This window comes from Rhineura floridana, chromosome 2, assembly GCF_030035675.1.
Source record: "Rhineura floridana isolate rRhiFlo1 chromosome 2, rRhiFlo1.hap2, whole genome shotgun sequence".
In the NCBI taxonomy this organism is placed as follows: Eukaryota; Metazoa; Chordata; class Lepidosauria; order Squamata; family Rhineuridae; genus Rhineura; species Rhineura floridana.
Genome location: NC_084481.1, coordinates 54,408,239 through 54,923,792, shown reverse-complemented (window position 1 = coordinate 54,923,792; position 515,554 = coordinate 54,408,239). Strand labels below are relative to the sequence as shown.

Genomic DNA, 515,554 nt, shown 5'->3' with positions numbered 1-515,554 from the left:
TGTTTGTTTTTATGCATTGTTGTTTTTAATTTTTATTAGGGTTACAAGCCTCAAAAGCTGGAATAGCCTGGGCCTCTCTGCACCTCTAAGAGGGCTGGTCAGCCAGGAACGGTGGCTGCTAACTAGTAATGCTAGATAGTTCAAAGAAATGAAAGTTACAAAGGAATGCAGAAACTATAGGGTTCTCTGAAGTCCTCAGCATTGTGGATCCTCACAAATCTCAGACAGCTATGGTTTCAGCTTTGTTGAACTGGACTTTGTTGAATAGGTGGTATATAAATGTAAAAAATATTATTAGTAGTAGTAGTAGTAGTAGCAGTATTTAATTTATATCCTGCCCTTCCTCCCAGTAGGAGCCCAGGGCGGCAATAAAATAAGATTCTTAGGGAGCAATCCAATTTACATGTGCACCGGGCTGGGGAGAGTTGGATGTGGCAGAAACCCCGGCTAAGCTGGCAGGTGCCTGGCATTGCCAGGCTCTGCTGGCAGAAGCCCCTTGTCCTGGCAGAGCCTCTGTGCCACTGGGGATGGCAAGCCCAGCGGAAGGAGAGCTGGTGGAAGCTGGTGGAAGGCCTGGGAATGGGCATTCCTGGGGTGTGGCAGAGGAGGAGCTGAGGGGGCGGGGCTTGTGTGACATCCATTCACATTCGGGTGCTCCTGTGAGTCCCGATCTGGACAGAAGTTCTGGCAGCAAAAAGGTTGGCATAGGAAAACACTCAGTGGGGAGTGCTTACTCACTGGTAGGGGTATTCATCGGAGCCGGCTTTTGCTTTTCCATCCATGTAGCCGGCCCAGCTGCACCCAAATAGCGAGTGGATGCTGTGGAGCTTTCCAACGGCTTCTCTCCAGCAGCACCCGCTCCTGCCAGCTTCCTATGACTTGGTTTGCTCTGCCCGGATCTGCTGGCTTGACTTTGCTCCAGTCAGCAGGAGCATCACCTGAGCAGAGTTCTGATTAGGGGAGACTCCCACTGGCGGAGGAGGGAAGAGACTTCTGCTGATGTCTCCTACAGCCCACGGTGTGACTCCCCCATCATTCTAGAACAGTCTAGAAGTGGAAGTGGTGCTGCAGCAGGGAATTGGCAGAAAAGTTCTCTTTCTCCTCCCCACGCTGCACCAGTAGGATCCCTCTGTTTTATTCAAACCTTTCTATGGATGAAAGGAGGCTTTTCACACATGGATGGTGAGGTCTGGATCCCTCCCATAGAAAATGATGCTAGAGAAGCCAAATGATTACACACTGAAGGGAAGAAAAGCAGAGAGAAGGACAGAGACAAACAATGAATTTTTTTTTAAAGCAGGAAAGTGTCAGGAATGGGGGAGGGTCCTTGAATTAAAATGCAAGCATTATTTTTAATGCAAGCGTAATGCATCTTTAGTTTCAGAGACAAAACAGGAAAGGCCCAGGAGAACATGGACAAGGAAGAGGCTGACTGTGGCGGATGGAGCAGAGCGAGATCGAATAGTAATGTGGTGCATTTGAATTTCAAGAGACCCAGTTGAAAAGTGCACATCCAGCTCTGCATAGCAAGTTCCTTCCAAATGCAAACCCCAAGATAGTTGAGATGTAAAACAGAGGACACAGGACTGGTGAAGGTGTCCATCAATTGTAACCTAGAGAAAGGGTTGCTCTGGAGCTATCTAGTAAGGATGGCAGGAACAGACCAAGACCAGCTTGAAAGTGACCTGTTCTGTTGCCCCACTGTACGCTTTGCCCCTAACTTGAAAGGAGATTTACTCCTCAGTTGATCACTTCTTTTAAAAGAACAAAATTGGCCTGTGTGTGATGCTGCTCGGAAGCACAGACTTGCCTGTTGGAATCTAGGAATACTCTGCTGGAAAACTGTACGGTGAAGTCCAGATGCCAGTTTAAGTGTAGTGGAAAACAGGAGCAAATGCTAGGTACTTAAAAGATTTGAAGCATTTGTGTATGTCGTGTGTGTGTGTGAATGTAGTGTGTATTGGTGTGAATGTGCATTGTGACTTGGTGACAATCTGTGACTTGGTGTGTGTGTATATGTGAGTTTTATTTGTTTTAATATGTGCCTGGGAGAGAGTATTATACATCGACCGGGGAGACTTTCGGGGGCCCCAATTAGCGTAGTGACGGGTAATGTGAGGTATGGCGTTGTGAGGAGAACGTGCCAGATAAGGGGAACTCGTCCCAGACAAGTAGTGTCTGTGACTTGTTCCGGTTCTCCTTACATCCCCAGGACTGATGGTTGTTCTATCAGTCAGCCTTCGGATCTCCATGTGCTGTTGTTAAACGCCAGGTCGGTTCACCATAAGATCTCCCTTGTCCATGATTTAATTGTGGACGAGGCTGCCGACCTGGCGTGTATAACTGAGACCTGGGTGGGCGATCAGGGAGGCGTTGCTCTTTCCCAGCTCTGCCCACCTGGGTATGCGGTTCAGCATCATGGTAGAACCGAAGGACGGGGAGGTGGGGTTGCTGTGGTCTATAGGAGTTCTTTCTCACTCACCAAGCACCCTGTCCAGGTGACGACTGGTTTAGAGTGTCTCCACCTTGTGTTGGGCCAGAGAGACAGACTGGGAATTTTGTTGGTGTACCGCCCACCCTGCTGCCCAACAAATTCCCTAACTGAGCTGACAGAGGTAGTCTCGGAGGTACTGTTGCAGTCCCCTAGACTTTTGGTACTCGGGGACTTCAACGTCCATGCCGAGACTGCTTTATCTGGGGCGGCTCAGGACTTCATGGCCTCCATGACAACCATGGGGCTGTCTCAGGTTGTTACCGGCCCAACGCATGTGTCGGGACATACTCTTGATTTGATCTTCGCCACTGGGCATGGAGATGGTGATCTGGTGGTTGGGGATTTGTCATCTACCCCATTGTCATGGATACATCACCGCTTGCTGAAGTTTAGGCTCACAGCGACCCTTTCCCTCTGCAAGGGTGGGGGACCTATTAAATTGGTCCGCCCCCAGAGACTAATGGATCCTGAGGGTTTCCAAAGGGCTCTGGGGGATTTTCCGACTGAGAAGACTGGCACTCCTGTCGAAGCCCTGGTTGGATTGTGGAATACGGAGCTGACCCGGGCGGTTGACACGATCGCTCCCATGCGCCCCCTCCTATGTAGAGCTCATACAGCTCCATGGTATACCGTGGAGCTGAGAGTGATGAAGCAAGAGAGGAGGAGGCTTGAGTGCAGATGGAGGCGAACTCCTGACAAATGCAATTATGCTTTGGTAAGTGCTTCTTCTAAGGGGTATATAGTAGCGGTGAGGGCAGCAAAAAAGAGATATTTTGCTGCCACAATTAAGGCATCTCTCTCCTGCCCAGCAGAGCTCTTTAAAATTGTACGAGGGCTTTTACATTCTGGCCCTCGGGATATTATGGATTCATCTGTAGCCCGCTGTGATGAGTTGTGAGGCACTTCCAGGATAAGATCGCATGCATTCGCCGGGACTTAGACTCCAATGTTATGACAGTGAGTTCCAACGAAGCATCCAGAACGCGGTCTTGTCCTTATTTATTGGATGAGTTTCAGTCTGTACAGCTTGAGGATGTTGACAAGATCCTTGGACTGGTGCGGGCGACCACATCTGTTCTGGACACTTGCCCCTCTTGGCTGGTGAAAGCTGGCAGGACCGGAACCGCCGGCTGGGCCAAGGAGATAATAAACGCCTCTTTGAGAGAGGGAGTGGTCCCTGACTGCCTAAAAGAGGCGGTAGTGAGACCACTCCTGAAGAAATCCTCTTTGGACCCAGATAACCTGAACAACTATAGACCTGTGGCGAATGTTCCGTTCTTGGGCAAGGTACTGGAACGGGTGGTTACTGGCCAGCTCCAGGGGTTCTTGGATGACACTGATTATCTTGATCCATTTCAATCCGGTTTTAGGCCCGGTTTTGGCACCGAAACAGCCTTGGTCGCCCTGTACGATGACCTTTGTCGGGAGAGGGACAGGGGGAGTGTGACTCTGTTGATTCTCCTTGATCTCTCAGCTGCTTTTAATACCATGGTATCCTTCTGGGAAGACTCACGGAGTTGGGAGTTGGGGGTACTGCTTGGCAGTGGATCCGCTCCTACTTGGTGGGTCGCCACCAGAAGGTAGTGCTTGGGGAACATTGCTCGATACCCTGGACCCTCCATTGTGGAGTCCCGCAGGGATCGGTACTGTCCCCCATGCTTTTCAACATCTACATGAAGCCGCTGGGTGCGGTCATCAGGAGTTTTGGGCTGCGTTGTCATCAGTACGCTGATGACACGCAGCTCTATTTCTCCTTTTCATCCTCCTCAGGTGAGGCTGTTAACGTGCTAAACCGTTGCCTGACCACGATAATGGACTGGATGGGAGCTAACAGACTGAAGCTCAATCCAGACAAGACTGAGACGCTGTTGGTGAGTGCCTTCTCTGCTCAGATGGTGGATGTTCATCCTGTTCTTGATGGGGTTATACTCCCCTTGAAGGAACAGGTTCATAGCTTGGGAGTTCTTTTCGATCCTTCCCTGTCTCTTGAGGCCCAGGTGGCCTCGGTGCCACGGAATGCTTTTTACCATCTTCGATTGGTAGCCCAGCTACGTCCCTATCTGGACAGTGACGACCTCGCTTCAGTTGTTCATGCTCTGGTAACTTCTAGATTGGACTACTGCAACGCGCTCTACGTGGGGCTGCCCTTGAAGACTATTCGGAAACTACAGCTAGTCCAGAATGCAGCGGCCAGATTGTTGACGCGGACCAGAAGGTCCGCTCATATAACACCTGTTCTGGCCCGTCTGCACTGGCTTCCTATTTGTTTCCGGGCTAGATTCAAAGTGCTGGTTTTGACCTATAAAGCCCTACACGGCATGGGACCGCAATACCTGGTGGAACGCCTCTCCCAATATGAACCTACCCGTACACTACGCTCAACATCTAAGGCCCTCCTCCGAGTACCATCCCATCGAGAGGCTCGGAGGGTGATGACTAGAACCAAGGCCTTTTCAGTAGTGGCCCCCGGACTGTGGAACAGTCTCCCTGATGAGGTGCGCCTGGCGCCGACGCTACTATCTTTTCGGCGCCAGGTGAAAACCTTTTTATACTCCCAGGCATTTTAAAGTGTATTTTAAACAGCATTTCCGTATTTTGGATGTTGTTTGGTTCGTTATTGTTTTTTTATTATTATTATTATTATTATTATTATTATTATTTATTCTATTTATTGTATTTATTGTATTTATATATTGTGCTTGTTTTTATCTTTTTGTACACCGCCCAGAGAGCCTTCGGGCTTAGGGCGGTATATAAATTAAACTAAATAAATAAAATAAAATAAAATTTGCCTGTGCTGATTTAAGGCCCAGCCGTAGCTCCTTTTAATCTGCGATCTAACCCCCTTGTGTGTCCATTTTTGCCAGCGTCCATATGACATTCCCTGCCGTTTTGGACTTTCTCCTAGTTAAATCTGCACTTCCCCTACCCTGATATAAACCAATTATTTTTTTCTGTCCCAATTATTAGTCACTTTAACCTTTGCAGTGAGGACATTTTTTCCTGCTTTTTTGAATTATGGGCAGATGACTAGGTTAGATCTCACCCTTGGTCCACGCCTTCTCCTCCTTTCTTACAATTCATTCCTGCTTCCAGTACTGAATCAGGGTACTTCCTCCTTCTGTAGCTGTATCACATTGTATATTTTTTAACTACTGTTTTGGAATCAAACATAAAATCAAATGTTTAATGAATCACATTTCCACTTAAAACCTATTTTGCAATATTATGCAAACAAAGGCCAACAGACTTCATTGAAAACATGGCAAACCTGCGCATGCAGGTTAATTCAAAAAGTCAGATATATGTTTTTTGCATTCTTCTCGAAAAGTGCAGGAAAAGCAAAGTACTGTTCTGGACCAATCACCATAAAGGGGTGGACTTATGGTAGTGACTAATGGAAAAGCAAATTAGACAAAAAAAATTAATGCCCGCGCATATGGATGTGAATATTTGGGTTTTAAAAAATTAATCCAAGTACAAACAGAACATGTATGGATCTCGAGGCCACCAACCAAATATGGAAAATGAGATTTTTGAGATTAGGTATGCATGAGCCCTTAGATGTATAGGTGCAAATTTAGGCCATCTTCCAAAGGGAAAAAACAAACTGGCTGTTGCTGTCAGTGCTTCTTCTGAGCAATGGGTGCCAACAGGATTTTCTGGGCCTAGTATGTGGAGAGGGCCATCTGCTCAAACTGCAGTTTATTTGCAAGAACTGCTTATGTAAATATTAAAATTAAACAAGTCTTGTCCAACATCTAACATGATTCATTCTCCCTCCCTCCCTCCCTCTCTCTCTCTCTCTCTCTCTCTCTCTCTCTCTCACACACACACACACACACACACACACAACCTTCCCCAACAGTCACACAGTATTTCTAGCAACCAGAGGTCAGCACAATCTGTGCCAGGACTGGAAAACAGGAAAATGTTCTTGTCGCCGAACAGAACAGAACAGAAAACTCCAGAAACCTAGTCAAGCCACACAGGATGTGCACTATACCATGAAGGAATAATGTATGTAGAAGACTTTCCAAAAAAAATCTGCCTATTCTAAGAAATAGGAACATAACATTTCAGCTGAAGAGTGGAGAGTTCAATCCTGTACACTGGCAAAGCAGATCTCCTCCGCCCACCCCCACGGATCAATTTTGACAGGCACACGAGACTGCTGACCTATCAGTTACCTGATATCATCATGACATCAGATAGGTGGGTGGCATCGCCCACCTGTCATAGTTGGCTTTTGCGGTGGGGAGAGAGATAAAGATCTGGCCTGATGAGTCAAAAAGGTTTCCCACCCCTTTCACTGCTAAAGGGTCCCATGGGCGGGGGGCATGAATTCCTTCACAGTTTCAAGAGCTTACCATGGAAGCAGTGAGGCTCTCTAAACTTTGCCAAAACTGGGCACTGAAACAGTCACTCCCAATTCAACATCAGTGATGTGGATGGCAAATTCAGGATGGCCATTTTGGATCAGGCTAGAATTTAAGCCACTTCTACCACAGCCCTACCATTAGGCAGAATGGTCATTTCAGGCAGAATTTGGGATGTCATGAAAGGGCAGCATATGGTCCATTGTTTAATTTATTATTGTTGTATTATTACTTCTAGGGAGAGATGCTTGTGGGACCTTCTATCTCAGGTCCCTAAATATCTTGGCCGACCATATGCACTATGCCCCTTGACTTAGTCTCTGTCTCTGTCTCTCTCTCTCTCTGTGTGTGTGTATGTGTGTGTGTGATTTGCTGTTTAACTTCAGAATGCAAAATATTTTGGGCCAGCCCTGTTTCATAGAATCATAGAATAGTAGAGTTGGAAGGGTCTACAAGGCCATCAAATCCAACTGTTACATTGAAGTTTGAATTAAAAGCTTTCCTGTACCTATAGAAATGCTGACAATACATGTAGAAGGATGACAATGACCTTTGGTAAGTTGGCAACATTAGGTCATTGACCATTTGCTAGAAGTCAGCACAACTGAGGATAATACAATGAATGATTCAGAGGATACAGTTTGCTTATCTTGTAGCCTTGTGCACAGTGTAAAAGCACAGAGTGTAATGACTAACCCCCACCTTTGGAATGCATGTGAAACTGCCTGGAAACAGGAACCTATATCTGTGTTACTGTGCTACTGTAATGTTTAGACCTCACAGACTGACACGAGTCTAACTGTGAGCGCTCCGTTTTGCAAACGTATAGTTAATAAAAGGCCTTGGTTGATATTCTGAGTCTCCGTTGTTTGATAATTGGACCTCAACCAGTGGGAACGAACCTTACTTCTAGTGTAACAGTTCTGGCGAGCAGCCAGGAGTCCTCTGGTAAACCTTACGAGTGCTTGGGCTGCGCCGGAGAGCTAGGGTAAGAGCGCTCCAGGTCGTTTTGACCTGTCCCTAGGGCCGGACAGATGGAGAGCAAGCACTACGTAAGTAGTAATCGAGGGCTCCCATAAAGACTCAGACGAACCAACGCTCATCCGGACGCGGATTTCCTCCTCTCCTGTTAGAAGCATTGCCAGTGTATGTGGAGAGGGAGGTGTGGATGACGGCCTGCTGAAAAGCTCAGGGGATCCTGGGGAATGTGGAAACTCCCAATAGACTCTGAGTGTTGAACACAAGATGAGTCAGATTTTTTTTTGAGGAAACAGGTGGAAAAAAAAAACCCGGAAACTGAGAGCAGGCGTCATGAAGAAAAACAAGCATTGTAGAACCCTGGGTACATGGGATAAAAGTTGTTGTAAATGTTTGTATGAAATGGTCATGCGCTTGCGAGAAAAAGAGAAATTTTAAAGATTTTAAAAATGCATTTATGACTAAATGGAGTTTGATTAAATTTTGTAATAATGAATGGCCTGAGGGGTGGCTGAGCGCAAGATGTGGTTGGAATAGGAGTTAGCTGTCAGGCTCCCATGTGCGTAGTTTGTAGCATTTTTCCTGGGAAATGAGAGTGGTGTTAGGATGATTTTGTTTAAATGGATGTTTATGAATTGAGTACTCAGGTGTGAATTAAGCGTCTGTGTGAATGTTTTCTGTGGGAATGTTATGAGGGAACTTTCATTCCCTTATTGTCACTTCCTAAAACATGTGGTTGTTGTTTTCCTTGCTGCGTGGATCGGCTGTCCATGCTACTATTTTTGCTGACTGTTCTTGTTTTGTTTTTCATAAGATCTGAAGGACTTAATCTGTTCCTTAAGTAGCGTTTATTAATCTTTTAAGCTGATATGAAGAGATTTGTTTTGTTTCTTTAAAGCAAGGCTTGAAGAGAGGAAAAGGAACAAGAGATTTTTGCCAGACTTTCATGCCCTCCTTGGCAGGAGAGAGAGAGAGAGAGAGAAAAGTATTTTAAAACTGAGGCTTGAAGAGAGATAGAGGAAGGGAGGTTGAGGAACATCAGAGCTCCCACACATATGCGTACTACGCTCTCAAGGAATGCATGAAAGGCTGCAGGGACAGAGCCGAGGAGACTCTGAGTCTCGGTGTAAAACCTTGAGACCAAGAGATTTCTTCCTGGTTTTGGATCAGAGCTCTTCCACATAGCTTCGGCTGTATTCAACCGCCCAGTCCGGGCACAGGATAGGTAATCTCTCCTACCTTTCACCTGTTATAGTAATAAGGTCCTTTGATTTCTTAGCTTTAAAGTTATGAATGAGTTAGGATGATAAATGTTGTCACGCACCCAAGTACTTTGTAGTGCTTTCTTGCTCTCTCTCTCAGTAAAATCAGGCTTTGCTGTGTTTTGTTTTGGACCTGCATTTCTTGGGTTGAATATATGCACCATTTGAGCACATTCCAGGGCAAAGCGTTTGTTTTGTCTCTAGCAGTGGATCCCCTCCTCTCAAGAAGGTGTGCTTCATGGGACATGAGGGTGGCAAATGCACACACTCAGGTTCCCAAGAGCACATGTAGCCAAGTTCTGAATGTAACTGGAATGAGTGTATTTCCTTTCTTACTATGTTTTGCTGTCTCTTGTTTTAAAGTGAGTGGGGAAATGCTCTTTAAATGCTGTGGTAAATCCACAGACACAGCAATTAGCCAACGTTGAGACTGGAGAGCAGGTTAATTCATTAAGCTATTATAGGGGTTCCCTAAACTGGGTCCCATCCATTTTGAAAGCCCTTGATAACACTTGTGTCTCCCTCCCCTTCGAAGAGTCCTGGGGAAATGACGCCTTGTGAGTATTTTGAGCCAGTGGGGCTAGGTACTTGGAAAAGATGGAAACAGGATTTGCACTGGGAATGTTCAGTGCTCTGGCTCAGGCAGAGGAAGTCTTGGAAATAGAGCACCTCCATTTGACTGAGGCTGAGGAAAGGGAGTATAGAGAGATGGTTCTGGAAGTTTTGAGCTTCCTTAAAGCAGGCAAAAGAATAGGGACATCACCCCTTTAATGAAAGGTGGTACATGGAAGGAACCCATAGTTTTTATGGGGCCAGTTGTAAGATTGAGGCATACAGGATGTAGATAGCAGGTTTTGAGATACATAGAAAGACAGTGAACAGGTTCAAGAGTCAGTGACTATTTGTGATGGATAAGGAATGTCTTGAGTAAATTAATGAGTTGTTTTTAGGGAGAAGAAAAAAATAATGTTAGAGTTTTTTCCTCTGATCCAGTACGGGGTTTAGTTCTTACACTGAAGCTCGTTCTCTTGCATGTGTATGTCTATAACCCCTCCTTCTTTCCCCCACTTGGTGGGCAAGCAGCCAAGAGAGCAAAGCAGCTCCATGGAGCCTGATATAATTTTATTATATCTTCTATATGCATTGGTATATGATCAAGAAGTCTAATCTTTTTTATTTCATTTGCCTTTTTATTATAGGATGGAGCAGAAGCATATGCTATAATGTTTGTTTTTATTTTATATAGTGTTAAGAAATTAAGAAGTTTTTTATTGTGTGGTTTAAAGTATAAGTATATTTTGGTAACTTAAGAAAGTTTCATAAAGCTGTTTTCTTCAGTCTGTGCAGAAGCTGTAAAGTAACCCCCCTTTTCTTCCTAAAGGCTGCTTTTCGTGGCTACTTTCATGGACAACCTCTGCACATGATCAGAGGCTAGGGAAACCTGTTGTGTGTTTGTCTGTCAGAAACCTTTCTTAATTGTATCTTTTTCACTACTAATGGCCTGTATATAAGGCTGCAAAAAGTGTAAATACAAAGGTGCATGAGGGTTTCACCCCTCCTTTTCTTTTAGTAGAGATCTTTTTTTAAATGTTGAAGGCCAAGCTGTATGGTATGTACAGATGTGTGCAAAAATATTAATGATGGGAAAAAACAACATTGCAGCTTAGTGTTTGGCTATCTATGTGAGAACATGTATGAATCATACACATGTTTCCATACCTCATTTAAATAATGAGTGATTCTATATCGGGTCTTATAATGTGTGAGAAGTAGTAATCTTTTGGGTTCAACCTTTTTCAGTTTCTGTATTCCACCAATATAGCAGTTAAAGCAAAGAAACATAGATGCCCTCTCAACCATGGGACCCTGATGCTTTGTTTCCCTCAGAAGGACTGTTTTTAAAGGATCTGATGAATTCCCACCCCGGCATTCCAGTGGGACTTGGAAATTTTTCCAGGAGCAGCTAACCAAAGGCTGTTATTGCCTCTGCCCATGCCAGTGGGAGAAAAGGCATTTCTAAAAGTCACACGGGGAGAGGTGGGTTCTGAGAAATACAGTCTCCTTACTTTTTCCTTCCAGAAAGAAAGCTGCTGCAATAAACTGTTTTTCTCATCATTTGAATTTCTGATTAGCATCAGCAACCCACAGACTGATCAATTAAGCTGACTATCTGATCTTTTGAAGATGAACTTTGTACAAACCTGCAGTGTGTTTCAAGACCATGATACTTGTTTTATTTCAATTGTAATGTTGAATGTAACCATTTATGCATTGTGTTTTATGTGACTATTTAACCATTGGCTGTTTTTCCTTACATAGTTTAAGTGTTAAGAATGTTTTGCTCTTGGGTTGTTTTTGGCCTTTTAAATCCCTTGTGATGGGGTCTACAGAATTTGGCTATTTCAGAACAATGGTTAGGAATAGAGGAATAGTGTAATGCCCAGGAATTGCACCAGTGGGCTATAATTAAGCATGCAAGATGGGAAACAATTAAAGAAATGAATCAAGTTCAACTATTGTATATTCTGGACATGGGTTCATGTGCCTTAGAACATTTTGTGATTATGTTGTTATTGATAAGTGTTATATACAACCTATGCTAAGATATATCAATAGATGCTTTGTGGTATTGAGGAAATAGTAGGATGTGATTTTTCATTTAAAGGCCCTGTATGGACCATCCAGAGTACAGATCTATTTCAACACCTCAAACCCATTGCATTCGGTTATGGCCTAGCTGATCTCCAGAAGTTACTTTTTCATCCTATGTTACAGAAACAATTAGAAGCAGTTAAACAAATGGGAGAACAAGCTACACGTCAGATAGCACATGATTGCTATACAGTCACTTACATTATAGATAAGTTCTTATAGATAGAGACACACAGATGGTGGAATTCTCTCTTTGGTTGGGGTGAAGACGCCAAAGGAGGTTTAATTCTTATAATGCACCCCATTGTGGTGATTTTGATGTTTCAAATAATTCTGGTCTTTGTCTTAATGGCCTTTGTGATATGGATTCAAACGCAAATGGCACAGATATACCAGAGGGAAGTAAGCATTAGAGCCAAGGGCAAGACTAAGAAGTCTAAGGTGTGAAAAGACATCTGAATAAGTATATACAGATGCTTTCCAATGAGGGGAGATTGTTACGAGGCAGGGCCATGGAGCCTGCTAAACTACAATTCCCACCCCACACCCACACCTAATGGTATGGCTGGTTATGCTTTCCCACAAGGTTTTGTGCGAAGAATAACAAGGGCAGAAATTAAGATACATAACTAAAGCTACGGCATAAATGTTCTGCATAATTGTTATCTTGTCCTTTGGCAAATTTCCCCCACCTACAGTGAATCCCATTGTTCGTTAGAAAGAGCCTTAGTTGTTTTTAGTGTTAATTAAAAGCATACATGCAGATATACACGCACGCATATGAGGTTTTCTGGCCTGACTTAATGTAAAAAGCATTCAGGACAGTGAAACCTTCCTGTGTTAGAAAACCCAGGGAAGTTAGTTTTTCATTTAAGCTAAAAGGTGGTTCAAGCATTTAGTGTAGCAAGGCTCTCCACAAGAGGAAATTAATGGTTTCCCTGCCCTAAATGCTTTTGAGGGAGGATTGTTACATTGAAGTTTGAATTAAAAGCTTTCCTGTACCTATAGAAATGCTGACAATACATGTAGAAGGATGACAATGACCTTTGGTAAGTTGGCAACATTAGGTCATTGACCATTTGCTAGAAGTCAGCACAACTGAGGATAATACAATGAATGATTCAGAGGATACAGTTTGCTTATCTTGTAGCCTTGTGCACAGTGTAAAAGCACAGAGTGTAATGACTAACCCCCACCTTTGGAATGCATGTGAAACTACCTGGAAACAGGAACCTATATCTGTGTTACTGTGCTACTGTAATGTTTAGACCTCACAGACTGACACGAGTCTAACTGTGAGCTCTCCATTTTGCAAACGTATAGTTAATAAAAGACCTTGGTTGATATTCTGAGTCTCCGTTGTTTGATAATTGGACCACAACCAGTGGGAACGAACCTTACTTCTAGTGTAACACAACCCCCTGCTCAATGCAGGAATCCAAACCAAAGCATTCCAGACAGATGGCTGTCCGGCTGCCTTTTGAATGCCTCCAGTGTCGGAGAGCCTACTACCTCTCTAGGTAATTGGTTCCATTGTCGTATGGCTCTAACAGTTAGGAAGTTTTTCCGGATGTTCAGTCAAAATCTGGCTTCCTACAACTTGAGCCCATTATTCCGTGTCCTGCACTCTGGGACGATCGAGAAGGGATCCCAGCCCTCCTCTGTGTGACAACTTTTCATGTACTTGAAGAGTGCTATCATATCTCCCCTCAGTCTTCTCTTCTCCAGGCTAAACATGTCCAGTTCTTTCAGTCTCTCCTCATAGGGCTTGGTTTCTAGTCCCCTGATCATCCTTGTTGCCCTCCTCTGAACCTGTTCCAGTTTGTCTGCATCCTTCTTGAAGTGTGGAGACCAGAACTGCACGCAGTGCTCAAGATGAGGCCTAACCAGTGCTGAATAGAGGTGAACTAATACTTCACACAATTTGGAAACTATACTTCTGTTAATGCAGCCTAATATAGCATTTCCCTTTTTTGCAGCCACATCACACTGTTGACTCATATTCATCTTGCGATCAACGACAATTCCAAGATCCTTCTCACATGTCATATTGCTGAGCCAAGTATCCCCCATATAACTGTGCATTTGTTTCTTTTTCCTAAGTGTAGAACTTTGCATTTATCCCTGTTGAATTGCATTCTGTTGTTTTCAGCCCAATGCTCCAGCCTATCAAGGTCCCATTGAATTTTGTTTCTGTCTTCCACGGTATTAGCTGTGCCCCACAATTTTGTATCACCCGCAAATTTTATAAGCATGCTCTGTACCTCCTCATCCAAATCGTTAATAAAAATGTTGAAGAGCACTGGGCCCAGCACCAAGCCCTGTGGTACCCCACTCGTTACTTCTGCCCAGTTTGAGGAACCATTGATAAGCACTCTTTGAGTACAATTCTGGAGCCAACTGTGGATCCACCTGATAGTTGTTCCATCCAGCCCACATTTAGCTAGCTTGCTAATCATAATATCATGGGACACTTTGTCGAAAGCTTTGCTGAAGTCGAGATATATTACGCCCACAGCATTCCCACAGTCTACCAGGGAGGTTACCCGATCAAAAAATGAGATAAGATTAGTTTGGCAGGATTTGTTCTTCATAAATCCATGTTGGCTCCTAGTAATCCCTGCATTATTTCAAGGTGTTTACAGATTGACTGCTTTATAATCTGTACTAGAATTTTCCAGGGATTGATGTTAGGCTGACCGGTCTGTAGTTCCCCAGTTCCTCCTTTTTGCCCTTTTTGAAGATAGGGACAATATTAGCTCTCCTCCAGTCATCCAGCACTTCACCAGTCCTCCATGATTTCGCAAAGACAATAGACAGTGGTTTTGAGAGTTCTTCAGCCAGTTCCTTTAATACTCCAGGATGCAGTTTATCGGGCCCTGGAGATTTGAACTCGTTCAAAGTGATTAGGTATTGTCTATCAGTCTCAAGCTCCAATCCTGACCCTTCTACTTCATGTTTCCCGGGAGGGTCATAGGCCCTTTTCTGGGAGAAGACTGAGCCAAAGTAGGAATTGAGCACTTCTGCCTTTTCTTTGTCATCTGTTATCATTTTGCCATCGTCATTGAGTAGCTGTGCCACCATTTCTTTTCTCTGTCTTTTACTATGGACGTACCTGAAGAAATCTTTTTTGTTGCTTTTAGCATCTCTTGCTTACCTCAGCTCATTCTCAGCTTTAGCCTTCCTGACGCCATCCCTGCAATTCCGTGATACCTGCCTGTATTCTTCCTTTGTGGCCTGACCTTCTTTTCACTTCCTGTATGTGTCCTTTTTTGTTTTCAGGTCATCTTTAAGCTTTTTGTGAAGCCACATTGGCTTCTTCTGCTGTTTCCCCCCCCCTTTTCTCTTTCTTGTTGGAATTGCTTGCCATTGTGCTTTTAGAATTTCCTCTTTTAGAAACTCCCATCCATCTTGGACTCCTTTTCTCATTAGGGTCGCTTGCCATGGAACTGTACTTACAATTGTTCTGAGTTTATTAAAATCAGCTTTCCTGAAGTCCAGGGTGTGCGTATGGCTACTGTCAGCTTTTGCTTCTGTTAAAATCAAGAATTCAAATATGGTGTGGTCACTTTCCCCCAGAGTAAGTGCCACTTCATCCACCAAATCATATCTGTTCTTATATTCTTCTTTAGCTTTTGATAAGTTCTAACTTTTCAAACCTTAATATTCCAGTTTTGTGAGACAAGATGACTACATGTAGAAACTAGAATTTCAGAGAGAATGTAAGACTAGAACCCTTCACCCAGAAATCTTGTGAAAGGACATATATAGATAGATATCGCTATAGATCCAGTCCGTTGTACAGCCTCACATGGCATAGTAATGATCTTTCTTAGATGCTGACATTGTAACTTGGCCCGCACATCCCCCTGATAGTGACTTTTCAGACTGCCTTAAGGCAAGGCTACCTGCCCAGCAGGTCTTATGCTCCACAAATGCCCTAGAGTCATACAGTCAACGGGGAGCTCCATATAGACCTCTCTATGGAGGAGGGACACCACATTAGCAGGCTCCAAGTCAGACATTTCAGAAGAGGGAGTCTGAAATTAGCCCAACCACTGCAAAAGCTTCCCACTGGAGAAGGAAAGAGGCATAATCTGAGATTTTTCAATGCTTCAGCAATGCACAGATCCAAACCACAGTGTCAACACTTTCAATGCAGTGTAACTCCACCTGAGTCTCTGGCAGTCGCCAGGCACTGCTTTGAACTCTGTGGAAACATGAGTGATGAAGAAAAGAAATATGGTCCAAACCATGGTTGATAGGACTCCAGAAAATTGGATACATATGTCATAGATATTTTTTTCTCCTCAGATCCTTGCATTTGTCAGGAAATATGAACTAAATAAATTTTCTATACCTAAATTTCTTTTGGGGTTAGTGCCATTGATGTTTTATTAAGATCTTTAAAAATTACCCAATAATAAGGCTGCAACCTTAAAATAAGCAGCATCGTCCCTTTGAATGGAGAAATACAGTCATATAAATGAAAGCTGGCATCATGAAGAAAAATTTAACCCTGTCATACTGCTTGTATTCCAGATAGTAGACTATAACAGTAAAAGTAAAAGTAAAAATATTTGCTGCTGGATTCATCCCCAGATTTTATGGTTGTCATGTTTAAAATAAATCTCCTCTGTTATACAGCATGAATATATTATCCAGGGAGTGTCACATTCTATAAACTCAGTTGAATTAGGCAATAGTATATTTCCCCAAATCCCCAAAATGATTTCATTCTTGATCTGGAATAAGGGTTACAGCTCCCTCTACCAAATACTTCCACATAACGCTGCCCTCTTCCCAGTCTGCCACTGAATTCATCTTCTGACTCAAAACTAATTCCAGACAAGTAATGACTTCCAAGCCTACTGTGCAAAAAGAACATTCTGAAAGGAATCAAACAGAGCTAAACTTCAAGCCAGCTAGAATTTACATAACACAAGATAACATATGTGTTCTTGGGAAAATGTTCATCTACTCTGTTTTGGTAGCAGGCTGCCACCCTTTGCTTATCTACTCAGTTTGATGCATCTATAAAGGAAGAGGAAAACATAACAATCTGGCCAGTGGTTATATGCTGTTAATCTACAAAACACAGGTTTGAAGTGTATTTCCTATATTATGAACAGAACAACAACTTTTTTTTAAAAAGCACCAAACACTATTAAATAAGAATTTTTGAGAAAAGTGTTGGGACAAAAGGTCAAAGCCCTTTTCTTCTCTTTTTGCTCAAAATTCGCTACATCTGCAGCCCAAAATGAAAGGACACAGCGGGGTCTTTGTTCAAATGCAAGAGAAAGATGGATTTTTGTTTGATCAAGACTGTGGATGCTTTTTCTATAGACCACTGACATATCCAGTAGCGAGGCCAGGAAACATATTTATTTTCAGTTTCTCACCTACAGTATTAGTGAAGGGAACTGAAAACACACTAATGATACCTGATCTTTTTGGCCTGCATACAGTTTCCCAAGTCATCCTCCAGAGCAGTGCACTTTATTTCTTGCCAGGAGTGTAATCAGTCTACGTTAATATCAGATGAATCATCAGATTGTAAGATTACTTTTACTTAGGAACATTATCCTGTTTCTTCAATAGAAATGGAAATGCCCATGATGACACAGAGATACAACTGTTTACCTTTGAAAAAAATAATCCCCTCTGGACCATGCATAGTGCAGCACCAGGGTGGCAAATTTTTTTTTTTATGAAGGGCTACTGACCCATGGGAAAAGTCAATCAAGGGCTGGAGGAGCCAATGGTGGGCAGAGATGGCATCATTGCATCTCTCTTTTGCCTGGATGTATGGTTAGGAATCAGAGCTTGGAAAAGTTACTTTTTTGAACTACAACTCCCATCAGCCCAGTTGTAGTTCAAAAAAGTAACTTATCCAAGCTCTGTTAGGAATATAGGCAGCTGCCTTATACTGAGCCAGACCGTTGGTCTATTAAGCTCATTATTATCTGATTATCAGCAGCTCTCTGGGGTTTCAGACAGGGAATCCTGCCCAGGTCTACCTGGAGATGCTCAGGATTGAACTGGGGAACTTTTGCACACAAAGCAATCGCTCTAATAAATTTAAGCAACACAACAACAACACTAAGCTACAGGCTTTTCCTGTGACTGGATGGTGGGGAGATGTTTTTTAAAGTTCCAGGGCTGAAATTAAATGCAAAGCAACTGCCTTGCTGGATGAGTTCCCCTGCAGGTAACTCCACTCCTTTTCTTCATTGCTGGACTCAGCTGGGGAAGAGCTGGCTGAAAGGAACCATTTCTTCATCCTTTCCTTTGCAGGCTCATCCTCCTCCCCAACGATGCTCCATCCAAGGTATGATCTATTGGCCAGGTGGGGCAAAAACCAATCCAAGCCAGGAGGGGATACACACAGTGAGCTCGCTTTTGGTTCACCTCTCAGTGCTGTAGCAACACCAGAGTCACCAGCTGGAGCCTCTTTGGGAGAAGCATCTGACTATCTCATGGTGGTGGGGGGGGAGGATCCATTGGTCCCCACCCTTTCCTCCACCTAATGGAGAAGAGTCTCAGATGGAACATAGGAAGATCGGTCCATCTAGCTCAGTATTGTCTGCATTGATTGACACGGGTTCTCCAGGATATCAGGCACAGGTCTCTCTCCCAGCCCCACCTGGAGACTCCGAGAATTGAACCTGAGATATTCTGTATGCAAAGCAGGTGCTCTGTCACTGAGCTACAGCCCTTCTCCTAATGTATATTGGACAGTGTATCTGTCCAAGGAAGGTTTGCTCTGCTTTGCATGGCAAGACGGGAGATTTGTTTTTTAAAAAACACCAACCAATCCATGGGCCATCTGAAACAAATAAAATGGCCAGACCCATCTTGCAGACAATAGGATCCCTATGCCAGCCACAGCATTCGACATCACTTGCTATGTTCATTTCATTTTCATCTTCAAGTCTGCAACCCAGTTTCCTTTTCAAAGGCAAAACCCTTTGAGTTACAAAGTAAACAAAAAAATATCAGAACCAACAAACCAACAATATGAAAAATTATCTAACAATAATAATGCTGTTCTAAGATATCAATCATATTTAAATTTAATACCTAAGGAAAAAATTAAGAAATGCAATAAAATGCAATAAAGAATTAATAAACACAAAATCAATGCATCCCCACATTACAAACATGTAAATAAATAACAAGGAAATAATAAAACACACAACATATGCTTCAGTCAAACCTATAGACAGTATATCAAAATATTGGGGGGAAATACATCTTTTTCACTATGTTGTTTTGTAAAAGCTGTAAATGACACACAGTTTGGTCAAGATGCCCTTTTGATTCTTTCTGCTTATTGTTTGTGACCTATTATGGCAATTAATAAAAAGTTAAAATTAAAAAAAAAATGGGACAGACCCAGCCCTGGAGCCAGCCATCCTTGTTAGGTGGGGCAGCCACATTTCTAGGTGGGGCATTTGAGGGGGAGAGGCACATAGCACCAACCAATTCCCCTCCCCACAGTGGAGAGAATGTGAGGGCCAGGCTAGGGGAAGGGAAAGGAAGAGAGTGTGTTAACTTACATGAATGAACTTTAATCTGTTGAATTGCCTCACCCTTTTTTGAGAGATCCTCAGGAATACCAGACTCAAAAGCTTGGCTTTGCCTATAGCTACAGCCCTCTTTCACCTGTGGTATGTCCCTCTGTTCCGTTTCTTCATGAACCAAACTATTCTGATAATGACAGTGAGCTCCTGAGCTTGGTGTTGATGCTGCATTCGTTATCTCAGTTTTAGATTCCACCTGAAAACCAAACTTGTCAATATTACAAGTTTAGGAAGGGCAGAGAGAAAACAAATACTTTAGTATTTGTTAACTCCTCTGTGAGAGTCCCTTCTAGTTTTGTTAACCTTTAGATTTTCCTTCCTGTTGGTCAATCAAGGGAAAACTTTCCAAGTGGCTATTACATAAATGACTAATGAAGCAAGTGGAAACTAATTGTGAAAAGCGATTGGAATCTTTTTTACTGGTTGCTGGATTGATTTTTCTGTACAGAAACCAGAAAAGGCATCATGCTCAGCTGCACATATTGGGAAAATCAGAAATGAGGCCCAAGTTACAGCCTAGGAGGCCAGCCAGCCAGCTAGCTAACTGTAGTGTATACAGCAATATTTCTGTCCTTCTAGGCTGTTTTCGTTCTTTGCCATCAAGTACTCAAAAAAAAAAAAAGACAAAATAGCCACTATGACTTTGAATTCAGTGAATACTTTGAAAGAGTAAAGGGTAGCTTAGGTTAGTTAGCCATTTTTTCAGATCACTTTAAGTTATCTCTGTATTTCTCCCTTTAGCAATAAGCACCCAAACCTGTTCTACTCATTATAATAACTGCAGAATAAACAAACTCTTACCTTTTACTGCAGGCAAACAAAAATGTTTCTTTGTTGCTGGCTGGGCAGAGAACACAACTGAAACTGAAAAGTGGGGCAAAGGAAAGTCCAAGGGGTAGAGTCTAACTGCAGCCCATAATACAAAGTTCTAATATGTAACTCTTCAAGTGTCATACAGACTGTTTTTTTCAGGATCATTTAAATCATTATAGTGATCATGAAAAATCCACCCTTAGTCAGGGAAAGTCTTGAGTGACCAGACTTTTGGGGGTGGCTCTTCCAGATGAGGCTTTTGTTGTGCCCTCACTCTGCCTTATTCACTAAATTTTTCAGAGGCTCCTATTCTTAAATCGCTCCTGTTCTTAAAACAAGCTATAATTCTTTAAATTGAGGTTGCCATTGTCTGTCATGTCACAATTTAAAAAGACAATTTCAAAAAAAAAAATCCTAGGGGAGGCAAAGCACAGCTCTTGGAGGGGGGTGCTCCCATTTGTCCCCTCCTGGCTACAGACTGGACAGATCACTGAAGAAGGTGAATGTACAACCAGCAAGTGTTCACCCAATACTAGCCACAACACTTGGTCCACAAAGGCAATTTCAGGTCTGATATAAACACTCTTATCATGCCATATCTGTAGCGTAACATGAGCATTTGATACATCATATGAATCTCAAAATGCAACTATTTCAGATAGTGCAATAGTTATGAATACAATCAGTTGTTTTTATTGTATTTTATTCCATTCATGAATCACTTCCCATAAAATATCCCAAAGTGATTTCACAGTAAAAACATAAATAAAAAAACAATTCCACATATTAAAAAATAAAAAAACATATCTATAGGTAAAAACAATTTCATATGTAAAAACAATGTTATATCCACTACAGATAGGATAAAGATCTCCACTTAAAGCCTTGTAAGAAGTTGGTGCAGGAGAGGGACTGTAAATAACATCATGGGAGGGGTGTTTAAGACCAAAGTGAAACTATCAAACTCCCGTCATATTTGTGGTATCACCAGGAAGGGTAGTGTTGCATGCCAGGAGATAGAATGTTGTTACATTTATAATATTCAAAAGGTTTTTTGGGGGGATGCTGTCACATTTGCTGTTGTGTTGCTGTTTTATTATTCTTGTTATTATGATATTGTTCTTGCAGTTGCTGATGTCGAGATGTGTTGCTGTTGTCTTCGTTGTATGCCTCTTTCAGCACAATTTTTTTGTGTGGAAAAGCGGCATACAAATAAGATTATGGTGAGGATGACTTAAAATGTTTGTTGAATAAGGATGGTCAATAGGTGCTAAAAAAAACAGAGACGCTGCCTCTGTTGTTTTAGACACACAGTCAGCATATGTCACTGGGGTCAAGCATGGGAAATTGTAAACAGACAAACTGATCATTGGAATTGCCTCTAAGTTCTATTCTTCTTGCAGAATAGAGTCTCTGAGCTAGACACCCATAGCCTGGATATTGGCACCCACGGTTTTCTATAGTTCCTGTGTTTCCTGAGGTTCTCTCTATGAGGAACGCCAGTGGCTTCCATCTTTTCTTAAAAGGATGGCCAGCCTGGTGAACCCCTTCCCTTCCTCCCATTCCTCTACTCCCCTGTTTAGTGATCTAGGCGGCAGTGTGCATCCTTTCTCTGCCTGCTTTCGGGCCAAACCAAGAAGTTGCTTCCCCACCCTTGGTTCAGCACACCTGAGGCATTTACTCCCTGCCCTGCCATATTCCTTCTTAAACAGATTACCACACCAGCCACTTGGCAACTAGCTGTTACTCTGAAACTTAAAATTACATATATACTGAACTAGTAAACTTGCAGTGAAACCCTAAATGAATCTACTCAGAAGTAAGTCCCACTGAACTGAATGAGGCTTATTCCTGGGTAAGTGGGCACAGAAATGTAGGCTATATAGAAGGTTAAGAACATTGTAAGAAATAATACAGAGGAAGCTGCCTTAAGAACATTGTAAGAAAGATGAAGATTGTAAGAAATAATACAGAGGATGCTGCTCCTAAATGCCAGATCAGTGCATAATAAGTTCTCCCTCATTCATGATTTAATTGTAGATGAGGCAGCAGATCTGGCATGTATAACCGAGACCTGGGTGGGTGAGCAGGGAGGAGTCAGCCTGTCCTAGCTATGCCCTCCAGGGTACCTGGTTCAGCATCAGGGTAGACCTGAGGGTTGGGGAGGGGGGTTGCTATGGCCTATAGGAGCTCCATCTCCCTCTGCAAGCACCCTGTCCATGTGACTACTGCTCTGGAGTGTTTGCACCTTATGTTGGGTCAGCGAGACAGACTGGGGGTTCTGTTGGTGTATCACTCACCCCACTGCCTAACAGACTCCCTAGCTGATCTGACGGAGGTGGTCTCAGGTGTACTGTTGAGATCCCCCAGACTGTTGGTTCTGGGGGATGTCAACATCCATGCCGAGGCCACCTTATCTGGGGCGGCTTTGGATTTCATGGTCTCCATGGCAACCATGGGACTGTCCCAATATGCCATTGGCCCAACACATGTAGCAGGGCATACTCTAGATTTGGTTTTTGCAACTGGACATGGAATTGGTGATCTGAAGGTGGGGGGCTTACATCAGTCCCTCTGTCATGGACAGATCACTGTTTGCTGAAGTTTAGACTTACAGTGCCTTTCCCCTCTGCAAGGGTGGGGGACCCATTAAGTTGGTCCGCCTGCAGAGACTAATGGATCTGGATGGTTTCCAAAGGGCACTGGGGAGTTTTACAGCTGATAGGGCTGGCGCTCATGTCAAAACCCTGGTTGAATTGTGGAATAGAGAAATGACCTGGGCAGTTGACATGATTGCTCCTGAGTGCTCTCTCCTGTGTAGAGCTCGTACGGCTCCATGGTATACCCCAGAGCTGACAGCGATGAAACAATATAGGAGACGGCTTGAGCGCAGATGGAGATGATCTCCTAGTGGATGCAGTTACACACTGATAAGTGCCTAAGGTAAGCTGTATTTAGGGGCAGTGAGGGCAGCAAAAAACCCATATTTTGCTGCCACTATCAAATCATCAATCTGCCACCCAGCAGAGCTCTTCAGAATTGTTCAGGGGCTATTACATGCTGTCCCCAAGGACATGGTAGAACCATCTGAGGCCTGCTGTAATGAATTTGCTAGGCACTTCCAGGATAAAATCTTTAGCATCCACCAGGATGCCAGTGTTATAGAAGGTGAATCAAGCGAGGTATCCAGAGCACAGCCTTGTCCTGATTTCTTGGATGAGTTTCAGTTGGTACAGCTTGAGGATGTTGACAAGGTGCTTGGACAGGTTTGTGTAACCACTTCTGTGCTGGATCCTTGCTCTTCTTGGCTAATAAAAGCTAGCAGGGATGGAACAGCCGGCTGGGCTAGGGCAGTGATTAATGCCTCTCTGCGAGAGGAAGTGGTCCCTGGCCACCTGAAAGAGGCAGTAGTGAGACCACTCCTGAAGAGACCCTCCCTGGACCCAGAAAATTTTAATAACTATAGGCCGGTGGCAAATGTTCCATTCATGGCAAGGTCCTTGAACTCTTGGATGAGACCAATTATCTGGATCCATTTCAGTCAGGTTACAGGCCTGGGTTTGGCACGGAAACAGCCTTTGTTGCCCTGTATGATGAGCACTGTCGGGAGAGAGACAGGGGGAGTGTGACTCTGTTGATTCTTCTTGATCTCTCAGCGGCTTTTGATACCATCGACCATGGTATCCTTCTGGAAAGACTGGCTGAGTTGGGAGTGGGAGGGACTGCATAGTGGTGATTCCACTCCTACTTGGTGGGTCGGCTCCAGAAGCTGGTGCTTGGGCAACATTGCTCTGCACCCTGGACTCTCCAGTATGGAGTTCCGCAGGGATCAGTTCTGTCCCCCATGCTGTTCATTATTTACAAGAAACTGTTGAGTGCGGTCATCCGGAGTTTTGGAGTGTGCTGCCATCAGTATGCTGATGACACACAGCTCTATTTCTCTTTTCCTTCTTCAGGTGAGGCTGTCAATGTGCTGAACTGGTGCCTGGCTGCGACAATAGACTGGATGAAGGCTAATAAACTGAGGCTCAATATAGACAAGACTGAGATGCTGCTCGTGGGTGGTTCTTCTGACCCGATGGTGGATGTCCAACCTGTCCTGGATGGGGTTGCACTCCCCCTGAAGGAGCAGGTTCGTAGCTTGGGGGTTCTCCTAGAAGCATCTCTGTCACTTGAGGCTCAGGTAGCCTCGGTGGCACAGAGTGCCTTCTACCAACTTTGGTTGGTGGCCCAGCTACGCCCCTATCCGGACAGAGATAACCTGGCTTCAGTTGTCCATGCTCTGGTAACCTCCAAGTTAGATTACTGCAATGCACTGTAAGTGGGACTGCCTTTGAAGATGATTTGGAAACTGCAGCTTGTGCAAAATGCAGCAGCCAGATTGGTAACAGGGACCAGACGGTCCGAACATATAAAACCGATTCTGGCCTGCTTGCATTGGCTGCCTGTATGTTTCTGAGCTCAATTCAAGGTGCTGGTTTTAACCTATAAAGCCTTACACGGCTTGGGACCACAATACCTGATGCAACACCTCTCCTGACACGAACCCACCCGTACACTACATTCAATATCAAAGGCCCTCCTCCGGGTGCCTACTCCGAAGGAAGCTTGGAGGCTGGCAACAAGAGAGAGGGCCTTCTTAGTGGTGGCCCCCAAGTTATGGAATGATTTTTGTGATGAAGTGCACCTGGCGCCAACACTGTTATCTTTTTGGCACCAGGTCAAGACTTTCCTCATCTCCCAGGCATTTTAGCATGTGTTTTTAAATTGCTTTTTAAAAATGTGTTTTTAAATTTGTGTATTTGTTTTTAATGTTTTTAATTCTTGTAAACTGCCCAGAGAGCTTCAGCTATGGGGCGATATATAAATGCAATAAATTATTATTATTATTATTATTATTATTATTATTATTATTATTATTATTATTATTATTATTATTATTATTATTATTATTATTATTATTATTATTATTATACGGAGTCATACCACTGGTTCATTTGGCTCAGTGTGGTCCACATTGACCAACAGTGCCTCTCCAGGGTTTCCCAATCCTAGCCCTACCTGGAGTTGTCAGAGACTGAACCTGGGACATTCCACAATGCAAAGCAGATGCTCTATAACTGAGCTATGGCCATCCCTGTAGTCAGAATGGTTTCCGCACACTTCACTGTACCTCTGCATTCCATTTGCTTAACCTGTCCAAGGGATTTTTGAAAAACTGACTCTCGTCGCCATGTGACAGGAGGAAGTATTAATTGCTTCCCATTGCTGATGTGACACAGGACTAAACATCGTGTTCTTCATAAAGAACTTATTCAAATGCCTTCCCTCCTTCCCCCACCCAAAATAGCACGTTGCAGGCTAAAACCAGCTTCTTTTTTGTGCCGATGATGAATGTTCCTGTAGAGCGATGGCAGAGTTTTGGCAGCCATATAACTTATCATTGGTAACAGAACAAAGGAAGGCATACCTCCTGTCCTCTGAAGTGCTGGCTAAGCAAAGGAATGTTATTGTGTACAGTCCAAGATGAGGAATTGCTTGGATGGAGCCATCCAACTGAGTCTGATGAAAATCTGAAAGTGGTTTTTGAACCTCTTCTGAATTCTATGTAAAATGCAATATTTATATGACACTTTTCCTAAGTACATTATTTCAGTGATTTTTAAGTAATATAGTAAAATAAAGAGGAAGAAGAAAACAGATTTATTTATTTATTTATTTATTTATTTATTTATTTATTTTATTTTATTTATATACCGCCCTAAGCCCGAAGGCTCTCTGGGCGGTGTACAAAAAGATAAAAACAAGCATAATATATAAATACAATAAATACAATAAATCAGGAAACAAAACAAACAAACAATAAAGAACCAAACAACATCCAAAATACGGAAATGCTGTTAAAATACACTTTAAAATGCCTGGGAGTATAAAAAGGTTTTCACCTGGCGCCGAAAAGATAGTAGCGTCGGCGCCAGGCGCACCTCATCGGGGAGACTGTTCCACAGTTCGGGGGCCACCACTGAAAAGGCCCTGGTTCTAGTCATCACCCTCCGAGCTTCTCGATGGGATGGTACTCGGAGGAGGGCCTTAGATGTTGAGCGCAGTGTACGGGTAGGTTCATATTGGGAGAGGCGTTCCACCAGGTATTGCGGTCCCATGCCGTGTAGGGCTTTATAGGTCAAAACCAGCACTTTGAATCTAGCCCAGAAACAAATAGGAAGCCAGTGCAGACGGGCCAGAACCGGTGTTATATGAGCGGACCTTCTGGTCCGCGTCAACAATCTGGCCGCTGCATTCTGGACTAGCTGTAGTTTCCGAACAGTCTTCAAGGGCAGCCCGACGTAGAGCGCGTTGCAGTAGTCCAATCTAGAAGTTACCAGAGCATGAACAACTGAAGTGAGGTCGTCACTGTCCAGATAGGGACGTAGCTGAGCTACCAATCGAAGATGGTAAAAAGCATTCCGTGGCACCGAGGCCACCTGGGCCTCAAGAGACAAGGAAGGATCGAAAAGAACTCCCAAGCTATGAACCTGTTCCTTCAAGGGGAGTGTAACCCCATCAAGAACTTATAGTAACTTACATAAAGACAGCCAGTGAGTTCATGGCTCAGGTCACATCCACACCATACTTTAAAGCACTCTTATGAGTATTATACCAATTTAGCAGCCATGGAGAATCCTAGGAACTGTCGTTTGTTAAGGATGCTAAGAATTGTAGGTCTGTGAGGTCAACACCCTTAACTAACTCCACTTCCCAGGATTCCTTGGGGGATGCCATGACTGTTAAAGTGGTATAAGAGTGCATTAAATGTACAGTGTGGGTCAGAAGAGGCATGTTCTGATGCATGTTCACTAGTCTAGTCCATTGTGAACATTGTATCTTTCAAGCCAATCATGCAGGATTAACAGAGGCTCAAGGAAGTTACTGAGGGAATGGTGCTTGTTGCAGGGCCATCTCATCCTGGCTGTCAAATGAAGAATTAAGACTCAAGCACCCTGCCACAGAGCCACCTTTCAACATGCAACACAATACATTATAATGTCCTCCTTGCCACAGTGCACTACAGCAGTTCTCACACAGCAGCAGCATCTTGAACACCTTTAAAAGAGGATGAGACAAATTCAGGGAGGAATAGGCTATCAGTGGCTACTAGCCACAATGGCTACGTGCTCTCTCCACTATTGGAGTCAGCATGTCTCTGAATCAGAATCAGCTCGACAGGTGGGGTAGAGCCGCTACAATAGGTTCCCGGCAGGTGGGTCACTGTTGCTTACTGGGAGGAAGAGGGAAAGAGTGGTGGGGAGGTCAGTGTGGGGCAAATACACCAGCAGGAGTGCCGGGTTGCCACTCTCCCTTCTGACAGTGTAGGCTGGTCCATCAGGACAAGTGGGGCCCTGCCCCATCAACTTCAGTCTGCCCTCAGCCGGCCCCACCTGCCTGCCTTCTGACTTAAATCCAGTCAACAAGTGGCACTGACGGTCATCTTCTTCCTCCTTAGCCTCAGTGTTGCTGATGTAGAATTCAGCAGGGAGAAAGAGGGGGGGGGGCAAAACAAGAATTACTTGGGTTTGTCTGTCATTGGTTCTACCTCAGTCTATCACTGGCTTTGGTTCCACCAACTGTTGGCCTCCCTGCCTACCACCTCCCAGTCCCAACTTGCACCTGCCACCACTTACTCCTGGTTAAACAACAGCAGCCCAACTGCGGGGAAGCTAGCATAATAGCTCCACCCCACCCAGGAAGTACCTTCTGCTCTAGATTTCCCAGGAATCACAAACAGGGAGAATGCTGTTGCACTCGGGTCCTACTTCCAGGAATCCCATAGGCATCTGACTGGCCACTGTTAGAGCAGGATGCTGGACTTTGGCCTGATCCAGTAGGCTCTTCTTACGTTTATGTTCCTACAGTCTCTTTGGTAGTGGGAAGGGAAGATAGCAAGAGACATTGCTCATTGACACATCCTGTTTCTGTACCTCAGTGCTTTCAGATTGCAGCTTTTGGACCTCATTGACAGATATCACAGAACTCATTACCCCAGTGAAAACCTGTATGTTCAGGCCTAAGAGATAGGATCCATTCGATACTCATAACTTTGAGGGATGGCTGGATTTCGGTTTGCATATTGTTTCAGAAAGTGCAAATTAGGTAAGCATGCCTTTGAGTGTGAAATGAATCATGTCTCTAAAAATGTGCATGCAAATTGCACTTATGCAACATGTAGTTTTGCCTAGAACAGGGGGCCCTCTTGGGCAGAAGGAAAACAGTGGCTAGTGTATATACTGTAGGTTTTTCCTGTCTTCAAGCACTGCTTTCAAAACTGCTTAACAGTAAAACAGAGAGTGGGAAATGGCAATCCAGAAATGAATGCAGTGCATGCAAAACATCTAAATGCCTTAAATGATTTTCTTTCCCATGGCAAAATGAAGCAGTGTTATTCACCAGTTTTTGTTTTGGCAGTGGAAGGTTTAGAATGTCACATCTCTTCCCAGCTGCTTCCTTTGATTAGGGATACACAGGAATGAAGAAAAAGCTATCAGGCTGAAGTCTGGCAAATTAGCTGTTTCTCATGAGATCATCTTTTCCAAACTAACTAATTTAGCCTTTCAGTTACATCATTATAAGTTTACAGACTGCTTACAAGATGCTGTATGTTAAAGGTAGAACATTCCTATCCAATCTGTAGCAGCGACTGAAGACCAGTTGATACAATCAGCAAAATCATATATATATGGACTGTATCACTTCAGGGTGCCAATGAGGGTGGGGGCGATATGTTTGAATATTCTCCTGTGCATAGAAAAACAGTACATCAGAGAGAAAGCAGGAATGGCATGCTAGAAGTGAGCAGGGAAGGATTGGATGGAGAGATACATTCAAACATGCACCCCATCCCTCCCCAAAATCCAGATGTAAGCTTTGCATGCTTGGCGCATTTTGAATATTTACCTAGTGTGGTGTTGTGGAGATATTGCTGGATTTTGAAGTGGGAAACCAAGATTCAAATTCTCCTAAACCTCTGATAGCTCTCTAGGTAGCCTTCAGCAAAGACACTGTTTTCCATCCTGATACCGTGAAATTAAAATGGGATAAGAATATATTATAACTCATAAGAGCCTTTGAGATAGGATCAGAAAAAATCTACATAAAAATGCTTATGCCTCAGTCTCAAAAATATTTGTCTTGGCTTGTGCTACTGGAAAAAAATAAATCATGGTTTGTGACAGCATGCACTGGATTTTGGTAAGGGAAGAGGGTGTGGGGAGGCTTTCAGAAAAGTCTTGGATTCTTGTAACTTTCAAATGTGCTGGGAGAAACAGCCTATTTGGTGTTTGTGTACCGGCTGTAAATACCGTTATTGAATTCACCCATATAAGAAAAAAGTTAATATTTATTTTATTTATTTATTTTTTAAAACTTATATACTGCCCAACTAGCAATAGCTCTCTGGGTGGTGAACATAGATACAATAAAATACAATATAATACAAAAACATCAGTCTAAAATCAAATTTCACAATCTAAAGACAGCAAAGGCTAAAATCAAATTACAAACATTACAATCATTAACAAAAAATTAAAATGCCTCGGAGTAGAGAAAGGTTTTAACCTGGCGCCGAAAGGATAGTGTCTGCGCAAGGCGAACCTCCTCGGGGAGACTATTCCATAGTTCGGGGGCCACCACTGAGAAGGCCCTTGATCTTGTCACTGCCCTCCGGGCCTCCCTATGAGTCGGGACCCGGAGGAGGGCCTTCGTAGCAGACCGTAGTGTATGAGACGGTTCATAGCGGGAGAGGCGTTCCGACAGATATTGAGGTCCCGCGCCGTATAAGGCTTTATAGGTTAATACCAACACTTTGAATTTGGCCCGGAAGTGTATTGGAAGCCAGTGCAAGCGGGCCAAAACAGGTGTTATATGGTCAGACTGCTTCGTTCTTGTTAGCAGTCTGGCCGCCGCATTTTGCACCAGCTGTAGCTTCCGAACCGTCTTCAGAGATAGCCCTACGTAGAGCGCATTACAGTAATCCAAACGTGAGGTTACCAGAGCATGTACTACTGATGTAAGATCCTCCTTACTCAGGTAGGGACATAGCTGGGCTACCAATCGAAGTTGGTAGAACGCATTCCGTGCCACTGAGGCTACATGAGCCTCAAGTGACAGGGAAGAGTCTAGAACGACTCCCAGACTACGAACCTGTTCCTTTAGGGGGAGTGTAACCCCATCCAGGACAGGATATGTATCCACCATCTGATTGGAAAAACCATCCACCAACAGCATCTCAGTCTTATCAGGATTGAGTCTCAGTTTGTTAGTTCTCATCCAGTCCATTGTCGCGTCCAGGCAACGGTTCAGCACATTGACCGCCTCACCTGAGGAAGATGAAAAGGAGAAGTAGAGCTGCGTGTCATCAGCGTACTGGTGACAACGCACTCCAAAACTCCTGATGACCGCACCCAACGGCTTCATATAGATATTAAAAAGCATGGGAGACAAAACCGAACCCTGCGGGACCCCACATTGGAGTACCCACGGTGTCGAGCAATGTTCCCCAAGCACTATCTTCTGGAGACGGCCTGCCAAGTAGGAGCGGAACCACTGCCACGCAGTGCCTCCAACTCCCAACTCCGCAAGCCTCTCCAGAAGGATACCATGGTCGATGGTATCAAAAGCCGCTGAGAGATCAAGGAGAATCAACAGAGTTACACTCCCTCTGTCTCTCTCCCGACATAGATCATCAAACAGGGCAACCAAGGCCGTCTCAGTGCCGAAACCGGGCCTGAAACCCGATTGAAATGGATCTAGATAATCGGTTTCATCCAATAGCGCCTGGAGCTGGTCAGCAACCACTCGTTCCAAGATCTTGCCGAGATATGGAACATTTGCCACTGGTCTGTAGCTGCTGAAATCCTCTGGGTCCAGGGAAGGCTTTTTCAGGAGTGGTCTCACTGCTGCCTCCTTCAGACAGCCAGGGACCACTCCCTCTCGCAAGGAGGCATTTATCACTTCCCTGGCCCAGCCAACTGTTCCCTCCTTGCCAGTTTTTATTAGCCAAGAGGGGCAAGGATCTAGTACCGAAGTGGTTGCACGTACCTGTCCAAGCACCTTGTCCACATCCTCGAACTGAACCGACTGAAACTCATCCAACAAAACATGATAAGACTGTGCACCAGACACCTCACTAGGGTTAACTGCTATAAAATGAGAGTCTAGGTCCCGACGAATGCGTAAGATCTTATGCTGGAAGTGCTCAGCAAACTCATTGCAGCGGGCCACCAAAGTATCTACAGTGTCCTGAAGGCCTAGATGGAGTAGCCCTCAGACAATTCTAAAAAGCTCCGCTGGGCGGGAGAGAGATGCCTTAATAGTGGCGGCAAAATATTGTTTTTTCGCCGCCCTCACCGCTCCTATATACCGCTTGGTAAAAGCACAAACCAGCGTATAGTTGCATTCATCAGGAGTTCGTCTCCATCTCCGCTCAAGCCGCCTCCTATCTTGCTTCATCGCCCTCAACTCTGGAGTATACCAAGGAGCTTAATGAGCTCTGCAAAGGAGAGGGCGCGCAGAAGCGATTGTGTCGACAGCCCGGGCCATCTCCGCATTCCACAGATTAACCAGGGCTTCAACAGGAGCGCCGGTCCTATCAGCCGGAAAATCCCACAGAGCCCTTTGAAAACCTTCAGGATTCATTAGTCTCCGGGGGCGGACCAATTTAATAGGTCCCCCACCCTTGCGGAGGGAAAAGGTCGCTGAAAGTCTAAACTTCAGCAAGCAGTGATCTGTCCATGACAAAGGGAGAGTTGTAAAACTCCCCACATCCAGATCACTATCCCCATGTCCAGTAACAAAAATAAGGTCGAGTGTATGCCCCGATATATGTGTTGGGCCACTAACATATTGGGACAGCCCCATGGTTGTCATGGAGTCCATGAAGTCCTGAGCCGCCCCAGACAAAGTAGCCTCGGCATGAATGTTGACATCCCCCAGTACTAATAGTCTAGGGGATCTCAACAATACCTCCGAGACCACTTCCGTCAACTCAGTTAAGGAAGCCACTGGGCAGCAAGGTGGGCGGTACACCAAAAGGATTCCTAGTCTGTCCCTCTGGCCCAACACAAGGTGCAAACATTCCAGACCAGTAGTTGTATGGACATGGTGCTTGGTGAGTGAGATGGAACTCTTATAGACCACAGCAACCCCACCTCCCCGACCCTCAGATCTACCATGATGCTGAACCAAATACCCCGGTGGGCAGATCTGGGAGAGACTAACTCCTCCCTGTTCGCCCACCCAGGTCTCGGTTATGCATGCCAGATCAGCTGCCTCGTCCATAATCAAATCATGGATGAGGGGTTTTTTATTATGAACCGATCTGGCATTAAAAAGCAGCAGCTGGAGATCTGAGAGTTGGCTGAGAGGACAACCAACAACCCTGCGGGTATGAGAAGGACCGGAACAAGGCACAGCCACAACATGTGCATTGGTGGTACACATCTCCAGTACCAACTGTTCTTGTTGCCTCATGAGCCCACATTCATCTGCTATCAAATACATGAGACAACCATTCTGAATGCACAGCAGTCACACAAACAGGGCAACAGAGTTTGTGTACAACACAAACATGTGACTCTAGCATCAGAGCAGAAAGGCGATGATGTGGGCATGGCTCCGACAGCAGGGTCACCCACCGAACAGCATTTTTTCCATAGACCAGGTCATATTCTGAAGTGTTTCCCTGATGCTGGAAGCTCTTTCAGTCCCACCGTTATCATTTTTAATGTCTGTCGTCTGAAGAATGTTGAAAATATATGCACTGTGTACTCAGAGCTGTGGAGATAAGACGGAGGCCAGCAGCTGACTAAGCTGGTAGAATGTGGATGGGGGTAGTAGAGTATATGGCACCATTTCAGACTGCAGGTTTGTGTGTGCATGCGTGCACTATTTTTCAACGTTCCTTTACATTAAAAATTCTATCCAAAGAGAAAACGAGTGCGACAGGCAAAGGACTGGGCTTGAACCTTTTTTCTTCTCTGGAATGCTTCCAAGGGCATTTTGATTTAAGTGATTATTCTAAAGAAGGGGTTGGGATCCTTTTTCAGTCCATATTCCCTCATAGGTTACTTTCCAGGGGCTGCAGTTGGGGGGCCACAGGCAAAAGTGGATGAGGCAATGATTGCGACTCTTACATTTTCTCCATAGGCTACATTTAAGCCATACAAAAGTCAGAGCCTGGAGGGCTGCTCTTCGTCTCCAGCCCTGAGGTTCCTCACCTCACTCCTAAAGTAGTATTCCCCACCTGTGATATGAAGTCATAAAATCCATTCTGCTAAAACAGAGTGGATTTGTTCTTACATTTGCTATTACTTTTGTTTCCACTTCAATCTGCTGCATTGTCCACAGGGGGTGGAGCAGAAAGCCATTGTGGGCTAGCGAATCCTGGGAGACCAGGGTTCAAATCCCTGCTCAGCCATGAAGCTCACTAGGTGACCTTGGACCAGTCACTCTCTCCCAGCCTACTCTACCTCACAGGATGGTTGAGGGGATAACATTGGGAGGAGGAGAACCATGCTTGTATGCCACCTTGAGCTCCTTGGAGGAAAGGTGGGATAGAAATGTAATAAATAAATGAATACGGGATGGAGCAAAGTCAGAAGCTGCCTGGGTGGGATCACCACAAGGCCAGAAATGTGCAGGTCTGAGATAGTTAGTCTGGAATTCAAAGGATTATAGGTGAAGCCTGTTGGAATCTAGACTTCATTGATTTTTCTAGATTCCAATACTGATTACGGAGTTATTATTTTTTAATGGTTGGAACTGTAAAGTATGCCAGTAGGGATGCTGGCAATCCTAAAGTAGATTGTGGTTTAAAATGAAAACTGGGATTTAATAGAAGCTGTCCAGAATTAACATAGGAAAATAAATATCCAGTATTGCTTAGAACAAACATGACTAAGGATTACAGCTGATGCAAAGCAATTGCCCACCAAATGTTCTCTACAGTAGCAAACATTGAGGCCTCTGATATCTCTTTTTTTCCTAAGTGTATTTATAAGAATTTGTTTTTAAAATCAATAATCTTCGGTTTACTGGAAAAAGATGTTCATACCAATAGTTTTAAATAAACCTTTCTGAATTCCTTGCCTCAGTTTCAAATTGTGATAGTCTATATAACTGTTTCTCTATTTTACTCTTCTACTATACAATTCATATGATGTTATAAATGTATTTTTTTATTATTAAGGGTTAGACACTCTGATGGCATGTAGGATGCACATTATGTAAACAAAGAAAAAGTGAGACCTACCCTGCTGCTTTTTCTATTGTTACCATTTTCTGCAGCCTTCTTCGCATTCAAGGAAAATGCTGAGCTGCAAAGCTTCAAGCTAGCATGTTTGGTAACACTGCAGAATTAAAAGTTAGTTAGGGTTAAGCCTTGACACTGATACCTAATGGTTAAGTGTTGCTTCCATCCTGCAAATGGATTTTCTAGCTGTCTCTGTTGCTAGTGCTATAAGCGAAGAGATCTGAAGAGTTGTCCTACTATCAGGATTTGCTGTTTAAATTAAGAATTCTACATTCACCTCACTTTTTCTTGACCTTTTGTTGTCATTTTAAAAAAGAGTTTTAGCTGAGACTATTAATTATGTTTGTCAGATGATGCAATATAACGGACCCCTCCCCTCTATTTTTTAAAATGTGTAAAGAACTCTGGAATCCCCAATGTTGTGCCTTCAGACACCCTTGGCACTCATCAGGGCCTTGTGCCCCTCCCAATTTTTATCTGCAATTAATGGTTTTGTGGGGGGGGTTGTGGGGGTTGTCTGCTTTTTTGTCTGTGCTTTATTTGTTTTCAGGTATGTGTAGGTATTTTACCTATTTTTGGGGGGGGGTCTATGAGCACTGATAGTTTTCTTCTGTGAAACGGTTATATTGTGGTGCCCACAACAGTTTCTTAGATTTATAAGCGGGGCAGTCTTAGATAGTTATTAGCATGTTATAGGATTGGGGGGGGCTGGTCTGGATGATATCTGTGGATCCCCTTTAGCCTGTGATTTTGTGATCTATAGAGATTCAATTTGTATTAGAGAGACCGGCTGAACTGGATAAACAAGTTCCTTTGATAAGTTAATAATTTTGGCCGAGCCAGTCTCTTAGTTGCATCAAAGGGCCTGTTCAGTGCCCGATCTACATGTCTAAAGACTTAGCCAAGAGAAGATGTGTTGCCATAGGAACGAGCTTAGCCCACCCTTTCACCTGGTTGTGACAGGAGGTAGATTTTGGGTTAGTCTGGTGTAAAGCTGGAAAGACATAAAGAGGCTTGACTACACTGTGTGCTGAACCCCAAGCCATGGCTTTGGGGAGTCCCCTAGAAACCTTATGGGGAAGCAAGATCTGTTGAATGGTTAATGTTATTATTTTTTATTGTTATGGTTTATTTCTATGCTGCCCTTTGGCCAAAAGGCCCTCAAGGTGGCTTACAAAAAATAAACACAAATATAGAAATACGTATCAATAAAAACAGTACAATATACAAAACTTAAATAACAACATAACATTATTAAAAAGCAACAATAACAACTTTCAATGAAAATACAATAACAAATGACATTTTCCTAACACTTTCCTAACAATTAGACAATGTCTACTAGTTCTTACATCATTATGTTGACATCAAAACATGATACCACTGAGGTGTCCTGCTGGTATTACATCTGCCAGTCCTAATACAGGAAAAGGAGCAAGAGCAGTCCAGCTTTTTGCCAACACAGATGGTGTCGGTGGTAAGCAACTTGATCACAGGGATGAAGCAGTTGACGTTCTGGCTCTCGTAGGTCGTTGCAAATGTGGAAACAATGGGCTCGGAAAGAAAGGAGAGGGAAGAAGTAGAAGCCTGCTCGGTATGGGTGGGTCTGCCCGTGGGAGAGATGGAAATGACGGGCTCTGAGAGGAAAGGCGAGGAAAGGCATGGAGGCCTGCTCAGCGTAGATGGATCTGCCCGCGGGGAAGGCCTTGGTATGGGTCCACCATCATGGCCGGGCCGGACGACAAGAGGCCCAGCAGGAAGGGCGGGAACAAAAAAAGACACAGTGGTGAAGATGGGCAGGTGGCCTGTTGTGAGCCCCTCCATCTTAAGCGTAGGGCCTTTGCTGTACTGGCATCCCAGCAATGGAATATCCTTTTCAGATATTCTCACGCAATACCATCTCTTTATTCTTTCCACCAACAGCTCACCAGTACACACATTTTTTCATAGATTTAATGTTATTTTTAAAAGTTTTAGTTTGCTATTTTAACATTTTTTTAATTGTTTTATTCTTTCTAACCTGCTTTGGGAGCCTAAGAAGGATAGATTAAAATCAGATAAATAGATAGATATGCCTATAAAGGTTTGATTTAATGGCAGGATACTATCTGAGGGGGCAACCTGTCTAGATAAGCATCTGGTTAATTTAGTTTCTCTAAGGAGTACTTGTTTGCTTTTTTTCTGTCCCATTTTATGTACTTCTCTGACTGCTTACACAAAGGGAATGAGATTTATTCAAATAATAAACGAAGAAAAACCCAAGTAGCCCACACCAAACAGCTGATCACATCCAGCACACTTCTTTTTAACTATCTTTGTATTATTTATTGTTTCTCCTGTATTATTTAATTTTATTGATTTTTTGCAATATAAAGCACTAATGAACTCTCTTATAACCCTCTTCTTCCCCTTCCTACTTACAAATACTCATTGGGATTAAAATTAATAAGTCAATTTTAAAGCTAAGTAATTTCATTGCCATAGGTTAATGGCTAATATTTCTCTTAAGCCACAGTTATTGTTCCCTGCCAGATCACTCTTTTTGGTTCTCCTACTAAACCCTCAAAATTATTGCTGGAAGAGAATCCTGGAAATCTCCTACATGGTGTATTAATGTCAGGCTTGTGCTAAGGGAGCACAACACTGAATTTAAAACCTGACAATAACTCAATCCTGTGAGCATGGGCCCTGTGTGCACCCAGCAGAACAGCATGCTCTACCTATGGATCCATTCTTGTCTGCTTTTACCAAGCTAGTGACCTTCAGCTGCAAATAAAGTGACTGGGTTGTCTTGTGCTTATTCACTGTAGAAGGAGTCGTGTGGTTCTTTAAACAGTCCAATCTAAACTGAGATGCATATGGATAGGGGTTGTTCTTTAAACAATTACTCATCAGCAATTCCAAACAGTGCTTCGCTTCTACATGTGTTTGCCTTGAAGTACCAGAGGAACTAATGATTGATTACACAGTATTCTAAGAGTTCCGACTTGCTAAGCTACTGAAACAATTGAAAAATAGGACCCTGCCTTTGTACCAGGTCAGACCATTCGTCCATTTAGGCCAGTATTGGCGGGACGGTGGCTTTCCAGGGTTTCAAGTGCAAGACTTTCCATCACTTGCTACCTGATCCCTTTTTAGCTTGAGACGGAACCTGGGGTCTTCTGCATCCAAAACATGTGCTCTGTCACTGATCTATGGTACCCAGAGCTTGGAAGTAACTAGTTACAAGTAACGAATTACTTGTAATTCATTACTTTTTTGAGTAACGAGTGGGTAATTCCTTTACATTTTGATTGTAATACAACTAGGAGTAATTTTACTACTTTTGTGGAGTAATTGTAATGTTTCCAGAATTACTTTTGGGCATTACTTGGGGGGAGGAGCAGGGGAAGTCTTCTGCTCCTCTGATTTGTGGATGAAAATCATGTGCCTCAAACTGGGCTTCTGTGTAGTGTTGCTCTTTCCTCATGCTCTGTGGATGGATAGGAGGTGACGAGAGAGGAGGCGGAGAGTGAGACGGGGTGCAGTGGAGAAAACAATTATTTTAAAAAATGGATAGTGATGGTGAAGAATGGAGTGGAGGGAAAAAGGATCCAGAGGTCAACCACATGGATAAAGGAGGAGAAGGAGGCAGCAGCAGAATGGAGATAAAGAACTATGGAGGTGAAAGATGACGTGTGTGTGTGTGTTTACACTTGGCACACAAAGTGGCCCCCACCACCATCTCTGGGTACCATGCTGCATTTGCAGTATTTTAACTTTTTTGCATCTCATGGGAAAATGTTTGCTTGAGTGAGTGTCCCTTAGTTGGTGCAGAGCAGGGTCTGGGAGGTGGTTAAGTGAGAGAGATTTTGCTTGCTGGCTGAGTGGGGGGGTGCACTTGGTTTGACGTGCAAAGATCTGAGTAGTGGCCTCAGCCTCCCTCCCCACCACCCTTACCAGCAGAGAGACCACCATTGCTATCTTATGAATAAAAATAATTATTCTACTACCTCTGTATGTGTGTGTTTATTTTTAATGTTGTTTTAGGCTACTTAGATGTGCAGCAGCCAAGGCCAGCACCTTGCAGGCATTTTTTTAAGTAACTGAAATGTAATTGTAGTGATTACTTTGGAGGAAAAGTAAAGTAATCAGTTACTTCCAGAGCAATTGTATTTGTAACGGTAATTACTACTTTTTTGGGCCATGTAACTGTAACTGTAATTTATTACTTTTTAAAAGTAATCTTCCAAGCTCTGATGGTACCTCCCTGAAGGAAGAGTCCTTACTTTTCTGATGTGTGTGGCTTGGCTGGGAGCCAGGGATGGAGTGGGGACACACACACACACACCCCACACACACGGATTTGCATCCATAAATGCTACCTGTTCTCTGGTCCTGCTCTCCTGCCTGTGATATTTGTGGATTTTACAATACATGCATTATACATGGCACTATTTTACATTTTTCTTTTTTCAGATGCCATGGCCTCATCTATTAATGAATTTGACTGATTGTGCCTTAATTAATTTATGGTTTATTTCTACTTATTTTTTTACCTGGCTTTCCTATCAGCTCATTCAAAATAGCATACATTAGACGAGAGCCTGAGAGGCCAGGAGTTATAACCTCACTCAGCCATGAAGCTCACTGGGTGACCTTGGGCTAGTTACTGTCTGTCAGCCTAACCTACCTCACAGGATTGTTGTGAGGATAAAATGGGGAGGAGGAGAACCATATATGCCACCTTGAGCTCCTTGGAAGAAAGGTGAGATATAAATGTAATAAATACATAGATACTACAATAAACAAAAGTAATTGTAAAACAATAAACAAAAAGGCAGAACTGACACAACCTATTAATAGTTAAAAGCAAGAAAAAGTATACATTAAAACCCTGTCTAAATAATAATAAAACAATCAAAGCCTCTCTAAAAGCAGGAAGGAGGCTATTGGATCTCGCAGAGTCAGAATTCCATAACTGAGGTGCCACCACGGAGAAGGCTATGTCCCTCCTATCCTCCCAACCAACTTTCCAGTGAAGACAGGCCAGAGAGCAGGGGCTCCAAAGATGCTTTTATGACTTGGGTACATTAACTGTACCCTAACATGCAAAAAGTAAGTATCTAATGCTTATGCCATCTCTTTATTTCTGTCAGGAATTGCTTCCGGGCTCGATTCAAGGTGCTGGTTTTAACTTATAAAGCCTTACACAGCTTGGGACCACAATACCTGATGGAACGCCTCTCCCGATATGAACCTACCCGTACGCTGCATTCAACATCAAAGGCCCTCCTTCGGGGGCCTAAGGGAGAAGCCCGGAAGGTGACAATGAGAAAACGGGCTTTCTCAGTGGTGGCCCCCAAATTATGGAATTCTCTCCCTGATGAGGTACACCTGGCGCCAACATTGTTATCTTTTCGGCGCCAGGTAAAAACCTTCCTCTTCTCCCAGGCATTTTAATTTTAATATGTTAATATTTTAATATTTAATATCTTAACATCTTAACATCTTAATATTTCAACCAATTAAATACTTTTTTAACATTTAATATTTTAGTGTTGAGTTTTGTAGCTGCTTATATGTTTAATTATGTTTCGGTTTCTGGTATAATTACTTTATTTTTAAGTTGTTTAATATATTTTTTAATTGTATATTGGATGTTTATGTTGTGAACCGCCCAGAGAGCTTCGGCTATGGGGCAGTATATAAATCTAATAAATAAATAAATAATAAATTTCCCTGTGCCAGTCTGCTATATAATTATAAGGTATAAGAACCTGTCCTAAAAAATTGGGGAAAATATATTTTCATCAAGGATATCTCTGTAGGTGGTGGAGTAGTAGAAAATATTGGTTTGGATCCAAAGTTGTGTGAGTGGAAGGTTTCTTGCACATGGATCTTCTCTCTTCCCTCCCTAGAGCCTTCTGAAAAGCCTCTCCAGAGAGTTGGGAACTCTCCAGAGCAGTATGGAACAAGTTATGTAGAACTTCAGTGGATGGGTAGAATAACCCAAAATTTGGTAAAAGTCCTCTCACATAAGATCCCTGCGTCCAATTTTTGGCAATTCCCTTTCTCACTTCAGCCCACTGCGCCACAGCCTATGCTACTCAGGAGCCCCATTTCCCTCTCCCAACTCTGAAGAGTTTTTTCAGGGGCTGCAGGAAGCAGGCAGGAGCAGGAAGGATCCACTGTGCAAAATTACTTCTGTGCTGTACATGCAACTTTGGATCAATCCATTGTGTGTGGGCTACCTTTTACAGCGCATGTTAAAGACATTTTAAATTGATTTTTGAAAAACTGATGCAGTCACAAGCACGTACAACGCTCCTTTTCAGAATCCCTTAGTGTCATCATGGATGGCTGTAGGCGCAGTGGTCTCTGTTGGGCCACCCACAAGCACACACACACCATCAGTGGGCAGTGGTAGTGGGCAGCAGCCGCAGTAGCATTCTGTCACTTATGTCTAGCTGCTATTTTAGTTTTGCACTGTGCACCAGAGCAATGAGCTGTTCACAGTGTTTGGCCAGAAAAGGGAGATGGTGGGAAGCATGCTCAAGGATGCCAGAGGCTAATGCTTCCCACTAGGCACAACTACATACATGCAATTTTTTAGAATTCTACTTAAGATGTCTCAGCTCTTCTGTTTAAAATACAAAATGGAAGTGTCGCAAATACACAATCATGAGCAAATGTCAGTGAGGTCTGGAGTGCACACTCAGTGGCAAACCTGGGTTTGCTTCTCTGCATAACATGTGAGATTGTGGCTTGAACTGAACACTCTCATATTCTTTGTAAAGCCAGAACAATGTGACTTTTCCTTCTCATTGTCACGTTGTGAAGCTTTCTTCTGACTGTGCATCCACTTCCTACATGCTGCGATCTGAAATTTATGACATTCTAGGAAACTGTAGTCTTGATCATTACAAAAAAACCGAGTGTAAATATTGATCTAACCACAAAAGGCCACATTCAGGGGGGGAAATCATCAAATGAAAATTATGAAAAGTCACCTATGATGACTTCTACTTCAGAATGTGTTAGTCATAAAAACCACCATACCGGAATCACAATTCTGGGGTATATTCAACTAAGTTCTACTCAGAGTAGATCCACTGAAATTAAAGAACCTAAGTTAGTTATGTCTACTAGCGTCAATGGGCCTACTTTGGGTAAGAGTAGCCTTGAATACCACCTATTGTTTTATTTTCTGTCTTTTTTTCCTGCATATTTCCCCACCAATGTCCCTTTCACTTCAAGGAAATATATCATGTTGCACATTGACATTCTGGTTTTGTGAATGGTTTAAAACAGATTCCCATTGGCTAACATGCATTCAGTACTAGGTAATTGTTAAAACAACTACAAAAGGTGAACTGAAATTGGCTTATTGTTTGAACAGTGAAAGCTGTTGCGCTGTGTGTAGTTGTGTTTATTAATTTCGTTTAAAAGCAGCACCACAGCAGCAGAGAGTAACAGCAGATGTTGAAATGCGAGTGTGCCAGCGTGTGCGTGCGTTTGCCTAAGAAAGCAGGCTTTTACCCTGCATCAGCATCACTGAGATTTGAGACTTAGTAAAATAAGAAAAGCTACTTTATTTATAGAAATACATAGTAGATAGAAAAGGTATACCTAGTTCTAACTAACTAGCTAAGTTGGAGGCATAATGCCCAGGTGTAGGAGTTAGCCCCATGCTTGGAGAGAGGGCAGAGACAAAGGGATGTCTCCTCTCTCCTGGACAGCCGGAGGACAAAGGAGTGGAAAGGGCAGAAGGAGGGGCAGGTAAGCTTCCCTAAAGGCCTCACAGTCTAGCGACAGAAGGAAGTCAGTCAGAGCATCACAGGTAAAAGGTAAACAAAGCCTATCCATCTGGAGGACCCTAGCCCTATCTTCCCTCTGGAGCTTAAACAAAAGAACAAAACAGGAGTTGCTCTTGCCCCACTTCCAACAAAAGCAAGACTGGGGAACCCTGCTGCCCTGGGCACCTGCTGGGAGGAAGAGATATAAATCAAATAATAAATAAAATACATAAAAACCCATGGCTCACTGGATGTTGTTGAAGTCCAACTCCCATCAGCCCCAGCCAGCATGGCCAGCAGACAGGCATTAAGGGGGTTGTGGTCCAGAAGCATCTGGTGGGCCACTGCTTCCCCATCTCAGCTTTAAACAACCAGAAGAGTGATCTATATATCTGTCAACTGTATTACTAATTTACCATCATCTATCTGGTATAAGACAGTCTTCTTCCCCAACGTGCATGGAATATAGAAGGCAAGAATGAAAACACAAGGGGTATTGTGCGTGGGACACTTACTGTAAATGCCCTCCTTTTTGAAGCTGTGAATCACTCTGGGCAGGCTACTTGCCAATTAAGGGGGAATGGTTAATACATGGCACTCTCAGGTGGAATCAGGTCTCTGTTAATACATTTGCTCCTTGATATTTTTATATTCGGGTGATGCTAATTAGACAAAATGATAAGGATTTTAATAGCTATCACTGTATTAAGTGAATAAAACATTCATAGCTTTGTTCCCACTAATTATTATGATTGACTTAATACAATTAAATAGTCATGGATAACGATAAGTGTACATTCTTCAGGAATTTTTAAGTCTGTTTTTTAAAAACTCTGACAGTGCAGTCTAATTCAATTCAAAACCAGCACACGCACTCCCGCACCAGAAAAATCCCTGCCTCTAAAATCTCACCTGTTAACGTTGTAGGATTCTTTCAAAAGAAGCAAACCAGGATGGGAGCATTGAGCATCTATAGACTAGTTCCTAAGAAAAAGTCAGTGACGATGTGAAGGAAGGAAACTTGTAGCGGTTTGGCCCTACCAAATGCCAATCCATTGTAAAGTAAGCCTTGGCTGTTAGTGCATGGTCTAACCCAGGCCTCTTCCAGACACTTTGATCCTATTCAGTGCTTTGATTGCTGTAAAATAAGCCTTTGTGAATTACAACAACTAGAGGGCTTCCACATGGCAGATTATTGTGATCCTGGTGCTAGTTGTGCATGCATGTTTTGTGCCGAGTCTGCACAATGTCATCCTCATGTGGGAAAAAAAGCCTGCTGAAGTCTCCCTGTGCTATGTAGGGACTCTTTTAGTCTTCCACTCTGGCACAGCAGAATCCTCAAAAATGAAGTAAATCTGGGCTGGTGTCAGGGTGTTTAAAAGTGCCAGCTTCTTAATACATATAATCCAACTATTCATGCTGTGTTTATCAAGGAGTGAGTCCTGATGGTATGAAACTGGCCTGAGGCAACCCAATATTCAGTGATGAACCATCAATGTGCATGTCTCAAGGAATAAACTCATTAGTTTCTGTGTGGTAGCTAAAGGCCCATAGGAACACTTACTTCCCATTTTGCTCGTTTGTACCTTACGGCACAACCAGAAGTGTAAAGGAACTAGTCTCAGTCACAGTGGTCCCATCAGGGCAGGATCTTGGCCCAACTCAGACGTCCAAGGCCCAACACAGCAGAATGAGCAGGAGGGCCAGGAAATGCAGCAGAGCTGTCTTATCACAATATGAAGTAATATTACTATCGAAAGGGGTGTGCATGTCATGGCATAAGACCATTAGGTGGAGAGCCTAAAATTACCTAACTGCACTACTGCTCAGAGCAAAAGATTTTGCAAAAGAATGTAGTCATCTCAAACCAACACTGCATCATCCTATACATAGGCCAGAGTTCTGAATATCTGCTGTGCAGACGAGGACCAAGGTGAGTTGGCTTGGCAGTCTCATGTGCAGCACATGCCTTCCTCTCAGACTAGGGACAGAGACACACTCACTGTTCTGCTGTTTCCATTGTGTCTCCACCTCTCTTTTCTGAAAACGGGGGCACACAAGACTAGTCAAACCCCACACCTTTTTAAAACCATTTGTAAAACCCTGTGGGATCAGCTGGAGTGCATTTTTTTTTAAAATAACTTAAAACAGATTTTGCAGCTGATCAGCAGATCAACCCATGTCCCTCCAGGTGTGGGCAATGGAAACGCTTTGCTGTAGGTGACTAGTGTGCTCACAGCCTGGGTTATTCTGTGCAAAAATAAAAGTAATAAACTGAACTCTGTTCAATATTTTTCACCCTGGTCAGCTCAATCTTTATGTATGTTTCCTCTGAACTCAGATTTACTGAGTATAAGCGGGATACATACTGTTGCATGTTTCCCACAATCCTTAGTAGTAAGACATTCCAGAGGCAGCGCTACCAGAGTTTGGAGGAGAGATCACTGGAAACATCTGGCATTTTAAAAATCTTTGGTTTATTTAAAAAATATACAAGCAGAGCAAAAAAGGGAGGCAAGCAGAGTAAACGTTTCTGTAAAGCAGCCAATCCACTACCCCGCCCCGCCACAAGATTCCGGCACCCACAAGGTGATTCAGCTCATAGCTAACTCTCAATGTTGTCTGCTTTTGCATCTCTCTGTCCCCAATTGTTTTAATTGAGCTTTCTTAACACAGAGAAGACAGAAACCTGCTTGCTAGGACGAAAGCTTTATTGAGAGAATGAATACAAGATCTATAGTGCTTGCTCAGGATCCTCCCATCTGATCTTTATACTAGACATCAGCTTCCAGATCTCTATGGCAGTCTCCTTGCAGTTCCCTTTCTTGAATGGAACTGCTACCTATTATAACATCCCCAATGTCATGTTTGTTATACAAACATACCACAACTTCTCAATCTAAACAATTAACTTGAAAGTAGCACTGGTTCTGAATGACTAATAATTAAGCTGCCTATCCGTCATCTAATACAAAATCTGTGTATCGTTTAGGTGGTGTGATGTGATTGCGGGTACGTGTGACAAGGTCACTGTTTGGTGTTGGTGATACAGTTACATGTGTCTCTTGATTTCGTGGTTCGGGGCCTGGAAAATGGTGTGCATCTTCATGAGCACATAGAATTATGGAATTATAATAAATAATCCTGTATATCATCATCCACTACATCTGAGGTGTCTTTTAAGTCCTTGAGGATTCATCAGGTGAAAGAATTTAGGATTCCGTTGATATGAGCATCCATTAACTTCAACAATATACGTGCAGGAATTTATTTGTCCCATGCATGCTCCTTTCGTCAAAGGACATGTCTTGTCTTGAGGAGATAATTGGACACTTACAGAATCTCCAAGGGTGGTAGCACTATTGAATCCCTGTCATAATAGGTTTTAGTTTTATTGTGTTTGTGTTGCAGCTGATCTGTGACTTTCATTGCAGTTTTGGGTTTCAATAATGCAACAGCTGTAGGTAGAAAAGATTGTGTGTGTCTGGACATAAGTCTTTGCACTGAGCTGCTATTCATGCAGCAGTTGGAGTATTTCTCCACTCCATGATAGCTTGCCGTATGTTTTCTTTATTTCTTGCCATTTTCTTTAATAGAGTTTTTGCAATTTTGACGGCTGATTCAACTTTGCCATTAGACTGACTGTTATAGGGAGATGACATTATGTGTTGAAATTCCCAGTCTTTTGAAAATGTGGTAAATTCTTTGCAAGTGAACTGTGGTCCACCATCTGAAATCACACAGTCAGGTATGCCAAGTCTGCTGGTGGTTTATGATTATTTCTATTACAGTTGCTGATCTAATATCTGACAGTTTATCAATTTCCTAGAAGTTTGAACAGTAGTCTACTAGAATGAGATAATTGCTGCCATTTTTCTGTGAAAAGGTCCATCCCTACCTTACTCCATGGTCTATTAGGAATGCTGTGTATCATCAATGGTTCTTTTTGCTGACTGGCCTGGAACTCAGCACTATTTTTGCATGATGGCATATGTATTTGTTTTGAATGTTTATTTTTGTGGATATAATGCATACTATCAGCTTCTGAAGGATGCATTTTTTGCATTTGCACAAGGGTTTGTTCACTAGCCTTGCATATGTCTATGCCTGCAGAGTCAAGACAGGCTTTCAGAGCATTCTCATCTGTGCTCCCTTTGTCCTTAATTTTATTTATTTATTTATTTATTTATTGTATTTATATACTGCCCCATAGCCGAAGTTCTCTGGGCGGTTTACAATAACAAAAAACATTAAAAACAAATATACAAATTTAAAAACACATCTTTTAAAAACAATTTAAAACATTCTATCTTTCCCGATCTGTGGTATACATTCTAGCTGAGCTTCTGTTATTGTAGTTTGAATTCCCCCCAATCATTCTCTTGAGCTTCCCTTTCTGCTTCTCTTTTACTGAGAAGTTTCCTTTTTTGAAGTAGAATATGACTATGCTGGACCTTCTTGGCAATTGTCCACTTTGTTCCCTAGACAGTTCCATTCCAGGTCCTCACTGTTTGCACAGCATACAGTTTCCATCATGATCTCTGAACTCTTGCTCTCTACAGTCTCCCGTTTCACAAATTACAGTATCTAAAACCTGTTAGAAGTATCAGCAACTTCAGCATGTTAGTATGCCAATGTGACCTTTTTGTATCCATTTCTGAAGTCTTTCCTTTAATGCCTATAACCAATCAGTCTCTAATCAATTCTTCTTTCAAAGTGTTATACGTACATGAATCTGCCTTTTTGCGCAGTTTAGCAACATACTGATCTGTAGTTTCATGAGGTTCTTGTGCACATTTGTTAAAGAGATAGCATTCATATATAACATTTGTAGTAGGTTCAAAATGCCTTTGAAGGGTTTTAGCAATTTGGAGGGATCTTGTCTGTCTGCTGCTGTAATATCAAGGTGTTGCTGGAGCAAATGACATCCTTTTCCCATCACTGCTAGCAGTGTTGCAACCCTAATCTTTTTATCTTTGTCATCTAGTCCTGTTGTTATGACATAATTCTCCCACTATGCTTTGAAAACATGCAGTTATTAAAAATATCACCTGCCATGTCAATGGGCCATGGAACTGGAATCATGCTGGCTGCCATTGCCAAAGTATCTTCTTCTGCCACCAGTGTGCTTGTTGCCTTTGTCAATTGTGGTGCCTGAGCCCTCCCTTTCCTCAGAAAAGTAGATTCATTTCTGACACCCTGTTTAATAGTGCTTTCTTCACTCAGGGAAGACAGAAACCTGCTTGCTATGACTAAAGCTTTATTGAGAGAATGAATACAAGATCTATAGTGCTTGCTCAGGCTCCTCCCATTTGACCTTAATACTAGAGTTCATCTTCCAGATATCTATGGCAGTCTCCTTGCAGTTCCCTTTGCTGGATGGAACTGTTGCCTATTATAACACCAGTTTGGCCCTTTCTTCAAGCACACACCCCTTCATCAGCCCCCCCACCCAAGTGGGTAAGAATGTGTAACCTACCCCAAGCTCTGATGATTTCTCATTCCAAATATCCATGAAAGATCTCTGTAGCAACCACCCTCCAACATATTCCAACAATTAGACCTTATAAAGATTGTGTTTCTAAATTGTTTTTGTGATTTAAAATTTGTATATTTGTTTTTAATGTTTTTAATTGCTGTAAACCGCCCAGAGAGCTTCGGCTATGGGGTGGTATATAAATGTAATAAATAAATAATAATAAATAAAGAGACACATCCCCTGCCATGCTATACTACAAATCTCAGATCATGATCAGGCTTTGCTTTAAAGCAAACCCATAGTGATAGCCCTAGCCACATTAAGAACATGAGAACATAAGAAGAGCCTGCTGGATCAGGCCAGTGGCCCATCTAGTCCAGCATCCTGTTCTCACAGTGGCCAACCAGGTGCCTGGGGGAAGCCCGCAAGCAGGACCTGAGTGCAAGAACACTCTCCCCTCCTGAGGCTTCCGGCAACTGGTTTTCAGAAGCATGCTGCTTCTGACTAGGGTGGCACAGCACAGCCATCACGGCTAGTAGCCATTGATAGCCCTGTCCTCCATGAATTTGTCTAATCTTCTTTGAAAGCCATCCAAGCTGGTGGCCATTACTGCGTCTTGTGGGAGCAAATTCCATAGTTTAACTATGTGCTGAGTAAAGAAGTACATCCTTTTGTCTGTCCTGAATCTTCCAACATTCAGCTTCTTTGAATGTCCACGAGTTCTAGTATTATGAGAGAGGGAGAAAAACCTTTCTCTATCCACTTTCTCAATGCCATGCATAATTTTATACACTTCTATCATGTCTCCTCTGACCCGCCTTTTCTCTAAACTAAAAAGCCCCAAATGCTGCAACCTTTCCTCATAAGGGAGTCGCTCCATCCCCTTGATCATTCTGGGCCCTCTTCTGAACCTTTTCCAACTCTATAATATCCTTTTTGAGATGAGGCGACCAGAACTGTACACAGTATTCCAAATGCGGCCGCACCATAGATTTATACAATGGCATTATGATATCGGCTGTTTTATTTTCAATACCTTTCCTAATTATCCCTAGCATGGAATTTGCCTTTTTCACAGCTGCCGCACACTGGGTCGACATTTTCATCGTGCTGTCCACTACAACCCCGAGGTCTCTCCCCTGGTTGGTCACCGCCAATTCAGACCCCATGAGCGTATATGTGAAATTAAGTTTTTTTGCTCCAATATGCATAATTTTACACTTGTTTATATTGAATTGCATTTGCCATTTTTCCGCCCATTCACTCAGTTTGGAGAGGTCTTTTTGGAGCTCTTTGCAATCCCTTTTTGTTTTAACAACCCTGAACAATTTAGTGTCGTCAGCAAACTTGGCCACTTCACTGCTCACTCCTAACTCTAGGTCATTAATGAACAAGTTGAAAAGTACAGGTCCCAATACCGATCCTTGAGGGACTCCACTTTCTACAGCTCTCCATTGGGAGAACTGTCCATTTATTCCTACTCTCTGCTTTCTGCTTCTTAACCAATTCCTTATCCACAAGAGGACCTCTCCTCTTATTCCATGACTGCTAAGCTTCCTCAGAAGTCTTTGGTGAGGTACCTTGTCAAACGCTTTTTGAAAGTCTAAGTACACTATGTCCACTGGATCACCTCTATCTATATGCTTGTTGACACTCTCAAAGTTAATTAGACAGAATTCTCAAAACACCATATAGTGTTGGCCCATAATTCATACAAACTAGTTGTTGAAATAACGCAGAGATATTTTAGCTGTATTCTAACCTGGTGGATGTTTCAGCTTATTAAAAGCTATTCCTTCAAATCATCTTGCGCTCCAAACACTTCCTTTTTTCTGGTAAAGCCCAGTGCAGATTAATAATGGCATTCACAGTCATGATGAATTCCAAAAAGGTAACCATATTAATCTGTTGTAGCCAAAACAAGAAAGAGACTTGTGGCACCTAAAAGCAGGGGTGGGAAAACTTCTTTAACTTGAGGGACATATTCTCTTCTGGGCAACACTCCAAGGGCCATGTGCCAGTGGTGGGGGGGGGCAGAGGAAAAAGTGGGCAGAGTAATGAATGTAAATGTTACTTTTGTACAGTCAACTCGTTTCTACACACTCTCACACACCCCTCTCTATCCTCCATCTAGGGAAACAAGAGGCATTATCAGAGTTCAGGGGCACATTCCAGCAAGGCAAAAATATTCAGCCTAGTGAGGGGTATGGCCTGGGGAGAGTTTCAGGGGCCAGAAAGAGAAGCCCGGAGGGTCGCATTCAGCCCCTGGGCCTGAGGTTTCCCACCACTGTTTTAAAGACTAACAAATTTATTGTGGCATATGTTTCTGCAGGCTACAGCCCTTGTTGTCAAATAGGATACTACTTCATGCACCTGATGAAGTAGACACTAGTTCATGCAAGATAACATCTCCAGAGGACCACAAGATTCTTATGATATTTGCTTGGCCTGATTCTGCAAAAGCAAGAGAACCTCTTGGGACCATTCTGTTTGACTAAACTATGTTTTAAAAAGGAGGGGTAGAGATAGCGAAGACAGTGATTTGGTCACATCTTTGTTTTTATATAGATATGCAATCCTGTTTATTAGCTCATACATGGACTTTCAGGTCAAAAATTGGCAGGTATTCAGCAATCATTTACTCAGCATTTACTGCCCCCCCCCAATTCTTTTTAAGCCTCTTTTCTTTGACCCAGCATCTTCAAAACTGCCTAGTTTAGTCACTTGAAATCCCATCTTTAGGCTAGAACATTCTCTGTGCCAGATACTCTTCTTGTAAGGCAGAACTTTTTGAGGAACTTGACCTGGAGATCAGTCTTCCCAAGCCTCCACTAGATTATTATTTTTATAAAACTGCTCAGCTGAATTTGGCCTACAAACATAATACTTTATTAGGCTAGTTTTCTGCATTTATATTATTACATGATGACTGGCCAACAAGGCACATACCATTTTGCATTTTTCCCCTTCTAAATATAAAGCGATAAAAAATACATCTGAACTAAGCAGGAAAACTGGCTTTAGTTAGATGAGGACCCTAAGGAAAGGGAGCTAAGCCTCAATGTTCGACTTACTTACAGTTTGATTCTATACACAGGTTCCACGGAACCAAAAGGGATTTAAGGAAGGGGATATAGCTCAGTGGCACAGCAACTGCTTTGTATGCATTGCAGAAGGTCCCAGGCTCAACTCCAGGCTGGGAAACTCTCCTGTCTTAAACCTTGGAGAGTCATTGCCAGCCAGTGGAGGAAATACTGAGCTAAACTGACCAATTGCCTGACTCAGTATAAAGCAGCTTTCTATGTTCCTAGGACTTAGTAAACATTCCAAGTAAACATGCATAGCCAGGTGTTTAACTGGAAGCTTTCAAATGTGCATTAGTGGAATCTTCCCTCGTTGCTCCAATAGTTCCTTCATCCCTCCCTCTTCTTCTGTATGATGGAGCACCCAAGTCTCCAACAGCATGATTGTGTTTAAACCACGGGGGGGGGGAATTCCATCCGTTTGCATTTAAAGCCAAATGTATCAAATTCACATTTCCAAAACAATATGAGAATCGAAATACGCGAATTTTGCAATGCAGTTCTCCAACCAAGCAATGTTTACAGACATGTATATATTAGAGGAACGTGTGCATAAAAATGAATATAGCGGTGAAAATAATATACAAAAATGCATTATATTAGGGAAAATGTGCACTAAAATGCTGAAGGATTTCCGTCAGGATTTGTTTTGTTTTTGTTAAACAGCAAACAGAAATGTGGAGAACTGAATTGAAGATTGGAAAAATGAGAAACCAAGAGAACCAAAATGGACAAATCCTTCCATCCTTATGGGTAGGGAGTCTTTTTCAGCTGTAAGTGGGATTCGTTCATGGAAAACCTTCTGGAAGCTGCATGTCAGCAGTGGGTTCCACTGGAGCAAAAAGTGGGTGGGGCTGGAGCCACTTCCTCTCACCCCCATCTCTCTCGCTTGTCCTCCTTCTCTCTCTCTCATCCCTTTCCCCCTCAGCTGCCACCTTTCCTCCCCCTCCCCATAGCAATTAGGCTACTAATGGCATCAATGGAAGCTTTTTGAAAGCCTAATTGCTGCATAGGAAGAATTGGAGGAGTCACAGTGCACGAGGGTTAACCCATTTTCTCCTGGTCACCCGCAGTGTGTCAATTAGACTTTATTTTTTTCCCCATGAATATCAGTGCCTGCTCCCATGCCAGCCTGCTTGGTTTCTAAGATTGGGTGGAGAGACTACTGGAAGCGTAACTGGCGGAGACAAGAAAAAGGTCCTTCTCAGTAGCTACACCTCTTTGCCCCATGCAGTTCCGGTGGGGTCCTCTCTTACAATCCTTATTTATTTATTTATTAAATTTATTAGTCGCCCATCTGGCTGGTTATCCAGCCACTCGGGGCGATGTACAACATAAAAACATACAATTTACATTACAGCATTAAAAAAATCTCAACCAATGATAATAAAACCTAACCCATGGCCTGGCTACTACTAGGCTCTTGGTGAGTAGCTGATGGAGGTTGTGCTCATGGACATTATGGATTGCTGCCTTAGAGAGACTGACAAGGTAAAGGTGAGGAAAAAAGGAAGGCAAGTGAATTCTACAATAGGTTTCCTTCTCTTTACAACTCTTTACTCTTATTTGTTATTTTAATGTTGTTTTTATATAATGAATTCACATACAAATAACAACAAAAAGGTCCTATAACAATTTCTTCTAGCATGACAATAAATACAGAAAGCATAATCAGAATGCTCAGTCAAAAAATAGAACTGGAGGAATAAGGAAACAAATATTGAAGAGATAAGGGGTCCTTGCAGTAAGATAACAGAAAATGAATGAAAGAAAGAAGAAAATAAACAATACAATACTGCTAGCTCAGAATGTGCCAAAATTCAACGGGTTCACAGAATAATATCAAATACTTTTAAATAATTCCAGAGCACTTAATTAAACAACTTCTGACTATGTTGCATCTAAAATGGACTAACCATAAACTCTATCCTGAACTTTATTGTTCCAATAAAGATAAAGAACTCCATTTTGTAATAAATTGATTGCCATCTTCCTCTGGATTGAGGAAGAGTTTTTTCTTCTGACAGGCTTTTGGCTTACCTTGTAGATACTGCTTTATCTGATTATTCTCATTTTTATCTCCTGGGCCTGTCACTATCTTATCTTATATTGCTTATTTTGTATATTGTAATTTTATTATACAGTTGTGGTTTCATCTGTTGTCGGCTGCTCTGGGTGATGCACATGCATTAGAAGATGGGATGCAAATATATATTATATTTGTATTCTGTGCCATTTTTAATACCTGAATTACCAGTTCGAGAAGGTCATAACAAACTTTTTTGTTTTGTGTGCGGTTCAACCACAAACTGTATGGAATCAGGTTTGTTGATTGCATGGTAGAGTCTGATATAACCACACTATCCATAATGTCAGTGTGATTTTGAAAGGCAAAGGAACCAAAAGTTTGAGGTTGAGTGGACTGAAGAGATAAAGAAAGTTGCTGAAAACTACGGGCTCAGCATTTTGGCACATCCTGAGGTAATCAGTCATTTTGCATAAGGACTGAGCATGGCAAGACAGGTTTGTAAGTGAAAATAAGAGGCAAACAGTGCTGTAACATTTATATTGCAGGAACAACAAATAGGAGTTAGATTTAAGTCTCAGAGGCAACAGTCATTTAACACAAAGTTAACTTTAGTTGCTTAAAATCTATGAACCTCAGCTTGGAATACTCCTTACTCTGATATGAATTAGAATGATTTCAGCTGTCTAGCTTGCCTGGTTGAACAATACATTTAATACACACACAAACAAACACACAAACTATTCTATTATTTACTAGAAAGCTTTTACAATGGAAATCATGAGCAGGCTACTGAGGATGAATATATATAACCAGTTGCCAAAGGGTAATTTAACAAGCTGTACCTGGAAAGTGCTGAGTACAAGACTTGAGATTTTTTTTATTGCTAAAAACACCAGAGTGTGAAGATTTTTCCCTTTGAGAAAGGGTGAAGAATCCAAACAAACGTTGCAAGATTGTAAGCTACGATGGTGCTCGTTTAACCAGAGCATTGTCTGAGGGCACATGATGCAGCTGAAGTTGCCTTACTGAAAGTAATCTCATAATATTAAAACCTGGAACCATCCAATTAAGCTGACAAAAGGAAGTACTTCTTCACACAGTAGAAAGTTAAACTATGGAATTGATTACCACAAGTTGTAGTCATGCCCACCAGCTTTGGCAACTTTAAAATACATTCCTGGAGGATAAGGCTATGAGTGGCTACTAGCCTTGATGGTTATATTACCTTCAACATTAGACACAGTACACGTCTGAATACTAGTTGCCGGGCAATATAAGCAGAAGAGTGCTGCTTGTGAGCTTCCCATAGATATCTAGTTGGCCACTTTAGGAATGCTGACTAGATGGGCCTTTGGTCTGATCCAGAAAGGCTCTTCTTATGATCTTCCTGGGCCCATCCATCCCTGGTTGGGAGACTACCTGGGGACCCCATATGTCATGATGCCAGAGTCCAGCATTGACCAAGACATCAGAGTCAGAGGCTGCAGAGTCACCAGCTAAGGAGTCAGACCAGTTTCCTCACTCTGAGTGATGTTAGTGACCAGGGAGCCACTGAATACAAGACTGGCAGGCAGTGTTCCGTTGTTTGTTTAATGTAAGGTTTTATCAGGTTAGCCATACGATGTTAGAATATGGACCTGAGTTACTTATAGTCATTTATTGTTTTTTAATTTAGATTGATTCACCATAATGGTTTTTGTTTTAAAATTTGTATATAACGAAACATCTAAGGAATATTCTGGATTTGTTTTGTTCGTAAAAAGTTTAAAGTTTCAATAAAAAGTATTTTAAAAAAAGACTGGCAGGCAGAAGCCCCCTGAACCAGATTCCACTGCACAAGTCATGCCAGAACTGGGACCCCATAGACACCTTCTGAAGGCCAGAGGGTTGGCCAATTAAGGACTGTAGTTCTCAAAAGGGGAGGGAGCCTAGGAGAGGTAGACTGGAGGCAGAGGCTCAAAAGGCCTCAGTCCACCTCTGGTCTTTATTGGAGAAATTTGTTTACTTCATGATGCCATCTTATCCTATGGGCTCCTCTGTAAGATCAGAACAGAACACTGTTTCTTCAGTTTCTTTAGTTTCATGGGGTGGGAAGGTGGGATATAAATGTACCACATATATACACATCCATACAAACCACTTGGTAAACTGCCCATCACTATTGTCATGCCAAGGGGTGAGGATAGTCTTACCACTACCCTAATAGGGTGGAGAACTGTGGTAAGCCAAGTTTTTCTTTAAGAGCAAACAATGCAGACAACCATCCTACCAGGTGCTTACTATTTGGTAAATTGGCTTTTATATTCCCCACCCCCAGGAGAAAGTCTTTTCCATACTACCTGATGCTTGTAGCCATAATGAGCCTGAACTCTGGGAATCAGCACTTTCTGAGGTCTTACACAAAGATATGACTTGTTTCTGAAAACTTCCTTCAGTTCTGGTCACTCTATACCTATACAAATACTCTGCAGCACTAGCAAACCTTGGAAACTTAATTTCCAGTTGCAGTCTATGATGCTGCTGAATCACTGAGTTGAAAAAATTGTTGGAGAAAGACATCATGAATAAAGGAATGGCTATGAACAAAATATTCCTCTAGGAAGGAGGACATGGTTACAATTAGGAATACCAGATCTCTGGCTTTCAGCCGGAGACTCCAGCATCTGGGGCCCCTCTCTGGTCTCTGGTCAAATCACTCCCAAATACCTGGATCTCCGGCTTTCCAGACTCCCACCCAGCCATGCATGTGTGCTTCATGCATAACCCAAAGGCTCCGGCTGTCCCTTCCCAGAGGAGCCATCCTCGCTCTCTGCTTGCTGGGAAGGGGTCTGGGCAGGTCACTGCCTCCCCTCCTTCCTGCCCATCCACTCACTCATTTGTGCACTTACTCACCCGCCCGCTCACTCACTCAGCAATCAGCCGCTGTGGCATCCCTCCTTCCCTGGTCCCACCTCATCACACCCCCTGCCCCTGCTCAGCACCTGACACAAACTGTAGCCAGGGACTCCCTCGCCCAAGAAGCAGCATGCAGCTGCAGTGGCAGGCGGAGGATCACCTAGGCAGTGCATGGGCAGGCGGGCAGCTGTGCCATGCAGGGCTCCCCCTGGGCTGCGGCGGCAGGGCTGGAGGGTGGCAGTGGGCTGTGCAGCCAGGGGGTGGCTGACAGGATGTGGCCAGGGCTGGGCACCAGCAGGTGGCATCCCCCCCAAGCCCCCCCCACCGCCCACAAGCTGCTCTGCATGTGCAGCCTCTCACTCTGTCTCACCTATGTGAGATTAAGAATATTTATCCAGAGTAAAAGTGCTTGATCTTCTAGGACAGGGCTTCCCAAATTGTGGTTAGTGGGCCCCCAGGTGGCCTGTGGAATGCCGGCATTAAATACTCATATTGATTTTTAATTGTATTTTTATTGCTTCTTTTATTTCTTATACTGTATTTTATTGTATTACAGTTTCAATTCTATAGACTTTATTTCTATGTAAGAAATTTCTATGTAAAAAAATAAAAGAAGCAATATAATACAATTAAAATCATACCGCATCTAGCACAGCACAATTGCTACAACACACAGAAAAATCATTAAGTGGTTCGAAGATTAGGAATTCTGACTGGTTGTGGGATGCTGAGTTTTCTGCCTTACTCATGGGAATTTTGTTGTGGTTGGTATGGAATTGCATTTAGGAAAGTATCACTGTTTTCTTTTTCTTTTTCTATTTGCATTTAATTTAACTTTATCCTCACTCCCTGTCATCCATAGAAGCAACAACAGTGGTTCCATGCGCTCTGCTCAACCTTCTTAAACCCACTGATGATGCACCTTGTTGTTTGTTTCTTGCCCAATAGTAGTAAAAGAGAATTCACATACTGGGCAGCATGGCTGCAATTGTTGTTCCCAAGCTGCTGCCTATGAAGGTAGACCAAATCATGTGTGCATTCTCTCTGTCAATTATATTAAAACTGGAATTGGGTTGGATGATGAAATGAGTTTGTAGCAGCCCACAGGGGAGACAGAAAAGGGTAGAGAATCTTCTTACTCATTTCTCAGACCTCTTTCTGAAGTGAAGGGTCAAATGTGTAAAGAAATTTGGATGTTAAAAGGTAGGGGCAGGGCATTCCAGGCAGGGGGTTGCCAATCCTACTTGGATATGGATTTCTTTGCAGAGGATCCCTAGTCAAGCTTTATCAACAATACAATCCAAACCATATCTACTCAGAAGTACGTCCTATTGAGTTCTATGGGGCTTAGTTCCTTAGTAAGTGTGTTTAGAATTGCAGTCTTCAGGGCATCCATCTTTACTCCTGAGTGCTCCCATCAAATCTCCACAACACTAGGCTCCTTTCTTCCTGCAATGGCCTTATGGTGACTGGCCTAGCCTGAGGGCACTTAAACCCTTTTTGCCAGAAGCAAGTTGGCTAGATTAAATGTTCCCTACCTAGGCTCCATCTTTTAGCTAAGGTTTCTATCTTAATTTTCAATCAGATAAATGTTTTTGTATGAATTGTATACGCCAAGCAACTGTGGTTGATGTGTATATTGCTTAATGACATCATTTGGGCCCACCCCATGATGTCACTTGGACCCACCCTGTGACATCACTTGGACCTGCCCTGTGACATCACTTGGGCCCGCCCCCAAAATCTCAGGGTTTGGGATGCTTCTGACCTGGCAACCCTAGTTACAACTCTACCCTGATACTTTCTCACAAATGCAAAACTTTAATTAAATGTGTCACAGTGTGTCCCGTTTTAAAAAAAGGAGTAAAAGTCCCCCATTTATACATTGCTTACTCACATGAGGCATGGAGATTAAAAATAAAAACAAAACAAATTAAATCATAAAAAGCAATAAGGAGCAGAAGCATCTATTTAAAAAAAGAAAGTATTCAAACAAGCTGGGTGTTAGAAGTCTGAGAAGGAGATTGGTAGGTAAAGATAGTGATGGAAGTTGGTAACATAAAATAACTGCAGCTTCCAGTCCTTTTGTGGAACAGGTTGTCTGTTGGTGGAGGTTTATAGATGATGTGTTTCTAATTTGGAGGGGATCGGCTGAACATCTGTGCAGTTTCTTTGAATGGATGAACGGCAGGAGTGTTAATATCCAATTTGATTTCCATCATAGTCTAGAAGAAATTAATTTTTACTAATTAAGAAACAAGGTGGTCATTTGTGCACTTCCATATATAGAAAACCCACAGATAGAAACACTTATCTAAGGTTTGATAACTCCCACCCTAGACCACTAAGACAGAACTTACCATATAGTCAATTTTTAAGGATTAAACACAATTGATCCTCTGAAAGGGATTTTATACAGCAATCCAACATTCTGGGGGAAAATTATTCAAGAGGGGTTATCTGAATAATATCGTTGAGGATAATTTAAGGAAAGCATCCCTAACAGAACACAATGACGTTTTGCAACAAACTATTAAAACAGCTTCTAATTGTTTGAATTGCAATTTGACTTTTAATCATGTCACTAATAGACTACAAAGTAGCATTAAAAGCCATTGGCATATTATACGTCATATTCCTGGATGTCATAAGAAACCTATGATTTCCTTCAAAAGAACCAGGAAAATGAGGGATATTTTGATTAGAAGTGAATTTAGGGACAACAATCACCCAGTTTTTAACACCATACCGGGCACAAATGTACCTATGGATCCTCATCCCTGTGGCCATTGTGCCTATTGCAGATTCACAGGTAAGATGACAGAGTTTGTTAACCCTGTCAATCACAAAAAATACACTTTGAATAAATTTTCTACATGTAACACTACCAATGTTATTTATGTGATTCAGTGCAGTTGCCAAAAGTTTATACAGTAGGGCCCCACTTATATGGCGGGTTCCGTTCTGGACCCCCGCCGTAAAGCGGAAAACGCCGCAAAGCAGAACCCCATTGACTTTAATGGGCCGCGTCATGCGAAAATGATGCGAAAACGGCGCAAAACAGCGCAAAAGGGGAAAAAACCCTTTAAAATGGAAAACAAAAGCCACCGTATCAGCGGAACGCCTTAAAGCGGAACGCTGTAAAGCGGGGCCCTACTGTATAGGCCAATCATCAAGGAATGTCAAAAGACGTATAGGGGAACACCTCAGCAATATTAAAAACGAGATCTGAGGGGCCCTTGGTGGAGCATTTTACAAGATGTCATCACTCCTTTGCTGATTTTAACTTTTGGGTTTTAGAAAAAATAAGTGTGGAAAAAAGTAATGTTTTATTAAGGAGAGAAATAGCATGAATTTTGGAACTAAAAATGCTGACCCCTGGTGGTCTTCATGAGGGGTTGGAATTTCTTCCTCTCCTATAACTTTTAACAAATATCGATGGTCCCTCCCACATTCTTTTTCTTCAGTTGCACATAATTCCCCTATGTTTAATTAGTTGCACCAGAATTAAGAGAGTTAGGGATGTATATACATGAGTGTGCTCATGTGAATTCTTCTATCTGATCATCTATCATTTCGAGCTATCTTGCTAGAAAAGAATATTGCAGACCAGCCCATGTAAGCGCAAATATTTTTTTTGTAAAGATTAGTTAATGTAGAATATGATTTTATGCTGTAATGTACTTTGCTTATTATGTGTAATAATGTGGTGTGTCTTTGCAATTTTATTTACAGTGCCTGACGAAGGCCAGAAAATATGGTGGCCGAAACACGTTGGGCTTTTTTTAAAAATAAACACCACATTTTCCAGCATCTTGGAGTTTCCCCCTTTTTTATTCTTTGCTGTTTTATTTGCACAGCTGTAATTTCTTTTCTTCCATTTTCATGGTGTTTTGCTGGTAGGTTTACTCTAGTCTTAAAAGGCCATCAGGGATCAGAAACGCTGTCTTTGGAAGATCTACTAAAAAAATTTTTGTTTGGTTTTCATTCTTTTGGTACATTTTTTGAACCAAGAACTGTATCGCAAAATTCGGAGAAGTGCAAAATGCAAATAATAATTATGTTCCACACGCTAGTCCAAAAGTTGCATATCATGTCAATATGCACTAGGGATGGAAAGATCTATTGTTTTGGTTCTCTCCACTTCTCATTTTTCCAATCTTAAATTCAATTCTCCACATTTCTGCAACAATTTTAAAAAAATCCTCATGAAAATTCTCCAGCATTTTGGTGCAAATTTCTCCTAATAAACATATTTGTAGGCAGTTTTGACTAATGTGCACAATTTTGCACACCATTTCTCATCATTTAATGCATTTTATGTTATTTCACTCATAGTTTCATTTTTATGCACACTTTCCCCTAATACATACATTTTTCTAAACACTGTTCAGTTGGCGAACTGCATTGCAACATTTGAATAAATGTGAATTTGAAGGATGGCTGTGTTTCCGTTCTCATAATGTTTTGGCAAGTGGAAGTTTGATAAATTCGGCTTGAAATGACAGCTGAATCAAATTTCTCACCCATCATGAGTATGCACTGGAATTCACATAAATAAAATTCCTCTAGCAACCCTGCCTTGAGGCAATACCTAACATTTGATAAAGGAGTGCAAATAGCTGGAACCTTCCAGTGATTCCATGGGGGAAAACGTGTTAGGAGATCTTCTTTAAGTCTTCTGAATGGGGGGAAAACAGACCTTCCCTCCACCCAGTTAAGGATGATGTAATCTAGGTGTATGTGTGTTTGAAGAAAAGTTATTTATTTATTAATAACATTTTTATACTGCGTACCAATGAAGTCTCCTGGGACGTTAACACAAAGTTATGAAACAATAACATACAAAAATGCAATCAAACATAATATATTAAAAACAAAGGGGACATACTGCATTTTTAATAGGAGTAAGACAAACTGAGGTCCCTGCAGACTATCACTGTTTTATGGAAGGGATTCAGTCACATACGGGCAAACTTAGGTTTGTGCAATTAAAGTGGATTAAAGTGTGCTGTTGCTGTTGCACAACAAACATATTTCTAATATAAAGAAATCTGACTTTTTGCAGTAAGAAAAGTAAGGGGCAAATGCACAAAAAAGTGTGGAATAATTCAATTGACAGGACGTCATATAACCTCCAAGCAACTAAATCAATAAACAGGTTGAGGAGTATTTAACTGAATAATCGCGCTAACTCAAGGATTAGCACTAACGCAACAGGACTCCCTCCCCCTCTTTTCCTTGTGGCTGCCCTGCGCTGTCCCCAAATCTGCTCTGAAGGGTTGGGGCAAAACCCAGAACAGATTTAGGGGGCACACAGGGAGAGGGGGGGGGGAAGTTCCATTGCGCAAGGAGAAATCCTTGCACTTGTGGAACTAGCAACTTAGCACTATATTGAATACAACCTGTTGTCTTGCGGCACTCTTAGACACAGAGACAGAAAGTTTTGGGAGTTCTGGCTGACTCTCTCTGGAGATTTGATGCGGGGCAGTGGATCTGGCTGTCTGTTGGGGGGTTTCTGTAGCTTCCACCTACGTTCAATATGGACTCCTACTGGGAGGAAGGGCGGGATATAAATCTAATAAAGAATAATAGAATTATATTTGTAAATAAACTCAAATATTACAAAACATGTCTCCAATTACAAAGGAAACATTTGGTTTTTTAGTGCAATCCTCAAATCAGCTGTTTCTGAAAGGTCACATTGAGGCCTAAGTTTTGTTTACACAAGAAATGGAAACGAATGTGAGTTAATATCTAACTAGATGTTTATATAAAGAGCTAATGTCACCTAATGTACATTTTAAAATTGTTTATCACATGCACCTTATATATTTTTATCATGTAGAACAAACACATGCTTTAAGCAAAAACAGGCAGAGGCCTTCAGGATACCTCTGCAGGGATGGCTGCCAAACTGCAGACAGGGGATTCTGTTCAAGGGCATCTGTAACAGAAGGTTAACCAGCCTTGGCCTGTTTGTCTCCTAAGCCTAGTAGTGCAAACCCAGGGAACTGGGATAAGTCTCAGCTGAAATACCACACCTTCAAAAACAGCCAATCTGAGGCTTCTGATGCTGAGCTGAGGATGATTCTGCATAAATTGCAAGGCAGCTGGAAGAGCCAGCCTGCTCTACATCTGATGCACTGATAGTAAACAGTGATTGGAGCCATTCCTGTTAGTCATTTGGAAATAATGAGTAGAAATATATTATCTGACACTTAGTGCGGCAAATACTTGTATGTGATCCTGTGCTTTTACAGGATAGGCTTTCCTTTGTGTTTGCTGGGGAGTTGTCCTGTGAAAATTGGAACTATGACATTTCTTTTAGCTGATTCTAGCAAGAATGAAGGGAAACATTCTAATGGGTAAGTAATTTCCACACTGATCCTAAACAATTTGCCCAGGTATGTGTGTCAGACTGAGACACCAGTGTAGCAAGGCTGCAAATCCACATAGTGCTGTGTTTTCTGGTATTGCACAGATCTAAACCTTCCTAAGTACTTATGTACTAGTCCATACAGATGATTTGGACACGTGATTACTACCAGGTTTTTAAAAAGGATTGTTCAGATGCATTAGATTTTGTTTTGATAACTAAACATGGACCTGCATTCTTATGTAGTCAGCCCCTTTCCATTTGCAATTATGATTAGAGTAAGGATGTAATCAGAAACCCTTGAGACTTTGACTATCATTTTAATTTAAATGTAGATTGAAACACAGCCTTTAATCAAGATGACGGGTAAAAAATATTACAATAATTATAGAAGAGGAGGTCCAAACTAAGTTCTTAATAATAAACAAAACATATAAATGTGCTTCCCTTTGCTAAGTTAGCAGGAAGCAATGATTTTAGAAGAAAGGCCTAAAGCAACAATTAGCAATTCATGAATGGGTAGAATGATCTATTGATTGATTTGCTATCACAGATTGAAACTATGGAGTTTAAATTAAACTTTAAATGGATCCTTTCCTGTGAAAAGATGTTAGGTCCTGAAAAGATTACTCAGTCAAAGAATATCCCTTGTTTCAAGCAATAGATGTGATCCAGAAATGTACTTGTACCAAATCCACACTTGCATTGGGTTTTATGAAGTCATATTTCCTTAAGTAGCTCTTCAATCCGAACCATCCAATTAATGGGGTGGGGGCTACTTACTATATTTATATATACGCCACCTTTCTTCCATGAGGGATCTCAAAATCCATGTGCTATTGCTTTCAGTGTGCATGTAACCCACCACTTGAGTAAAGAAAGTGGGCTGGATAATTTTCCTAGCCAAAAAACAAAATTGTTCCTGCTCCTTTGCCAAGGAGGATAATATTCTACATCTACCAATCCTTTTTGATAGCCTCAAATCTACTTCCTTATTAATATGTTTTGGCTAAAGAACAACCTTGTCTCATTCATTTCAGTGGAAGAGATTTAAACACGTGTTTTAACTTAATTCTCCTGTCGAAATCAATGGGATGTGAAAGCAGTTAACTTTGCTGAATAGTGACAAATCAGTTACTTAGTTCAAAGCAAACTAATTAATTAAGGTGCAAATCTATAAGTTAATTAGCAACCCTCATGTAAAATATGTGTCTTACAGAATTCAGATGAATGTGATGGAGATAACCTTAAGCGTTATGGCCTCAGTCCAACACACTTATGTACCTTCGTTTGTGCCATCCATTTCTAGGAGTATTCTACACTTTTGATTAGCTTTAGGGTAATTGAGGTTGCAATCTTATATACACACTTACCCGGGACTCAGTTTCATTGAACTCAGTGGGACTTACTTCTGAGTAGAAATGCATAAGGGCTGTGTTTTGAGGCCTGCCCATCGTTCTATTCTGCAATGTCCATATCTAAATATTCATTAAGGACAATACAGCAAATGAAAGACAAACATGACCTTAAAATGATTAAAAGTTCCTTCTGGTAATAAAAGTGCAAAAATGGAGCTGAGGGAGAGAGTTGAAACATGTGAAATATGCAGTGTTCAATTAATGTTGCACCCGATATGCAAGGTTCAATGAATTCCAGTATATTTCCAGTCTAAGTGTTATTAGATGAATCCTGTTGCTGCTGGATCAGGCCTATCTAGCCCAGCATCTTGTTTCCCTCAAGACATGAGGGCAATAGCGAGAAGCAGCTCAGCCAGTGGGGTGGAGCCACACTGCTAGCTGCCCTAGCAGCTGCTGCTTGCTAGGAAGGTGCACCTGTGCACCTCCAACCTCCCCATCACCTTTTCCCTCCCAGGAAATGGCAGTGGCACTGCTGCCAGGAAGCTAGAGTTCTGGCTCCACCCCTCCAGACTGATACTCAGATGTATGGTGTCTCTGTTACTGAAGATGCCATATAGCCATCATGACTAGCCTAAGCCTCCATGAATTTGTCTAATCCCCTTTTGAGGTCATCTAAGTTGGTGGCTATCACACCACAGATTCCATAGTTTAATTACATATGGTATGAAGTACTTCCTCTTGCTTATCCCAAATCCCAATTTTCAAAGTCCTGACAGCCGCTAACAAGGTTTGAACATCTGCCTGTAAATCCGCCACATTGGTCCTCAGCCGTCTCACTTCTTCCGTCTCAGAAGTGGGATTTGTTCCCCCTGCTCCCTTCTCCATCTTGTCGTGTTCAAGCGGTGGGAGCGTTGAGGGTGAAGTTGGTGGTTCTGTCAATCTGTCGTGTCCAGGGCTGGACTCAGAAATCACACCAGTCAATGAAAGCAATTCAGTTATTATTAGTGTAATATCCAGACAGAGACTACGTCTCCTCATGAAGCAACACAATACACGTGTCCTGCGACATGCAAGAGAGTTGACAGAACAAGGAATTTCTGCCCCCCTTTCTCCTTATTAAGGGGGCTTTCTGGCGCGAATTCTCTCACTCCGCCTTAGGACAATTTCTTCCCCGCCCCTTCTCTCTCTCCCCCTGACCCGTTTTTCCCTTCTCCGGGTTCTTGGTGAGGGTGGAAGTTCTGCCTCCCCCTCCTCTTCTGAAGATTCTGTTTCTGGGATTGGAGAAAGGGGAGGGTGAGCGTCATGCCCATCCGACTGACTTTTCCCTGGCTGAGGAGGGAGTGGAATCCCCCCTCCTTCTTGGTCTAACGGCTCAGTGAGAGGGGTGAGCGTGGGAAATTCCTGAATAATGTCTGTAGCTTTGTCTGTTGGAGTTTCAAGGCCTCTGCGGTCGCTGGGCAACACTATCTCTGAGAGTTCTCCCTCCCCCTCTTCACCCAGCTCTGAGAAAGTGATCTCCTCCTCATCCTCTGAAGTGCTAAGGTCCCAATCCTGCATCCTGACAGGCGACCCTATGAATCGGGTTTTCACAGTAAGCGGTATTCAGAGGTGCTTTACCATTGCCTTCCTCTGAGGCTGAGAGGCAGTGACTGGCCCAAGGTCACCCAGTGAGCTTCATAGCTGTGTGGGGATTCGAACCCTGGTCTCCCAGGTCGTAGTCCAACACTCTAACCACTACACTACACTGGCTCATTTAAGAGGAGGGAATTCAAAAGGGTAGGTGCCACTACACTAAAGGTCTGCTTCCTATGTTGTGTGGAACAGACCTCCTGATAAGATGATATCCGCAAGAGTCCCTCACCTGCAGAGCGCAGTGATTGTCTGGGTGTTTAAGGGGTAAGATGATCTTTCAGGTATCCTGGTCCCAAGCTGTATAGGGCTTTGTACATCAAAACCAGAACCTTGAACTTGGCCCAGTATTACTTTTTCTGTAAGCTCTTCAGGGCAAGGAGCTGCCCATTGTACTCTGTAAAGCACCATGCACACTGATGGTGCATCACAGATATAGATAAATAAACAAATAATACTGTTTTCACCAGTCACCACGGTATTTCCTCCTTTTCTTGCCATTCTCAGTCATTGTTGTGACAGTAATGCTCCCTCGCTTCTGTTATCCTCTTTGGCTCCATCATCCCTCTCCCTTTCTGTTCCTCACCTCTTCTCTTTTCCTAACATATCCTCCCATACACATACTCTCCCAAACACCAAAAATGGTACCTTGCTCCTTCCATTTTCTTAGCCACACCTTCACCCCATTTCCAAGACATCTGCTGCGTTCATTCCATTTTTCCTCTCCCAAGCACCTTATTTCTTCCCCACCAGGAGTGGGGAAGCCTATTTCAGCCCAAGGGTTGGGATGGAATTTGCCCAACCTTCTGATGGCCACATGACCATGGTGGGCAACGCAAAAATGGATGGGGCAAAAACACCCGCCCTCGAAAAAGAAAAACACATGTCTCCCCTATTGGTGCAAACACACATAGTGCTCTCCCCCTCTCTCACACTTGTACATGCACTTTCACACGCCAGACATGCAGGCATGAGGCACACGCATAAACATTATTTCCAGCTTTCTCCACTTCAGCAGTGAGGTATGGGGGTGGTATCTTTAGAGACCATTTCTAAAAAGCAGGCAGAGGGATTTTATTTTCCCATCCTAGTGCTAAGCGCCACAGTGCTAAGATAAGGGATAAACCCTTTAGCTCTTTAGAGAAAGAACAGGAAGAGGACTTACCTCTGATGTTAGCACTGTGGTGCTTAGCACTAAGAAAAGAGACATGAGGTCCCTCTGCTGCCTTTTATCCTAGAAAGGGCTTATGTCCAATCTTAGCGCAGTGGTACTTAGATTGTAGATAAGCTATCCCTTTAACTATCCTGTATCTTATGTTCTATGATGTCAGGTGATAGCCTGGCAGGCCACATGGAAAGACATGGCAAGCTTAATTAGGCGCATGTTCAAGATTAGATTCAAAGTCACACACAAACTCAATTGCTCAAATACAACAGCATTCATGTTTCAGGAGTCAGAATTAGAACTGGCTTGATTCTATAAGCAGCACAAATATTTGCTTAAGACAAGAATATTTTTAGGGTTGCCAGTTAAACTGATGAGGTCTAAAAGATCACCCCAGGCTCTTTTATGAGAAGGGATTCTCTCAACACCCTCTGCAATATTGCAAGGATTCCTAAGGTGCAACTCTCCAATTATGCCATTCTGCCACTTGGAGCAAGCCCTAGTGTAATTAGAAGCAATGACTCCAACAGTGATGTCCATATATTTAAAGGCAAAGCGACAGGCTCATTTCAGCTGGTAGATATCAAGTGATGCATTGCTCACTTGATGAGTTCTCCTCCATTGTGATAGCTAATCCATGACTGCCATTTTAAATGACCACGCTATCAATTTGCAATTGGTGTAAAATCTTAAATATAGCTAAGAAGAATTCCCATATTCAGATAAAATATGTCATTGAATACCCATTGCTGGTGGAGGGCACAGGAGGGCTAAGGCTTTCATGCTCTGCTTGTGGGTTTCCTAGGGACATCTGGTTTGGCCAGATGTGGGAAGAAGATGCTGGACTGGATGCAGAGTCTTAGTCTGATCCAGCAGGCCTCTTTTTATGATCTTATTAATCTTGTTCCTTTTTTGAATACTGCAGGAAGGACACAGGATATATATATTTTAAAGGATTAAGAAAATTAAAAGACACAGCCTTATAATCCCTAGGAGGGCATCCAAGATCTCATAGGATTTTGCTGATCTCCCTGTCTGCAGATGGAGGAGGAAGTCCAGCCATGGAATTGTATCCAACAAAGTTATCCCATTAGCGCAAGAGTTGGGGGAAAACCCAGAACAGATTTGAGCGATGCATTGGGAGGAGGTGAGGGAGGAGAAATTCTATTGTGCAAGCAGAAGTCCTTGCACAAATGGGACAACTTGGACACAACAACCCATGGAGGTCTCCACATTGCAGTCACTGAAATCTCAGCAGCAGCTTGTCTCTACCATTGGTGTTCTGATGGTGGAGAAGACAAGAAGGAGTCATTCCAGGAGGAAAGTACATCAGCCCTGGAGCTGCCATACCAACGTATGTACACGGGAGAGAGCTTTTTCAGCTGTGGCCCCCAAGCTTTGGAATACTGTACCCCAAGAAGTTCACTAGGCTCCCTCCCTGATGGTTTTCCGGAGACTTCTGAAAATGATCTTGTTCCGGAGAGCCTTTGGGAGGGATTGAAGGTAGAGCCTGACACTGATTTTATGCCTTCTGCATTAAATTTTACCTTTGTAGTCCCTTTAGTGTATGTATGTGTGTATGATTACATATATATATAATATTTTATGTATTTTAATTGTATTTTATGTATTTTAAATTTATTTTAATGTTTTTGCGATTTTACTGTTTGCAATTTTATTATGTACGTGTTTGATTTTATTTTTGTAAGCTGCCTTGAGTGCCCTATTATAAAATAGAAGGGCAAGATAGAAATATTTTAAATAAATAAAATAAAATGTTCCTTTCCCCTGGAACCAATGGTAGGCAATAAAAAAGCCCACATACAGAAGAAAGCAGGGGAGCAATTCTTCACCCTACTCCATCTTGTTAGCATGAACCCAGCAGGGCTTTGGATTGAACAGGTCCCCTGCCCCCTTTGGATTTCTCCCCCTCACTCACAAACTGGCTCAGTCATGGTAGAGAGCTGTGCCACAAACCAGAACAAAGATATCTAGGACATCACACAACCACATTTCACAATAACAACACATACACTACTTGAGAGTGTGGGGGAGATGCTATCATATTTTCTGAAGTACAAAGTATAGCACTGGAGTACAACCTCGAGGGGAGAGGTCTGCAGTCAGCATGCCAAATGGGAACAACTGCACAATTGCTGCACTAAAAACTGATCATCTGGAAAGAGCCTGGCTTTGACCCAAGTCCTCGCTCTTTCTCTTTCTCCTTGGGCCTCAGCATTATTAATATGTAACAAGGCAATCTAACAACTTGCATAAAACTTGGGTGGTTGTATCTTATTGCACAGTTTTGGCTTTTGCACTTGTTTGATCAGCATTTCTCTCATCGGTTTCCCCTCCCTCCCTAGGAATGGACTTGTTTACATTAAGAACCCTCACTTGGATTTAATGGATGAAGATATTCTTTACCACTTAGACTTAGGGACCAAAACGCACAATCTGCCAGCCATGTTTGGTGACATAAAGGTAAACGAAACGTTATGCAGCTGCAGCATTTCTAAACATCTTTCATTTCCTCTCATGCTTCTCTTCATGCCTTTTTCCGTTGCCTTTTATCATTCTGACTTCCAGCACTAGCTACAGAGATGACTTAAAGGTCCCACAGGGACCGAGTCGGTGCCATTCCATAAAGCAACTCAGAAAGTCCACTGCAGCTACAGTTATGGGCGATTACCCTTGCTTTCTCAGTGAAATAAGTAGACTGGGAAAACTAAACCTGTTTCTCGTATGATGAGCTGAATCCTTCCCTGGGGTAGTTACACTGGCTCCAGTTCAGAAACAATACGTTGAGGAATTTGGCTTATCATGGTATCATTTTGAAGTTTGTGTAATTGATTACTAGGAAGGAAAGGATGGCTTCTGTTGCTGTAGCATCTCAGATGCAAAAGCTCCTTAGAGTTGTCTGTGTGGGTTTTTTTAAAATTCTGTGTCAAGAAGTGTATTTGCTCACATGTAGAGTTCTCTCAAGCAAAACTCTGGATTTCAATTTAGAGTTAGTTAATAGAAGAGAGGAATTCACAAGAGAAGCACTGGAACAAAGAAAGCTGCCTTCTACCAAGTCAGAATAATTTCAGCCTAGCCTAGTATTGTCTAGTTTGACTAGCAGCCAGGGATGTAGTCATGTGGGGTGTCGAGGATCTTAGAACCCTTACCTTTTGGGGAGCAGGGTCCCAGCAGAGTCCCTATATCTCCAGCATTGTACAAGCCAATCAGCATGAAAGGGTGTGTGCTAACTGACAAGAGTCTTTTAACATGCTTCCTTGGCCTTTCCTACTGATTGGAGCCAATCAGAGTGAAAGGAGGTGAGTCAGCCAAGAGAAGACACACCTCTGCAGCTAATACTCTCCCTTTTCATGCTTATTGGCTCCTAGGGATGTCTGTTGTTATGGGAGAAGCCATTAACAAGCCATTCTTGTTCTCAACTCAGCAGGGAATTGGGGAGAGGAGGGGGCATGGCTGTAACTGTCATAAAGGGACCCTGCACTTCTGAATTTGTCACTACACTACTGCTAGCAGAAGCTACCCAGGGTCTTCAGCTGAGGTCTTTTACATCACCTACTACCTGGCCATTTTTTAAATGGGAGCTGCTGAGGACTGAAGGCGAGACCTTCCTCATATCACGTGCTCTTCCTCTAAGCCATGGTTCTTTGCATCTGGTTGCTATGAAACTTGATGCTGAAAATTGCAAGGTTTCTCACTAGTTAAATTCCAGTCTGAAGTTTTGCCCCCAGTAGCCTGAAAAATACACATAAATTTATCTTTGGAAATATGGAGCCAAAGTTAAACACTTTAAGTCTTGTTGATTTCAATGGGAGAGTTAAGGCATGTTTAAATGTTTCCCCATGAAAGCTATTTAAAAGTGTTTTACTTTGGTCATAGCATGCCCTTAGTTTTGTTGGTGTACTATACATTCTTCACAGCTCTAACCAAAAACACTAGCATCGAACTACAAAACCCTTGAACATTTAGAGCAAAATAAAAAGTTGAAGTAACCTAGGAACCTTGTAACTAAGGAGACAAGCCATTATTGAACATGGTTATCTGGAGTACATGCAATGTGTTGCACTATACACTTGGCATTTTTATACTGTGCAAAGCTATGCAGAACTTTTATGAATTAATACCATTTCGGTCATTTAAAGCTTTATGTCATTTCTGAGCCATGGGGAAAAGATGGCAGCTACACATCACTTCTTTGCCTTTTTTTAGTTTCAGAAGTACTTTGGTTTAAAAATAATGTGGTCCTCTCTGACTTTCCCCCCACATTTGTAGCTCCTGGTATTTATATAATTCTGTGTAATTCTTGTCATTTTAGTTGATGCAGTTGAAATAATAAATCAGACCACATGCTGCTTCAGCATCTGGCTCTACTTTGTTTTCAGGAAAAAAAATAACTACTAATAGGTTATATTTTTTGCCTGCATTAAAAGGATATTATGGGTGCTTCATGTAAGGGTATTTGGACTGGGGACAACACTCGAGGACAAAATGTATACATTGCAGATCCGATATGAAATATGGATACATGGTTTGGTGGTTTGTTTTTGGTTGCCACTTATCCCTTTAAAACACAAGCAGAATTCCATGGACATTTAGGGCAGAACCAAATATACAGGCAATCAAAAATCTTACAATTGCCTCTCCTTTCTTCCGCTCCATCTTTGGTAGCAATCTAATAAAACAAAAAACATGACATCATCCCCACTCTTGCTTTTCATTGGCTGCCACTTGAAGGGGCAGAGAAACTAAGTGTGATTATGTCAGATCACACATTTTGATTTACTAGTTGTTACTAGTGAAAGAGAGAAAGAGGAACAGCAACAGCAGCAGCTGCTTTCAAATAGAACCATGCATTTCTTAAAGCATAGTCTCGTTCATGACAATAGTAAGAAAATTGAACAACTTTTTCCTAAACAAAACATGCCAGTATATTTTAAATCCTCTAGATTTCTTGTGAGAACTGAGATAAAATGAATTTTCATGGTGCTTGCTGCAATTTTGCATAAATGGGTCAGGCAGTCCATTTACCCTGTCTTCCAGGCATGTTCCCCTTTAGATATAAAATTGTATGAAAACATCTTATCGCCAGTGCAAAGCAAGTCTGTGTTGTTGCTATGGCTTATAATCTGACCATTTATTTCCAGTTTGTCTGCGTGGGTGGGAGCCCCAACAGAATGAAAGCTTTTGCTCAGTTCATGCATAAAGAACTTGGACTTGAAGGAGATGGCAAAGACATAAAAGATATTTGCGCTGGGACAGACCGGTATTCCATGTATAAAGTTGAGTCAGTGCTCTCCATCAGTGTAAGTATGTTATGGGGCACCAAAAAACTTCCATTAGTGGTGCAACAGTAACTGATGACATCTCTTATTTAATATTTAATGTGGATCTAGCAGTTGTGAGAGGAGCTGGAATGAAAGGTTTTATAATCAAGGGACTTTGTAAGAAGCAACAGTACAACCATTACGGCATGAGGAACAGTGTTTCAGGAATCACCCTCATCATACAGCCCAGCCAGTGACTTAGCTTTGACTGACAGGCAGCACTTCTATGAGCAAGAGGCTCTTGCACTCTTTACACTTTCCTCTGTTACTACTGACTCTGTCAGCAAGAGTGCCTGAGGGCAGATTCTGTAATCTCTGTATATCCCTTGGGTGCTAATATGAAATATGGGAAATTGAACAAAGTGGTTACCTTGAAAACACACAGTCTCTTCTTTGCAAACTCACAGTGCAGCTCCTGGTTATGTGGATTGCATAGCCCAAGCCCACACTGGCCCTTGAATCACTACTGTCTGCAGTATAAAGGCAGCACAGGGTGACATCACTGTGGATTGTATGGTTGGATGTGTTCTAGAGCACTGTTCTTCAACCTTGGGTCCCCAGATGTTGCTAGACTACAGCTCCCATCATTCTTGGCCATTGGCTGAGGTTGATGGGAGTTGTAATCCGACATCATCTGGGGACCCAATGTTTAAGTACAGTGTTCTAGAGCAGGGTGAACTAACTTGGTGCCCTTTAGATGTTGCTACACCTGAAGCACTACACTTCTCAGGGACTGATAAGAGTTATACTCCAACACCATTTAGATAGCCTCCTGTTGGCTACACTTGCTCTAGAGATTTATCCCCACCTCTTCAAAACCAATGCATCAATAAGCCCTGAGACACAGGCAGAATACCAGGACTGAGCAAAATGGCCTCCCCAAATTCTCCATACTATTTGTGGGCATCAAAACTGAGGGAGGAGAAATCTTGGCAGATATTCAAGGCAGAGGGAGGTGAAGTTCTCAAACAGTTCTCAGGATTTTTCTGACAAAAACTAAAATCTTTTCTTAGAAATTTTGGCTCACCTAAAGTTGAATGAAACTTTATTATTAGTTCATACTGGTTGATGAATGAAGCGATGGGCTAAGAGTGGAAGAATGGAAGGAGCAGAGTCCAAGCCCCTTGATTCCTTCAATAATATTAACATAGTATTAAATATTGAAAGAGAATCCACAGTTGTGCCCAAAATTCATTGATGGAAAAATTGGGGAGGCCATTTCACCAAATATTCTCCAGGGGAGGACTGAAATTCTTCACCAGTTTACTGGAGCTCAAAGGATTTTTTTTTAATTAGCAGAAAAAAATGTTTTCTGAGTAATTTTAACTCAGCATGACAAAATACCTATCTACTGTAAGCTGGACTGGCTAATAAAGGCATTGCCATGACCATCATACTACCTTTGCAGTGTAGTCATGTACTGGAATAGTCAGTCCCAGCCTATGAAGCCTCCCAAAATGTAAGATAACAATTTGTTCTTCCAAATACAATTATGCAGAGGTATTTGTCTAATCCCCTTTTTAAGATGTCTGAACTGATGGCCATCAGCACATCTTGCGGTAGCAAATCCTGTAGTTTTACTATGTGCTCTGTGAAGAAGTACTTCCTGTTGTCTATCCAGAATTTCCCACCATTGGATGACCCTGGGTCCTAGTGTTATTAGAGAGGGAAGAAAACTTCTTTCTAACTTCTTTCTCCTCACCAATCTTTCCCAACCTTTGGGTCCCCAGATGTTGCTGGACTACAGTTCCCATCATTCCTGACCATTGGCCATGCTGTCTGAGGCTGATGGGAGTTGTAGTCCAGCAACATCTGGCAACCCAAAGGTTGGGAAAGGCTGCTCCACACCATGTATAATGTGAAAATCCACTATCATGGCTGCCCTTTCTCACCTTTGTGCTCAATGGGGCTTGCTCTCTTGTAAACATATTTAGGATTGCAATCTCAGTGTCCCCATAAAACAGGTCAGAATCCAAGGCCTAATACTGTTACTTGAATCATCCAAATTTCCCACTTCTCCAAATTCTAGCAAATTCCTCTATTTCTAAGCCAGTACATTCATTTTATAACTAACTTACCAGCAATTTTTCCTTCTTTCCCTTCAGATACTTCTCAAGTAGTTATTGCCAATCCAATCTTTCAGGCATTCAAAAATGCTACATGTTTTAAACTTTAATATGCTGAGTGAAGAATTGCCATGGCTTGTTCTCGCTGTTTCTATAAATTATTTCTCTGCCGTTTGGATACATGGAATGTAACAGATGCACAGGCCTGTCTAGGAAATTCCCTACCTACATCTTTGCTAGACAAGTGAGACCTAAGATTAATAGGCCAGGAGCACAAAATTCAGTTCCTATGGAAGTCAAAGGGGTATTTTTGTTATGGCATTGGATAGAAGCTGGATCAGTCTCAACAGCTATCCTTCTGTCTGAATTATGTAATATGTCTTGATTCTCTTGACTTTAAACGACCCTTGTGCTTACTAACAGAGGAAGACCACATTTTTGTTCAGGTCAGCAGTCTGTAAGTTTAACACTTAGGGTCACATTTAATGGAACAGCAGTGGCATTTGAAGGAAAATGGAATATGTGACATTTAAGTGCCCCAGGTTGCAATTCACACAAGTGACTTAGGACTTTAGAAACTTGCAGTGAAATCAGCTTGATAATTTTATATTTTATTTATTTAACTGAATGTATATACTGCTTGAAGAGAGCCAGTGTGGTGTAGCGGTTAAGGTGTTGGACTATGACCTGGGAGACCAGAGTTCGAATCCCCACATAGCCATGAAGCTCGCTGGGTGACCTTGGGCCAGTCACTGCCTCTCAGCCTCATGAAAACCCTATTCATAGGGTCACCATAAGTCGGAATCGACTTGAAGGCAGTACATGTACACATATACTGCTTGATTGTAAAAAAAAAAACCCAACAACTTCTAAGTGGTTTGCAAGAAACATTAAAATTATCAATAAATACAGTTAAAAACAAATAATTATTTTTTAAAACAATTAAAACAGCCGTAAACTAAAAAGAGATTTAAAAAATCAACATCTATTTGTCTGCATAGGCTTGTTTAAACAGAAATGTTTTGCTCAGGCACCGAGAAGAATACAGCAAATTTATTTATTTAACAGAATGCTTGATAATGTCAGTTGTATACAATAAACCAGGTCTGGGGTTGTGATAGCTCTGGGAAACATAGTGTACTGACCAAGATCACAATCTTTCATCTTGCACTCACTTGGGTAGCAGGGTGTAGAGCAGCTCCTATAGACCTCTTATGACAGGGATGGAGAACTTGTGGCCCTCCCAGATGTTGCTGGACTCCAACTCCCGTCATGCCCAACCACTGGCCATGCTGAGAGTTGGAGTCCAACAGCATCTTGGAGTAACCGGGTTCCTCACCACTGTACTGTACTGTATCCCAGTCTGCTTCTTTGTTGGAATTGCTTTTTAGTATGTTTTTAAAACTTAAAAAAACCCAAACATTTTTAACATTTTTTTTAAAAAAGGCTTGAAAGGTTTTAAAAAAATGTTTTTAGAGATGTTTTGTTTTAGTGTATTTTAACGTCTGTTTCTGTGATGTTTCAAGTGTTTTTAGTGCTTTTGTTTGCCGCCCTGGGCTCCTGCTGGGAGGAAGGGCAGGATATAACTCAAATAATAAATAAATAAATAACCTTCCCTTTCCCCACTGCATACTGCAACTTTTTCCTAGGGCAACTCTGCACCTGCTTCTGCTGGGAGCAGCCTTTGAAGCAGAGCTCTGGGGAAGGGCAAACTGTCGGACTCAGGAGAGCCTCTGGTGCAATTGAATGGCCCCACCAAATTACAGTGCCCTGAGCAGAGCAGCAGAATAAAGTGTGTGTGGAACCAGCAAGTGGGCAAGGGGAGGGTAATAGTAAGACTCTGAGGCAGCTGCTTTGTACCCTGCTCGTTTTGAGCATGGGGTGCAGGGTTGCACCGTTAAGATTGTGAGCTGTGAACCAGGGAGGAATCAGGGAGGAACCAGGCCCTGGTTCAAATCTTACCTTAGGCCCAACTAGTGACTTCCAACAACCCACTTTGCTTTCCACCTCGGCTTCACATCTGTAATATGTGAAAAATAATACCAACCTACCTTACAGGGTTGTTGCAAAGATTATTACATAATTCACGTGAAGTGTATTGAACACTCTAAAGCATACACACACAAGCCCGCATAATTATTATTGGTAATTTAAACAGACAGCCGGTATACCACAGTGGGGAGGAGAGCCTGGCTGGGAGTCCAGAGTCTGTGAGTTCAAATGCCCGCTCGTGTCTCCTGGATGTCAAGGGCAAGCTAAAGATCACAGTGAGTGGCTCAGTTACATGCCCTGCCACCTGTGCAGCTGTGGGCAAGATGCATAGCCCCAAGGAGCCAGTTGCCCCCCAGCTGGCAGTTGCGGACAAGGAAGGGGCTGGCTTGTGCAGCTGTGGCAAGCTGAGCCCTAGGCAGCTGGGGAGGACTAGCCTCAGAGGGAGGCAATGGTAAACTCCATCTGAATACTGCTTACCATGAAAACCCTATTTATAGGGTAGCCATAAGTTGGGATCGACTTGAAGGCAGTCCATTTTCCATTTCCAATTTAAACAAGGCTACTAAGTTTAGATGAGATCTGTCCCCCTGAATGATACCCTGATGCAGCATCCTTATGAAACAGTTTTACTCCTGAGCGATTATCTACAAATATAGCAGCTCAGTGGTAGGACAACTGTTTTGCATGCAAAAGGTTTCAGGTTTCAGTCACTGGTAACAACATCAGACTGAAAAAGAATCCAGTTTGGAACCTTGGAGAGCCACTACTGGTCAGTGTAGACAATACTGAGCTAAATGGACCAACCATCTGACTCAGTACAAGGCATCTCCCTATCTTTCTAACGTGATGGGAAGAAAAGAGCCAGAGAGCTTGACTGATTTCCAAAACAAATGAAGATTTGCTTCGTGTTAATTTGAATTGGACTGCTTTGATGCATCCATATGATGCACATTCTAAGACGAACATTGGTCAGAATAAAACAAGTGTTCCATTTTTATGCTTTGAAAAGAACTATGTTTTAGTTTATAAAACCAAAAATTGTCATAATCAACACATTTCAAAGTTAATGCAAAGTAATATTCAAGTGCAGCGCAGAATCCCCTTGTAAGCAAACTGAAGCTATTTGAAACATTCAGGGCACATCCAAACAAACAAAAACACAATTCAGTAACATTGACACCAATGTGATAATTGTGTTTAGCTCTGGTCCATTGAAATCAATGGGATTCAATGTACTTTACTTTGGCTGGATTGTACCTCTAGTTTTTTCAGTTTCTTTTAGTGCAGCCTAACATAACCCTCTTATCTAAATGTCTAGTTAACGGAAGGCATTGGAAAAAATATATATAGTCAGGGCCAGCATCAGTCATGAATGTGCCTTGGGTTGCAATGCTCCCCAACACCCCCCCATGCAGCATGCACAGGCTTAAATAGGCCGCCCCACTTCCTGCATCACCGCATCAGCATGGTGCATGCACATGTCTTCCATCACCCAAGATGGCAGTGGGGGCATCAAGCCTTAACCTGGATGGGGGGGTTTGCCTGGGAGAGTGGAGCTCCCACTCCACAATCCTTGTCAGCGTCAGGTCGCAAGGTGTGATTTGCATCTCAGGGTAACTACCTTAGCCATAAATCATGCCCTATGACCTGATGCTGCTGCGGATCATGGAGCAGGAGCTCTACCCTCCAGCCTCAGCCTATACATTTAGGCCTATACATTAAGGAGGGGCCCTTCTGAGCCAAAGGGGCCCAGGGCCTGGGCCCATCTGGCCGTCCACTGGTGTCAGGCCTGTGTCTAGTTATCACAATGTGTTGCCCATGAAGACATGTTGGGTTGCATCCAACTTTGGCTGAGTGGGCGGAGCAGTCTGGTAACAGAGGAGGAGGGGGGCAGTTTTTGCCAATTCCCCCCTGTTCCTTACAGACCCCAGTGCCCCACTAAAATCTGTTCTGGGAGGCACACCACCCTTCAAGAACTGATTTGGAGAGGGGCTGAGGGACTGCAGGGGGAGAGGAAACTGACAAAAATGGTCTCCACTTGTCTGTTAGCAGATGACTCCCTCTAGATCAACAGTGCCAGGAGGGCCAATTGGACACTACCTATTGCTTTCAATGGGGGAAAGCAAAGTTAGATGCCCTTTCTCTTGGCTGGATCACTCCCCGTACTGCCACCAGCATAGACTTTTCTTGTGCACCAATACTTTATGTTTAGATATATTGTTTTGGTTATCTAATTCTACAAATTCAGATCAGTTTTGCTTAGAAGGTATAAAGCTATCTTTGTTTCTCTTTTTTCTTAACAGCATGGGATGGGAGTTCCCTCCATTTCTATCATGCTTCATGAGCTAATCAAGTTGCTACACCATGCAAAATGCAGTGATGTTACCATTATACGCATCGGTACTTCAGGGGGATTAGGTGAGCAAAGACTTTTGCTGCTACCAGGCAGAGAGGATACAAATGAAATGCATCTCAGGAAAAGGTCATGTTTTTATGAGATTTTTGCCATTTTTTTTTATTTCAAGTCAACAAATATCAGTCTACTAAGATATATAAAAGACCACAAATATATATTTTTCTAATGTAGGATCAGCTTGAAAACACAGGACTCGGTGTCCTTTTTAGATTAAAGTCATGTGGATTATATTTTCCCCTAACTATCCAAAAGACCAGCACATATGAGTGACATACTGTATATATATGGAAATCATGGTTTGCTGTACTGAACAAAAATGTTCTTCAAAATTTAGGCTCCTGGTTTTTAAGGATTTCTCATAGAAGCCAGTGGCAACTAGCATAAGAATGAGAAAGGAAAGTCTCATCGGAAACACCAAAGAGAAATACCTCTTGAAATCAGTTTATATAGTGAACATAGTTGATCAGACAATTCAGTCCAGGTATAAAGTGACTGACTGTCTTTTCATCCACTGAAAGTTATCTGAATGAGATCCAGAATTATATGTCAGTTTTAGAACCCTGATAGATTACCATGGCCCAGAATGCCCTATAGACTTGATAACTGGTATAGTGCATGTGAAAGCCATTTGAGTATTTGAAGAACTACAGATCATCCTTCTCAAGAGGCATCCATCCTATACCAGTTTCATTATCTGTGATCTAAATGATTAAAATATGCAGCTTAGTGTACATTTCCAAGAGCTGAAAAAGAAACACTTTTAGCCCCTATGGCCTAAGCCAAATCGGTGCATACCTCTAAGGCTGCAACCCTAAGTACACTTACCTGGAAATAAGCACCACTGAACTTAATGGGACTGACTTCTGAGTAAATATGCGTACGATTGTGGTCTGTGTGGATAATATACATGTCAAGTTTGCCTATGAGTTGACCTTTTTTTAAAAAAAAAGCAACACATATTGAATACTTCACTACAATAGCGAAAACTCACATCCACACCATATATATATATATATATATATATATATATACACACACACACACACACACACACACACACACATACACACACATATATAACACTGTTATACTTCTTTAACAGTAATGGCTTCTGCCAAAGAATTCTGGGAATTGTAGTTTGTTAAAGGGGTGGGGGATTGTACCTCTGCTTTAACAAACTACAGTGGGGGGTGGGGGTGGAGGAAAGCCATGGCAGTTAGTGGTATAAGAGTGCTTTAAATATATGGTGTGAACGTATCCAAATCTCAGCTTTATGAAAATGCAGTCACCAGAATCCACAGTGCCTCCCATATGACATGCAACCTCTTGTCAGTCTAGCACTTGTGTAAACTCAGCTGATCATCCAAAGGTTTTGTTATGTTCCTGATCATTCAGATCAATATCACAATAATGTATAATTGTGGGCTTATTTAATGCTGTGTTTAACTCCCCACCCCACCTATCTTCTGCTTTCAGGGATTGAACCTGGGTCAGTTGTAATAACAGATATGGCCGTAGATTCATTTTTTAAGCCTCGGTTTGAGCAGGTGATACTGGACAATGTGGTAACGCGAAGCACTGAACTTGATCAAGACCTTGCTGAGGAGCTCCTAGAATGCAGCAGAGAGATTAAGGACTTTCCAACACTTGTTGGCCATACGATGTGCACTGATGATTTTTATGAGGGTGAGTGGCGGGTGCGTGGGGGACTGCTTATACACTAATGCGTGGGTTTTTTAATCTCAAGCATAAGAAAGAGAGAGAAAAAATCTGAAAGCATTATAGCACTTAGATTTAGGTCACTTTTATCATTATTTCTTTTAGATAATTTGAAAGCCTCTTCAAACAACAAACTTAACAGAGTAGTGTCTTTTTTGTAAAACAAAAATGAGGTGCCTGCCCCAAAGCCTGCTTTGTGCACCTGAACCCTGCAGAAAGCAGGATTGACGCACACCCCATCAGTGGATAGGACAGGGGTTTCAGTCTGCTCAGTTTGGGTGTGCGAAAGAGTCCCCCACAAACAACTCGCTTGAGCAGTTCAACTCTGCAGAAAGAAGCCCCCATCCATCAGCTGATGTGTGGGGGATTCAGTCCTGTTCCATTTGGGTGCAGAAAGAGTTCCCTACAGGAATTTCCATGTGTAACTCAACCCTGCAGAAAGCAGGATTTAACTCCCTATCAGCTGATAAGCAGGGGGTTAAATCCTGCTCTGGCCCAATATCATTATGATGTGAGATGATTGACAGGTAGGTAGTCTCCCCTACCTGTAAATGTTCACCCATTGGGTGAGGGCAGATAGTGATCTGACCTGTCTGACCAAAAGGATTCTCCATACTGCTGTTAAAAAAAGGTGCTGGTTGTCCATACCAGAGCATACTATCAGAACAAAAGCACTGCTACAGAGCAACCCTATACATGTCTGCTGAGAGGTTGCATACAACAGGACTTAATCCCAGAATAGGATAGGAGCCTTAAATGTGGTAAAACTAACAGAAAAGAACAACCGTGCAACCCTGAAGATGTTTATATAGAATTTCCACTGAGGTCAAAGTTGGCCTTGCTCCCAGCTACTAATCACAAACCAATGCACACTTGCCCGAGAATAAGCTCCATTGAAACAGGTGGACTTACTTTTGCATAAACATGCATAGGATTGTTCTGTAACTTTGCTTATCCACTTTTCTTCCTAGAATCAACTGTAATAATTTGTCCTTAATTTTTAAATGTTCTTTCATTACCTTGGAAAACATTAGAAGCATTCTACCTCTTCTGTTTTCATAAAATATTTTAATGGAAAATGAGGCAACATTTATCTTTAATTCTTTTGTGGTTCCTCATTCTTTTACGTGTGTCTTAATGTGGTGAAATCATATTCAACCATGAACCTTTACCCACAAAAAACACTGAATTTCTCATTGGATCTCAGTTTTATCCCCATGGAGGTACATGTGGGAGCAAATGCCCACAGACAAATAAGATATAAACATATTTTTGCCACCACATAATATGGATTCTCTAGGCAATCTATAGGTGAAGAGAGTTCTAAAGGGAAAGGTTGCCATACTGTATTATTATACACCTGTTAAAATGGCTATATAAATTTCACCCTCATTTACACAAGTAACAAAATAATTCCAGTGCTACATTTTCTGAGTAAAAAACAAGGAATTAAAGTGGCATACATATTAGAAACAAGTTTACATGTCAATATAGGAACATATTTTCCAAACCATAACCTGGTTCGTATGTCATATTAAGCCATCTTTTAAAATAAACCACATTTAATATGAACAAGCAGCATGATGATGCATGCTGCTCAAAAGTTCCTGGAGTGCCCCCTGTCCCCCTGCTGCCACATTACAGACAAAACAGGTCATCCAAACTGGGCCTTGTGGTTGGTTTCTCTTCAAACAAGCCACAAGAGATAACCAAGGTCTGTTCGTGGCTTATGGTTTGTTTGTGGAAATATCAAATCAACCGGCTCGCTCTTTAAGCTCATCAGCTGAGGTCTTTGACCATGTGCCTCCCCCTCCCCCATCAGAGGTGAGGATGATGTCCAGAGCCTTTTCAGCTGTAGCACCCCAGTTATGAAATGCTGTCCACAAGGATATTCACCTGACACCAACACTTTTTCCCTTTAGGCACCAGGCAAAAAGCCCTTTTACTTTAAATGTGGTGATGTTTTTATTACTGCTGCAGTTTTAGCTGCCATTTTATATTGACATTTTCTGATAACATACTGTATTTCTGTTTTTTAAAATTCATTTTCATTTTAACCACCCTGGAATTAAGAAATGAAGGACAATTTATAAATAAACTATGACAATGGATCCAACTTTCCATTTCCTTCATCTAAGGTTCCCTTAAGAATAGTGCCTTCTATCCCTCAACCTCAGAAAACTTCTACAAATTTATTGACATTCTATAAGAAACAGCCATATCATATTAAACAATTAAAGTAAAATAGTCCCTTGTCAATAATCAAAACATCATGTTAACAGCTGGATTACACCACGTACTTCCTATGACAGGATTATAGCTTCCAAAATTACTTTACTGAAGAAAAATGTCAAGAAGTGTGGCATTTATGTAAATAGCCATTAGCGCCTCTGTGCTACCTTAGAACCTTGTCTTTGGAGGCAATTAAATGCTGTTTGCAAAGTGGATGGAACAGAATAAATGGAGAATTAATAATCTGAGGCCTATTTATAAACCTTTGGATCTGTTTGCAAGCACAGCCATCTGTGGTTTTGCTCAAGGCCACGTTTTATCAAAGCCATTTCAGAGGATTAACGTGCAGAAATGAAAATACAATGAAATGGTTTGCCCAGGTTAGTACAGCTTCAGGTATTCATCTGCCATAGTCAAAAATATGAGCTGCAAATAAAACAAGGACAGTTTCTTATGCTCCTCACTTATAAGAGACCTAACTATATAGTACATTATTGGTGTGATTAGCAATCACACCAACTGCTTTTAAAATTAAATACTAGATGTGGGGGTGGGGTTGCTATGGTTGTTAAAACAGGGAGGAGAGGTTGAAGTGTTTCCTCCCCAGCCATGATCTCAGTGAAAATTGCCTGTCCCACACAGCAATTAGTATTAGGAGGAAAAAGAAATCTCCCAGAAGATGGTTGCTAATAACACCACTAATGCAATGTGTAGCTAGGCCCCAAGATCCCTGCTCCTAGTTAAAACACTAATTGGCAATATAATCCTATGCATGTCTGCTCAGAACTGGGGTGGAAGTTTCTTCAATCTTAAATTCTGTTCTCCACATTTCTGCAGCAATTTGCAATTTTTTGAAAAAATATCCTCATGAAAATTCTTCAGCATTTTAGTACGAATTTGTTCTAGCATACATTTTTGTATGCATTGCAAAATTCAGATACATGTGGGTTTCAAAGGATCGTTATGTTTCAGTTCTCATATTGTTTTGGAAAGTGCGAATCTGTCAGATTTGGCTTAAAATGTGAACTGGATTGAATGTCTCCCCCATCCCTGTTCAGAACCAAGACCTATTGAGTTCATTGGGGCATACTCCCAAGAAAATGTGTACAGCAGGGATAGGGAGCTGTGGTGCTCCAGATATTGTTGGACTACTACTCCCATTAACCTTTACTATATTGGCCATACTGGCTGGGGCTGATGGGAGTTGGAGTCCAACAACATCTGGGCCAGAGCTTGGAAAAGTTACTTTTTTGAACTACAACTCCCATCAGCCCCAGCCAGCATGGCCAGTGGATTGGGCTGACGGGAGTTGTAGTTCAAAAAAAGTAACTTTTCCAAGCTCTGCATCTGGCAGGCCAGAGATTCTACATCCCTGGTTTATAGAACTATAGCTGAATTAGATTCCTTGCAAGATGCTTCATTTTTATGAGGAAGTGTGATTTGGTGACACTCATTAAAGAAATTACTTTCCAGAGAGTTTAGTTCAAGTTTAGTAGTACTTATTTCCCCACCTATGTAAACATTTTATACTATTTTGAACTGGAAATTACACCTTGCATTTTAATAGAGATGTTCCCACCTTCTCCACATCATACCTTGTTGGCACTATATTTTTCTCACTGCAGGAATGATGCCGTGGCAAGAGATTTGTGGCATCTAATGCAAGAGATTTGAGCACATCCTGGCATTATAAATGTGAAAACATGTGCCTCTCCATTAAGGAACATGAAAAACCACAATGCCAAAAATATTACCAAGTTAAATATCACTAACTAACCAGCACATACTAACTAAATAGCATGCACCCCTGAAGCCTGGTGGGTGGCAATAAAATAACCACATTTCTGCTACCCCCTCTCCGCTATTAAATGCCAACCAAACAGTGTGCCACCTTTACACAGTGAAGAGGCAAACCAACTGGAGATTGTGTTTTTGGGGCTATTGGCATTCTTCTTTCTCACATCCAAGACTATTGCAGCAGGAAGTGCAAATGTGCCATTATGGGTTGTATCAAACTCTGCATGAATGCAACAGGATTTTCCCTTCCTCTCTACATGCCCCTGCATTCTGCTGCAGAGGGTCCCCCAACCCTCTGGAACAGATTTTGAGAGTGCACAGGGGCTGCAGGGGACAGGAGAGGAGGGGGAAGTTACACTGTGAAAGCAGAAGTGAACTGCATGAGTGGAACAGCAGCATTGGATACAACCCTATTTCTTTCACCACACCAGTGCTACTGTTGTTTCATTATGGTATTGTGCTGCTTTCCTTTGCATAGAGTAACAGAGCACATTACCCTTAATTCATTGATTCTTCTCTATAGTAATATGACAATTTTAGATGCCACATTTTTATGTGCCTGTTTGTAGTTCATTTTGTGCTGTTTTGCTGGAATGTTAAAAATACACGGACAATAAGACATTAATATTTCAACGAGCACACTATTAAAATAAAAAATGAGTTTTTCATTTAAGCAGAATGTTGGCAAATTAACTCTGGGCTTTCTGAAGAAAGCATTCTTTGAGACTGCCAACACATTTGAGAGGAGAACACACGTATAAAATACTTATATTTCCTTTTCTTTCCTTCTAAGGTCAGGGACGATTAGATGGAGCATTGTGCTCCTTCTCCAGTGAAAAAAAGCTAGAGTACTTAAAAAGAGCTTACAATGCCGGAGTTAGAAATATAGAAATGGAATCAACTGTGTTTGCGGCTATGTGTAGGCTCTGTGGCCTTAGAGGTAAGTCAGAGGACATACCTGCGTTTAGAGTGTTTTCCCCTTTTGCTACTGCTTCCCCAAGTCCCTGTGCAACCCTACTCTTTCAAAAGCACAACATCCTTTATTGCAGTGTGATTGTCCACCATCTTTAGTTAGACTAAGTGAATAATGAAGGCCTTGTTTTCACTGACATGGTATACTTGTGTCTGAACTGTACCGTTTCATGCTGAAAATTGAGACTTGCCTAACTGAATGCAGCCACACACACACCTGAAAAATCATCTATATATATTATGAGGTTTTTTTAAGGCTTCCATTTTATTCTGGATTTTATACTTGGTTTTAATATTTGGGTCACTTTTTTTGGAAAAAATCAACTAATAAATGTGATAAATAAAATAATAAAGATAATAAAAATACAGCATTTTGCCTGTTTATTTTATTGCTAGGGAGAAGGCTGGACTAGAATCTTTTCCCTCAAGCCCAGTGTCAGCACCCTCAGGCAGCTGTTAAGACCCCAGCTCAAAGCAGGGTATATCAGCATCTATGTCTGCCCTGGACAATTGGAGCTGGTTGCTGCTGGTTTAATTTCCCACAATGCCCCTGATGTACCGTCACTCTGGGGCATTGTGTGAAAAGAGAAATAATGGCTCCCATCTTGTTACCAGGTAAGCCTCTGGGAGACCTGATGTACGATGGGGCACTTTGGAGCTACCCTTGCTTATTTTTTTGCACTGAACATCTTTTTCATGTGAGGAATATTTCATGTGTAGGATTACTCAATTGTATTCACTCCCATCTTCAGTCTGAAGTGGTACAGCCCAGGTTTCCCATACTACTACTAGTAAGGACTAGGCCACAGTCTGCTTTAATGTCACACAGCTGGATCCAAAATACTAAGCAGCTGCAGCATAAAAAATGAACTCCCAAATCCTATTACCTTTTTTAGAATCTGATACATGGAAGGACTGACACAGTCCTAATAATGAAAGCGGTCCTTTCCCCAAAGGCTTTGATTTTATAAACTGATTATCTGAGATTGGTTGGTATGTATGATAAGGGGGTGAGAGTGGGAATTAACAGTGTGAGCAAAACCAAAACCTTTCAAGCCTGCTTGTGAAGAGAGAGAGAGAGAGAGAGAGAGAGAGAGTTTTCCCTTCCCACACCCTTTGGGATTTTTACTGTGGGGTTTTCCTATGTGGCTATACTAAAGCAATCCAGTAAATAGGTTAAGGACAGTTTACAGGCCAAATTGATTGGTTCTGTCAGTGATTTTCTGATTATGTGTTGTTGCTAGCTGATGTGCAGCCATGTAGGCTGCCAGTTTTTTTAAGAGTAGTGTTACAGTGCGGATGTTAGTTTGGTGCCAAATGAGGGTGCAGTTTTTGAAATCACTGAAATCAGTTTTTGAAGTACCTATGTGCCCATGTGTCCTTCTTTCATAGAATCATAGGATCATAGAATAGTAGAGTTGGAAGGGCCTATAAGGCCATGAAAACACCCTGCTCAATGCAGGAATCCAACTTAAAGCATACCCAAGACGAGGCTGTCCAGCTGCCTCTGGCAGGCTTCCAGTGAAGGAGAGCCCATCACCTCCTTAGGTAATTGGTTCCATTGTCATACTGTTCTAACAGTCAGGGCCGGCGCCATGCACATGGCTCCTGCCTGTTTCACCTACCTCTCTCTTGTCTCCTGTTGCTGCGAGCGCTGCACACAGGGCTGCCATCAACCAAGATGGCAGTGGAGGCTTCTCTAAGGGGCTGATGTCCCACCACCATCTTGGTTGATGGCACACATGAGCGGTACACTACGCACACGCCCATGCCTGCCATCAACCAAGATGGCAGTAGGAGCATCAGCCCCTTAAAAAAGCCTCCACCGCCATCTTGATTGATGGTAACCCTGCACGCGCAGCGTGTGCAGCCACAGCAGACAGGAGAGAGAGATAGGTGGAGCGAGCGAACGGGTGGACGACCTGAAAGCTCCTTCCCTGCAATCCGCAGCAGGGAGCCTGCCGCGGATCATGGAAGGGGAGCGCTACTCCCCCACCCTAACAAGGGGGGCTTTTTTGATGATGCACAAGTAGCCATTCCTCCCAGCTCTGCTGATTTTTCACAGTAACTTAATTCTTTTCCCCGGGGAGAAAGACAGCACCCAATGGAGCTAATTTTGACCTACCCCCACTGCTTTATTTCAGGTTGTTTTAAAGAACCAGAAGGTCCAACCTCAGAGAAAGATGGGCACACTCTATCATGATTGTCACAAAAATCCCATTTGACATCTCAAGCATTCCTGCAGAATGCCTCAAAAACACTGAAGGGTTTTTGCGCATTCAACACAAAAGTTTGAAAGAACCAGTTGATTGAACCCTATTTTCTGTGGAAATAGTGATTTCTCTGTCAAACGGACCTTTCTTGCCATCCGGAACCCCCTCCACATTTCCCAAGCGAAAGCATTTTTTCTTAGGGAAGATGTGGGGAGACTGGCAGGCAGGGAGGTCCAGTGTCAAAAATATGTTGGTTGTAAATAAATAAATATAGCTAGTATTCACAACCACTTGTAAGACTTTTTTTTGTAATTGAATTTGATGTATTTTTAAAAACCAAGTCTGAACCTTTTCCCCCCCTCTGTTCATCTGGTTTCTAGCTGCAGTGGTCTGTGTGACTCTGCTTAATCGACTTGAAGGTGACCAAATCAGAGCGCCTCATGAAGTTCTAGTTGAATATCAGCAACGACCTCAGCAACTGATTTCAATGTTTATCAAAAAACAACTTGGACTATGGAATCTAAATGAATTATTAGATAATGCCATCTAGAAGAGTTGTGGAACATGTTTGCCTCTTTCTCTGTCTCTGTCTCTCTCTTTGTCTCTCTCTCTCTCACACACACACACACTCACACTCACACACTTTATGTAGGTCTTAATGTGTAGTCCAGCCTCCCCCAACCTGGAGCCCTCCAGATATTGTTGGGCTAAGTCTCCCCTGCTATAAACTAATAGCAAGCCTTCAGTCCAAAGGTCCTTTTCATTCCACAAATATCTGAACTGAGCCACGTTTCTCATGCCACGTTTTTAGCAATTATACATGGCACCAGGTCAGCCAAATGCTGGGTACACGGGTGTCGGTAGTAGCCAGTAGAAAGTATCTTTACTTATCATCAGGACTGTTTATAGTAATAGTGAGCCAAGGTAACTCTGGTACCTTGGGGATTACTTCCCAGTTGACTGAAAAGCAAATATACTGCTCCTGTATACTTTTACTGCTGTTTGCCACGCCTGTGAAGAAAGGCTAGAATATTATTTTAGAACACAGTGGGGTAACATTTCATTTTAGACATCTGTCAGGAATTGATCAAACAGCTTCAAAACATTTAGACAGAAGATGTCGGTGTATGGCAACTCCATAGCAGCACAGAAAAATGTTCCTAATTGATTATGCTGTGATCCTAGCTGAATATGGAACACCTTAATGCTGGCTTCTTTCTGAGTGTTTCAGAAAATATCAGGTGATGACAGAGATGAAAAAAGGAAGGAAAAGAGGCATTACGGATTCAGAAAATGTGATCAGAAATTACTTCTGACAAGTACTCTATGCATATTTGCTTGCTTATCTGAACTCAGACATGGGAATAATCATCTTTGTCTAAATGAAAAAGTGTGTACTGTATGGTGTAGTCTTGGAATTTGATTTTTTCCATAATATAGTTACATTTTAAAATGCTGTATGCAATTTGATTTGACAATTATGCTGCCTTGTAATAAGTTATTTATATACTTCTTTGTTTAATATATCACATTACATCTATTGAACATTTCTGCAGAATTGGTTAATAAAGACTTTAAAAGAGAATGGGGAAGGATGGGGGGAAGAAAAGTTGTGTTGTATAAGAGTGATCATTTATCTGATAAATATTTATGAAATCTTTTGTATCATATAAGACTGGGAAAAGGGAGTCGTGATATAGCACATGCAAAAAATGTCTACTATATTCTAGAGTTTTATTCTCCTCTTGCTTACTTTCATTTCCTTTGTTGGGCTGACATTGGGGAGACCCAGGTTCAAATCCTCACTTGGCCATGATGCTCACTGAGAAATCTAGATCTAGCCTCTACCTCTAAGCCTAACTTACCTCACAGAGTTATTGTGAAGATAAAATGGGGAGGTGACAACCTTGTATGACACCTTGAGCTCCTTGGAGGATATATATGTCATAAACATAAACTATGTTCCTCATTTGTACTACTTTTGGCTTACAGGCTTGAATAAAGAGGATTTATGAAAGGTATGGAGGCTTCATTCACACCTTCCAAGGATAATTAGTTGTGAAGTGCCACAGCTGAATGGCACAGCACTTCCTTTGCATGCGAAAGGTCCCCAGTTCAATCCCCAGCGTCTCCAGGTAGGGCTGGAAAGACTCCTGTCTGAAAAACCTGGAGAGCAGCTGCCAGTGTAGACAATACCAAGCTTTGTAAAAGTCACAGGATATCATACCTCTTGACACCCGTCGTAAGTGCCAAGGGTCATCAAGTATTAAGCTTCTTATATTAAAAAAGAAATGCTACATACACAGCACAAGCTGTGCTGGTAATTGGTGAGAGGTAAATCTCAACCTCCCAGTTAACATTTCTCAAAACAGGGATCTGAGTCGAGTAATCACTTAAGCATGTAGTACAATACTTGCACATATTGATGCCCTTCAAGGTAATACAAGGTGCTTCCAGACAAACAAGTTTATTGAACATTCGTCTTGATTTGTTTGTGCAAAGTTTGCAGGAAAGTTATACAACATCTGCTGTTTATTGAACATTGATCCTGATTTGTTTGCAGGCAGGTTATACGATGTCATGTCAAGCAATTGTTATCCCACACTTTCCAACGCATTTTCCCATCACTTTCCTCATTAAATATTCTTTAATGTTTATTTTTTATAATGGAAAATGATACAATATAAATTTTGAATTAAAAAATAAGAAACAAATGAGAACACTAACCACATTTGCAATAACCTTCATCCATAAACCTGAGAGCACTTCAGTCTTAAAAAGGATGGGTAAAGCAGAGGGAGCGTTAGGGGACAGAGCGCATCAGAGAAATAAAACAATGAGGGGTTGAGAAAGAATGCATGAAGACACTGAGGGAGGCAAACAGAGTGAAGAGAGGGGAGGGAGGAAGAATTAAGCATATACATGTGTATATACATTTTACAAACAACGCCAAACAAAGTCGCTGTTAGCAGGAATTAGAGTGTGGAAAGAGTAGTCAGTAACATTGGTTATAAATGACCACCAAATTGCAGCATAGTCTTCCTGCTCAGCTTCACCTTGTAAGACCCCGAGGTGGTGGGCGAGTTTTTCCGACAAAGCTATGTAAAGTGATTTCTTGTACCAGTTTTCCAGATGAAATTTTTCAAAAAGATTTTTTAAGAAAAGTGGGTTTGTTGTGCAAAAGCACCAAATCAACTTCAATTGTGCAACCTGAATTTGCCAGTCTGTCATTGAATCCCACCTGAAAATAGAGTCTGAAAGCAGCAACAAACAAGTCTCTTAACAGCACTTGAAGGTTTTAGTAGTGGTTAAGGTGTTGGACTACGACCTGGGAGACCAGGGTTCAAATCCCCACACAGCCATGAAGCTCACTGGGTGACCTTGGGCCAGTCACTGCCTCTCAGCCTCATGAAAACCCTATTCATAGGGTCGCTATGAGCAGGAACCAACTTGAAGGTAGTACATTTACATTTTAAACAGGATGAAACAGGAGCCCAGACTATTAAAAATGTTCACCACATTAATCAGAGCTTGGAAAAGTTACTTTTTTGAACTACAACTCCCATCAACCCCAGCCAGCATGGCCACTGGATTGGGCTGATGGGAGTTGTAGTTCAAAAAAGTAACTTTTCCAAGCTCTGCACATTATATCAAGTTAGCACCATGAAGATACCATTTCCTGTGAATCTAGTGATTCTGAAGCCATTTTCAGAGCACCATGTTCATCCAGAAGCAGCCCGGTTGCCTCAGAATGGTGATGTTACAAAAGGAACAACTAATAGCTTGCCTGGGTTATTGCATTCCTCTACAATAAGAGATACACCTCACTTAGGCCGCATTCAGAAGGTACATTCTTGCACTCTATTTATTTAAAATATTTCTTAACTGCCCTTCGTCATCAAAAGATTTAAAGATGACATATATTAAAAAATGTGCATAAAATAAATTAGGTAAAGGGTTTAGGAAATATCATAGAAAAGACAAGTACATTTCCTTGGAATATTTATTTTCTTATATATTTATATACCCCACATAATTATATGGTCCAGAGTACATGGACCAAAGATCATATGCTGGTCCACTCTCTTGTCAGAACCCTGCTCTCTTCCAATGTCAACCCTATACCACACAAAGAGCTCACATTTCATGAGTTGTAAATGAGTTATGCTTCTGCAGGTCTTTCACCTGCTGATCTTTGGCTGGCTATGCTCTATTCCATGCAAGATCAGGCGTGGTATTTCAGATGGAGGAAATCAAGAGTGATTTAAGATTTACAGAAATTCTGTTCAGAGGCTCATGCTGGGATAAATTCAAGATTTAAATCGCAAAAAGCAAACACTGTTTCATCTGTTGTGGTTATTTATTAATGCTTCATAATAAATACAGCATTTTTTCTTTTTCATTTTTGAGCACAAAGGATTTAAAATCCCCACTCAGCCATGAAGCACACTTGGTGCCCTTGGGCCAATCACTATCTCTTCGCGCAACCTACCTCACAGGGTTGTTGTGAGAATAAAATGGAAAGGGGAAGAGCCATGTTCACCACCTTCATCTCTGTGAATAATAACAACCGATGTAAGTGTTTATAACAGCAGCACCAACTCATCCCCCAAGAACCCCCATTATCCCATGAGTGGGAAAGCAACTAATCACCCTTCCCCACACATTGTTGCTATAGTAAATATAACCATACCCCCCAGTCCCACTGCTGCATTTCCCTAGAAAAAACGCTAAGAGATTAGATAACATTCCAGTGATGAAACACGGTGAACGTTGCTGTCCTCTCCATTGCACCGCCCATGCTGTAAAAACAACAGCAACAAAATATTTGGGCAAACATTGAAAATTAGCAACTGTTATGGTATAATTTGTAAAATAGTGCAGGCAAAAAAAGAAGTGATGAGCCACTAGAAATCAAAACACACACAAAGCCAGGAAAACAGCCCTCCTCCTCCATGCTTGGATTGCTACATTCCACTCCTGACTTTTTTACAGCAAACAAAAATGGTACTCTGAACATACATAATTTTACATTTAAACTCACTTAACTCATCATTGTTTTGCTCACTTCCTGTCTTGGACCAGTTACCAACTCTCATGGCTGTTGTGAAGATATAGAAAGAGGTATAACATGACTGCAACTTTGTCCTTTTGTCAGAAGCATAAACCTTTGCTTCCTTTAACTACAGTGATGAAACTTGGTAAAGGGACATGCTTTCTTCTCTCTCTCTCTCTCTCTCTCCCCCCCTCCCGTGTACCTCCAGGCTTCAACCAATCTGGCATGATTACTGTGTGTCTGGATTGTATTCAAGTGACCTTACTCCCAAGTTGATGTGCTGAATGGATCCTCTCACCATGAACCTTTCCCTGCCCCTCCCTCACAGAATAGTCTAGTCTACAATCTCATACCCACTTAAGCCCCATTAAACAGAAACAGGCTTCGCTCTGAGTGGATGTGTATACCATGGGATTCTTTACCACTCACACGTACTGTGTAGGAGAATCTTCAGAAAACAACTTATACCTGAACTCAAACAGAGATGACAAGGAGGCAGAAGCCACAAGCCAGGAAAAAATGGCTTGGGGGGGGGGGAGAGAGGAAAACAGTAGCTCCTTAGGACCTAAGGGATTCCTGGTATCCAAAGGAGTCATTCATCAATCACAGCTGTGACTTCATTCATTGGCTAAAAACACTGAAAGGCAGGAACAGCCAGGATGGCTCATCTCACAGAAACCACAGTGGTAGGAAGCTCGCATTTTGCTTCCTAATTTTCCTTTTAAGAGGGCTAGATATTTTTTTTTAGAAGAGAAAGCTGACAATCTGGGACCCCTGTTGGATATGGGGCCTGGTACATCTGTGCCCCCAGTATCTGTCTCTTGGTGCCCCTGCCCCACATCCTCCTCAAGTGCTTGTGTAACAACCTGTGACATTTGGCTGGAATGTAGCCTGCTGGCCAAAGGTAAAGTCACATCTGTTGCTGCATCCGCTTTTGCTTCTGACGCTGCCTGCTATTGGTATATGGCCCCTGAAAGGTTGTCTAGGAGGGAATGTGGCCCTTGGACTGAAAAGGGATCCCCAAGTGTTCTAACTGGAAGCACCTTGTGCGCTAGCCATTTGAGTGAGCATTACCCAGCAGGTAAGCAGTGGCCTTTTTTTAATGTCTTCTTTCAGTATGCCTAGAGGTTTTCAATCCATAAAATGGAACTAGATTGCTCTAAGGCCACAGAGAGAAGGTACAAGCAAGGGCTACTTGTTACCTGTTGCACAAAAAGTTCCTTGCCTTTCATTTCCACAGCTTTATAATATAGTAATACCTCAGTTAAGGAATCCTCCAGGAACAAAGTTCCATTTAAGGAAGACATTTTTAAAGGTGAAACTGACTAGCTTTACTCTGCTATGGATAATTTTTCAAGCTTGTGCCTTTGTTTTCCTGTGGTGAAACTGACGAGTCTATGTCTCTACTCTGCCTTAAAGATCTCTTACTTTCTACCAGGGCTGGGGAGGGAAGGATCCAATAGGATTCAAGGGGAGGAGTGGCTGCTGGGTAGGCACCCTTGAAACCCCTGTTGAAGCTGCCCCCACCATCTATGAGCAGGTGTTGGAACCTCTCCCTGTTCTTTCCATGTTTTTCCTACCTCTGGTACCAAGTTTCTGTTAAAGAAGTAATGCCCAGGAACACATCTACTTTGTTAACGGAGGTATTACTGTGATGGATTTGTCACTGCCATGATTATTGTTAATGTTTCTGCTACTGTTGATTAATTTTGTTCATGATTCAGTGCTTTCCCCATTGCAAAATCTCTGTGGAAATGTCCTAACTTTTATTCACCCCACAAGTGCAGATCTTTTAATTGCAGATCAGTGGGTAAAAGGGAGATGCTCTATTCTAAAACTATTTTTTCTTACTTGAAATCTAAACTAGACCTCAGAACCTGCACTGCAAAAGTCAGAGATTGTTGCAGTAATCAACTGTGCCATCCAGCAATGAAAACTAATTTTCTTACAGTGAATTGCAAAGAACAAAACATCCCTCACAATTCAGAGTGCATGAATTTAGAGTTTCCTCAAAAGGTGTTAGGGGGAGCATGCCATCCTTTAAAAAAAACTTAAGCCCACCTGGCTTCGTAATTAATTCATCAGTGCAAGTGAAAAATCTCCCCCAACATAATATTGTTTATTTTCCTGTCAGTTCAGTTATGTCAGGAGTGGTTCTCAAATTACGAATTTCACACTCATATACAAAGGGCTCCATCATGTACACATGCTATTTGCCCCCATAGGGATTTGGGAGGGGGGAGGAAGACCTGACCCCAGATGCTTTCTGATGGGTTTCTTGCCACATTATATAGTTCTTCACCCTATGCTGGTTTTCTGTCTGTCTGCAACATGTAATGGAGATGATAATAGGCAGTTGCATAGTGACAGATTCAGAAGTGCAGGGTCCCTTCATGATAGTCATAGTCACACCCCTCCTGCTTTTTCTTCTTGTTTTCCCCCCACTAGTTTAAGAATGAGAACCTTGTTAATGGCTTCTCCCATAACAACAGACATCCCTAGGAGCCAAAAACCATGAAAAGGGAGAGTGTTAGCTACTGAGAAGAGTCTTTTCTTGGCTGACTCATCTCCTTTCACTTTGATTGGCTCCAATCAGCAGGAAAGGACAAGGAAGCATATTAAAAGATTCTTCTTAATGCCTAACACACACCCCTTTCACACTAATTGGCTTGTATGATGCTGGAGACATAGGGACCCTGCTCCCAAAAAAGTAAGGAGTCTAAGAACCCCTCCTGAAGACCCTGCACAACTACACCGGTGGTAATAGGCTAGGTGCAGGCCAGTAAACAGACTGAATTCTGACAAGATGGAGGCAATGTTGATGGACGGTTCCCAGGTCCACAAAATGGAAGACAACCTGTTCTGGGTGGGGTCACACTTCTGTTGAAGGAGCAAGTGAGTAGTTGGAGATACGCCTTGATCCATTTTTGTCAGTGGAGGTCCAAGTGGCCCCAGTAGCTAGGAGTGTTTATTTCCATCTAGGGCTGGTTCACCAGCTACAGCTATACCTGGACCAGCTTTCTTCAGATTATTACAAATTACATTTGCAACCGCCATATAGCCTTTTACCTGTTTTATGAAAGCGACTGTGTTTTGTTTCTAAAGTGTGACTAGATGATGATCAGCGAAATGGATTCCATGTCACTGGGGCGCTTGACTTTTTGTACCTGGGTTAACAGTTAATGTTTCTTGGCTGGTTGATTTGTTTACATTGTAAAAATTAATGCTTTGACTTTGATATTCATATTGCTCGCTGACTTGGCAAGCATGACGCTGCTGCCAAGCCAGTAGGTTAGTGATGTGTATCTGGGGTGTTTTATCTGATAATGCACAGCAGTAGAGGCAAATGCTGAGTCTACGACCAGAGTATTTATATATAGTGAAAGTACATTTTGGTTGACTTTCCTAGCTTCTCTATAGGTGTATGAATTAACAAATGGGAAGAACTTCAGTGCCGTGATCCATGCAGCAGATGTTCAAAGAAGGCTGTCTAAGACACAGGTGGGGTCTTAGTGTTCAGGAGCATTTCTCCTAACTGTGACAAGAAACATACAGGACCCGAGAGAGCAAAGCACCACCACGAGAGCTGCAAGTGAACATAGAAAAGGGGCTTATTCCAAGTCTAAGACCATTGATCCGTCTAGCTCAGTATTGTTGACACTGATTGGGAGCAGCCCTCCAGGGTCTTAGACAGAGTCTTTCCTGGAGATATCAGGGATTGAACAGGGGACCTTCTGGATGCTGTACCAATGAAGTTTAGGATTGGACTGAAGCCTTTGTTTTTCCCAGGGCCCAATCACCCTTAACAGGCTCCATTTCCTTCTTAAAGAGTGGAAGGCATTAAGGGAGTAGGCCTCTAGCTTGAAGCCTATTACCTGACCTCCTCTCAGACAAAACCCTCATATTTCCCCTTGGCGTTCTTCATCCCTTCCAGTCCTTAATTGCATTTCTGCTGGAACCAACTTCACAGCCTTCCTTGCTTTCCACTCCACATTTCCCTAAAAAACAATCCCCAACATGCCAGAACAATAATAAGGGCCTACACTGAGGGTTGTCACATAGTACTCTAATAGGGTTACTAGATCTCTGGTTTTTGCCCAGAGATTCTGGATTTTTGGGGTCTTCTCTGGGTGAGTAACCTTAATTTCTGGACTCTCAACTTTCATGTAAAAAAAATTAAGTTTCTAGGTGGTCTAGTTCATGAGATATAGACCAAAACGTCAGCCACACCCTGCAACTTCTGTTAAATGAGTTTGTAGCTGGCTGCTCTAACCCTGCCCTTTCAGGTTTGTTGCCAATAAGTGAGGATTGTGATTGGCAAGGGATATGTTGACCTCCAGGCAGCAGCTAGATCCCATTGCAAAGGATCTGTTTTTTCCTGCTTCTCTGAAAATCTCATAAATTGAGTAAGTATATAGCTTTCAGCAGTAGCAAAAGTCTTTCTCTTTTGTGCAGGAGTCAAACAAGTTTAAATTTTCTTTGGCTGCTGAAGAGGGCAGTGTTTTGAAAACCTTCCAAATAGGAAGCTTCCATCCAATACTCACTTTTCTGGGAGTAAAGCTGCAATGCTAATCCCACATACCTAGAGTAAACCCTATTGAACTCAATAGGACTTACTTTTGAGAAGTCATGGTTAGGATTGTGTTATAAATTAATGGGACTTTTGAGTGAACATAGCAAAGAACTGTGTTTGTGTTGTAAATCTTTCTCTCCCCCTCCAATCTTATTTTTAAGGCAATTAGGCAGAGCTTATTTAGGTATCACTGCTTTTATTATGTAGGAAACTAGTACTGATTTTATTTTTTGAAAAAAGTGTTCTGCAATGACCAATTCATTTTGACAATAAACTACTATATGGGGTTTATGTACTTTTACACTTCCAGTGTGTGTGTATATATCCAACAACCTTGTGAGGTAGGGTTGCCAACTGGAAACCAAGACAGCTCACAACAAGAAAAAAAATCCCTTTAAAATCCAGTAACCATAAACACAAATATAAACAGTTGTAAAACATATTAAAATGACATAATTCTAAATTTTGGGTTGAGTTAGGGAAGTTCCTTATCACTTGAGGCTATGGTTCTGTGCACGCTTCCCTGTTTGAGTAAGCCCCATTGGGACTTGCTTCTGAGTAAATAGTGGATTGCACTATAAATATATTTACAAGTTGTGTAAATAAACATATTTGATAGTCATGCTTATATAAATATTTCTTCATACTATGTCCTGATATGTATCTGATTTCACACCATGGTTGTAAATTATTACTTCCTTAACATTTTCAGTGTGCCCTTCTTCCTTGGGGTGTTCATGGTTCCCCTCTGTTGTTTTCATCCTGAGGGGCAGATTAGGCTGAGAGATGGTGAGTAGCCCATGGTCACCCAGTAAACTTTATAGCTCATTTCCATTTTAAAAAATTAAAATGATTTATATGCAGGCAAAGTTTATTAAGTAGATCCACACAATACATTTAAAGCACATCCAACTTGCATTTAAAGCACGTCTTCCCCTAAAGATTCCTGGGAAGCGTAGTTTCGCCCTCACAGTTAACAAACTACAGTTCCTATGATTGTGGTGTGATTCATATGCTTCAAATAAATTTTGAATGTGCTTTAAATGAATGGTGTGGATCTGCACTAGGTATGGTGTGCATTTATTAGTGAATTGAAAATGACAATTTTAAAATATATTTTTTTAAAATAGGGGAAGGGTTGTAGCTCAGTGGTAGGGCATATGCTTTGCATGCAAAGGTCCAGACTTCAATCTCTGGAAAAGACTATTGCCTGGAATTCTGGAGAGCCAATGTTAGTCCATGTCATCAGTACTCAGCTAGATGGCACCAAATGGCCTGAGCGGTATAAGGCAGATTTCTTTGTTCCTAAAAATGGCAAGAGACTCAAGGGCCACAGTGACTCCAAAATTTATTTATGTATTTTAATTACAACATTTATACACCAGTTTATTGTACAAAAAACTCAAAGCAGTTTACAGAAAGAATTAAAACAAAAAAATTATTGGCAAAATAGTTAAAGACAGCTATTTAAAAATATTCAAAATAATAAAAGCAACAGAGTTAAAAATAGATAAAAACATAATAGCTTCTACGTGCCTGGGTAGCCTGGCCTAAACAAAAATATTTTTAGCAGGTGCTGAAAATAGTACAATGAGGGCACCTGCTAATGTCAATAGGCAGGGAGTTCCAAAGCGTAGGCGCTGCCACACTAAAGGACTGATTTCTTACAAGAGCAGAACCAGTACTATGTGGCACCCATAACATAGAAAGCACACCTTGAACTTGGTCTGGTGGCAAATCAGCAATCAGTGCAGATTTCAGAGCAGACGTATTATGTCCTGATAGGGTCTCACTCATGTCAGCAATTGTGCCGCAGCACTCTGCACTAACTGCAGCCCCCGGGTCAGGTTGTGCTGCATGGGGATTTCTGTGACTTTGGCTCACAGGCTGACAGGGTTTTTTTAGTTTTGGTTTGTGCTTAGGAATCCTGACTGGTTGTGACACTGAGTTTTCTGCCTTACTCATAGGAAACTTGTTGTGGTTGGTATGGTATTGCATTTAGGAAACCATCACTCTTTTGTTTTTGTTTTTCTGTGTGCGTTTCATTGACCTTTAACCTCACTTCCTTATATCCATAGAAACAACAACAGTGGTTCCATGCGCTCAGCTCAACTCCCTTAAACCCACTGATGATACACCTTGTTGTTTGTATGATGGTTTGTTTCTTGCCCAATAGTGGTAAAAGAGAATTCACATACTGGGAAGTGTGGCTGCAATTGTTGTTCCCAGGCTGCCTGTGACAGTAGATCTAACCATGTGTGTTTTCTCCTTGTCAGTTATTACTCACTAGAATTGGGTTGGCTGTCCAAATAAGTTTATAGCAGCCCACAGAGTAGAAAGAAAAGGGTAGAGAATCTTCTTACTCTTACTCATTTCTCAGACCTCTTTCTGAAGTGAAGGGTCAAATCTGTAAAGAAGTTTGGAGCAGCCATGTTAAAAGGTAGGGGCAGGGCATTCCAGGCAGGGAGTTGCCAGCCCTGCTTGGATATGGATATCTTAGCAGATGATCCCTAGTCAAGCCTTACCAGCAGCACAATCCAAACCATATCTACTCAGAAGTAAGTCCTATTGAGTCCTATGGGCTTAGTCCCTTAATGTGTTTAGAACTGCAGTCTTCAGGGGCATCCATCTTTACTCCCGAGTGCTCCCATCTAACATCTCCACAACACTAGGCTTCCTTCTTCCTACAATGGCTTTCTAGTGACTGAGCTGGCCTGAGGGCACTTAAACCCTTGTTGCCAGAAGCAAGTAGGCTAGATTAAATGTTCCCTACCCAGGCTCCATCTTTTAGCTAAAATTTCTATCTTAATTTCCAATCAGATAAATGTTTTTGTTTGAATTGTATGCTCTGAGCAACTGTGGTTGATGCCGAATAACATCACTTGGGCCCGCCTCATGGCATCACTCAGACTCACCCCAGAAATCTTAGTTTGGTATGCTTCTGACTTGGCAACCCTATACTCAACCTCCCCCAAGCAAACTGGGTATAACACCGGGTTACTTTGCAGAGCTTATGTAACCCACACTCTTTTGGCCGTAGCCCCACCCCATGAAAATTGGTGTAATAATGTTCTGTTTCTTTTAGCAGTGTAATCTTTCTAATGCTTACAAACTCAGGTGGGGGGGATATGACTATTTTTGGTATAAAATAAGACCCGTGTTAGAAAGATAATTACTTCTTGTCTTTGCTGCTACCTATTATGTTTCAGTTGACAATTCCCCAATCACAGCTTCATTCATTGGCTAAAAACATTGGAAGGCGTGAGCAAGTTAATTTATCAGAAAACAAATGAGAGACTAGTGGGTTCTACAAGTGCTACCAACCTACTTCTAAAAGAAAAGAAAACTGGGAAGACAACTGGCCTCTCCCTGTCCGCACACACCCATGCTTTACAGGCAAAGCCCATATCCATTCTGGCTACCACCTTATTTATTGTTGTCCCAAACCCTACACTTACAGAATCAATGGACACATTCATCATGAGAGTTGCAGCTAGATAAACTTTGCACAAGTCTTCTTGGACAGGGCTCTGCTAAGCCAAATAATTGCAGGTTTAGAAGAAAATGTGAATATAAAAATATTTTAAAAATTAGAAACAAAGAAAAATTGTTTTACAAATGTTCAGGTTTATTCTTGGACTCCAATGGTGACATCTCACATTTCTTTTGCTCAGCCTTATTATGCAGAAGCAATGGCTGTTTCCACTATAACTTTTGTGATGCAACCATCTTCAAGAACAAAATTATATTGCGGATCTTGTCCATGGTGACAGCCACTGAAGAATTATTACAGGAAATAAATCACTATATTAAGTGCCATGTGGAGTCACCACTGGATTCCATTAGAGGGTTGTACTGTGCATGGCTGGCCCAAGACATTTTGCTGTCTGAGACAAAGGACAAGAAGGCACCACCATTCTCTTCCATATACTGTATAGAAACCTACTAGACTGACAACTGAATCTTACTTCAACACTGCACTTGAAGGCAGCTGACTGGTTTAGGGGATCCAGGACAGCTCTGTCCTTGAACAGAGGGCTATGGCCAAGGGGTTGCCACCACTGGCACCTAGCATCTGAGGTGGTTGCCTCATTTTGCCAAATGATAGGGCCAATTCTAATACTGTGGAATGGGCCTTTCTTTCAAGTACATATAAATGTTATTTTATTTATTTAATTATCCCACCCTTCCTCTCAGAAGGAGTCCAGGCCAGCAAACAAGGGACAAAACACTAAAAAATCTTAAAAACATACATTTTTTAAAAAAAATCCAAAACAGATGCAGACTGGGCTAAGGTCTCTACTTAAAAGGCTTGTTGAAAGAGGAAGGTCTTCACTAGGTGCCAAAAAGATAACAGAGATGTCACCTGTCAAATATTTAAGAGAAGGGAATTCCAAAGGGTAGGTGCCACTCCATGTTGTGGAGAATGGACCTCCTGATAAGATGGTATCTGCAGGAGGCCCTCACCTGCAGAGCACAGTGATTGACTGGGTATTTAAGAGGTAAGATTATCTTTCAGGTATCCTGTACACCAAAACCCAAATCCTGTATAGGGCTTTGTACACCAAGGCCAGCACCTTGAACCTGGCCTGTCAGCCAATGGGCTACCAGTGCAATTCTTTCAGCAGCAGTGTAACATGCTGGAGATATCTGCACCAGTGAATAGTTGTACTGCTGCATTTTGCACCAGCTGCAGCTTTCAGACCAATCTCAAGGGCAGCCCCACATAGACAGTATTACAGTTATCCAGCCCGGAGGTTATCGGTGCATCCACAACAGTGGCCAGGCTATCCCAGTCTAGAAATGGCTGCAGCTGTCTTACCAGTCAAAGTTGGTAAAAGGAACTCCCAGCCACTGAGGTCACCTGAGTCTCTAGTGACAAAGATGGATCCTGGAGTACCCCTAGATTATAAACTTGCACTTTTAGACGGAGTACAACCCTATCCAAAGCAGGCAATTGACTAATTATCTGGACTCGGGAACTACCTACCCACACCACCTTAGTCTTGCTAGGATTACGGATCAGTTTGTTGGCCCTCATCCAGTCCACCACAGAGTCCAGGGCTTGTATAGCTTCTCAAGATTCAGATGTTACAAAGAAATGGAGCTGGGCATCATTAGTGTACTGCTGACACCTTGCCCCAAATCTCCTGATGACCACACTGAATGGCTTCATATACCTGTAGAAAAGAATCTTCGGAGATAGAATCGGAACCATTGTAAAACAGTGCCTCCGATACCCATCTCACCAAACCGGCTCAGAAGGATATCATGGACAATGGTATCAAAAGCTGCTGTGGCAGAAACAATAACCAGTCCCAGTAAGTTTATTTATATTGCTACAATTTGAATCATATATATAAATTTAAAGGATACATCTAAACATTGTTTCCATGTACTCGTAAAAAGACATGAACATGAAACATTGTTCATTGAACAGACATAAAAAGACATGAACATGAAACATTAACATGAAAAGCTGCACAAATTTGATTCAGAACCTTCTGAGTAACTGCTGCAGAATGTCTACTATCTAGTTTTGCATCAACCCTGTTCATGAAAATTATATGCAAATTATGTTAATTGCATGCAACTCAACCATGCAAATTAGCTCCAGGCCTCCAGCTTATGACATAGCCAATGTTGTTACCTTTCACTGTCCTAGAAAATCCCTGTGGAAAGGCAGAATTCTTGTTTATTCTACCAAGTGGTTGCCACGTTCATTGAAGGGACAAAAAGAATCCAAGATGGGAACAAACTGGAAGGAAAATAGCTTACAAAGCTATTTTAATTGGACCCAGCAAGCTACCTCTTTCAAACCCCTCTCCTGAGCTCCAGGCACTGTTCTTCGATCCTATCCAGAATTATAGTGACAGATTTCTGAATGACGGTGACTGGGAACATTCTGTCTGTGTTTATTCACTGCTTCCGTGCATTATCATTGCAATGAGTCACTACCATGCCCAAGCCTAACCTAACACAGCAGTTGCTTTAAAATCCACATTCCACCTCAGATAGGATTAACTAGAATAATTGTTCTGAGACCATATATTAGCAGCTGATAAAATGGGAACAGGGCTGTTTACTTCATTAGAGTTAGCTTCACATGTATGTCAAGAGAAATTAACACATGTAAAACTGGATATATTTTGGTATTGTTTTGCTACAGAGGCAGCAGTCTTCCCTGCTCTGAAGCCTTTTTCCCCATCAGAACCATGCACATTTTCCATGTGCACTTTCAGTTTACACAAGAGCAAAAGAAACAAAGCACTGAAAATGCTGAAGAAAGCTCCTGATCTTGATAGCAAGGGCTGGATGAGGGGTGTGTGTGTGTAATGGGGGAAGGGTAGTTTCTCCTGTAGGCTAGACAGCACTAACAGAGAAGCTTCCTTCTCATAGTAATTTCTTCCCAAAATTCCCCATAGGGATTTTCTATACTGTGAAGAACCAGCAAGTCAGAAAATGACTGTGAACAACTGAGTTAAATGACATGATGTTGACCAGGACTTGGCTGTCAGCACAAACCAGGACAAATCATGTTCAGTCATCAAGTCTGTTTAACTATGATTAAGCCCTGCTGGGACCTGCAGGACTGTTCCTCTCAGCTACAATTGAATCCTCTGAGAAAATGGTAGGGTTGGGACTGACATTTGAAATGTGCCTGCACCGAGATCTAAAATTTATTTCTTTGAGTCCCTTTTGTGAGGCTGCAAAATTTAGAACTGCTGCATCAAAAGGATAGCTGTCACACACAGCCTTATAAGAGATATGTTGCTACATGGTGTGTGTGTGTGTGTGTGTGCGCGCACATAATACACACACAGAGCATTTGCTAAGATGGAACCTGCATCCAGTTCTTAATCCCAGAGCTAAATTGTTTGAACTGTGGTTAATTGGCAGGCTACAGATTTTATGTACTTTGTTTACATATCTTTCATATGCATACTGCATAAAGTCTGGAAATGGTTTTAGTGTTATAAAATGAAATGAATGGTCAAACTCACTTTCATCTAGCAGAACAAACAGGGTTCTTTGCTGTGCCATATTAAAGACCCCCATAGCTGAAATATTCTTTCTACTATTGTAATTTATTCTCAAGGGCTAATTTGCAAAATGAAATTGTTTGGATGATTGGTTTGCAGTAAACATGATGAATCAAATTGGCTGCCAGAAGTAGGGGATAAGTGTATATTTCCATTTATTATAATAATCAAGCAAAAATAGCTCATATAAATAAGACTAGCATCATTTTTTAAAAAATTAAGTAATGCAACATGTAGTGAAAGTGATGAGGGATACTTCTAAGCGGGTGCTACAAACCATTTTAGATTTTATGGTCAAGGATTATATTGTAAGTAAGCAAACCCTATCTGCAAGAAATATGGTCCACTAAAGACCTAATTGCATTTTACTATCCCTGTATTGTGGAATGTTTTGCATACAGCCAGGAAAGAGATGTTATTTGCATCTCTATAGATTCTACCTATTCTACAGAAAGAAACTGGCAAGCAAGAGGAAAATTGTTTCAGGGATGGAGGGGACAAGTGGAGGAGAAGTCAAAAGCTGCATACAGATGTAAATATAAATCAGCACCAGAGATTCCTTCTCCCCCCCCCCCGTAACTGGCCCAGGGTTAGTCAGTGAGCTTTGTGGATGAATGGAAATTTAAATCCAGAAAGTTTGGTTCAAGTCCAACACTCTACTCCAGGGGTAACCAACAGGGTACCCTTTAGATATTGTTGGACTACAACTCTCATTACCTGCATTGGCCATGCTGACATGTAGTCCAATATCATCTGCAGGATACCTTGTCTACCCCTTACTGTACACAGGGTTTCTATCTCTGATGCAAATGATTAGGTACATTCCCACGTGAAAGGGTGTCTCCAGCAGCTTTTCATCAAGGTGGACGATTTCACATGAAATAATTAGACTGCAGCTTCAGTGAACTGGGTTGCCAAGAACGTGCTGTAACAGAGCAATGCTCAAGATTGTGAGGGAGTGTTAAACAGTCTAATGAGCACTCATAGGCAATACAACGCACTAATGAGCACTCCAACATGACTCAACCATTTTAAAAAACAAGCCTTCGGCATTCAGTATTCAACCTATTTTCTGAATTAAAATAGTTTATTTAAAGATTATTCAAAATTCAACGTTTTTTATTAGTTCCTAGTTGTACAGTTTAAACACCACGGACTCCATGTCTCTCCTTGGAAGTTTGGGTGGAGCAATTTTAGGCAAAAGTTCTTGAGCATAAAGTGTTTTATGAAGTCCAGCTTCTCGAAGAGCTAACTCTACACGAACCCGCGTGTCGGATATGATCTGTTAAAAAATATAAACAATATATTTATAGTTTATGAGCAACTTTGGAATGAGTTGCTTTGATTGCAATGCCATTTATTAAAAAACCCCAACATAGAATGTACTAGCTTATCTAGTATTAGTTATGTGAGCAAAGTTGGCTTTGGATTATGCAAATCTATATGGTAGAATCCCCACATGATACACACACCTAGATGCTTTTGGAGAACATGACATTTGTCTGCCGAACACAGATGTCCTGAATATGGTACATGGCAATAGGTGCAGGGCAGTCAAATCTCAAATCTGCCTTCGGCTATCTTCTTATGGAATTATAATGTGCTTGCGGAGACAAATCTGCAGCTACCAAGATGGCTGTTGCAAACTAAAAGCATGGCAGCACGCAGGCAACAGTAGATAAAGAGAACAAACTGATAGCAGGGTAAAAAGACAGCAAGGGCCATAGCAGAGATGGGCGCTGCCCAAGAATGTGCCTCCCTTATTTGTACTTGGGTGTTCAGACATCCAAACACAAATGCTAGTCTCCATGCAGAGCTCCAGGGCTGAGTAAAACTGGCCTCCCAAATTTCTACATGCTATTTATGGGCAGCAAAATTAGAGTGGAGGACATTTCATCAAATATTCCTTGTGGTGGTGAAACGCAACAACAGTTTGAGTGGGGGCAAAAATGAAAATCAGAAAACTCTCCTGATAAACACTATTGTTGCAGACTTCCAGATGATTTTGGACACCAACCCCCACCTGCCCCAGCCAGCATGGGCAATGGTCAGGGATGATGCCTGCGGTTGTATTCCACCAACATATTGAGGGTCACAGATCATCCACTCTTGCCACAGAGGAAAGAAAGCCTGTGGAATAATTCCCATTGGTGTTTTGGAAAGTATAAAGGAGCAGGTCTCTGCCCCAAGGAGCTTGATACTGGAGACAAGAGAGGAAGCAAAATGCAGGAAAGTAGCTGCACACAGTTAGGGAGTAGGGAGACTAGGGGGTTATGCACTCTTTTAACCCAAGTGTGATTGCATGGGGAAGCCCACAGCATTGTGTTGATTGCACTTAGTCATGCAAACAGATTGACACTGTACCCTCTAACCCAATGAAGATTCATAAAAAAATGGTGGTGGTGGGAAGAGTTCCTTCCCTATCAAATACCTGTATCTCCAGTGGTTCCCAAACAAAGCATAACTACATCCTGCATTTAAACCTTTCAGCTGTTGGTGTGGATGCACACATACCACGCACAATGGGCAACTACCTGCTCATTAGTAAATGTATGCAACTCAAATAGAGGCTTTTGCAGAACAAATTCTTCTTCTGTTCCAATGCCCATCCGAGCTTTAGATGCCACTGTGTCAGCCATCATTCGAGCAGGATCAAACTCTGCAACAATAGCAACCTAAGAGAGATGTGGAAATAGTCAGTAGTTCAAACATCTTGTATGATTCAACCTCAAAATCACATCTTCACGTTTTCATACAGCAGGCCCAGAAGACAAAGGATACAGAAGCTCGCCTTTTAACCACCTACTTACGGAGTTCCACAAGAACATGCTAAAGCAGAAAAGGAGGAAGGAAAACTTGGCGGATAATATATTTGAAGAATGAAATTTAAAGAACTGATAAGATAGGCCTTGCTTCTACAGTTGCTGTTGTTTGTCAGAATCAATCAGCCAATGATTCCATACCTACAATGTCCATACGTCCCCAAGCCACATTTCATCCAGGTCATCCAGAAGGATACCATGCTTGATGGTACTGAAAGCTGCTGAGAAGTCCAGAGAAACAAACAGGAATAAACTCTTCTTGTTTAACTACCTGGTGCAGATCATCTGCCAGGATTACCAAAACTTCCTCAGTCCTGAAAATGGGCTGGAAACCAAACTGAAATGAATCTCAGTAGTAAGTATTATCCAGAAGCCTTTGGAGTTGAGACATCACACCGCACTCAAGCACCTTATCCCCCTCCCAAAAGGCTAGCTAGAAATTATCCAGAACAGTGGAATTTAACAAGAGCTTTTAAACAGAGGTCTCATCATGACTACAATCAATCTCACGAACCTCACTCTCTCAAGGAAGCATTTGTCACATATTGTACCTACTGGCCAGGCCGCCTCTGGCTACAGCTTCAGAAGCCAGGAAGGGCAAGAGTCAAGCACACAAGTGACTGGCCCCATGCCTCCCTATCCTCACATTGAACAAAGATAAAATTATCCATAAAAGGACAAGTAGCTGCCAATGAAACTACAATCAATCTGGCATCAATGTCTTGCAATATGCTGCTAGCATCATGAGAAAGGGGGACATAAATCATGCCAGTAGGTAATATATCATGTTTATGCCTTAATATGAAGGGTTTTTCCAAAGGGCTTCCCACCACACATTGAAAGAACACAGGAGAGGAGGGTTGCACGGCTGCCACTGCTGCACCCGATGGACACAATCCTCCATCATCTGTGCATTCAGAGTGTGTTGGAAGGGCTCTATCTGCATATCAATGTACTCACATGGTACTCCTCCACATGAGGTGGGATCCTCACCAGTCCTCATATGGAAGAGTTCTATGAACACACATTGGACAAACATGTCAATGGCAGGGACAAAACTAGCCCATGTGGTTCCTTGCCCCCGTCAAAAGTTATTTCAATGCAGGGCCAGCGACAGGCATGCCGGGGCCCTTGGGCCCCAGCCTGCCCTGAGCTCCAGCATATGCACACACACTCTACCTACATTTCCCTTGGGGAATGCTGCCCATGCATGCCTGCCATCAACCAAGATGGTGGCTGATGCTTCCTTAAGGGGCTGATGCTTCCTTAAGGGGCTGATGCCTCCGGGCCCATCTTGGTTGATAGCATGTGTGCGTGCTACACGCATGCATCCCTGCCATCAACCAAGATCAGCCCCTTAGGGAAACCTCAACCGCCATCTTAGTTGATGGCAAGCTTGCGCCCGCAGTGCAACCAGCATTTATGTCAAGGGAGAGGTAGGTGGGGCATGCAAGCGGGCTTTGCTGGCCTGTCGCAGTGTATGTGGGGTGTGCCTGGGAGCTTCCACGGCAGGGTCGGGAGCCGATGCTGCCACAGATCATGGAAGAGACCACTACTTACCCACCCTAAGGAAGGGTCCTTCGGGGCCCTTAGCCAGGGCCCGACCTGGCCACCCTCTGGTGCCAGCCCTGTTTCAATGCATAGAGAAGGGCTTCTGGACTCTTCCTTTTGACCATTTCTTGGAAAACAAGTCTTAGTTTCTGGGAACAGTACTGAACTCATGCAATAATTAAGCATAAAGAAGACCTCACACCAAATAAGACAAAGAAAAAAAGCAGGACTACCTAGGTAAGCTTCTGAGAGTCAAGTTTTTCCAGATTCAGACACAACAACTGTACAGGTATATGTCACCGAAATGGTTTTAGGACTATTAGTAATGGTTTTAACTGCACACAAATATCCAATCCAGATTATGTGGACTAAGTCAACCCTCTTGGTCATATCAGCTGGGGGGTCTAGCAAGAACATATACTATTTGTTCTTTCCATGTGTGCATTCAAAACTAAGCATGATGATACATCAAAATGTAGCTGCCTTTATCTCAGACAATTCCAGCCATTTCAGTAATTCTTACAGCACTAAAGGTATACACTAAAGGTATGTAAAAGCCCTTATATCTAATAAAAGTGAACAGGAAAGCAGACTGATGGCAACTGATCCCTCTTCTTTGTATGTAGGATCTTAATTGGTAAGTCACTTTAGATATTCCAGCTACAGGATGGAAGATTTACCACAGGAAGTCTGGGAGAAAAGCCAACAAGTAGGCTGGTTTAACTCTTTAGTTAAGGCATCCTTTGACAACTATTCCCCTCCAGATGTTTTGAACTACAACTCCCATCAGCCCCAAGTCTCATCAGCTGTGCTGGCTGGGGCTGCTGGGAGTTATAGTTCAAAACATCTAGAGTGCACCAGGTTGGGAACGGCTTTGTTAAAGGTCTTGCCTGCTTCACATCCCTTCCTTCCATATTTGTGGTTTCTGATGTCTCTTGGATGCAGCCCTACATAAAAGTACCAGAATACTTTCATTATTCTCAGTTAGTGCTTCTACACAAACTACCATATCGCAGTTATAGAACACAATAAGTTATTTTGTTTATTAAAAACCACCTTGTTTCCTAAACATTTCTTTAATCCACATCTGAAAGAAGGTACACTTTAGGTTCATTTAGAAGACGAGGTATGGATCTTTTCTTACAGTTCTGGAATCTAGAAAGTAACCTTTAAAAGAAGCATGCCAGTTGAGACAGGGCTTTTACAGTTGCTGTGTGGCCACTACTGTCATATAATCGTAACATGTAAACTGACCCTGGATTTGCGCTTGTCGGCCACCAAGCTGTCTCTCTCCTCCTCGTGATGCACTATGCACCAAGTTATCTAGACCGTTTTTTATGCTGCAGAATGTGTTGTCATTCAGTATATGTAGACATGGGCTAATGGTGTTTGGGGAGAAAGAAAACTAGCAAGAGCCCTGAGTATAAATCAATCTGAAGTAGAGCACAGTGGCTGACATATCTAATCAAGTGACTAATGCAAGAAAAAAAAATACTAAGGAGCAGCTTGGAGGTGGCTTTTTCTTCCGGCAGCAGATCCTGTTTGTATCTGTTTTACGACACAGAAAAGAGAATGGTGTCATTAGCACCAATAAATAGATCAATATTATAAAGCCGATTGCAAGGGGAGTTGACAGGAATAGTAAAGACACAATTCAGTTATGACAAATACCACAAGCCAATTAACTGGTGAGAATAATAACTGCAGGTTTAAAATGTGGGTTGTTAGTGAAGTAGTCTCTTGCAAAAGGCTGTTCTGCTTGAAAAGAATTCATTTAAATAGTGTATGGTGGTTGTTTCTTTTTATCTAAGCAAGACAATCAAGCTTTAAGTGATTTGTTATTTGTCATGAGATACTGTTACATTTCTTAGATATCCTTTAAAATATTCCCTGCAATATGATCCTGTAAGTATCCAAACAACCCAATTAATTAAAAGCAAAAGAATGAATACCCTATCAGAGGAACTATTTTGCTGGACAGCCAGCTTAGCCAGTGCAACTAGTCTAGCAGTGGCACAAGAGGACCCCCTGCCCCTTTCATCTGGCTCTAGGACCCAAGATTCTTTATAGTGCTGGAGTTACTGCAGTAGCCATAGTGGCTGCTCTGCCTGCACATATTCCCCACCAATGCACAGTTCAGGTGTGCCATGCAAGGAGATTTTGATAACCTGAGTCAGGATGGAGGCGAAGCAGTGGCCAATTTGGAGGGCAGGGCTGCTATCAGTTACTTGTGTGGAATCTAGAGGGCCCTAGCTGGGGCAGCCTTTGCTTCCTAGCATAACATGGTACTGGTAAACTTCAGCTAGATCAGTAGGAGTCAGCCACGTGCTGTGACCACACAAGCCAAACCTACTCCTCCTGGAACAAAAACGGGACCAGGCCACAGTTGCTGTCTATCCTTCGCAAATTAAAATGTTGCAGCAACCCAAGCACTTGCTTAGCTTCCCCCTATGACTGGGCTGAGGCCTGATGAAACATACCTTCTAAAGCAAAACAAAGCAAACATGCAATACTGTAAAAATGAAAGGCAACTACAAGGCAAAGGCAACTGATTCCACACACACACACCCCCGACATACTGCAGTCCTGGGACAACGTGGCCACTCTAGCTGAATATAGTAACTGAGTCACTATCTGAAAGAAGTAACACTAAGGAACACATTTACACTCTAGCAGATTCATAAAATGGCTGAAAAAAACAAATGGATTTTAACTTAAAAAAAAATCAGGAAACTACTATGGACAAATGCAAAAAGAATATAGTCGTTTTAGGGCATGAAATAACAAAACTAGGCATCGCATGCTCTTAAACACTCAAGTGGGTGGAATGAAGGAATCCTGGAAATGTAATTTGTTAAGGGTGCTGGGACCTATAGCTCTGTGAGGGGTAAATTACAGTTCCCAGGATGCTTTTGGCAGGGTGTGTGTGTGTGTGTGTGCTTTGAATGTGTTTTAAAGATATGGTGTGTACTGCTGTGGGAATGATTCAAAAATTCATGTCTCATGAATGGGGAGGGGAAGATTTTGATTTTAGTTTGTGGAAATGATCTTCTAGGAGAGCCCATTGGACTCATACATGTGGCAGAAAAAAACTATTCTTAGATTTCACAGTCAACAGCTTCTGCTGCATGCATTACTCTGTCAATGACCATGTGCACTATATGACAAAACAGTGAGTGATGAAACAGAGTTAAAAGGACTGAACAGCCCTCCCCCCAGTGTCTTGAGAGACTGACTTCTCAGTTGTGATGTTATACTTGGACTTTTGTAGTTTAAATTGCACATCAAGAATTTCAACATAGAAATCAAAAAGACACCTGTTGCCTGAGCGCATCAAGACGTCTCTTCCTTTCTTCTTCTTCATGGGCCTCTTTGAGTATTGCTTCTTTCTTCTCCATCAAGCGCTTTCCCAAAAGCTTTTGTCTAAACTGAACTCTTGAAACAGGAAAACATGAAGTCAAAGACCCATTGCTGATCTTCTAATGCCATTTGGTATATTCTAATGGTATCTTCTAATACCATTTGGTTGTTTTGACTGATGTATTAAGATCTTATTCTGAAGCAACAATGTAATAAAAAATGTGCCTAGGTCTGAGCATGTACGTCTTAAACTTGGTAAATGTCCAAATTCACATACGAAAGCTTACAGTCCCAGATAAATTGTGTGAATGTCTTAAAATAAACAGCTGATTATCCTATTTAGGCAACTGTCACAGGTGCATTTCTTAGTTTTGGCCCTTCACAGAATTTCAGGCATTCACTATAATATTTATTCCAAAATGGCCATTTTATAGCTATTGGCTGAAGAAAAGTTCCAGGAATGTCAGAATCTGGCTTGATAAAAAAGTATTGACCATTTTTTTGTAACTTGCTCCTCTGACTCTTTAAATAAAACATAGACCCAGCTATACATAATTAAAACAGTGATAAAAAGTATATTGGAAGCAGTGCCTGTAAATACTTTAGTAGGAAACAAGGATAAAAAACATGGAGGCAGCACTAGCCATGAGGAAGATCTAGGAGTGATTAGTGTTTATTGACCTTGCATCACTGCACTATGTTCACTAAATATTTGTGGAGGAGTTAAAGAATTACTACAGTGTCTTAATATTTTCCTCATTAGCAATTCTTACTGTTTGCTGTTTTATTTTCGATCCACAATGCTAGCAAATTCCTACTTGGAAATAAATCTTTCTTCAAATTGATCAGACTGATGTCAGGGCAAAAATGGTTAAGATGTATTTATTTATTTTATTTTATTTAAAATATTTCTATCCCACCCTTCTACCCTATAATATGGCACTCAGGGTGGCTTACATAAAATTGAACATGTACATAATAAAAATTGTACACAATAAAGATCACAAAACATTAAAATAAATTAAAATATATACAATGCAATTAAAATACATAAAACACTATATATACACACACACACAGAACTTTTCACATCTGTAGATCACTGCAAAAGCAAGAAACTGGCTGTGTACAGATGAATGCTTTCAGATACATAGAACCAATATTTGGACACAGACTGCAGACTAGCTCATAGCAACAATGCAGACAGAGTTGCAATCTGCTGAAATGGGATAACATATTAAAAATGGGCTCTAGACCCACAGTGAAGTATTAAATGGCCTCTTGATTGTGTGTGCAAAGTTAGCCAGAATACTACAGTTTCTGTGTCACCACAAGCACATGACTGTGACAAAAATTGCTAGACGTTCATGGTTGTGTTACGAACTCAACAAATATTCCCTATGGAAGCTGCTATTTGCATTTCAAGGGAAGCCTTCATTGGTGCTTCCTTGAAATAAAAACAACCTTGGAAACATGTCTTTTGTTGGAACCACAGCAGTAGTGAAAGCGTTAATCTTCCCCTTCCCACCCCCCATAGTTCACACAATTAACGTCATATCTAGTTTGCCTCTGACTCCTGCCTAACAATATCTCCAACATGAAAAAGAAAAGTCCAACCAGTCAGCAACAAGGTGTGGTGTTCATACAATGACTTTACCTAAAGGAAACAATGGTGACTGTCTAGTATGAAAATTCTCCTAGGTATACAAAACATAAGGGCATTCTGAGGCTTACAGATATGTCAGTTGTGCCTTACACACCTGGAGGAATATAATAATGGCATTGTTTAGTCCACTTTGTCATAAGGTATACAGAAATTCTCTGTTATACACTGAAAGGATGTTGTTCCTTCTGCTTCCAAGAAAATTAGATTTCTCCTCCCCCCATACCAGTTTTTACTAAGTATCATGATGAAGTAATGTTGTTTTTTAAAAAACAAGTTAAACAATGAGCTTAGTTTATTGGTTTCAGTAATGCTACCTTTTGAAGTACTGTGAATACACATTTCATGTAATTTCTGATAAGCATAATTTCATTAAAATGGCTTTCAAAATGCATCTCATACATATTTAGCAGAACATTTAGGCACCATGTTTATTATAAGAGCTTTAAAACGGCATTATGAACATGTTTATAATATGTACAATATCTCACCACGTAACCTCCTCTCTATTTTGACTCAAATAAATATTCATAGAGGTTTAGCAAAAGAGAATCTTAACTACCAGCCGAAGAGCAAATGAAAGATTCAAGAAAGCTTTTTCACTGCCTTCTCTGATAATCCTGCTTCTGTGGAATGTTTGTGAATTTGGATCAAATGGTTTAGACTCCAGTTTTGCATTCCCACTTCAATAGATTACAGCCGGTAGGGTAACCTTTTTGTTGAGGGCTGCATTTGCTTGGGGTAATATGATGTACCCTGCACTCTGGCTGTGGGCAGGGATGAAACCAGTAGTGGGCAGGGTCAGAGCCAAAAGTGGGCAGGACCATCCCCTTTCTCTCTCCTTCACCCCACCTAGCGAGCTACAGGGCAGGGACAGATAGTGCTTGCTAGAGGTCGAACCTTGCTCATCCCTAGTTTACAAGCTTGTGTTGAGGCAGGTTGACAGGCAAACAAACAAGGCTAAATGGCAACCTATCCTATCACTATGGAATTGCGATTTTTCAACTCCCCATTACGTTACTTTGGTGAAGAGGAGTTTTTGCAGGTATTTGAGTTTCCATTTAGGGCTTTAAGTATTAGCACCTTGACATATAATACTCAAATATCAGATAAATCAAATTTTCTCTTCAAATCAGATGCCTCTCATCCGTTTATATCTTTAAAATGCTCAATTCCATGCCAGCTTTTTGCAATAAAAAACAAAGATAGGCTATTTCGATTTTCTTCCTCCTTAATTCCATATGTAAAAGAGAAAGTTATAACTCACCCAGGGCTTCTTTGCTGCTGACTCTTTGACAAATCTCTTTTGCAGTAACGATAACAAAATGATGATAATAGACAAGAGGATGCTTGCCTGTTAATTTCCGTTTTTCTTTGAAGAAAAAAAAGTCTCGCTTAATCAGTTAGAGCCTGTTTGTAATCCCTGGCTCCGTCCGACGCTGTTGGCTACCTTCCTTCATAGGCGATTCCAATGAATTCCAGTCCAACAAACACCACAGAACTTCTGTGGGTAATCTCTAAGTTTCTCCCTTGCCTGGGAGAAAAATTTCCCAGTCAAAAAAACTCTTCTGACTGGTTTTAAAACTGAAAAAGCTTCCTCTGAGACGAGAGCTCGTCTAGAGGCAAGCACAGGCGGAGCAATCTTTTTTTTTTTTTTTGGCGAATCTGCTTATTCCTTATGCCACTAATCATTTGGACGCTGTGAACTAAATTTGTTTTGGACATATAAGAGATAAGGCAGTTCGTGCTGTCTAGAGGGTGATGTCATCTGGCTTGGAAGATTAACTCATTTGTGACTGGAAAAAGAAATAAACTGTTCTTTGCTTGAGAATAGTGACTATATTGGAATTGAAGGGGTTTTGTTCTTTTGGTTTTAAGAATGACAATCAAGAAGGTGGCTGAGACCCTGGATGTTCAGGAAGGGGTTCTCTCTCTAAATATGTTTCAGAAAATAATGAATGAGATTAAGCTAATGAAACAAGAGCTGGGACAGAACAGACAAGAGATGAAAATTGGATTTGGCAAAATGAGACAGGAGCTGAAAGAAATTCAGGATTCTATAACTGGACAAGAAAAAGAAGATGAAAGAAAGATCAAAGGGAAGGTTCAAGCCCTGGAGATTGGAATAGATTTATTAAATATGGACCTGGAAAAAGATTTGGATTTTATGGTTGTGATGGATCCTAAAGACAAATATTACTGTTTGGAATTCAGCGCTGCCCCTGAAGGAATTGGTGAAGAGATTAGAGATAAAGATATCAACGACTCGAAAAAATTCCTGGATTGGAAGGATTTGATGGAACTTGAAATAGAGAAAGTTTATAGAATAAATTCCAGATATGTGACAATGGAAAAACTCTCAAGAAATGTGTTAGTGCATTCTGTAAAAAAGAGGAACAGAGATACAACTTTACAACAACATTTCAGTAATACATTCAGAATTGATGGCAAGAAAATATCTGTGATGAAAGAAATCCCTATCAGACTCTTATTATATGACTATGGCAGCAAGACCAAGATTATTGGGTATGCAAAGATGGAAGATGGAAGATGGAATCAATACTGATAATGGGAGAATGGGAGAAGAGCTATTGAAATTACTGGACTTAGTAGACCTGAAGAGATGGATTAATTGACATGTCTATTTGGAAAAAAATTGATGGATATATATCTCAAGGATTAGAAACTTCTCTTTGACTTTTTGTGGAAAGAATAAAATGATGTTAATGAGATTTGATACCAATTAAGATAACCACTGGAGGAAGGTGATTGTATAATTTTATTAAGAGACAGGTTTGTTATATATTATAGACTCATAGCTAATCTACGACAAATTGGAAGTCAATAGTTTTTATTGTAATAGTTATTAATTTGTTTTGTTTGCTTTGTTTTGTTTTTGAAAATTTGAATAAAAATTAATGATAAAAAAAAAGTATTAGCACCTTGAACTTAGTCCAGAAGCTAGTAGATATGCCCTGGGCTCCTACTGGGAGGAAGGGCAAGATATAAACCTAATAAATAAAATAAATAATAATAAAATAAATGTAGCCGTACCGGCCCACATTTTCATAGGTATATACTCTCAGTGTGCACTTTCACATGGCTTGAGAATTTTTTCAAAGTATTCTTTTCCTTTCTAAAGTACACACATATTGCAAAAAGTCATATGTGATCCTCCCAGCTGATCTGGGATTGACTCTTGCTCAAAGGAAATGCAGCAATATCATTTATAAGCAAAAAATATGTTGCACCTCATCTAATCCTTCACCGCCACTACCAATAGCATATTTTGCCATTTTCATTTGGGAGGCACAAATGGACTCCTAAAATCCCAGTAATTTGATAGTGAAAATGATGGCTTTAACCTTGAACATTCTCAAGCCTTGCTTTTATGAAGATGACGGAAGGGGAGGCAAGACTCTTAAGATGCTGGAACTTTAAGAAAACATTCCAAAAATAAAAATTGTGAATGATGGTAACCCAGCATGAATCCAAATGCAAACGTACAAATGCAGACACGCCTGTCAGTTTCCACTGTAGCTCAGTCAGTGTGGGCCAGTGGGAAGATAAGAAGTAAGGAGAGCCCGCCACCACTGAGCTGTCACTATGGGGAAGTAGTGGAGGCTGGTGCATGAGGTCAAATGGGGCACTGCTCCAGCAACCTGATTTCTCCAAGCCTACCCACATTCTTATTTACAACTAGTCCAGAGGCTGTCTACACTTCTCCTCCTTAGTCTCAGGTTTGCTCTTCAGTACTCGGCAGGGAGGAGAATGGGGACAAAAGTAGAATTAGTTGGCTCCGTCTGTCATTGCATCAGGCTCCACTTACTGTTGGCTTCCCTGCCTTCTACTCTCCCAGTCCCAAGGGGATCAGGCACTAACCAATATTGTGGGCTAAGGAAGATCATCTGACACTCTTACTAGTGACAGAGGCACAAGGAATGGTGAAGCCAGTGGATGCTAGAGTTAGCACCCTGTGTGTGCTCATGCAGCTGCTGAATGGATCAGAACACCCAGCGTGGGTAAGGATGTCAGCCTCTGCTGCTGCCTCATGACTCCCACAAGTATGAAGTCCTCTCCCCCACTGCTCAGCAGCAGCAGTGACCTCTTCCTGCTCCTTGCATGCCTATGCACCACCTTACCAGCTACCGCTTTCAGCCTCTGCTTCTGCCTATTATGATTCAATGTTTTCAAAACTAGATTTTGAAGAATAGCCTATTAAAATACCTCTGCAATCTCCCCAAAGCAATACAAGAGATTACTTTAGTCAATAGTGCCTATTTATGGCTTTATAGTTTCTAACACTCTCCTATTCTCTTCAATTTGTTAAGAATGTTTGGCAAGGGCATACATCAAAAGGCTAGCGCTTGATGCAATACTAAAAGCTGCAGCATTGAAAGGGACTTTGATTTCCTTGCCCAGAAAGCTATCCCTGGACACAGGGAACCAGGCATTTAGTCCTATGCCGATTCATAAAGCACTATCAAGCACTTAGCATCTACAACCTTGCTTGGCCAACAATTAACCCATACTGTCTCCTGTGCTCTTCAACATCTCTATATGAAACTGCTGGGAGCCGTCATCTGGGGATTTGGAGCATGGTGCCATCAGTATGCTGATGACATGTAGCTCTAACTCACCATTCTATCTGAATCAGGAGAGGGTGTAAAAGTGTTCGACTGGTGTCTGGAAGCAGTGAAGGGCTGGATGAGGGCTAATAAACTGAGACTGATTCCTGAATAAGATGGAGATGCTGTGACTGGCTGGCTCCCATGTCTGGGAATTATGTTCTGGGAGGCACTGCATTTGAAGGAACAGGTTGGTTGTCTGGGAGGGCTCCTGGATTCCAAATTTCTCTTGAGTCTCAAGTGGCTGCTCTGGCTGGGAGTGCTTATACCCAGTTTAGGCTGGTTTGCCAGCTATGGACATTCCTAGACCAGGATAACCTGGCCTCAGTTGTTCATGCTCTCGTTACCTCCCACCTGGACTGTAAAATGCTCTACATGGGCTGCCCTTGAAGATAGCTTGGAGGCTGCAGTTAGTGCAGAACACAGCCGCTATGTTGGTAAGTGGGGCAGCCCAGTGGGACCCATCTGTCACTAGTCCTGAAAGCTCTGGACTGGCTGCCAGTGAACTAACAAGCCCAATTCAATGTGTTAAATGGCTTGGAACCCAAGTACTCAAGGAGCAGCTCTCCCAGTTAACTCTTTTGGTCCCTATGATAGGTAAGGGAGGCCCTGTCGGTGGTGCCACCTCTGGCTGCCGTCCAGTTGGCACTGACCCATGACAGGGCTTTCTCGGTGGTGGTTCCCTGTTTGTGGAATGCCCTCCCTGCTGAGGTGTGTCCGTTTACCCAGTCATTTCATGGCTGATAGATATTGGCTATCAAATTACTTTGAAATTACTGTGAAGATATGTGATTGCTTTTCAATGTTTTTAGATGTTCTAAATGGTTTTTATTTTTGTTTTTAAAATTTATTTTAAATTGTGGTGTTTCAGCATTTTGATGTTTGCTGCCCTGGGCTCCTTTGGGAGGAGGGGTGGCATACAAATGTAACAAACAAATAATACTCCAAGCTAGTCAATTAAGGCTCTACTCTGTAAGAATGATTCTGTCGGGTTCATTTCACACACTGAACCAGGATGTTATAGAGTTATGGTACAGTTTTCCAAAACAGAAATGAAATACTTCCTAAGTGGTACCACCATCACAGAAATCATAGCCATCCTGTTTATAGCATCTATATGGTCATCCCAATTCACATTAGCACTTTCTCTATGTTATCAGGTAACACTATGAATCCAAGGATGCGTTGGTGCAAACTGCATGGAGGCTACTGTAATTTCTGAACAAGCCACAGAACTTGATTCAACAATGGATGAGATTAGAAACACCTTCCACCTCAACAACCACTTGCTATTATAGTGATTTCATGCAGTTTTATTCTGTACATTTGGGTTCATCTCAGTTAGAATGCTTATTTACTGCTAGCTCATTAATTCTTTCAGAGGTAAAAGGTCATATGAACACCATTTATCCAATTTTATAACACTTCTTAGGACTATCCTGCACATTAGTGATCTGATCTCCCAACATTTTTTACATAAAAGCAGCGTCAGGGAGCTCTGAATAGGACTGGAAGAGCAGCGCTGTGGGAGGAGGTGTTTGATTTCATCTCATACTAATTTCCTGATCTAAATCACACATACACACAGTCCTGTTGTTTGTCCTGCCAGGGGGAATAATTCCTTTGCATAGCTAATAGCATCTTCTCCACCCCACCCCACTGCAAAATCATTGGGAAATCTGATTATGGATCTGCACAACAACATATAGTTTTGGGCCCAGGGCAACACAGCAGCCCTTCTTGCATGATAAACAGTTTGCTTGCATGGCGTAATAAATACTTTAAGATATTATGGACTGAATTTTTAACATAATCGATCTGTTAAATTAAAGATTATAGAATGTTTTATGGTTCTGTCAGAGAAAAAGAAGATCACAACTGCAATACTTGCCAAGCACTGATTCAAACCCTGTTAAACTTGATCTGTGAATTTAAAAGTTCTCACAAATACAAAGGTTAGAGTCAGTGAGATGATGCAGCTACTGTTTCTTGTTTGATTTACAGCCAGTCTGTGGACCAGGATTGTATAACAATAGAATAATCATCTTAAATCATTGTGCTTTCTACTGGCCCAGAACCAGAGTAATGTCATGGGCACCTTAGAGAGGACTGAACATTTAGTTAGAGAAAGTAAAGTTACCCCTTACTTTCTTAACCCTGGGTATTACATACCAGTCCAAACAGGATATTTTTAGAGTTCCTGGAAGACATTCAGGGTCAGAGTTTGATGGGCCGGGGGGGGTAAATCTCACAATTTTGGGGGCAGCCTTTGAAAATAATTCTCAAATTGGTGCATCTTGACACAGTTTAAGCACTCATGGGGGACTTCAAAATCCATGATGGAACAAAGGAGATAAGGACATTTTGACTCACATCCAAACAGGTAAGGGCTTTACAGGTCAAAACTGGCACCTGGAATTGTGTCCAGAAGACAGCAGGGAACTACTATAGCACTGGCAAGATGTGTTCTTTGCATACTACCAAAGTGAAGAAACAGGCAATCAGATTTCACAAGGGAAGCCTCTGGACAAACGTCAAGGGCATCCCACTTAACAGGGGTCAACAAAACATCCCCTTGGTTTTCAATCTATCTTGGCTTTCTATCAATCTCATCCTCAACATAGGAACATATAGCAAGCTGCTTTATACCAAGGCTATGTGCACATTACAGGCTTAAAAGGCAGCAAGGTTTTTTTTCTTACTATGTTTCAATTCGATTTTGCAAATCTCAGCATCTCCAGCCACCCACTGTTTGTACCCTGTTTCCCCACTCCTCCGCCCACCTCAACTGCTATTGGTGGAGCTTTCATTCCTCCAACTCTACCTCTCTGAAAATCATAATCTTGTTGTTTCCCCTGGTGATGGTACTTCAACTAATCATACTGAGTGAGATCCCCCCTCCCTTCTTGTTTACAGAGACTGATGGGCAGAATGGAACATGGATTTTCCCTCTCCCCACATTTTGTTTTAAACTGAACGTTTACTTACATTCCTAACACACTTACCAGGGAGAAAGTCCCATTGAATTTCTTTTGAGAAGACACAGGTAGGAGTAGAATAGACCCCCACACAGACAGACAGAGAGAGCTGATGTCAGGCATGTAGACCACTCCCAAGAAACATTTCCACTTGTATGCACCTGGCATTCGCCACTCAAACAGTTTTAAAGGCAGAGTGAAGCTGTTTTTGTTTATACTGCATAAAAATGGCAGAAATCGGTGGGTTGTGGGTAACGTCATGTGTACCCGGATTCAAAAAAGATTTAAGTCAGTAATGTGTCCCTATCCGAAGTCAGACCATTGTTCATCGAGCTCCCTACCAACTTGCAGTGGCTCTCCAGGGTATCGGGTAGCAGTCTTTCCCAACCCTCCCTGGAGACACCAGGGACTGAACCTTTTCCCTAGCTACAGTCTTTCCCCAAAGTCCATGGCATGCACAGAGAGCTTGGAAGAGAGGCAGGGTCTCATCTCACTTGTTGTTCAGGGTTTGCAGAAGGAAACAATGGGAATTTCACCAGTATTTAAAAGTGAAAACTGCAGTGGAAATTAGGCCTCCAGGGTAGGGATTCTGGGTGGTGTCATGTATCCTGTTTGCCAAAGGGCTGAGGGCATTTGCCCCTGGGGAATGGATTTGTGGAAGGCCATCTAGAACTTGTTTACTACAGAAGATATGACTATTAGCCACTGGGGCCCAGATTGGATAGGAAGGGTGAGAGCTAGAGCTCAAAAGATGGAAATCAGCCATAGTCGCATCCTTTTCAGTCACAACCCTACTGACTGAGAAGCACTTTAAGGCAGCAAACCTGAGAAACTGGCCATGGCTGAACACCATCTATTACGGTTGTCTCTTTACGCTCCCATTTATTTCTTGTTATTCCGCTGTTCAGGCAAAAAAAAGCTTGCAGAGCTGCTTACAAAATGACATTGATAAGAAAGTCCCCGCCCTCAGGCTTACAATCTAAAAAGAAAAGGGAATAGAATTGGGAGGAGGGGAAGGGGGAAAAGCAAACTCGGGCACAGTTTGTCAAGTTTCAGGATTCTTATAACAACTAGCTAGAATGGAAAGATTTTAAGTGGAAGACAAACCCAAAGCTGCTGGTCCTGCAATCACATTTCTTGCCTTTCTCTATAGCCTGTTGGAATGACTGCCACAACAGCTAATAACCAGCAGCACCTCCATCCTGTCAGGGTGCACCTTCAGTTACTTATCTGCATCCAGTTCCCCAGTACGGACAGACACTGCAAACTGGAGTTGGATAAAACAGGGAAGCTGAACTGGGTCTCATTAGCATTTGCATTCCTCTGAAGGGCCAACCTTTGCACATTGTTGTCTACTCTAGCAGATTCAGACAGGCGGCAAGACTGGACATGTGGAATTCCATACGAGAGGTCCTAGGAGGAAGATGACCAGCTATTCATTAACACCCTCTGTGACTTTCTTGGCAAAAATGAGCAGACTCACTCTAGAGCAGTCTTATGAATTATTGTCAGGCCTTGCAACTGAGTTACCAACACTTCATCAGGATCAGCAGGCTATCATTGTCCCTGTTAATCTTAAAACGAAGATCATTCCTCAAGGCCACAAGTGCAGTCTCAGCTTCATTGCCAGATCAAAATCCAGGTTGGAAAGCCTCTAGAAAACTGATCTGGGGTATATAGAATTGGAAGACCTATTTAACAGCTTTCTCTAAAAAGGGAAGGCTTGAAACAAGCTAACAGCTGGTTAAGAAAACACATAAAATATAGTGTGGGATGGGTTTTTTTAGTCAGCTGGACAATTTAAACCTGCCCTCCTAGTACTAACAACCCTGGGCAACAAGGATCAAACCACTCCAAATAATATTCTGCCTGACCTGAATAACAAAGGATTTTCTTTATCCCATTGATCCATGATTACTCATTTGCACCACTGCAGCCATTAACTGCAGCCATTAATCTAATTTTGTGATATTAACAGTGCAAATCCTATGCGTGGGTTCAATGGGATTTACTCCCAGATAAGTATGTAAAGGACTGTAGCTGAATCTTGGCCCAGAGACAATGGTGACCAGGGGTGTAGGCATCTGGGGGTCTCAGACCCCTTATTTTTTTAGGAGCAGAGTCTCAGCAGAATCCCTTTGTCTCCAGCATCCTAGGAGCCAATCAGGATAAAAGGGAAATATGTTGGCCACTGAGAAGAGTTTTCTAACATGCTTCCATGTCCTTTCTTGCTGATCGGAGCCAATCAGAGTGAAAGGAGGTGGGTTAGCCACTGAAAAGGCTCTAAAAACATGCTTATTGGCGCCTATGAAAGTCTGTTGTTGTGGGAGAAGACATTAACAAGGACCTCATTCTCAACCCAGCAGCACACCAAAAAAAAAAAAAGATGCGGGGGGGGGCTCTGACTGTCATGAATGAACCCTGCACTTCTGAATTTAACACCACACTACTGATGATGACATATAATTCCTTTGGCTTTAGTATACAGCTGTGGCTTGGGGTAGACAGACAGTAAAACCTTTAACAGAATCTCATCCTCCACTGTCTCACATTTGTGACGGAGTTCCAAAATGGTGAATTGGCTCTCAGCTTATATTTTCATGCAATGTTCTCTTAAAATGAAATTGACAAAAAATAGATTTTGTTTCCTTTGCAATTCCCAGAGAATTCACTTCTACAAATTCCCTAGAAAATCTAGTACAAATAATATCATTAAATCTTCAAAGCTAAATTTCATTATGAAGCAGTGTGGGTGCCTGCAAATTCCTCAGGAACCTGATAAATGCATAACATACTGGACTGAATTCACAGAAATTGTTATTCTAGGGTGCCCATGAAGAGCTTATATAGATATTGTAGTTCACCACCAAGTGTTGAATTCACAACCATCTCTCATCTGATACTTAATATATGAATATGAACCAGTCATCAGATCATGGAAATGTGTGCCTTCCATGTCAGGAGGGATATGTAATGACAAGTGAATGTTTTAAGCAGAACTGATGCCTCAGAGTAAAGGTTATATAATGAACAGAGCTCAAAGGCAGATCAATGAAGATAAGTTGCCCTGAAGCTTCAACATACTTCTTATTTGGAGCTTGAAAGAACTGCAGGTGAATTGCTGAGAGGGAAGGGAATCAAGTCTGTTACACTTTAAAAAAAGAAAAAGAGAAGACAATAAATGGAATGAAAAGACTCAAAGGAAAAAGAGAGGAAGTTAGAGACTTTAAGGAAAAATAGTTAAGAAAAGTTATGAAAAATTCACATTAATGCACAAAAAGTCTCCTCCAGATGTCCTTTTTATTGTGCATTCATGATGATTTGTGCCCATGATGCTATTGGGGCAATCATACACAATCCTGCTTTCAATAACATTTGTGCCTCAAAATGTTTTGGGGTGGTCACACTATTCCATTTCCAATCTGCATATCCTGTAACTTCCTGCTGAAATCCCATAATTTTTTATACCACACAGGTTCTGGTTTATTTTTGTCCTGCTTTTGTTGTGCTATAGCCCCTCTGGATAGCAATAATGTGGTAGCATTGGGGAAGCATTGCAGAACAACTAATGAACAGGGCCAGCACCAGAGGGTGGCCAGGTCGGGTCCTGGCCAAGGGCCTCTGTGGCCCAGAGGGTCCCCTAAAGGGTCCCTCCTTAGGGTGGGAGGGTAGCACTCCCGTTCTGTGATCTGAGGCAACAGCAGCTCCCAACCCTGCCACAGATCGAGAAGAGGGAGCTCCCAGGTACCCCACCTTACAAACATTGTGGGCTTCAATAAACCTGCACACACACCCATTTACCTCATCCATCACTGTGAATGTCGTGTGTGCAGTGCACGCTTGCCTGCCATCAACCTAGATGGTGATGGGGGCATCCCTAAGGGGCTGGCATTCTTGTCCCTATCGTGGTTGATGGTAGGCATGCATGCACAGCGTGTATGGTATTCAAGTGACAGGAGAGGTAGGTGGGATGCATGGGCAGGCACCATGGGCCCAAGGCAGGCTGGTGCCCAAGAGCCCAGTCATTCTTGGTGCTGGCCCTGCTAATGAAGCAGAATAAATCCACAACTGATGCACTATTATTGTGTTAAGAACATGTTGCAGAATACACCTGCAATAAAACACCAGTCTGGACTGGTCCAAAGACTCAAGAAGGAATCTCAATCAAACGCATTTGGTACTCAGCGGCCCTGTATTTTTCTATGCATTTCCATCTGCTGAGGCAAACAAATCTCATTCAGAGCACCTAAGTGTGCAGAGGATTCTCAGTGCCAACCACCTGTGGGCCCAACCTTTTCTGTTGAACAGTTAAGCTGGGATGGGGTGGGGAAGAGAAGTTGCTTGTATAGGAAACAGCTAAACTTCAGCAACCAAGAATACAGAATGGATTCTCCAGTCCCCTGCAGAATCATGAAGATAGCAAGATCATTGGTAAGCACCTGGAGTGGTAAAGTTTTATGGTACTAAAAGGCAGCTGGAGGGTGATGGCTCATAGTCAGTCAGGATGTTACAACACATGGATATAGTGGATACCAAGGGAAACTAATGAAGACTGGCTGTCCTGGGTGTATGAGGAAAGGAAAGCAGGAAAGGTAGAGTGCCATCATATGCATACTACTCAGAAGTAAGTCCCATTGAGCTCAATGCGAGCTGATGTCCATATGGGTAGATACAGGATGCAGGTTTAAACACCATTTATATTCCGTATAAATATTCCTTGTTGTATCATGCTTAAACTACAGCAATGTAATATATTTTATTCATCAAGGACATTAATTCTCAGATACTGATCACAGCCTGAAGCCCTTGAACCTTGGGTCATTAAGGAAGTATTTAACTTCATTTAAATTATTACTGAAGAGATCCTTTCCCATCTCACATCTGACCCTGAGCTGTTCACTATCACTGTAGCTCTTAGTTTTTTTTTTTTTTTTTTTATGATCACTACAGACAATATTTAGGCAGTGTGACTGGCCCTTACTGGCCTTGGGGAAACCCTTCAGATAAGTCTCTCAGTCCCCAAATGGAATGACAGCAGCAGTAAAGAAAATACACACAGCATATTCTAAAGAAAGGGCAAATTATCTCTACAACAAGGAGCGCAATAACACACAACAGAGGAAAGATGCGGGTTGCTACCCAGCACTGACTTCCAAACAGAGACATTTACTTTCACTTGTTTGCTGTTAGAATAGTTATGCAAAAAGAGGTTCAGAAAAGCAACTAGACTGCCTTATCAGAGCCACAGGGAAGCTGGAGGGTATCCCTTCCTTTGAATGAAAGCTGACAGAACTGGAAAGCTATGTTCTCTGTGCAGCCTATAATCACATGGATGCTGTGAGCCAAAAGCTACAGGATAGTTATAGCAGGGAAAAGACTTCTCCTTGTGACTTTGGAGACAGCTATTGCCAGTTATAGTATTTAAGAAATGGGCTACAGCAGAGATGTGGCCCTCCAGATGTTGTTAGACCCCAACTCCCATCAATCCCCAACCAACACAACCAGTGGTTTGTGATAGTGAGAGACATAGTCCAACAATGTCAGGAGGGCCACAGGTTCCCCACCTCTGGCTAGATGGGTGAACAGCCCAGCTCAGTACCGATTCATATGAGGCAATAAAAACAAATAGTCTAAATTGCTGCAGGGAGAAGATGCATGATGGTTGTTTACTTCACACAAACCTCTGGACCATGGGAAGACCCACCACTGACCTGTCTCAAGTCCACGGCAGTAGAAGAGTGGGTAGGAAAAGAAAAAGAACAAAAGAGGACCAGAGTGAACCACTTGCCCCACAATCCTATACAACTGTACTTAGAGCAATCTCTGCTGAGTTCAGGTGGGCTTACCCCCAGGTAAGTGTGTTTAGGTTTGTAGCCTAAATGTATTTATTTTTCAGATCCATGCTAAAAAATAATAATGAAAGTTTTAAAAGAAAAAAATACAGTAAACAAATGAAAAAAGCTTTTTTTAAAATGCTCTTATTCAATAAACCACATCACGAAGATCATTTTTATAACTTTACCTTTCCTTGTCTTTAATGACTTGTTCAGCCAATAATTTCTTAAATTCTGCCAAACGCAGAAGATCTTTTGCTTCTGCCTCCTTCCACTTGCGCTGTTTTTCAGCCCAGTACCTTTTCACCTAAGGTTTGAAAAAACACAGAAGGAAATTAAAAAAGGAGGGTGGGGCTTCTATTGCTGAGTAAAGGCAATTTTGGCTTCAATAATAACAGGTTTTATTTGCCCATAGCATATTGCCGATGGTAGCAATTTAACTGTCCATTCCACATTTTCAAACCAAACTGGCTATAGCATTCTCTTCATCTTTTTTAGTAACAGGAATTATAGACAGCTTTATCCTTGTGAACATCAGGAAGGAAGCAGGTTATCTTCTGTCTGGGAACTTCACAACACACACCAGGAAGAGAGTAGTATTTAAATAGCAATTACAGTAAATTCCAGAGGTAATGCACCAAGAGGATATGCTTGATGCGTGTGAATGAAAGATACAAGAAAGTGTAAGAAATGCAATGATGGTCAATTGGATTTTTTGCTTTAAGAATCAAAAACCAACACAACAGAATAATTGGAGGCAGATGTCACAGGAAGCAGATAAAGAAAAACTGGCAGTGTTTGATGAAAACTAGCACCAATGAAAGCAAAAGTCAGGACTACAATATGAAAAGCTATATGGAAAATAAACATATTTCATAGCTGGTAATTTGGCTGTGATGTTTATAGAATGACATTCAACAACTAGGGATGTTTGCTCTGAGCAAAGGCTAATTAATAGGACAAGTGCTGCCTCTGTTGTGAAAAAAAATCAGTCTACATAGAGATAAACCAAAGCTTAATTAAATTGAAAGAACCGATTTTTCTCTTGAATAAACTCAAAGCGGGGGATCCAATTCCCCCTCCCCTTAAAACTCTTCATTTATTTGGAGTAAACAACTAGCAATCACTCCAAGTTTAACCAAAACACAGTTATTAAACAACAATATAAGATTCATCTTCAACATATTTAAATAAAAGCAATACTAAAGTTCAGACCAAAGATATTAGGTGTTCCTGGATCAGTGACAAGAAATTGACAAATATACTTCTGGACACTGGTGGGAGAATCAGCTTCTCTGAGAAGGCAAGAGATGGAAAGTGTAAGGTGGTATTCCTAGAAATAAGGGTTATTTTAATGTATACTATCCTTGTGAATGCTCCAGCACACCTGTGTACTACTAATTTACACTTTTTTTCATTCTCTTGATGAGTTCGCAGCTGAATCTATGAATGCTTCCACAGGTGAGGGGGTATGAATTTTCTTCCTGTGGTATTTGGTAAAGGCTGTTTCCACACATAAAAGCTATCAGTTGAACTGATGTCCTCATACACATATCAGCCCTCAGATTCAGTAAGTGATGGGAGCAAATCTCGGCACCTCCTCCAATTCCTCTGAGTTCTAATAAGACAAGAAGTGGTCAACAACAATCTCAGCACTTGCCTGATAGCTGGTCTGATAGCTGGTCTACATGATCAAAAAATACACCATGTGGTACAGTTTTTTGTTTGGTTGTGAAGAACTGAACTATACTGATTGTATGCCCAAAGACTCCCTGCATGTGAAAAATGGGCATGGGAAGCTAAATTGGCAGTATTGGAGCCTCTTTAGACATTACCAGGAAGAATTACAACCTGGGAAGAATCTTGGGCTCTCATATAACTATCCCCGCACCTAAGTAGTGGGGAGGAACTAAGTCTGATCCATGCTGAACCATATTTATTTGAATGCTGTATCTCCCTGTCCTTTTAGCCAACATGCCCTGAGAAATAATGACGGGTTTTGATGACAGTGGTAAGAGAAATACTCACTTCTATCCCAGAGTGCAAACAGAGCCATTTTGAAGTAGCTAAAATCTTACCCATCAACTATTGAGAAGCAGGGCAGGGGATTAGATACAGTTCCACCCCACCTTACCTTAACAAACTGCTGACAGACAGAATTTTCATCCTCCTGAAAGTGCTCACATGCACAGCCCTGGCACTGGGATTAGGGAAGGAAACTCTCTTAGTGCCCCAAACTGGATCTGGGAGACTGTGTTCCAATCAGCACAGTTCAATCTGATGTTAATTCCTTCTTGCAGTTAGAGGGAGAAGAACACATCCAAGAGACTCTTACTAGGTTGAGATTTCTCCCTGGAAGATAATGTCTGAGCAAACTCAAGAGTCTTCAGCCACTATATTCAATATAGTAGTGGTTGAATTTCTCCCAAAGACTAAGCCTTTCTTGATCATTCCATAGAGAAGTAACCAAAGATGGCAGATCCTTTGTAACTTACTACCCGTGACCACCCGGATGTTGTTGGACTCCAACTATCATCTGTCCCCACCAACACAGCCAATGATCAGGGATGATGGATGGTTGAACAACATCTGGAGAGCCAAAGGTTCTCCATCCCTCCTGTAGAGAGAATTAGAATAAACTTTGCAATTGCTAGAAAGAAAATAAAGGGGATAAACTACAAACATCTCCCATTTGCTTCCAAGAAAAGAAAAGTTAGCATTATGCTTAAGGCTCATTAGCTTCTTTCTCTTTTAGAAATTTTGTTTGCATTTAATATTTTAACAGAAGTACAACTGTGATTACCTCAAAAGCATATGATTTACAATATTTACCCTGTAAAGGGAGTGGAAGATGCATCATTCCGTTAAACTTAAGATGGCAATATACATCAATAATTTACAGCTAACAAAATTAATAGGTTCATTAAAGAACACACACAAAAATGAATCCAAATGATTGTGTTCAATGTCTAGCGTGAATTTTAAATACATATATTATTCCTTGTTTTTTTCGTGTTTTATGAGATCATAAGGAACATTTCTATCATGTCTATTTTACTGTGAGTCCAGCGGTTGGAGGACTTAACTATGTATTCCTGAGGGTTTGTTGACTTGCACTAGATGGCAGTCTCCACTCTAACTGGGTATCTACTTAATCTACTGGGCTGGTGAAATAAAAGGAGTAGGATAAAATGCTGGCCTCAGCATCCCCTTAATGTGGAAGTTGGAGTATCATTGTGCACCATTTTTATGGGCTGATATGATCTGTAGCAGGAGGTTTGTGGCCACTTTCAAATGAAGAGGGAGGGGAGAAAAAGAGAAGCCAACCTCTTTGCAACCTCTGAGCTCTACAAAATTGTTGAATCTACAACCATGTTTAGGAGCTCTGTGTAACATCTTCAGAGCCATGGAACATACAAATTACATTTTCATGCCTCTTTAAACCTTTCCAAGAAAGCTGTCTTCTATGGATTAACTCTAGTGAAGCCAATGGAACTACCCAGAACTAGTAATTTGATGAGTAAATTCAGAAACCTGTCTCTACCATGACTTGCATAAGAAAATCTAAGTGCTTAATGGAAACATGAAGCATTGTTTTAGTTTTCCAAAGTGTTTACAGTTCAATTAAAATGCATCAAGACAAATCTATGAGGCATATTCAGAAAAAAGAAAGCATTTCTTGAAATGTTGATACTTTAGCAGATTCGCAGTCACCAAATAGGGTTGAAATGAATAGATATTAATCTTAAATTGGGCGAGGGGATCAGGACAGTGGTAAATGCATCCTTGAAGGAGGGTGTAATGCCACCGGCCCTCAAGGAGGCAATTATAAAACCTATTTTAAAAAAGTCCTCCTTGGATCCCCAAGTTTTGAACAACTTTCGCCCCATTTCGAATTTGCCATTTTTGGGCAAGATCGTTGAGCGAGTGGTGGCAAACCAGTTATCAGTACACTTGGATGAAACGGATTATTTGGATCCCTACCAATCGGGTTTCAGGACTGGACATGGTACTGAAACAGCCTTGGTCGCTCTGGTAGATGATATGAGGAGGGCATTAGACAGGGGAGAATTCACCTTTCTTGTCCTCCTGGATCTCTCAGCGGCTTTTGATACTGTCAACCATGGTATCCTGTTAGATCGCCTGGAGGGATTGGGAATAGGAGACTGTTCTGCAGTGGTTCCGTTCCTTTCTCTCTGACAGGCATCAACAGGTAGCATTGGGAGAGGAGGTTTCAGACCCTTGGCCCCTCACTTGTGGAGTGCCACAGGGTTCTATCCTCTCTCCCATGCTATTTAACATCTATGTAAAGCCGCTGGGAGCCATCATCAGGAGTTTTGGGCCGCGGTGTCACCAATATGCTGATGACACGCAGCTCTATCTCTCTTTTAAATCCTCACCGGAGTTGGCTGTGGAGACCTTGTCCAAGTGCTTGGAATCCGTGAGTGGGTGGATGGGAAGGAACAGGCTGAAGCTCAATCCTGATAAGACTGAGGTGCTACTTGTGGGTGACAGGGGAAGGTTGGGTGTTGCTGACCTGAAGCTTAATGGGATGAGATTACCCCTGAAGGATCAGGTCCGCAGCCTCGGGGTTGTTCTTGATTCCAAGCTGTCCATGGAGGCTCAGATTTCGGCAGTGAGCCGGGCAGCTTGGTATCAACTACACCTCATACGGAGGCTGCAATCCTACCTCCCTATTCATCAGCTCCCACTGGTGGTACATGCCCTGGTCACCTCTCGGTTAGACTACTGCAATGCGCTCTACGTGGGGTTACCCTTGAAAATGGTCCGGAAACTACAACTGGTACAGAATGCGGCGGCTCGTTTGCTTACAAACAGCCGCCGCCGTGATCACATTACGCCAGTGTTATTTCATCTACATTGGCTTCCAGTTGTTTTCCGGGCCCAATTCAAGGTGTTGGTGTTAACCTTTAAATCCCTATACGGTCTCGGCCCAGTTTACCTGAAGGAGCACCTCCAGTACCACCAATTAAGCCGCCCGACTAGATCAGCCACTCAGGACCTTCTCTCAGTCCCACCAACAAAAACAGCTAGGTTGGTGGGGACTAGAGAGAGGGCATTCTCAGTGGCAGCCCCCACTCTCTGGAACTCCCTCCCGTTTGATCTTCGCCATGCCCCTTCCCTGGATACATTCCGCCAGGCCTTAAAAACCTGGCTCTTTGGACAGGCCTTTGGGATTTCTGGGGTAGGCTAATTTTTCTATGACTGTTTAAAATTGGTTATTGATTGCCCTACATTGTTCTATACTGTTGACTGACTGCATTGTATTTTATTCTGTATTTATATTGTATATTATATTGTATTTATTGAATTTCAATATGTACGTTGCCTAGAGTGACTTCGGTCAGATAGGCGACACAAAAATTAAATTTTATTATTATTATTATTAAGTATAGTCTTATATATGCTATTTTTATATGCCTATTAGGATGATAGTGGCAACTAGGTATTGCTGATTACTACCACAGTTCTGCTAAATACCACTGAACATGTTTATGCCTTGCAATAAAATCTGTCCTATTGCATTAATTGCCTGGTTTTATGCAATACTGCCCAACAGATAAATCATGAACTCTCATAAAATGTTGGTAGGGTCAACCGTCTTTTCGGAATAAACCTCAATTTAAAAAACCTCTGATCAGTGTTATTTACATTCCTATTCCAAGCTGTAGCACCACAGCTGGTGTATGTAGCAACATGCCTATGGATTTTTAATAAGTTTTGTTCATTTTTATGAGGCTTACTTAGCTTCCTAAAAATGTTACATTCTATGTATAATCTGAGAGTATTTTGTGGTACCTCAATATGGCTTGCTGAACTACCGAGTATTCAGTAACAAGAACATGCAATCAACAGTTAATTCAGATTCCCTAAAAGTGTAACAATTTTGTCTGATTGAAACTAGAGGAAAAATTCAACACTGGATATACAGTGTTCTGAAACTAACAGGTGGGGATAGATTGAGATGCAGATACCGCCTATCCTGTGGCATCCACAAACATGCCTTCCATGTTGGCATCTAATTCAAGTAGTGGCAGCCACTATGGCTGCTGTTATACTCTATGTTGGCATCGTGCCATCTACCCATCTAATTAAAGTGGGAAGAACAGTGTATGTGGAACAGAGGTAACCAAACGTTAAGCAGCCATGCAAGTTGTTATTAAGCATCCATGAAAGTGTACCACATTGCTTCTTGGTTATGCAGGAAGCAATAGTGGACACTTGGTTTTTTTGTACATAACTATTCAATGACCGCTCTACCTTTCACTGATAGGAGACAGACAGGTCTAAGTCCTGTAGGAACAAACCTAGCAGAAAAGCTAGTGGCATCATCTGCATTTTGAGTTAATATGGTGGTGGTTACCTCTGCCTGGAATGCAGGAATAGTTAACGTCAGCACAGATTTAGGGCATGTGTGTTGTTCAGTATGGCAGATCTAGAAATGGGAGGACATGTCCAGAGAGGTCTACCCTGGATTGGCTTCCGGCCAGTTTAGTTGGTAACCAGGGCTACAGAGTACGAGAGGGGTAAGAAATATGGTGATTGTCCCTGGCCAACCTCCACCCCCCCAAAAAAACCTCATTTCCCTATTCTTAAGCCTCATTTTTACAAAAACAGACTGCAGAGCACGTAACACAACTAGAAAATTGAGTGCCCCATGCTACAGCATGCATATTGCATGCATTACCCTGACTGTGATATTCTGGGATGAATATGTGACGGTATGGATTCATGCACAGAAGTCCCTAAAAGGCTACTTACTTTAACTATAAATTCTTCACAAAGACATGAGCATGGTTGGATGAGCATGTCCAGATATTGTGTTTTATTATTGTTTTGTAAGGGGTTTTAATGTTTTCTATACTGTAAGCCACTTTGGGACAATCTTTTGTGGATAAAAAATGACAAATATCATCATCATTCATCCATGTCAGCAATTTAAAAGGCTATAAGGAGATAGGTTCCCAGGGTCAGCTATAAAAAGGCAAAGATCTGTGTGCATCTCATGTGAAACCCAGGACTGAGTAAATCATTGCTTGGGCACCAAGGATTTACCCCAAAGTGCATACTAGACGTGCTTAAAAACAAACCCACCTGTCAACCATATTAGCAAGCAAGCAAAACAAGAAGCAAAAAATGACCTTTAGCAAACTCAGAAGCCTGGGGATGTAACAGGGAAGACTATCCAAGGAACTCTGCACACATAGCAGAGCTTCTTACAGTGTCTCTTTGTGAAAACGTCTCCTGAAATTTGGAGAGATCTCCATAGCAGTCTACAATGCAACAAAAATAGTTGCTGGAGGTGGGGGGGTTGAGGGAACAAAGCAAAACAGGGAAATCCCAGTGTGTACACAGAAGTGCTTGGACATGCCTTTTGGTCCTAATGAGGGAAATAATCATTCTTCATCCTATTGCTAATATGTTCTGCCTGCGACACAGTGGATTAAGAAATGTAAATAAAGATAGCAGGAGACAACCCTTGCTAGCTTTCCTCTTGCCCCATCTTTTAAAATTGGTTTCAATGCTTAAAACAAATGAGCTTCATTGAATGGGGTAACATTTTCCTCTGAAATAATTAGATTTGCCTTGCTTTTGCTTTTTCCTTAATTGCCAAATACATTCTTACAGGAACAAATCCTTTGCATACAGTGAAATGCAGAAGTGATAACATTCATTCAAGAGAACCTTGGGAGAAGTGATAAAGGAACTACTTGTCTGAACACAGATACTCTTATTTATTTATTTATTTTAAAAAACATCCAAATAGCGCAAGACTGAGCTCTATGTTTTGTTTGCTCCTGTTGTTCATGATTGGTTAGGAAAGCAATACATTTAGCTGTACTATTACAACCTGGGAATCCGAGTGAAAAGGTTGAGCTGTTATTTTTTGAAAAGGCTGCTTTTTCCCTTGTAGTGAACAGGATACTGCTTTGTGAAAATAACTTTAACTTAGTAACTACAATCCTGGAAATGGAATCCAGATAATAAGCAATAATGTGCATATATCATGGTACTCTCTTTTTCTTTCTTGATTAGCTATTAAGAATTTCTTTAGAACTCTCCTTCCCAAATGAGCAGCAAAATGAATGTTAATTCAGACATACTGAGTGATGCCCACTTTTATTTTATTTCCCCTCCCTTACTACAGATATTGGGCATCAGGCCCGCAGTTCTCTGAAGCTGTCTCTGTGATGCTCCAATTGCAGACATTACATTGTGATCCTTATTTGGTGCATTGCAGCATACCTTGCTGCAGCACTGGAAACCACAGTGGTCTTTGCCACATTAGCTCTTGACAGCAAAATCTGCCAGATACTAGCTCATCTCTGTGACAGCACAGGAGACACATGCATATACCAGGGAATGTGCTATTAATAAGAATGGCAACAACAACAACAACAACTTCTCTGTGGAAATGGCATGGACTTTTCAAGGTGTAACCAGCACTGGCAGATCTCCACTAAACACTCATTAATCTCTAGAACAACGTTAAGGACTGTTTACAAGGATATAAAGAATCAAGATCAGTTAACGCTTATTAAAATATACTGTATTAAACCATTTAACACATCACACACGCTTTGCATACTTTTTCTTTATCCTCTGCTCTCTGAAGCATTTCTTTTTCTTTCCGAAACATCTCTTTTTCATTTTCCTCTTCCTTTCTTCTGGCAGCAAGCGCAGCTTCCAGTTGGGCAGCCTCTTCCTGCTGCGCACGCCACTGCAGGACCTAAACAAAGATTGAGACCCTGGTCCAGTTCAGTCAGCAATGTGGTTAATAATAATAATAATAATAATAATAATAATAATAATAATAATAATAATAATAATAATAATTTCTCTTTAAGCAATTGATTGGTTTCAGCAATAGCAAATTGCAGCCAGGTCTAGGAAATGTAGAGGAAGAAGAGTAATGTCAACATTGATTGATCTGATTTGATTTTTATCTAGAAGGATCTCCCAATGCAGCTTATATAAAATAATACAACAAACAAACTTTGGAGCTCCTTCTCCTTCCTCTAGCACAGCGTTTCCCAACTAGTGGGCCACCAGATGTTGTTGAACCACAATTCCCATCTTTCCTGACCATTGGCAATGCTGGCTGAGGCTGATGGGAGTTGTGGTCCAACAACACCTGGTGGCCCACTAGTTGGGAAAGGCTGCTCTAGCATATAGCATGGCTCTAGGATAACTCAGCTCCTCCCTCTCTACCTCTGGGGGAGGGGAAAAGGAGGGGAGGAGGCAGGTGCACCAATTGGACAACTGATAAGAGATTGGGGAGTGTTGCTTGGTGGAGCAAAGGCTCCCCCAAACTGGTGTCTTCCAGATATTGCTGGGCTACAGCCTCCATCCTCCATGACCAGTGGCCATGCTTACAGGGACAGATGACAGCTGGATTCCAGTAAGATTCTCATGATCTTAGGTTCCTCACTTCTGCTCTATAAAGATAGTAAGTTACAAAGAATCTGCCATATTTGGTTACTTTGGAGTCCAACAACATCTGGAACACACCAGGTTGCAGAAGACTAGAGGCTATTCTCTCATACCACTCACTTTTGTCACACCTCACTAGTGCTGGCTGCAGCCTAGTCAGGCAAATACATCTCTGGGTGTTTGAAGCTTTTATACTATTTGTCGCTCCTTATTGCAACTTTTGCTGTGACAATGGAGATGCATTGCATCAAGAACAAACAGAATATAATTTAAGAGCTGAAAGTACTTTCAGAGGGGCTGCATTTCCCATTGTGTACACATATATTTGTTTTGTCTCACTGGTCTCACTCGGACATTAGTGCTAAAGGAAAAGATCAGAAGCTTTTTACTTCATTTTTTAACCAATCACAGTTTATCATTAAGTCCAAACCCAGATAAACTGATTCATCTTAATTCACCATTGGCCTTCCAGATGATGTTAGACTTCAACTCCCATCATTTCTGACCATTGGCCATGCTAGCTGGGGTTGATGGGACCTGGAGTCCAACATTATCTGGAGGGTCACAGGTTTTCTATCCCTGGTTTAGGAAAACAAGCTCAGGTCCTGCTTGCAGGCTTCCTATAGGCATCTGATTGGCCAATGTGATAACAGGATGCTGGACTAGCCTGGCCACTAGCCTGATCCAGCAGGCTCTTCTTATGTTCTTATTAAGCTAACTTCAAACTGTGGTATTGAATTGGCTTATTTCCCTATACGGTAGTTATGATTAACTACAGTTTAGGGTTTGGATGTAATGCTAAACTGCAGTTAATTGAAAATCAGAGCAAAAGTTTCCAATCCCATCATACCAATGTCATGCTTGAGGAGAAGGGGAGAGTTTACTATAATTTAGTTTTACATCTGAACCAGGTCAATGTCGTCTCTTCAAACAATACAAAAGCATGCAAACCAGAAAAAGGCAGGAGTACATGCTCAACAAGCAGCAATCCCTCCTTCATGCCTCCTTCAGCTGAGAAAAAAAATCTCTGCCTCTAGCCCAAGATCATTTTCAAAAGCAAGGGCCTATATTGGTAGATGATGAAAATGTAAGACCTTCCTTGACTTGAATACACATTCCAATTTCTTTGCTGCATCTTTCCCTCCTGTAACATTCATATGCAACACAAACATCTTCTCATACTTTGTAAAACACAATGAACATGGATACAAGATATCTACATGTACTACATGTGTAAGAAGGGGTAATTCCGAGGATCACGTTGTCCACCCCAAGTTCTGTTGTGGGTAGGAACATGCTACCACTTTTGATTTTCAGTTTTGCCTTGTCTTGATTCATCCTACATTCGCTGAGCCTTCTTCTTTAGTCTTTCTTATGTTTTCTACTGTGATTTTGTTCTTAAGTGATAGAAATGGAGTGTACTCCTTGAGAAGGTGTGTGGCAAAATCACATCTCCAAATGTCCTTTTCCATTAAAAGCCCCGTGCGGACAGAAACCCAGAATCATGAATTGCATTAGAAACTCCCTGATGTGCTAATCTTCTAACTACAGAGAGGTGTTGCTTTCTTTTTTTAATGCAAAAGTACAAACAAATTCCTTTCCCCCTCCCCACCCACCCACCCAGTTTGTAGATTACAGTCCTGTCTCCCAACACCAGCCAGTTACAGTGTTGAGCTGCTGAGGTTTTTTAAAAAACAAAACAAGCAGCAGCAATGTGGTGGTGATGGGGATGCTAGATTGTGCACTGCAGACAACAGGGTGGATGGATTAGTTGGATGGTTAGTGCTTTTTAGCCTTGGAATGATAATCAGAACTGATGACTTGGTTAGCATGCATTTGGGGGATGAGAGCAGAGCAGAAGACAGATCAGTGCACGCACGCACACAAACACACCTGCCCCTCCTGCAAGCATCTGCAGGCGCGCATGCATTCGGGCATGTGGGAGGGGGGAAGCCCTCAACTGCCACAGCATCTTGGAGAGAGAGATTGGGGGGTAGAGTGTTGGTGGAAGAAAGAGGGGATGCTGGCACACACGGTGGTGAGCAAGTCATGGGCTTCCTCACTGATCCTTGGCTCCATCTGGGCCGAAAGTGAGATCTAGGCAGCCTCGCAAAAAAGAATAACTTTTAAAAAGAGGTGGCAGCGAAGGCAGGCACGCTGGCTGCCAGGAAGGAAGGGGGAAAACAGCCTTTCCTTGTAGCCTTGCTTCTTTTTGCTTCATGAAAAGCCTCTCCTCTCATTCTGAGCAAGGGTGTCATCAGCAGCGGCAGTGCGAGGAGACGGGAGCTGGCGATAGTAATCCCCTCTTCTTCCTGGTAGCTCCATCCTCAGTCTACTTTGACGTCTGCAATGTGTTTTATAGGCAGACACCTGCCCTAGGCATGCCTGAAAGACCCTCTGCCGCTTCAGCAAAAGTCCTCCCTCTTGTTTGGAGCAAGGGGGAGATGTTGTCTGCAGCAGCAGTGGGGAGCAGACAGCGTTCAGGGAGTGAAGACTTCATTTAAAAAATTAATAAATATTTCATTTCTTTACTGTTTGTGACCCCCTAGGATTACTTTGCGGACACCTTGGGGGTCACAGCCCCCAGGTTGCGAACCACTGCTCTAGCCAACACTGCACTGTTTTAAGAATAAAATGTCAGTTGAAAACCTAAGCGGGCTCAAGGATAGTACAAATCTTTTTTTCTGCTTATTTACCATTTATAGCTGTGAGTAAATAATATGAAAAATGAGCTGAAGGTCATCAACAGGATCCTTCATTCAGAACCACCTCTTCACTAACTTGTAAGATTCAGAGGCAAGCTAATAGAACCACCAATTGGAATTTTACAAACGCATTCCTGATCCAGCAGTCCCTTTGAGGTACAGAAGCTTAAGGGTGCATCATAAGAAACTTTCTACCTGCCTTCAAGGACTTCTCTAAGCACTTCAAAAATGTGCATGAAGAACTAACACCTCCATTGAGCTGAATGGAGAAGGCTGACATGTGCAGGTGGTTTTATGCATATACCACAATGTGCACCATGCTCTGGATTGTTGAAGTTATAGTCCAGGTTTTATCATGGCTCTCCAGTTTGTTATGTTAGATATTTATTTATTTATTTATTTACTTATTTATTTCATATATACTGCCCCATAGCCGAAGCTCTCTGGGCGGTTTACAGCAATATACTAATTTCCCTAATGTACTGCTCTTTCTGCCATAGCAATTCTTTTCAAGCACCCTTGGCAGAGATCCTCAGGCATCTATCTCTGCTGAACCACTGGACATATATTTAGATCAAGTTACAGAAGATCTGATTTTTTAAAATGTTTATAAAATGGGACATATGTGGCCTTCTACCTATGGAAAACACTTTTTAAAAAAAAATCTGTAGTACCTGCTTAGTTGGCATGCAACAAAATCGTACCAGAGGCTAGACTGTATTTTTGGAATATATTGATTTCTTAAACAATTTTGGCAGTAACAAGCAATGGCATATTAACATAAATAATCATTATATATAATTAGTGCACTACTAAAAAAACCCTTCATCTTTTCTAAATAATTTCAATTTCTAAAACTGGGAAGTATTATTTATCCCATTTGATTACACACTGCATACTAATAATTCACCAGCAAAATAGATTATGGAATGTAATGCCTGCCAATCAAACAAAATCCCACAGGAGGAAAGGAATTGAGGAATGCTACAGCAAGATTGATTTTCATTACGATGCAGAGGTTGTAATGGAAACTACAAAACAGACAATGAAATTGCTGCTAAGGATCAATAATCTTTGAAGTTTATTTATATAAGTATCCTCTCTCTCACGCACACACACACAATCTATAACATCTGCAGTGTGCATTTACAGTTGACTCGTGATGATATATAAGCATATGTATTGTGCAATGTTCAAAGGCAACTTTTTAAAAGGTCAACGGTTCGTATATGTTTTTATCAGATGTGTATACTAAATCTCACAGCTTGATTCACAACCCCAGTTAAAATCAACAGAAATGCAGCCCATTTCCATTCATGTTTATTGAGAAGTCAAATCCTACTGTGTTGAGTAGGGCATTGTTTCAAGCATGTGCATTAAACTGCAACCGGTCTGTAAGCCTAAGCACACTTACCAGGAAGGAAGTCCCCCTGAATTTAGTGGAAATCATTTTCAAATAAGCATGCGTAGAACCAAGCTCCAAATCAGCTTATGGGCATTGTGGATAAGATTGCTACTATTATGCTGTCGACGAAATACTTTGTGTTGTCAGAATTCAGGCACAAAATACAGAACAGCAAGTATGGGCTTGAGCAGAACACACTATTTAATATGTAGACAACCTACCGAGGAAGCCCAGAGGTTTAAGCATGCCTTGTACAGAGAGATTGCCACCCTGCATTTAGTATTTCATAAGGTTCATGAGAATAAGATAACCTGTATGTAAGCAGAAGAAATCAATAGGAAAATTTAGCAATTGTCTGAAGTGTTTAGGCGTTCAATGAAAAATGTCAGCACAAGAGAATAAGTGGCTACAAGTAGTTTTGCTGTTCTTCCACTAAGGAGGATACTGTAATCACCTATTTAAAGCAGATCATCTGCACTGAAGTGTGGAATGATAATAATGAAGGAACCAGGATCAAGTGCTATCATTACAGGGAAACGCAGAAGTACAAGATAGCAAAATGTGTCAGAATTTCATTATAAGATCCTATTTTCAGGGACAGCTACAATACTCTGATTTTTTTAAAGTCTCTCTTGGTGGAGATTATTAATACAAATTTTTGCTTTCTGAGTTTCCAAACAGAATTTGCTTTTTTTGCAACTAGTTCAACCATGTGTAGCCTTAAAAAGGCTAGCAAACACTGGCCTCAGTCCAGTCTTGGAATGTGTAAGCAAGCTTCAATGTGCAATCCTTGTATGCAAGGGTCTCTGTAGCAAATTTATTTATTTATTTATTTATTTTATTTATTAAATTTATATACCGCCCGACTAGCAATAGCTCTCTGGGCGGTGAACATAAAATAGCATAAAAATACAATGAATAACAAAATAATACTAAAATACAATCATCAATCCAATACAATAAACATTTTAAAAAGTAAATCAGTGTAACTTAAAATGCTTCAGAGAATAGGAAGGTTTTGACCTGGCGCCAGAAGGAGAGCAGAGTCGGCGCCAGGCGTACTTCCTCGGGGAGACTGTTCCATAGTTCGGGGGCCACCACTGAGAAGGCCCTAGATCTTGTCATCACCCTCCGGGCCTCCCTGTGAGTTGGAACCCGGAGGAGGGCCTTCGTAGCAGAACGTAGTACACGGGCCGGTTCATATCGGAAGAGGCGTTCCGCAAGGTATCGTGGTCCCGCACCGTATAAGGCTTTATAGGTTAATACCAACACTTTGAATCTAGCCCGGAAACATATTGGTACCAGTGCAAGCTGGCCAGAACAGGTGTTATATGCTCGGACCGCTTGGTCCTTGTCAGCAATCTGGCCGCCGCATTTTGCACTAGTTGTAGCTTCCGAACTGTCTTCAAAGGTAGCCCTACGTAAAGCGCATTACAGTAATCCAAACGTGAGGTTACCAGAGCATGTACCACTGATGTAAGGTCCTCTTTACTCAAACAGGGATGTAGCTGGGCTACCAACCGAAGTTGGTAAAATGCATTCCTAACCACCGAGGCTACTTGAGCCTCAAGTGAGAGGGAAGAGTCTAAAAAGACTCCCAGACTACGAACCCGGTCCTTTAGGGGGAGTGTAACCCCATCCAGGACAGGGTATATATCCACCATCCGATCAGAGAACCCGTCCACCAACAGCATCTCAGTCTTGTCTGGATTGAGCTTCAGTTTGTTAACTCTCATCCAGTCCATTGTCGCGGCCAGGCAACGGTTCAGCAAATCGACAGCCTCACCTGAAGAAGATGAAAAGGAGAAGTAGAGCTGCGTGTCACAACGCACTCCAAAACTCCTGATGACCTCTCCCAACGGCTTCATGTAGATATTAAAAAGCAGGGGGGACAAAACTGACCCCTGCGGGACCCCATATTGGAGAGCCCGCGGTGTCGAGCAATGTTCCCCAAGCACTACCTTCTGGAGACGACCCGCCAAGTAGGAGCGGAACCACTGCCAAGCAGTACCTCCAACTCCCAACTCCGCGAGCCTCTCCAGAAGGATACCATGGTCGATGGTATCAAAAGCCGCTGAGAGATCAAGGAGAATCAACAGAGTTACACTCCCTCTGTCTCTTTCCCGACATAGGTCATCGTACAGGGCGACCAAGGCTGTCTCGGTGCCAAAACCGGGCCTAAAACCCGATTGAAATGGATCTAGATAATCAGTTTCATCCAATAGCGCCTGGAGCTGGCCAGCAACCACCCGTTCCAAGACCTTGCCCAGGAATGGAACATTCGCCACTGGCCTGTAGCTGTTAAAATTGTCTGGGTCCAAGGAAGGCTTTTTCAGGAGTGGTCTCACCACTGCCTCTTTCAGACAGCCCGGGACCACTCCCTCTCGTAAAGAGGCATTTATCACTTCCTTGGCCCAGCTACCTGTTCCATTCCTGCTAGTTTTTATCAGCCAGGAGGGGCAAGGATCCAGTACCGAAGTGGTTGCATGTACCTGTCCAAGCACCTTGTCCACGTCCTTGAGTTGAACCAACTGAAGCTCATCCAACAAAACAGGACAAGACTGTGCTCCGGACATCTCACTAGGATCTACTGCTATAACTTGAGAGTCTAGGTCCTGGCGGATACATGAGATCTTATTCTGGAAGTGATCGGCAAACTGATTACAGCGGGCCTCCGATGATTCCACCGTGTCCGGAGGGTTTGAATGGAGAAGCCCCCGGACAACTCAAAAGAGCTACGCTGGGCGGCAAAGAGATGATTTAATAGTGGCAGCAAAATGATGTTTTTTAGCTGCCTTCACTGCTCCTACATAGAGCTTAGTCGAAGCACTAACCAGCGCATAATTGTATCCGTCGGGAGTTCGTCTCCATTTCCGCTCAAGCCGCCTCCTATCTTGCTTCATCGCTCTCAGCTCTGGAGTATACCATGGAGCTGTATGAGCTCTACACAGGAGAGGGTGTGCAGGAGCGATCGTGTTTACAGCCCGGGTCATCTCCGTATTCCACAGAGCGACCAGGGCTTCAGCAGGAGCGCCAGTCCTATCAGCCGGAAAATCCCCCAGAGCCCTTTGAAAACCTTCAGGATCCATTAGTCTCCGGGGGCTGACCATTTTAATAGGTCCCCCACCCTTGCAGAGGGAAGAGGTTACTGAAAGTCTAAACTTCAGCAAGCAGTGGTCTGTCCATGATAAAGGGAGTGTTGTAAAACTCCCCACATCCAGATCACTTTCACCATGCTCAGTAGCAAAAACAAGGTCTAGAGTGTGCCCCGATACATGTGTTGGACCACTAACATATTGAGATAGCCCCATGGCTGTCATGGAAGCCATGAAGTCCTGAGCCGCGCCAGACAAAGTGGTCTCGGCATGAATGTTGAAATCCCCCAGTACTATTAGTCTGGGGGACCTCAACAATATATCCGAGACCACTTCCGCCAGCTCAGTTAGGGAAACCATTGGGCAGCAAGGTGGGAGGTACACCAAAAGGATTCCCAGCCTGTCCCTCTGGCCCAACACAAGGTGCAAACACTCCAGGCCAGTAACTGAATGAACATGGTGCTTGGTGAGTGAGATGGAACTCTTATAGACGACAGCAACCCCACCTCCCCGACCCTCAGATCTACCATGATGCTGAACCAAGTACCCCGGTGGGCAGAGCTGAGAGAGACCAACTCCTCCCTGCTCACCCACCCAGGTCTCGGTTATACATGCCAGATCGGCTGCCTCATCCACAATCAAATCGTGGACGAGGGAGGTTTTACTATATACCGATCTGGCATGTAATAACAGCAACTGGAGATCTGAGAGTTGGCTGATAGGACTACCAACGACCTTGCGGGTGTGGGAAGGACCGGAACAAGGCACAGCCACAACATGTCTGGACCGCGTTCCCCTTACCTGGCACGTTCTTCTCACAGCGCCATACCTTCCTTTGCCCATCACTACGGTAATTGGGGCCCCCTCAAGTCTCCCCACCTGATGGATAAAACTCTCTCCGAAGCACATAATACAACTAAAATATACAACAATTAAACGTATAAAAACAGCCATATATACAGCCATATATACAGCATATAAACATACACACTCACTCAGACATACATTCATATAATCAGGCACCCATTCATCTCAAATTGCATCAACACACCAACAAAAAAGTAAAAAAAAGAAAAAGAAAGCAGCAGCACAGCAGCAAGAGCAGCAGCCTCTCCTTCCCTTGGGCGATGGTCTCTTCCTCCTGCAGGCACTGGGTCTCCCAGGCCACCTCAGCCAGCCGGCTTATGTATCCCTCCAAAGAGGGACAGGTGGTAAGAATCAGTCCTGGCTGGCTGGGTACCTGGGGCCTGGTCCTGCCAGGCAGAAGTCCCACAGGGAAGGGTGGTGGAGGTGGTGGTCCCACGGCAGCAGCAGCAGCACAGCAGCAGCAAGAGCAGCAGCCTCTCCTTCCCTTGGGCGATGGTCTCTTCCTCCTGCAGGCACTGGGTCTCCCAGGCCACCTCAGCCAGCCGGCTTATGTATCCCTCCAAAGAGGGACAGGTGGTAAGAATCAGTCCTAGCTGGCTGGGTACCTGGGGCCTGGTCCTGCCAGGCAGAAGTCTCTCTGGGAAGGGTGGTGGAGGTGGTGGTCCCACGGCGGCAGCAGCAGCAGCAGCAGCAGCAGCAGCAGCAAGAGCAGCAAGAGCAGCAAGAGCAGCAAGAGCAGCAAGAGCAGCAAGAGCAGCAAGAGCAGCAAGAGCAGCAAGAGCAGCAAGAGCAGCAAGAGCAGCAAGAGCAGCAAGAGCAGCAAGAGCAGCAAGAGCAGCAAGAGCAGCAAGAGCAGCAAGAGCAGCAAGAGCAGCAAGAGCAGCAAGAGCAGCAAGAGCAGCAAGAGCAGCAAGAGCAGCAAGAGCAGCAGCCTCTCCTTCCCTTGGGTGATGGTTTCTTCCTCCTGCAGGCACTGGGTCTCCCAGGCCACCTCAGCCAGCCAGCTTATGTATCCCTCCAAAGAGGGACAGGTGGTAAGAATCAGTCCTGGCTGGCTGGGTACCTGGGGCCTGGTCCTGCCAGGCAGAAGTCCCTCTGGGAAGGGTGGTGGAGGTGGTGGTCCCACGGCAGCAGCAGCAGCACAGCAGCAGCAAGAGCAGCAGCCTCTCCTTCCCTTGGGCGATGGTTTCTTCTTCCTGCAGGCACTGGGTCTCAATATGTAGTGCTCTTTAGTTGAACTTTGGGGATGCAGCAGCAATAGCCACATTTGTATGAAAAAGCCATGAACTGTGAACACAGAGGAGCATATATATCAGCCAGTGAGACTTCTGAATATCAAGACTGAGGCCATGACAAGCTCCAGGGCATCATTAAGGTGGAAGTCAACCTAATGGCCAGACAGAAGGGAGGAATCTAGAGATGGAGAAAGGGATTACATTCATAAGACTGGCATGGCCATACCCACCCCCTTCTCGCAATTGCGGGTATCTTGCATCCCTATTATGCTAGATTGGCAACACAACCAATTAGGGGCTGGCTAATAAGCCTGCCAGAAAATGTAGGAAATCCATTAGTAGGACTGGTAGTAATAAAAAAATTGCATTATTATTATTTTTAGATCATCCAGACTATAAACATTGATAGTGGGAGATTAGCATCCTTGGCAGAGTAGAATTACTGAAAACCAAAATTATGCCCAGTGATTCCAGCCCTGCCTACTGGAAGGGTGCAGCTATCAATTGCAGTTTCTCATTTTTCACAGTTCATGGTCAGTAAGGAGTGAGATTAAGTATGAGTCTCAGTTCTGACAACATGCTAAGCTAAACCTTGGCTTTAGTGTGGCACAGTGGCAAAAATGACTGGAAAGCAGCAAAGAGGCTGTGAGTTCTCCAGGAGCCCACGTATTCCTGTGGTCTCACTAAATCAACATTTGACTTTGTGTGTCATGCAAATCAGCTCACATTTCCTGTTTTAAGGGAAAATGTTCCTTTTTAATTTTAAGGTATACATTATATTCCAGTATACATGCAGAATAGCAAATCCAAAGCAACTGTAAGAAATATTGAATAGCTTGCTTAATAAGTCATTTCCCCATTCTAAATTCTGTGACTCACAAATACATCCATATTCTTTTCCTAGCTTGTGACAAAAATCAAGTTTGCTGGCAGATGAATATATATATATATAAAAGTAATTGTGATTAACCAAACAGAGGTTTTTATTATATTAACAAAACGTTTCAGCTTCCGCCTTCATCGGCTGCTAACATACAAATGCTGTTACCAAGGTGGCAGTTATAGAGCTTTGAGGATGGAATGCTCAGAGGGGCTTCATTTGCAGAAGCTAAGTAGTGGTGGTACTGTCCTCCAGGTTCAGGCCATGGGGTGCCAATGTGTCCAGAGAGTATATCCAAAAGTTCTCCCTTTTGGTCAATGCTGCTGGATCTGCTGGCATCTCTATCGCTGTTATGGAAAAGTCCAACAGGCTGTGACCCTTGATGTTAAAATGCTTTGCAACTGGTTGCTCCACGTTTTTTGTCAAGATAGCCGACTTGTGGTTCCTGAAGCGCATGCGTAGGTCAGTTGTGGTCTTTCCTACGTATTGGATATGACATCCTGGTCTTTTGCACTCGATGATGTAAACTATATTGCAGGACCTGCAGGTGATGTTCTGTTTGATGTAATATGTCCTGCCTGTCCTGGCGCTTGTAAAAGTGGCTGTGTCCCTGAGGTACGCACAGGTGATACAGCGTTTGGAGTGACAAGGATGAGACCCTGGATTGGTGATAGGTGGCTTAAGCACAGCTTTCACCAACAGTCTGTGCAAATTAGGAGGTTGGTGAAATGCTATAACAGGAGGCCTGCTGATGATTCTAGTAAGATGTTCAGAGTTTGCCAGCAATGGGTAGCTCTCCCTGATTGCTCGGTGATAGTTAGGAGATGCTGGATGGAAATCTACCACAAATGGAATCCGTTGTTCTCTGCTCTTTGACACCTCAGTATGATGGAGGAGGTTTTCTCTGGACAGAATGGAGGCTCGGTGGATGTTGCAATTGATAATATGTGGAGAATATCCTCTTAGAAGAAGGTGTTCTTTACGTTCACTGATCCTTCTCTGGTATTTATCTTCAGTGTTGCAAATAAGTTTGATTCTCAGAGCTAAGCTATACACAATGTTCTTCTTTATATACCTAGGATGGCAGGATTTCCAGTTTAAATAGGTGTGGGCATCAGTGGGTTTGCTGTAGAGATCAGTGGCTATTTTGTTGTTTTCAATGGTGTGAAGGACATCCAGAAAAGGGATGTGCGGATTGTCATTTGTACTATTAAATGTAAACTTAATAGAGGGATGGATAGAGTTGATGTAATTTTTAAATTGTTCCAAACTCTCTTTACCATTCGTCCAGACCATAAAGATGTTGTCAATGTATCGTCACCATATAAGTGGTTTGATCCTGCCATCCTAAGCATATAAAGAACATTGTGTATATATATATATATACATATATATATAACTTATTGACATAGGTTTTTATCATAAACAGCATGATTCTTCTTCTAAAAATGTACTTGTTCATGAAGAATACTGTCACAATTCTATGGAAACTGAATGTAATCAGAAAAGCTGGTGCTGATGACAGCTAAAATGCATCTCCCATTTTAAAGACTTTCGGGTTAAGGGGAGTTGGCTTTGTATGTGTAGGTCTTTCAACATCTCTTGCTGCCATTGAACAAAGAAAGATGTAATCAAACCATAAGAGAAAGGGTTATGGTGGTCAGATAATGAGAGGAATAATGATACAGACTATAATTGTAGTACTAGAAGGGTAATATTACATCTCTATAACTGCAATTATGACTTGTAAGGGAGACAAAATATCGTTTGGCAGAGATTATACAAGAAATGGAAGCCTTAGAGCTTTCTTCTAATTTGGGGGAATGATTAAATAAAGTTTCAAGATCTCAACTCCTCGGGCTTTTCATTCACAACAAAAGAGGAATTTCATAAAACATAGAAAAAATGTCTCTCCAACAACATAATGGGTGTGTACGCGGGGGATGTTAGGAGTTGTTCTGTGGGCTCAGCAGTGCTGAGGGCCCATCCAAAAGAGAAAACAGCCAGGCCAGAGTTGTCACGGTGTACTGCAGTGGCAACAACCTGACACTCGCCCTAACTATGTGAAAGCTACTGCTGCCCAGGCTGAGGCAATGGCAAAAGCAGGCAGGATACTCGGAGGGGCTGAGGAGAGTATGTCTTGGAGGTCCTGCTGAACATCTCCATGGTCAAAGGCTACTCTTCTCTCGACAAGGGCTGTGGGAAGAAGAGCTACAAGCCTCCCAACAGTGACCAGCCAGAGGGTACGCTGATGGAAGACAAAAGATGTCAGAGAAGGCTGGTTCGAGACTACTCCAGATTTGCCAGGCATAAAGGAACAGTAACGTCTGCACAACACCGAGTGACAGAATGAATGACTGCAGTCAATGACAAAGCGAGTTCTCTCTAACCTTGTGCCTCGGGGATAGATCTCACCCTATTTTCCTTGTGCCTAGTGATGATATTACAGGTCCCACCTCCTGAGGGCTCCTATATCTCAACTTTTGAAAAGTCTTGTCTAATATCAGATAAGAATAGCAACAGCAAAACAAGCTCTAGAATCAGGACTGGCACTAACCCATTGCAGGCTCTTGGGCACCAGACCGCTGCAGGCCCTGCCTCTTCATGTGCATGTGTATACACACACATTAATTACACCCGCTTGTGCCACTGCACCGGCATGCTGCGTACACATGCCTACCATCACCCAAGATGGCAGGCATGCATGCACAGATACAGTGATGCAAGAGATGGTGCAACCAGGTGTAGTTATGATTGCCTCTGAAAACTGGAGGTTCAATAAAATGTATCTTTATATAATCACATCATAGTGATGTCTGGTGATTGATAGGCAGGAAGCCCCACCCACCTGTCAAATTTGGCCCAGCAGGGGTGAGGAGATAAGGACCTAGTTTTCCACTCCTGCTCAGTCACCTCCTTATAACTTTTTTGAATCATGGTTATAGATGTGGTGTAGTTCACCCTTTTCATAATCTTTTGATGTTAAGGATAAAATAGACACTGAAGAAAAAAATGTTGCTTTGAAATTTTTTAGAAGGAAACAGGATTCATATTATTATTATAGTTTATTTATATACCACTTTTTGGCCAAAAGGCCCCCAATGTGGTGAACAAAATATTATGAAACATATTTTAAAAAAAATTACATAAGAAATAACCAGTAAAAAATATACAGTAAAAATACAATGCAACAAAAACAATGCAAATACAACAAGAACAATGCAACAAGAACAGAGGAAAAACTTTTCTCTTTCTCCCTCTTCTGTGGTGGCAGCTCGGTACTGCTCAAGGGCGAGGTACTAGGTGAAGAGCTCGGTGTTGCTCAGATAGTAAGACATGGGGTAGCGGATGGCCAATGCTGGATTTACACACAAGCTAAGTAAGTTACGTCTTAGGGTAACAGATTATCAGGAGCCCTGGCGGCTCGGGAAGAGTAGGGGTCCTTGAACAGCACCCACATTCGCAGCTGGAGCCTCTTTCAGGGGCCACCCTTGCCGTTGACGGGGGAGCTATTGGGGGAAGAGGAGGAGGAGGTGCCGACAACGCCCACGTCCTCGATGCCCAGGCGCTTGGCAGCCAGCTCGTCATCATCGTTGGCTTCAGGGGGCGGCTCGCTGCTGATGAGGTCGGGCGCTTCGAAGATGTCCAGCACCTCCTGAGCATCACAGTGCTGCCAGTAGGTCATCCAGCAGCAGGGCTCCACGTCGGTCACGTCGATGCCCCAGAAGGTTAGCTCCTCCTCGAAGAGCGGGCCGCAGATGTCGGTGGGGCAGTGCAGCTTGCCCGTGTGGTAGTAGTTGAGCATGTAGGTGAAAACACCTGGATGGCAGTCGAAGAACTTGCAGCACGTGCCGTTTCCGCCAGGCACTGCGCCACCACCATTTGCATGGGAAGTCAGCTTTATTATATTCATATAGGCCTTAGGTCAGCAGAAGGGTCACTGCTCAGTGGTAGAGCATCTGCTTTGCATGTAAAAGGTCCCAGGTTCAATCCCTGGCATCTCCTGGTAGGGCGATGAGGGTACCCTGCCTGAAACCCTGGAGAGCCACTGCCAGTCAGTGAAAATAATACTAAGCTAGACAGACCAGTGGTCTGACTCAGTGTAAACCAGCTGGCAATGTTCAACTGAAACTTTGTTAATTCTAGCCAATTGAAATAGGATAACCAAGGTACAGCTACATGGTGGATGAGAGTGAGGAAGGACCTTGGTTTAGTGGGAGAGCACATACTTTGCATGCAGAAGGTCCCAAGTTCAGTCTCCAGAATGTCTAGTTAAAAAGCGGTAGGTAGTGTAAAGAGCTCTACCTGAGATCCTGGTGAATCATAGTGGGTCACAATAGACAATGCTGGACTAGATAGTCTGACCACGTATAAAGCAGGTTCCTGTGTTTCATTGTACAGGCCTCAGTGTAACTCATTGTGCCATGTTATCCATTAAACATAGTTACATTAACATATACTTATTTTACCCAAAGGAGCACTTCTCCCTGTACTGTCCTGCCTGAGTACTGAGATTTTTTTTGGGGGGGGGCATCCTTACCATCCCATCTTTAGGTGTTACATAGTAAGCAGTGACACAGTAGAGAGCCCTCTCCATTGTGGTGCCTTGCTGGTGAGATGCCCTCCCCTCTGAGAGCCACCTGGCACCAACTCTGTATTCATTTCTTTACCAAGTTAAAAACAGGTTATCTACCCAAGTTTTTAGTAAACATTAATCTCACAGTTTGAGGTTGTAATGATGGTTGTTTGCATTTTAAGCTTATTTATGGGGTTATTGTTTTATTTGCTCCTGGTTTGTAGTTGGACTTCTTTTAATTATTGGTGCACTCTGTCCTGAATTCTTTGGATAGAAGGTGGACTATAAATATTTTAATAAATAATAATATACTTTCATGATCCCTTTCGTCATTAACCCTAGTAACTAAATGTAACCTTAAAATAGAATGTGCATATGTATGTATGTATGGGTTATGTTGTTGTTGATGATGATGATAATAGCAGCTCAGCCTTCATCAGTAGGTCCCAAGGCAGGTTACAGAAATTTACAATACAGTATTTAAAAAAGTTAAATACATTACATTCACAAGAATAGGGTTGGCCCTGAAAACATGCAACTCAAGTGCCAAAGCCCAGGGTGAGTCTTTAGCATTTGCCTAAAATTATATAGGGAAGGTGGCAGACATGCCTCTGTAGGGAAGGAATTTCACAACTTAGGGGCTGCCACACAGAAAGCTCTCTCCCAGGCCACCATCCCCCAAAGGTGGCAGAGCTACCAAGACAGCCCCCTCTGCTGATCTTAACATTTGAGAAATTCTGTAGGGAAGGAGACAATCCTTAAGGTATTTGAGGTCTGAGTCGTTTATGGCTTTAAACACTACTGTAAGCATCTTGAATTAGGGCCAGAAATGAACTGGAAACCAGTGCAACTGTTTTAGAACCAGGGGTTATATGAGTTCTAAAAGGAACCCCAGCTAGTAATCTGGCTGCGCGTTTTGGACCAGTTGACGTTTCTAGGTCGTCTTCATGGCAGCCCCATGTAAAGTGCATTGCAATAATCCAATCTGGAAATAGCTAGAGCATGGACTACTGTGGCCAAGTGATCTCTATTCAAAAGGGGCCATAGCTAGTGAACCAGCCAGAGCTGGAAATAGGCCCTCCTATCGACTTCCGGGAAGGGTGACTTAGCCTGTGCCTGCTTTTGAGACGGGCTCCTGCCTCAAAAGAAGCTTATTCAGATATATCAGTCAGATTTTTTTTTTTTTTGACTGATTAAACTTCTCCCGGGTAGGGAGAAACGAAGAGATTAACCTCAAAGCCTATTTTTGTTGGGACGACCAGATCTCATTAATTTATGGGACGAGGTCCAGCCGACGAAGGTGGGACGGATTTTCAACAACAAGCTCTATCTGATAAAGCGAACGTTCATCTTATCTTCTAAGAGAGAACGCACTAACAGGCAAGCACCCTTCTTTCTATATTTTTCTTTTACTTGACTTAAATTGTTGCTGTTTAAAAGAGATTTGCCAGATTGATCGGTTTTTGACATCTCACTGGGGAGCCATAACTTCTCTCTGCTACTCACTAATTAATAGCTTATCTCTGTTTTTGTTGCAAAAAGCTGTCCTGGATTTGCATTCTAAAGATATACACAGAAGAGGGATTTCTATTCCAGATTTTTATTTTGAAGAATATTATATTGTCTGAGACTACTCTCTTTTTGGTCTATTTTATTTTGACGAATCTGTTTCCTGACGACCGCCATTAATTGTTTCGATCCTGGGAACTGCATTTTGTTTACTTAAGCATGGAGAGATAAGGCTGTCTGCTCTGTTTATACTGTGATGTCACCAAGTTTGGAGTATTAACCCAATTGTTGCTGAAATAAGAAGTGGTTTTCCTATATTTTTCTTTTAAAATGGCAATTAAGAAAGTGGCTGAGAATCTGGAAATAACTATGTTTCAGAAAATAATGGATGAGATTGAGATAACGAAACAAAACCTGCGACAGGGTTGTAAGGAGCTGAAAATTGAATTGAGTAAAATGAAGCAGGAGATTAAAGATATAGGGGTCCCTGTGAGAGAGGTGACCCTGGAAGGGGTCCCTGTGAGAGAGGAGACCCCGGAGATTGGAACAAACGTGGAACAGGAAAAAGATTTGGAGTCTATGGACTTTAGAAACAAAATATATTGTTTGGAGACACAGGAGATTAAAGACATAGGGGTCCTTGTGAGAGAGGAGACCCTGGAGACTGGAACAGGGGTCCCTGTGAGAGAGGAGACCCTGGAGACTGGAACAGGGGTCCCTGTGAGAGAGGAGATCCCGGAGATTGGAACAAACGTGGAACAGGAACAAGATTTGGAGTCTATGGACTTTAGAAATAAAATCTATTGTTTGGAACTCAATGTTATCTCTGAAGAAATTAATGAAGATTCTAGAGATAAAGTTATCAATGGCATGGATAATCTTCTGGACTGGATTGATCTGATGGAGCCCAATATAGAGAAAATCTATGGAATTAACTGCAGCCATGTGACAATGGAAAAACTTTCAAGAGATGACCCAGTGTATTTTGAAAAAAAGAACAGAGATATGATTTTACAGCAGTATTTCAGCAACCTATTCAGAATGGATGGCAAGAAAATATTTGGGATAGAGGTAATTCCCATCAGACTCTTACTATATGACTATGGCTTTGACAGCAAGATTATTATGGAATACTGATAATGGAAGATTGGATACTGAAATTACTGGACTTAACAAGACTACTGAAGATGGAAGATGGAAAATGGAACTAATAGGGATAATAGAACAATGGCTACTGAAATTACTGAACCTAACAGATTCTGATGTGATGGATTAATTGAAATGTTTATTTTGACTATGGTTATGACAATAAGATTATCATAATTAGTAATGAGATGGATTAATCGATATGCTTATCTGGAAAAAAAAATTGATAGATATATTTCTTAAAGAATTGAAACCTCTCTTTGACTTTTTGTGGAAAGAATAAAGTAATGTTTATGAGATTTGATGATTAAGTAAGATAACTACTGGAGGAAAGTGATTTTATAATATGACTTAAGAGACAGGATTGTTATATATTATAGACTTATAACTGATTTGATCTTTGACAAATGGGAAGTCAATATTTTACTCTTTATTTTTTATTTTTGTTTTTTTTTTCTTTTTTTTTTTTTTTTTTGTTTAACTATTTTTGATTTTGTTTTTTGTCTTTGAATGTTTTATGATTTCGTCTTGTATGTTTTATGAAAATCTGAATAAAAATTATTGAAAAAAAAAAAAAAAAGAAATAGGCCCTCCTATCCACTGAGGCCACCTCAGCCTCCAGTGACAATGTTGGGCCCAGAACCACCCCCAAGCTGTGAACCTGCTCCTTCCAGGGGAGTGCAACCCATTCAGAACAGGCCGTCTTCCCATCTCCTGGACTCAAAAACTTGGAACACATAACACCCATCTTTTCAGGATTCTGTTTCAATTTGTTGGCCCACATCCAGCCCATAACTGTCTCCAAGCACCCGTCTAGCACCTCAGCCACCTCTCCCGATTCAGATGGAACAGAGAGGCAGAGCTGGGAGACATAGTGGTTTCATATAAATGCTGAATAGCATGGACATGTATGTATATGTGTGCATGCATGCATGCACACGCTCCCCTCCATGGTCTAGATTTGTAGTTCAATGGGCTTTAGTGTGTAAACATTAAGTGTGCTTTTTCAATATTAAACAATCCCGATTGTTAAGGTAATATTATAGCAGTAGGGAAACTGGCTCCCTCACAGCCTGTTTCACAAATGAGATCACATTTTAGCAAGGCGGAGACTGCCAGGAGCAATAAGCTTTGAATGCCAGTTGTAATTAAAAACTTTACTTTCAAATATATTTCACAGTTTATATACGGTGAAAGGAGGATTTGCCGAGTGCACACAGATTGCTTTGTAACAGAGGGGATACTTCTTCATAGTCAGTTAATTATTTGACTAGTGCATAGTGCACTAACCATGACTAATTAAGGCAACAAACTGTATGTCGTGGCACAACATTTTTCATCCCATTCCAGTTGTGAACTGAAATCCATTCTATTATCCGTATGCAGTATGAAATAAAAATATTGTTATTCCAATGAGGAAAATGGGTTTAGAAAGATTAGTTATCTCCTTTATGCTGTAACACTGATGAGCATCACAAGCAGAGATAATGAGGCAAAATGGTAGAATAACACCCCTCCCCCCAAAAAATGTGACTGTCAGCATTTAACACAATTCAATTTAACACAATCCAGCAGATCAGATCCACACATGACACAACACAACTTCCCTAATTTTAGGTTTGGAACTACTGAACACATAGCAGACAAGATGAACTTTGTCTCATAGCAGACAAGATGAACCTTCTCACACTCATGGTCCTCTAGCTCACAGGCCAAAACTATGATCAATAGACCATTCCACATACTTCCTCTGTAATCAAACACTTCCTCACCATACACTGCAAATGAGACATCTGAACTGATTGTTCCAAGCACAAGATACATTTTTAAAGCTTTACTTTCAGCCACGCTTCACCTATGAGGAGATTGCTACTGGTAACTGAGAGGGGGAGGGCTGAGGCCGTGGGAAGTTGGTGCCGGTGCAGCAGCAGAGCTAATCCAACACTCGCGCCACTGTACCCACAATGTGTCCACCTCCTGCTCTTGGTTACCAGGAATAACCTCCATGTTGGGAAGCCATCTAAACACCTCACCTTGCTGGATGCTACTGTTTTCTAATGTCCTTCAACATTCCCCCTCAGCTTTTCACCTCAGAGGAAGGGGTGAACTTCATGGTCTTCCATTGCCATCTTTACTCAGGACGCGGGGAATTGCTGGTATTGGCACTGGTCCAACCAAAAGGCTACAGGGCAGCTCAGGGTGAGGCACTGGGCAGGCTGTGGCACTGAGGGTGGCTAGTGGTCCCTGACTCACTGTTTGAGAAATTCTGGCCTATGGTTAAGGGCAGCTTATTTTTATATATACCACCACCTTTCAATCATAAAAAGCAGATCACAATAACAAAAGGCAGATGCTATTGCCCTCACAACAACAGAACTGGAACTATTGTTGACGGTACGAAACTAATATCCCATAGATTTCAATGGGACCAAAATGTGACTAACGTGGTCTGGATCCAAGCCAATAATTCTAAAATATGCTTATTCCACCAACAACTTTATTTCATAGCCTTTAAGACCCTTATTACAAGACAACACTACACAGGACAATTTTAGACAATAGCCAGATTATGTTCACTTTATTTGTCCAGGTTCTTTACATCAACTTTTAAGTAGCAAAGAGTAAATATTTGCCTATTGCAAAGACAATTATTTGTCTTTGACACCTTTACAACATCTTTAAACTAAGGACCACAAACAAACCACAATCTCTGTCTCTTTATCGTAAAACTGGATGCATTTGTATACAAATGTTAACCTGATAATGGCTTCTGTTGCTTACCATGAAAATTTAAAGCCAAGTGCATGTTCTACATATTAGTTGAAAGAGGGCAACCCTAGAGGTTCTCGACATCCACGTATGATATAATTTTTTGTCTCATCAGTAAGACTTGGGCCATTTTGTGTTTTAACATATACAAAAGAATTGGGTCACAAATCAATCACCATCCATTTAATATTTTCCAAAATAGCCAAATGAGATCATATCTGCCCCCAGCAAATGTGGTACAGGGACTGTGGTCGATATGCTGTAACTTTCAGCCAATAATTTGTGGTCTATAACTGGGGTACAACTAGATGCATTTAGGCTTCGGTTTTAGGCCTTAGACTTTCTAATCCAATGAAAAATGCTGTTGAAAATCCCTCTTATTTTTAGGTTTTTTTTTAAAAAGAGTACAAATCAAGCTGTTGTTCAGCTTCCTTTCCACTAACTTTTCTCATGATACTGAATATTTTTATATACTATATAGAGGTTATCCATTTCTAAAGCTTTAAGAGGTGTTTCATACACTGCTTTCACAGATCTAACAGCACATGGCTGACCTAGTTGATATAGTTCCCAGGCCATGTATGCACAATACAAAGTGGCTACACTATGGCTGGGATGCCAGAGCTTGAAGATGCCCAATGATTATTTTTCTTTGAACAGATACACAAGCACACACACCTGCCATGTCACAATCTGCTTCTGAAACTATTAAAAGGACTTGAACATGTGGCATGGTGGGCTTCTCTTTGAGAAACACAAGCCTCAAACTCCCTTGTGCATGTGGAACTAGTCATGTGGTCCTTTGGATACCTGGCTAATAATTTTATTTGCAACACCCACAATAAAGCTCAATCCAGACAGAGGTACTATTAATGAGTTGCTCATCTGATGAAGAAGGTGCGATTCAAACTGTTCTGGATGGGACTGCACTCCCTCTTAAGGATCGGGTTCACATCCTGGGGATGCTTGACTGCTTTTGGAGGTCCAAGTGGCTTCCATGGCACAAAAACCTTTCATCAGCTAGGCTTGGAGCAGCAGTTGCCACCATTCCTGGAGCAACTGCTGTAGTATCATCCCGTTTAAGATTATGGTAATGTGTTATAGTGGGGCTGCCTTTGAAAGCTACTCATAAACTTCTGTCAGTGCAAAATACTGCAGCTAGATGAAGCCAAGTATTTGGATCAAATCTTGCCAGTTTTAAAGCACTGGCTTTCAGTCTGCTTCTAAGCACAATCCAAAACACTGACTCTGGTTGCATTTTGATAATAGGTGGAGACTTTTTGTTTTTAATTTGCCCAAGTCTTTTACTTGTTTGTTTGTTTGTTTTAACTTTTTAAGCTCTATATAGGGTGGGACCTTCCTCCAACATGAGCTTGCCTAGAAGGTAAGCCTTTTGAGCTTGCCTAGAAGGAGATATCTTTGTCTGAAGCCCCTTCTCACCTAGAAGGAGAGATCTTTGTCTGAAGCCCCTTTTCAGGTCCCTTTGTATTCCAACACAAGGTGAGAGGTGATCTAAGATAGGGTGCCACCACCAAAAACACCATATCCTTGGAATGCCCTCCCCAGGAGGATTACCTAAAGCAGACCCTGGTTACCTTTCAGTGCCAGATGAATACCTTTTTTAAAAAATAATTGCTCAGGTCTTTTCAATAGGTGTTTTAATCTTACTTGGCTCTGGTTTTAACTGTCCATGTGCTGAAATGGCCCTCCTCACCCTGTTTGATGATGGAGAAACAAGAAGGGTTATTTCTGCAAGTTTTTGAGGAGGAAGATCCATGAATTATTTTGAGGGTGGGAGATCCAATTTAGGCCATTCTTACACTCTCTCTCTCAAGCCAAGCATGTGCTCTCTTACACTCGACTTTCCCCCAGAAAGGCAACTATAGCAGTGTTTTCCCCCTTCTTGTTTTGTTTAAAAAAGTGGCTGGCACCAGCCTATAGCACTGAGAGAGTTGACGGGGGGGGGTTCATTTATTTTTGTTGTTCTGCTATTTTATAAGTTGATATTTGTTCTGGCTGTTTTAATGATGTTTGTTCCCTGGTATGGGAACCCTATAGGCTAAAGTGTAGGACAGAAATGTACAAATACATAAATAAAAAGGTGCTTCTTCTACCTTCAAGAAGATAATTTGCTTTTAATTGGGCTTTAAAATGATCTGCATATAATTAATCATATTTAAAAAATTAGCTACTGGATAACAACCAATTAAAAAAATATGATGTTCACTCATAGGCTAGTTGTATATTCACATATTGTATGTGGATATTTAGTAATCATCAACATGGGACAGGTAAATGTCTCCATATTTCAGAGCTACATCACTGATCTGCTTGTGCTACGTGTAAAGTGTTTTCATCCATAATGCATAAAATGTAACACTATGAACATTTAATATGTATTTTGCTATTGTTAAAGTACCAATAAGATTGGGTTTCTTGTTAAGCACTACTTACATGATTACATTTGCTAGAAATATAAACTAAAAGCATATCTGTTCTGTAGGCATTAGCCATGTATGTAGTGCAGCTATAAGAAATCTAGGTTTCTTTCTTGGCCTCCCAATTTAATTAGAAGGGAGAACAATCAGAAATAACAAGAGACCACAGGAGAGAACTGGGGAGCAAAGGAACAGAATAAACAGGAGAGAACAAGAGGGAAATTGGTTGTGAGAGATTGCTATAATGAAGGAGGTTCATTTAGCTTGGTTCTGTATTATTTTAGGATTTTTTTAAACTGGAAACCATAAGTAGAGACAATAAAAGAGACATAAAGCTGAGACTTACTACAGAAAGCTAGCTTTTGGAACTTGTAAGTAGTGAGACATACACATACATAGGAGGGCCATGTACATGTGTAGGTATATGAACAGAACTTTAAAAATGTTGTTAACAAGAAATGACTACTAGAAAAACTTAATTTTTACATCTGATTTCACAGTCTGAAATTTACAAAGTCAAGAATCTCTTCCTCTTAACTTCTTACCCATATATGGTGCCATATTTCAATCAACATCATGTGCCAATCATTTCCCCATACCCTACTACAGGGCCAGTGCGGTGCCCACTTCCATCATCTCTGCCCATTGGCCACACTGGCTAGGGCTGCTGGAACATCCAGAGAGCACCACACTGGCTACCCCTTGTTACCAGATCTGCTTGTATTCCAGTGCACACATGTGCATGAAAATGCATTTTACATGTGTATTATTGGAAAAGCCAATTTGGGAAAATTAGCAACACTGCTCTTAGGATCTTTGCTGGAAAGGTTTGCAAACTACAGACAGGATTACACTGGCTGGGATTATCTTGCTTAGTTTAGCAATGACCAATGAATAACCAGTGTTAGCACGTTTCTTCCAGAGAACTGACAATAACCACCAGGGCTGTGGAGTCGGAGTCGTGGAGTCGGAAGCAATTTTGGGTGGAGTCGGAGTCGGTAGAAATGTGCCGACTCCGACTCCAATTCTGACTCTGACTCCTTCATAAATGGCAAATGTATATTAACTAGTAATAACAAATTTACTGTAGTAAAATGGTAGCACAAGGTATTTCATCACCACCACGTGAATCCAGAGCTTGGAAAAGTTACTTTTTTAAACTACAACTCCCATCAGTAGTTAAAAAAAGTAACTTTTCCAAGCTCTGGGTTCACGTGGTGGTGATGAAATGCCTTGTGCTACCATTTTACTACAGTAAATTTGTTATTACTAGTTAATATACATTTGCCATTTATGAAGGAGTCGGAGTCGGACAGTAGAAAAATAGAGGAGTCAGAGTCGGAGTTGAAGGTCTGGCATACCGACTCCATAGCCCTGATAACCACACCAGGGTTGCAATTGTAATATTTACTCATAACATTGTTTAAGGGCAAAAACAATGGCTTTTGTGTTTGGCACACTGTTACAGAAATATAAAGAGAAAAAAAGGTTAATATCACATTGCACAGGCAACTCACTCAGGTTGCCTGGATCATCTGCTTAGTTAACTGTTATGGGGATAGAATAACTAAAGGGAGAGAGTTGCTTATATAGAGGCTGAGCCTTAAGAGTCCCAGCTTAGTTATGGAGAAAGAAATGGAACCAGGAAGGGGGAAATGGACACACAAAATACTAACTTTCCTGATCTCGTGAGAGGCAAAGTTGAGAGCAATCAAGAAATAGGAAAACAGAATGAAGTACAAAAGTCAAGATACTAATATTTACCAGTCCTGTGGTCAGGGAAATAGAGAGAGACCAAAAAAAAAGAAAGATTTTCACTGCAACTTAGAAAGGGATCTGTTGGAATATGTGGTTCAACTCGTGGGTTGAGGCTGCATGGGGTTAAAAAGGGTAGCTAGAGAGGAGACCTCCTGATTGCTAGGCTAATACCTATCCTTTGATCGCCTACTGACTCTCCCTTCCTGCTAGATTGATATGCATAGGATGTTGACCACATCTCCTTCCTCCTTCCTTCTTCTTCTTTCTCTTGAGAGGGAGAGCAGATATATTCTCTTTGTCTCTCCCTCTCCTCCAAGCATGAGGGGCATCTCCAACTTAGCTAGTTAGCTAGTTGTAGAACTTTTTCCTATCAAGTATGTATTTCCAGAATAAAGTAGCTATTTCTTATTTTAAAGCTTAAAGTCTCTGTCTGACTAATTTGCAGGGAAGGTGTAATCTTTAGCAAAAATTCAAACACATAAAGGCTCACTCAGTCTCTCCATTCCCAATTTCGCCACTCTGCGACACGATCTGCATCTAAGAGTCAGGTGCAATTTAATTGGGTTTGTTGGTAGAGATCAGGGTTCACATCAGTGGTTCCCCATTTTCCCCCCACCCTGGACAACTTGAAAATTGCTAAGGGTCTTGGTGGACCTTTTTCTGCCTGTTGTTTAAGGACTGTAATGTGCTGTGCCAGATGCTAACGTATTTTTTTTTAATTATATAGAATTCAAATGTTAATACAATAAAATACAATGAATAAAAGAAGCAAAAAAATCAAAATCAATATGAATATTTTTAGATGTTGACTACTATCCTTTTTTAATAAACAGACAACTTCCATTCAGAGCCACTCTCTTTCTCTGGCATGTACTCTCACTGCGCTTCTTCCACTCTTTCTCGCCGCTTCCTTCATTCCCACATACTGACTCCACTCCTTTCACGGGCCTTGTTAGTCTCTTGTCCTCTACTCAGGGTATTTCTTGCCTCCAGGTGGAGCTTTATTCCTCTGAGGAAAGCAGAGACTCCTTCCCTGCCCTGTAACTTACAGTCACCTTCCAGGCAGACTGCCACGTTCTCAGAACAATGAAGCAGCCACTGCACCCGCTGTTCTTCACACACACACACAGCTATGCAGAGTCACCGCTGCAGACCACTTAAATAAAGTTCACAGATTGCTGGTGGTCCATAGACCATACTTAAGGAATCCTGCTCTACATGGGCAGAGGCAATCAGTCACTCATAACCAAGGATCCCGACATCCACATCATTTTATCCACAGTTTTCCATTAGCAATATTAATTAGTAATTAAAAATGAAAAGGAATCACAAATAGTTATATATTGTATTGCCATGAGCTGCAGTGAGCTCATGAGGAGTGGTGTTAGTACTCATCAGGATGGATCCAAAAGGGTTGCATCCAACAAAGTTGTCTCATTGGCACCATGACTTCCTTTCATCTCCCTGCACAAACATCCATACCCCCCAATCTGTTCTGCAGGATTCCCCAACCCTCCAGAGCAAATGTGGGGTATGTGCAGTGGGAGAGGAAGTCTTCTTGCACAGGCGGAAGTCCTTGTGCTAATGGGATAACAGTACTTTGTTGGATACAACTTATGAGCTTCTGTGAATAGAATGGAACTGTGCTCGTGGAACATTCCCACAACACACTGATTCCCCCTACAATTCCCTGTACCCCCTAAAAAGCTTTTCCAGAGGACTTGGGCAGCCCCTAGAACTGTGGAAGGCAGGAACTGCAGGAGACAGGGGGAATGGGAGAAGATTGCCTCCCCACTCTTTCCTTCAACTGGAGCCTCCACTGATGTCAGACTGTTCCACTAATGGAAGGAGCCCTTCCATTTGCAGAAGAGACATTCTGGATCCAACCCATTGCTTCCAACGCTTTGAAGATAAACCACTGAACAATCGGGACGAAGGCAAAGTCTGAACGATTAACAGAGCTATGTCAGCTCTGATTGTCAGAGTGCTTACAACTCATTCAAAACACAAAACACCCTGTCCTGATGGAACTCACAGCACAGAAAAGCCATGCTCTCTAATCCTCAATGTATGAAGATGGATTATGCTCATTGTGAAAAGAAGATTTACTCTACCCTTTCTCAGTGGCATTACTGTTTCACAAGGCCCAGGCTATGTCCTATTACCAAAAAACAGCTCAAATTAAGCTCTGAGCAACTGAGGATCAGAGGATGGGTTGTATGTAGCCACTATCCTGTTGGCAGGGGAAGTAGTGGGACAGGGTTGGCTGCATCTCATAAATTCTCAGCTCCACAGCTGGAGGACAGAACAGGGGGCAATGCTTTTGTTTGCCAACACTGAAGTGGGGAAGAAAGTTGAATTGCTCCCTACAGTTGTAGATCCCACAACAAAAAAGGAAGACAGGCAGCAACTGTTCTTGATTTCTGAAAGAGTAAGTGGGCTTGAGGACAGAAGGGGTAACCAGCTCTTCATATGAACCTGAGTCCTGAAGCTCTTCCAGCTTGTAGAAGGCACAAATCCAGATATAACAAAAGACACTTTAAAAATGTTTCATAGACAAGATTAAGACAGAGAGATCAAGGAGTTTAGAAGCAGAAAAGCTGAATCAGGAAGTGACTTTGGCAAGGAAGATGCTTTGCAGATCCTGGGAAACAGGAGACACTAGAAAAGAGCATTTGCAGGATTCTCACAATGTGCTCACAGTGGGACAGTTTCTGACAACATGGGGATCTCAACAATTCTATTTTCATTTGCTTTCCTACTTGTCAAAGGTGTTGGTTTTTGGGAAATCACAATGTTGCACACTGGAACGGATAGCTTGTTTATACAGTATCCCGGCCTCCCATAGGCACAATCCAGAAGAATGCTGCCATATGGTCCTATTGATTTACTTTAGTCAGCTTCTCAAGATGCTACACAATTTGTCCTTGGAGGAATTCATTTTCAGTACCTTGCTGATTTTGGTGAAATTAAAATTTATCCAATAATTCATTTATGTTAAAATCAATTAAAATGTTACCTTTTAGACTTTCATCACTCTTTAACAATCCATATTCTTCTTGGCAATTCATGGGAATTTAACACTACAATCTCTTTTTATTTGTGGTTAAGGTGTTGGACTATGACCTGGGAGACCAGGGTTCGAATCGCCACACAGCCATGAAGGTCACTGGGTGACCTTGGGCCAGTCACTGCCTCTCAGCCTCAGAGGAAGGCAATGGTAAACCCCCTCTGAATACCGCTTACCATGAAAAATCCTATTTGTAGGGTCGCCATAAGTCGGGATCGACTTGAAGGCAGTCCATTTCCATTTTTTCATTAATTGGGATTCTATGACAAGGACAAGGAATCTGAAGCCTTTCAGATGTTGTTGGACTCCAACTCTCTGGGTTCCTACTGGGAGAAAGGGTGGGATATAAATTTAAGAAATAAATAAATAAACTAAATCAGCCCCAGCCAGCATGGGCAATGGTCAGGCATGCTGGGAGTTGTAGTTCAACAAAATTTGGAGGGCTACAGGTTCCTCATCCCTGTTTTATGAGCCAACATTCTATCTTGAAGTTTGCCTGCAATCTCTTTACAAATCATCTTCAACTCCTCTAGTACTAAACTTGGGTGGCAGAGTGCATATCAGTTTGGAAGCAAAACTGGACCATCCAAAGATAAGATGTGGTTTCTATCTCCTCAGGAGACTGCCTAAGTATCAGTGTTTCAGGTTTAGTTTTTAGTGGTCCCCCATCCTCTCCAAGGTACTACTGCTGAATCATTTGCCCTCTCCCTCTGGCCAGTTGTTGGCCCAATTTGTACTATTGCCTACAGGGAGAGCACAAGGGAAATAGAGGATGCTGCTCCATCTCCTCACTCTTGTCATTGCTAGCATGGTCAGAGAGAGCAGGTGAACAGGCAACAACAGCCAAGAAGAGAAGCTTCGGGACTAGGAGGCTCCACAGCGTGACAAACAACCCCCTTGTGTGGGCCTTAGCAGGTGCCCAACAAAGCTGAACCTCAACACCAACCAGCTAGAGATGCAGAAGCATATTTGTAAAAGAAAAACAACCCTTTTAGATGCACATAAAGTGGCCCAATACCAAAGGCACATAAACAGATTCTGTCTAAGCCTTAGCTTATTTAGGGTAGGGACTAAACAAGCTTGGTCAGATGAGTTCAGGGACTGCACAGCTCCCTTGCCTCAAAGGCTTGAAAGTTTCCTTGAGCTGTGCCCTAGCTAAGTTCACTGGAACCTTAAAATAAAAACAGCCTCTGGAGGCTTTCACACCACTGTGACTTGGATGAAAAAGATGGAAATTTTGAGGGGCCATTCAAAATGTACTGATAAATGCAGGAGAGACCAGGAAGGGGGCAAGGGAATGAAGGGGCACTCTTTTTTCCCTCCTTCCTCCCTGTGTCTCAATTCTTGTATGCAAGAAGTACAGGACAATCAAGAGGTCCTCATCAGAGTATAATTATTTTTTTTTGTATATTATGAAACCCAAATTCAGCAGACATGCGTTTCTTCCCAGGAGTCTCCCATCCAGGCACTGATCAGATCCAGACCTGTTTAGCTTCAGCAAGGTGGTGTCCTCATGTGCCTTCAAACCTTACCCTAGGTGCATATAATACCTATCATATTATAGCAATAGTCAAATTAGTAGACATTCTGATGATATATTGAAAACACAGCAATTAAATGAATTCCGAGGGGGGGAGATGTTGCGAGACGTGAGCAAAAGCACCCAGGAATTTTGGCAGAACAGAAGATGTTTATTGCTGTCGATTGATTCTGGCTGATTGCGCATTTGGCAATTACTAGACTCCTCTTCTAGACATAAATCAGATCTTCCAAATTAATGTTTATGTCCAACATCTTTATATTTCATTCCTGTTCTCCTTACTTATCACCACCTTTACTGTTCTATTCATCCTCTATGGTTATTTCAATTCTTCAATTATAGAGGATCTTGAAATGGAGACTACCTTTTGTGATGACCCCATAATTTCATTTAGAAGATTATAAAGGACTCACGATTTGGCTAAAATTGGGGAGAGTCTTGAGGTAGAACATATGAATATCCTTAAGGGAATCCCACCCTCCCCCACAATAACCCAATCACTGGGCTACTTTTTTCACCTGTGACTTAAACATTTTGTAGTACAGTCACACATCAGATATAATAGCCTTTTCTCTCATTGTAACCTTATTATTCAAGCATGCCTGTTACTAGGAGGACTTAGCTAACATGCTCCCGTACCAATGCATCAACACAGGACATGATAAATGAAAACAAGATATATTAGGAAAAGGAAACACATTTATGTACATGATTCCATAGGAATGAGTGCAGCTGGAGCAAAACAGATCCATTAATATAAAGCCTCAAGAGCAGAAATGAAATTAAAAACAAATTGTATACAAATGTTCTAGCAAAACAAATCAAGACACACACCCCAACACACACAAAGGCATCTAATAAAAAAATGCGGTCCAGAAGAATAATTAGACTACTAACTATGAGTGTGTGGTAATTTGTCTCCATTTTGGGAAGTGGGGGAGAGCCAATATTATAGCTACTGCAACATTTCCCCCTCAATCAAATATTGAACAAGCCAGGATACAAGGTAACATAAATGTAATTGGTGGTTGTGTAACAGCCTACCTTTTCTTTGAGATCCGCACATATTTCCTGTTGTCTTCTTCTATTATTAGCCAACATAACTTCTATCTCATGAGCAGCACAAGCTTCTGTAAGAGTCATTACTGCCTTCAATAAAAAAGATTTTCTAGCTTCGACCCAGTTGAACATCAAAGCTCTCCACTGATTCCTAGTAAAATGATAGTGATCCCATGCCCGTTCATGAGCAACCTAAAAAATAATAATAAAGAGAAAGCATAATACTTTCACCCATATGATTTAAGTCTTGATACTGAGGTTACTTCAATCATTAAAAATGAAACCATTAGAAACAAAAACAGAAATTATCTGTGCACACGCCATTGAAGGCTGCAGAGAACCCTTCCTTATCACATGCTTCAAGTACTTGTAGGCTGCTCTGGGTTGGGTTGCGCTAGGTAAACTAGCCTTCCAAAGATACTTTTAATTAAAAGGTTCCATCCTCAGGATGCCAAAGGAATGACAAAAGTGTCATACACCAAGAGTGAAGAGAGAATCATTTAAAGACCTCGCAATAAATTCTTCTCTTCCATGAGTAATCTCATGGATCAATGCAATTAGTCATAAAAAATAATAAACACAACAATGTCATTTTGTAAGAGCAAAAAGATCAGGCAAAATGCAGCAATAATGTAACATGAATGCAGCTGGTATGGGGAGTTAGAGAAGGCTTAGACGGCATTGTAATTCTCTTGGAATGTCTTGAGAGGGAGGCATTAGGTGAATGTTTCTTTGCACAGAAATGATTTGATACTGTTGTGATTTGCTATGAGCTAGGGGAGAGACTTGGGATATAAATCCAAATCCATACACATAATTTAAATACCACCTATAATTAGCCACCCTGGCTAATAATATAAATTATTAATATTAAAATTAAATTAATAATATAATTTATTATATCATCATCATGAATAATAAGAAGGATCATAACATAGCATTGTTAGTAGCAGTGGAGTACTGTATATTATTTCACAATTAGTCATATTATGAACCCCAAAGGAAGAAAAAAGCATTTATTTGAAATGGCCATTATGCTGGGCAATTCATATTTGTGAATTTGCTAAAAAAATCCACTTGGCCTGGGAGGGGAAAGTGTGGTCCTCCAGTTGTTGAACTACAAATCTCACTATATCTGTCCCATGGAAATGCTGCTTGGGGCTATGAAGGGACACAAGTTCCCCATCCCTGCAACAGATGCTGGTTAAGAAAGATTCATAGTTCCAAACAGACAGCAGGATTTTCAGGAGGCTTCCTTCTGATTGCAAAATTGTAATTTTTTGTTGCAGCTACAACAGAATGCAATGCAAGGGCCTGCAGCTGGAGAAGGACGAGGAAGTCCCAATGGATATGTGGGAGTTGCATAGCTCCACCTCATGTGCAAGCAGAAAGTGTGTGTGTGTGTGATTTTGAGTTCTAGGTGCATTCCCTCACACTGTGATGAATCCTACTCCAGAGGGTCCCTCACCCTTTAGGAGCAGTTTTACAGAAGAAGCAAGCAGCTGCAACTAGTAGATACAGATTTAGAAGCAGACACCAGACTTGGATGGATTTAAGGGCTAGCAGGAATAAATTTAGAAGAGCCATACACCCAAGGCACCTCTTAAGGGCTAAGTATTTTTTTAATATCTTAAAGGTGACAAGTAGTTCATTTTCACTTATGAAGTTGGCAGTAATGACCTGCATAGACAATTGTGCATTAAATGTTATTGTTTTGTCATTTTTTTAATTAGCTGAAAATGTTATATCAATACCGATTCAACAAAAGGTATGCATGAGTGATTGTAATGAGATCCATGTGGGCAAATTCATCATCCTATATGACAAGGATAAATAATGCCTGCCAATTGTGTAACAAAAATTGCGGGAAAGGGCTACAAATGCAATTAAAATCAAAAGTAAAATATGTAGGGAATGAAGAAGATGCCTCTTGTCTGGGGCGTCACCTGGTCTAGGTCCATAACAGGCAACCAGAATAGCCCATGCATGTACAGTACACAGGTCCACTTGTGGCTCGTTGGATTCTAGCTCTTGAGTACATAAACCTCTTCTGTTCAAAAAAGAATCTTGCATTCTTGGTTCATGACAGCAGACTTGTCAACACATATATAGTTCTTCTGTGTGTTCAACAAGTTGAAAGTTTATATCTGGTCACTGTAAGTGGTTGATTAGGACACTATGTAGTACACAAAATACTTACAGCAAGAAGCCTAAATTCTACATAACTTAAGTGTTAATCAGCATGCTTTCTTTCCTTTTGGATATCGGCAAATTGCCGTTAGGCAACTTTATATTGGGTGCCCCATTTTATGTCACCTCAGTGACAGCAGCTGGCTTGTATATACATTTGCTAAGTAAATATCCAGGAACTTACAAAACACACCTCTACTAAAAACATGTTAAGCAAATGCCCATTACAGTACTGAACTAAAGGATCAATGCTATCACTTACAAGGTCTTGCCTAGACTTGTGAGGTAGATGTTTTTGCAGCATATCCAAGTAGAGAGTTCTTCTGCCTTGAATGTCGCTAGGGTACTGACCAACAATAACTGGATAAACCCAAAGATCTTCCTCACTCCATCTGAAATTGCTACAAGCGTGAAGGGAAGGAAATCAAGGACAATCTTACTTTTCAATAGAAGATGGGTCAACATGGAAACAATAGCATTGCTGTCTTTATCAACTATGAACATCCTAATCTTGCCATGAACCCAAATGCTATAGTGTCAGTGCACCTCAAAGTAAAAGAACTGTTTAATATAAATTGATTCTGTGCTAGGCCATGGATTTTCATAGGTGAAACTTACATAAGGTTTTATGTGCAATGGTGTAAACTGGAAAGCAGGCTCCCTGCATTCAATGCAGACATAGCATTTTCTGGCCTGGGGCAAGCTCTGAAAAACCAGCTCTAAAGTGGTTATTTGAAAAGCTAGCTGTGGAGAATGCCCATTGGCTGGTCCCTCTGTCATCACCAACACCCATTCTTCCTCTCCCAATCCCTTGTGCAGTTTTTTTTAAAGGAGGTGGTAGATAACCCACCTGAAGCATGGGTGGAGGGGGAAGACCAAAAATGGAGCCAGTATGGCAAAGCTAGCCTCACACATTGGATGAAGGATCCATTGCGACCACTGTTTAATTATTGTTTGCTTTCACTCTTTGTTAGACCTGATCTGCTTGAGTAAACATGGGGGTCCTTTTAGCACTGAGATCTGGGCTTTCAACTTCCCTTTTTTAAAAAGGGGTCACAGAAATATAAGCTCTCGACTGCTTACTATTCAACTGTAAAAACAGAGGTGAGTAACAAAATAAACCTCTACGACCAAAGTGGCCTCACACACACTAGCTCAGAGGAGAACAAGCACTGATATAACAAAGGAAACAGCCCGCAGCCAAACAAAACAAAGAATGTTGTATCTATGAAGGCCTCTGGATGCAGAAAGCATCCGCTTTCTCCTGCCATTCCAGGAATTATTACAAGAGTTACACCCTTACCAAGAGTCACATTTGGAAATAAGGCTGTTACATAAAATCAAGCAGGAACAGGAAAACAAAATGGAATGCATAGCATGAGGAACATTGGCTTCAATGTTATTAAAAATATCCACATTTTAGAGACGTTAACCTTTTTCAAACCTGCCTTACATTATGGAGAATCGTATGTACTGCTATGAGCTGGACATCCAGTGCAATTGTCCCACCTCTGGCATCACCCCATACCCCTATGGTAATTGGCATTTATTGACAGAATGGAGGCCTGATCCATATTATTTTTAAGCTCATATTATAAATATTAGGGATGTACAAGATCAAGCCTATGAGTACTGAACTCTGTGAAGAGCTCCTATTTGCATGTTGTGCTTAACATGTGATTTCAAGGCAAGGGCAGCTGGGCACAATAATGCTCATCAACCATGCACGGACACTACTAATTTGAGGCAGGTACGATTAGGGCAATCAGGTTTTCCCATAGCCTTCCCAGACTGCTGATGGAAGATCCATGTATGTTCCAAGTAATTTCCTAGAACCTCTTGCTACAGCATCCTGTTCCTCAATCTAGCAGGAAAAAAGCAAAATTGGACTGAATGGTTCACCTCCAAGAATACATATATCAGATCAGGGTGTAAGTTATGCTCCCAGTTATGTTCACCTCAGTCCACCCTATTTTCTGACTGGAGATTACACTATTTCAATTTGCATAATATTTTATTGGTCCTCTTTTCTACCTTCTTCTTGGAAGAAGTCTAGATATGGACCATTTTACAAAGATAGCAGCCCAAATTGCTCTCCCCCAGTGCCACTTCCTCTTTCTTTTCCAACTTCTGCTTCTGGAAATCAGAAATCCTTACAAAAGTGGGAGCCATCATTTACAGAAAGAAAAAGCTTTTACAAGATGAAAGAAAAGTATTTATGGGCTGGAAAGCTGTAGCAGGCACAAAATGAAGGACTCCAAATCTAGCTCCAGCATGCAAGATACGCAGCCTGAGCCTATGCACCTTTTCTCAAAAGGAAGTCCTGCTGTGTTCAATGAGCCTTATTTTCAGGCAAGTGTGCACAGGATTGCAGCCTTAGGTGGTATAATGCAGAAGCATAAAGATGTGAAGACAACATACAGATTAAATGTAAAACAAAGGAACAAACATGACAGATGAAAGCAATTATCAAGGTAGGAGGACTGCCAAAACAGTGTACAGTTTGTATAAATCAGCTGTTCTGAACAAAAACTTAAGCTTTTGTTTCATTACTAGGGAAGAAACACTTAAAAATATAGGTCCTTATGCAGGCACATAACCTATGTCACAGTTCAATTAAAGCAATGGCAGCAGGAGCATGCACAGCTGATGGGGACAAAATATCCAGTGATTATAGGTAACTTTCCTCCACTTGCCTTTATTTGCTCTCTGTATTAGACACTTTATGGACCTTTTCAGACACAATACTGAACTCTGGTTTAGCGTTATGTGCTTTGGACTTGCATGCTCCTCACACCTCTTCCACTGCTGTAAGGAGACTGGAACCTTTTGCTTCTGCTTTTAAACTAACCAGGTTTCTCTGTTATGTACACATTCATGGACTGAAATTAAACCAAGGCTGCATAGGTGGTAGATTGGGATTTACTGGTAGATCTCAGGGTGATTTTCAATAGATTGGCAAGACTTTGACTCCCAATAGTTTAAACAATAGAGCCAGTGTGGTGTAGTGGTTAAGGAACTGGACTATGACCTGGGAGACCAGAATTCAAATCCCCACACAGTCATCTAGCTCACTGGGTGACCTTGCCTCTCAGTTTCAGAGGGAGGCAATGGTAAACTCCCTCTGAATACCCCTTACCATGAAAACCCTATTCATAGGGTCGCCATACGTCGGTATCAATTAGAAGGCAGTCCATTTGCATTTCAGTTTAAACAATAGCAACAACAAAAAGGCTCATCATCAACAACTTTCTCAATTAAGTTGCTGAAATGCAGAAAGCTTAGAGATGAGGAACCTGGAGTGAATTTATTTATGGAAGGACTGCAAGATCAGTTCCGATCTTAAAAACAAATTCCTATGTTGAGTATGTGCTCAGAGGCACCTGGATCCTTAATTCTAAGTATACAGAAGTCCCCCTCCTGGTGCCATAGTTTGGCATCTGGCTCTGGTTGGTGGATACTGGGATTCTAGTAAGAAAACAAAGTAGATCCATCGAAGTTCAGACATAATAGGAAACTCTTGGTTGTTTAAAAGCAGAAGTGAACATTTCCCTCACAGTTGTGCAGGGAAAAGGAAAGGGAGAGCACATAAACCCAAGGCCCATACTGTTTATGCATATAATCCTAATCCATAGTTTAGTATTGTGTCTCAACTGGCCTTATATAGTGTAGTTCTGTGTCCATTTGTATTCTTTTTGGAGGGCTGAGCAGTTTCAGTGAATAAAGGTTTCACACATTATTTGTAACAGAACATTAAAGAGTTTTACTGACAGGTGATGGCAAAAATATTGCTGTCACCTTTCTCACAATTAGCAGAATATCTAACTTAGAATAATTTCTGCAATGTGCAAGGATCATTACTCAGAATCTTTTGGTTAATGTTCATTTCTCATTTGTCAGGTATTGAATTTGGAGAAAAAGGAATATGTACAACTGTAACTTTTTAAAGACCATTGACCGCTGCCCAAACAGTCAAGGCACTATAGTACATCATGAGAGAATTATATAATATCCACTAATAGACAAAAACCCTTGCGGTTTAAGAACGTACCTATAGCCCACATATATTTCTATCAAACTTTTAAAAGCAGGGAAATTGGGCAGCTATAGTGAATGCACCAGGGGAGCAAGAGACTTGACCTCTTCTCTGAGATATTGCACTGCCCTACAAATTGGTCAAAATGCAAACACAATTTGGGTTGGTCTTTCACAGTTCCATCCACTTGCTGTGTAGCTTGCAAGAATTTGGTAACATTTTGCCTATTAGTGAATTTGTTCTCTAATTCTTTTTGCTGGATCCAAAAGGAACAGCTTTTCCTTACCCTTTTTAGGTTGTTGTTTGTTGACAAAATCCAGCCATCAAATATCCTGGCCTGAAATAAAAAGGGTTGTAGAAAGCACCCTGAGATCAAAATGATCCTATGGATAGTTGATTTTCATTTATTATACAACCACGAGAGTGGCTGTATACTATAGCCAGCGTGGATTTTTCACATTCCGCAATGTTAAATTGAAAATACCCCCATGCCATTCTGATGCTTCCCATAAGCTCATTTCAAAACAAAACCTTGCAAAACTTATAGTCCTGAACTCAGAAACGCTTGCTTAACAACCCTCTCAATTTTCATGGCGATACACAAAACAGTCAGAGAGAACAGAGAGTTCAAGGCGGAAAAAGAGAGGAAAAAAACCCAAAGCCCTTTTGGACTTTTTTCTGTCAGAGTTCTCATAATTTGTTGAAATTCATTAAAAATCAGCCATGTTCACAGAGTACCTGTAATCCTAATACTAGAATTTGGTAACATGTGCCTCTGAGCATATGGTGAGTGGTGGCAACACCTGCCATCTCCAAAGATGGAGAATTACATTTTTGTATGTTTGTTGGTGTTCTTCTTACTTGGCTTCTTTCCTGTGTGCTAATGTTTCTACAGAGAATCTAAACTAGAAAATTTTATTTCCCTCATTATTCATCCTAGAAATCTGTGTCAAATTTATTTTTATTAATTTCAAAACCTTTTTATTGGTCAATGTCATATGATGGTGAAGACAACTTTTTGTGTTTCAAATTGGAGGTTATGTTCTATTTCTATTTTGGGTGCATTAACAGTGGAATCTGAAACTGCAGTTTGATGTAAAATCAGACTGATTCCGATATGTTGCTACTTCAGCAATGACTCTAGCTGTTGGGGGAAAAAGATAATGCATGTTTTCAGCCTCCTATGTTTAAACCACTTTATTTAAGGCAAGGTGGGCATGGACAATTAAAAATATAGAGCACATCTAGAATTTTGCTAGAATATATTTCACCTCCCATGTTTTATCTTGTGCAAATTGAGGCACTCCTGATATCCACTGGAGACTATTCTGTAGAAGTCAGTGCCATTATTCCAGAATTATGTTTGGAGGTTTTTTAGTGTAAATTTTGCAAAGTGTTGCTGTACTTCACATATTCACAGAAATAGAAGCAAAAGAAAATGATTTCCTATAGGAAACTTCACTAAAATTGCAAAGTAAATCAGACATATTAAAAGTGACCATCTGAACTATATCAACTGACTTAATAATGTTGCTTCCTCCCTACTAAAAGAAGATCAGCAGAGCACATGTCTTCTTTCTGTTATTTGGGCTGATTGCAGGTATTGCCACCACTCACCATATGCTCAGAGGCACATGTTACCAAATTCTTGCAAGCTACACAGCAAGTGGATAGAACTGTGAAAGACCAACCCAAATTGTGTTTGCATTTTGACAAATCTGTAGGGCAGTACAATATCTCAGAGATGAGGTCAGGTTTACTGCTCCCCTGATGCATTCACTATAGCTGCCCAATTTCCCTGCTTTTTGAAGTTTGATAGAAATAGCTGTGGGCTATAGGTACATTCTTAAACCGCAAGGTTTTTTGCCTATTAGTGAATTTCCCTCCTTTTTAATCCAGGATGTCAGAAATGGGATCCTGTGCAAGTTTGCTGAGAATGGATTGGTCATTTGCATGCTTATTGAGTTCAGTGGGATTTACTCCCCTGCAATCATGCTTAGGATAGGTGAAACTGACCACAGGGGATGAGGAGGGGAGGAGGAGGAGGGAGGGGAGGAAAGGCAGAGGGGACGAGTGAGGTGGGAGCATGTAGGAGGGGGAAGGGAGAAGGACAGGTTTGATCATTTGCATGTTTATTAAGTTCAGTGCAATTTACTTCCATGCAATCATGTTTAGGATAGGTAAAACTGATCGGGGGGAGGAGGGGGAAAGGGAAGTAACGGAGGAAGAAGGAAGAGGGGAGGGGAGGAGGAAGGAAGAGGAGAGGGGAAGGAGGGGAAAAGCAGATCTGATCATCTGCATGCTTCTTGAGTTCAATGGGATTTACTCTGCCTCTCGGGGGCTGCCACCCCCGCTAACACCACCTCCTCTTTCTTGGCGGTGCTGATAATGATAATGTTATTTGTTATTTAATTTTATTTGTTATTATAATGTTATTTGTTATTTAATTTAATTTTTGTAAATTGTATTGCTTTGTATTTTTATTGTATTTTATATTGTATTTTTATACCTGTGTTTATTTTTCTTTGTAAGCCACCGTGAGGGCCTTTGGCCGAAAGGCGGGGTACAAATAAAATTTAACAACAACAACAATAATAATAATAAATCATGGTTAGGATAGGAAAAACTGACCATGGGGGAGGAGGGGGAAAGGGAAGGAGCATATTGGAGGGGGGCAAAGGAAGGGAGGGAGGGCAGGTTCGATCATTTGCATGGTTATAGAGTTCAATGGTATTTACTTTGTGCAATCATGCTTAAGATAGGTAAAACTGACCATGGGGAAGAGGAAGAGAAGAGGGGGGATGGGAAGGAGGGGATTGGAAGGGGATGGGGATGGAGTGGTAAAGGAAGGGCGAGGGAAGGGGCAAGAGGAGGGGATAGGAGGGAGGAGAAGGGAGGGTGGGTTTGATCATTTGCATACTTTTTGAGTTCAATGGGATTTATTTCTGTGCAATCATGTTTGAAAATGGAAATGGACTGCCTTCAAGTTGATCCCAGCTTATGGTGACCCTATGAATAGGGTTTTCATGGTAAACTGTATTCAGAGGTGGTTTTACCATTGCCTTCCTCTGAGGCTGAGAGGCAGTGACCGGCTCAAGCTCATCCAGTCAGCTTCATGGCTGTGTGGGGATTTGAACCCTGGTCTCCCAGATCGTGGTCCAACACTGACCCAGGGGAGGGGCAGAGAGGAGAGGAGGAGGAAGGGGAGGAGATTGCGTGGCTGGGCTCTGGGCAGAAGGGAAGCCCCTTTCCTTTCCAAAAGGAAAACACTATGAACAGTACCATTGCTTTTCAGCGTTTCCCCCACCTTTTTATTCTACAGCAGGCACATGTAGCCTCTCACCCAAATTTAAACCAAAGCTGTCCCTGGCCACATCCACACCCGGCCTTTATTTCACTTTGGACAGTCATGGCTTCTCTCAAAGAATCCTGGGAAGTATAGTTATTTATTTATTTTATTTATTTAATGGATTTATATTCCGCTCTAGTTCAAAAAATTTAGAATTCAGAGCGGAGAACAGTAAGGCATAGTCCAATACAAAATACTAAATAACACAATTAAAAAATATGAAAGTATATCTACTAAAACAATTTTCTACAACATTTTCAATCAGACGTTAAAAGCTTGGTAAAATAAAAATGTTTTTATCCGGCGCCGGAAATCGATGATAGAAGTGGAAAGTCGTATCTCGGGCGGAAGCTGGTTCCATAAGGAGGGAGCGGCAACCGAGAAAGTCTTATTTCTGATAGCTGTGTGTCGGATGGTAAATGTTGATGGAACAATCAGAGTAGATTCGGTGGTCGATCTGATAGGACGGGAAGACTGGAATTCAGAAAGACGATTAGTCAGATATATCAGTGCTAATCCGTGTCGGGCTTTAAATGTTAGAACCAGAATCTTGAACTGGTGCCGGAATTCGATGGGGAGCCAATGTAGATGATAAAGAAGGGGCGTGGTGTGGACCCACGGACTGGTTCTAGTGATCATTCTTGCTGCTGCTCTTTGAACTAATTTAAGTGGTCGGAGCGATTTTGCAGGTAGTCCGATGTATAGGGAATTACAATAGTCTAATCGCGAGGTCACTAGTGCTTGAGTAACTTTTCTTAAATCAGACATTCCCAGAAACGGTCGAAGTTGACGAACGAGTTTTAATTTAGCAAAAGTCGTTCTAGAAACAGCCGTAATCTGGGGTTCTAAGGTCAGAGCTGAATCCAAAATTATGCCCAAGCTACGGACTTGAGTCTTTAGGGGAAGGAGAACTCCATCTAGTGAAGGTAAATTGCCTAATTCTTGTGGAGGACTTTTTCCGATGAGAATGACCTCTGTTTTTTCTGGATTGAACTTTAGTTTGTTCCTGTTCATCCAGTTTTGTACTGCCACAAGACACTGATTAAGGGGATAGACAGCATCTTTTGCATTCGGTGGAAAAGAGCAATACAGCTGAGTATCGTCCGCATATTGGTGATAATGAATTCCAAATTCCTGAATAATCTTACCTAAAGGTCTCAGATAAATGTTAAACAACATTGGGGACAGGACAGAGCCTTGTGGGACGCCAAACCGTAGAGGCCAGGGTGTGGAATGATAATCCCCGAGGGCAACTCTCTGAGTCCTGCCCTCTAAGAAGGAGCGGAGCCACTGTAAGACTATCCTTCTAAATCCTATTTGATATAGGCGATCTAAAAGGATGTCATGATCGATAGTATCAAAAGCGGCAGATAGATCTAATAGAACTAGCAGGGATAAATTACCCTTATCTAGTTCTAGCCGAAGATCGTCCATTAGAGCAACTAAAGCTGTCTCAGTTCCGTGATTCGGCCTAAAGCCAGACTGAAAGGGATCGAAGCCGCAGGTGGAGTCTAGAAATGTTTGTAATTGAGTGGCTACAACTCTTTCGATGACTTTGCTCAAAAAAGGCAGATTGGATACTGGACGGAAATTATTTAACAGTGCGGAATCAAGAGAAGGTTTTTTTAATAATGGGGTAATAATAGCTACCTTCAGACATTCAGGTAAATAGCCTTGTTGGAGGGAGGAGTTGACAATTACACTGAGCCAGTTAGCTAATTCAGCTCTAGATATTTTTATGAGCCAGGAAGGGCATGGATCAAGTGGGCAAGTAGTGGGATTCATACCCTTCAGAGATTGGGAGATGTCTTCAGGGAGAACAAATTGAAAGGTATAAAAAAGAGAGGAGTCATGAGTTTCAGATGTAGTATTATTTTCGTCTGTCGTGGTGGTATGATCTAAGATAGAACGAATCTGATCAATTTTAGCCTCAAAGAGTTAGTTAGTTAGTGAAAGATGCTGAGAGTTGCTGTGTTCCCCTCACAGACCTTCAATCAGAGTGGCTGACTGTTAAACCAGTCTGGCCACTGGAGCTCTGTAAGTGGAATAGGAGTCTCCTCTCAGCACCCTTCACAAACTACAGTTCCCAGGATTCTTTGGGGGAAGCCATAACTGTCTCACGTGAAATCAAAGTCTGGTGTGGGTGTGGCCCCGATTAGCCAAGCCAAGCAGCTGTGAGTCTGGCTTTTAGAACACTGACACTTGGTTCTTACTGACCATGCCCGACGTTATGATTGGGTTCAAGCCAAAATTTCTTAAATTAATTAAACATCAGCCGGGCATTTTTTAAACTTTTAAACTGCAGAAGATGAAGGTCAGAGTATGGGACAAGGTCAGTATTAGGATTACAGATACTCTGTGAACATGGCTGATTTCTAATTAATTTCAACAAATTATGAGAACACTGACAGAAAAAAGTCCAAAAGGGCTCTGGGTTTTTTTTCTCTCTCTTTAGACTTTGAACTCTCTATTCTCTCTGACTGTTTTGTGTATCACCATGAAAATTGAGAGGGTTGTTAAGCAAGCGTTTCTGAGTTCAGGACTATAAGTTTTGTAAGGTTTTGTTTTGAAATGTGCTTATGGGAAGCATCAGAATGGCATGGGGGTATTTTCAATTTAACATTGCAGAATGTGAAAAATCCACGCTGGCTATAGTATACAGCCACTCTTGTGGCTGTATAATTACATCCTCAGTATTAAGTATGAGATGGTGCTCAGACCCAAGACAATATTTACAATAACATTCTATTGAGAAAGTGTATGTAAACCGCTGAGAGAGCTTCGGCTATGGGGCGGTATATAAGTGTAATAATAAATAAATAAATATATCCTTGTAGCCTATTGTCTTGCTATTAGTTTAATGATTAGAATGCCTGCTCTGATTAGAACCGATTCTTCTCCAGCAGATTCCATTCAACAGAAAATATGTGATTCTCCCTCCCCTTTCCAACATTCACAGCACTTTTCTGTCTGACCTTATGACTGCATAATTGTTGGGAAGATGCACAGCTTTCCCTTTGTAAAGGTTTGGCAATTCATTGCTGCTGTCACCCGTAGACCTCAGCTCTCTGCATAGTTGTCTGCTGTGTTTGCTACTGATGGGCAATATAAGAATACAGTTGTGGCTTATTTGTTTTCTGCTTTGCAAAAGTGATGGAAAGGAGCTGTCTGTGGGTTCATTTGTTTTTAAAGAACCATTAAATGAAACACTGGACAATGGGAAAGGAGGGAAGCCACAAAAGGAATCAATCAATTAGAACACAAAGCTGACACCATTGGAGCGTAGCGGAGCAGCCCTTAAAAATAGTTTCTCCTTTGTTCACAGAGCCACCAAAGACATGCAGTTAGGCCAACTCCTCTTTACTCAAGCTGCATTTTCTTCACAAAGTATTTGATAAACACCAAATGGAAGAAGCTATGGGACCAGGGCCAGGGCTACCTTCAAATCAACAAAAATACAATCCATCCAGAAGGCAGACTAAAAACTTAGTTCCTACAGGCTCTAGACCTTTTCAGGTCTAGAACCAGAATTCCATGCACAAACAGCCCTGACTTCAACAGCAGGACAGAGTGGCAAGTAAGACATAAACAAATTAAGCCCAGCAGTAGAGCTCAAGCTTTGCATTCAGGAGGTCCCTGGTTCAAGCTCCATTTTTCCAGGAGGCTGGAAAAAACCTGTCTGAAACTCTGGAGAGTTTTGCTGTCAGTCACTATAGTTGATAAGGACTAGATGGATCAATGGCCTGACTCAGCTTCTTAAATGGGCTGGCATAACAGGGTGCACAGAATGTCTAGAAAGTGTACCATTAGCTGAGGAACTCACCAGGGCACACCTATTCAGAAGGAATATAAAGAACAATGATTTACCATTATTTGAAAAAGCTGTGCATCCCTTTTATGTTTGTTCCATTTTAAATTTTCTTAGAATGTTTTTTTAGAAAAATAGAACTGATTCCACATACTTAAGTCTATCACCACATGCCATTTAAAATTTCAAAAGCAGGATATGTAACACTGAGTGTGATTGTTTCTTGGTAATCAGTTCCTGCTGAAATAGTTATACACATTGGAAATAAATGCTTGCATCTGGGACATCAATACTAGTGTCCATGTGATTCCAAAGGTGGAACTAGACATGCCACTCAACGTGGGGCTGCTGCTAAAAACTGAAGCCTCTCCCCATAGTGTTTAAGCCCAATAATCTTTGTCTTGACACCATCATGTTGTGCATTTCTCCATCACTATTCTGCATTGTTGGCTATCAGTAGCAAAAATAGGGCAATATCAGAGGTAATTCTGTCTAAAGAACAATGATAAAGATAGGACACTCAAGAGAGATAGGGAAGAGAAAGCAAAGAATTTGTCTACTAAGAAAACTAGCTAACAGTACAACCCTAGCCCCTGATCAGCACCGCTGGAGGATTAGGTAGGGGTATCCCGCCACTGGGCTTCTCCAGGCTTTGTTACTGGAGGCTATTGTTGCACCTGCCAAAAGCATGGGCAGCTGAGAAGCTACCGCCAGAGCTTCTGCCAGCCGTAGTCAGCATAGGACCCCAAATCACACTATGATTTAGACAGAAAAGAAAAATATTCTGCTATAACAATTTTCACATACTTACACTTCAAAACTGAACACATCCTTTTCAAATCAAAATACCAGAAAGCAATATATCTTCATGCACATGAAATGCATCGAGAATCATGGAAATTTCTTTAATTATATTTTAATATATCACGTGACAGTATTAATTGAGAGCAGATTTAGTAACATTGAAATGTAATTTGGATCCATATGAAATTATAGCTGAACATAGTTTTTTTTAAAGTATGCATCTCAATGACTGCCAACTCTTTGTTTTCTCCTTCCGTTTTAGAGGTTTTCTATTTCAAGAAGTCATTTGAATAGCCATTGAATGCTGCATATTGTTAATTATTTTCTCAACATTTGTTATCTAAACCAAAACATCAGGATCATGATTTTCCTTTTTTTTCATTCAAACTTTGTTGCATCCCACTTGCCTACAACATTGATTCACTCTTCCAGCATTTATTATATATTTTGGTTCCAAAAGTAACACAGAGTACAGGTTGTAGGAACACACTGCGAAATCTAGATTAAATTGGCAGTTGTTTCCCTGCTAATTACTGTGAAAGCTTGAAATTATCATGCTAAAAATTAAACAATGAAAGTATGTGTTTTGCAGGAATGCACCTAGATTAAATCACACAAGACATAGGTCTTGGGGAAAACAATTAATTACATAAATGCTTGTTTTCATATTCTTTTGAGGAACAGAATGGTGATAGTTTTCTTCCTCATTTATTTTAGAAGTGTCTGAAACAGTTAAATGTGTAGTATATCAGCTCTAAACACATTTCACATGAAAAAATATCTGTTTTATTTCAGTAGAACCTGCTATCACCAAGCGCATTAAAGATTAAAGCTTTTGAAACATTAGGACTAATTTGAATTCTTATGAATTCTGGCTACAATCGATTGTATTTATTACTTCCAAGCAACTCTACAAGGCAGCTGTAATAAAGTTTGCCCTACGTCCAAGCTGAGCTATTCACTAATGTATTTGGGATGAAGGTAGCACTTGAAGGGCTGAAATGTTGTTCCTCCTTTCCGAAATAAAAGTTTTTCCATTGATTTTTTTGGTAAAAATAAAAATGAGGTGCCAGTACTGATATCTTTTTAGCAATGTCATGGATGCCACCATAAAATGGTTGCCATGGGCAGAAAAAAAAAGAGGCAATGGTACTCCATACTGGTGAGTACCATCACACACAAAAACCCACAGCTTTTCCTATTTTGTTTTATGTCTGTTTATATTCATAGTCTTCCTCTCTATTGCTGCTTCAGCAATCAAGGATCTTGCAGAAAGCACTATCCTTACTCCAAATTTGCATCATTTGCCTTAGTGATGTCACCATTATTTCAGCTCAATCCTTTACATGTTACTTTTTACCAAAAGTTTCCTTTGACCTATTTCAAAAAGATTTGTATATAACGTCTCACATTCATGAGGATCCCATATGGTACAATTGCTGACACTCTTTAATTAAAGGTGTTCATAGTCGTCATAGGATTGTATCTAACTAAGTCTTACTCAGAATACTCACAGAAATTAATAAACCTGTTAGTTAGGACTATTAACTTCAATGGGTCTACTCTGAGTAGGACTAACACTGAATATCACCACTGGTCTTCCTTGATTGCTAAAGTATAGAGAAGACCTCATAGGAAATATTGCTATTACTCCAAAACTGCTTTAATTGCACCCCTTTAAGTCTGTTTGTTTAAATAGTAAATTTATGTTTGATAGGAGAAGTACTGAGCTTCATAGCTGTAGACACCATCTTCATTTCCCCCCAGTGCCTTTTGGCACCACCCCTATGTAGTGTTCCTCTTCAACAATATGTCAGGACCTGAAGGCACTGTAGGGGAACCAAGATGGCACTGGCTGCAGACGGTGGCTGAGGCGCACAGTCCACTACTTCTGCCAGCGCCAGGTAGTCTGAGAGGTATACCAAGTGGCTGAAGCTGTTGCTCTTTTCAGTGGTCCCATTCATACCCTCTTCACATCCTTGCTGGGAGTGGGGAGAGGATATATCAGGGTGATGGCTGGCGGTGAGCCTGCCAGTGTAGCTTATGAGTGGAGAGTGACCTTGGCCAGGGCCTCCTCAGACCTAGTACAGAACCCAACTGTGAGGTACAGTAGGTAGATACCATTCAGTCTGAAGCTAGGTTCTCCACATCCAAACAATTCCCTACTCAAAATCATGCTACAGAGGTAAGCACAGTGCTCCCAGTGCCACATTTGCCTCATTATGTTAACACAGATGGACACTTACAGGGGAGAACAGCAAGTCTTCCCATGCCAACGCCCCCAAGGCTGCTTTAAGCATGTGTGTCTGTGTGCACACAAATACATGCGCCTTCCCCATCTCAGCAGAAAGAGGTTTGGGAGCACACTTTTGCCAAGTAGAAAGCAGCTCAGCCTGGGTTGGATGAATACATCCAGCCCATGTCACTTCCACATGTGTTAATTAACAAGTCCATTCCATCCCTTTTTCACCTCAAACTGCAATTTTTTTAAAAAAAAAGTCCTCCCCAAAATGTGTATGTAGATAGGTATTTCCTCCCAAAATATGCATTTCTAAATATATTAGCATTAGGGTGGTGCTAGAATTCCACCCAATTTGGATTTGGTACTGAATCTTCCATTAATTTGGTTATTCTCTATCTTTGCAGCTCAGATTTTTAAATAGCATTTTCCATGGCTATTTTCAAAAACAGTTTATACACCTTATAGATATTTCCTTTCATTTATCAATATTTCCTTAAAAATGTAGATAGTTCCTTTAAAAATATCGATGTTAATATCAATTTTTTTTTGCAAAGGGTAAAAAACAAATTCCTCTGGGCCAGTCGCTGCCTCTCAGCCTCAGAGCGAGGCAATGGTGAACCCCCTCTGAATACTGCTTACTATGAAAACCCTATTCATAGGGTCGCCATAAGTAGGAATTGACTTGAAGGCAGTCCATTTCCATTTTCCAAAAAACAGATTGGTAAAAACGATGGCTAGCAGACAAAGAACAAATGGCCTGTTACGTGGATGGAATGCTCTTAAACTGGCACCGGCCAACAGATCCCTTCCCTAATTAGCATATACATTTCTAGATGTATTGTCTCTAAAATACATTTTTTAAATGCTTCTTGATACGTTCTTTGGAGATGAGAACTGCATTGCAATATTCACAGAAGTTTAAAATCTGAAGGATAACCATTTTCATATCTGCCCACTACTCCAGGAGGTATGGATCAGGTCAGTTCATATTGGAATTGACCAAGAATGAATTTCTCAAGCATCCCTCGTTTCTGCTCTTCTGCTTATTTGGTAGTTTTAAACAAGCGATTGTCTCTCAATCATTGCCCTGACCTACTTGGATAAAAGGAAAGATCCAAAAGAAAGAAAGATATTGTAAAGCTACCTTTGTTCTTCACAGATGTGTTGATAGGGAACTTTTTTCCTTCACATTCTTCTTTATGGAAATGATGCCTTGTTTATAAGTGTTGAACTTTTTATACGCCAACTGCAAACTATCCTGCATCATGCTATCCCCCATTAGCAATCAAAATGAGAAAGTACTACCTTAAATCATATGATCCATGTATACATATTAGTAGTTAACCAAAACACCACTACACACAAAAACATGTTTCAGATATGAAACTTGGCACCTTAGACCACAGCTATCATTTTTCCATTACAAAAACAAAACAAAACACCCTCTACCCACCATTATTTGGTTTCAGAACTGAAGCTTGGCAGTGGGCCTATATACAAACAGCCTCAGGCAGCTGTTTTATATTTCTTCTGAATCAGATTCACCCCAAGCTAATCCCTGGCTTTATACCTTCTAAAGAACAGAAAAACCTCCTAAGAGAAGTGACCCTCCCCAGACCATAATCCCCTGCAACCCTCTTTAATAAGTAGGACAATGTAAATTTGATGAACCGTTTCACTGAATTTGCAGCCAGACAAACTGCAACAATAGCTCCAACTGAGATGTCAGCTTCGCCATATGTCAACCGTGTCATTGTTGATTGTTGCACAGAAACATCTAGTTGTTGCACTCGTACAGTATAATCTCTTGATACAACCCTGAGTTCAATGTGCTTTAGAAGAGCCATGAATCATTGGGAAGAAGTTTAAATACTAGAGACATCACTTTTTTTATAACAATGATTTTTCAGAACAGTGAAGTCTCCAGTGAGCTGATTTGGATGATCATATCTCAGCTAAATAAGCAGAGATATGAACATGCCTTATGGGTCCACATGTAGCGCCTACACTCCTTCCTTTGTGGTGGAAGCAAACAAACTAGGAAGTCTTCCATTAACTATAGTTTCCTGTTTCATCCAAACTAGCTTCAGAATAGGATTGCCAGGTTCATGGGTGAGACCGATCCTGTATCTTTAGGAGAAGAGAAAGTCAGGCCTGGCCTCCAAGAGGTCTTCTGTATCTTTAAAAGCTGTGCAGGGGGAAGGGAGAATTCCACCTTGTGGTTTTTCCCATTGCAGGGTTGCAAGAACACCTGCATTTGGCTGACTTTCTCTTCTCCTAAAGATACAGGATCAGTCTCATGCCATGAACCTGGCAACCCTGCTTCAGAACCAGCGAGGATATTAAGCTATGGTTTGAGTTTGACTTAATCTCGTTTGTTGAGAAGCTATTTGACCATAGTTTCCTGGTTTGGGCAAATGGGAAACTACAGTTGGTGGAAGACTTCTGGGTTTGTTTGCTTACTCACATGAAGAGAGGAACAGGGGAATGTGTATGCAGTGAAAAGGCTTGTTCATATCTCAGCTAATTAAGCCAAGATGATATCATCCAAACACAGCCATCTGTAGACAGAGGTTAGTAGCCAAATAAAATTTGGCTTCAAGAGTGTAGATCAGCCTTTCCCAACCAGTGTGCCTCCAGATGTTGTTGGACCACAATTCCCATCTCTCCTGACCATTGGCAATGCTGGCTGAGGCTGATGGGAGTTGTGGTCCAACAACATCTGGAGGCACACTGGTTGGGAAAGGCTGGTGTAGATGGTGGCATGCTGCACAATTTTTGGTCTCATCTTATGCTTTGCTGTATTTCATCTGACTGTCCTGGTAGTTCCATTTTGGAGCAGTAACAGCTGCCAGCAGCATGACTGCAATAACACCATGAAGAAGCCGTAGCTCAAGGCATTTGTCAAGGACTTTTCTAGTTTGGAAACTTATGGGAACGATGATGGCCTTTGAAGAAAACTGTCAATTCTGTGTGTACATGGTTCCCAATCCCAAACCAGAAAAGAATTCATCTAAGTTATATATATTCTATACCTTGCTTCCATTGTTTTCTCTTTCTGAAAGTATTAATGGTTATCCACTCTGTTTATTACTTACATTTAACTGTAAATGCAATATGTTCGTTGAAATGCAACGGTGAGGAAGTACACTTCAGGCAACAGATTTTATTATCCAGTTTATTATGTTTTTACCACTATGGCATCAAAACACCTTGGGCCTTCTCTACTGTGGTATACTAATGACAAACATTATAATCAGCCAGCCATTTTTGTTGCTTTTTGTAATGGGCAACACAGTCCTCTATGGAAACCAAAGGTGGTCTCTTGTGGACAGAATTACAAATGTCACATGCCCTAAGACCTGGAGTTTTAACCATATAAAATGCTATTAAGTCCTCTTCTATGCACTGTAGAACCATTATTTTCTAACACGTGTAGGGAATTGGCTCCCCACTGCAGACAGTCATACCCCATCTCATGCAGGATAAGAGGGATGGTGGCTTGGGGCAGAGCTAGTACATTCGCCCCCACTTTTACTTACATTACAGGTTGATTTAACACAGGGAGGCCTGTGTTGAAGAAGCAGTAAAACATGTTTCTACTTTTTGCCTTTCCTTGAAATGTGGGAAGTACCTTGGTCTTCTATGTTTACAGTTTTGTTCCATAAGGATCTTTTAAAAATACCAATGAAATCACAGTTCAGTGGCTTTTCTGCTAGATACTTGGTGATTTTCACACTGGAAACAGCTTCTCTCTCTTTGGGTGCAACAGCATCAATTACTCTAAGTAGAATGTCATACACTTTAGTATTAGATTGCTGGACTTATCAATATTATTATGATGCACTAACACTTGTGCAAAGCATTTACTAAGGAACTGACATTGCCATCTTATTTATTTTGAAATACATCCTGTTGACTTCAGCTGAACATCCTCTAATTAAAGTGATGCAGCAATCCTATAGCCACATACCTGAGGGGGGTAAGCCTAATTGGATTCAACGGGATTTACTTCTGAGTAGACATGTATAGGATTGCACTGTGAGGCTATGCACTTACTATGGAGCAAATGGCATCAAACAAAGTGAGACTTATTTCTAAGTAAATATTCACAGGATTATACTTTTTAAATATACACTTCTGTGATCCAATACTTAACAGCAGAGTTTTTTTTATTTGCTTGTTTGTTTTTTTGTTACTTCAAAAAAAAAAAGAATACATTTAAAAAATCCTTCCACTGTAATAGTATAGTATAGTAATACTAAATACAGTGGAAGGATTTTTTTAATGTCTTCTTTTTTTCACTTCTGAAGAAAAGCACAGAATGTTTATTGTTATAGTTTAGAATTTCTATACAAACTCCAAGTCAGACTGGAAATCATCTGGTGCCGCTTTTGCAAGTTAAACTAATTTATCAGAACTTCATGATCAAATACTTTTGACTTGTTTTTAATTTTGTGTGACATTTTACAACTTCCTATGCTTGTTCAAAATCTTTATAATTTTTTTAAATACTGCAAGTTCACTCTGGCTTTTTCAATATGTATGTTTGGAGGATAACATAGATACGAAATAGGTATTTAAAGGAAAAAGTGTCGCATTACAGACTTATGGTATCTAAAAAAAATCATGAACCAAATGTTACCCAGTGTCTGGTGTTTCTTTTCCTTTCTCCACAGCTCCTGTTCAACATTTGAAACAACTACCAAACTATATTTCTTGTGGATACAAAACTCTTTAGTACACAAAAGGCATGTGTGCCACATGACTAGAGGCTTTGGATGATGATCCTTAGGTGGCACAAATGCTCTATTTAGTTGCAAACCAACATGTTTTAATTGTTGTATCAGCCAATTAGTATGCATGCTTGCTAAGGAAATAACTTAGAAAAATGGGAAGAAGCTTGATTTTAGTCTGTAATTTAAATCATTCCCCTTGTTGGGGATTAGCAAATGTCAGCATCCAAAAGGCCATTGAAGTAGTCATGCTTCTACAACATCAGTATAAAAATGCACTTGCAGTTCATATTTGTAATCTAGAAATAGAGTGTTGGGTAGCAGAAACAAAAAGAGGCACCGAACTGGATAACATTGTTCGTGCCCAAACTTGTGTAGAAAGTCATTTGACCTGCTATGATCCAAATCCCTGAATCTGTCACTGCAGCTAAGCGAGGCCCTGTTGGACCAGGCTTTCCATCATACTTGTCTGTTGCCATAAAAACACGAGCTCATAAGAACTGAGAAGGCTGTTTGCAAAGGTGTGGACTTAACAACTGTATGAGCAATTGATCCATATCTGTTCAAGTAAAAATATTAATTTGAGTATGAATTAGTGAAATTACTAAAGGGAAAAAAAAGAAAGAATTTTATCCAAGAAAACAAAAACATTTACCATAGATCATACTTCAGGTGACTTAACCCTCTGGAATATTTTGCTTATTGTTTCAGACAAGCCGCTTTAGAAAGAGACAGTTCTCTCAGCTGTGCAAACAGTTACAGACTATTTAATCCCCTGGAGCTGGGCAGAAAGTCAACTATGCACTGTGTTGAACAAAAGAGAAGTAATTTTCTTCCCCCTGGTAAATGCAACTGCCTTGTCAGAAGACTCCAATACCCAAACATTTTGCCTAGCCTTTAAAGAAATATGACATCAGATTCTATTACCTTGACATGACTTTTAAGTCTTGATCAATCTCTTGGAGTTTCAACCAATATGCATCTGCAAGTTTATGAAATTCCATAAACACCGAAGCCTTCAAATCAGGATACGGGCAGTCCAAGGCCAATAACTGTGGTGGAATCTTATGAAAAAGTTCAATCCTCTCTTCTGAAGTACATGCCAATGCCTATAATAAAAACCAGAGGTCACTAGCAGAACATGAAAAGTTCTTGTTAATACAATTAAACTAAAGAAATGAACTTATTTATATTCTTACTTCATTGGTGCATTCTTCAAGTTCTCTTTCCAAAACTTCTCTCTCAAGGTGAAGTTTTTCTAAAACTTTTTGTTGTTGTTTCTTCACAAATGCTACCTGTTTTTGTGAATTATTTGAATGAGTTAAAGCATCATTGTGACTGGTGTTCGCCACCGCTTATTTATTCATTCATTCAATTTTTATCCTGCCCACCCCCTCCAAGAAACTCAGAGAGGTGAGCATAGTTCTCCCCATCTACTTTATCCTCACCACAACCCTGCAAGGAAGATCAGGCTGAGAGAAAGTGACTGGCCCAAAGTCAAATAATGAGCTTTGTAGCTGAGTGGAGATCTGAACCTTGGTCTTGCTGGCCCTAGTCCAACACAATAGCCATTTTCCCATAGTGGCTGCTCCCCCATGGCATAACCTGTTTAACAAGTTAGTGACTCACAGAGGCAGGGTTTTCCACTGGTGGCACTAGTGATGTGGAATACCCTCCCTGCTGGAATATGAGAGGCCTCATTGGTATTGGCATTCCGTCAGCTCTTGAAGACACACCTGTTTAGACAACCCTGAACTTTAACTTTCTGATCTAATTGTTTTAATTGCTACTTTTAACTGTTTTGATGGTTATACTTTTAACAGGCTTGTTTTATTGCATATTTCATTTGATTTTGTACTTGTAAACTGCTTAGAAGCCATTTTGGCACGTAGGCAGTATATTAAAAAAGTCATAATAATTAAAAACAGAATAAAGCTTCCCTTTGTGCCTAAGGGGTCAATCTGCAGACCATAAACCTACTGCTACTAAGCAACAAGCACAGCTTGTTCTTCCACCAGGGATTGGGAGGAAAGGAGAAAAAGAGGAGAGGGGGAGATATGGATTCAACAGACCCGCTGGATTAGCTATTCCATTACACAAGTGAGGACGTTCTCTTTAGGCCTTTAGGTAAATGAGTGCATTTACACCTATGCAGGATGGCCTAAAGATTCTGTGCTTTGCTCTGCTGGTTAGAAGAGATACAAAAAAGCAGCACATAAAATGTCAAATTTGGTAGAAAGAGGATATCTGTCTCAATCAACAGAATTAGCCTCTCTGGTCAATTTTTAAATTGTCAAGAGTTTCATCTCACACACTGTTAAAATGTAAAAAGTAACAAATCCCCACAAAACTCTAAGCATAAGCAATTGGTAGTGGTGAACTCTCAGTCTATGACATCATGATATAAAACAAAATTAAAAGAGGGGGAAAAGCCCTCAGATAACATATGACCTCATGATTCTGCATGCAACCACATGTACACAGGGACAACTGCATGCAACCAGATGTACACAGTGGCTGCACTGAGATGATTGTATTCAACTTTAATAAGTTGAAATATGAAGGTCACAATCAGCTGCTGCACTTCTCCATTCACATGAGCAGGGAAACAAAGCAGGAAGCCACAGTTAACCATAGCTTCCCTTGGTCCCTTGGAAGCCATTAACCATAATTCTTAGTAGGGATTTTCAAAAATGAAAGTAGTTTTCCCTCTGCTCAGTACCCGCCCACCCAGTCCCCCTTCTGTCTCCTCCTCCTTCTCCTGAATGTTATTGGATCCTTCCCCACTCCACCCAGGGAGAAAGCAAGAGATCGCCTGGTCAGTTTAATGTTAGCAAAGGCTGATCAGTTTAACTTGGCAAGGCAAAGACACAAGCTCATCAGTTTCACAGTAGCAAAGTTTGATGTAGTTTTTAAAAGACAAAAATCTGATGTCGGGAGAAGTAGCAGGGACTATCTGGCACCAAGTCTGATTTTACCAAAATTCTCACCTATCCCTAACTTGTAGGTCAGACATAATAGGAAGCTATGGTTAACTTCAGCTTCCTGGTTTTTTTCACCACTTGCATGAAATGGCTGCTTGCTCATTCATATCTTGGTTTATGTATGTGTGGAAAGAAAGAAAGAAAGAAAGAAAGAAAGAAAGAAAGAAAGAAAGAAAGAAAGAAAGAAAGAAAGAAAGAAAGAAAGAAAGAAAGAAAGAAAGAAAGAAAGAAAGAAAGAAAGAAAGATTTGAGTTGTATGTATGTGAGTGAGAGATAGAGAGATGCACTTAGGCAGAAAGAAATTGAGAGATGCATGTATGGTTGTATATATCTGAGAGCGAGCATGCATGTGGGGGGGAGAGAGATGTATGTGCGTCCGTGGTCTGTATGTGTATGATGAGTAAATGTGTGTGCTGTGTGTGTGTGTACACACATGCAACAAAGAGTGTGGTGCAGCCATCTTGTATATTTTCCCTGGTACTGGGTAATACTCCCTGTTGTTAGACCAAAATAGCATCGTTGTGTGTGGGTGGGGGAATCAATTTTTCCAAAATCAGGACCAGCAGGACACAGCTGACTTCCCATGATTAGAATGGGGGGGGGAGAGAGAGCAGCAATGACTATACTCTAATTTTGTGCAATACTATGTCATTTTCTGACTAGTGCCCTCAGCAATTTCTCAAAATCTGAAATGGGCCCAGTAGCCCCAGCAACCCCTTGTACAGAACACATTTGGATACACTGACTATTCACACTGTTTCCTTTACCTGCACAAGTAAAGTAAAATAATGAACATGTCAAATCAAGCACGCAAAACCCATAATTACAAAGCATGCTGCAAAAAAAGGGGGAGCAGGGGAACAAACTGAATTACTAACCTGTTCTAGCACTTCATGTGGACTGAACTGATATTCTGGGCATTTGCAGTTGGCCTGCCACTCCAACAGCCTGTACCTTAAATCTTCTCTAAGCTGCCAGATAGGTTGCACTGTGTTTGCCTGAAAGGCTTCCAAGTCTTTTGATAATGTATATTCTATAAGACAATAAAATAGAAATTAAAACACAAATGCTGCTCAGTTAAAAAAAAGTCAATTATTAATTTTTTACCAATTAACAGATCACGTTCTGCATTTCTAATGAAATGCATATTTTCCAGAAAAGGAAATTTCCATTCTTTCTCCTTTTTAACAAATAAAAATAAAAATCAGACTTGCCAGAAAATAAAAGGGACCGAGCATAGGAATACTCCTGTTATTCCTTTTGGTAATCTTGCTGATGGCTGTTTGAAAGAAGGAGGGAAGAGGAGGGGAAAGTCAACAGAACTTGAGGAAGGTTCTTCACTCAATTCATTCTTTTGAGCTCTTACAGAGACTTGTTTTGTGGTAGGGCAATACTAATTAAGGGAGTTTGGAGGAGAAACAACAGGAGAGATGTAGTTTCTCTGGTTTTGGCCCACCCTCGATCTGATCTCTGCAGTTATACATTGCAGATGGAAGAGAGATTTGGTAGCAGAATCAGGCCTGCTATGTCTCACAGGCTGGAGAAGGACAAGGGTGCCAAATTTTCTTTCATTCTGTCTGCCTCTCTTCCCCACACTGGACATATTCACAGGTGTTTAGAGAGATAAATGCTCCATTTCGCCAAGACACATGAAGAAATAGCAGATCCCATTGTTTTTTGTTCTAGTAAGCAGTATATAAAAATAAACAAACAAGATTGTGTCCTTGGGGGCATTTTCTACTCTAAGGTGCCTCTGGTCTACTTCAGAGACTCTCATTCCATTGCTTTGTCTCCCTCCCACTGTCTAACCATTTGAAAATCTTTTGCTTGACCAACCATAACTATTGTAGGCATCTCTCATCGCTTTCACAACTGATACCATTTAGATGGGTCCAGCAGGTACGTGGCGAGTGGGACTCCACGGGGCTCTCAAGCAAAGGGTGGGCATAAAGCACTGCTTCCTTTGGACCTCCAAGAGTTGCATACTATGTATTGCTAACTAAATAGTTCCTTCAGCACGAGGATTTCTGCTTCTTGTCCCCGCGGTGTCCCTAAATCTGATCCTACAACCCTCCAGAGCAGATATGGGGAAGACATGGAGCATGGGAGGAGGTCTTGTCATGCTAACAGTAATCCTTGCGCTAATGGGACACATTAGTTGAATACTGCTTCAAGACTCCAAAGAACAGACTTGGGACCAGGTCTGCAACCCTCTGAACCCTTTTCTGAAGAAACAGGTGTTACTTCCCAAGATATGATGATCTATATATGGGACAGAAGAGTGGCACCTCGTCATAGCCAGGCTCGGTTTTCTTCTGTCCAAGCAAGGACCGCCCCAAGACCCATGATAGATGACAAACTGAACAGATTTGGAGGAGCTGACAAAACCTTCTGTCTCATAATTTATTTATTATTTATTTTATTTATTTATTGTACTTTTAGACCACCCTTTAGCGACAAGCTCTCAGGGCGGTGTACAACAGAATAAAACCACATTAAAATACAGGTGAATGAGGGTACAATACAACTATAAAAACATTTTAAAAGCAAGGTGAAAACAAAGATTAAAATAAGATTACAATTAAAATTAAGATTAAAATGCCTGGGCAAAGAGGTAGGTCTTTACCTGGCGCCGAAAAGATAACAAAGAAGGCGCCAGGCGTATCTCGTCAGGGAGGGCGTTCCATAATTCGGGGGCCACCACTGAGAAGGCCCTAGATCTAGTTATTGCTCTCCGGGCCTCCCTATGAGTTGGAACCCGGAGAAGGGCCTTCGACGTCGAGCGTAGCGAACGGGTAGGTACATAGCGAGAGAGGCGTTCCACCAGGTATTGCGGTCCGATGCCGTTAAGGGCTTTATAGGTAAGAACCAACACTTTGAATCTGGCCCGGAAACATAAGAAGTTACATTGTTCATGTGCAATTTTACATTGACTTTGTCAGCATATAAAGATTGATAAACACCTGGTTTAATCAAGAAATAATATGAAAGAGTACTTACGCAATTCCCACAAGTCCAAAAAACACTCACTTCCTTCATCAAAGAAGGTTTGTAATTCAGATTCTAGTTTTTGCCTAAAATGAAGAACTTTGGTTTAGACAAAAATAACCTAATTTCTTTCGTATCCATAGACCAAGAATAAGAAAAAAAAGCCAAATGGATTCACTCAATCATTCACTTAAATTTCATGGATCCATGGAACATCTGTCTTTCTTAATATCCTTTTCTTGTGGCTATGCAGTGAGCAGAAATCTTCACTGATAGGTTCACAAGAACCAGAGCAGTATTTCTCAGGTGAAACAGTTCATTTTGTCTACCTAGAGATTTATGCTTTTAATATTTTCAGTGCCGACATCTCTTTTTGTACATTATAACCATCCCCAAAGTCCTCTTTCCCCCTTATTCTTCAAGTTGTTTCAGGGGCTGATCTCAATCTTTGTTGCCAAGTTGTATGTCTCGGCCTGCCTGCCCACTGCTGACAGTTATGCTCCTTCTTCCTCTCCATTTTTTATGCCTCTCCTGGTCCAGAATATGGCAAACCCTGTCAGATTTGACTCAACCTAAGTCACTGTCACCAAAGACACATCTATATTCCAGCCTGGTGTATCGCTCCCAGTTTCTCATGCCTAGTGCTCCCACTTCTCCTGTATGGACTACCCAACACTAACCTCCTGCCTGAAATGGGACATTGCCTTGTTATTTCCCTCCTCTAACTTCTGGTTCCTTGCTCCAGTAATGCATCTGGTCATCCAGATAGTCATTTTGGGGAGTGAAAAACCTGGTCCATGCCCAAGTTCTCTATATAACATCTTAAAAGGTGTGTGGGGATAGCTCTAGGGCTGAAAAGTCAGGAAACCCCTCTCTCCTGATCAATGTCTTTGGGGTAAACATGATCTTATGGCTTATGGTCACATTCTAGGCTTTTCTGCTCCCCCTTCCCACCATGGAGGTCACAATTCATCAGTTCTGTTCCCTAAAAGTCACATCAGGTAGGAAATCCATCTGTAGTTAATAGTGTTATGAACTGTCACTGGAATGAGATGTCTCACTACCTAATTCTCAGAATTACCTCAGCCAGTCCAAACCTGCTTCTGTAATCACCAGCATCAGACTGTACTTGAGCCCATTCTTACATACTGGTGGCCCTGCCCCTTGGGAACATACCTGCCATCCAGGTGCCACCCCTCTCCAGAAGTCATTTCCAATCTTCTGGCTCCTCAAAATAACTCAATCTTCCCTGTATTGCAGTATTCCATTACTCTCATGTGTGGCAGAGTATTTGCTGTAGTAGCCATCCCATCTCCATACCCGTATATGTGGCATCAATACACTCACTGTCCAGAATTGGTATTCAATTCAGAGCCACTATGACCCTCTCCTGAAGCCAAGAAGCCCTCCCCCAATAATTCTGACATGGTACAGATCCTTCCATTTAATATGTGGCATCATTATATGCTCAATTATCTTTTAATGGATGTTTGCTACATCTTAGCCTTGTACTATTAATTTTTCAATTACTTTATCAAACTTGCCCAGTTCTTACCTGCTTTTATGCAGTCTTTTGTGCTCTTGCCACCACACTTGGTTATGCCGTTTGAGCAGCATTTGTTCTTTGTTAACTTTTGAAGCATGTTCAATCTTTTTAATCTAGGTACATTAAAAATACATATATAATGAATATATAATTTTATTATATATATGATTTTATAGAAATATAACAAGAGATCTGTAGGACTCTAAAATGGTTTCTTCAAAGAAAAGGCTTTGATTATCTTTGTAGGTCAGTGGTTCACAAATAGTCAGAATCACTGTCAAATTAAAAGGAAATTTGTTCTAGAGACAAAGGCCATTTATATACTGCCCAACTCTACCTCATGCTGTACTAGCTGATGCTCTTAGCTTTCCATATCCTGCCACCAGCTAACATTCGTGCAACATAAATGTCAGTAATCTAGCCCACTATAAACGTGTAGAAACCAAGAAAATTTTATAAGATTCTGTTCTCTCATCACCAATTTATGTTTATTTCAAATGAAGCAAAAAATGGGAAATTATTTTTAAGATTGCAGATGTCCATGTAATAAACCAATACTGTGTACATCTTGCAACAAAAACACTTAGAATAGCGTAAAAATTGCTGTATATTAAATATATACTAGTAAAGCAAGCAGTTGATAACTGAGAAATCATGGGTTAGACCAGCCTTCCCCAACCTTGTGCCCTCATGATGATATTGGACTCCCAATTCCCATTATCCTTGATCATGATGCCTGGGACTGATGGGAGTCCAATATCTTCTGGAGGGCACAGGTTTGGGAAAATTGGCTTAGATCAGAGGTGGTGAACCTTTGGCCTTCCAGATGTGGCTAAACTACAACTCCCATCAGTCCCAGCAAATATGGCCAATATTTAGGGATGATTTAGTTCAGCAACATCTGGAGGGGCAAAGGTCCCACCCCCGGCTTATATATTTCTTTTTTATTAAATCAAAACCTCATGCTTGGAAAACAAACATATCAGATTCCCATCTACAAATGTGTACCTTTACACTTACTCCATGGTATCCATGCCCTTTTGCAAAACAAATGTTCTACTTGCATATCATTGTATTTTGGCACTACTGGATGGATTCAACACTAGAAACATTCATGGAGAGGGGGGCACCTGGATGGCAGGTATGTTCCCAAGGGGCAGGACCACCAGTATGTGAGAATGGGCTCAAGTACAGCCTGATGCTGGTGATTACAGAAGCATTCATTTCACAAGCATTTAAATTTGTACAGTTTGTTTTAAATATATGCGCACATAAGCAGTCATAGCAAAGCAGAAGCACATTAAGTTGTGTGGTCTAGAAGAATTATGGAACAGCATCCCGATGTTCCGCTCTAGGCAGAGATATCATAAGAACATAAGAAGAGCCTGCTGGATCAGGCCAGTGGCCCATCTAGTCCAGCATCCTGTTCTCACAGTGGCCAACCAGGTGCCTGGGGGAAGCCCGCAAGCAGGACCCGAGTGCAAGAACACTCTCCCCTCCTGAGGCTTCCGGCAACTGGTTTTCAGAAGCATGCTGCTTCTGACTAGGGTGGCAGATCACAGCCATTACGGCTAGTAGCCATTGATAGCCCTGTCCTCCATGAATTTGTCTAATCTTCTTTTAAAGCCATCCAAGCTGGTGGCCATTACTGCATCTTGTGGGAGCAAATTCCATAGTTTAACTATGCGCTGAGTAAAGAAGTACTTCCTTTTGTCTGTCCTGAATCTTCCAACATTCAGCTTCTTGGAATGTCCACGAGTTCTTGTATTATGAGGGAGAACTTTTCTCTATCCATTTTCTCAATGCTATGCATAATTTTATACACTTCTATCATGTCTCCTCTGACCCGCCTTTTCTCTAAACTAAAAAGCCCCAAATGCTGCAACCTTTCCTCGTAAGGGAGTCGCTCCATTCCCTTGATCATTCTGGTTGCCGTCCTCTGAACCTTTTCCAACTCTATAATATCCTTTTTGAGATGAGGCGACCAGAACTGTACACAGTATTCCAAATGCGGCCGCACCATAGATTGATACAATGGCATTATGATATCGGCTGTTTTATTTTCAATACCTTTCCTAATTATCGCTAGCATGGAATTTGCCTTTTTCACAGCTGCCGCACACTGGGTCGACATTTTCATCGTGCTGTCCACTACAACCCCGAGGTCTCTCTCCTGGTCGGTCACCGCCAGTTCAGACCCCATGAGCGTATATGTGAAATTCAGATTTTTTGCTCCAATATGCATAATTTTACACTTGTTTATATTGAATTGCATTTGCCATTTTTCTGCCCATTCACTCAGTTTGGAGAGGTCTTTTTGGAGCTCTTCGCAATCCCTTTTTGTTTTAACAACCCTGAACAATTTAGTGTCATCAGCAAACTTGGCCACTTCACTGCTCACTCCTAATTCTAGGTCATTAATTAACAAGTTGAAAAGTACAGGTCCCAATACTGATCCTTGAGGGACTCCACTTTCTACAGCCCTCCACTGGGAGAACTGTCCGTTTATTCCTACTCTCTGCTTTCTAATTCTTAACCAATCCCTTATCCACAAGAGGACCTCTCCTCTTATTCCATGACTGCTAAGCTTCCTCAGAAGCCTTTGGTGAGGTACCTTGTCAAACGCTTTTTGAAAGTCTAAGTACACTATGTCCACTGGATCACCTCTATCTATATGCTTGTTGACACTCTCAAAGAATTCTAGTAGGTTACTGAGACAGGACTTTCCCTTGCAGAAGCCATGCTGGCTCTGCTTCAGCAAGGCTTGTTCTTCTATGTGCTTAGTTAATCTGGCTCTAATAATACTTTCTACCAGTTTTCCAGGGACAGAGGTTAACCTAACTGGCCTGTAATTTCCAGGATCCCCTCTGGATCCCTTTTTGAAGATTGGCGTTACATTTGCCACTTTCCAGTTTTCAGGCACAGAGGAGGACCCGAGGGACAAGTTATATATTTTAGTTAGCAGATCAGCAATTTCACATTTGAGTTCTTTGAAAACTCTCGGGTGGATGCCATCCGGGCCCGGTGATTTGTCAGTTTTTATATTGTCCATTAAGCCTAGAACTTCCTCTCTCGTTACCACTATTTGTCTCAGTTCCTCAGAATCCCTTCCTGCAAATGTTAGTTCAGGTTCAGGGATCTGCCCTATATCTTCCACTGTGAAGACAGATGCAAAGAATTCATTTAGCTTCTCTGCAATCTCCTTATCGTTCTTTAGTACGCCTTTGACTCCCTTATCATCCAAGGGTCCAATCGTCTCCCTAGATGGTCTCCTGCTTTGAATGTATTTATAGAATTTTTTGTTGTTGGTTTTTATGTTCTTAGCAATGTGCTCCTCAAATTCTTTTTTAGCATCCCTTATTGTCTTCTTGCATTTCTTTTGCCAGAGTTTGTGTTCTTTTTTATTTTCTTCATTCGGACAAGACTTCCATTTTCTGAAGGAAGACTTTTTGCCTCTAAGAGCTTCCTTGACTTTGATCGTTAACCATGCTGGCATCTTCTTGGCCCTGGCGCTACCTTTTCTGATCTGCGGTATGCACTCCAGTTGAGCTTCTAATATAGTGTTTTTAAACAACTTCCAACTTCCAATATCCTTCGTGACAATCTACTATAAGCTCAGTAAGATGCTTTTGAATGTCATAACCAAATGAGTGGCATTACTGTTACATAAAAGCTTCCACACAACACAGTAAACATGGAGTTCAATTCTACATATTTTTAGGACTTGTGACAAGCTGCTTCCATGTGGAAAATAACCACATTCTATGGTCTGGCCTAACATAGTTTGACCTCTGAGTCCTCCAGATCATGTAGAAAGTTTCCATATCAGTGACAGAGGCATCCAGGGTCAGCGAGGAAGCTCTTGCTATGTTTCTCATGGCAAACTAACCAAGATCTTAACAGCTTGGCAAGGATAATCATCTTGAAGTGAGGCAAATAGCCACCAGACAGAATGTTTTCTCAGTGGTGGCACTCCAGTTGTGGCATGCCCTCCCCAGAGATGCTCACACGATGCCTTCTTTATGGTCATTCCAGTACCAGATGAAGGCTTTTTAAAAATTCTCCCAGGACATATTCTATGATTTTACTGTTTAAACCAAAACTTCAAGTATTTTTTTTTTGTTATCTGATTTTATTTGTTTCTCTCCTGGAAAAGTTTAGACTACAAATTGTTTTACGATACAAGGCAACATATAGACCAGCTTTTAGTTAACAGAATTTGCATATGGAATTACAGGCAAAGCTGGGTCTATAGATTTTTTGCACTCCTTTTAGCATTTAAAGATGGAAAATTTTCTTCTGCTGATATTGATACACATAATTGCTGTCATTACCACATCCATCCTAAATTAGTCAATAGTAAGAAACAACCTCAGTGACATCAGCTCTTTTGAATGGGAGAAAACAAAACATTCTCCAGCCTCATGTGACTGGAGAATGCTTTGACTGCCAGTTTTGTAGATTCTTTGCATTTCATGCAACACGGCTGGTTCCACACGCACAAACTTTGAAAATGTGTGAAAAGTGAAGTTAAAGATATCATCAAATGTTTTAATATAGTTTCAAAGAAACTTGTTTTGCTGCATTTTAACACATTCATGAAATTGTTTTCAAGCAACAAGGATCACTATTTATATAGCACTATCATATTTTGGCTTGTTTGTGTAAATGACAAAGTTCTTGGCTTCCTCTTTACATCTAACCACTCATGGTTGGATTATATCTTATCACTGCTCATATGCCTATCTCCATTACAATTTACGAAACACCCCTCTAGCATTTCTATTATTGGAAACCTATCTTCATCACTGAACAGCTTTACAGTTAATAGTTTTTACTGCTTCCTTGACTGGGAAAGACTTGTGAAAAATGAAATGCTAAAAGACATAAGAGTAGAATTTAGTTTTAAAGCTTGAATGAACTGAGCTGAATTCTCCTGCCAGTCCAGTCCATGGATAAATAACATCTGCCAGCTCTTTTGATAAATTATACCTGCATCATTAAAAGAAAACTATACACAAAGCCGGAAGCATCCTTTCCAGCCAGGTACATCATCACTTCTTTTGCTCTTATAGCTTCTTCCTTTGCAAGATCCTGTATTTGTTTTTATGATCATGCTACAAAGCAGCACACTCAAAACCCTGTCAATATTGCACATATCGTAACACCTTAACATGGCAATAGTGTGTTTAGCCGTTATTTTAATTTCTACGCAGTCTCCCCATAGCACAGAGAGGCAAAGATACAAAATGTGTTTTAACTACACATCCATACTCATATGCTTCCACATGCGATGCCTGCAGCTTCTCACTTAAAAACTTTATTTATTTATTTATGGTATTTATTAGTCGCTTTTTTCCAAAATGAAACTCAAAGCGACTTACAAAAGAAAATCTCAAAAACATATACAGAATAAAGATAACAGTACAGAAGCATACCAAGCAAAACTCAATACAATAAATAGAATACAATAAAAATCGCAACACACAATACAACTCAAATATAAGTTTTCTGCTAAAAACTTTTAAGTGAGAGCATGTTACTATGACAAGTTGTGGTAATGCATTTGGCATGCTGACCTCTCTGTGGGATGGGAAGCACCATGTGGACATCACGCAAAGCTGCCCAAAGCTGTCCCCTTCTGCAATCCAGCTATAAACTAGAAACACAAGAAATACCTCTGCTGGGCTCTTTTTGTCCCTACTAAAAGTTCTGCTTTGGCACATGGATTCCCAGTGCTGACACTGCTGATCTTTCATGCAGACTATAATGTCTCTGTCTGTAGAGCAGACAGGGAGGGGATCAGAGACATCTTGCAAGGGAAACAGCATGAACTGGCATGCGTACTAGAGCAAGTTTACGAGGACAGTGAAAACGCATCCAATCCTGGCAAGATATATGCACTCTAACGCTGAAGCAGCACAAAGAGCAACTATGGAAATGACACATTCCAATTCCAACAAAAGCAAAGTGTGATGGCACTACTTTCCATATAGATGCCAAACCAAACGTACTTTCTTAGAGCTCTCCATCATCATCATCTCATCTCCATACTGAGTGAATGGGCATTAAAATGGCAAAGGCAAATCAATGTAAACAAGTTAAAAGTAATGTACAGGATATTGGGCTGCAAAATCCTAACTTCACATGTATGTTTATGGGGTCTGAACTGGCAGTGGCTGACCAGGAAAGAGTTCTTGGAGTCGTGGTGGATAACTCAATGCAGGTGTCACCCAGAGTCAGGGCCAGTGCCAAAGGGCGGCCAGGTTGGGCCCTGGCCGAGGGCCCCTGCGGCCCAGTGGGGCCCCTGAAGGGCCCCTCCTTAGGGTGTGGGGGTAGCACTCCCCTTCCACGATCCTTGGCAGGGTTGACTCCTGACCCTGCTGCAGATTGCAGAGATGGAGCTCCCAGCCCCCCCCACAGACTGTGTGGGCCCGCTGCATCTGCCCACTCCACCTACCTCTCCTCCCTTTCTGTGAATGCCCTGTGCACTGTGCATACAGCTGCCATCAACCAAGATGGCAGCAGACGCTTCTCTAAGGGGCTGATACCCCTACTGCAATCTTGGTTGATGGCAGGCATGTGTGTGTATGCAGTGTGTACGCGTGCCATCAACAAAGATGGTGGCGAGGGTATCAGCCCCTTAGAGAAGCTGCCGCCCTCTTGGTTGATGGCAGTGACCTGCGCGCCCAGTGCACAAGGCATTCACAGAAAGAGAATAGGTAGGTGGAGCAGTCCTGCATGGTCACACCTGGCGCCGGCCCTGACCAGTGTGCAGCAGCTGTGAAAAAAGTGAATTCCATGCTAGGGAACATTAGGAAAGGGATTGAAAATAAAACTGCTAATATCATAATGCTGTTATACAAATTGATGGGGCAACTGCACTTGGAATACTATGCTCACTTCTGGCAGCCGCTCTTCAGAAAGGATATTGTAGATCTGGAAAAGATTCAGAAAATAGCAACCAAAATGATCCTGGAGCTGAAACAACCCCCCTATGAGAGAAAGATACAAAGTTAAGGTTTTAGTTTAGAAAAAAAAGGTGAATGGGGTATATAAAATTATGCATGGCATGAAGAAAGTGGATAGAGAGCCGTTTTTCTTTCTCTGTTAGGTTACTAGAACCAGGGTCATCTAATGAAACTGGATGGTGGGAGATTCAAAACAGATAATAGACAGTACTTCTTCACACAATCCATGATTAACCTATGGAAATTGCCATTGCAAGATGTAGTGATGACTACCAACTTAGATGACTTCCAAAGAGGATTAGAGAAATTCATGGAGGATAAAGCTGTCAATGGCTACTAGCCATGAAAGCTCTGTACTACTTGCAGTAATGCCTCTATATACCAGTTGCTGGGGAGCACAAGCGGGAAAAGTGCACACATGTTCTGTTTGCAGGTTTTTCATAGGCAATTGGTTAGCCAGTGTGAGAACAGAATGCTGGAATAGATGGGCCTTTGGTCTCACACAGCAGGGCTCTTTTTATGTTCATATTTGTATCCATTTCTCTCTCTCTCTATGACTTCTCAAAAAGCTAATTTGGCCCCCTCTGCTTGGCAAGTAGAAAGAGCCACTAAAATGTAAAACTCAATGGCACCGCCCCAGAACAAAAGTAACAAATACAAAAAAAAAACCAAAATGAAACAAAGAGAGGACAATAACCGATTATATGTATAGTTTTGTCCCATGGATATATAATCAAAAGTTCCTTTTTAAGGAAGACAGACATAATTTTGCTACAGTCTATGAAGTCTCAGGGTCAGCAGAACAGCTGTATGGTTGCTACATAACTGGCCTCTTTCCTAGGCCCCCACCCAGCGCCATACACAGGTCTTTGAATGGCATCCATTTGCTATGTTGGAACCACCAGAACTGTTGCTATGGTGACGACGGGACAAATCTAACACTGGTAGTGCAAAAATATCTGTTGTAAGAGCACCATCAGACTTACACTGGCAACCTTAAACCACATCATATGAACCTAGACACCAAAATAGTGTGTTGGATTCAAGCTGTTAGAGCAGTTTCACATTAACTTTTCTTTCTTGCCTAGTTTAAAGGAAGGAATTGCTACTTGTTACCACATATATCTTATTCAGGGCAACTGATGCTGTACTGAAATTGTTTAGTTTGGAACCATATCGGTTTTGCATTTTATTGCTGGTTTTAATATGGGCAGGTTGTAAACTGCCTTGAGCATTTCTTTTAATGGAAAGTTGGAACAAAATTACCTTAAATAAATGAACCATAACATAACAAAGCAGTGGTAGGGGTGGGGAACAGTCCAACAAGGATGCTCTGAGGACACAGAATACTGAGTAACCTGTTGGGATGGGGGAATGGAACACTTGGGGGGATGGGGAATGGAATGGAGCACCCTAGAAATGTTGGTGGCTGGCTCAAGTCCTGAAGAGAAGTACTTTAGAGTGCAACATTTTTGTTGTAGGTCCCACTTGTATGGAAAATATTGCAGAATAGGATCAACCAACAGAATAATCCTTTACATGTCTACTCAGAAATAAGCCCTTTTGTCCTGTATCCCAACCAAAGAAGCAGACTCAGGACTAGAAGACTGGATTTTTCTGCATGAAGCTTAATTCAGGAAGTCAGTACAGGAACACAGCATCGCACTCTAGGCATGAATCAGAACACTAGAACATCTGCCAGGATATTAAACCGTCTAAGCTTATCTCAGGGACAAGGCATGGATGTGACAGCAAGGTGTTGCCACAATAGAGCTAAACAGGCATTTTTAAACTTTTATATCAGAGAGGGGTGGGACTTACTTCTGTGGGTTAATTCTAGGTCTTTCTTGCTTTTGTTATAAAGCGGAGGCTCTTTCTAGGAGCTGAAAGCATCTTCTGAAGGTGTCTCATCTAATTTTTTTGACCTTAGTGAAAGTGTAGACTGGCTCAGACTGACTGCTTTCACTTTGCTCTCTTAACTGTTCATTAAGTTTTAACTGTTCCACAGCTAAATCTGGGCTGGGGGGCTGGGTGCCTGGGCAGATTCATCACCAGATAGTTCAGGAGAAAGAGGACGGATTCTGGGCTTTTCTCAGTAATTGTATAGCAAGCTCAGATATGTCTGAAGATCTTTCTCCTGTGCCTCCTTCATCCGTTTCTGCAGTCCTGGAAACCCCCTTCCCAAGATCTCTCCCCACTTTTCCTTCTCCCATTCTTGCCAAATGTTCTCCTTGGGGCCCATGACACCTTTTGAGTTCAACAGAGTTCACCTCAGGGCAGGAAACATAAGACTGGTAAACTGGAATATATCTGGTCTGACAAGGGCCTTTCTTCCTGCCCAAACATTGTGGGCTACCACCATGTGGTAGCTCACCTGCAGGCCAGTCACTGATGAGCTTTGTAAAACTGATTAAAAACAGTTTTGCAGTTCACCACTTCCCTGCTCATCCAGGGAGAGCCACAATTGTCCCCAGGTGAGCAGATGGATGAGAAACTGCCACTTACACAGTCATAGAGCCTCGTATCTACCCTCCCCTATAACATAGGGTTTAGCAGTTCTTTGCAATCTCTATTAAGAGACAGAAACCCTTTAGTATTAGAAGACAAGAATGAGTACAGCTGTAATATTTAGGGTGTAATATTTAGGTACAGCTGTAATATTTAGGTTTAACACAAAGCCAGACCACAAACACTTCATGTGGCTGTTAGTTTGCAGCAAGTCATTAAACAGTAAATTCCATTATCAAATATCTAGCCATTATTACTCACTTTATTATTTTTTTCAGCATATTTCCTTACGGACAGCAGAATTTCTTTGAATATACATCAACCATCAGTTCTTACGACACCTTTGCCCTCAGCTTATAAAGTTGCCATCTACATCCATCAGAAATCACAACACTTACCTTTAACAGGATGTTAACAGATTCTAATTTCTTGGCATCAGTAATTGCATATAGCTGCTCGTAGTCAGCAGGTTTATACTTGGAACTCTTAAGGCCATTTTTCACACGCACCACCAAGTTGCCTAGTTGAAGCATGAAACATTTCAAACCTGGATAAAGTTTCCAGTCATTATGCATTTTGAAACACAATTAGAACAAAAGAACTTCCCTTTTAAAAGAAATCTATTACAATTGGAACAAAACAACAATGGGAAAGGTAAAATGTAACAGTGTGGCCACAAATAAATGTTTCATTTTTCTTAAACGTGTGAGTATTTCATGAAAACCACTATCCCAGCAACCCAACACATGAGATGAAGCACCAGGCCCTTAAAGTTAGGCAAATATCAGTAATAATCTATGCAACCAACTTCTAGTTATTATAGTGCATGTCAGTTCAGATATACATGCTTAGACCTCTGCTTGCAGCAAGGAAAAACTTAACAGCCATTCTCCTTACGCAGAAAAACTACTGGTTCTCTTAAATCTGGGACAGGGAATCTAGATATTGCTGAACAACAATTCCCATCATCTCTGACCATTTGCCACGCTGGAACATAGGAAGCTGCCTTATATAGAGTTAGACCATTGTTCCATATAGCTCACTATTGTCTGTCCTGACTGGCAGCAGCCCTGCAGGGTTTCAGACAGGGAGTCTTCCCCAGATCTACCTGGAGAAGCTGGGGATTGAACCAGACGCCTTCTGCATGCCCTAAATGTTGCCAAAGCAGGGCTCTTGCCACACTCCCTGGGATGCTTCTGTCCATTACAGAGAAAGAATGACTGCTGCCACTGTGGGAAGCAACTTGAAAAAGAAGAAATAACTTCAACAAGCAAAGTCCACTGGGTTTGCAAAAAGTTAGGACAGGGAATTATAGGATAAATCTCACAAACCATGAACTCTGCATAAACTCTACATAATCTCTATGTAACTCATACAGCTGGCTAATACTGAGCGAAGCAAGCTGCGACACTAACAATGAAGCTGGAACATTTTAAATGTCTTGTAAAAGTGTACCTGTATCACTGTGAGTTGTAATAAATCCTTGAAGGTCCCTTCCACTCATCTTACACCTGTTGAACAAAAGCATATTATTTACAATACTGGAGCAATATTTTAGAGTCACATGCAAATGTGTTTTTGTATGGGGGCTTCTTCGTATAGCGAGTTCCCTGTTCACATAATTATATATTGCAAATTATACAAAACATATTCCAAGGGCAAGTATTATGGCAGCCCTGGAATACAGTACATTTTACTGAGCATTTTTTTTAAAAGACAACACTTATAAAAGTGCAGTGAAATATAACATCATATTTCTATAACAAGGAGCTGTTAGCCTTAAAATTATTTACAATCTAATTCTACTAATATTTGCTAAGGGCCGTAAGTCCCACTGAATCCAGAAAGGATTACTCCCACACATATGATCACAACCCTAGTAACTGTTTGAGAATCAAAAATGGTGAAGCATATAATGATTTGCAAAAATCCAATGCCAAAGAAAAGCTATAAAGTTACTTGCCCTTTCAGGGAATTGAAGAATGTCAACCAAAGTTTCCCATATTGTATGTTACTATAGTTGTACTACTGGTCAGGGTCTGTTTGTGGATTTATACTTCTAATAGAGGAGAGTGTGCATCAGCTGTGTGTGTGGGCTGAATAATGAGGCAAACTGGGGTTGTTTCAGGATCTCTCTGCCTCAAAGTGAAGTGCAATGTTATTTCAGTGACTCAGAGACCTCATCAGTCTAGGGCTCCCACAAAGTCACAGAGTGCTCTGTTTCTCTGTAATGATACAGCAGTATATTTTCCTATATAATATCTCTGTTTCTATTTATTTATTTAAAATATTTCTATACCACCCTTCTACTCTATAATAGGGCACTCAGGCCAGCAGATTGTTGTTTCTCAAAGTCCAAAGAAGCGAGACTGTAAAAAACAATGCCTCAATAAGAGCTCTGGGTTGTTTTTGTTAAAGTACAGCAGTACAGGGAGGTTTTTTTTTCTAAGTTAAATGCTTCATTTAGTGTTTTTTTTAAAAAATGTTGCTCAGCTTTAACAAACCAACAAGAGCAAGCAGGCAGGCAGCATTCTCTAGACAGTCTCACACTGTGAGACCCATCAGAGGATACAACCAACCACCAGAAAGAAAGGTTGGTGTGAAGAAGCAAAGTTTTTTAAAATGTACAAGCAAAAATACATTCTGCTCAGCCACTTAATTATTTTAAGGCAAGAAAGATATAACGCCCCCCCCCCAAGGATTGTGGAGGAAAGGAAATCCCTTTTACTTTCCCCATAACAAGCCCTTAAACCTATTTGTCTGCAGTTGGCAGGTTAATGCAATCTGGAAGGGCTTCTGTGCCTGTAAATTTCATCCTTTTGAGCCCAAAGGGGGAAATGTTTTGGCTGTTTAGTCTCCTGTTATAGTGACTGAGAAGCATTTAGCTTTGTTTTATACACAGCAGCTCAAGATCCAAACTACAGATCAAAGTGGAGTGCACAGAGAACCTCAGAAACAGATCAGAATTTAAAAAATGTAAATATACATGGCAAATCTTGGGACTTGTGTATACTTTTAGTATCTAACTACACAGCAGCTCGTGGGGCAAACATTTCCTTTATAACATTTCCTCCTGTTTTCTTGCAAACACATTTAAAGGTGCAGACACAATTTTGACCCTTGCTTGTTGAAGAGTTTGGGGCGATTAACTTCTGGAATTCCGACTGCATCCATCATTTATTATTATTGTTATTATTATTATTCAAAATGACTGGAATAGATCCATAATGGATTTGAATGATTAATTAAAATTCTTTTCAGATAATACAGAGTAGGTGGTGCAACATTTATTTGGACATGGAAAAAATATCCTTGCTTAATTTTTTAGAACTCAGACCTTTGTCTCATCCACTACATGTTTCTCCTCCCATGCTTGTCTGTACCTTGGTCTATGGAATAGTCTACTGCTTCATTTTTTCCCTAATTAAAGCTGCAATTCCTATGAAATAAATGAGCCATATTTCTATGGAGACCATCAGTATCAAGATACTATAAATAAAATTAAGGCTGCAAACCTAATCTTCATAGGGGTGAGTAATCTATTAGAAAGTTCTGTTCCCTAAGGATAATGGATCTAAATTGGCTGCTCTTGGGAAATTTGTGGATCCAGATTGGCTCACTGACTGCTCTTGGAGGATTTCCTGTCACCTCATCTGATGTTTCTGCTGAAGCCCCAATTGATCTCTGGAATACAGGATGATCCAGGTGTTTGATACAATTGTGTCTGTTTGTTTGTTTTTTAGAAAGGTTGGAGTAATGGCAAATGTGATGACTAGAATGCTAATGGAGCCCTTCCTGGTTCTGGAGATTTGTAGAAGCAATTGCTCAATTGCTAATCTCCCTTTCTTGAGCAAGATGCTTAAGAAAGCAATGGCCAGGCAACTTCAGGTATATCTGCATGAAACAGATTACCTTGACCCATTTCAATTGGCTTCAGTTCCAGTTTTGGTACCAAGATGCTCTGGCTGGTGATCTGTAACAGTGCATGTGTCTGAATCCTGCTGATTTTCAATATCTCAGCAGCTTTGATACCATCAATCATGGTATCCACCTAGGGGAAATTACTGGTTGGAAGCACCATGTTACAGTGGTTCCACTACTACCTGCAGGTTCCACTCCATATATTGGGAGACTTCTGCTCAACCCCTTGCAATGGTACTGTACCACAGGGTTCAATTCTGTCCACAGTGCTACTTAATGTCTACATGACGCCTCTAGGGGATTGGAGCTTGGTGCCACTAGTATGCAGATGACACACAGCTCTACTTCTTCATAGCATCTGAACCAGATGAAACTGTGACAGTACTGAACCGATGCTAGGAGGCAGTCATGAGCTGGATGAGGGCCAATAGGCTGTAGGGAAATCCTGACATGATGGAAGTCCTACTGGCAAGTGGTTCCCATATCCAGGGTTTGGGTGTTCAGCCTGTTCTTGAGAGAGTTGCACTCCCGGTGAAGGAGCAGCTCCATAGTCTGGATGTACTCCTGGATCCAGCACTTGAGGCCCAAGTGGGTTTGGTGGTGAGGAATATCATCAACTACAGCAGTTCCTGGATCTGAATAGCATAGCCACTGTAGTTCATGCTCTTGTAACTTCACATCTAGATTACTGCAATGAGTTCTATATGGGGTTCCTTTGAAGGAGGTCTGGAAACGGCAGCTAGTACAGAATTCTGCCATTTGATCATGCATCTTCATGTAGACATATAATAACTATTCTGCAGGATCTGCACTTGCTGTCTATGTGTTACTGGGCCCAATTTAAGGTGCTGGTATTGAACTTTAAGGCCCTTATTTACCCGGGATCCAATTGTCTGTTGGAGTACCCTGCCTATGGCATTCTCTCCCACCCCCTTGCAGGTACAGAGGGTGACTACTGTGTCAGGATTTCATTGCCAAGTTAAAACTTAGCTATTCTCCCAGGACTTTGGGGAAATTAATTGGTTGTACAAGGTCTTAGGTTTCTACTCAGTGCTGTTGTGTTTCATATTAAGGGTTAATAGTTTTATTCAGTTTTACGATGACTTTCTAATAATATTGAAAACTGCCCTGTAATTGCTATGTGGGTAGAAATTTTGTAAATAAATAATGGTCTGATGAGGGATAATAAACTGAATCTTAATCCCACAAGATAAAATACACCTGGTCAGATCAGCTATGAAAAGAGATAGCATTCCTCCTGAAAAAGCAGTTTGGGATTACTCCTGGATCTGGTTTGCATATTGAATTCCCTTTTTATTTTTGCTATGTTGCCAGGAAGTGTAATTGTGCCTGCTAACAGATGTAATGTTATGTTTATAGTATTGAACCTTTTTTTATTTGCTGTGATGGTGCTGTGTTGTTATTTTTGTTATCATGAGATTGTTCTTGTAATTGCTGTTCACTTTGCTCTGAGCTGTTTTGAGCACAATTTTTGTGTGTGGAAAGGTGGTATACAAATAAGATGATGAGTTGGCTAGGAAAAGACAAAAAGTACTCTCAAATTGGGGAATACCATAAGTCTTGGGACCACTTTGCACCCCTCCTTTTTTGCCTATTAGTTAAAACATCTAGGTTCTGTCAAGTATGTGTCTTGCCAGGCAGATTATTTTTATATAGTGCAGTCAGGTAGACCCTTTGTTTAAAATAGTTTTATCTGGCAAGCCAGTTTCCATTTTTATTATTTTGTTGTTATAGCCACCCCAACCAATTCAGATACATTGCAAGGGCAGGGTGTATCTTTCCAAATAAAACCAAACATACACTGGATTTAGTTTCATTGAAATTCGTGGGACTTACTATTGAGAAGCGATGTATAGGATTGCACTGTTAGGTGGCATAGAATTTGGAATTGAAACTGGAATGAATGCATTTAAAAAGCGTGGTTACAATAAACTACAAGCATGTTTTATATTTATCTAAATTGGCTGGCTCTTGTATGTCACATCCTCTATTAATCAAAATAAAGCACATCTGACTACACACAAAAAAACCCCCAAACTCAACTAGATAGCTCTAAAGTAAAACAAAAAGAAAGTGACAACTCTCCCACACACTATTGTCTTGCAAACCTATAAAAACTTTTCTACGCTACAGCAGGGTTGCCAAGTCTCTTAGAAGGAACATGACCATAGCTCATCTGTATTTTTTAATATATTTAAATAAGCTTTATAGGCTATTCCTCATTGCCGAGGACGGAGGCTGAACTTAAAGTAATTGGCTAGATTTTTGGGGGGGGGGGTGGATTTAGTTAGGCTGGTTTAAAGCTGGCCAGATGGCAAACCAGAGCCATTATAATTCTGGAAGTTTAAAGGGTGGGTCAATGAAACAGATGCTCTGTGCTGCTATACAGTAGGTCATCTTTTACATGCTAATAACACTGTTCAAATCTAAATTCTGTGCAATAATTAAATCTTAACTCTACTAGAAAACCATCTTCAAATCCCATTTGGAGAGAAAGAGCACAAAGTCACAGGGGCAATGAGACCTCAGAATCCCTTACAAATATTAGATGGGGTACATGTCACACTCCACATGATCTCTGGGTTCTTTCTGCTGCTGCACTAGTAGGCAAGCACCTCTCTGACAAAGTAACAATGAGGGCAGAAGATGGCTTGCTGTTGACTTATGCAGGTACATGCTGCACTTGACTTGTGTAGGTACATCATTCAGTCCTCGGCTTGCAGTAGAAAGAGGAAATTTCAACAGGAAAACTTACAAGAGTGCTCCCTTTCATGAGTGTTTACCATATTCCAGAGCTTGGAAAAGTTAGTTTTTTAAACTACAACTCCCCCAGCCAGCACGGCCACTGGATTGGGCTGATGGGAGTTGTAGTTCAAAAAAAGTAACTTTTCCAAGCTCTGCCATATTCAGAGAAAAGGAGGGGAAAAAACCACCTTGATTCTCACTAGGCATTGCATAATGGGCTCTCGTACATGTATTCTGTATAAAGATTAAGGTTTTTGCTTTCAGCAAGAACTATGGTGGAGTATCAGTAGTACTGAGGCAACCTGTATGTTTACAGCAACATGGGTGGCTGAGTGACAGAATTACGATTCAACAATACAGACAGCAGGAAAAGCTATTCCTATTCTTACAAGCACATATTAAGTCATATGGCAAAACCAATTATTTCAAACTATTATAAACAAGCTCTCATATCAGAGCATCCGGTCAGAACGACACAATATGGAGAATTCACGGATGCCGCTAAAAACAGTGGCCTCGTCTGCTTCTCCTCTTGTAACATCTAGTACTACATAACATATCACATGACATAGAACCATGGAGAGTTTCCCCACTCCTAAAAGCTGCAGCTAGTGAAACAGAACATAATGAAGAACACTGCAGCAAAATAACATAATGTCATGCATTTTGGAATAGAGAGAGGAGTTAGTAATATAGCGTATTGTTTCTGGCAGAAGCCAACATAAAGGACTGCAATTCTGATATGATGTTTTAAGATTTATACAACACAAAGCTACTTAAGAAGACTGTTTGGCTGAAATGAAGCCAGCAAATTTAATTTGAAATTTTGTAACCAGATATTTGTGATTGGCACACCATGATACACGTTTGCATAATAGTGGCTGCATTATAGATTCAATATGCAATATTGGAAATACAGTATTACAAGTGGAACTGGCAACAAAATGTTGCAGTGCAGAATGTTCCTGTTCAGGGTGCCAGTTGGCCAGCCAACCATGCCTTCTTTCAGGATACTCCAGTCTATTTCCCCCCTCCAACCCAATTTTCCACTTATTCCACCTGCCTCTCCTACTGTCCTGCCCAAAGTCGAGAGGTCCAGTCTCAGACGTGGCCGTGGTTTTTTTTCTTTCTATTAAAGTTACAGTTACATCAAAAGCAGTGTGCCTTATTAACCTAACTAAGCTTTCTAGGAATTTTGCCCTGACTAACTCTGACTAAGCATGACTCTGCAGCGCTATGACGTTGACTCAGCAATGAACCCCTCCTCTGCGTCCACTGGCTGCACTTCAGCAGGGGGGCCAGAATCAGGGGAAGTCAAGTTGTCAGTGACAGAGATCTGCAAGCTCTGTGGTCTATCCCTACTGCTAATCCCTTCCTCCAGTTCATCACTCCAGTCCTCAGTGTCAGAGTCTGGCCTCTCGAAGCCTCCCTCCCCAACCTGAGTCACAACACCTGCAAAAGACTCCTAACATTCTGGGTCCAATGAGCATGTTTACTTCACACTGAGGTATTCTGGGATTTTTGTCCTCTTAGATCCCCCCTTAGATTTTACATACTTCTGAAAACCTTGGGGCTCCCCAAGCATGCTGACCTCCCCCTCTTGTTTCTCAGTAGCCCCATTTTGGTTACATAGTCATTATAACTCAGCACCTGAGCTCCCTATTAACATCTATCAGGTTTGGGGAATTTTTGTTCCCTCTAGATGTTGCTAAACTACAGCTTCCATGCCTCCTGGGGTTGATGGGAGATACACTTCAGTAACAACTGGTGGATGAAAGGTTCCCCACACCTGGCATATTTAAGCTATACAGAAACAAAGGTTAACTGTTGGATTTTAATTGGTATTATAATATATTTTGTACTTTAATGTTTACAGAAAACAATTTTGTTTGACACTTTGGCCACTAATTTTTAATTTTAGTGTTGCAACTCGCATGTGTAGATTCATCTTTAAACACTGCATGTATACTTCTGGGAACTCAATTGGACCATGGTCACTAAATGCATGTACATGTGGGTATGCCATCCTTATTTTACTTATTTGCTGTAGGAAACAGCAGTGCAGAAAATGCTACAAGCACGTTTGTCACAGAAAGTATGGAACTGCCCAAATACTTTGAGGAATTCGCTCAAAATATTTCATTTCCATAAACAATCATTTATACTGACAGTGAATGGGTTTTTCCATAAATAATGTCCATATCAATTTTATTTTTTCCATATAAACTGCCTTGAGTGTTTTATGGCAAACCAACCAAACAACAATAAATCACATAGTCTCTCAGTATGCAAAATATAAACCAATTCAAAATAAGTCCCCTAATATTCAACTATAATATGTTTAATCTTAATTGTAATTAGAATCATAAGCATGGGATCACGTTCATAAATAACCTTTGTCCTTTAAGAAATGTCATTTTATTTTGTAATTGATCTCAGTCCTTAAAGAGACCTTTCCATGCATACCGCTTAATTTAAGAGAGATGTTTAGAACATAAAGAAAATCCCTATGAAAATATCAGTCACAACATGTTTCACTTCTTTAGGTATTTTAAAAGCAATGTAAAAAAGTTAATTTATACCCAGTTCTCAAACAAGACAAAATCCTCTGTTTTAGTCTCAACATGTTTGTTAATAGCTTTGCAGTACCCTTTGGCCCAGCATTAACATACTTTGTTGTTAAATTGTACTTATCTCTCTTCTTTGAAAGATATACTTGAAAGACCACTTTGCTCATAGTCCTCATAATTTTTCCATTTATGGTACCAAATGTATTTTGCAATTATTCCTCAAGCAATTCCTTGTAAAGCCCACACTGGCCACATCTTCGTTGCGAAGAGTGCTTCAGATGAATTTTTATACCAACGTATCTAACGATGAATTCATCTAGGACTCACCAGCCTTAGCAAAGAGCCTGTAATCATTATCACCAGAGCAAACTCTAACTAAATGAAATTTCATATTTAATTTCTTTGGTTAGTACCAGAATTTTTGGCTCTGTTTCTTTTTTTAATAGAAAACTGAAAATCTCAATGCTATAACTTGTAGAAATAACAATGGTTTACTAACAAGAATCCAACACATTGTTATTATGAGCTATAGGGAAATTAGTCTATCCAATACAATGAAAAAATACAATGCAATTTGTGTTGAAATGCTAGTAATTCTTACCTGCTAAATGCATTTATCAGATTAGCTTTAAATGTTAAATCTATAGGTATATCGTCAGATCACTTAATTCCAGTTAGCTACTTCATAACAAGCAACCCTGTTCATTTGCAATCAACAGTGGCAAGAATATAGTGCCTAGAAGTGATCTGCAGATTCAAATGTAGCGCTAAAGGGAGTTCTGAGCCAAATCCCTCTGCCTCAGTTGCCACAGGGAAAAATAGAAGCTAAGCCCTCCTCTGAGCCCAAGTTACCTCTCCCTATAGTCACTTTAGAAGAGAAGAATCGACTCAGATTCCTTTTTGCCCTCGAGGCAACAGCAGAGGGGGGTAGGATTTTGCAGTTCATATACACATTGCAAGTTTTTAGAGGATCCTCACATGGGTGTGGGTGCGTGAGTGTGTGTGAGAGACCCAAATGGGTTTTCAGGGCTGTCATTGATGGCATCAGTAAAAGTCAGTGCCACCTCCCACACCTTATCGGATATACTTGAAGCAACTGAGCATTTGCATGCTCATTACATATCAGGAACAATTACTTAATCTGAATCTCCACTCCAAACTAGCATTCTAGTCCTAAAAGCCTACACAGCTAAATCAGCACAAGAAGTAACCTGCAGTGCACAAGCAGAAAGATAAGCAAAAGAACAATAAAGGACAAAACACACAAGGAGGTGAAATTTATTGCTTCAAGACACAAGATGGGACACCAAGTCACATTACATTTATTTGGTGAGAAACATGGCAGGCACTTCACCTTGAAGCTTAGGAGACAGTGTTCCTCAGGATATCTGTCCAGACAACACAAAGAACCTTAACGCTAATAATCCTTTAATACTGAGCTACCTTTCCTGAAACACAACTCAAATGTTGTGCCCTAACCAGGAACGCAGCTTGGGATGAAACAAATACTATACGAACTGCTCCTGGTATGCATTCTTAACTTATTTTTATTTTCATTGTATGAAGTTTTTATACATCGTTTATGAGATTATAGTAATTAAACAGTACACATGAACACATATATTTATTACAGGAAGTACTGCCAATGCAGACACATGGTTCACTTAGGCCTGCTATCCTGCCTGTTAGTAACAATCCTATTCTATCAGTTCTACAATATATTGCATTATCATTGTGCTAATACATCATACATTAGGATCATGAGATCTCTAGCCCTACACATGTCCTAATCTTGCTATTTGTTCTCTCAGTCTGTAACGTGAGAGAGCTATTTCATGCCCTGCTTGGGAGCTGGCAACTGTGGCCTAGATGGCCTTGTTGGTATGATCCAGCAGTTTCTTCTTATATTATTCCTTGAACTGTCTCGAGTAATTATTCTGCTGTTAAGGCAGGATATAAATATAAAAAAGTATTACTCTCTAATGCAGCCTTTCCCAACCAGTGTGCCTCCAGATGTTGCTGGACCACAATTCCCATCTTTCCTGACCATTGGCAATGCTGGCTGAGGCTGATGGGAGTTGTGGTCCAACAACATCTGGAGGCACACTGGTTGGGAAAGGCTGCTCTAATGTTCCATGTGCTGCAGATCTCACAATGGCAACTGTTGCAGAAGTTGTGACAAGCCAACGTCCTGAGTACCTCACAAATTTTGATGGTATATCAGCAAAGCAGTCTTTGAACTGCTGGAGCAGTGGCTTACAGGACATTATCATCATCATTTATTACCTGTCCTTTACCCAAAGGTCTCAGAGCAGATGACAACAATTTTAAAATACAACATTAAAAACAATTTAAAAACAACCTAAAATCCCAAAATATGGGATTTAAAAATTGAAAATACAGTTTTCAAAAGAATCCTATCCTAAGAATAAGGTGCCTAATTTCCCCCCACTCCCTACATTGTTGTCTTAAGAGCAACCTAGTACATGCTATCCAATTGGGAATGTGCAATTAAGCACTTGCAGGTCAGAAAATGCTAAACTTAAGACGTCAACCATCTACATACCCTCATATGTACAATATAAGCATAGCTATGGTGATGTTGTAATTATTACTTTTGCCCTCAGAAATGACAGCCATAAAAGAGTAGGGCAGGGCACTGTACTGCACATTGTCATTCTTGCATAAATTACAGCAGGCTCATAAGCATGGTGGGATATTATATTGACACACTGTACTACACTTGAGTAACTTTGCATGCGTGACTAAGTCCAATTAGCTGAAAGAAGATTGCCTTGACTGAGCTGGGCCTGACTGAAAAAGACAAGCTGAGTGCTGAGCAGGCTACTTCAGAGCACTTCAGTCACCAAGCAATAACATTCAACATTCAAAGAGTAAATAAGGCTCATTCATAGCTTTCTCCAGATACGAAGTGTGACATCTAACAGAAAAAGAAAGCAAGACCACTCATGCAGTGCCTAGGATCAGGAATGAAGAAGGCACAAATGTAATACTTCCACTGTGAAAAGATGAACAGTGTAGATACTTCCACTCTCCAACGCTACTCAAAAACAGAGGGGGGAGAGGGAAAGCATGAATGTAAATCTGAAGGGATCCCATAAGCTGCTCTCAACTGTGTACTTTCTTTGTTACTGCTGTAAGCTTCGAATCAGAGCTTTTTACCTCATATGAAAGCTGTAATCTTCATAAGTACCTTGGGCATGAGTTGTGACTTTCCAGCAGCCGGGAGTACAACAATAGGCACTGGAAACAACACTGCATACGAGGCAAAGTTGATTTTACTTTCAGTTCAGGGATTAGAACCAATGAGTTATTCCAGTAAAAAGACAATGTTCTGTGTAAGTGAAAAAGGGGAGGTAAGAGTAGGAGTCCTCCTACGGAACACACAAAGAGGTGAAATTGGAAGAATTAATGCTTAAAAGGAAGGGGAAGGGAGGAGAGGTTACTATTTATTGTTTTACTTTTGGATCACCATCTCCTCACCAGAAATGGCTGCTGATTCCTTTCAAAGTAGTAATGGTAAGTATGCTTTTTAAAATGGGTACTTAATGTACAGTTTATTGACCCATACAAGACTGGTATTGTGAGAGAAAGTACTCTAGATTCTCCCCCTTAGTTTGAAGCAGGTGTGCTATCTTAATAAAAACCTTTACACTCACACCCATACAGTATTAAAATACAGTATGAGCTGCAATATTGGACTAACCGGATGAACACCTGGAAAGTCCAGAGAAACAGCCATACTGTACAATCAGCAGAAGCATACACTGCAGCTCTTGCTGAACTTCACAGCTTCAGATTCATATCCGAATGCTGCTCTTCTGTTTTAATATGTTGGAATTTGTTGTTATATGTGGATTGTTTTAGTACTGTCCTAAGTCACCCTGAGAACAGGAACACTGAAAGGTGGGATACCAATTCATGAATACTAAAATATTCTGCATATAGCATACAAGGAAGAAGGGTTATAGCCAGGGAGATCTTATTTAATGTATATTGTTGTTATATGCCTTCAAGTTGATTATGACTTATGGCAACCCTATGAATCTTTTTTTATATATTCATTGGGTTTTCATGGTAGGAGATATTCAGAGGTGGCTTACCATTGCCTTCCTCTAAGCCTACGGCACCCAGTATTCCCTGGCAGTATCCCATCCAAGTGCTAACCAGGCCTGACCCTGCTTAGCTTCCGACATCAGACGAGATCGGGCGTGTTCAGGGTAGTACGGCCATAGGCTTGAGAGAGAGAGAGAGAGAGAGAGAGAGAGAGAGTATGTATGTATATATATACTCTCTCTCTCTCTCTCTTAAGCCTATGGCCGTACTACCCTGAAATCTATTTCACCCACCTGAAATCTGGAGTGTTAGGTGAATACTCAACTAATGCATCTCATTAGCACAAGGATTTCCACTTGCACAAAGGGACTTCCCCTCTTCTTCCCCCATGCACACCCTGAGTACTCCCCTGTTCTAGAGGGTTAGGGGAACCCTTAGAACAGGTTGGGAGGTGCAGGAGGAAGAACTTTTCATCAAGCAAGCAGAAATCCTTGCAGTGACAGGACGCTCATGTTGTTGGATGCAACTCTTACAGTTCAGCAAGAGCTGAATTACACGATTCTGCTGACTGTGCTGCTAAGCTCTTTGCTGAATCAAGCTTTGGCCTCAGTGTACTACAATATGCCAGTAACATGCAATTGGGGGGTGGGGTGGCACCCTTATTACCACCACAGCCAGTTCTTTTAACCAGTGATGAATAGATTTGCATAATGAAAATGCATATTTATTTCAAAATGTCATCAGAACCTTTTTAATATAGTTTTATTCATTAAGTCCAGGCTCCCTTTTTACAAGTTTGAGGGGTTTTTTTTTTAGCCATTTCAGCTTGTTGCGGGGGGGGGGGGGTAAGAAGGTGTCATTTTCAAGACTAACAAATACAGTGTCCCATCAGGTTTCATGGATCAGAGCCCATTCTCATCAGCTGTAAGTTAGCTATGGCCCAAGATATATTGCACCACAATATTGATGCTCACTTCTCATTTCAGAACAGCAAGATGTTTCTAGGGGTAACACAGAACATAGTAGAAGCAAACATACATTGTTGCAACAAGTAGCATATTCACCAACTCTGCATCAGAGTGCCAGAAACAGTCCCAGTGCCCTAAGGTTCTTCATCCTAGGATCACACACATCTCCAAACTCACTCACTCACTCCTCTCCAGCTCATTTCCTGACTATAAACTGCTTCTCTCCCCTGGCCCAAGCTCTATGGCCATCACATTCCAAAGGCTAGGACCAAGAAGAAGCTTTAAAGTTAGAAACCAATGCAAATTCTTTAGCACAGAAGAAATAAGTATGCATTGTGGTGAGTCCGTGTTAGTCACTAAATTAGTCACCGTGTCCCACACCACTTGAAGTTTCCAAAACCTTTTCAGAGGTAGTCCCGTATGCTGCATGATTACAGTAACCAACACATGGATATCTGCGATGAAGTCATCCTTTTCCAAGAAAGGGAAGAGCTCTTGTACCAGCCTAAATTAGTAAGAAGGTGCTTCATGCCACAGCCACCCCTCAGGCAGCCATTATCAAGACTGAATCTTAAAGCACGCATAGCATATTGCACCCATAGCATTCTTGAATTAATCCCAGCACCAAATGTAGGTGTACAATTTTTGTCTGTGCTCCTGTTTCCTCATTCCCCCCCCCTTTTTTTTGCTTAAGGTATTTCCTGCTGGATATACAAGAACAAACTTGTACATGTTTTATAGGCTTTGTGGAAGTGTGTATGCTATCCAAAACTCCCTAGCTGACTATTTTACATTCCCTAGTCTTTCCAGCACAATATTAATTGTGGGCTATCAGAAGGAAGTCCCACTGATTTCAACAGCACACACTGTGTTGGGAAGTAGGCAAGTGTTCCTCTCACCACTATTTCTCCCTGACTGGAATCCTTTCCCTTGTTTCATAAAAGAGTCAAGAATAAACACACTCAGGGCCAGCCAAACACAATTTGTCACCTGAAGAGGGGTAGCAAATGGCTCCCTACACCCCAGCCCCATGCATGTAGAACCAAAGGTTGGTCAAGTTATTTTGGCACCGAGGGGGGGGGAACACCCCCCCACCTCTCCCAATCCCTGGAAGTAAAAATGTAGTAATAAATTTAATCAATTAATTTGCTGCCCTTTCATTAAATGCAAAAGCAGCTGTTTGAGACAACTACATCTGGTTGGCCACTGTGAGAACAGAATGCTGGACTAGATGGGTCTCTGGCCTGATCCAGTAGGCTCGTGTTCTTACGGCTGGATTCAGACAGCACCTTATTTAGTTTTACTGATGATTCCTTACCTGTTCATTTTCACATTTATGTGATCTTTCACACAAAGTAAAAGCCACTTATGGAAATCTAGCAGAATCAAGTGGAAGTTTGGTGCTCATTTTCATGTTAACTGCTTCCAGAAAAAAATCTGTTTGCAACCACCATTAACCCAGACAATTATGGGAAATTTTTATTTTTCCCATGGTTTTTTTGGGATCCCACCACCATTACTCACATAATGAAATTTGGAGCAGCATTCTGGCATACGGTAGCATGCATGTGCATAAAGGGTGGGTCGGGCAACATGTCCAATGATGTGTGTTGTGTCACACCACGGTCACTGGAGTGAATAAAATGTAGTGTGACATGGCAGTATATTGATGAAAAAAGTCACAGTTCCATAACGCAACAGGTACTCTGCTTTGAAAGGAACATTACAAATTTGGACAGAAATGCTAGCATCATTATCAGGAAAAGCAGCTATACACCCCACGTCTGAATGCAGCCTACCTTACTCTGGATAATGGTACAACAGGCCCTAAATACATTCCACTAATTTGTATGGGACAATGAAAAAGCAACAGGGTATAGGACAGGGTGGCAATACAAGCCTGACTTCTCAGAGGTTTTCCTGATTGCATAACATTCTCTAGTCCCATATAAGTAAATGGAGCAAATGTTCTGCACTGACTTATCAATGATGGTACCATAAAGATTCTGTATTGATGGTACCATAAAGATTCTATATTGGCTGTAACTGAGAAACTGTGTCCTATTAAAATTGCAGTCTTTTGTCTGGTAAATTGGCCAAACACCACTGCTTCACAATCATCTGGCTATGGTAGCGTTTAATCAGGAGTAGCCAATATGGTGCCCACCAGTAGTTGTTGGACTACAACTCCCATCATCCTTGATCATTTCCCATGCCAGCTGGAGTTGATGAGAGATGAAGTCTAAGAACATCTAAAGGGCAACATATTAGCTATCCCTGGTTTAGATGAACAAAAGCAAGCAGTGTTGGGTGTTATTTCTGAGGTTGTTTAAAGAGCATGGGTTTTTTATATGCAATTTATATAAATGTACATTTATATGCATTTTACACAGAGAAATGAGCGGGAGGGAAAAATCATGTTCAATGAAGTCAGTAGAGGACAGCCCAAATTTCCTCTGCGTGTTCATTTCTATAGGATAGTAAGCACTCTATAATGGACAGCAGCATAAAAAAGAGTTGAGGAAGCCCTCAATCTGGTAAATGTCTCATGAAGCAGCAACTGAGTAGAGGTACAGACTCCCTTTTAAGTAGAAAACCATACCTCATCCATATCCTGCTACCCCGCTCTGTTTAGTGAAGTGTGCTAACTGCTTGTTAAACTGAGGTAACTCTTCTTTTGAACATTGATTAATCCACCCTTGGGCATCATCATAAACTTCAGCATCTATATACCATTTTAGAATGTTATACTAGAACCTGCTTTATCCCAGGTCTGACTATTGGTCCATCTAGCTTAGTACTGTCGACACTGACTGGCAGTGGCTCTCCAGGGTTTGAAACAGGAGTCCTTCTAAACCCTAAATGCAGATGCCACAACCTGAACCCGAGACCTTTTGCATATAAAGCATGTGCTGTACCACTGAGCCCTTTCCCACTATGGTGCTTCACTACATTATCAAAAGAATCAGGACCAGGTTTGAAGGATCCCTTGACTGGGTTGACCACTTTCCCACCTCTGCGAAATGGGGAATACAGAGCAAGATGTTGACAAGAAAGATGAAATGGACAGTGAGTTGTTAGCTAATAGAGTTGCATATTGTGAGAGAGAAACTTCAGAATCGTGGTGCCTGTTCTTTAGGTAATTCTGATGCTACAGCATTCTGCAATAAGATGTTCTATGGAGTTGTCAAGTTCCCTAATAAGGGACATGTCCTTAAAACAGAGGATCATCTTCCAGTACCATATTGCTTAAGTACAAAATTGTACACTAACAGCCAGTAATTATTTGTACACATGCATGTTGTCTGTTCTAACATAATATTAAGAAGGCCAAGCAGCACTGAAATTCTCCCACGTTTTTACAAAAGCACATTGACAGAAGCACTAAAGAGATGATTTCATACTTGCTACAAAACAGGTGCAGTTTCAGCTCTAACCTAGAATAAGCATACTTACTGGTAACACAGTTCCCTCGCCCTAAACCAGAAAAGCTAAAACCCACAAAGCCCTACAATATGTGACAGTGAATGTCCAAAATGTGGTGAATGTCAACATTCACATGTTAATGATGACAAACCCAGAATAATTTTGTGAATGCTTGGAAACAGATGTGCATGTCTAAAAAATGGGGGAAATCTATAGCTATATCCAAGCATTCACAAAATTTATCTAGGACTGTGAGCATTCATATGCATTTTGGACATTCACTGGAACTCATATATATATGAGGCTGCAAAAATATTTCATAGATGTCAAAATTAACATTTTAGGCACCAAAGCAAGCAAGCACCTATGATCTCCACCCCCATTCCATATATACAGAATATACAGACCTATGATATATAGAAAATGCACATAAAGATACAACCAGCATGAATACTTCAGATACACAATGAACTGTTTACTTTCTAGCTATAATTTTTGCATGTGGGGGTGGGAGGGCCTTTTGTTCAATTGCACTCTGAACATTCCCTGCAGCATACAGAAGCAGAGTATAAATGAATTAAGTCCTACCAGCAAAGTGAAGTTAGAATATGCTGAAGTGCTTTGCAGTTTTCAGTCTAAATCTTACTATACCAATGTCTGGAGGATGGGGGGGAAGAAGAGGAAGGAAGAAAAAACCAAATGCAACACAGCTCTTCAACAAAATTTAGCACAGTTCAGCCGTCTACCTTCAATTCCTTTTCATTCAAAATGTACTGAAGGCAGAAGGCTGAAGTGACTAAATTGGATAGATTCCATATAGGGTTTTAAAATTATGCAGCACACTTTGCCTGTGAGCATGATCTAACACTCACTGAAATCAAAAGGAATCTTTCAAATTAGCTTGTGAGAGTGAGGACTGGATCAGATTACCCGTTTCAATCAGTGCATGCCAGATTTCCATGGCAATACGTTAAAGTAACGAGTGACCTCACTGCAAGTTGTCTCCATGACTGAAGAATATGCCATTCTAAAATATCATTTTAGGACTGAACAGGAATTGAACTGGGGTTGAGAACACAAGACAAATAGTTTTAAATACCTTTTAACATAATGTTGTAATGGGAAATATTATTTTTAATAGAAAATGAAGAAACAATATTAAAAGTATAATTTATAAAGGGGGTGCCACTGATCCCAAAGTCACATTTGTTTAATACTATGCATCTATTAAAGTTGCAAACCACTGCTACTATGAACTTGATCTATGTAGTAGAGCCATTATTACACCATTTGACAAACTACTCAGTAAGCAGTAATTCAGCCCATATCTTTGTTCACTGTCCACAGGTGTTCAATGTAGAATGGTGAATAGTAACTTTTTCATAGAGTCCGGGTAAAAGTCAGATCCAGTAGAATTAAAATACATTCTCTTGAATTTGCATGATTCTACAGCCCCCAACAACAACAACATCAAATTAGCACTGACATGTGTAAACTAGACAGTAACAACCACAGATCTCTTACATGTCTTTTTTTTTTAAAAAAACACCCCCAATGTTTTTAACCTTTTTTAAAAAAAGTTTTGAAAGCTTTTAAAAAATGTTTTTAAAGATGTTTTGTTTTAATGTATTTTAAAGTCTGTTTTTATGATGGTTAAAGTGTTTTTAGTGCTTTTGTTTGCCGCCCTGGGCTCCTGCTGGGAGGGAGGATATAAATCAAATAATAAATACATAAATCAATGCCTACACCAGAGAAACATTGATCTAAGGATCCTCATAGACTTAGAATGACAATAAAGGGATGACAACAAACTACCAACAAATCACAGAACATATCTGTGGACAAAGTACCTATGATTTGATGGTGATTGTGGGACTCCCTTGTAAAAATTATGAGAACCCATAGAGATTTGTGCATAGATCCATGCTTTTGCATCACAGCTGTGCTGAAAACACTGAATCTGTGAATTTGACAGTGCAGTCAATGGGGGCAAATGAGATATGTGATTTTATGATAACTGTGAAAAAATGATGCAATTTCAGGAGGATCCATTTTACTGGACCAACATGCTTCCTTCTCTCTTTCTGACACTTCATACTTTCTCTCTCCACATCATTTCATTTTCTCCCCCCTTCCCATCTACTAGATCACTATCCTTTCCATCCTAGTCTTTAACTTCTATGTGTTTTTCAAGTGGCAGTTTGGGTACTGATCTGAGCCTTGAGAAGCACATGGATCTCAATGAGATAGTGGAAAAGAAGTTGCTCTTCCAGCTTCCTCCTTCAGTTCTATTTACATTCAGGGGCAGGTGAGAGGTCATCAGTCTCACCACCTCACGACAAAGGAAGCAGCATCATGGGTGTGTATGTGTCTCAGGAGGCTTTGCAGATATATGAGTGCTCAAGGATGCCATTGCACCCAAGAAGCACCACACTGGCAACCCCAGGGACAAACCATCAGGACCATATTAACACCCAACAAGCATGCACTGCACTTGCTACCGGTAGTCTTCTGGGCATAACTGAAGGTAAAGTTTTCAACCTTTAAAGCCTTAATGGACTGGATCTCACCTGTCTTAGGGAACAACTCTCCACATTTGAGTTGGTATGTCTGCTGGGGTCTGCTGGAGATACTGAGCTCTAGATAACTATCTCAAATGAGGGACAACTATGATCACATGCAGCACCTAAGAACAGGAATATAAACACTGTCTCAGAACACTGAAATACACACATTTCCATTTCTGTCCCTTAGCTGACGCTTTATTTCATCTAAGCAGAAAACCTTTAAAATTAAAAGTCTTAATATGATGCTTTGTCTAAAAGCTATATTTTCTTTAGTAATTTTTTTAAATTGGTATTTGCTTAGTTTCTTACTAAATATAGGTTTGCGCTAGCTATTAAAATAGAATAAAACTTTGCCATATAATTAAGTGGTAATACTATCATGCTTATTTTTTACTTCCTCAAAGACTGAAGGAAGCATAATCTCATGTTACTTGGGCATCTATAGGAAATTCAAAAGAAACAAAGCCCACTAGTGGTCCTTCTGGTTTAAATGATTATGCAAAATGTCTTCTACTTCACATTTCAACATTACTCTTAAGACATTTATTATTTTCCTGTGCTTTCTGTTTCTTTTGTTAGGGTTTAAGGCCTTGTTAATTCGTCTCCCCCTTTAAAGAATGTAAATGTAAATACATAGATATAGTGGCTTTGTTATGGTAATTCAAAACTAATAGTATAGGCAGAGGAAACTGCTTTCAAATGGATGGCTCCAAGCAAGTATCAGAACAAGATGGTATCACTCACAAATTGCAAAAAATGTATTTATGTCTACTGAACTAGCTACTGAAAGAAAGCTCCAGTGCAGAACAATTGTTGCCATCAAGAGTAAACTGAAGGATTCAGACAAGTATACTCTTGCTGAAGCAGAGACTCATGCTTCAATAGCGATACATTTATCATAGAAGTCCTCATGAGGATAGGGCTTTCAAATGCCACTAGTCATGATGACTATATTATCTCCAGTATCCGAGGCAGCAAAGTTCCAAATTCCATTTGCTGGGGAGCATGAGTGGGAGAGGGCTATTGCACTCATGTCCTGCTTGTGGGCTTCCCAGAGGCTTCTGGTTGGCCACTAAGGGAACAGAATGCTAGATCAGGCCTTTGATCTGATCCAGCAGAGTTCTTTTCAAGTTCTTATATCTTGTAATCTAGTCACTATCGAGTCTTTAAATGAGAACTGTGAATTTTAAAACACACAGAGCATAATGCATCAGGCATTTATTGCCTTCAAATATTGGAAGTTGCCCTTTGGTCTCTGCTAATCTGTTTACTTTCAAATTCAATAGGATTTAATACAATGTGGAATGATGACATCCAGCCAGCATTTCAATCCAACCAACTTAATATTTATGGAATTCTTTGACAATATAAACAAGAATTAGCTCATCTCCCTTCTAGAATATTGGCATGTTATGATGAAACTCTGGTTTCTCACGTGGTTTCTCCAGCAAATGTCTGTATGGTTCCCTTAGCAAAAAGAGCACATCTGAAATAACTGTTGGTGCAATAACCTTTGAAAAACATACAACTAAAAATGAAGTCTAAACATCTGTTGATAAGAGGAAAGGCTTGAAAGGGAGTATGTGAAAGCAGGAACTGAAGTCACCCATGTCTGCCAAGCTATGTTGAATCAAACAATTCAGCTGGGGTTTTGTCTTTTTTTTTACAAACTCTTATACAAACCATTTCTGCTGACCAAAGGCATCCATTTCAGGGTTAGCCAGTAGTAGACAGTTAGCTTGTCGTTTTAAAAGGCTTTAATTTCAGGCTGCAATACCGTGCACCCTTATTTAGGAGACTAAAGTAATGACAACAGAAGATTTATGCAACTTTACAGTTGACAATGAGGACATTGAACTTGTCAAGGATTATCAATACCTCGGCACAGTCATTAACCAAAAGGGAGACAATAGTCAAGAAATCGGAAGAAGGCTAGGACTGGGGAGGCTATGAGAGAACTAGAAAAGGTCCTCAAATGTAAAGATATATCACTGAACACCAAAGTCAGGATCATTCAGACCATGGTATTCCTGATCTCTATGTATGGATGTGAAAGTTGGACAGTGAAAAAGGCGGATAAGAGAAAAATCAACTCATTTGAAATGTGGTGCTGGAGGAGAGCTTTGCACATACCATGGACTGCGAAAAAGACAAATAATTGGGTGTTAGAACAAATTAAACCAGAACTGTCACTAGAAGCTAAAATGATGAAACTGAGGTTATCGTACTTTGGACACATCATGAGAAGACATAATTCACTAGAAAAGATAATAATGCTTGGAAAAACAGCAGGGAGTAGAAAAAGAGGAAGGCCAAACAAGAGATGGATTGATTCCATAAAGGAAGCCACAGACCTGAACTTACAAGATCTGAGCAGGGTGGTTCATGACAGATGCTCTTGGAGGTCGCTGATTCATAGGGTCGCCATAAGTCGTAATCAACTTGAAGGCACATAACAACAGCAACAACCCACTGAACCTAAGTGGAACTGACTTGTGAGTAAGTTAGGCAGGGGACTGGGCTCTTATTTCTTAGGTATTTATCAACATCCCACAAGCTTACATGGCTTTATATGATTTAAAGTTATTAAAAAAAGGTTTTCAGCTAGCAGTTTTCATCAAAGATGAAGAGACAAGACAACTGCAAGACTGTAGTAAGTACGATGTTTGACCCTTGCTGTAAATCAGCAGATGGACCATTCAAGAACCTAGACTAGTTCCCAATCAGCAGTTGTTGAAGCAAAAGAAGAAGCTTTTTCTCTCTACTTCTTTGTCCTTGTGGTGCTAAAGTTACCAGTCTATGCCCTAACTTGTAAGTCCAACGAAGTTCTGTGCCAAAACACGGCCCACCAGCCATGTATTGTCTCCTGCCAGGTGCTTGATCCCACTGTTTTTGCAGTCCCAGACAGGGGCAGGGTGGGTGCGGGAGGTGTTTTGAATGTCTGTGGGCAATCATGTATTTCTGGTGCCTTTCATTTGGGGGGGGGTCACAAGTGGTGCAGTCCTGATGCAAAGGAGAAGTTGAACAGCAAGAGTAATCAAGTAAAAGCATTTGGCTTTGTGCCAGGATCCTGAATTTTTACTATAGTAATTTCCACAGCTTTCTCAACAATGGAATTCAGCTTGGCTAACCTCTTAGTTTCATTCCTTGGTCAGAAAGGAAAACACTAATCTCAGTAACACCTGTAATGTTGCCATTATCTGCATGCGGATCTTTATCACACTTTTATAACACTGAAATTTTAAATTGCCCAGTTTTAAAAAACCAAATTTTGTTTTGTTTTTTAAAAAGACACTTATATGTAAACTGACCTTCAACTGACTGATTCATATCATAACTCTCCTTGTTCCCTATCCCAGATAGGAGTCACTTTCCAATAATGATGGTAGGGTGAACGGTCACTCTTATGCATTGGCATTGATCAGAAAAAATGATTAAATTCACGTCAGTCACTAAATGTAAAAGAAATAAAGTCACTGTAACAGAAGCCTGCTGTAAAAGTGCAATGCCTCTTGCATGACAAAAGAGTCCCTTGACTGTGCCTTAGAATTTGTTTTTGATAAATGGAAAGCAATGCCAAGATGTTTATCTAGCAGCAGCAAGACTATTATCCAGTGCCAATATTCTGTTCTGTTAACATCATCTGTTAAATTCTATTATCTGGTACAGACTCTCATTTTGGTCCTAAGTGACTTTGGCTAAGATTCTAAGCACACTTATATGGAAATAAACAGCATCTAAATCCGTGGGACTAACTTCTGTGTAGACAGTTGTGGAAACAGGTTTTCCCATGGTGATCTCCTGTAGATCCCGAATCACCAGTGCAGCTAAAACCACTACAGAGAGAAAAGGGGATGGGGGATCTTCTTGCAAAGACCATAAGCACAATAGGTTGTCAGGGAGGGAGGGAAAGGGACTTATGTGCTGCTGATTTTTCATCCCCTACCTAATTATTTAGTATTGTGGCTCCAGAACGGGGATGGGGGGGGCACAGAGAGAATACTTATCAACTTCATCAGTGCTTAAAAAAAAACACTCCAGGACTGTGTGCTCCAGAGAGTTGGTCTGCATACTTGCCTCTTAAAAACATACATGGCACTCCTTTGCAAACATGTTAGGTTACATGATTCATTTATATACAACTTTTTGGCCCAAAGGCCCTCCAAGGAGTAAACAGCATATTAATACAAAAGAAAGATACAGTAGGGCCCCACTCATACGGCGGGTTACGTTCCAGACCCCCGCTGTAAAGCAAAAACCACTGTAAAGCGGAACTCATCGAACAGAATGGAGTAATGCTCAAAAACCGCCGTAAAAGTGGAACAAGCGCCGTATGAGTGAGGCTTTAGTCTAATTGTGACCGCTGTATTAGTGAATTGCTGTAAAGCGAAGCGCTGTAAAGCGGGGCCCTACTGTACAATAAAAGTACAATAAATAAATCAAAACAGAATAAAATAGTAAAACCATAAAATAACCACAAATCACACTGGATATGCATTTATGAGCTATATTATGTTCTCACTTGCAGACACAGCTCCCCAGCACTCCACTGTGAAAGCCAGGTTAACTCACATCCCTTCTGCCTTTACCCCAGCTGCTCCAGTCTCTCACCTAGGACTCGGAGCAAGCCTATCCACAGCCATTCACCTATGGGGCATGCACATATCCTCATCGCACTCCAAAAGAGCAACCCCAAAAGATGTCACTTTGGAGGTACTCCACTGGGGCTGGCCCAGCAGCAACTCACCATCAATGATGGCTTTGAACAGGCTTCTCCCTGTAAATCAGCTACAGCTGTGGCAAAGTTATTGGTCTTCATGGGAGTGGGCAGCTGGCCAAAACTTCTTGCTTTTCCAACAGGCTGCTGCTCTCCAGCTGCAGCAGAAAAGGGCTCAGGAGGCTAAGGTTTGTATCCACTGCCCAGCCAGTAATAGCTCTGCTACTGCTACATATCCTGCCTATGATGGACCACACATGATAGTCTGAGATGCAGGCAAGTGTGTGCATGTGTGTATATGGGCAGTTTATTTTTCCTTTCCCTCATTAGAGCACTTCTTTCCAAAAAGAGAAAATTAAACACAAAACAAAAACCTGCTTTCTGTGCTTGAGACTGTCAAATGCAGAGGGTTAGGGTCTCCTATCAGCCAGTTCCAGATACAGGCAGGTGGGCAGTTATGAAGTTACTCCAGATTGTGATCAACTGTAGTGTTTTGGCGAGCAGAACAAATTTATTCCTTTCTTCCTAAAACTCTGTGGAGCAGAACCAGGTGCATCTGCCCATGCTTACTTTATGCAAGATTAGCGGCCATTAATTGAATGTGGACGATGCACATGTTATATATATATATATACAGTCAAACATATAACAGAGTGCAGACATTCCAGGTGTTTTTATCCTGTGATAGTTATGAAAATACTTTAAGCAGACTGAGCAGCAGAGCAGAAATTGTACTCCAAGAGCGCTTATCAATTGTTCCTTCTCAAAATGGGGGAAGGTAACAAACAGGGTACAGCAGGGTTTGGTCCTGGGCCTGCTGCTTTTCAACATTTTTATTAATGACTTGGATGAGGAAGTGCAGGGAATGCTTATCAGATTTGCAGAGGATAAAGAACTGGGAGGGATAGCTAATACCTTGGAAGACAGAAACAAAATTGAAAGGCATCTTGATAGGCTGGAGCACTGGGCTGAAAACAACAGAATGAAATGCAACAGGGATAAGTGCAAAGTTCTACACCTAGGAAAAAGAAACCAAATGCACAGTTATAAGATGGGGGATACTTGGCTCAGCAATACTACATGCGAGAAGGATCTTGGGATTGTTGATCATAAGCTGAATATGAGCCAACAGTGTGATGTGGCTGCAAAAAAGGCAAATGCTATTTTAGGCTACATTAACAGAAGTATCGTTTCCAAATCATGTGAGCATTGGTTCGCCTCTATTTGGCACTGGTTAAGCCTCATCTTGAGTACTGTGTTCAGTTCTGGACACCACATTTTAAGAAGGATGCAGACAAACTGGAACAGGTTTAGAGGAGGGTAACGAGGATCATCAGGGGACTAGAAACAAAGCCCTATGAGCACAGACTGAAAGGACTGGGCATGTTTAGCCTTGAGAAGGGAAGACTGAGGGGAGATATGATAGCACTCTTTAAGTACTTGAAAGGTTGTCACGCAGAGGAGGGCCAGGATCTCTTCTCAATCATCCCAGAGTGCAGGACATGGAGTAATGGGCTCAAATTACAGGAAGCCAGTTTTCAGCTGAACATCAGAAAAAACTTCCTGTTACATTGTTACATCACTGGAACCTATTACCTAGGGAGGTGGTGGGCTCTCCAACACTGGAGGCATTCAAGAGGCAGCTGGACAGCCACCTGTCGGGTATGCTTTAATTTGGATTCCTGCACTGAGCAGGGGGTTGGACTCAATGGCCTTATATACCCCTTCCAACTCTACGATTCTATGGGTGTTTTTTGGTGGGTTTTTTTGTATTTTTCTTAAATAAAAGGAGAAGCCAAGGATCTTGTTGGATGTTTTCAGGGAGATAAGGGTGAAGACTAAATCATGGAGAGTGATGTTGTAGGGGAAACTGATCTAAACATTCAGCTCACTATTCAAAGACATCATTCTGCAGAGAGGAAAAAGAATTACAACCATTTTGCCATATGGTACAGTAAACCCAGCACCCTCAACATTAAGAGAGAAAGGAACATAGTTCTATTGCGAAACACACAGAAGACGTGAATCTAAATTAACACAAAATACTACCAAGCATCTATGCAATATACTGCTAGGAAACCATTTTATCTAGACACAGAACTGTTTATATATATTTATGACAGTCACATATTACATTTCATATAATTTAATTTTATACACATTTAGAACTAAAGGCCTTCACAAAATATATTGTTTTTTCAGCACAAATATACCCCTGTATAGGAAAGGAAGATATGAACAGAGAAGACATTTAGGATGCTAAGATAAAGAGAATTTAAAACAGCATAACTGGGAGTAGGCATACTATCACACAGAACCCTTCAGAATAAGACTGCCTCGATTCTGCAGTGGTGCTTAATTAGCAACAGTTTGCAACCAGAGGGAAATTAGTGCTCAGCATAGTTTAACTCAATCCTGATTCTGCGAATAGTAGATGTTATGGATGCTCAAGCAGTTGGCTTTTCAGAAGAGATTCTGCTATAGTGCTGCATTTAATTGGTCTAACCAGGGAGTGGGAAGCTCTCCTTGTCTGCTAAATGTAAATGTACTGCCTTCAAGTCAATTCCAACTTGTGGCAACCCTATGAATAGGGTTTTCATGAGGCTGAGAGGCAGTGACTGGCCCAAGGTCACCCAGTGAGCTTCATGGCTGTGTGGGGATTCGAACCCGGGTCTCCCAGGTCGTAGTCCAACACCTAGAGCAGCCTTTCCCAACCAGTGTGCCTCCAGATGTTGTTGGACCACAATTCCCATCTTTCCTGACCATTGGCAATGCTGGCTGATGGGCGTTGTGGTCCAACAACATCTGGAGGCACACTGGTTGGGAAAGGCTGACCTAGAGAATGGCTCCGTTCAGGGCCAAACTAGAAGATACATGAAAAAAATTAACAGCAGTGCAAGGAGGATAATACTAGAACTCGTGGACATTCAAAGAAGCTGAATGTTGGAAGATTCAGGACAGACAAAAGGAAGTACTTCTTTACTCAGCGCATAGTTAAACTATGGAATTTGCTCCCACAAGATGCAGTAATGGCCACCAGCTTGGATGGCTTTAAAAGAAGCTTAGACAAATTCATGGAGGACAGGGCTATCAATGGCTACTAGCCATGATGGCTGTGCTGTGCCACCCTAGTCAGAGGCAGCATGCTTCTGAAAACCAGTTGCCGGAAGCCTCAGGAGGGGAGGGTGTTCTTGCACTCGGGTCCTGCTTGCGGGCTTCCCCCAGGCACCTGGTTGGCCACTGTGAGAACAGGATGCTGGACTAGATGGGCCACTGGCCTGATCCAGCAGGCTCTTCTTATGTTCTTATGAAGGACTTGATTAGGATTGGGAACCTGACATGTGAAAAGGGGGAGGGCTAAACATCTCCTGACACCATGGTCCCAATTACCCCTCCTCCAAGCTGCTATTTGTCACAAGAGGAAATCTGCTATTGTTGCCAAATAGCTGCTTGAGTGACAAGTTTTTCATCAGGACTTTTGTCATATCTCCCCCTGCCAAAACCCACTCTTCAGGAGGAAAGTGTTATTTTTTCCTTCAGATTTTCTGATCCTGCACCCTGCCAGAATCACATTCTGCCTGGCGCAAGTATAGATCACAGAGTTAAGCAAAGCTGTTGCTAGGGTCCTTTTTTCCTTCCCCACCCTCTAGGCTTTGCTTACAAATGGCCTTGGCAACAGAAAGCCTCAAGCCCTCTGGATTCTTTATATCCTCTAAAGATCCCAGCTATAAGTTGCTCTTCTGCTACCAGCAATTGCTCCTTTCTACTGGGAATTCCGCTACAACCACTAATAATTATTTCTGCCCCTATTTGCTTTATGTCAATCTACTGTGAAGCTTTGTCACTAGTCACAGTTAACCTTGTTAAAGACAAATGAATTTTATTTAATTAACAGATGTAAGAAATATAAACAAGTTTACTTCATATTCACTTCAAGTTTACTTCATACCTCCAAAAGAGGTTACTAAGACCAGTTTCATTTATGTTATTTTTGTAAAATTGCCTCAGAGAATATTTATTTATTTAAACTACAAGTCTGCCCATCCTAAGCATCTAGCCATCCCCTTCTTCATCCAACCTCCCAACCAGATATATATTCACTTTCCCCCATTCACTCCACCAGTCAGCACACAGCATTCTAACTCACTCGCTCCCTCTCCCCCCTCACCACATTTACTCTAATATAAACCCCTTCCACGCTTTGCCTGATTAACTGATTACAACAAACCATGAAAAGTGAAACATCACAACCATGGTGTGCTGGACTTAACCCCTTCCTCAGGAACCAAGGTCCTGATTAGTTACCCACTACGCTATTTAATTTTTTTAAAAAAAGCAGCCTTATGAGTCATCCACAAGTCACCTAGTTTGGCCTCTAGTCAATCCTTCAAACCATGTTTTCGAAGATCAGAAATGAGTGACTCATGGGTTTTTGTATACTGTCTACCCTTCTTGCATGCAGCTGCACATTTAATTTAGTGCTATCCACAGAATACTAAGATGTCCGAACTGGCAAACAATGGTTAAGGTTTGCCAAGTTAGAATTAGAAAGCTGCAGGTTTCCAATTCTGGTTTGACAGCTAAGCATAATTTTGGGTGTCATAATAAGCTGTACCACTGAACTACAAACTGAAAGTGTAGCTCCATGAAAGAGCCAATGAGTTCATTTCCAGTCCTCCGAACTATAGGAGCAGGGTCTTTAATTAATGGTACTCATTTTTTCTTTTACTGCTGATAGCACTATTTCATCGAGGAAACCAGAGGCAGGAACTGAGTACGGGGCAGTTCATCACTAAAGCTGTGTCATGCTCAACAGGACACAATTAGGAGTAGAAGCCACAATGAACCTTTGCTGAAAGGTACTTACTCCTAAGTAAACATTATAGAAGGGACTTTACCATATAGCATAATGTTAAGTGCTGCATGGACCTAACATTTTAATTCTATTTCCAGCTGATTGCAGAAAAGCACTGCCTCAGCAGTGCTAAAGCATCCTATGTAAAAACAACCAATGAGTTCAGCCATTTTGTAGTTGAAACAGAAGGTAGATTGGGAACTGCCGGTAGATCTCTGGGTGATTTCCAACAGATCAACAAGTATTTCCAGCTCCCAACTGCTTAGTAACAAAATTAACTCCCTATCCCACACATATACAATTATTCTGCTGAAATGAAGAAAAAAGTGGTGGTGGTAGGGGTAACCAGTAGATTTTTGTGTGGAAGAATTGTGAGCCCAGTTCAGTTCTGGCACTCAAACAAAATTCCTTGAGCTCAGAACTCTTTAATGCTAGGTTATCTTTGCACCTGGCTCCAGTTGGTAGATCTCAGGATTCTAGAAAGAAAGAAAAAAAAGGAGAGTCTGAAAGCCTGAGCTGTGCCCATCTCTGATCTAGAAGAAACAGAAAGTCCACTGTTGTAAAGTTCTTTCTATATGCATGGTGTATACAGATGTGTACTTCCAAGGCATACATGATTCTCCAATTCAGCTCCTATCTTTTATGGCTGACCTTCTTAGTATTCTATTAATATTCCCAATGTACCTTTCAGGCATAGCATTAACAGTCAGGTAGGTTGCTTGGTAGGCACATTAATTGCCATCAGAAAGGATTGCTGTGGACTGCGATTGTTATAACGCTTATCTCCTGCTGCTGATTGAAACTGGCAATAATGGTAAGTAGGAATTACTTTTCTTGGAGCTGAGATGACAATTAAGTGTTTTATTCCTCACACCTCCATAAACACACCCACCTTTGGGTGCAGCTGGAACCCTGCTCTGTGAAACTGTTGATCTTTCAAGTAAAATATGCAATATCACTAAAAACAGCCTCTTTAGTACCAGAGGACTGGCAGGCAGCCAACATAACTTCAGTTAGAAAAATAGATCCAGGAAATTATAGACCTGTCAGCCGAAATTCTGCCCCATCTGAGTTGATGAAAAGCATTAAGACTAGAAGTGCAATCCTATACATGTCTACTCCAAAATAAGTCCCACTGAATTCAAGTTGGTATAAGGGTTACTTCAACTGGGGGGACCACAAAGGCTTGCCATGGAGCTTAGTTTCCTATCTCCTTCAAAGTGATTATGGCAAGGCAAGATGTGATGGTGGGTAGGTGAGGCAGCCCCAACCTAAGCAATATGAGATGGGTGTCATATTTCCTCCTTGCCTGTGGGTTTCCAGGGTGGAGTACTCACTCAGACCTCCATGCCCTAGTAGATTCCGCTCACAGGTGAACACTCAGCAGAAACAAGTTCGTTCATAAACAGTTTCCCTTTTACTAGGAATAACACATACACAGCCCGGGGGGGATTAACTTAATTACAACTCAGGTGTTTGTGCATTCAAAAGTTACAGTAACTTTGTTACAACTCTATAACATTTAGTATTTATATTTCACTTTAACTGGTTGAAAGAATTCACATATATTATCGCAATAAGCTTCACACCACTTGCAGAATAGGCAGTTTTTATTATTATACCCATATTATCCCTGGTTTCAGCATTATTGCTTGCATAGCTCATCCACAACTCAAAAAGTGTACATGGCCTCAAATATAGTCATTATTGTTATCCCCATATTTCACCCTAAGAGGGAATGCTAAAGCTGAGACCAAGTGACTTATAACAACCCCAAAACATAATCAATTGTTATCCAAGACTTCAAATCAAATGACCACAGCAGAAATCCGGAGCAGATCAGAGAAAGTGAACCATACCAAGGACTACAAAGATCTAAGTGAAATCATGGTAGCTCTCCTCTCTCTCGCACACACACACAGGTATGCATACACAAGCACCTTATCATATAAAAGCACACACACACACACACAGAGCATATCTCCTTTCCCACTTATTGGCTTCCACAGCAGCTGTCTTCTCATGCTGGTGACAGCCATTTTTTTTCTTTTGGGAAGCAGCCACCATCTGAGAAGTGGAAGTCTGACAATTGACATGTGCTGAGTAACTTGCTCTTAGATTAAATGACTGACTAAACTGGGAACTTTGAAGCTTCATAACTTCAGGAGCACTCAATAGACTTCCCACCAAACCAGCAAGAGGGAAACTCCTTCCATTATCCTTGAATTTTTGACATCATCTAAACTGTGAAAAGGAAAGTGGGGAGGCAAAAATGGAAGTAAATAGTATATTAGTACCTAAAAGCAAGCATTTTAAAATGCTTTACCTAACCATTTTTAATCAGAATTTCATGAAATACAGCTGGATGACAGATTCTTCCTAACAAATGTAATATTTTGATTTTATGATGAACAGAATTTTATATTGAGGCTGGAAAAACCTACAGTCTTAACTATACCATCCACTCCTCCAGCTCCAGAAGAGCTACATGTCACATAGCAAGTATGCACATATTTGTTATGGGAAATGTATGAAAATAAGGCTAGGGCAGGGTTTGAAGATGATCCTGCTATCATAACTTACTTTCCTTGGATTGCCTTGTTGACTTTAGAATATCACAGTTATATAATTTTAATTCTGCTGATTGTATTAATTTAATTATTGGCTTTCTTAGAGACAGTCTTAATTTGTGACTGTGAAATTTTGGATACAGAGTAGTATATAAATATTTTGAAATAAATAAGTGTGTAGACCCTATAAAAATAAAGCAGCAACAGTCAAATTAAGCACATCTTTTTTGCTCATTTGTTATAAAAAACTAACTAAGTATAAATCATAATCAGTGATGTAAGGTGGAACATTTTCCAAAATAGTTTTTTTCCCCAGTGCATTTTCCCCCCTGTGGAAAATTTTCTATTTCATAAGTTCATTAGCAACAATGAATGGATGTCAATTACAAATACAGTATTAGGCAAGCTTAGCAGTTGCAACATTTTAAAGCTTTATTTACTAAATACAAGTATAATAAACATGCTAAATTAGATCATTCTCTACGGTGCCAGAAAAGTTTCCAATTCAAACTCAAAATTACCTTATGCAAATTACCCCAATTCAAAAGTTTCCAGAAAACCCAAGCCACTGATTACTACAAAAGGGTTACAATGGTAAAGAAACCGCCATCTGTTGAACATTGGAGTAAGGAGCAAGAAGAAACAATGGCATCAAAGATTAGATACAGTCCATATCTCAGTCTTTTTGGTGGCAAATGCAGTGAAGAAGCAGCCATTTTATCATAGCCTGTCCACCTAAAGTTTACCCTGCTCTTGTTCTTAAACCAAACTGGAAAAAATACTAATAGCCCAATCTTAAATACATTTACATGGAATTCTGTTTGATTTAAAGCAAACTTACTTCAATGTGGAGATGCTCATTATCATTATACTTTTATATAAAAGTTAGCTTAGTTTCACACCCAAAGGAAGATGTTTCTAATCATGTAACAAGCTTTTATTTGTGTGCTATAGCATCAGCCCAGGGCATGAGCACAATAGTGTACTATAGAAAAATTGGACTCAATCCAGAAATGGTTACACATTAAAGCTGTAATTAGGCCTTGAAGGTCTTTAGCTGAAAGTTTTATGATGTACCATCAGCACCACTAAATGAAATTATAGCCAACCAACAAAACTGAAGATGGAGACCCAGGGAAGGGGTGGTGGTGGTCTCCTTTCACATTAACACTCTGATCCTAAAATCATTACTTATAACCTAGCCCTATTTATTTCAATAGGGCTTAGTTCCATATATTGTGTTTAGAGCTGAGTATTAGAAGCAGAGTCTGCTACAAAAGTTTTCCTGTAAAAGTCTGCGGTGCCTCCACTATTTATGAATGGAAAAAGCAATAGGCATGTCAAACTTTTCTAAAGTTACTAAGACTATATACTTAAAATGTGATCATCTATAAATCTAACCTCCTTATTCTGAGAACAGAGAACCAATACATGTTCTTTGTATATTGCATCTCTAAACAAACCCTAACGTCTTTTTTCTTATCCACTTAAAGCACAATATTTCTGAACCTCTTGGGAATGTATGGCCCACAAGTACCCTGTGAAGCTTTGCTTTCTAAGTTACCAAATCCCATTTTGCTCCTGGAGGGTCACTAGACATCTAGTCTAGTCAGTAATGGATTTTTTTTGTCTGTTCTTGCCCTCGGAAACTGAGAGAAAAGTTTCACAAGCTGTGTTTACTGTTAAAGCAGTCTCCCAAGGAAGGGACAGAAGGAAAATTACAGAGTAATCCTACATTTCTACTATGCTGGGGGTGGGGGAGGCCTCTACAGATGCAGAATGACAACCACATCCTATCCATGATTAGCACAAGAAGGGAGGGGAACACACAACACATAAAATACAAAAGCGTAAAAACCCCAAACATCCATTGTTGCTAGAAACACCAGCAAAACCCAACAATGACGCCCAGATACTAAAGGAGGCAATGAACTCACCACTGGGACACACACCCTGGCATCATAACATGCAGAAAAATACCAAAAGCACACCCAGTCCATCAGTGCAGGCAACAACCACCCTGGCACAGCTAGTCCACAGGCCTCCATACAGATAAGGGTTTGAATTTTATTATGGTCCTCACAACCACTGTTTTAGAGTACAAGACACAGAGGAAGGAAAGACAACTTGTTCAACACAGCACCCACATAGCTTCCAGGGCAGCACACCTTTAGAAAAGCATAAACAGAGTTCCTTGGACAATTGTTCTTGACTTACCCAGGTAATGAAATATTATTTTGCCCTACAAAGCAAAGAGATGAGTCAAGACAAGGGCAGCCATGCACATATTGACAGCAGCCGTTTCCAGTGGTTAATTGTTCAGGGCACAAGGTTGAGAAGCAGGAGACAGGAGTTAAGCCCTACCAAGGAACAGAAAAAGTTGCCTTATACTGAATCAGACCGTTGGTCCTCTCTCTAGCTCAGTATGATGTACACTGACTAGCAGCGGCTCTCCTGGGTTTCAGCCAGGGAGTCTATCCAGACTTTACCAGGAGATGCTGGGGATTGAACTGGAACCTTCTGCATGGAAAGCAATTCTCTACCATTGAACTATGGCCTTTCCCCCAGGGGAAGGGGGAATGTTCCAACTCTCATTTTGCACCCTTGACAAAAAAACAATGTCAGGGGCAAAACAGCAGAAGCTCCAAAGACTCCCACACTGCAAGCTCCAGTAGCAAGTTCCATCAGTGTATCCATGGTGTTCTGCCAGCATATCTTTCAAGGAAGTTCAGTCATCTGCAAATGTGGAGAAGAGCTTCCACCAAATCATATAATCCCTCAGCCAGTAGATCTCAAGTACGAGACTGCACCCTTATTTGCAGTTTCTTACAAAAGCCTCTACCTCTCGTCTTTTCAGTATCAGCCCTGATCACAGCTGTAACACAAATTTGAAGTTCTTAAGGCACTTTTATCAAATATTTAGGCAAGCAGGTGTCTGGGATTCTTCCAGCCTTGAGTGGTTAGTGCATAACACATTACTGCAGGAGAAAGACGTAAGTGCCAAGTCAAAACCCTGTGCCATAAACACATAGCATAGCCTCTAACATTCCAGAGTTGAGAAGCAGGCCATTCTTGTATACTTGTAACACACCCAATTCTGACACAAGCCCCCCCTCTACTATTGCACATTGCTCAAGGCTCTTCCCTGCCTGCTGCATTTCCTTTTTTTAAACTCTTCAGTGTTTAATCTCACAATGGATGCGGTTGTACTCAGTACAGAATAGCTGCAACTCAAACACTTCCAGCAACGGCTAGCATCTTGATAGGCAATCGGCAGGAGGATTGAGGGGAAGCAATGCACTGGCATTTTGTGTTTAAACAATCAAGGAAGAATTAACATTGCTGCAGTCTGGAACTGACTGTATGAATAAAAAACAAAGAAGGTGCTATACAATAATAATTGCCCTACAACATCTACTATATATTTTACAAAGTGGTTTGTCTGTTCAGTATGAATTTGGACACCTCCATATTGTAACCAAAATTTGCATTATTGTTCCTGAGATCATGAAGCAGATTTTAGTCTAAATTTGGATACAATTGGACACTATTCTGAATCAAGATGGCAAACTAAAAGGGTTGATAAAAATCAATGTTTTTAAAAAATGTAAATTTAAATTGGATTTCAAAATTTTCTTAAAACAATTAGTAAAACGAGAGCCTAGGTCAAAGATATCATCATGAATACTAATTATACAACTTCTAATTATATTCTATGAATAGGTTAACAGCAGTTTAAAGAGATGGGATCAGTCCTATCCTGCAGCTAATGTACATGAAGTGCGTACACTCTCACTCTCTCTCAAGGACTTGCCTCTGTAAGTGTAAACATACAGAAGGTCAATGAACAGAATTTGGGGAAATGGAGTAGATCTGAACAAGAGGAGACCGCTGAAATGGTAATCCAGCTCATAACAGCAGTAGACTCTTCTACAGGTGTAGAGAGATTTTTTTCTTCCTTTGGACTAATTGATTCTAAATTGAGGAATAAGTTGGGAACTGAAAAATCAGGAAAGCTTGTATTTCTTTTCCAGACACTGAATAAGGAAGACAAAGGTGAAGTAGATGACTGAGTTAACTGTACCATCCAATATTTTCTCATGTTGACTGTGACAAAATTGCCTAAATTTTTTAAAGACCTTTCATTTATCTAAAATGAGCTCTCTCTCTCCCTTCCACCTGATTGCAGAGAGGGAGTGCTCATCCTAAACCAGTGCCTGGAGGCTGTGAAGGGCTGGATGTAGGCTAACAAACTGAAACTCAGTCCAGACAAGACGGAAGTACTGTTGGTCAAGGGAAAAACTGCACCAGGGACAGGGTTGCAACCTGTTCTGGATGGGGTTGCACTCCCCTTGAAGGAGCAGGTTCACAGTTTGGGAGTCCTCCTGGATCCTGCCCTGCTGCTTGAATATCAGGTGGCTGCGGTAGCCAGGAATGCTTTGGGCCAACTCAAACTGGTCTACCAGCTGCATCCGTTCCTGAAGGCAGTTGAATTGGCCACAATGACACATGCATTGGTGACATCGAGGCTTGATTACTGTAATGCACTCTATGTGGGGCTGCCTTTGAAAACAGTTTGGAAATTACAGTTGGTTCAAAATGCAGCAGCCAGAATGTTAACTGGAACACGGCACAGCGAGCATTACTCCTGTGCTTTATTGACTCCACTAGCTCCCAATTTGCTTCTGGGCCCAATTCAAAGTGCTGGTTCTGACCTTTAAAGCCTTAAACGGCCTTGGACCAATGTACCTGAGGGACCGCTTATGCCCACACGTACCTGCCTGGGATTTAAGATCAGCTGCCTCTGGTCTCCTCTGCATGCCTGGAGTGAAAGATGTTAGACTGACAGGCATGCGGAAGAGAGCTTTATATCTATCTATCTATCTATCATCTATCTATCTATCTATCTATCTATCATCTATCTATCTATCATCTATCTATCTATCATCTATCTATCATCTATCTATCATCTATCTATCATCTATCTATCATCTATCTATCTATCATCTATCTATCTATCATCTATCTATCTATCATCTATCTATCTATCAATCTATCTATCTATCAATCTATCTATCGTATTTTAATTGTATTTTATGTATTTTATTTTAATGTTTTTGTGATGTTATTGTTTACAATTTTATTATGTACGTGTTTGATTTTATTTTTGTAAGCTGCCTTAAGTGCCCTATTATAGGGTAGAAGGGCGGGATAGAAATATTTTAAATAAATAATAAATAAATAAAAACAGAAATTGTTAACCATTCAAAAATCCATGTGCATGTTTTGTTAATGTTGTTAATTGTTGAAGAAGAAAACTAACCCGAAAAATAAACACTCTTATTAGTACAATTTAAAAGCCTGTTTTGTGGTGGTGATTTTGGCACATCATGACAAAAATATCATTATTAATTGAACAGTTGGAAATTGTTCATTTCCTGAATGACTTCACAAGTTTATTCTACTTTAGTACTAAAATGACCAAATTATCATCCCATTTTTTGATGGAAATTATTCTGAAAACAATTCAGAATAATTTCTTAGTGGGTACCTACCTTCTAATGAAACTTACATCTCTTAATATGTATTAAGCTTATATTAAACAATCATGTACTTCTACTAAAATATGATGAATAGAATCTTCCTCACTGGTGATTTAAACTGTGATTTAAATCATTAAAATTGAGTCCTTCAAAGAAGCGATTTAAACCAAATCAACCCTGCAAACTAAAACTTTCAAATTTTGCTTGATGGTTCCCAAGATCAAAGGGCAGTTTTTGTCTATGTTTAGATACAATTGAATGCAATTTTGAATAAAGATGACGGACTGAACCTTTCAAAACTACACTTTTGGGGGTTTCTTAGAATTCCCAAGCAAAGTTAGGTACAAGGCTGCTAGTGCTATCATACTTATCAGTCCAAACTTCACATGCTTCATGGGAAATGGCTCACTATGCACAAGATGGTATGCTTGTGTCCATGCAAGTTTATTTCCATACATGAAGAGGCCAAGATATACATACACAAGATGTAAACCTATAGCTGGCCAAAGGATTTCTGGGGGATGATAGGACGCAAGATAAATGCCACTCTCATGGTGGACAAATAGGCCCACCAAGGGGGTGGCCTTTACACTGTCACGCCTCCCCTGGTATGCCTCCTTAATTGTAACTCTATTGTGGATGGTGAGGACTTCTTGCAAATTCCACAACAACAAACTAGAGATGAGCTTGTAGTATCATCTCATTTGGATGAAGTCAGTAAAGCCATTAATCAAATGAAAAATAACAAAGCTAGTGGGCTTGATGGGATTCCTGCTGAAGTCTTTAAAGAAGGTGGGCCTGAATTTACTCAACAACTTCATAAACTCATCGAAAAAATCTGGATGAGGGAGGAGATCCCAGAAGACTTTAGGGATGCCATAATTATTGCTCTTTTCAAGAAGGGTGATAGAACAGATTGTGGGAACTATTGAGGCATCTGTTGTCTTGCTACTGCAGGTAAAATCCTTGAAAGGATCCTCGCAAATCGTCTCCTACCTATCTCAGAAGATATCCTCCCCGAATTCCAAAATGCCCTTCCAGGGGAACAGTGGACATGATCTTCACTGCACAACAGCTTCAAGAAAAACGCCAGGAGCAGAATCGACCTTTATATATGGTGTTCACTGATCTGACTAAGGCCTTTGATACTGTAAATCGAACTGCTCTCTGGACCATCCTTCTGAAAACTGGATGCCCTGATAAATTTGTGAATATTTTGCGACTCCTTCATAACAACATGACAGCAACAATTTTGGATAACAATGGCTTGCAGAGCAATCCATTCAGAGTCAGATCAGGCGTAAAACAGGGATGCATCATTGCTCCGACCTAATTTGCTATCTTCATTACTATGATTCTACACCTTTATCGAGGGGAAACTTCCTACTGGTGTGGAATCATATATCGAACAGATGGAAAGCTTTTTAATCTCAGTAGGCTGAAAGCAAAAAGTAAGATAATTACAACCTCTGTCATAGAACTTCAATATGCCGATGATAATGTAGTCTCCGCACATTCAGAGGAAGATCTTCAAACTATCCTAAATGTCTTTGCAGAAGCATATGGTAAGCTTGGGCTTTCACATAATATTAAAAAACCCCAAAGTGCTTCATCAACAGGTGCAAACCAGGTCCTCTGTTGCACCATCAATCCAGTTTAATGGTGTGACGCTGGAGAACATTGATCATTTTTTCTATCTTGGCAGCCATCTCTCTGTAAAAGCTAAAATTGATGCTGAAATTCAACATCGTCTGAGCTCTGAGAGTGCCACATTCTACCGAATGAAGCGTAGAGTATTCGAGGATCAGGATATTTACAGGGAGACCTAACTGCTTATTTACCAAGCCACTGTACTACTGACCTTACTGTACGCCTGTGAAACATGGACCATTTATAAATACCACTCCAAACTTCTTGAAAGATTCCACCAATACTGCCTCTGCAAATTACTTGGGAAGACAGACGGACTAATGTTAGCATTTTGGAAGAAGCAAAGACTACCAGTGTTGAAACAATGATCCTCCAACATCAACTTCACTGGACTAGCCATGTTGTTCGAATGCCTAATCACCATCTTCCAAAGCAGCTACTTTACTCCCAACTTAAGGATGGAAAATGGAATATCGGTGGACAGCATAAGAGGTTTAAAGATGTTTTTAAAGATAATCTACAAAATTGTAACATGAGCATCAAGATCTGGGAAGCTTTGGCTCATGAGCACCCCAATTGGAGGTTGACTATTACCAAAGGTGCTATGGACTTTGAAGAAGCACGAGTACAGGGCGAAAGGGACAAACGAGCTAAGCGGAAGGCACGTCAAGCAAATCCTCATCGTGACCATCTTCCACCTGGAAACCTATCTCCTCACTGTGGGAAGCTGTGTGGATCTAGAATTGGCCTCCACAGTCACTTACGGACCCACAATTAAAGACCTTATCTTGAAGACAATCTTACTCGGCCACGAGTGATCGCCAATGAAAATGAATGAATGATATGCCTGCTGAAAGTCCAAGTAGATATGCTGCTGCTAGTGTTTAATCAGAAGTGGGGGACAAAACACGTACTTTCAGAAGGGATGCTGGAGACGTTAATCCACAGGATCTTAGTCTCTCCTGTTCGTCCAACATGCTCTCAAAAGGATCTGAAACTATGCCAGCTATGGGGATAGCATAGTAATTTCTCTCGCCCTGAAGTCAATGAGAAGGGGAAAAAATCTACCCCCTGCCTCCCACCCCAGGAGGACTATGCATAACACCAGGACTATAGAGGTGATTGTTTCACCACCATGGAATATTCCACCCCTACCAACAAACTTTTCTTACACCCTGTCCATCTAGGAATTAGTTTTTAGAGAGAAGGAGGAATAGGCGTAAGTTTCAAGGACAGTAATTCCACAATATACACATACATTCTTTTTTTAAAAAATGACCCCAAGACATCCACCCGGTCACCAAAATAAATAAATGCAGACAGCAATTCATCAGGAATGGGAAATACAATAATGACTGTCTCTGGAAAATTACAGCAATAGGTATGAATGATGTGGGCACCCAATGTAACAAATACACACTGTATTAACTAATCCAGAAGAATTACCACCTTTTGGTTCTACAGCTAAAGTCATTAGTACAAGGCCCAACTTCACTCCAACACATACATGATGAGGCCTGAGATTAGGGTGACAAATCCATTTTTTTACCACAGCATGAAATACTCTTATAAAGAGTACAAATGTGGTAAATGCATAAAGGGGTAACTTATTGAAGTTCAATTATCTGCAGTAAGCACTCCTGCATTCCTGCTAAAGAGTAACGACACAAATGCCACTATCAGTTACACAGAAGTCCAGAAAACTTCATTTTATTCCCATATTGCGAATCCATCTCCATTTCCCGCTTTACCAACAAGGTCTGTTTATGATTTCTTACTTTTAAAAGTTGGAGGGGGGAAGGATGTACCTCAGAAATGAGATGGGAGAAAAACTAAAGGCTCGCTTGAGTGGATATACAAGAGGAACAGCGTAAGGCTACAATCCTATATATACTTTTTTGAGAGTAAGCCTCATGGTAACCAGTAGGATTTACTTCTGAGTAAACATATGCAAAACCAGCCTGCACGTTTACTCCTCCACAAAGCTTTCTCCAGTTTTTACCACGATCCTTCCTTCCTTGCATAATCATTCCTCCACCACCACTCCTCCGGGGATCGATTCCAGCTTTTACTTCACATTAGTTACCTCCACTCTTCAGCAGGTATATGCATACATGTATGTGTATGTGTATGTGTATGTATATACGCACACCAATAACACCAATAACCCCAACACCGCGCAAACACCCGCCTGGCCTGAACGAACTGCAGCTCCCTTCCACTCCGCCGGTCTCTTCCCAGCATCGGTAACCCAAGCAACCTCAGGTCGCTCCGTCATTGGCCGGTTTAATACTAAACATCAGCCAATGAGAATCCCTCTTGAGGAGAGATCCTCCAATTGGGGTGAGGCTCAGGGCAGGGCGCCTTGTTGACGTCTAACTAACAGAAGGGAGGGGGGAAACGAAGGGGCGGGAAGAAGCGAGCGGAGAGCCCAAGAGGGAGGAGGATTGTGTGCTGCTCGGCGGTGGCACATTAGCACCACCACTATCATGGACACCCCGGGGTAGGGCCCTTCCCGGCGGGGTGGCTGCGGCCCCTCCGCGCACACGGAGACCCAGCGCCGGCGGGGCGTCCGTACCTCTGCCCCCGGTTCCGTCTCTACGCGGTGAGTGAAGGTATCTCAGCTTCTCTCTCCTAGGGAGGGAGGGTAGCTCAGCACCTAGCGCTGCGGCGGATCGGTGAAGGAAAAGAGAGGCACGAAAAGGAGTAGCTTGAGGGGGATCCTCTTGGCGAGGAGGAAAGGAACAAGAAGGACTCTCTCTTGCTCGGAAATCTCCACCTCTCCTGAGCACTTCTTCCCAGCCGCCTCCCCTTTTTCTTCTTGCGTTTCTTCAAAACTCTCCAAATAACCTCCCTTCCTCTTCCCTGCTGTTACTCCTTGCTTACCTGTTTCCTTTAAGCCTGCATAGACCCTAGTCTGTTCAAAATGATATTGCTGTATTCTCTTGCCTCCTGCGCACCTCTCCCTTCCCATCCTACTCTGTTTCCTTTTCAAAGATTTGCCTTTTCTTTTTTCTTTAAAAATTGCCTGGCTCCATGAATAGTCAAATGTATTTACTGTGCTTCGTTTGGGTACTGATACCCTCTCTGATTAGCCTTCCTATCCCTTCTTTGCTTATTAGCCCCCTATGTCCTTAGAAATATTGCTGTTTAGCATGGCTCCTTTCCTTTATCGCCTCCCCCCAAAATCCTCACATTTACCCTCTAAGTAACCTTTCCCATTGCTTTTCATCCTTCTTCCCGGAATACCTCTGTCCTGCTTAGCATTCCATCCTACAACATGAATCTTTCAGCTACTCTTCTCTCCTTCTGTCTTCAGATGCCCTTTCTTTCCCCCCACATTAGTTTCTCTTCTAAACTGGCTCCACCTAAATACACCCTGCTTTTTCATGTAACAACTTCCCTTATGCAAATTCCTTCTTTATTACTTGTCTCCTTTCCCCTTTCATAATTAGGCTTCCTGCATTTAATTTAAATCTACCTTTCTGTATAGTTCCCCACAAATCTTTTTTTGCAGAAAATACCCTTCCCCACTAGGTGCCTTTTGCTTAGTCTTTCCCTCTTTGTCTAAAATACGGATCCCCTCAGTATCTCAAAATACTTATATCCCCTAAAAACTCCATTTCTCCTCATTCCTTTTTCTTAACCTTCTCTTTTATTTCTTTCCATAGCATTTTAATGCCCTTCATTCCTATGGGAACATTTCCTTAAATAAATTGCTTCCTTTTTTAGTTTTGGCCTCTTCTCAAAATGAATGATCTCTAGTTCCTGTAAAGCTTTTTACCCTTTAAACTACAAGTAATATTGCTTTCCAGTATTTTTTCCAGCTCTGCACTTTTTCATTCTCTGAGCCCTTGTTAAACCGTACTCCCTTATCTGTCTGTATATAAGCCCCTTCAGTCCTCCCCTGCCTTTTGCATGTCTCTTAAACCCTTACAATTCCCTGTCTATTACTTCATCTCTGCCAGAATTCCCTATGTTCTCATAGCATAAATTTCTTTCTGCTTCTTCAGCTTCTTTTTTTTAAAGGGGGGATAACTCCTATCCCCTTCCTCTTGTTTTTTTCCAGTTAACCGGCTGCTTCCTCCCACTCCCCACTCCCAGCCCTCTTAACCTGCAGTCTCCCCTCACTCGACCTTGCCCCCATCTTGTATTTTCTCCCATTTGCTTCTTAGAGCCACATGCAACTAGACTGGAGGAGCAAATCCACAGAATGCCTGTGGTGCTCTGTCTCTCTCTGCATAGGGCACCCACAACTACTGTCCCTCTGCAGTCACACTGTAGGGAGAAGGTGGAGAGGGAGGGGGGCAACAGCAGTGGCTGCTTGGTTTTGGCTGCATGTTTGAGGAGTGCGACAGACGGTGGTGGTGGTGGTGTGTGTGGACGGAAGCTGTTGGCGCTCTGGGTGAATGAGAAGGCAGGTGTGTGCCTATGTGTGGGAGGGGGACACGTTGTTTGTTCCTGAAGCTTTTAGATAGTGCAGGAATGCATGGAATGCTTTGGAAGCCCTGCAACAGATCTCTTCTTGCCCAGCTCTCTGACAGCCAAAGGTCAATGGACCATCTATTCAGCAGCAAGCATTTCTGTCTCCCTTCTGCAGAGAGAGTGTGGGGGCAGTATCTGGGCTGCATGCCTTGAGCATGGCATTACATAGGATCAGGTTAGATTCTAGTCATATTGCTCTGCTTGAAGATTAGTTTTGATGGCCCTTATGATGATGATGATTGGTCTGACCTATCCCTGTTGAGCAAGGCTAGGGTTTGATTACCCCCCTCTCTTTCAACTGTATTGGCATTTTGTGCCAAGTTTGTATTCAGTTTAGTACTGTGGCATTTTGCTACATATCTCAAAGCAGAGCTATGGAAACTGAGTGCTGGGGAAACCCTACAGAAAATGAGGAGAGGATGGACCAGAGGAAAATGTGTTAAATCTGTGTAGCAATAAAAAGAATTTTACTACATATATTGTGGCATTATGCTGTAGCGGAAACCATAATCTAGAGATGTTTTCATATGGAGCATTAGACAGAGAACTGTTTCTTATCAATACTGAGCTTCATGTATACCCCATAATGCCTATCAGATTAAAGAACAGAGAGGCAAGTGTTTTACCAGAGATGGGACAGAGAGAACTGTCTGGTACCATTAAATTACTGGGCGTGTCAATTACCATTTGGAACAACACAAGTGCAGCAGGACATAACAATTGCTAACATGTCTTTCCCCAGATTTATGTCTGGTAGTACCATGTATTCAGTCTATTCAACCTGCCAAAATCATTTAACTTGATATTTGTGAGGAGGGGACTTGGGCTGGCGGGGGGCAGGAGAGAGACAAAGCAACATGTTTAAAAGTTTGTAACACTATAGTTCAGCCATAGGTAAAAGAATAATGTGCATGCCTCAACAGATCTGAAAGTAGTTGTTTTCTGTTTGGTTTTTTTCATCCTACCAGATGAAAGGAAATAATTACAGTCCTTAGGTAAAGAAGTAGTGGTAACTGCCAAAGCAAGTCACAGAGCATATTGCAGAGTTGGCTGTTCTGACATGTTTGGGGCAGTTCTTGCAAATAGGGCATGATGGTTGTGCTACTACATTTAATTGAAAGGTACCTGTTCATAAGCATTTTAAAAACTATAAATGCTATCTTGCATCAAAACAGATATTGCTGCTGCTCTGATGAAGTGCTTTACATTTGCAAAGTTTGAAGGGGTCTGGTATGCTGAATGTTATTTTATAGACTTTTGAGTTTCAATACATGAGATAAAAGACAAGCCCTAATATATTTATTGAAGCAGCGTAGCTTGTACAGCCTTACTGTTACTTTTTGTTCCTCACTACTGCTGTATATAGAGCACATGAAATATGGTAAAGTGTGAATTCAAAATTGGAGTGTTCCTGGGTGAATTCTAGACACCTAATTATTCGTAGCTCATGCATTAACATCGCGCCTCTGAAGAAGGATTGCTTGTTTTACCGTGTTCAGATGGATGTTTTTAATAGTTACATGGAATTACTGGGGAGCAAATTATTTAGCAGACAACACAGTTTTCCTGTCTGAATAAAGGAAACTAAGTGAAACTGAAATGAGATAGAAAGGTACACTACAGTAATTACCAGTATAAAGCATTGTGACCCCTTTATAAATACAGATATTTTTTCTTTAACTTTCCCAAATGATCTTGGCTGCTCTGAACTTCTTTTACTCATTATCTGGTGCTCCAACAATTCCAGAGCCTCCAACCTTGCCTTTCTTACCTCACAGGGATGTTGTGAGGATAAAATCGGGAGAGGGAGAACCACCCTGAGCTCCTTGGAGGAAATGTGGAGTATAAATGTAATAATAAAATAAAATCCTGCTCATCTGCAACTTTTCCTAGAATTATCAAGCTCCACTGTAGGTCACTAGTCACTCCTGCTTTCTCATCTTGGCACTTGGGTTGCTTCAAATTCAACCTCACACACACACGCACACACACACATTCTGCCTTACTGCTTTGTTGATCCCTGACAGTTTCCTCACAACTATAAGATTTACCTTTTCTAGATGTTGTCCCTGGTGCCATCAACTTTTTGTCCTTAGCTATATATAGTTCATCTGGTGCTTCATTTTAAGTGGCAATCTCTATTTTGTTTAGGCACTGTGTTTCAGATAATAAAGTGAATTCCTGCTCTTATGACATATAAAGTATAGCATTTCCTCAAGGATGATTGAATAAAGTGATTTTGGATTGTAAGAGCAATCCAGTATGACATTTTCTACACTGAGAGGTGAAACACCTTCTGAGGGAACAGTTGTAGAAATCTGTAGTGTAACAACCCATTCTCTTTATTTTAAGGATCTTAATTATCAAGTTAGATTTATTACCCCTACTGTATTAAGACCTAACAGTGATCACTAAGGTTTTTTCCTGTCAGGATATCCTTGTTCGCATATCCTGAGTGTGGTACAACCAGCTATTGAATCAAACAGCAGGAGAGCTTCTGAGGGAGGTAGTAGGTTGGGAGAGGATTGTATTCTGTTTTGTCCTTTCCAAACAATTCATTTCCCTTTTTGTTTGATGTCTTGCCAGTATCACACTACTTTTAAGAAGACAGATGTTTTACTTGTATTGTACTGTATCTATTTAAATTATTTGTAATATTGTTTATTTAGATTATATATGCTGAAATAACTGCTGTGCTGTTTTTTAAAGTATACATTTTCTTCCATATGAAGACAAATAACCCTGTAGCATTTTTAGTAGGTTGTCTTAGCCAAGTGTAGGAATTCTTACCCATATCTGCAGAATCTTGATCTCATTTTAAGCCTATAAGAAAAAATAAGGCAATAATGCAGATACCTAGATTTGCACTGCATAATATATTTGTAGCCTTGCCACTCGAGAGTGGTGTTTCTGGAGCTACCTGCAGTAACAGCTGTTTTTAAAGGCTGAGGTATATGATCTATGTGCCTAGTTGGGACACTTGGTAACAGTTGGAAAAGCTTCCCAAGATCAGTTGCAATGTGACTTACGCATTCAAACAATTTGTAGCAGTAAAGAAATAATTGTTTATGGCTCTTTCCAGAATCTTTGTCATCTAGGCCTGTCCAACCTTCATCAAAAGTGGAAGTGGAGATGGGAGAATGTCTCAATTGTTCCCCTTCCTCCCTGGTCTCAGACGAACTACTGAAGCTCGTATAAGCCTTTACAGCCTGTTGCAGGCAGCCACATGCCTAGGGGAAGGAAGCTTAGTGGGCTGGAGCCACTTAGTTTGATGGATGGGGAAGAGAGGAGAGAGAAGTAGAACAAAAATAGAGCCTGCAAGAAGATGGTGTGGAAATGGGAGAAAGAGGAGGAACAGCTGGGGGTACAGAAAAGTCTGTAATGGTGCAGAGAGGGAAAGGGGGTATAATGGGATATGGAGAGACTTATAGGACGAGGAAAACAGAGGGGAAATGCCAAAGAGGTGGAAATGCAGGTAAACCTGTGGAACAGGGAAATGAATCCTTGGGAGGATACAGAGGGAAAAGGAAAGTGTAGCTGAGAAGTAGGGCTGCAGAGGGAAACGGAGGAACAGGTTTCAGCTGGGATCTGTAAGTAAGGCTTGGACTTAGGTCTGTGGTGGCTCATGTCACTTTACAAATTGAGGCTCCCAGTTAGGGTGTCCTTACCTGCTCTTTCCTCTCTTTCCCATCTATCTCTCTTGGGCAGTGTGAAATAGGCCACAATTATGCATAGATTACTTTCCAACATTGTGGTTCTTGGCAGGGTAGCTGTCTTCAGAAACAGTTAAAAACCAGCCACTGTCAAGAGCTTGTCCTTCTGAACCATTAATAATATTTATTATTAATAATAGCATTTTCTATTTGGGGACTGCTCCAGCTAAATTTTCTGCATAAGGAATACTTCCCCCCCCCCGATATTTTGAGGCCCTTAGTATGTGCTTGGTTTGTCTCAGCAAGTATAGCACATGCTTAGTTTGCCTATTGGGTATAGTGGGGTGGGCCAGCAGAGGATGGGAGCAACAGAAATGAGGATGCAGAGACACTTGGGGTGATAGAAGAAGAGTGCTATGGAATGCATCAAGAAAAAGAGAAAGCAACTGAGAAATGGGGCTGTAAGGAGACCTGTGGATAAAAATATATATAGCAAAATGGGGGTTACTCAGGGCACAGAACTGTGGTGGTGCAGGAAGGGGATTGAGAGCATGAAAAGAAGGAAGGGTTAATAGCTGTTCAGAGGGATGTGTACTTGTGCATAAAAAGAAGAGTGTGCAGGCTGTGAAGCACAGAAAATAGAGGAGCTAATTGAGATAACCCACATACACATTTATGCACACAAGTTAGAATGATAGCAGATGCTTTGCTATGGTTAATGCAGTGATACAGTCCCTTAGAAAATTGCCCTGGGAATAATTTGAATTGTGCTCCTCTGTATCAGAGGAATGTGCTAAGGAAGCTAACCTGACAGTACTAAGTTCCTGATGCCCTTTCTCTGAATGTGGAGGGGTTACATCTTTTGAGGACTGTATGCAACATCTGTTTTTTGCTTTGTTACAATGGAAGGCTTTAACCACCTGACACAGGGTGAGGGACCTTTGGCCCTCCAGATGTTGCTTGAACTAACCAGCCAATTACTTGGCTGCAGGTTTCTAATTTTTTCTGGATTGTTGCCAGCAGGGTGGAATATCAACAAATATGAGAAATGTTCCTTGGGTGTCTGAATAGTTCCTTCTGTTGTCTGTAACTGACAATGCAGTCCTATACGTGTCTCCTCCGTAAGTTTCACTGAGTTAAATGGGACTTAGAAATAAGAGGGTATAGTATTGCAACCTGCATAATGCATTTTACTTTTATGTTAGATAGTATTCTACCTGTTGCTGGAAAATACCTTTAGAATGGAAACAGTTATTCTAGCCAGAAAATAACTGGCATTTGTTAATTTCATAGTCCAAGTTCTTGCTCTGATTATACTTGGAGCTGGTTCTTATGCTATGGTGGTAGAGAGTTTGCCACTTTCATGTGGTGGCTTTTCATGCTTCTTCAATGTATATAATGGCAAAATCATTGGAAGGAGTGGCTGACATGCTTCTCACCACCCCAATACCACTCCTCCCTAGGAACCATGCAATTTCTGCATTTCCTAAGTTACTGGTATACATGGGAGCCATCTCACAGGAACAACCATGCCACTGTAAGAACCAGCCCAATGTCTGCTGTCCCGTGCAGGATGTTTGCATTGTAAAGAATGAAGCATCATAAATTCTAGATAAAGGCTTTTCCTCTCATTACTTAGCAAAATGTTCATAGGACTCATGCACTCAAGTGTTTGCTGTACAATTTCAAATATTCCTCTTTAATAATAATAATAATAATAAAATTTTATTTCTAGGCCGCTTATCTGGCCGAATTAACGGCCACTCTAGGCGGCGTACATAGACTAAAATATAACATAGAGTAAAATATAACATATAATACTAAACAAAACCCCAGTAGTCTATAGACATCCCGAGCAGCAGGTTCACGCACACATACACACACACGGTCTCTGGCCCCTTCAGCACTTGCTGCTTTTGTAGCTGGAGAGAGACAGGGCCCCACCCTTCCAGGCCAGGTGGAAATCAGCCAGAAATGCAGGGAGCAGGTCTTGCAGAAACTCACACAGGTAGATGGTCTCTGGCCCCTTCAGCAGTTGCTGCTTTTGTAGCTGGAGAGAGACAGGGCCCCGCCCTTCCAGGCCAGGTGGAAATCAGCCAGAAATGCAGGGAGCAGGTCTTGCAGAAACTCACACAGGTAGATGGTCTTTACTGGACAAATTGTGTATGTGCTTTATTGAAATAAGATACCTGAGTTTAGAGTTGCATAGAATGCTTTTTTAGTCTTAAGTAAGGGCAGATCCAATATAGCAACCCTTGTAAAATGTTCGGACTGAACTTGTGGATGTATACTGTTGCAACTTGAAGAAAAGTTTGTTGAAAACCTTTTTTTCTTGTTTAGGAATAGAAGATGTGAAAATGATGTTAACACACAAGCTGGGACTTCATGAAAATAAGGGGGAATTTGCTCAGAGGAAGTGTTACTTCCAAGTTCAGTACGCCTTTTCAGCATCAGTTCCCACATCATTACCACAGAAATTATCTTCCAGTCCCAGCTGGCCAAGGATTAACATTTGCACTCTGCGGCTAGGAATTTTATGTGGCCATCAGTAGACCCTCTCCTAGCTTGCTTCCCTCCCCGCCCTGTATTTAAGTAAGCTGAAGTCTGAATTCATAGAGCTTGTGTAGTTATCCAAAGCTTAAAGAAAGTGTGTGTGTGTGCTCGCACACGTACACTAGTGAAATACTTGTGTATGGATTAGCTGCATAGTACCTTGTAAAACTCAAGTTAATCTTCCCTCTAAAATTTAAAAGATTTCCTCAGAAAGGTTTTGGCAGCTTTGAGTAGCATCTGTGGGCCAAACTACACAAGAACCAAGAGGCCTGGATCACTTGTCATTCTTTTACTTTCCTTTTTTAAAGCAGTTTGGGGTGTGTAGATCTGACTTTGATCAGAGCAGTGGGACTGAAGAATGAAATATTTAACCTTGCTCTCTTTTCCCCTGCACAGTGTTAATAGCCATTTCAGGGTAGAAGATGGCAGGAGAATGGTGTGAGGAGAAGGGTTTAAAACTCTCCTCCTTTTTAAAACTCTCCTCCTCAGCACCGCTGCTTTGGTCAAAATCAGAAACTCTCACAGCTGTTTTAAAAGTAAAAGTGTCAGGAGATTCCTTCTCTGATCTCTTGTGTCTTCACATCCATAACAATCCCATTGTTTTTAATTGTATTTCAGGTAAATAAGTGTAAAGTTGCAGCCCTGGCTTTCTGGAACAGGTTATAGGTATATTATAAACAACTTGTACAGCTCTGTGGGATAAGTTATGAAATTAAGCAAAAATGCTGTATTTTGCCTATACACTCTTAGGAAATGCTTTGGGGTTGGGTTTTTTTTTTCATAGGGGCTGTTCGTTCTTCCTGGAGCAAGTAAGTATATTGGCCTAGGTTCAAGAATTTAATAAGAAGTTGTCTGCAGATCAAAATCTAAAATTCTACCTGCAGCCGTATTGGGTTAAGATCACCATAAGTTGAGGCATCTTTTTTATCTAATTCAGTCAAATTTGACTTGGATGAAAAACTGTTCTGCCTCAGTGGTAACATCCTGGGATTGTGACATCTTTGCTAGTCAGGGCATTTTGTACTGGTTAACAGAACAGTGCAGTAGAAGAAGGGAAGGACGAATGAATGTTTTTAGTGGTGTTGCCAATCACAGTTGAGAAATTCAAAATAGACCTTTGCCAGACTAGCACCTGCAGTCACTTAACCATTGTTAAATTACTGGACATAGAACACAGGACCACACATTTCACTACCATTGCTTATTTTCTTTCTGGTGTGATTTTCCCCATGCGCTTTTTAACCATGGTTAAGCATGACATCAGTAGTTAACCCTACCTCTTAGCCAGCTTCTATCCTTGGTTTTTAACCATGATTAAGAGGGAATCCAAATTGGTGTTACCTATTGATGTCATACTTGACCATGGTTAACATTGGTGCTAATGTCAACCTAAAAATGAGTTGGAACCAGCTGAAGACTTCTGCCACGAAGGGTGCAAACTTGCTTCCAATGTCTTAACTATAGTTAAAAGGTAATCCAGGATTGTGTCTGCGCCAGCTATATGTCTGATAAACCTCCTGTTTGAGGATACAGTACTTATTCCTAACTGTATAGAACCCTTTGGATTTTCATATGTGCATGTGTTCTCTGTAATAACCAGTTGCTGCTTTCTTTGTTATAAAAGGCAGCAGGGCTTTGAGAGGCTGGTAGTATTTGTCAAGATGTCAGGTAAAAAAAGCTGTAACTGAAGCACTGATCTTCTGCTTCCACCTCTATTCTCATGCAATAACTAACTTTTAAACTTAGCGCTTGACATCAGTCCTGAATCTTCACTGCTGCTTCCTCGCTCAGTAACCTTCCCCAACACAGCTTCATGTAACAAAATGCTCTGAATTACAATCAAGGAGTGTAACAATTGGTGTTGGTTCCCAGTTTAGTTGCATTAAAAAACCCCAATATATAGCTTCTCCTCAGTTTTTAATATGCATAGAATTTTGGTGACTGTGCAAGTTGATGACCTTGGGAGAGATAGTGACATATGACGATATGAAAGATTTAAAGTGTTGGGAAACACTTCCTAGACTGCTTGTTGGCTTAGAGCAGTGGTTCTCAAACTTTTTTGGTTCGCGGCGCACTGTAAAACAAAAATTTTCTGGCGCACTTCGTGTACAAAATTAAAAATATATGAATATATTTTAAACTATGAATAAAAATAAACTTAGAAAACTATTACTTACCCTATACAAATGGGTTTCTTCTCATTTTTAAAATATGCGCCGTTTGAGAATCACTGGCTTAGAGCCTTTTGCAGGCATGTCCTTCACTTTCTAAGTCTGACTTCAGAAGCAGTGAGGCCTAGATAAAGACTTGGGAATGGTTTGATAAAAAGCTGTGATTCTTAGGAATGAGAGACACTGCACACCACACTTGTGGTATGATCATAGTATCATTATATACTAGTAGTCCTGGCTGTCAAACTTTGAGTATTTGTTTCGATGTTAAAAGACTCTCTTTGCCTTAAAGTTTTGCTCTGTCATCCTAAGCATGCTTACTTGTAAATGCCATTACACTTTTAAGTAAATGTATGTAAAGTGTATGACAATTATTTAAGTAAGAAAACACATTAAGAGGATAAAGAAATGGAGGAAGGTGCTTGGGTTGAAAATGCACTCTTCTGCTGTGGCTGATTTGTTTGAGTCCTCTCATATGTCTTCAGAAAAGACAGTGTTTAAGTTCCATTGAAATTAATAGTGCTATTCTGTGTGTGCTTACTCAGCAGCAGAGCTTGGAAAAGTTACTTTTTTGAACTACAACTCCCATCAGCCCCGGCCAGCATGGCCACTGGATTGGGCTGATGGGAGTTGTAGTACAAAAAAGTAACTTTTCCAAGCTCTGCTCAGCAGTAAGTCTCATTAAGTTCAATGGGACTTACTCTGAAGTGTGCCTAGGATTGCAGCCTAAGTACTTTCTATCTGTAAATGTATCTTATAAAACTAATAATGCTGCCTCAGAGCACCCTTGAAGATAGGAGCTAAGCATAACCTCTCTACAAGAAGTCTTCCTAATAGTCAAGGATACATAACTATTTCTGTAACTTCTTTCTTTAGAAGTTGTAACTTTTTGTTCTGATTATCTGGGGTCATCATTTTAGATAAGGACTCTAACTGGAAGAATCTTAATTATGTGGGCTTTTTTATCATAGAGAGATTTTGTTTGTACTTAACCTGTATAGATATGGTGCACTATTAGTAACAGATTTTGCAGTGCTACTGCTGTATTTAGAGAGAGCCTGGTTGCTTAGTTACCTTTTTTTTCTTATGTGGAAAACCTCCCAATAACAAAAATACAGATTTGGGTTACAGTTGTAAGTGCTCAGTATTTAGCTGTATTACAAAAGTACCCTGAGATACTGCATGTATTTTCATACCAAGCTAGGCATGTACTAAATGACAGCCCTGTACTTGCAATAAAAAAGAATAAGATCTATCAGGTTGGGTTGAAGATAGCAATATCTGTCAGGGTAAGAGTGCCATAGGTAGAATGAATCATTTCAAAAGTGTTTAAAAAATTCTGAGATTGGTATCGGTTCGACAGTCCAGTTGCCAGAAATATAGATGCTATAGATCCAGTAGAGACTGTCCATTTGCCAATCTAGGGAATATGAAGTTGCCAATATATGCCAGTAGCCATTTATCAGTCCAGATTATTTTCTGGATTTCTTATAAAAAATGTACTGCCTTCAAGTCAATTCCGACTTATGGCAACCCTATGAATAGGGTTTTCATGAGGCTGAGAGGCAGTGACTGGCCCAAGGTCACCCAGCGAGTTTCATGCCTGTCTGGGGATTCGAACCATAGTCTCCCTGGTCGTAGTCCAACACCTTAACCACTACGCCACACTGGCTCTGCTAGTAAGCCTCTATCTTTATTGTGTTAAGGGTCTGGCTAGCTGTTGCAGATTAGGGAACTTCTACTGCATTGTTCTCATGTGCTACCTAAATCTTTTCCACTCTTATCATGATATGAAAAATATCTGTCTGGTGATTTTTATTAGCAGAATTTTCATACTGAGCTATAACAAACTCTTGTCGCCATTGGATATGTGGCTAAAAGAGCACATTAAAAAGGATTTTTACAGCACTTTTCCATGATAACTTTTAAAATTAGCTTTTTAGGGGTTTTGTACAAATATTGATTAACAATAGTTAAAAGGGGAGTTACAATAAATAAATTGCAAACTTTGAACATTGCATGCTTTATTTCCATGCATTGGGTCGCCAACCAGGTGCCTGTGGGTGCCATGGTGCCCATGAAGGCCTTTATTGGCACCCCTGGGCAGGGGTCCCAGACAGAGCTTTCATTAAAAAAAGAAAAAATAAGTCTCTAGCTGTCCTAGAAAGAAAATTATGAAGCAAAATGTTCAGGTAGGTACCCTTCTAAGCAATTTCTGTGAAACGAGCTAGCCTGTTTGTTCCTGCCTGTTAACCTTTTAGCCAATGAGTGAAGTCAGAGCTGTGATAAGTGAGATATTTATACATCAGACAATAGGAATCCCTGGCATCCTAAAGAGCTGTTGTTTTCTCCTCCCCTTTAGTGCACTTTTCCCACTTCCATCTTATTTTCTAGTCCTTGGAAGCTCCATAGTTTGCCCTTCATTTTTCCCTAGCAACCAGGATTCATCTTTCCTTTGGTGGGTTGGGCAGGTAGTCCCTAAAAGTTACTGTATGCAAATGCTACTACACAATAAATGTGGGTAGATATTAAAGAATCTCCCCCCCCCCCGAAGACTAATGTGAAAACTTTGTAAAGAGACTTAGGCATGTCTCTGCTGTGCAGGAACTAAAGGCCAGGCACTCATAAAGACTTCACTTTATAATTATCTTACACTATAATGTAAGATATGCATGTCTACTCAGAAGTAAGTCTCTTTTGTTTAATCAGGCTTGCTACCAGATACATGAGTACAGGATTGCAGCCTAGGCTTTGGTTTAGAGTTGGCATTGGGAAAAATAGGGTTCTTGTGCCTTTAACAGTTGTATGGCAGACAGAAATTCAAAAGTTAAGCCTATTTACTATAGAAATACAATTTAATTTTTTTTGTTTTGTTAAACTTCAAAACTACACAATAATGTCATAGCCAACTAGAAACATAAGACAAAAAAATATATACACCATCTTTTTTCATGCAATCTTTTTTGTATAGAAATATAATTACAGAGAAAAATTCGCCATGATAGTACTCTCTCCCTAATTTTTTGTTATGCCATGCCCCCAGCAACAGCCATTTTGTGACTGGAGCTCAGAACACTCATTCAAAATATGAAATGTGCCCATTGGACCAGAAAGCTTGGCAACCCCTTCCATAAATGAAGAGCACTGTTTTTCAACAACATTTTTTTCTTTTCTGCTGAAAGCTAATCTATATATGGTTTTTTAGTATTGTCTAAACCCAGTAGACTGAACTGACCAGTCTGCTTCACCACCACCACCACCACACGCTCAAAAAAATCTGCTTGTTTCCCCTACTCCACTACTGAATGAAAAATACATTTAAAATTATCATGATGCATAATATAGGCTTGCGGGAAGTCTGAAAAAATAAGATTTGCTGGGGAAGGTTCTTAGGTGAAGATTATATAAGGTTTTCTTTAAACATTGGCTTATGCTATGTAACTTACTAGTGGTATCATAGAAAGAAAAGTTGCATTGTCAAAACCATATGTATTCCTAAATTCATTAATGTATACATGATTGTTTTAAGAAAGGATGGTATTTAAGATGCATATTTTACCTCTTAGATTTGATGCTAAAACTTGTTAACTTATATAGCAAATGAGCTATAAGACAATAAATCTTTAGAGAACCAATGTATGCTGGTTGTGCTATTTCTAAAACAGATGATGTGATACACAATGTGCAATGAAGCACAATGCATCAAATCACTGCTGTGGGTTTATTTTTAAAAAGCAGACATTAGATTTTGATTGTGAATAGCTCTTATGTACAAAATGCTCTAATGGGCAACTTAATTTTCCCTGACTATAAAAATTAATCTGATACTAAATTAAATTCAAACATTTTGAGTGTTTTGCTTCAGTAGTTTAAGCTAGAAGTTCTTTTGAGTACTTCATAACACTCAGGAAGTATGATAAATAACATCACTTGAGAATTACAATAAATAACAATCCAACTCTGGTCTTCAGTTTTAAGATCTTTTGCTTAACTTAGCGTTTTAACAACAACAACAAAATCCATAGTATAGTAGATTAAGAAACCATCTTTGTGTGGGTTTTTATTAATATAAAAGTGCAGAGTCCTTGCTTGTCCATGTTATTATTTTTATTGTAGTGACACTAATAACAGTAAAGAGAGAAAAGCAAAGCATTAAACACTTGAAACTGTTTGCTTTTCTAGTGACATTTGTTGCACAGATTGCCTCCTTCCCTACAGACCCTCTCAGGTGCTGAGATAACAGAGGGCCCTTTTGGTAGTTCTCCCACCTCCAGAAGCTCGGGAGGGTGGCCCAGGAGAGGGCATTCTCAGTGGCAGCCCTTAAGTTGTGGAACTCCCTCCCCACTGTGGTGTCTGGCAACTTTATTGTACAATTTTAGGCAAATGCTGCAGATGCACCTCTTTACCCTGGCCTTTGACATCTGAGGCATGTATTTTTAGGACTCACCCTATTTCGGGATTTTAGGTTGTTTTAAATTCTTTTTAATGTCATATTTTAAAATGTTTGTAACTCATCCTGGGACCATTGGGTGAAGGGTGGGTAATAGATGATGGTGACGATGATTATATTTTCCTCAGGCAAATAGTAGTAATAGGACTCTAGCAGAATAGGATTAAAATAATTTCTCTGTATTATTCCCAGCAGCAAGGTCCTGCATCTTGTACATTATTCCTGTATATAATTTTTAAAGCGCTCCATTTCTCACAGTGGTCTACCTGTCTTACTTCTCTGACTCTTACTATATTAATGGCTTTGGTCATATATGCCATATCCCAAATTCTTATGACCCATTCAGTTAACAGAAAAATAATTGTTTTCCATCAAAACTTACAGCCATATGGGCTGCAGTCAATAAAGGAACAATAGTTTCAAATTCTCAAGCAAAACTATGTTTGACATAACGGAATTAAAAAACTGGGTCACGATGGTATTGGGTAATCCTGTTGAGGCAGTCCAGAAGCATAGGATGGAGGATAAAACTATTGGCAAATGCATGTGTATCACTTTCCCTCCTTCCTCAAAGTTCTCTACAGTTCATAAAAAATAAGTGGGACATACATTCTAGGAACTACGGATCTTGTGAGAACAAGAGATCTAATATTTTTAGTAGAACTATGGGCTCTGTCCCTGCCTGCTTCACGTACCAACCCTCCTCTTCTAGATCACAATGACAGCTTCCCCCTCCCTCAGGTCATCAAGGCACTTTCCCACTCCCCAGGTCACCAAGACACCTTCCCCGTTTGCCCAGATCAAGACACCTCTCCTCCCCAGGTGAGCCATATGGGAAGGCTGCCTTGGCCTTCTTCACCATGGCTCGCCCAGGCCACCACCCGCCATTCATTCTCCTGCTCATCGTCCAATGTTACCTCTCCCTCTCTCAATTGCTGGCCCTGGCCTCAGCGGCTGCAGCAAAACACAACTTGTTCTTCCACTCTCTGGCTAGTCTTGCATCCCCACTAGCCTGCCCACTCACCCTCCTCCGTCCCTCCTTGCTCAGTTGCTGGCGGTAGCAAAACACCATTTGTTCTCCCACACTCTGCCCTGTCTCGCCTCCTCTCTCGCCCACCTCCCCTCCTCCCTCCCTCCTCGCTCAGTTGCTGCCCTCGGTGATAGCAAAGAGCCACTCATTCTCTTGCTATCTGTCTGGTCTTGCCTCCTTGCTAGCTCACCCACCAGCTTGCCCTCCTTTCCCACCTCTGCCCGTTTGCTTTCCCACACTCTGCCTGGTCTCTCCTCCCTGCCCACCCTCCCTCTTTGCTCTGTCACCAGTCTTGACTGCCACCACCATGCCCCTACAGTTAGAAGGTTACCACATGACTACAGCATGACACTTTATCAATCTATTACATAGTTAGACATTCAAGTCAGTAGTCTATAATATTATAAGGAGTGATGTGGGAAAAGCTGAGACTTTTTAAAAGTGCTTTGCTCAGAGGCAAAGACATGGAAGGAAGGGAAATAATAACTTTTGTAATTTATGAACAGTCTTTTGTGCCTACACTGATAAAATTGTTGCCACCTACACAAGAAGACAGGAAATCGCTGATCATATGAAGGCAGCTGTACAGTCTAGTCTTATTGTGACTAAGGCAGTAGAAATGCCCAACCTACATTCTTTCATTACCCTAAAGTACAGAAAGTCTCCTCGTACTATCTTCAAGACTATTTTCTCTTTCTGTTTTCCATCAAACTTGCTGTTCAGTTTTGAACAGTTATCTCCGCACCCCCCATGCCTTTTCTCAAACCTTGTGTCCCCTGCTGGAAGGTTTGGACCATAGGAAGACATGACTAATTGTGCAGGTTCTTATGGGGGTTTCCCAGAGTGTGAGTCACTGAAAAGAGAGTAGGCCTAGCTTCAAGGTGGAGATAGTGGCATGAGAAAAGGTGATGTAGTGTAGGTGGAGAGAAGTGATAGGATTTAGAGCAGAAGTAAACAAGTAAAGTCAAGTGGTGGTGGTGGTGGTGGTGGTGGTGGTGGTGGTGACACAATAAGTTGTGCATGATCAGAGCAGGATGCTCAGTTAGGTTTCTAGACTGAAGAAGTTACTTGTATATGAGGCATAGTAAATCAAGAAAAGGGGGATAACACTTCAAAAATGATATGATAGTATAGTATTTGACCCTACAAAGTACAATCCTGGTATTTTCATCATAATATTGTTACTTCCACTACTCTCATGTAAAATGGGTCATCAGCATCTGAACCCATTTTTTTCCCCATTTATCTATCTAGGATGGCTGTAGATACATACAAAATATGTTGATTCAATAAATGTCCTTGCACACACCCTACCCCTTGGTGGGCCAAACTTGACAGGTAACTGGGGTAACTTATCTGTCAGTCATCTGATGTCAAAGTGACATCAGGCAATGCTGAAGTTTGAATTGTCAATTCAAAGGCTTTTGAATTCCAGTTGTCAGGGCTTCAAAGCGCAGCACTAGCCTGTTTGAAATGCCTTGTTCAAGGAGGGGAAAGTGGTTTCCATTCAGTGAGAACAGTTTCTTCCTCCCTACACTGCTACTTAACCTAGAAGTTTCAAGGAGCAACACAAAACGGCCACCCCACACTGGTCTTTTAAATCTCCAAAATCAGAGTTTTAAGGAACAGCATGTGGAGAAAGCTGCTTCCTCCTCCTTAAGCAAGGCACGCTTCTACTGCCCATCACCAGATGAGTGGTTGAGAGTGTCCCTTGCTCCACCAAAGGAACAATCGGTAGCTCACTTTAAGCTCTTGATTGTTCCTGTGAAGCTCCACTGCCCCACCCTGATGTTATATATGATGTCAGGTGTGTGGTGGGTGGGCATGGTGTCCCCAGAATGGCCCTGTAGGCCAAATGGGGCAGCCTGGCAGGCCACATTTGGCCCACGGGCCAAAGGGGCCTCATGTAGTTACTCAATACTGGGGGAACAGCTGCAGTACTAGGGGGACTGAAGAAGACCTGCCCTGGGAGTGGGTATCTGAGCATCTGGGTGCTTGCTGCTCGCTCCTTTGGATTGCTGTGTCTCAAGACAGCTGAAGTCCCTGGTAACTGCTGCAAGGACTGGGACCCCCTGCCTGACCCTTGCTCCAGAGAGAGGCTGCAGTTAAGCTTGCAGCCTCTTGCAACAACTGCTGGTTGGGTCAGGAGGCATAAAAGCTCAGCTGCCCTTGGGTGGCGGGCTGCTGCCGGCGGGGTCACCACCGAAGGGGCGATACCAAAGGGTATTTCCCCTTGGGGAGACCCTTAGGGAGTCCTGAGGGTGCTACCTGCCTTCTATTACCTTTTTTTAATTTGTTTTCTGTTAAACCAACTAGAGGAGATTGGTAGTGGGGAAGGCGTGTGGTGCATGTGTAGTTCCTGCACAGGGTGGGAGCCTGTGCAGTGAACTAAATGATAGGAGAAAGTCGCCAGATGCCTTCAGAGTAAGAGTTTGTAACTGGCAGAAGGCTGGTCCTCTCTGGGTGTGAGACAGGAGGGGGAGTAGATAGGCCCTGTGTGAAAATGTTTGAATGGGTATGACTGTTTCCAATCCTCGCAGAGGCCTACTGGGATAATTTGCTGTGGCAGGTTTTGTTGGTGCGCTCGTGTTGGGTCTATATTGGGTGTTTAGGAGGAGTCTTAGTACGGAGGAACATGGGTGATGCCACCCCAATTTCAGTGATTATGGGCAGAGGAAAATATAGCCACGGGGATGTGGTGAAGTACCATAGAAGATGAGGGCAAGGCTATCTGCGCCTTGTTCCTTGCTACTGCTCCTCTCACGGATGGGTTCCTTGTTGCTCATCTGCTGTGCCCACTGGCCTGTGTGTGTTGTTGTTTAACGTCAGATTGGTACACAATAAGACTACTCTCATCCATGATTTGATTGTGGATGAAGGTGCCGATTTGGTGTTCATTACCGAGACCTGGGTGGGTGAGCTGGGAGGAGTTGATCTGACCCAACTTTGCCCATCTGGATACTCAGTGCAACACCAGCACAGGCTGCGGGGGGGGGGAGGAGTTGCTGTGGTCTACAGAACTTCCATCTCCGTCACCAGGAAACCACTCTGTCTTGGAGCAGGCTGTGAGGGCCTGCAACTGGTGTCTGGCCGAGGAGACAGTAAACTAGGATTGCTGCTGGTGTACCATCCACCCTGCTGCCTGGCAGCTTCTCTGACTGAGCTGGCGGAGGCCATCTCAGCTGTGGTGTTTGAGGAGCCCAGAACGATAGTGCTGGGTGATTTCAATGTCCATGCTGAGGCTGCCTCTAGTGTTCTGGCTCGGGACTTCATGGCCTCCATGACGACCATGGGGCTGTCTCAAGTTGTTACTGGCCCAACACATAGGGCACAGCCCACCCTCGGCTTGGTTTTTGCTCCAGATGGAGGAAGGGGTGGTCTGGAGATATGGGGGTTGGATGTCACCCCATTGTCATGGTCAGATCACTTTCTGGTGAATAAACTTCACTTGGACTTATGGCTGCAATCCTTCCCTACAGGGGTGGTGGACAAATTCAGATGGTCCACCCCCAGAGCCTAATGGAATCCATAGGATTCCTGAATGTCCTGGGGGAGTTCCCAGTAGATAGAGCAGGTGACCCTGTTGAAACCCTTGTCATGCTGTGGAACAGCGAGGTGTGTCGGGCTCTTGACATGGTTGTCCCCGAGCACCTTCTCTGGCATTGTGGAGTCCGGCTTGCACCTTGGTACACCAGTGAGCTAAGGGCAATGAAACAGGCTGGACAATGGCTAGAGTGCAAGTGGCGAAAGACATGCTGTGAGGCTGATCGTGCCTACTGTGTGGTGGTGAGGGCGGCGAAGAAGGCCCACTTCTCTGCCTCCATCGCATGCTCAAGTAGCTGTCCAGTGGATCTTTTCCATATTGTCAGGAGTCTGTTGACATCAACTCCAGGAAACGGAGTTTTAGACCATTTGGAGGCCCACTGTGAATTTTATGCAAGGCACTTTGAGGGTAAATTTGCTCGCCTCCGTAGCAGTCTTTATACCCCCTCTACGTCTACTGTAATCCCCAATGAGGTGTCCAGTGCAACGTCTGCTGCAACTTCTTGGGAACGGTTTCAGTTGATGCAGCCTGATGACGTGGACAAGGTGCTTGTGATGATGCAGCCAGCAATGTGTCCTCTCAACCCTTGCCCTTCTTGGCTTATTAAAGCTTGCCAAGGGGGTCTGACCAAGTGGATCCAGGGTGTGGTCAACGCATCATTGTGGGAGGGAGTGGTTCCAGTCGCCTTGAAAGAGACGGTGATCTGACCACTCCTGAAAAAGCCCACCCTGGACCCATTGGTTTGTGACAATTACTGACCGGTTGCAAATACCCCCTTTTTAGGGAAAGTGATTGAGAGGGTTGTGGCACAGCAATTGCAAGTACTCTTGGATGAAACAGATTATCTTGGCCCATCCCAGTCTGCATTGAGGCCTGGTTATGGGACTGAATCAGCCTTTGTCGTCCTGATGGATGACCTTTTTCGGGAGAAGGACGGGGGAGTGTGACCCTGTTATTCTTACTTGATCTCTCAGTGGCTTTTGATACCATTAACCATGGTATCCTTCTGGGCCGACTTGGTGAGATGGGTATTGGAGGCTCTGTTTTACAGTGGTTCCGATCATATCTCCAGGGTCTCTCTCAGAGACTAGCATTGGGTGACTGTGTTTTGGCCCCCTGGCAGTTGAGCTGTGCGTTGCCACAGGGTACCATCTTGTCCCCCATGCTGTTTAACATCTATATGAAGCCCTTGGAAGCAGTCATCAGGAGCTTTGGGGTGAGGTGTCAGCAGTATGCTGATGATACCCAGCTCTATTTCTCTGTAACATCTGAATCGGGGGAGGCCGTGCAAACCCTAGACTGTTGCCTGGACTCGGTGGTGGGCTGGATGAGGGCCAGTAAACTGAGTCTGAATCCTAGCAAGACGGAGGTACTGTGGATTGATGGTTCCCAACTTCGGATAATTGGTCAGTTGCCTGCTTTGTACGGGGTTGTACTCCCTCTGAAAGAGCAGGTCCATAGTCTAGGAGTGCTCCTGGATCCATCTTTGTCGCTAGAGGCCCAGGTGACCTCCGTGGCTAGGAGTGCCTTTTACCAGCTTTGGCTGGTAAGACAGCTGCGGCTGTTTCTGGACCGGGATAGCCTCGCCACTGTTGTCCACGCACTGGTAACCTCCAGGCTGGATTACTGTAATGCGCTCTATGTGGGGCTGCCCTTGAGGTCGGTCCAGAAGCTGCAGCTGGTGCAAAATGCAGCGGCGAGACTGCTCACTGGGGTAGGGGGTCACCAACATGTCACCCCGCTGCTGAAAGAATTGCACTGGCTGCCCATTTGCTACTGGGCCAAGTTCAAGCTTCTAATTTTGGTGTACAAAGCCCTATACAGCTTGGGACCAGGATACCTGAAAGACCGTATTATCCCTTATATGCCCAGTCGATCACTGCGCTCTGCAGGTGAGGGCCTCCTGCAGATACCATCTTATCAGGAGGTTAGTTCTGCACAATATAGGAAAAGGACCTTTAGCATGGCGGCACCTACCCTGTGGAATTCCCTCCCCTTAAATATTAGGCAGGCGCCATCTCTGCTATCTTTTCGGCACCTTTTAAAGACTTTCCTCTTTCAACAAGTCTGTTAAGTCGAGACCTGTCCCAGTCTGCGTCTGTTAGAATTGCTTAATATGTTTTTAATAACGTTTTTAACCTTTTTTAAAGATGTTTTTAAAGCTTTTTAAAAATGTTTTTAACGTTTTGTTTTAATGTATTTTAAGGTCTGTTTTTATGATGTGTTAAAGTGTTTTTAGCGTTTGTTTGCCGCCCTGGGCTCCTGCTGGGAGAAAGGGTGGGATATAAATCAAATAATAAATAAATAAATAAGTAATATGCTAATAACTGCTTAAGGTAATTCTTTCAAAAGTGCGTTTTAATCCCTTATTAAGTATTTGTTCGCCTACCCTATAATGTGCTTTCTTGTCACTTGTTTGCCTTTCAGACTAAAATACATAGAGAACGAAGTCACCAGGCTATATTATAGAGTGAAAGAGCACAATTTACTTGAAGCCATAGATGAATGGTTGTTTGTCACTGCATAATTTTATCTCTTGCTTAACCTATGTTTAATGCAGTAGTAAATGGGAAATCACATCCATCTGAGCATGAGTCAAAAATATTCTACTGTGTACATTCCAGTGACAAAATGCTATCCCATCAATTTAGTATTTGAATAGATCTTGTTATCTACAGTGATGTCTTTTCAGTATATATTATTTTTCCTTTTTAACATGAATGATGAACATCCTGATCCAAAACTTTGTATTTGTGTAACTTGTGGTTTATAGTGATGTACTATTTTTTTTAACTTAACAGTGCACTAGATTAATTCAGTTCTTTGTAATTTACTAGCACTGTAAATCACTTCAGCAATGAATTAGAGAAAATACAATAATCAAAACAAACAGGCTATAATTATCACATGTCAACTCAACTACCAGTATTGTATATAGAACAATGAAGGTGAAATTTTCTTACTAAAACGAGTCTTGGTAAGCCTTAGGGCATGCAGGGCCTTATGTGAACCCTTGCCAGGAAGTGCTTTTTTTGTTTTAACTATCCATGCATTGCAGAATGTGAAGGTGATAAGTTGAAAGTCACCTTTTTAGATTAGTCCATTGGGACACTTTTTAAAAATTAGTAATGCATCAGGGACAGAAACACATTTCATGTAGGCAGTACATTTTGGCCTACATCTTAACTAGAAGACGTGCTCTTGAGAGCTTACCAGTAGAAAAGCTTCCTTAATAGTAGTAGTAATTCACTGCTTTGTTATATTTTGCATAAGGGAGCATAATTAATACACTTCATATATAATGTTCAGTTAAAACAGTGGCCTTCTGTAAGCACTTCAGCCTCTGAAATTTTACCTAGAATATCTAGTGCATCTTTCAAGTGCTAGCTTCAGGTCATAGTCTTATGCACACTTATCGGAGAGTAAACCTATTGAGCTACTTCCCAAAACACCTCCATGCGACTTCCGGGAAGGGTGACTTCGCTTGTGCCTGCTTTTGGGACGGGCTCCCGCCTCAAAAGAAGCTTATTCAGATATAAATCAGTCAGAACATTTTTTTTTTTGACTGATGAAATTTCTCCCGGGCAGGGAGAAACGTAGAGATCAACCTCAAAAGCCTGTTTTTGTTGGGAGGACTGGATTTCATTAATTTATGAGATAAGGTCCAGCCAACAATGCCGGACGGACTTCCGAACAAGCTCTATCTGCTTAAGCGATACGTTTATCTTTTCTTTAAAGAGAGAATGGACTAACAGGCAAGCACCCTTCTTTCTATTATTTTTTTTACTTGGTTTAAATTGTTGCAGCAAAAGGAGATTTGTCAGATTGATCGGCTTTGGACAGCTTCTGGGTGAGCTATAACTCTTCTCTGTTATCCACGAAATTAACAGCTTATCTCTGTTTCTGTCGCAAAAAGCTGTCCTGGAAGTGCATTCTAAAGATATACACAGAAGAGGGATTTCTATTCCTGATTTCTATTCCAAGGAATATTATATTGTCTGGGACTATTCTCTTTTTGGTCTATTTTATTTTGACGAATCTGCTTCTTCACGACGCCACTAACTGTTTTGATGCTGGGAACTAAATTTGTTTTGCATTCTTGAACATAGAGAGATAAGGCAGGTTGCTCTGTTTATACTGTGATGTCATCAAGCCTGGAATATTAACCCAATTGTTGCTGAAATAAGAAGTGGTTTTTCTTTATTTTTGTTTTGCTTTGTTTTCGTGGTTTTAAAAATGGCAATCAAGAAAGTGGCTGAGAATCTGGAAGTAACTATGTTTCAGAAAATAATGGATGAGATTGAGATAACGAAACAAACCCTGCGACAGGGTAGTAAGGAGCTGAAAATTGAACTGAGCAAAATGACGCAGGAGTTTAAAGAAATAGGGGATCCTGTGAGAGAGGAGAATGAGATCAGAGATGAGAAAAGAAAAAATAAAGGGAAGATACAAGCCCTGGCGATTGGAACAAATGTGGAATTGGAAAAAGATCTGGAGTTTATGGATTTTAGAAATAAAATCTACTGTTTGGAATTTAACGTTATCTCTGAAGAAATTAATGAAGATATTAGAGATAAAGTTATCAATGGCTTGGATAATCTTCTGGACTGGAATGATGTGATGGAGCTTGATATAGAGAAAATCTATGGAATTAGATGCAGCCATGTGACAATGGAAAAACTCTTAAGAGATGAGCCAGTGCATTTTGTAAAAAAGAAGAACACAGATATGACTTTACAACAGTATTTCAGCAACTTATTCAGAATGGATGGCAAGAAAATATTTGGGATAGAGGAAATTCCCATCAGACTCTTATTATATGACTATGGCTACAACAGCAAGATTATTATGGAATACTGATAATGGAAGATTGGACACTGAAATTACTGGACTTAACAGGACTATTGAAGATGGAAGATGGAACTAATAGGGATAATGGAATAATGGCTATTGAAATTATTGGACCTAACAGATTCTGATGAGATGGATTAATCGAAATGTTTATTTGGACTATGGTTATGACAATAAGATTATTATAATTATTAACGAGATGGATTAATTGACATGTTTATTTGGAGAAAAATTGATAGATATATTTCTTAAAGAATTGAAACCTCTCTTTGACTTTTTGTGGAAAGAATAAAGTAATGTTTATGAGATTTGATGATTAATTAAGATAACTACTGGAGGAAAGTGATTTTATAATATGATTTAAGAGACAGGATTGTTATATATTGTAGACCTATAACTGATTTGATATGTGACAAATGGGAAGTCAACATTTTATTTTTTTTGTTTAATCATTTTTGTTTTGTTTTGTTTTTTGTCTTTGAATGTTTTATGATTTTGTTTTCTATGTTTTATGAAAATTTGAATAAAAATTATTGTAAAAAAAAAAAACCAAAACACCTCCATGCAACCATGTTTCTTGATGGCCGTTCTTGAAGTCCATGCTCAAGTGAGAGCTTTTTAAAATGGCAGAAGCAGTAAACCACATTAAGATTTTGAAATGAATATCTGAAAAAAATGAGCCCAAAGCAGTTATGTTTCTGACATAATTGAAATATGTTTTAACATCTCCCTTTCAATCTACCTAGCTGAACCAGATTCCTTCTAAAATCAGAGGAAGGTTTTCATGCTGAGTAGGTTCTCCCATAGCAGAAGGCAGGACTAAAATGCAATCCAGATAAGTTATTTGCAAGTCTTTGTTGATGATATGATATGAATGGATGAAACACAAAATTCTAAAAACTAAAAGTGGAGCACAACTACATCTTTTTATTATTGCTCCCTTAAGCCAAGCCTATTGAGTCACAGATTTATAATTATGCTACAACACTTAGAGGTCGTGTTGCTTGCCACAGCTTCGTCTATGGAAGTAGAAGTCACGTGCAGTTATTCTTCATTGGTGAATAAGTCTTTTCCACCTTACTTCTGCAAAAGGCATACTGAGACCATTTGCTTTCTGAATATCCTTTTTTTTAATAAAAAATGACTTAAAGTGTATGGACAAATAACAGCATTTCAAAATGGCAGAGGCAGTAAACCAAATTAAGATAACTTGAAATGGGTGTCTGAAAATGTGAGTCCAAAGCAAAGCTTTCTAAACAATTTGTAAAAAATTAGGATGATAACATGAGCATCTTGTTGGGTCACAGCTTGTTGTAGCTGTCTGGGGAAAGATGATTACCAAGGTGCATATGAGGAAGAAGAATAATGTTCATGGTGAAAGCTGTCTTGCCTAAAAGTCTCGATCAACATCAAACTGTAGTTAGTACTTGCTGTGGTTGGACCAACAGTAAAGATATAATCTTGTTCACAAATAAGGTTTCAAAGCAGGGTCTTTTTCTTTCAGTTTTTAAAGGGATACGGCTAGCTTCCCCTCCCTGTTACTGTGAGGAAATATCTGGTAGAGAGAAGACCAGAAGCAGTGGCTGTTGAGACACTGCTATGCAGACCAAATAGCTGTTGAGATGCTGCTTCTTGTTGCTAGGGCTGGTTAGTGCTCTTAAAGAATTCAGTTCAAGCAGAAACTAGGACTGGGGGGGGAGTTTCTCACTACTCATGTTGCTTTACTCCCCTGCAGTGTGGGGTGGGACCAAGGTGTCTGTGTATATATATCCATATCTGTAAAAGTACAACGTGCACATTCAAGTGTGTGTATCCCTCTGGATGTCTAGGCATTCCTCACAAAAATTACTTGTATAGAGATTCTTTGTATGGGGTGAGGGGCACTGCCTGCAAAGTGGTTCTGAGCACAGGGCACTTAGTGTCTGTGGCTAACCGCTGAATAAAATGGATGGCTGTCATCTGGCACTGGTTACTTTTAGACATAAAAAAGTGTTAAAACCAATAATGCTGTCACTCTGGGATTAGCACACATCTGTTGGGACTCTGGATTGTCAGAATGGCTGTGAGGTATCGGCTCAAAAATGCTTAAAGTCATTCATGTTATGAAAGGGAACACCTTTTCATGGACATGCATGTTTCTGGCTAGCCCTATGTTTTAGTTTTGGCATTCCAAGTGGAGAAAATCCCAACTGTGGTCCAAAGAGGAAATGATGATTTCAACAGTATTGAATTAGTGTTCTGCAAAGGGTCTAAATAGCAAAGGACCAAAGTTTGCAACAAACTTAAAGTTGGCATAAGAACTTATATAAAATGGCAGATAAAATTCAGTGCTGAGGAGTGTACAGTAGGGCCCCGCTTTACGGCGTTCTGCTTTACGGCGCTTCGTTCATGCGGCAGTTTTCAATTAGAGAAAGGCCCCGCTCTTACAGCGCTTGTTCCGCTAATACGGTGGGTTTTTCCGTTGTGTGCCATTTTGACATCATTTTCGCACAATGCGGCCCATTATAGTCTATGGGGCCCCGCTTTACGGCGATTTCCTCTTTACGCCGGGGGCCTGGTCCCTAACCCGCCATATTAGCGGGGCCCTACTGTATTATTAACTGGGCCCTTCATGCACTTGGTTCTTAAAGATAACTGTGGCTAGTCAAGGTATACTTGGAATCCTTTGCTGCTTGAAAATATGAGTTCAGTGTTTTATACCCCTCAAAAGGCAAACAAAATTTATGGATCATTAAGAATGACTGTTAAACTAATAAGTTTATATAGTCAAAATGATACTCAAACATACCTTGTTTGTCTTGTGCTGGTCTTGTCACCACTTAACATGCAGCCTTTGTAACCTTACTGGAAAAAGTATGAAGAAAGATAGCAAGCACTAATTGATCTCCTCAGTCAATCACTGCACTCTGCAGGTGAGGGCCTCCTGCAGATACCATCGTATCAGGAGGTCCGTTCCTCACAACATAGGAAGTGGACCTTTAGTGTTGTGGCACCGACACTTTGGAATTCCCTCCCCTTAAATATTAGACAGGCACCATCTCTGCTATCTTTTTGGCACCTCTTTCAGCAAGCCTTTTAAGTAGAGACCTTTTCCGAGTCTGCATCTGTGTTGGAATTGTTTTTTAAGATGTTTTTTAAGATGTGTTGTTTTAATATGCCTTAAAGTCTTTTGTTTGTAAGATGTTTTTAAAGTGCTTTTCGTGTTATTGTTTGCCGCCCTGGGCTCCTTCTGGAAGGATGAGATATAAATTTAATAAATAATAATAATCTGTGGAGTGTCTTCTGTAAGAAATTATATTAAACAGTTGAAGATTTGGAGCTTGGAAAATACATGGTTTGGGAATATATGCTCTCTAGTAGTATTAAACATGATATTGCAGGCTTATAAATCACCAGTTGCCTGGTAGTCTGTGGTGAGTAAGAAGCTCCTCCAGACAATGAAGCTTTAAAAATAAAAGTAAGTGTATTCTGATTTCTTCTTGGTCTGTAGACATGCAGCTGAGGTGTATTAGGATTTGATATGTGTTAGTGACATATGTGAACATACTTGCAAGGCTAATGTGTCTTGCTAGTAATCAGAAGCTGGTCAACCAAGTGTGCAAAAGTGGCTCTAATTTGGAGGGAAGCCATTCCATTTCTACATGAGTCATAAGAAAAACAAGTAGAAAAAGTAGATCAAGAATCAATCTTCACTTACAGTGATCGTGCTTCTTCTTGGTGACTTTCTTTTTGTGTGTGGTTGCATGATATCTGCACATAATAAACACATAATACAAGCACTTTGTTTTCAACAAAACATCTTACTGGTAAGCAATCAACATACACAAAGACTATTTCAGCATGTGTCCATAGGAAACTGATACTCCTTCCTTCTTACAAAAAGTTGAAATGGATGCAGTGGGTAGCAGAATTGATTTGTAGTCTCAGACAAGTACTATCGGCTACTCTGAAGTGGAGGGCAGGGAAAGAACAAACATTGTTGATACAGTATATGGATTTTTTATGGAAAACTCATGTTAATGGTTGTCACTGTTTTATTGGTATATAGTCAGTAATGTAATTTTTTTTCTTAAATGTTTGGTTATGTACATACTTTCCTGTTTGATTTGAAAGAACAAGTATAAATACTTCTGTTCAAGACAATTTCTACCCTATAAGCCTCTCCCCTCAGGTAAAATAATAGTTCTGTGTTGTTACTGTGAGGGAGAAAAGTATGGGCTTTCTTTCTACTGAAATGAAAGATCTCCCAGAAATTTTAGGCGTATGGAAAGTTTTAGTGACAAAGCAGTGACGGGTCAATTGAATGCATATCAATATAAAACTGATTTTTCCCTCCTCAGGCAATATGCCGGCTCCTGAGCAGACCCCTTTGGAAGAAGGGCTGCAACAGACCACCCAGGAATCTTCCACAAGTCCCGGCATGGAGACAGAGGCTACTGCAACTACTATTCTAGCTTCTGTAAAAGAACAGGTATTTTTTTAAAAAAATAATAATCTGTAGATACATCTGACTTTACATGTGGGTGGGTTTGAATTTCCCAAGCCCAGCGATTAAATATTAAGCACTTCAGGCTATCTTGCTGCCACTTTGGAATATAACTGTTTCTTTCTTTTCAGACTGAGCAATGTTTTGCTTTATTCCACTGTCTTATATTTCACTTGAAAGTATTTGTGACCACCATGGTGTACTGTGGTAGCAGATAGTGCTGGATGTTGACATGTGAGATTCAGGTTCAAATCTCTTCAGTTTTCAGGTTTGCTTGATGACCTTGGATAAGACTCTGAGTCTAACCTATTTACCAATTTGTTGTAGTGATAGATAATTGTAAAATAATTTGCCTATTGAGAGTTTCTATATAAATGACCTAATAAGACGTTTGAGTAGTCCTTGACAATGCATAGTAAAAAAAAAAGGAGGGGAGGGATAGTGGAGTCTAGAGATAATAAAATCTAGCATTGAATACTCCAAGGCTGCTCTCTATTCTTCTGAATGTAATTACTTTTTCTGAAATAACTGAACAACTCTACTTTGAACCAGCTGAGATGCAGACACTGTAGACAGTGTGGTTTAGTACTTAGAGCAGTCTTTCCCAACCTTTGGGTCCCTAGATGTTGTGGGACTGCAACTCCCATCAGCCCCAGCTAGAATGGCCAATGGACAGGAATTATGGAAATTGTAGTCCAGCAACATCTGGGGACCCAACGGTTGGGAAAGGCTGACTTAGAGTGTTGGACTAGGACCTAGGTTAGGCTGAGAGTCCCATCTCAGGGTTGTTGTGAAGATGAAATGGAATGGGAAGAACCATGTGTGCTGCCTTGAGCTCCCTGGGGGAAAAGCAGGATATAAAGATAACCTATGAATAAAATAAAAATAACAACAGACATCCATAAGGAGCAAATTGGAATCTGAACCTGCAAGCTTATTTGCAGACATACATGTGCATATAAGAGAAACAGAAAGGAATCAAAGTTTCTTTTGACAACACAAAACTAGCATATTTTTGTGGATTTTATACTTGTTAGGTATATCTGCAAAGGCTTATTCAGTACAGGGTAGAGTAGCTTTGTTTCTGGAACTCTCCTTTTCTGAAAGGATATTAAAACTTTTTAAGCTAGTTCTAGCAATTGTTGGAAGTTATTTCACTTTACAACTTGACACCTCCGTTTTACAATGAATGTCCTGAATCTGCCATCTCAGCCAAACAAGCAGGTCACGTACTCAGGGAATGACCAGAAATGTGTTAGGTCTGCTGAGCTGTTGTAAGATGGAAGATAGCCTATCAAAATGTGAAAAACCATAGTATTGCCTTATATGGTATTCTTGTGTAGGTTGTTTACTTGGGGGTATAATTACAAGCAAACAAAGGGCAGTCGGTTGTTGACTGCACCCATACTGCTTGTGCTGCTAGTGTGAGTGCTTTTAAATGAAATTCTTTTGTTACTTTTTCTTCTAAACTGTTGTCCAACTTCTTCACTGACCAGAGCAAGGCGCGAGCTCAATTTTCTCACAACACAATGTCACTTGCTTTTAGAACAAGGGTATTGTTGTAGTCTGGTTTCTCAGTCTTTGTCATACAACAGGGGTGAAGAATATCAGGCCCAAGGGCTGAATGCAACTTCCTATATCTGCTCCTTGGGACTCTGTCCAAGCTGTGCCCTTCCCCAGGTGACACATCTTGCTAGCCCTGCTCTACTCCCTTCTTGAATGCTTTTGCATGGTTGTGGACTGTTTCCTTGAACTGTGATAATACCTCTTGCTTGGATCGAGAGAGCAGTGTGTGTCTTGTGACTTCTGCGTGGCTGGAATGTAGTCTACCAAACAAAGGTAACTAATTCTTCAACCCTCCAGAAGGTTGTCCACAATGCAGCATGCAGGTCCCAAAAGATTGCCCAGAAGTGATTGTGGCTCTTGGGCTGAAAAAGGTTCCTTATCCTATCCAAGAACTTATTATGTGTGGATGTTCATGTGTCGTCTTCTCTCAAAATATTTAAAACTAAATATCACTTGGTATTCCTGCAGTTAAATTACCAAAAGATTTCTAGTAATACCACTGGTTACTATGGTTTTGCTAAATTAATGAGAAGTAATTATGTCCTGTAGAGCTTGGTTTCATCCTTACAAACTTTTGCATCAGCTGTCTTGGTCACAGACAGTCACACCATTCACAAAGAAGTGAGTGTTTTGGTACTGCATTAGTGTTTCAGTACCAAGCATGTTGAAATTGCCATGAGGTGCTGGAAACCACAAGGAGGGATTTAGAAATATTTTTTAGAAGCAAAAAGAAAGATATAAAATATTTAGATGAGTTGGGAAAAATGACTTGGAAAAGTCAGAAGGATTCAGTGCCTACTTTGTTTCCTGTGTTTACATAGAAGGAAAGTTGTCAAGGAATTTGGAAGCAGTGACAAGGATGGGGGAAAGTTGCATGCCAGGATGATAAAGCATGTCAGTGAATATGGGTACAATGGGAAGTGCTGTCAGTAGGACTTGATGATCATATGACATGGACATAAGAATACTTGAGTAATGTGCACTAGAAAAAACTTCCATAAGATGGACATGCAGTTTGTTGTTAAAAAAGCTTAGAGAAAATAGTAATATTTATTTATTAAATTTATATCCCACCCTTCCTCCCAGAAGGAGCCCAGAGCAGCAAACAAAACACTCTAAAACATCTTAAAAACAAAAGACTTTAAAACATATTTTTAAAAAGTTTTTAAAATGTCTTTAAAAGCACAGACTCAGACTGGGATATGGTCTCTACTTAAAAGAGACCATTGAAAGAAGAAGGTCTTCAGTTGGCACCGAAAAGATAACATAAATGGTGCCTGTCTATTATTTAAGGGGAGGGAATTCCAGACAGTCGGTGCCACAACACTAAAGATCCGCTTCCTATGTTGTGCGGAATGGACCTCCTGATAAGATGGTATCTGCAGGAGGCCCTTGCCTGCAGAGCACAGTGATCAACTGGGTATATAAGGGGTAAGACAATTTTGTTACTCTTGTACTCCACTCTTCCTTTAAAGATCTCTAGTGTGGCTTAAATACGGCTCCCAAGATTTCTCATCTATCTGCAGCAAATCTTTATAACATCTACTGATGTTGAGGATAAAAAGGACGTTGCTCAAAAAATGCATGATTGTTAAGTAACTATCTTAGTACCTGGAATGTTAGGAGTTTTTGCATGCTGCAGCAGACTATTCCTATTTGTGTTGAAATTGCATGGATGAACATGCCTTTTATGGCAGTGCTTAATGTGCACCACATTTGCTTCCCACTGCCCCACAAGAAAGCAATCCCTTCATGTCTTCTCTTTCCCTCTAGTTTTTTTGGGGGGTACGTCTATTCATGGTAAGTCCAGTACTCCCAGTCTGCATCAAAACCTTGCCCTATGATAGTTACTCTCTGTATAGAACTAGGATGGGCAGCCTTTTTGCCCCTGAGGGCCACTTGCTAATGGCATGGCTGGAGCTGATCGAACACAACTTCAACCACCCATTCTTCTCTCCCTTAGATAAAGTGAAAGGTGTCACTGAACCAGAGACCATCAGTTGTGATGCTCAATCAAGAAACGGGGAGGAAGTGGAAAGACGTGGGGAGATAGGGAGGCACTTAAGATACTCAACTGCTTTTTTTGAAGGCCACTCCAGGAAAAGCATTGAGCGTCTGCAGCTGTTACTTCTCCTCCCAAACGGCAAACTTTGTGGCTGCTTCCAGAGGCTAGCTCTGTCATAAGCTTTGTTCAAAGTGTGATGCGGGGGAGGGAGGAGAGAAGCTGTGCAGCAGCATAACAACCTTCCACACGTATCAGGAGGCAGAGGGCAAGGTGACAGCAAGTTCCCCTCACCATCCTGACTAAACATGTTAGCTGCTGCAGTTGTAGGAAAGAAGAGGGGGCTGCACACAGTAGGTCTTATTGGAAAAAAACTCGTGCTGTTATGGAATGGCAGCATGTTTTCTTATACCACCCTGTAAGCATCTGACAGTGCCCCATAAGGGCAGCATGTGGCCTGCTGTAGAAAGTGTCTCTTGAAGCAGACTTCATAATCACAGTGACAATAGAATCAAGCCCTACCAAAGCAAAGTACCATCAATACAGTAGGGCCCCGCTTATATGGCGGGTTAGGGACCAGGCCCCCGCCGTAAAGCAGAAATCGCTCTAAAGCGGAACCCATTGACTATAATGGGTCGTGTTGCGTGAAAATGATGTGAAAATGACAAAAAAACGCAAAATCAGCTTTGAAACGGGGAATTTCCCCTATTTGAAAGCCGCCGCATCAGCGGAACGCCAGAAAGCGGGGCCCTACTGTACCACTCATCAGTAAGGCACTTGAAGGTCCAGTCTAGCTTGCTACTTTATTCCTAAATGTCATGTCCTTGCTGGGGACATTTCCTTGACAAGCAAAATACTGCTGGCTACTTATTTCTGGTTCTCAAAGATATCCCATTTAGGCTGTAATTCTCACTCCACTTATCTGGTAATAAATCTCACTGAATTCAGTAGGACTTACTTCTGAGTAGACATAGTGGTCATTTTCAGCCTTGTCCTGTTCATGTTTAAGTGGAAGTAGGTCCCACTGCACTAAATAGGGCTCTTCTCAAGTAGGGTGCATAATCCTGTTCATGTCTTTTCAGAAGTAAGCCCTACTGAATTCAGTGGGACTTATCCCCAGGAAGGTATGTCTTGGGTTGCAGTCTAAGTTACAAAATAATTGCTTCTCATTAACCCATTGATTGGAGCCTATGGGTTTACCAGAAACAGTGTGATTGCTTTAAAAAGAGAAAGTATTTATAGATAACTGAAAGAACTGGTGGCTTCTGGCTACTATCTAATGAAAACATTATTTTGGAAATTATTTTTTTAATTAGCGTTTAAACCTTTCCTTGGTATATAAGCTGCTAGCTTGAATAAATGTATTTTAACTGAGTCACTGTGAAGTATAGCTCTTCTTCACTTATAATGCGAGTTTCAAAATAGTAGCCAGTATTCCCACATTGTGTACTTAGGGCATATGAGTAAGTTAAAAAGATAAATGAGGAGCCTTGTCTCTTCCTTGGAAGGGAAAGAATCAAGGGCATTAAGAAATTGCATGTGGTTTTTGAATATTCAGTCTTCTGTTGATATTGCTATGTCAGTGTTGGTAATTAAACACTCTTCCTGTATGGCAGAGAGCCCAGAGCTGAATGTTTTCCAATACAATTATGTACTTTTTATTCAGCTCAAACTGAGGCTTCAGTGTTGTTTGCTCTTGCCTCTTGCACTTCCTTTTATTTCAGTTAATAATTCTTATTTATAGTGGGCTTCTATTTGCAACATAATTAAGGCTATCAAACCTTAACCATTTAACCAACTTCAAAGGTGTTCATATAAATATTTTTTTATTTCCAGTACAGCTTTTTTTATGAGGATAGTAGAACAGGAGGAATAGAGTTGTAAAATGAAACTGAGAATTCTAAAATAAGGATTCAAATTACTTAAGATAGAGAGATGAAATCTACCTTCCTTTTGTCACCAGTCCAGCCCTTTTCTTCACCAGAGTGGGCATATGAGAGAAGGGCTGAAAGCAAGAACTCTGTTTTGTTTGTTTGTTTACCTTGAAAGTAATATATCTGAAGGCTGTCAACCAACATGCCCCGGAATAACTACAAATAAATCCAGAAGCCAAGTTTAGCTGATGAAGGGGAAAAAACCAAAAGTCCTATAGCATCTTAAAGACTGACCAATTCATTATGGCATGAATTTTCATAAAGCAATTGTCTGTCTTCTTGTGTCTAATAAAGTGAATGGCAAAGAACATTTATACAACATGCCCTCCCCATAATACGAATTCATAATGCACACAGATAATGTTTTAACCATTTTGGCTTTGTATTTAAATTAGTATATTTTAGTATGGAAAAACTTCACCTCTTATGAGAAGGAAAGTTGATACAGCTGCAATAATGACTTTCAGAATTATAATTTTGTGTTTGAAATAGACAACAAGCAATTGCTGCTGGGAATGAAATTACAGATCTGTGAGGTGCCTGCTTCTATGCATATGTAAATACTACAATATCAGTAAATGAGCTGCTGAATTGGCAAGGCTGAAATGAATGATGCCTGTTGGGGCTTTGTGTTCCTGTTTATCATAAAGGAAAAACTTTGCTCTGACTGCAGTAGCTTATTCTGAATGCGAAAAACAATGCTGATGCTGAGGCTGTGTGTGTAGAAACATATGAGTATACTAAGGTGGTAGTTCTGCAGCTTCATGAACAACAACTATCCATTTTTTGACTTTTCAGTGCACCTTTACTACACAACTATTGATAGGGGGGAAAACAGTTGCTTATTAAATACTTCTGTTGGTATTGTCGACACATTCGTACTCAAGACTGGAAGAGAGCCTCCAGCAGTTTCCAGGCTGGGTCAAAACAATGGTTTGGAGAACAAAAGATATTAACTCCTCCACCAGGAATTACCATTTTTCCTAATCTATCCTTTACAACTACCCCTTTATTAAAAATAATTTTATATTAAACTTCACATAATGCATCAATATTAATACATTAATAAACTACTATTAATGTTGTAATTTGCTTTTGGTAATGCTTGCTGTAATTTTAAAAACTCCTTAATACTGGCTGAAGTTCTTGATACCAAGTTCAATAGTGTCAACAGCTGGGGAACAGGTTACATTATTTATTTCTGACTGAGGATCATTGAAATAGAATTTCCTTGTATTGGCCACTTTTCCCAAGTGAGAGATGCCTTTTGGTTTGGTCTCGTGAGACAGAAATTCCATAGTATTGTGGCAGTGTATATAGCTGCTGTATGTTAACAACTTACAGCTAGGAGAAAAGTAGCATATTGAACACTCATTTTAATCATTGATCTAGGTAAAGACTCCAAACAAAATTATTGATTACTGGCAACGTCTGCATTCCTGCTGCCATCATACCCACCCTTTCTATTTATTATAAATGGTCTGACAGTTTTATAAAGCAAAAGCACTAGTACAAGTTTTAGCAGGAAGTTGTGTGGTTTCCAGACAAATGGGCACAGTAGTGCAGTGTAAGATGCCACTTAAATGTTTACCCATAGTAAGATATAGAGAACAAGAAATGCTCAAATGTCTTTGAGTTAATATTTATGAACTTCATGATCCTATTTTTATGATGTCGGTCAGGGCTGCTGATAGATAAAAAGGGTCCATTTCTACCAGGGGCCCCAGACTCTCAGCCACAACTTCTATTAAATGAACTACTGGCTGCTCCAATCCCTGTCTGTTCAGGTTTTTAGCCAATATGTGAAGTCAAAGAGTGATTGTCGAGGGTTTTGTTGAACTCCACGCAATAGCTAGAACCTCTTGCAAGTCCTGAAAATAGCTGCCTTTTCCTAATTGTTTCTGCATATTGGTTAATGGTGTGTGTCTTCACATCACATGAGTTGAGTAAGTGTATAGCTTTCAGCAGCACCACGTGTCCCTGCTTGCCCACTTTTCTCTCTGTGTGCACATCTAGCATGAGGTCCAGAACAGAAGATCACAGCAGGATCTTGGTAGGCATGCACAGTAAATAATTAAAGTGTACATGCAAAGTTTTTTAAACTGACTTTGGAAACCTTCCCAATATGAAGCTTTAATGCTATACTCACTTTTCTGGGAGTAAAGCTATAATGCTAATCCCACATATCTGAAAGTAGACCCCGTTGAATTCAGTAGGACTTACTTTTGAGGGCTGTAAATCAGTGGTATTTTTGAGTAGACATCGGAAAACATCATGTTGTAAATCTTTCTCTAAAATTCCAATCCTATCTTTTTAAACAATTAGGCAGCACTTACTTAGGTGTCACTGCTGTTATTTGGCAAGAAAGTAATACTGCTTTTTTAAAAAAAAATCTGCCATGACCAACTGGTTTTGACAATAAACTGTTATATGGGGTGTATGGTTTTTGTTTGTTTGTTTGTTTTTCATCTCCAGTGTGTATGGAGTCTTTCCCACAACCCTGTGAGGTAGATTAGGCTGAGAGTTGCACATGCTCAAAGTATTTTTTGTGCAAGCTGTTTTATGTTGGTATTTTGCTGTAGAACTGTGGGATGTTGCAGTTAAAGCAGTGGGGCAGGGGCTGCCATTGTGCATGTTTTCCCCCCTTCACTGCATGGTTTGTGAATGTGGCAAATTTGCAGCTCACTTTTCTTCCTGGGTGCTCCCCCCTTTTAATTTTGCAACAAGCACATGAGGTAGGTTAGGTTGAGAGCTGGTTCAGTGAAGCTGCACAAGTTTTTTTAGCTGCTCCCATTTTTTAATGTTTTAATATTTAAATATTTAATGGTTATATTATTATGGTTTTAGAACTATTTATAACTTGTAAAATGCCTTGTGAGGACAAGAACTCTGAAAGGCAGGTTAAAATGCCATTTACATAAATACATCTTAAATCAAGACTCGGGATCCAAAATAACTGTTTATATTGGTAATATATGCAGAGAAGCAGCAGTTCTTGCCAATAGATTGTGGGGAGAAGGGGGAGGGTGGGAATGTAGGGAGTCTAATCTGCATACAGTGTTGGCATTCCTGGTGTCAGTCTTCGGTCAACTTCTCATGAAAGGGAGTCGGCTAAGTGATGGTGCACAACATGAAAACTCTTGTGTTCATTGAACTTTTGATGTAAGGGAATTTTCTGGATATAATGTCCATAATGAAGGGTTATATAAACTGAATTCATACACATTGCTGTCAAATAATGCAGTCAGTATTATCTAAAGCAAGTCTTGACCTCCCCCACCCCAGTACAAAGGCTTGCAACATACTTCTTTTTTCTGGATTTATATTTTTAGAATCTCACATTTTCTGAAACTGTGTGATTGAAAAAATGTAAGTAAAAAGGTTAAGGAGTGTGCATTATATTTTGCATATGTTGCTGTGACATTTTGTACTCACGCAGTAATTACAGTCCATTGTTAGCTGTTTCCATAAACTGCAGTTAAACAAATGTATGCTCTCGTTTATATGTAACAGGTTAAAAAAATGGATTATTAGTTTCCAGTTTTTTTACCATGTTTAGAGCACTATAGATAAAAACATATAGTATTTGCAATGACCTAGCAATATAGCTGCATTAAAAGGCTACATCACAAAGTTTTTATATCCTTTTAATAATGACTGTAGCATTGGAGTGACAACTCTAGTTGTGCTCCCTGCTGGCATTTATTCACCATGGATGATAATAGTTCCCCAACCTTTCCAGTGAAATGATGTATTGGGAAAGTTTCGATTTTAAAGGGTACTTTTGACAAGGCAAAAAAATGATTTTGAAAGTGGTTGGCATCCTGGTATATTTTAGACATGGCCAGAATAATGTTAAATCTGTCCACTCTAAAAGCCAAGTGTTCGGTAAGCTCTCTTACTAGCAGAAAGCTGATGATCATGAATTTAAGACAGTACAGTAAATGCCAGTAACAAGACCACCAGCAGCAGCTGTTCCGCTTCTGCACAGGATTTTAAAGCTCCTTCTCTTCTCTCCCTATCTCCAGCCCCTCCCCCCGGTTGGTCCATTCCAAACATCAGGGAGCCAGTGGCAAGCCATAAGTTATGAGGAACTTCTGCAGGAAGAAATGTTTGAGCAGAAGCGCTTTCTATTTATGCAAAAGTGCGTAATGTCCGTCTGAGCACCAAACCTTTGATGCTAAGCTAATGTGCGCCTCTGCACTGAAGGCAATTCACTATAATGTTGTTGCACTAAGGCTTACGTTGTGAGAAAAGGTAATCTGGTTTCATAGTTGCCTGCTTCTCCTTGAGTGGGGGAGGGCCGAGCTAAATAATTCAACAGCAGGATGATTATAAACTTGAACATGTTGGGATTTTTCTTTCTGCATCTTATTAAAATTATGTTCCTTCAGTTAATGTGCATTTTGGTTTGGAACCTTTTTAACAGTCCTTATGATGTGTTAATGCTTGAACCTTTAAATGAGCTCAGCTAAGCAAGACCCTGGATTATACTCAATGTTATGAGAGCAGTCTTCTGTTTATACAATGAGGCTTCCCCTTCCTGTCCTTCCATTACAAGCCTCTGGCTCACAGGCTCCACTGTTCTGCAGGTGTAGCTATACCAGGAGGAAATTGGAAGAATCTATTTTCATTTATCCACTCTTTAGTATTGCTTGTGAATCCAAAACTGTGGTTGATCTTATGGGTTGTTGAAACAAGCCATGTTTCTAAATTCATGGTCTGGTTTGCACATTACACTAAGCCAAATGTGGGCGTAGTGTGGACGCATGGGCTTCTGGAGAGGAGCTCATACCTGCTTTGCTCCTCTGCAGTCCTTTTTGCTGCTACATGGTAATGAGCGTAGCATGTCATCCAAACCAGAGCTGGTGGTTAAGCTCTATCCAGACTAACCATGAGTGCAGTACAGCAGCAAACAAAAAGGATCACAGAGGAACAAAGTGGCTGCAAGCTCATCTCCTGGAGCCTACACATTAGCACTAAGCCGACAAGGCCATAGTTCTGTATCTACCTTATTTCAACAAGCCATAGTTATAATGACCATGGTTTGTCTTCATTCAAATGTCACAACAAGCAGTGGTCAGTCTGAACAGGAGGACCACTGGCAAATTTTGGAAATCCTGCAATTCCTATCCTCTTAAATGTAGCCTAGAACAGTGTTCTTCAACCTTGGGTCCCCAGATGTTGCTGAACTACAACTCCCATCATCCTTGGCCATTGCCTAAGATGGCTGGGGATGATGGGAGTTGTAGTCCAGCAACATCTGAGGACCTAAGGTTGAAGAACACTGGCCTAGAAGATGCAGAGACTGTTCTTAATTTATATGAGTCAGTCAAGGAAGGTTTGTTAGGGGTCCCTTGGGATTCTTCTCTATAGAGAACAAATTAAATATGTTAAAAATAAATTAATAAAAGCAAATGCTAGAGGAATCTGCAGAGAATACCTCCTTATCAGTCTCAATTGTTAGGAAATAATTCCAAACTATCACTGAACCAGGCCTTAAGCATCTATTAGTAAGAAATAAAGCATACAGTAGGAAATCACAGGATAAGGAGTAATGGCTGGCCTGTTGATATTAGGTAAACCCCCTTCAAAGTTGCAAAGAAGATCTGAATTGTACAGGCCAGAGGAATAGTGGAAGTGCTTTTTTAAAAAAAATATTAAAAGCTTCCCAGATCAATCTGAGTACTTCTTGTTCGTTCGCCTCAGGGAACAGGATAAGCAAACAAGGTTATTGATCCTGAATTTATTTCCTATATGCAACCATTTGACTTAGTTTGCATACCAGAAACATGGCTTATAAGTATTTATGCTGCCCATCTGTAAGGTTTTAAAATACTGACTCTCCCAGCTTTTAAAACATACTTTAGTTGTGGGAGCGGAAGTTTCGCTGTTCTCTTTTCTACAGATATTCAGATGGATATAACATACTTTTAACAAATAATGAGTACTTTTAAGCTGTTAAGGAGGAATACGCCAAGAATTTGATTTTCCCCAAATCAGTAAATCACCAAGCTAAGCAGATTTTGATGGACTTGGAGCATATACTTCCAAATACTGAGAAAGTATTTCCAAGGTCAGAGATTTTGTTATATGGGGATTTTAATGTGTAGTTAAGTAGAGATAATGAACAAATGAGTAATTGTGTTCCTTTCAGTACAGATGATGTAAATTTCTTGGGGTCAATTCATTAATAAAATGGGTGAGTTCTGTATTCTATTACATGTAGCAGGGGTGAAGAACCTCAACCCTGGGGGCTGAATGTGGGCCTCTTTATATGGCCCTTGGGATTCTCTAGGGGCCACAACTCTTGGTGGCCTTGCTCTGGGTCCTGGTTGAGTACTTTTCTTGGCTGGAACAGGTCCTTGAACCATTATAATAATTTTTGCTTGTCAAGCTGGAAAGGTATGTATAGAAACCTCTGATGTTTTGCATGGCTGAAATGTAACTTACTGTGCAAAGTTAGAGTTGTATCCATAGCTCTACCCACCACTACTATGTGACCCCCCAAAAAAGTTTCCCATGGGAGACTGTGGCCCATCTCTGACACTTAAGCATCGGTTACACTGCTTAGATGGAGGACATCTGGATAAAACAAAAGGTAAATTATATGTATTTATGCAATGGGAAATAGTTTTGATTGAGATTAGATCTTTAAAGGTTGAGCTGGTCATGGTAGTCTTTCACTGCTTAAAAAAAAAGTTGCAAAGTAACCTCCAAAGTACTTGTATTGAAGAAAGCTGTATTACATGAATATATGCGGAAGCTGAAATAAGACAAATTTCATGATGTTACCCAGTGATCTATTTAAGCAAAGAGTTTATAAATAATGGGCTGTTTACCTTGGTGTATTAAACCATGCTTTGTATTAAACCAAAAGTCTGTGCTTCATTTCTTCCTGTTCCTGCTGCATCTGGGAGGGAACAAACTAGTTTGTGATTATATGCAAACCCGGGCTTATGATTTGTTTCTCTTCAAACAAACCATGAATGGAAATCAAGGTCTGTTTTTGGTTTCCGCTTGTAGTTTGTTTGGAGAAAAACAAACCATGAGCCCAGGTTTTCATGTCACAATAAGCCAGAGTCTGGCTTTTTTGCTCCTTGACACAGGAGAAGTGAAACTCCTTTTGCATAGTGTGCATTAGCACACTGCTTGCTCACATTAAATCATACTTTATTTTAACTGTAGGTTAGTGTAGTGTCCAAACTTGGCCACCGCAGCAAAATTTCTTGGTTTATATTTATGCCTGACATAAAATTTGAGGTCCTTTTTGGCAAAACTTTATCAGAAACTAGAATCACATACTGTACTCGATAAAACAGAAGTTAGAGCTTCCATGCACCACCTCATGGCTGTGCCAGAGGGGGAATATGCAAATAGCTTAGCACTGTGTGGAGATGCATCCAGTGGTCTATTTCAGACAACCATATTTCATCTTACTAAGCCTAGAGATGCACAAGCCTTTTGTCTAAACAGATATTCCTTTTGTAGCATGCATCCATTGCTGCTGCTGCTGCTGCTGCTGCTGCTGCTGCTGCTGTTGTTGCTGTTGTTGCTGTTGTTGCTGTTGTTGCTGTTGTTGCTGTTGTTGCTGTTGTTGCTGTTGTTGTTGTTGGTAGTAGTAGTAGTAGTAGTAGTAGTAGTAGTAGTAGTAGTAACATTTATTACCTGCCCTTCATTCAAAGAGCCCTATTTTAAAATACAACATTGAAAATGGAAATGGACTGCCTTCAAGTCAATTCCAACTTACGGTGACCCTACCATTGCCTTCCTCTTAGAGGCAGTGGCTGGCCCAAGGTCACCCAGTGAGCTTCATGGCTGTGTGGGGATTCAAACCCTGGTCTCCCAGGTCGCAGTCCAACACTCTAACCACTATGCCACTGTCTCTCATTTTCATTTTAACATTAAAAACAACCTAAAATGACAGAATAGGGTGGGTGCTAAAAACACGTCTCAGGTGTCAAAGGCAAGGGTAAAGGGGTGTGTCTACAGCATTTGCCCATAGCTGTACAATGAAGTTGCCAGATGCATCTCGGTGGAAAGGGAGTTCCACAACTTGGGGGCCACCATATAGAATGCCCTTTCCTGGGCTACACACCCCCCGAGCTTCCTGCTAGAAGTGGGGCAAGAGCAACTCCTGTTTGGGTTCTTTTCTTTGTATTCCAGAAGGAAGATAGAGTTAGGGTCCTCCAGCTGGCTAGTCTTGCCTACCTTTACCTGTGTTCTTCTCTACCTAACTTCCTTCCGTTGTTAACTGATATGCTCATGGAAGCTTATCTGCCCCTCCTCCCTTTGTCATCTTCTTTGACTGTCTGAGGAGAGAGGAGACATTGCTGTCTTTGCTCTCTCTCCTGAATCATGAGGACAATACCAAAGTCTGGGCATTGCACCTCCCACTTAGTTAGTTAGTTAGAACCAGAGCTTGGAAGTAACTCATTAAAAATAACGAGTTACTTGTAATTCACTACATTTTTGCGTAACGAGAGGGTAATTTCGTTACATTTGCTTGTAACAGAATGAGTGGTAACTTAATTACTTTTCAGCTGTAACTGTAACATTTCCAACGTTCCATTTACCGTTACTTGGGGGGAGGGGAAGTCTGCTCCTGTGATTGGTGGCCAAAAGAATGTGCCTCACACATGGTGAGCCAGACTACAGAAGCAGAATGGAGGTGAAGAACTGAGATGAGTGGCGATGGTGTGTGCGCGTGCGCATGCGTGCGCCTCCACCGCTTGTCCTGCCGCCCCTTCCTGCCTGCCTCCTCCTCTCCTCTCATGCCTATCGCTGGCTGCCTATCGCTGGCTGCCTCTCCCCTCCCTGCTTGTCGCTGCCTCTCCCCCTCACCTGTCATTGCCTCTCCCCTCCCTGGGTGTGGTTGCCTCTTCCCCATGCGTGTCGCTGCCTCTCTCCTCCCTGGGTGTCTTTGCCTCTTCCCCGTGCGTGTCGCTGCCTCTCTCCTCCCTGGGTGTCGTTGCCTCTCCCCACGTGCGTGTCGTTGCCTCATCCTTCCCTGGGTGTCGTTGTTGCCTCTCCCCACCCTGCTTCTCATTGCCTCTCCCCTCCCTGTGTCTCGTTGCCTCTCCCCTCAGCACAGAGGAAAGGGTCCCCAAATTATGCAAGAACAGACAAAGTCAATACTACAAGAGTAAGTAATTGTATTGGTAGAAATTATGATAGTACATAAGAAACAAAAGGTATACATCTATCTATATATATATGAAATAGAGCGATATTAACAAAATATGTGCAAAAAAGACTCAGGGAACTTCCAGAAGATTTGTTTATTGAACATTCAACCTGATTTGTTTGCAGGGAGATTTGATGACATTGCATCAAAACAAGCCTTGTCCCTTTCCAGTGTATTTTCCTGTTACTTTTCTCATTGCAAAAAAATCTGATATTCAGTGGAAGGTTTGTGGCGCAAGACCCCCTCATCAACTACAATTGTATAACCTGAGTTTGCTGGTATGTGACTGAGTCCCACCCAAAACTAGTGGCAGTCTGAAAGTGCCTTCATGTAGTAGCCAAAAAATATATTGGAAATGCAAATATTCTTTTCAAGCTGAAGCTAAGAAGAATGTATTACAGAGTTGTTGGACAAGATCTCCAGATTACATTCTGTTCCTTTGCTTCATCAAAACCAATTCAGAAATGAGTGTGTAAATGTAACTCACATATAATAAATGAGTTCTTCTACATATCTTAGAGCACTATCACTTCTGCAAATATATCTCGATGTCTACTATGCAGGAAGTGAGGGGAAGGCAGAAGTGAAGAAGCCTAGGCCAGGGAGCTTGTGCCATCAGCTCCTGGGGTTGGCCTGGAAAATATTCTGTATTTGTTGCTTATTCAAAATATTTTAATGCCTCCCCCCCATCTGTATATTGATTTTTAAATAGTAGCAAAAGACAATTGGGTTGCATGATGAGGATCAAAAGTTCACAACACTCTTCACCCCTCCATAACCCCAAGAAATTGGTCCTAAATTTAAACTATAAAAAAGAACAAATATGACCATTGGCTGTACATATGCATGCATGCATATCCTCACACACAGAGTTAATTTTCATTTAGGCTGCCTATCTAATGCAGAAACATCATACATTTTGACTGTTATGTCCTTGAATATAAGAATCAAAACTGGTTATAGAAACAGCTAGCAGCCCTTGTTTGTGATCAGGGTGGTGGTGGGGAAAAGTCAGTGCAGTTATGAAGCCAAAATTCCACAGTGCAGTCCATAAAGGTGGCAACAACAGTGGGTCAACATCAAGCAACTTTCTTCTGATGACAAGTACAGATAGGCAGAAACAAGAGCCGTCCAAGAATTATGATCTGCACTGGCTGAGCTACATTCCAGTATTACCATGTACAACTGAATGTTTACTCCTGTTGCAAACCATTGTTGTTATGTGCCTTCAAGTCGATTACGACTTATGGCGACCCTATGAATCAGAGCCCTCCAATAGCATCTTTCATGAACCACCCAGTTCAGTTCTTGTAAGTTCAGGTCTGTGGCTTCCTTTGGAATCAATCCATCTCTTGTTTGGCCTTCCTCTTTTTCTACTCCCTTCTGTTTTTCCCAGCATTATTGTCTTTTCTAGTGAATCATGTCTTCTCTGTTGTGCTGTGTGCATTTGTGTGCTTAATTAACTTTAAAACAACGCAGCAGCAGCAGAGTAACAGCAGATGTTGAAATGCAAGTGTCCCAGCGTGTGTGTGCGTTTACCTAAGAAAGCAGGCTTTTACCCTGCATCAGCATCACTGAGACTTGAGACTTAGTAAAATAAGAAAAGCTAGTTTATTTATAGAAATACATAGTAGATAGAAAGGCATACCTAGTTCTAACTAACTAGCTAAGTTGGAGGCGTAACACCCAGGTGCGGGAGTTAGCCCCATGCTAGGAGAGAGAGCAGAGACAGAGAAGGAAGGAAGTGGAAAGGGCAGAAGGAGGAGGGGCAGGTAAGCTTCCCTAAAGACTTAACAGTCTAGCGACAGAAGGAAGTCAGTCAGAGCATCACAGGTAAAGATAAACAAGCCTATCCATCTGGAGGACCCTAGCTCTGTCTCCCTTCTGGAACACAAACAAAAGAACAAAACAGGAGTTGCTCTTGCCCCACTTCCAACATTCTCATGATGTGTCCAAAGTATGATAATCTCAGTTTCATCATTTTAGCTTCTAGTGACAGTTCTGGTTTAATTTGTTCTGACACCCAATTATTTGTCTTTTTCACAGTCCATGGTATGCACAAAGTTCTCCTCCAACACCACATTTCAAATGAGTTGATTTTTCTCTTATCCACTTTTTTCACTGTCCAACTTTTACATCCATACATAGAGATTGGGAATATCATGGTCTGAATGATCCTGACTTTAGTGTTCAGTGATACATCTTTGCATTTGAGGACCTTTTCTAGTTCTCTCATAGCTGCGCTCCCCAGTCCTAGCCTTCTAATTTCTTGACTATTGTCTCCATTTTGGTTAATGGCTGTGCCGAGGTATTGATAATCCTTGACAAGTTCAAAGTCCTCATTGTCAACTTTAAAGTTACCTAAATCTTTTGTTGTCATTATTTTAGTCTTCTTGACGTCCAGCTGTCGTCCTGCTTTTGTGCTTTCCTCTTTAACTTTCATTATTGTCATGATCTGTGGGTGGGTAGGAGGCGACAAGGGAGGAGGTGGAGAGTGAGACGGGGTGGAGTGGAGAAAACAATTTTAAAAAATGGAGTGGAGGGGAAAAGGAGCCAGAGGGCAAGAACATGGATAAAAGAGGAGAAGGAGGCAGAAGCAGAATGGAGATAAAGAACTGTGGAGGTGAAAGATGACGTGTCTGTGTGTGTGTTTGCACTTGGCACATAAAGTGGCCTCCACCACCCTCTCTGGCTACTGTGCTGCATTTGCAGTATTTTAACTTTTTTGCATCTCAGGGGAAAATGTTTGCTTGGGTGAGTGTCCCTTACTTGGTGGCAGGGCAGGGTCCGGGAGGTGGTTGAGTGAGAGAGATTATGCTGGCTGGCTGAGTGGGGGGGAGGGGGGTTACACTTGGATTGACGTGCAAAGATCTGAGTAGTGGCCTCTGCCTCCCTCCCCACCTCCCTTACCAGTGGAGAGACCACCATTGCTATCTTACGGATAAAAAGTATTATTCTACTACCTCTGTATGTGTGTGTTTATTTTTAATGTTCTTTTAGGCTACTTAGATGTGCAGCAGCCAAGGCCAGCACCTTGCAGATTTTTTTAAAAAAAGTAACTGAAATGTAACTGTAGTGATTACTTTTGAGAAAAAGTAAAGTAATCAGTTACTTTCAGAGCCGTTGTAATTGTAACTGTAATTACTACTTTTTTGGGCCACGTAACTGTAACTGTAATTTATTACTTTTTAAAAGTAATCTTCCAAGCTCTGGTTAGAACTAGGTATGCCTTTCCTATCTACTGTGTATTTCTATAAATAAAGTAGCTTTTCTTATTTTACTAAGTCTTAAGCCTCAGTGATCTAAATGCAGGGTAAAAGCCTGCTTCTTAGATAAATACACACGCAACTCAGACTGCTGAATTACTCTGCATACGTATTTTCATAACACTTCCAAAGGTAGTGGAATGATCAAAAGGGACCACTGTGCTGATTTCAATGCCTGAGAGAGTCTGTAGGGAAGGAGGCGGGCTTTCCGATATTTGGGACCTGACTTGTTTAGGGCTTTAAGCACTAGTGTGAGCACCTTTAATTGGCCTGGAAATGAACTGGCAACCAATGCAGCTGTTTTAAAAATGGGTTATATGAGATCTAAAAGGAACCCCAGCCAGTAATCTGGCTGCTGCATTTTGGACCAATTTATTATTTATTTATTTAAAATATTTCTATCCCGCCCTTTACTATATTTTTGGCGCCAGGTTAAAACTTTTCTCTTCACCCAGGCATTTTAATTAGTTAGTATATGCTGGAACTGTTTTAATCTTAGCATTTTAAATTTTAATGTTTTATATTGTTATATGTATATTGTATTTCTGATGCTGTTCTTGTAAACCGCCCAGAGAGCTTCGGCTATGGGGCGGTCTATAAGTTTAATGAAATAAATAAATAAATTCTACCTCACAATGGGGCACTCAGGATGGTTTACAATAAAATCACAAACATAATAAAATTATACTGAATAAAAACACAAGACAAAACAGTAAGTTAAAATACATAAAAAACAATTATTTAAAATACATAAAATACAATAAGCATATATATACCAACAAACCGAGAAACCTACATGTGTGTGTGTGTGTGTGTGTGTGTGTGTGTGTGTATATATATATATATATATATATATATATATGAGTACAAATATGGGGAGATAATAGTAAAAACCGCAAGATAAAAATTAAACGAGAAAATTTAAAAAAAAATACGTAGAGACAGTGTCAGACTCACCTGTCAGACCCTCTCAAAGGCTCTCCAGAACAGGATAGTTTTTTCAAGTTTCCAGAAAACCATCAGGCAGGGAGCAGAATGGGCTTCTTGAGGCAGTGAATTTCAAAGCCTAGAAGCCACAACTGAAAAGGCTCTCTTGCGCGTGCCTGACAGTCTGACATCTTTAATTCTAGGCACGCAGAGGAGACCAGAGCTAGATGATCTTAAATCCAGGGCAGGAGCATATGAATGCAAGCAGTCCCTCAGATATGCTGGTCCAAGGCCATTTAGGGCTTTCAAGGTCCAAACCAGCACTTTAAATTGGGCCCGGAAACAAATTGGGAGCCAGTGGAGTCGGTAAAGCACAGGGGTAATATGCTCCCTGCGCTGCGCTCCAGTTAACATTCTGGCTGCAGCATTTTGAACCAACTGTAGTTTCCGAACCGTTTTCAAAGGCAGCCCTATGTAGAGTGTGTTACAGTAGTCAAGCCTCAATGTCACCCAAGGATGTGTCACTGTAGCCAAGTCAACTGCTTCCAGGAACAGATGCAGCTGGTAGACCATTTTGAGATGGCCAAAAGTACTCCTAGCCCCGCAGCCACCTGAGATTCAAGCAGCAGGGCAGGATCCAAGAGAACTCCCAAACTGCAAACCTGCTCCTTCAAGGGGAGTGCAACCCTATCCCTGGCACAGTTTTCCCCTTAGCCAGCAACACTTCCATCTTACCTGGATTAAGTTTCACTTTGTTCACCCACATCCGGCCTTTCACAGCCTCCAGGCACCGGTTTAGGATGAGCACTCCCTCCCTGCAGTCAGAAGGAAAGGAGAGAGAGAGTTGAGTGTCATCAGTATATTGATGACATTGTATTCCAAATCTCGGGATGACCTCTCCCAGCGGTTTCATATTGATGTTGAAAGGCATGGGTGACAGAATGGAACCCTGCAGGACCCTGTAGAGCAAAGGCCAACAGGATGAGCAGTAGTCTCCCATCACTACTTTCTGCATCTTGTCCATCAGGTAGGATCGGAACCACTGCAAAACAGTGCCTCCCAAACCCATCCCAGCTAGATCGCCCAGAAGGATACCATGGTTGATGGTATCGAATGCTGCTGAAAGGTCCAGCAGCACCAACAGGGATGCACTCCCCCTGTCTGATACCCGGTGTAGGTCATCAAGCAGGGCAACCAATGCAGTCTCTGTCCCATGACCTGACCTGAAGCCCGATTGAAAATGGTCTAGATAATCTTGATTCATCCAGGAAAACTTGGAGTTGAGCAGCCAGCACCCTCTCAATCACCTTGCCAAGAAAAGAGAGATTAGAGACTGGGTGGAAGTTATTAAGATCTGCAGGATCTAACGAAGGCTTCTTTAACAAAGGTGTTATCACAACCTCCTTCAGCAATGTTGGCATAGAACCTTCCCTTAGAGAGGTATTAATCAAATGTGCCAACCAGTCCCAATCTGGCAGATTTAATTAGCCAGGATGGGCAAGGGTGAAGAGAGCAGGTAGTGGCCCTCATTTATCCCACAATCCTGTCCACATCCTCAGGCTTTACAAGCTGAAAGCTATCCATAGAACACTGACCAAAGGAGGCCTCGGGGACATCTGGCAGAATGGTAATTAACAAGGAGTCAAAGTCAGTCTGAATGCGAGTAATTTTATCTGCAAAGTGCCTCGCAAACATGTCACAGCGACTGACTGAGGGACCAGAGTCTAATATGAGGCCAGAGCCCAAAAGACCCCGAACCACCTGGAAAATCATCACCAGACAGCACTGAGAAGATACAATGGAGGCAGAGAAGAAAGCTTTCTTTGCTGCCATCACCACCATATGATAGGCTCGAAAATAAGCTCTAGCCAGTGCAGTAAAAAACAGATTCAGTTTTTCTCCAATGACGCTCTAGCCGTCATCCCTGCCGTTTGATCAGGCCCAAGGTTCGAGTAAACCAAGGTGAATTACTGGCCTTTCCTGGTGGGAGAGGGCGCTTTGGGGTGATAGCGTCCACCCCCTGAGACATCTCCATATTCCAGAGATTAACCAGGGCTTCAGCAGTATCGCCAGCCATGCTGGGAACATCCCCCAGAGCATTCAGGAAACCATCAGGATCCATAAGTCTCCAGGGGCAGACCATCTTAATTGGCCCTTCACTCCTGCAGAGGATACCAGGGGCACAAACTCTAAACGTAATCAGGTGGTGATCTGTCCATGACAACGGAGTCACTAAGAATCCCTCCACCCTCAGTTCACCATCTTCCTGTCCCAATCAAAACACAAGATCAAGTGTGTGTCCTGCCACATGCATTGGTCCAGATGATATTAGAGACAGCCCTATAGTTGTCATGGCAGCAACGAAGTCCTGAGCTGGACCTATGAGTTTGACCTTGGCATGTATGTTGAAATCATCCAGAACAATCGGCCTGGGGAATCTCAAGACCAACATCGAGACCAGCTCCACCAGCTCAGAGAGGGAAGCTGTTTTGCAGCGGGGTGGACGGTACACCAACAGAGTCCCCACTTAGTCTCCTGGACCCAACACCAGGCACACACTCAAAACCAGAGGTGTTAGGGACAGGGTACCTGACAGGGGAGATGGATTTCCTGCAGACAGTTGCAACCCCACCTCCCTGCACCCTGGATCTAGGCTGCTGGAATACCACAATTGAAGCTTCTGAGTCATCTTGAAGGGCAGCCCCACATAGAGCGCATTGCAATAATCAAATCTGGAAGTTACTAGAACATTCAGTACTGTGGCCAAGACATCACTATCCAAACAGGGCCGAAGCTGGCAAACCAGCCAGAGCTGGAAAAGGGCATTACTAGCCACTGAGGCCACCTGAACCTCCAGTGACTATGTTGGATCCAGGTGTACCCCAAACAGGCCTGTAGCCAGAGGGGGCAAATTAGGGTGCCTCCCCTTGAGCTGTGCTCCCCCCCCCCAGGATTTAGGGGGAAATTGTCTTATTTTTAATTTGTGACATGACAGACAATGACAGCTTATTTTAAGAACAGGAGCAGTTTTAAGAATAGGATCCTCTGAAACATTCAGTGAATAAGGCATAGCAAGTGCATAACAAAAGCCTCATCTGGAAGAGCCCCCAAAGCCTGCTCACTCAAGATTTTCCCTAACTGAGGATGACTGTTTCATTATCACAATCGCCCTATAATGACTTAAGCGATTCTGAAAAAAACAGCCTGTATAGTTACATGATCCTTTTAATTAAATATTAGAACTTTGTGTTATGAGCTACAGTTAGACTTCAGCCCTTGGACTTTCCTTTGCTCTGCTTTTCATTTTCATTTGTGTTCTCTACCCAGCCAGCAATAAGGAAGCATGTTAGTTTGCTTGCAGTAAGAAGTAAGAGTTTGTTAATTATGCAATTATTATAATGACCAGACCAGAATTGTGTGCTTATTGCTAAAGGGTGAAATAAAGAGATAACTTAAAGTGATATGAAAAAATGGCTACCCTTTACTCTTTTAAAGCACTCACTATACTCACAATCATAGTGGTATTTTTTCTTCTTAATTACTTGATGCCAAATGATGAAAACAGCCCTAGAGGAATAGAAATAATGCTGTGTATGTTACAGTTAGCTAGCTGCCTGGGCACCTAGGCTGTAACTCAGGCCTGATTTTCCCAATTTTTCAGCATGAGGCCTGTGGACAGAAAAATCAACCCAGCAACCAGTAAAAAATTCCAGTTGCTTTCTACAATTAGTTTCCAGTTGCTTAGTTGGTTCTTTATATAGCCCAGTGGTTCCCAACCTTTATGAGTATGGAACCCCCTTTGTAAGCTCAAAAAGGTTTGTCCCCCGGCCCCCCTAACAGTAATTTTAGTCTCAATTGAAAAAATGGTGCGTGGCAAAATCAAATCTCCAAATATCCCTTTCCATTAAAAGCTCCCTGCAGACAGGGAGGTGTTGCTTTCTTTTCTTAATTGAAAGGTACAATCAAACTGGGATCCACCTTCCTCCACATCTGCAAAGTCTGAAGATGTACAGTCCTGTCTTCCAGCACCAGTGGTTACAGTGTTGGACCAAGAACCAGGTTCAAATACCCGCCCAGCCCTGAAGCCCACTGGGTGACCTTGGGCCAACACAGTCTCTCAGCCTGACTGATCTCACAGCGTTGATGTAAGGATAAAAGGGAAAGGGGGGGGAACCATGTGCACCACCTTGAGCAACTTGGAGGAAAGGTGGAATATAAATGCAATAATAAATAAACAAATACATTTCAGCTGTGGTGTGTGGACCTCAGCCAACCTGCTGAGCTTTAAAATAATAATAATAATAATAATAATAATAATAATAATAATAATAATAATAATAATAATAATAATAATAAAAGAAGAAGAAAGCACAAAAGCAGGACTACAGCTGAACATCAAAAAGACTAAAGTAATGACAACAGAAGATTTATGCAACTTTACAGTTGACAAGGACAGTGAACTTGTCAAGGATTATCAATACCTTGGCACAATCATTAACCAAAAGGGAGACAATAGTCAAGAAATCAGAAGGCGGCTAGGACTGGGGAGGGCAGCTATGAGAGAACTAGAAAAGGGCCTCAAATGCAAAGATGTATCACTGAACACTAAAGTCAGGATCATTCAGACCATGGTAATCCCGATCTCTATGTATGGATGTGAAAGTTGGACAGTGAAAAAAGCGGATAAGAGAAAAATCAACTCATTTGAAATGTGGTGTTGGAGAAGAGCTTTGCTTATACCATGGACTGCAAACAAGATCAGTTATTGGGTGTTAGAACAAATTAAACCAGAACTGTCACTAGAAGCTAAAATGATGAAACTGAGGTTATCGTACTTTGGACACATAATGAGAAGACACGATTCATTAGAAAAGATAATAATGGGTGACCTTGGACCTGTCACAGTCTCTCAGCCTGACCTGTCTCACAGGGTTGGTATAAGAATAAAATGGAAAGGGGGGAAACCATGTGACCACCTTGAGCTCCTTGGAGGAAAGGTGGGATATAAATGCAATAATAAATAAATACATTTCTGCTGCATTACCAGAATCTCAGCTTCAGTCAACCTGCTGAGCTTTTAAAATAATAATAACAGTAGTAGTAGTAGTAGTAATAATAATAATAATAACCAAGAAGCAGCAATGCAGTGGTGATGGGGATGCTAGATTGTGCACTACAGACAACAGAGTGGATAGATTAAGGAGTGGGGTTAGTGCTTTTAGGCTTTGAGATGATAATCAGAACTGATGACTTGGGTAGCATGCACGTGGGGAATGAGAGTGGAGTGGTTTTATTAGTAGAACTACTGATTACTTATGCTTGTAGTTTTCATCTTGGTCTCATAGGACAATTCCATGGCAACTTATTCCCATTTTAAGGATGGGGAATTGAGGTAGAAGCTGATAAAATCACTTTTTATTTGCAGAGGCTAATAGAGGTCAATGTGTTCTCTCTGTGTTGTGCACATTCTTTTAATCAAATTTTCTGCCATAATGATAGATGTGAGCTTATGCATATACTTATCTAGTATGTAGTGTGCCATAGATACATTAGGCTATCGGAGGCACAGCAGTGAGGAAACAATTGCCATGAAAATGAAACTAATGATGGTTTCCAGGCTTCATGAAGTGATGAATCTCCTATCCTTCACAATGTTGCAAATGTTAGTTATGTAAGTAAAGGTAACTTATGTGCACTGTAAATATAGTCATCCTGTTTTGGCTTTAGAGCTCTTGGAAGACCACGTTAAGCAATATAAAGAGAAAAACAACTTTGCTTTCTACCTTTCAATGAAGAGGCTTGAAATTTGTGTGTATGTTTGGAAGCAAGAATATAGGTTACTGTATTTTAAATACCAGAGGCTTAAGCACAGTATATCTGTAAGTAATCATTTTAATGGCTGACATTCTAGCATTAATTAAATTTATTTTATGGATGGCTGTTACATGATACATAATGAATGTTTGTTTGTTCTAAAGTCTGACCTTGTCTATAAATGCTAGTAAAAAAATTTTAAACCTTCAATATAAATTATATATTCAACACCATTTTATTGTGTAAGTGTGTTTGATGCTTACTAGAGGATTAACTGGAGCCATTAACATTCACTTTCCTTCTGATGGAAGGCTGGAGAAAGATCACTTCACTGTTATAAGATGCTAACAGTTCTGAACTTTACTCAACGTGAATTTGTCAGTTTACTAAAAAGATAGGAGATGGAACCATTTCATTCTAGTTCCTTTTAAATACCTAGCTTTAAAGAAGAAAATTATTGGAAACCAAAAGAAAATGTATAGGTGTCTCGCAGTCATATGACTTGGGATTTTTCTAGCCTTGAGGCTATTACTTGTTGAAGAAAGTGGAGGAAGTGTTGTATCCTTGGATCGATGTAATGTAAAAATAATTTGATGTTTTGTGTGTGTGTTAAGTACTACACACATGTAGTTTCATGAAGACTACTGGCTCAACATACTTTGCTCTGGGATGATTTCTGACTTAAGGCCAAGTAGATCTCATTCTCATCATAATATTGGGAATTCACCAGCTGTGAAGATTAAAACCGACAAGTCTGTCTTTTCAACTCAGGTGACTTTTTAAGCTCCTCAACTTTTGATATAAAATAATGAGATTTGAGCTTAATAAACAATGGATGAGCAAGCAAGCAAACTTACCCTGGATATCAGAACACAAACTTGAATGGACTAAAAAGACAGACGAAAGGACATTGCAACCACTACTGAATTGGCCAGATATTGAATTACTGGATGGACGTGGCTTCTCAGGGTTGATTCTTAGTCTCTCAGCTGGCATAGAGTGTTGACACCATGTATCTAAGAAAACATGGTGAGTCAAAACAAGGTGAAGGACTGATACCTCTGTTAACAATACTTAGGAATAGGCTTCTTTAATATGGGATAATCAGTAACGGATAGCATGGTGGGGTGGTAGCGCTCACTTGAGCTCTGGTTGGTTGTGTTGCTGCAGCTTACCAGGAGGAGGGTAGAGGTCAGAACGATGAAAATATACCAGTGGGAGCACCAAAGTGGCTCTGCCAGTGAATTTTCATCATGCCACCCTTGTACTGCCTCAACCCTCCCTCTCTGCATCCCAGTAAGCAGCAGCTATACAACCAAAGGGAGGTTAGGTGAATGCTGCTGCCCCACCATGCCACACTGCCTACTGTTGGGGATAAGTCCATTAGTGGCTGAAGAGCTGCAGTAGTTCCAAGAGCAGGGATGAAGAACCTTTGGCCTTCCACTTGTTGCTGGGCTACAACTCCCACCATCCCTGACCATTGGCCATGCTAGCTTGGGCTGATAAGATTTGGAGTCCAACAATGTCTGGAAGACTACAGGTTAGCATCCCTGCTCTAGAATTTGTAATTAAAAGAAAAATTTTAAATGGCTTCAGCACAAAAGTGATCCAGGGAAGGAAATACCATTAGCATTGTTGGCCAGTGGAAAATCTGATAGAAAAGCATGGTTTGGAATTAAAAGGGAAAGACACAGGGAAAAAGAAAAAAATACTGATTTAGAACACTTGGGAACAGAGGACCTTAACATCTGGGGAGCGGAATAGTTTCTTGAGCCTATGCATATTTAACCTTCTTGACTATAAAAGTATTAATACTATAATACTATAAAAAGTATTAATAGGTAAGTGCAATTATGTCACAGTAGCTTTTATTGCATTGCCTTTAACAGCAGAAATGCATGTTCCCTTGTTGATTGAATCTGTAAAGGAACTATCACTGATCAAAAGCTACAGACTAAGGCAGGAGTAGCCAATGTCGTGTCCCCCAGATGTTGTTGGACTCCACCTCCCTTCAGCCCCAGCCAGCATGGTCAAAAGTCAAGCATCTGGAGGGCAACACATTGGCCTTGTACACAACACATTGTACACAGTTCTTCAAATCCCAGTTCAATACTGTACAGTGGTGGCAGTTCAAAATCTAGCTGTAAGTTGTCAAATCCATGAATAACCCAGTGGCGAGAGAACATGAGGCAGAGAGTCATTGCCAGCACATGGCATGGTGGAACAAAAGCAGGACTGTCTAAGGGCCTAGCAGCGCTGACACTGGTTGCCAGCGTCCCCTTTCCTTTCCTTAACATTTCTACTAGGGCAGCAGGTACATTCTGACAATGCTGGCTTGAGGGTACAGCTGCCCACCATCTTCATTTCTCCAGAACAAGGGTGGCTAACCTGTGGATCTCCAGATGTTGCTGTACCCCAGGGTTAAAACACTTGTGGATGGAGTTCAGCACTTTATGCAGAAATAGTTTTAAATTGCAGTGCATTTCTACTGTTATCCGAATATTGATTTGTAATAGCAGGAACTGGTGATGTAACATTATGGGGGTGATGTAACATTATGCACTATTTTCAGTTTGGTTGGGGTATATTCTTGATAGCTTCTACAGTAAAGAAAACCCTGGAGCAGATCTGAGGGGGCACCCATGGGGGGAGGAGAGGAGGAAAAGTCCCATTGTGCAAGTGGAAATCTTTGCGCTGATGGGAAACATTACTTCAGCACTCCCCATGGGTTCTTGAAATGGAACTTTCACATGAGGTGACTGCCAGAGTCCCCTAATATCGGGAAGTGAGAATGAGCATATAAGGAGAATGCTCTTCTGAAGCCGCTACTATTAAAACTTGCAATCAGTACTTAACCTATGGCACAAACTGTTTTCGAGCCATAAAGACTTTGTATGTATGCCGTAGCATGTTCAGCTGTGTGCAAATGTGACATGAATCCTACTAGACCCTGTTTTTCAGTAACTACGCATTGTCAACCTGCCTCAGCTAACTTTTGAGAAGCTTTTAAAGGGTGTTAAGCAAAACTGTCCATCTTTGCTCATTCATATGTAATGATTTTTCAGAAGAGTTACAAATTGGAATGGGTTCCTCCCCACCCTTTACTTTTAGTTCACTTTTATTGTGGTAGAATCTTTGCTTTGAGGTGTGTGAACCTATAGTTTTTATCCTACCTGCATCATTTTTAAAAATACATTTTTTAAAAAAAATCTTTTTGAATTGCAGGAGCTCCAGTTTCAAAGGCTCACCAGAGAGCTTGAGGTGGAAAGGCAAATTGTTGCCAGTCAGTTAGAAAGATGCAGGCTTGGAGCAGAATCACCGAGCATTGCAAGCACAAGGTATACATCCCAGTGTCTTTATTTTCAAACTGCTAATTACGTACTTGTAATAAACTTCTATTTCATCACAATTTGTGAAATCTCAAATTCTCTTAATATGTGAACATCATATTTGGCACTGACATTATTTTTATTTTTGCAGATGTATTCTTGGGATTTATGGATTTAGCACTCTAGAACTTGTGGTTGCTTGATTACTCAGTACACACTCAACCAAACAGACAAAAATGTAGGTTTGGGTGACTGCTGGTAACCATTTATGAAGTAATAACTTAGAGCAATGTGCATGTTACCATTTAGTAAGCTGATCATCAGTAGTGTCCTAAGTGTGAAAAGAATTTTACCACTCATCTCTCTTTCCCTAACTTCTGGTTGGGATAAGGTGCATTGGTGAACTCTTTTTGACACTTTTTTAGGGTGCCACTTGGTAAAGAGGACTATGCTAGTGATACCAAACTCATTTTGAAGATTGAACAAAATGCATGGCCAAAATCACTAAATAATAACGGCCGGTAGTTTGTAGTGGAGTTTACCTGACCTCCCTTCACTGTCATTGCGGCATTGCTGCGGCTTACCAGGAGGGGTGGGGCAGCAGCAAGGTTGGTGTCATGCAAACATACTGGCAGAACCAATCAGGCACTCCTGCAGATGTGTTTACATCACTACTGCGGGGACTCTTTCCTTCGCAGTAAATCTCCCTGCCCCATCGACCACTACTTCCAAAGTATGAATGTTTTTTCTACAATGGCAGTATACATACTTTATGATACCAAATTGCAATGATCAAACTATGCACTGTTTTCCATCTTTGGGCAGTCGTCTATCTCACAGCAATCAGTAAAAATATTATATAGTCCTTGGATTTAACTGTTATATTTTCCTGTTCAAACATAGACAATGAAAATAGTTGTGGGGCACATTTTAAAGTTTCCTTGAACACCTCTTCCCAGAACAGCTTTACATGAGGAAACTCCCACCAGAGGTGGTAGTAAATGCCTGCAACACCACATCTGCATGAACATGTTGGTGCCATGTTATCCATCATATGCTGACCAATGTTGAAATCACAATATTGGACTGGAGAGATCTCTGGTCTGATCCAGCAAGTCAGTTCAAATTTGGTTATGTTTATGGGCCTGGAATTAAAATGTGGAGTCCTGGTTATTCTCCTGGAGAACAGAAGCCATATGCATGCTTCCTAGCCTCTGCGTACCCATAGAAGGGACAAGTGCTCTATTATATTATAGCCACATTTGAAACAATAAATGAAAAGATAATTTCCCAATATGTGCGAAACATAGCTTGAACTAGTTCTCAACAGTAGTTTTGGGTTGCTTCAGGAATGGATGACAAAATATTCTGAAGGTGCATGGGTTCCAGTGCTTGGAAGAGCAATACATGGAAGATCAGCATTTGGTAGACAGATAAAGAGAGGGCTTTTTCAGTGGCTAGTGTTCCTTCTTTGGTAAATTTGCTCCAGAGAGGTCATTTTGGTATTGTTGTTATCTTTCAAATGCCAAGTAAAAGACTGCTTTGTCCTCTGTTCGCTGCTAGTTTTATTTTGGTTTTACTGTGTTTTGTTTTAAAATTTGTGTGTTGACTGACTTTTTTTAATGTGAGCCACCTTGAACAATTTATATGGAAAGACAAGATAGAAATGTGTGAAACACCTTTTTAAATAATATAGATTTATAGCTGGAAGTGCTTGAAGCTCATCCTTTCCTGATGGTCATCTCAGTTAGCCAAAAGACAGTTCAGAACCAAAATGTAGAGTTTACAGTATCTCATATCAGCTTTGCACCACCAAAAGATTAATGCCGCAACCACGCCAGTGGGGTAGGCCCATGACAAACTGCAGTGGAAGTTGTCTTGTTCAAACTGTTGGGAGACACAGGATGTCAGGAATCCTAATACCACACTGAAATTAAAATAAAGAGAAAGAACAAAAGCAATTTAGATTTTCAGGAATTAGAACACATTTATTGTTTTCTTAGTGCTTTGCACATATTTTCTATTGTTCCTACCTGGGATTAGCTTGATCATGCTAGTATTTTAGCTATAATGCAATATATTGTGTACAATAATAATGCACTTTATACCTATCAACATTTGCAACAAACAACTGATACTGATTGTTCTTGTTTAATAGGTGGCTGTCCACATAATTAAGGTAATGGAGGCTTAGGAAAAATAATTAGCAGGAAATTAAATCATTTTTTCTTGGATGGATTTTACGTAACCTGTCAAAAATCCAGAAGCAGCTGTTTTTCTAACCAAGCACCTAACTATTCATGATTAGCAAGATTTCCATAATTACTGGGAAAGTGGTACAACGTATAGAGCTTTAAAAAAGAAATGCAAAGCTGAAATTTGCATACTTGGTTTTGATAACTGAGGGTCTGGCACAGGCAAACTAGCCCAACTCTCTATAGTCCCCTGGCCCACCATTCATTTCATTTTGTATGTGATCTCTTTGCATTTTCAATCAATGGTAGAACTAACTGTATTGGAGCTTGTAAAACCTCACACTCAAGACAGATGATAGATATGTGTATACAGTGCTATATTTTGCTAAATTGTATTGCTTGTGAAAATTAGTGTAGATGATTGCCACATTCAGATGATCATATTTGTGCATAATAAGCAGAGAAATGAACAAACCTTTTGCCTACACATGCGGCCCCTTTGCTCCTTTTGTGTGAGCTGCAATTAAAACCAATAAGTTTCTAATTGATCATAGTTTCCTGTTGCATCCAAGCTGGACTATGGTTACTGGTTTTATTTATTTATTTATTATTTGATTTATTTATTATTAGACCCTCTGTGGCGTAGAGTGGTAAGCAGTGGTAATGCAGCCGAAGCTCTGCTCACGGCCGGCATTCGATTCCAACGGAAGGAGGAAGTCGAATCTCCGGTAAAAGGGGTCAAGGTCCACTCAGCCTTCCATCCATCCGTGGTCGGTAAAATGAGTATCCAGCATATGCTGGGGGGTAAAGAAAGGCTGGAGAAGGAACTGGCAATCCCACCCCATATATACGGTCTGCCTAGTAAACGTCGCAAGAGTCAGAAACGACTCGCACTATAAATGCGGGGACACCTTTACCTTTTTATTTGATTTATATCCCACCCTTCCTCCCAGCAGGAGCCTAGGGCAGCAAACAAAAGCTCTAAAAACACTTTAAAACATCATAAAAACAGACTTTAAAATACATTAAAACAAAACGTCTTTAAAAACATTTTTAAAAAGCTTTCAAGACATCTTTTTTTTAAAAAAGGTTAAAAACAAATTGTTTTTTTTAAAAAAAGGTTTAAAAATGTATTAAAAAGTAATTCCAACACAGACGCAGACTGGGATAAGGTCTCAACTGAAAAGATTGTTGAAAACCTGGTTTACAACAAACCAAGTTATCAAATCATGTTCTGAAGTTGATTTAATATTAAGCCAACTTCAGACCATAGCTTAATATCCTGGTTTGTTCCAAAGCTGATAAGCATAGTTTCCTAGTTCAGACAAAACAGGAAATTATGATTAGAGACTTCCTGGCTTAATTTACAGGTTACATGAAGGCACTGTGCACACGGCGAAAAGGCTCATATATATCTCAGCTTATTAAGGCTAGATAATCACCTGAAGTGGGTCACTATCCATTAATTTTTGTTTCCTTGTAAGCATATTTCAAGTCTTCTAAGCCATTTAATAGTTAAAACTATAAGAGCTATTGAAAAATAACATGTCAATTTCTGAACATTTTCCCATGATTCAGTAAGACCCTGGCAGTGAAAGGAGTGGAAGGGGATCATTAAGTGAGACTGCTCAGTGCAGGAATCCAAATCAAAGCATTCCTGAGAGATGACTGTCCAGCTGCCTCTTGAATGCCTCCAGTGTCAGAGAGCCCACTACCTCTCTAGGTAATTGGTTCCATTGTCATATGGCTCTTAACAGTTAGGAAGTTTTTCCTGATGTCCAGTCGAAATCTGGCTTCCTGCAACTTGAGCCCATTATTCCGTGTCCTGCACTCTGGGACAATCGAGAAGAGATCCCGGCCCTCCTCTATGTGACAACCTTTCATGTACTTGAAGAGCTCTCCCCTCAATTTTCTCTTCTCCAGGCTAAACATGCCTTCAGTCTCTCCTCATAGGACTTTGTTTCCAGTCCCCTGATCATCCTTGTTGCCCTCCTCTGAACCTGTTCCAGTTTGTCTGCATCCTTCTTGAAATGCGGAGACCAGAACTGGATGCAGTATTCAAGATGAGGCCTAACCAGTGCTGAGTAGAAGGGAACTAATACTTCACGTGATTTGGAAACTATACTTCTAATATAGCATTTGCAGCCACATCACACTGTTGGCTCATATTCAGCGTGTGATCAACGACAATTCCAAGATCCTTCTCACATGTCGTATTGCTGAGCCAAGTATCCCCCATCTTATAACTGTGCATTTGGTTTCTTTTTCCTAAGTGTAGAACTTTGCATTTATCCCTGTTGTATTTCATTCTGTTGTTTTCAGCCCAATGCTCCAGCCTATCAAGGTCCCTTTGAATTTTGTTTCTGTCTTCCACGGTATTAGCTGTGCCCCCCAATTTCATATCATCTGCAAATTTGATAAGTATACTCTGTACCTCCTAATCCGTTAATAAAAATGTTGAAGAGCACTGGGCCCAGCACCAAGCCCTGTGGTACCCCACTCGTTACTTCCACCCAGTTTGAGAAGGAACCATTGATAAGCACTCTTTGAGTACGATTCTGGACCCAACTATGGATCCACCTGATAATTGTTCCATCCAGCCCACAATTAGCTAGCTTGCTAATCAGAATATCATGGGACACTTTGTCAAAAGCTTTGCTGAAGTCGAGATATATTACGTCCACAGCATTCCCACAGTCTACCAGGGAGGTTACCCGATCAAAAAATGAGATAAGATTAGTTTGGCAGGATTTGCTCTTCATAAATCCATGTTGGCTTCTAGTAATCACTGCATTGTTTTCAAGGTGCTTACAGATTGACTGCTCTATAATCTGCACTAGAATTTTCCCAGGGATTGATGTTAGGCCAACTGGTCTGTAGTTCCCTGGTTCCTCCTTTTTGCCCTTTTTGAATATAGGAACAACATTAGCTCTCCTCCAGTCATCCGGCACTTCACCAATCCTCCATGATTTCGCAAAGACAATAGACAGCGGTTCTGAGAGTTCTTCAGCCAGTTCCTTCAATACACTAGGATGCAGTTTATCGGGCCCTGGAGATTTGAACTCTTTCAAAGCGATTAGGTATTCCTTGACTGTTTGTCTATCAATCTCAAGCTCCAATCCTGCCCCTTCTACTTCATGTTTCCCGGGAGGGTCATAGCCCCTTTTTTGGGAGAAGACTGAGCCAAAGTAGGAATTGAGCACTTCTGCCTTTTCGTTGTCATCTGTTATTATTTTGCCATCCTCATTGAGTAGCTGTGCCACTATTTCTTTTCTCTGTCTTTTACTATGTACATACCTGAAGAAAGCTTTTTTGTTGCTTTTGGCATCTCTCGCTAACCTCAGCTCATTCTCACCTTTCGCCTTCCTGAATTCCCTGCAATTCCATGATCTCTGCTTGTACTCTTCCTTTGTGGCCTGGCCTTCTTTCCACTTCCTGTATGTGTCCTTTTTTGTTTTCAGGTCATCTCTAAGCCTTTTATAAAGCCCCATTGGCTTCTTCTGCCTTTCCCCCTTTTTTCCTTGTTGGAATTGCTTGCCATTGCGCTTTTAGAATTTCATTTTTTAGAAACTCCCACCCATCTTGGACTCCTTTTCTCTTTAGGGTGGCTTGCCATGGAGCCGTACTTACAATTCTTCTGAGTTTATTACTTTAGTAAGCAGCATGGGAAATGGTGCTACATCCTCCTGTAAACTGCTTAACTGGTCACACATGCACCACTCCTATTTAGTTCAGTGGGACTTGCTCTCAAGAGAGTGTGTGTGTGTGTGTGCATGTTAATGGATGGATAGATAGGATTTGTATATCACCCTTCATCCAAAAGATTTCAGGTCAGTGAACAACGTAACACAGTAAACTACAATAAAACCATAGTGTTAAAAATAATATGAGGGAGCAACTAAAAACACGGAGCAACAACCTAGGCATTACATAAATTAAAATGCCAGGGCAAAAGTCTTAAATTGGTGCTGAAAATATTGTAATTTAGGCACCAGGCACACCTCTCCCTAAAAGGTTTTCTGTAACTGTGGCACCACTAAAAAGCCCTCTCTTTTGTTACATCTTGCATTTTCAGTAAGGAAGGTACTTGAGAAGAACTTCAGCAGAAGATCTCAAGACATGGGTAGGCTGGAATGGGGAAAAGTGCTTCTTCAGATATTTGGCTCCCAAGAAGTTTAGGGCTTTATAGATAAGGGTGCTGAATGGGGTCTAGAAGCAAATGGGCAGCCAGATCTAGGAGAAGAGCCATAGCTAAGTGGCAGAGCATCTGCTTGGCATGCAGGAGGTCCTAGGTTCAGTCCCCAGGAAGGGCTGGGAGAGACCCCTCTCTGAAATCCTAGAGAGAGGCTGCCAGTTAATGTAGATAATACTGAACTAGGTGGATCAGTGGTCTGACTCGGTATTTTATTTATTACATTTATATTCCACCTTTCCTCCAAGGAGCTCAAGGTGGCATACGTGGTTTCCTTCCTCTCTCTTTTCTTCTCACAACAACCGTGTGAGGTGGGTTAGGCTGAAAGACTGTGATTGGCCCAAGGTCACCCAGCAAGCTTCATGCCTGAGTAGGAATTTCAACCCTGATCTCCCAAGTCTTAGCCCATTGCTCTAACTGCTACATCCCACTGGTATGTAACTTCCTATCTTGTTAGGATTGGGGTAATAAAAGCAAACTGGCTTGTACCAATCAGAATTCTGGCAGTATTATTCTGCACTAGTTGAATCTTCAGAGTCATCTTTAAGCTCATTCCCATATATAATGTATTACAGCAATAAAGCTAGGACTTTGATAAAGCATGGATTGCCATGGCTAGGTTATCCCTGTCCAGGAATAGCTGTAACTGGTGAACTGGCCAGAGCTGCTAAAAGGCACTGCATGCCACCTGGGCCACAAGTGACAAAGCTGGATCCCCAAGTTGTAGACCTGCTCTTTTAAGGGGAGTACAACCTATACAGACCAGGCTCAACATCAGTTCAACAGACAAGCTTGTCTACCCCATTACTCACCAGTTCAGCACCTACACATCTCTGATCCAAGATCAGATGAAAACCCTCAAACCCAGCACTTGACCAAGCGGATATCCTGGAGCCTCTATAGATGATAGCAACCCCCTCTCCTATCCCTCCAGCTGTTATGGTGCTGTACGATATGCACATACAAATCTCCATAAAATTGCAGTACATGGGTTCACTCTCCCTTCTATAGTGTGGCAGTGTTGCTTTGTGTATGGAAATCTAGCCATTCAACACAGAAACATTTGAATTATTTCCATAGAACCGTCCTTAAGGAGGCAAGAAGCTCCCCAGCAGAAACACAAGTGAGGGCAGCACAACGGCAGTATCTAGGGTCAGTCCATATTCTACCTCAAAACCAAGGGGGTCAGGCAAGAATCAGGGTCAGAAACCAAGCAGTCTGTAAACAATGCAGGTAAGGGACAATGCAAGAGACAGGTCCAGGGTCCACAGGCAATCTTTAGCCAGGTCAGGTACAGAGCTAGAGTATAGATGTTGTTGCAGCAGCCCTTCCAGCTTAGCACTGGGTTTTTTATGCTGGAGCTGCAGAATCGCACTCCAAACCTCAGCTGACTCCTATTGATTACCTGCAGACCTTCGCTCCTTAGGAGTCCTTACCCCTGAGAAATCCAGGACTGTAGTCAAGCACTCTTCTGGATGGGCTTGGCCTTCATCTGGCGTTGGAGACAACGCCTCTTCCTTGCGCTCAGGGGCTGTTCTGCCCGATGTCAGAGGCCAAACTTGCCCCAGGTGCATATGGCCCGTCCTGGGCCTCCTCATAGGACCCTGGCCCCTCACCCTCAGATGGAGCCTGAGCCAGGGCTGGGTCCAAGACTGGAGACTCCTGGTTTTCCTCCAGTAGGACTCCACTGGCTGGGACCTCACCGGAGCTTGTGTTTAAGATATTCAGTTGTATGTATGAGATCAGAGAAAGATTTGTTGCAAAAGTATCAAATAATTTGTTGTCAATGTATTTTGTCTAGTTTTAAATGATAACAGTCAACTTTCTGCGTGTGAGTAGATGCTCTAAAGCAGCTGTTCCCAACTTAGTGCCATCAAGATGTTTTGGCTAGAGAGGATGGCAGTTGTAGCCCATCAACATCTGAAGAGCTGCAACTTGGGGAAGGCTGGTCTAAACAGTATTTATTATTTACATTTATATCCCACCTTTCCTCCAAGGAGCTCAGAGTGGCATACAAACATGGTCCTCCCCTCCCCATTTTATCCTCAAAATAACCCTGTAAAGTAGGTTAGGCTGAGACTGGCCCAAGGTTACCCAATGAGCTTCATGGCTGAGCGGGGATTTGAACTCTTGTCTCCCAGGTCATAAACATTTGAGATTGGCTGTCTATAAAGGTTCTTTTGTAATACAACTAATTGGAGTGAAGAACCAATAAATTCATGTTATTGTTTACAAGCAAGCTTATTTAAACAAAGCTTCTCAAATGTTTCATCTTATGACTCAGTCACTTGTCTCATTCTTCCGTTACAATCGAACCTCTAATTCTCCCCTGGTGAGTTAAGCAAGTGTTGGCACGGAAGCAACAGCAGTGTCCAAAAGCTTAGATGTCCTGTTACTCTTTGCTCGTCATCAGCCACAATTATGAATAATCATTGTGCGTAAGATTGCAGCAGTAGTTTTTAAATCCCTATTGTAGCAGTCTTATTAAGTCACTAAATATGTTTTGATTTGTAACACATTTCTCAAATAAGTATGGTCATAGAGCTGTGGTTATAACTTTGCTGGATTTCTGATGCATGCCTCTCTCCCCACATCATCTCCTACGTATATGCATAGCATATCCAGGCTGTGTATCTCTCAAATCTTAAACTTGACAACTAAGCAGGTGTCCATGGATCTGCTTATCAGGAGCAAGGTCCCTAGCCTACTTCACAGCTCTCATTCCCTTCCCCTAACTCTCACTCTGTTGTTGTATGGAAGAGGTAAGAAACATCAGGAGTTTTGTCTTCTTGGAACCTCAGCAGAATCAAGAGACCCTGTTGAGCCATCTACATGTGCCAGAGAGAAAGGTGAGCGAGGAGAATTCTGGATAGTAAGGCAAGCAAATGTATGTGGACCTCTGCTTCTATGCCAGTACCTGCTTTTCCTGTGTTGCTTCGTATTCTACAAATATGAATAATTTATAATAATACTTTAGCAGCTATATTTGAACGTTAGCTCCTCAAAAGTTAGTGGATTTACTTTAACTCTTAAATGGGTATTGAATGTAGCTATTTACTATGAATACACATAATGTGTGCAAAAATATAGATAGAAACAGATGCAAAGCAGGAGTTCAGGAAGGGTTACAGTTCTTCAGTACTTCCTTTGCATATACACATACTAAGAGTGTAAGAGTGGCATTCAGGAATCTGAACATAGCAGACTTTTGGCTAAAGGCTAGGTTTTTGCTTAAAGCCTGAATAACTGAAATTACTCAGGGCTGCAACCTCTGGGGCTGATGAATTGTAAGTTACTTCCTGACACCCTGTTGCAGGTGTATTTGACCATGAATATTGCTCTTCTTCTCCTATCAAAGGTACCCCTCTCCTGCAACCAATATGCAGTGCCACTGTGAACGTGGAGGTTCCATTTTTAGTCTTTGTGGCTAATGGCTGTGCTCCACAAAATGTATCCAATTCCTCTTTTACAGCAATCTCAGATAATGTCCATCACCACATCTGTTGTATACATCAGCAAAGGACTGCTCATCCACAAATTGTGAGGTCTGGAAGCACCCTAGGTGGGGTAGGCCTTAGTGGAGTCCTTTATTTTGCTTTTTTTAAAAAAATCCACTTCAACATCTGGGTATTCCCCAGAGAAACCCCTTCATGGCTATTCTTGGATGGTACCATCCTTTACTGGATTTCATCCAGCACACTGATTTCACTTTCCTTTTCTGTATCTTGTGATTTCATATTACTGTCTCCACAGTGAACACTATCAGATTGAAAAATACCTACCTATTCCTTTCCTTGAATTCAAGTTTCCTAGCAATCCCAGATTTTAAAGTAGTTAACCAGATTGGGTTTGGAAACAGCGTTCTAACCTTCCATCCCCAACTTTTCTCCAGATTTCATTGATGTTTGAATTCTTATGTCATTCATTCATTTTCATTGGCGATCACTCGTGGCCAGGTAAGATTGTCTTCCAAGATAAGGTCTTTAACAGTGGGTCCGTAAGTGACTGTGGAGGCCAAGTCTGGATGCACACAGCCTCCCACAGTGAGGACATAGGTTTCCAGATGGCAGATGGTCACACTGAGGATTTGCTTGAAGTGTCTTCTGCTTAGCTCGTTTGTCCCTTTCGCCCTGTACTCGTGCTTCTTCAAAGTCCATAGCACCTTTGATAATGGCCGGCCTCCAGTTGGGACGCTCATGGGCCAAGGCTTCCCAGTTCTCAATGCTTATGTTACATTTTTTTAGATTAGCTTTGAGAACATCTTTAAACCTCGTTTGCTGTCCACCGATATTCTGTTTTCCATCCTTAAGCTGGGAGTAAAGTAGCTGCTTTGGAAGACGGTGATCAGGCATTTGAACCACATGGCCGGTCCAGCGAAGTTGATGTTGGAGGATCATTGTTTCAACACTGGTAGTCTTTGCTTCTTCCAATACGCTAACATTAGTCCGCCTATCTTCCCAAGTAATTTGCAGAATTTTCCGGAGGGAGCATTGGTGGAATCTTTCAAGAAGTTTGGAGTGGCGTTTTAGATGGTCCATGTTTCACAGGTGTACAGTAAGGTCAGTAGTACAGTGGCTTTGTAAATAAGCATTTTGGTCTCCCTGCGAATATCCCAATCCTCGAACAAGCTATGCTTCATTCAGGAGAATGCGGCATTCGCAGAGCTCAGACAATGCTGAATTTCAGCGTAGATGTCAGCTTTTACAGAGAGATGGCTGCCAAGATAAGAAAAGTGATCAACATTCTCCAGCGTTGCACCATTAAGCTGGATTGATGGTGCTACAGAGGGATTGGTTTGCACTTGCTGATGAAGCACTTTGGGTTTTTTTTATGTTAAGTGAGAGGCCAAGCTTTTCATATGCTTCTGCAAAAACATTTAGGATAGTTTGAAGATCTTCTTCTGAATGTGCGGAGACTACATTATTGAAGTTTTATGACAGAGGTTGTAATTACCTTACTTTTTTCTTTCAGCCTACTGAGATTAAAAAGCTTTCCATCTGTTTGATATGTGATTTCCACCCCTCAACAAGGTGTAGAATCATGGCAATGAAAATAGCAAATAAGGTCGGAGCAATGACACATCCTTGTTTGACACCTGATCCCACTTTGAATTGGATCACTTTGAGAGCCATTGTTATCCAAAATTGTTGCCGTCATGTTGTAATGGAGGAGTCGCAAAATATTCACAAATTTATCAGGGCATCCAATTTTCAGAAGGATGGTCCACAGAGCAGTTCGATTTACAGTATCAAAGGCCTTAGTCAGATCAATAAACGCCATATACAGAGGTCGGTTTTGCTCCCTGCATTTTTCTTGAAGCTGTTGTGCAGTGAAGATCATGTCCACTGTCCCCCTGGAAGGGTGGAAACCATTTTGGGATTCAGGGAGGATGTCTTCTGAGATAGGTAGGAGGCAATTTGCGAGGATCCTTGCAAGGATTTTACCTGCGGTAGCAAGAAGAAAGATGCCTCGGTAGTTCCCACAATCTGTTCTATCACCCTTCTTGAAAAGAGTGATAATTATGGCATACCTAAAGTCTTCTGGGATCTCCTCCCTCATCCAGATTTTTTCAATGAGCTTATGAAGTTGTTGTGTAAGTTCAGGTCCACCTTGTTTAAAGACTTCAGCAGGAATCCCGTCTTATCCAAGAACCAGCTTGGGATGACTCAACATAGATTCTTTATGCCTTTCCTATTATGGTAAGAGTTCTTGAGTATGTTGATCGTCGTGCACCAATCTCCCCACATAAAACAAATTCACGCACAGGTGTCTTCCAACCAAACCAAAAGTCCCATGGCGATCGGCGAATGGCAACGGGGGCAGGACTGTGAAATCCGGAAGCCCCTAGTCATGGACCGGCACATGGGCGGTGGATACAGACTCAGTCGTCCTGGCTCAAGGACTGAGGCAGTTGAGTAGTTCAGCAGCTGCATCCACAACTGAGCAGTCCTATTCAGGATCCACTCTGCTCACCCCATATGGGGAGGGGGCTAGAAAAGGTGCCCTAAACATAGTCTGCCTCTTCTCTCTCCCTGACTGGATCACCGCGTCAAATGGGGTCACGACTTAGCAGTTGCAAAAGACAAATGAACTTTGGAACGTGGAATATACAGACATTGTTGGACAATACAGATAGTGAACATCCTGAACGCAGAACTGCCATCATTGCGAGGGAGTTGAGACGTTTTAATATTGACATAGCAGCACTTCAAGAAACATGAAGAGCAGGAGAGGGACAGCACAATAAATATTATTTACTAATATTAGAAAAGAGTTGTCTTTTGTACCAAATATGTTGGTCACAAATGAAAATACGAAGTCTCATATGAAAGCTTCTCACTTTTTGATTGCTTTAAATAGTAAGTACAGAAGAGTACAGTAAACAGCCAACCAGTTCTAGCCAGTGGATACTGGAGAAGTACATCTCCAGAAATGCTGTTTAATTGGAGCAGTTCATTGAAGCAGAGCTTACTGCAACAGCCATTTTTAATTACTTATACTTATTGCCATTCTGTTCACAAACATTTTATGCCACAAGTCAATTTCCTCTGGGATGTAAAAATCCAAATTGTAATGGTCCCCACCAGCTGGAATTAAAAATGTATATCTAAATCTCCTGTAGAGCATTTATGCTTTAGGTAATTTACCCAGTGTTCCCATTAAACTGAAGCAATCAACCTAATACTGTGGCCTTAAGAAGAATTCAAACTAAATAGTTTCCAAAACTAGTAGAGTGGTTTATTTTGTTGTTCTTTGTCGCTGATCATTTCTTGTTCTGCACCAATAAAAACTGAACATCATTTTGATTTATACTGAAATACAGAACTCCTGCATTAGGTCAGTGAAAAACTCAATAAATTGAGTATTTAAGAAGTTCCTATAACTGAACACCTCAAATATCAGTATAGGTAATAGCAGTAGCATTTTCAGTGACGGAATAGTTCTAGCTAGTCATATCCAGCATGTTAGCTGAATGTATCCCTTGATGTGTTGGGGTTTGGACCAGTAAATATTGCCATCATTTACATATTTTGTCCTGTTGAAAAGCACTGTATTAGTGTATTATTGGGGAATGGGGTGAAAGGACCAAGTCAATAGGCTTTGTCAGGCAGACTGTTGCATAGCATAATATGTAGGCACTGTGCTTTACTAATAGGAAACTTCCTTTGTAAGGAAGCTTCCCTATACCACAGGGCCTATATAGAGAGCTGTGCATCATGGACTGTCACTGCATAGATTTTATTTGTTTTATTTATTTATTTGTTAAATTTTTATACCGCCCGACTAGCATAGCTCTCTGGGCAGTGTACAACAAAGAAATACAAATATATACAATAAAATCCCATAATAAAATACAACAAAAATATAAGAGAGTAAGAAAACTAAAAACAGTTACAGCACATGTTAAAACTAGATTAAGTTAGATTAAAATGCCTTAGAAAAGAGGAAGGTTTTGACTTGGCGCCGAAAAGATAGTAACGTCGGCGCCAAGCGCACCTCATCAGGGAGACCATTCCACAGTTCGGGGGCCACCACTGAGAAGGCCCTAGTTCTTGTTACCACCCTCCGAGCTTCTCTATGAGTCGGAACTCGGAGGAGGGCCTTCGATGTAGAACATAGTGTACGGGCAGGTTCATATCGGGAGAGGCGTTCCAGCAGGTATTGTGGTCCCGCGCCATATAAGGCTTTATAGGTTAAAACCAGCACTTTGAATCTGGCCCGGAAGCATATTGGAAGCCAGTGCAAGCGAGCCAGAACAGGTGTTATGTGTTCGGACCACTTGGTCCACATTATCAGTCTGGCCGCCGCGTTTTGCACGAGCTGTAGCTTCCGAACTGTCTTCAGAGGCAGCCCCACGTAGAGTGCATTGCAGTAATCCAATCGCGAGGTTACCAGAGCATGTACAACTGATGTGAGGTCCTCCCTGCTCAGGTAGGGACGTAGCTGGGCTACCAACCGAAGTTGGTAGAACGCGTTCCGTGCAACCGAGGCTACTTGAGCCTCAAGTGACAGGGAAGGATCTAAAAAGACTCCCAGACTACGAACCCGTTCCTTTAGGGGGAGTGTAACCCCATCCAGGACAGGGTGTATATCCACCACCTGATCATAGAAACCACGCACCAGCAGCATCTCAGTCTTGTCTGGATTGAGCCTCAGTTTGTTAGCTCTCATCCAGTCCATTATCGCGGCCAGGCAACGGTTCAGCACATTGACAGCCTCACCTGAAGATGAAAAGGAAGTAGAGTTGCGTGTCATCAGCGTACTGATGGCAACGCACTCCAAAACTCCTGATGACCGCACCCAGTGGCTTCATGTAGATGTTGAAAAGCATGGGAGACAGAACTGACCCCTGCGGGACTCCACATTGGAGAACCCACGGTGTCAAGCAATGTTCCCCAAGCACTACCTTCTGGAGACGACCTGCCAAGTAGGAGCGGAACCACTGCCAAGCAGTACCACCAACTCCGCGAGCCACTCCAGAAGGATACCATGGTCGATGGTATCAAAAGCCACTGAGAGATCAAGGAGAATCAACAGAGTTACACTCCCTCCATCCCTCTCCCGACATAGGTCATCATACAGGGCGACCAAGGCTGTCTCGGTGCTGAAGCCGGGCCTCAAACCCGATTGAAATGGATCTAGATAATCGGTTTCATCCAACAGCGCCTGGAGCTGGCCAGCAACCACTCGTTCCAAGATCTTGCCCAGGAATGGAACATTCGCTACTGGTCTGTAGCTGTTGAAATTTTCTGGGTCCAAGGAAGGTTTTTTCAGAAGTGGTCTCACTGCCGCCTCTTTCAGACGGCCAGGGACCACTCCCTCTCGTAAAGAGGCATTTATCACTTCCTTGGCCCAACCAGCTGTTCCATCCCTGCTAGTTTTTATAAGCCAAGAGGGGCAAGGATCTAGTACCGAAGTGGTTGCACGCACCTGTCCAAGCACCCTGTCCACGTCCTCGAGCTGAACCAACTGAAACTCATCCAATAGAACATGACAAGACTGTGCTCCGGACACCTCATTAGGATCAACTGCTATAAACTGGGAGTCTAAGTCCCGGCGGATGCATAAGATCTTATTCTGGAAGTGTCCAGCAAACTCCTCACAGCGGGCCACCAATGACTCTACCATGTCCTGAGGGCCAGAATGCAGTAGCCCTCGGACAACTCTAAAAAGCTCCACTGGGCGGCAAAGAGATGACTTAATAGTGGCAGCAAAATGTTGTTTTTTTGCCACCCTCACCGCTCTTGAGTACAGATTAGTGGAAGCACTTACCAGCTCATAATTGCATCCATCGGGAGTTCGCCTCCATCTCCGCTCAAGCTGCCTCCTATCTTGTTTCATCGCCCTCAGCTCCGGAGTATACCATGGAGCTGTATGAGCTCTACACAGGAGAGGGCGCGCAGGAGCAATCGTGTCTACAGCCCGGGTCATCTCCGCATTCCACAGTTCGACCAGGCCTTCGACAGGAGCACCAGTCTTATCAGCCGGAAAATCCCCCAGAACCCTTTGAAAACCTTCAGGATCCATTAGTCTCCGGGGGCTGACCAATTTAGTAGGTCCCCCACCCTTGCAGAGGGGAAAAGCCTCTGAAAGTCTAAACTTCAGCAAGCGGTGATCTTTCCATGACAAAGGGAGAGATGTAAAACTCCCCACATCCAGATCACCATCCCCATGTCCAGTAGCAAAAATAAGGTCTAGAGTATGCCCCGACATATGTGTTGGGCCACTAACATATTGGGACAGCCCCATGGTTGTCATGGAGTCCATGAAGTCCTGAGCCGCCCCAGATAAAGTAGCCTTGGCATGGATGTTGACATCCCCCAGTACCAATAGTCTGGGGGATCTCAGCAATACCTCCGAGACCACTTCCGTCAGCTCAGTTAGGGAAGCCGTTGGGCAGCAGGGTGGGCGGTACACCAACAAGATTCCCAGTCTGTCCCTCTGACCCAACACAAGGTGCAAACACTCCAGACCGGTAACTGCATGGACATGGTGCTTGATGAGTGAGATGGAACTCTTATAGACCACAGCGACCCCACCTCCCCGACCCTCGGATCTACCATGATGCTGAACCAAGTACCCCGGTGGGCAAAGCTGGGAAAGACTAACTCCTCCCTGTTCACCCACCCAGGTCTCGGTTATACATGCCAGATCGGCTGCCTCATCCACAATCAGATCATGGATGAGGGAGGTTTTATTATGCACCGATCTGGCATTTAAAAGCAGCAACTGGAGATCCGAGGGCAGGCTGAGAGGACAACCAACAACCCTGCGGATGTGAGAAGGACCGGAACAAGGCACAGCCACTACATGTCTGGGCCGCGTTCCCCTTACCTGGCGCGTCCTTGGCACAATGCCATACCTCCCTCTGCCCGTCACTACACTAATTGGGGCCCCCTCAAGTCCCCCCGATTGATGACAAAACCCCTTTCCCAGGCACATAATGGAACATATATACAGACACACACACTCATTCACATCAGACACACTCACATATACACACCAACATTCATTCAAAAATCAAATACACCAACACAGTCTCCACACTCTGTACAGGCAGGCATCAATGCCAGAGCCTCTCTTCGCCTAACAAAGTTAGAGGTATTAACATATATCATACATCACACACACAATCACTACATACACACTACATACACACCCACAAACCAACAGACAACAAACAAAACAATTTAAAACCAGTCCGTAGCTAACAGCGCCTTGGTGATGAAAGAGTGTATCAAGCCAGTTTACTCAAGACGAGCAGCATCACCTCCGCTGTTTCTTGCTCCGTCGAGAATAGCCCAGCCAAGGTCCATCACCACACAAACGCCAAGTTGAAGTCTCTGCCTGTAGATCACAACAGTAAGCAACTCACAAACTCAAGTCCACGCTAGTTGGAGGTGATGTTGGAAAATCCAGCCTGAAGAGGAAGAGACTCGTTTCAAACTGCGCTCCGTCGATAACCGCAGGGGATAAACGATGAAGGACAGGAGACAGGAACAGGAAGCAAAAGCAAAAGGTCCCCTTTCCGTCCGACGGCCCCCCCGAAAGCGTGAAAACGTCGCCCAGATGGTACTCCTCAACTCCACGCAACACCACAAAAAAGGAGGAGGAGATAAGCAGCCGCACAGTCCCAGAATCATGCAGGAGGCGCCCCTCAGCTGGCCCCAAAAGGCTCCTGAAACCGCGTCATCCACCAACGACCAGAGCGAGGCAGATGAATCGGCAAGCAGAAAACCTCCAGATGAAAAAATCACGCTGCAGCCCAGGCAGCGAGGCCCACACAGCACACAGTTCAAACCGGCCCAAGATAACATAGGGGCTGCCTCCTCTGCAACTGGAAACCGCCACCAACAGCAAGGTATGTTCTTCATCCAGTATTTGCCAGTTTTTACCGGTATTTAGCGAGCAGTAGTCCGATGTTATTTATCAACTGGCAGGAGCTCCCAGTTCGGCGTCTTAGTCAGTTCACCATCTTTAAGTTTAATGTATTTATTGTATTTATTGTATTTACATGTATTTATTGAAAATGCTTCTAGACCGCCCTTCATCTACAAAGATACTGGAGCACTATACATAGGTAAAGAAAAATAAAACAATTTCAATACTATACAATTAAAGCTGAACACATCATCATTATCAAATAAAAACCTGAGAGGCAGTTAAAGAAGCAGAACAGACTAGATAACAAAACTTCAAACTTTAAAATGCCTGGGCAGACATGGCACCAAAATGACTGTAACATCAGCACCAATTGTACCCTGATGAAGAGGGCAATCCACACCACCACAGAGAAGAGTGTATCCTTCATTGATGTATAACAGTGACACATAAGAATTGGGTGCCAGTGAGGGTGTTCGAACTAGCGTACAGGTCTCTAAATGGCTTGAGATTCAAGTACCTAAAGGAGCAAATCCCCCAGTATCAACTGTCTTGAGCCCTGCAATTGGCAGGAGAAGCCCTTTTGCTGGTTCCACCTCTGGATGCTCCCTGGTTGGCATTGACCCATGGCAGGGTCTTCTTGGGTGCTTCTCAGTCTGTGGAGTGCCCTCTTTGGTGAGGGGAGGCTGTCTCCCTCATTACTGAGTTTCAGGAATAATATGAAAACATTCCTGTTTACCTAGACATTTGATGGCTGATAGACACTGGCCACGGTGACTGTGAAATTAATAACTGTGAGGGTATGTGATTGCTTTTAAAATGTTTTAGATGGTTTTTAATTGTTTTGAATGTTTTAAGTAAGTTTTAACTGATTTTCAAATGTGCTTAATATTTACTGTTTGCCACCCTAGGCTTCTTTAGGAAGAAGAGTGGGATGCATATTGAAATAAATAAATAACTTCACCCAGCAATGGAACATGGAAATCTTAAGAAATGGGCAGACTAGTATAGGGGGAGGTGCTCCTTCTGGTTATTTGGGTTCCAATCCATTTAGAGCTTTAAGGGTAAGCACCAACAGCTTGAATTAGGCTTGGAAGCAAATGGGCAGCCAAAGTAGTAGATTTTTCAGAATCGGTGTTACATGAGTTTGCACCAGTTGAAGCTTCCAAGTTCTCTTTGATCTATGAGACTGTCTCTATTATAGGTGCCACATAATATTTGTTCCACATTTGTAAGAAATTGTTCTTTCAGTGTGGCAGCACCTACGCTTGAGAATCTATTGACACCAGGCAGGTGCCATCACTGTATTCTTTTTGGCGCCTGCCTAAAACATTAGCCTATCCAGACACCTAGATGTTAATATGTGTTAATCTTTTTAGTCTCTGCTAATTTTAATTGTCTTCTAAATGTTTTAATTTTTTTAACTGTTTTACTGATAATTTTAATATTTCTTGTACATTACTTAGAGGTTTTGTTTAAGATGCTTTAGAGTATTTTTTTACTGATTTGTTTGCCACCTTGGGCTCCTTCTGTGAGGACGGGTGGGATATAAATTTAATAAATAAATAATATCAAGTGCCCCAGATATAATGCATTACAGTAATCCATTAGGGATGCTAACAGAGCACAGTTAGTGGCAAGACTATCCCTGCCCAGAAATTGTCATAGGTGCTGAATCAGCTGAAGCTGGTTAAAGGGCATTCCATGCCACTGAGGTCACCTGAGTCTCCAGTGACAATGCTAGATCCAGGGGTACCTCTGAGCTATACACCTGCTCCTTCAAGGGGAGCTCAACCCCATCTAGAACAGATTGTAAGAACAGGCATAAGTAAGAACAACCTAACTGCAGTACCTCTGTATTGTCAGGATTCAGCCTTGGCTATTGATCCTCACCCACCCCAATCACCAGTTTATGCTTCTTAGATAATGGTGCATGTATGCAGCCCAACCTGCAATAGGGGCCCAACACCTCTGAACAACACTGCAGGGTTGTCATCAACCACTCAGAGCCTGACTTTCTGTATTCAGTGTGAACTGCACTGCAGGGCTGTGATAAGCCACACTGTTTCATCAGCCCCTTCCAGCTCACAAAATGGGACATTGAACTGCCTTTGCTTTGGAATTTGTATTAGCAGAGTTATCCCCCCCACTCCCGCACACCCTCACTCACAATAAGAATTGTGTTAAAAAGAGTAGGAACTCTTTCATCTTTTTGCTCCCACAGTCTTTTGTGGGCGAGGGTTGTGGAGACATTGGTGTCCGTTCTCAGCTACATGATAATATAAAAATAGCTTCACAGTGTGAACCAAGAAAGGACCTATGCAGAGATGGTTCTCTGTACCCTTATTATATCTCAGTGTCTCTTCCTCTATTCTCCTTTGATTGTTTTTCAACAGAGAAATGAAGCAAAACGCACTGAAGGAAGAGAAACATGGATACAATTGCCCACCTTCCACTAGGCCCTCCTAATCCCATCAATGTTGCTTGCCTTTTCTCACAGCTCACCCCTCCTACCAGTGTTTTAAAGCCTCCCGGAATACTGTGGGCATACCCTCCTCTTCACCAGGTGCTTCTAGCCAACCACATCATTCATATCCCTCCTTGCCAGTTTTCTTTTTCAACTGATTCATTATTCCATGGCTACAGAACATGTTGTCCTCTCTGGGCTGTTTTTGGATTTCCCTCTTAAGGTCACCCACTTTATTTATTTATTTCTGCAAACCATTGGGTTCCCCCAAGACTGCAATATCTCTCTCATGGTTGTGAATGGTGCCATTTCAGCTATAATACTGTTCAGCACTCACTCCTGAACTTTGCAAGTACAGGAAGTGATATCAGTTCATACTCCATTGTGTAGAAACAGTAAAAATCATTCTCCTATCTATTGATTAAACTAAATAACCATGTACATGAATACTAAGATACTTTTGAAAGGTAGTGTGTATGCATCCTTTGGAAATTCTGTTTTTAAAGAACATCTATTAAAATATTTCTGCACATTTTATAATTAATTGCTTGTGTCTTTAGTATTAAATGGGATGGGTTTGGCTAAGAAATTTTGTTCATTTTCTAAAAGTTAATGAGGTGTTCTTTATTATATATCCTTTCCCCCACTATCATTCTCGCCCCTGAGCCTGCCATTGTACTATCATCCATCTAAGTGTATTTTAGCATACACATCCCATTTGTTTTATACAGTGTTCATTAAGTGGCTGTTACATTACATTTTTATATGAATTACATAAGCTGTTTTTCCAGTCTGTGTTTTATGGGGCAGAGGAAGAAACGGGCAACTGTTAGACTTCAAAACAGGCTTGTTTCTAATTCCAGAGAAAGGCATCTGATGTGCTGCCTAAACAAAATTATTCTGTAGCCTTGGTCTTCATTTGGTGGGTCAGGACCTACAAGTGACTTGTGCCATGACCTAAAACTACACCAGTCCACTTGTTTTAAAGCCGAGGTGGGGAACTTACAGCTCTCCAGCAGTTGTTAGACTCCATCTCTCGTAAGTCCCAGCCACCTTGGGCAGTGGTCAGGGTTGGCAGAAGTTGTAGTACAGCAACATCTGGCAGGCCACAAGTTCCCAGTCCCTTTTTTTAAAGGGTATTTTTTTTTTCCAGAGAAGGATGGGAGGTGAGTTTAAAGGAGATGGTGTGATAATGTAAGAGACCTTATCCCAGCCTGTATCTGTGTTGAAATTATTTTTAAAGATGCTTTTGAAAAAGATGTTTTGTTTTTAAAGAGTTTTAAAGATGTCTAGTTTTTTGTCATTTGTTTACTGCCCTGTGCTCCTTCTGGGAGGAAGGGTGGGATACTAATTTAATAAATAAACAAACAATGGATACATTGTTTTTTATTTTAAAAAATTAAGAGGTTCTCATGTTGCAGTTTGGGGTTAAAGCTGTTCCTAAATCTGTAAAGGTTGAAGACTGCTGTTCTATAGTAAATGAGTTAGTAAATAAAATGTCTCAGCTCATCATTCTTTTGGCTCTCTAGATTAATATGGCAATGTTTCTGAAATTAAGAGGATATTTTATAAGAACACTTTTTTGTGATGTAACTACTATAGATTCTATTACACTATGCAGCAATAGAAGGTCATGCTTACTTCAGTTAACAACACCCATTTGGAGAGTAAGCGCTGATGGGTTTAGAGCAGAACTACTCAGATTTAGGGGAAAAAACTTGAATATTCCCGTAGTATAAAATCAGAACTAGCAGTCCCACGATTGCCTACTGTCTAGGTAATAAACCTATCCCATCCTGTGGACAACCCAGCACTAAGTACACAATTCTGTTTACATTGGCTGGACATGGCTCGAGTTGTCTGGCACTCTGTCTACTGGATCAGTTAGTAAATATACCATTATGTAAATGCTTACTCTCCTTTAAAAATGTGGCTCCCAGGCTCTTAAGAGAACACGACAGGAATCAGGAAAGGTCTCCCCAGCTTCTGACCCAAGAGATGTGATGTGTCACTTATATACTGCTTCCTTAAGAGCAACTCTCTATGGTCCTACACCATGTGCACATAATGAGTGAAAAATACTGAATGGCAAATGGCAATCAATTTCTGATGTCAGCTTCCCATCTAATTGCCTCTCCTTGCTGGTTGGGATATCTATGGTCTTGCTAGTAGCAGCAGTAGATGTGTACCTCTCTCTCACCCAACCCCCTTTTTTTGCTGGAAACATATCACCTTGCATCAGATTTTAAGATACATACTCCCTTGTACATACACCACTTTCCAATTAATGCAAGATCAGCTTTTCTCTCCTTAAATCATGTACTGTTACTGCAACTCTCCAATAGCCCTGTGTGATTTGTACCACGACAGATATGATGATGGTCTTTCTTTCTCACATTCTTCCACTCTCTCATATTTGTGCATTTGTAATTTCCCAATTTCTTTATCAATAGGGAGGAGGAAAAAACAGTTAAGACAAGGGTGAAAAGCCATCACAGGTTGAGACAGCAGACATTTCTCCTGTGAATGTAGCAGTTCAGCATGGTTTGTGTCCATTCCTTGACTTGAAATCATTTTGCTACTCCTTCATACACTACACATCTTCCAAAATTGGATCTATAACTGAACTGGGTAATTTGTTTAGCACCAATTGCTGTGTTGGAAAGACAAAATGAGATTAAGAGCCCCAGCTAATGAGAGTGTTTTGTTTGAGTGTGTGTAATTAAGCTACTATACTACTATACTGATGCCAAATTTCAGTTAGAAGATATATTACAGTTGTACAATATTCTTATTCAGAAATAGTTAACTCTGCACAACAATATTGTGAGATACCATGGGGGATTTGATTTATGAACTTAATAGGACTTGGAAAATAGTTTCTGGATTTCTTCTTTACATGTGTTCTTTCCATTGCACAGACACTTTGAAAAACAGTCATGAATATTTAAAAAAAACATTTTTAACCTTTGACCTTTTATTTATAAGCAACTGGTATCTTCAAAAGTCTTACAGCAGCCCATTAATTTATATGGACAGAGGTTACCTGACACTAGGAAGAGAGACTGTTTCATCACTCGTGAAAATAATTGGTGACTTCACATTTTGCAGAAACAGGAGAAGTACAGGCACAAATAGTTTGAGCTTCCTCATAACATAACATCTAAGTTCAGGGCTGGCTCCAGGTTGATTCCATGTAAACAAAAGAACTGCTGACTAGAAAGGAATAAACTCATTCATTCTAATACCATCCACATCGTCAACCAAGATTACAAAAAAACTGGTTTCTCCTTTTCATGTGTAATTTCCAAATGGAGAATTCATATCTCTTGAGCTTTGTGTGTTTGTTTAGAAATAAAAGCTGCAGGAGGCAGGTTTTACTATGCAGTGGGGTAGCGGAAACATACCCAGCCCTTAGCTTGTGACTCCTCCGTGCATGTGCTATGATATATTATTGTTCCTTTTATGCATACATTCATTGCGTTTTAAGCCAGCCAGCATGTGATTCTTATACAGCAACATTGGGAAGGAAAATAGCATATATTTATTTAAAACATTTTTTATGCCAACCTTCCTCAAAAGGATTGCAGGGTATCCATATACCTGTTATCCTCTCAATGTGGAACGGTATAAAAATGCTTTTAATTCATTATCTTTCCCCTCCCAATTTTGCTAGATGAGAATCTCTTGGCTGGCAGGCTTATACCCAGTAGCAACAGGCAGGGCTGTGCAGTCGGGGCTGCTTGGCTCTCTTGGCTTCCCAACACTGTGTGTCACTGCCAGTTACTGAGAGGGGGAGGGGCAAGGCAGCAGGAAGCTCAGTGCAAGCACAGAGGCAGGAGTGTCAAGATTGGCTACGCCAGACAGTGCAAAGGTTCCTGCTGCCTTGCCCCTCTTCCTCGGTAACCTGCAGCAATGTGTGGTGTTAGGATATTGGGAGAGCAATGCAGCCCCTCCAGCCTCCAGCCATACTGCTTACACTCACTGAATGTGTGCATAAAAAGACCAATAGTATACCCTAGCACATGCACAGAGGTGTCCCTGGCTAGTGGTGGGTACAAATAACAGGCTTATGGACATTGGAATGTGCGCACATGTGTGGAAATACTGCACATCAAGGCAAACATATGATGAAGTGGCAGGGTCAGAAGAAAACCTACTCCCTCCCATACATTCAGTGTACTCAGTCTGCCATGAATGTAAATGGCAAACAGAACTATAGCTGAAAGTATCACATGTTTAATGTATTGTCTAGTTTAGACCTGAATCAGCACAAATTTAGATGATGGGGTTTCATCTTAAGCAACTAACTATATTCAGTGTCTCTTCATTAGCTCTTTCAGATGTTGGGTAAGCCCATAAAAAATATCCAAGTAGGCAGTGATGAAGATTCATATCTATAGGTATTATCGGTCTGCTGAAGATGCCGTGACCATTCTTTCTTGCTAGTTTTACTGACAATTCCAGAAATCTGTTCTGCTGAAATGATAGCATTTCAATCTAAACCATGTGGGAAAAAATCCTTCTAGCAAATCCTACCAACATATTAATATTAGGCAGCCACCTCCATTGTACTGTCTTGACAGTTACTTAAAAACTTTTCCATTTAGGCAAGCCTTCTCAGACATGCCACTCTATTGTGAATATTGTTTGTAAAACTATTAATTTTATTAATATTTTGATAATTTTTTGTTTTTAAAGTCTGTTGATGTTATTGCTATTTTCTTATGAATGTTTTATATTATTTTATGTAAACTGCTATTGGTTTTGATTAAGTGGTGTATATAAATCTTGTTAAATCACATTCTGTCCTATAATCTGGAAGTGTGGTTCAAACTTGGAATACTTTGTACCATTCAGAAAAGGGCGACCAAAATAATGAAGGGGCTGGAGAAACTCCCCTATGAGGAAAGGTTACAACATTTGGGGCTTCTTAGTTTAGGGGAAAAGTGAGTAGAGCGGGGAGGGGACATAAGAGTTCCATAAGATTATCATCATCATCATCATCACTGTTTATTTATATGCCACCTTTCCATAACAATTTATGCACAAGGCGGCTCACAATATGAACAGGAAAAAAGTTACACAACTCACTGTAAGAAATAAATTCAAATAGTCAATAAGTTAACAAAAACATCATAGAAAAATACAATAAATTGATACATCCTTATAATTCCTAACAAAATCCAACAATAAAATACAGAAGCATAATCCCAATAACAGCAAAACAAAAAAACCGACCATCAAAAATCAAACTTTTACCCAAACAGAAGCCCTTAAACAACACCCCACAGTCAAGGTGGTCTCTGGCATCTTCAGGTTGTGATACCTTTTACAGCTGCAGTCAGTCAAGGGCCCACCCTTCCAGGCCAGGTGGAAAGAGGCCAGCAAGCAGGGAGAGGGTCTTACAGCCAAGATGGTCTCTCTCTTATGCATAGGAGAAAGTGGATAGACAATTTCACCCCTCATAATACTAGAACCTTGAGCCATCCAGTGAAGCTGAATGTTGTTGGAAGATTCAGGACAAACAAAAGGAAGCATTTCTTCACACAGCACATAGTTAAACTATGGAATTTGTTCCCACAAGATGTAGCAATGGCCACCAACTTGAATGGCTTTAAAAGAGGATTAAATGCATTGATGGAGGATAAGGCTAGGCTATTAATGGCTACTAGCCATGATGACTACCCCTGGTGTCAGAGGCTGTATACCTCTGTATACTGCACACTGGTAATCACAAGTGGCAAGAGTGCTGTTGCGTTCATGTTCTGCTTTCCGACTTCCCATAGGCATCTGGCTGCGGCCACTGTGGGAAGAGGTTGCTGGACTACATGGGCCTTTAGACTGACCCAGCAGGGCTCTTCTTAAGTTCTTATGTGTTGTGCAGTCAGGGTGCATCAGACAGAAACCATGTGCCCATTCTTTCCAGTAGAACTTGTCTCCATCCCCTTTGGTTTTCTTCTTTACTTTTTTCCTTTTGAGGATTTTTGTTTTTGGTGAGGGAAGCTGCATGTTTCGCAGGTGTGATGGACAATGACAAGATTCAAGTAAAGACAAACCAATGATTTTATCCATCTGTACCTGGAATTATTATTTCAAAGTATATTTCCAGTACCTTAAACACAATATCAGTGAATCAACTTCTGCATAATGTGATTGTAAACCTGTATTTTAAGTAATAATGTATAGTGTTGACACAGATCTGGTTCCCACATAATGCTAAAGCATGATTTATTAGAAGCCTTCATGAGACTGAGTTGAAGTATTGGGCTTACACACTCCTCTCTCCTCCTCCTCCCGTTTTTGTTTTGTATTCAAAGAATCTTCAGAATTGTGGTTTACAACAAGCGGTGGGAGAGATCTGCTTATGACTGCCTGGTTGTACAAAAGGATCTTTGCTATCACAATGGGATTTCTAGTTTTTCCCCTCCAGCCCCCAACTCTGGTCTAGAGGGTCCCCCAATACTCTGCAGCAGCTCTGAGGGGGGTGTAGGGGGCTGTAGGGGGCTGGAGTGGGGAGAAGACAGAGAAGTTCCACTGCTCTAACAGATGCCCATGCATGCTGCATTGGATCTTGATCAGTGATCAGTTGCTAACCAGGCCAACTTCAAACTGTGGGTTTTGAAGCTAACTTGTTTAACCATATGTTTATTGTAAACTGCAGTCCCCAGTTCATAAATAATGATAAGCCAAGGTTCTTTGGGCTTGTGAAATCTCATCCATGTAGTACCAGAGTGCAAACATATCCACAGAGTTGCAGTGGACAGGGAAAACACAAAATCATTCCCTATCTCAACAGTTGTTGTATATTTTATACTTGACTCCTAATCCTAATGCAGTTAACAGAAGTGAACGAAACATCATTGCTTTTCATTTTGTTCTTATTAGTGCCTTATGGAAAGTCAGCATTAAATGTATATAGAAGAGTAGTACATTTGTATGGATTCATGCATGGTAGAGTGTGAAGTGTGGTACCAAAATATTTTCTTACACTTACTGCTAGTCAGTAAAATGAAGTCAAAATAAATTAAGTGGTTTTCTTTCTAATTTTATTTTGACATAGAAATAAATCTAAATGCTTAGATGAATTTTTCATCTGTGTATGCTAATATATTAGCTTCAGTATATACTGTCATCTGAGTGGCACTGATTTTGAAATTGGGTATTTTAAAGGCATAAGATTAGTAACAAAAGCTTCTACTGTAAAGAGTAAACAAATTTACATAAATGAATCATATTTGTGGAGTGAAATTTTTTATTACGTAAATTGTTTTAAATTATTCAATATGCCAGAGAGAAAGAATGTTGCTTTTAAAAAATAGCTGGTGCAAAATAGTGGTGCAATCTACCTTAAATTGAAATCAATAGGACTAAATGTGCTTAACTTTAGAAGAATAGTTTTGATTTGCTGCTGTGCTCCTGGCACAGTGTTAATTTGCACAATTAGCATAAGTGATATTTTCTTGTGATTCAGCTGATGATATTCCAGACCTATCATTCTGCACATGCTCCAGCTTGCGTCTAGAGCTCTGTGAGAGCAGGTATCCTCCTTTGCTTCAATGGAGATGGCTGCACCACATGCACAATGAGATGCACAAGATTTGTCATATGTTGTTGTTAATGGAGAATCCCTTTCAGGCAAGCTTGTGTCTTCTACATTTTCCTTGCTTGCAAAGGGTTTCTGATTTGACTGATTGGCTTTGCTATGTGGTATCAATTCAATTTCATATTAAGATATAATGTGCCCGTGTGGAGAGATATCCCCAAGGGCCCCATAAGGCTCACCATGCATGGTGGATAATTTTGGATAATGGGTGACTCATGGCCACACCCAGTCCTCTCACTTGGGTTAGTGAGGATGTTTCATAACATGACTGAGTGACAGGGAACAACTGAATGTGGCTATAGGAAGTGTACTCAGACCTCCCATTCGCCGATGGTCCTGAAGTACTTATCTGTGTGTGTGTACCAAGGAGGGAGAAGGGAGAAATGGCATTCTGCTGAACTCTATTGAGATCTTTCCACATACGAGTGCTGATTGTACTGTTTATTTTTTTAAGGAAAAAACATTTGAAAGGAATTCAAGTTTGTGTGTTTGTTTCCTTTTCTATAGCTCTACTGAGAAATCATTTCCCTGGAGATCTGCAGGTACAGTTCTTTTTTTATGTTTGGTGTACCTTGCATAAACGCCACAGATTTCATTAATTTCTCTTGTAATTTAGCAACTGTTCTGAAGCAAAGTGACATGTGTTTTATTGAATGCAAAATACTACATAGATTTTATTCATATCAAAATGCTGATTGGATTACAGCACTTTCAAAACTTCAAATCTACCTCTCTCCCTATGTAGGAAAAAACTGTATATCCAGTGTACACCATAATCCGTGCTTGGGTGTCTATTTTGCTATGTGTACACAGCATTACACTTTGTAACATGAATACAATATGATATCCTCAACACTTTTGTTGCTGAATTAGTTAAAATGAATAGGGCTCTCCTTATATGGTACATCTGGCTATAAATGATCTATTATGAGCTGTCATTTGAAGTATAATTGTAATACAGTGGTTTTCAAATTGGGTTCCTAGAAAATCAGTAATGGAAGGCAAGCTGCATGAAAGAAAGCATTATGTCAGTATTGAATATTCTCCTGCAGTATGCATAGCACTCATTGTTTCATAGTGCACTCTTAGCTTGTGAAGGGTGACAGCTGGTACGGCTTGGCTGGTACCACTCACAAACTGAGAGCGTGCAATAGAATGTGCCCCAGAATCCTCTGAAACATGCAGAGGTTACTTAGCAGACAAACCAGCACGGAAATGATAAATTGGAGGGTAGGAAAATTGAAAATCCCTGTTGAAACGCTATAGATGAATACCCTGGGCTACCTCACCTTCTTACTCAGTTGCATAGGCCTGTATATATAAAAAGATCTCCAAGACATGCCTGAAAATCAAAAGTGAAGGGTGCCTACCAAATCTCTGCTGGAAGAGTGTTCCACAGCAAGGGACCAGCAGCACTACTTGTGGAGCAGTTTGTAGTAGTCAGTCCAAGAACTTACAAAGGCTTGTATGATGGTGGAATGATCCTTTCTTCACAAGTAAGGGATGTAGACTATATCCTAGATATGACTGATAAAAGTTGCCCTTGCCCAATGCTGCAACCTGCACCTCCAGGTGTTGTCCAGAAGTAACCCCAGATTATAAACCACTTATGATGACTTGATAGAAGCTCATTTGGCCATCACATCTGAGAACATCTGAGTTTCCCACTGACATTGCCTCCATTGCCCTGGGCTTCTTCTAGGAGGAAGGGTAGAATATAAATGTAATAATATATAAAATCTTATTTGAATTTGAACTCAAGACTGTTCAGCCTCACTCATTTGAGCACTACCTGCAAACATCAGCTTAGTACTGAGATAGCAGTTCCCAACTACTTAGCAAATGAAATATAGAACAATATTGCAATTGATTATATTCAGGTCCAAAGCTCCAGATGATTTCATCCAGTAACTTCACTTAGGTGATATATTCACACACACACCCTTTCTGTAGATTCTCAAATAACAGATTCTGGTCTCATGTTAATAGTTACTACTCTTTGACTGTCCCTCCAGATAGAACTGGAATCACTCAAGAGAAAACTCAGTAACTTCCACCCAGATATTGTAGTTTTCATATTAAGATTATCAACAAGGGGAAATTCCTTTTATCAGTTTATAGATACCAGTAATCTACCAGGGCTACTAAAGCAATCTCAGAGGGTTGAATCCAAAGTTCCACAGGTGGAGTTCCATTCATGCAGCAGGACTTCTGGAGTGAATGTGGGGCATGTGACGTCTTTCCCTGGCACCACCTGTGAAGCTCTCACTTTGTGGCTACGAGCAGACAGGAACGTAAGGTTTATTCTTACCCTTTACAGCACTAGCACCGATCTCAAAAGAACCCACTGCTAGGCAGCAGCACCCGACACTCTGTAACCCTTTTAGCCAATAGACTGTGCCTAGTCTCTGCCTGGCTATTCCGATACCTTGTGTCAATGGGTATAGGTAATTTGTAAAAACCCCTGCAGCCCCTTGACTCTGAAGCATACAGCCCTGAGTTTCTCTGTGGGACTGGATACACTTTCCTCCAATCCGACGCTGCCACCATTTGATACAAACTGTTCAGCCTTGGTTACTTTGCTATTCCCCCTGGTATGTGTATCCCAGCTGAAGGAATCAGGCTTTTATTTAACCGAGAAATATTTATTAAGAATTAGAAATAACAAGATTACTTAATTACTTTGTTGACAAGCTTATGGTTTCATACATGTACTTTACTTCTCATTAATTGCCTCAGAACTCCGACTCACTCTCAACAACAACAACAACCTCCAAACACCACCAAAACCTCTTTCACCTCTCTAAACCTCTAACATCCACCTCCCTGATTCAACTGTCATTCCTCCATTTATACTCCCAGCCATTCAAACGCTCAGCCAATCATCCAGCATTCTACTGCTCATGTACTCCCCCTCCTCTTTCACTCCACTCACCATCTATCTTCTATATAACCAGCACTTACCATATTTACAATATAAGCAGGAACATCACAGGGCACATGGGAACTTCAGGATGTAGGAGAAGAAGGGAAAGTCCTGTTGCATGAACAGAATTGTTAAAGCACACAGACACCTTTGGATGCAATCATGTTTGAAGGGCAACTGCATATCTCTTAAACATGCAATTAGGAGGTGCATGTGATCACAGCTCTCTGATGCATTGATGTTGCCAGTATTGCCCGGAGCAGATTCCAGCGCAGGCTGGTTCCAGGAGGAGTTGCAAGCAGTCCATGCCCCATTGCAACCTCCTCTGGTGCATGGGACCAACTTTTTGCAGGTGTTAATGGTGTTTGCCATTCAATACACGATCAATGAAAATATATTTGGTGCACAAAATGTGAAGCAGCTCTGATGTTGAGCTCTAGAGTGACAAGGATCATTTCAGTTTTAATATGAAATGGCTGTTACTCTTCCTGATCCCTGGGATATAAATCCAAATGGACCTAAATGTTATCTACTCTTCTTTCATAGTAGCTAGACATTTTAGATCAAAACTATAATTCTAGTGCACTTTTTCAGGATACTTTGATATCTTCATACAACTGAGCTGACCCCTAAATTGGCATTCTTCATTCAATGCAGGGAATATCTTCTAGCTTTCATACCCTTTTTCATGTTTTTAAATGCCAAAGCTAATTAATATTAGTTGCACCAAGCTGTGCAATTAAGGGACACCTCTAAAAGCCCACCTCTTATCCACTAACATTTATTTTCCTGGTTCTCTGGTGCAGAAGCTTTCAAATGAGATCTGGAAGGCTTCCAATTCTAAGTTTAGATTAGATTATCTTGAGAATTAGGCTTTTAAGGAACTCATCATAAGTTTTTATTCCTTTAGTTCAGAGACAGGCAGAAAGTAGATTGGGATCTACTGGTGAATCGTTTGATAATTTGCAGTAGTCCAGTAAGGGCTTTTAACTCTGGTTGCATGCATGCGTTATATTTACCGCCCACTTTTCCTCCAAGGAGCTGAAGGTGGCATACATCGTTCTGCCCCCCCCCCCCTGTTATCCTCACAACTTTGTGTGGTAGGTTAGTCTGAAAGATAGTGACTGGCCAAAGGTCACCCAGTGAATTGTGTGGCTAAGTGAAGATTGATCCATAAGTTGAGTTTGAGGATTTTGCCCTTCCTGCCAGGCTGCAAAGAGGGTACAGAGCATTTTCATAGATATCAATCCAATTCCTGAGTTGCAGCTGTCCCACCCTAAATTAAAAAGATGGTAAAAGAAGATAAATCTGTGAAAAAGATGGTAAGATGAGCCCCTGTGTGAAGATGTAGCAAACAGAGTTGTAACAGTGGTTTTATCTTCTTCAGTGTTGACAGACACATTTTGATTAAAAAAACTGCATTAATGTTATCTTGAAAAAGTCTGGTCTGAAAGGCAATTCACCCTAAGACCCTTCTAGCAGCTCTGTTAATGTTGCCTGTTAAAAAGAAAGCAATTTACTGCATGGGCTTTAGCAGCAAGATAAGGTAATTCATAGAGGAAACAGTTCCTGGCTGTAAATTTGATGCTTTCTGGTATCTTTGCGGCCATGCTTTTATCATTCAAGCTACAGAAAATCTTTGAAACAAGTGTATTTGTTTTATATTTAAAGTTCAAGAATGAATATCACAGCTGACAATATGTTCTTCAGTTAGCAGCTTCAGAATTTTCCTTCTTGGGAAATGTGTACTGCTGAGCTTTCAAAACTGAAAAGAAAACACCATCTGTGCAAATTGTTGTATTGGGGGGGGGGTTGGTCTTTTCTCAGAGTTGAATGTTCACATGCAAAGCTCTTGCAGAATTGTCTAAAATTACTTATTTCTCTTGAGTGTTTCTCTTTATTATACAGTGCCTTTTATCCTTGCTGTAAATGACTTTCAGAATAAAATTGAGCAGAAATTGTGAAGTCATACAATGTTGTGTATACATATAGATGCAGATATAATTTTGACTAACGAAACTCCTTCTTTCAGATTTGCCAAACACAGGTGTAAATAAACTAAGAACATCTGAGGGTGTTCATATTACTTCTTATAATGTTGGAACAGAGCCAGAACAAGGGAATCTGTACGCACCAGAGCAAACATCGCTCCGTGAAAGTGAGGGTCTGTTATATATATTTTAAATAAACTGAGGTTTATCAATTCAGTATTGCTTTAATTCATAGCTGTGTAATAACTCCAGTCTCATTATTATCTTCAGGATCAGTGGGTAACTCTAGAAGTTCAACACAGATGAATTCTTATTCTGATAGTGGATACCAGGAAGTAAGCAGTTTCCATAACAGCCAGAATCTGGTAAAGGGAGAGAACAGACAGCAGCATTCCTTTATTGGAGCAAATAATAACCATTTGGTGAGAAGTTCAAGAGCTGAAGGACAAACGTTAGTTCAGGTACCTGTAGCTGAATTATAACACCTTTTTAATTCAACATACCATTAACTGATTAATTAAAATGTAGCTTTGTTTTTGTATTGCCATAAACAAATGTGTTTGTGATTGTAAATGAATGTTTTTAGCACTGCAACATTCAGGCTGCAATCCAGTACCCCTTTACCTGGGAAGAAATGGCACTGAACTCAGTGGGACTTACTTCTGAGAAAACATGTATAGGATTGTGCTGTTAATTTATTGGATCAGTCGTTAAACCCATATAAGTTTTTAAAGAGATGTCACAGTCAATTTCTTAAAAATTATAATTTTCAAGAAAAATATAATTAAGAAAAGGCATAGTAAATATAATAGTCTAGATATGGTGTAACATTTACTACGTATATGCTATTTACCTTATATGAGAATTTACCTGTCATGATAAACCATTTGTATTCTCCATCTTCAACCACAACAGTCCTCAGATTGGCTTACAGTTTTATAAAAATACATAAAACAATTAAACAAAACAAATGTTTCATCAAAACAGTACCAAAAACAAAAAACAAAACCCTACCAAAAGCAGCAGTTCCAGAAACAACATTGGATAATATAATGCTAAATAATGGAGCAAAGCCTCAAGCTCATACTTTCCTTCTAATCCTCCTGTGTGGCTGGGAGAAGAGCCGCTAGCATTTAGTATCCTGGGTTGTTATTATGTATGAACCAGGGATCCTGATTTAAAATTAATTTTATTTATTTGAGCAAGCCAAATTTCATAACTCTTGGTCTGAAAATGACTCACTTTAAAAGTTACCAGAATCTGTTTTCAATCATGTTCTCTGGTTCATATGTAACAACAAGCCAGAATTCTTTGAAAGTAGAACTAAATGCTAGCAAGTCTCCCAATACCACAGAGAGGGAAGGGGAGAGCACAGAAGCCAGAGTCTTTGCTTATTCCAACTCATGTACAACTCATAGTTCTGTGTGAACCGGCCCATTTTTACAATAATGTGAAACCCCTAAGCCAGTCTTGAAGTCTAAATTATAGTAATTTCTACGGAAACTAATAAAGGATAATAACACTTCTTCCAGAAAACACAAAACAAGGTAGAAAAAATATTTATTTTTCATACATACAAAAATGCAGGCAGCAGGGAAGAAGGCATTCCTCTTGATTCACACAGAAAGGAATGCCTCTTCAAAGTTGGAGCCTGACATGTACATGCTTCATCTTAAAGTATGCTTAGAACAGTTTATTTTTATTCACAAGTAAATTATTCAGATCCCATTTTTTAAAATAAACCAAGGCTTTAATTTGGTGATGCCCAGTTCCATAGGGTCTTAAGGGTTACAGGAGAAGCAAAGAACACATCTCCAAGGAAGCTGTGGTGGCTGAAGCATTCTCCTGAGGCAACTACAGAAGATACCTCTGAGATAGTATCAGGGCTCTGTCCTCCTGCTGGGAGGGCCTCAAATAAGGTAGTGATAGTTCTACCCCCAAGGAAATTGCCCAAATCTAGTCCTCATCAGAGTCCTCTGCCGTGCATTGTAAGGTCCCTGGGTTGTGGGTCATGACAGGTGACAGTCCTAATGCTTTATTTGAAGCTATTTAATCTGTATCTGAAGAAGACAGAATACCTCTACATTTTTTAGAGTACTAATCGTTTTCTTTATTTTTATCCATTTTACCAGTAACTAACTACAGAGAGGATTTATTAATGATAACTTAGTGATTAGACTTATTAGTGAGAAATGGAAGAAGGTCAGAGAAGAAGACTAACAGAGCAATACAAGTGCCGGGCAGCCAGCAGAGAGGGGGGCCAGTGGAGGAGAAGCAAGTAGAAAGCTCTGTGGGATCCTCCTGGCTCCATTGGGAGCCATGTGCACAAGCTGGCCGGAAAGCGCCGGCTCTGGCCAACAGAGGAGTAAGGGAGTAAGCACTCCCCATAGGCCTGAATGGGAAATAAATGGCCAGCAGAGTTTGGAGGGGGATCAGAGGCCAGCACAGGTAGGAGCCTCCTGGCGCTGCCGGGATCCATGGCATCCAGCTCACTCCAGTCTGGCGGAAAGGTGTGTTGGATTGCACCCCAAATGGAGGAAATTATTCATGTGACTGGCATTTTAGTGACACATTTGCTATAGAAAAATAGCAGAACATCTATACTACATTATTATTGTTGTTGTTATATACTTTTCATTGTCCATTACTACTACTTAAGCTATATCTATACTACAACTTGTAATCCCCTTCTAAATGATACTACTATTATGGCCTCTCCCAAGTAGCCCTGGAAATCATAGCACTGCTTGGCTGTAGATGTCAAATGGAGATTTCTCTTGGTTCTTCAAGAATGAATTCTTGGTGGAAGTTATAATAACTTAAAATACTTCGGGTGCAATCTAGCAAATGTTAAGCACTTTTAAGTCCCATTAATTTCAGTGCAGAGCCTGAAAGTGCACTCCTGTGCATGTCTGCTTAGTGAGTCCCTGATAAATGTATACAGTATAGAATCCAGGCCTTAAAACACAAGCTTCTCCTTTTTAAAATCAATGGGACTTAAATGTGATTAACTACAGAAAAAAATGTACCCCAAGGGAATTATACAAACAAAAATGTTGATCTTCTACACTTGTTGATGACTTTGTGTGCCGGTATTATATATTAATTTCTTTTTAACAGACATCATCAAACATAACTGCCAACCGAGCCATGAGGCGTGTAAGTTCTGTTCCATCAAGGACCCAGTCTCCCTCATATGTGACCGCCACAGGAGTTTCTCCTTCAAGGGGATCACTCAGAACTTCATTAGGGAGTGGCTATGGTTCACCATCTGTTACTGAATCACGATCTCTTAATTCTAATGTGTTTTCATCTACAACTTTACCTGTACAACGAGCAGCATCTCCCTTTACTACACAGAGACCAGCTTCACCAGTAGCAGTACGCAGAGTTGGCTCAGTAACATCTAGGCAATCGACCAACCCCAATGGAGGAACTCCCCAGTACCAGCCTGCTGTCAGAGTTGGCTCACCTCTTACACTAAATGATACACAGACAAGAGTAGCCTCTCCACCTCAAACCCAAGTTGGATCTTCATCACCAAAGCACTCTGGGATGACTGCAGTTCCACAACATTTGGGAACAACATTACAACGGACCCTTCATGACATTGCGCAATACACACAACAGTATGATATCTATGAAAGAATGGTTCCACCCCGTCCAGATAGCCTTACAGGTTAGTAAAAAGGTAAAGACACAACTTAACATTTTTGTGCAAACCTGTAAATACAATAAATTGGATTACTGACAAAAGAAGTTGTAATATACCGTTACTGATGTTTGAAATAATGCTTTGCAATTATTTTTCTGATACTGAAATTTTTGAGGAAGGAGCTACTTTTCATAATAAGAAATGGCTAATATATCGTTATGTGCTTTCAGTGTTTTTCCTTTTAAAACTAAGTGGCATTTCAAGTTAGAGTGGAAATTCATAATCTAATCAGAAATGGCATAGGTTGTAAAGTTACGGCAATGGAGGACGTTTAAAATATATGCCAGAAATCAATGGAATAAGTCTGTCATGATTAACTTAAATGTGATTGATTTCAGTGGGATTAAAGTGTGAGGAATTTAGTGAGGATCCAACCAATAGTATTTTTCATCATCTAGATTATGTAGCTCAGAATCCTTTAAAGTTAATATTGGGTTTGGCTAGAATTCATATCAAAGAAGTTCAGTGGCAAATTCCTGTTGATTTTAACAGTTGTAGGTACGTCTTTTGTTGGCAATCAGAGTTTATAGTCTATGTCCACCTATGTGTTAATTTACTTTCAACAGTGATTTAATGTTAGGGCACACGCACACCAACAACAGAAAGCTAGTATGAAAACACTGCGTATGAAAATACTCCCATAAAATTTGAAACTGTTGTAACTTTGTTTATTTATTTATTTATTTATATCCCACCCTTCCTCCCAGAAGGAGCCCATATACAAAATACTAAAAGCAAGAACACTTCATTGTGCAGCAGGGTTTTTCAGAGAAAGATTGAAACCTAATTTGTTCGTGGGTGTATCTGTAAATTTCCTTTAGAATTAAATTGAGGAATTGATCTATTTGAAAGTTGCCATATTAAGATCTTGGTAGTTCCGCCACCCTCAGATGAGCTCGGCAGTGGTGGCAGCCCGTGAGAGAGCATTCTTTGTGGCAGCCCCTAAATTGTGGAACTCCTTCCCCACACAGGTGTGTCTGGCAACTTCACTATACAGTTTTCAGTGAATGCTGAAGACGCTCCTCTTTATGCTGACCTTTAAACATCTGAGATGTATATTTTTAGGACCTAGCCTGCTTTTGTAATTGTAATTTGTTTTAAACGATTGTGTTTTAAATTGTTGTAACATGCTCTGGGACCTTAGGGTGAAGGGCGAGTAACAAGTGGTGGTGGTGATGATGATGAGGCACAATCCAGTAAAAATCAAGAACTTTAAGTCCCATTTCTTTCAGTGGATAAGCTAAGCATGCTCCTAACTTTCGCTACATTGTGTCCATTATTTTCCCCCTTCTCTGTCCAAAAAAGATAACTATAAATTGGATTGCCCATTTAATATATAATGGGTATCTCCATAAATAAAGATATGTTTCTTCAAGGAGATTCATTCAACAGTATTCATTCAATAGACTGCCCTAATGAGGCTTTTTCAACTATCTGCCTGTCAAACCTATGATATCCATCTACATAAATCTATGTTTAGTTATTGCTTCTTATGTGTGAGAGTTGGGATTGTGAAATATGACTCCTAGGAAAAGTCATTATTCATATGGTCTGCTAATATTTTAAGTTGTACAGAGAGAGATTCCTGGATTAATATTTGGAATCTATCCATGAAGCAATGAATCCCCAATCTTTACTTGGATTTGGGGATCAAATAGGTATAGCATACTATTAACAATACCAATACAATTTATTTCATGATGTTTAATTATTGGAATAATTATGGGCATGGTCTATCCTGTTGCAGACACATTACCTGTATGTGAGGGATCTGCATAGGACCAGTGTAGAAGTGTCAAGGTGGGGGAGGAACAACAGCACTCTGTTGAACCCCATGCTGATTCCTCTATGTACAGGTGCTGTGCTTGCACTGTGATATATTGTGCCTTTCTGTGTTTACATAGCATTTATTAATAGGACTTGGGCGGGGGGAAGAAAAAGTTTTGTTAATTGAATAACCTGTACAATAATTATTTAAATAATTATAAAAACTAATTACTGTCATTAGTTATTTTTCTATGTTAACTTTCAGATAAAAACTAATGCTAAATTGAGAGAAAAATACGTTAAGCATTTAAAAAAGGAAACAAGATCATAGTAATATATTTAGAAAATTGTATTCTATACTAGGGGCTCTGGTCCTGCATGCTTCACATGCCAACCTCTCCTCCTCGCCTTGCCCCAGGTTGCCTCCCCACTCCCCCTGCTCTCTGCCAGGTCTTGCCCACCATACTTCCTTCCTCCCCCCCCCCCAGCAGACAGGCTGGAGGTAAGGGAGGCCTCGCAGTAGCAACGCTGAGGCCTCCCACATAGCAACTTAGTGGGTCACACAGAGCACCACCCATCCCTTGCCCTTTTGCCCCCTTGTCCCTGACGTTGAGTCCAGCATGACTGAACTGCAGTGGGTCACTTGCTTTCCTTGCTCTTCTGTTCCACTCCATCTGTCAGCCTTGAGCCCAGGATGGCTGGACCGTGGCAGGTCTGCTGGCCTTCCTTGTCCTTTCTCCCCCTCCCCCGTATTGAGCCCAGCACAGTTGGGTCATGCTGTAGTTTGCAGCACCACCTTCTGTGGCACTGTGAACTGCAGCATAACTGTAGCATGACACAAAAATGCATATAGGAAGGTATGTGTTTTCCCCTTAAATAAACACAATCAAATCACTTACTGTTCTCAGGACTCCAAACACTATAGGATTTTATGACTGGATGTAAACTGGGTATTTTTCATAGGGTAGGAGTCTGCTTTTAGGTGTCAGTGAAAAGCTTATTGACTTTATTGAGAGAAGGGTCTGACCTTACTGTTTTATTTGTATGTTTGTTTTCAGAATCCATTTAAGAGTTTGTAGCACAGACTAGCTGGGGTAGATATTTTAGGACTTAATTTCCCAGTATAGTCATTGCTTATGGGCATAAGAGCTCTACTGAACATACAAGAATTTTTTCTGCCTGCAAGAACTTCATTTCAGTGGAAGGATCCAGTTACCCCCAAAGGAATGGGTGTGCATATCAGGGTGTACAAGTGCATATATTCATATATGAACACATACAGGTTGTTGGGTGGGAATTTAGCATGTATTTGCCATTTTCTTTAGCCTGCAGGGGTCTAAGCTTGCACAACTTGCATGACATTGTGACTTATAATAATAAATACAAACAAAATACTAGCATGAAGTGTCAGTCTAACTGCGTATGAATGAATTGAAACTACCCCTGCTCAACTTTGAGTGCAGTACCATGAATATTACTGTCAAAATTGTTCTTGCATTCAAAAAAAACAGGTATTGCGCTTCAATATGTTTACACTACCTGTACACTTTAAATACACTGCATAATCCCTGTAATTTGTTTTTCTGACTCCCTCTGTGCAATACTTAAAGGGTTTGTATTTCCTTATTATGTCTGGGCACACAATTTATGAATCGCGAAACAATCTGCAGGGAGGCTTGGTATAGTTATCCGGTTTTCATAAACCAGATAGGCAGTGACTGATCAGATATAACATGGAAAACGTGGGTAGGAAGCAAGTGGAAAAGACTTACTTTGATTATGGGAATTGCAAGTAATGACCACTTTCTTGGAATTTAGTTCTCACCTTTGTCAAAAGTAGCCCGCATGTTTCAAAATATGAAAAAACCCACCCTCATGTATTGTGGCAATGATTTTGAAGTAGAACACTGCTGTCTATATATTGCTCACACAGCAAGGCCCTAATATCCTGCTTAGAAGTGCCTTAACGGCAAAGATTTAGATGTCAATCCATTGAAAAGTTGGTGAAAGCTGTTACTTATCATGTTTAAGAATGCTGTTATGAACAGCTAAATACGGGTGCCTTTTTAATCAGCTTTCTACCATTGCAGCCCAAGCCTTTTTGTATTTATTTGTACTGAAGAAATAGTAGTTAAATTTAACAAGACTTTTGAAACACAGATTATTTAAATCATCCGTACAGAGGTTTTGCTTGCTTTGATTTCTTAAACGCTGTTAATTTTTACACATTATCAATAACCTCAGAGATTGCCACCATAGTCCTAAACACTTACACCAGCAATTTACTTATGACACTGGCACATCATGTTTTTATGACATTGCACTGGTGTACACATATGTGCTGACAAAACTAGCCTTAGGGTCCAACATGGGAGCAGTTGAAAACAAAAACATTGAAGAACAAGTTTATTACTTAATCGGAGTAGCAGACTGAAATCGGAAGATTTAACAGCATAACTGAACCTGTGGTGTTACTATTCATGACCACATTGCGATTCAGCAAAGAACAAAGACTGAAATTTTAAAATATGGCTAGAACCCCAGTCAGCTTAAGTCATCTCACACATTGTCTTAGTTTTTAAAAAATCTCTATATAGGAAATTTAACTAGAAGAAGAGGGCCTTCACTATAATCTTGTTATTTAAAAACAAATACAAAGCTGCATTGGCTAAGGAGCTGTCACAGTCTGCTGTCAAAATCCTCATTTTTAATAAACAAAATGTTATCACTATGATTTAGATGTTGATGGTTACTGGATAAATGCATATAAGCTTGTGGATGATCCTGCCTTTTGGATATTTTAAATTTATTTATCAACTCATCTTAAAAACGTATGCTGCTTTACAGCAAATTGCACTCAAGATAATTTAACAAAGAGTAAACTTTGTTACTCTTTTACTTTGTTACTCTTTGTTCAACCCTTAAAGATTTCCTATAAATATTTTAAACAAACATACAAACAAATAATGCAACAATAAATACAAATTGCAGCTAAACCAAAATATACCAAAAAGGAGAACCATAAAATCAATGGATCAAAAAATTATACCATCAGAGCCAGAAGAGAGTTACCCCTAAGCTGTGAACCTGATCTTAAGGGTGAGTAGAATCCCATCCTGGACAGGCTGAATACCACCTCCATGGTGCCTTCTGTATACTCCCAGTGTCTCCATCATTTTGGATTAGAAGAAAGGGAGAAGTATTGATGACACTTCACTCCAAATCTCTTGATCTCTCCCAGCAGTTTCAGTTAGGCAAATGATATTCAGATGTCTTTCAGATATGTGGCATTAGTAGCTAATCAGCATGTCACTTGAGTCCAATTCTTCCTACACCAGCCGTTCCCAACTAGTGGGCCACCAGATGTTGTTGGACCACAATTCCCATCTTTCCTGACCATTGGCAATGCTGGCTGAGGCTGATGGGAGTTGTGGTCTGTGATGTTCCTGTAGGTTAAGCGTCTGTAAATATGGTAAGTGCGGGTCTATTAGGTGATGTATGGTAATTGACTGAGAGAGAAAGGGGGAGTACATGGGTGAGAAGCTGAAGTATGCTGGATGATGATTGGCTGAGTGGCTGGCTGGCTGAAGGTATAAATGGAGGGTTGTGTGATGAGGGGGGAAGAAGTTGTTGAGTTGGTTGGAGTGAGGTCGTTTGGTGAGGGTTGGTTGGCAGAGTTCTGAGGGAAGTTTGGATTGTATTTGGCTGATATGAACAGAAACATAAAGAGTGACCATATATGAAACCATACGCTTGTGAAACATTCCTAAAGTAATCTTGTTATTTCCTGTTGTTAGTAAATAAATACTTATTTGGTTTACCAAAGGCCTGATCCTTGGCTGGGGAAATATACAGACCAGAAGGGAGGGCAAGGTAATTACCAAGGCTGAACAGAAACTGTATCTAATGGTGGCAGCGGTGAAGGGAGATATTGTAACAAGTCAAGTATCCAGAGCAACCCAGAGTTGTATGCTTTATATATAAAGATACAAGGGGGTTGGGAACAGCATAGGCACACAGTCACAAAGTAACAAGCTATAGAGAGACTTAGGCAAAGTCTCTGGGAGTATTGGTTACAAGAAGTGACTGGTGGTGCTGCCTAGCAGTGGGATCTAGTGAGATCTGTGCTAGAGCAGAGTGAGAAACCATATAAAGGATGGTCCTGACTGGTGGTGTCTCTGGTGGTGCCTAGTGAAAGGCAGTAGCCACAAGCAGGTGGGAATCTGACAGGGAGAACCAGGGAAGGACGTCACATGGTCCAACAACATCTGGTGGCTCACTAGTTGGGAAAGGCTGTCCTACACCATAGGATGGCTTAAGGGGCAAGGTGGATTGCTTTGTCATAGTTTAAATAAGGGGGGGATTGTGTTGTTGGAGACTAAACTAGCACAATCCCCCTCAACAGTTTAAATGATTGGCAGCTGACTGGCAGACTGTCCTCTTGCCAAGTGAATCTATGTGGGCCTACTAGAAAGGAGGTGAACATTCAAGGACCAGTATGGCTTTTCTGTTGTTCACAGGTTGTACAGCATGTTCATTATGGGTCTGATCCTATAACTTGATTGCATACATAGTTCACCTCCCGCCACAGCAAATAAGTTTTAAAAGATCATTTAGGATTAATGTTTCTTCTGTTGTATGCTTTAAGAAATTATTGTTGTCATTATACAAATTATAACAGAGTTTTTAAGATGCTATAATCCTCAGTCACTTTGAATAATGTGTGTTGTTCTGGCTGCCACTTTTCAACAAAGGAACTATGGAGCTGATAAAAGATAGGAAACAAGCATACAAAAAATAATTAGACTTGTAGATAAGCTACTCTACAAGGAGGGGTTTAAACTGGAAGTTTTCACTTTAGATGGAAAAATACAAGGTAGGATAACTGAAAGAAGAAAATAAGATCCTAAATAATGTGTGAAAACAGAACAGGAAACTTGAGTGCACTATTCAGAGCATCCAGTGAAATTATTGCAAGATTTACAGACACCTTGAATCACACTGTCACGCGCACTGACCCTCTGAAAGTTGATGCAAAGCGGGGAAGAAACAGAATGAGCAACAACAAAAAAATAACGATGCCACTTTATTCACTTATAGTCCTAGCTATCACATATTAAATGGGCATAATTTAGTTATTGGCTCCCCTCAATTTCTGCTAAATGACTTCAGCACACACTCCTTTCTAATTTCCCCCACCCCTTTCTCAACCACAAAATAATTTCCTTTGAGAGTTTGTTAGGGATGGGTGAGATCAGACCTTGACTGGCCATCTGACAGTTCTGGTAAAGGCCAAAGGGGCCAGTGCCCTCAATGCCTGGTGGGCTCATCTTCATGAACAATTAAAATAATAAAACAATGATGTGATCATACACAAACACCATCTTCATGAATTTGCCCAGTGGCTGGATAGCTTTTCCGCCCACAGTATGCAGGGGATGGATGAATTCTCTTTTCTCCCTGCCTTCCAGCTCTTTCAGCTACTCCCTCTCTTGCTGGGGGAGTGGGGAGGTTAGACAGTGACCAAGGTCCTGAAACTCCTGCTATGGCACCTTTTTCATGGGGAGACAGCTGAGGTTGCAAGCCAGAGGAGAACCAGACATAGGCACCCCAGACGCAGACAAAATTTCTGTAAAAGGGGCATGTCACGACCTGCTCAGAAAATCCAGCATATTAAGTTTATGTTGTAGTTTTATTTGTGTCTGGAGTTCACTTCTATAGATGTTACCTTGTGTTACTTTTATACTGTTAAACTTTTATTTTGTGAACATCTAATGACTAGATACAAATAAACGAATCTGAGTCTGATCTGAATGTATCTTCTGGAGATGGCAGCAGGGAGCAGGCCAGTTAAGAGACTATTGGGTCCAGGGAGAGAACGGTAAGGAGAGAGAGAGAGAGAAGGGAGTGCCACACCTCACAGGCATCAAAGAGAGACGGTTGGCTCCTTCTCCTCTTTTGGGCTGTATTAGAAAGGGAGGGACGTGCCCTTCAGCTGGTCAGGTGGCTTCTACCTTTCTGTTGACAAAAGGGACGGAGAAAGGCAGAGCGGTAGGTACCAGCTGGTTGAGATTGGGTTGCAGAGTTTGAACAAATCTTAGCTCTAAATTAGCCTCTGCAAAAGCAAGATGGGGTTGAGGGGAGGGCCTCAGAGGAGAAAAGCCATCCAGTCCAACAAAGGGGGATTTTTCAACTCCAATGTGAAGCCATAATATCTGACCTAGAAGCCTTCCCACCCCTCACAAGACAGAAGGGGGACTTGACTGAGTGTGGCCATTTGGTGGCAATCAGGACTGGTCCAAGGCAATGTCACAATTCCCTGCTCCAGATACCAAGAGCTCTGGAACAGATAAATAAACCATGTTGACATGTATTTATTAATTAAACATATATTCGCACTTAAAAAAAAAAGACAAAATAATTTTTGACATGGAGCACACTGCCTGAACTTAGGCCAGTGTATTTTAAGTTGCAGTGACCACATTTTTAACGCCAGTGTGTCACTGGGAGAGGCCTTGTCAAGCCCCACCCCCTTTAGCTGGAATTATGCTCAGGAAGGTCATTTCTTGCCAGGGAGCATATATATTTTATTTCCCTTTCCCAAATTGTATCAGAAGACAGAGGAATTTACAAATCCCAGGTTGGGTCTGTATGCCAAACTCTTCCAAAATGCAGTTCAGAATCATCTCTAATATGGGTGTGAAGAGGAGCTTACTTCCAGCACCAGCTTCCTGAAAAGTTGTTCAGGCTATGGGTAAAATAAATCATTTTTTTGACTGCATACAGATATTCTTGTGTGTGAAATTGTATTCTGTCTCAAAATTTGGTTCAGTTGTATGTGTAACTGAGTTCACAAGGAGAAATTAGGTGCTCTGTTTGAAGAAGAACTCGATGAAAACTCAGAGCTTGGAATGCAAAAGCAATATGAGGAATATTCTTTCTTTGATCTGTTCCTTGAGATAGAAGTTATAGTAATGCAAACTGGAAGAATGTGTGTGCACATGCACACACACACACAAGAACATACAATAGGTTTGAAAGTGTGGCTTGTACCCTCTACAATAGAAAAGTTATTGAACGTTCTTGACATGCTTTTGCATGGGACCATATTTAAGTGAACAGCGAGAACAGAAAAAGAAATAGGTGCCACCTATCTCTTAAGAGATCTTTTTTAAAATACAGATTTAACATACAAATTAATTTCTGCCTTGATAAATTTTTAGACAACAATCAAAAGAGATGATATGCGTATGTGTGGGAGAACCATGTGCATAGTTGGTGCCTAAGAGATTACCAATATAAAAATAGGGATTTATTTGTGTATATTGTGATTGCCACATACTAACGTTTCCTTTTCCCATCAAGGTTTGAGGAGTTCGTATGCTAGTCAACACAGTCAGCTTGGACAAGAGCTACGTTCAACTGTGTCTCCTGATCTACACATCACCCCTATATATGAAGGCAGAACCTATTATAGTCCAGTGTATCACAGTCCAAATCATGGAACAGCTGATGTACACCAAGGGTCCCAAACAGCATTGTATCGAACTGGATCAGGTAGGTGTGAAATTAAGATTTATCTCTGTTTCTAAGGATACGTACCCCAAAACCTAAGTTAGTAAAGGAATATGGGAAAATATTGCATTGCTCTGTTGTTGGTGGAGAATAGTATTGCAATAATATTGAAATAACCATAAGGGTTACTTCTGCTATAGGAATTTTTAAAACAATAGCTTTGAAGGCCACATATTGTCCAACTCTGCCCCCACCCCCACCACTTCAGAAGATTACAGTACTATTAATTATTGACATCTTTAGTTTTGGTAACTAAAATAAAACCTTATTATTTCTGTCCTTTGCGTATGGACATAGCTTTTAATATATCTCTATATTAGTTGTAAATATGTCATTTATTTAGCTGCCTTTTTGTTTATTATTTATTACCTTTATAATTGATGACAACTTCAAGATTTACATTGGGTAATAAAGCATTGAAATAAGAAATTAAAAATTCTGTCTGCATTAAAACTATGGTCCAATTCCATCAGCATTTAATGTCTAAATTAAGATAAGTTAATTTAAAGAAATTAATGGAAGGGAAAAAAATTCCTGTTCTCTCTTCATCCATGCAGCAACCTGTGCTGCTTGAAAAGCTTCTCTGGAGGGTAGGGGGACCCCAAAGAACATTGTGCAATGGGGCATGGCTGGCTGCTGGGGGTGGGGAAACTGCCACCTGATATTGTACAAGTCTTAACTCCCTAGCAGTTCCTTGTGCTGAATCCCGCATTATTCATGAGGATCCCTGACTCCCAATATAGGCTTTTCAAAGGGCACAGGAAGTTCAAAGGGCAGGAAACTTCTCTTCTTTGAACTTCCTTAAATTAAGCATGGTATCTTAGTATCCAAGCCAATCTGAACCACAGTCCCCCATGCTAGCCTAAACAGAAGCATCTTCCAGTGCTTCCAAAAGATTATCAGGCTTTGTTGAATTTCAACTGGAAAGAGCTCAGATAATAAATACATGTGTGAATGTGTCTCTATAGGCAGGCAGACTTACTCACACATGCACACACACTCTATAAATATTTCTTAATGTTTCTTTTATGTATCAGGTGTTGGAAATCTTCAAAGATCATCCAGTCAGCGTAGCACACTTACATACCAAAGAAATAATTATGCTCTGAACACAACAGCTACTTATGCAGAACCATACAGGTCACTTCACTATCGACTCTCAGAATCCAGTTACAACAGGATGCAACATACAACTCCTGCTGATGATGGTACAACAAGATCTCCATCCATAGACAGCATCCAGAAAGATCCCAGGCAAGCCTACCTGATATTTTAATGAGCACACAATTGCCATAGTAAAACAATTCTAAAGTGATTCCTAATACATAGGCGTTTTATTACTAATCTTTGAGAATATGTTATCAATAGTTAGACTAGTTAACTAATTGTAGGCTGCAAATGTTATATATAAAACACCCGTAAATTCACATTTTGCTTTGAATTGTGCTTATCTAATGAAGAGAATTTGCATGGCGGGATCCAGAATTGCCTGAGGTTATTCACATGCTTCAGCATCAGTTCCCATCAGTTCAAGCCAATGCTGCTGCCTACCTGCAACACCTGTGTTTTGGAGATAACAAAGTCAAAACCGAGGTATGGAATAGAAGTCTTTTTAGTGAGAAATCCTCAATGAAGAATATTTTAGAACTTGATATTGTTAAGTTATGATGTTTTCATCAAATTGGTAACTGTAACTATAAATTTATACAGCAAATACATATTCATGCTTTTACGGTTTACTATAGCGACAGTGAAAATATTAAGTAATCTTTTTGGTAGCTTGTTTTAAAATTGCAATCCTGTGCACACTTTGACTTCAGTGGGCCTTAATACTGATGACTCTGAACCTGTAAGCTAGTCATTGTCATCAAAATGGGGAGGTTTTCGGAAATAGATTTGTCAGTTGTACTCTGCTTTCAAAAAATTGGGGATACATTGCCCTCAGAAATCTCCAGTGTAAAATAGACAATAAGATATCCAATATATACAGCTTTCAAGAGAAGACAATCTCGAAAATGTAATCGCTGCATTTCTTTTTCCTTTTTTCCTCTGAAATTTCTCTTCGTGTATAACAGTGAATGGAATCTGGTCTCTATATTTTCTAGGTATGTAGGTTGGGAGGAATCAAACATCTGGTTGACCTGCTGGATCACAGAGTCCTTGAAGTTCAAAAGAATGCTTGTGGCGCATTGCGGAACCTGGTGTATGGAAAGTCTACAGATGAAAATAAAATAGCCATGAAAAATGTTGGCGGGATCCCTGCACTTTTACGATTGCTAAGAAAATCAATTGATGCAGAAGTAAGAGAACTTGTCACAGGTAAAGTTTTAATAGATAGGGGATAATGGCATTTAGTCAGGTAAAATGTTCTTGTCTGCAAGAAGAGTCTTTGCATTGAAATGATTGTGTGTCTATTCAGAAATAAGTCACATTTAATTCAGTGAGACCTACTGAGGTAAAAGAGTAGAGGATAGCAGCCTTAAAACTCCCCTCTGACCTTTGGGGTTGCAGTTACACCCCCAGTACACTTTTTGTTATAGAATTTACACAAAAATAAACCTACAGTGTAGTCCTTCTAGGATACTGTCACCTGCATAGTAGTAAACAACCAAATTTCAGTCACCTAATATTTACAGTTTTCTTTCTGTGCAAAAAAATTGCCCAGGACAAAAAAAGCCCCAAGATATATATTGTGTTTTGCCAGTAGGGTGCTTTTTGTCCCAGCCAATGTAAATATTTTAGGTTATAACATGTGTCCGGTCCCATGGGGTTTTTCAAACAAAAATTGGTCCAGGGAAGCAGACTTAGTTTGGTTTTGGAACATTTTACTAGTTCAAGATACATTGGGATTTAGCTTGGAATAGAAGAGTTCCCCCAAAAATCATTTGTGTGAGAGTGTTTTTAATGTTTTGGCTAAATACATCTTCAATAGTTTTTTATTTATGCAATGTAAGTTGTTTAGTATGCCTATCTAGATAATTTGACAATGCATGGTCGTTCTGAGAAATTTCTTTGAATATATTCTACTCGGTGAAGAAATTAGTCTGTAATACTCCGAGCCAGAGTTTGCTTTAAAGGTTATTTTGGCCCCTCAGGCAGTCAATACTTGCACATTCAGAACTCTTGTTCATGAGAATTCATTCTGTTATTGAGTCTCACAGTGGTAGTACAATATTGGGATTCTATTGCGAATGACTTTATACAGGTTTTTTTGTGTTTTTTTTGGTGAAACAGCATTTTTGTAATTAGGTTCCTTTTATTGTCATCAAATCATTTCCTGGAGTTTTTAGTCAGCTTGACTAAAATACTATTGTTCAGTGGTGGTTGCACACGCCAGTGGGAAAAGACCAATTCCCTCAATTGGAAAGTATATTCCTGCTAAATGGGCTCACTTAAATCTGAGAAAGTTGTATGCTTGTCCAGTGGTATTCCACATTGCAGAGTCACTTTTTCCTTGACTACTTTTGATGCTCAAAGAACATCTTTATTATTCATTTATATAAAAAAACCATCCCCTCTGATTTCAAAACTCTTAACTTCTAATGCATGCAATCAAGCATATTATTGGATAATACTGTGATCAATTGCAGTTTCAGAAAACTGCAACTGTTCCAAGTATTGGAAAGTATCCAGCGCATATGAAACTTGCTACAAAATGTGAAGTACACGTTAGGCGTTTAGCCGAATGAATTGCTGAAACGTTTCGGTTACCATCATTTGTAAAGAGTGGGGGCTTGTGAACACGTGTAATAAATGAGGAGACTTTTCTCCCTTCCTCTATCCTCCCCACATATCCCCTACAAAGTACCTCTGGCCAGCTGCCTCTGTAGAGACAGCTCCTAGCTCAGTGGGTGCAGCTGCTTCCAGTCTTACCAACCTGGAATCTCTGAGCTTGTAAAAGATAGCAATTGAAGATCTCCTCCATGGACACAACTTGTAGAGGAATCCAGCAGGTTCTGCCGCAGCTGGTTTGTTGTTCAGCCTGGGAATTCCCAGGCTCAGTAGGCTAGGAGCTTCCCCCTCTGAATGGAGGGCAAAGACCAAGTCCAAGAAGGCCTTACTTGGGGTAGGAAGCCCACCCAAAGTCATCAGTGCCTTGAAGGCAGTACTGATTTCTTTGTGGTCTGTGATAGGCTATTTGCATCTTTCCTCCCAGCCTAACCTATCTGATGACCTCTTTGCTGTAGTCAGTTTTAGCTCATGCATGCTAGCCACTGAGCACACTGAGGCCTGCTTAGCTTCAGCAAGATGGTGGCATCATGTGCCTTGAGACCATATCCTGGGACCTTTTGTGCCCCTGTGCTTTGTGTGTACCACAAAACAAATGGCTGCAGCTGCTCACTCTGAGAGCCCTGATCACATGGGGAGACGGTTCTAGGCATCCCCCTTTGCTCTCAACTCCCTAACAGAATTACTGTATGTTAACAGATATTTATGATACTATGCATTTCTTTTTTAAAAATTAACCTGCACCTTTGTGCAGGCTATAAGGAAGATCCTCAGGTTTGCCTGGGGATGATGGATGACATTCCCGATCAGGGATGACACCTACTCCACTAAAGCCTTTTACCTCCTCTCCAAGGGAAGGGGTAAGGAGTCATCCCTCTCAGTAGACCAACGTTGCCTGTGGTTAGTGACAGTTGTGGTCCTCTTGTGTTTTCCAGAACTCTTCTGTTCTGAGCCTTTACTCCTGTGTTTTATTGTTCTCTCGCCTTTTTGTTAGCATGTTTTCCTCTTCTTGGTGTGTGTCTGTGGCAATTGAGTGGGGGGCATGTTGTTTTTTCTGTTTCTTCCTCTTCCCTTGCCTTACATGTTGCCTTCTTTTTTCCCCCTCACCGCTGTCATTTGTGTGTCTTTGCTTTTCTCCCTCTCTTCCCTTCATGTTTTGGGGTTGCTTGGGGTTGGGCGCAAAGAGGCACCTTTTCAGGCACAGAAGCAGCCAGTTGGGGTATGCCCCAAGAGGTTAGACTGCCAACAGTGAAAGGCACAGAGTGGTGGTTGACAAACTCCTGACTTGGGACCACCATTTTGTGTGTGATGTGGCAGTGGCTGTTTTGCCCCATCGGCTCTGTTCTAACCAGAGATTCTAGCAACCCTTCAGTACCAAGCCGGTTTGCTGAACTTACTCCCTCCTCCTGTAGCCTTTTTCTGTTTGTGGTGCACTATTTAGGTGATTCCCAATGCTCTAGCCTTTTGTCAGGATCAAGTCTGACACAGGAGTGTGCTTTTGGTGGCTTCCCACCTTCTGTCATGCCTGCGCAGTGTGGAGTCTCTAGTTATGGCTGCCTCTTGGATCTCACATAGGAGTCTTCCATCTCACACACAACTGGCTCCTTCTGACCCTTGACTGTGCAGGGGAGAGACACACCATAGCTTTTGTAGCTTCGCCTGATGTTTCTGCCACCTCTAGCCATGGTGGTCACTGATGAGGAACTGGTCAGAGTCCAGTGCCTCCTTAGGGCCCAGCGCTCTGAGGCAGCAGCTTCTGCAAGTAGGATGAGTAATGCTGCTTCCTATGTCAGTTGTGGGGTTTTATCTAAGATTCTCTCATGGGTATGCTCCTGCTTTTCCAAGAGGCTAAGGACTTCCTCTTACTAAATACAGGAAGGGGAGGTCCTCTTCACAGAAAGCCTATGAGAGAAAAAGTAGGCATCATTCCAGGAGGCATGAAAGAGATCCCATAGATTTCCCTCAAGTAGCAGTTCTGTGGGCTTTCCTTCCTTCCTTCCCCTATTCCAGGAGTTTCTTCTTCTGCCATCGTGGAGCTGGCTAAGAAGTGTGCTAAGGGGGCAGATGGTGCTGGTAATGCTTTTGCCTTCAGTAGTTCCCTGAAGGGAAGAAGGAGCACTGCCTGATTCTTATCATTCACCCTCTGAACCTGCTGAGAAGGAGGGTAAACTTTCTGGGGAAGAAGTACTGGTGGTTCCACCTCAACCAAGGTTGTTTGTGTCTGAGGTTTTTTAGCCGTTACTGACAAAAGTGGAGAGGGCCTTATAGCTGACTGAGAATGAAGGTCCAGGTCAGGATGCTTCCTCTCAATCATCAGTTATGGGTGCATAGAAAATGTTTTCCTCCATTTATGATAAACTTGTCCCAGATTCTTTTCCTCAGGCTTTTGGTGCCGTCTGGAAAGCTGAATGGGCTAACCCCTATAAGGCTAAATTAGTTTCTAGGGTGCCTACAAAGCATTATCTGTTCTAATTCAATTATGAATCAGTTGTGCTAGCATCAGCATGCAGAGGGTAAGTAACCCTGGCATTCTGACGTGACAGTGTTCTTCCCTGCAAAAGGTGTTTTTCCTAAGTCTCTGTCCTGGTTGGAGGTTATATATATTCCCAGGAGATTAAGCAATTTTAAGGATATGCTGGGATTTTTCTTCAGGAGCATTAGGGGCTGAGCTGCAGCACCATTAAAATACATGCTGTCATTTTAAGCAGTGCTCTAGCTAGTTTGGATGATCTGACCTTGTCCTCGCATCCCATCTTCAAACATTTCATACAAGGTTTAGCCTTGGTTTCTCTCCAGGGGTGCACCAGTTTCTCCTGTGGGATTTGAATTGTGTCCTCACTTTACTGATGGCCCACTTGTTCAGTAAATTTTTATCTCTTAAGATGGTATTTCTGGTGGCAATAACAGCATCCAGAAGGGTGTTGAGAATTAGAGGCCAGGTCTTCCTATCCACAGCTTTGTGTGGTCAACACAGAGTTCCATCAGTCCCAGGAGGTGATGCTACCCTTATTGTATAAGATCCTTATCATGCTCCCAGGAACGCAGGTGGCACACTTTGGATATCAGGACACTAGATAAAAAGGGAACCAAGGACTTGGGTAACTCTGAGTCTTGATTTATAGTTTTTGCCAACCTTTCTACTGGGAGGAATGTCGCTTCTTCATCTTTTTCTTGATCGTTTAGGGATGCCATAGCCCAGGCCTATCTGGCATTGCACAAGCAACTTGCCAAGTGGTATCAATGCCCATTGCCTTAGGAGTGTTGCAGCTACAGCCATGTTTAAGTGTAGCTTTCCTGTGCTGGAACTTTTTAGAGCAGCAGTTTGGGCTTCTCTTCACACTTTCTTGAGACACAACAAACTGGGTGAATTTTCACCATAAGGTGCAGCGTTTCATAGGTAAGTCCTTCAGAAGGCTGTAAGGCAGTGATGAGAAGGAAGAGGAAGCCCACCCAGGTATTGGAGACTGCCCTCTTAGATCCCTATCAGTAATGTCATCCATCATCCTAAAGCAAAAATGGAAATTTGTCTTACTGTGAATTTCTGTTAACTGGGAATGGTGGATGACATTCTGCCCACCTCTCCTTCCTCTGCTGACAACCTAAAGGATGTGGGTTACAGCTCCTGCCGTCGTCAAACATATGGATGGGTTTTTTTCTCTCCACATGTGTGTGCTCCCTGGTTTTGGGGGTGTCTGTTCCACTTTGATGTAGCTAAACCTTTTTTTGTTGTGCTTTTCTGTTCCCTGCTGGTTTCTTTTTTTATGTTCAGTAGAGTTTCTCAACAGTTAGGTTTCAGGCATCAACAGAGTTGAAGTTGGCATGGGGTCAAGGAGTTGTGTGCTCTGCCAGTCAGTCAGGTGAGAGGGATGAAGCCTCCCCCTGGAGACAAGGCAAAAGGCTTTAGTGGACCCTGCCTGTTGCTTCCAGTATGAGGCATAATCCCTAATCAGGAATGTCATCCATCATCCCCAGCAAACAGAAATTCATGGCAAGACAATTTTCTAGATTTTTTTACCCATGTCATAATTTCCTAATAGGGAAGGTCACCCCTTAACTTTGTGTGTTTGAAACAATTGTGTTGGGGCAATAGATGCACAACACTGGCACTGAGGAAAAGGTAGCTATTGCCTTGCTGAGTCTAAGTCTTGCAATACTCATGGGTTTCTCAAAGTTAGTTATAAGAAATTATCATTCTCACATTACATTTAGCTATGAGTATTATTTTAAGGAGCTCTTCCTGTCAGGAATCCATAGTGCAGAAAGCTGCTATTTAACTAAATGTTTTAATATTTTAGGACTGGCCTATAAGATCTGCAGTAGAATCACAAAGCAAGTGTATAGTACTGCTTTCAGTGTTGCTGATATGGAAGAATAACTCTTACATTCTCCACTTCCTCAAACACCTTTATTCTGCCTAAGGGTGCCTTGTGTTTACCTCTTTGGAATCTTCTTTTACATGAGTTGTACTCCATCACTAAAAGCTGATGTGATTTTTTTACTTTGGAAATTACAGAGACAGTTATTTATTTATTAAATTTATTTATTTATTAAATTTGTACCCCATCCTTCCTCCTAGAAGAAGGACCTTATCTTGGTATCTTGGGCACAAACATTTTATATTTATTCTAAATACTTTCACATATATTTAAATTCTTAATACTCCATTCTTTACATTTAGGGTGCAATCTAAAGCAACTTATGCATGCCTTAGGTGCAAAATCAATGGGCCCTAAGTTCTTAACTGTGCTTAAGTAACATTGATTTCACAAAAAATAAGGCATGCTTCACTTTTCTCTAAATTGCACCCATGATCTTTTATTATTTTTTTATGCAATAAAGCACAGCTGCTAGAACACTATCAAGAAACCACACACTATGCTGCAACATCATATCAGTTGCATGCAACACTTGTATAGAGAGAAAGAGCAGGAGAAATCATTGATTTAAAATCTGATGTCACCACCAAATGGCTTATTTAATTTATTTTATTTTATTTATATACCGCCCTAAGCCAAAAAGGCTCTCTGGGCGGTGTACATAAGAGATAAAACAAGCACAATATATAAATACAATAAGTATAACAAAATCAAAGATCAAAACAAACAATAACAAAGAACCAACAACGTCAAAATACAACAATAATGAAAATACTGATAAAATACACTATAAAATACAATTTAAAATACACTTTAAAATGCCTGGGAGTATAAAAAGGTTTTCACCTGGCGCCGAAAGGATAGCAGCGTCGGCGCCAAGCGTACCTCATCGGGGAGACTATTCCACAGTTCGGGGGCCACTACCGAAAAGGCCCTAGTTCTAGTCACAACCCTCCGGGCTTCTCGATGGGATGGCACCCGGAGGAGGGCCTTAGATGTTGAGCGCAGTGTACGGGTAGGTTCATATTGGGAGAGGCGTTCCACCAGGTATTGCGGTCCCATGCCGTGTAGGGCTTTATAGGTCAAAACCAGCACTTTGAATTTAGCCCGGAAAATAGATCCAGGATGCCTTTGATATCTTGGTAAAATAGGATGTGAGAAACATGTTTAAAATTGCTGCCAGGAATCTTTTGTTTTGTACCATTTGTTTTATAAATCAAAATTATGACAACATAAATATCTCAAGTTTCCATTAATCAATGTTAACAAATTGGGGAAAGTTGGGCAAAAGGAGGAGGCAGGAAAAAAGAATACAGACTATTGTTCAGTGAAACTGTTTAAAATCCTTTATCAAGTTGCATTACCTTTCACTGCTTAGCAAACACCAGCAGTGGGGGAGGCAGAAGTGCTGCTTGCTAGGATGGGGCAGGGCAAGGCAGCAGCAAGGTCAGGGGAGCTCTACATTGTAGCAGCAGAAGTCTTCTAGTATAAAGCACTAATATGTTTTCTTCTTCTGGTCACAGTTCTTAGAATCCAAAACAGAATCTTCTGTTGTCTCAGTCTCTTGCTTAGTTTAAACTCAATGGGTGGTATTCAATGCTAGTCCTACTCAGAGTAGAACCACTGAAGTTAATAGACATGTCTGTGGACATTATCTGGAGGAAGATATATACCACAAGTGTCTGGTCCAAAAGTATTAGTTAATAAATTACATAATTGCATATGATGCCATTGATGTCTTGGTTTTATGCTGATATTCTGAACCGATTGTGAATGAGCTAAGAAAAGTGGGCTTCCTCATCTGGGCTCCTGCTGGGAGGAAAGGCGGGATACAAATTAAATAAATAATAAATAAGTCATTCAAAATGCAGATATCCTGATCAGTCTGTTCTTACCACATTATTGATTTATGCTCAATGAATAATACTGAATTGTCCCAATAAGGAGATAACACATAGGTGAATGGGTCAAATTTAACTTTTAATTTTCACTTTAACTCATCATCCATGTTCAGCAGCAGGTGTAGTAATATGTGGCTGTTACTCTGCCGTCTCAAATGTAATAAAGTACCTATCTATTCTTGTCAGTAAGCCAGGTCAGCTGCCGAGTAGTTGACAAAAACACCTTTTAAAATTAAGAGCCTTTTAAAACTAATGCTTATATGACTACCAGAGGAGGGCGGGAGAGAGCCTGGCAAATAGGCTCTGAGTAAAATGGAGAAGTACATTTTTTGCCATGCCTACTGTTGTTTAAATACAGCATTGCTTAGGGGACTGAGGAATAACTTATTTATAAAAGTGAATACTTCATTACCATGTTCAAAACTGAAGCACAACCAGCATGGGTATTTATTTATTTATTTTGTTAAAACTATTCAAAATGCCTAGTGGCCAATAAATACTTGTACTTAGTTGGCATATTAGTTGCCGCCCTGGGCTCCTGCTGGAAGGAAGGGGGGGATATAAATCAAAGAATAAACAAACATGGAAAGTTATAGTTTGGGAGCAACGAATGCAACATTTTATTGAGAAACTGGCTGCAGTTCCCACCTCAAACCAGCTTTTTATGTGTTCTTGTACAACTCCAGGGGATATATTCTTGATGAAAGATATGCATCTGGTGTTTAACCTGTTGTTTTTTGTTAGTCAGGAGTACCCAAAATGTCTTCACTGTTTGCATTTTTCAGGAAAAAAATTTTTTCACAGTTTTCTGCACTAAAACATTCCTTGGTGAAATCTCAGATATTATTTTTGCACATGAGAAATCCATATGACACACCTTGTAATGTTGTGTGGAATCCTCAAAATTGGGTATCTTTTTTCCTAGTGGTGGTAACTGGAATAAAGTCCCACAGTTCCTATGTTTTTAATGTGTAGCAATTGAGAAAGAAGACTGTGTATGCTTATTAGCAAAATGATGGGGGCTGTTGGGGACTGTCAAATATTAGCAAAATGTTTGAGATGAAAGGGCATTTATTGCCCTAGTAAACATCAGGGGAGGACCTTGCCCCTCAGCAAAACAAAGATAATATTTCTTCCAACCAGCCAATATTTGGCATATGTCAAAATGTCTGAGACATTCAAGCAAGAAATCAGCTTTTATTTATTAATTTGCTTGCTTGTTTTATTTTTATTTTATTGATAAAAGTATTTATATACTGCCATTTCATAAAATATCAGGATGGCATACCACAATATACATATACAATAAAACATAACACCATTAAAAATAGGATGAAATAATGATTAAAATGACTGGCTAAGTTGGACTGCTCCATAGGCCTGCCAGGACAAAAAAAGGTCTTCAAGAGAAGTCTGAAAGTCAAAAGTGAGGATTTCTGCTGAATCTCTGTTGGAAGTGTATTGAACAGCATGGCAACAGCAACACTAAGTGCTTGACTTTTAATTGAGGCCAGTCAGACCTCTGTAACACAGGGGTCACCTAACAGAACTCCTCCAGATGATCTCAGTGATCGAGCTGGGATATAAGGGCTCAGCTGGTCCTTAAGGTATCCTGGATCCAAGTTGTTCAGGGCTTTGTATGTTAACACAAGAGCTTTGAAGCTGGCCCAGTAGCATATGGGCAGCCAGTGCAGATGTTTTAGCAAGGTGTCATATGTTGTCAATCATCTACCCCCATCAGCAGTCTAGTTGCTGCGTTCTGCACTAGCTAGACCTTCCGGACCAGGCCCAAGAACAGCCTCTCATAGACAGACTGCAGTAATCCAATCTCAGGATTACCAGTGCACAGACTACAACTGCCGGATTATCCAGATATGGGTGTACCTGGCATACAATGCTTGTAAAATGCACTCCTATCCACAGAGGTCACTTGGGCCGCTTATTACAAAGCTGTATCAAGGTGTATACCCAAACAACGTGCCTACTCCTTTAGACCCCATCCAGAACAGGCAACTGCCTTTCTTCATGGACATGGGAACCACCTACATACAGAGCCTCTGTCTTCCCAGGATTCAGACTATTGGCTCTTATCCAGTCCACCACTGCATTAAGGCATTGGTCCAGGACTTGCACAGGGTTTCCTGAATCAGATATTACAGAGAAGAGAGCTGCATGGCATCACCATATTGATAACACAGTACTCATGACCACTCCCAACAGCTTCATGTAGATGTTAAACAGCAGTGGGGACAAAATGGTGTCCTGCAGAACCCTGAACCACAAGTGTGAGGGGGTCAAAGAGCACTCCTCCAGTGTTACTTTCTGGGCTCAACTGTGCAGGTAGGAATGGAAAGACTGTAATGCATAGCCTACGATACCCATCCCACACAGTCAGTCCAGGAAGATACCATGGTCAATGGTATTAAAAGGCTGCTGAGAGAATGAGTCAGAGTAATAGGGTCCCTCTCTCAGTAAAGGTCATCTATCAAGGTAACCAGGGTTGATTCAGTCCCAAAACAGGCTTAAGCTCAGATTGAAGTGGATCCAGATGATCAGTGTCATCCAGGAACACTTGAAGTTGTTCTACTACAGCCCTCTCCACTACCTTCCCCAAGAATGGTGTATTGGTAACTGGCCAGTGGTTATTGCAGACCATTGGTTCCAGGGTAGTCTTTTTAAGGAGCAGATACACTATCATCTCTTTAAAGACAGCATGCACAAGGTTTTGTTAGATACAATGTATTGCTTGAATTAAGTTTTTTTAGAAAAACAACAACTGGTCAGGAAGGTAATTGCTAACTCTATGTGGCTGATTCAGATGTCATGGAAAACTGCACAGAGACAATGGAACTGTTAGTGAAGCTGCAAGCAAGAGCAGAGGAAGTGGAGGGCATGTAAAGCTCTGGCTCATTCATAGTCCTCCAAACCATGGTTTCGAGGATGGTCTGCATACCTCTGTGGTGAAAGGCTTTATTATAAATGTGCAATTCAAGATACCTTCCGTGCCACTATCTTTCTCCTTATTTTTACCAGGGAAGAGTTGTTAGTTCTTCCTTCTTCATGAGGGAAGGGGATATAATTCCTATATACTCTTCTATACAACAGTAGTTGTGTAACCTCATCCAAGTTAAATACATCATGATGATTGTCTTAAATTCAAATTATTTTGAAGGTAGGAAAATCAATATAGCACCGACTCTATTTGTTAATTAAATATCTTGAATCAGAAATGGTTCATAGTGTGTGAGCCACTCTTCTGCATTTCAGTTACAATAGCTACTGCTGATTTCACACACTTTAGAAAGAAATACAACATTGCAGAATATATCATTCTAGTTTATCTAGTTATAAATTATGTAGACTTCAAGAAAAAAGTTTAAGGTGACAAGTACACTGGAATCTACCTGTTCAGTCAGAAGTAAGTCCCATTTGGCTCAAACTGGGTGTACTCTCAGTAAGTAGGTATAGGATTGCAGCCTAAGTTTCATTAGACAGTAGTCTGTCTACTACCTTTCAAAGTGCTGGTTTCAATAAACAAATTTATCAGTGACTTTGACCCTTCGTATCAGAGATGCTTATTATTTGCTTATGTTCTGTCATGATATCTTGAGATCTTCCGAGAGCACCTTCTTGATAATACTTTCCATGTGCCAAGTTGAAGACACAGAGAGAGAGTGTGTTATTTTTTATGCTGTGAAGTGTTTGGTTTTTGTTTCTTTCAATTGTGCTATGCTTTAATTTGCTATTACCAGAACTGCACTCCTGTATGGTAAGGTATACAAGCTAAAATAAACAAGTACCTAATGATTTGAGCCATTAAATAATACTTGATGGATTTTTTTCCCATAGGCGTTCTCTGGAACTTGTCCTCATGTGATGCAGTGAAGATGACAATCATTCGAGATGCTCTGTCAACACTTACAAACACTGTGATAGTTCCTCATTCTGGGTGGAATAATTCTTCCTTTGATGATGATCATAAAATTAAATTCCAGACTTCCCTAGTTCTGCGCAATACAACAGGATGCCTGAGGTAAATAGCTGTGTTTTTGGTAGTCATCTTAAATAGCAATTTCTTATGTTTCCTTTGTAAACCATTCGTTTGTATCATTCAAGCTAATATGTTTTGCTTGTGCATTATGAAAAAAGCAAACATGGACATTTATATCCAAAGGCATATTGTGTTGGTATTTAAATGCCTGTTCTAGGGTTAACTTTCAGCTGGCTTTGATCCCAAGTCACATCAAGCAATTTAATCTTTTTACGATATTAACCAATCACTACTGTGGTTCAGGCCATTCTATTAGTGTAAGTTTGAAAGAATTCTTACCGAGTACACATATCAGAATCATCTAATGATAATGGCCACTATCCAAAGAGCTACTTTAGGCATACCCTGGATTGGGCAGGCCCAATGGAGTTGTTTGGTTGTTTCTTTAATCAGCAGAATCCTCCTACGTCGTCTCTCAAACTGCTTTTTATGTCCCATCTGGGTAAGGTGTGATTTCCCACATGGCATTAAGGGCTGCTGTTCAAGAAACAAAACTCTACAGCGCCCTTTGGGCATGCAATACTATGTAGTTGCATAGTTTTTTTATTTTGGCCACTCTGTGTTAAGTCCAAATGAAGTTCAAGATCAACCAAAACAACTAAAAAGCCCATCCTATTTCACCATTCAGTCTGTAGGTAGCAAGCTAGGACAAATTTCCAGTAACCCTGGATTTCCTGGGGGAGGGCTTTCAGAGGTTGTGGCAGAAACTTGCCCTATTGGCAGTAGATAATTTTCCTCCCAGGATGCACAGAAGAACACTGTTTCAGTGAGGGCTGGCCTTTTTTTCCAGAGTGCCTTACACTGATACAACATTGGGGCATTCTGGAGGAGATATGATGGCTGCCAAGTAAAAGGAGCTCCACTGCCAAAAAAGCAGCAGTACCTGTCTTCCCCTAAGTAAAAATTCCCCTGCAACTTGCCACCCAGTGAACCCCCACCAAACATTTTGGGAAACTTTGCCCTCTTCACCAAATCATGGTTAACAACACTTACATGTGATGTCAGAATTGACATATCATGATTTGCAACCTGTCAACAAACCAGAATCAGAAACCATGGTTTGTGCTAACTACAAACTACAATTGGTGTAATCTGTAAATTGACAAAACCATAGTTATGGCTATTACTCTGTCTCCACGGTATCAAGGGATTAGAGCCCTGTGTAAATGGAGCCATAGTTTTGTTAGAACTATTCTTAAAACTAGTTTTAAAAGTAGCTACATTATTTTAAAAGGGAATCTCGGTTCAGTCCTCCTTTTGTTTGGGCCTAGCTTGAGTGCATTCAAGGTTACAGTCAGGGCAAATGTAGGTCAGCAGTAAAGAATTCAGCAAATCAATATAATCTGTAAATGACCAATATAGCCAATGGATGCAGTCATAGGTTCAGAAGGAGAAACATCATAAAGGATACTATGGTTTGCTGTCCCAACAATTTATTCCTTATAGCAAAGAATCTACTGTGATGAAGGGCATTCTGCTGAAAGACTGCTTTGATAGCTGCCCTGTTTGCTGAATATACCATTATAAAATAATAACAGTATTCTCTGGAATACACTGAGCTGAACTCTGACACATATTTGTACTTCATCAGAAAGAAACATCATCTTCTTATCTAAACAGTTTTTCTTCTGCAGATAATTGGTTGCGTGTTCCTGATCATAAGAATACAAAAATATAGAATGTTTATTAATATATCATCATTCTGATTGTGTTTTTATGCCTTAGGAATCTAAGCTCTGCAGGAGAAGAGGCACGGAAACAAATGAGATCTTGTGAAGGTCTGGTTGATTCACTGCTATATGTCATCCATACATGTGTGAACACTTCGGATTATGACAGCAAGGTGTGCAAATCTTTTAACTACATTTTCTTTTCATTACCAGGAGAGTTACCTGGTTTGAGCTGTAATTTACATAACCACTGCAGTCACAGAGTGTGTTTTTGTTTGTATCACTGAATGTTGAAGTGTGTGAACTTATCATTAGTATGTATTTCCAAACAAAACTTTGAACTGTGACATTATGAAAACAAGATGTTTTCGTCCAGGCCTCCAGTTTTTGCTTCTCCCCACCCCCTTCGCATTTCTGAAGGATAAGCCTTTACATTGTTTTTCTCTTACTCAGTTTTGGGTAGGCTTGATTGTTGTTGACTTGTAGAGGTTCACTGATGAAATTTGAGAGCCTTTACAGTAGACTAAAAGTATAGAGGGATTACTAACAGACACATTATGATTAAAATGTATGTGATCCTATTCCCCAGATACCAGGGTTGATAAAAAACAATGATTTTTTAAAAAAATTAAAAATCAGATTTTTTAAAATTTAAATCAGATTTCAACATTTTCTTAAAACAATTAGTAAAAAAAAGAACCTAGGTCAAAGATATCATCATGAATACTAATTATACAACTTCTAATTATATTCTGTGAATATGCTGATAGCAGTTTATGGAGATGGGAGATAACCTGATCAGTCCCATTCTGCAGGTAGTGTACATGAAGTGCACATGATCTCGCTCTCTTGACCTTGCCTCTCTCTAAGTGCGAAGATAGAGAAGGTCAATGAATAGAGAATCTGGGGAGATGGAGTAGATCTGAACAAGAAAGTGGTAAGCCACCTGTTAACAGCAGCAACCTCTCCTGCAGGTGTAGAGATATTTTTTTCTTCCTATGCACTAATTCATTATAAATTTCAGTTGGGAACTGAAAAAGCAGGAAAGCTTGTACTTCTTTTCCAGACAATGAACAAGGAAGACAAAGGTGAAAAAGAAGATGACTGAGTTAACTGTACCACCCAATAGTTTAACCCACCCAGTGGTTTCTCATGTTGACTTGGTGGAAATTGCCAAAATTTTATTTTTAAAGAACTTTACATTTATCCAAAAACTGATATAGTTAACATTTCAAAAATTCATGTGCATATTTTGTTAATGTTTGTTGAAGAAGAAAACTAACCCAAAGAATAAACAATCTGATTAGTACAACTTAAAAGCCTTTTTGGTGGTAGTGATGCTGGCACATCTTGACAAAAATATCATGATTAATTGAACAATTGGAGCTTGTTTATTCTGCTTTAGTACTAAAATGACCAAATTATCATCCCATTTTTGAGGAAAATAAATCTGAAAACAATTCAGAATAATTGCTTAGTGTGACCTACCTTCCAATGAAACCTATATCTCTGAACATGTATTAAGATTATATTAAACAATAATGTACTTCTACTACAAATGATTAAATAGAGTCTTCCTCACTAATGGTTTAAACTGATTTATATAATTAAAATTGAGTCCTTCAGAGAAGTGATTTAAATAACGATTTAAATCAGTCTGATTTAAATTTATTTATTAAATTTATATTCCACCCTTCCTTCCATTAGGAGCTCAAGGCAGCAAACAAAAACACTCTAAAACATCATTAAAACAGACTTTAAAATATATTAAAACAAAACATCTTTAAAAACATATTTTTTAAAAAGCTTTAAAAACATTTTTAAAAGCAATTCCAACACAGACACAGACTGGGATCACATCTCTACTTAAAAGGCTTGTTGAAAGAGAAAGGTCTTCAGTAATGGCCGAAAAGACAACAGAGATGGCACCTGTCTAATATTTAAGGGGAGGGAATTCCAAAGGGTAGGTGCCACTACACTAAAGGTCTGCTTCCTGTGTTGTGTGGAAGGAACCTCACAGCACGTCTTTTCCCACTTGTGCCCTAGCCGTCATCCAGCCTGTTTCATTGCCTTTCATTCACTGGTGTACCAAGGGGCAAACCGGGCTCCACAATGCCAGAGAGGGCCCTCAGGGACAACCATGTTAAGAGCCCGACATGCCTTGTTGTTCCACAGCGTGTCGAGGGCTTTAACAGGGTCACCTGCTCTATCTGCTGGGAACTCCCTAAAATGAACCCTGCCAGATACCCCTTCAAAAGTTTTATTTATCTTTTCAACATATGTTCTCAAATCACTTCTGCATTAAGTATTTCACTATAGAATCTCCTTTGTTTGGTTTGCAGACAGTGGAAAACTGTGTGTGCACACTAAGGAACCTTTCCTACCGTCTAGAGCTTGAAGTGCCTCAGGCCCGCCTACTGGGTATAAATGAGTTGGATGACTTTTTGGGGAAAGAATCACCTAGCAAAGATTCAGAGCCAAGCTGTTGGGGCAAAAAGAAAAAGAAAAAGAAGAAAACTTTGCAAGAGGACCAGGTGTGTTCTTCCTATTCCTCTTGGCCTATCTGTTATAAGAACATACCAATAATTTTGGCTGCTGTCTTTTGGTAGTGGCTGAGGAAAGAGATGGCTACTTTTGATCACATCATGTACCAAGATGTTTTTAAGAATCTTTTTGAATTTAGCTTAAAAGGATGACCTTACATATATAATAAATGCATATCTTTCACAGTGGGATGGAGTTGGCCCAATACCAGGATTGTCAAAGTCTCCTAAAGGTGTGGAAATGCTGTGGCATCCTTCCGTAGTAAAACCCTATCTAACTCTTCTAGCTGAAAGCTCCAATCCTGCTACTTTGGAGGGTTCTGCAGGATCTCTCCAGAATCTTTCTGCAGGCAACTGGAAGGTAGCGTGTGAAATCTGAAGCTGTTGATATTTCACCCGTTTTGTTTTTGCAACATTGATGCTCCAGTGGAGAGCCAGTTGTGATGTAACATTTTGTATTCAACATTTTACAGGTCACTTCTAGCAGATTATCATTTTGAACCACTTTTATCCAGGAAACTTGCTTCAGATCACAGGATCTCACCTAAGCTATTTATAAAGTTTACCCATTCAGGCAAAAACATAATGTGTATTGACCCATGGCTAGTACTGTACTAATCAAACAACAGATAAAATGTAATTGGCCATAACTCTTTATATGTATCGGCATCTCACCAATACATTAGAATTATTTGACATAATTGTGCCTTTATGTATGAAGGCTAGAAAGTGCAGATGTAAAGGTGTGCCCAGGCCCTCTGTGCCAGTTGTGGCACATGCAGGGGAGGTGGAGCATACTCTTCATAGTATTCTGCACAATGCAGCTGTACAAATATTTTCTTCACTGATTTGAAAGACGACTGCATTCAGACATAATGCTAAGCCATGGTTTAGCACTACAAGAAAGAGCCATAGCAAGCCTTGAGCTAGATTGTTCAGTCCTTCCTTCTCCACCTCTGACACAGCTATGAGGAGGAGATCAGATGCTTCCACTTCCATTTTAGATTAACTGCAGTTTAGTGTGTCATCTGAACTCTTGTGGCTTGTTGAAACAAGCCAGAATCTTAAACTATAAAATTGAATATTGGTCTATTTCAGTAAATAGTCTTTACCATTAATCAGTTTGTCCAGAAGTAGACATCATTACAAGCTGTAGTTAATCTAAAATGTTACAGTATTTTTAATATTATTTTGTGTTGTGTCATGTTGTTATACAATAAGAATAATAAAGACCCACAGTGTACAAAAGGTTCTGTACTGAACTCAGTAATAATAATATAAAGATACAAAATACAATAAAGTCCAAAACAAATTATACAGCCACGAGAGTGGCTGTATACTATAGCCAGCATGGATTTTTCACATTCCGCAATGTTAAATTGAAAATACTCCCCATGCCATTCTGATGCTTCCCATAAGCTCATTTCAAAACAAAACCTTATAAAACTTAGTCTTGAACTCAGAAACACTTGCTAAACAACCCTCTAAATGTTCATGGTGATACACAAAACAGCCAGAGAGAATCGAGAGTTCAAAGTGTAAAAAGAAAGGTAAAAAAAACCAAACCCCTGTTGGACTTCTTTCTGTCAGAGTTCTCATAATTTGTTGAAATTAATTAAAAATCAGCCATGTTCACAGAGTGCCTGTAATCCTATTACTGAACTTGCCCCTACTCTGACCATCTTCTGCAGTTTAAAAGTTAAAAAAAACGCCCAGCCGAAACCCTAGCATTGAAGTCAATGATAAGGTTGGGCATGCTCGGTAAGAACCAACTGTCAGTTGTCTAAAAGCCAGACTCACAGCTGCTGGCTTGCCTAATCAGGGGCCCACACCCATGCCAGATGTTTATTTCACTTTGGACAGTCATGGCTTCCCCCAAAGAATCCTGGGAAGTCTAGTTTGTGAAGGATGCTGAGAGGAGACTCCTGTTCCCCTGAAAGACCCACTGGCCAGAGTGGTTTAACAGTCAGAAGCTCTGATTGAAGCTCTGAGGGGAACATGGCGTCTGCTACCAACTCTCAGCACCCTTCACTAACTACACTTCCCAGGATTCTTTGGGAGAAGCCATGACTATCTAAAGTGAAATAAAGGTCTGGTGTGGGTGTGGCCAGGGACAGCCTTCATTTAAATTTGGGTGGGAGACTACATGTCCTGCTGTAGAATAAAAAGGTGGGGAAAACACTGGAAAACAATGCTACTGTTCATAATGTTTTCCTTTTGGAAAGGAAAGGAGCTTCCCCTCTGCCCAGTGCCCACCGACCCAATCTCCTTCCCTCCCTCCCTCCTTCCCTCCCTCCTCCCCTGCCCGTCCCCCTGCCCCTCTCTCTTCCCCTCCCCCTGCCCCTCTCTCTTCCCCTCCCCCTGCCCCTCTCTCTTCCCCTCCCCCTGCCCCTCTCTCTTCCCCTCCCCCTGCCCCTCTCTCTTCCCCTCCCCCTGCCCCTCCCCAAGTCAGTTTCACCTATCTTAAGCATGATTGCATAGAAGTAAATCCCACTGAACTCAAAAAGCATGAAAATGATCAAAACTGCCCTCCCCTCCTCCTCCCTCTTGCCCCTTCCCTCCCCATCCAATCCTCTCCTTCCCTTCCCCCTCCCTCTCCTCATCCCCCATAGTCAGTTTTACCTATCGTAAGCAGGATTGGACGGGAGTAAATACCATTCTATTCAATAAGCATGCAAATGATCAAACCTGCCCTCCTTCTCCCTCACCTCACTTCCCTTTTGCCCTTTCTCTCCCCCTTCCTTCACCACTCCCCGCCCTTCCTCCTTCCCTCTTCTCTCCGCTCCTCCCCCATGGTCACTTTTAGCTATCCTAACCATGATTCCACAGGAGTAAAGCCCACTAAACTCAATAAGCATGCAAATGATCAGACCTGCCTTTCCCCTCCTTCCCCTCTCCTCTCCCTCTTCCCTTCTTCCTCCCCTCTTCCTTCTTCCTCCTCCCCTGCCCACTCCAGCCCTCTCTCCCTTTCTCTTCTCCTCCTTCCCATGGTCAGTTTTACCATATCCTAAGCATGATTGCACGGTAGTAAATCCCACTTAACTCAGTAAACATGCAAATGATCAACCCATTATCACAACCTTGCACAGGATCCCATTTCTTACCTCCTGGATTAAAAAGCAGAGAAATTCACTAATAGGCAAAAAAAAAGCCTTGAGGTTTAAGAAAGTATCTATAGCTAACAGATATTTCTATTAAACTTTAAAAAGCAAGGAAATTGGGCAGCTATAGTGAATGCACCAGAGGAGCAGGAGACCTGACCTCCTCTCTGAGATATTGTACTGTCCTATAAAAGTGCAAACACAATTTGGGTTGGTCTTTCACAGTCCAATCCACTTCCTGTGGAGCTTGGAAGAATTGGGTAACATGTGCCTCTGAGCATATGGTGAGTGGCAACACCTGCAATCAGCCCAAATAACTAAAACAAGACATGTGGTGTGCTGATCTAGCAGGGAGGAAGCAACAATAGCCTGCTACGTTTAAACCACTCCACTTAAGGAAAGGAGGGCATGGTCAATTAAAAACATAGAGCACACCTAGAATGTTGCTAGAATATATTTCACCTCCCAGTGTTTTATCTTGTGCAAACTGAGGCACTCCTCGTGTCCATTGGAAACTATTCTGCAGAATAGTCAGTGCCATTATTCCACAATTGTTTTTAGAGTTTTTTTAGTGTTGCAAAATATTGCTGTATTTCACATATTCACAGAAACAAAAGCAAAAGAAAATGATTTGCTATAGGAAACTTCACTAAAATTGCAAAGTAAATCAAACATATTCAAAGTGACTATCTGAACTACTGTATATTCCGGCGTATAAGACGACTTTTTAACCCAGGAAAATCTTCTCAAAAGTTGGGGGTCGTCTTATACGCCCAGTCGTCTTATACGCCGGAATATACGGTACCTGTAACAGGAACTCTCTCACATTGAAGATAAAAGGGGATCGAGACAGGAGGAGCGGAGGCGAGTATTAAAACACACACACCTCCCACTTTGATCGACGTTGCTGGTTGCAATTGAGAGCCTGGGGGAAAGGACTGAAACTGGCCAATGGAAGTTGCCTCAAGTCTAATTGGGCTGGGAAGGTGTTAACAACTGCGAAAGAACAAAGTGCGCGTGGAGGAAAGCTGGGAGTTCGTGAGTTGTGCAAAGTTGGTGGCGCGCCACCGCGCGGTCCTTTCCCCCGAGTCGCGCCCTGCCTTTCTCTTCAGAGCGCACCCCTGCGCGCATTTACTCGGGAAGTAAACTCCCCTCGGGACTAAGTTAGTCTTTACTTCCAAGTCTGCACGCATAGAAACCGGCGGTCCCTTCGCGTTGCCAGGAAAGGAAAGATGGCATGTCTCTCTGACTTGAATCCTTCAAGCAGTTCCAGCCAGCCGCCACGCCTCGGTTGGTCCCCAACCCAGAGAGGCCTGTAAGCAGCTGGCCCCGTTGAAGGGCGGCGAAGGAGGATACCAGTCCAGTCCAAAGAGTTTGCTGCGAGTGGGGAGGAGGGCATCTCTGTCAGGCTGCTTAAACTTGGCAGTACGGAGAGAAATTACAGGCAGCGCAAAAAACCAATTATGTCAAACGAACGCCTCCAGCCAGGGGGCTTGATTCCCCGCTTTTGAGCTACAGGATGTTTTTCTTCCGTGCTAATGTCTTTTGCTGACATAACTGCAGCGTTAGGCTTGCCTATTGTGTTGAAACATGAACTCGTGTTAAAAACTTCCAAAGGACAAAAGGACTTGGGCAAGTGGGTCTTTAGATGTATACAAGATACCACTCCAGAGTCCTGGGAATCATTTAGTAAAGGGCGCCAAAGGGATGGAGATAAGTAGACCCTCATTACTACTGCAGAAGTGCAGTTTGGGGAACAGCAGGTGATCCCTGGCTTTGCTCCCTACAATTCACACTGAAGCTCTCGGAGTCATCTTAACACCAATAAAGAGTTTTAAAAATCAATTTTAGAACATGTGCAGGCTTACTTACACAACGTATATGCTGAAGGTGAATTAAATATAAATGAAAAAAATTAAGCAGCAGTATTTATTTGGCATTTATGAAAGTCAAACTTAAGTTCAAATCAGACTTCCATCCAAAGAAGTGGATGAAAGTCCATGGAAGCTCATGCCATAAGTAAATATGTTAGAATAACCAAGTCACTGAACAATAAATGACTAAAACAATGACTTTATGATAAACTGCATATACAATTAAAGAAGACTCAAACCACAATCATAATCAAATGTAATACATATGCACATAGCATGATAAAAGCCTCACGTACACAAGCCTTTTCATCTGAAGAAAAATGTTGCCAAGGCTGTAACCCTAGGAAAGCTGATACTGTATTAAAAATGAATCAATCTGAAAAGGTAATGTTAAATCCAGACATTTTAAATACAATAACCTAAGATAAATGTGATTATCCAAACATTATGCTTGGTATGCTTTTGTACTATTATCTTTATTCTGTATATGTTTTTGAGATATATATTTTCTGTAAGTAGCTTTGAGTTTCATTTTGGAAAATAGTGACTAATAAATATCATTAATAAATAAATAATAATAAATAATAAATAACATAAAGGGGTGGCTTTTATGTTTACATGTTTGATGACAAACAGCCTTATGTTTATAAGTGACAGTTTTCCTGCTAAGTACCTGCATGTCATAAGCAGGGGTAGTCTTATACGGCGAGTATATCCCAAACTCTATATTTTAACTGGAAAAGTTGGGGGTCGTCTTATACGCCGGAATATACGGTATATCAACTATCTGAATATTGTTGCTTCCTCCCTGCTAAAACAAGATCTGCTTTCATAATACATGTAAGAATCTGGCTTTTATGTTCATTAACACGAATTCTTAAAGGTCTGCTTGTTTGTCCTAAGCATATAAGTAAACAATATAAAGTAAACTACATTAGAAGATTGACAATTAGTAAAATTATTTAATATGAATTTCCTCCCTTTGTGTGGATGAATGAAAAATTTTGTTTGTATTGCTTGAGGGCAACATGAACATTTATCACATTTGAAATGGCCTGTAGTACCTATGGATCTAATTCTGTAATTAATTAAATCGGAATGTACCACCTTATCTTTAAAATTAGATGTTCTCCTAAAGCCTATATTTGGAGGATCCTGACAACAGCATACAGTTGTTATATGGTTGCTCGAAACCATCTCTTGGAAGCATCTTTGTATATTAATTGCTACAGTGATCTAACATTTGCAAAGCAAATATCATATGGAAACAGCTGCATATACCAATTGTAAGAGGAATTCTATACTTGTAAAAGACCTTATCGCTCCTGCCAGGGACAGTATCTACTAGTGTGCCGTTATTCATGATTACTTAATAGATTTTATTTCTTTTGGACTTTATTGCATTTTGTATCTTTATGTTGTTATTACTACAGAGTTCAATGCAAAACCTTTTGTATACTGTGGCTCTTTATTATTCTTACTGTATTTCTACTTGGACCCTTATACATTGTACATTTATTTTTGTTGGTGTCATATTGTTAGCCACTCTGTGCTAACAGAGCAGGATTTAAGGACGAGGAAATAAATAATAAAATGGAAGTAAAAAAGTTCCATACCTCACCATGGCAAGAGGAGCAGACAGTTACGTCATATTTGTATTAAAGAACAATGTTTTCTCTACCTTGAATTTCGACTAATTTTCCATCAAAAATGTATTTGTGAGCATTAGCTATCGTAGAAAGTCATAGCAATTTTATATGTTCTTCTTGACCTCTGCTGTCCCTCCCCCAGTTCACGCATCTGTTTATCTTACAGCGGCAGTAGCAAAATTGGGATGTGTTTGGGGAACAACATTACAAACATGCTGCTGTTTAAAATACTGTGATTGTCTCATATTTAATGGAAAGAAGCAAAATCTTGAACATAAGAAGAGCCTGCTGAATCAGGCCAGTGGCCTATCTAGTCCAGCATCCCGTTCTCAGTGGCCAACCTACAGGAAGCCCACAAACGGCCCGAGTGCAATCGCACTCTTCCCTCCTGCGGTTTCCACCAACTGGTATTCAGAAGCATGCTGCTTCCGACAGTGGAGTCTACAAAGATTTAAAATCCAGCATTTTCCTCAAGACATGAGAGAGGAGGTCACAACTTAATCAAATTAGCTGAGACACAGATAGGTTTGTCAGCAAAAAGAGATTAATTGTTCACAAATAGGTATTATCACTGAACTCTCCTGCTTACAATTCACACTCCTGGTACAATGCAAAAGCGTCACATTGCATATTTAATTACTTTTATTTATTCTCCAATTTTTTGAAGCGTCATACTGGCTTAGAAGCTTCAGTAGCTGATTGTTTTTAAAGGAACCAAACATTTTGCCTCATCCCCCTGCCCCTAAAATGTCACTGCCTCTTTAATAGCTATTAAAGCTGTTATAATATTGTTCTGTATATTTAATCTAATCTAATTCATGATGTTGTTCTGTTGGCCCATAATAAAAAGTCTTCAAATACCAGGTTGATTCCAAGCCAATACTTAAGTTAATAGGCGCTGGGTACATGCCTCCCATTTGTGGTTTCAGCAACTCCCTCTAAAATGTGTTAAAATTAATACAAGGTAAAATATATTGGCTTTTTAAATAAAAAAGGTATGCATTTAAGTAATTTCTCATTTTTGTGAATAGTTTGCAGCCTATATTCGAGCTGCTGTCAGAAAAGAGAAAGGGCTTCCAATTCTCGTGGAACTGCTGAGAATGGACAATGACAGAGTTGTTTCTTCTGTGGCAACAGCTTTGAGAAATATGGCATTAGATGTCCGCAATAAGGAGCTTATTGGTAAGTACTGAGGGGCGCTTAACAATACAGGTTGTCAATATGAGAAACACTGTGCATTTTTCCATTTTGATTTTTGGATTGCCTATAGCCAGTTTGTGGGTTGTATCCAATGCTGCAGCTCCACTGATGCAAGGGACTTCTGTGTGCGCAACAGAACTTCCTCTCCTGGCAGGGAGATTTTAGGGCACGGGGAGGGGAGGATGGGAAACAGAAGTCCCATTGCGCCACCGGAAACCTGCTTGCACAGCATTGGATATAACCATCTGTCTCTCAACAGCAAGCAGCCACTGGAAAACGAACTGTTTCAGTCAGGAAGTTATGTTGCAAAGTTTGATTGAAAATGAAATTCTTCACCCTTGGTGTAAAGTCATAACCTTCTCAAGATCCATTATGCTGGTGACTGATTCTTACAGCCTCCAAACATATTCTTCCCTTAGAGATCAACAGTGTTTTAAAATTTATTTTTAGAGCCTTTCTTCTTCTGCCTTAATGTATGTTCCTGTCAGAATGTGGATATGGATAGGTAGGTGTTTATATAGCTGACATGGCCAATTTCCTGCAGATGATTAATTCTTCATCCCTCTTTCCTCCATCAGGATTTTCTGTTGTAAAAGTCAGAATGATATTGAAGGGTGTAGCCTAGACCTATTGGTTCTAAAACTGTGTGCTTGAGATGCCCAGTTAGAAGAGCAAGCCAGCTTCCTTGAAATACAGCTTGACCACCACTACCATACTTTCCTCGCAATGTGAGGCTGTGGGACCGCATGTCCTAGGTTACACTCTCAGGATCAGAGTACATGTGATCTGACTTGCTTGCTTTTCTTTTCTTTTTACTTTAAAACAAGCACAAAGTGCTCTGAATTTGACTGGATCAGTAGTACTCCTACTGTGGCACCTCTCCTCCACTCAAAATCCCTGTGAGTGTTTTTTAAATACTTTTAAAATTCCATCAGGAGATCATCTACATAATGTGCAATTCGTTCCTCCTTTCAACCAGAGGCCATAGTGAAGTCAAAAACTGGCTTGTTAGGTGAAATGTGTGAATCCAAGAAGAAGGACCAGAATTCTCTGCAATATGCAAGGGATTCGTTTGCAGACAAATAAATGGGGAAAGGGTTCCCTGAAGGAGCATTTGTGTTTCCTGTGTTTTGTCACCTGGCCTCTACTTGTGAGAGTGAAGAGAGGTGCTGGCATGTTTGAGATTATTGTGATCTAACAGAATCAGTGTGTTCAGGGATTTATATCTGAAAAGCTGATGGTGCCAACCCAAAATAATTACACACATTTTGCAAAGGGGAGTTGCTATTCATGTTGCAGTCTAGGAGAGAAATCATTCTGACTACAGAAGTGAACAGGCAATTCCTTGCTTACTTACAGCTCCATGTATATATCAGAACCACTGCATTTAAATAAAATGTTTTTAAATTGCACATTGATACGAGTATACTATTAAGTAGTATTTCCTCTTTAGTTATAAATCAGAATTTGTCTGCAAGTATTTTACTCTCACAGAGAATTAATGCTTTTCTCATGAAGTCTACCTGGCAGTTATCATTTATATACAAATATATTTCCAGTTTTTATTTTATAGGGAAGTTGTTAATGAAAAGCCACTGAATTATCACCATAGCCAAACCAAAGCCTTCACTTTAGCTTGAATTTAGGCAATTTTCTTTGTTTACTGTGCAATTTATTTATTTTTCTTTATAAGTAATTGAAATCTGAGAAATTCAAAGATCCAATTCTTCATGAGTGAAAAATTCAGTGAACTGGTTATTTGTCTAAAGCTTGCCTTATTCCAAGCCTTCATGAAATGAAACCTGTCACTGAACACTAGTCCCACAATCTTGAGAGCAGTTTTTTCTTTTCTCTAACAATTATACTCCTTATACATCTTTATTGGTTCCATATTCACAAGAGCTAAAACTGACCACATTCATAAATAGCACTAACCCATGATTTAGCACTTCATTGATGACTCTGTTTAGTTTAATAAGCCAGCTTCATAACCCATGGTTTGAAGTTACCTTGTAATGAAACTTACTTTTTTTTTATCATTAATTTTTATTCAAATTTTCAAAGACAAGAAACAAAACGAAACAAAAGCAACCCAACAATAAAATAAAATGTTGACTTCCGATTTGTCGCAGATCAGTTATAGGTCTACAATATATAACAATCCTATCTCTAAAATTATATTATAAAATCACTTTCCTCCAGTAGTTATCTTAATTCATCATCAAATCTCATAAACATTATTTTATTCTTTCCACAAAAAGTCCAAGAGAGGTTTCAATTCCTTGAGAGATATATCTTTCAATTTTTCTCCAAATAAACATATCGCTTAATCCATCTAATTCAAATCTGTTAGGCCCAATAATTTCAATAGCCATTCTTCCATTATCTATATTAATTCCATCTTCCATTTTCAATAATCCTGTTAAGTCCAGTAATTTCAGTAGCCATTCTTCCGTTATCAGTATCCCATAATAATCTTGTTGTCATAGCCATAGTCCAAGTAAACATATCAATTAATCCATCTCGTCAAATCTGTTGTCCAATAATTTCCATAACCATTCTTCCATTATCAATATTAATTCCATCTTCCATCTTCAATAGTCCTGTTAAATCCAGTGGTTTCAGTATCCATTCATCCATTATCAGTATCCCATGATGATCTTGCTGTCATAGCCATAGTCATATAACAAGAGTCTGATGGGAATTTCCCCCATCACAAATATGTCCTTGCCATCAATTCTGAATATGTTGCTGAAATATTGTTGTAAAGTCACATCTCTGCTCTGGGTGCATCTCTGCTCTGTCACATATTTGTAGTTAATTCCATAACTTTTTTCTATGTCAAGCCCCATCACATCATTCCAGTCAAGAATTCTGAATATGTTGCTGAAATATTGCTGCAAAATATCTCTGTTCTTCTTTTTTACAAAATACACTGGCTCATTTCTTAAGAGTTTCTCCACTGTCACATATCTGTAGCCAACTCCATAGATTTTTTCTATGTCAAGCTCCATCACATCATTCCAGTCCAGAAAATTATCCAAGACATTGATAACTTTACAACCAAAATCTTCATTAATTTCTTCAGAGACAATGTTGAATTCCAAACAGTAAACTTTATTTCTAACATCCATAAACTCCAAATCTTTTTCCAGTTTCACATTTGTTCCAATCTCCAGGGCTTGTAGCTTCCCTATCCCATCAAACTCCTCTCTCACAAAATCCATTGTTTCTTTAAGCTCCTGCGTCATTTTGTTAAATTCAATTTTCATCTCCTGTCTACCCTGTCTCAGGGTTTGTTTCGTCATCTCAATCTCACCCATTATTTTCTGAAACATAATTTCTTCCATGGTCTCAGTCACTTTCCTGGTTGTCTTTCTTAAAACCACAGAAACAAAAATTATTTCAGCCACAATTGGGTTAATGTTCCAGGCTTGCTTATATCAGTGTAGACAATACAGCCTGCCTTATCTCTATGTATTCAGGAATACAAAAACAAACTTAGTTCCCAACATCAAAACAATTAGTGGCGTCGTGAATAAGCAGATTCGTCAAAATGAAATAGACCAAAAAAAAAGTTTTTGTTCCCCCCTCCTCGAAATAGAAATCCCTCTTCCGTTGGTATCTTTAGAATGCACCTCCAGGACAGCTTTTTGCGATAAAAACAAAGATAAGCTTTTTCGATTTCTTTCCTCCTTAATTTCGTTAGTGAAAGAGAAAAGCCATAAACTCACTTCTAGAAGTTCTTCACAGCTGATTCATTGACAAATCTCTTTTTTGCTGTACCAATTTAAACCAAGTAAAAAAAGAAAATAGAAAGAAGGATGCTTATCTGCCTGTTGAAGTCCGTTTTTCTTTAAAGAAAAGATAAACGTGTCGCTGTAATCAGCAAGAGCTTGATGAAAGTCCGTCCGGCATTGCAGTTTGAACCTTCTCTCATAAATAAATGAAATCCAGTCCTCCCCACAAAAACAGGCTTTGTGGTTGATCTCTACGTTTCTCCCTGACCGGGAGAAAATCTTTATCAGTCAAAAAGAGCGTTGTGACTGATTTTAAAGCTGAAAAAGCTTCTTCTGAGACAAGAGCTCGTCTCAGAGGCAGCACAGGCAAAGCAACCCTTCCCGGAAGTCGTAATGAAACTTACTAAAGTTAGTTTTAAACCAGGCTGCCTGGTTCAAACATAACAGAAGGCCAGGGTTCTGTAAAAGTGAAACTAAATGAGTTATAAATCTGATGCTTCTCCCAGCCACACGGGAGGACAAGAAGAAGGGAACCACTTGAGCCCAGCACTTCACTCAGTCTCATTCTGGCTTGCCCATAGTGCATTAATCATGGGTTAGCATTTCTTAGATATTAATATTTTTCTAAAGCTGTCATGTTGTGGTGCTGCAAACAACAGTGTGATGATCGCACAAGTACTGCAGGGCCATGGCAACACCAGCAGGCAAGACAGCGGCCTAGGCAAGCCACAGAGGAGCACTAAGGGCAGGCTGAGGTAGCTCCTCAGCAACTGTCCTGCTCTACTGCTACCAGGGCCAGCACCAGGCATGGCTGGGCCCTGGGCAGCAGGCATGGCTGGGCCCCTGGGCACCAGCCTGCCCAAGGCCTGCAGTGCCATAGCCCAACACCCCCCCATACAGGCGACGCAGGACTAATAAACCCACCCATGCGCCCCACCTACCTCTCATATTGTGTGAATGACGTGCACGCATAGTGCACATGTCTGTGATCAACTAAGATGGCGGCATGGGGGTCAGTCCTTTAGGGAAGCCCCCACCACCATCCTGGGTGATGGTAGGCATGCGCTCACAGTGCACACTGTTTTACAGCTGTTTCAGCTTCAGCAGTGGAGGCAAGGAGGAGGGAAGTAGCAGGAGAGCAGGATGGTTGCTGATGAGCTGTCCTGGGCTGTCCTGAGTGCTTCTGCATGGCTGGCCCTGGCTACCCAGCCGCTGCCACCCGCCTTGCCTCCCTCCTCCTTGTGGGAATAGGTCTAAGGGGGGGAGGAGACGTGGCGACCTGTAGAGGGAGGGAGGAGGAGGCTTGTCCAGGTCTAAGAGGAGAGAGAGTCGGCAAGGCCTGGGAGCAGTGGGGGTTTGGCAAGGGAGTGGCAGTAGATGGGGCTGGTGTTTCTTTCCACCTCTAGTATCAGAGGAGAAGTGGGGGAAGATTGTAAAAGGCTTTTGGTGAGCTCTAACGGGGAGAAGGTGGTTTGGGGAAAAGGATTTGGTGGCATCATGGACAAGTGAAGCGGGCAGGGGTGGCAGTCCCTAGTGATTCAAACGCAGACACTACATTTTGACATTCCATCAGTTTTAAGTTCTGTTTGGAAAGAAAAATAGCATGTGCCCTGGTAGAAATATTTGTTGTGTTTCTGGAAACCACAGATTGCTCGAACTTAATGCAATTAATTTGATTGTATCTTCTTTTTTTTACCATAAAATGTCTCAGCTAAAACAAGTTTATCTAAAATAAGGACAGAGATTTTTGTATGTCTGGCTTGTTGCCATAATCATTTTAATCACTTTTTCTTCTATTCCAGCAAAAGAAGGCAATACATTTTTAATTTGAAAAATGACACTGTAGTACCTGCTTCCACTCACAGTGAAAGGATTTCTTTCTCCATGAAGCTGTATTTAAAAAAAAAAAAAAAAAATCCTTCCCCCCCCCCCAGTGCTTTCGGATCTGTGCGTCTGTGTTTCTATGTGATGTTTAAAATATCCTATCATCCCAGTACAAATTTTCTGAATAGACTTTTTTTTCCTCCCCAGGTAAATATGCTATGCGAGACCTGGTAAATCGCCTTCCAGGAGGCAATGGACCAAACATCCCCTCTGACGAAACTGTGGCAGCAATTTGCTGTGCTTTGCATGAGGTCACCAGCAAAAACATGGAAAATGCCAAAGCTCTGGCTGACACAGGAGGAATAGAAAAACTGGTGAACATAACGAAAGGAAGAGGTGACAGGCAAGTGGAATGCTAGAATGTCTCAAACAAAAATTCTTCTGATAAGAGGAACTTATACAAATTAGCTGGCGACAGAAGGAATGTTTATTTCTGTATTCTTGGCTTAGTTAATAAGCTGACCAGCCTCATTTAGTTCCAGTCTATTTAGCAAGGGAGTGAGGGAGCTTGGCATGTATTCCATTTGTTTTTTTCTAAAATACACACTGTGCCTGCCAGTTTCCCCACTGTGTAGTATTTGTGCACAAAGTTTTGTAAACCAAAATTTAGTTTAGCTCAAAACATCTAAACACTAGACCAAAACACAGTAGTGTTCAGGTTTCTATAAAACTAAAGTGTCCTTATATTGATTCGATAAAGCTATATGGAAGTAATTTTAGCATGTCTAGGAGAGAGTCTAGTTGTCTGGAGATGACACAAGTCAAATAATCTCTACTAGATTTTTTTAAAAAAATACATGGCATATATGAAAACTTGCTGTGTCTGAACATCACTTTCAAAAGCAGAGAATTAAGTTATGCTTTATCAACCTGTCCCCCAAATCTCTTTTCCAACATAGACATTGTCTTCCAAATATAATGACTTGGATTGAACGGCATGCAGTAGGGCTTTCCCATATACCCTCTTTCCCATTGAAGCTCCATGAAGAGCTGTTCCGGAGAATCGGGATTTACCAGACTGCTGTGGGATACAGCCTAGGAGACGAATAGGTGAAAATCAGAAGGTCACCTTGAACAATCAGAAGTGCCTTGCACTTGCATGAGGAGCTTTAAATCCAGACTAATTGTCCCAATGCAGATATTTCCCTTTGTGTGAGGATTCCTGCCCCACCCCTCCACCCCTATGCAATACTGTCACTGTTATTTATATTTATGGATCGCTTTTCTCACCAGGTGACCCAAAGCAACTTACATAACCAATTAAATACAACAGAATCCATAAAGCCTGAAAACATCTCTGAGAATTAAAAACCAAATTAAAACAAACACAATACAAAGAAAGGGCAGGTAAAAAGTCCTGCTCTACTAAAAGAGGTCATCAAGGGCCAAAGGCCTGGGTGTACAGCAAGGTCTTTGCCTGGCTCCTAAAGGTGGATTAAGATGGTGCCAGGTGTGCCTCCCTGGGGAGAGTGTTCCACAGCCAAGGAGCCAATACTGAAACGGCCCTTTCCCTTGTTGCTACCCTCCAAACCTCGGAGGGGCACACACAAAGATGGGCCTCCAATGGTGATCACAGGGTCTGGGTTGGTTCATATGGGGAGAGGCAGTCCTTGAGTTATTGGGGTCATAAGCCGCATAAGACCTTTATAGGTCAAAACCAACACTTTGAATTGAGCCCAGAAACCAATTGGTAGCCAGTGCAATCATGCCAGAATTGGTGTTACAGGTTGAGACCAACTTACCCCAGTCAACAATCTGGCCACCAAATTCTGCACAAGCTGCAGTTTCCGAACTGTATTCAAAAGCAGCCCCACATATAATGCATTGTAGTAGTCTAACCTAGAGGTTGCCAGAGCGTGGACAACAGAAGTTAGCCTATTCTTGTCCACATGGGGCACAGATGGTCCACCAGCCAAAGTTATTGCAAGGTACTCTATGCCACCAAGACTATTTGAGCCCCAAGTGACAATAATGGATCTAACTGTACCCCAAGCAATGTACCTTCTCCTTCAGAGGGAATGTGTCCCCCATCCAGAACAGGCCACATCCTATCCATCTGATCTAGGGAACCACCCACTAAACAGTGTCTCAGTCTTATCTGAATTAAGTTTCAGTTTACTGGATCTCATCTAGTTCATTACTGAGGCAAGGTGCCAATCTAGTACATCCACTACAGAGATGTAAAGGAGATGTTGTGCTGTGTGTCATCAACATATTGCTGACAATGTTCTCCAAAACTCCAGATGATCCCACACTTAGATGTTAAGTAGCATGGGATATAAGATCAAACCCTGTGGAACCCTATGCTGAAGGCTCCACTGGGCCAAACAACATTTCCCAAACATCACCCTCTGAAGATGACTACAGTAGGGCCCCGCTTTACGGCACTTCGCTTTACAGCGATTCACTGATACAGCAGTCTCAATTAGATGCAAGCCCCACTCATACAGCGCTTGTTGCGCTTTTACGGCGGTTTTCTGGCATCGTGTGCCATTCTATTAAATGAGTTCTGCTTTACAGCGGTTTTCACTTTACAGTGGGGGTCCGGAACGTAACCCGCCGTATGAGTGGGGCCCTACTGTATCCAAGTAGGACTGGAACCACTGCAAAGCAGTACTGCCCACCCCCAACTCGGACAGCTGCTCCAGGAGAACACCACGGTCAATGGTATCAAAAGCCTTGATCAAAAGAGAGATCAAGGAGAATTGATCTCCCTGTGTCTCTCCCAACAGGTTGTCATACAGGGTGACCAAGGCAGTTTCCATACTGAAACCTAAAACCTGATCGAAATCTATCTTAAATAATTGATTTCATCCAAGGGAGCCTGTATTCTGATCCATACCCACATGCTTAAGAACCTTGCCCCAAAGGGGGAGATTAACAACTGGTCAGTGGTTAGATTTTCTGAATCCAGGGAGGGTTTCTTAAGGAGTGGTTTTACCACTTCCTCCTTTAAACAGGCAAGGACCACTCCCTCTTATAAGGAGACATTAATCACTTCCCTGGCCAAGCTGACTGTCCCCCCTCTGTTAGTGTTATCAGCCATGAGGGGCGAGGGGCAAGAGCACCAGTGGTTGCCAGGACAGAGCCAAGCACCTTGTCCACATTCTCAACAACTAACTGAAACCCGTCCAACACAACAAGACAAGGCAGTATTCTAGACACCCCTTGAGATCCATCTGCTGTAACTATGGAGTCAAGTTCCTGGTGGATGCAAGCGATTTTATCTTCAAAATGCTTTGCAAACAGGTCACAGCCAGCCACCCTGGGTTCTACAACCTCCTTTGGGCCAGAATGTAAAAAGATTCTGAACAACCCGGTAATGCTTTGCTGGACAGCATAAGAAGGATGTAATGAAGGCAACAAAGTATACCTTCATTACTGCCTTCACTGCCACTGAGCAGGCTAGATAATGAGCACTCACCAGTGTTCAGTTGCATTTGTCCAGAGTTTTGAAGCTGTGTCGCAGCTTGTTTCATTACCCTAAGGTCTGAGGTATAACAAGGAGCTGAACAGTAGGAGAGGGTGCTCGGGCGCAATCATGTCAATAGCTCAGGCCAACTACATATTCCACAAATCAACCAGGGCTCTGACAGAAGTGCCAGTCATATCCGCTGGGAAATTCCCTAGAGCTGTCTGGAAACCAATTGGATCCATCAGCCTCTAAGGGTAGACCATCCTAATAGGTCCCCTGCCTCTGCAGAGTGGGAAAGGTGCTGAAAGCCTAAATCTCAACAGGAAGCGATCAGACAATGACATGGGACTGATGTTAATATCCCCCACTTTGAGTTCTCCCTCTTCCTGCCCAGTCGAGAAAACCAGATCCAGAATGTGGCTTCCCACATGTGTCAGGCTGATGACATATTGGGACATCCCCATGTTGGCCATGAAGGCCATGAAGTCTTGAGCCGCCCCAGAGTTCATGACCTCAGCATAGATGTTGATATCCCCCAGGGCTAACAGTCTGGGGGTCTTAAACGCTGCCTCTGAGATCATCTCTGTGAGCTCAGGCAGGGAGACCATTAGGCAATGAGACTGGCGGTGAACCAGCAGAATCCCTAATCTCTTCCAATTACCCTATACCAGCTACCAATTCTCTAGTTCTCCATTCAAGTGGACAGGAAACCTGGAGAGAGAGAGAATGAGAGGGGATCCCTATAGAGCACAGCAGCTCCCCCTCCCGGACCCTCGACTTTGCCCTGATGTTGAACTGTGTACCCAGGTAGGCACAGCTGGGTAAGAGCAACTCAACCCTGCTCACCCATCCAGGTCTCAGTAATACAGACCAGATTTGCCTCCTTATCCACAATCGTCATGAATAAGGGAACTCTGATTTAAAGCCAACCTAGTGTTCTGTAGCAGCAGTCACAGACCTGAGGTCTGGCTGATAGGACAACCACCATTCCTCAGACTAGAAAGGGAGTCAGCACGTGGCACAGCCACTAATTATCTGTGCCGTCTGCCCCTTACCTGGCCTGCCCCCCCATACCTCCCCTTGCCCAGAACCTCTACAGTTGGGACCCTCCTTGCACTCCCCACCTGCCCTTGGCTCAGACACATGTTTTCCTTCCCCCCAGAAAGATTCTGCTGTAAAATAGCTGGGTCCATCCCCATAAAGAAATTACACAAGGTCCATCCCCGTAAGAAAAAAGGGGAATCCGTCAGCAAAGGGCTGTCAGTCCAAGCAGCGGGGGTGGACCCTCTTCTCTCTCATTGTAAAGACCAGTGTTATCAGGCAGGAAGGTAGGATTTTAGGTGCGCAATTGCATGCAGGCAGAGCTGGCTAAACAGCTCACCTGTCCAGCAAGCCTTATTTAGAACATTTGAATCCCTCTTTTTGGCCATAATGGTGCTTCACAATAATAAAACAACACTTTTAAAATATCAGTTAAAACAACACTTAATGTAAAAGTACAATCAATAAATGTTTAAAAATACAATCGACTTTCTACCTCCACCGTCAGAGCCAGAATGCCTTTGAATACCATCTGCTGGGAATACAGGTGAGGAGAGTGCGCTTGTGCTCAGGTCCTGCTTGCGGGCTTCCCATGGGCCACTTGGTTGGCCACTATGAAAACGGGGCTGGACTAGATGGGTCACTGACCTGATCCAGCAGGCTCTTCCAATTACAGCAGTATGAAAAATGGCATATAAGCAATGGCACAATTTCCAAGCTCTTAAGCCTTCATATAAAATAAAACAAAAAAGGCACAGCAAAATAAAAAGGCATTTACTCCTTTCCAAAAAGAAAGGGTGGGTGTGTTACGGACTTCAAGGGAAGGAAATTTCTTGGTCTAGTGTGGGATCATTACCAAAATAAGCTCTGCTCCTCGTATAGAACGATCTAAATTCATGTTGAAACAAGGAGAAGAAACATGAAAAACAAAGTGGTGTTCAAGGGGCTCACACAGAAGGAGGTGCTCCTTTAAGATTCTCAGAATGCAGACTGTGTAGGACTTTAAAAGTCAAATCCAGTGCCTTGAATTTGGACACATAGACAGACTGGTAAAACTAGTTGTTTTAAAGCAGGTATAAAATGTTCACAGTAGCCTTCTGTTAGCAAATGGTCAGCCATATTCTGTACCAGTTTCTGAGTCATCTTCCAAGGGCAGCTCAACATAAAGAGCATTTCAGTAACCTAATTTAGAAATAGCCAAACTATGGATTACAGTTGCAAGATCCTTGTCTTCTAGCAGTTGACCCATTTGGCATAAGAACCTAAGCTGTTACAAAGCATTCCAGCTCGCAGCCATTTCTTGGGCATCCAAGAGCAATGCTGGGTTCAGGAGTACTCCCAAACTGCAAAACTGATCCTTAAGGGGGAATGCATCCCGCCCCCAGAACAGGCACATTTTCATCCATGCAGTTAACTGAATCAGCCACCACAATCACATCTCTCTCTTGTCAGTATTGAGTTTGTTTGTTCATCCTAATCCAATCCATCAGTGATTTCAAGCAGTCATGCAGGGAGATCACCCCCCAACCTGAATCCAACAAAAAGAAAAAACAGAATCAGGTATCATCAATATATCAGTGACACCAAACTCCAAATCCCCAGATTACTTCACTCAGTGGTTTCATGTAAACATTAAATAGCATGGTAAGTAATATCCATAGCTCTGGAACCTCACAGATAATTCTCATGAAGCAAATTTAATAATTTGGATAAAGCAGGATTTAATTTCCACTATATATAGTGGGTGTGCATGTCTGATAGTATGGTACACTAAACATAAAATCTTTACTTCTCAGGTCATCACTGAAGGTTGTCAAGGCAGCAGCCCAAGTGCTGAACACATTATGGCAGTATCGTGACCTCCGTAGCATTTACAAAAAGGTAACATACAAAAACTGTTCATACAAAAATTAGGATTCATTCAGATGCAATTCCCAATGAAATCTAAACTCCGTCTTCTAATGAAATGTCATTCATTTTTCATATGACCTCCTTTTTCTTATTCCACAGGATGGTTGGAATCAAAATCATTTTATTACTCCAGTGTCAACACTTGAGCGCGACAGATTTAAGTCACATCCCTCCTTGTCTACAACGAATCAGCAAATGTCGCCTGTCATTCAGTCTGGTCAGTCAGTAAACCTTTGCCTTTGCACGTGGGCAGATTTGATGTTATTTTCCCTGATCAGATCTTATGCGAACCTTTTAAAAACCTTTGGAGGTTTATTCTCGGTTTTTACTTCAGCATATCCTGTTCATATATAGTTGAGGACCTCTGGCTGGTTTTTTGGTATGACAGAATTCAATGAACAGCCTACACACTTTTAATCAGATACTTTACCCTCAACAGCACGTATACACCCTGATTCTGTGAGGGACAAAGAGGCAATATTTGCAATTGGGTCTAAACATATGGGGTACAAGAAATGGTCTTGCCACTGTAACTCATTGGTAAAGTACATGTTTGTGCATGCAGGAGGTCCCAGACTCAACCCCCTGCATCTCCAGATGCGGCTGAGAATGCCTCCCGACTACAGCCCTGGAAAGCTGCTGCCAGTCAGTGTAGATGACACTGAGGCAGATGGACTAATGGCCTGACTCAGTATGAGGCAGTTTCCTATGTTCTTATGAGCAGTGGGGTAACAAGGATCAAAGTTGGGGTTCAGAGGCCTCCACGTGTGCCTTGGAACTGGCCTACAGTATCAGCAGCATCTACATCTAGCCTAAAGGGCTTTTATGCTTTCAGCCTCCACACCAGGGAAAGGCACCCTATTATGAAGGGCCACGTTTCCTCAGAGGTTACCTGTTGGGGGCCACATGCTCGTGGTGGGCAGGGCCAGAACCAGTGATGGGCACAAGAGAGGAGAAAAGTGTTCTGGATTAACTGATCCAGAATAAAGACCATTTTCACCATGGCTTCCTTAGAGTAAAATTCCCAATCCTTTGCAGGTCTACTCAGAAGTAAACCCAATCGGGGGGGATTGGTACAACAGACCAATATAACTACTGCTCTGGAAAGCAAGTGAAAGTAATTCTTTCCTGACTTTAGTGTGCAGCTGACTGATACACAAAAATATATGGCAGAAGCCTACCAATTTGTTTTCAGACAGCTGGGGGTGGGGAGATTCTTTTCCCCAAGCCATGCAACTCACAAAAAAGTAGAACACACACACACCAATTTATTTTTATCAAATCTTACGGAATATTTAGCAAATACTGTTCCTTGTTCTGAAACTAGATAGAAAGGTGCGGGAGAAGACCAGAGAAAATAAGGGGGAAATGAGCAGAAAGGAGGAAGTAGGCATTGGGGGAGGTGCAGATTGCCACCCATGCTCCATACCATGGATACCTACATTCCGAAAAGATGCCACAGTATTACAACCCCACCTTGTAGCAAGGCATCCTTTGGTCAGCCCTCACACCTGGATTATACCTCAGACCATGAAATTCATCCAGAACCAAATGTGTCTGAGACAGTGCCAAGAAGAGGAGGAAAGCCTTTTCCAGGAGAGAGGACAGGGAGGGGCTATGCTGGGTGGAATGTCATGGACTCATCAGGCTGCATCCCAGGAACTGGATTGATTTTTAGTGCAAGAACTCCATGATCTTGCAGCCACAAGATGGTGGATGTATCCCAGTTGCCTGTTACATACCAGACTTCTTCCAAGCTCCCACAATGCAGCTGGGTGAGTCTGTGACTTAAGGTAAAAGCTACCCTGGACAATTGTTGGTTTTCTGTGGGAGTCAAACAGTATCAGCAAAGGGTAATATATAGGCAATTTACTTAAATGCTTATTCTTTCAGACACTTTGTAATGATGATATCTCAGGAGCTGGATAATCTGGAAAAAAGTAAAATCACAGAATGGCAAACTGCATGTCAGCCTGGCTTTTACAATCTCTTCAGCTTTTTTTTTTTTATAAACTAAAAACATCTGTACCAATTCCTTGGAGAGGTTCTACAGGAATATGTTTAGTTTTATTTTTTTCATTCAGACACAAGCCTTCATCATTAAAAGCTAGATTTATACATACTGCTGTACATTTATATCCTACTTTTTCTCCAAAGAGCTCAATGTGTCCTATATGGTTAGCTCCATGAGATAGGTTAGGCTGAGAGTTAGGTCATCCAGTAAGCTTTATGACTGAGTGAAAATTTGAGCCTGGGTCTCCACAGTCATTGTCATACACTCTTATCAATATTGACTCTAAATGCTGGTGCTGCAAATTTTCCTCCAGAGATTCCATATGAACGTTCAATGAGTTGCATTTGTTGTTACTTTTTCCATATGTCAAAAAGCTGTTACAAAGCTTTTCCAAACAATCCTCTACCTTTTCTAAACTTTTAGTCTGGCACTGATTCTCTCTCTCTGTCTCTCTCTCCCTCTCTTTGTTCTCCCCTCACCCCTCGCTCTTTTACCTCCTTTTCCCCAGTTGGAAGCACATCTTCATCACCAGCGCTATTGGGAATTAGAGACCCTCGTTCCGAATATGATAGGACCCAAACATCTATGCAGTATTACAATACCCAAGGTGATGGGATTGCACATAAAGACATCTATACTGGTAAGGGACCAGTGAGATGAAGATGAAAGTTTCAGATATATATCTTTTTATTTACAAAAGACATGTTTTGAATGAGAAAAACAGAGGAGAGGTTCCCAATGCATACAAAAGAAAAAAAGAGACAGAGTCACAGGAACAAAATGAAAAATAATAGTGAGTGAACAAAGAAAACAAAATAAGGCCACTGAAATATTAACAAATACTAAAATGTCCAAGCAATACAGTACAGTACAAGCAGACAACTGAAAGATAAAAACAGCTATTTTGTTTGATGCTCCTCTGCATCTGAATGCAATCAAAAAGTTTATAATGCCAATTTGCTGTGGTCCAGTAATGAAGAATTTTCAATCATCAACACCGAGTAGCTTCTTCATTATTGGATCACACCAATTGGCATTATAACCTATTGGATTGCATTCAGATATACCAGAGCATCTAACAAAATATAATAGGATTCATAGTGTTGATGTTTCCCTGAAAGGAAGAAATATTCACAAGAATATTGAGGCAATGGAGGTCTTTAGCAGCCATTCATGTGTGTACTCCATTTGTTGAAGAAGAAAAATGAATCAAGTTTCAGTCCAGATCTCATCCTATGTTTATTGGAGAATTGTTCTGTTGTCTATATGTGTTGTACTGTTTGGATATTTTCAGTGTTGTGCATAGCTGTTTTTTATTGTTTGTTGTCTGTTTGTACTGTATTGAATGAGAAAAAAAATCATGCAGCGAAAACAAAGCAAAGAGGGTCAGATCATATTCGAACAGTAGAAATAAAGTAGTGTCAAGTAATGAGTGTTATTCAAGTATCAATAGGTCTCTGCCTGTTTAAACCCATTTATAAAATATTTTACTGCATATTACTTTTTAAGAACCATATGCTTATCTTATGAATGTTGGCAAAAAGCTTTTATTGCATCATAGGTTATAACCCAAATTCAGCAGTAACCAATTCTAGCTGAGTGGCTTCTTGCCTTCTTGCTTTCATTTTCCTTCTGTCATTCAGAATAGCATCCTTATACAGCCGAGATTTATGAGGAGAGGGATGGAACCTGCAAGCCAGGTTTAGACTGAGAGACAGATTGTATACATCCAAATAAACCACTGAAGAAAGACGTCTCCCCATGGGGCTAGATGTACAGATGGCTGTTTCTAGAGGTTGTTGTGGCCAGATCCTGACCCCGCACTTGTAGCCTTTTTCTGCTAAGATGGAAATATTGAAATCACTTCATGAAATATATCACACAGTTCAGTTCTTCTTTCAGTGAAGTGTGAAAATTGACCAACATGGCATATGAATAAGCCAAAATACTGGTTTTAATACTCTTGCCATTTTCTTACAGGGTCCAGCAAGCCTTCACCAATTTATATCAGTTCCTATTCTTCACCAGCAAGAGACCAAAATAGGCATCTGCAGGTAAAAGCTGAAATCTTCATTTTAAAAGATTACACTATTGATCACAATGAAAGGATACATTTTTTTAACCTAATGGCTCTTAAACCATGTTCATTGATGGATTCCTGCTGCCTAAAGTAACTTTCTAACTTCAGGCAATGATCTCAGAATGCTATAATACCTGGATTGTGGCTGTCAATATTGCAACTACTGTGCAGCAGGCCTAGTAAAGCAAAGTTCCAGATATATACAAATATCCTATCCCACAGAAATCTTCTTTTGGGATCTTCCCTTTTTTCTTTCTGTAAAATAAAACTGCAGTGTATTATACAGAGTTTTCCATTTCCCTTTTAATCAACTCTTTCAGAACACACTATCTCTACCACAGGCGTCCACAACTTGTAAACTATTAAGCAGCCGTGTCTGGTAGCCCACCACCAGGCTCAATAAACTACCTGGTTTGCTGCCTGCAGGGGACTGCGCTAACAAACAGGGGAAATGTCAAACACCTGTCACGCTGCCACACATGGCTTGTGAGCTTTGTTCATTTTGGTGGGTCACAAGTTGAGTAATTCTGCCATCTTCCACCTGTCTTTAGTACCAAGTGGCCACGGATGCTGCACTTGTTTGCTTGCATCCAGTTCTTTGAAATGCACGATTTCAGCAGGCTTATAGTGGAATCCAGTCGGTCCTCTTGCACTCACAGAAGGGTTTTTGATCCAGCAGAGGCGTCTGCTAATGGAAGAGGAGGGGAGGCCATTTTTGCCCATTTTCCCTGCATCCCCTAGCACCCCCTGACAATCAGCTCTAGAGAGTTGGGGGATTCACCAGAACATGTTAGAAGATGGCATGGGAAAATGGAGGGAGAAGGGGAAATTGGCAAGTCACCTCCCCTCCACATCCGTTAGCAAGTGCCTTTACTGGATCAAAAGCCTTTCCATGAATGCAAAGGCACCAATTGGATTTATCCCTGAAATTCCAGGCTTCTTACCAGTTTGGCAACATAAGCTTTATTTAGTTCAGCAGTAGGATTGTACAAGTGACATGCACAGAGGGTTGAGCAACTTATGCAAGAAAGCCCTGAAAAGTCCAAATTATTTTCCTATAAGAAACAGTGTCTTGAGCAAAACAAAAATGTAAAGTGGACATTTATATCAAGGATTTATAACAAGTGCCAGATAGAAATTGAAGAAAGGACACAGGGTTACATCAAAGTGGTATGCAAAGCAACCTCAGAGTATAATTCTATAAGTAACATTTGCAAATTATGTATTATGATAAATGCAAATGAATCATTTCCCCACACAGGAATAACTAATTATGCATTCTTAAATAAGTACAAGTGGATAGGAGTGTAAAATTAGAAAGGCAACAGCACAACAAGATTTGTAATTAGCAAAGAATGAAAAAGGCAAAAAAGAAACAACAGTATAAGTACCTTTACCAAGAGGAGGTTGATGAAGTGCCACAGCGAGAGCCACTAATGGAAATGCTGGGGAAATAATGGAAGAGTTTGATCTGATGACTTTTATTTTGCACCTGTCTTTACTCTTAAAACTTTGTTCAAGACTCGGAGGAGCAGAACAGGAAAGAGCAAGTCAAATTTTTAAGATACCTTGAACCCAATCAGAATTGTAGAAAAATAAAATGGTAACAAGAAATGGAAATTCTTTACACATACAAAACAGATTGTACTAGCTGCAGAACAATTAGTGATTATTATATACAACAAAATGTGCAACAAAATGTTGCAGTGTGGTTTATTCCTTTTTTTGGATGCCAGAAAGCTAGCCATGCTCTCTTCCAGGCTACTCCATTTAATTCCCTCTTCTCTCTCCCTCTGGTTTTCCATTTCTTCCCCCCACTCCCAAACAGAAATATGGATCTGAACGAAAGTGAAGAAGATATAGTTTGGAAGTGGTTATATAAATGGTTTTATTTCTATGTGCAAAAATGTCACCACATGTCTCATGCTCAGCTGAATGGATCATTAGTACTTCATCTGTGCATAGGAATCTATTACATGGCTCCAAAAAACTTAGAATAAATTAAGGTCTTTTTTCTCTTTTTTGCTTTCTCAAAAGCATCAGCAGCTGTACTACAGTCAAGATGATTCCAACAGAAAGAACTATGATGCATACAGGTTATATTTGCAGTCTCCACATAGCTATGAAGACCCATATTTTGATGATCGAGTTCACTTCCCATCTGCTACAGATTACACAAAACAGTATGGACTGAAATCAACCACAAACTATGTAGACTTCTATTCTACCAGACGACCTTCTTATAGAGCAGAACAGTACCCTGGGTCACCTGACTCTTGGGTGTAGCATTATAAAGTCACAAAGAGGAGCATATCTAACCTTTTTTTGAAAAGAAATTGAGATACGGGTTTGCTATTTTGAGGGAGAAATGTGAAAGTGAATTACGAAGAAGGAAACAAGGAAGAGGGTTTTTTCTTCCCCCAAGGGGGATTATCTTGAAGATGGGAGAAAAATAGGAACAGAAATTGGAAAGGGAGGACTTTTGCTCTGTTTAGATGTTAGATCTAATTACTTGTAGTTCCTATAGTTTGGTAAAGGTGTGGGCAATGTGACGAAAGGTTTGAGAATTGAAGGAAAACAGATTTGGGTCATGTGTAGGTCAGATCAAATTACAGATGATTTTTTTAAACAATGTGAATAAAAGTCTTGTTCTCATAGTTTGTACAGAAATGAAATGAATGCCCTTCTTGTTTTACCACTATTACTAAATGTTAAGATTGTATGCTATCATGTCTTGTAAATTTCTTTGCAGTTGGTGTAAATATGGAAATGCCAGATTGGTTAGAAGTGCCATCATTTGTAATGCCGTGTGTCATTTTAAAACTGATTTCAAATGCTGACATCTTTTAAAGCGAGAGAAAGAGAGAACATACAAGGAATTGTTATAAATAAATATTTTGTTTTTAAAATGAACGGTGTAATTTTGAAGCACAACCCTCCAGTCCAGTATATCTGCACCTTTCTCATTCCCTGCCTTTTTCACGAAATACTTCACTGCCATTTTTTATTCTTATGGGGGGGGGGAATAAATGTGGACGTCTTATCCATGGAAAGGAGCTCCCTGCTCATTCTTCTTTATCTTCCGTGTTTACTGTTAAGGAACGAATACAGCAGATGTATATGTTCGTTGTGAGTTGTAAAATCAGGTTAAATATATATTTCCAAGCATTTTGGCCATTTTCTCAGTTTTGTGAAGTTCATATATTTCTTATTTGTCAAGCTGACATACCAAAACATAAAATTATGCACTTTTTTATTTCCTCAGTACCTTTGACTCCAGTATTTGTCAGTTTAGTTTGTTTCTCTTTGAAAATAAGTAAAGTAGAATAAAGTAGATATACATTTCTTTTAACAGTTTTTTAAAAAAGTAATCTGTCCAGCTGGCTCACATCCCTCTTACCCTGTGCTTTCATAAATGAATGTTAATTAATTGCATTCATTTTCCTCCTCACCTACTGATAATTGCTAAATATTTAGACCACAATACTAATTAATTTGCATGTATGTATTGCTTTGCCTACATCTGTTTATTTCTGTTGTTCCATAGGCAGAACCTATGAAAGATTTAAAAGGTGATGAGGGGACACAGAGATAAAATATATCTGTTTTCAGGTTTGCAGGAGGCTAGCAGAAACCAAAATACTGCTCCTAATTTCCAGCTGTCCACCTGCGCCGATTTATTAACAATACTTGTATTCCACCCCATAACAGACATTGTCTGGGAGATTACTGCCCTAGACCACACCTGCCAATCTTTGATAAAAGTGGAAAACAGTAAATTAAATTTATATCCCTCTTTTATTCCATGGAACTCAAGGTGGCATACATAAGACTGTATTCAACGTAATACTAAGCAGATTGTTCCATTAGCACAAAGATTTCTCCTTGCGCAACAGAACAGTCTTCCTTTCTCCTCCCCCCATGCACCCCTATATCTGTTCTGGGGATTCTCCCAACCCTCCAAAACAGATTTGGGGGAGGAAAGGGGGAGAATCCACTTGCACTAGCATTAATCCTTGTGCTAGTGCAAAAATGTAGTTGAATATCACCCACAGGGTCTGAAGCAGTGTCCTATCCAGATATAGACCAGACCCAGGACTGCAATAGCTTCAGCAGAGTTGCTTCATGTGTCTTCAGGCCAAGCCTTGTGTATTCCTCTTTGGCATGCCCATGGCAAAAGCATGTTTCTGTGGAATAGTTTGGTCTGAAGGCTGGTGATTTCAGAAGGTAATTCCATATTCATGTTGTTGCTGTTTTTATGAATGCCAGCTTATTACAATGCTACCTTCTGTATGAGATGAACCCTGTGGCTTCACAACATGGCTTGCTTCACCTCAAGAAGACGTCCATCCTATTGCTAGGCAGCTGGTTCAGTGTTTTAGCCTGAGCAAGAATAAACATTGTCTACATTCATTTATTACCTTGCGTCTAAGAGCAGCCAGAGATGATATATGTGTTTGCCTCAAAGGGCACTGGGGCATTATGGAACATAGGAAGCTACCTTATACTGAGTCAGACCACTGGTCCATCTAGCTCAGTACTGGCTACACTGACTGGCAGAGTCTCTCTAGGATTTCAAACAGGGTCTCTCCCAGCCCTACCTGAAGGTTCCAGCAGGGATCTACTGGGACCTTCAGCATGCAAACTAGATGTTTTACCACTGAATTGCAGCCCTTCCCAAGTTCAGAAGACAAGAATCCCTGAGATGCTTCAAGATATGAGGAAAACATGGTAGATTTTACTAACTGGGATGTTTTTGAAAGGCAAATTTGGAAATGTTTAGAATCAGTCTTGACTTGCCTTCAATTCCCTTCCTGTGACGCTGAGCTCTCCCTGGCAAATCAGCTGACTAAGGCAGCTTTCACACTGCACTTTATTCTGTTACTCCAACCATTTCTTACCTGGTTATTTGCGCATTTTATTTGATCTTTCACATGATGTAAAAGCTAGTTCTGGAAATCTAGTAAAATATAGTGGAAGTTTAGCAGTCATTTCCATAATAAATGATTCCAGAAATAATCCATTTGCATGCTTGGGAATCCGGAAAATCGCAGGAGTTTTGCGCTTGCTGCAGGCAAATTGTACCAGTATTCTGGAGTAGCATGGGTAGCAGCTTCTCCTTCCTCCTTTTTCCATACACACACCTGTGTCCAGACACTAATTTGTGCAGTGAATTATGGGGGAGTGCAGTGCGTACGTGTATGGGATGTATGGGTGACATTTGTTGCAGCAGTATGAAAGACATTTGCACGAAATGCCAGCATATTAGTCAAAAAAAGCCACGGATCCTTAATGCAGCAGGTACAGCAATGTGAAAGGAATTTTAGAAATCAGAAGCACTACTGTTTTAATCCACAAAGCTGACGCAATAAGCTTCATGTGTGAAAGCAGCCTAAAAGAAAGAAAACTACTGAGGAAAGGACTAAAAATGAAAACATATTTCATGGTCTTATAATAGCCATTCCTGATTAGCATTTCTTTAACAGTCTTTGCCAACCTGGTGCCCTTCAGATGTTTTAGACTACAACACCTAGCAGCCCTATCCAGCAAAGCTCTGCTCCCACTAGCCCCAGCGCCATACCACCATGCTAGCCAGGGCTGATGGGAGCTATAATCAAAAACATCTGGATGGCCCCAGATCAGCCAAGATGGTCTATAAGATATGGAGTAAATGCTACTATGATATTTTCATTTATTGTATAGCAGCATTGAATATCCCCAACATTTTGGTCCCAGCAGCTAATGTTTCATACCAAGAGGTGCAAATTCTTAGGCTACTTTAAGGCAGAGGGATTTGCTAGTGTCAAGAACACTGAATCAGCATCTTTTAACACCTAGAAGCCATGTGGAGACTGCCAGGTACCATCCTTATCACACTAGAGTAGCATGATCAGCAAAAGTGGTGCAGTCAAACTCAGTGAGTATAACTTGTAACTCCCATATAACGGTTCCCCCTCCTGTTTGACCCTATTGTTGATGGGGGAAGCAACTGTTTCGATCCAGCATGATGTTATTTCAGGGAGCCTCTCCAGGGATAGTGTGCTCACCTGTCTCCGTTTTGATGCAGAAACTGCTTAACCTGCCGCCCTCAAGCTGTTCTGCCATGTTTCAGCATTTGCTTACTTTCTTTTTTAATTGGTTTCATAACTTAAACACTTTCTAGGTTATGGAGCTTTAATTATGCAAATGAAATGTAATGGTCAGTTTCAATTTATTCCTGTTTGGCATGTTCTATTTTTCTCCCCTTAATGCAGGATTAATGTCAGGTCAGCAAGTTAAGCTCACAAGTGTGTTGACCTCTCCAGTGGGAACAATTACACTGATGAAAAGTGGTTGTTAGAGCTGACAGCCTTTGCAGTGGGAAGATGTTTCTCTGGAAAATAGGATGCCATGACGGAAAAAAAGGGAGAAGCAATAATTCTGTGCATTCACAATGAAATTCTCTGATGGAAATATGGTCCCGGGGGTGGGGAAGGGGGAAGTGAGCCGAAACCTAATTCTCTGATAGAAAAGCGACAGAACTGAGGCATACTGCCCTGCTAAGCATCCACAAATGGGATGGTGAAGATACCACTCACTCTTGCCTTCCAAACTGTCATGGAACTTTCTTCTGCTAGTTAAACAGTAGTTCCCAGATTTTTTCCCATTGTAATAAATATGAGGTGCAGAATTTGAGTGTTGGCTTTTTATTTAACCACCCCCTTTCGTGCTTCTTGATAGTTTCTGCAGACCAGCCTAGGTGCAGTTCGAGCAGTCGAGCTACTGATTCTTGCAGTGAAACCACACTTGGTATCACAAGAAGGCTCTGATAGACTGATAAAGGGCGTGTAATAACCCAATTCTGCCAGTATGTTTTTTTGTGTGGCAATGCATTATGTAATCTGAATAATACAATAGTAATTATAGTAGTAGGGGCAGATTCAACTAAACTGTTGTGCTAGGATAAGGTATAGTGCTAGTGTAATGTGACTCCCCCTTCTCCCCCTGAATGGTCCCAAATTCTGCTCCAGAGGGTTGGGGGGAAACTCAAAACAGATTTAGAGAATGCATGGAGGGTGGAGAGGAGGGGAAAGTCCCATTACACAAGGAAAAATCCTTGCACTGATGGAACTATCTGTTTAACTATGTTGAATACAACCCTGGGAATTTAATTATAGCACTTTTCCTAAAGTGCTTCCCATAGATTATCTTAGAAATACTTGAAGGAACCTTGTAAGGTAGAACAGTATTATTTTCATTCCCATATTGCAGATGAAAGGCTAAAGCTGAGAGACAGCAGCTTGCCTAAGTTCACCCAGTTGAGCTGAGATTTAAAGCAGGATTTCACGGCTCACAACTCCAGCTAAAACACCCAGCTGTCCATCATCAGTACTACAACAGCTTTTGTGAGTCAAAATGGGTAAGTCTTTCCAGCTTTATTTCAGTTGCAATCCTGGGGTGTGGTGTGGTGGACGTTAATGGAGATGTGTTAACCAATTGCAAAAGTTATTGAGGTCTTAAACATTGAGGGTCCTGAGCCTGCTTCAGCAGATGCATGAAGTGGAATGGTCCCTTAAATCTTACTTTTAAAAATTATTACATATTTGTTCCATCCTCCTTCGAAGGGGCTCAGGGTAGCACACATGGTTCCCCACACCCCATTTTGTCCCCATAACAACTGTGAGGTTAACCTGAATGAGTGACTGGTCTGAGGTCTTGATTTTAAAGGAAGCAAAAGCTGAGAGCAGACATACGCATACACTGGACTTCAGGAAAGCCAATTTTAATAAACTCGCAACAATGGTAAGTAAGGTTCCATGGCAAGTGACCCTATTGATCACCCATCAAGCTTTACAAAATTTGAAGGTGGGTCTCCCTGGGTCCAGTCTGGCACTCAAGCCAGTGAATGGAAGGCAGCCAAGTATTCTGACACTAGTAAAAATAACTCATGTTTTTTGAATTAGCATTAAAAATGAAGCAAAAGGGCATTGAATGAATGAATGATATACGAAGGAGGTATTTGGAAATGAATGTCCAAATAAACATAAATATCATGGACCAATCATACCTGTACAATTTTCATCCTGAATCAATATGTCACAGTGACACATGTGAATGCTGACAATCCCAGATGAATTTTATGAGCATCTGAAAATAAAGCTACATCAGTGAATGTTGGCAACCACTTAAGTGTGAGTGCCAGCATTTATTTGTGTTTATGGTTGGTAGGGGGAGAACATGCATTTGTTTTTAGCATTCACAAAATTCATCTGGGATTGTCAGCCTTCACCAAAATTTGACATTCACTTTAACATATTTGCAGTGCAGCATATTAGAATTTTGTCATCTTTGAGGAAATGTTTTCTGCTGCTTCTCCCAATTGTCATCTTTTACTGCCATGCATTGATTAAGTGGCACCCTAGATGTCACGGAAGACTGCCAAAACCAATGCATGTATTACTCCTTTTATGCTTCTGATACATCAGATGGTAAAACTGCATTTCCACTTTAAAGAGATGTCAAAACTATACCTGCAACTGGTGCCTGCCCATTCCACCAGGGAAGTAGATAGATGCACGGGCTCCCATTTTGGATGTTTCAGTGGAAGTGCAAGGTCTCTGTTTTAGTTAGATTACTAGCAACCTCTGCCTCAGTGACTTGAAAGCAAGCAACAAAACTCAAATCAAAATTCAATAAAACATTCAAACTTGATGCTTATTGAAATTTTTGTTTTTACAGACAACTCTATCCAGTTAGCGTCAGAGGATGATTCACAATATAGTATTAGGTTAAAAATATCCTAATTCAAGCCATTAAAGTCAGCTCAAATAAAACAAGTTTGAATGCTGCTCCAAAAATGTTCAAATTTGGTGAAGGTCCAAAGAAAAGGGTTTCCATAACTGTGAGAAGATTTCTCTTTGAGGATTTGGCACACAAACTGAAAATAGTCATGTCAACTCTGAGTCATAGCCATGCTGAATTACAATAATGTCTCTGCCTACTCTACATGGCACTGAAAAAGATTCGATGGCATATTCCTCTCTTGCTATGGAAGGTCAGAGCTACACATAGTTGGAGACACACAGCTGCTTCCAAGAACAACAGCTCCCATGCCTTCTCTTTCCCCTTCTAGTACTTATTTGTAAAATGTACGCCCTGCCCTTCATCACTAAGTAATCTCAGGGTGGGTCCCAATGATCAAAGCTACATGAAACCAAACAATAAACATTAAAACAGAATTCTACAATTCAGTACATAAATCATTCCATCTGTCACTGCATCACAGTGCAGGCCAATGCTCCTAAGTAAAAAAGCCTAGAGCTGATGGCTAATTTTGGTGCCTGCCAAACTTGGCCGGGGGAGGATGTTTCACAACCTGGGTGCCACCCACAGAAGAGGTCCTTTCTCAAGTACCAGTCCCACAGATGTTGCATGGCGATGGTATAACCAAGGGCTTCCCATGCAGATCTCAAATCGTGGGCAGGATGGTAGAGGAAGAGGCACTCCTTAAGACAGATAATATGCAGCAAAAGAGAACTCTTGATGTGGCACCATTGGACTCCAAGGTTCTCTGTGCAGTTCTCTGTGAGTTCCAAGTAGCTATCACATTCCACTTAAGCAACACTTAGAATGTCTAGCTAGACTTTATTTTGTGCTCTATACCCATAACCTTCCCAGATCCTGCTTTGGTCTGGGAGTAAGCTATTTTTGCTTCTCTAAATACATTGGGTGATATCCAGCTGTGATGTACCACACATACAAATCATGCTTCCCATTGCAGTCTCAGAGCACACCCCCAACATCTGCTCTGGAGGGTTGGAGGGACCCTCTGAAGCAGATTGGGAAGCACAAGGGCTGCAGCAGGGAGGAGAGGTAGGGCAAATATCTTTTTGTCCAGTGACATGATGCTGGATTTCATCCATTGCATTTCGCATATACTAGATTTATCTCCTTGTACTAGCTTTATTGGCAAGAACTCATTTTGGTCAACATAAAAGATGCATGGCTTAAGAAATATGCTCAGTAAGTGTGCTATTAGAACCAGCAGTGCAAAAAGGGCAGGATTTTCTTATTTAACGAAACATCTCTCTCAGTTTTAATAAATCTCTAGCTTGCTAGCAGGAGTCTGTTTGTAGCATCCAGCTAAATGGGAGCACCTGCCAAGTCATGAATGCTTCCAAATAATGGTAAAATCTGTATTTTTATCTGAGCAAATCTATTCAGTTTCATTAAAGTCTCTGGACATTTTCCAAGCCCAGTAGGTTTTCTATGCTAGATTGCTTTGCACATGTGTTAAAACGAAAGAAAAGAGGCTGCTGTTTGACTGAAAGAAAGGAAGATTGCATTATTACTGTTATTAATATAATGGAGAAAACTGAACTAGAAGGCTGGAGAGTTCAAGGAAAAGGACAGCGTTCTTGTATACAACATCCTATTAACTTTTCTTGATTTAAATATTGAGTTCTCAGCTGGTGATCCAGGAGGTGAGGAAGTGGCATATTCTAAATTATTTCCATATGCTAACCTGCTGTGAACATATCTGTAAATGGATTTTTCACAAATTGCACCTCAAAATAATGAGTCTTTTGCACTGAATTTTGCATTGAAATTTGAATGTTAAGGATTTTGTTGCAGAACAACTTCAGTTGTAACTACTTTTTCACTATTGGGTCAGCATTTAAAGCTTTTATTATATCAAGAAGTAATCAGTTGTGCTTCAAAAAGAAAAAAAATCACAAACTGAAAAGAGATCATCAGCAAAGGTCTGAAACTTTGCATCCCACTGTTGGTGTGTGTGCTTTCACAGTCCTGAGGATTATGATCTTTAAAAGAACTGGCCTAGGTCTAGTGGAAGAGTGGCCATTTTTTTGCACTGCAATGTTTTGTAACACATAGCAGCAGGGACTGAAAAGTTGGTAAATGACCTAAGCTAACATGCTGGGTATGGGGACTATTGCAACTGCAGTAATTGGGAGATAGTGAAATCAAGTGGGAAGAATAGAGCTTGTAATCAACTTGCAGTGAGGGAATTAGCAGATGTGTCTGCAAGATGCTGCTATTGTAGGAAGCTGACCCCACAAATGTACACCCCACATTTACATAGGAACAAGCATAGGAAGCTATCTTCCAACAAATCAGACTCTTCATCCATCTGGCCCAGTGTTATCTATTCCGAAGGCTATCCCATCACCTAGTACCTGCTTCTCTTAACTGGAGATGAGCCCAGGGATGGAACCTGGGACCTTCTGCATGCAAAGCATGTACTCTACCACCAACAGTTGGCCTTTTCCTGAGCTACTGCCTAACCTACTTATGGAAACAGGTTTCTGCACAAAGAAGCCACAAGTATTGGTACAAGGTAGAGAGGGGCCAACACATTGTATTCAGTAATGAATGCACACAAAAAGCTTCATATGATACCATTGAGACATTACCTTTTGGGTACTAAATTGTAAGTTTCCTTAGAATGCTCGCTAGCTAGTAAGAATTTCTGCTCTTGAGCTATTATATTGCTAAGTGTTCTCCAACGTATTATAAAATAGAAAGATGTGAATAAAGATAAATCAAGTTGATTTATCTCCCAATAACTACAAAAAGCAAATGAGAATAGTTTTATCTAGGGATGTGCAGACTCCTGACAGTGGCTTAATTACAGATTTTATGTCCATTAATCAGAGATTGACTGAAGATTTTGGAACTGTATACATTGTTAAGAATGTCCTACAAATATCTACACTTACAACTTAAATCAAGCAAATCCCTTGTGAGCAGATAAGAATGAAACAAGTTCAAGATAAAGATTTTGCTGCCAAAGCCACTAAAAGTATTTTGATTTATCTCTGCGTTCACAAGGACCAACTTCAAGGGCTTTGTTCTGTATTTTAAGCTGAAAGAGAACCACAAAGAGCATTTCCAGTACTCGTGTGTGTGTGTGTGTGTGTGTGTGTGTGTGTGTGTGTGTGTGTGTGTGTGCAAAAAATGTGGAGGAGCAAAAAATCTTAATTTCACATATACGCTCATGGGGTCTGAACTGGCGGTGACCGACCAGGAGAGAGACCTCGGGGTTGTAGTGGACAGCACGATGAAAATGTCGACCCAGTGTGCGGCAGCTGTGAAAAAGGCAAATTCCATGCTAGCGATAATTAGGAAAGGTATTGAAAATAAAACAGCCGATATCATAATGCCGTTGTATAAATCTATGGTGCGGCCGCATTTGGAATACTGTGTACAGTTCTGGTCGCCTCATCTCAAAAAGGATATTATAGAGTTGGAAAAGGTTCAGAAGAGGGCAACCAGAATGATCAAGGGGATGGAGCGACTCCCTTACGAGGAAAGGTTGCAGCATTTGGGGCTTCTTAGTTTAGAGAAAAGGCGGGTCAGAGGAGACATGATAGAAGTGTATAAAATTATGCATGGCATTGAGAAAGTGGATAGAGAAAAGTTCTTCTCCCTCTCTCATAATACTAGAACTCGTGGACATTCAAAGAAGCTGAATGTTGGAAGATTCAGGACAGACAAAATGAAGTACTTCTTTACTCAGCGCATAGTTAAACTATGGAATTTGCTCCCACAACATGCAGTAATGGCCACCAGCTTGGACGGCTTTAAAAGAAGATTAGACAAATTCATGGAGGACAGGGCTATCAATGGCTGCTAGCCGTGATGGCTGTGCTCTGCCACCCTAGTCAGAGACAGCATGCTTCTGAAAACCAGTTGCCGGAAGCCTCAGGAGGGGAGAGTGTTCTTGCACTCGGGTCCTGCTTGAGGGCTTCCCCCAGGCACCTGGTTGGCCACTGTGAGAACAGGATGTTGGACTAGATGGGCCACTGGCCTGATCCAGCAGGCTCTTCTTATGTTCTTATGTTCTTATGTGTGTGATAGAATCATAGAACAGTAGAGTTGGAAGGAGCCTACAAGGCCATCGAGTCACTGTGGCACCTGGTTGGCCACTGTGAGAACAGGATGCTGGACTAGATGGGCCACTGGCCTGATCCAGCAGGCTCTTCTTATGTTCTTATGAGTCCAACCCCCTGCTCAATGCAGGGATCCAAATCAAAGCATTTCCGACAAATGGCTGTCCAGCTGCTTCTTGAATGCCTCCAGTGTTGGAGAGCCCACTACCTCTCTAGGTAATTGGTTCCATTGTCATATGGCTCTAACAGTTAGGAAGTTTTTCCTGATGTCCAGTCGAAATCTGGCTTCCTGCAACTTGAGCCCATTATTCTGTGTCCTGCACTCTGGGATGATCGAGAAGAGATCCTGGCCCTCCTCTATGTGACAACCTTTCATGTACTTGAAGAGTGCTATCATATCTCCCCTCAATCTTCTCCAGGCTAAACATGTCCAGTTCTTTCAGTCTCTCCTCATAGGGCTTGATTTCCAGTCCCCTGATCATCTTTGTTGCCCTCCTCTGAACCCGTTCCAGTTTGTCTGCATCCTTCTTGAAGTGTGGAGACCAGAACTGGATGCAGTGTTCAAGATGAGGCCTAACCAGTGCTGAATAGAGGGGAACTAGGACTTCACGCAATTTGGAAACTATGCTTATGTTAATGCAGCCTAATATAGCATTTGCCTTTTTTGTAGCCATATCACACTGTTGGCTCATATTCAGCTTGTGATCAACGACAATTCCAAGATCCTTCTCACATGTCGTATTGCTGAGCCAAGTATCCCCCATCTTATCACTATGCATTTGGTTTCTTTTTCCTAAGTGTAGAACTTTGCATTTATCCCTGTTGCATTTCATTCTGTTGTTTTCAGCCCAGTGCTCCAGCCTATCAAGGTCCCTTTGAATTTTGTTTTTGTCTTCCACAGTATTAGCTATGCTCCCCAATTTTGTATCATCTGCAAATTTGATAAGCATGCTCTGTACCTCCTCATCCAAGTCGTTAATAAAAAATTTAAAGAGCACTGGGCCCAGGACCGAGTCCTGTGGTACCCATTCGTTACTTCCCCCCAGTTTGAGAAGGAACCATTGATAAGCACTCTTTGAGTACAATTCTGAAGCCAACTGTGGATCCATCTAATAGTTGTTCCATCCAGCCCACATTTAGATAGCTTGCTAATCAGAATATCATGGGGGCACTTTGTCAAAAGCTTTGCTGAAGTCGAGATTTATTATGTCCACAGCATTCCTGGTCTACAAGGGAGGTTACCCGATCAAAAAATGAGATGAGATTCGTTTGGCAGGATTTGTTCTTCATAAATCCATGTTGACTCCTAGTAATCACTGCACTGCTTTCAAGGTGCTTACAGATTGACTACTTTATAATCTGCTCCAGAATTTTTCCAGGGATTGATGTTACGCTGACTGGTCTGTAGTTCCCCGGTTCCTCCTCCTTGCCCTTTTTGAAGATAGGAACAACATTAGCTCTCCTCCAGTCATCCGGCACTTCACCAGTCCTCCATGATTTCGCAAAGATAATAGAGAGCGGTTCTGAGAGTTCTTCAGCCAGTTCCTTCAGTACTCTAGGATGCAGTTTATCGGGCCCTGGAGATTTGAACTCGTTCAAACTGATTAGGTATTCCTTGACCATTCGTCTATCAATCTCAAGGTCCAATGCTGACCCTTCCACTTCATGTTTCCCGGGAGGGTCATAGACCCTTTTTTGGGAGAAGACTGAGCCAAAGTAGGAATTGAGCACTTCTGCCTTTTGTCATCTATTATCATTTTGCCATCCTCATTGAGTAGCTGTGCCACCATTTCTTTTCTCTGTCTTTTACTATGGACATACCTGAAGAAAGCTTTCTTGTTGCTTTTAGCATCCCTCGCTAGCCTCAGCTCATTCTCGGCTTTCGCCTTCCTGACACCATCCCGGCAATTCCATGATACCTGCCTGTACTCTTCCTTTGTGGCCTGGCCTTCTTTCCACTTCCTGTATGTGCCCTTTTTTGTTTTCAGGTCATCTCTAAGTTTTTTGTGAAGCACGTTGGCTTCTTCTGCTGTTTCCCCCCTCCTCCCTTTTTTTTTCTTGTTGGAATTGCTTGCCATTGTGCTTTTAGAATTTCCTTTTTTAGAAACTCCCACCCATCTTCGACTCCCTTTCTCATTAGGGTGGCTTGCCATGGAACTGTACTTACAATTGTTCTGAGTTCATTAAAATCAGCTTTCCTGAAGTCCGGGGTGCACATATGGCTACTCTAAGCTTTTGCTTCTGTTAAAATCAAGAATTCAAGTATGGTGTGGTCACTTTCCCCCAGAGTTCCCATAACTGCAACTTCATCCACCAAATCATCTCTATTGGTTAGAATCAAGTCCAGGATGGCTGATCCTCTGGTTGCTTCCTCCACTTTCTGTAGGAGGAAGTTATCTGCAACACAAGCCAGAAATTTCTTGGAGGGGCCATGTTTGGCAGAATTTGTCTCCCAACAGATATCGGGATAATTGAAATCCCCCATTACTACTACATCATGCCTCCTCGAAACACTGGCAATTTGGTTTTCAAAAGTTACATTCTCATCTTCTCCTTGATTGGGTGGTCGGTAGTAGACTCCAAGCACCACAGTCCTTTTGTTACTTGCCCCATTAATTTTAATCCAGATACTCTTGGTGGAGCTACCAAGCTCATCTTCCTGTATTTCTGTGCAGGGATATATATTTTTAACATATAGCGCAACTCCACCTCCCTTTTTATTCCTTTTGTTCTTTTTGAACAATTTGTATCCTTCAGTTGCTATATTACAGTCATGGGAGTCATCCCACCAAGTTTCACTTATACCTATCAAGTTGTAATTGCCCACCTGCATTAAGAGTTCAAGTTTGTCCTGCTTGTTTCCCATGCTCTGCACATTAGTATACAGACATTGAAGACTATGTGATTTATGGCTTGGCTTCCTTACTACATTTTTCTGAGGGCTGTTACTGGGCCCTATTAGAGCAGATCTCTTTGGTCCTGCTACTGTGCATAAGTCTTCATCAGTCGTTACCACCAAGTTTATGTCTCCCTCCCCTTTAGGATTCAGTTTAAAGCCCTCCTGATGAACTTCTCCATGTTGTGGCCAAACACATTCTTCCCAGTCCTTGTGAGATGCAACCCATCACTTGCCAGCAGTCCATCTTCCAGGAACCATAGCCCATGGTCCCAGAATCCAAATCTCTCACGTCGGCACCACCTTCGTAGCCATTCATTCACATGGAGTATTTTTCTTTCCCTTTCTACTCCTAAGTACTGGAAGGATGGATGAAAATACTATTTGGGCCCCAAAGTCCTTGAGTGTCCTTCCCAGAGCTTCAAAGTCTGATGTGATTTCTTCATAGCTCCGTTTGGCAATATCATTTGTTCCCACATGAATGAGGAGAGATACCCGTCGGTTGGCTTGATGAGTGATGGCAACTCTTCCACCACATCTCTAATCCGTCCTCCTGGTAGACAGCATACCTGGCAAGTCCACGGATCTTCTCGGCATACTTGGGTTTCGATCCCATGCAGTAGGGAGTCTCCCACTACTAGTACTCTTCTCTTCTTGTTGTGGGGCATGGTCTCATTGTCCCTGCTTGATTGAGCTTCAGCCTCTTGCTCGTTGTCGCACGGGGTCTCCTGTAATTCTAACTCCACAGGCTGTCCTCCAGTCTCCTCCTCGAGTGGTTGAAAGCGCTTCCATAGCTCCACTGGTGAAGAGTGTCTTCTAGCTCTTATGCTCCTAACTGTCACCCTTTCCCATGGAGTTTCTTCCACTTCGTTATTCCTCTCCAAAGCAGTCTCTTCTGCTACCATATGCTGTTGCTCCTCCACCTCCACATCTCTTTGCTGCTGCTGTTCCAGTGTTCTGTCTAAGAACTCTTCATCTTCACTTATAGTCCTCAGTGTGGCCACCTGCCGTTCCAGGCCTCTCACCTTTTCTTCCAACAGTGCCACGAGCTTGCACTTGTTGCATGTGTACGCCATGTTGTTCTCAGGCAAGAAAACAAACACGGCACACACCTTGCAGGTCACAACCACAGGAGAATCCTTCCCGGTCATACTCTCTTCTATCTTTTGTTTGTTCCTAACTACTTGTTTTGGAGTGGCCTGTGCTTTGTCCTGTCCTACTTCAGGGTAAACTTGAGAGTCCCACTAGTATGCAGTGTGCTGTACAAGGAGAATTAGTAATTTGTTTGGGGGGGGGGTTATGGACCTCCCCCTTGACCTCCCCAGTCGAACTCCTTTGTCAAACTCCTGTTTGCTCTGCCTGTTCACTTGCTCTCTGAAAGCTGGCTTGCTTATATGTCCTCACCTGTAGACCAACTGAGACAGCTCCCTCTGCTCTGCTCTGCTCTGTTAGGAATCAGGAAGCAGAATGTGCGTGTGTGTGTCTGTTTTGCAACTAACATTCGAGTTAGTCTACATATTTGTAAATTTTTCAGACTCAAAATTTAGGATTACAGTAGATAATTCATAAATTTTTCAGACTCAAAGCTTCACACATTTTATTGCTGTGAAGCAAATGGCATAGGAGCCAATATAAAATATTTAAGAATATGCAGAAAGTATTTCTAATTTATTTAAGGATAACTATCAATAACTGGCTGTAAACATTAAAAATACTTTGTAGGAAGGTTAGCTGCAATAAAAATGAGAGTATTACAAAATTACAGTATTATCAACAATCTTGATTTACGTTATATGTGGGGAGCAACAACGAAGTGGAAGAAACTCCATGGAAAAGGGTGACAGGAGCAGAAGAGCTAGAAGACACCCTTCCCCAGTGGAACTACAGAACCACTTCCAGGCACTTGAGAATGAGACTGGAGAATAGCCTGCAGGCGAAGAATTACAGGAGACCCCACGCAACAGCAAACAAAAGGCTGAAGCTCATTCAAGTGGAGACAATGAAACCACGCCCCACAACAACAAGAATAATAGTAATAATGGGAGTTTCCCAACTGTGTGGGATTGAAACCCAAGCATGCTGAGAAGATCCATGGACTCGCCAGATACGCTGTCTCCCTGGAGGATGGATTAGAGATATGACAGTAGGGTTCCCATCGCCCATTGACAGATATTCCTTTCTTCTTATCCATGTGGGAACAAATGATAGTGCCAAGCAGAGCTACGAAGAAATCACATTGAAGCTCTGGGAAGGAAACTAAAGGATTTTGCAGCCCAGGTAGTTTTCTCGCCCTTCCTTCCAGTACAGGAGTGGAAAGAAAAATATTCTGGGTGAATGACTGGCTATGAAGGTGGTGCCGATGCGAGAGATTTGGATTCTGGGACCACGGGCTATCCTCAGAGCTTGGAAAAGTTACTTTTCTGAACTACAACTCCCATCAGCCCCAGCCAGCATGGCCACTGGATTGGGCTGATGGGAGTTGTAGTTCAAAAACAGTAACTTTTCCAAGCTCTGGCTATGCTTCATGGAAGATAGAATGCTGGCAAGTGATGGGTTGCACCTCACAAGGACTGGGAAGAATGTGTTTGGCCACAGCATGGAGAAATTAATCAGGAGAGGTTTAAACTGAATCCTAAGTGGGAGGGATATGTAAACTTGGGGATCACGACTAACACAGGCTTGTGCACAATAAGAGGAACTGAGGGAATGGCTCTAATGGGGACCAGTAATATCTTCATAAAAATATAGGAAGGAAGCCAGGCTGTAAATGACACTGTCTTCGATGTCTCTATACTAATGCCAGAGTATGGGAAACAAACAGGACGAACTTGAACTCTTAATACAGGAGAGTAAATACGATTTGATAGGTATAACTGAAACTTGGTGGGATGACTCCCATGACTGAAATACAGCAATTGAAGGATATAACTTGTTCAAAAAGAACAGAAGTTATAGAAAGGGAGGCGGAGTTTTGCTATATGTTAAAAATATATATCCCTGCACAGAAATACAGGAGGATGAACTTGGTAACCCCACCAAGAGTATCTGGATTAAAATTAATGGGGCAAGAAATAAAAGGAACATGATAGTTGGAGTCTACTACTGACCACCCAATCAAGGAGAAGATGAGGATGAAACGTTCACAAAGCAAATTGCCAGTGTTTTGAGGAGGCACGATATAGTACTAATAGGAAACTTCAATTAATCCAATATCTGCTGGGAGACAAATTCTGCCAAACACGGCCCCTCCAAGAAATTCCTGACTTGTGTGGGAGATAACTTTTTCTTACAGAAAGTGGAGAAAGCTATTAGAGGATCAGCCATCCTTGACTTGATTCTTACCAATAGAGATGACTTTGTGGGTGAAGTGGCAGTTACAGGAATTCTGGGGGAAAGTGACCACACTATAGTAGAGTTCTTGATTTTAAAGGATGCAAAAGCTGAGAGCAGACATACGCATACACTGGACTTCAGGAAAGCCAATTTTAATAAACTTAGAACAATGGTAAGTAAGGTTCCATGGCAAGTGACCCTATTGAGAAAAGGAGTCCAAGATGGGTGGGACTTTCTAGAAGAGGAAATTCTAAAGGCATAATGGCAAACAATTCCATCAAGGAAAAAAGGGTGAAGACAGAAGAAGAAGCCAATGTGGTTTCACAGAAAGCTTAGAATTGCAGGGATGATGTCAGGAAGTCTAAAGCTGAGAATGAGCTGAGGTTAGCAAGAGATACCAAAAGAAACAAAAAAGCTTTCTTCAGGTACATCCATAGTAAAAGACAGAGAAAAGAAATGGTGGTACAGCTACTCAATGAGGATGGCAAAATGATAACAGATGACAAAAGAAAAGGCAGAAGTGCTCTATTCCTACTTTGGCTCAGTCTCCTCCCAAAAGAGGGTCTATGACCCTCCTGGGAAATGTGAAATTGAAGGAGCAGAATTGCAGATTGATAGACAAATGGTCAAGGAATACCTAATCACTTTGAACAAGTTCAAATCTCCAGGGCCCAATGAACTGCATCCTAGAGTGTTGAAGGAACTGGCTCAAGAACTTTCTGTCTGTTATCTTTGCAAACTCATGGAGGATGGGTGAAGTGCCAGATGACTGGAGGAGGGCTAATGTTATCCCTATCTTCAAAAAGGGCAAAAAGGAGGAACCTGGGAACTACAGATCAGTCAGCATGACATCGATCACTGGGAAAATTCTAGAGCAGATTATAAAGCAGTCAATCTGTAAGCACCTTGAAAACAGTGCAGTGATTGCTAGAAGCCAACACAGAATCAAAAACAAATCCCGCCAGACTAATCGTATCTCATGTTTTGATGGGGTAACCTCTCTGGTAGATGAAGGCCATGGTAAACCACCTCTGAATACCTCTTACCATGAAAACCCTCATAGGGTCGCCATAAGTCGTAATTGACTTGAAGGCATATAAAAACAACAAACCTTCCTGGTAGACTGTGGGAATGCTGTGGACATATTATATCTCGGCTTCAGGAAAGCCTTTGACAAAGTGCCTCATGATATTCCGATTAGCAAGCTAGCTAAATGTGGGCTGGATGGAATGACTATCAGGTGGATCCACAGAATCGTACTCAAGGAGTGCTTATCAGTGTACCTTCTCAAACTGGGGGGAGGTAATAAGCAGCGTACCGCAGGGCTCAGTCCTGGGTCCAGTGCTCTTCAACATTTTTATTAATGACTTGCATGAGGAGGTGCAGGGAATGCTTATCAGATCTGCAGATGATACAAAATTGGGAGGAGTAGCTAATACCTAGAAGATAGAAACAAAAGTCAAAGGGATCTTGATAGGCTAGAGCATTGGGCTGAAGACAACAGAATGAAATTTAACAGGGATAAGTGCAGAATTCTACACCTAGGAAAAAGAAACCAAATGCACAGTTATAAGATGGGGTACTTGACTCAGTAATACTATTTGTGAGAAGGATCTTGGGATTGTTGTTGATCACAAGCTGAATATGAGCCAACAATGTGATGTGGCTGCAAAAAAGGCCAATGGTATTTTAGACTGCATTAACAGAAGTATAGTTTCCAAATCACATAAAGTATTGGTTCCCCTATATTAGGCACTTGTTAGGCCTCATCTTGAGTACTGTGTCCAGTTCTAGACACCACACTTTAAGAAGGATGCAGACAAACTGGAACAGGTTCAGAGAAGGGAAGCAAGGATGATCAGGGGACTGGAAACAAACCCCTTTAAGGAGTCACTGAAACAACTGTGCATGTTTAGCTTTAAGAAAAGAAGACTGAGGGGAGATATGATAGCACTGTTCAAGTACTTGAAAGGTTGCCACACAGAGGAGGGCCAGGATCTCTTCTTGATCATCCCAGAATGCAGGACACAGAATGATGGGCTCAAGTTACAGGAAGCCAGATTTTGGCTGAACATCAGGAAAAACTTTCTGACTGTTAGAGTAGTATGGCAATGGAACTAATTACTTAGGGAGGTGGTGGGTTTTCCAATACTGGATGCATTCAAGAGGCAGCTGGACAGGCACCAGTCAGAGATGCTTTAATTTGGATTGCTGCGTTGAGCAGGGAGTTCAACTCTATGGCCTTACAAGCCCCTTCCAACTCTATGATTTTACCCTGAAAACTATTAATAGTAATTCACTAATAGGCAAAAAACCTTGCAGTTTAAGAATGTACCTATAGCCCACAGATATTTCTATTAAACTTTAAAAAGCAGGGAAATTGGGCAGCTATAGTGAATGCACCAGGGGAGCAGGAGACCTGACCACCTCTCTGAGATATTGTACTACCCTACAAATTGGTCAAAATGCAAACACAATTTGGGTTGGTCTTTCACAGTCCAATCCACTTGCTGTGTAGCTTGGAAGAATTTTGTAACATGTGCCTCTGAGCATATGGTGAGTGGTGGCAACACCTGCCATCTCCAAAGATGGAGAATTATATTTTTGTATGTTTGTTGGTGTTCTTCTTACTTTGCTTCTTTCCTGTGTTACTAATGTTTCTACAGAGAATCTAAACTAGAAAATTTTATTTCCCTCATTATTCATCCTAGAAATCTGTCAAATTTATTTTTATTAATTTCAAAGCCTTTTTATTAGTCAATGTCATATGATGGTGAAGATAGCCTTTTTTGTTTCAAACTGGAGGTTATGGTCTATTTCTATTTTGGGTGCATTAACAGTTGCACCTGAAACTGCAGTTTAATGTAAAATCAGACTGATTACAATATACTGCTACTTTAGCAATGACTCTAGTTGTTGGAAAAAAGAGGATGCATGTTTTCAGCCTGCTATGTTTAAACCACTGCATTTAAGGCAAGGTGTTCACAATCAATTAAAAACATAGAGCACACCTAGAATTTTGCTAGAATATATTTCACCTCCTACTGTTTTATCTTGTGCAAATTGAGACACTCCTGAGGTCCACTGGAGACTATTTTGCAGAAGTCAGTGCCATTATTCCACAATTATGTTTGGAGTTTTTTTAGTATAAATTTTGCAAAGTGTTGCTGTACTTCACATATTCATAGAAACAAAAGCAAAAGAAAATGATTTCCTATAGAAAACTTCACTAAAATTGCAAAGTAAATCAGACATATTTAAAGTGACCATCTGAACTATATCAACTGTCTTAATAATGTTGCTTCCTCGATCATTACAGGACATATCTTCTTTCTATTATTTGGGCTGATTACAGGTGTTGCCACCACTCATCATATGCTCAGAGGCACATGTTACCAAATTCTTCCAAGCTACACAGCAAGTGGATTGGACTGTGAAAGACCAACCCAAATTGTGTTTGCATTTTGACAACTCTGTAGGGCAGTACAATATCTCAGAGAGGTGGTCAGGTCTCTTTCTCCCCTGGTGCATTCAGTACAGCTGCCCAATTCCCCTGCTTTTTAAAGTTTGATAGAAATATCTGTTGGCTATAGGTACATTCTTAAACCACAAGGTTTTTTGCCTATTAGTGAATCTATCTATAGATATATGTAGATAGACAAAAATATTTTACAATACAAATACACACACACCAGGCAATCATGCTTAGGATAGGTGAAACTGACCACAGGGGATGGGGAAGGGAGGAGGGGGAGGAGGGAGGGGTGGAAAGGCAGAGGGGAGGACTGGGATGGGAGCAGGCAGGAGGTGGAGGGGAGAAGGACAGATGTGGTCGTTTGCATGTTTATTGAGTTCAGTGGGATTTACTCTCGTGCAATCATGCTTAGGATAGGTAAAACTGACTGGGGGGAGGGACGAAGGGCTGGAGTGGGCAGGGAAGGCGGAAGAAGAAAGAGGGGAGGAGAAAGGGAGAGGAAAGGGGAAGGAGGGAAAAGGCAGGTCTGATCATTTGTATGATTATTGAGTTGAATCGGATATACTCCTATGCAATCATGATTAAGATAGGTAAAACTGACCAGGCTGGGCCTGCCAACCAAGACTTCTTCTGTATTTTTCACAGTTGGGCAGGGGGAAGGGACAATTCCACCTTGTGGTTTTTCCCATTACAATGTTGCAAGAACACCCGCACTTGGCTGACTTTCTCTTCTCCGAAAGATACAGGATCAGTCTCAGGCCCTGAACCTGGCAACCCTACCTCCCACCCAAATGTAAAACAAAGCTGTCCCTGGCCACATCCACACCAGGCCTCTATTACACTTTGGACAATCATTATTTATCTATCTATTTATTTAGTGTATTTATATACCGCTCCATAGCCGAAGCTCTCTGGATGGTTTACAATAACTAAAAACATTAAAAACAAATATACAAATTTAAAAACACATATTTTAAAAACGATTTAAAACAATTTATCATGGCTTCTCTCAAAGCCATGGCTCAAAGCCAATCATGGCTTCTCTCAAAGAATCCTGGGAAGTGTAGTTAGTGAAGGGTGCTGAGAGTTGCTAGGAGACGCCCTGTTTCTCTCACAGACCTTTACTCAGAGTGGCTGACTGTTAAACCATTCTCTCAGGGGAATAGGAGTCTCCTCTCAGCACCCTTCACAAACTACACTTCCCAGGATTCTCTGGGGGAAGCCATGACTGTCTCAAGTGAAATCAAGTCTGGTGTGGGTGTGGCCCTCTGATTAGCCAAGCCCAGCAGCTGTGAGGCTTTTAGGACTCTGACAGTTGGTCACTGAGCATGCCCCATGTTATAATAGGCTTCCAGCCAAAATTTCTTAAATTAATTAAAAATCAACCAGGCATTTTTTTAACTTTTAAACTGCAATAGAAGAAGGTCAGAGTATGGGGCAAGGTCAGTATTAGGATTACAGGTACTCTGTGAACATGGCTGATTTTTAATTAATTTCAACAGATCATGAGAACTTGCAGAAAAAAGTCCAAAAGGGCTGAGTTTTTTTCTCTCTTTTTAGACTTTGAACTGTCGATTCTCTCTGACTGTTTTGTGTATTGCCATGAAAATTGAGACGGTTGTTAAGCAAGCGTTTCTGAGTTCAGAACTATAAGTTTTGTAAGGTTTTGTTTTGAAATGAGCTTATGGGAAGCCTCAGAATGGCATGGGGGGATATTTTCCATTTAACATTGCGGAATGTGAAAAATCCACGCTGACTATAGTATACAGCCACTCTTGTAGCTGTATAATAAAACAAGCCTATTTTGCAAATTTTAAAAAAAGCTACAGAAAATGATGCAAAAATCACCAGGGAAGGGAAGAATAGCTAAGACTATGTTCTACCTTCACTGTTGAGGGGCAATATGCCTCTGAATGCCAGTCACAAGTGAGAAGAGTGCTGTTTGCTCAGGTCCTGCTTACAAATTTCCCACAAGCATCTGGTTGGCCACTGTGACAACAGGATGCTGGTCTAAATGGACCACTGGCCTGATCCAGCAGGCTCTTCTTATGTTCTGAAGAACATGCATTAAGTATTATCAAGCCTCTACTACATCGGGATGGAGGACAAGAGAGTCTCAGTAAAAAAGATTTAAGATCCTGGTGCTGCAGTGTGGGATGCCGTTTAATTTTTAATAATCCCACCCAGAACAGCAATTGTGGTTAAAAATAACGAACCAATTCAAATATTGCCATTTAAAAAGTAGATCCAATATATCACTACACTTTAATGGATGTAGAGCTTCATAACCTGGCTGAGCCATGAAGGTATAGTGATGGCCACCAACTTGGATGGCTTTAAAAGGTGTTTACACAGATTCACGGAGGATAAGGCGATCAGTGGCTACTAGCCACAGCTGGAGGCAGCATGTTTTTGAATACCAGTTGCTGGAAACCGCAGGAGGAGTGAGGGCTGTTGCGCTCAGGTCCTCCTTGCAGGCTTCCGATGGGCATCTGGTTGGCTACTGTGAGAACAGGATGCTGGACTAGATGCGTCATTGGCTTTCTTATGTTCTTATGATCTGACTCCAGGGGTAGCCAGTGTGTTGTCCCCCAACCCTTCAGAGCAGATTTTGAGGGTGGAGGTGCAAGAAAGAGGCGGGGAAGATCTATTGTATGAGCGGAAGTCTGTTGCACAAGTGGAATGACAGCACTGGATATAACTCTAAGGTTTCCAGCTTGTTTACAAAAAAATGCTTCTGCACCTTTTAACAGCAACACGACACACAGAAATTTAATATAGAATGTGATTGGTGCCAGCTTTTCTACTTAATTTTACCCACCATCAGGCACTCCTGTCCACTGAGGTGAGGGAGGGAGGTCTTCCAGAGAAGGGGCCTTCTCGGAGGGTGTGTGTGTGAGTGAGAGAGAGAGAGAGAGAGAGAGAGTTCCTCTGAATGTGTGTGTGTGTGTGTTTGGGGGTGCCTGGGTGTGTCTGTGTGTGTTTGGGGATGCCTGAGGTATGTGTCTCTGTGTTTGAGGGTACATGCGGTATGTGTCTGTGTATTTTGGGCTGTCTCTGTTTGGGGGTGCATGGGGTGTGTTTCTGTGTGTTTGGGGTGGGGTGGGGGTGGTGAGCAAAGCAAGCAGGAGGCTCTGCCCCCCAGTATAATAAATTAATAGACAGTACAGAAGTGTCAAACTTGCTGTTAAAAGTCAGAGAAGCAGAGCCAGTTTTTTTAACAAATGCCTACCCTGTTGTTGTCAACAATACTCGTTTTCTCCCATTCCCTTTTTACAATATTGTTTTGTTGTTCTTTTGATGGTTTCCAGAGACAGTTGAAGTTGGTGAGGGAGCAATTGTGCTGCTGTTGGTAGTTGATTAGCTAACTGCATGCAATCAAATGATGAAACCTCAGCAGAATAAAATGAGGTTTCATTTTTAAATGGCAGAGGCTTTGGTTAAACTGCCAGGAGGGGAAAATGGAAATGGACTGCCTTCAAGTCGATCCCAACTTATGGTTACCCTATGCACAGGGTTTTCATGGTAAGCGGTATTCAGAGCGGGTTTACCATTGCCTCCCTCTGAGGCTAGTCCTCCCCAGCTGGCTAGGGCCTACTCAGCTTGCCACAGCTGCACAAGCCAGCCCCTTCCTTGTCCGCAACTGCCAGCTGGGGGGCAACTGGGCTCCTTGGGAGTATGCAGCTTGCCCACGGCTGCACAGGTGGCAGGGCACATAACTGAGCAACTCACTGTGATCTTTAGCTTGCCCTTGACACCCAGGAGACATGAGTGGGGATTTGAACTCACAGACTCTGGACTCCCAGCCAGGCTCTCCTCCCCACTGAGGGGAGCCTATTTTAATTGTGCCTTTGCTCTGTTTAATGATAGTTGCCCACTGGAAGACTGAGTGACTAGATAGAGCTTTGTAACTGCAATCTGGCTGATGCTTCCTGTGCAAAATATGGACATTATATGACGTCCCCACCGCCATCTTGGTTGATGGTGGGCATACGTGCACTAGGGTTGCCAGGTCGGAACCATCCAAAAACCTGAGAAAATGGGGGCGGGCCCTAGTGATGTCAGGGGGCGGGCCCTAGTGACATCAGGGGGCGGGCCCTAGTGACATCACAGGGCGGGCCCTAGTGATATCATTAAACATGATACATTGTATCAACCACAGTTGCTTGGAGCATACCATTCAAAAAAAAATCTCTGGAGATTAAAATAGAAATCTTACCTAAAATAGGGTGTTCCTAGGTCCATCTGAAGTGACAAGGTCATTCTTTCTCACAAGCTTAGGGTGATGCAAAATGGAAATGGACTGCCTTCAAGTTGATCCCAGATAGGGTCTTCATGGTAAGCAGTACTCAGACAGAGGTGGTTTACTATTGCCTTCCTCTGAGTCTGAGAGGCAGTGACTGGCCCAAGGTCACCCAGGCAGCTTCATGGCTGTGTGGGGATTCAAACCCTGGTCTGCCAGGTCACAGTTCAACGCCTTTAGGGAACATTTAATCTAGCTTACTTGCTTCTGGGAAGAAGGGTTTACGTGCCCTCAGGCCAGCCCATTATTGGAAGAAAGGAGCTTAGTGTTGCAGAGACGTTAGATGGGAGCACAGATAGATGCCCCTGAAGGCAGCAACTGTAAGCATGCTTATTAAGGAACTAAGCCCCATAGAACTCAATAGGACTTACTTCTGAGTAGATATGGTTGCAGCCATGTTAAGGACAAGGGAGGGCATTCTAGGCAAAACAGACAAATAATTGGGTGTCAGAACAAATTAAACCAGAACTATCACTAGAAGCTAAAATGATGAAACTGAGGTTATCATACTTTGGACACATCATGAGAAGACATGATTCACTAGAAAAGACAATAATGCTGCGAAAAACAGAAGGGAATAGAAAAAGAGGAAGGCCAAACAAGAGATGGATTGATTCCATACAGGAAGCCACACACCTGAACTTACAAGATGTGAACAGGGTGGTTCATGACAGATGCTCTTGGAGGTCACTGATTCATAGGGTCGCTATAAGTTATAATCGACTTGAAGGCACATAACAACAACAACAAACCTCCCTGATAGACTGTGGGAATGCTGTGGACACAATATATTTCAACTTTAGCAAAGCCTTTGACAAAATGCCACATGATATTCTGATTAGCAAGCTAGCTGAATGTGGACTGGATGGAACAGCTATTGGGTGGATCCACAGTTGGCTACACAATCATATTCAGAGTGCTAATCAATGGTTTCTTCTCAACCTGGGGGGGGTAACTAGCGGGCTACTATAGGGCTTTGTCTTGGACCCAGTGCTCTTCAACATTTTTATTAATGACTTGGATGAGGAGGGGCAGGGAATGCTTATCAAACTTGTAGATGATGCAAAATTTGGAGGAATACCTAATTCCCTGGAAGACAGAAACAAAATTCAAAGGGATCTTAATAGGCTGGAGCATTGGGCTAAAAACAGCAGAATGAAATTTAACAGGGATAAGTGTAAAGTTCTACACCTAGGAAAAAGAAACCAAATGCAGTTATTAAGATGGGGGATACTTGGCTCAGCAATACTACATGCAAGAAGGATCTTGGGATTGTTGTTGATCACAAACTGAATATGAGCCAACAGTGTGATGTGGCTGCAAAAAAGGCAAATGCTATTTGAAGCTGCATTAACATTTGGAGGCAATATGCCTCTGAAGGCCAGTTGCGCTTATTTATTTTATTTATCTATTAAACTGATATCCCGCCCTTCCTCCCTGAAGGGTCCTGCTTGCAGGCTTCCTATTACGGTTGGGGTGAGGAACTAGATGTTCTTATGTCCTTAAGGGAACCTGAAAACTACTGAAAGGTACCAGGAGAACAGATGGGCCCAACTCCTGCTGTGCAGCTCCCAGCACGGGCGGATGAAGCAGGGTGGCCAAGGCAAACTAAGACTCCGAGCCCTGGCCTGAGGCAGGATTGGACCAGATGCGAGGATCCGCTTCATTTACCCAGGAATGTTGGATGCAGACCCATGGGTGCTCTCTAGCCCAGTGTTGTCTGCACTGGCAGCGACTCTCAGGGCTTCAGGCAGTGGTGTCTCTCAGCCCTACCTGGAGATGCCGCTGAGGACTGAACCTGGGCCCTTCTACATGTGCAACAGTTTCCCTAAAAATAAAGTAAGATTCTAGTCCTTATGGTTCTGAATGAAGGGTGATTTAAACAGGGAGCTGCTTTATACTGAGTTAGGCCATTGATCCATCTGGTTCAGCATCAGCACTGTCTACAGCGACTGGCAGCGACTGTCCATGTTCTCTACCACTGAGTTACAGCCATCTTCCCTTGATTTAAAAGGGGGGGACGGCTCTGGCCTGCAGGTCCCCCAATATCACCTGCTCCACAGGCTCTTCTCAAGCGGGAGGGTGTTCAGCACTGGGCAGTCTCTGCTTGAGGAGAATTTTGAAAGTGCACATTGGGCAAGCTGGCAGCTGACCCAAGGCATCTCCTCAGGCCACTGACCCACAGACAAAGCCAGCTAGGGCCTCAGGTTGATTTGGCTGCTGGTGGTCAATGGCTCTTGACAGACAAAAAGAGGCTTCCTACTCTGCTGCGGGGGGCTTTGCACGCACACTGGGAGGTTTAACTTCCAGAGTCTTGAGTGGAGGCAACTTAATGCTGAAAAAAGACTAGAAACTTGTTAGCAGAGTTAGGTTTGGGATCAAGAGCAGACCCAGCGCTGATGTGTGTGTGTGTGTGTGTGTGTGTGTGTGTGTGTGTGTGTGTGTGTGTGTGTGAGAGAGAGAGAGAGAGTGAGTGAGAGAGAGAGACTTTCCCTGTGAAGTAGCAGACTTTTATGCTGCAGCAATAACTGAGGATTCAGACTTAGTAAAATAAGGAACAGCTTGCTTCATTGAAGGAAATACACAATAGATAGGAAAGGGATTCTAGTTCTAGTAAACTACCTGCATTGGAGGTTCATGGACCTGACATGGCCTTTGCCCTCATGCTGCAGGTGAGAGAGACAAAGCAAAGACATCTCTTCTCTTCAAGAGACAGCGAAGAAGCAGGAAGGAGAGAGTTGGAAGGTGTGGTCAGCATTCCTAAGAGGTATCAGTTTTCAGGAAGGAAGATGAGCATATGACCAAAGGAAAGGCACAGCCTAGCAACCTGGAGGTCTCCTCTCTGTCTCCCTCCAGACATGGAAACACCCAAATCGAGTTGCATTTCCACAATTCCAACACAAGTGATGCTTAAAATGGAAACTGTGATTTATCAGGGACAGGGATTAGGAAACAGACATTGTTCCTGGGGAACCTGGCCTGGTTTTCCCTGCCTTCCATCTGCAAGATTCTTTCTTTATTTTAAGACCCACTCTGCACCCACCTGTTCCCGGGGCTGCCAGCTTTCTTTGGGTGGCAGCCAGAAATTCAAGACGTAGAACTTTCATTGTCACAGAGATGAGGGGATGGGCCTGTTCACCTGCTGAAGTTCCATACACACACAAACCCAGCTGGAAAAATCACATGGCAACCTCATCCTGCTATACATTTTGCTTATTTAAACATTTGGTTTTCAACAATCCAAGGAGCAGTGGCAGACATGGAACCACCAGCTTTCCACAATCAGAAAAGGAAGAGGGGGGGCCCAGGGTGTGAGAGTGTGTGTGTGTGTGTGATGGAATTTCCTCCCCCAAGGTGTGGTGATGGCCAGAGACTGCTGAGCCCCATCTCTCAGGCCTCTCTCTCTCTCTCTCTCTCAGGCCTCTCTCTCTCTCTCTCTCTGACCTCTCAGGCCTCTCTCTCTCTCTCTCTCTGACCTCTCAGGCCTCTCTCTCTCTCTCTCTCTGGCCTCTCTCTCTGGCCTCTCTCTCTCTCTCTCTCTGTCAGCCCCCCCTCTCTCTCAGGCCTCTCTCTCTCTCTGGCCTCTCAGGCCTCTCTCTCTCTCTCTCTCTCTGGCCTCTCAGGCCTCTCTCTCTCTCTCTCTCTGGCCTCTCTCTCAGGCCTCTCTCTCTCTCTCAGGCCTCTCTTCTCTCAGGCCTCTCTCTCTCTCTCAGCCCCCCCTCTCTCTCAGGCTTCTCTCTCTCACGCCTCTCTCTCTCACGCCTCTCTCTCTCTCTCTCTCTCTCTCTCAGGCCTCTCTCTCTCTCTCAGGCCTCTCTCTCTCTCTCTCTCTCTGCAATCAGCCGCAGTCCAACCTGCTCCAGCTCCTGCCACCCAGCAGCCTTCTGCTTCCAAATAAGATTCCAAACTGCTCTATCGGCCGCGATGCAAACCGCAGCCAGAAACGCCCATCGCGGCCGCTCCTCCCACCCAGCAGCCATGCGTGTCAATCACGCATGCGTGCCTGAGGGGGACGTCCAAAAGCCGGAGATCAGCCTCTTCACACCAAATATGGCTGGAGGCTGGAGACGGCCCACTTTTGCTGGAGACTCCGGCAGAAAACCGGAGACCTGGCAACCCTAACGTGCACAGTGCGCACAGCATTCACAGTGATGGGAGAGGTAGGTGAGACACATGTGTGGGCACCACGGGCACAGGGCACAGGCCCTGGATAAACCATAACAGCTACAGTCAGGCTCAGCGCCAGCAGCTCAAACACTGGCTGAGGGCCCCAGTGGGCTGGGAGGGTGGAGCTCCCACTCCACAATCCCCACCAGCATAAGGTTGTGGGCCATGACCAGACAGTGGTGCAGATCACAGAGCGGGAGTTCCACTCTCCCAGACAACATCACCTCCACATGCACATGCAGTTGGCATGCATGTAAATACACCCAGTTGCACGACCTCTTGCGTTGCCATATCAGCACGCTGTGTCAATACCCCTGCCGCCATCTTGGGTGATGGTGGGGCATGTGTGCCAAGAGCCATGCAAGAGGTGGCGTAACCAGGCATATTTAAGTGCACACACACACAGGGAGGAGGCAGGGCCTGCAGTGGGCTGGTGCCCAAGGGCCCGTGGTGGGCTGCTGCTGGCCCTCATACTAAGCTTGTCTTTGGCTATAAGAACCTGTGTAGAGAGGTCAGGAAGAAAAAGTAGCAAAACAAAAAGAGAGAGAAACAGTAGGAATGTGCTGTTTTAGATTGATATGATATACATTTTAATAAAGAACTTCAAATGTTTGAAGAGAGATTTACACAGAAAGCATATGAAAGATCATAAGAAGATAAGAAGAGCCTGCTGGATCAGGCCAGTGGCCCATCTAGTCCAGAATCCTGTTCTCACAGTGGCCAACCAGATGCTCATGAGAAGCCTGCAAGTGGGGCCTGAGCATAACAGCACTTTCCATCCTCAACCCCATGGTTTCCAGCATACTGCCTCTGGAGGCAGAGCATAGCTACTGTGGCAAGTAGCTTTTGATACCGTTATCCTCCATGAATTTGTCTAATCCTCTTTTAAAGCAATCCAAGTTGATGGCCATCACTGCGTTCTCTGGGAGTGAGTTCCATAGCTTAATTATGCACTGTGTGAAGAAATACTTTCTTTTTTCTATCCTGAATCTTCTAACATTCATCTTCGCTGGATGTCCTCGAGTTCTAGTGTTAGGAGAAAGGGAGAAAAAAATATCTCTATCCACTCTTCCCATGCCATGCATAATTTTATAAACTTCTATCATGTCACCTCTTACTCACCTTTTCTCTAAACAAAAAAGCCTCAAATGCTGCAACCTTTCCTCTGAGGGAATCACTCCATCCCTTTGGTCATCTTGGTTGTCCTTTTCTGCAACTTTTTCAACTCTAAAATATCTTCTTTGAGGTGAGACAACCAGACAGTACTCCATATGCGGTCACGCCATAGATTTATACAACAGCATTATGATATCGGCAGTATTATTTTCAATATCTTTCCTAATGATCCCTAGCATGGAATTTGCCTTTTTCACAGCTGCTGCACACTGGATCGACGTCTTTATCAAGCTATCCACTATGACCCCAAGGTCTCGTTCCCGGTTAGTCACTACCAGTTCAGACGCCATGAGCGTCTATGTGAAATTAAGGGGGAGGTTGCCCCAACGTGCATCACTTTACACTTGCTCACATTAAATTGCATTTGCCATTTTACCACCCATTCACTCAGTTTGGAGAGGTTCTTTTGGAGCTCTTCACAATCTCTTTTTGCTTTAATGACCCTGAACAATTTAGTATCATCAGCAAATTTGGCCACCTCACTATTCACCCTTACTCTAGATTATTTACGAACAAGTTAAAAAGCATAGGTCCCAATACTAATCCTTGGGGGACTCCACTTTCTACAGCCCTTCACAGGGAGAACGGTCCATTTATTCTCTGTTTCCTCCTGCTTAACCAGTTCCTGATCCACAAGAGAACCTCACCTCTTATTCCATGTCTGCTAAGCATACTTAGAAGTCTCTGGTGTGGTAACTTGTTGAAAGCTTTTTGAAAGTCCAAATACACTTTGTCAACCAGATCACCATTTGTATGCTTGTTGACACTCTCAAAAAAACCCAATAGATTGGTGAGACAAGATTCACCCTTGCAGAAGCCATGCTGGCTCTGCTTCAGCAAGGCTTGTTCTTCTATATGCTTGGTTATTCTATTTTTAACAATACTTTCTACCAGTTTTCCTGGGACAGATGTTAAGCTAACTAGCTTATAATTTCCAGGATGCCCCCTGTATCCCTTTTCAAAGATTGGGTTACGTTGGCTGATTTCCGCTCCTCAGGTATGGAGGCAGATCTGAGGGACATTACATGTTTTGTTAGAAAATCAGCTATTTCACATTTGAGTTCTTTGAGAACTCTCAGCTGAATGCCATCTGGACCCAGTGATTTTTTATTTTGTCTATTAAGCCTAGAACTTCATCTCTCATCACCACTATTTGCCTCAGTTCCTCAGACTCCCTTCCTGCAAAAGTTAGTTCAGGCACTGGGATCTATCACTGTGAAGACAGATGCAAGAATTTGTTTAGCTTGTCTATGATCTCCTTATTCTGCCTTTGCACACCTTTGACTCCCTTGACATCCAAGGGCCCAACGGCTATAAGGTCTCCTGCTTTGAATGTATTTTAAGAATTTTTTGGTTTGGTTTTTATGTTTTTAGGAATGTGCTCATCAAATTATTTTCAGCATCCCTTATCCCTTATTCTTTCATTTCTTTTGCCAAAGTTTGTGTTCCTTTTTATTTTCCTCATTTGGATAGGGCTTCCATTTTTTGAAGGAAGCCTTCTTGCCTGTCATAGCTTCTTTGACTCTGCTTGTTAACTACACTGCATCCTCTTGGCCCTGGCAGTACCTTTCATGATCTGCAGTATACACCAGTTGAGCATCTAATATCTTGTGTTTAAACAACTCCTACGCACTTTGGAGTGATTTGACCCTCTTGACTCTATCTTTCAACTTTCTTTTTACCAATCCCCTCATTTTGGGGAAGTTTCCTCTTTTGAAGTCATATGTGACCATGTTGGATTTTCTTGGCAATTGGCCATTTACATGTTTGTTTAATTTAATAGCACTATGATCACTGCTCCCAATAAGTTGGACAATACATCTCACACCAGGTCCTGGGTGACACTTGAGTTTAGATCCACAGTCGCTGCCCCTCTAGTCAGCTCCATAACCAACTGTTCTAGGCCAGTCATTTAGGGTATTTAGGATTTTTATTTTTTTTGTCATGACTGGAACACATATATAGCCAGTCTCTTCAGGGAAGAACCTGAAGGAACGAGAAATAAAAATAAAAATGCTGAAAAACAAAGTATGAGAAACAAACAATGCAACATAACTTAATAGAAGGCAAATTAAACATAATCACTGAAAAATTGACCACATATAATGAAAGATTAGAAGCAGATCAGTTACTCCACCGAAACAGTAAAGCAGAACATAATAAAATGAGAGGGAATTGGCAGATCAAGGAGCTGTAATAAAACAATTACAGGAAAAAGGATGGGGAAACAGGAAGAACTTGGCGTGAAATTATGCTTAACAGAACTGGAGAACGAGAGCAATTCTTTACTCACATTTGATCAGGGTGTGGAGCACGCTGTGGTATCCAGTGATTCCAGCTCAGAAAGTGGTGGAAGCAATCCTTATTTTTATTTTATTTTATGTTTTCTTCTTTCACTGGCATTGATGGGAAGGAAAAATACCAGATCCATAAAAATGAGAGAGGTTAAGATTTGCCACAGGAACATAAGAAGCTGCCTTATACCGAGTCAGATGGTTGATCTGTCAAGCTCAGTATTGTCTACACTAACTGGCAGCGGCTTTCTAAGATTTTAGACGGAGAATCTTCCCCAGCTGTACCTGGAGACGCCAGGGATTGAACCTGGCACCTTCTGCATGCAAAACAGATGCTCTACCACTGACCTATGGCCATTCCCTCAGCTATTGTATAGGTGTGGTTCTTCCCCTATGTTGCCCATTCCGTGCCTAAGATTCCACCCCATTTTGTGGGATCAGCTGGCAGAGTGCACGGGAGGCATTTCCACAGGTGGCAGGTCTGCACTTCCAGTGGTGTCAGAAGCCTTCCACCTCATCCGAATTAATATTTTATTATATATTTATTCATATACCACTTGATTGATTGATTGATTGATTGATTGATTGATTGATTGATTGATTGATTGCACTTGTATACCGCCCCATAGCCGAAGCTGTCTGGGTGGTTTACAGCAATCAAAAACATTAAAACAAATATACAATTTAAAACACATATTTTAAAAACAATTTAAAGCACATGCTAAAATGCCTGGGAGAAGAGGAAAGTCTTGACCTGGCACCGAAAAGATAACAGTGTTGGCGCCAGGTGCGCCTCGTCAGGAAGATCATTCCATAATTTGGGGGCCACCACTGAGAAGGCCCTCTCCCTTGTTGCCACCCTCCAAGCTTCCCTTGGAGTAGGCACCCGGAGGAGGGCCTTTGATCTTGAACGTAGTGTATGGGTGGGTTCGTATCGGGAGAGGCTTTCCATCAGGTATTGTGGTCCCAAGCTGTGTAAGGCTTTAATGTCAAAATAGCAGTTTATCTAAGTATAAAAACCAATTACGCAAGCCTTAAAATATCCATAATTAAAATACACAAAACAATCCCATAAAAAATATAAATACAAAATATAAATGTCCTTAATTAAACGATGCCACAGAACGATCCCTAATGTGCCTCAGCCAGCAAAATCCTGAGTAGACCGTTGCACTATCAATAAATAAATGAATATTCTCTTAAGACGACTTCTGTAGACATAATGTGGTCAAGATTTGGTACATAATTAAAAAGGAAAAAATATATTTCTAGACAAGTAAAGTATCATGTACAGTGGGGACCATGTACAATGTAGACTGAACAAGCCTATGGAAATTTTTCCTAGAGTTCTATTTGTTATAAAATGTCCAACCAGACTACAGTAACTAGTAAGTGAGCTATATTACTAAGAATTAGGACAAAATTTGGAATTAGAAGGGCAATGGGCTCAAAATGTTGTTATTCATCCAGAAATACTGTGTAAGAGAATGGAAGTTAAATTTCTTACTGTTCAGTGAAAGAAGAATATTAAATGTAAGTGTGGAATACCTTTTAAACTTAAATGTATTTACAATGGATCATTGTGCTTGACAAAGAATCATAACAGTTATATAAAGTATGGCAAGCCCTGCACAGAAAGAAAGGATGAACAGTGAAGTTAAAGAAGGCACCATTGAACAGTACAATCCTGCACATGTCTACTCAGAAGTGAAAAATGGAAATAGACTGCCTTCAAGTCGATTCTGACTTATGGTGACCCTGTGAATAGGGTTTTCATGGTAAGCAGTATTCAGAGGGGTTTACCATTGCCTCCCTCTGAGGCTGAGAAGCAGTGTCTGACCCAGTGAGCTTCATGGCTGTGTGGGGATTCGAACCCTGGTGTCCCAAGTCATAGTCCACAGGGCCGGATTAAGCTGAGGAGGGCCCCTAGGCTGATCGGTATTTGAGGCCCCTTCTCCTCTTAGGCATGCATGCGTGCCATCAACCAAGATGGCGGCAGAGGCTTCAGCCCCTTAGGGAAACTCATACGTTTTTGTTTTGAATTGGGACTATAGAAAGCACCAGAAAGTATTTTCATTTAACATGGTAGAATGCGAAAAATCCCTGCTGACTATAGTATACAGCCACTCTCATGGCTGTATAATACACCCTTTGGGGAAGGGCCATGGCTCAGCGGCAGCACCCCTGCTTTGCAATGCAGAAGATCCCAGGTTCAGTCCCCTGCCTCTCCAGGTAGGCCTGAAAATGTTCCCTGTCTGAAACCCTCGAAAGCCGCTGCCAGTCAGTGCAAACAAAACTGAGCTAGATGGACCAACGGTCTGACTTGGTATAAGGCAGCTTCCTGTGGTCCTAAATATATTATAAGCCTGTGGTACAGCCATGCAGAAACATTCAGTCAAAATAGAAAACGGGGAAAACGCAGCTGAAATTGTCTTTTATTAGCATGATAAACATTTTGTAGTCTATTTCTACATTTACTATAAGGCATTTCTAACAAAGTTTTTTAATTGGCTTGTATATTTTATTAGACGTTTTGACAGCTCTTATTTTTACACTCCCACCACCAATAAGATGAAAGAATTTCCAACAAGCGTGAATTTGTTTTCAAGGTAAGTTCAACACTTGACTTCACCTTTCCACAGGGAACTGGAATATTATGTGCATGGCTATGCTTATCTCCGCATGATTAGATAAATACATATGTTCTTTGTGGCAATGGGCCAGCAGTGAGGGTGGAATTTTGCTTAGCTCACCATGTCAACAAGAGGGAATAGAACAAAACGTGCGTTCTTTAGAGCTGCCTGTGTGGCGCTCATACCTGTCTTCCATCAGAGAAGTTAAAAAGTAAAGCATTTGCTGCTCTTTAAAGCCTCCATGAATGGAACTGCAGTGGAGGTGCCTTCTTGTGCGGTGAAGGAGGTGAGTTGTTGCCTCTTGGAATTGCAGCTCTGTGGGAAGGAGGCCATTTCCACGCAACAGCTATTTGGTTTCTGTGGTCCTGAGTATGTACTTGGGAGGGGGAGGGGTTGGTAGTTCCCCCCTCCCCCTGAACTTCGCTTTAAAGGGTTCCAAGCAGTATACAAACATGCATATCAAATGTGTGAGATGCCTGGCGGAGGGGGGGCACAGAGAAGATGGAATGAAGCAACAATTATGGGAAGAAATGGGGGGCTAGGCATTATCTAATCCAGAAATATCCCTGGATATTCTCATACAAGTGAACATGGGGGGGGTCAGGGGTCCAGTCTTCCAGGCTGCTAAAAGCCCTACCCACCCCAGCTAAGAACCATTCTGCTCCACTCTTCTTCATGTGGCCTTAACACAGCTTTGTCGAGAGTGCTTTTCTGAGCTCTGCAACAGGTGCTGCTTCCTAGCTATACAATTACTATCTTTCTGCTTGAACATATGAAGCTGCCAAAAACTGGTCCCTCAGATCCAGTACTGTCCATCCAGACTGGCAGTGGGTGCCTGTTATCCAATCCCAGTGGGTGCCTAACAATTCCAAGAACTGAAGCTGGGACTGTATGCAAGTAAATCATGTTCTCTGCCACTCATCTATGGCTTCTCTCAAAGGTGGAACATTTCCTGGTTAGAATAATTTATACATTTATTATTATTTATTTACATGTGTATCCTAAATGTTTTAATTCATGGTAATAGCTCTGGTAAGCGGCATGGGTAGCTTAGCCAGATTGAAAAATAAAGGGCGACAACATGGGAAGGTGTAAACTCAAGTACGCTCTAAGGTCTCCGAGGGCTGCCCTCAGGAGCTCCAAAAGGAAAGGGGCAGTAAAAGTCAACTCAGTAAAGACTGTTTTTGACCAGAGGGGAAAGAAGTTGTGACAATCTCCTGTATTCCCCTTGGGATGCCACATGCACCCATAGCTCTAGAAGAATCCCACCACTACCACTATTTTGAGAATGATATTCTACTGCTCTGAGTACTAGTGGACTTCATTTGACTAGTGGACCCCATCCACGGAACAACTAGATTTACCTTTACCCCCTAAAAACAATAAAGTGTCTTCCTACTACTACCACCTTTTTTCTTCTTCTTTTTACTGTGATCATACTACTTTAGTCGGATTAAGACTAACTATACTGTAGCATCAAGGAGGACATAAGAACCCAAAAAGAGTCCTCCTGGATCAGTGCAAAGGCCCCATTGAGGGCAGCACTCAGTCTGTTCTCACAGAGGCCAACCAAATGTGCATGGGAAGCGCACAAGCAGGATCAGAATGAGACAACATTCCCCCCCTTATTACCCCTCTCCCAAAAATTCAGACGTTTACTACTCCAATTCGAGTATTTGTTGGCATGAGTAATAGTGTGCAAAGCTACCAGTTCAAGACAGCTTTGCTCACTTAACTAGGCACCAAGTCTAACAAGGGAAAGTGAGTGTGTATTTTCTTCCAGGCTTAGAAGTCTGATCCAAAACCTGATGAGCTTATTGTGCATAGCAGCAGTCATCTGTCTGGGGAGAAGGAAGTGGACTGAATTCAACCTTCTGTTCTCCCTCCCTCTCCCAAACAGATATTTGGCTTAAGCAACCCGAATGTATATCTATGTGCTTTTTTCCCCTGAGGAATGTTGAATCAAGGTGTTTTAATCCACATGTAAATCTTGTTTTAGAGACAACAGGATAATCTCAGTTTGTACAAACAAATGTACACAGCCTTCCTTGTTGTGTTTTGATATTAAGGAATTTTATAGCCTTCTATAAAGAGCCTGCCAAGTTTTCTTGGCATCAAACCATTGAACTATGATTTAAAAAATAACAATCATCATGCCATAGAACAGTGCATGGGTTAGTGTCCACATCTACACTATAGATTTAAAGCGCTCTTACACTACTTTAAACATTCATGTATTTTCCCAAAAAATCCTAGGAACTGTAGTTTAAGGGTGCTAAGAGTGGTCAGAAGACCTTTAACAAACGACAGTTCCTAGGATTCTTGGTGGGAAACCTTGACTGCTAAAGTGGTATAAGAGTACTTTAAATCTATGGTGTGGATGTGATATGTTCCATAAATTGCTGTCTAAGACCTAACTGAAAACATTGCATAATGTCAAGCAACACACTGTGTAAAAGATTATGCAAACCTTATGCTGTGGGACCTCTGCCTGGCACACGAGTATCTTGCGAGACCGGCCCCAGATACCCATCCAGCTCGGTCTGACCTTTACCATCTGTCCCGCTTGGAGGGATGCATAAGTTGGCTGAGGTGGTCTGGAAGACCTAGGGCCGGCAGGAAGAGGAGAACATCACGCCTAGGGAAAAGGAACTTGCTGCTACTGCTGTTGGTGGATTATCATCACCATCTCCACTACTTTTTGGGGGGCTGTTTTAAGGGCGGGTGTCTGCCTGAGTGGCGGAAGCTGACACTGGGGCATGTGCTACTCGCAGGGGAGTGAGGGGGAAAGGGTGGGAGGCCATTGTATACCAAGGCTGGGCGGCAGATGCTGGGGGAGAGCTAGGGGAGGTCAGGTCAGATAAGAGGAACCAGAGAGAGATGCATAATATCTGTCCCTCGTTCCAGGCCTGCCCGGAACCAACAGATAGCTGGGGGATGCTTGACTCCATACTCTGGCCTTCGATTGCTGCTGTGCAATCCCAGGTCTGTCGCCCAAAAGACATCTCTCATCCATGATATGATATTGGATGAGGGCGTGGACCTGGCATGTATTATGGAAACCTGGCTAGAAGAAGCTTCTGCTCCTATTCTGGCTGCCATGTGCCCAGCTGGGTTTTCGTATGCACAGCAGCCGAGGGTCGGTAGTTGGGGAGGGGGAGTGGCGGTTATTTATCGAAGGTCCTTGGTTCTCACCAGACCCCCTCTCTATGGGATCAAGGTGGCTGACTGCATGTACTGGAGGTTGGGCCCAAAGGGCAGTCTAGGGATTCTGCTCGTGTACCGCCCACCCTGCTGCACGACGGAATCCCTGGCCGAGGTGCTGGGGGTGGTCTTGGATGTGCGGGTGCAGTCCCCAAACCTTCTGGTATTGGGGGACTTTAACGTACATTCGGAGGCCAGTCTCACTGGGGCACCTCGGGACTTCTTGGAAACCATGGCTTCCTGGGAGCTGCACCTTATTTCAATGGGGCCCACCCATGTAGCCAGTCATGCACTCGACCTTGTGTTTGTCTCAGGAGAGGAGGGGAGTGATCTGAAAATTGGGGGTACATCCATCACCCCCTTGTCATGGTCAGACCACTATCTGGTGAGGATGGACCTTTTGCTACCACAAACCCTCCATGGGGTTGGAGGGCCCATTAAGATGGTCCGCCCCAGGCGTCTGATGGATCCTGATGGATTCCTGAATGTGCTTGGGGATACGTTGGAGCAAGCACACAGCCACTCGGCTGAAGCCCTGGTGGAGGGCTGGAATGCCGCGATCACTGGGGCATTAGACCGAGTGGCTCCAAAACACCCTCTCGCCCTGAACAGAACTCAGACGGCACCGTGGTTTACCCCACGGTTGCAAACTCTGAGGCAGGAGGTGAGACGGCTAGAGTGCCGGTGGCGGAAATCTTGCTCTGAGGACGATCGAACACATGTTAGAGCTGCTGCAGCAGTCTATCATGTGGCAATAAGGGCAGCAAAAAAAGATTTTTATGCTGCCTCTATTGCATCTGCAGAGTGTTGTCCCAGGAGACTGTTCCAAGTGGTCCGGAGCCTGGTCGGTCCAGTTGCTCCGGAACCGATGGAGCATGATAAGGTCTCCTGTGACGAGTTTGCTAAACACTTTGCGGATAAAATCAATCATATTAAAAGTGATATTCCGTACACTGTGGATACAGGGAGTGAGCCAGAGGTGACCAGTGTTGCCTCGGTTGCGTGGGATCGGTTCCAGCTTCTTCCCTCTGATGAAGTCGACAAGGTGCTTTCAACCCTAAAGCCAACCACCTGCCTACTCAATCCTTGCCCTTCGTGGCTCATTATGAGCTGCAAAGATAGACTGGGTGAAGGGATCAAGCTGGTGGTAAATACATCGCTTGAAGAGGGAGTAATGCCATCACTGCTCAAGGAGGTGATAATAAAACCAATCTTAAAAAAGCCCTGCTTGGACCCTCAAGATCTGAATAACTTTCGCCCAGTCTCAAATGTGCCATTCTTAGGCAAGGCGATTGAGCGGGTGGTGGCTAAACAGTTGCAAGCACACTTGGAAGAAGCGGATTATCTGGATCCATTTCAGTTGGGCTTCAGACCGGGGCATGGGACTGAAACAGCCTTGGTCGCCTTGGTAGATGATATGAGGAGGAGTAGGATAGAGGCGAATGCACCTTCCTTGTCCTCCTTGATCTCTCAGCAGCTTTTGATACCGTTGACCACGCTATCCTCTTGGACTGCCTGCAGAGGTTAGGCATAGGGGGTGTCATGAACCTGTAATGTTCATGAATTATTAAAAACCTTAAAAGCAATACTTTGGCTCCAGCAAGGGACTCTGGGAGACTTTTACAGTTAGAAAAGACAAGCCTTTGCCAATTTACAATTCAGAGTTTCACTTCCCAGCTGAAGACGGTTAGAAGAAGCCTTAACAAGCTGCACCTGTTTATCTTTGCTGATTAGCAAGTGCCTGGTACCCAAGGTCATCCTTGGCCTGTACCGTTGGAAAACACAGTTGGGAGGGGGGCCTGCAAGGCGCGAAAATGTGAGAAACATCGAGAAGAAAGTTACATCAGCCAATTCCTGATTGGTTAATTAATCTTGGACCATTAGGATCCTTTTCCTTTAAGTATAGGGCTAGAGACCCATAGCCTTTGTTCTCTGTTCTCTGCCTAAGCTGACTTGGCACCAGAGTTCCAAACCTTTCTGCCTTATGGTCCCAGGGGGTTGCTTAGGGAAAGGTAACCTATGCCTGGTTCCATTGCTTTATGTTGAACATCCATCTCTCTTAGGAGGGATGCCACTGCAACCAACTACCTCGTATGTAAGTAGTTAGGTGAGTTAATTTGTTATTTTCTTGTTGTGTGTATGAATTCTCTTGTAAGTACCTAAACCCCTGTTTGGGTGTATGGTCTTAAAGGATTACTTGCTGCTATATTTTATGTGCACTTATATATCTTAATAAAGCTACTTCTATTTAACCTGGTGTGTTCATTGAGAGAAGGGGTGGTTCTGGATTCAGTACCTTGACCATTCTCAGTCACTAACTACCAAGGAAGGTTAAGAAGTTAAAGGCTTGGATTTTAAGTGTTAAACCAGAGGTGCCAGGCAAGGAGTGTAACTGTGACTCTTGCCCCCTTAGGACCTTGGTTTTATATACTTTCTGGGCTCAGAGATCCCCTGGCTCTGAGTGGGCCAGTATACAGGGGTGGTGGCAGCCTACCTTCTACCTTGCAGGGTTGTTGTGAGCATACACAGCCTTGGCAAGGGTGAAGTAATAATCTTTTGGTTCCAGTCTCATTTCCCTAAGGGTGGGGGTCTGAGTCTGACGCATGATCCCTGTGTCTTGACGGTAGGGTTTCATGACAGGGGGCGCTATATTGCAGTGGTTCCATTCCTTCCTCTCTGGGAGATACCAAAGAGTAGCACTGGAGGAGGAGGTTTTGGATCCTTGGCCTCTCACTTGTGGGGTGCCACAGGGTTCTATCCTCTCTCCAATGCTCTTTAACATCTATATAAAGCCACTGGGGGCAATCATCAGGAGATTTGGGCTGCAGTGTCATCAGTATGCGGATGACACACAGCTCTATCTCTCATTTAAATCTTCACCAAGGTTGGCTGTGGAAACCCTGTCCAAGTGTCTGGAGTCGGTGAGTGGCTGGATGGGAAGGAATAAGCTGAAGCTGAATCCTGACAAAACCAAAGTGCTGTTTGTGGGAGACAAGGGAAGGTTGGGGGATACAGACCTGGTGCTTAACGGGGTACGTTTGCCCCTGAAAGACCAGGTCCGTAGCCTGGGGGTCGTTCTTGACTCCCAGCTGTCCATGGAGGCTCAAGTTTCAGCGGTGAGCCGGGCAGCTCTGTATCAACTTCATCTGATATGGAGGCTACGCCCTTACCTTCCCAACCATCTGCTCCCACCGGTGGTACATGCCCTGGTCACCACTCGCCTAGACTACTGTAATGCGCTTTACGTGGGGTTACCCTTGAAAATGGTTCGGAAATTACAACTGGTACAGAATGCGGCGGCTCATCTGATTAAAGGCAGCCGCCGGCAAGATCACATCACTCCTGTGTTGAAGGAGTTGCACTGGTTACCGGTTGTTTACCGAGCCCAATTCAAGGTGTTGGTCTTAACCTTTAAGACCCTATACGGTTGTGGCCCAGTTTATCTGAAGGAGCGCCTCCAGCATTGGCAGGGATGCCGCTCAACAAGATCAGCCTCAGAAGACCTTCTCTTGATCCCACCGGTTAAAACAGCTAGACTGGTGAGGACTAGAGAGAGGGCCTTCTCAATAGTGGCCCCCACCCTGTGGAATTCTCTCCCAAATGATCTACGCCATGCCCTGTCTATGATGAGCTTCCGCCGGACCTTGAAGACCTGGCTTTTCAGGACTTCCGGGAAGGGTTGCTTTGCCTGTGCCGCCTCTGAGTCGAGCTCTCGTCTCAGAAGAAGCTTTTTCAGCTTTAAAATCAGTCAAAACGTTCTTTTTGACTGGTAAAGATTTTCTCCCAGGCAGGGAGAAACGTAGAGATTAACCACAAAGCCTGTTTTTGTGGGGAGGACTGGATTTCATTTATTTATGAGAGAAGGTTCAAACTGCAATGCCGGACGGACTTTCATCAAGCTCTAGCTGATTACAGCGACATGTTTATCTTTTCTTCAAAGAAAAACGGACTCTAACAGGCAGACAAGCATCCTTCTTTCTATTTTCTTTTTTCACTTGGTTTAAATTGTTGCAGCAAAAAAGAGATTTGTCAATGAATCAGCTGTGAAGAACTTCTGGGTGAGTTATGGCTTTTCTCTTTCACTCACGAAATTAAGGAGGAAAGAAATCGAAAAAGCTTATATTTGTTTTTATTACAAAAAGCTGTCCTGGAGATGCATTCTAAAGATACCAACGGAAGAGGGATTTCTATTTCGAGGAGGGGAAAAAATAAATAAATTTGATTTATGAATTTTGGAGTATTATATGTCTGGGACTATTTATTTTTTTTTGGTCTATTTCATTTTGACGAATCTGCTTGTTCACGACGCCACTAACTGTTTGAAGCTGGGAACTAGATTTGTTTTGTTTTCCTAAACATACGGGAGATAAGACAGGCTGTACTGTCTACACTGATGTCAGCAAGCCTGGAATATTAACCCAATTGTGGCTGAAATAATTTTTTTTTTTTTTGTGGTTCTAAGAATGGCAACCAGGGAAGTGACTGAGACCATGGAAGAAATTATGTTTCAGAAAATAATGAGTGAGATTGAGATAACGAAACAAACCCTGAGACAGGGTAGACAGGAGATGAAAATTGAATTTAGCAAAATGACGCAGGAGTTTAAACAATTAGGGGATTCTGTGAGAGAGTTTGATGGGATTAGAGATGAGAAAAGAAAAATTAAAGGGAAGATACCAGCTCTGGAAACTGGAACAAATATGGAATTGGAAAAAGATCTGGAGTTTACGGATGTTAGAAATAAAGTTTACTGTTTGGAATTCAACGTTGTCTCCGAAGAAATTAATGAAGATATTAGTGATAAAGTTATCAATGTCTTGGATAATTTTCTTGACTGGAATGATGTGATGGGGCTTGACATAGAAAAAATCTATGGAATTAACTACAAATATGTGACAATGGAAAAACTCTTAAGAGATGAGCTACTGCACTTTGTAAAAAAGAAGAACAGAGATGTGACTTTACAACAGTATTTCAGCAACATATTCAGAGTTGATGGCAAGGACATATTTGGGATAGAGGAAATTCCCATCAGACTCTTGTTATATGACTATGGCTATGACAGCAAGATCATCATGGGATACTGATAATGGATGAATGGATACTGAAACCACTGGATTTAACAGGACTATGGAAGATGGAATTAATATTGATAATGGAAGAATGTTTATGGAAATTATTGGACCTAACAGATTTGACGAGATGGATTAATTGATATGTTTATTTGGACTATGGCTATGACAACAAGATTATTATGGGATACTGATAATGGAAGAATGGCTACTGAAATTACTGGACTTAACAGGATTATTGAAGATGGAAGATGGAATTAATACAGATAATGGAAGAATGGCTATTGAAATTATTGGACCTAACAGATTTGAATCAGATGGATTAAGCGACATGTTTATTTGGAGAGAAGTTGAAAGATATATCTCTCAAGGAATTGAAACCTCTCTTTGACTTTTTGTGGAAAGAATAAAGTAATGTTTATGAGATTTGATGATTAATTAAGATAACTACTGGAGGAAAGTGATTTTATAATATAATTTTAGAGACAGGATTGTTATATATTGTAGACCTATAACTGATCTGCGACAAATCGGAAGTCAACATTTTATTTTATTGTTTAATTGTTTTTGTTTTGTTTTGTTTTTCGTCTTTGAAAATTTGAATAAAAATTAATGATAAATAAAAAGAAGACCTGGCTTTTCAGGCAGGCTTTTGGGGCGGGTTAGGTTCTTACTGTCTTTTAAATTTTTTAATTGTTTTATGTACTGTTTTTACTTTGTACGTCGCCCAGAGTGGCTGGACAACCAGCCAGATGGGTGACTAATAAATTTAATAATAAATAAATAAATAAATAAATAAATGCTAGCACATATCTCAAGACATTTTAAAAAGACCTTGTGTAAACAGAACCTCACCTCTCTGAATTTCAGAATTGCACACACACTTGTTGCTTCAAAAGTAGCCAGACCATTTTCTCTGGCTGTGTTTTGAAGTGACTCTGCCACAGCTGGACACATCTTCCTTCCTCACTGCTAATTAGGACTGTTCACATAAAAGTGTTGGACCAATCACTGTGTCTGTGCCTGAACCTACAGCAAAGCATTTTCATTGGACACAACTGGAGTGGCAACAGAGTTGATGGCCAATCAGTTGAACTCTGTGTGAAGCTGACTTGAAAATAAAACATGCTCGAGCTCAACTTCTGAGGTTTTGGAGTTAAAGGGGAATGAGTTTTACTTGCATCATATGTCCCCACATTCAGACGACAGAGGTGGAGATGCACTGAACCCAGCACAACCACAAGCATGTCTCTACTTAAATATCTAGCACAACACAAAGTCAGAATAAACCCTCCTGTGTGTGGTTCCTCCACTCACAGCAGAAGGGCACTTCTGACTCCGATCCTACAAGTTTCATTTGGATCTTAGACTTGTTGTTACCCTGTATATTTCTGGATGCAGAATATGTGCTTCCATTCCTCTTCATGTTAAAACAAGGAAGGTTAATTAACACCTTCCATTATCTATGTTACTTTTTAATTGTCCAATTAATCAGTGATGTATCAGACAAGACAACAAACTTTTTAAGGTGCCAGAAGACTCTTAACACATTTATGGTGAAATAAGCTTTCATCAGAGCTTGGAAAAGTTACTTTTTTAAACTACAACTCCCATCAGACTCAGCCAGCATGGCCACTGGATTGGGCTGATGGGAGTTGTAGTTCAAAAAAGTAACTTTTCCAAGCTCTGGCTTTCATGGGCCTAGAACCAACTCCATCAGATGCATAAAGCAGGGATGGGGAACCTTTTCCAGCCTGACAATTGCATTCCTTTCTGGGCAACCTCCCAGGGGCCACATGCCGGTGGTGAGCAGGGCCAGAGGCAAAAGTGGGCAAAAAATGTGACTGTTACCTCTATACAGTAGGCTAGTTTCTACACATACTAGGGATGGGTTAGAATTCCACCTAATTTTGATTTGGTATTGAATTTTCCATTAATTCACTCATTCTCTATTGTTGCAGATCTGCCTCTAAAAAAAATCTGCCTCTAAAATATGAACAATAATTGTATCAATATTTCCTTTCAAAATATAACTATTTCCTTTCAAAGTGTTGATATTTCCTTTCAAATGGTTGATAGTACTATCAGTTCGCTTTGCAAGGGAAAAACGGATCAGTAAAAGCAGTGGCTAGCAGACAAAGAATGAACTCAAATCAATACTGTTAGGTCAATGGAATGCTTTTGAACCGACACCAGCCAACGGATCCCATCCCTAGCACGCACTCACACGCCCCAGTGGATCCTCCATCCAGGCAAGCCAGAGGCATCACTAGAGTTCAAGGATACATCCCCCTGAGATGAAAAAAACAGTCAAGGAGAATGTGAAACAGGGCCAGTTTCGCATGTGGCCTGTGGAGGGGGTGTGGCCTAGGGAAAGTCCTGAGGGCCAGACAGAGAGGCCTAGAGGTCCATGCGCACACACATTGTGTTGGGGCAGGAATGTAAGCAGTGAGGTCAGAAGGAAACGAATGGAAAAAGTATTGACAGTGGCAATTACGTTACAGTTTAGTAATAGCCATTCACAAAGCGGTGTTGGCAACAACCAACACCAAGATGTTTGTGTTAATTGCCAACACAGCTATCTGCATGATCACCACTAAGCTGTAACATAAATGTCACCATCTCTTCTTGTTCCATTTCATTTCCCGGACCTGACTACTTATGATCCCTCTCCCCCAGCCATGCAAACATCTGCAACTGAAGATAACACTTCGTGCATTGACAATAGTCCACAAAAGCTTAAGCTGCAATAAATGTATTCCTCTCTACAAGACTCTTAAGTCAGTTTGGCTGCATCTAACACAGCTGCACCTCTGGAAAAAGATCATAGAAGTCTCTCGACAAAGCTTTATAAAACAAAGCCATCGTTTCAACAAAGTTCAGGGAAGCTATTTTTACATTTCCTCGCCATTATGTACTCTTGATATATTCGGTTATCATTACTTGGTTTTAGTTTTCTCGCTCCATGAACAGAGGCAACTAACTGATGTTAACACCAAACAAGGCATTGAACCTTTAGGAATCAGACAATGAGTATTTGCTGTCTCTATTTTTATTTATATAGAGATTTCTATCCCACCCTTTCTGTGCCTATGCACTAACTAAGCAGTTCTTGCTTTCCCTACTGACCCAGAAAGTAAATGCCAGATTGTGACAGGTACTGCAAAGCCTGCTCATTATTGAGAAAAGGACTGAGAGCAACTGATCTTTTACACACAGGCCAACAAGTAGATCTCGGCTAGTGACGGCCAGCTTTTAAGCACTCCCCACCTTGACTAGTACAAGGTGAATTTATAATGGTGTGGGAAGGTTTGAAGCTATATTTGAGATGCTTTTCATAGACTGAGCTAAATCTTTCTTTTTTGCTTTTGGTGAAAGGGATCCTTGGCATCCAGAGTTTGGAAGGCACCTGGACACTTAATTATACAGCTTCATCCTATTAATGTTTACTCAGAATTAGTCCCATTGAATTCAATTAGTCCCTGCACTTGGCTGACTTTCTCTTCTCCTAAAGATACAGGATCAGTCTCAGGCCATGAACCTGGCATATGTGCAAGTGTGCAATCTGAATTTGCTGGTTTGTGATTGAATCCCACCTGGAAAGAGCAACAGTCTGGTAGCATCCTCAAACTGGAGGGTACCCTGATCCAGGAACAATTTTTACATAACACATTTTGTTCGCGTTACCCCAGATGATAGCAGTTTGTGGTTACAGGTAGTACCTTGTTTGGGATTCATCATGTTTGGAGTACAGGAGTGTTTTCTCTTGCAGAATGGATGCCATTCCAGACCTTGTGAGCTTAATAACTGACGATGTGGTCTATGCCTTGGAGACATACATTTTGCTTAGTTATTTCTTGTGCACATTCTAGTTCATAGCATGGAGCTGCACTTTCCATTAAAACTATAGACCCAATGCTATGGATCGCTAGAGTGATCACAATGGAGAACCATAACTAACTTTCACAGGCTTTTGCTGTTCAAAAAAGCAGTATTTCTTCTTTTCGTGCAAACTCTGGAGGCTGGCATGATTGTTTGTGCACTGTAAATGCCAGAGTCTTTGGTCACAGGGAAGGTAAAGCCACAGAATGCTCTTTAGACCTTGGTGTAATAAAAAGAAAAAGACAAAAAGTCAAAAGGTCTCCAAAACTACTGTGAGTTTCAGCAGAGCTATAATGGATGTGTTAAAAGGTGTTCAAATTGCTTCCAAGCAGGACATGACAACACTGTGGCCACATTCGGACCATACATTTATTCCACTATTGTTCCACTTTAAACAATTATGGCTTCCCACAAAGAAATCTGGGAAGTGTAGTTTGTGAAGGGTGCTGAAAGTTGTTAGAAGACCTCCTCTCACAGAGCTACAGTTCCTAAATTCCCAGGGAAGAGGGATTGATTGTTAAACCACTCGGGGAACTGTAGTTCTCTGAGGAGAATAGGAATCTCCTAACAGTGCTCAGCACCCTTCACAAACTACACTTCCCAGGATTCTTTGGGGGAAGCCATGGCTGTTTAAAGTGGTATAATAGTATAGTGCAGATGTGGCCCAAGTCTGTGAGCAAGTGGAGGAAGCTGCCTTTTTGTTCAAACAGTTATGGAGACAGCTATTGGTAGCTGTGTGAGTTGTAAAAGGTTTGTTTCATATTTATCTGCAGCAATGCTAAGCAGGGGTGGCACTGGAAGCTGTATAGGTCATACTCAACAGAAGGAGTAAGGCTGCGTGAATGTAAAACTCCAGATTGAGAGGATCTAACGCTAGAAATGTTTCCAAGTTAGAGGCATTTCTTGCTATGGAGCTGTTGTGTTTGTGTGGGGAAAAAATCCAGAAACAGAATTCAAACTGTGGATTCCACATCCCACTTTAAAAAGTGTGTGATCTTCAGCTGCATCTTTACTGTGAGGCAAAAGTGGGTGGACATTACTGAGCTGGCACTTCAGTGAGATTTGAAGTATGTTGACCAAAAAGTAAAAGATTCTATTCTATTTTTTTTTTACTTATTTAACAAAATTTATATACCACTTGATTGTGAAAAAATCATTTACAAAAAATGTTAAAATTATCAATAAAAACAAATAATTAAGACATTTAAAAAATTATTAAGAACTGTAGTCTAAAGAGAGACTAGAACACATCAACATCTATGTGTCTGGATAGGCTGACCTAAACAAAAACGTTTTAAGCAGGCGTCAAAAGGAGTACAGTGTAGGCACCTGCCTGATGACAATCCTGAATTGCAGTCTTCCGTCTATGTCAATTTCCCCTTTAACCTGGTTTGCAACATCTTTGCCACTGCAGTACTGTGGTAATTGCCTGTTAATTACTGGAATCGCAGGTGATATTTTTCATCTTGATTCAAGTAGGCCAGATAATATAAACGCTTAGTTTCTCTAGTTTTGAATCGGGACAAAAACAGCATGAGTTCTCTACAAAAGTGAGAATGTATGGTAAGGATTTTTTCTCTCTCAAAAGCATCTAAGCTGGTGTAATTTCCCTGTGTGCAACTTAAAAACCTTATGCTCTAAATAGAACAAGGACATTGCAGGAGTTATAAAGGTAAAGGCATATCTTTACTTAAAAAAAACCACCTGTGCATTAGAAGTACTTTCTAACTTGCTGATAATTATACAGTTGTTACTAAAGGAGAAGCATGACTGCACTTGTAACTGCACTTGTATTTGTTTCAACGAGCCCCATAGGACCCAAGAAAGAGGTACAAAAGTGGCGCTCGTTGAAACGAATACTGCAAACACAATTACAATGTTTGTTTTATATATATATATATTTAAACAATAACTGAAAGGAACATAACACCATGTATGCCAACAGAATATATCATATATCTTCTTAACATAATAAATCCCAAAGTCCAATGCATTCAGCAAGACATAAATGAAGAAGTTGCTTGCAGAAAGTCCAGTAGAGAAAATTTGGAAACTTCCAATTGCAAACTTCAAAGCCCTAAATAAAATATAATTTAAATTCAAATACATAAAGCCACAAAAGAATTAATTTACTCTTCCCTCCCCTTTACACACATAATTGTAAAACCCCATTACCTAATTCAAGGTGACAAGGGCCTAGTCCTTACTCCCTGGCATTAACAGCTCCTTTTCTCTTCAGCTTCCTCATGGTTTGTACTCAACTCCTTAATACAATCCTTCCATAAGGTTTCTCCACCCACTGGACCAAACCAATATAACCCATAGGGGTTACACACTCACACTGAGTTGTCATTTCACTGGGTAGTAGTCTGCACTGTATCAAAAGTTGCCATGGTACTTGCCACCCTGGGCTCCTACTGGGAGGAAGAGCTGGATATAAATAAATGAATGAATGCTCCTTTGTCATTGTTGTCAGTCCGATTGTGGGAATATGGGCTAGGGAAGTGCCACTACCAAGGCAAGAACTCTAGCAGTGTGTTCAAACAAAATGTTTTAAAGCGTCATGGAGAACAATGGAAACCTGCCAGTCACCAGCAGAAACATTTCCCCAGGAAATTAAACAGCAGATCTGTCAAGGAAGCTATCAGCAAGATAACTTTGAATGCCTTTGGAGCACAAAGCCAAATGTTTTAAATTGCCCCCTCTTCTCGCAAAATAAAGAGAGATTTCATAACTTAAAAAAATACACACACGTGATTGGTGATGCAAGCATGTTCTCACGGAGGATGGTGAGAGTTTGGAGAACAGTCTCACAAAGATTGCTTGTGACTGGTAGAGCTGACAACGGAAAAAAGCTTCTCTGTTGCTTGATCTTGAATAACTAAAGTACTAGATACACCATGAATTCAGAGTATCGTCCAGGGCTTATTGCTTGAGACAATTAAATATTATAGTAACACTGTTCTGATGCACATATGGGGTATTTAAACAGGAGGGGAATCTCAGCCCTGGGGCCAAATGCAGCCCCCCCTGCCTCACTGTCCAGCTTTCTCCCTAGGCCGTGTCCCTTCTGATTTCATGCCTCTCACTGGCCCGGTTCCTTGAGCGCTTTTGCCTGACTGGAATATGTCCTTGAACTGTGATCATGCCTCTTACTTGCCTGGATGTGGAGAAATGCGTGTCGTGCAGAAATATCGAAATTTTGCATGGCATGAATGTAGTCTACTGTACAAAGGCAAGAGTGACGTCTGTTGCTCTGCTGATTTCTTTTGCCTCTGGCCATGTCCACTAGTGGAATGTGACCCCTGGAAGGCTGTCGAGAGGGAATGTGGGATTTGGGCTGGAAAAGGTTCCTCATCCCTGTCCCTAAAGCCTTTTGTGCTTGGCTTGAGTCTAGGGCTGCATACACACCATACATTTAAAGCACATCCCCCTCAGAGAATCCCTAGAACTGTAGTTTACTCATCACAGAGGTAAAATTCCCAGCATCCTTAACAAACTACAGTTCCCAGAATTCTTTCAGGGGAGGTACACTTTAAATGTGCTTTTAATGTATGGTGTGTACACAGCGTAGCGCTTGTTAAACTCCAGTCACGTCACCCCTCTCTTTTCCAAAGTGATGCTGGCAACAAAGTACACTTGAGAGTTATTTTTTTGCTTTGCAAGGCTACTTCATATGTGCAGCAAAATAAATATTTCTGAATATCTCAAATATTCAGAAACACAAGTATTGGCTCTCCTTTCCCATTAAATACAAATGGTTGCTTGGCTGGTAATTGGGTGGTGGTTTGTGAATTTAATGGGGGAGAAGAAAGCTAGCAATTGTATTGCTTACAAGAGTATGCATTTTTCCCCTCACCATATGTGAATGTAGGGAAAGCATGATGTATGACTATGACATGACCCTGATTTAGCCTTTGTCCCCAGCATTATATGCTGCCTGCTCATCAGTGCCTCACACCTTGACATGGATTAACTGGAATATTTGACCAATGCAAAGAGAGCACGTATAAGTCTTGCAGGTGGGAGAAAGTGACAACAGCATCTGCTGAAATTCCTCTTCTGTACAACTCTTAGAAGTACAGGAACCTCGTTCTCCATTTCTTCCAAACACCCTGCTGTTCTCCCCTTTCATATTATCCGTCCCTATATAAACCAGATTCAGACCACATCTACACCATCCATTTTAAACACTATTATACCACTTTGAACAGTCATGGCTTCCCTCAAAGAATCCTGGGAACTGTCGTTTGTTAAGGTTGCTGGGAGTGAGACCGCTATTCTCCTCACAGAGCTTTAGTTCCCAGGGTGGTTGACCAATCAGTCCAGGGAACTGAGAATTTTAGCTCTGTGAGTGGAGAAGGAGTTTCCTAACAACTCTCAGCACTCTTCACAAACTACACTTCCCAGGATTCTTGGGAAGAAGCCATGACTGTTTAAAGTGGTATGATGCTTCTTTAAAGTATGGTGTGGATGTGGCCTTAAACTCCATGCTTGAAATGCAGGGAATTGCCTTACACTGAGTCAGACCAGTGGCCCATCCCGCTCATAGTGGTCTACGCAGAGAGGCCTCAGTTCTCCAGGTCTTAGAAAGGAGTCTTTCCCAGCCCTGCCTAGAGATACCAGGGCTGAAACCTGGGACACTTTCCATGCAAAGCCATGTCCTCTACCACTGAACTTTGGCTCTTCCCCATGTTGTTCCCTCACCTCTATTTCACCCATGCAGTGAATATGTGCTTGAAAGATGGTATTGGGCTGTCAAGGTTGTTGCCTCCACACAAACAGCTCCCATAAACTTAGTGGTAAAAAAACACTAAGCAGATTGTTTCATCAGGAAAGCAGAAATGCCCTTTCCTCTCTCCTTCCCCTGTGCAGTGTGCTGGAGGTTCTCTCGACCATTCTGATCAGATTGGGGGGAGCAAGGGGAGGGGGAGAAAGCCCAATTGTGCTAGGAGGAATCTTTGCACTGGTTTCCACTGGTGCAGCAATTTAGTTGTGTACAGCCCATAGTCAACCTTGCCCCGTGTTGCACGGCTTCATGCCAATGTAGCGCTGCATCAATGCCATTCTGTTCACTCCAACTTGTCAAGGGCAGGGGGGGTGGAGATGGAAAGATCTGTCTGTTTCGGTTCTCTCAGTTTCTAATTTTCCCAATGTTAAATTCAGTCCTCTACATTTCTACAGTGATCTGTGAATTTTTTTAAAAATCCTCATGAAAATTCTCCACTATTTTACTGCAAATTTCTCCAAATAAACACATTTTTGTTGGCAGTTTTGACAAAGGTACACATTTTTGCAAGCCGTTTCTCATCTTTTCATGCCTTTTTGCCTGTTATTTTCACTCATGTATTCATTTTTATGCACACTTTCCCCTAATATATGCCTTTTTGTAAATGTTACTTAGTTGGCGAACTTCATCCCAAAATTCTAATAAATGCAAATTTCAAAGGATGACTGTGTTTCGGTTCTCATATTGTTTCAGAAAGTGCAAATTTGATAAATTCTGCTTGAAATGCAAACTGAATCGAAATTCTCACCCATCGCTAGTGCGGGGGGGGGGGATGAGGCTCTAGCCAATGCTGCATGAGACATTCCAAAGAAAGGGATGTCATTTCACACTAACTACAATAAGAGAGAATTAAGGGCTTCGTTTAAAGATCCTGCTGTGCTGGAATGTCTTGCATTTGCTTCATTAGTAAGGTATTGAAGCTCTCATTTCCCAGGAGATAGACTTGAGTTTACACCAAGACGTACAAATGCATAGCCTTTCCTTCCCCCCTTTTATCTTCATAGGAGTTGAAGTAAAGTAATGGCACAATACCTTTAGAAGAAAGAATGGTGGGTGGGAGACTTACAGTTTCAGACCGTACCCATGCCTTTTCTGTAGATGGGCTAGTTGTAGTTGATCATTATGTGAATTGCTAGGTGAAGCTGCCTAATTCTTTTGCCATGGACTTTCTTTTATCTGGTACACTACGTAAAATGAATCTCCTGCTTTGCTAATGTAAAAATTGCCATGTTTCTCTGTACTGCTGTTCTCTGCCACAAGGAACCTGTGTGATTTGCTGAAGGCTGGAGACAAATCTAGAAAACTCGGTGTGTGTGTGTTTGTTTTAAATACTTTCAAAAATAGGAAATCAGCCAATGACCTGGTTTGCACAAAATACCAAGTCAATGTGTGAGCATGCAGTTTCCCAGAGAGGCGATCATGGCTGCTTTGCTCCTTCCCTGGTACCACTGTTGCTGCACTATCGTGAGATATGCCTTGGTTCGGTTTAGCATGTCATCTGTATTCAGGCTTGTGGTTTGTCTTGATCCAGACAAACCATAAACTGTAATGAAGGTTTGTTCTATGGCTTACAGTTTGTGGTTCGTCTGGAGCTGACCAACCACAACCCTGTGTTGATAACTATGCCAAACTGTGATGTAGCTCACAGCAGCAGGACCAGAGGAGGAGCAAAGTGGCTACAACCTCCTTGTGTGTTTATGCTAAGCCATGATTTGGCTTAATGTTATGTGCAAACTGAGTAGACTGAAGTGCAAAGACATCACACTAGTAAAAGGCTTATAATCAGATTGTTGGATAAGAGTGCAATTATTCATTGATTGGAAGGATTGAAATGATTCAGACAGTGAACTAGCGCTAGAACTGGCCCTTGTGTGGTCTGAGAGATACCAACAGGATTGAGATCATCTTCTGGTGTGAGAGCCTGAATTACTTTTGATATCAAGAGAAAGAATCAATCCTACCACATGAGATGTTGACATGGGAGCAAAATGTATATTTCTCTTATTCAGCTATAAATTCTGTCTCCAAGTTGCTCTTATTGATCCTGAGCCTATTTGAAATTGTCAGTCATAGTCAAATAGGTAACTAAATTGTCTTAGTGGGTGAGGATTTATCTAGTCCCAGGTTTTGCAGTTATAATTGCTTGCACTGGGCCATTTATCAGCTGTCAACAAGTTATATACAACTGAATGTCTAATGACACCAAAAACAGTCCACTGAGAATTTATTTAGGCTGCAATCCAATACATGTCCGCTAATAAAATCATAGAATCGTAGAGCTGGAACGGGACTATAAGGCCATCAAGTCCAACCCCCTGCTCAGTGCAGGAATCCAAATTAAAGCATACCTGACAGGTGCCTGTCCAGTTGCCTCTTGAATGCCTCCAGAGCCCACCACTTCCTTAGGGAATTGGTTCCATTGTCGTACGGCCCTAACAGTTACTCAGAAGTAAGCTTCATTGGGTTCAATGGGACTTACTCCCAGGTAAGTGTGTATTGGATTGCAGCCTTAGGCAGCAGCGCTGGGCATACTTACCTGGGAGTAAGCTCCATTAAACTAAATGGGTTATATTCAACTAAGTAGACTGACTGAAATTAATCTAAATTAGTCATGTCTATTAATTTGACCTAGAACTATTCTGACTAGCTTTGAATACCACTCAGTATATCAGCATAGGATTGTGCATTTTTTCATTCTGTGTGTGTGTGTGTGTGTGTGTGTGTGTGTGTGTGTGTGAGAGAGAGAGAGAGAGAGAGAGAGAGAGAGAGAGAGAGAGAGAGAGAGAGAGAGAGAGAGAGAGAGAGAGAGAGAGAGAGATTGGAATTAGAATACTTTTTTTCCAGTTTGGTACAACACATTACATATAAGCATGTTCGCTGACCATCATTGTCTAGTTTTTCCAATGAAACCTGGTCTCTTATATTGTTTTGAGTTTGCTCTCTGATTTCTGTGAATCAGTCAATGGTTTTGCTTGAAAGTGTCACCTGATTGCAGTCTGGAATTTGACAGAAGAATGTTAACATTCTTTTAAATGGCTGTGGAGATCCCCTGGTAGGGTTTGAGAGAATGCTTGACACATTGTGTTTGAGAGATGGTAGTTTTTGCCATTGTGAATCTGGAAACAGAGTGAGGAACAAAGAGAACTGTGGGATGGCTGAAGGCACCAGGGGTTCTGATGTGGGGTAGTGGATCTGCTGCCTGCTGTTTGCCTCCGGTTAACACACTGTTGGTCTATTTGTAAATAAAGCAAATACCACAAAGACAATTCAAATCTCCAGCACTTACACATCCAAAGAGAACCAAACCCAATGGTGCTGCCCTGGGGATTTTTCAGGGAACTGGCAAGCATGTAACAATATTTCCTTTTCATGACATTTCTTCATAATTTGCTTACAATTAGTGTGATGCTCTTTTCCTTTTTTAAAATGCGGGTGTTCTATCCTTATTCAGTAGAGCTTTCAGTTCTTGTTCTTTTTGTTTCTCTGAATAGGAACAGGTACAAGTGGTTGCAATTATGATCTAGCACATGTTTGGCAGCCACATGTTTGACAATCCAAGCCTCTGAAAACAGAAATAAATTACTTATTAAATGGGGGGAAAGTGTGGCAATACTGCCATTATTCCCAAGATTTGTCATGGCACACCTTGGGTTGTATCCAACATTAGTCATGCTCAGAGTAGCCTCATTACAATTAATAAACAGGACTAACTTAGAATCATAGAATCGTAGAGTTGGAAGGGGCCTATAAGGTCATTGTGTCCAACCCCCTGTTCAATGCAGGAATCCAAATTAAAGCAGAACTTAGGTTTATGAATTTCACTGGATCTTCTCTGAGTAAAAATTAGTTGGATACAGCCTATTGTATGTGTACATACACATTGCTTACATGCCTAAATGGCTTCTAAATGGTGTAAAAACAATTATAAAATCCATACATAATTAAAATACGCACTACAACAATCCCATCAAAGCATTAAAAATGTTCATAAATAAAGCATACACATCAGTTAAAAAGCATAACAATTAAAACAGTTAAAAACAATTAAAACAATTAGGTCAGGAAATTCAAGTTCTGGGAAATATTTGCCTAAACAGGTGTGTCTTCAAGAGCCTGTGGAATACTGATGGGCCTCTCGTATTTTCATATTATTAGAAGCTGAACTACATATAATCATAGAAGGAGCCCCAGTCTGACATAGGCAGACCAAAATCCATGGGGCTGAAGGCAGGTGATGGGGATGAAGAGAGGCTGGGGATTAGGTTCTGGAATAAGCAAACAAAGATCAAAGGACCAGCGGCAGAAGATGTGGCCATTCTCCGGGATGAGGTGTGCTCAGATTGAGGAGCTGAGCCTGGAGCAACAATTATATAGAGCCAGACAGGCTCCCCAGTTCCTCAGGTCACCTAGTCCTGCTGAGTTTATTTATTACTTAGTTATTATTTGTACTTATAGTAGTCACTTTTCACCAAATGGTCTCAGGGCAGGTTACAATAATATCACAATTGAAAATAAGTATAATGTATATTAAAATCTTAACATAAAACCACAAAACAACCATATCTTAACAACAAAACAATGCAGAACTGCAGTGCACAGCAACGCAGGAGAAGATAAGATGCAGATCCGTGGACTCGCCAGGTATGCTGTCTACCAGGAGGACGGATTAGAGATGTGACGGAAGGGTTGCCATCACTCATCAAGCCCACTGACAGGTATCCCTTTCTCCTTATCCATGTGGGAACAAATGATACTGCCAAACGGAGCTATGAAGAAATCACATCAGACTATGAAGCTCTGAGAAGGAAACTCAAGAACTTTGGGGCCCAGATAGTTTTTTCATCTATCCTTCCGGTACTTAGAAGAGGAGTGGAAAGGGAAATACTCCATGTGAATGAATGGCTATGAAGGTGGTGCTGACATGAGTGATTTGGATTCTGGGACTACGGGCTGTGCTTCCTGAAAGATAGACTGCTGGCAAGTGATGGGTTGCATCTCACAAGGACTGGGAAGAATGTGTTTGGCCACAGCATGCAGAAGTTCATCAGGAGGGCTTTAAACTGAATCCTAAGGGGCAGGGAGACGTAAACTTGGTGGTAATGACTGATGAAGGCTTGTGCACAGTAATGGGACCAGTGAGATCGGCTCTAATAGGGCTCAGTAAAAGTCCTCAGAAAAATGTAGTAAGGAAGCCAAGGCATAAATCACATGGTCTTCGATGTCTGTATACTAATGCGCAGAGCATGGGAAACAAGCAGGACGAACTTGAACTCTTAATGCAGGAGTGCAATTATGATTTCATAGGTATAACTGAAATTTGGTGGGATGACTCCCATTATTGGAATACAGCAATTGAAGGATACAAATTGTTCAAAAAGAACAAAAGGAATAAAAAAGGAGGTGGAGTCACGCTATATGTTAAAAATATATATCCCTGCACAGAAATTCAGGAAGATGAGCTTGGTAGCTCCACCGAGAGTATCTGGATTAAAATTAATGGGGCAAGTAATAAAAGGAATGTGGTGCTTGGAGTCTACTACTGACCACCCAATTAAGGAGAAGATGAGAATGTAACTTTTGAAAAGCAAATTGCTGATGTATCGAGGAGTCATGATGTAGTAGTAATGGGGGACTTCAATTATCCCAATATCTGTTGGGAGTCAAATTCCGCCAAATACAGCCCCTCCAAGAAATTTCTGGCTTGTGTTGGAGATAACTTTCTCCTATAGAAAGTGGAGGAAGCAACCAGAGGATCAGCTATCTTGGATTTGATTCTAACCAATAGAAACGATTTGGTGGATGAAGTTGCAGTTACGGGAACTCTGGGGGAAAGTGACCACACCATACTTGAATTCTTGATTTTAACAGAAGCAAAAGCTTAGAGTAGCCATATGTGCACCCTGGACTTCAGGAAAGCTGATTTAAATAAACTCAGAAGAATTGTAGGTATGGTTCCATGGCAAGTGACCCTAATGAGAAAAGGAGTCAAAGATGGGTGGGAGTTTCTAAAAAAGGAAATTCTAAAACCGCAATGGCAAGCAATTCCAACAAGGAAAAGAGGAGGGAAACAGCAGAAGAAGCCAATGTGGCTTCACAAAAAACTTAGAGAGGACCTGAACACAAAAAAGGACACATACAGGAAGTGGAAAGATGGCCAGGCCACAAAGGAAGAGTACAGGCAGGTATCACGGAATTGCCGGGATGGTGTCAGGAAGGCTAAAGCTGAGAATGAGCTGAGGTTAGCAAGGGATGCTAAAAGCAACAAAAAAGCTTTCTTCAGGTACGTCCATAGTAAAAGACAGAGAAAAGAAATGGTGGTACAGCTACTCAATGAGGATGACAAAATGATAACAGATGACAAAGAAAAGGCAGAAGTGCTCAATTCCTACTTTGGCTCAGTCTTCTCCCAAAAAAGGGTCTATGACCCTCCTGGGAAACATGAACTAGAAGGGGCAGGATTGAAGTTTGAGCTTGACAGACAAATGGTCAAGGAATACCTAATCACTTTGAATGAGTTAAAATCCTAGAGTATTGAAGGAACTGGCTGAAGAACTCTCAGAACCGCTCTCTATATCTTTGCGAAATCGTGGAGGACTGGTGAAATGCCAGATGACTGGAGGAGAGCTAATGTTGTCCCTATCTTCAAAAAGGTCAAAAAGGAGGAACCAAGGAACTACAGACCAGTCAGCGTAACATCAATCCCTGGAAAAACTCTGGAGCAGATTATAAAGCAGTCAATCTGCAAGCACCTTGAAAACAATGCAGGGATTACTAGGACCCAATATGGATTTATGAAGAGCAAATCCTGCCAAACTAATCTTATCTCAGTTTTTGATCCGGTAACCTCCCTTGTAGACTGTGGGAATGCTGTGGACATAATATATCTCGATTTCAGCAAAGCTTTTGACAAAGTGCCCCATGATATTGTGATTAGCAAGCTAGCTAAATGTGGGCTGGATGGAACAACTATCAGGGGGATTCACAGTTGGCTCCAGAATCGTACTCAAAGAGTGCTTATCAATAGTTCCTTCTCAAACTGGGCGGAAGTAACGAGTGGGGTACCACAGGGCTTGGTCCTGGGCCCCGTGCTCTTCAACATTTTTATTAATGACTTGGATGAGGAGGTACAGAGCATACTTATCAAATTTGCAGATGATACAGAATTGGGGAGCATAGCTAATACCGTGGAAGACAGAAACAAAATTCAAAGGGACTTTGATAGGCTGGAGCATTGGGCTGAAAACAACAGAATGAAATTCAACAGGGATAAATGCAAAGTTCTACACTTAGGAAAAAGAAACCAAATGCACAGTTATAAGATGGGGGATACTTGGCTCAGCAATATGACATGTGAGAAGGATCTTGGAATTGTCATTGATCGCAAGCTAAATATGAGCAAACAGTGTGATGTTGCTGCAAAAAAGGTAAATGCTATATTAGGCTGGATTAACAGAAGTATAGTTTCTAAATTGCATGAAGTATTAGTTCCCCTCTATTCAGCACTGGTTAGGCCTCATCTTGAATACTGCATCCTGTTCTGATCTCTGCACTTCAAGAAGGATGCAGACAAACTGGAACAGGTTCAGAGGAGGGCAACAAGGATGATCAGGGGACTAGAAACCAAGCCCTATGAGGAGAGACTGAAAGAACTGGGCATGTTTAGCCTGGAGAAGACTGAGGGGAGATATGATAGCACTCTTCAAGTACATGAAAGTTTGTCATACAGAAGAGGGCCAGGATCTCTTCTCGATCGTCTCAGAGTGCAGGACACAGAATAATGGGCTCAAGTTGTAGGAAGCCAGATTTCAACTGGACATCAGAAAAAACTTCTTAACTGTTAGAGACATACCACAGTGGAACCAATTACCTAGAGAGGTAGTGGGCTCTCCGACACTGGAAACATTCAAGAGGCAGCTGGACAGCCATCTGTCAGGAATGCTTTGATATGGATTCCTGCATTGAGCAGGGGGTTGAACTTGATGGCCTTATAGACCCCTTCCAACTCTACTATTCTATGACTTCTATGACAGTAGGGTTTCACTATAGCTCAGGAGAGATCAGGCCAGACGTTCCTTCCCCCTGCTTTGGCAGCATGGAGAGTAAGGTGCCTGGGCCCTTCTGCATGAGTCCCCTATCCAGATCCCTTGGCAACTTATCAGAGCTTTCTGCTGTTCAAAGTAATACATACATTATCCAACATACACGAACCAACGGAATTTTACTACACCCATACAAAGCAAGTCAGGATTATTATCCTCCTATTATTGGGGGTGGGGGTTGAAGTCAAGAGAGTGGCTTACCTGAGGCTACTGGTGAATTAGTGGGATTTGAACCACAGATGTTTCAACTACTACATCACACCAGCTCTATACATCTGGCTCACCACTTTGATTGCCGGATAGCTATTTGTAAATACAATACTGTTTGTAAATTATAATATTTCTAATTAACGTCCCCTAAGAATTAGGGAAAGAGGCATTGCTCAGTGGTATAGCATCTGCATTGCATGCAGAAGGTCCCAATTCCTGCTTGAAACCTTGGAGAGTCATTTCTACTCATTGTAGACAATGCTGAGCTAGATGGACCAATGATCTGGGTCAGTATAAGACAGCTTTCTATGTTCCTAAAAGTTTTGCAGTATTTAAATAAAAAGTTGCAGCCCTGGGCTCCTACAGGGAGAAAAGGCGGGATATAAATCTAATAAATAAATAAATAAAATTTGGATTTTTCTTCCTTTTTACATTTGACAAAGGTGTATTATTTCAAGCTATCTGAAATGTTATCAGATTGATTAGAGGAAGGTGATCTTCAATCCCTTCCTCCCCTGAAGCTGTTTGCTCAGGGATATTTGCTCTGACAATGTCATGTGCTGTACTTTTTATCTATAAAATGTTGGCACAGAAACTTCTGATTTCAGTTTTCATTGGCAAAAAGCTCCATTGTTAAATGCATCCGTTCAGGGAGAGTATTAATTCTGAATCAGTTCAGGGAGAATGTTAATGCTATATAAAATAAACATAAACATATAATTTGCCTGAGAAAGATTAATACATTTAAAATGCAGAGACCTGCCAGAGGTCAAAGGGCATACTTTAGCTAGTAGTTCTGATTTTGGTGAATAGCCTATATATTTGTAGGATTTGTCCCCAAAACTGCAAACATTAGTGGAGTATCTTTTGTCATTTACAATAGCTTTGGAACCACAAACCTGTCACAGATTATTACTATCTTGTACATGCTATTTCTCTCCAAGGCTCATGATTACATACTATGAATGAGTTATAGAAGATCCCATGCCCTCTAGTGGCAAACCGCAGTTTGGAAAAAATCAACTGTTCAGACTGTTGCAAGTTCTTTTGTTATAGTAGTGACCCAGTTCAGATATCACATTAAACCATAGTTTAAAACAACACATTATGCTATGTTGATGTGTGAACCAGGTCTATGTTGGTATTTTAGTTGCTGTTCTGTTATAAAGTTGGTTAAAAAAATTAAATTTTGACAAAAATGTGAACAAAGTAAAAAGGGGAAAGTTTGCTACTGGTTTTCAGTGTGCATTTTGTCCCATGGAATAGTGACTTGGATTCCTACACTGAGCTGGACTCAGTAGCCTTATAGGGCCCTTCCAACTCTATTATTCTATGATTCTATAAGGGAAATCTAACTTTTTTGTTTCGGGGGTCAAAATATCTAATGAGGGCATTGCTCAGGTAAGTCCCATTGATGTCAAAGTGTGAATTATTAGGATCACAACTGCTGGATCTATCTGCTGTAAATGAGAAGTGTTATCTAATTTTCTTTGATGGAGCATATCAGTGTGCATGGATGGTTAGGATTTTTTGAGAATAGTAGTATATAGCTAAGAGATTATTAACTATTACAGTGACAGCACTGCATTTTAAAAAACACATACCTGACAGAGTTAGATGATAACTTTGACTGTGAAAGGAAACAAGCTCTCTATCAGTTCATCAAATAAGAGCTTTGTCACATCCCTATAATGGCATGTAATATCCCTGCCACACTGATGCATCATGATGCTCATGCATAATTTACATTGGAAGATGTATGGCCTGACATTCTGGAAAGCAATAATTAGAGTTCACTTTTCAAGTGTCAGACAACAGTGTCAGAAGGAGCAATGTAGGACTGAGATGAGCAAAAAAAAAAAAAGGTGCTGTGAAAGAGGTGTCACTACTTGTGGTTTATACAGTCATCTCACTTTTTGTCTGGCAAACATTGTTTCAATAACCCACAAACTATGCTTGACAGAAGCAATAGTGGGTGGGGGGGAAAGTGTGTACATATATTATCACGGTCACTCATAAAAACTATTGTCTGTTTCTAGCTTAACTTATAGCTAGGACAGGTATCCTGAAGCACAATTGTGAAAAGTTTCAGACACCATGGAAATGTATGGGTTGGTGGAGGGAGAGACTATTGTTCATCTGAGATGCTGCAAAACAGCAGATAAGACATTACTTGCATGCTTCCATATAGCATAGGACTCTGGGATGAGTCAGTGAATGGGAAGCTCCTGATTATTTATTTGTTTGTTTGTTTGTATACCACCCCATAGCCGAAGCTCTCTGGGTGGTTTACAACAATTAAAAACATTAAAAACAAATACACAAATGTAAAAACAAATTTTTAAAAAGCAATTTAAAAACACATGCTAAAATGCCTGGGAGAAGTGGAAAGTCTTGACCTGGCACCAAAAAGATAACAGTGTTGGTGCCAGGTGCACCCCGTCAGGGAGATCATTCCATAATTTGGGGACCACCACTGAGAAGGCCCTCTCCCTTGTTGCCAGCCTCTCAGCTTCCCTTGGAGTAGGAACCTGGAGGAAGGCCTTTGATGTTGAGCATAGTGTACGGGTGGGTTCATGTCAGGAGAGGCATTCCATCAGGTATTGTGGTCCTAAGCCATGTAAGGCTTTATAGGTTAAAACCAGCACCTTGAATCGAGCTCGGAAACATACAGGCAGCCAATGCAAGCAGGCCAGAATCAGTTTTATATGTTTGAACCGTCTGGTCCCTGTTACCAATCTGGCCACTGCATTTTGCACAATGCGTACAGTATACTTGAACATTTATTTACATGAATCACCCCTGACCCCACAGCAACTTTTTTATATATTTATAAATAATTTTTATTATTAATGGGAATATACAAGGATGCCAAATACAATGTAAAACAACAGTACGCTATTAGATTTAATACTACTGGATCTCTAAAATAGCAGATGGGAAGACAGCCTGTTCTGGATGGGGTTGCACTTCCCTGGAAGGAGCATGTTGGGGATACTCCTCAATCCAGGATTGTCACTGGTGGCTCAGATAGCCTCAGTGGGTAGGAGTGCCTATTTCCAGCTCCAGCTGGTTTGCCAGCTATGGCCCCTTTTGGACAGAGATAACTTGGCCATAGTACTCCATGCTCTAGTAACTTCTAGACTGAATTATTGCAATGCACTTACATGGGGCTGTCCTTGAAGACAACTTGGAAACTTTGATTGGTCCAAAATGCAATGGCCAGATCACTGGCTAGAGTTCCTTTTAGAACTCATATAGCCTCTGTTCTAAAACAGTTGCATTGGTTGCCAGTTTGTTTTTGGGCCCAATTAAAGATGTGCACGTTAGTGTTTAAAGCCTCAATGACTTAGACCCCAACCTCAGTCTCCTTCCATACAGACCTTCTTGGATGCGAAAATCAGCAGAGAGGGTAGTTCTGCCACCATCAGAAGTTTGGGGGATGGTGGCCAGAGAGAGAGCTTTCTCTATGGCAACCCCTAAGCTGTGGAATTCCCTCCTTACAGAGGTGCATCTGGGACCTTCGCTATATAGTTTTCAGTTCTCTACATTCCTGTAGCAACTTGTAGATTTCTTTCTTTAAAAAAACCTCATGAAAATTCTCCAGCATTTTAGTGAGAATTCCTCCTAATAAACACATTTTTGTATGCAGTTTTGAGTAATGTACACATTTTTGCGAGCCATTTCTCATCATATAATGCATTTTTGCATGGTATTTTCACTAATATATTCATTTTTATGCGCACTTCCCCTAATAAATGCATTTTTGTGAACATTGCTTAGTTGGAGAACTGCACTGCAAAATTTGGAGAAGTGGGAATTTCAAAGGATGGCTGTGTTTCAGTTCTTATGTTGTTTTGAAAAGTGCAGATTTGATAAATTCAGCTTTAAATGTGAACTGAATCGAATTTCTCCTTAGCCACAAATAAACTATCCTTATCCCTGAACTCTGCTAAGGTTCCATGAGTTGTAGTCATGTTAAGATGGGAGGGATGGGTGAAGTTTCCCCATAATGGCTTTTGCTTGGGAAGAAGGCAAACTATGGTATGGAGGAGGCTACATATTGGACCAGTTTGGACTTATCTTGCAAAATGTCCTAGCTTGCAAACCATAGTTGTATTCAGCTAAATAACTGAGCACGCACAATGATTACCACTTCCCCCCTCCTCCTCCCCACCATCCCCAGATCAGCTCCAGAGGGCTGGGGAAAAACCCAGAACAGGTTTAGGGAATGTGCAGGGAGGAGGAGAGGAAGAGAACATTCTATTTTGCAAGGAGAAACCGTTGTGCTGATGGAACATTTGCCTTTGTGCTATGCTGAATACAATCCATAGTTTGGCAGTCAGGAATGAGTGTTGTAGCCACACACTTTGTCTCTACCAAGCCTAGCATTTTTACATTTCCTATTATGTCTAAAAGGATTTGTCAGTGGCTTAAGAACGGTTAGTAAACTGCTGTTAAACCACACTTTCCTGTCTGGAACACAATGGGGAACTATAGTTTAAGCCAGAGGTGAAGAACCTTAGGCCTGGGGGCTGAATGAATCATCCAGGCTTCTCTATCTGGCCCTCAGAACTCTTCCAGGCCATGCTTCTCCTCAGGCCACACTCTTCACTGGGCCAGTTTTGCACCCTCTACAAGTGGTTTTGCCTGGCTGAAATCTGTTATTGAACTGTGATAATATCTCTTGCTTGCCAGGAGGATGGATAGGGGTATGTGTGTAGAAACCTCTGAATTACACATGGCTGGAATGTAGCCTCTTGCCCTGCTCACTTTTTCTATGGTCCCACCTACCATTGGCATGCAATCCCCGAAAAGTTGTTCCCAGGGGAATGTAGTCCTTGAGCTAAGAATAAGGAAAGTCAGTGTATGGTCATGATGCTTGTCCCAGCTTCTAAATTAGGGTTTAGCAAGCCAGGAAATGCATGAATTGGATCATTGTGATTTTACCATCAAATTAGCTAGTGCTTGTATGGTTAGTCAAAATAATTACTTTTTGGGTTGTCTTCTGAAAGAACCTTTTGTCTTCTGCATGTCATCTTAGGGCGTAACTACATGTTATATTAACAATGCAATAATAATTAATTATTAATTAATGATGTTAATAATATAACTAGAGGAGCTTTGGATTCAGAGGCAGTTTGTCCCCAATAGCTGGAGTGGGTCGAGTGAATTTGGCTGGTGTGGAGATCTGAGGCATTTGACCCAAGGTAAAAGCCACTTAGAGGCTGGTGTCAGCAACAGTCTCTTTATAAACTGTCATCAAGTACATATAAGACCCCAGACACAGTTTGTGCCATCAGCTGAAGTCAATACACATTTGAAACTTCCAATGCAATGGACATCCAATGATGCAAAAAGAGTGAAAAAGAATTTTTGAAGGCCTTCAAGTTTCAAAGAATGACGTGAAGTACAATCTCTCTCAAAGAGAGGAAATCCACATGAGGCATCAGGGGATCTCCTTCTATTTCCATGCTGCCATTGCCCATAACCAAAGCAGCCATCAAGATGACCTAGAAAAAAACTTAATGAAAAATCAAATTAAAATGGGTATCTTTTGCATATAAGCCATCTTGACTGTGGGATGTTGTTTAGGGGCTGGTCCAGAAGCTGCAGCTGGTGCAAAATGCGGCGACGAAACTGCTCACTGGGGCAGGGTATCGCCAACATGTCACTCTGCTGCTGAAAGAACTGCAGTGGCTACCTATTAGCTACCAGGCCAAGTTCAAGGTTCTAGTTTTGGTGTACAAAGCCCTATACAGCTTGGGACCAGGATGCCTGAAAGACCATCTTATCCCTTACATACCTAGTCCATCACTGCGTTCTGCAGGTGAGGGCCTCCTGTGGATACCATCTTATCAGGAGGTCTGTTCCACACAACATAGGAAATGGACCTTTAGTGTAGTGGTACCTACCCTGTCGAATTCCCTCTCCTTAAATATTAGACAGGCGCCATCTCTATTATCTTTTTGGCACCTACTGAAGACCTTTCTCTTTCAACAAGCCTTTTAAGTAGAGACTTTATCCCAGTCTGCATCTGTGCTGGAATTGCTTTTTAAGATGTTTTTAAAGCTTTTTTAAAAAATATTTTTTAAGCTTTTAAAAAATGTTTTTGAAGGTGTTTTGTTTTAATATGTTTTAAAGTCTGTTTTTATGATGTTTTAAAATGTCTTTAGTGCTTTTGTTTGCTACCCTGAGCGCCTACTGGGAGAAAGGGCGAGATACTGCATAAATCTAATAAATAAATAAATAAATTCAATATGGGCTTTTGTATGGGGCAAAATTTAATTGTGGAAGTCAATCATTTTTGCTATTATTGGGATTATGTTGTATTTTATTGTTGGATCTTATTATGAATTATAATGGTGTTGTTTCAATTTACTGTATATTTCTTCATGAGTTGTTTTCTTTAACTTATTGTTGGACTATTTGAATTTTGTTTTATAACGGAATAAATTATGTCACTTTTTTCATGTTGTGAGCCACCTTGAGCATAGATTACTATGGAAAGGCGGCATAAAAATAAACCATGATGATGATGTGGTCTATGGCTAATGGCTAAAATACCACACACACACACACAGAGCAGTTAATAATAGGAAAAGATTCCCATTAGTGCCAATGAGAGGTCCCCCCCCCAGTACTGATTGCTGTTAGCAACAGAGTTTACCAAGATCATGCCTGAGAAGCCTGGAACAATATTTAAAGGTTTTAAACATCGTTTAACTATGTTAAGAAGCAGATGTTTATCTGCACGTGCACTTATGTAACTCTTTAAAAAGAAAAAAAGGAATGCAAGGCTATGACTCACCCATAGCAATGCCTTGCCATTTATTAAAAAAAAAATTCTTCAATCTTACACACACACACACACACACACACACACACACACACACCCCTACACCTACCTATCTCTCCAGGACAAGATTTCTGATTTGTCTTATTTTCAAGGGAAATAAAAAGGAGATATTACCCCTCTCCTTCATTTTGTTTGAGCATGAACTGAGGCACAACTGGGACTAGTCTCATTAGAGAAGTAAATGAAAAGTTGGCTCATTGTTCTACAGAATTAATCATCTGTACCAAGCTCCACTTCCTTGGTAAAGTGCAAACAACTGAAAAAGTAGTGTTAGCAGAAACTACTGTGTACACACCATACATTTAAAGTGCATGGCTTCCCCCAAAGAATCATGGGAACAGTAGTTTACAGTTTACAGAGCTACAATTCCCAGCACTCTTGACAAACCATGCAATATGGGCAATGGTGGCTCTCCAACATAGTTATATATACACAGCTTCATTGTGTTGGAAATCCACTGTCCTTAACATTTTTTTTAAACTACAGGTAACATTCTCTAAATAATGTGCCCATTCATCAATTTACCGGTGTAGTTTAATGGCTAATAAGCATTTGTCACTTTCCACAGCCTTACACTGATAAGCAGTTGAGTTTTCCACAGGCCTGGGTTTTATTTGGTTACATTGTTAAAGTAATCAGATCTTTCTAGGCCTGAACGAGTAGTAAATGGCACTGAAAGAGAAAACCAGAAGCAAAAAGAGGTTTGCCTATGCAGCATGAAAATGACAAGAATATTGACAGCTGCAATTCTATTGGATAAAACCTATTACAAGTAAACAAATTTGATCATTCTGAGTTGCTTGTACTGTAACAAAGCTATCCACAAGGGTTGTTTGTTCTGGTTTGAAAAGTGTGAGATAGAATAAGGAAGCACTAGCCCATGTTATTTTATTTTTGAGTAGAGTTTCAGTGAAGGTAATATGGACAAAATACTCACTTGGGGGAGTTACCTTTTTCTTGAAGAATGGGGATGATTAGACTCTTATTTGACTGTGATTGGATTCTTATTAGATTGTCTTGTCCCCCACCCCAATGCACACACATTCCTCTTGAAAATGTTTAAAAATGCATTGTGTAGACATTGAAATTGTCTTATTTTCCTGTGACATTCCTGTTCCCCCCCACTCCAGATATACCTTCATATATGTTCAGTACCACATCTCAGGTCCTAAATGTATCCACAAATTTTGTGTGCAGCCTGACCCTATATATTTTTCATAGAAGTCAGTCCCAATGGGATTTCCTGCCAAGCAACGCTGCATAGCACTGTATATACTCCTATTTGTTTGTTTGTTTGTTTGTTTGTTTGTTTGTTTGTTTGTTTATATCCCGCCCTTCCTCCCAGCAGGAGCCCAGAATGAAACCAGAATTTCCACAACTCTCTGTTAACTTTTTGTTTTTTGATCATGGTTGACTGTTTATGTCAGCCTTTCCAACCTTGGGTCCCCAGATGTTGCTGGACTACAGTTCCTATCATTCCTGACCATTGGCCATGCTGGATGGGGCTGATGGGAGTTGTAGTTCCACAACATCTGGGGACCCAAAAGTTGGGAAAGGCTTTAATGTCAAGCTGTGCTTAGTTTTGTAAGCTGCTTTGTGTCTTCACAGAAAGATAAGCAGGATAAAGATAGTAAATATCAAATGTGTGCAAAACACATTCCACTGAATTCAGCTTCAAAGCTCTGTTCATTTTAATGAGCCTGCATTGCACTTTTAGATATCAACTGGATAATAATAAAGTGCTTCAATTACCCGGTCTGTATTGTAAAGTTTTATTAAGCTTTTATTTAATTAAATACATTATGTTCTCTGCCTTTCTTGTGAGATCTGCCATACTGTTAACATGTGAGATAACTATTTGGCTAGGAGCTTAATAGAGCCAAAGGAAATAATCAATAATAAGCATGAAGTGTGAAATTATTAGATGGAATGTTGCTGGCATAAGTCATCCTTTGAAATAATAATAAATAATAAATAAATTTTATTTCTAGGCCGCCTATCTGGCCGCACAAGTGGCCACTCTAGGCAGCGTACAAGATAAAGTAAAATACAACATACAAACTACATAAAAACCCAAGAACTACAATATAAAACGAAACCGAACCCACCCATAGCTAAAACCAATGGCACCCAAAAGAAAACAAAAACAAAACAAAAGACAAAAACCCAGGCCACCTCAGCCGGCCGGCTTATGTATCCCTCCAAAGAGGGACAGGTGATGGAAATTACTCACAGCTGGCTGGGTACCTGGGACCTGGTCCTGCAGGAGGCACGTCTGTCAGGCAGCAGTCCCACTGGGAAGGGTGGTGGACTAGGATTCTCAAAGCACTATGTAGTTTAAGAATAATAATCTCATTTATCTCCATCAACCCATGCACAATTAAAGCATAACTGAGCCAGGCTGGGGATCTTTGTTTTGTACCTATGTAAGACTATTTATGGAGGAAGGAGGGAGGACTATTTCTGTAACTTTAGCCTGTCACAACAAGCACTGATCACACAGCATTCAGTCAAGTGTCTAGTGAGAGAAAGGGCTCATGGGGGGTTACTGTGTGTCTGGATGGTTCACATGATGTTACAGGCAAACAGAAGCTATCACACAGTAAATCCGTACTAACCCAATCCTCTGATAATGCAAAAAGGGCAGGAAAAAACATAGCCACTCCGTACCTCTAGTGCTTGCAGATGCTGTGCTCTGATGCTTTTAGGTGGGTGCATCAATCGTCCCACTCTCCACGCCAACTCCCTCCTCCTCCCTTCTTTCATTGCATTTCCTGAGGGCTGAAGAGTAACATCCGGCTGCTCTCACCCATTTTGCTGGCATGCAAAAGGTGTATTTATTTTCTTTTCCCCCTAACTTGTGTGCAAAAGCACAGCACTGCTCAAACAAAGATTTGTATTTTAGCTATATTGTACCAGTGAAAAGACAAATAATCACACTTCTGTGTTGTTTTTAATGAAACTAACTGGTAGAACAAACTGAGCATGCTCAGTTGCCAGGTAATGAAAGGGAGTGGAAAATGTTAAAATTTGTGGGCGTGGTCATCAGGAAACTGGGAGCTTGATCCTTCCCCTCAGTGTGAATTGAAAACATCCTATTTGCAGCTGGCATTGAGCCCTTACTGTGGATGGTGCAGAGAGAAAACGAAGGTAAAAACAGCATCTTTAATATGAAGTAGTTCTCCCATGTGGATAAGCCCAAAGTTTAGAGCCTCAACATAACAAGTAGGCAATTCATGCATATGGTCAAATATAATTGCATAGGCTCCAATCTGCATTGGTTTGAGTAGCAATGGGATTCATATTCTTTGCTGCCATGCAGATGAATTGGTGGGATCAGGTTTCACAGTGGTGATTTGGATGTACTAAAATGAACAACATTGTTGGAAATAATAAAATAACAATAAGAATAAATTTATTTTTGTTGTCCTCATCTAACCCATAATGTGGGTCCTGAGGCAGATTACAAAGATTTAAAATTGCAAAGAATACATAAAAACCATACAGAAATTTAAAAATACAAAAACATACAAAGAAACCATACATAAACAAATCCATTAAAATCTTTAAAAACATCAAAAAACTGGGGTGGAAATTTAGCCAAATACTTGTATAAAAAGATGGGTCTTCAGGAGCTGTCTAAAATTAGGAGGAGAGGGGGCTGATTTTACCTCACAGGGGAGGGCATTCCACAGTCTAGGGGCCACAACAGAGAAGGCTCTGTTGTGAGTATTTGCCAATCAGGCACTCACAACAGGCCCCCTTCCCTGGCTCTCGTGCAAGAGGCATGACTAATGAGGGGAAGGGGGCAGACACATACTTAGGTCCCAGACCGTTTAGAGCGTTGAAGTTCAAACCCAGTTAAAGTTCAAAATTCTACTCGGGGCAAACTGGGAGCCAATGTAGCTCTTTTAGCACAGGCGTAATGTGCTCAAAGTGTCTCTTTCTAGTTAGCTTCCTAGCAGCCACATTTTGAACCAGCTGAAGACCCCTAGATCTTCAAAGGCAGACCCATTGTAGAACACATAATAGCAATCCAAATGCAAGGTGATTAGGGTATGGGTGAGGGTGGTCAGATCTGAGCATCCAAGATAGGGCTGCAGCTGGTGCAATAGCCAAAGCTGAGTGAAAGTCCCCCTGGCCACCACCACTACCTGATCTTCTAGCAGCAAGGCCAGACCCAGAAGGGGACTCACAGACTGCAGACCCACTCCTTCATGGGGAGTGCAATGGCATCCAGATTTGGCCAACAACCCCAATCCCGGTTAGCATTTCTGCTCACCAACAACACCTCTGTCTTGTCTGGATTTAATTTCAGCTCATTCACCCACATCCAGCCCATTACAGCCTGGAGCCCCTGATGCGGCATCTGCACTGCATCCTTGGAATCTGGTGTGACTAATATGTAGAGCTAGGTATCACAGCATATTGCTGGCAGCCCAGCCCACATCCGATTGCAGATGGGGAACAAATTGGATACTTGTGGAGCTCCAAAGGCCAAACAATCAACCTACAGTCCCCCAGCACCATCTTCTGGACATAACCCTCAAAGTAGGATCAGAACTAGTCAAAGACAGTTCCTCCCAGCTCCAATCCTCTAAGGCAGTCCAGAAGGATACCATAGTTGAGGGTATTGAAAGCAGCTGAGAGGTCCAGCAGAACCAACAGGGATGCACTCCTCCTGTCCAGTTCCCATCATAGATCATCCACCAAGATGACCAAGGAAGTTTCAGTGCCATGACTTGGGCGAAAACCAGTCTAACATGGTTCAAAGTTATCCGTTTAAATCAAAATCCTCTGTAGTTGGGATGTCACCATGCATTCAATAAGTTTGCTCAAGAAGGGGAGATTAGAGATAGGGTGGTAGTTGTTAAGTTGCAGCGCATCCAATGAGGTTTTTTCAGTAGTGGATGCACTACTGCATCCTTTGATGACACTGGTAACTGCCCCTCTCATAAGGACACATTTAAGATGTTACTAATCCATTACCTCAACCCATTCTTGGCAGATTTTGCTCAGAGCTTGGAAGATTACTTTTAAAAAGTAATAAATTACAGTTACAATTACTTGGCCCAAAAAGTAGTAATTACCGTTACAATTACAGTTGCTCTGAAAGTAACTGATTACTTTACTTTTTCTCAAAAGTAATCACTACAATTACATTTCGGTTACTTAAAAAAAACTCCTACAAGGTGTTGGCCTTGGCTGCTGCACATCTAAGAAGCCTAAAACAATATTAAAAATAAACACACACACACACAGGGGGTAGTAGAATAAAAAATTTTATCCATAAGATTAACATAATGGCATAACAGAATCTCACATCCCCCCAAGCAATGAAGATACCCCAACTCTTGAAATCAAATTTTACACTTGAAATGCTTTTATAATATGTTTCTGTTATGTCTCAAAAGAACAAGATGCTCAAAGAGCATGTCAGACAAGGAATGTCTTTTTACAGTCATTACGTTGCCACCAGTACTGAACAGGCATGCCTGTGTTGTGCTGCAAAAAACACCACAGCACACGTGGAAAGCCATGGAGTGATGACACTTCCCTGCTGGGAGACCTCAGGTACCTCACCAGTTCCTCCTCAGCAGTGTCCACTGCTGACTTCTTGCCCTGGGGCAGAAAGTTAAAGAAGTCATCTTCTAAGTCATCTCCTTCCTGGTCTTTATCTGAAGACTGGTCACTGTCCTCATTAAGTACACCCATCTTTATTTCAGCTTTCAACAAGGCTTCCATTGTGTATCTAAGAAAGAGAGAGGATATGTTAACACATATATGTGAGGAAACCATCATCTGCTCTTCATTTCCTGATGCTTGTCATGTCCCCTGGTTCAGGGTCCAGCCTGAGCCTGTGGATGATGACATGGAAGGTAGGAAGGTGACCAAGTCACCACACTCATGGGGCAGCACAGCAGACCCTTAAGGATTACCTGCAGCAACCCAAGGTTGTGATGAGGAGCCCCAGGAAGAAAAGGCCCAGCCCCTGCCTACCACCTTAAGCCCTCTGATGCCTCCCTTGAGACAACATTTCCCTTGGAGTAATCCACCCAAAGGGCTTCCCTAATGTTCTTACTTGTTGGTATGGGTGGTGGCCTGACACGATTCCAGCCGATCTAGTTTGAAGCGAGGGTGTACGCAGGCTGCCAGAAGAAGCAGATCCCTGCCAGATCCCCACCTCTCAAGGGTTGTCTGCTGCTGCTTCAGCATTTTGGGAGGAGGGGTGTCATGCATTGGTTCAGGAAGGCCACGTCTCCTTGCCTTTATTGCTTCTTCAATTGCTCTCAGCTTCTCAGGGTGTGCCCTCTGAGGAAGAAGAACAAAGCATGAATCAAGAAAAAATGGAAGAGGAACTTCACAATTTAAACATAAATAGACAATGGACACTCTTTGAGGACCAGCATGACAAAGGCTTACCTCAAAATGTTTCTTCACATTGGATGAGGGGGAAACAGCTGATCTCAGATTTTTGATCCTTGGAAGGCAGTAATTGCATCGTACAACAACATTTTTCCCACTCTGGCTCACAAATGTACAAGCTTTCTCAAAGCCAAACCATGGTACTTGCTGTTCTGCAGATGTGGCTGTGGGCAACTGGCACTGCTTCATGCCCTCCTCCTCCTCGTGCACAGGGCCTCCTTTCTGAACCTCACTTTCTAGTTTTGCCTCCTCAGGATCAACAAGCTGTGACTCAAGTGGCCGCACTAACTGACTGCTGCTCTCAGCAGCAAAACCTGCAACAGGCGTCACTGTAATAAACAAGAGATAATGCTCCTATATGGGTGAACTTCAGCTGTGATGTGCCCCCATCTCTTCCCCATGCTGCAAGATGCCCCAGTCAGAGTGGAAGTAAGCAGGTCGATAGCACAATTAAAAGAGATCCTGTTTGCTCACTGAATAACCCTGCCTGGGCCAGTCTAACCTACTATCTCACAGGGTTGTTGTGAGAACAAAATGAGACTAGGGTTCAAATCCCCACATAGCCATGAAGCTCACTGAGTGACCTTGGGCCAGTCACTGCCTCTCAGCCTCATGAAAACCCTATTCATAGGGTCACCATAAGTTGGAATCAACTTGAAGGCGGTACATATATTGTTTATTTTGAATATGATGATTATGATAATAAATATGCAGCATTTCAAATTAATTCTGTATGAGAAGCATTCCATGCCAAGCTTGGAAAACCAAGGATGAGGTATAAAATGTAGACAAAAATACTTTTGACAAAATGCCGTTTATATTTTATATATATGAGCCTGGGTAGGGAACATTTAATCTAGCCTACTTGCTTTCAGCAAGAAGGGTTAAGTGCCTTCAGGCTAGGGCAGTCACCAGAAGGCCACAGCAGAGACAAAGGAGCCTAGTGTTGTGGAGATGTTAGATGGGAGCTTTGGGGAGTAAAGATGGAGGCTCCTGAAGGCTGCAATTCTAAACACACTTACTAAGGGATTAAGCCCCATAGAACTCAACAGGACTGACTTCTAAGTAGATATAGTTTGGACTGTGCTGTTGGTAAACCTTGACTAGGGTTCTTCTGCAAAGACATCCATATCCAAGCAGGGTTGGCAACCCCCTGCCTGGAATACCCTGCCCTTATCTTTTAATGTGGCTGCTCCAAATGTTTTTACAGATTTGACCCTTTACTTCAGAAAGAGGTCTGAAAAATGAGTAAGAGTAAGAAGTATCTTTTAAAATTGTTCTTTTCAATTCACTCTTGAATGAACATCATACCTAGGGCAGATCCACACCATTCCTTTAAAGCACATTCAACACCCATTTGAAGCACATGAATCCCACCACAGAATCATGGGAACTGCAGTTTGTTAAGAGTGGTGAGAACTATAACTGTGAGGGGGAAATGACACTTCCCAGAATTCTTTAGGGGAAGTCATGCGCTTTAAATGCGAGTTGGATGTGCTTTACACATATTGTGTGAATCCGCTTAATAAATTTTGCCTGCATGTAAATTGTTCTAATTAATTTTTCAAAATGAAAATAAACTATAAAGTGTAGTGGGTGACCATGGGCTACTCACCATTTCTCAGCCTATCTGCCCCTCAGGATGAAAACAATGGAGAACCATGACTACCCCAAGGCATACTTAAAATGTAAAGGAAGTATTGTACAACCATAGTATGCAATTGGATACTTATAGGGACACAGCATGACAAAACTGGGTGGAAGTAAAAGTTCTACACTTAGGAAAAAGAAACCAAATGCACAGTTATAAGATGGGGGATACTTGGCTCAGCAGTACGACATGCAAGAAGGATCTTGGAATTGTTGTTGATCACAAGCTGAATATGAGCCAACAGTGTGATGTGGCTGCAAAAAAGGCAAATGCTATATCAGGCTGCATTAACAGAAGTATAGTTTCCAAATCATGTGAAGTATTAGTTCCCCTCTATTCAGCACTGGTTAGGCCTCATCTTGAGTGCTGTGTCCAGTTCTGGTCTCTGCACTTCAAGAAGGATGCAGACAAACTGGAACAGGTTCAAAAGAGGGCAACCAGGATGATCAGGGGACTGGAAACAACGCCCTATGAGGAGAGACTGAAGGAACTGGGCATATTTAACCTGGGGAAGAGAAGACTGAGGGGAGATATGATAGCACTCTTCAAGTATTTGAAAGGTTGCCACACAGAGGAGGGCCGGGATCTCTTCTCGATGATCCCAGAGTGCAGGACACAGAATAATGGGCTCAAGTTGCAAGAAGCCAGATTTCGACTGGACATCAGGAAAAGCTTCCTAACTGTTAGAGCCATACAACAATGGAACTAATTACTAGAGAGGTAGTGGGATCTCCGACACTGGAGGCATTCAAGAGGCAGCTGGACAGCCATCTGTCGGGAATGCTTTGATTTGGATTCCTGCATTGAGCAGGGGGTTGGACTTGATGGCCTTATAGGCCCCTTCCAACTCTACTATTCTATGATTCTATGAAAATATTTATATAAGCATGACTATCAAATATGTTTATTTATATAACCTGTAAAGATATTTATAGTGCAATCCTATGTTTGTTTACTCAGAAGCAAGTCCCAATGTATTCAATGGGGCTTACTCAACCAGGGAAAACTGCAGCCTCAAGTGATAAGGAACTTGTTCTTTTAACAAGTCCTTTAAGTTGAGACCTTATCCCAGTCTGCGTCTGTGTTGAAATTGCTTTTTAATATGTTTTTAAATTTTTTCTTAAAAAAAATGTTTTTAAAGCTTTTAAAAATGTTTTTTTTTACAATAATTTTTATTCAGATTTTCATAAAACATAGAAAACAAAATCATAAAACATTCAAAGACAAAAAACAAAACAAAACAAAAATGATTAAACAAAAAAAATAAAATGTTGACTTCCCATTTGTCACATATCAAATCAGTTATAGGTCTACAATATATAACAATCCTGTCTCTTAAATCATATTATAAAATCACTTTCCTCCAGTAGTTATCTTAATTAATCATCAAATCTCATAAACATTACTTTATTCTTTCCACAAAAAGTCAAAGAGAGGTTTCAATTCTTTAAGAAATATATCTATCAATTTTTCTCCAAATAAACATGTCAGTTAATCCATCTCGTTAATAATTATAATAATCTTATTGTCATAACCATAGTCCAAATAAACATTTCGATTAATCCATCTCATCAGAATCTGTTAGGTCCAATAATTTCAATAGCCATTATTCCATTATCCCTATTAGTTCCATCTTCCTTCTTCAATAGTCCTGTTAAGTCCAGTAATTTCAGTGTCCAATCTTCCATTATCAGTATTCCATAATAATCTTGCTGTTGTAGCCATAGTCATATAATAAGAGTCTGATGGGAATTTCCTCTATCCCAAATATTTTCTTGCCATCCATTCTGAATAAGTTGCTGAAATACTGTTGTAAAGTCATATCTGTGTTCTTCTTTTTTTTAAAGATGTTTTGTTTTAATATATTTTAAAGTCTGTTTTTATGATTTTTAAAGTGTTTTTAGTGCTTTTGTTTGCTGCCCTGGGCTCCTACTGGGAGGAAGGGTGGGATATAAATAAAATAATAAAAATAAATAAATAATGCAATTTATATAAATAAATAATGCAGGAATTGCATTTTAAAAAATGAGTATTAGTTTCCTACATAATAAAAACTGTGATAAACCCTGCCTAATTTCTTTAAAAATAGGGTTGGAGGGAGAGAGATTTACAACACAAACACAAGTCTGCACTTTACTCACAATCATGAAAGGGCGGGGTTGCAGCCAGAGCTTTGAAAAGTTACTTTAAACTACAACTCCCATCAGCCCCAGCCAGCATGGCCACTGGATTGGGCTGATGGGAGTTGTAGCTAGAGCATGATCTGTTTAAAAAAAAGTTGTGCAGGGGGGGTTACGTTTTGGTGTATATCTCGGGAATTAGACCACCTAGAAACTTTTTTTAAAAAAATTGAAGCGGAGAGTCCAGAGAGTAAGGGGTGGTAGCCAGAGAGCCAGAGCCCCCCCCAAAACCAGAGACTCCAGCCGAAAACACACACACCGGGGCACACACACACACAAATCATTGTCACTCACCTCCACAGCTCTTCGCCATTCTGCCTTCCTTGCCCTGGCTTTTTCCTCCGGCGTCCATTTTTTCCTCTCAGAGTCAGACGCTAGCAGGCTCCCCCTGCCTATTCATCTCTTCTATCGTGCCTCCTAACACAGATCACGAGGGAAGAGACAGTCTGCGCAGAGGTCCAATCAGTGTGAGGCACATGTCTTGTGTTAACCAATCACAGCCAGGAGCTGACTTCCCCTTGTTCCCGCCCCCAAGTAACGTCCAACCTAACGTGGAAACGTTAAAGTTGAAGCTGAAAAGTAGGGAAATTACTATTCGTTCCATTACTTGCCACATGTAATGGAATTATCCACTCGTTATTTAAAATTGTAACGAATTAAAAGTAACTTGTTAAAAATAACGAGTTACTTCCAAGCTCTGATTTTGCTAACCACAAAGGGCATGGATCCGGAGCATATGTGGTACCCCAAACAATCAAGAGGATCTTGTCTACATCCTCAGGTTGTACAAGCTGAAAATAATCCAAAATAACAGGACAATCTAGTTCCCAAGGCAACTCAATAGGTACCGTCATAACTCTTGAGTCAAAATCAAACTGGATTCAAGTGATTTTATCTGCAAAGAACAATGAAAATTGGTCACAGCGGACAACAGAGGGCTCCAACCCGTCCGCCTGAGGCTTTTGATGTAGAAGACCTCTTGCAACTCAGAAAAGATCTGCCAACCAGTTCCCTGCAGACCCAATGGTGGTAGAGAAAAATCTCTTTGCTGCCACCACCGCCACAGATTAGGCTCCAGAATAAACTCTAGCCTGTGTCCAGTCACATTCATTGTGAGTCTTCCTCCAATGTCGCTGTAATAGTCTCCTGAGGTGCGTCATTGCTGGTATCTCCATGGTATACCAGGGAGCAGAATTAGCTCTGCAGTTCCAAAGAGGACGTTTGAGAGTGATCCTATCAATTGCCTGAGCAGCTTCCCTATCCCAGAGGGCTACTAGAACATCAACAGAATTGCTAGAACTAGGCACTGGAAACTCCCCTAAGGCCCTTGGAAATCCATCCAGGTTCATTACCTTTCAGGGGCAGACCATACTTATTGGTCTTCCACCCGTGTGAAGGGTATGGAGCAGCAGTGATTTGAACCCCATCATAGAGTGATCTGACTATGATAAGGGAGTTGTGAAGATCTCCCCCACTCCCAGATCACATAACACCTGACCAGCAAACACCGTCAATAGCATCGTTCAGAAGATATGGTGAGCCATAGTTTACTTTAACTACTGTTAATGTTATCCATTAAAAAGCCACCTGGAGATGATCCCCCCCCCATACAGAAACCACCAACTAAAAACTTTTATTTGCACTTGCTGACAAGTCAGATGGGTATGTTGATCCCTTTCTAGGATTCTTGGCATACCCATGTCTGACTTCTGTGTAGTAATAAACATGTACTTAAGCCCATCTGATTTTACAACTGTGAGCTAATGTAGCATAGTGACTATTAGCCAAAGATCAGGAAGCCTCTGGTTCAAATCTTGCTTATCATGAAGTCACTAGGTGGCCTTAGACAAGCCACTCCTCTCAGCCTCAGTTCCCCCATCTGTAATATGGAGGATACAAATACTAATTTGCCTTACAGGGTTGTAACTAAAGGATGCATGTAAAGCACTTGCACTTGAAAGCACTATATAAATGTTAAGTATTATTATCCTATTCCAGAGTGAGAAACCTCTGGCCCTCCAGATGTTGTTAGACTACAATTCCCATCATTCCTGACCATTGGCCATGCTGGCTAGGGCTGATGAGAGTTGATATCTAACATAAGAACATAAGAAGAGCCTGCTGGATCAGGCCAGTGGCCCATCTAGTCCAGCATCCTGTTCTCACAGTGGCCAACCAGGTGCCTGGGGGAAGCCCGCAAGCAGGACCCGAGTGCAAGAACACTCTCCCCTCCTGAGGCTTCCGGCAACTGGTTTTCAGAAGCATGCTGCCTCTGACTAGGGTGGCAGAGCACAGCCATCATGGCTAGTAGCCATTGATAGCCCTGTCCTCCATGAATTTGTCTAATCTTCTTTTAAAGCCATCCAAGCTGGTGGCCATTACTGCATCTTGTGGGAGCAAATTCCATAGTTTAACTATGCGCTGAGTAAAGAAGTACTTCCTTTTGTCTGTCCTGAATCTTCCAACATTCAGCTTCTTTGAATGTCCACGAGTTCGAGTATTATGAGAGAGGGAGAAGAACTTTTCTCTATCCACTTTCTCAATGCCATGCATAATTTTATACACTTCTATCATGTCTCCTCTGACCCGCCTTTTCTCTAAACTAAAAAGCCCCAAATGCTGCAACCTTTCCTCGTAAGGGAGTCGCTCCATCCCCTTGATCATTCTGGTTGCCCTCTTCTGAACCTTTTCCAACTCTATAATATCCTTTTTGAGATGAGGCGACCAGAACTGTACACAGTATTCCAAATGCGGCCGCACCATAGATTTATACAATGGCATTATGATATCGGCTGTTTTATTTTCAATACCTTTCCTAATTATCGCTAGCATGGAATTTGCCTTTTTCACAGCTGCCGCACACTGGGTCGACATTTTCATCGTGCTGTCCACTACAACCCCGAGGTCTCTCTCCTGGTCGGTCACCGCCAGTTCAGACCCCATGAGCATATATGTGAAATTCAGATTTTTTGCTCCAATATGCATAATTTTACACTTGTTTATATTGAATTGCATTTGCCATTTTTCTGCCCATTCACTCAGTTTGGAGAGGTCTTTTTGGAGCTCTTCGCAATCCCTTTTTGTTTTAACAACCCTGAACAATTTAGTGTCATCAGCAAACTTGGCCACTTCACTGCTCACTCCTAATTCTAGGTCATTAATGAACAAGTTGAAAAGTACAGGTCCCAATACCGATCCTTGAGGGACTCCACTTTCTACAGCCCTCCATTGGGAGAACTGTCCGTTTATTCCTACTCTCTGCTTTCTGCTTCTTAACCAATTTCTTATCCACAAGAGGACCTCTCCTCTTATTCCATGACTGCTAAACTTCCTCAGAAGCCTTTGGTGAGGTACCTTGTCAAACGCTTTTTGATATTTGGAGGGCCACAGGTTGACATTCCTGTCCTACACAACTATACTAATAGCAAACTCAGTTAACTGAAATGACAATACTTACGTAACTAAAATGGTACCATCCATGCACAAGAAAGGGGTATCAGTAGCTTTGAGGAACCTCAGGGTTTGGAGAGCTACCAACTGAAGACCAAGAATGCTCTGTGGGCACATAATGCTGAGGGGAAAACAGAAAACCAGGGGGAGAAGGCATGGAATGGAGTTTTTGGGAAAGGCCATGGCTGGCTGATTCAAGTGCTCCCATTTAGGATTTTGTACTGCAACATTTTTTGAAGGTCCCACATGTTAAGTCACATAATTTCTCCCGTGAGTGAAAACAATGGCATTGGATGTAGTTCTCATGTAATATATTAACACCACTCTTGTATCCAAAGAAAATGTGCTGCAGTTGAGGTTCCAGAAGAAAAATTTTACAACTCTACCTTCCCATTAAAAATTACCTGGGACATTTCAAGACCTTTCACATTTGCAGGCTTCAGTGTCTCGCCTCTGCTGAACCTGTGATCTTTTTTTTGTAGAATGAACAGAAGTAGAATTGTCACATCAAACCTGTGTGCACTGACCTGTCCAAAAGGGCCTCTTCAGCCCTCTTTCCACAGTCCTCTAGTTGAAAGATCTAAAATGTGAATTATGAAATCCGACTGTATTGAAGGCCACTATTTTTGACTGCCTTTGTAAGGATTTGTAAATAGTATTGAAATAGTATTGAAAATCTTATATTGTAAGCAAGAATGTGTGCGCTCTCTCATATTTATATACATACATATGAGCTGGTTCACACATGCCTGTTCATATGACACAGAGACGGGGAACCTATGGCCCTCTAGGTGTTGCTGGATTACTGCTCCCATACTCCTTGACCATTGGCCTTGCTCTCTGGGCTGATGGGACTTGGAGTCCAACACCATATGGAAATCAACAGGTTCCCATCCTTGGTTTAAAATGATTATATTGGCAGCATCAGGTGGTGACTTGCATGTGTAAATGGGCCACCGTAGATCTACCATCATACTAAGAACTGTCACATAACTGGAAGGCACTTCATAAGCAATATTTTTCAGTGGCATCAGTTCACACAGTCAACTGCCAGTATTCAGTAATCAAGTCATGCTTATGTGAACTAGGCCTTAGCTATATTTAGTTCTTGAGATGGATTAAGATATATAGTACATGTTGATCATGCAACTCTGATTAAATGCTGAAAAACTAATGACACAATGCTATAATTATTCTTTAGTGTTATAATAGTGACAAAAATGGGCTTGTTTGTTTTGGGGGGCTTTTATGATCCAAACTTCTGTTACAGGTACTGCTCCTCACCTGAATATTCACTTGAAACATGTCCACAGTTTTAAATCAATTAAATTAAAACATTTAAAGTTAACCTAAAAATGTACATGGTGCTGCTCAGCACATGTCTGAAAGAAGCCTTTCATGCAGAATGAAATAAAGGATTGAGTAGGATATTGGGTTTTGGTTTTCCTGGGTTTTTTTCAAAAATATCTCTTTGGCTACAAAAGTAAGGTTGCAGGATCAAAATAGATGTTAGGGGCAAGCGTGAGTATCATTATCCCAATAGCCCTTTTAAAACTAGAAGAACTGCTTCCTGAATGGTGATCAGCTCAGAGAGGTGGTGGCAATAGAAGTGTCCTCATCCTTCATGCAGTTTTACTACTCTAGCTCTAGTTCTCTCACACACACACCTGGGTGTTTTCTTCTTTTTCTCATTCCTAATGCCCCTCATTGGGTCCTTTGTTAGGTGGGAGAACTGCTTGGGGTTAATTTGGAGCAATGAGGCTGAGAACAAGGATAGGGTTAAGTAACACTTCTCCCAATCCTGATCATCCTTCTAGAAGTGGCTTTCCAGATTTAATAAGGCCCACACCACAACACATATATATCATCTAGTTTTGCTCTCAACTGAGAGGATTCTTTTTTCTATGTGATAAACCAAGGGTGGGGGACCTGTGGCCCTCCAGATGTTCTTGAACTACATCTCACATCATCCTGAACAATTGTCAGGGGCTGTAAAGAAAATGGCTTGGGGTTATACTGGAGCCATTTTATATTATACTCACTGTCATTGTCTCTGAATATGGATTTTCATTGTCATTTTATGTATTTTATATGGGTTTTTTAATAATATGTATAAGGAGACCTTTCCCATTCCACCTCCCTAAAAAAGCAATGGTCTTTTCAAAGTATGGCTACTGTCAGCATTCAGAAAAGTGTTGCTGCTGGTGGTGATGCTGTATTCATCATCATGTTAATAGCTATGACTCTAAACTGATTGTTACTAATATTCAGGTGTCCAAATTAGCTGAACAAGCTAGAGAAACTGTTCTTATCTCTTTCTTTTCTTGTTCTCTGTGTTTGCAATATGGGAAAGACAGACTGCATTATAAATTACTCTGTAGTAAAGCTGTAACAGCGGAGTAAAGCAGTAACATTAACAATGTTAATTGGAAATCCCAAGATCTAGAAAAGCAGGCATCAAATGGACTATTGAGTCTTCCTTTCTGAAATGCGTTCCTCAAGCCCCAAACTCTACCAGACCTTTTTAAAACTCTGAAAACAGATAACCTCTGTCCCCTTCCCAACCTGTCTTATCTTCCCCCTTGGGCTCCCTCTGCTGGCAGGAGAGGGAATGTGTTGTCTTCCACTGCAGGAAGTGCGAGGGAAGATAGGGCCACTCACACATAGGGATCCGCAGTGCCAGAGCCCCATCTGTCCTGGCCATGTAAACATCTGGCTGGAAAGATCCAGCTGCAGAACTGCAGAAAGACTGGAGGGAGGGTAGCTCCGGAGAGCACGTAGATTGTAGAAGTTTCTTTAAGGAAGACTTGTCTTTCTTTCTTGTTGGTCAATTTTAGCTGGCAAGGTGCTGTTGAAAGTGATAGACTGAACCCTTCTCATAGGATCTTTGGGCAAGTGATAGTCTTACTTTTAAAACTAGTTTTAGGCTGCAATTCTATACAATTTTACCTGGGAGTAAGTCCCACTGAATTCCATGGGGCTTACTTCTAAGTAGACATGTACAGAATTGCACTGTTAATGTCTTGTTGCTGTTTTGTACTTGATTGTGTGATTATGTTCCTTTTAATGTAGTTTCTTTTTTATATAAGATGCCTTGGAAATCATTTGATAGCAAGATATATCTTTTTTAAAAATGAAAATATTCAGCACCAGCAGTGATTTATCTTGTCTTGGTCCTCAAACTTTAGAGTGCCTTTCAGAATCCTTACATATTTCTTCCAGAAGATAATTGTAGATTTGTGTACTTGGCAGGAACACAGAGATAATTTTCTAGCTGTGAGATGATGTAAAACCTAAACAATTAACACAGAAGAGACTGTATTTGGTTAAATTAGCAAAATAACTCAACCTAGATAGCCAGAAGCTAAAATGAGAACAGAATCTTTGGACCAAGACTGAGGCAATAAATAATGTCTAGGTGGAACATTTATGTCATATCTAAATGAAGACTAAGTATAATTTGTCTAAATTAATGGGACATGTCCAATCTGCCTATCATTTAGTTACTAAAAAGGTAAACGAATTCTCCCACATAAATCAGGCAAATGAATATTTTTGCATCTTAATCTTGCACAAACATAACTATCTACATTTTGAGCACAGAATCATTTCACCACCTGTCAGTTCTGTAGCATGGGGGTTTGTGGATACAATCCTGTATACTAATAGCAAACTAAATTCTCTGAGTATTCACATTTATGTAGCCAAAACAACATTGTCTACATGCAAGAGGGAGGAACTGGAAGGATTGGGGGATCCCCCAAGGTTTGCAAAAGTACACAGAAAAAACTTTAGGAGGAACCCAAAATGAGTATATGCAGCAGCCACAGAATACTGGCTGACTCAGATGGCTGGGGAGATGGTGGTCTTATGTACTATTATTTAAGTGATGCAGGGGTGGGAAACCTTTTGCATCCCAAGGGCCACATTCCCTTCTGGGCCACCTTCAGAGGAGCAAATCCCAGTGGTGGGCAGGGCCAGAGGCAAAAATGGGTGGAGCATTGAATGTAACATTTACCTATATACAGTAAACTAGTTTCACCGTCTGCACACGCTTACACATTCCTCTCCATCTTCCATCCAGGCTAGCCAGAGGCATTATCATAGTTCAGCAACACATTCCAGCCGGGCAAAAGCACTTGATGGAGGGTGTGAAGCAGGGCTGGTGAGAGGTGAGACCTGTGAAGAGGGTGTGTGGCCTGGGAAGAGTGCCAAGGGCCAGATAGAGAAGACTAGAGGGCTGCATTCGTCTCCCAGGCCTGAGGTTCCCCACACACCTAATTTAAGTGATGTCAGGCAAGACACTTAGCCACCATATTGTTGATGAACATAATACTGGTAGCAGGAATTGTCTCAAATTTACCATGCTTTTTTCATAGCCTCATATGGAACTTAGGCTGTGAGCACACTAGTTGCTTTCAGCAAAGTGTTTCCATGGGCCACACCTGGAGGGGCAACAGGCTGATCTGCCAATCAGTTGCAAAATCTGTTTGAAGCTGAACTTAAAAAGAACAAGAAAAAAAGAACTTGAGCTGATCCCATCAGGTTTTACAGTAAAAAGGGGTGAGGTTTGACTAGCATCGTGTGCCCCAGTTTTCATAAAAGAGAGGTGGAGATGCACTGGAACCAGCAGAACAGTGAGTGTGTTTCTACTCTTATTTTGGTCTTGGACTTAGTCCTATAATCTGTTTAATACCAGTGTTTGTTTGCTTGTTATTCCCAGAGCAGCTTATAGAGTGAAAACAAACAAGTTAAAAAGCAGTAATAATAAAATGCAAAATGTAATAAAAATGGGTGCAGCATAAAAATCTAAGAGCAGAGAATAAAACATAAGAGGTAAAACATAAAAAGATCTTCATCTTTTTTAAAGAATAGTAATATTGAGCAGTGGCTTATCCTGTCCAGGTCTTACTCCTCTTCCCAAACCCTCTTGCCCGGCAAGCCTCTCTAGAGAGGGCATTCTATAACTGGAGTGCCACAACTGAAAGGTTCTTTCACTAGTAGCCACCTGCCACATCTCACCAGACACCTCACTAGCTTAGCCAGGGCTGGCTCCAAACAGCAGCCAGGTGAGGCCCTGGCCAAGGGCCCCGTGCCCACAGGGGCCCTTGAAGGGGCCCTCATGGTGGTGGAGTAGTGCTCCCCTTCAACGGCAGGCTCTCTGCTGAGGATCGCAGGGAAGGAGCTGCCCACCCGCTCACCAGCCCGCCCACTCACCCTCTGCCCCTGCTGGTTCCCTCGTTTGCCCTCCCCCTGCCCGCTCGCTCGCCCACTGTCCCACCAGCTCACTCGCCGGCCATCCCGCCCCCCTTCCCACTCGCTTGCTCACTCACTTGCTCACCGGCCCGAGGGCCCCTCATTATGGTGGGGGAGTAGCGCTCCCCTTCCGCCGTGGTTCACAGGGAGGGAGCTGCCCACCCACTCGCTCGCCCTCCCCCCTGCCCGCTCCCTCGCTCACCCTCCCCCCACCCACTGACCCTCCCACACCTGCTCACTCGATCACCGTCTCCCCCCACTCACTCACCCTCCCCCTGCCCCCCTGCTCACTCGCCTGCCCACCATCCCACTTGGCCTGTCCGCTCACCCTCTCCCTGCCTGCTTGCCTTCTCCCCCCGCCTGCTCGCCTGCCGTCCCGCCCCCTTGCCCGCCCGACCTCCCACTCCTCCACCCACCTGGTAGGTAGATGGGGCGTGCGTGCATGCGGAGGCCAGGGCCCTGAGTTTAGCCCTAGAAATATGTGAAACAGTAAAGATGGCTTCTATTCCAGGCACATTTGAATCCCTATATCTCTTCTTAAAAATCACATACCACCTGTTGTGGCTATATTTTCTTCTCATATACAGTAGTCAGGTGTACTTGTCCATTTTCAGTGTTTGTTTTCACCCCTTCATTTTATTTTGAAATATACTGATTGACCTCTTGCTCTGGTTTCCTTTGACTGCCATGTAGCCAACCGTGTTAGAATACATTAAAGACTAGGGACTGATGAATCTGTCAGTTGTAGTTCTTTCAGTTTCTCCTTTTTTTCCAGTCTTAAATTCAGTTCTCCACATTTCCACAGCAATTTGCAATTTTTTTAAAAAAAACTTAATGAACATTCTTCAGCATTTTAGTGAGATTTTCTCCTAATAAACAGACTTTTATTTTCAGTTTTGACTAAAATACACATTTTGCAAGCAATTTCCCCTAATATAATGCATTTTTGCATGATATTTTTATTAATATGTGCATTTTATGCACACTTTCCTCCCTAATACATGCATTTTTGTACACATTGGTTGGTCAGAGAACTGCATTGCAACATTTTAAAAAGTGCAAGTTTGAAGGATAGCTGTGTTTTGGTTTGCATATTGGTTCAAGAAGTGTGAATTAGGTAGTTTCTAATTAAAATACAAACACATTTCTTCCCCCATCCCTATTGAAGACAAAATATTCCATTTCTTGTCCATCTGACAATGAGGAAAAGGGCTTAATTTCTAAAGTGAGGGATGCAATATCTGGCTGTAAATTGTACCCTTTGCCCTGAGCATCCTAATCCCAAATGTATAGATGCTGGTTCTGGGTTTCTTCTCCATTCTACTGATCTCTGTTTAACTATGCCTCAGAATACAGATCTGCTGGGGAAAACAAAACAAGGGCACATCTGGCACTCCCAACCATAAAACCCATCATCCTCAACTATTTCAAGTAAATCAGGGGCAATCAACATGTTGGCCTCCAACATGTGGACAACAACTCCCAACATCCTTGACTATTTTTGGCCATGCTGGCTGCAGCTGATGGGAGTTGGAGTCCAACAACAGGTGGACAGCATGGGAGTGTTGTGCAATCACATAAATAATACGATACATAAACTTTTCCAAGAACATAAATAATCAAAATTCCATCAATATTATGTCTGTTAATTGTATTTCTTGCTGTCTAATCATTTCCTTCTTCCGTATTGTTGCACTTTATCTTGCACATGTCAGTGCACTTCAATCCTGCTGTTTCATCTTCTACATCCCAAGATGAGCCTAGTTGCATGCATGCTTTTAACATGTTTTGGTGATTTCAGCAACAGCTTTCCCACAAAATGCAGAAATTGAATGACATCTAGACAAAGCATGCATACCAGGAAGTGCTGCTAAGCAATCACACAGAGGGATATTATCAGGAAACACAAGATCACATTTAAAATGCAGGCTTTTGGCTGTTTTCTGGAGTAGACATAGCCACTTTTGTTTATTTAATGTTATTGGCTAAGTAAAATTACTGTTAACATCTGTGTCAGTGTGCAAGATGAACTTTTTGTGTGTTGCTTGTGTGACATGTACCATCATCCTGATATCAGCCTCTTTGTGTACATAAGCAAATTCTGGAATATGAGTGGCACTTTCTTTACAAATTTGCTAACACACATCGCCAACTGTTGCTTACAATTCTTTATCACCCAGCATGTCTCTGAATGTGTCTTTTTTCCATTCATTGACAAGAAATCGGACAAATTCTATTTCATTTTGTGATTCTCAAATGTCGCCATCCCTTGATTTCATTTGACCCCATAATGCTGCTGTAAATTACCCCTAATGGTGCAGCATTCTCTGATCTGCCGTTTCTCTCAGCGCCTTTAATGGAAGACATGTTGTATACATCAAATACCACCATCCACTCTGCTGCTTGGCACCCATGTGACCTTCTGGAATACCTTCTGTGCTAAGGAGCTAAATGTCTCATCCTGGGCAGGCGATGTTTTCTGTAGAATAGCCATTCCATCAAACACTGACATGGCAAGCTCTGGGTACTTGTCTTCAACCTGAGCATCTTTAATGAGATAGTTGAGGAGTTGTGTCCTGTTTGTCTTCATGGGATGAGAAAGTGCATCACTCAGAGACCAGGGTAGGGTATCCCAATGGGTATGAAAAAACAGACTTCATATCAATTTTTGTAACTGCCCTGAAACAGCCATTCTAGCAAAGAGTGCATGATCTTGTTTCAGAGGAAGGAGACTATCTTTTGCATTGACTTTAATGATTGTTGTGAGATCTTTGAATGTTTGAAGTCCCAGTTTAGGAAGTGGAGAAAAATAATTGGTACATGCATTGCATGTACAATGGCCTTGAACAAATTTACTGAAGTCTTCTACTTCCCTTTTCTCTGTATGAAGAAGGTCATCCTTTATCTTAGGTATAGCAGATTTACCTGTTGAAAGACTTCTTAGTTCATCACCAATTCAGGGATTGGTTACTACTTCACCAACAATGTTCAGTGTCTGCATCATTGTCCTTTCTAATATATGATTGTGAAAGTTCTCTATGTTGATATGATGTATGTAGGTTAACTTCTAGGTGTTCTCAAAGGTGTCTTCTAAATATAGCTCTTCTCAATGCATTCAGTACCCATTGCTGAGCGGCAGGAAAATTTGCACTGAAGTTTTTATACCCTCCTGCACTCTTGCAGTCACACAGTTAATAGTGTTCTCAATGTGTGTGCGTGCGTGAGGGGGAATTACCATACACATAATAACTATATATCATTATCACAGACCTCTCCTCATTTTTCATTTTCCAATTTATATTAATGATTACATTTTTCTTCCACATTTTTGTAGATCACTATGGTGGCCATTTTGGGTTATGGAAGCCATCTTAGATGATTCAGGAGTTATGGAGAGCTTAAAATTTAAATTCCCCATCCAATAAAATCTATACATACAAGGGCAGAATCCTAATGGGATCAAATTCTAAAGACATACAGGAAAAGATACTCATGGAGGACAACCTCGTATTAGAAAAAACCTTACGAACAGCCGGGGTACATGAAACATCTAAAGCACAAATGAAAATGCTTAACAATAACCAAAATGTGGATGTAATAAAACAAAGAAGCAAGGGTGCAATTGCACAGACTGTAGCAAAAGAAAAATACACAGCAAGAAAGCAAGTCTCACAGGTCTGCAGAAAAAGTGTATTGCAACATGCCACGGGAGATTTATGTCCAGAACAGATAGGACAGATATGCAGGAATTGCCACAAAGCAAGCCATTTTACACAAGCATGCCATATAACAGCAGAAAGAAGCAAAGGAACAGTGCACACAACTGCAGAACAATATGCAAGAAGAAGAATTCAACAGTAATGACTCAACAGTGTTCTGGCTACTATTCAGGGCAAAGAAAAGGAAAAGGATGAAGCCTATGTAACCATCCTGATAGGCCTGAAGAGCATACCAATAACATTTAAAACTGACACAGGAGCACAATTGAATTGCATTCTCACCAGGGAATATAGGAAACATCTAGCCTACTATGATATACTGATATCATCTGAAGCAGAACACTTGGCTGGCTATGGAGGACACCCACTCAGCATAGTTGGAAAATTCTTTGCTAAAAGCCTATGCAAAGACAACTGCCAGCATTTGGACATCTTTGTAACAAAGATCCCTGCAAAACCAGTATTGGGACTAAAGGCTTTGCAATCCTTAAAATTAATAAAAATCTGAATGACATTGGAATCAATAAATGGTTCTCTCTAAGGAGAAGAGATAAAGAAAAGTTTTCCAGATGTATTGGTAGGGACAGGATGTCTACCATGCTACTATAGGATTAAGCTATCAGAAAATGCAAGGCCAGTGATTTATGCACCACACAGACTCCATCTAACAATCAAGCCTAAAGTAGAAAAGGAACTCCATCGCATGGAACAGTTAGAGATAGTTGAACTGGTCGAAGAACGATCTAAGTGGGTCAGGTCAATGGTTGCTGTAGAATCTCTTCCCCAAATATGGGAGGATGACATAAAAATAAAAAGGGGATAATAAATAGCATGCACTCTGGGTAGCTAAACTGTTCAAGTCGGTCTCAACCAACTTGAAAGAGATAAGCCTAAAAATATACCATAGATGGTAGGTATCGAACCCCGGTCCAAACAGCACGAATTACATCCACAACAAATCCTACCTGCTGGAGAGGATGCCAAGAATGAGGCACATATTTTCATCTCTGGTGGACCTGTCCCCGAATTCAGATCTTTTGAGGAGAGGTCCACAGAGAACTCCTCCAGATTACAGGGGAGAATATTATGTGTACCACTTAATTAGTTTTATTATCTGTATATGAAGGTCAGAATTTGGACATTAAGTTTAAGGACTTGGTATCTTTCTTGCTCCTGGCGGCATGCCAGACGGTGGTTCAAAGACAGAAAAAACTAAAAGAACATCTCTACTTGGCTGAGAAATATATAGAACATTGCTTTACTGGAGAAAATTATTCACTCCGTTTCTCCTGAGGACTGGAGAAGGCAGACAACTTCAGTACCACATGGTAGAAATGTATTACGTATGCTTCGAAGCATGATTTACAGGGACAATTGTCAGCTGCAGCAAAACACATATGGTTACATTAACTGGTCTTTCCTTTTTATATATTTGAATAACAATGTTGCCAGTTCCATAATTTCCCAGGGAGTGAAGGATAGGGGGGATAATGGTTTTTTGGGGGGGGTTTATATCATATTATATTGGGATATTATATTATACTGTAACATGTAAGGTCCAATTTTTGTTTTGTTAATCTTGTTAAACTTGATCTTTAATTAAAATTTTTTTTAAAATGGTTGCTGTAGAAATCAGGATATGAATAGACCCCAAGACGTGAATAAAGCAATCATGAGGGAATGCTATAGCCTACCCACAGTGCATGACATAACTCACAAACTTATCAGATGCCAGGGTATTCCATGTACTAAATGCCCAGTTAGCTGGGTGAAGATAGCAGCAAGGTTATCACCTTCAACACTCCATTTGGAAGATGGTGCTTCAAGAGAATAGCCATTTGGTATCTCATCAGCATAGGAGATATTAAACAAAAAAAGAGGCCATAAACCCTTGAAGGCCTAAAAAGAGAGGAGGTTTTCATTGATGACATTCTGGTCTATGGAAGCACCAGAGGAGAATACAATGTAAATCTAATAGCACTACTCATGCGGTGCAGGGAGAGGAACCTAAGATTTAATAACTGCAAAATGGAGTACATCAAGTAAGCTCGATCACATTGCTGAAAAGCGAGGCATCCTGCCAGACCTGAGCAAAGTAGAAGCCATAAAACAGTGAAGAGCACCAAAATTACTAAAAGAACTAGAAACCATGCTTGGTATGGTGTCATACCTATCACAGTTCATCCCAAGGCTAACAGAAATCACACACACCCTTAACAGGCCTTAAGAGAAAATACATGGAATGGTACTGGGACAATCTCACAAGATACTTGAAAACATGAAAGAAGCTATCACCCAAGAAATAAAACTGAAACATTACAATGAAAATTCACAATTAACCCTGCAAGTAGATGCTCCACGGGTAGCAGTTGGGGCAGCACGATTGCAGGAAGGGTACCTTGTGGCATATGTTTCAAGAGCACTAACATCTGCTCAGCAGAATTATGCCCAAATTGAAAAGGAACTATTTGCTATTGTTGCCAGCTGTCAGAACTTTCAACAAGACATTTATGAATGCTTTGTAACTGTAGAAATTGATCTCAAACTCCTGGAAAGCATACTAGAGAAACCTGCTCCACCAAACTTCAGCGCATGATCCTAAGACTGTAACAATTCAATTTAAAAACAATGTATTAAAAAAATCCTGATAGCTGATCTGCTTTCACGCAACTGTGTGACAAAACGCCAGAGAAAGATTTAAAAAGGCAGGTGCATACGATATTGCAACACCTCCCTGCAAACATAAACAAACTGGAAGAAATTGTGCAGACAACAAAGAAATGAGGTAATGTCTATTTTAAAATAAAACAATAAGTACATGATTGTCTACCCACATGCATCAAGTTCCATTGGCCATAAGAGAATTCTGGAACGATAAGACAGAACTAACAGTAGAAAATGGTCTGATTTTGAAAGAGGATAGTGATCCCAAAGGCAATGCATCCAGAGATGCTGGAAAGAGTCCATGAAGGACATTTTGGGATGGTATTGTGCATAAAAAGGGCAAGAGACACTCTCTACTGGCCCAGCAGTAGAGGAGATGGTCAGAAACTGTAGCACTTATGCAAAAGACCAAAAACAGAACTGCAAAGAACTCATGATAACAAGGGAGGTGCCCAGCAGAGGCTGGCAGCAATTGGCTAAAGACTTACTTGAACTGGAAGGAAAGCATTACTTGCTAATAGTTGATTATTATACCCACTGCTTTAAAGTAACTAGATTGAAAAATGCATTGTCCAGTGCTGTAGTACAGTGGCTTGCAAAAATACTCAGACCCCTGACCAATGCTCTTATATTACTGAATTACAAATGGTACACTGTAATTTTGTTCTGTATGATATTTATTTTGAAACACTGAAACTCAAAATCAATTATTGTAAGGTGATACTGGTTTTATGTTGGGAAATGTTTGTAAGAAACATAAAAAACAAAAACACGTTGGTTGCATAAGTATTCAACCCCCACACATTACTATTTGGTAAAGCCACCTTTTGCTGCAAGAACAGCTTTAAGTCTTTTGGAGTAGGTATTTACCAACTTTGCACACAGTGTCGGAGGGATTTTGGCTCATTCTTCTTGGCAGATTCGCTCCAGGTTGTTCAGCTTGGTTGGATGTCACTTGTGGCATCAATTTTCAAAGAGTGCCACAGATTCTCAAAGAGATTGAGATCAGGACTTTGACTGGCCCACTGTAAAACATTCACGTTTTTGTTCTTGAGTCACTCTAATGTTGCTTTGGCCTTGTGCTTGGGATCATTATCCTGCTGAAAAGTGAATTTCCTCCCAAGCTTCAGTTTTTTAGTGGACTGAAGCAGGTTCTCTTGCAGTATTTCCCTGTATTTTGCTCCATCCATTCTTCCTGCTATTTTAACAAGATGCCCAATCCCTGCTGATGAGAAGCATCCCCACAGCATGATGCTGACACCAACATACTTCACTGAGGGATGGTGTGTCTTGAGGCATGGGCAGTGTTAGGTTTGTGCCACACATAGCACTTTAAATTTTTGCCAGAAAGCTCTGTCTTGGTCTCATCTGACCACAAAATCTTTTCCTACATTGCAGTTGGGGTACTCTCATGCTTTCTGGCAAACTCCAGATGTGCTTTCAGATGGTACTTTTTGAGTAATAGCTTCTTTCTTGCCACCCTCCCATACAGGCCAGTGTTATGCAGAGCTATATGGTTGACTGGTGCACCATGACTCCACTCCCAGCCACTGAACTCTGTAGCTCCTTCAAAGTGATGGTTGGCCTCTCTGTGGCTTCTCTCACAAGTCTCCTCCTTGTTCAAGTGCTGAGTTTTGAGGGATGGCCTTTTCTTGGCAGTGCCTGGGTGGTGTGATTCAGCTTCCATTCCTGATTATTGATCCAACTATGCTAACTGGGATTAGGGCTGGTTCCAAAGGGCGGCCAAGTGGTGCACTGGCCCAAGGGCCCCTGGGGCTACAGGGGCCCCTCTGCTCCCCTTCCATGATTTGCGACAGGATCGCTGCCACGGATCGCACGGTGAGAGCTTTGGGGCTCCACCATTCCCTTGCTTAACCCCCCTTGTTCTGCGGTTGCGCACACAGTGGTGCCCTTAACGAAGATGGCGGATGAGGTTTTCCTAAGGGGCTGAAGCCTCTGCTGCCATCTTGGCTGATGGCACGCATGTGTGCTGCGTACGCGCATCCCTGCCATGAACCAAGATGGCGGCAGAGGCTTCAGCTCCTTAGGGAAACCTCAGCTGGCCCTGACTGGGATATCCAAACACTTAGATAGTATTTTGTACCCTTTTCCTAAGCTATACATTTGTATACAAACATTTTCCAACATAAAACCAATGTCACCTTACAGTAATTGATTTTGAGTTTAAGTGTTTCAAAGTAAAATACCATACAGAATGAAATTACACTGTACTATTTGTAATTCAGTAATATGAGAGCATTGGTCAGGGATCTGAGTACTTTTGCAAGGCACTGTATAATCTCAAGGCATGGCATTTGTGATTAATTATTCTCTGACAATGGACCCAAATATATATCTGAAGAATTCTGCAGTTGTGAAAGACAGGGGTTTTACTCACACTATCAGCAGCCCATACTACCCACAATCCAATGGTCTGGCAAAGAAGTATGTACAAATAGCAAAGCAGATACTGACCAAGGTCAAAGAAGATGGACAGGATCCATACATTGGATTACTGAACTATAACACACCCATGGAATCAGGATACTTGCCTAAATGTTAATGAGCAGAAGGCTCACATCCAGAATACCTGCCGAAGACTCCCTCCTGAACCTAGAGCAATAGATCATCATTGGTTGAAACAAAGCTGGATTGATGGAAAAGAAAAACAGAATTCCCACTGTGATAAAAGAGCCAAAATACTAAGATCATTCTTCAGAAATGCAAGTGTAGTGATCCAAAACCAAGATGGGCAATGGCACCCTGGAACAGTTACAGAGACGTTAGGATATCCCAGGTTGTATAGAGTATAAATGGAAAATAGACAGTGACTAAGGCAAAATCGCAGGCACCTAAGGCTTGCTCCTGCAGCTGAAACAGCAGACAATGCAAAGGGAACCAGTGAGACAGGAGGAAACCCAACAAGACCATTCAACAGCCAGGGATAGGTAATGGTAAGAGCCACAAGAAGAAGAATTGTCCTGACCTGACTGTCCAGAAGCACCAGCAAGTATGAGAAACACCCACTTAAGGTATGGAAGAAAATTCAAACCCAAAGAGTGGAAGGACAGTTGCACAGTAGAATCAATTATTTAGTCCTATACCTGCTATCCAACTGGAAACATGTTTTATCTCATGTTTATTGAGGCAGGGGATAAAATGTATGCCTTATCAACTAAATATGTGGCACATGGTCCCTTTAAAAGAAACGGCTATGATCCAGGAGTCTAGCTCCTGGAGCACTGACTCAGAGAGATGGCCTGGCTGGAGAAGTTGTTTACTGTCTATGCAGGCTCCTAGGCTTCATCAGACATAAAGTTTGTTTGACAGTTAACTCAGCTTGTAGTGAGTTAGTTTCCACATAAATAGCTGAAGACAACACACTAGGAATCTCAATGCAGCAGCAGCACATACAAAGAAAGTTTCCCTAGGTCAGGGATTGCCAACATGGCAACCTTGGGGTCTTCCCCTGACACCCACAAAGCCACTAAGCCATCCTGCTCATTGCCCCCTTGGTCATGAGATGCTGAGGGTGGTTGCCTTTTTCTCCTTTGAAAAGAGATAAAGGATGAAGGAGAAAGAGCGAAGCTCTTTCTCACTTCCTCTTGTAGCTCCATGTGCTTTTCAAGAGTTAGATTAATTCTACTAGAACTGACTTTTTACCTAGATCCAGGGCTTTTTTTTTAATAGTACTCACTGGTATGGAGTATTGGCACCTCTTTTTATGCTGCCCAAAGCAACCATTTTGTGCTGGCACCCATGGCACTTTTATCTATATATGAGTACTGACACCCCATTTTTTACCAAAATAAGCACTGCCCAGATTTCTTGGAAAAGTGAAGTGTGTGTGCATGTGCACATGCATGCACATGCACACACCCACACTCTTTCTGTCTCACAGGTAAGTACGGTTAGAACCACAGGCCTTACTAAGGAGTAAACCACACCAGATACACTGGAACATACTACTGAATCAGCATGGATAGGGTTGCACTGTAGAAGAATAAAAGCATAATAAATAGCTAATTAAAATTTTAATAGAGACTGGCAAAATATTAGCACCCCAGTGTTGTACAAACTTACATGGGAATGGGTCCTATTGATTTACACTTACATGGAGATAGGTCTCATTGATTTCAATTGAATTTATTCCCCAGAAAGTGTACATAGTATCATTTGCAGACTATAACCCGCTAGTTCTATATTGTTTAATAATGAATCTCAGCTACGTTCAATTGAAAGGGAAGAAAGAAAATCTATAAACTGAACACATACACACACCTATTTTGCCTTTGCTGCCTTCCTATGCCTTGTAGGGTTGCCAGGTTCTTGGCCTGAGACTGATCCTGTATCTTTAGGAGAAGAGAAGGTCAGCCAAGTGCAGTTGTTCTTGCAACTCTGTAATGAGAAAAACCACAAGGTGGAATTCTCCCTTCCCCCTGCCCAACTTTTAAAGATACAGAAGACCTCTTGGTTGCCAGGCCTGACCTCCAAGAGATCTTCTGTATCTTTAAAAGTTGTGGAGGGGGGAGGGAGAATTCCACCTTGTGGTTTTTCCCATTACAGAGTTGCAAGAACACCTGCACATGGCTGATCTTCTCTTCTCCTAAAGATACAGGATCAGTCTCAGGCCATGGACCTGGCAACCCTAATGCCTTGCTGTCTGCTGCTCTATAACTTTGCAGAATTTGGATAAAAATGGCAACACCCCACCACGCTCACAGAACAAGTATTGACAGGACAAAAACGTATGTAAGTTGAGATTCCTCTTGTTATATTAAATTCATGAGGCTTTCCCTAAAACAAGAATTACTGGATAATCCTAAAACAATTTCTCAACTAGCCCGTTGCTTGAAAAGTTGGCAGAAAGCCAGGACGTCAGTAACTGCAAAATGATGTCTTTTAATTAAGATAGCAATTACAGGGGGAAAACTGTTTAAGCAGGAACACTATTTGTTCCCTAACTATAAAGGGACTGTAGTAACTGTAAACTATTATTTATTCAAAAGTATCCTAAATCACATTTGTGCATACATTCACACACCATTTACACATTACCTTCAATGTGCTTAGGTTCGCCAAGCCCCAGGCAGTAGATGTAGGCTATCTTGGTCCCTAGGGTGGGGTGAGGCAGGTTGCATCTTGCTTTGTCATCATGCATTACACATATAGATTCATAAAGATAGATAAGGGATCACATGTTATGGGGGAGAGAGAAAACAAGAGGGGGAGTTGGTATATGCAATGAAACATGCCACTCTATACACACTTACCTGGGGGTAAACCCCACAGAACTTAAGTTCAATGGGACTTACTTCTGAGTAGACATATATAGAATTGCACTACAAAGCTGCATTTCTATGCAATACATACCTGGAAATATGTCTGAGCACAGTAAAACATACTTCCAAGTTAAAAATGTGTATGATTGTGTTCTGCCATGGTTTACATTTTAAAATGTTTAGGAATGTTTTATCTCACAACAGATCTAGTTGTACTTCTATTACAGAATATCTGCCATGCAAATACACTCAGCAATAATTGTACTGTATTAGTAGTCCTGAATCCATACCAACAGGTGGGACATATGAGGGGCTGGGGTGCAGCATATTTCGGTTTTAATTTCAGCTTACATCTGAATTCATGTGACTCCATATTATTGCTTTGTTGGGAAAGCTCTGAAGAAGTGGGGAATCGAAGGGAGAGAATGCATAACCAACTCCCTTCCCGCCAAAATTCCCATGAAATATAAATTACAAAAGAATTGCATAGAGGCTCAGGAGGGGAAATGAGAAAAATACCAGAGAAAGGAAAACAAATGAAAGGAAACCACTTATTTATTATTTATTTATTTATTTCTGCGATTTATTTATCGCCCATCTGGCTGGAAACCGAGCCACTCTGAGCGATGTACAAAGTCATAATATATAAGTATCACAACATCAAAACAGCAATAAAAGTAAAACAACAGGCAGAGGTCACCACAGCAAAGTTCAACAAAGCTTCTGGCCCGTATAGTCCACAAGGTGCGTCATTTGCGAAACCGAAAGCGGCATCTCCTCTCACTCTCAGCATCCAGCATCCAGCGTAGCAAACAGCGAGAGGCAGCACAAACAGGCCCCATGAAGACGCGGCCTTGAATAAAAATGAGGACTAAAGAAATAAATATGGTATGAGACAACAAACCAGCTATTTTAACCAGTTTGCACATAATGCTAAGCCAAACCATGTCAGCATATGGGCTCCTGGAGAGGAAATTGTGGCCACTTTGTGTTTCTCCCCCAGTCCTGCTGCTGCTGCATTGCTGTGAGCTAAGCCATGGTTTGGTTTAGTGTGTCATCTGAAACCAGGTTCATGGTTCGTCTCACTCCAGACAAAATACAAGCTGTAACCAAAGTTTGTTCTTGGTTTATGGCTCATTGTACAAGGCCAGGGTTGGAAAACACACTAAGCCAAACCATGGCTTAGCTCACAGTAGTGCAGCAAGAGCATGACCAGAGAAGAACGAAAGCAGCTGTGATCTTCTTTCCAGGACTCTGCACTCTTGCACATAGTTTGACTTAGCATTATGTATGAACTGAGTTGAAAGAATGGCCATGCTATAGTTAACCCAGCAGAAGAGTATTTCTTTCAGCGTTTGCAAGCAACAAGACCATATAAAGCAGTGGAGTCACCTGTCCTGTGGTACTAATGGGCTCTTAAAGCCTCAAGTTGCCCCAATAAGCAGGCTTTCCATGCAATTAAGATTAACCGGTCCATGTTCAGAAATAACAACAAACCATGGTTACTGGAAAAAGGAAGCAAACTCCTCCTTGTAGCCCTGTTTTACAAGGCTTGTTTTATTGTTTTATATTATTATTTGTATTATTTTAAATTGTTTTTAGATTTTTAAGTGCCTTTTACGGTTTTAAGGTGGTGCATAGTTTAATTGTATTTTAATTGTATGTTTTTCTATATTTTTAACTACATGTAGTTCTATTTGTAAGCCGCCCTGAGTTCCAGTTTGGAAAAAGGGCGGGGTAAAAATAAAGTTTCAATTCAATTCAATTCAAATTGAGCACATAACACTGAATTATTAAACATTGAGCTGGTTCACATATCAGCCAAGATCCGCATTAAAAATGCTGCTTTTTCCATCACGATTGATTTTGACAGTTCACATACTTCCCCCCTCGCTACGAATAAATTGGCTGGGTTTTTTTAGCAGTCACACACGTGCACGTTTATTGCTATCAGCGTTTCCCTGTTGCCGCGCCCACACATTAGAACGTTAACTGTGGAGGCAGGGAAGGGGTGGTGTTTCCCTAAACGAAGGGAGGAATAGGCATTTGAAAGAAAGGGAATCGCCTACAGCTGCCCCCCTTCCCTGCAGTGCGGGCTTTCTCCCATCCCCCCTGCTCCCACCCATGGCTGTTAGGCTGTCCCTGCGTGAGATTGGTGTGCCTTTGGCACCCCGGGACAAGCCTCAGCATGCGTTCTGGGAAACATAAAAAAACCCCAAACAATTATCTTTAGAGAGACATTAAAAGCAGCTACTAAAGGAAGCATTGACAGTTTAATATTATCACTCTCCGTGAGTGGAATGAGTGGAGCAGATGCTGGGATGAGACGCCAAGGCAGCTCCCCTTTCCCCTGCACTTTCGGGCGCTTATAAATTACTCCAGCGGCACCTTCGCCAGCCTCCTCTAGTCATGGCTACGCGCGCTCCAAGCCTGGGTGTACCTCCAGCGAGTGGCACGTAGCAGCTTGCGGACCCCCCCCCACAGCTCAAGCGAGAGAGCAGGCCAAGGCTGAAGGGGAATCTCCCTCTCTGGCGGCAGGGCAAGCAAGATTTCCCCAGGAAGGAATTTCCCGAGCTCCAGCTCTTCCCTGCTACCCTCGGGGAGTTGTTGGTGTCACTGCAGAAGAGAGAGAATGAAGGAGTGGGGGGGGAAACTGCTCACATGCAGAGAGCTTTCACAAAATTAGATATTCTAGGGTGAATAATTTGGATGAATGTGATTTTGTTTAAAGGAGCGGAAGAGGAAATGTATTGGGGAGAAGTGGGAGAAAGCGGGAGAAAGGAAGGCAAGAGTGACCGGAAGTTGGTTCATCAACGGCAGGAAACAAAATGATGCCCAGAGACAGTTAAAGGGGCAGAGAAAAGGGAGGATCTAATGGCGAAGAAACTGCGCAGCCAAAAAAAGGTGCTTAAAAGGTAATACACACGGTAGAAGTGCACCGAGGCGGGTGCAGATTTTAAAAGCAATTTTGGGTTTTTGTTGCATTGATTTCATCCAGATTTAAAGGCAAAAGCAGCTGAATGTACTTGCGTTGGCAAAAAGTCATGTAAACGGTCCAAATTAAAAGGATCTGCAAAAAGCATCAGATCCACATTATACCGGCATTTGATCAGGCCCATTGTATCGGAACAAATATAGAAGAACTTTCTGGAGTGCACGACTGATGTTAGCCCTCACCAGTAATTGGGGATCCTTTTAAGAGAACTCAGTTCAAAATTGCATATATTCACTAATAGGCAAAAAACCTTGCGGTTTAAGATTGTACCTATAGCCCACAGATATTTCTATCTAACTTTAAAAAGCAGGGAAATTGGGCAGCTATAGTGGATGCACCAGGAAAGCAGGAGACCTGACCTCCTCTCTGAGATATTGTACTGCCCTAGAAATTTGTCAAAATGCAAACACAATTTGGGTTGGTCTTTCACAGTACAATCCACTTGCTGTGTAGCTTGGAAGAAGCCCCTTTCCTTTCCAAAAAAACACACACTGTGAACAGTATCGTTTTTCAGAGTTTCCCCCACCTTTTTATTCTACAGAAGGCACATGTAGTCTGTCACCCAAATGTAAACCAAAGCTGTCCCTGGCCACATCCACACCAGGCCTTTATTTCACTTTAGGCAGTCACGGCATCTCCCAAAGAATTCTGGGAAGTGTAGTTAGTGAAGGGTGCTGAGAGTTGCTAGGAGACGCCCTGTTCCCCTCACAAAGCTTCAGTCAGAGTGACTGACTGCTAAACCACTCTGGCCATTGGGCCTCTGTCAGGGGAATAGGAGTCTCCTCTCAGCACCCTTAACAAACTACATGTCCCAGAATTCTCTGGGGGAAGGCATGACTGTCTCACATGAAATGAAAGTCTGGTGTGGGTGTGGCCCCGATTAGCCAAGCCAGCAGCTGTGAGGCTTTTAGGACACTGACAGCTGGTTCTTACCGAGCATGCCTAGCGTTATCATTGAGTTCCAGCCAAAATTTCTTACATTAAGTAAAAATCAGCCAGGCATTTTTTTTAACTTTTAAACTGCGGAAGATGAAGGTCAGAGTATGGGGCAAGGTCACTATTAGGATTACAGGTACTCTGTGAACATGGCAGGTTTTTAATGACTTTCAGCAGATTATGAGAACTCTGATAGAAAAAAGTCCAAACGGCTCTGGGTTTCCCCCCCTCTTTTTAGTCTTTGAACTCTATTCTCTCTTACTGTTTTGTGTATCACCATTAAAATTTACAGGGCTATTAAGTAAGCGTTTCTGAGTTCAGGACTATAAGTTTTGTAAGATTTTGTTTTGAAATGAGTTTATGGGAAGGATCAGAATGGCATGGGGTATTTTCAATTTAACATTGCAGAATGTGAAAAATCCACGCTGGCTATAGCATACAGCCACTCTTGTGGCTGTATAATACATGTGTGGATATGACAGTGCTAAAACATTGGCTTACCTATGGTTATTTTGCTCTTTTTACAGAGATTTGCATAAAGAGTGAATTAGGCTGCAATCCAATTCGTATCTACTCAGAAATAAAGCTCCATTGGGTTCAATGGAACTCACGCCCAGGTAAGTGTACTGGATTGCAGACTTACCCTATTTTGTTACCTCATTCAGGGGGCGCAGTTATTATTGTGCGACTTTTCTCTCGAGGGTGGGTGGGAAAATAAGCTAGTGAGTGCCATGAACGTAAGGACCACAATGATGCTCTCGAATTTTTAATTTGTAATTCCTACTTTGAGTTTTTCTCCTTAGATGCGTTTGTTTGTATTTCTCTCTCATTCTCATGTGTGAGGGAAATGGGCACATGGACCTTTACATATGTCAAGTTTTGTGCACTGAAAACACGTTCTGAGTTTAAAATCCAGCGAGGAAGGCCAACCTCCAAAGAAACCCGAACCTTTCTCTTGGTTTTGGGCTAGAAGCTGCTGCTTCCAATTTTTTTCTCCAGCTCTCTCCCCTTCCCCGCCCCTTTCCACCACTGGTAGCAACGCCCCTCTGCCTCCTCCCCAATAAAGGAAGCAAAGACGTAGTTATCGAGAGTTAGTAGCCTGCGTGTTATCTGTGACATCGTCGACTGCCTCCCACCGCCCTTTTCGCGTAGCCTTTATGGCAAAGTCCGAATTACCCGTGACGCCCTCCTCGCTGAAAGTGGGGCGCTCCCCCGCAGGTAAGCAGGCAGGTACTTGAGGGTCATGACAGACGCCGGGGCTGCTTAGAACCTGTAGTCCCCCTACAGCGCCAGGAAGGGGGAGCGGGGAAGAGCCGTTCCGCACAGCGCAATCGTAACTGTGCTTACTCAGAAGTAAGTCCTATTGGATTCAGTAGGCTTTACTCCTAGGTAAGTGGGGTTCGGATGCATTTCAGTGCCAGATCCCGCTGTCTTTGGAGACGTTTATTCCCTCAGAAAACGTCGTTTTATTGCTGGACTCGGCCAGTGGTTAGGAACGAAGGGAGAGGCGGTTGCATTAGTCTTGCTGTCTCCTAATCTTGGTGTTTTCATAGCATGTGTCGCCTATTAGAGCCTAATAAAAAGTTCTTCCAAAAGTAATTAATTTGGGGGAAGAAAACATCAGCCTTGAGGTTGTAAAACGAGTGATGTAATGCCCCTCAGCCCCCGATGTGCGCGCGTCTGAGGTTCTGTTTCCCACTCACCACTATCTATTATTACTCTAATTATGTTACCCTTAAGCAATGGTTTTCCTCCGCTTCTTCCCCTCTTCATATGCGTACGAGGGCCACGCTACACGTGAGGCTGAATTGTGTTATTACAAACTACGTCAGAGGTTCCCTCCCCATGTTGAATAGTAAGCGGGCCGTGTGTGGAGGGGGGGCGATTTTCATTGAGTCCGCAGCGCGCGGCCTTTCCAGCTGCGATCCTTCCTTCCTCTCACTGCTAGAATAAAAAGCTAAAACTCCCATTGAGTGTGATTTGAAGGACAGTTACACTGCCAGGCGCCTCTGTGTCCTTACAACAGAGGCCGTGCACGCTCATAGTTGTTTGTTTATCATGGATTTTATTTTTTGGAGTACAGGCTGTTCTGCATCTCTAAAGCTCCTCCCATTTGGACGGGGCTTGTTTGTATCGTGTGTATGCCACAAACAGTCTCATTTTGGTTATACCAGTTATTTTGGTTATGCCTAGGTTAATTAGTGGTTGACACTAAGCTGGCTCTTAAATGTTGCAAACTGCTCCTGTAGCTTAATGGTATTGCAACTCGTTGATGGGTAGCTTGAAAACGAACGAGGTTTTAAAATGAAGGTGGTTAACAAAATAGTCATGAATGAAAATATGAAAGAGGTTGTCCAGTCATCATGTGCTGAAAACCACTGTTTCCTCTAGCTGAGAATCAAATCCTCTAGCTAATACTGCTAGACCAGGCTGTGACTGAAAGCAAGAGTGTGGTGTAGTAGTTAAGAGGACCTGATTAGGAACAAGGTAAGTTCAAATAAAATGTACTTTGCAGGGTTGCTTTGAGGATAAAATGGGCATTAGTTTATGAATATTATCATTAATTGGCCAGAGCTTGCAAGAACTGCAGCCTCTTTAATACAACAATAAAATGAAAGCATACGTCTTTCTTATCTGAATGCCGAATGAAAACGTTCACTTCCCCTTATGCCTGGAGGTCACTGCCAAAACAATTCTGTGCTGTTAACTTGTAGCCTGCCTCTCCACAAAATGTCTGAGATGACTTACAAAAATAAAATGTGTAATAAAATTAATTGCATTTAAAACTAAAATACCATACTATCTGAAAACAAATAAAGATATGACCAGTAAACACCTTCAAATACTGAACTTAAAAGCCTGGAAAAATAAAAAATGTCTTTACTTGGTTCCCAAAAGTCACAAGTGTAGGCAACAAGCATACAGAGGTACAAAGGCCCTCCAGCTCCTTTCTCCTTTGAAGCTTTTTATTTAACTTCATTTGTCCTTTGAAACTAAAATGCATCATCATACCCTCTTTCTCTTGCCTCCATCTTTCCTTCTCTGACAAACATCAGCCTTGAGGTTGTAAATAATGTAAATTATTCATCTGGTACAGTCATTGCATAGTGTAAGCAACCCTATTAAAAACCCTATTAAAACTGTGCTCAGTCTATTTCCTATTATAATCATTGTACATCAGAGACGTTCCTAAGTGCTTGTTGGGCATATCTGGAATGCTTTCCTGGTTAATTTTTTTTTGTGGTGTTTTATTGTGACTAATTGAAGTTGCCTTGCAGAGCCATATGGATCAAAATTTGGACTATAAATGTTTTAAATATATTTAAATATGAAGCTGAACTTCATGTTGGTATTAATCATCTTGTTGTGATAACATCTCAAGTCCTGCCTGCACAAAACTTAACTGCTTCAAAACATTTGATTTTTGCATTCAGTAAACCCTTTCTATTTATTTCCATAACTTCCATATTGATATGTGATCTTGCTGACAAATAGAACTAGATTAAAATATGGCTTAATATGAGATAATATAACCCAAGTTCTATTCTCCCTCTTCTTAACCTATCAATTTTAAAATATAGCAATATCCTTGTGCCACATAGGGGAAAATGACATTTATTTCAACAACTATATCTGAAATATCTTTACATTCTTTTAAAGATGAATTTGTTTGACACTGCTCAGCATTGAAGTGCATAATTATCACTTGAGAGAATGGAGACAGTCAAGTGCATCCTCACACCACATGAAGTACCTTTTTATTGTTTACTTATTTTGGGTAGGAGAGCCAGTGTGGCGTAGTGGATAGAGTGTTGGACTACAACCTGGGAGACCAGGGTTCGAATCGCCACACAGCCATGAAGCTCACTGGGTGACCTTGGGCCAGTCTCTGCCTCTCAGCCTCAGAGGAAGGCAATGGTAAACCACCTCTGAACACCACTTACCATGAAAACCCTATTCATAGGGTCGCCATAAGTCAGAATCGACTTGAAGGCAGGCCATTTCCATTTTGTTTTGGGTAGATTAATTAAAACGTCATTTGATGTGGACTATGCTCAGATCTGAGATTGGCAGATATTATTACTTACGTGTTTTTAAATTTGTATATTTGTTTTTAATGTTTTTAATTGTTACCCGCCCAGAGAGCTTCGGCTATGGGGCGGTATACAAATGCAATAAATAAATAATATTACTTGGAGGCCACATCTAGACAACAAAGTTGTTAGAAACTCAAGTACTTGAGATTACTACTACTACCCTTTTTTTAGCTGTTATGGTTGCAAATAAACTTTGTGGCAAAAACACTTAAAAGATCAAGGCATGGTAAATCTCTCTCTCTCCAAACTGAGGTATGGTGAATCTTCTCTCTCCAAATTCTGAATTGTTATGCTTATGTCAAGCTTTTTCAAGAGCAATTTAACTTTTTTCATGGGTTAGAAGGGCTCCCAAGTATTCTAAATAAGTACAACATGCACATCACCAAGCTGCATGGGAGCCACAGTGCAAAGGCATGGTATAGCAATTATAAAGGTATGTATGTATTTATGCCTAAACATACATACACACACACCACCATTTCTCCAAGGAGCTCAAAGTGGTATACATGGTTCTCCCCTCTCCGTTTTGTCCTCGCAACAACTCTGTGAGGTAGGTTAGTGTGACAAACACTGACTGGCCCAAGGTGGTTACCCAGTGAGCTTTGTGGCTGAGAAGGGATTCAAACCCTGGTCTCCCAGGCTATAGTCCAACACTCAGTCTAACCACTATACCACACTGGCTCTCAATGTACAGAAAGATAGGTGCGTATGTTTAAGAGGTTCACTATCAGAACTGAATGAATTGTAATAATCTCAGCCAGCACTAACTAGGCTGTAGTCCATACAGATTAATGAATGTCTTCTTCATCAAATGATGATGTCAGCAGTGCTTATGAAGGTAGCCTAAGAACCAATGTATGCCAGGGCAATAGTTCAATGGTAAGAGCACATGCTTTGCATGCATATGTTTTCTAGGTTCAATCCCTGAACTCACCAGATAGGGCTGGGAAAGACTCCTGTCTAAAATGTTGTATTGCCAGTCAGTATAGACCAGCCGCCTTCATCCTTGCTCCTATCATCCCTGACTATTGGCTAAGCTGGCTGGGGATGAGAGTTGTAGCCCAACAACATCTGGGAGCCCAAGGTTGAAGAACCATACTGAGCTAGGTGGACCAATGGTCTGGCTTGGTAGAAGGCAGCTTCCTATGTCCTTGAATTGTATGCGTTAACAGAAGTATAAGTGTAAATTAAAACCTGTACCTTACCAATAAATGTATTTTTGGCAATGTACTTCTTGCATAACCGAAACAGACAAATCACTTGCCAGTCACATATGCTATCACTACTTTATTTTACAGTCAAAGCTGGAGGTATGAGAGTTTCCAAGAAGCTGGAGAATGCACCTGTTGAAAGAAGTACTAAAATCCCAGGGAGAGACAAACCTAGGTATGTGTGCTGTTGAGGCTTGTCATGGCATTATTATAGCTGCTAGATGGTGAATGAGTACAGGTTTGGGAAAGAGAGTTATAAACAGTGTTATTGGCAGCAATACTATTGCAGCAAATATACAAAGGTAATGTGAAAGAACGCATAAGAAAAGAGTATCTCCAGCACTGGGAAAATTATGCACTGGAAGTTTTAAAAATCAAAAGAAGTTCACAATGCAAGGCATACCCTACGTTATTCCTTGAAAGGACTTTGGCTGACCTGCCAGCAGATATCTACCTCAGAGGTTTAAACTGCTTAGCCTTAAAAATACTATATTGTCACAGCCTATTTCTCAAAATTCTTGACCTCTGACTTCCTCAAAAAGATGGGCCTGATCATTTCCTTAGCAGTTGTAATGTTCATGAATGTTCATGATATCACTACAGCTCCACCACTAGCTGAATCTTAGAGCTGTTGGGCTTACAGAGCAATCCTAATCCTGGCCGGGCAGCAGTGTAGCATGACAGAGTGGTGTAACCGCCTCTGTATCTGAAGACCTGCCCCTCATGATGCCTCAGGTGGAAGGTGGGACAGGCAAAACTCTCCTCCATGCTATGCCAGTTTGGAACTGCCGTTACAATCAGCCCTGAAGCCATCAAGTGATGACAGTGGGGCCTGCTTAGAAGCCCAGGCCAGCTCAGCCCCTCCTGCCTCCAGAATACCCAATTTCTGTGGGTTACTGCCAGCGAGGATCCCACTGGTAGACCTTGTGCGTATACACACACTCATTCGACTGGAAGAATGGGAAGCTCCATGCTGGAGGTTTCATTTTACAGGTAGAGACTGGTAGAGGTTTTTTTTGCACTGGGTGGAGGGAGACCTTCCAGAACCAACACAATTTTTTTTAGTGATTTTACTTTTTTGCATTTTCCTCTTTCAAAAAATAGCACAATAAATAACTGGTCCTGCAGAGTTTCGTGGCAATGGTGGGATAGCTTAGTGAAAGTTTCTGTGACATGAGGCAAAACTCATAGTGCATAAAGTTTTGTTCTTATCTAAAAGGAGATGCCCAGAAAGCTGGAAATAAGTGCTATAATTTTTTTGGCAATTTAAGCAGTTGCCCATAATGCAACTGTGCAGAAAATTCTTTTTACTTTCCTCTGAGACAAGTGTTCATTATTTATAGCAAAACCACATGTACAAAAAAAACCCTATTGTGGTCTTCCTTTCACCATGCAAGCACTATTCCTGGAACTGAATTGAGCTTCCTCCGCATAAAATTAGTAAGCAAAAGGCCTATAAAACAACTTACTCCATTAGGCAGTGGCTATTAAATGGAAAAACGATTTTAAGATGTGCTGGCTGAAATCTGTCAGTGGCTCAATTGTAGCTTAATCGTCTGGCTTTGTGGCACAAAAAGAACTTGTTTATATTATTTGTTATCCTGGGATAACAATCCAAGCCATTCCAGTCTCTATCTTAAAGGGAGAGAAATTGCACTGCAGGACCTCTGCATCAGCTCTGCTGAAAGGCCAGCAATTTTGGGCTCCTCCCCTCCTTGAAATGTTTGAGTTCCAGCTAGTCATTACATGAATTCTTTCACTAAGAAACAGTGCAGGAGTTTGCTTGTTCCACCTTCCTCCTAATTCCTTTCCCGTATGTGTCATGCCTTTTAGATTGAACACCTGAGAGCAGGGACTCTGTTGCCATTAACATTTGTAATCTGCAGTGGGAGCTGTTTTTTCAGTGATGAGCAGGATAAAATGCTATAAATAAATAAATAATAATAATAAATAAAATCCCAGAAATCATTTAGCTCTGATGTGACTGCATGCTCAGGAGGTCAGCCACACCCTGCATTCATCTGTTTCATCCCTGCATGAGTATTGCAATAAATTAATGTTACATAAATGTTACACAGAATACTTGGGAGTAAGAACAAGACAAGTGATTTTAGCTTCTTGCAGCAGAAGCATACATTTGGTTATGTCTTGCCTGTGGTAAAAAAACTCTATTTTCAGATTGACTTACTTATTTAGGAGTTATTTTCTCTCTGATTTCTCAGTACTCTGTTTTACACCTTGGCCGTGTCCAGAGGAGCGGGGGATCTGTTAACTTTCTCTTCCCATGCCCTTCTGGCACCATTTGATTCAAAGTCAAAAGAATATACAGTGACCTATGCAACATTAGCAATGACTGAAATTAGGGCCAAATTAGCATTAAGTTTCTAGTAACCCCTTGTGTGCTTGTTTAAAGGTGGGTTGAGGAACCTACAGCTGCTATTTAGTAAACGGAAATCAAGGGTCACTTGCATGCTTAATGTAACATCTAGTTTGTCCCTAAATTGGTTTATTAAGCAGAGCCAAATTGCACTGCAGGTTAGGATTTGGATGAGGGAGAATGTAATATACAACATTAAGACTTTTAGGAAAATTTAACGTCCTGGTTGACTTTTTTTTCTGCTTCGCAGCTCTGTTAATGTCATCAAAATGCAAAGCATGAGTATTCTGCTAGCAGATGCACTGGAGAAAGTAAGTACATATGAGCAGGACAAATTGCAAAGTTGCCTTCAAGACTTCTTATGTGTATGAACTATACCCGGTGCTTTTTTTGTGATAAAACTCACCAGTACAGAGTCCTGGTACATCTTTTTTTGCTGTCCACTGCATTTTGTGCTGCCACTAGCAGCATTTTTGTCAAAGTATGAGTACTGGCACCCTGCATTTTTTTACAAAAAAAAAGAGGACTTATACCTGAATGACAAAACAAATCTTCCAGGGAGGTAGCCACATTCGTTTCTTGCAACAAAAGCAACAGAGAGTCTTGAGGCATTTTAAAGCATAGCGGGTCTTTTGTGGACTACAGCCCACTTCATTAGATGCATGGAGTGTTAGCCTCAATTGGCATCCTCAAATAAAATCCATGGGTATCGAGGAAGGGGAAGTAGTGAGACCAAATGGCCATGAAATGAAAGAGGTGTAGTCTGACAATTCTGTGTAAAACTAAATGTATACAAGTACAATGATCATTTGCAAGAGCAGTAATTTGCTCCAGACAGGATTTTACCACCAATTACTTCTATTATGAGTGGTCTGTACTTGTATACACATAATGCTTACATAGGATTGACCCAGGGGACTAGTAGTGTTAAGCCAAACCATGGCTAAGTGTGAGTGCATGTGTACTTGCAGCAAAAATTGCGACTGCTCTGCTCCTCCCCTGATCATGCTGCTGTTGTACTGCCTGGACTCATGGTTTGTCTCACTCCAGGCAAACCATAAGCTGTTGCCAAGGTTTGTTCTTGGTTTATCACTTGCAGTTTGTCTGGGGAAGACATGTAACACTAAGCCAAACTATGACTTAGCTTTGGGTAAGATGGCTACAGATGAACCAGAAGAGGAGCAAAGCAGCCATGAGTTTTGCTGTGAGTACCTGTACACTTGCTTGTTTATGCTTAACCATGCTTTGACATGGCATTATGTGCAAACTGAGCCATTGTGTACTTGTATTTCATTGTTACTGGGCCTCATTGCTCACAATTTTGTGTGTTTATATATATATGCACACACCCCTGCCAACTGAGGATAACACTTCATATAGCTTGTGCCACAATAAATCTGTTAGTCTTTAAGGTATCACAAAACAGTTTGTTACATCACCTCTTCTTTCTTGGCGGTGCTGATAATGATAATGTTATTTGTTATTTAATCTTATTTGTTATTATAATGTTATTTGTTATTTAATTTAATTTTTGTAAATTGTATTGCTTTTATTGTATTTTTATATTGTATTTTTATACCTGTGTTTATTTTTCTTTGTAAGCCGCCTTGAGAGCCTTTGGCCGAAAGTCAGGGTATAAATAAAATTTAATAATAATAATAAAAAAATCTCGAATGGTTGCTGAATGGAAGGTGGGGAGAGGGAGAATCAAGGATTACCTCTCCTACTCACATTTTTCATCTGGAGAAAAGGGACCCTTAAGGGTTCCTCTGCTTGAAAAGCAGTGGAATGCTGTTTCATCAGATGCAGAGAACTTGCTGGGACAGGACTTACAGTAATTTTGGCACCACTCAAGCAGGGCTCTGCACTTGGACCATTTCAGGATGTTGCTTGCTTGCTCATTTATGAATACATTGAATTAATCCTTATGTCTTGCCATTTCAAGCCTTAAGATGTTGCATCAGGGATTAATTTGGTAGCGGTGTTTTTTTGTTTTTGCTTCAGACAGCAAATACAGCTCCTCTTCCATCCAGCAAAGTCCTTTCCTCTTGCCTCTTTCTGACTTTTTCTTCCAAACACACACAGCAATCCCAGAGGGACAGAAGGAGGTATTTAGATGTCCCAAATAAGAGAAAGTTTAGAACTGCTTGAAGTCTGGTGTTTTGTCAGTAGCTCTTCTTGCTGTGGGATTGGCCAGTGGCACAAGTTACCCCTCTAGTGATAAGATAAATAACTTGAATGCAGAGGTGCAGGTGCCACTTCAAGGGTCTAGCCTAGCACATGACTTGCATTCCGGGAGGACAGAAAGCATTTGATTCTGTAAAAACCAGTGAGTTGTCTTTCTCCACAATGAAATCCTGAGGCTCATCTACATAGGCAGCAGAATGAAGTGCTAAAGTCCTGAGGTAATTTATTTATTTAATGGATTTATATTCCGCTCTAGTTCAAAAAAATTAGAATTCAGAGCGGAGAACAGTAAGGCATAGTCCAATACAAAATACTAAATAACGCAATAAAAAATATGAAAGTATATCTACTAAAACAATTTTCTACAACATTTTCAATCAGACGTTAAAAGCTTGGTAAAATAAAAATGTTTTTATCCGGCGCCGGAAATCGATGATAGAAGTGGAAAGTCGTATCTCGGGCGGAAGCTGGTTCCATAAGGAGGGAGCGGCAACCGAGAAAGTCTTATTTCTGATAGCCGTGTGTCGGATGGTAAATGTTGATGGAACAATCAGAGTAGATTCGGTGGTCGATCTGATAGGACGGGAAGACTGGAATTCAGAAAGACGATTAGTCAGATATATCGGTGCTGATCCGTGTCGGGCTTTAAATGTTAAAACCAGAATCTTGAACTGGTGCCGGAATTCGATGGGGAGCCAATGTAGATGATAAAGAAGGGGCGTGGTGTGGACCCACGGACTGGTTCTAGTGATCATTCTTGCTGCTGCTCTTTGAACTAATTTAAGAGGTCGGAGCGATTTTGCAGGTAGTCCGATGTATAGGGTATTACAATAGTCTAATCGCGAGGTCACTAGTGCTTGAGTAACTTTTCTTAAATCAGACATTCCCAGAAACGGTCGAAGTTGACGAACGAGTTTTAATTTAGCAAAAGCCGTTCTAGAAACAGCCGTAATCTGGGGTTCTAAGGTCAGAGCTGAATCCAAAATTATGCCCAAGCTACGGACTTGAGTCTTTAGGGGAAGGAGAACTCCATCTAGTGAAGGTAAATTGCCTAATTCTTGTGGAGGACTTTTTCCGATGAGAATGACCTCTGTTTTTTCTGGATTGAACTTTAGTTTGTTCCTGTTCATCCAGTTTTGTACTGCCACAAGACATTGATTAAGGGGATAGACAGCATCTTTTGCATTCGGTGGAAAAGAGCAATACAGCTGAGTATCGTCCGCATATTGGTGATAATGAATTCCAAATTCCTGAATAATCTTACCTAAAGGTCTCAGATAAATGTTAAACAACATTGGGGACAGGACAGAGCCTTGTGGGACGCCAAACCGTAGAGGCCAGGGTGTGGAATGATAATCCCCAAGGGCAACTCTCTGAGTCCTGCCCTCTAAGAAGGAGTGGAGCCACTGTAAGACTATCCTTCTAAATCCTATTTGATATAGGCGATCTAAAAGGATGTCATGATCGATAGTATCAAAAGCGGCAGATAGATCTAATAGAACTAGCAGGGATAAATTACCCTTATCTAGTTCTAGCCGAAGATCGTCCATTAGAGCAACTAAAGCTGTCTCAGTTCCGTGATTCGGCCTAAAGCCAGATTGAAAGGGATCGAAGCCGCAGGTGGAGTCTAGAAATGTTTGTAATTGAGTGGCTACAGCTCTCTCGATGACTTTGCTCAAAAAAGGCAGATTGGATACTGGACGGAAATTATTTAACAGTGCGGAATCAAGAGAAGGTTTTTTTAATAATGGGGTAATAATAGCTACCTTCAGACATTCAGGTAAATAGCCTTGTTGGAGGGAGGAGTTGACAATTACACTGAGCCAGTTAGCTAATTCAGCTCTAGATATTTTTATGAGCCAGGAAGGGCATGGATCAAGTGGGCAAGTAGTGGGATTCATACCCTTCAGAGATTGGGAGATGTCTTCAGGGAAAACAAATTGAAAGGTAGAAAAAAGAGAGGAGTCATGAGTTTCAGATGTAGTATTATTTTCGTCTGTTGTGGTGGTATGATCTAAGATAGAACGAATCTGATCAATTTTAGCCTCAAAGAATGTTGCAAATTCTTGGCAGCGAGCCTGAGAATGAATTGTATGCGAAGCGGATTGTGGCAGATGCAGGAGATTATTCACTATGCGATAAAGTTCTTTTGGTTGATTATTCGCTAAAGCAATTTCCGTTGAGTAAAAGGATCTTTGGGCTGCATGTCTAGCTGAGGTATAAGTTTTAACGAATTTTTTGACAGCAACCCGATCAAGTGGATCCTTTGTCTTTTGCCAACGACGCTCTAATTGCCGATAAACACGCTTCATTTTTAACAGTTCTATTGAGAACCAGGGAGCAGGTTTAGGTCTGGCCATTTTCAATGGACGGAGAGGGGCAATTGTATCTATTGTTTCAGACAACCTATTATTCCAGATGTTGGTAAGAATGTCAATTGGTTCTCCTGAATGGACATCGGGGTAGTCTTTGAGTCTGGATAAGAATACATCTTGGTCTAATAATCTTCTGGGGCAATATAATTTGATAGGAGGCGGCGCCTTAGCTGGAGAAGGCATAAATGATAACTTAAATTGGATCAGGTAGTGGTCAGACCAAAACAATGAGGAAGTGACAATATCATCAATTTGAAAGTCGTTCGTATCTGAAACTGGCTGAAAAATAAGGTCAAGGGTGTGGCCAGCTGTGTGAGTTGGGGTCCGTACTAATTGTTGGAACCCCAGAGTTGACATCGAAGTCATGAAGTCCTTTGTTGATCTTAGGGAGAAAGATTCTGCATGGATGTTGAAATCTCCTAACACTAGAAGATTCGGGGATTCCAGCATCAATCCTGAAATTAGGTCAAGTAGTTCAGATAGGGAGGTAGTTGAATAGTGAGGTGAACGATAGATTAATAGGATTACAGTGGGATTCTGGTGATTAAATTTTAAACCGAGAGATTCGAAACCAGGATGGTACTGAGATGATAGCCTAGATAGAGAAATAGCTTTGCGGTGAATAATGGCTACACCCCCTCCACGATTATCTAATCTAGATTGATGGAAGGCGGAATATCCTGGGGGGCAGAGGCAATTTAGATTAACACCCCCTGCATCTTCCAGCCAGGTTTCAGTTATGCATACGAGATCAGCATGTTCGTCTTTAATAAGGTCATAGATAATGGCAGTCTTGTTGTTAACTGATCTCGCATTAAAAAATAAAACTGAGTAGTCTGAATGTGTTAGTTTATTTTCACAGTAGCATATTTCTTTTTTTAAATGCACTCGAGTTAACGTGGCTAAGCAGCGAGATGAACGAGAGCTAATTTGGAGTCAAGAACTGTTTTGACGATTGTGTCTCCCTTTACCTAGCACAGTGGGTATAGATCTAATCACACTAGTGTTGGGCCGCGCCTTTTTGAGACCGGGGGATATTAGGGAGGATCCATTTGATTCATATGGTCCTGGCTCAGTGATTCAGCATGATGGATGTATAGAATTAGTACGTCTTTCTATTGTTAGTTCGAGGGTCAAGGGCAAGGAGTTAGGGGAAATTTTCAAAGGTATATCAGCAGTGTCGGTCTCAAAATGAGGCAAAGATTATTTATTCTGTAAAGTTACCAAGAGGTTTTGAAGGTTGTCGATGATGTCGTTTTGAGCATTATCAGAGAAACTGGAGAATTTAGATGTTAAGTCATCAACTTTGTCTTCCAAAAAATTTGGAGATTGAAATTGGTAGTGGTCAGAATTTAGTGGTGATCTTTCATTGGCCGTCTTTTTTTGTCTTGTAGCTGGGGGAATGTTCTGGGGATCTAAGATAGAAGCAGTGTATCTGGGAGTGTCAGCTGGAATGATAGGTTTAGATGGCAATGCAGCTAAATGGTCTGTCAAGACTGGTTGTTGATTCATAGAAGTGCGTTTCAAAATTAAAGGGTGAGGGCTGGCAACATTAATGAAATGTCTATGCAGTCCAATGCCCAGATTGCTAAAGCGACGTCTGTTGTTCAAAAGCGAGATCACAGTATTACTAGTTTTAAAAGTGAGTAGGATTGACATGTCAGGCTGCGCTTTTGATAAAATTTCAGCTTTCATGATGTCATTTAAATTAAACAGATGTAAATTTTGAGTCTGCAAAAAATGATGAATATATGTCTTGATATTGAAGGGGTTGTGATTGTCATATCGATTAGATGAAAGGTGATATGGTACTTGAGACAAGACTAAAGACTTGGGGCTAAGTCGTAGTTTCCAGTGTGTATGAGCATCTAGCTTTTCCTCAATGAGAGGGTCAACTGAGGATCGATGAGAAGAAGAAAAAACATCAGGAACTGGAAGTGGAGCTTGGGAAGTTGCCTGCTGCACAGGGACTTGAGGTGTTAAAATATGTGCTCCTGCTTCTTGGGACAGGTCAGTCCGATTTGAAATTCCTTTAGATCATTCTAAAGCAAGTAATTCCTCGAGTAGTTTAAACAGTCTATGGAAATTGAGAGTGTACCACTTTGTACTGCAGCTGAGATTGCTATTTGTTAATGCTTCTGGGAGGGTGTGCTTATTTTAAAGCATCCTGTCACAAGAAAACTTACATAGAGAGAGAGACTGCAGTGCAGTTCTCTGTCTGCTGTGTAGTGTTTCTGTTAACATAGGTGAACTTTCAAAAATGTTCTCCTACCTGCAGTTTGAAGGGGCACAGCTTACTCTACTCTCTTATTCTACTGACCAAACCTGAAATGACTAGTACAACTCTAGATGATAATCTTGCTGTTGAACAAATCCTCAGTTGCTACATATGATTTGTACGGGATCCAGACATCTTCGCTTATAAAGCATCTCAGTTTTGGTCCTATCACTCAGAGCAAAATGCAATTCTTTTCCATAACTAGTTGAATCACTGTGATCATGGAGGGCTGTCTCAAATGTGGTTGACTATTCTCTCCTTCCTTACCCAGTTACAATTATTATTTATCCTAGCACTTGTGTTTGGCCAGAAAATAGGGAGCAGAATCTTGACTACTCAGTCGCAAGGCAAAAGTAAGTGCGTGTGTGTTGGGGAACCCTTGGAAGAGCGAAAGCAGGAATTAATACTTCTTGTTCCTGGTTTTGTGGAGCTGGACATCAATCAGCTGATAGTGTAACTAGAGGGTAGACAAAAATTAGAAAGCAGTAGGCTAGCAGCCATCTTCCAGACTTCCGTTTCTGTTACTAACCCTGCCTGTAGGATAGGAGCTAGCATTTAATATCCCTTTGTATCAGGAGCTGTAAGAGTTGGGGTCATAAAAGGGAAACACCAGAAGAGAGAGGTAGGCAAAGATCATCACATGCCTATTTCCCTCATCTTCTGCTGCTTCCACCTTGAATGTTATTGAAAGGAACAAAATGTTAACGTGTGGGAGGTTTCTTTGTTTAGTTTTTTTGTTCAGTATTAAAATTATATTTTTCAATCTGTTTGCTTGATAATTCTCCTATCACCACCACCATCATTTTCTCCTAACGGTTCTATTTCTTTTACTGCTTTCATGTTTAAATTTTATGGTTTTTAATGAAACTTGTGTGTTAAAGTTGCAGGACTCTGTTTTTTTAAAGGGTGCAACAATAATGAGGCTTTTGTGCCAGGTTGAATTTTAATGCTGATGGTTTGTTGTTAGGTATTATTCCATACATATTCTTAACTTTTCTTTTTTTAATCTTACAGCTCAGGCATAAATTTCCAGCAACAGCCTCACAAGTAACACATCAAAAGCCACGACCCACTCTGGAGAAGATTATACTGCCCAAAAGAATGTGCATTATTCAACAGCCTCGGAAATGTTAAAGATGTAGAGTAAAGTATTCATATATTTGACAGACTTGCTCTTAACATAACAGCACTTAGCTAAGCAAGCAGTAAATGGACCAAATGGCTCCGGCAGTTTCTGCTTTGTATTTTTCTTGCAATACAAACTGTGTATGTTCAGTTCTTCATCCCACTCCACTCTTGAAAGCATGTTTGACTCGTCTTTTTTTTGCATAGTGCCTTATTGTCCATAAGACTCTTGTTTTAACATTTACAAAACATCTTGTCGATCAGTTTGGAATACACAAGCAGTCTTTCTCTAAGCCATATCCTTGGCAAGGTAGATATGTTCTCGCCTCTTTATGTGTCTACTGTTGGAATGTGGTCACACTGGAAAAAGTAGGATGATTGTGAAATCTTTCTAACTTCTCTAGTGAAATTGGCTGCTCGTTACTGAAAGATCTTCACTGGTACAGTACACCAACATGAACCAAGACAGAATGATGCCCTTTTTAACCTCTCAGAATGATAGAATTCAGCCCTTGAAAAAACTATCAATGCATCCTAATCCCAGATGTGTGAGATCAGTCTATGATTGTAGTGAAGAACATTAGCTTATTAATAGAATATTAGCTCAATTTTCCTTTTTTATCTTTTTGGTGTGTGTTTAAACTTTTCTGGAGTTGAACCTATAATGCTATACTTTTATTTGAGGGGTTTGCTAATGTATTATAACTAGAATGCAGTTGGCTGCTTTCAAATTCATCTGTGATGACATGATGTTGGTTGGTATTCCAACAGTGTTAGGAAAATAGACTTTCTAAACCTTAAATGCTTGCAAGGAAAACTTTTTTCTTACACTGTTAAGGCCAATGGCTTCTGTAATATACAATTTAGGGGCTGAGTTTATTCACAGTAATAGCATAGTGGCTTGTATGTGGGCTAACTTGTGAGGAACAGTTAATTGGCATAACCACTGCAGAACCGCCAAACTATACAAACACCATCTACAGGATGAAGTTTGGTGTGAATCTCAGGGGTTCTGTATGACAGATCTACCACTTGCCTGTAAATTTAATCCTCCACATGCAATAAATAATATTTGCAATCTACTGAGTTGGTTTGTTGTGCTGCTTTCAATGCTACAGGCTACTTAAATTAATTGGAACCTGCAGCTGACCTGATCTGTGCTCAAAACGGTTGAAGTTAATAAAAATTCTCTTGTATCTTCAATGTTAATGTTGGTTTAGAATAGCAGCAAGGCAGTTGACCTAAACATAGTGGAGAAAGAGGTGACAAAAGGCAAATGGGTATTTCAGGGTTAAGAAACAGATGGTTTCTACCTCTTTTCTGTATAATTGCAGTTGTACCCATATTTGTTCCTAAAGCCTGGTTTGGGGTTGGTATTACATATGTTCTAAATGGGTTGCAATTTTCATGTGAAAAACATTTCTGTTTTCTATTTAAGGGACCAATTTCAAAAAATATGAGTCATGTGATGATTTAAATTAGTGTAATGTGTGAATCTGCAGATCAGATATCATTAAACATAACTTTTCCATTGGGTGAATAAAACACAAAATGTTAGAGGCAAGCATACAGTAATGACTTACTACTTTGCATTTTCCACTACAGTTGGCAGTGTGAATTGTCCCTCAGTTTTTAAATTGTAAAAGCACAGCTGGATCATTATTTTTTCCTACCAGGTACATGTCAGCTGTTAATTTGGTTAAAAACTAACAAGTAATGAGGTCTGAATAACATCCATGCAAGAGTTATTTATGAAATTGCTGATCTTTGAACAAATAAATGTGTCTCGTGGTCCCTAAAACTGGCCTGTATGCCATTGGCTTGGAAGGTAGTCAGTATAATGCTTTAATAAAAACCTGGAATTTACAGGCCAGGCCAGTGTGGTGTAGTGGTTAAGATGTCGGACTATGACCTGGGAGACCATGGTTCGAATCCCAACACAGCCATGAAGCTCACTGGGTGACCTTGGGCCCGTCACTGCCTCTCAGCCTCAGAGGAAGGCAATGGTAAACCCCCTCTGAATACTGCTTACCATGAAAACCCTATGCATAGGGCTGCCATAAGTCGACTTGAAGGCTGTACATTTCCATTTTTAACTTAATGGTATAATTAAAGAGAATTAGCAAACATAGAGAAGAGCAAGCCTTGCTGAGAAAATAATTATGGTTTCTTCAAGAGAAAGTCTTATCTCTACAATCTTCTATAGCAGCATTTCTCAACCTGTGGGTCACATAGCTGTGCAAGTGGGCCACAGGCTTTATAAGTAAACCCAAAATAATTACTGCTTTTAATCCTTAACTGGTATGATGAATACCTCTTAAAACTTGTAACTGAATGTTGGAAAGTTTCAAGTCTTGTATTTTAAAACTTGGGAACTGCTCTCTGCTGGCTAGCGGCAGATCTGGTGACAGTTCACCATGAAGTACTCATACAGGAAATTGAGTGCCTCTGCCCTTGGTGCCTGTGTATCAGAAGCGAGCTGTATTAGTCACTAAAAACAGCTCTCTGTTACAAGCACCTTGCAGTGAACTGTCACTGGATCTGCCACCAGGCTTAGTTAATACTTAAGCCAAGGGTGATTATGAAGTTTACTTAGAAACAGAGAAGTTTGGGTGATTGCAAAACCCATTTGCAGCTGATGGCACAAAGTTGCATTTGTGCAAAAAACAACTCATTGAACTGTTATGTAACAGGACCATCAGAGATAAATTTTTGGAAGTAAGGTTATGTCAGTTTTGGCACCATGAGCTTGCTGATGAAGCAGTATCTGTATTGCTGTCATTTGGTAGTACATATCTTGGTCAGGCAAGTTTTTCAGTAATTACTGCTACGAAGATGAAATACAGAAATGTATCAAGAGTGATCTGAGACTAGCTGCACACACATTTAAGGGGCATTCTTCCTCCCCCCCAAGAATTCTGCTGACTAGTTTAAGGCAGGAAATTTTAGCTTTTAGTATGCTATACCTAACACTGCTTGTGTAACCATATACTTTTAGAATAATTTTTATAGCTTATGAAGCAATATCCTGCAGTCAGTTTGTGTTTTTGCATTCCCATAAACAAAACTGTTGAAATATTTGTAGTACTTACAAAGTTATTAACAAATTTTACATTAATGTGGCGCAAGTAATGGTTATAAAATAGGCAAACTTGTAGTTAAAAAACATGAAACTGATAGCTGCTGAAGACCTAAGGCCTAAAATTAATGTGACAATAGTCATGGATACCAAGTAGCAACAAGCATACCTATTGGAGCACCCCTATCCGTGCTATTTATTTATTTGTTTCATTTTTAAATGTAGTTTCACTTCCAAAAGGCTTTTGACAAAGATACTAATAGTCATTGGATAAGAACAGATCCTCTTGTGGGCTGGTGTCTGGTTAAATAATAGTAGAGAGAAGTAAGAAGAGGATTCTTCCAAGAAACAATTTTAAAAGTTTCTCTGCAAAGTTGGTGAATGGGAAGCAAAATTATGTTAAGTGTGAGACAGTGGAAAGTAATGCGCATTGGTGCAAAAAAATCTAACTTCACAAATATGCTGATGGTGCTTGAACTGGCAATTAGCCAGGAAAGAGTTCTTGGCTTGGTGGGTGGGGGTGGATAGCATAAGGAAAACAACTTAAAGTGTGTGGAGCACCTGTGTAAACTCCAGATTTAGAGGCTGTTTGTTTCCTGATTAACAGTTGCTAGAGAGCTGGAAAGGGCCATTCTTACAAACATCTGCTTGGCCTCTGGGAAAACAAGAAGCTGGTTTAGATAGTCCTTTGACCTGATCTAGCAGGGCAACGTGTGTGTGCGCGTGCGCGTGCGTGTGTGTGTGTGTGTGTGTGTGTGAATAAAAGAAAAAAAGAATCTCAAAACCATTGTTTCAATAAATAAGGAAACCACACAAACCTGTTCAACTTACTACTTTTAAAAATTCAGTGGCAGGTTAAATTACCTGTACTAATTCACAATACACTTGATATAATAATTTAGCATATATAGGAGTAGAAATACCTGTTTCATAGGTCATTTAGAAATCTAGCAAAAACATTCTACCACTATAAAATACCCATATCTTCATATTTTCCCTGTCCTTGCCTATCTTCCTGCCTTTAATTTCATATATATAGTTTTGCAAGCAACAAACAGAACACCCAAGCTTGCTCTAGATCCCTATAAAGATCTAAGAATATATACACGTTAATTGTGATTAACAAAACAGTGGTTTTTATTGTAATACCAAAACGTTTCAGCTTCTGCCTTCATCAGCTGCTAACATACAAATGCTGTTACCAAGGTGGCAGTTATAGAGCTTTGAGGATGGAATGCTCAGAGGGGCTTTATTTGCAGAAGCTAAGTAGTGGTGGTACTGTTCTCCAGGTTCAGGCCATGTGGTGCCAATGTGTCCAGAGAGTATATCCAAAAGTTCTCCCTTTTAGTCAGTGCTGCTGGATCTGTTGGCATCTCTATCACTGTTATAGAAAAGTCCAACAGGCTGTGACCCTCAATGTTGAAATGTTTTGCAACTGGTTGCTCCACTTTTTTTGTTAAGATTGCCAATTAGTGGTTTCTGAACCATGTGCGTAGGTCATTTTTGGTTTTTCCTATGTATTGGATATGACATCCTGGTCTTTTGCATTCGATGACATAAATTATATTGCAGGACCTGCAGGTGATGTTCTGTTTGATGTAATATGTCCTGCCTGTCTTAGTGCTTGTAAAAATAGCTGTCTCCCTGTGGTACACACAGGTGATACAGCATTTGGAGTGACAAGGATGAGACCCAGGATTGGTGATAGGTGGCTTAAGCACAGCTCTCACTAACAGTCTGCGCAAATTAGGAGGCTGGTGAAATGCTACAACAGAAGGCGCAAGATGTTCAGAGTTTGCCAGCAATGGGTAGCTCTCCCTGATTGCTCGGTGATAGGAGATGCTGGATGGAAATCTACCACAAATGGAATCCATTGCTCTCCTCCATCATACTGAGGTGTCAAAAGAGCAGAGAGCCATT

The 515,554-nt window shown here is 41.5% G+C and overlaps 4 protein-coding genes, 2 long non-coding RNA genes and 1 pseudogene across 18 annotated transcripts; 4 read left to right on the top strand and 3 right to left on the bottom strand.

Moving 5' to 3' along the window:
* Positions 1-57,854: 57,854 nt before the first annotated feature.
* LOC133376494 (uncharacterized) lies at positions 57,855-61,281 on the bottom strand. The gene is made up of 2 exons (XR_009760502.1): positions 61,136-61,281; positions 57,855-57,955 (listed from the first exon to the last, which is right to left on the bottom strand). It is a non-coding gene; the product is annotated as an uncharacterized LOC133376494 (long non-coding RNA).
* A 548-nt stretch (positions 61,282-61,829) lies between these two features.
* Positions 61,830-89,027, top strand: UPP2 (uridine phosphorylase 2). The gene is made up of 7 exons (XM_061608730.1): positions 61,830-62,098; positions 68,628-68,745; positions 71,424-71,582; positions 77,965-78,079; positions 79,554-79,763; positions 84,619-84,765; positions 87,391-89,027. The coding sequence occupies exons 1-7, from the start codon at positions 62,046-62,048 to the stop codon at positions 87,558-87,560; spliced, it is 972 nt and encodes a 323-aa protein (XP_061464714.1). The 5' UTR covers positions 61,830-62,045; the 3' UTR covers positions 87,561-89,027.
* Positions 89,028-102,127: 13,100 nt separating this feature from the next.
* Positions 102,128-246,069, bottom strand: CCDC148 (coiled-coil domain containing 148). 9 transcript variants are annotated; one of them, XM_061608725.1, is made up of 16 exons: positions 224,487-224,598; positions 209,967-210,024; positions 205,644-205,699; positions 204,587-204,708; positions 194,719-194,822; positions 193,176-193,249; positions 191,054-191,208; positions 188,391-188,486; positions 188,119-188,300; positions 168,479-168,617; positions 166,012-166,218; positions 135,130-135,270; positions 126,707-126,825; positions 111,373-111,490; positions 106,217-106,357; positions 102,128-104,964 (listed from the first exon to the last, which is right to left on the bottom strand). In XM_061608725.1, the coding sequence occupies exons 3-16, from the start codon at positions 205,690-205,692 to the stop codon at positions 104,812-104,814; spliced, it is 1,800 nt and encodes a 599-aa protein (XP_061464709.1). In that variant the 5' UTR covers positions 205,693-205,699; positions 209,967-210,024; positions 224,487-224,598; the 3' UTR covers positions 102,128-104,811. The 9 variants fall into 9 exon arrangements, with proteins under 9 accessions (XP_061464709.1, XP_061464704.1, XP_061464710.1 ...); XM_061608720.1 differs by lacking the exons at positions 209,967-210,024; positions 224,487-224,598 and adding an exon at positions 246,010-246,069; XM_061608726.1 differs by lacking the exons at positions 209,967-210,024; positions 224,487-224,598 and adding an exon at positions 245,969-246,006.
* Positions 217,585-217,703, bottom strand: LOC133378506 (5S ribosomal RNA; annotated as a pseudogene).
* A 132-nt stretch (positions 246,070-246,201) lies between the features above and the next one.
* PKP4 (plakophilin 4) lies at positions 246,202-393,970 on the top strand. Of its 5 annotated transcripts, none has more exons than XM_061608711.1 (22): positions 246,202-246,423; positions 274,896-275,026; positions 302,963-303,075; positions 331,416-331,450; positions 335,867-335,992; positions 336,096-336,286; positions 338,946-339,504; positions 348,673-348,864; positions 349,920-350,136; positions 350,343-350,475; positions 350,988-351,201; positions 362,738-362,921; positions 364,665-364,782; positions 366,952-367,143; positions 367,340-367,513; positions 374,808-374,958; positions 380,748-380,943; positions 386,853-386,937; positions 387,067-387,184; positions 389,490-389,621; positions 390,962-391,035; positions 393,099-393,970. In XM_061608711.1, the coding sequence occupies exons 2-22, from the start codon at positions 274,901-274,903 to the stop codon at positions 393,345-393,347; spliced, it is 3,579 nt and encodes a 1,192-aa protein (XP_061464695.1). In that variant the 5' UTR covers positions 246,202-246,423; positions 274,896-274,900; the 3' UTR covers positions 393,348-393,970. The 5 variants fall into 5 exon arrangements, with proteins under 5 accessions (XP_061464695.1, XP_061464693.1, XP_061464694.1 ...); XM_061608709.1 differs by having other exon boundaries at positions 335,867-335,998; XM_061608710.1 differs by having other exon boundaries at positions 246,202-246,433; positions 335,867-335,998.
* A 34,445-nt stretch (positions 393,971-428,415) lies between these two features.
* On the top strand, positions 428,416-495,516 carry LOC133378142 (uncharacterized). The gene is made up of 3 exons (XR_009760873.1): positions 428,416-428,517; positions 493,706-493,889; positions 495,433-495,516. It is a non-coding gene; the product is annotated as an uncharacterized LOC133378142 (long non-coding RNA).
* A 448-nt stretch (positions 495,517-495,964) lies between these two features.
* Positions 495,965-511,637, top strand: DAPL1 (death associated protein like 1). The gene is made up of 4 exons (XM_061608681.1): positions 495,965-496,123; positions 500,301-500,388; positions 502,841-502,901; positions 510,445-511,637. The coding sequence occupies exons 1-4, from the start codon at positions 496,063-496,065 to the stop codon at positions 510,562-510,564; spliced, it is 330 nt and encodes a 109-aa protein (XP_061464665.1). The 5' UTR covers positions 495,965-496,062; the 3' UTR covers positions 510,565-511,637.
* Positions 511,638-515,554: the final 3,917 nt, after the last annotated feature.

Coding starts and splice junctions, on each gene's coding strand:
- CCDC148 (XM_061608720.1), bottom strand. CDS start 246,062: ATGCTGGGAAGAGACCGGCGGAGTGGAAGGGAGCTGCAGTTCGTTCAG. Junction 205,700..246,009: donor CTGCAGTTCGTTCAGGCCAG/GCGGGTGTTTGC, acceptor TTTGTTCAACAG/GTGTAAGATGAGTGGAAGGG. Junction 191,209..193,175: donor TTTGGACTTGTGGGAATTGC/GTAAGTACTCTT, acceptor ATTGTCTTATAG/AATATACATTATCAAAAGAC.
- DAPL1 (XM_061608681.1), top strand. CDS start 496,063: ATGGCAAAGTCCGAATTACCCGTGACGCCCTCCTCGCTGAAAGTGGGG. Junction 496,124..500,300: donor AGTGGGGCGCTCCCCCGCAG/GTAAGCAGGCAG, acceptor TTTATTTTACAG/TCAAAGCTGGAGGTATGAGA. Junction 500,389..502,840: donor CCAGGGAGAGACAAACCTAG/GTATGTGTGCTG, acceptor TCTGCTTCGCAG/CTCTGTTAATGTCATCAAAA.
- PKP4 (XM_061608709.1), top strand. CDS start 274,901: ATGCCGGCTCCTGAGCAGACCCCTTTGGAAGAAGGGCTGCAACAGACC. Junction 350,137..350,342: donor AGCATCCAGAAAGATCCCAG/GCAAGCCTACCT, acceptor TATCTAATGAAG/AGAATTTGCATGGCGGGATC. Junction 350,476..350,987: donor ATAACAAAGTCAAAACCGAG/GTATGGAATAGA, acceptor TATATTTTCTAG/GTATGTAGGTTGGGAGGAAT.
- UPP2 (XM_061608730.1), top strand. CDS start 62,046: ATGACATTTCTTTTAGCTGATTCTAGCAAGAATGAAGGGAAACATTCT. Junction 78,080..79,553: donor CGGTACTTCAGGGGGATTAG/GTGAGCAAAGAC, acceptor TTCTGCTTTCAG/GGATTGAACCTGGGTCAGTT. Junction 84,766..87,390: donor TAGGCTCTGTGGCCTTAGAG/GTAAGTCAGAGG, acceptor TCTGGTTTCTAG/CTGCAGTGGTCTGTGTGACT.